General features: G+C 41.7%; 3 protein-coding genes and 1 pseudogene across 5 annotated transcripts; 2 read left to right on the top strand and 2 right to left on the bottom strand.

Moving 5' to 3' along the window:
• Window positions 1-425: 425 nt before the first annotated feature.
• LOC124805106 (branched-chain-amino-acid aminotransferase, cytosolic) lies at window positions 426-41,849 on the top strand. Of its 3 annotated transcripts, none has more exons than XM_047265552.1 (8): window positions 426-776; window positions 3,160-3,226; window positions 14,903-15,112; window positions 17,916-18,146; window positions 21,004-21,192; window positions 27,471-27,585; window positions 32,627-32,781; window positions 38,851-41,849. In XM_047265552.1, exons 3-8 carry the CDS (start codon window positions 14,999-15,001, stop codon window positions 39,046-39,048), a joined length of 1,002 nt encoding a protein of 333 aa, XP_047121508.1. In that variant the 5' UTR covers window positions 426-776; window positions 3,160-3,226; window positions 14,903-14,998; the 3' UTR covers window positions 39,049-41,849. The 3 variants fall into 3 exon arrangements, with proteins under 3 accessions (XP_047121508.1, XP_047121507.1, XP_047121509.1); XM_047265551.1 differs by having other exon boundaries at window positions 3,149-3,226; XM_047265553.1 differs by lacking the exons at window positions 426-776; window positions 3,160-3,226 and adding an exon at window positions 3,669-3,779.
• A 122,299-nt stretch (window positions 41,850-164,148) lies between these two features.
• LOC124709271 lies at window positions 164,149-164,266 on the top strand (annotated as a pseudogene).
• Window positions 164,267-169,701: 5,435 nt separating this feature from the next.
• On the bottom strand, window positions 169,702-400,806 carry LOC124805314. Its single transcript, XM_047265829.1, has 6 exons — window positions 400,655-400,806; window positions 257,299-257,471; window positions 228,609-228,838; window positions 211,469-211,715; window positions 208,906-209,106; window positions 169,702-179,177 (listed from the first exon to the last, which is right to left on the bottom strand). Exons 2-6 carry the CDS (start codon window positions 257,464-257,466, stop codon window positions 178,794-178,796), a joined length of 1,230 nt encoding a protein of 409 aa, XP_047121785.1. The 5' UTR covers window positions 257,467-257,471; window positions 400,655-400,806; the 3' UTR covers window positions 169,702-178,793.
• Window positions 400,807-455,878: 55,072 nt separating this feature from the next.
• On the bottom strand, window positions 455,879-559,584 carry LOC124805313 (15-hydroxyprostaglandin dehydrogenase [NAD(+)]-like). Its single transcript, XM_047265828.1, has 6 exons — window positions 559,421-559,584; window positions 528,972-529,098; window positions 516,868-516,974; window positions 490,984-491,157; window positions 479,359-479,510; window positions 455,879-457,250 (listed from the first exon to the last, which is right to left on the bottom strand). The coding sequence occupies exons 1-6, from the start codon at window positions 559,511-559,513 to the stop codon at window positions 457,121-457,123; spliced, it is 783 nt and encodes a 260-aa protein (XP_047121784.1). The 5' UTR covers window positions 559,514-559,584; the 3' UTR covers window positions 455,879-457,120.
• Between the last annotated feature and the right edge of the window lie 17,132 nt (window positions 559,585-576,716).

The raw sequence follows: 576,716 nt of genomic DNA, 5'->3' as shown, positions 1-576,716 counted from the left end.
TGCTATTGGGTTCTTTTAGGTTTCTCCTTTCAATGGCTTGGGCTTTCAGAAAGATAACGTTCATCATTACATATTACGAAGGGATCCTAAGTTTAATGACTCTTTGTAAAGCTGACATTATTTCACAAGGTGCAAAAATTCAATGCTGCATTCGAAAAGACGAGGAAGAAGCATCGCTCAACGCTGAACAGGTTGGAAATGACACTGAGAATCAACAGGCAGACAATAAGACAAACAGAGTGGGTTTCACTGCCGAAGTCTCACAGATTAACGCACAAATTGAGCAACCCGACATGTTTCGTAAGACTGTTTGTTTCGCATTTGTTGATATGATGTCACGTTAGAGATAAGTCGTTTTTGCTTCTGTTGGCAGCATAACGTAGGCCGGAGATGCACCATTCGCTAGCTTATGTTGGTGGCCCTGTAGTGTTCATCAGACAGTATAGCGTCGCACGAGGGAAAGCGCTCGCAAAGTGAATGCGTGTTAGTAAGCTACGGAGCGCGCGTCTGTTTAGAAGTTAGTGTAAACGCAGTAACTGTGGACCAGCTGACTTAAAATAATATGAATGTGATACAGAGGTGACAGTGCGTTTTAAACACTTATTATGTTCCAAAGACGTAAAGAGTATTACCAAGACAATCTGTTCGTTGTGCCGAGGCAACCAATTAACAACATTCCGTCTTCGTTTTGTTGATCGTGTTAAAGTGATACTTGTGTAAACGGGATTGAAATGGCACGGCTTACACATTTTTCGCAGCTATTGTTACTACGTAAGGTGTGTATGCGAAACATCTTTTGTTTAGAAGAAATGAGTAGGTTATTTTTGTTTTGCTAGCGTAATTGCTGTGTGTACTGGTGGAGTTTGCAGGTGAAATAGTATCATCATGGAACTAAAGGTCGAATTTTGGTGTCTTCCGTAATAAACCAGGAACTGTGTTCAGAGTGGACGACTTTAAGACACTATTTTGTGTGTCCGTGGTATTTTAATTCCAAATATCTCCGGCACTCTTCCTTGATGGGATATACTGGACGCCCGTTTGTATGTTATGTGTGTGTGTGTGTGTGTGTGTGTGTGTGTTTTCTGATAATCTCGTATGTATTCGCCATGGGCATACATCATTTATGTATGTCCAGATGTATTTAGCTCCTTGTTGATATCTGGTGAAGTGAGTGAATGATTCAGCACTATAGGTCCTTCATGGCTCTGTGAGCGCACGCTATAAATACATCATCAAATAAATTTTTGTGGCAACTATCCTCATACAGCCATATTTAACTTAACAGCCCATATCATCCTTGCCAATCTCTAGGCACGCAGGGAACGTGGGAGGGCAACTAATGAAAGTGCTTATGTACAAATAAACTTATGCTTGCTGTAGTGATCCAGCCCTCAGTAGTTCTCCATTAATAAGACTGCTGCCAGATCACAAGTCTCAGTGTATGTCTCTGAATTGTGTTGGTTGGTAATGGTTTTTAAAAATAGAACTAGTTATTTCCACTTCATTGTGACTTCACGCTGTTCTACCAAAGCATTACGTTTAAAGTTTCTAATCTCGTATGGGCTGTTGTCTGTGATACAAATTTCAGTGAGACACAATGGAAGATTATTATTTCAAACTGTACTGCTAGCATTTTTTCAGTGGTTGGAACAGGTCCAATAGACTGATTTTGGATCAAAGATCAGTTGTAGCACTCAAAAAAATTGGCAGTCTAAATGTGAAATCGTTTATTCACAATTTAAATGAATGCATTAGTCTCCATTCCATTCAAAGCTGTATGTAGCAATTGTACTATCCATTGTCAGTGTGAAGTGGAAACAGATACAGAGAGAGATTCCATTATGACGTCATTAATTTCTCATAGAGATTCTGATCTTTGTCTTAAAAGGAGGGCATCATATCTATTCGATGACATTGCACTTTCTGAAATTTTGGTTTTTATATCAGTTTTAAAGATTGCACAGGAAAGGGAAAGTACTTTTTCATTGCTGAGCTGAAAGACCAATGGATGCAACAGAAGCAAGTTGGGAAAGCTGTTAAAAACAGTGTAGCGCAAGGTTTATGCGAAGTGACGGTGAAAGTTAGTCATTGATCATGCACTGCATCTTTTGCATTAGGCCTACATTTTCTTTCACTCACAAAAGAATGAACTGTTGATTTGTAATATCCGTAGCTCTTGCATTTAATTTGAATGATTTTAAATGGCTTTTGAGTAAGGGTAGTTTTCTTGCCCATTTCTATTTCCATTTTTGGTATTTAGAAACATTTATCTTTAATTTTAGTAGTTCTAGTAGGCTGCCTACATTTTTGCTTTGAACATACATTCTGCAGTGGCCTTTTGAATAGGCATCTTTAACAAGACAAAAAAGTCAACTAAATTACACTGTCAAACAGTATAAGTAATTGAATCTGAAAACCTTTATGCTGAGTTCAGACAAGTTATTTTTCTGTGAAGTTTGTGTGCCATAATTAAGTGTGTTGCTAATATATTTAAATCTGTACACTACACACATTTTCAAGTGCATAGCACAGGGAACTTCTCATTGTACCATGTATTAGGGATTCTTCCTCTTTCGTTAGCATAATTATTTTAATTTTCTCACATACAGTTCCTTTGGAAACAATGTATGGGATGTTGTGTATTCTTAGTGCTTATTTAATACAAAAAAGCATTAGGCCTATAACCGATTGAAATGCTGTATACTGTCTTCCATTGTACATACTGTGAAACAGTAATAGTTTGCATAATGTGTTGCGAAACTGTAGTGCGGAAGTGTAAATTGCTTTAGTATCTTTCAAAGTATTTAAAAAATTTTAATGGTGGTATTATGCAAGAGACTGATTGCCACTCAGCATATAAAGAAGAAACTGAGTAACAGACAGGTACAACGAAAAGACTGCTAGCATTAAGCTTTTGGACAAAAGGCCTTCTCCTGAAGTAGAAAACACACTCATTCACAAACCATGAGCATTTGCTGCTAATTTATTAATGGCATTATTTCACGCTTTTGTATATAATATTCACTTATTTTGCATTTTCAGTATTATGAAAATTTATAAGTTTGACTCTGACAGATATGCTTAACTGCACTTGTTATTTAACTCTTTTATGTGCTCTATTCAGATTTATAACTAATTGTGTTTGTAGTTTCTTTCCAGAAATCTCATCCACAGCCAGGTGAAATCAGTTCGGAGGTTGTCTTTAAAAGTGCATCATACTTTCAAGGTAAATATTTTATATGCTGAATTTGTTTCTTTTGTTTGCCACTTTTCAGGATCACTAGAAAGTACGCTGTTATTACTGCTCTGATAAGTTGTAACAGCCATCCATTATGTTTCTGTGGCTGCAAACATGATAAAGTGCAAATTTTGCCACTGATGCACATGGAGTCATACTGTGCTCCTTGCTTGCAGAAATCATATCGGACAAATGTATCTTTGAGATAAATGACAATTTATAAGAAGGTAATGCATTTCATAGAAATACCACATTCAGTCTTGGTGGGGCTTTATACATCACACATAAATTACTGGAATATTGATTGCAACACAGTGCGGCTTATCACTCGTGTGTAATTGCCTGCGCAGTGAGGCCAATGAGATAAAGAGCTAAAAGCAGTCTGTAAGCCCTAGTTATCTACTTATTTCATGTTTTTCTTTGAGTAGCTCCACAGTATCCAAGGATGTTCATCTAAAGAGAAAAATGGTGTGCAAGTAGGCCTAAGTAAATTCAGTAGGGTCAGAGGACTACATTGCATAAACACACACAGAGAACAATAGTAAGTCATTATTTGGCTTTAGAAGTAGTGACTCAGTAGAGTAACATTTACAAAATTTTGTGTGGACTGAATTGGAAGAAAAGTCTCCTTTTGGCATTTAGAAAGCCTTCCATTACACATATATTGCAAACGATGTTAGCAATGCTGGTGGAGATGGTTGTATGTGTGATTAATGCATTCCTGCAGCATGCAAAACCCTGAATGTTAATAACATGCTCATAAAATTTTCATATCGGTGTCATTCTCAAGAAAACCCACTACTGACATTTGTTGAGATGCTCTCTCTGTTTTACCCCTCCCTCTTCTTTTTACCAGTGTTGAAAATCATTCTGAGTATATGCAAAGAACATGAGTGGTGCTGGGAGTTCAGCGGACTTATGCCATTGTATTTTTGCTCTTATTTTGATGTTTTATTATTGATATTATCATATAAGACTAACTCATTCACAGCAGTTAATCTAAAATTTGAAATGTTATGTATGATGGTATAATGATAAAATTTTTAAATTTTCTGTGGCTTGCAGATGAAACTGAAGTTTGATACTAGCTTCAATTCCATAGACTATTTTTTCTTTAGAAACTTGTCTCAGATATAATTTAAAAGAATAACATACCTAATATTGCAATTAAATAAAAATAAGTTTTATCTTTTCATAGGAGGGTGGTTTGATAAGCCTGGTAAATTTTCAAGAGAATGAAACATTTTTGTTGTGCTTTCATGGTTGGAAAGCTTGATTATTTCATGAATCATATAAAGAATTTCAACAATGTAAAGTATATGGTTCATCATTGACAATCTTTTGAATTGGTCAGTGTGTTGGCTGCAATTGAAAACTGAGAAAACAGAGCTTCATGCTGTTATTAAACATTTTCCTGTGAAGGGTTGGACTGATGCACAAATTGAAACAGGGATTAAGTTCATGCAGATGCTACATCATCATTGAAGACCAGTTGCTTTTGGAGTAATGAATTTAAACATGGTTGGACAAGCACTGAAAATGAAATGTTCTCCGGCTATCCAACTGAGATTACAACAACAGAAACCATTGACAAAATCCATGGTATGGTACTGCAAGACTGCTGAATAAAGATTTGTGAGATTACTGAGACTGTAAGTATCTCATCTGAAGGAGTGCATGATATTCTGCATGGAGAATTGGCTATGAAGAAGTTGTTGCAAGGTGGGTGTGACAATTGCTCACAGTTGAGCAGAAGTGCATCTTGCACAACATTTCCACACAATTTCTGGCAATGTGTAGTTGCAGTCCACAAGACTTTCTGATCCAATTTGTGATTGTTGATGAAACCTAGAGCCATCATTACACAGCAGACTCAAAACGGCTGTCAGAACAATGGAAAAATGCTGGTGAAAGTGCTCTGAAGAAAGAAAAGTCCATTTTTGTCACCTGGTTAGATGATGGGCAGTTTTTTGGGATTCCCAAGAAATGGTCCTTATAGATTATTCGGAAAAAGATAGAACCATAACTGGACCCCATATGCTTCATTGTTGGATTATTTGGAATGTGTGCTGGCTGAAAACAGACCAAGGTTGGCATGCGACACAGTGCTCTTTCACTAGGATAATGCATTATCCCACACATCAGCAACAACAAAAGTGCATGAACTGGACTTTAAATTGGCTTCTCATCCACCCTGTTCATGAGACTTAGCCCTAAGTGACTTCTTCTTGTTCCCTAACTTGAAACTTTGGCTCGCTGGGAAGTAACTTTCATCAAATTAGGAAGTGATAGTTGCAGTCAACGAGTATTTCCCAGAGCTTGACAGCACCTAGTTTTCTGATGGGATGAAAAAGCAGGATTACTGGACCAAATGTATACCCCTCAATGGAGACCGTTGAGATGTAAGATGAATTATTTACGAAGCAAGCATATTTTCCTTGCTTTTTCACCAGACTTGTCAAACCGTCTTTGTGCACCTACCTGCAGTGATCAACAAGTGCGGTGCAAGGAGTCCCAGATTTCTAGATCAAAATTATATGGACAGCAGAGGACTTTAAACTGAATATTTTGAGTAAAATAACCAATGGTTGTAAATGAATTTTCCAGTTTCTGCGATGTTTCCATGGTGTTTATTATTGTTTACTGTTCATGACATATCATTGGAGATTTAGCATTCCCCATCACAGGAATTTAGACATACACTGACAGAAAAAAACTGTAACAGCAACAAAGAGTCGTTGCAACCTAAACAAAAGTTGGTAGGTGTTTTTACATCTGAAGGATGATGTCTATTTAAATGTCACGCCGGTCACTTAAGAATGGCGCTAGTAACGCCACTATGAGGATGAAATTCAGGCTTACTTTAAATAAATGCCATAACTATCATGAGAGTTACTTACCTTTGACATTGGGCTTGGTGAGCTGATGTAAGTCAAGGTGCTTTTAAGGCGACATAGACACCATTGTCAACACCTCACTCGACTTTGAACAAAGTTGTGTAATAGGTCTATAAGGAGCTGAATGTTCTTTCTGCAATGTTGCAGAAGGACTTGCCAGGCATGTAGTGACTGTATATGATTGCTGGCAGTGGTGGTTATGAGAATATAGGGTTACAAGAAGACTGGCTCCAGACTGTCGCATGGCGCTGCTAAAAGGAAAGACCATCTTGTTTGGTATATGGCCCTGGTGCATCATACTACACCTGCAGCAGCAATTTGAGCAGCACTTGGCACCATGGTGAAACCTTGAATTGTTGCAAATCGGTTACCTAAGGGCAACTCTGAACCATATGCCCTGGATCACGCATTCCACCGACCCCAAACCACCACCATTTGTGACTTCAATGGTGTCAAGTGAGATATGTTGTATTTTATGATGAAAGCTGGTTCTGCCTCAGTGCCAGAGATGGCAGTGTGTTGTTAGGAGGAGACCAGTTGTGGATCTGCACCCAGCCTGTCTGCGTGCTATACATACTAGAGTTATTGTCTGGGGTGCAATTTAATATGACAACAGGAGCACTCTCATGGTTATCCCATGCACCCTGACTGTAAAATTGTATGTCAGTCTGGTGATTCAACCTGTTATGCTGCCACTTATGAATAGCATTCCAGGTTGTGCTTTCCAACAGGATAACTCTTTGGCAACATAACACTATTGTAATCAGTCATGCTCTACAGTGTGTCAGGATGTTGTCTTTGCCTGCTCGCTCACCAGATCTGTGTCCAATCGAGCACATATGGGACATCATTGAATAGCAGCTCCAGCATCATCCACAAACAGCATTATCCATCCCTGTAATTACTGATCAGGTGCAACAAGTATGGGACCCCATCCCACATACTGACTTCCGGCACCTTTACAACACAATGCATGCACATCTGTGTACTTACATTCAACATTCTGGTGGTTACACTGCTTATTAATGTACCAGCATTTCACATTTGCAATGGCTTAACTAGCACTTACATCAACCCGTGATTTTGCAATGTTAATCAAATAAATATGTTACCTACACAAATAAAGTCGTGAAATGACATTGCTCTACATTAGTTACTTTTTGGTGTTGCAGATTTTTTTTTCCGTCTGTGTATTTTTAATCGATTGTTTAGGAGGATGCAGTGCCTAGGAAGCCAAATAAGCATAAAAACTCTCAGAAAAGGTACCATCCTTGTTGGTAGAAACCTATAACCAAGGATAGAAACTTACAATGAACTGTGTCATTCAAGTCACAGTGAACTGGACAAAGTTCTTGACAATGAATAATTTTCAAAATAAAATTTGAGGAAGTGGTGTTGGATTGTGTGTTAGAAATTTCGTCATGAAGCTCATTTCTGTTGACTTGCCTGGTATACACTTCTAAGGTAACAGTGTGGGTATTTCTGGTGGATCAACAGTTATGCCCTTATAAAACAACCTGTGCCCTCAAGGGGGTTCACCACTCTTTGGTGAGTTCATGCATGGCTACCATGAGGCCCTGGTGTTTGCAGCACCTTCTCACTTTCCATGCTGGTTTTTTTTCTTTCTTTGTTTCTTTCTTTCTCCATCTCCTATCCTTCCTCCGCTTCTGTGTTTGAGGTTCCTTGCTGTTTATTCTTCCTTGCTGTGCACTCCTGAAGGCCAGCACGCATGTCTGACACATCACAGGTGATTGAGTAATGCAGAATTCCCCACCCTGAGTCGACAGGTAGGGTTCATACGTACCACCTGAGCTGTCACTGCCCCAAATTTCCAATCGATTCCTCTGCCAGGAAGTCGGGAAGTGTGACGTGAGGTGTGAACAGCCACCTAAGGTAGGTGAGTTACCCTCTGAGGTGGGAGGAGAGGGGAAGTGGCCCCCAGTTGGAAGGAGCACGTCATCAAAGACACTGGCAATGATGGGAGATTTTCTCACAGTGAGTCGATCGCCATCTTGGACTATGTCTCATAAACATAAACTGAATGAGGCTAAACATTTCAAGAATCTCCTAGCTGCACCTCGGTTTCTCATGGTATCACATACTGAAGATGATCAGTCCTTTTCTACGGTTAATCGTTCTTTTACTCAGAAAGGTGTTGATGCAATTGCAAACACTGGGAAATCCTGCTCTTGTTTACATAATGGCGCTTTGCTTTTGGAGACCAATTGTGATTTTCAAGCACAACAACTGGTTGCAGCTTTGCTCCTTCTTAGCCATCCTATTCATGTTGAGGGCCATCAAATGTTGAATTCTTCATGTGGTATTATTTACACAAGGCCGCTTGATGGTCTTACCGAGAGAGAAATTCAAATGTACTTCTCCAATCAGGATGTCACAGCAGTCCATAGGGTAAAGAAAAAGATGGATGCAACCTTAGTGCTTACACGCACTCTTTTTCTCGTGTTTGACAGAATAGTGCTTCCATCAAAGATCAGAGCAAGCTATGAAGTCATCACAGTCTGACGATATGCTCCAAATTTGATGTGCTGCTACCATTGTCAATGTTGCAATCACACTCAAATGTCCTGTCAAAACACGGCCAAACGTGTTACTTTTGGTAGGGATGTTCATGACAGTGACTGCCTACCTTCTCTTCCTCGCTGTATCAATTGCAGTGGCGACCATGCAGCCTCATCCTGTGAATGTTCCATGTATCTTGATGAGCGGGCCATCCAAGAGATCCCAGTGAAGGAGGAAGTGCCTTACCCTGTTGCTTGCAAGCTATTGGCTAGACGAAAGCCCTGCTTTTTACCATCTGTCACTTACAGTACCATTCTTGCTATGCCTCACTTAACAAAGGACTTGTGACCTCAAATTCAGGACTGCAGTTATAAAATTACCCAGTGTCATGGTAGTATCCCTGTCTCCTCCCCCTCCACCTGTGCAACAAGTGACGATATGTTCACCTCGACAGCAAAATCACCTGCTACACAGCCAGAAAGGACAGAAGGAATACTCCCGCGAAGACTTCTTGCGTCCCTCCAGCCATCAAACATCTGAGTGTTCATCTACCAGTCGCAAAGGCTCTAAGAAGTCAAAGACAAATTGTCTTCTCCATTGCTGACTCGGAGATTCTTTCAACTGGGTTGCTGTGAATACCATCACCGAGCCAATCTCCATTTCACTGGTGCGCACCACCAATTGTTTTTCTGCCCTGGAATCTGCAGGCTAAACCCAGAGAAAGTGCCATCACCTCTGTAGCTCTGATGGAACAGAATCCTCCAGCGTCTGTGCCCTGTAGCAGTGTGTCTTGGGAAGCTGGCACTCAGCAGCTGCTTAGGTGACAACTCTATATTTTTTCCCTCCTCCCCTTTCCCCATCATGACTCTCCTCCAATGGAACATTCACTGCAATAGATCCAACAAGGAGGAAATATGCCTGCTCTTGGCATCAGCGTCCACTTGTGTTCTGCCTCCAGAAAACGAAATTGCATCCTCCCACCCACTTTGACCTCTAGCATTTATTTCCAGTCCAATTTGACCTCCTCCCTCCCACCCCTGGGGACAGCATTTCAATTTGCATCTCACTGAACTCCCAGCTGCAGGCTGTTGCAATCCGCATTTTCCTTCCTCACTTCACCTTTTCTCTTTGCAATGAGTACATCCCTTTGTCATTCAGCATCAACAGGGCAGATTTTCTCCAGCTTATTGGTGAACTCCTTCTCCCCTTTTTGCTGCTTGGTGATTTCAGTGCTCACCATCCCCTTTGGGGCTCTTCCAAAACCTGTTGGAGAGTTGTTCTCTTGCCTGACCTGCTCAATCGACTCAACCTCATCTGCCTTAAAACTGACGTCCCCATGTTCCTTTCAGACTCCACACACACACCTAATCACATTTGGACCTCTCATTCTGCCCTCTCCAGCTTTCCCCTTGTTTGAAATGGTCCATTCTCTCTTCCATGTTCTCAAGTGTCCATTTCCCATGTGCTATCCGTTTGCTGACTCAAACCCCACATACGTGAAACCCAGTTGACAGCTTTGTAAGGCTGACTAGAGGCTTTACTCCTCCCTGGCGACCTTCTGTGAACAATGTTTCCCCAGTTGTGATGACCAAGTAGAATAACATGCAAATATTATTCTTACCACTGTATAATGTTCCATCCCTCTCACTTCATCTTTACCAAGCTGTTACCCATCCCTTGGTGTATTGAGGTGTGCTGTGATGCAATTCACGTTTGGAGACATTCTCTGTGCGATTTTAACTATCATCCTACGATGGTAAACAGTATTCGTTATAAACAGATGTGTGTGCAGCGTTGTCGCATTCTTAGGGATAGCAATAGAGCTAACTGAATTTCATTTACTTGTGCTTTTAACAGTTCCACTCCCCCTTCCATCATGTGCACCAACCTCCAAAGGCTCTCTGGGACTGAGATCTGTTCCCCAATTTCCAGACTGACCATAGCAGGTGATGTCATTGTGGACCCTATTACTATATCCAGCACCTTACCCTGCCATCTTGTGGAGATTTCAAGTTCCAACCACTATCACCCAGCCTTCCTCCATTGGAAATGAGTGGAGGAAGCTCAGATCATACCCTTCTCCTCACAAAATTGTGAATTCTTACTATGAGGGAGCTAGATCATGCTCTCACTTCATCTTGATCTCTTCCATCCCTGGGCTGGAAGAAGTTAACATTCATATGTTGCAACCCCTTTCTCTTGTGGGAGACACTTTTTCCTTCATACATACAATTGCTTGTGGGCAGATGGCATGTTTTCCAGGTGCTGGTGCGAAGCCACTGTCATGCCCTTCCATACCCAAGCCCAGTAAGGACAAAACATCTTCCTTCAAGCTACTGCACCATTTATCTCATCAGCTGTGTATGCAAGATGATTGAACATATGATTTGTGCCTGGCTGGAATGGTGGCTTGAGAGTCTTGCAATTTACTAACCACTGCACAGTTGCAGTTGACCACCTCATCACTTTGTCAATCTGTGACTTGAATGGTTTTCTGTGGAAGTACCAGACTGTGGCCGCATTTTTTGGTTTGGAGAAAGCCTACAACGTCTGCTGGAGGACTGATATCCTTTGAAATCTCTAAATGTGGGGCTTTCAAGGCTGCCTGCCTCATTACCTTCAGGAATTTTTAAAAGACAGAGTTTTCAAAGCATGTGTGGATTCTGCCTTGTTGGACATCTTTATCTAGGAGAATGGGGTGCCTTAGGGCTCTGTCGTGAGCGTTGTCCTCTGTGCTATAGCCATTAACCGTATTATGGCCTGTCTTCTGACGGCCATCTCCAGCTCACTTTTTGTTGACAATTTTGCGATCTATTGAAGTTCTCTACGGACTTGTCTCAATCACCTTTACTCATGGAGCAGTGACAATGGTTTTCACTTTTCCACTGGCAAAACCATTTGTATGAATTTCCAATGGTGCAAAGGGTTTCTTCCACTGTCTTTACAGCTTTACTCCTTTGACCGCCAGTACGGGGCACATTGCTCTTCTCTTATCTCCTGGCGTTCGCATTTGGCTTTTGCTCCAGCAGCTTAACTTCATGCTACCTGCCACTTTTCCAATGGATGTGAACCCTTCACCACCTTGACTTAGTGCAGCGGCCTGTGTTCACCTTGGACTTCATTCACTTCCTAAGGAAACTACTCTAGGTTTGATCTATCACTGTAAGTTTCACATAGCTTAGCGATGGTACCTTTGCATACATTGATGGCTTTCGGACTTACCGTGGTGTCAGGTGTGCCTTCATCATTGGCACCAATGATTTCGGCATTGGTTTCCAGAACACTGCTCAGTATTTACAGCAGAGCTTTTTGCACTGTATCAGGCCGTGCAGTACATTTGGTGACACAGGCTTTTCAATTGTGTCCTCTGCTCTGATTCCCCCAGTGCCCTTCAGAGCCTCTGTGTGCTGTAAACAGATCATCCCTTAGTGCAACAGATCCAAGAAAGCTTCTACTCACCCACTCTTAAGGAAACCACTGTGATGTTTATGTGGGTTCCCAGTCATATTGGTCTGATGGGAAACAGGACTGCTGACACTGCTGCCAAGACTGCAGTTCTCCTACTTCGGCCCGCTAGTCCTTCCATACCTTCTGATGATCTCAGTTTTGCCATCTGTCAGCAGGTGATGTCACTGTGGCATCACCACTGGTCTTCCCTTCATGGGAACAAGTACTGAGCAATTAAATCTCTCCCAGCAGCTTGGCCATCACAAGGACATCATTTTATTTAGGTTGTCTATTGGGCACTGTTGTTTTAGCCATCACCATTTGTTAAGTGGTGATCCCCCAGCACTTTGTGCTCATTGTCATCAATCTTTGACAGTTCGCCATTTCCTGACCGAATGCCATTTTTTAACCACCTTCTTTCTCATGCACATTTGCCGTCTGAGTTACCAGCCATTTTAGCAAACAATGCGCAGGCTGTCGACCGTGTTTTACTTTTTATCCATCGTAGCAATATGGCAAAGGATATTTAATCTTTAGTTCAGGATATCCATTGTCTCTATGGCATATTTTGTGGACCTGTCTCCAAGGGGAAGTCCTTGTTCTTAGCTCTCTTTCCTTTCATTGATTGGGCTTACCATGTAATCGCTTTTAAATCCTTTTTTGTATTATTGTTCTAAGGCTCCAACACGGGCCCATGTGACCTTAGTTGTTTTTGCGCCCTAAAACAAAACAAAACCAAAACAACCTGTGCAAGCTGAGAGACTAAAATATTTGGAACCTAGAGTACCATCAGTGGGTTAAGTTGTAATGCATGTATAGAGATTGACAGTCATGTATTAAAAGTATTCCTGTGAACTTCTGCTTATACAGTAAGGTGTAAGTTGCTTATCGTAAAAATTGTTTAATATTCATTCTTGACCTTTAGTTCCTCTAGTCAAAAATTAAAACTGTCCTGAGGAGAAGCTACCAATAATAAATTGCTTGCATGTTGCTTTCTTGTGAAATATGAGGTGTCACATTGTGACATAGAATAGATGAAGTGTATGAGAACTTAAACAAAAAAAAGGAGTTGGGGGGGGGGGGGGGGGGGGGGGAGTGGTGGGTTCAGGTCAGTGTGGTATTTTGGAGCGGTTAAGAGCAACTGAAGAAAGACAAATTTCCAATAAGGACCGATGATCACTCAGATCAGCACCAAACAGTTGCAGGGCACATATGAGAGGTGCGGATTTTGGGACTCAATAAGATACTTGTAGGAATTGCAGTGATCCAAGTAAAACTTGTTTATTGCATTCAGACTAATGTACTACAGTGAAGGTTATTTGTAAGTGCTAGAAAAAGCAAGGATTTTAATGTTGGGGTGGCAGAAGTTTGTGTCTGACTCTGAGAGGTAATAGCTAACAGAAGTAGCAATCACTAGCTTCATCATAAAGCACAAACTTTTGAGCAGCATTTCATGTGAGAAAACAGACTTGAATCGAATCTTGGGCAAAGCTGGCATTGAGTGACATCAAGTTGGTACCCAAAATGTTCTGACATAACTGCTCTGAATGTAAAAATATACATTCTGTTAAGGATCTGTTCTCCCGTTGGCTCACCATTCCACTGGTACTTTATAGGCATTGGCTAATCTGACATGTGGCTTCATGCCACCATGGCACCTCTGGCCAAACATGTTCAGGTCTGCCTCCTACTCCTATTATGTAAGTTGGCATGTTCCTGGCCTTTGCACTACAAATTCCATGTTTGATACCTACAGCATTCCGCTGAAAACTAAATATCACTGCTTGTCATAGTATGGCTAGCAACAACAGTATTTTATGTCACCCCTTCTGGAGTGGGGATCACTGTTCTGGCAGTTTTACTCATTTGCCATGTCACTCTAACTGTGTGAATCCACTGATGTTGCTGCTCTCTATGCTTGTTGCAATGCTAAGACATACCTGTTTCTAACATGTGCTGTGTGGCACCGTACAATGGTATATAAAAGGTGTTTGGAGTAACCAATTAATTTTCTAAATTGAAACATCTACCCTGAGACAACTGCCCTGAGAATCTGCATTAGCATGCCACTCCTGTTAATGTTTACCTCATGTAACCTACATGCTACGGTGTATGGTTGCCACATGCTTTATGTCTCTGGTTTCCGGTCTTGGAGTGCCCTAACTGGCTTCCAACAGCATCAAGCAGTGTCAAACTGGAAAATCTGTCAACACAGGACAAAAGACCTCTCTAATTTTGTGATGAGCTATTCTCTGCCAATTCTAAGTTGTTAGAGTCTCAGCTGATGTGTATTACTGTTATTAATTCTCATCCTGTCTAATGTGTATCTGTTGATCCAGTACACTGACCAGTTTTCATAGTTGGTAACTGGTTTTTATTCACTTCCAACAAATTAAAGTACCTGAATTACAAGTGAAGAAAAGCTGATATTCACCATTTGGTGAGTTAAATTGTTAATTGGGATAGACAGGCTGATTAGTAAGTAAATTGGGTTAAGAAAGTAGTAAAGAAACTGAAAGTGAAGAGAGAGAGCAGAAATGGGAATGCACAGTGTAGTCCATACATTTCTTGACTGGTTTTTGCTATTTCTCCAACAAGCCCATCTGTTAGCTGACTGTTAAACTATGTAATTTGAACCCTTTCAAACACAAACAGCCATGTTGACAGGTGTCATTCCAGCAATTGTTAAAGTTTGTGGATGTCTCATATAATCTGTGTGTGTGTGTGTGTGTGTGTGTGTGTGTGTGTGTGTGTGTTTTATCTTGCTGATAATTATTTGAAGATACTTTTTTTTCCTAAGTTTTCAGACTTGTCTGTGAGGTTGGCATCACCTGATGAACTGCATTCTAAACCAGATGTTAGTGAACTTCAGTTTGGCAAACATTTTACTGATCATATGCTGAAGGTTGCATACCATGCATCATTGGGTGGATGGCAGAAACCAGAAATTACACCTATGGAGAATCTCGTATTACATCCAGCTGCTAAAGTTTTGCATTATGCCATCGAGGTTAGTACAATACTTAAGTTTGCTTATTTGTTTAAAAATTTGTCACGTTGATCACAAAAAGTCTTCAAATGTTTACTGTGCTTACAAAATATTTGTAATGATATCATTCCATAACAGTTATTGTACATTGGTTTACCAGCATTCAATATAATATTGCCACTCTCAATAGTACCTGCTTTAATGAATGTAAATTTTATTAAAAGTAAATAAAATGTAGGTATTATTTGCAAAATCACTGGCTTATACCCATTTACTTTTTACGATATTTTGAGGTGGGAGATGGGCATTTTTTCTTGTCCTTTTTTTTTTCTATCTGCTCCTTATTGACTGGATTTCCATTGCCCATTGCATCCTGTAGATGCACCATGTCATGTCTGACATTTTGCTGATTTTCCTATATTTCTTCAGTTGCAGCAAAATTTTGAGGCTACTGGTAATATCTCTTTCTTGCTTAGTCCTGTGAGTGAAATATTTATGATGTTGATCTAATGAATTTGGTTTCCACATGTGTTGTTGACTTTATATCTTTAACTACTTATTCTCATCTCACATCTTATGGAGTATTTCATACAACAGTAGTATACAGTAGTACAGTCACCACGGTCTTAATGCACACACGGAATACAAACAGTGTGCTAATAAATTGCAGGAAGGTGAATGCCTTCATTAGTCTTAGATGACTCACTTGAGGATGATTGCAGATGCCCAGTTGAAATATTGTGCAGTGATGTTATTTATGTTGATTGCAAGTGCAAAACTTCATTGACTGTCCACTTCACTGGTAAAATTTTAAAATTCACGTCTCCTATTGTTGGAGCCTCTTAGAGAGAATATTGTGGTTCAGATGTTGAGTTTCATCTGGTATAATTCAGTGTATCTCATCCTTAGCTTTATATTTACAATTTGTTTTAGTCTTGAGGCTTGGCTGTAGATTGATTTTTGCTTATATAATTAGAACAAGAGAGATAGACAAGTGACGGACTACATAATTTGCAAGCTTTCTCATCTTTCATCCTGCCACATTTTGCTGAATGTACATTGCACCATTTGTCCATAAAGTCTGTCCACAGTGGCGTGCCTCGCATGCCATGCCTTGTGGGGAGAGTAAGGTTGGCAGCACATACAAGTCTCACCTGTGTGTGTTCTGTGGACCTACAGTGGTTGGGTATGGGTAGTTGTGTTGTATGTGTGTTGTAGCAGTTAGCTGTGTTATTGTCTAGATCTTATGTAAGCTGAGTTGCAGGAGGGAACTTTGTGGAGCATGTGAGGTGGCAATTTAGATTGCATTTTCCTGCTTTGAGATGTCCACATTGTGACATTGTACATTATTTAATTACAAATTCCAAATAACAGGTTCAGTTCATGATGCACAACAAACTGGAAGGCACACAATTTGAACAGAATGGAAGCTTGGAGACATTTTGGACATTGTGTGCAGAATTCAACAAAATCAGTGAGGAATTATTGCAGGAACCTGAAGTCCATCTTATGACAGTACATAAGGCTGTAACGAAAGAACTGGGGATTTATCTGGATAGAATTACTGCTGTGTGACAATTTATTTGAGTGTCCCATGAGAAATGAATAGCATATTGTGAATGGTTTCAGCGAGTTAACTGAAATGGAATTAATGTTTTAGATCACACCTTTTTCACTGATGAGGCTTAGTTTTACCTGTCTGGCTACATTAATACAAAAAATTCGTGAATTTGGTCATCCAACAATACACATGTCTTCAGAGAAACACCATTGCTCACAGAAAAAATTTTGTGGATTGCCATAACAGGAGCGCGAATTATAGGACTGATCTTTTTCAATACTACTTCCATTTACAATTTCTGTTGTTCCCAGATAATTTATCCATTTAGTGCCCTGATGACTGAAAATCAGATCAATCGTTCATTTTTCCATTGAGACAATGCTGCTGCCAGTTGCTACAGCTTTTAGATGAAATCTATGGAGATGGAAAGGTCTCTGGCCCCCATGCTCACCAGATCTACCTCTGTTCAGCTATTTCCTTTGGGGTGCGGCTAAAACATTTGTGTATCAAAATAACCCAAAGACAACAGATGAACTAAAGACAGCGATAATTGATTACCTACATTCAATTACATATGAAATGTTAGTAAAGGTGTTCTCAAGTAAATGTAAACATGTTGAACTGTGCCTTCAAGAAAGAGGAGTTGGTGAGGACAGTGTATTTAATTGTAATTAATGTAAGTAATTAACTTCTTGTTTTAATAGTAGTAATGTTGAATCCCATCTCCCAATATAACTGCAGCCGCTGTCAATGAATCCCAGCCCCTAGGTTACAAAGTGACGTGAATGTGCTGCTAATCTCACTTGCCCTGCAAGGTGAGACACATGGAGCTCACCACTGCAGAAAGACTTTGCGAATCCACTGTAGTAATTTTAGATGGTTATATAAAAGGGCAGGTGGGATGCAAAGCCTCCAAAACAGGCAATTTCAGCTAACATCCTCAACCACAAGAAGATGTGGGCAAACTTTGACACACAGGCAATCAGGGATATGCACCATAGCTGATACAACTGTTCTGTACTTTCTATCTTTCTTGTATTCCTGCCTTTTGTCTTTTCCTTTCTTGTTGGCTATCAGAGGAAGCTACAATTTACTCCTCCCCTCAATAAGATTTGGTAGAATTGTCTAGATCTAGAAATCTTAAGTCTTCTGCATTAAGGAAATGTGCATGTGAAAGTAGTTTGAGTCATTCAGTTGTAAATTAATTAATATTCTTAATGTAACACCACAGTTCTTACAACTTGAAAGCACTCTTTCTTCCAGGTCTTTGAAGGTATGAAGGCATATCGTGGAGTTGATGATAAAATTAGATTATTTAGACCAGATCTCAATATGCGTCGTATGAATGGTTCAGCAGCTCGTACAAGTTTACCAACATTTGATGGTGATGAATTGATCAGATGTTTGTGTCGTCTGATTCTTATAGACCAGGAGTGGGTTCCACACTCTGAGGCATCAAGTTTATACATCCGTCCAACAATTATAGGCATTGATGTAAGTAGCTATTCATACTTAAATAAAATATAAAATCTTTCGCCATCTTAATTGTTATGCCTTTGCTTATTTTTCTTTGTGTTTAGTGCAATAATAGGTTGAGTTGTTATGGCCTTCTGTCCAAAAACTGGTTTGCTGCAGCTCTCCATGGTAGTCTAACCTATATAAGTCTCTTCATCTGTGCATAATAACTGCAACCTATGTTCATTTTAACGTACTTGCTGTATTCATGTGTAGGTCCTCCTCCACAATTTGTACTCCCCCTCCCCACCTCCCTCCCCCACCCCCTCATTCTGTGATTGCCAAATTAACTAATCTTTGGTGCTTTAGGATGTGTCCTATTAGTTGATCGTTTCTTTTAGTCAAGTTGTGCTGTAAATATCTTTTTTCCCCAACTTTGATTTGGTACCTTTGTTCTAGTTGTTTGATCTACCCATCTAATCTTGTGTTCTTCCATAGCACCACACTTTGAAAGCTTCTATTCTGTTCTTGTCTGAACTGCGTATTGTGTACGTTTCACTTCCATGCAATACTGACAAATACCCTCAGAAAACCTTCCTAACACTTAAATTTATATTAGATGTTAACAACTTCCTCTTTTTGTGAATGCTTTTCTTGCTATTGCTAGTCTGCATTTTATATTCTTTCTACTTCCTCCACTATTATTTATTTTTGTGACCAAATAGTAAAACTCGTGTGCTACTCATAATTTAATTCTTACAACCTTGTTTCATTTAACTCGTCTACACTCCATTACCTTTATTGTACTTTAATTGCTGTTCATTTTATAACATCTTTCCGTCACCATCCATTCCATTCAACTGCTCTTTCTAGTCCTTCGTCATCTCTGATGTCATCAGCAAATGTTGCAGTTTTTATTTCTTATCATGGAACTTTAATTCCATTTTTAAATTTTTGCTTCATATCCCTCACAGTTTGCTCAGTGTGCAAATTGCATAATTTAGGGATAGGCTACAACCCTGTGTCATTCATTTCTCAGCCACTGTTGTCCCTCTATATCCTTTGGCTCTTATAACTGCAATCAGGTTTCTGTGAAAATTCTGGATAAGCTTTTGCTCCTTGTATTTTGTCTCTGCTAGCTTCAGAATTTCAAAAAGTGCATCCATGTAAACCTTTTCAAATGCTATAAATGTAGTCTATCTTCTAAGATAAGTTTTAGGGGTCGGTATCATCTTGCGTGGTCTTAAATTTCACTGGAATCCTAACTGATGTTCCCTGAGGTTAGTTTCTACCAGTATTTTCAATTCTCCATTAATAATTTGTCAGTATTTTGCGATAGTGACTTATTGAACTCGTTCACTAATATTCACTCCTGTCACCACTTGATTTCTTTGTAAATGGAGTTGTTACAGTCTCTTTGAAGTGAAGTGAAGCAACTGTGAGTAAGAGCACATTGTGAATCCACTCTTCTCCAACTGTTATCTGAGGGCTGACGTTAAGAATATTGGATGGACTGCTTTGGAGAATGTCACTGGCCTATCTTCATGGTGTAAATACGAAGTTCACATCTCAGGATTGTGACCATAAATCAGTCTGACCTTACTTATTTGTCAGATTTTCCTTGTCCGAGAAGCAAAACATGATGGCGCTCATTTTAAATGTATCAGTCTTGTAGACTATATTTTCACATTTCACACTTATATTCTTCAGTGCTTTTAGTATCCTAAAACCAATTACATGAATCAGTTAGGTATCTCCATTGTTACTGAGAACTTTACATTAGTGCAGACTTCATTAATCATGCAGCCTAGCTATGCTTGTGTCCTCAGCCGGCTAACTTTTTCCACTGATGACTTTGAAGGTGTTTTTGCCCGCTAACAGTTCTTACAGATGTCTAGCTTTTGTCTTTACTGCCTCACACTCTCAACTGATTAGAATCTGAAACTGCCAAATGTGAGTGCACTCTTCAAATTGACATCCGAAACTGCCCACTGAAAGCTTTTCCCGAACCCTGTATGTGATTGCTAGACATCAGTGCGTGTGTACATTGAAATTTTTGTTGAGTTTATGCAGCATAGTAACCCCTCTCTTTGTCAAAGCTCTGCTAAACAGAAACCTCAAGTATGCACTTGATACTTCAGGTGCTATGTTCCGTATGGTAACAATCCATTTTTACAACATGTAAAACCTGCCCATTACCCATGAATGCCACATTCAGAACATTATCAAAATAATAGAAATAATAGATCACTTGAATTTTTGAATATGTGGTGCTAGCCAGTCCATCCTTTTTGTTTACAAGTAAACTTCATTTGTTTCGTTTGTAAAATATGAACGATACGTAACTCGGGAGGGGGGGGGGGGGGACCAGTGGAATTATTTTGTAAACACCTCCACGATTATGATGATGAAACTTTCAGCTAGTCATCACATATTTTATAAACAAACAATTACTATGTGTGCTTTTTGATATTATTTCTCTCTTTGGTCACTGCGCCTCTGCTCAATGTACCAGAAAAGTAATGCTAGTAAAGTATCGAGTCTGGGCATGGAAATCAATAGTAATCTTTTTTACTTTCACAATATTACATTTATCGATGAAACAATTAATACGAGAGAATGTTGTAAAAATAACAGTGTAAGAAAAATAATATCAGGTGTAGACCAGTTTTGACAAAAAATGTTATATGATTGATAGAAGACTGTTGTATTGTGCCAACTCTTCTGCCCTGCTTCGAAAAGCCAACAGAATGTTTTGTATTACAATGCTTCATTGTAATACTTATTTTCTGTATATTGCCAAATAAGTAACCTCTTGCAGCAAGACACACTACTCATATGTCTATAATGTTTGTAATAAAAATTCTAATTCCATTTTGTAATTTTTTGATGATAGCCTACACTGGGAGTTGCCACTTCAACATCTGCACTTTTGTATGCCATCATGTGCCCAGTGGGTAGCTATTTTGGTCCTGACAGTAAAGCAGTTTCGTTACTGGCTGACCCTAAATACACTCGTGCTTGGCCAGGTGGTGTTGGTGATAAGAAAGTAGGCTCCAATTATGGTCCCACGCTGCAAGTTCAGGTTAGTTTCTTTACTGACATGAAATGATCAGAATTAATATTGTATTTTGTTTAAGTGTTTGACTGTCTTTCCTAATTTAAAGGCTAGTTATAATTAAACTTTTACAACTTGAGTCAGTGGAGACAGAAAACTAATTATTGTATGAGTACCCAATTTTGTAGGAATGATGTTCAGTCTGTGCACTGCAGGATTTGCATTGTTAGTAGTGTTAGTGTCATGATTTGCCATTAGGCGCCAGTAATGGTACAGCGACTTAAGGTTGAAACTCAATTATCAGTGTGCATTACTGTTGCAGAAGTCAACATGCATCTGGACAAGATGAGCAGGGCTTTACTCATAAAGTTGTTTTATCAAAACAACAGCAATAATGCTGTTGCTCTTCAGAAGTGTTGATGCGTTAAAGAAATATGAAGGAGTCCTCTTTTCCACACTGAGGTTGAAGAACATGATTTGGAAGTTCGAACTAATTGGCAGTTTGGGAATTGCTCCTGGGGGGGGGGGGGGGGGGGGCTGATGGCAAATTGTGCCATAAATTATTAAAAAAGTTACTATTGCCATGTGCCATGGCTGAGAATGCTGGATGCAATTTGCGATCTTCAAGCAGTGCATGAGCTGAGTCTTGATAGCTGAAAGCTCCATAGTCCACTGTCCAAAAAGTGCTGTAAACAGTTGTGAAATGGTATCTCTAGTGCTATTCCAGGCTGTCATGGATGCAGATGGTCGTCACATTGTGCAGTGTGTGTAACTTGAAAGGTAAACATGTTACGCAACTAGAAACTGTTACCATCTCTTGTGGAAAATAAATGTGTTTCTTTCAATGATTTATTTTTCATGGGAGGTCCCTCTCAAGTAGTGAAATTTTAATTATAACAACCCTGTACATAAATCGATACACACAAGCTAAACTTTTTAAAAATTTTTCCTTCTGTTGTTTTGCTACTCGGCAAGTGTGAGGATTTAACGTAGTCTAAAGCATTTACCTAACACACTTATCTCACCACATAAGATGCAGATAGTTCATGCTATAGTTAATTTGTTTTGTGCTTGTAAATGTTTAAATGTTCCTGATCACATGCAAAGACTACATCTTTTCTTCCATTAATTAACATTTTTGTTATTGTTGTTCGTGTAATAATGGCAGGCTGTTTGCTGCCTCTACCTTTTGTGAGTCAGTTAAAAGCTATATATCTGCTTGTTAGTCTAGTACAGTAAAATGTACCATTTGCAAGTGTGAATGAGAATGCAAAAGAAAGTTGTGGTGTCACCGCCAGACACCACACTTGCTAGGTGGTAGCCTTTAAATCGGCCGCGGTCCGTTAGTATACGTTGGACCCGCGTGTCGCCACTGTCAGTGATTGCAGACCGAGCGCCACCACACGGCAGGTCTAGAGAGACGTCCTGGCACTCGCCCAGTTGTACAGCCGACTTTGCTAGGAAAGGTTCACTGACAAATACGCTCTCATTTGCCAAGACGATAGTTAGCATAGCCTTCAGCTACGTCATTTGCTACAACCTAGCAAGGCGCCATTACCAGTTAATATTGAAATTATAAAACGTGTACCGTCAAGAGCGATGTTCTCCAATTATGAATTAAAGTGAAGTATTACATTAACTACGTACTTTATTTGCTACTATTAATTCCCTTAACTGTTCCAGACCTCGCGCCAGCCTGCGTGAGCTTAAGCGCGTGCCTTTCGGCTTCCTCTCATAGTGACTTGGCTGTCTTGCCAAGTCACAACAAAAGTAAAATTGAAAATTTACAAAATTTACTTACAGAATTTAAAGTAAAGTGTGTCCATGCTGTTCTCTTTAATTTTGATCATAGCAAAAGAATTACTGGAACTACATAAGACATGCACTTACATAAGTAGCCACTTGACTGTGTAATTTTTAGTAACAGTCAGTTCCCTGAGATACTTCAGCAAATAAGCTGCCATTTTTTTATACATGGACCACCACCACCAAATGCAAGACATAGAACATTTGGAGTTGATATTTATTTCACAAAGAAGTAGCATGTAATAAGAATGGAACTAAGTGATTTATATGCACCTGCTTAATTGTGGCTCACATGTTGGTCAAAAACACTGCCATTATATACATGTGTGTAACTCCTACATAACTGTGTGTGTGTGTGTGTGTGTGTGTGTGTGTGTGTGTTGTCTCATCTCTAACAAAACTCTTTTTGGTATTCTTTAGTGGCAGAACTTACAAATGTACTAAAAAAGATATTTCAACAAAGATGAGGTGACTTACCGAACAAAAACGCTGGCAGGTCGATAGACACACAAACAAACACAAACATACACACAAAATTCAAGCTTTCGCAACAAATTGTTGCCTCATCAGGAAAGAGGGAAGGAGAGGGGAAGACGAAAGGAAGTGGGTTTTAAAGGAGAGGGTAAGGAGTCATTCCAATCCCGGGAGCGGAAAGACTTACCTTAGGGGGAAAAAAGGACAGGTATACACTCGCACACACGCACATATCCATCCACACATACAGACACAAGCAGACATATTTAAAGACAAAGAGTTTGGGCAGAGATGTCAGTCGAGGCAGAAGTGTAGAGGCAAAGAAGTTGTTGAAAGACAGGTGAGGTATGAGTGGCGGCAACTTGAAATTAGCGGAGATTGAGGCCTGGCGGATGACGAGAAGAGAGGATGTACTGAAGGGCAAGTTCCCATCTCCGGAGTTCGGATAGGTTGGTGTTGGTGGGAAGTATCCAGATAACCCGGACGGTGTAACACTGTGCCAAGATGTGCTGGCCGTGCACCAAGGCATGTTTAGCCACAGGGTGATCCTCATTACCAACAAACACTGTCTGCCTGTGTCCATTCATGCGAATGGACAGTTTGTTGCTGGTCATTCCCACATAGAATGCGTCACAGTGTAGGCAGGTCAGTTGGTAAATCACGTGGGTGCTTTCACACGTGGCTCTGCCTTTGATCGTGTACACCTTCCGGGTTACAGGACTGGAGTAGGTGGTGGTGGGAGGGTGCATGGGACAGGTTTTGCATCGGGGGCGGTTACAAGGATAGGAGCCAGAGGGTAGGGAAGGTGGTTTGGGGATTTCATAGGGATGAACTAACAGGTTACGAAGGTTAGGTGGACGGCGGAATGACACTCTTGGCGGAGTGGGGAGGATTTCATGAAGGATGGATCTCATTTCAGGGCAGGATTTGAGGAAGTCGTATCCCTGCTGGAGAGCCACATTCAGAGTCTGGTCCAGTCCCGGAAAGTATCCTGTCACAAGTGGGGCACTTTTGTGGTTCTTCTGTGGGGGATTCTGGGTTTGAGGGGACGAGGAAGTGGCTCTGGTTATTTGCTTCTGTACCAGGTCGGGAGGGTAGTTGCGGGATGCGAAAGCTGTTTTCAGGTTGTTGGTGTAATGATTCAGGGATTCCGGACTGGAGCAGATTCGTTTGCCACGAAGACCTAGGCTGTAGGGAAGGGACCGTTTGATGTGGAATGGGTGGCAGCTGTCATAATGGAGGTACTGTTGCTTGTTGGTGGGTTTGATGTGGACGGACGTGTGAAGTTGGCCATTGGACAGGTGGAGGTCAACGTCAAGGAAAGTGGCATGGGATTTGGAGTAGGACCAGGTGAAACTGATGGAACCAAAGGAGTTGAGGTTGGAGAGGAAATTCTGGAGTTCTTCTTCACTGTGAGTCCAGATCATGAAGATGTCATCAATAAATCTGTACCAAACTTTGGGTTGGCAGACTTGGGTAACCAAGAAGGCTTCCTCTAAGCGACCCATGAATAGGTTGGCGTACGAGGGGGCCATCCTGGTACCCATGGCTGTTCCCTTTAATTGTTGGTATGTCTGGCCTTCAAAAGTGAAGAAGTTGTGGGTCAGGATGAAGCTGGCTAAGGTGATGAGGAAAGAGGTTTTAGGTAGGGTGGCAGGTGATCGGCGTGAAAGGAAATGCTCCATCGCAGCGAGGCCCTGGACATGCGGAATATTTGTGTATAAGGACGTGGCATCAATGGTTACAAGGATGGTTTCCGGGGGTAACAGATTGGGTAAGGATTCCAGGCGTTCAAGGAAGTGGTTGGTGTCCTTGATGAAGGATGGGAGACTGCATGTAATGGGTTGAAGGTGTTGATCTACGTAGGCAGAGATACGTTCTGTAACAGAACGTATCTCTGCCTACGTAGATCAACACCTTCAACCCATTACATGCAGTCTCCCATCCTTCATCAAGGACACCAACCACTTCCTTGAACGCCTGGAATCCTTACCCAATCTGTTACCCCCGGAAACCATCCTTGTAACCATTGATGCCACGTCCTTATACACAAATATTCCGCATGTCCAGGGCCTCGCTGCGATGGAGCATTTCCTTTCACGCCGATCACCTGCCACCCTACCTAAAACCTCTTTCCTCATCACCTTAGCCAGCTTCATCCTGACCCACAACTTCTTCACTTTTGAAGGCCAGACATACCAACAATTAAAGGGAACAGCCATGGGTACCAGGATGGCCCCCTCGTACGCCAACCTATTCATGGGTCGCTTAGAGGAAGCCTTCTTGGTTACCCAAGTCTGCCAACCCAAAGTTTGGTACAGATTTATTGATGACATCTTCATGATCTGGACTCACAGTGAAGAAGAACTCCAGAATTTCCTCTCCAACCTCAACTCCTTTGGTTCCATCAGTTTCACCTGGTCCTACTCCAAATCCCATGCCACTTTCCTTGACGTTGACCTCCACCTGTCCAATGGCCAACTTCACACGTCCGTCCACATCAAACCCACCAACAAGCAACAGTACCTCCATTATGACAGCTGCCACCCATTCCACATCAAACGGTCCCTTCCCTACAGCCTAGGTCTTCGTGGCAAACGAATCTGCTCCAGTCCGGAATCCCTGAATCATTACACCAACAACCTGAAAACAGCTTTCGCATCCCGCAACTACCCTCCCGACCTGGTACAGAAGCAAATAACCAGAGCCACTTCCTCGTCCCCTCAAACCCAGAATCCCCCACAGAAGAACCACAAAAGTGCCCCACTTGTGACAGGATACTTTCCGGGACTGGACCAGACTCTGAATGTGGCTCTCCAGCAGGGATACGACTTCCTCAAATCCTGCCCTGAAATGAGATCCATCCTTCATGAAATCCTCCCCACTCCGCCAAGAGTGTCATTCCGCCGTCCACCTAACCTTCGTAACCTGTTAGTTCATCCCTATGAAATCCCCAAACCACCTTCCCTACCCTCTGGCTCCTATCCTTGTAACCGCCCCCGATGCAAAACCTGTCCCATGCACCCTCCCACCACCACCTACTCCAGTCCTGTAACCCGGAAGGTGTACACGATCAAAGGCAGAGCCACGTGTGAAAGCACCCACGTGATTTACCAACTGACCTGCCTACACTGTGACGCATTCTATGTGGGAATGACCAGCAACAAACTGTCCATTCGCATGAATGGACACAGGCAGACAGTGTTTGTTGGTAATGAGGATCACCCTGTGGCTAAACATGCCTTGGTGCACGGCCAGCACATCTTGGCACAGTGTTACACCGTCCGGGTTATCTGGATACTTCCCACCAACACCAACCTATCCGAACTCCGGAGATGGGAACTTGCCCTTCAGTACATCCTCTCTTCTCGTCATCCGCCAGGCCTCAATCTCCGCTAATTTCAAGTTGCCGCCACTCATACCTCACCTGTCTTTCAACAACTTCTTTGCCTCTACACTTCTGCCTCGACTGACATCTCTGCCCAAACTCTTTGTCTTTAAATATGTCTGCTTGTGTCTGTATGTGTGGATGGATATGTGCGTGTGTGCGAGTGTATACCTGTCCTTTTTTCCCCCTAAGGTAAGTCTTTCCGCTCCCGGGATTGGAATGACTCCTTACCCTCTCCTTTAAAACCCACTTCCTTTCGTCTTCCCCTCTCCTTCCCTCTTTCCTGATGAGGCAACAATTTGTTGCGAAAGCTTGAATTTTGTGTGTATGTTTGTGTTTGTTTGTGTGTCTATCGACCTGCCAGCGTTTTTGTTCGGTAAGTCACCTCATCTTTGTTTTTATATATAATTTTTCCCACGTGGAATGTTTCCTTCCATTATATTGATATCAATAAAAAAGATATTTCAGTATTTTCAGTAATTACAAAGTTAATTTTCACGCATAAGCAGTAGATCCTATAGTGTTAACTCCCAACTACCATTTATTGAAACCATCTTGTTGGTTTATTGAATTTCTGATTTCATCTTTTTTATGCTGTTAGTTTAACTTTTCTGTTAAAGTGTTGTTACATTTCCAGGCAGAGGCAGCATCTCGTGGTATGCAGCAGGTTCTGTGGTTGTATGGGGAAGAAGATTATGTAACAGAAGTGGGAACTATGAATGTGTTTATACTTCGCTTGAATGAAAATGGAGGTAATTAATTTAAAAAAAAAAAGTATTATTGGAAATTTATGTCCAAGTAGTGATTGCGCTGCATTATCACCCACGCAGCAGATTCCAGTAATCAGGATAAAGATACAGTGAGCTGTGGTGTTAGCAAACAGAGAATAAATAAAGGGAGTAATAAAATTGAAATTTGTTACCTGGCTGATGAAAATAAATTTAAATCCCTGGACACCATATTCAGATCAGTTTTCTTGAAAAATAGAGAGTAAAAAGCAGCAGGTACTAGGATAGAGAACCATTCTCAGACTATACTTCTTGATCTTCATGGATTTTTTTAAAAAAGGAAAATTCCCCTATTGAGATTCACTGTTACAATGGCAAGAATTTTGAGAATATTGCAATGTTTTTGACCGGACGATAATGCAAAACACTTCAGTTTATGAGAATAGTACCTTGTTACATTCAAAGAAAATGTGTGAGGAATATACTTGTACTCCTCAGTTATGGAACAAGTTAAAAGTCCTTGAGTCTAATTATTTCTAAAATGAGAAAATTGGCCTAGTTGGGGGATGTTAAACATAGTTTAATTTCGTTACATAAAAAATTCTGTAAGCTGATAACAGGTATTATTTAAAACAGTATGGGTGCTAGCCAATTTCTTAAGCGGAATACAATTGGGAACAGGGACGTTCAGTTTTTAAACACGATTTCAGGAAGGGGGAACAGTCTGTTTTGCTCAGCTGAACCTGTGATTGGTAAGTGGGTATTTTAGAAGTATTGAAAGTGCTAGGAATTGACCTGTTTCATTTATTCAGTTTTAGTTTCTCCATAAAAAAAGAATGAACTTGATGTGCAGGATATATGCAAGATTTCATAAGATTCCAGGGCTTGACAAATCATTGGTGGAATTAACTGATCAGTCAGATATTGACACAGACTATGTTGTTGTAGTGTACAGAACAGTAATTTTGCAACTGTGAACCAACTTTCAAACAACAGTAGATGCCAAGACAAGATTGTCTATGAGCAGCTGTGGCAAGGAACAATCCATACTTCTTGTTTGTTGCACATCAGAATGTGCGACAGAGTGCAGCTGTACTGAAATGAGCCTTGCAGAGAGCAAGAAGAAGGTGGTGGTGGTGGTGGTAATGTGAGACAACAAAGCAAATACATTATGAGAAAAAGATAGTCACTTTAGACTACAAAATCAGGGCAATATGGGATACAGTGAAAGAGTAGATTAGTAGGACCAGACATGAAGAGGAGCATATAGCATTAAGAATAAATGATTCATTGGTAACAGATGTGTTCAGAGTTGCAAAACTTGTTAACAAGTGTGTCATAACTGTTACTGAAAGAATAAAGTTGTTAGGTGTAGTAGATGCTGCCGTGGAATATATTAGGCCAGATATTACAAATAACTCCAGTAATATGAATACAACCCTGACTATACAACAGAAATAATGTCCAACATAAAATATTTAAAAATCTAAAAATTCTAGTGATTATCATAAAATATCAATAAAGTTGATTAAAGAGTGTTCTTTTTAGTTTAGCAGAGTATTAAGTTATTTGTGTAACCAGTCATTTATCACTGGACCGTTTTCTGACTGGCTGAAATATGCTGTTATCAGGCATCTGTATAAGAAAGGAGATGTAGAAATACTGTCGAACTTCTGTCCAATTTCACTTTTGCCTGCAGTCTCAGATTTAAAAAAGATAATATACAAACAGTTGCTTAACTGTCTAACATCAAATAATAGATTGTCATAGACACTGTTTGGCTTTTAAAGGATTCCACTATTGAGAAGGGTATTTACACATAAAAGGAGAACATACTCAATTCATTAGACAATAAATTACAAGCTAGCACAAGGAGTATAGGTTGTGATGCAGGTATGATGACATATGGAAGTTTGGGTCTGGCCGTGAGTCGTGCAAGGATAACCAAAGCGGTTAAAGAGATTGCTGGTGTAAAGTGGGACATCCAGGTTTGAGTCCCAGTCCGGCACAAATTTTCGTTGTAATCATTCTCTTAAGCAGTTGATTGTTGTTCGTATTTGCAACTGTGAATGTATTTCATGTATTTGATCTAAAATGTTATGTTTTGACAGAAAACCGTTTTCGAGTAAGATAAGGACTTCATTAATAATGTTGTATTTTTCATTCAGGCAGTTATTATTGAATACACCACTCCATTTCATGTCTTTGATAAGTTTCCTAAAATAATCAACTTTTGGCTTACTGACTATTCTCTTGAAGTCAGATTTTGTGTCTGGCTCAGAATTAACATTTAGCAAAAGGAACTGCATGTCAGCTTGAAAGGTCATTGACTACTGATTTTGTAAGACAATTTTGTTCATTAATCCTTCCTATAAAGATATTATCAGTGGCTTTTTTTGAACAATTAGCTACCCTAGTTGAGAAATTTACTGTAGGAATTAAGTTGATTGATAATATTACTGACTTATTGAAAGAATTGTTAAGAAAAATCTACATTAACATTTCCAGCAAGCACTGTTTCCTTGTTATCTACTTTAAAAAAAACGAGTAGAGCTTCAAGGTGGTTTATTACCAGATTGAAATTACCTGCAGGTGCACAGTATACACCCACTGTTATAAACAATTGATTATGAAATTCTGCTTCCATTGCACATGCTTCCACATGCTGTAATAAGCAAAATTTATGAATGTCTAAGTTCTTAAATTTGTGACAATCCCTGATGAAAGTGGCAGCTCTTCCTTTCTCCATTTCTGCTCAGCAGAACTGTAACACTTAACACACCTGTACCAGTGGCCATATGGTGTTTAAAGGACAGATTGTGTCAACTGGGTTTGATGACTCTAATTAATCAATACAGATATGCCATTCATTAATTTTACTTGTCTTTGAATATGTTGAAGCAATAAAGACAGTTGGTGTTTCTCACTGACTAGAGTGCAGTTAGGTAGAAAGGTATAACTGGGAAACAATTGCTTGTTTTAGTGAAAGATATTTATAGAATGTGGCAATCCATATAAATTTTAGCATACAGCAGAACTGCTGAAATCTGTCTTGAGGATAAAATTACATGTAAGTATTAAACCAAAGTGCTACAAATAGGCGTAGGCAGTTACAGAAAACTCTGAAAAAGAAAAGATATTATATTGGATATGGTTACTGCCAAAAAGTTTCAGTCTGCATTTGTGATTGTTAAAATTTTTCCTCTTCCTCTTGCTCTATTTAAGAATGGAAGAGGAAAAGCATCATTTAGTTGGTAATAGCTAACTTCTGCCTTTCTGTGATTAGCTTGTAGAAGGTAAGGAACAAATAAGGATTTTGTATGTTAGGATTAGTTCTAATCAGTAGCATGAAATAGGAATAATTTCACTGTAGTCAGATTGTAGATGTACACCAGAATCATTAATGGAAAAAAGAGTTTGTCGTTTAATACAAAGCATTTTGGAAAACTGTTTATTTCAGTTTGCTGGGATAAGAGGAGGGACTGTTAATGTAAGAAGAGTGCCATCAAAAAGTAAGGAACATGCACATACAGTCTGGACACTTGGGCTATGTCAGCCACTTATTGGTTTCTAGTGTTCAGTGGACAGTTGCTGTTATGTACATGAATTGTATTCCCCAAACTTCCATATGTTGTCATTCCATTATACAGCTGATGGTTGTCCATATTCGCAACTGTGAATACATTTCATGTATTTCATAATGGCTGTAGTCACTGCAGTGCCTTTTCCTTCGGACATTCATGCATGTCCAAAGGAACATTGCATCATAATTCAGAATGACACAGGCAGTGCAATATCATTGCTGCATGTGGTTGTAAGCCGAACATAGTCACATGGTAAGTGCATAGATACTTATGACCATAGCCGTGCTGATTACGAATCCTGTCGAGTGAGAAGTGTTGAGTTGTTGTTTGTTTTGCACAGACAAAAAATGTTAGACCCTGTAACATTCACTGCAGACTTGTTACCATATATGGCAACGGTGTAACGACTGCAGGTAGTGTCAAAAACTGGTGCAGGATGTTTAAGAATGGGAGAACTGATGTTCATTATGAAGAGAGATCAGGGCGACCCTCTGTCATCACAGATTTGGTGGGACAGAAGGTGTATCACATCATTAGAGAGAATCAATGATTCACAATTAGCAACATGCATAAACAGTGTCAGGAAGTGCCTCACTCAATTTTATATGAAATTGTCACTTAGAACTTAGGGTACCACAAAATCTGTGCCCACTGGTTGCCACACATGCTCACAGATGATTAGAAAGCTGCGAGAATGGGTGCTGCATTAGCATTCTTGGAGAATTACAAAAGGGATGGCAGTACAATGATTGGCGAAATTGTTACAGGAGGTGAAACTTGGGTTTCTCATAACACCCCCACAATGAAGCAACAGTCTGTGGAGTCACCACTGAAGTCACTAAGTTCTAAGAAACTGCATCAACTCAAAAACTGATGGCTTTTGTATTCTAGGAGAGTGAAGAGGTCCTACTCATTGATATCATGCCCCACAACACATCGATCGATAGTTGTGCATACTGTGCTATCCTTGAGCATCTTCATCAGAGTACTCAGAACTGCTGAAGAGACAAGCTCTCGCCTGAAACTGTTCTGTTGCATGTATGCATTGGTGCATGAGGAATTCCAGTGGGACACCACTGAGCATCCTCCCTACATCTGGACTTTGTACCATCAGGCTTTTTCCTGTTCCTGTTAAGGAGCACCTTGCTGGTAAACACTTAGCAAATGATGCTGTTATGACCTAGTATGACATAGTATGATGTTGATCTACACAAGCTGCTACCAAAGTAGGACAAGTTCCTCAATGTCCAAGGCAGCTATGTTGAAAATAGACTAAATATGTGCCAAAACATATTTCTGTGTTATTATTATGGAATATCTTGGTATGGCAGAATGTTCTTTATTTTCTGGATGGCCCTCGTATATACTGCACTCCATGTTAAAAATATGTGGTAAATTATAGTAGTGTAAACTGCATAAGATGCAAAAAATGTAACTTTAACAGTATTTGATTTTAATGCACTTATTTGATTTCCATACAGAAAAGGAACTTGTAACTCCACCACTAGATGGTCTTATACTGCCCGGTGTCACACGGTACTCCATTATAGACTTGTGTAAGCAGTGGCCGGAGTTTAAAGTACTTGAGGAAAGATTCACTATGGGTGACCTCATTAAGCTTCTCAGTGAAAACAGAGTAAGTACTTTTCTATTTATTTTCCTTGTAATTATCTATGGTCCAAAATATTGGAACACATGAGGCAATACTGACCCTACGACTTATCTTAGAAGATAGATTAAGGAAAGCTAAACCTACATTTCTAGCATTTGTAGACTTAGAGAAAGCTTTTGACAATGTTAAGTGGAATACTCTCTTTCAAGTTCTGAAGATGGCAGGGGTAAAATACAGGGAGCAGAAGGCTATTTAAAATTTGTACAGAAACCAGAAGGCAGTTATAAGGGTCGAGGGACATGAAAGGGAAGCAGTGGTTGAGAAGGGAGTGGGAAAGGGTTGTAGCCTGTCCCCGATGTTATTCAATGTGTATATTGAGCAAGCAATAAAGCAAACAAAAGAAAAATTTGGAGTAGGTATTAAAATACATGGAGAAGAAATAAAAACTTTGAGGTTTGCCGATGACATTGTAATTCTGTCAGAGACATCAAAGGCCCTGGAAGAGCAGTTGAACGGAATGGACAGTGTCTTGAAAGGAGGGTATAAGATGAACATCAACAAAAGGAAAACAAGGATGAGGGAATGTGGTCACTTTAAGTCAGGCGATGCTGATGCAATTAGATTAGGAAATGAGACACGTAAAGTAGTAAAGAAGTTTTGCTATTTGGTGAGCAAAATAACTGATGATGGTCAAGTAGAGAGGATATAAAATGTAGACTGGCAATGGCAAGGAAAAAGTCTCTGAAAAAGAGAAATTTGTTAGTATGGAGTGTAGCCATGTATGGAAGTGAAACATGGACAATAAATAGTTTGGACAAGAAGAGAATAGAAGCTTTTGAAATGTGGTACTACAGAAGAATGCTGAAGATTAGGTGGGTAGATCACATAACTAATGAGGAGGTATTGGTTAGAATTGGGGAGAAGAGAAATTTGTGGCACAACTTGACTAGAAGAAGGGATCGGTTGGTATGACATGTTCTGAGGCATCAAGGGATAACCAATTCAGTATTGGACGGCAGCATGGAGGGTAAAAATCATAGAGGGAGACCAAGAGATGAATACACTAAGAAGATTCAGAAGGATGTAGGTTGCTGTAGGTACTGGGAGATGAAGCAGCTTGCACAGGATAGAGTAGCATGGAGAGCTGCATCAAACCAATGTCTGGACTGAAGACCACAACAACAACAACAACAACAACAACAACAACATCATCTTTGGCCCAGAATTATTTGGTCCAAGGAGGGTTTTATATGGTTAATCTCTCCCAAATTTCACGGTATGATAATACGTGAAAATACTGTTGATAACTGATTTTACAGCAGACTGATCCTGTAAGCAGTTTATCCTACCTCCAAATTTTGTGCCTTTGTAACAGAGGGACTAAAAAGAGAAACAAAAAAGTGGAATCAAGATCGTCTGATAATCTAAAACATATAACTCCCAATGGTCATAAATCAGTTATAAGTTATGACTCACATGTGAAGAATTAGTTTTTCACCACAGTGGAGCACACAGATCCATGTCTCCATGATTTTAAACTGATGTTATTGACAGTAATAAAAGAATAATGGAAGGGTGCCTTATCTTTTAATAGCCAAACCAATTGACAGCTGCTCTTCATCACCAAGTATAAACATCCATTGCACTGTTAAATGTGTCATTAAAGACAGTTATGTGCTATCATATGAACAGTTAAAAGGTAAGAATTCCATAAATTTTATAACCCAGGTGCTTCATCATTTTTCTCTCAATAAAGGATGTTCTATGGGGCTTTGTTGCAAATGACACAAACAATAACTTGTCAAGAATCTCATCCTATCTGTAGCTTTTTTAAAATAATAGATCACGAGTTAAATCCATTTTAGCACTTTTTCAGTGAATGGTGTCCAGAATGGGAGTGTACCTATCAGTTACATTGACAAAGTAAAACTGTATGCTAGACTGGGACTTCAACCCATATATCTGCCTATCGTGAGCATTGCACTACCGGTTATTCTGCCCAAGCATACTTCCTTGACTGATTCAAAGCTTCGACTTGACGTGAGCTCTTCCTTTATTGGTCAGAATGTTACTGAAAAAGAGGAGCAACTTCTCATATGTTAATTTACTAACTGAAGTCAGCATCACATACCTGAAAGATTTCATAAACTATTTTTTGAATCAGTCCTGCATCATATGACAAATTAATAATGTTGACACATAATAAAGTAGAGAGGAAAGTATGTTAATGATGGATCAGTTGCTGTCAGTGAGAGATTAGGAGTAACTTTCAGATATCTGGTGATAAGCTGGTCATTTGATTGTTTCAAGTTTAATTCTTTTAATTCTGTAAGATCAGCAAACACAGTTTGTAAAATTGTTTGGAAACTTGTGAAGCAGTTACATCTGCCTGCAAGGATATGTTCAAGCAATAAACATAAACCATTTTTTATGTTTTGTGATAATTTGATGAAATTAACATGCATTTCGCAGGTCTCTTACTAGTCATTGCTGATGTAGGACATATTTTTCGAAGTGGAAGCTGTTTTCCCAAACTGCTACATAATTCACCACCCTATACTACATTATCAGGTTAATAAGAGTGTCATAGGGAATCCTCTGTTGACCATCCTAAAGTGGAATGTACAAAGATTACCCTTGCATAAGCCTATTGAAATTGTTTTGTGTTAAAAGACTACTTGAAAAATTAAATCTCAGGTGTGGTAAGCACAAAGGTGAATTGAAAACATAAACAGTCCACACTAATGTCGTGTGACTGGTTCACGCAGCTCTGTCGTATCTCAGTGGAGAATATTAATCGAGAGCATTATGAATTGAACAGAACAGTATAGAATACAACTGGTAGGGAAATATTTGTACAGTGAAGATGAAATACACACTTCTATAGACATGTAACATGCAAATAACTGATTTTTAATCACTCACTTAATGAGGAGATGATCTTTGCTACTTCGTCAATTACAATTGTGCTACCAATAGCACAATGAAGCTGGTAGGGCAAATGATCAGTCAAGATTTCACCTGGTTTGTAAAATCTCTGTTTGAGAAAGTGATACAGATGCAAGAATGCAGTTTCCAGGGTCATCTTCCCATCTCATTATGATAATTATTTCTTCTCACAAAATAATCTTTCAACTGCATTGAGAAAGAGTGGTTTTCCTCAGAGACCTGTTTTATGTCTGATTTCTCTTATTCTAAATCACTATCATCAGTTTCATAATAAGTGCTTTCTCTCTTTGACCTCCCGTTGTGGCTTCATCACATGACATGGGTTGCCCCTCTCTATAATTCTGTAGTGATCTTTTTAATACAATATGTGAATCTTACCCATGAACCACAGATCTTGCTGAGTTGGGGTGGCTTGCATGTCTCAATAATACATAGAATTGTACCATACATGCAATGACAATAGATAGGTACTTGGGTAGAGGCTATGATTTCTGAAGATGGACAGCAGCCTTTTCAGTAGTTGCAAGGTAACAGCCTGGATGATTGACTGATCTGGCATTGTAACATCAGCCAACATGGCCTTGCTTTGCTGATACTGTGAACAGATGAAAGAAAGGGGAATCACAGACCTTATTTTTCTTGAGAGCATGCAGTTCTACTGTGTAGTTAAATCAAGGTAGCATCCATTTAGGTAAATTATTCCAGATGTAAAATAATCACCATTCAGATCTCCGTGTGGGATCTACCCAGGAGGATATTGTCATCAGGAAAAACAAAACTGGTACTCTACGAGGTGGCACATGGAATGTTAGATACCTTAAGTACGGTAAGTAGGCTAGAGAGCTTAAAAAGGGAAATGGATAGGTGGAAGTTAGATATACTGGAAATCATGAAGTGTGGTGGTATGGCTAGGTGAGTACAGGGTTATAAATACAAAATCAGTTATCAGTAATGCAGGAATAGGTATCCGAAAAATGGTAATGTGAGTAAGCTACTGTGAACAGCATAGTGAATGCATTATCATAGCCAAGATAAACTCGAAGCAAATACTTATTACACTAGTAGAAGTGTGTAGGCCAACTAGCTCTGAAGGGAGTGAAAGAATGTATCATAAGATAAAAGAAATTATTCAGATAGTTAATAGTGATTAAAATTTGTGATGGAGCATTGGAATTCAATAGTAGGAAATGGAAAAGAGGGGGAAAAAATGGTAGGAGAACATGGACTGGAGGAGAATGAAAGAGGAAGCCACATGGTAGAGTTTTGTGCGGAGCATAATTTAATCATTGCTAATACTTGGTTTAAGAGTAGTGAAAGAAGGGTCTGTATATATGGAAGAGACCTGGAAACACACAGAAGTTACAAATATATTACATAATGGTAAGACAGAGATTCTAAAATCCAATTTTAAACTGAAAACTATTGTCAGGGTCAGATGTGGACTGAAGCTATAATTCATGCATTTTGAACTGTGGCTTAAAACTGAAGGAATTGCAGAAATATGGGATATTAATAGTATGGAACCTGAATAAGTTGAAAGAATCAAAAGTTGTAGAGAATGTTTGCCTGTATTGTAGATTTTTACAGAAGTGAAACCTGGTTGATAAGCAGTTTAGACAAGAAGAATGGTCTTTGAAATGTTGTGCTGGATAAGAATGCTGAAGATTCGATGGGCAGATCGTGGAAGTAGTGGAGAGGTACTGAATCAAACTGGGGAAAATAGAAATTTATGGCACAATTTGACTAAATAAAGGGGTCAGGTGATAGGACACATCCTGAGGCATGAAGGAACCATCAGTTTGGTAATGGAGGGAAGTGTGGGGGATAAAAATGGTAAATAGAAACTAAGAAGGTTTAAATGGATGTAAGTTGCAGTATTTTGAGATACAAAGTATTGCACAGAATAGAGTAATGTGGAAAGCTGCATCAAACCAGTCTCTAGACAGAAGATAACAGCAGCAGCATGTGAATATTATGGTTTGGTTGTGAAGAGGCTAAGTTTCATAACTGTCTGAAATTTTCATGTTACTTTGGTTTCATTGTAAGAGAAGAATTCAATGAGACTTTTTAGATGAAAGTTTCGAGTGCAGTTCAGTGATGAAATAAATTCCCCATATGTGCATTCCAAACCAGGCCGAACCATTTACAATCCACTGATAAATCTTATGATGTGATCAATTGTAAGATCCAACTTTATCTGCAGCTGCCTACGTCTAACACTTAATCATTTGTTATGCTTTTAGTTCTTAAGCTACAGTGGTTTAGCATTTGTGCAAAATAGTCTTGTAAGACTAGCTGTATTACTAAGAAGGTTGCTGGTTAGCTTTAGTGGATAGGGAGAGACTGAAACTTCTTGGCAGATTAAAACTGTGTGCTGGACTGAGACTCAAACTCGTGCTTTACTGACTGAGCTACGTAAGGAGAATGTACGTCCTGTGCTCACAACTTCACTTCTGTCAATATCTTGTCTCTTTCCTTCCAGACTTTACAGAATCTCTCCTGTGAAAATGTTTCACATGAAAGCTTTTGTGAAGTTTGGAAGGTAGGAGATGATGTACTGGAGGAGTTACAGCTGTGAGGACAGGTCGTGAATCATGCTTGGGTTGCTCAGTCAGTAGAGCACCTGCCGTGAAAGGCGATGGTCCTGAGTTCAAGTCTCAGTCCGGACAGAGTTTTAATCTACCAGGAAGTTTCATATCAGTACAGAAGAGAGACTAGTTTATAATAAAGTTTTAAGCCTGTATTTCCTTCTTTTTCAGTTAAAGGAAAATTGTTATCCAGACCTCTCTTATCTTTTTGACATATTTTACTACACGATAACTGGAGTAAAAATATGTCTGCAGTGTCCATTCAGTTTACTGTCTTGTTTTATACGGACGTGCTACATGGAAGTGAAGTCTGTTTAGATATTAAATTGCTACATCTGTAAGAAAATTCTAAACATGTTAGACTAATGGAAGAGGAATGTCTAACCTTACAGTTTTTTCTGTTATTCAGTTATTAAATACACCTGATGTAGTTGCTTTCTCTTAATGCATGCTGTTGCAACAGATACTAAACACAGATTGTTGCAAAAGAATTCATATAATTCGTATTATTAACACACCTTTTTTCTAATTTTGTATCTGTATTCAACTGTTGCAGTTGTTGGAAATGTTCGGTGCCGGAACTGCATGTGTCGTTAGTCCGATAGGCTCAATCCTGTACAAAGATGTGTTGCACAAAATTCCAACTGTTGAATGGGAAGACCCTCTGTATGCTCGTTTACTTAAAACTCTACTGGACATTCAGTATGGAAGAGTAGACCATCCTTGGGGTGTTTGTATTGATCAGTACTGCTGATAGTGGTCATTGCCAGTATGTTTTACTGGTGTGTTTGTTTTCTAAAGACTTACGAAGTAACTTATAAAAATCACTGTACAAATTTCTAATGATGTGTGCAGCTTTTGCAGTGTGAAAAGACTGACTGTGTTTTGTAAGAAAGTGTTGTAAGTTGTGTGTTGAACTCTATCTCAGTGCTTATATTTTCAGTTTAATTGTAATCACGTGAGAAAGTGTGGCTGAATGTAGATGGTTTTCTAGGGCTTATTTTTGTATTGTGTGAGAAATACCTCCTGTTGTGTTTAACAACAAACTATTGTATCTTGGACTGTAAATTTGGTGAGAGACTTCGGTGTTTCCTAAGTAATGAAAGAATGTCTGTTGTGGCAGGGAGTTTTTAAGAGTCTATGTTGTATTTTTTATTTTTGTGTCATTGCTTTGTATGTTCAGATGATCATGTTATTTATTTATTTTGAACACATTTTAATGTTACTGCTGTGAAAACAATGTAGATGTAAAGTTTTACTACCTTGAATATCACATAGTGATTGCATGTTTTGAATAAGACATTGCTATAGATGCATGTAGCATACATAAAGTAAGAACAGAAAATGTGGTGTATGTATTGTGATGCTGTTATTTTGCCCTCTTATGAAGCGTGTGTAGTAGAATACGACTGAATGAAGGTATGTGAATTACTATGAAGCCCTTTGAGGCATATTGCAGTGCATCCAATTAATATGTCTTAATTGCACCAAATGGAAAGGAAAAAGGAAGGGAGAAAAAAATTCTTTCATCCTTTGACATAATCATAATATTCATATTGTTCAGGTTAATATCAGTTTCCTTATGTTTTCATAAGAAGATGTAATGATTGTTCCATTTTCTTGTTTTATTTTAATGAGAGCTTATACAAGCTAATTTTGTCCATTGGACAGAGTGGAAACCATGTGACATTTATTTATTTTATCATAAAATGTAAAAATGTTCACCCTGAGTACAACTTGATCGAATCTATAGAGACTGAATAACTACTTCAAAAAATTGCTTATCTTCTGCCCAAACTAGTTGCTTGGGATATGAATTATTTTCATTTATATCTGTATGCAAGATGACAAGAAAATGATTTTGAATTACTCCATTCGCGGTACAAAATGTATCTCAGTGATTTTTACTGTGTGCTATGATTTGAAGGCACATGATAAAGTTCTAGTTTAGTGTGTTGTGCTAATGCATAGAATGCAGGGTATATTATATGTACAGTATTTTGTGTATATTAGGGTGCTTAAAATTAGATACATCCAGACATTTATTAATTTTCCTTGAAACAAAGCCTCACAGTGTACGATTTTTTCAGCAGATTTGCATTAGAGAATGCAGTCATTTGTCATTAGGAAAGTACAGTAATCCTGCAAATATAGTTCAGTAACAAATTTTGTGTAGTGTACGGTTTTGCAGTTTCTTCTCTCATAAGAAACCCAGTTTGTTCCTATGTGCGATCTAAAGAGAGGAAAGAGAACTTTTTTTATAAATTTACACAATGAGTGCTTTTAACTCAACGTGTGGGCTCAGAATAGATAATTTTAAATTTAGTTACCTATGTACCAGTGCAATCAATAATTTCTCACATGTAAAACTTAAAAGCAACTGTACTTTTGCAAGAAATTCTGTTTTTAGTTTATAAAATGCAAGTAGTTTATTTTAGCCAATGTCCAACTGAACAATTTTACTATAACAGTACTGCAAGAAGGTATTTATGTTGAAATTAGTTTTGCTGTTATTACTTTCCATATCATACAAATTCAGGAATTAAAGGGGTACAGAATAGTTGTGTGTGTTTTAACATTCACCATTTATAAAATGGATTGATAAGGATGTGCCATTTTAGATAGCGTATTTTATTTTTGTATTATGTTGTTTCTTCCTGAATTTCCCACCTGATTTGTAGAACATGTGCAGATGCTCAGAAGCAGGTATAAAATAAAATATGGTGCATTAATGTTTTTTCATGGTGGCTGTAGGTGTATTTTGTTAAAAACCAAACTCGTGCTCATAATGTTATCAGTGCTGTGTCATACATGTGGTTTTTACGAAGCATGTAAGCAATCTAATCTCGCACTCTGTGTGTGTGTGTGTGTGTGTGTGTGTGTGTGTGTGTGTGTGTGTGTGTGTGTGTTTTCAGGTAAAAACATGTGCTTGGTACATAAAACACTAAAACTGTAATCATTGGCATTCTCTATAATGCAAGAAAATGAGATGGTTAGTTGCTCACTTCAGTCTTTTTTTGTGTTTCTTTATTCCCCCTGTTTTCATAAATGCTAGAGTATTTAAGAAAATTCATTTGTGCTGTTCTGTTACACTGTTAAAATAGATTTACTATTTTCCAAAGTGTATTAAACTACCCTCACGTACGTTAGCAGTACGTAAACTTGTTATTATAATAAAAACATTAGAAATGAATGCCAACAAAATTAAATGATTCCTCAAAAGAAGAGACTGTTTAGTTAAAGCAAATTTATTCTGCTGTGTTGTCAGAAAAACTGTGTTCTCAGGGACTGTCGACAATATAACTGTGATACCTTCCTGCTGACATAGTGATTAAATATCATGTCAGCTTCCATTATTTTGAAAAGATATTTATTTTTTGTAATATGCATTCAGAGAGTTGCTGAATTTCTCTCTTTTTATCATGAGAACCATGACTGTAGAGTAAAACAGTTTCAGTACATGAAGAATGACTAAATTATACTACTTATATTTTTGTAATAGTATTGTTATACATTTTTGATTCCACTACTGTTGATAAAATATGCTCAACTGTTTGCATTTGTTTTTATCTCTAATACTCATTTCTGCTGTCCTTTCCTTTATTTTTACCTTACTATAAAATTCTGGAAATAGTGCACAGTGACTTATGTTATACTTCAGCCCGCTAATTGTTAAAAGGCATTATGGTATTTGTGAATTAATGTGTCAGCAGCAGAATAATTGTAACTCTGCAGAGTTCCAACTCTTTCAGTTGTATATCGTAATTGAAGGTATTGTTTGACAATGATAGGGATGTATGAATTTGGGAGAGAGAAATTTTAGGTTGTTTTAGAGTAGTCAGACTTGTAGTATGGGAGATAGTTACAACACTGCACAGAAGGGAAATTGCGAGTGACTGACACACACACACACACAGAACACAGAATAGACCAACAAACGTTGTGCTATTAATTTGTTATGAATCCAGCATTGACATGGATGTGAAACTGAAAATAACATTATTATTATTATTATTATTATGAGAACTGTAGAATGTGATCACCATCAAACACATGAGAACAAGCAACCACTCACCTACAGTTTGGATGTGAGTGGCTCAATGGGACACTCACATATAAGATATTTGTTGCTGTTTTAGATGTCTATAAAAGCAAATGGTGACAAGTGGATTTATAGGACAGATCTTGTATATGCTATGGGTCATCCACAAGGAATAATTTGTGGGGTGTCAGGTTAGAAGCAACAGTAGTGTAATGATGGACAATCGTGGTTATTACCTTCATAAACATTTCCATACACAAATATGTTTAATTAATAGAAATCAAACACTGTGGTGTAGTGCTACTCCCCATACAGAGGAAATGTGCAGCAGACAGGCCCATTCAAAGTAGTATTTGGACAAGCATGTGTAACACACACACACACACACACACACACACAGAGAGAGAGAGAGAGAAAAAAAGCCCCCCACTCACACTCTCACTGATATATGTGCGGTTTGCACAGAGTTTTCACATTGGAAGGGCTCTGCTCAACAGCTTGTAAGATCTAAAGGCAGCTGTCCACTAGCAAGTAGCTTCTGCAAGTCTATGCTGAGGTGTTTACAGTAGAACAGAAATTTGGGCTAGTTTACCTCTACAGGTCACTTGGGAACTTAATTTCAGCAACTTGCTGCAAGTATTTGTAGAAGTGTTTCCACTAGAGATGCTCTCTGAGCAAGTGGATGTTTATAGTGGCATGCTAAAAACCAGAGCAGCTGCCATCATTGCTGTGTTACTATTATTATTATCATCATCATCCAAGAAAACTCAAAATCAAAAAAATTATGGAGAAAAGAAATATTTGGATGAAGAGGTGGATACAGGGGTACTTATTTATAAAGAAACTCTTTCATATGAATTAAAATCAGAGAACTTCACTCATTATGGGAATGTCATATGCGATTTTTGAAAGTCTCTTGTCAATTGAATAATAAAGTATTCAAACCTGGAATATAAAAATGCCACAAGCTGAATCACTAAGAGATCACCTTTTAATTATTCTTCAACTTTGGCAAACATTATTTATTCCAAATGTAATATGTTTATGTTAATGCTAAAATTAAAAAGCAGCTAAAATTTAAAGGTCTCTCAACTGTCATTCTTCTTTCCCTTGTCGTAAACAAAGTAATTTTTTCGCACTTCCTTGGCTGAAGGCAGCACAGTATATATGTTTGTGGGTTCCCATGGTATATTTATTTTGGTAATCTGTTTCACTGCCAGTCTCCTCTTCTAATGAACACACACAACTTCTACGAGTTTGAGAAAAACTTACAGCAACTGGGAAGTTCGGCAAGTACTTGCAGCAACATGCAAGAAACTGTTTCCACTAACTTGTGGAAGCTACGTCTGCAAGTAGATGGAAATTGCAGAAGTTGATTTTCTGAGGATGTTTCCACGTCATATAACACTAGTCAACTGTGAAAATGTAACTGAGAAGAAATACAGTTTTTAACTGTATTACCACACTGATAATAAAAATGACAATGGAAAACCTCAATTTGGCTGCCGTTTCCAAGTTGAAGGGGCTGTGTTTCATTACAATTATATTTTATTAGCATTCATTGTCAGTCTTTTCGTATATAAGCTTCAAAATCCCACTGGTGGTAGACAGAGTGATGAAGTTTCAGGCAACAATAGCTGTGTATATCTTGTTGCTATTTTTAGCTTGTAGCAACAAGTGGAAGCAGATGAGGAAGGAATGAGCAGAGCATGTTTCATTTAAGCATAGTCTGTCTGTTGCAAGATGTGTTCTGTTTGTGCACTGAAAGAACATGTTACTAAAATGTAGTTAGTGTGTGTGATCAGTGTTCTTCCTATCATTCAACGTGCCTCACAAATTCGAAAACAGTGCTGACAGCTTTTGCTATGTTTGAGGACAGGCTACATTGAAATCTCAAAGGAGGCCCATAACAGCATATTTTAGGAAGGCGTACAAACTGCACATAGGCGGTATGTTGCATATCTGTGTTGAGTTGTCATTTGTGGTTGAATCATAAAAGATCTTCCATGGGCTTAGCTATACCCATGGTGAATCATCAAACCGTGTGACCAATTGTTACTTTTGTATGAAAACTCCATTAACACATGGTATTTATAAGAAGAAATCTTTATAAGAAGAAATATCCTAACATACCATTGGCCTTGCGACTAGTGTCTCATGGAGATGGACTGCCTGTTCCTGTTCCACCCGATTGTGATAGTGATGAGGGTGGTAATGAAACCAGTATTGCGCCATCAACTTCAAAACCCAATTCTTCAAAAGATTATAATTTTGTGTGTAATGATTTTTCCTCGGGGCATGCAGCTTTACTGTATGATTAAATGATGGTGGCGTCCTCTTGGGTAAAATATTCCAGAGGTAAAATAGTCCCCCATTCAGATCTCCGGGTGGGGACTACTCAAGAGGACCTCATTATCAAGAGAAAGAAAACTGGCGTTTTACGGATCGGAGAATGGAATGTCAGATCCCTTAATCGGGCAGATAGGTTAGAAAATTTAAATAGGAAAATGGATAGGTTAAAGTTAGATATAGCGGGACTTACTGAAATTTGGTGGCAGGAGGAACAAGACTTTTGGTCAGGTGAATACAGGGTTGTAACACAAAATCTAATAGGGGTAATGGAGGAGTAGGTTTAATAATAAATAAAAAAATACGGCTGCGGGTAAGCTACTACAAACAGCACAGTGAACGCATTATTGTGGCCAAGATAGACACGAAGCCCACACCTACTACAGTAGTACAAGTTTATATGCCAACTAGCTCTGCAGATGATGAAGAAATGTATGATGAGATAAAAGAAATTATTCAGGTAGTGAAGGGAAATGAAAATTTAATAGTCATGGGTGACTGGAATTCGACAGTAGGAAAAGGAAGAGAGGGAAATGTAGTAGGTGAATATGGATTGGGGCTAAGAAATGAAAGAGGAAGCCACCTGGTAGAATTTTGCACAGAGCATAACGTAATCATAACTAACACTTGGTTCAAGAATCATGAAAGAAGGTTGTATACATGAAAGAACCCTGGAGATACTAAAAGGTTTCAGATAGATTATATAATGGTAAGACAGAGATTTAGGAACCAGATTTTAAATTGTAAGAGTCCGCAGCTCGTGGTCGTGCGGTAGCGTTCTTGCTTCCCACGCCCGGGTTCGATTCCCGGCAGGGTCAGGGATTTTCTCTGCCTCCGTGATGACTGGGTGTTGTGTGCTGTCCTTAGGTTAGTTAGGTTTAAGTAGTTCTAAGTTCAAGGGGACTGATGACCATAGATATTAAGTCCCACAGTGCTCAGAGCCATTTGAACCATTTTTAAATTGTGAGACATTTCCAGGGGCAGATGTGGACTCTGACCACAATCTATTGGTTATGAACTGTAGATTAAAACTGAAGAAACTGCCAAAAAAGATGGGAATTTAAGGAGATGGAACCTGGATAAACTGAAAGAACCAGAGGTTGTACAGAGTTTCAGAGAGAGCATAAGGGAACAATTGACAGGAATGGGGGAAATAAATACAGTAGAAGAAGAATGGGTAGCTTTGAGGAATGAAACAGTGAAGGCAGCAGAGGATCAAGTAGGTAAAAAGACGAGGGCTAGTAGAAATCCTTGGGTAATAGAAGAGATACTAAATTTAGTTGATGAAAGGAGAAAATACAAAAATTCAGCAAGTGAAGCAGGCAAAAAGGAATACAAACGTCTCAAAAATGAGATCGACAGGAAGTGCATAATGGCTAAGCAGGAATGGCTAGAGGACAAATGTAAGGATGTAGAGGCTTATCTCATGAGCAGTAAGATAGATACTGCCTACAGGAAAATTAAAGAGACCTTTGGAGAAAAGAGAACCACTTGCATGAATATCAAGAGCTCAGATCGAAACCCAGTTCTAAGCAAAGAAGGGAAAGCAGAAAGGTGGAAGGAGTATATAAAGGGTCTATACAGGGGCGATGTTCTTGAGGACAATATTATGGTAATGAAAGAGGAGGTAGATGAAGATTAAATGGAAGATGTGATACTGCGTGAAGAGCTTGACAGAGCACTGAAAGACCTAAGTCGAACCAAGGCCCCAGGAGTAGACAACATTCAATTAGAACTACTGACGGCCTTGGGAGAGCCAGTCCTGACAAAACTCTACCGTCTGGTGAGCAAGGTGTATGAGACAGGCGAAATTCCCTCAGACTTCAAGAAGAATATAATAATTCCAATCCCAAAGAAAGCAGGTGTTGACAGATGTGAAAATTACCGAACTATCAGTTTAATAAGTCACAGTTCAAAATACTAACACAAATTCTTTACAGATGAATGGAAAAACCGGTAGAAGCCAACCTCGGGCAAGATCATTTTGGATTCTGTAGAAATGTTGCAACACGTGAGGCAATAGTGACCCTACGACTTATCGTAGAAGAAAGATCAAGGAAAGGCAAACCTACGTTACTAGCATTTGTAGACTTAGAGAAAGCTTTTGACAATGTTGACTGGAATACTCTCTTTCAAATTCTGAAGGTGGCAGGGGTAAAATACAGGGAGCGAAAGGCTATTTACAATTTGTACAGAAAGCAGATGGCAGTTGTAAGAGTCGAGGGACGTGAAAGGGAAGCAGTGGTTGGGAAAGGAGTGAGACAAGGTTGTAGCGTCTCCCCAATGCTATTCAATCTGTAAATTGAGCAAGCAATAAAGGAAACAAAAGAAAAGTTCGGAGTAGGTATTAAAATCCATAGAGAAGCAATAAAAACTTTGAGGTTCGCCGATGACATTGTAATTCTATCAGAGACCGCAAAGGACTTGGAAGAGCAGTTGAACGGAATGGACAGTGTCTTGAAAGGAGGATATAAGATGAACATCAACAAAAGCAAAACGAGGATAATGGAATGTAGTCGAATTAACTCAGGTGATGGTGAGGACATTAGATTAGGAAATGAGACACAACAACAACACATGATGAATCTACGTAGTTGTTGTTGTGGTCTTCAGTCCTGAGACTGGTTTGATGCAGCTCTCCATGCTACTCTATCCTATGCAAGCCTCTTCATCTCCCAGTACTCACTGCAGCCTACATCCTTCTGAATCTGCTTAGTGTATTCATCTCTTGGTATCCCTCTACGATTTTTACCCTCCACACTGACATCCAGTACTAAATTGGTGATCCCTTGATGCCTCAGAACATGTCCTACCAACTGATCCCTTCTTCTAGTCAAGTTGTGCCATAAACTCCTCTTCTCCCCAATTCTATTCAATAGCTCCTCATTAATTGTGTGATATACCCATCTAATCTTCAGTGTTCTTCTGTAGCACCACATTTTTAAAGCTTCTATTCTCTTCTTGTTTAAACTATTTATCATCCATGTTTCACTTCCATACATTGCTGCACTCCATACAAATACTTTCAGAAACGACTTCCTGACACTTAAATCTATACTCGAGGTTAACAATTTCTCTTCTTCAGAAACACTTTCCCTGCCATTGCCAGTCTACATTTTATATCCTCTCTACTTCGACCATCATCAGTTGTTTTGCTCCCCAAATAGCAAAACTCCTTTACTACGTTAAGTGTCTCATTTCCTAATCTAATGTCCTCACCATCACCTGAGTTAATTCGACTACATTCCATTATCCTCGTTTTGCTTTTGTTGATGTTCATCTTATATCCTCCTTTCAAGACACTGTCCATTCCGTTCAACTGCTCTTCCAAGTCCTTTGCTGTCTCTGATAGAATTACAATGTCAACGGCGAACCTCAAAGTTTTTATTGCTTCTCTATGGATTTTAATACCTACTCCGAATTTTTCTTTTGTTTCCTTTACTGCTTGCTCATTATACAGATTGAATAACATCGGGGAGAGGCTACAACCCTGTCTCACTCCCTTCCGAAACACTGCTTCCCTTTCATGTCCCTCGACTCTTATAACTGCCATCTGCTTTCTGTACAAATTGTAAATATCCTTTCGCTCCCTATATTTTACCCCTGCCACCTTTAGAATTTGAAAGAGAGTATTCCAGGCAACATTGTCAAAAGCTTTCTCTAAGTCTACAAATGCTAGAAACGTAGGTTTGCCTTTCCTTAATCTTTCTACTAAGATACGTCATAAGGTCAGTATTGCCTCACGTGTTCCAATATTTCTACGGAATCCAAACTGATCTTGCCTGAGGTCGGCGTCTACTAGTTTTTCCGTTTGTCTGTAAAGAATGTGCATTAGTATTTTGCAGCTGTGACTTATTAAACTGATAGTTCGGTAATTTTCACATCTGTCAACACCTGCTTTCTTTGGGATTGGAATTATTATATTCTTCTTGAAGTCTGAGGGTATTTCACCTGTCTCATACATCTTGCTCACCAGATGGTAGAGTTTTGTCAGGACTGGCTCTCCCAAGGCCATCAGTAGTTCTAATGGAATGTTGTCTACTCCTGGGGCCTTGTTTCGACTCAGGTCTTTCAGTGCTTTGTCAAACTCTACACGCAGTGTCGTATCTCCCATTTCATCTTCATCTACATCCTCTTCCATTTCCATAATACTGTCCTCAAGTACATTGCCCTTGTATAGACCCTCTATATACTCCTTCCACCTTTCTGCTTTCCCTTCTTTGCTTAGAACTGGGTTCCGATCTGAGCTCTTGATATTCATGCAAGTGGTTCTCTTTTCTCGAAAGGTATCTTTAATTTTCCTGTAGGCAGTATCTATCTTACTGCTCATGAGATAAGCCTCTACATCCTTACATTTGTCCTCTAGCCATCCCTGCTTAGCCATTTTGCACTTCCTGTCGATCTCATTTTTGAGACGTTTGTATTCCTTTTTGCCTGCTTCACTTGCTACATTTTTGTATTTTCTCCTTTCATCAATTAAATTTAGTATCTCTTCTATTACCCAAGGATTTCTACTAGCCCTCGTCTTTTTACCTACTTGATCCTCTGCTGCCTTCACTGTTTCATTCCTCAAATCTACCCATTCTTCTTCTACTGTATTTATTTCCCCCATTCCTGTCAATTGTTCCCTTATGCTCTCCCTGAAACTCTGTACAACCTCTGGTTCTTTCAGTTTATCCAGGTTCCATCTCCTTAAATTCCCATCTTTTTTGGCAGTTTCTTCAGTTTTAATCTACAGTTCATAACCAATAGATTGTGGTCAGAGTCCACATCTGCCCCTGGAAATGTCTTACAATTTAAAACCTGGTTCCTAAATCTCTGTCTTACCATTATATAATCTATCTGATACCTTCTAGTATCTCCAGGATTCTTCCATGTATACAACCTTCTTTCATGATTCTTGATCCAAGTGTTAGCTATGATTATGTTATGCTCTGTGCAAAACTCCACCAGGAGGCTTCCTCTTTCATTTCTTAGCTCCAATCCATATTCACCTACTACGTTTTCTTCTCTCCCTTTTCCTACTCTCGAATTCCAGTCACCCATGACTATTAAATTTTCATCTCCCTTCACTACCTGTATAATTTCTTTTATCTCATCATACATTTCTTCAATTTCTTCATCATCTGCAGAGCTACTTGGCATATAAACTTGTACTACTGTAGTAGGTGTGGGCTTCGTGTCTATCTTGGCCACAATAATGCGTTCACTATGCTGTTTGTTTTAGCTTACCCACACTCCTAGTTTTTTATTCATTATGAAACCTATTCGTGCATTACCCCTATTTGATTTTGTGTTTATAACAGTGTATTCACCTGACCAAAAGTCTTGTTCCTCCTGCCACCGAACTTGACTATTCCCACTATATCTAACTTTAACCTATCCATTTACCTTTTTAAATTTTCTAATCTACCTGCCCGGTTAAGGGATCTGACATTCCACGTTCCGATCCATGGAACGCCAGTTTTCTTTTTCCTGGTAACAATGTCCTCTTGAGTAGTCCCCGCCCGGAGATCCGAATGGGGGACTATTTTACCTCCGGAATATTTTACCCAGGAGGACGCCATCATCATTTATCCATACAGTAAAGCCGCATGTCCTTGGGAAAAATTACGGCCGTAGTTTCCCCTTGCTTTCAGCCGTTCACAGTACCAGCACAGCAAGGCCGTTTTGGTTAATGTTGCAAGGCCAGATCAGTCAATCATCCAGACTGTTGCCCCTGCAACTACTGAAAAGGATGCCGCCCATCTTCAGGAACCACACGTTTGTCTGGCCTCTCAACAGATACCCCTCCGTTGTGGTTGCACCTACGGTACAGCCATCTGTATCGCTGAGGCACACAAGCCTCCCCACCAACGGCAAGGTCCATGGTTCATGGGGAAGGGATGAGTCTACAGAGATTCACAAATAACACAGTGTGAACTTGATGACCCAGTGAGAGATCTGGAATTGCCAAAAGGTAAAGCTGAACTGTTGGTGTCAAGACTGCAACAGTGGAACTGTCTTCATAAAATGGTAAGCGTGCCTGCATTCTGTAACTGCCATATGCCATTCCTTCTATTTTTTGAAAGTGAAAATAACTTATTATTTTTTAGTTATGTAAAGTCATTACTGACACCTAAGGGCATTGAATCTAAGAGTGATAAGTGGAGGTTGTTCATCAACTCCTCCAAAATAAGCCTCAAGTGTGTGCTACTGAATAATGGCAATGAGTTACCATTAGTTCTGATTGGGTATGCACCTTACAAGAAAGAAACATTTAACAATATGAAAAAGTTGTTTTTGTTATTTAACTATGACAAGTTTAAATGGCAGATTTCCGGGGATCTTAAAGTCATGGGCATACTGCTTGGGCTACACCAAATTCTGGGACACTCGTGCCAAAGCATTGTATTATAGAAAGAAAGACTGGCTTAAGCATCAGTAATTTAAGCCAGGATCGCACAGGAGACACCGCCTTAACAAAACACTGTCCGTGTGGGCGAGGGGGTTTGTGTGATCCAATGAAGTGGAGGGCTATACCGGCGGTAGTAACTACCAGCATGGCCTCCCTAGCTGGACAGGTCTCCATAGAGGATCCAGACAAAGTGTGTCTCACAACGTCCCATCTAGTGTCCTGTCCTGTCCTATTCTATCCCATCCTATACACTCCCTTCCGTTCCTTTTCCTCCTTGTGATTGTGTGGCAGCAGTCACAGTCCTCTAATGTGGACCGTGGAAGATCCTTGGAAACCAGGACAATGTTGATGCACATAGGCCTTACTGCGAAGGGATGGATAGCGTTCTGTAGTCATGGTGAAGACAAGCTATCTAAGGGGTAAGGCCCTGAAATAAAACCTTGGCAGGTGTCCAGGCCATGAGGTGGCAGCCCCACCAGGACACTCGGGGGGGCTGTGGGCTGATAACCCGCACCACCAGAAAACACGTATCACAGAAACTAAAAGGAGAAACAGCTGGATGGATCTTAAGGATATGACCTTTGGCCTGAAAAGGAAAAACCATATTGGTTTTTGGAATGTAAGGATGTTGAGAGAGAGGCAGGGAGGCTAAGACAGGTTGAAAAAGAGATGGACAACTGTTGACTAGATATGTTGGGACTAAGTGATATAAGGTGGCCAGAATGTAAGGAATTCCAAACACAGAATGGTGTAATGCTGCTGTATGTGGGTCAGACAGGTGCGGACGCGATGTGTAGGAATGGTGTAGGGCTCTTACTATCTAAAAGCAGTAAGAAGAGCTTACTGGAGTGGAAACGGATAATAACTGCACGCTTTAAATCAAATGTGTGATATGTCACTGTAATTCAATGCTACGCACATATTGCAATAGCTGAAGGAGAATTAAAAGATGCATTTTATACAGAGCTTAACAAAGTCCTTAGACAAACAAATTGTAGAGACATAGAAATTTTGTGTGACTTGAACACAAAAGTTGGTTCAGGAAATGAAGGGCTTGAACATATCATGGGTGTACATGGCATGGGGATCAGGAATGTAAATGGGGAACTGTTGATAGATACGTGCACTGAACATGACCTAGTCATTGGAGGCACATTGTTTCCACATTGTAACTGCCATAAAGTAACGTGGGTTTCTCCAGACTGCGTTACCGAAAATCAAATAGACCACATAGTCATAAGCCGCAAGTTCCAACACTCCCTGTTAGATGTCAGAAATAGAAGAGTAGCAGACGTTGGAAGTGACCACTGCCTAGTTTTGGCAGAATTCAGACTGAAGTTAGTGGCAAATAGAACCAAGCTCAATCACAGGCGCAAGAAAATAGATGTGGCAAGGTTAAAAGACCAACAGATCAAAGAAACATTTGCCCTTGAACTACAAAACAGATTCCAGGTACTCTCTGAAGAAAACTTTATGGAAGAGGGAATAGAAACATGTTGGCAAAAAATCAAAGACAGTTTATGGGAGAAAAAAAATCTTAGGATTTAAGGCGCATCAAAGACAGGAATGGATCTCTGATGCTACATGGAATGAAATCAGCCACAGGAAAGAAATAAAACTTAAGTTAAATCTTTGTAAGACAAGAGCTCAGAAGTGCGAAGTGCATAAAGAATACATGGAGGTGAACAAAAAAGTGAAAATATGGCTACGTTGAGATAAAAGGAAATGGATAGATGAGAAAGCAAAATTAGCAGAAGAGGCAGCAAGACAAGGAAATATGAAAGAGCTCTACAATATAACCAAACGGCTGTCAATGAAGAACTTCAGATGTGAAGGACCAGTTAAGAACAAAGATAGGGTGATGCTTGCAACTCAACAGGCACAGCTACAGAGATGGGAGGGGCACTTCAAGGAACTGTTAAATTGTGAAGACTACCAAGAGGAACAAATAAGAGATGTTCCAAAAAATGGTTCAAATGGCTCTGAGCACTATTGGACTCAACTGCTGAGGTCACAAGTCCCCTAGAACGTAGAACTACTTAAACCTAACTAACCTAAGGACATCACACACATCCATGCCCGAGGCAGGATTCGAACCTGCGACCGTAGCGGTCGCGCGGTTCCAGACTGTAGCGCCCAGAACCGCTTGGCCGCTTCGGCCGGCGAGATGTTCCAGAGGAAGTCGAAGAACATCAAGTTATAAATTTGCAGTGCCCCACAATGGACGAAATTAGGATGGCTTTGAAAACACTAAAGAATACAAAGGCTCCATGCCTAGACAACATAGCACCGGAGTTCTTAAAAGCCAAAATTGAACGTTCTGTTAAAATGCTCCATCCCTCGCTGAAGCGTATTTGGTGTGAAGAGAAATCTCCAAAGGAGTGGAAAAATAGTTTCGTGGTAAAGCTCCCAAAATAGGGAAATTTGTCAGACCGTAACAACTGACGTGGTATTACATTGTTGTCAGTGCCCAGTAAGGTCCTCACCAGAATAATTTTAAACAGAATTAAAGAGTCTCTTGAAAAGCAACCGCATAAAGAACAGGCCAGTTTTAGGGCACAACGCAGCTGTGTTGATCTTATTAACACTCTTAGGATCATTTTAGAGCAAAGCAAAGAATTCCAAGCAACCATGTACAGGGCATTCATTGATTTTCAAAAGGCCTTCAATTCTGTGAAACATAAAGTACTCTGGCAGGTGTTGCGGAAGTATGGCATACCACAGAAGACCTTAAACATCATAAAAGATCTATATGATTGCTACATCATATGACAGAGCCCTTAAAAGTAACAACTGGAGTCCAGCAGGGTTGCATTTTATCACCAACACTTTTTCTACTTGTTCTAGACTCAGTTATGAGAAGAGTCACAGCAGGCAGGAGACGAGGAATCCAGTGGAGGATCCATGAACGTCTGAAGGATTCGGATTTTGCAGATGACATAGTTTTATTAGCTCAAAGGCTGACTGATATGCAAGGTAAATTAAACTTGCTGAAAGAAGAAGCAGAGACTGCTGGCCTCAAGATAAATACAGACAAAACAAAGGAAATGAGTGTAAATTCAGGGAACATGGAGGTGCCACTGTTAATAGGGGAGCAGCGGGTGGAGACTGTCAACTCATTCCTGTATCTGGGTAGTATAGTGATGGAAGATGGAGCTGAAAATGATGTGAAAAATCGCATCAAAAAGGCAAATGCTGCCTCCAGACAGTTGTATCCAATATGGAAAAATAGAAATATCATGTACAAAACAAAAGGCCATATTTTTCATACAAATGTGAAGGCTGTCCTTCTGTATGCCAGTGAAAGCTGGAAAAATGGATAAAAAGATAAAATCCCAGTTACAAAGCTTCATAAATAGATGTCTTCAATGCATCATGAATATCTGATGGCCAGAAAAAATATATAATGAGGAGCTCTGCCGAATAACAAACCAGATACCTATAGAAGACCAGATACGAGAACAAAAGTGGGGTTGGTTTGGGCACACCTTGAGAAAACCAGATGGAGCCATCGAGAAAAAAGCATTGGAATGGAATCCCCAGGGAACAAGGAAGAGAGGAAGACCTAGGGGCACATGGAAGAGGACAGTGGAAGGGGAAGCAAAAAAGAGTTGGCAAGGCCTGTGCAGAATTGAGGCAAATGGCCAAAGACAGAGACAGATGGCGAGTTCTCCTGGATGCCCTATGCCTCCACAGGGGCCAAAGGAATCAAGTCAAGTAAGTCACAATGTTATGCATGAAGCTCTTGTCAAACCCAAGAACATAATTCTCCCTGCTGTTCATTTAAATTAAAAACATTAAGGCCATGGACAAAACTGGGGAAGCATTTATCTATTTGTGTGAGAAATTGCCACATCTTAGTGAGGCAAAAATAAAAGGATGATTATTGTGGGTCACCAGACATACAAGCTGTACAAAGACGAGCATTTCAATGCCATCCTGGAAGGTGATGACCAGTTACCTCGGGATATCTTTGTTCAAGAGTGAAAGAACTTTTTAGGAAATAAGAGGGCAGAAAAAGTATAAGGATCTTGTGGCAAATCTGCACAGCTGCAATAGACAGAGCTGTAACATCTCCTTAAAGTTACATTTCCTAGATTCCCACTTGGACTGCTTTCCTAACAATGTTGTGCTGCAACTGACGAGCATGGAGAACACTTCCACCAGCAAATTTTGGTCATGAAGATGAGATATGAGGGAAAGTGAAGAACATCAATCTTAGCTGATTACTGCTGCATACTAATTAGGGAATCACCAGCAGTAAACTAGAAATGCCAGGTAAAGCGGTTGTGCCTTCAGCGAGGGATGACACCAAGGTAACTATGTGCGTAAGCCTAGATAGGCGATAATGTAATGTTATCATAACTTGAAAACAAGAGGTAATCTTGCATTTTCATTAACATTTTCATTATTGGCACTCCCAAAAACATAAAGATTAGCTGTTTGCATGACAGTTACAGGAAAAAAGTGAAATTTTGTTGGCTAGTGTAACTTGTAGGAGGAGATGGAGATAAGTGTTTCACATCCTGTTGAAGGTCATTAGAGATGGAGCACAAGCTACAGTTAGGGAAGGATGGAGATGGAAAGCATCAGTGCTCTTTTTGAATGAACCATTCTGGCATTTGTCTTAAGCAATTTACAGAAATCATGGAAAACCCAAATCAGGATGCTGGACATGAGTTTGAACTGTCGTCCTCCCAAATGAAAGTCCAGTGCGCTGACCACTGCAGTAACTTGCAGAAGTAGCTTCTGTGAGTAACTTTCTGAAGTTTACTTGCTAGTAGACACACACCAACAGTTGGAGCTGCTGGTGGTAGCGGTCATGAGCGCATGAGGTGTTTTCTTTGCTGAAGCAGGCTTTGATCAAAAGCTATAATATATGGCAATCTTTTCATTGTGTCTGTCTGTGACTCAATGGGCCATCTTTGCAGCGAGAGCAGCAATCTGTTCTTTTCCTAATATTGTGGACATTTTGACCCAGAGTTTCCATTATTCTATTTCATATTGTTGTTATTCCAGCCCAGATTTTCCATTGTTTGGTTTTGTGATGAAGTTTTGTTTTACATTAAATATATTGTTCTAGCTTTACAAAACCTACATTAGAATGCCACATTCTTTTCCTGTAATAATTGAAAATTTTTCTGATTTAAACCAAACTTTAACTAAAGAGTTTTACGGTCATTGTACAGTTTACTGAGATATGTATTGACATCTCATGTACAGTTTTAAAATACTTTGAACACAGATGCATTTATGGTAAATGTCCACAACCATAGATCATGGCGCCGAATGAAAAGTGTAACGACACGTCTGTCTGTACAAAAAAGGAAAAAATCAGCGGTTCTACATGTAAGCAATGCAGAAAACGTGTGATAAAAGGAATCTTATGCGTAAAGTGCAATTTTTGGCTTCATGAGAAGTGCGCAAAAGTGAACCTGAAATTCATTAGTGACGAAGTTCCGTGGACATGCACCGACTGTTTGCAGTGGGAAACATCGGAACTTGTAAGTACCATAAAGTCAAAAGAAGAAATAATTAAAGTGTTACAAAGTGATATCGGAACTCTCAAAAAAGAGATTCAGTCTCTGAAAGAAGAAAACGCAAAGCTAAAAAGTGAATCGGCAAGCTGCGTATGTGGAAACCCATTACAGAACAAAACAAACAAATGTGAGGACTCTTTTGTGCAAACTCCGTTCGCGAGCAAAAAACAAAATCTTGAAAACTTACATGTGCATATTCCCGCAAAAACAATGGCAGAAAGCGAAACATGTGGAAATTCAAAAAACTCGCGCGTGCAAACTCCGTTATTGGGAAGTAAACAAACCTGTGTAAACTCGCATATGCAAATCCCTGTGAAAACAGTGGCGGAAAACGATTCGTGCGGTAAATCTGTAAGCAAACATAAGTGGAAAACTGTGACGTATAAGAAAAAAGATAAATGTGAAAGAAATCCAGCAAAACAGATCAACAAAAGTGATTTCTTTGTTATCGGCGATTCCATGTTAAAAAATGTAGTGGTTCCGAACTGTAAAGTCGATGTTCGCCCTGGAATCCGACCACAGCAGATTGTGAAACATTTCAACATTAGGAACACGGAAAAATCCAACCAAAACAACAATGATTCCAACACAAATTTTAAAGGCGTGTTAATTCACGTAGGGACAAACTATTAGAAGCAGCAGACAAGAAGAAATCATAAATGATATTCGTAATGTAATTCGGTTCTACAAAGAAGATCGGTGAGTAACGCGTATACAAACAAAATAAACACCGGCATTAGGGAACAGTGCGACGAACTTGGTGTTGTGTTTGTTGACCCAAATAAATTTCTCGACGACAAATGTCTGGGTAGGGATGGCCTGCACCAAAACAGACTAGGTGCAATGACTTTCAGTGAAATGCTCCTGGATTTATGTAAAATTATAAAAAATAAGGGAAACTAATACGGTCTGCAGGGGGTGACTATCCAAGAATAACATATGCAAACAAAAAACGTGAGTGTAATCTTAATAAGGAAGCAGTTGAACCAAAGCAGAACGACATTAAAACGAGAAAAAGTGGGAATGCAAATAGCGGTGGAAAAAATTACTTAACAGTTGTTCACCAAAATATATGTTCCCTAGCAAATAAGACCCAACAGCTAGAAGTGGAGCTGGAGTCTACAGAGTGCTCAGTTGTTTGTCTCACTGAGCATTGGTGCAATGAGGCTGAAATTAATCAGTTAGTCTTGCAGTCTTATAATTTAAAGTGTGCATACTGTAGGACTTCTATGAAGTGTGGAGGGTGTTGTATTTATGTAAAACAAAATTATCAGTATAAGACCAGAAGCGATTTATGTGTAATCAGTGAAGAGCAACATTTTGAACTGGCAGCAGTTGAAATCAGGGACCAATACAGGTGTAGGAATTTGATTATCTTATGTATATACAGATCTCCTAGTGGAGACTTCAATATCTTTTTCTCCAAACTTAATCATGTCCTTGACAACATATCCACTCCAAAGAACCACATTCTCATATGTGGAGACCTAAATGTGGATAAACTGAATCCTGATTCTACATGGGACTCATTACAAAGTCTTGCTCAAAGTTTCAATTTAGTTCCAATGGTTAACAGTGCAACCAGAATAACAAGATACTCAAAGACAGCTGTTGATCAGGTATTAACAGATTTAGGCAAAGAAAACTGTGAGGTGGTGGTAGCAGAGCTAGGATTATCTGATCACTCAGCTCAAATCATTAATATAAAAGTGGATCCAGAAGAAACAAAGAAAATGCGTATTTACAGACGAATTTTTTCTAAAAAAAAATAGACATGAGTTTGCCAAACAGATAGCAGGACAAACATGGGACTCAGTATACTCAGAGGTAGATGCAAATAAAAAATTCAAAAATTTCATGACATTGTTTAAATTAAATTTTGAAGAAACATTTCCTAAAGTATTATGTCCAGTACCAACAGCAGGAAAAAGCAAGTGGGTCACAAAAGGAATCAAAAAATCATCTGAAACACTAAAGTACCTGAGCTCCATTAAACACAGCTAAACTAATCCTGCTTTCTCACTCTTTTATAAAAGATATAGGAAAACATATAGGAAAATATTGTTTGCAGCAAAGAGAGCTCATAACTCCAAAATAGTGCACTCTGCTGAAAACAAAAATAAGGCAGTATGGAAGATTGTGAAGCAGGAAACTGGTACCAGGAAAATGAATCTGTCAAACTTGAAAATCAAAGAGGAAGGGACTTTAATAAAAGACCCAATATATTTGGCAAACTATATAAATGATTATTTTAGTAGCATAGGAATAAAATTACAGGAAAATTTTCTAACAGCCCCTCAGGTCAAAAAGCCAAATAATGGTGTATCACACTCAATGGTGTTATTCCCTACAACACAGGAAGAAGTCTATAAAGCAGTCAGCAAACTGAAAAACAAAAACTCAGCTGGTCTGGATGAAGTCCCCATTTTTATAATTAAGGACTGTATCAAGAGCCTACTTCCACTTTTAGTTGATATTATAAATCAATCTTTCAAGCAGGGCTACTTTCCAGACTATTTAAAATATGCGAAATTACTACCTCTCTTCAAAAAAGGTGATGCAGGAATAATTGAAAATTATAGGCCAATTTCTCTACTATCATGCTTTGCAAAAATATTAGAAACTATTATGAAAGATAGGCTAATCAATTATTTAAATAAATACAACTTACTGTCTGTTGACCAGTTTGGATTTCGATCAGGGAAAAGCACAGAATCAGCAACAGCACACCTCACAAAACACATTCTAGAAGCATTAGATAAAGGGAACTACACAACAGGTATATTTCTTGATCTAACTAAAGCGTTTGATACAGTAGACCACAACATATTGTTAAATAAGTTAGATGAACTTGGAATTAGGGGACTTGTGAAAAAGTGGTTCCAGTCATATCTAAAAAATAGAAGACAGATAACTGAAATTCACATATTTCAAGTTGCTCAAACTATATTGTAAAGTATACTTCAGACCCAAATTATGTAAATATAGGTGTCCCACAGGGTAGTGTCCTTGGCCCAGTACTATTCCTCATTTACATAAACGACTTCCCACTGAGCATCAAGCATGGACAAACAATATTGTTTGCAGATGACTCAAATGTTCTAATCAGTGACAAATCACCAGATGCACTAAAAGAAAAAGCCGAACAAACACTAAACAGTGTACGTGAGTGGGCATCCAATAATAAACTAACACTAAATCTTAAAAAAACAAATGCTGTTAACTTCTATGTCTGCAAAAAACCACACTTTAACAACTTTAAGTTAAACAATGAAACTATAGAATGTATAGACTACACAAAATTTCTTGGTATGCATGTTGACAGTCAGTTAAAGTGGGAAGAACACATTAAAATACTTAGTAACAGAATCGCTACAGCATGCTATGCTCTGAGAATTCTGACTGCAGTTTGTGATACTACATGTGTCAGATCTGTATATTTTTCTTATATCCACTCTGTTATTACCTATGGAATAATATTTTGGGGAGTCAACAGTAAAAGTATTCAAATAGTTTTCAAATTACAAAAAAGAGCAATTCGTATAATAACCAAGAGTGGCAGTAGGGCTCACTGCCTTGAACATTTCCAAAAGCTGGAAATCCTAACTGTCCCCTGTGAATACATTTTTCAAAGTGTTATGTATGTAAAAAAAAATATTGACTGCTATATGAAAAATTCATTAGTACACAGCTATGAAACTAGAAACCAATTCAATCTGCATCTAGAGAGGAAAAATAAAGTTAAAACTCAGCAGAGCTTGTTGTACAATGCTGTTAAATTATATAATAAATTACCCCAAAAAATAAGAGATATTGACACAATCGGACAGTTCAAAACAAAACTAAAATTTTTTTTATTAAATAAAAGTTATTACGCAGTAACGTACTATCTGAATTAAAACATGTACTGTAATTAAAGTAGCCTGCATTGTAATACATGAGGAAATAATTATGATATGTAATCAAAAATTGTACAGTACTATAAGAAAATTACAAATTACACAAGGATGTAAAACTAATTTAAGATACCTCAAAAATGTGTGTAAATACTAATTTTATGTGTATAATTGTAGGTATATTGTATTGTATATGATTTTGCTGACGAAATCCACACAATGTAAATTGTTACATGGATTAATAAAGAAATCAATCAATCAATCAATCAATTTATTTATTTTCGAGTTCTGTGGATCCTTGATGCGACTGTATTACTAGGATGTTGAACATGTCAGGTTATCACAGTAATAGCCACATGTAGATGATCATGAGGCAGCCGATTTAACATATATAAGCAGATATATGAAAAAGGATACACACATGTCAAATAATTACACACAAAAATTTAGATAAGAACACAGATAATAGTACAGTAATGACATAGATGATTGCATAAATAATAGTGCAGTAATGACATAGATGATTACATAAACAAATTTAAAGTAATTCATCTAAAAAATGTTCTGCCAACAAGTGATATGCTAATCTACATAATCAGTTCTATTAGAAATGCATGAAACTAAACACAAATTCAAGATGTATTACACATTATCGAAGAATCCCTGTAAAGAATAGAAAGAATTATCCAAAAGATAAAGTTTTAGCTCTGTTATGAATTTAGTAAGATCCCCAGTGATTGATTTGATATGGACAGGAAGTTTATTGAACACTTTTATACTTGAATAATGAACTCCTTTCTGTACCGTGCTGAGATTTAAAAAATCATTGTGAAGATCATGTTTTCTTCTTGTATTGTGACCATGGTACGCACTATTCATTTTGCAAATTGCTTAATTTTTACTCATGAAGCACATTAGTGACAAGATGAATTGACAAGGCATGGTGAGGATCCCCAGCTGTTTGAATAAATTTCTGCAAGAAGATCTAGGATGCACTCTGCTCAAAATCCTGATAACTCTCTTCAGTGCAACAAAGGCTTTATTTGCTTGTGGTTGATTTCCCCAGAATATGATGCCATATGTCATAAGTGAACGGAAATAACCAATGTGTGCAGTTTTGATTGTTTCCATGTCACAAACAAATGCAATTGAGCGAACGGCAAATGCTGCTGAATTCAGTCTCTTACATAGATCAGTGATTGGACAGACCGGTTTAGTTTGTTGTCAATATGTAAACCCAGAAATTTGGAAGATACAACTTTCACTATTTCTTTGTCTCCACATTTTATTTAACATTTTCCAATATTTTTGTGTACTGTTTGAAACTGAATGAAATGAGTCAGGGTCAGACCATTTGCATTGAACCAATCTAGAACTTCTTGGAATATAGTGGTTGCAGTGTTCTCTAGACTGCAGTTGGGTACCTTGTCAGTCATAATGGTGGTGTCATCTGCAAATTGGGTGAAGTGTGCTTCTTGGGTCACACACCATGGGAGGTCATTTACAAAGGTTAAGAAAAGTAAGGGACCAAGCACCAAGCCATGTGGCACTCCACATTTTAATGTACCCCAGTCAGAGCTGGCAGGGACCTTTGCACGATTGTTTAATACTACCTTCTGATTTCTGTCATCTAGATACGACTCAAGCCACTTCCCTACTTTATCTTTTAAGCCATAATGCTCAGCTTTTCTTAGTAGAATCTTGTTATCTACACAGTCAAATGCTTTTGACAGATCACAAAAGATTCCAACTGGTGACATTTTCTTGTTTATTGATTCAAGGAGTTGGTTGACAAATGAGAAAATGGCTTGTTCCGTTGAAACACCCTTTTGGGATCCAAACTGATTTTTATTAAGAATGTTATATTTATTAAGGTGAGCCATTTTTCTATTGTACATAAGTTTCTCAAGGATTTTTGAAAAACTTGTTAACAATGAAATTGGGCGGTAGTTAGAAACCTCTGCTTTATCACCCTTTTTGAAGAGTGGTTTAACAACTGAAAATTTTAGTCTATTAGGGGCAGTACCTTGATTTAGAGATTCATTAAATATGTAACACAGAACTTTAAGAATATATTTGTGGCAATGTTTCAGTACTTTGGAGATATATTGTCCACACCAGTGGAATTTTTGTTTTTCATTTGCCATATCACCTTCTCAGTCTCATCTGCTGTGATGTAGGGTACATACATCGGGCTAATTTTTCTCTGCACTGCTTTTTGTAGAAGGTTCATGGCTTCATCCATAGACCCTTTACATCCAATTTGATCCACTGCTGTCAGAAAATGATTGTTGAAGATATTGGCAACTATTTCCCCTTCATCTACCATGCTTCCATTGTGACACACTTGGATACTATTGGATACTATCTGTATCCTCTGAAGCTTTTCCTGTCTCCCTTTTTACCACCTTCCAGATTGTTTTTATTTTATTATTTGATCTGTTAATTTCAGATTTGATAAACATACTCTTGGATTTTTTAATAACATTCTTTAGAATGTTACAGTACAATCTGCAGTGTTCCATATCCTGAGGTTTATCAGAATTTCTTAGTGAAACATAAAGCATTCTCTTTTTTCTACATGAAGTTTAAGTTTTTATTTGCTTAGTGAGCCACTGTCTCCTACAATTGTTCCAGTTTGTGCTTTTTGAAATTTTCTTAGGAAATACAGCTTCAAAAAGGGTAACAAATTCATTTAGGAAAAGGTTGAATTTATCATTACATTTTTCACCTGATATACTGCCTCCCAATCTAACTGCTCCAAATGCCTATTGAAGATTTCCAGATTCTCACTGTTGATTAACCTGTATGGTCTACTGACAGAACTGCTCTTGTTAGCAGGGCTTACCTCATGTATTTCCAACAGCTACCCATCATGGTCAGAGAGACCATTTAAGATTTTTGTTACAAATATATTTTCAATTCTATTATTATCTACAAAAATATTGTCAGTCAGACTTATGCAGTTCTTTGTTACCCTAGTGGGAAAGTCAGCAACTGCATGGACTGAAAGAATTCATTACATTCTCAAACTCTCTTCTATCATTGTTACAGGTAAGAAAACGTACATTAAAATCACCAAGCATTATTATTTCTTTGGTTTTTGAATACAAGTAAGTTAAAAGAGATTCTACTTGCTTGAGGAATACACTGACCTTTACTGAGGGAGCTCTGTAGACAGCAATAACATAAATATAAATCAGAAAATACGATGCTAAAATAAACATCTACTGGACATAAGGTTACATGTAACTCATAAAAGCATTGACAGCCAGTCAGCTGCTAGTGTCTGAACAGTTCCTGACATACACTACAGGCCATTAAAATTGCTACACCAAGAAGAAATGCAGATGATAAATGGGTATTCATTGGACAAATATATTACACTGGAACTGTCATGTGATAACATTTTCACACAGTTTGGGTGCATATATCCTGAGAAATCAGTACCCAAAACAACCACCTCTCATACGCCTGGGCATTGAGTCACACAGAGCTTGGATGGCGTGTACAGGTACAACTGCCCATGCAGCTTCAACATGATACCACAGTTCATCAACAGTAGTGACTGGCGTATTGTGACAAGCCAGTTGCTTGGCCACCATTGACCAGACATTTTCAATTCGTGAGAGATCTGGAGAATGTGCTGGCCAGGGCACCAGTTGAACATTTTCTGTATCCAGAAAGGCCTGTACAGGACCTGCAACATGTGGTCGTGCATTATCTTGTTGAAATGTAGGGTTTTGTAGGGATCTAATGAAGGGTAGAGCCATGGGTCGTAACACATCCGAAATGTAACGTCCAGTGTTCAAAGTGCTGTCAATGCAAACAAGAGGTGACCGAGACGTGTAACCAATGGCACCCCATACCATCACACCGGGTGATACGCCAGTATGGCGATTATGAATACACGCTTCCAATGTGTGTTCACCGCGATGTTGCCAAACACGGATGCGACCATCATGATGCTGTAAACAGAACCTGGATTCAACCAAAAAAATGATGTTTTGCCATTTGTGCACCCAGGTTTGTCGTTGAGTACATCATCGCATGCACTCCTGTCTATGATGCAGCATCAAGGGTAACCGCAGCCATGGTCTCCGAGCTGATAGTCCATGCTGCTGCAACGTCGTCGAACTGTTCGTGCAGATGGTTGTTGTCTTGCAAACGTCCCCATCTGTTGACTCAGGGATCAAGATGTGGCTGCATGATCCATTACAGCCATGCGGATAAGATGCCTCTCATCTTGACTGCTAGTGATACGAGGCCATTGGGATCCAGCATGGCGTTCCATTTTACCATCCTGAACCCACTGATTCCATATTCTGCTAACAGTCATTGGATCTCGACCAACACGAGCAGCAATATCACGATACGATAAACCGCAATCGCGATAAGCTACAATCTGACTTTTATCAAAGTCAGAAACATGATGGTACGCATTTCTCCTCCTTACACGAGGCATCCAACAATGTTTCACCAGGCAACATCGGTCAACTGCTGTTTGTGAATGAGAAATCGGTTGGAAACTTTCCTCATGTCAGCACGTTGTAGGTGTTGCCACCGGTGCCAACCTTGTGTGAATGCTCTGAAAAGCTAATCATTTGCATATCACAGCATCTTCTTCCTGTCGGTTAAATTTTGCATCTGTAGCATATCATCTTTGTGGTGTAGCAATTTTAAAGGCCAGTAGTGTAAATCAAGCTATTTAAAGGAAAGTCTTTTTAATACTTAGCTGTGATTAAAATATTTGTTTTTCCCTGACAAGCAATCCAATACACCACACATAGATTCAGAAAGCCAATATCCATCACAATGGTAAGGTACATAGGGTGACAAATATTGGCCTAAATGAAATAAAATCATCATAACTCCTGGACAGTTTGCGTTAGAATGTTCAGACTTCACAGTTGGCTATGAGGTATGATGGGAATTAGCATGCATTCTATGCTTTGGTTTAACAATGAAGCCCACTTTCATTTGGATGGATTCACCAGTAAATAAAATTGGCACATTTGAGAGTCTGAGAATCCACTTCTCTGTCAGTGGGTGACTACACGGTGTGCAGCATCCAGTCATGGAAGAAATGGTGCAATATTCCTTGATGGCACAGTGACTATTGAATGGTACGTGAAGGTTTTGGAAGATGATTTCATCCCCATTATCCAAAGTGATCCTGATTTCAACAAGATGTGGTTCATGCAAGACAGAGCTCAACCTCATCGAAGTATGAGAGTGTTTGATGTCCTGGAGGAGCACTTTTGGGACTGCATTCTGGCTCTGGGGTACCCAGAGGCCCTGGGATTGGCCTCGATTGGCCACCATATTCTACAGATCTGAACACATGCGTCCCCTTTTTGTGGGGCTACATTAAAGTCAAAGTCTACAGCAATAATCCCACAACCATTGCTGAGCTGAAAACAACCATTCAGGAGGTCAACAGCATCAATGTTCCAACACTTCAGCGGGTCATGCAGAATTTTACTGTTCGTCTGTGCTGCATCATTGCCAATTATGGCAGGCTTATCAAACATGTCAAAACCTGAATCTGAATATCTGTAGTCACATTTACATGTTGAATAAAGTGTGTACATGCCATAGTTCATGTTTTTTTCCCTTCATATAGTTCAATAATTGTCACCCTGTATGTAAGATCTCTGATAAAGTAGCAACGTAAGTCATACGGTATGAGATGAGCGTTTCTGTCCCACAACCTCTTGGTCTGTGAGTAGATAATGCTTGATTATGACTAGGGATTTGAATATTTCAAAATATTCCTCATAGGTGGCTGACATTCAGTACCATGTCATTATAATTTTTCCACTGGTTATCCCTACCTAATCCCTGGTTCTCAGTTCATCATAAAATACATATTCTTTGCTAATACTGAGGATGTAGTGCAACAAAATAAGCATGCCTAGTCATTAACCTTGAGACATACCTGCAGTAGTTAATGAGTTCACTCACTTTTGAAGAATTTCTAAGGACCAAGTTTTATGTTTTTGTAAGTCTTTGTGTGCGAATTAAGTTGAGAGAGGAAAGTTCCACAGGAATGTAAGTAATTTAGGAAAAAAAGGTACCAACTCACTGAATAGTAAAGGTATTGAGTCGTTGACAGGCACATACGTAGTCAGCCAGAAAAATATAATAAGAAAAGTTCTGGCAGAGTGTAAATAATTTAGATGTAAAGGAGAGCACTCAAACACTCACTGAACAGCAAAAGAATTGAGCCAGTGACAGGCAAATACAAAAAACAATGAAAACTTTGCTAGTTTTCAGAAGAAAAAAAGTTTTTGTGCGTGCCTGTCAACAATTCAGCACTTCTGCTAATTAATGAGTGGTCTCCTTTGCTCCTAAATTACTTACAGTCTGTGTGTGTGTGTGTGTGTGTGTGTGTGTGTGTGTGTGTGTGGTGTGCACACTAGCATAAATGTGAAGCTAGCAAAGTTGTCAAATTGTTTATGTTTTTGTTAGTTATTTAATACATGTGCTATTTGGTGAGTTTTTACCTATATTCCTTATATCATTTAAATTAAGATGAGAAGATAAAGGTTTTCACTTACATAGTTTGACAGTTATAAATTTTGTTTTGTATGCTCTTCAATGTTAATTGCAGTGACTGTTAGTTCCAAGAGTGAAACTGCTTTTGAAAGCCTTTGAAGATGTTTTTAACTTGATTAGATATACCATTCATTCATTAGATCCATAATGAGAAGATCCTCGAGGATGTGGAACATGCAAGGGAAACAAAAATACATAACACATATTTACAAGACAGTGGATGTATTATGATCTTTTTATAGATTCTTAGTAAAATAATCCACAAAGACATAGTTCCAGTTAGAGATTAACACAAAGCTTCATACAGACATATAAATGTACACACTCATCTTGTACAAACCTCTCCATCTTCTCAGACCACTGTGACATGCATGGCAGAACATACTGTAGTCTCCATTGTACCAGTTATTAAGACTGCTACTTGTTCTGTTCACATATGGAGAGTGGGGAGGATGACTTTAAATGCCTCTGTGTGCACCATAATTAATCTAATCTTGCCTTCATGATCCTGATGGGAACAGTACACAAGGAGCTGTAGTATATTCTTAGAATCATCATTTAAAGCACATTTTGAAACTTGAAGTAGGCTTTTGTGAGATAGCTTGCATCACCTTGTGTCTGTCAGCTCCGTTTCTTCAGCCTCTGCATGGCACTCTTTCATGAGTCAAACAAACCTGTGACCATTTGTGTTGTCCTCCTCTGTATATGTTCAGTATACCCCATTAGTCATAATGGTTATGGGTCGCACACACTTGATCAATACTGTAGAGTGGGATGCATGAGTGATTTGTAAGAAATCAACTTTATGGACTGACTGCATTTCCCCAGTATTCTACTAACAAACAAGTCTTATACCTGCTTAATCTATTACTGTGCTTATGTGGTCATTCCATTTCATATCTCTACTAAATGTTACACCCAGGTATTTAGCATGAGTTGACCAATTCCAAGTCTAAATGTCGTGCGACTAGGACATCCCATCGGGTAGACTGTTCGCAGGGTGCAAGTCTTTCGATTTGACATCACTTCAACAACTTGTGTGTCAATGGGGATGAAATGATGATGATTAAGACAACATAACACCCAGTCCCTGAGCGGAGAAAATCCCTGACCCAGCCAGGAATCGAACCCGGGCCCTTAGTATTGACATTCTGTCACACTGATCATTCAGCTACTGGGGGCGAACAATTTCAACTGTGACTCATTGATACTGTAATCATAGGAAAGTACCTTTTTTTTATTTTGTGACATGCAAAATTTTAATAAGTTGGAATGTGCTTTACCTGTGATTTCTTTATGGCCCCCAGTATCTAGTCCATTGTCTTGCTCTGATTTGGTTTTCAACTGGTTTTTAAATAATGGACACATCACAGTAGTCATTTAACTTGGTTCATTGTTAGTCACAGGGAGATGCTTCTATTAACTTTTCTTATAGTGACAATATTCATGCAGTGCATTTTTGCAAGTAAGTTGTAACTGACATTTATTGTGAAGTTTGCTTTGATTACATACTCACTGACATAACAGCGATCTGATAACTGATATAACATAGATATTCATGTTATTACATGCTACATGTGGGCTTTTACGTTTAGACATCACATATTGGTGAAAATTTGCACTGAGATTTGAACCAGATAGTTGTTAAATACAGAATTTGTACACATTGAGAGGTTAACTTGATACTTGCTTAACAACAACTCAAAAGTTTTTGCATAGATGTTTGCAAGTTGATGGCTAGACACAAACTGCAAATTTCCTGTCTAGTGGTAGTATACAGGATGAACATTAATAAAACTGGCAAACTGTATGGAATGATTTCTGACAGGAAATGGAGGAAAAAAGGTTCTATGAGCAAGTGTCTGGAAATGCATCATTGCCACAGTAGGAGGTGCTGATGAATCACAGTTCCTCTGATTGCATGCCTTGTGTTCCTTGTGTGTTTTGTGGGTTGCAGGCTGTGTGATTGACACAGCATACTGTAAACAACAGAGTGGTATGGTACTCATGTCAGGAACAAGCTGAGGTGGTGTTCATGTATGGCAAAGCAGATGGAAACAGTCAGGAGGCAGTATGGCTATACCAGGAGGAGTACTTCACTGACACCAACCGCATCACACAACATTTCAAGTCCTTTCTGGACGTTTGTGTGATCATGGGTTCTTTCGACAGACAAACATGCAGGGAGATGGCAGACTATGCATACACCAGATGTGGAAGACTGGGTTCTACAGGATATCGAGATGAACCCTAGTACCAGCTCCAGATCTGGTGTATGCACAGTCCATCACCTCACTGCACATTCATCTGTATGAAAGGACTCACAATCACACAAATGCCCAAGAAGCATTTGAAATGTTGTGTGATGTGGTTGCTGTGTGTGAGGGTACTTCTCCTGGTACAGCCTTGTGCCTCTTGAGCGTTTCCATCTGCTTAGCTATACACAAACACCATCTCAGCTTGTTCCTGATATGAATACTGGGCCATTCTGCTTCTTACAATATACTGTGTCAATCACGCAGCCTGCAATACACAATGAACCCACAGTATGTGGAAAGAGGAACTGTCATTCATCAGTGCCATCTACCGGGGCCAAGATGCATTTCTGGACACATATTCATAGTGTTGTGGGTTGGCAGGAGAGCCAACATCGGTTTACTAGAGGAAGCCGAAAGGCACGCGTTTTAGCTCACGCAGGCTGGCGTGAGGTCTGGAACAGGACAAGGAAATTAGACTTTAGAAAAATGGGCGTAGCTGGTGGAATACTTAACTTTAATCCATTAATGATGAGCATCGCTCTTGGCTGTACATGATTCAGTATCAATAGTAACCGGTAATGGCGCCTTGCTAGGTCATAGCAAATGACGTAGCTGAAGGCTATGCTAACTATCGTCTCGGCAAATGAGAGCGTATTTTGTCAGTGAACCATCACTAGCAAAGTCGGTTGTACAACTGGGGCGAGTGCTAGGAAGTCTCTCTAGACCTGCCGTGTGGCGGCGCTCGGTCTGCAATCACTGATAGTGGCAACACGCGGGTCCGACATATACTGACGGACCACAGCCGATTTAAAGGCTACCACCTAGCAAGTGTGGTGTCTGGCGGTGACACCACACATAGGACCTTTTTTCCTCCATTTCCAGACAGGATCCATCCCTGCAGTTTGTCAGTTTGATTAACACTCGCCCTGTATAAGGTGCAGTCAAATGAAAATGAGAAAGATGAGAAAAAAGTAAGTAAACTTTTTATTATTTTAAAAGTAATCACCATAGCTGATACCATGTTTATCCCAATGTGAGGCAAGACGGTCATCACCTTCATAGAAAAATGTTTGTAGTTGACTATGGAACCAAATATCTTCCTTTAAGACTCCAAAAATATGGAAATCACATGAAGAGATATCAGGTCTGTAGGACTGGGGGATGTGTAAGGGCTTCCCAGGAAAATTTCTGCAGCATAATCGAAAAGCAAGCATGCCAGCTCCAAGAAGATCATTACCATTTCCTTTGACTGCAAAGGCCCACTACTCATTGAATTTCTGGAACACAGAGCCACAATTAATGCACTGTGGTATGTGAACACACTCTGGAAAAACTGAAGTGTGCCATCAAGACCAAATGCCCAGGAATGTTGAAGTGTGGCATCATTCTGTTGCAGAATAATGCCCACTCACATGTTGCCAAGATTGTTTCAACTATGATGCAGAAATTTCCCTGGGAAGCCCTTACCCATCCTCCATACAGTCCCAGTCTCTCCCCATGTGATTTACATATTTCTGGGGCCTTGAAGAGAGACATTCGTGGCCATCAGTTTGCTTCAGACAAAGACTGGATACAATTGTGATTCTGTATTTAACCACAAACCTTTTTCCATGAAGGTATTGACCATCTTGTCTCACAGTTGGATAATGTATTCACAGTTATGATGATTGCCTCTAAAATAACAAAAAGTTTACTTACATTTTTCCCATGTGTCTCATTTTCATTTTATGGCCCCTTATGAAAATGTGACATTTATGATGTGTGCATTGTGCAAAGAAAATTACAGTTTCCCCTGTTTTTATGACAAATAGCACCCAGAACATGTAAATCATCAACTGTAAAATAATAACGGTACCTTATTTTATATACAAAGTCCTCGTGTACCCAATACAATCCCTTCATGGAAATTTATTTGCAATCTCAAATTTTCCTTTGGCTTTCCTTTTCACGTATTTTGTGGTACACAATATACTGAGCATTATTTCACTTTATTTGCAATGTAAACAATGAAAAAAACTGAAAATAGTAACAAAAAGTTTCTGCTTAAGGGCTCTACCCCATGAGCCTAGGATTACCATTCAGTAATCTTTCCACAGTGCCAACCACTGTTAGGAAATGACACTAACACAAGTGGCTCTTGCCTCACCCACCTCACCCAGCGTGCACTAAATTTTTTTTTTTTTTTTTTTTTTTGGGGGGGGGGGGGTTTTCACACAATCAGTGCTTCTGGAATCCATGATGGTTGGCATGGAGCAGGTAATTCTGTTCAAAATACCTCATTGTACATGAGCTCACAATCTGTTCTGAGCCCCTACAACAAAGAGATGTCAAGGACACTCAGTGGTAGTTTTATGGATTTCAGCAGAAGGGTGTAACCTGTGCTGTCTTCCTACTACTGGGCACAGATTTTGTTTGAGAGATGTACAGTAGCTTGTAGTTAAAATAGGGGCTAACTCAGCCACAAATGTAATATAAAATGTAACAAACATTCCATCAGGACCTGGAGCTTTGTTCAATTGTAGTGAGTTCAATTGTTTCTCAATACCACAGACACGAATATCTATATCACTCATCTCTCCAGTGGTTCGAGAATTAAACCAGGGCAATACACCTGGATTTTCATTTGTAAAGGAACAGTTGAAAACAGGGTTAAGCGTTTCTGCACTTGCTTTGTTAACTTCAATTTCGGTCCCTGTCATGTCTGTTGTGTCTGGCCTTTAACTTTTATACCTCTAACAGCCTTTACATATGAGCAGAATATAAGTTTTGTGACAGATGCTTCAATAATATTCTGCTAAGGCAGTCACTGAAGACTTTCGAATTGTCCTCATTAAAGCAAATTAATTTCATTCAGACTCGCCCTATCTTTAGCTATATGTTTTGTTTTGCACCTTTTATGTGGTAGCCTCTGTTTGTTTAGAAGTTTCTGTACGGTGGCTGTATATCATGGAGGGTTCAGCCACCATTAATTGTTCTACTAGGTACTTATCTATCAAGTCTGTGGTTAGCTATTCTTCTAAATCTGAGCCATAGTTCTTCCAAAGGCTCCTTTCCAGAACTAAATGTTTTGAGTTCCTTGTTGACATATGACACTATTGTCTCTTTATCTTGTTTGTTGAAAATATAATCCTTCTACTTGTTTAGTTGCCCTTTGTGCTTTGCTAATCATTGTTGCTATAACTTTCTCAAGTTCATTGAGATCATTTTCAATGTGGCCGAGTGGTTCTAGGTGCTTGAGTCTGGAACCGCGTGACTGCTACGGTCGCAGGTTCGAATCCTGCCTTGGGCATGGATGTGTGTGATGTCCTTAGGTTAGTTAGGTTTAAGTAGTTCTAAGTTCTAGGGGACTGATGACCTCAGATGTTAAGTCCCATAGTGCTCAGAGCCATTTTTTGGACCTTGAAGAGAGCAGGTTTATTTGTTGCTATTAGATCCAATAGGTCTCCATCATGAGTGGGATTATGAACAACATGTTATAGGTAGCTCTCAGAGAACACACTTAGTAGTGTTTTGCAAGGGGCTTGTCATGCCAATCACTTGTTGTTGTTGTTGCTGTTGTGGTCTTCAGTCCTGAGACTGGTTTGATGCAGCTCTCCATGCTACTCTGTGCTGTGCAAGCTTCTTCACCTCCCAGTACCTACTGCAGCCTACATCCTTCTGTATCTGTTTAGTGTATTCATCTCTTGGTCTCCCTCTACGATTTTTACCCTCCATGCTGCCCTCGAGTACTAAATTGGTGATCCCTTGATGCCTCAGAACATGTCCTACCAACCGATCCCTTCTTCCATACATGGCTACACTCCATACAAATACTTTCAGAAATGACTTAAATCAATACTCGATGTTAACAAATTTCTCTTCTTTAGAAACGCTTTCCTTGCCATTGCCAGTCTACATTTTATATCCTCTCTACTTCAACCATCATCAGTTATTTTGCTCCCCAAATAGCAAAACTCCTTTACTACTTTAAATGTCTCATTTTCTAATGTAATTCCCTCTGCATCACCTGACATAATTTGACTACATTCCATTATCCTTGTTTTGCTTTTGTTAATGTTCATCTTATACCCTCCTTTCAAGACACTGTCCATTCCGTTCAACTGCTCTTCCAAGTCCTATGCTGTTTCTGACAGAATTACAATGTCATCGGCGAACCTCAAAGTTTTTATTTCTTCTCCATGGATTTTAATACCTACTCCAAACTTTTCTTTTGTTTCCTTTACTGCTTGCTCAATTTACAGATTGAATAGCATCGGGGAGAGGCTACAACCCTGTCTCACTCCCTTCCCAACCACTGTTTCCCTTTCATGTCCCTCGACTCATAACTGCAATCTGCTTTCTGTACAAATTGTAAATAGCTTTTCGCTCCCTGTATTTTACCCATGCCACCTTCAGAATTTGAAAGAGAGTGTTCCAGTCAACATTGTCAAAAGCTTTCTCTAAGTCTACAAATGCTAGAAACATAGGTTTGCCTTTCCTTAATCTTTCTTCTAAGATAAGTCGTAGTGTCAGTATTGCCTCACGTATTCCAACATTTCTATGGAATCCAAACTGATCTTCCCCAAGGTCGGCTTCTACCAGTTTTTCCATTCGTCTGTAAAGAATTCGTTATAGTATTTTGCAGCTGTGGCTTATTAAACTGATAGTTTGGTAATTTTCACATCTGGCAACACCTGCTTTCTTTGAGATTGGAATTATTATATTCTTCCTGAAGTCTGAGGGAGTTTCACCTGTCTCATACACCTTGCTCACCAGATGGTAGAGTTTTGTCAGGACTGGCTCTCCCAAGGCTGTCAGTAGTTCTAATGGAATGTTGTCTACTCCTGGGGCCTTGTTTGGACTTAGGTCTTTCAGTGCTCTGTCAAACTCTTCACGCAGTATCATATCTCCCATTTCATCTTCATCTACATCCTCTTCCATTCCCATAATATTGTCCTCAAGAACATCGCCCCTGTATAGACCCTCTATATACTCCTTCCACCTTTCTGCTTTCCCTACTTTGCTTAGAACAGGGTTTCCATCTGAGCTCTTGATATTCATGCAAGTGGTTCTCTTTTCTCCAAAGGTGTTGTTATTTTTCCTGTATTCAGTATCTATCTTACCCCTCATGAGATAAGCCTCTACATCCTTACATTTGTCCTCTAGCCATCCCTGCTTAGCTATTTTGCACTTCCTGTCGATCTCATTTTTGAGACGATTGTATTCCTTTTTGCCTGCTTCATTTCCTGCATTTTTGTATTTTCTTCTTTCATCAATTAAATTCAATATCTCTTCTGTTACTCAAGGATTTCTATTAACGCTCATCTTTTTACCTACTTGATCCTCTGCTACCTTCACTATTTCATTCCTCAAAGCTACCCATTCTTCTTCTACTGTATTACTTTCCCCCATTCCTGTCAATTGTTCCTTTATGCGCTCCCTGAAACTATGTACAACCTCTGGTTCTTTCATTTTATCCACGTCCCATCTCCTTAAATTCCCACCTTTTTGCAGTTTCTTCAGTTTTAATCTACATTTCATAACCAATAGATTATGGTCAGAGTCCACATCTGCCCCTGGAAATGTATTACAATTTAAAACCTGGTTCCTAAATCTCTGTCTTACCATTATATAATCTATCTGAACCCTTTTAGTATCTCCAGGGTTCTTCCATGTATACAACCTTCTTTCATGATTCTTCAACCAAGTGTTAGCTATGATTAATTTATGCTCTGTGCAAAATTCTACCAGGAGGCTTCCTCTTTCATTTCTTAGGCCCCAATCCATATTCACCTACTATGTTTCCTTCTCTTCTTTTATCTACTGTCAAATTCCAGTCACCCATGGCTATTAAATTTTCGTCTCCCTTCACTACTGAATAATTTCTTTTATCTCATCATACATTTCATCAATTTCTTCATCATCTGCAGAGCTAGTTGGCATATAAACTTGTACTGCTGTAGAAGGCGTGGGCTTTGTGTCTATCTTGGCCACAATAATGCATTCACTATGCTGTTTGTAGTAGCTTACCCGCACTCCTATTCTTTTATTCATTATTAAACCTATTCCTGCATTACCCATATTTGATTTTGTATTTATGACTCTGTATTCACCTGACCAAAAGTCTTGTTCCTCCTGCCACCAAACTTCACTAATTCCCACTATATCCAACTTTAACCTATCTATTTCCCTTTTTAAACTTTCTAACTTACCTGCCTGATTAAGGGATCTGACATTCCACGCTCCAATCCGTAGAATGCCAGTTTTCTTTCTCCTGATAATGACATCTCCCATTTGTTACATTTGGAGATGAGTCTGTGATTGATACTGAGTCTTTCCCAAACAACCTCACATGCAGCTTCAGTTTCAACTTGGTGGGTCTAATTTTCTTTTACACTATGATAAATCATCACCTCTACTTACCATTGACCCATTCTTTGATATATGCTTATATTTTCCTCAAATATCTTTCTGCTGATGTTAAACAGCTTTCTGTGCCTAGTTTAATGTGAGCTCCACAGCTTTTTAGAAGCACATCAAACTCTGGCACTTTGTTGTGAGTGCCGTAGCGGTTAATCATTAGGATTTTAATGCACTCGCCTGTTCGGGGAATTTCTTTAGATCTTAGATCTTATACTGATACTTTGGGTCCCTTGCTGTTGTTATCTAGACTGGATGGAAAGTTGCCTAAAAAGAAATTTGCCTCTGAAATGCAGTGCACACCCACCCCATTTACAGGGACCCTTCAGTTCTCAACCCTGTGGTACAAATTTAGGTAGTCACACTCTAGTTTGTCACAGAACTTCTGAAGTCTCTGGTTCAACCCTTCCAGTTAACTCTTAACCATAACTGAGGGCCATTATTAGTTCTGAGGACAACACAGCAAATTGTGAGCTTCATTGAAACACTATGTGCATGCAAGGCTGGTCTTCTCATCCCTTTCTGCCAGTCACTGGAATGGTCCAAGTATGATCTAAGAATTTAGACAATACATATCCTTTGTTACAACATATGCCACAGTCTGTAGTTGGTTGCACACTGTTCCCTCAAAGGTTGCTGGAGTAGCCTATTCACCATGTCAAACAAAGTCACCAAGAGTACACACTGAGTTCACCTGGTGTTCTTTCTCAGTCCTTTGTGACAAAGGAAACAACGGGAGTGGAAAGTGATTGGGGCTGTGTAGACAAAAAACTTTAACAATAATTAAATATATTTATTAATAATTTCAACAACTCTGAGAGCATACACAATATGACACAAGCAAGATATTTAGTGCTCAATTTGCCTAGATGCAAAAACCTAATATCCAACATAATAGAGCACACAATAAAACAATCTGCACCTTTGATTTCATTAACTTTACAATAAAGGTGGTATGAAACATACAGAATACAAAATAAGGACCGAACAGGTGGTATATGTATGATTGGAACTATCGCTACAGAGCAGAAACATGGGTAATAAACAAGCATCAGAGAAGCAAATAGCTTGTGGAGAAATTGTGGTATCTTTAGGCTGGACTGTGTACCAAACGCCAACATAAAAGAGCTATGTGTGTCGATAAATCAATGATAGACACCACAGAGATGAAATGCCTAAATGGTATGGACATCTGGAATGGATGGACAATAACTGATGGCCAAAGAAAATGTGGCAATGGACCCCACTGGAAAGAAGAATGCGAGAATGACCTAGGAGGAGCACAACAGCAAAAGAGAACAAGAAAACACATGTATCTATTGTTAGCTGCAACAGTCAAAAGATGTGCTTTATTGGTGCTGCACATTTTAGCAATTCTGACCAAGACAAAGTCATGCTGCAGTGTTCTTTGTTGGCATGCAAGTGTATAGAATCACTAAGTGAGAAATCCATGTGATACACACATTTATTTATATATGAAGAATTTTCCTTTGTGTGAGGCCACATGTACAAGACTAATGTGCCAATTTGAAGCTCTAGATCCCCATATTTTATTGCTCATGCTGCTTCTGCACAATCACAATAATCATTTCTATTTTGATATACCGTACTGTGAAATTTCGACCATCTGTGAGTGTCGCGATAAACTCGTACTGTTATCATTAATTATAGGCTTAAACTTAATTGTGCTCTTTTAAAATTTTGAGAACAATAGGCCTATCCTTGTTTAAAACAGTTGTTCTCTAATTTCATTGTACAATTATGTGAGACACAGGTTGTTTTTAAGAATTTTCAGATGCTTACAAAGTTATATTTTCAAAAGTTACTGGTACAAATGTTTTGCACACATAATTTATTTCATAGCAAATCAGTGTTTGTAGTATGCAGTTCTGCCAAAGAATACATCACCCCTGAATTTCATTGTACATCATCACAAATAAATGTGTGTTTTTGAGAATTTTCAGAGTCTACCATTGTCTTTTTCATAATCTATGAGCAGTCTGTAATAAATTGACATTCATGATTTACTGTTGCAGATATTCTAACTAACATATTGTTAAATCTTGTTTTTCCTTAAAGAGGGATATCCCTAAATATTATCTGCATTTATCATAAATTAATTCTGTTTTCAAGTTTGCTAACAAGTATAATGAACCTCAGAACATTTTAGGAAACTAGTAATTTTTACCATAGGTTTTTGTGTTGCCTTAATAGAAATCTTGTTTCATGTATTTGCTTCAATTCTTACAGAGAATTAGCAACTTTTTAGCTCAACAGATTGAAAAATAATCAGAGGGTTTAATTTAAAGTTATTTGTTGATTGCCTTGCACCAGCCACAATGCACCCCCACTGTGAATGCTGCTCTCGAACATGAAACAAGTTGGTTGACATTTGTAAGCAGGTGGAAATTGCCCTGACTACTGTAAAATGATTGGCAGCTGTTGCAAATCAGTGTGTTGAAAGAGCTCCCAAGAGTTGTGTACCTGTGATACCAGTACCAGAGGTACTTCAAGTAATATCCTCTCCTGAGGATCCTCTCCCCTCTATAGGAAGTACAGGATCTGTCATTATTTGGCCACTTGACTGCAACAGGCATGTGAGTGGTAGATCTAGGTATCATGTACAGGATGGACAGGGACCAGGTAGAACTTGGGGTGTTGTGCCATTTGCCCTAACCAACAAGTTTGAGATTCTGTCTTTTGCTGAAACTGAATATGAGCCAGTGGGACTCACTTCACCTATTTGGGGGAAACCTTTTTTGCCCTGTGTCAAGAGGAGGCAAATTCAAAAGTGTAGGGGTCTACTACTCATCAGCAGTTCAAACATACAGTGAATGATGGTACCCTTAGCTAAATGGCTGTAATGGTCAGGAAGGGATATCAGGTGCACTCAGTGTGTATGCCTGGGGGCCTCATTCAGCATGTTGAAGAGGCTATTCGAACAGCCATTGAGGGAACAGGGTGCAACCAACTGCAGATTATGGTGCATGCCCGTTTTGTGAGTTCTGAGGTCATATTATGGTCATTCCAGTGACTGGCAGAGACAGTTGAAAAGACGAGCCTTGTGCATGGAGTTTCAACAAAGCTCACAATTTGCAGCATTGTCCACAGAACTGATTGTGGTCCTCTGGTTCTGAATCAAGTGGAAGGACTGAAATAGAAACTTCAAAGGTTCTGTGACAAGGTAGGCCTTGACTTCTTGGACTTTTGCCATAGGATTGAGAACTGTGGGGACCCTTAATGTGTCAGATGTGCACTACATATCAGAGGCTGCTACTCAGATAGCTTTTTGTGTGTGGTGTTCACGCTAGGGCTTTTTAGATTAGGTGACTCTCCATCCAATCCAGGTAACATTAGCTGTGGGAAACACAGATGTAAAATGTAAAATTGAAAGAATGCCTCCCACAAGTGAGAGTATTAAAATCCTAATGGTAAACTACTGAAGCATTCACAAAAAGTGCCAGATTTTGAAGCACTCATGAAAAGCAGTGAAGCTCACATAATATTAGGTACAGAAAGCTGGTTGAAACCTGAAATTGAATGCAGTGGGAGTTTTGGGTAAAATTTAAGTGTATATTGAATGGATAGGCAAATGGGAAATGGAGGTGGCATATTTCTCATAGTAGACAAGAAACTTAAATCCACCAAGATAGAAATTGAAGCTGCATGAGAGATTGTCTGGGCAAAACCTAGTATTTGGGGTCAGCATAAAATGATAATTGGACCCTTCTATAGCTCACCAGACTCATCTCCTGGTGTAACCAAAAACTGTAGAGAATACTTCAGTTCACTTGTAGATAAGTTCCCCAGTCATATTGTAATCATCGGCGGAGGCTTTGATTATCCAACAGTTATTTGGAAAAATTACAGCTTTGTTAGTGGTTTACAGTATAAGATATCCTGTGAAACATTACTAAATGCCTTCTCTGAAAGCCACCTAGAAGAGATAGTTAGGAACCCCACTCAGAAAGGGACTATATTGGTTCTAATGACAAGAAATAGGCCTCTTTGAGTATGTCCACACTGAAACCGGTATCAGTGACCATGATGTAGTTGTGGCAACAATGATTACCAAAGTACAAAGGACATCTACAACAAGCAGAAAGATGTATATTTTCAGTAATTTAGATAAGAAACCATTAGCATCATGCCTAAGTGGGGAACCTAAAACTTTCAGCACAGGATGGGAACATGTAGAGAAACTATGGCTCAAGTTTAAAAAAATAGTTGACCATGCACTGGACAGATATGTACCCAATAGAAAAGTTCATAATGGGAGAGAACCCCCATGGCATACAGCCACTGTAAAGAAACTTCTAAAGAAACAAAGATGACTGCATAATAGAGAGATGCTGAATAAAACACATTTGGCTGTCAAGAGAGCAATGTGTGATATCTTCAGTGACTACTGCAGCAGAATGATGTCAAATAATCTTTCACAGAACCCAAAGAAATTCTGGTCATATGAAAATGCTGTTACTGGCACCAAAGTTAGTGCCCAGTCCCTAACAAATGAGGCAGGAACTGAAATTGAGGGTAGCAAAGCAAAAGCTGAAATGCTTAACTCTGTTTTAAAATGCCCCTTTACAAAGAAAAACCCAGAAGAATCTTTTTGACTATGGTATATTTTATACATATGGATGAATATTATTATGCAATTGTGGAAATTTATGCTTTGGCTAGTGTAAATTATGATATGCTTCGGCTAGTGTAAATTACGATGGATGTAACCTAAGCTTACAGTATATTCATATATTGGCAATAGTTCAGTAACTGAATGATGTTACTCAAAATTTCTTCAAAATTAATGTATGCCAATTAAATTTTCTGTTCTACTATTATTTTTATACGCATGAAACTAGTTACCTTTAATACTTGAACATTCACACACAGCTATTAGTATGTGGAATAATTAGAGGTACCACTTCTTAACCTTAATTAACAGTAAATGAATTAGATATTTCGCACACATGCCACCTTTTTTTGACTTTATAATAAAAATTATTTTTATCAGAAAACGCACACATTACTACTGAATGCACAATATTATCACTTCACTTCTTAATTTATTTTACTCTTTTTACCTTGTTTGCTTGGAGTGAAGCTCAGTAGGCAAGCAGTGTACTGAAAAATGGTTAATTTGTGTTTTTTGCAATCTCAGGGAAATTTCTAACTGTCTTCTCACCTCATGAGAAATTCAGAATAATTTGATTTAATCTTGTGAGTATCGCGTTGGCACTGTAAGAAAAAAATGTAGTAAAGAAATATCTATGACATTTATAAATTGCAAATTTTGGATTGCTGTTACGAAATGAAAGCAGAAATGTTAAATTAAACAATTATTATTTAACAAAGTAAGTAATTTGCACAGAAATCTAACATTTTGTGAATAATTCTCACAGTTTTGAACATAACAAAGAATTGTGCCATATTTCGGTGAAATACTCAGAAATTACAATAATTTTAGCTCAACTCTGGAGTGAAAGAATAAAGCATTCATAATAAGGTCATGTTAGTACTTGCAACTGGTGATATTAATAGAATGATTAAATAAATTCCCAGCAGAAATACAAGTTTGGTTCATTTGAACAAAATCGAAGAAAATAGGAGTCTGATAGTGTAAGATGCTGTCGGAAAGGCACGCGATTAAAGAAGAGTAAGAAAAGATGAGCAGGCATTTTTATATAGAACAAAATACAGATGATAATGATATGCTGCTCTCATTGTTCTGGGCGTACAATTTCACTGACTTGCAGCACAGTTCATTGACTCAGTTGTTAAATTATATCTTTAAACTTTAATATTCCAATAGAAAAAGAAAATAGTATGTTATTACATCACAGACAGGGCACAACATTATACAAAACAAAAGCTGAAATGCTTAACTCTGTTTTAAAATGTCCCTTTACAAAGAAAAACCCAGAACTGGCCCAATTTAATCCTCATACTACTGAAAATATGAGTGAAATCAGTATTGTCAGTGGTGTTGAGAAACAGCTGAAATCATTAAAACTGAACAAAGCTCCAGGGCCTGATAGAGTCCCTATCAGATCCCATGCTGAATTTTTAGCTGCGTTAGCCCCTCTTCTAACTATAATCTATTTTAGACCCTTTAACAAAAAACTGCCCAGTTCTGAAAAAAAAGCACAGGACTCACCTGTCAACAAGAAGGGCAGTAGAAGTGATCCACAAAACTACCATCCAATGTCCTTGAGATTGATTTGTTGTAGAATCTTAGAACATATTCTGAACTCAAACATAATGAGGCACCTTGAACAGGATTACCTTTTCAGTGCCAGCCAGCGTGGGTTTCAAAGACATCAATCACCTGAAACCCAACCTGTACTTTTCTCACATGACATACTAAAAGCTTTGGATCAAGGCAATCAGATAGATGCAGTATTTACTGATTTACAAAATGCATTTGACTAAGTACCACATCTAAGCTTATTGTCAAAAGTATGATCATATGGAGTAACAAGTGAAATATGTGATTGGACTGAGGACTTTTTGGTCGGAGGTTGCAGTGCATTATCTTGGATGCACAGTCATTGTTAGATTTAGAAGTAACTTCAGGTGTAGAAGTAACTTCAGGTGTGCCCCATGGAAGTGTGTTGACCCTTGCTGTTCATGTTGTGTATTATTGATCTTGCAGACAATATTAATAGTAACATCAGGCTTTTGGTGGATGATGCATTTATCTACAATAAAGTACTAAGTGAAAATCCTGCATAAATATTCAGCCAGATCTTGATAAGATTTGAAAGTTGTGCGAAGGTTGGAAACTTCCTTTAAATATTCAGAAATATAAAATTGTTCACTTCACAAAATGAAAAAAAAGTGGTATCCTATGATTATAATATCAGTGAGTCACTATTGGAATCAGCCAGCTCATACAAATACCTGGATGTAACACTTTGTAGGGATGTGAAGTGGAACAATCACATTGATTCAGTCATGAGTAAAGCAGGTGGTATACTTCAGTAGTTTTCTGGTAGAATACTGGGGAACTGGAACCATTCTGCATATGAGATTGCTTACAAATCACTAGTGTGACCAGTTCTAGAATATTGCTCAATTGTGTGGGACTTGTACCAAATAGCACTAACAGGAGATATTGAATGTATATAGGGAAGGGTAGCACAAACGGTCTGGGTTCATATGATCTGTGGGAGACTGTCACAGAAATACTGGAGCAACTGAACTGGAAGACTCTTAAAGATAGATGTGAACTATCCTGAGAAAGGGTACATGCAAAGTTTCAAGAACCAGCTTTAAATGATGATTCTACGAACATACTACAATCCTCAACATGTTGCTCACATAGGGATTGTGAGGATAAGATTAGAATAATTACTGCAATCACAGAGGCATTCAAAAAATCATACTTCCTGTGCTCCATACCTTAATGGAATGGGAAGAAACCCTAATAACTGGTACAATGGGATGTAAACTCCACCATGTATCTCACAGGGGTTTGCACAGTATAGATGTGGGCATAGATGGACGTAGAATCAATCTTGTCTCAGAACACAAAATCCTAAAATATATCCAACCGAAAGCCAACATCCTATCTAATATTAAAATGCAATTAACAAGCAAATGGAATGCAAGTAACAGAACATAGCAACACAGCTTAACTCTGCTGGCCATAATGAAAGAGGTTCAGATTCTTTATTAGACATTCAGCTTTTGTATGTGCATTAGACTTCATCAATATATTTAGTTATTAAAATTATGAAATACGTATTTACACTTTTTACTGTGATGTATTTGACATTTCTAAAAATTCTTCTAAGGAATAAAATGAATTATCTAACAAGAAGGTGTGCCATTTTTTCGTAAATGATTTGATTGGCATGCCTGTAACATGTTCACACAGTTTGTTACATATTTTGATTGCCATGCAGGGAGGGCTATTGTCATTTTTGGTAGTCTGTTTTGTGGTAAGGGCAGAGTTGTACTTGTCGTTGTATTATAATCATTTCTTTGATTTGTTACACTTAAATTTAGTAGGTCAGCAAGTATGTAATTAAAAATTTCTAGAATACATAAATTAATTACAGTTAAAATCTTATACTTCATGAACAAAAACTTGTAATGAGTTCTGCTATCTGCTCTTGCCACCTTCTAAATTGCAAAAATTTCATTTATTTTTTCACTATTTCCACAAAGTATTAATCAATATTTTAAAACAGATTTTTAAAAAAGGCAAAATATGCTGTCCTTAGGTATTCAAATGTTACACATGACGTCACGTCTCTTCTGTAAGTATACTACTCTTAATAACTTAGCTCTTACTTGTTCTGTATTGGTGTTCCATGTTAGTTTGTTGTCAAGCATAATGCCTAAAAATTTTATTCTCTCTCTCTCTCTCTCTCTCTCTCTCTCTCTCTCTCTCTCTCTCTCTCTCTCTCTCTCTCTCTCTCTCTGAAGCACATATTCTGTATTTTGCCTCCACACACACACACACACACACACACACACACACACACACACACACACACTGAAGCACATATTCTGTATTCTGTCTCTTAGTTATGTTTAACAGTAAACCATTTGCACTGAACCAGGATGCTACACTTTCTTACACCAAACCCATTGTTTTGGTAAGGTCTTCAAATACATTGTTTACAGACCAATAAGTAGTATCATCTGTGTATGTATATATCTTTACATCAGCATTAACCAGTAAGTCATTAATTTGTACTCAGAATAAAAGAGGTAAAAGAGGTCCTAATTTTGATCCCTGTGGCACTACAGAACAACAAGACAGTGAAAGCCAGCAGAAAAAACAGATCATAATTTCACTGAACATAAAAAAAAAAAAAAAGTTGATCTTGACAGTTCACTCCCATATGCCAGACTGCTTCTTGCAATGACAGCATGCTACTCCACACCTCACCACGGTGCTGTGAGCGACAGCTTTGCTATTGCAGGTGTACTCTGCCATGGCAGAAGGTGACACCAGCACTGGCATCAACAGCCAAGCAATGTGGAACTAGAACTGTCTCATGAATTGCTAATTCTTCTTGACACAGGACACAGTAGGGTAAAAGTGAAGTGAATCTCAATGGCCGAGTTTCAGTTTTGGTGAAATACAGTACCTTGAACTTGTTGACTCATGATCTCAGCTTACCTGAACAGGACAACATGAAGACGACTGATGTTATTGCATGTACAAACACTATAAAATTTGCACTGCACTGATACAAATTATTTGTTTTCTTTCTTCATCAGTTTACTGTTATTTAATACTTCAGAAAGTCAGTGTTTTATTGTAGTGCCCAAGTTGAGAAGTAATCAAACTGATAACCTCATAACAAAACTGCTGATGTGTGAGCACAGCCACTGGTAATATCTAGTAACTATATAAAAGCACTTTGTCCTTATTTCTTCTGCTGTTATAATCCTTGCCACGCTTAGTTTGTGCAACCACAGTGCCTCTCTTTCTTTCATGTTCTTCACTGGTCTTGTAGTTCCACCACATGTACTGATGAATCACTCAGTATTATTATGGCAAGGTCACTAGGTGCAACACAGAAGGATACATCTGCCAGCACCAGGTCATGTGGAAATTCACCCATGACAGAGTTAAGGGCCACTGCTGACAACCATGGGCTCGCTCAGCTGAGGCTTGCAGCAGGTTCTCCAATGTATCTACTGACATTTGACCCTGTACTATGCAGTTTTCTCCTAGACTGTGATTTAGACTTCATTCTTACCAGCCAATGGCATTTGACTAATGCATGAATTTTCCCATCTGCCTGATGTTTCCCGTGAATGAACGGACAGCATATGGGTGCACTGCAAGTGTGGTTTGTATCTGAGTGTTGCCCAGTTGAATGGTGTTCTCCAGTGCTGACATGTGAGCTTCTCCACAAAGATGCAGAGTACTGAACTGATCATCAGGCATCCATGTCCAGAAGCATTTTTTTGTTTATTTCCAGAAGAGTCAGGAACTATAGCTTTCTACAAATTAACAGTAAATAAATTGTGCTTAGTGAAATCTGTGTTGCTGAAGAAGCAGACTTACAACGATTACCTCCTCCATTTATATCCATATAAGATACTTCTCAATTTCCATTTTACCCACTGTCTTTTCTATATCATTTTCCTCCCTTCCTTCATCTAGATTCAGAAAATCCTTCTCTGCCTCATTCTCATGTTTATCAGCCATGTTTACATTCTCTGTTTTTCCTCCTCTCCTATTTCCGACCATTGCATTCCTATTTCTGACCATTGCATGTAGTATTTTCTTACTTCCTCTACTATACTGTTCCATCATTAAGGTCCATTTTTCCATCCACATTCTTTTTTCCTCTGCAACAATTTTTTGTGCCTACCTCCTTCTCTCTTTACATTCATCCCTTGTTGCTCGTCCTTTTCTGAAACTATACTCTAAATGTCTTATTCTTCTGCAAATTTGCTTAAAATTCAAAATTCCACCTTGGTGTTCCCTTGTACCTCCTCCCATTATCATTTCTTCCACACGCTTCTGCTGCTTCTGCAAGTGTGTTCTTTGAAACTACTCTTTATCACTTCCATAGTTTGTGGCTCACCCCATGGAATTTTGTTTCTCATTTTCCTCTGATATTGTCCCTTCAGTTCTAATTGTTGAAGTTTCCACACTTTTATTTGCCTGTCTTGGTTTTTGCCCCTTTTCTCTTCTTCATTTCTCTATTGTTCGTTACCTAATTCCTGTGGTCACTGTCTAAGGCCTTTGATGGGATTACCTTGGTATCTGCTGTGAAGATGTAGATTTCATCACCTACTACCACATAATCAGCTACCAATTTTTAGCCATGTTGCCTTATAGCTTTCTCTATTATCAAACAGTGAGTTTTCAACCTTCAAACCATTCCTTTTTGAAAAAAAATAATCATTTTTCACATTCCTTGTTTTTGCTTCCTTGGCTATTTGCTCCTAGTATGTTTTCATAGCCATGTCCCTGTACACCAACACGTGCATTCAGATCTCCCATGACCATTATTTCTGCCAGTAACCTGTATCTGTAATTCTTCATCATAATCTTTTTTCTCTCTCCTGTGAATCACAAGTGTGTGTGTGTGAGGGGCCGGGGGGGGGGGGGGGGGGCGGGAGGGAGTGGGGGAGTGGAAAGGAGGCAGAGGCAGAGGCAGAGGCAGAGGCAGAGGCAGAGAAGTAGAGAAGAGGAAAGATATTAGTGGGTACACTCGTGGAACAGAAGGCTGTGGGAGTTGGAGTGGGAGTGGGGAAGGCGATAGGTGGAGGACAGGAACTAACGAAGGTTGAGGCTAGGGTGTTAAGGGAATGTAGGATATGCAATTGAGAAAATATGGCATTGGTAAGAAGGATTCAGATGGCACAGGCTGTGGCACAGTCACTGAAGTGAAGCACGTCATTTTGGCAGCATGTTCAACAACTGGGAGGTAGTCTCTTGGCCATAGTTCAAGAGTGGCCTTTCATGCAGAGGGGCCCCTTGTTAGCTGTCATGTCCATGAAGAAAGTAGCAAAATGGTTGCAGCTTAATTTGTAGATCACATGGCTGCTTTCACAGTTAGCCCTGCCTTTTGATGGGACAGGAGATGCCTGTGACCAGAGTGGAGTAGGTGGTAGTGGGAGGATGTGTGGGACAAGTCTTGCATCTAGGTCTATTACAGGGATATGAGCCATGAGGCAAGGGATTGGAAGCAGGGGCAGAGTGAGAACAGACGAGGTTGTTGCGTAAGTTTTGTGTGTAATTGAATACCTCTGTAGGAGAGGTGGGAAGAGTGGTGGGAAGAGTGGTGGGTAGGATATACCTCATTTCAGCGAATGATGAGAGGTAGTCAAAACACTGACAGAGGATATAAATGGAAATGTCATGTGGCTAGGGCCTCCCGTAGTTGCTTCAGTTTTGGGTGGTAATAGTCAAGAGAGGAGTGTTCTTTTGTGACCAATGGTCGCTATGTGTGAGTGGGAGGTGACTGGAGAGACAAGGCATGGGAGATCCACTTTTGTATGTGGTTGGGAGGGTAATTTTAGTCTGTGAAAGCCTCAGTGAGACAATTGGCATATTTAGAAGGAGCTCATCCCTACAGATGTAATAATCATGAGTACCTAGGCTGTATGGAAGGAATTTCTTGGTATGGAGTGGGTGTTAGCTGTTGAAGTGGAGATATTGCTGCTGGTTGATAGGTTTGATATGGATGAAGATACTGATACAGCCATCCTTGAGGAGGTCAGAATTGAGTAAGATGACTGATTGGATTGAGAAGGACCAGTTGAGGTGAATGGGGAGAAAGTGTTGAAGTTCTGGAGCAATGTGGATAGGGTTTCCTCACTATCTCTCTAATTCACAAAGGTATTGTCAGTGAATCTGAACCAGGTGAGGGGTTTGAGATTCTGGGTGGTTAGGAAGGATTTCTCTATATGGTTCATGAGTAGGTTGGCATAGGACAATACCATGCAGGTGCTCATTGCTGCACAATGGATTTGTTTATTGGTGATGCCTTCAAAGGAGAAGTAATTGTGGGTTTAGGATATGGCTGTTCGTGGTGAACAGGAAGGAGGTCATAGATTTGGAATGAGTCAGGCACTGGGAAAGATAGTGTTCAGTAGCATTATAGCCATGGGCATTGGGGATGCTAGTGAGTGGGATGTGGCATCAGCAGTGATGAGCAGGACACCATGACACAAAGAAATGGAACTGTGGATAATAATTGGAAGAAATGGTGTGGAATGGTCGATGGGTATATAGTGGGGATGGGTCATGGGTAATAGGACGGTGTTGATCTGTGATATAAGAGATTCTCCTTCTGGGGGCACAGTAACTGGCCACAATGGAGAGTCTTGGGTGGTTGGGTTTATAGACCTTAGAGACCGTGTAGGAGGTAGTAGTGTAGGCAGTGTAGGAACAGAGAGAGAGTGATGGTCTCAGGGGAGAGGTTTTGGGATGGGTCTAACAATTTTGTCAGGAACTGGAGATATTGCTAGATATGTGGAATGGGGTCACCATAGTGGGGTTTGTAGGTGGACAAATCTGACAGCTGGCAGAGTCCCTCTGCCAGGTAATCCTTGTGGATGAAGACCACAGTGGTGGAGCATTAGTTGGCAGGTAGAATTATAAGATCAGGATCAGTTTTTAGATGATGGAGTGCAGTTCCTTCTGCAGATCTGATATTAGTTTCTATGTTGAGGGACTATTTAAAAAACAGATGTTAATTGGAGAATGTTCTTTATTAACTTGAGTTAATAAGGAACCTATGATTGTTTTCCAAATAGTAGCAGTAGAAGGTTGCTTTACCACCATGCCAAGATGGAATGGAATAATTTTCATGTTGAGGGATTCTGAGAATGATGGTGAGGCAAGGTTCAACATTAAGAAATTCTGTAATACTAACAGGGGCGATTTGTGGGCATTGGGTGTGGATTACGGCTGGATGGAGGGGTGAACTCAACCAGTCAGGGTTCAGTACTGGTTTTGGGATGAGCCTGATTTGCAGGGTTGGTAGTGAAAGAATTTTTCCACTGTAGGTACCAGAAGAAGAAGAGAAGGTCTTTAACAAATTCAGCTTGACAGCTCCACTGACTTTCCACAGTTCCTGTACTTTTCCACATGTGCCCAGCTCATCACTGTTATGCCACCTCTCTCTGCACGAATGTCCCTAATGCCTATGGCCTTGTTGCTGTTCTGAATACTACCTTTCCCAATGTCTTACAGATTCCAAACTTACGATCTCACTCCTGGTCACCATGACCAACTACAGGATGATTTTTTCCACAACTCTAGGTATTGATCGGTCAGCGGATATGGAACAAAAAAGGTCTAATGAACTTATGTCTGGAAATGCATGGTTCTATGCTAGAGACCATTTATTCAATCATACTTTGTTACAGAGACTGTGGTCTAATGCACACTGTAACATGCAGCCACAGTTACAGTATGCATGGTTTCCTTCTAAAGAGTGGTCTGTTACTCATACGTCATGCCCTAGTGCCCTCTCCTGCCATAGTAACTGAAAATGTTGTGTCCAATTCACATCTCTTGCTGACTCACCTTGTAGTGGATGTGATACAGTGTTTTACACAGTGGTCCTGTATTAGAATTGAGAGCTTGCCAACATGGTATTTACTTATGGAAAGGCAAATGGCAACAGGCAGCAGGCAGCAAGGTTCCATAAGGAGACCTATTCCCGTCAACAACCACAGCATTCAATGTTTGCACCAGGGTTATGCTGCTTCTCTAAGATGGGGTCATTTCAGGAAGCAGGAAATCATGAAGGACATACCCAACATGTTCAGTCACCAGACTTGGAGGAAAATGTGATTAATACTGTGGAAGGCAATCGCTAGGTCAGTACCAAGCAGTTGGCTCACCTGTACAGCATAAGCCAGATGATCATGTGGAACATTCTCCATGACAACTATTATTACCCTGATCACTTACAGCATGTGCAGGGAACTTACTAGTGACAGACTTTCCACATCTGGAGTAGTTTTGTCACTGGTTTCTTCACCAGGCAACCAAGATTCCAGGACTTGTGTCATCCATCCTCTTCACAGATGAGGCCACCTTTATGCAGAGTGGTATCTTCAACTTTCATAACAGTCACCTGTGGGATAGTATGCAGCACCTCCATGATTGTTGTTGTTGTAGTCTTCAGTCCTGAGACTGGTTTGCTGCAGCTCTCCATGCTACTCTATGCTGTGCAAGCATCTTCATATCCCAGTTCCTACTGCAGCCTACCTCCTTCTGAATCTGCTTAGTGTATTCATCTCTTGGTCTCCCTCTACGATTTTTACCCTCCACACTGTCCTCCAGTACTAAATTGGTGATCCCTTGATGCCTCAGAACATGTCCTACCAACTGATCCCTTCTTCTAGTCAAGTTGTGCCATAAACTCCTCTTCTCCCCAATTCTATTCAATAGCTCCTCATTAGTTATGTGATCTACCCATCTAATCTTCAGCATTCTTCTGTAGCACCACATTTTTAAAGCTTCTATTCTCTTCTTGTCCAAACTATTTATCGTCCATGTTTCACTTCCATACATGGCTACACTCCATACAAATACTTTCAGAAACGACTTCCTGACACTTAAATCAATACTCGATGTTAACAAATTTCTCTTCTTTAGAAACACTTTCTTTGCCATTGCGAGTCTACATTTTATATCCTCTCTACTTCGACCATCATCAGTTATTTTGCTCTCCGAATAGCAAAACTCCTTTACTACTTTAAGTGTCACATTTCCTAATCTAATTCCCTCAGCATCACCTGACTTAATTTGACTACATTGCATTAACCTCATTTTGCTTTTGTTGATGTTCATCTTATACCGTCCTTTCAAGACACAATCTATTCCGTTCAACTGCTCATCCAAGTCCTTTGCTGTCTCTGATAGAATTACAATGTCATCGGTAAACCTCAAAGTTTTTATTTCTTCTCCATGGATTTTAATACCTACTCCAAACTTTTCTTTGGTTTCCTTTACTGCTTGCTCAATATACAGATTGAATAGCATGGGGGAGAGGCTACAACCCTGTCTCACTCCCTTCCCAACCACTGCTTCCCTTTCATGTCCCTCGACTCTTATAACTGCCATCTGCTTTCTGTACAAAATGTAAATAGCCTTTCGCTCCCTGTATTTTACCCCTGCCACCTTCAGAATTTGAAAGAGAGTATTCCAGTCAGCATTGTCAAAAGCTTTCTCTAAGGATACAAATGCTAGAAATGTAGGTTTGCCTTTCCTTAATCTTTCTTCTAAGATAAGTCATAGTGTCAGTATTACCTCACATGTTCCAACATTTCTACGGAATCCAAACTGATCTTCCCGAAGGTTGGCTTCTAACAGTTTTTCCTTTGTCTGTAAAGAATTCGCATTAGTGTTTTGCAGCTGTGACTTATTACACTGATAGTTCGGTAATTTTCACATCTGTCAACACCTGCTTTCTTTGGAATTGGAATTATTATCTTCTTCTTGAAGTCTGAGGTAGTTTCGCCTGTCTCATACACCTTGCTCACCAGATGGTAGAGTTTTGTCAGAACTGGCTCTCCCTAGGCCGTCAGTAGTTCTAATGGAATGTTTTCTACTCCCTGGGCCTTGTTTCGACTTAGGTCTTTCAGTGCTCTGTCAAACTCTTCACGCAGTATCATACCTCCCATTTCATCTTCATCTACCTCCTCTTCCATTTCCATAATATTGTCCTCAAGAACATCGCCCCTGTATAGACCCTCTATATACTCCTTCCACCTTTCTGCTTTCCCTTCTTTGCTTAGAACTGGGTTTCATCTGAGCTCTTGATATTCATACAAGTGGTTCTCATTTCTCCAAAGGCCTCTTTAATTTTCCTGTAGGCAGTATCTATCTTACCCCTCATGAGATAAGCCTCTACATCCTTACATTTGTCCTCTAGTCATCGCTGCTTAGCCATTTTGCACTTCCTATCGATCTCATTTTTGAGATGTTTGTATTCCTTTTTGCCTGCTTCACTTACTGCAATTTTGTATTTTCTCCTTTCAACAATTAAATTCAGTATCTCTTCTGTTACCCAAGGATTTCTACTAGCCCTCATCTTTTTACCTACTTTATCCTCTGCTGCCTTCACTATTTCATCCCTCAAAGCTACCTATTCTTCTTCTACTGTACTTCTTTCCCCCATTCCTGTCAATTGTTGCCTTATGCTCTCTCTGAAACTCTGTACGACCTCTGGTTCTTTCAGTGTATCCAGATCCCATCTCCTTAAATTCCCACCTTTTAACCGAGCGAGGTGGCACAGTGGTTCGACACTGGACTCGCATTCAGGAGGACGACGGTTCAATCCCGCGTCCGGCCATCCTGATTTAGGTTTTCCGTGATTTCCCTAGATCATTCCAGGCGAATGCCAGGATGGTTCCTCTGAAAGGGCACGGCCAACTTCCTTCCCCATCCTTACCTAATCCGATGAGACCGATGACCATGCTGTCTGGTCTCCTTCCCCAAAAACAACGAACCAACCCACCTTTTACAGTTTCTTCAGTTTTAATCTACAGTTCATAACCAATAGATTGTGGTCAGAGTCCACATCTGCCCCTGGAAATGTTTTACAATTTAAAATCTGGTTCCTAAATCTCTGTGTTACCATTATATAATCTATCTGAAACCTTCCAGTATCTCCAGGGTTCTTCCATATATACGACCTTCTTTCATGGTTCTTGAACCAAGTGTTAGCTATGATTAAGTTATGCTCTGTGCAAAACTCTACCAGGCGGCTTCCTTGTTCATTTCTTAGCCCCAATCCATATTCACCTTCTATGTATCCCTCTCTTCCTTTCCCTACTGTCGAATCCCAGTCACCCATGACTATTAAATTTTCGTCTCGCTTCACTACCTGAATAATTTCCTTTATCTCATCATACATTTCATCAATTTCTTCATCATCTGCAGAGCTAGTTGGCATATAAATCTGTACTACTGTAGTAGGCGTGGGCTTTGTGTCTATCTTGGCCACAATAATGCATTCACTATGCTGTTTGTAGTAGCTTACCTGCACTCCTATTTTTTTTATTCATTATTAAACCTACTCCTGAATTACCCCTATTTGGTTTTGTATTTATAACTCTGTATTCACCTGACCAAAAGTCTTGTTCCTCCTGCCACCGAACTTCACTAATTCCCACTATATCTAACTTTAACCTATCTATTTCCCTTTTTAAATTTTCTAACCTACCTGCCTGATTAAGGGATGTGACATTCCATGCTCCGATCTGTAGAACGCCAGTTTTCTTTCTCCTGATAACGACGTCCTCTTGAGTAGTCCCCACCTGGAGATCTGAATGGGGAACTATTTTACCTCCGGAATATTTTACGCAAGAGGATGCCATCATCATTTAATCATACAGTAAAGCTGCATGCCATCGGGAAAAATTACGGCCGTAGTTTCCCCTTGCTTTCAGCCGTTCACAGTACCACAACAGCAAAGGTGTTTTGGTTGGTGTTACAGAGACAGATCAGTCAGTCATCCAGACTGTTGCCCCTGCAACTACTGAAAAGGCTGCTGCCCCTCTTCAGGAACCACAGGTTTGTCTGGCCTCTCAACAAATACCCTTCCATTGTGGTTGCACCTATGGTATGGCTCAGTACGGCTATCTGTATCGTTGAGGCATGCAAGCCTCCCCACCAACGGTAAGGTCCATGGTTCATGGTATGGTGCAGCAAATCATCAGCAGTGGCACAGCTGGAACATGTGGACCGAGATAATTGGTGATCATTTTGGGACTGACTTCCTTCAGCATCACCTAACAGGCTGGAATCATCAGCATTTCTTTTGGGTGACTTTGTCTCCCCTGCTGGAAGAAGTACCACTGATGATTTGAAGTGTTGTGTGGCTGCTGCATGATGGTGCTCCAGTCCACTTCGCCGTTAACATCTGGACGCATTTCAATTGTGTCTTCTCTGGTTGATGGATCAGATTGGGTGGAAAGGGGGGGGGGGGGGTCCAGTTGCATGGCCTGCTCATACACCAGATCACAATCTGCGCAATTTCTGGTTATGGTGTCATATCAAAAGTATCATGTATGCAGAGCCCATACCAGATGTGGAGACACAGGAGCAGCATATTCTTGCTGCCTTTGACACTGTTCAGATGCAGCCTGGCTGATGTGAATGTGTGACAGAACATTCTATGTCTGCATATGCATGTGTTGAGGCACATCAAAACCATTTTTAACACATACTTTAACTGTGTCTGCATGGTACAGTACATTTTAGACTGCAGTCTCTGTAATAATGTATGATTGAATAAACACTCTCTAGTGGAAACCATGCATTTCTGGACACAAGTTCATTAGACATTTCTTATTCCATATCCTCTCATTGATCAATCCCTAGAGATTGTACACGGTGGAAAAAATCCCCCTGTTTACATCCTGTATATCCTAAATCCACAATTATTTTTCATTTGAAGGCATCACCTACAACACAGTCCAATACTTATCTCAGTAACTGAAATAAGCAGTAACATAACTTTTGACTTTATTGCTCCTCCTCATAAGATGCCTGTTGTCTGGTCCTTCGCAATATCAGGCAATTAGTGACATAAAAATTATGAAATGATTTAAGTGAAACAAACAATTTAACTTCAAAACATTTATTACAAAATTTTAGCACCACGGAACAGGGTCTTGACACCACAAAATCTGTTTCTACACTAAGTCATGAACTGAGACTGAACCCAAACTGATCTAAAGTGGCCACTGCCACTGGTTCTAGTGGCAACTACAAAGATCTTCACAGTATGTTTTCCATTCTAATTGATTGAAAATACATGACAGGTTTACTAATTACACCCTAGCCTGTCTGTTTTATCAGAAAAAAACATTGGTACAAACTGTATAAAACTGAATACGTTTCACATATGCAGGAGGTTATGTCACAATGACCGAAGAATTTATCAACTGGCGTCAGTACATTGAGGAAATGGAACATAAAAAGGAGCAGAATGAAACATGTACAACTGAATTCTGTATGTAGCTCCTATGGTGGTTGTGGCAGACAATCATGACCTTACCTCTCTCATACATCAGGTAGTAAGAGAAAATATGCAACAATATATGGCAGGCAGAAATGTTGGTCTGTGGACACAAGAAATAGCAGCCATGAATGTCGAGCCCATACATTAGGAGGTAGTAGAGCATGCTAAGAAAATGTGTATCATGTTTTAGCATATCTCCACCAGCAGTCAAATGTCCCATGAAGAATGGATTTGGCCAACTCACATTTATGCCACAGTCAGCAAATGACAACTCAGCATCTGATGAACACAGTTATACCAATACATCTGCCAAGTACAATGCCCCATAGAAGAACTGACATTTAGAAAATGGAGGACAATAAAGTGATATGTTTCCACTGTGGACAACCTGCAGAGAAAGAATACAAGTGTTCCGCACCTATTACTCTGCAAGACATGAGCCATCACAACAACCCTATTCATGCTATAGTGGATTGCAGCTGCAACAGTGACTAAGCAAAGCATTCTGTGCAGAAACAGAGGGAGAAAGCTTGTGATATCACCAGTTTGCTCTTTCAATCCAGCTGAGTGGGCTGCTTGCTGAGCACTTGCCTGCCTAGCAATATTATTATTCATAAGAGTTTCACCATTCCAGTGGATATATTGTGCAACTAGTAAAAAATATTCTACTTATGCTTTGATTTCACATTTCAGTCATACATTCTGAACACTTCATCTCACTATTTTCATGGATTCCAATCTGTTTCTGATTCACTGATTTTAATCCAGTTGATATGGCTACAGCAGTAATGCTTTTTTGAGCTTATACATGATTACATTCATTGAGGCAAAATAGTATCAGTGATGATATCATGAACATGCAGTTGCTGCACAGATTACTGTACGTAGCAACAATATCATAGCCATTTTAATAAGGATCTACAGTGTTTGTGGAGTGCTGTGAGTCATGATACGAATAGCTCTTTTTTGTATAAAAAATTTCTTTTAATCTTGATTTGATTTTGCCCCAAAAACTTATGCCATATCTTGCAACCAACTGGAAATAACCATAGTATGCAGCTCTCATACATTCTGGGCTACATACTTCGGATATTATTTTTAAGGCAAAACATGCTGAACTGAGGTCCTGAATGAGATACACATGTTCGTTCCAGTTTATGTGTTGGTCAATCTGCATTTCCAGAAACTTTGTAATACTCACCTTTTCTATTTATGTGTTTTCCAGCAGTGTGCCCATATTTTTCTATTGATATTTATTTTTTCATAATGTATTTGTTATAACATCAAGTTGAACACTTATATTTCAAAAGACGACACAATACATATAAGTCACAGAGCGAGTAGACCACGTAAGGCATGTGTACACGGTAATGGTCAAATCTGCACTGAGTCCAAGTCTAGCGGACGCTGGCTGGCTGGCCGCTTAGGTGGCGTGGCTGCTCCAAGGCTGGCAGTCAGTGCCGCACGTAGAGGACGCACGTAATTGTGCGGCGGCACTTTGAATGATCGGTGCGTCGCAACAGTATTAAGTTAGTTTTTTTGCACTTAAAGTCAGCTTATTTGAATAAAACCTTAACTGTATGCATGAGAGCACTTTTTCTGCTGTAGTACACAATGATTCTTTTATTCACTAATTATGACACTTGTGTCATCTGCAACTGACATAATTTTGGCTGAGCTGTCTGTAGCCAGTATATCATTCATCATCATCATCATCATCATTTAAGACTGATTATGCCTTTCAGCGTTCAGTCTGGAGCATAGCCCCCCTTATAAAATTCCTCCATGATCCCCTATTCAGTGCTAACATTGGTGCCTCTTCTGATGTTAAATATATTACTTCAAAATCATTCTTAACCGAATCCAGGTACCTTCTCCTTGGTCTGCCCCGACTCCTCCTAGCCTCTACTGCTGAACCCATGAGTCTCTTGGGTAACCTTGCTTCTCCCATGCGTATAACATGACCCCACCATCTAAGCCTGTTCGGCCTGACTGCTACATCTATAGAGTTCATTCCCAATTTTTCTTTGATTTCCTCATTGTGGACACCCTCCTGCCATTGTTCCCATCTACTAGTACCTGCAATCATCCTAGCTACTTTCATATCCATAACCTCAACCTTGTTGATAAGGTAACCTGAATCCACCCAGCTTTTGCTCCCATACAACAAAGTTGGTTGAAAGATTGAACGGTGTACAGATAACTTAGTCTTGGTACTGACTTACTTCTTGCAGAAGAGAATAGATCATAGCTGAGCACTCCCTTCATTAGCTTTGCTACACCTCGCTTCCAGTTCTTTCACTATGTTGCCATCCTGTGAGAATATGCATCCTAAGTACTTGAAACTGTCCACCTGTTCTAACTTTGTTCCCCATATTTGGCACTCAATCCGTTTATATTTCCTTCCCACTGACATTACTTTCGTTTTGGAGATGCTAATCTTCATACCATAGTCCTTACATTTCTGATCTAGCTCTGAAATATTACTTTGCAAACTTTCAATCAAATCTGCCATCACAACTAAGTCATCGGCATATGCAAGATTGCTTATTTTGTGTTCACATATCTTAATCTCACCCAACCAGTCTATTGTTTTCAACATATGATCCATAAATAATATGAACAACAGTGGAGACAGGTTGCAGCCTTGTCTTACCCCTGAAACTACTCTGAACCATGAACTCAATTTACCGTCAACTCTAACTGCTGCCTGACTATCCATGTAAAGACCTTTAATTGCTTGCAAAAGTTTGCCTCCTATTCCATAATCTCGTAGAACAGACAATAACTTCCTCCTAGGAACTTGGTCATATGCCTTTTCTAGGTCTATAAAGCATAGATACAATTCCCTGTTCCACTCATAACACTTCTCTATTATTTGCCGTTAGCTAAAGATCTGGTCCTGACAACCTCCAAGAGGCCTAAACCCACACTGATTTTCATCCAATTGGTCCTCAACTAATACTTGCACTTTCCTTTCAACAACACCTGAGAAGATTTTACCCACAATGCTGATTAAAGAGATACCTCTGTAGTTGTTACAATCTTTTCTGTTTCCACATTTAAAGATTGGTGTGATTACTGCTTTTGTCCAGTCTGATGGAACCTGTCCCAACTCCCAGGCCATTTCAATTATCCTGTGTAGCCATTTAAGACCTGACATTCCACTGTATTTGATGAGTTCCGACTTAATTTCATCCACCCCAGCTGCTTTATTGCACTGCATTCTATTGACCATTTTCTCCACTTCCTAAATGTGATCCTATTTCCATCATCATTCCTATCCCATTCTACCTCGAAATCTGAAACATTACTGATCGTATTTTCACCTACATTGAGCAACTCTTCAAAATATTCCCTCCATCTGCCCAAGGCATCCACAGGATTCACCAGCAGTTTTCCTGACCTGTCCAAAATACTTGTCATTTCCTTCCTACCTCCCTTTCGAAGACTGCTAATTACACTCCAGAATGGTTTTCCAGCAGCTTGACCCAATGTCTCCAACCTGTTTCCAAAGTCTTCCCAAGATTTCTTCTTGGATGCTGCAATATCTGTTTGGCTTTGTTTCTTTCTTCAACATAACTTTCTCTGTCTACCTGAGTTATAGTATGTAGCCATTTTTGTTACGCCTTCTTTTTCCTTTTACAGGCTGCCCTGACTGTGTCATTCCACCAAGCTGTTTGCTTCATCCTACTTTTACACACTACTGTTCCAAGACATTCTTTACCCACTTCCAGTACTGTGTCCCTGTCCTGTGTCCATTCCTTTTCCAATGACTGTAATTGACTACATTCAACTAACTGGTACCTTTCTGAGATCGCTGTTATGTACTTGTGCCTGATTTCCTTATCCTGAAGTTTCTCCACTCTTATCTTCCTACATGTGGACCTGACCTCCTGCACTTTCGGCCTCACAATCCCAATTTCACTGCAGATTAAATAATGATCAGTGTCATCAAAGAATCCCCTGAATACACGTGTGTCCCTCACAGCCTTCCTGAATTCCTGATCTGTTATTATATAGTCAATGACAGATCTGGTTCCCCTGCTTTCCCAAGTGTACCGGTGAATGTTCTTCTGTTTAAAAAAGTAGTTTGTGATTACTAAGCCCATACTGGCACAGATACCCAAGAGTTGTTTCCCATTCCTGTTGGCCTCCATATCCTCTCCAAATTTACCCATAACCTTTTCATACCCTTCTGTTCGATTTCCAATCCTGGCGTTAAAATCACCCATGAGCAGAACACTGTCCTTGTCCTTTACTCTAACAACTACATCACTGAGTGCCTCATAAAAACTATCCATCTTATCTTGATCTGTCCCTTCACAATGCGAATATACTGACACAATCCTAATTTTCTTGCTAGACACTGTCAAATCTATCCACATCAGTCGTTCGTTTACATACCTTATTACAACTACGCTGGGTTCCATTTCTTTCCTGATGTAAAGCCCTACACCCCATTGTGCTATTCCTGCTTTGACTCCTGACAGGTAGACCTTGTATTCTCCCACTTCCTCTTTTTTCTCACCCCTTACCCAAATGTCACTAACAGCTAAAACGTCCAGCCCCATCTTACTTGCAGCCTCTGCCAGCTCTACCTTCTTCCCAGAGTAGCCCCCATTGATATTAATAGCTCCCCATCTCATTACCATTTGTTTGCCAAGTCGTATCTTAGGAGTCCCTGGTTTGTCAGTTAGAGGTGGGACTCCGTCACCTCCAAAGGTCTGAGGCATTTTGCTCTGATTGTTGCCAGCATCATATTTAAAGTACCAGGGAAGCAGGTTGCTAGCCTTACTTGCCCCAAGTCCCATTGGGTTTTACCCCTAATGGTTGAGGGACTAATCGGTGGATTTGGTAGTCTTTGCTGTATGAGCACAAAGGTGACCACGACTCAGAATATGTCCGAGATGCCCAGCCTTATTCCAAAGTAACTGGTATCCCAACTGTCGGGACCACTTACTTGGCCACTCATACATTGCCTGTGGTTCATGAACTAGGACATGACTGCAGAACCCACACCATGAACCATGTATATCATTGATATAAATTAAAAACAACAATGGATCCAGGATTCTGCCCAGTTGAACACATATTTCAGTTTGTTTTGGTTCTCATATGAGTTTAAAATTATGAAAATTGTGAGATGATCTCAGCTCAAAAATTTGTGACTTGTTTTACAGGTAGGTTTCAAACCAGTTTTTGACAATACCCCTAATGCCTATCATAGTTGGAGAGAGAATTCCTGTCACTGCAGCTACACCATCCCTGGGTGGCCAGGCTGTACGGGAGGGATTTTTTAATGTGGAAGGGATGGTGGTTGTCAAAATGGAGGTACGCAATATTCAATGCAACACTTACAGTCTGCCCAGAGCAGCCAGAGTTAGTGGTCATGTATGTGTGATTTGTGTGAATATCCGTGTGTTTTCCTCTCTTTTCTGAAGAAGGATTTCACCAAAAGTTCAGGGTGTCACAGTCTTTTGTTATGGCTTTCTGTAACTCAACATGTCATCTTTATGATGGGTAGCAACGTATTTTTTTCATGTCTGATATTTCAACAAGGACTTTCCATTGTTTCATTTTACCTATGGTCTTTTCTTCCATCCCATAAGCCTGTGATGTTTCCCTTTGTTAATGTGCTCTAACACAGTACTCTACACATTGTCTGTTCCTTCTCTTCTTCCCTTCATTCTTTCATTGCTTTTTAAACTGCACATACTCTATCTGAGCCACACTGTATCAACAGTCTCATCTATGCACAATACTCAGCTATTGGATCACACTGATTGTTGGTGCAGCTTCTAATGTTCCCAATCATTCCAGCCAATAATTACAATTATTTCTATTGATTCCATTTCTTTGCTCATCCCCGCATATTTTCATGCTTTATTTTCTATACCTACCTGTGCCACACAAACTTGTGAACCTCAACGTAACCAGTCCCATCTCCCCCTCACTCTCTTCCCTAATCCAAACAGGTGCACATTCCCATACCTCATCCATTTTGTCCTTTTCCCACATTTTTGTACTTTTTAGCATATTGTTTGCCTGTATTTTTATGCATTTTCACATTTATTTACGTATTTGTACACATTTGTGTGTATTTTTATGTATTTTTGCATGTCTGTATGTATAAGCATCTTTTTCTGCCATCTCTCCCCTCACAACCACCTAACACCTTCATTTGGCCAGTTCCTATGTAATTTCCCATTTCCTCAATGCCATCGGTGCCACAATGGATGACTGCTCCACCTTTCTGCACCAGTTCAGAGTAGTATACTTTTTTCTGGTTATAATCCAGCCCCACACCCTGTTCCTTAAATATTGCCTAAACCACGTTATTCACCCCCCCCCCTCCCTCCCCCCTTCTCCTCACAAATGGACTAGCCATAAATTCCTTTTGCTGTATCACACACCTCCTTTCCCAATGACCTTCATCTTTTCAGATTCCACCAGTACCTGTCCCTCACAAACCAGGTACTGCAAAAACACAGATCCATGGCACAGATATCCTAGAACCATGTCTGCTCCCTCTGCAAGAAGCTGCTACTGTGCAGTTACAAAATACATCACATATCTGAACTTGAATCCCTTGCTTTCAAGGACATGGAAGAATATTCCAGACACCACCTCCATAAGTTGCCCACCCTGCTGACATCCTACTGCCACCTTGGGGCACTATCCAATCCCTAACCTACCCACAGTGTTCCTCTTCTTCACCCCTTTACAAATTGCCGCATCACAAAAATCCATACCAACACTCTACTAAATCCCAAGCTGAAACAGTGTCAGAACACTGTTGTTAATCTTTCCACTAAAATCCTCAGCCCCTCAGAAATTTCAGTACTATCCACAGGCCTCACCTTCTGCCCTATGTCTAAATTTAACCATGTTGGACTTCTAAAACACCTACTCTCCTTCTCCAAATCCCTGAAATGGAAACACTTCTTTGCTACCAGTCCCTCCAAACAGAATCAACCTAAACCCAACAATAAGCCCTGACTCTCCCAGTTCTTACCCCAGTCCAACTGTGATCCTCCCCCCTTCCACCCAACCATCCTCTGGTTACCTTCCAGAACTTTCTTACCTCAACCTGGCTTCAACATCCATCCTTCCTAAGAACACCAAACTTTCATCAGAAGAAATAACAACCATACACACCCTCAAAACAGATCCTCACCTAATCATCCTAAGTGCAGACAGAGGTTCAATGACTGACATTACGAATTGCAGTGACTATCTAGTGTAAGGGATCTGCCAAATGTCTGGTTCCTCCACTTGTAAGCTCTGCCAGTGTGATCCCATCCCAGAAGTCCACCATAGCTCCCAATCCCTGCTTTAAAGCCTTACACCCTTCCCAGAACCTCTCCTCTGAATCCATTCCCCTCCATGCTCCTATGACACCCCACACACCCACCTTCTACATTTTCCCCAAAATCCACAAATCCAACAATCCTGGGTGCCCAATTGTAGCTGGTCATTGTGGCCCCACTGTAAGAATTTTGGTGTTCTTTGACCAACACCTCCAACAAATTGCCCAAAATCTAGCCTGCAATGTTTAAGATATCCCCACCCCTTTACTTCCTGGATCCCTACTTGTTATTGTTGATGCCACTTCCCTATACAACAACATCCCTCATGCCCATGGTCTTGCCAATATCCAACCCTACCACTCCCAATGTCCCTCAGAGTCCTACTAAACCCACTCCTCGTACATCTTACTAAGTTTATCCTAATGCAAAACTACTCCTCCTTCGAAAGGAAGGTATAAAAACAAATCTGTGGTACAGCCATGGGCACCCGCCTGCTTATGGCCCAAAAGCCAGAACCTCTGGTCTGGTTCAGCTTCATTGATGACATCTTCATGAACTAAACTCAAGACCAAGATACCCTTTCCTCATTTCGTCACAATCTCAACACCTTCTCTCCCATCTGCTTTACCATATCCTTCTCTAGCCAGTGTGCCACCTTCCTGGACGTTAATTTCCTCCTCTCTGATTGCTCCATCCACTCCACTGTCCACATTAAACCCACCAACCACCAACAGCACCTGCATTTTGACAGCTGCCATCCCTTCCACACCAAAAAGTCCACCCCATGTAGCCTGGCCATCCAGGGATGGTGTATCTGCAGTGACAAGAACTTTCTTGGCCAGTACACTGAAGGTCTCACAAAGAACTTCACAGACAGACACTTTCCCCCAGACCTAGTCCGCAAACAGAATTCCAGTGCCATATCCTCACATACCCCCAATTCTCTGCCACCCCCAAGGATCAGCTGCAAAGGATTTTCCCCTTTGTCACACAATTCCATTCCAGAGTGGAAGAAATGAACCACATCCTTTAGCACAGCTTTGATTATCTATGTGTTGCCCTTAAATGAGGGACATACTACCCAAGATCCCTCCCACCCCTCCTAAAGTGGTGTTCTATTGCCCACCCGACCACCACATCATAATCCATTCCTATGCCATTTCCAGACCCAGTTCCTTGCTGCAGGGATTATGTTGCTGTGGGAGCCCCGCTTGCAAGATCTACCCAATCCACTCATCCAGCACTTCGTAATTCAGTCCTGTCAAAGGCTTATTGTACTCCCCCCAGAGGCTGGGCCATCTGCAAACAAGCCATGTTATATACCAGCTCAGCTGCAGTGACTGCACATCTTTTATATTGGGCCAGCTGTCCACCAGCATGAAAGGCCACTGCCAAACTGTGGCCAAGCACAAATTGGACCACCCTGTGGTACAATGAGCAGCTGATTGTAACATTTCATTTCAATGGGTATTTCACATACCAGGCCATCAGGATCCTCTCTTCCACTGTCAGCTTTTTGGAACTGTGCAGATGGAAGTCCCCCTTACAATGCATTCTTTGCTCTTGAAGTTATCCCTCCTCAACCTATGATAGTCTACTGTCCCCGCACTCTCCATCGAACAGCTTCTGCCCCCTATGTCCTATCACCTCCTCCCAGTTCATGTCACCTCACCCCCATTGTGTACCAATCTCTGCCAATGCGTCCATCCATCTTTTACCCTCTCTGCTTCTCTGCCCCCCCCCCCCCCCCCCCAGCCACTCAATGCTGCACCTGGTAGCTTCTTCCTGCAGCCTTCTAGTCCCTGCACACTATGCCAGGCAGTGCTGCTCTCTCCCTCCACCGATACCCTGCTATCCCCCTTCCCTGCACCACTCCAGATTGTTGCTTTTACTCAAGGCAACAGTTGCAGTCTGGCTGTTGATAGCATTCATGTGTGTGTGAGGTGTGCCTGATTTTGTGAATGTGTCTGTGTTCTCTCTTTTTTTCTGAAGAAGGCTTTGGCTGAATGTTCAGTTTGTAACAATCTTTTTGCTGTGCCTGTCTGTAAATCAACATGTCATCTCTACAATGAGTAGCAATCTGTTCTTTTCAAAAATTTTAATACACAGAAAAGCAATAGTAATTATGAAAGAGGCCTCTAAAGACATGACATTCATGTTATGACCAAGAGGTATACTGTAATTGTAAAATAATCAACAGAGATAATTAAAGTATTGTTATTGATGTAGGTTTCAGGAAAATTTCATATAAAACTTGTGAAATTTCAATAACCATCCATAAAGTGATCATGTAATTGTTGTCTCTTATACCAGCACAAATCGTAGTAGCTGTACAGAGTTAGTACTGCATCAGTATTGTAACATTTCAGTTCATGTCAGTCTTACATCAGTTTTGGGGCACAGAATCCACATTAGTTTTATCTGTGTTGTGATGCAATGAACACATTTTAAAAACATTTCATTTGCTTTGACTAAATTATTTTTTGGTGAGCTCATCACAAACTGCTTGAAAATACATAAAACTGAACCCATGTGATATTTTAGTTGAACAAACTATATTAAATCAGATATACACACATCAACATCTCTTTGACAATCAGCTAGTCAAGTAATTTAAACATAGCCCCTAAAGCGGGTTACATTTTAGGCTCCAGCAGTGCCATTTCACTGGATTCAAACTGACTTCTTGGGGAGGTTCCCCAAGTCAACAAATGGGAGTCAATGGATAATAGTCTGCACTGACTACCTCACTCACTACGCTATCACCAAAGCTGTGCCAACTGCCAAAGCTCTTGAAACCGTGTCCTTGTACAAGACACCATTCTGAAGCACAGAGCCTGCTTTGTGATGATTACTGATCATGGAAAAGTCTTCCAGTCAAGACTAGCAACAAAGTTAATTTCATACTGCAACATAACCCGTAAGATGAATACTGTCTACCAAACACAGATGAATGGTCTCACAGAATGCTTTAATAAGATGTTGGCAGATATGCTCTTGATGTATTGGTTTTGAACAGGAAGGCTGGGTTACAGTACTGCTCACCATGTCATTGACATATGGCACCGTGAAACAAGACACCGCTGGTTTCACACCATTCTTTCTGCACGGTGTGTGGGGCGGCGGATGAGTTTGTATAAATAAATTTGCTGTAACAAACGCTTGCAAGTTGAATCAGTTTCTGGCTTTTAGAATGTTGTTAATGCTGTCTTTCGCCGTTCTCAACACTGGCTCTCTATTTACTTCTTGGCACCCAGAAAGTGATTTAATAAAACATGGAGCCAGTATTTAGAGATCCTAGTGCCCACTTCAATTGAGATACCATTATAGCTGCAGCTTATAGCTCTGAGGAATTAGGAGATTGTCCGGGATTTCTAATCAAAAACGGTTTTCCAAAATAGTTGAGTATATTCTGAAATTCACTGATAAAAAACACAAGTATTCCTACAACCTAACTAACAGAGCAGTTCAGAGTCTAATGCGCCAATGCAACTATAAATGTCCGAATTAAATGTTAAAAAGAATGCTCGCCATAATTTGATGAGAGTATTTCATCAAACGCCACGCTAAATATTTGGTAGAATGTCTGTCCCGCGACGGCACGTGAAAATACGACAATACACAACTGAAGCTAGATAATGAAAATCATTCCAGAATTAACACTTCACATGAAATGTTTTCATGGTTCCGCGTATCTCTAGTAACTTAATACGGCACCCGAGGCTGTTTGTAGCAGATACACAGATGCGACGCGACTACCGACACAGATGGCGTGTCATTCAGCGTCTGGAGAGAACTGGGGCCTTGCTTCCTCGCGCAGCGTTCTCATATATATAGCCGCGGTGCGGACGGCTAAGGGAACGCCTGATCAAATTGGCTCTCTCGACTAGCCGCTGGGCTAGTAACGCACCACTTCAAGTTACATAATAATTTATAGCTTCTTTTGCTGATGGCCGAAGAAGCTCTTAATTTGAACGTGCATTCAGCACGTAGGTAAGTATTGACAATAAAATTTTGACGTGGCTAAGTTAAATATTCTGGGCGAGAGAATTAATTAAATTACACTGTACGCAGTAGATGAGCTCTGAACTGGCCCTTTTGAGATCCGCTATCGCTATAATTTTATAGGTATTCAAAAGAAACTTTTCACATCTTCATAGTCATAGCGGACCTCCAACCTATTTAAATCTAAACATCCTAGCCTTATTTATTAACCTACTTAATCTATCTTGCTTCCTTCAGTTTTGATACGAAAACCACAAAATCATGAATTTCCACTAAAATCTTAATTTGTGAAATCCAAAGTACTGTTTTTATTAAATCATTATGAAAGATGAATCTAAATATAAATTTTGAAGTCTCTAGCTCTTTTCTGTTGCGCCAATGATTTTTTCAGAAAAACGTCCAAATTTCGAAAATGGCTGAAGTTATCGAACTGATATTTAACACACATTAATGTAGTATTATTCCTGACATGCTAGAAAAGTTTTAGGTCATTTGCTTGATTTTTAAGGTATTGCGCAACATTTATGACGTCAGAGCTAGTTACAGCAGACTGGCTGGCACACAATGGAAACTGATGTGAATTTACTACAGTGTGAGTAGGCTGCTTCCCTACAGGTGGACAACAGACAAAAATGACAATGAATACATTGTTCCCATTTCATCCAGACAACACTCAGGATGAATATGTGAAACATCTCATCACTAGGGCCAAAGAAGCAAGACAGCTAGCTCACTAATGGTAAGTGGATGCCCAGGACAAGGACAAAGAGCGTATAATGCCTAGCACTGACCAGTGAGATACAGCCCAGGAGATTTGGGGTGGAATGTTACACCTATGCAGGAACTGGAACTATTGTAAAAATTAGTAAAATATTACTTTCTACATTGACATCTACATCTATAGTCTGCAAACCAACGTGAGGAGCATGGCAAAGGGTAATTCCCATTGAACCAGTTATTTGGGTTTCTTCCCATTCCATTCATGTATGGAGTGCACAAAGAATGATTCTTTGAATGCCTCTGTGTGTGTAATAATTATTATAATGTATTTATTTATTTAGATTTTTTTTTCTGCATGGAGTCATCAATGCGATGGCTTTTGCAAACATCAAGTACAGTTACAAATGTAAAATACATTTAGGTCTTAGCCTTACAGGCAGTAATTAAACATTAAATTGATCCTCGTCAAAATACATTACATCTTACACATATTAATACAGGCAATTATTTTTTTGTTGCATCAAACCAGTCTCAGGACTGAAGACCACAACAACAACAACAAATAATTTTACAGCTCTTAAACTTAACCATTTAAAATTCATTGAGTGACAGAGAAATTTTCCAATTAAGAATTCTTTAGGTTTTGATTTGAACTGATTTTTATAACTGTTTTTCATGGACTCTGGCAGTTTATTATACCATATCCATCCATTAGTATGTAGGCTGTGGTCCATCATTTTTAATCTTGTTCTTTGTCGGTAGTAATTCTCTTTGGACTTGGTGTTATGGTCATGTATATCACTACACTTAGTTACTTCAGTTTTCTGTGAGATCTAAAAAGTAATTTATAAAGAAACAAAGAGTATATGGTGAAGTACTCCTGTTGTCTGAAAACATCATGGCAAGAGTCTTTATAGCCTAGTCCATGTATAATCCTTAACCCTCTTTTTTGTAGCAATAGTACTCTGTTAAGGTGAATGTCTGTAGCACAACCCCATATTTCAATACAGTGGCTGAGGATAGACTGTCCCATAATACAAAGTTTTAAGCATGTGGGTGTGCAATATTTTGGACAGTTGGCTAAGAAGATATGGCCCATTACTGACTTTTCTTTACATACAACATTAATGTGGCTAATCCACCAGAGGTTTGAGTCCAGATGGACCACTAGAAATTTACACTTGTTTGCTTCCTCTGCCACTATGCCACATACCTCACTTACACATGAGTGGTGTGAGCTGCCAGTTGTAAATATTAGCATCTGGGGTTTATTTACATCGACCTTTAATCCTTGTGCATGAAAATATGAACTCAATTCTAGTATCCCATTACCTGCTAAAAATTTCTGTTCCTCACAATCTTTACCATGAAATAAAACTTTGGTGTCATCAGCGTAATTTACAATGTGCGAGTTAATGGGGTGTACAGTGTCATTAATATATACTAAAAAGACAGAAGATCCAAGAATTAAGACTCGAGGGACTCCCTGTGTCACTGTTCCTCTTGTGGATTTAGAAGTTAAGAAGATCTTATTGTCAATTTGATGTGTAAGTTCGGTACACTGTTTCCGATTCACCAGATAGGTGGATAGAAGTTTCACTGATGCATCACTGATCACTGATATAAAGCTTTTCTCAGGCCAAGGAATATTCTGGCTGTGTGCATGCCCCATTCTATATTTTCTATATTGCTATATACTTCATGGAAGCAACTGGTAACACCAGTGGCCACGCTTAGGTCTTTTCTAAACCCATGCTGCAATTCAGTAAGCATTGTGTGTCTTGAGAAAAATAGTGTGAGTTGTGATAGGATAATAGTTTCAAATATATTACTGAAGGTAGGGATTAGTGATATCAGTCTATAATTTTAAACTACTTCTTTACTTCCCTTCTTATGGCTTGGCTGAATTACATTTATTTTTAAGGTATTTGGGTATATGTTTTCATTAATACTACAGTCAATAAGACAGGTAAGGGGTTTAGTTATATCACTGCCACATTTCTTTAACACCACACTTGAAATACCATCCCATCCAGATGAATGCTTGTGCTTTAGCTTTTGTATTGTGTTAAATATTTCCTGTTGATTCACCTCGATAAATTAAGAGCTCTATACCATCTGTGGCATCATTTGGTGTGCCAGCCTGTAGATCTATAAATGGGCTGATTGGTCAAAAGGAGAGATGAAATGCTTATTGAATAAATTACATACTTCATATGGATCTTCCAATAGATGGCCCTCGTGTCTAATGCTTACTGGTTCACTCTGTCCCTTGCTAGTAGCTTTACAATGTTTATTGATTAGTCTCCAGGATGCCTTACCTATGTTGGTTGAATGCTCTATTGCATCATCGTTTATCTGTTTACTCAGTTGTAAAAGTCTGTCTTAATATTTTTTGGCTTGATTGTACTTTTCCTTAAATATATGTAGCTTTATTTCCTTATATAAACAGTCAAGATGATATATATTCTGCCTTAACTTAATCAGCCTAGTATTACTTTCAAGACAAGATTTGGTTCGTACCCTGGTTATTTCTTTGAGAGGGCAGCAGCAGTTGAAATGCTTCAGCACTACCCTATAAAATTTTTCCCATTTGTTTTCTGATCCTTTAGCTTGGTAAATAGTGTCTCATTTCTCCTCTGCTAACTTAGTTTTGAAGATGGTGGTGTTGGTGCTATTCAGGATCTGCTTCTTCTCAGTTATCTTAGTTGCTGTTGGTACAGCAAACCTGAAATATTCTAACACCAGACAATAGTGGTCTAAGTAATGAAAATCAACACTTTGAAAGTTAACACTGTCTTTTATATTTTTGTTAACTATTACATAATCTGTCTTACTAGAGCTTGACTCTGTTGCTCTAGTGTCAGAGTTCACTATATTTGTGAGATTATATGAGTTTAATAATCTGTTATTTTCAAATAGATTATACTACAGGAGTTTGCATCAATATTTAAGTCTCCAACTATACTAAGGTCAGTGGGGCCTGTTTGTCTAATTGCCCTGTTAAGCCTATCAAGATAGTACAACACATCTGTATTTGGTGGGCGGTACATACCAATAACTTTATGTTTAGCTAACCTGCTTGAATGAGTGTTTATGTGGAACATAACACCAGCCATCCCAGTTGTTCCTTCTTTGCAGTATTGTTCAACAACTGAGATTTTCTTACATGGATGATGTTGATTTACAAATATTGCCACCCCACCCTCTTTGTACTGTTGCCTGCAATAAGTATCTGTTAACACATAACCATCTAATTTTTAATTCTCAATTTCATTGTCTTTTAGTCTATGTTCTGAAATTACTAACAGGTATGGTGAATTCTCATCCACAAAAACTTGCAGCAGATTGAGTTTATTCCTAAGATACTGCACATTTAGATGCATTATCCTAAAGGGCACTGATATTTTACAACACTTTGTGACATAGTATTCTGAATCAGTTGAATTATTACACAAGTCTTTAACACTGCACTGTAATGACAATTTACTCACTTCCAAGTCAGTTTCTTCTGCATGTGAACAGGGTTCTTTCCAATCCAAGGGGTTTAGTGTTGTACAGTTTTGGCAATAAAATTGTGAGTGCTGACTTGCTCTCATGTTTGTAAACATCGTTGGCGCCACCAATGATTACAACATGGTCATCTTTTTTTCAGATTGTTTGTTTCTGATAAATTCTTGACTTTAGCACTTAATGTAGCTCCAGGTTTAACTTTTGCAAATACAGAATATTCATTGTGTAAAGTTACCTGACAGGGAAGTGCAAGGCTTTTTCTGTGGGTGTCTGCATACAGTAGTAACTTTTTTGTGCTTCCAGGCATTACAATTTTTCTGTTTCAGCTTTTATCAGAGGATTCGTTATATTTACTTTCGCTTACCGTGATCGACAGTTTAACATCTGCATGTGTTTGTAGGCCGAATAAGAGAAGTAGGCTTGTCTCAGCTCGATGTAATAATTTATTAACGTAACCCTGTGGTTGGAACACACAATAATACACTGCAGCCGATAACTCATGTGAAGGCATAAGAAAAGTTCAGTATGGTAAATTATTCTGTAACTAACACACTTGGATTCATGCTTTCGCCATGGAGTAGAACATGGAACAGAAATCAACAATCAAAGAGTAAATCACAGAACAAATGTCGCTTGTGTATAGCGTCTCTGGCATCCAGCGGGAAAGTTTCAAGGCACTGTAATTTCAAACACCCATGCATGTAAAGGCACTGGACAATGACAGAAGCGCCACATCAGCCCCCATGGTGGAAGTGGAGTGTCATTCCAAATAGCGTGCTGGAAAATTGACATGTTGCCCAAATCTTGAGGTGCGTGGTGGTGGGTCAACTGCGGCCCCTGGCTGCAGCTGTGTCGGTGACAATGTTGACAGAGTGATTGCTGAGGGAGGCAGAAGTCATGGTAGGTCGGACATCGTTGATTCCGGAAAGACGTATGCTGGTTTCACGCCATCAATGGAGACTGTAGTTGGTTTCCCATTGATCAAGATGTCCACGGTCTTGCTTCCTATGGTTACGACATGGTGTGGACCGGAATATGGTGGTTGGAGTGAGGGTTTAATACCTTCCATTCATAACATGATGTGTGTGCAGGAGGACAGGTCACGATGGACAAATGTGGCAGGAGTCCCGTGTCGGTGAGGTTGCTGTGGACGGAGGTGAGCCACATGTTGTCGCAGTTGGAGGAGAAATTCCGGCAGGTTACCCGTATGGTTCAGCAGAGCGTTGGTAGCCATGAATTCTCCCAGCAGGCATAATGCTTTCCATAAACCAATTCGGCTGAAGAAGCATCCGGGTCTGGCTTGAATGTGCTTTGGAGTCCAAGTAATACCACAGGAAGTGCTTTGGTCCATCTGGTGTCATGACACATAAGGGCAGCTTTTAGGGTAAGGCGCCATTGCTCTATTAAACCATTGCTGGCAGGGTGATAGTTCGTCGCCCAGTGGTGAAGTGTGCCACAAAATTTTGTCAACTCTCGAAACAAATTGGACTCAAACTGATGTACCCTGTCTATCGTAATGTGCAGCGGGCAACCAAACCTTGGCACCCAGTGTGTAATGAAGGTGAAAGCAATAGTTTCTGCCGTAACATTATCCAGTGATGCAGCTTCCAGCCATCGAGTGTACCGATCAATCATCGTAAGTACATAACAACAGTGACCATCAGATGATGACAGCAGGCCAACAATGTCAAGGTGGACATGCGTGAATCGTGCTGTTGTGATTGGAAAGCTTCCTGTCGGTGAGTGGATGTGGCAATTTATCTTGCTATGCTGGCATTTCAAGCAGCATCTCGCCTATTCGTGGCAGTCCGCTTGCATTCCGGGCCATACGTAACGTGTCGTTACTAAGCGTGCCTGGGTGACATAAGTTGTGCAGCGAATGGAAAGCGTCCTTCCAAAATTCCAGAGGTAGGAAGGGTCTCACCTTCAATGTGGACATGTCACAACATAGCTTTATGTCGCCTCCAGGAATGTCTACCAGCTGCAGGTCCAGCACTGATTCACCATTTGACAGAATCGCTTGTAATTTTGCATCAGCTTGCAGCGAGGCTGGTGTAATCGATCGCGTTGGTGATGCTGCTGACTCTGTACAAACAGTCAGCCACTACATTGTTGATCCCAGACACATGACGTATATCAGTGGTAAACTGAGAAATAAACACAAGTTGGTTGTGTTGTTTAGGGGAACAGTTCATGTTGTTCTAACAGAATGTGTATGTTAGTGGCTTGTGATCCATAAAGATAACAAAGTCACGTGCTTCTAGTTGCAGTCTGAAGTACTTGACAGATTTGTAAATGGCCAGAAGTTCTCTGTCGTATGTGCTCCAACGTCTTTTTGTGGTTGTCAATACTGTGAGTGGCTGCCACGTGTCACTACATTGTTATTGCAACACAGCACCAACTGCAGTCTGGCTAGCATCGACTACCAGTGCTAACATGGTGGTAGGATCTGGATGTGCCAGCAGGGATGTGTTGGCGATGCTTTTCTTGGCCACTTCAAATGCGACAGTCATTTCATGAGTCCAAGTTATGGGCACATTACCCTTGGCTTTTGGACCAGTTAGTGCTGTGACTAAAGGTTCCTGTAACTCAGCAGAGTGTGGCAAATGGCGGTGGAAAAAATTTAACATCCAGAGGAAACACTGTAGTTCCTTGACTGTAGCGGGCCTCGGAGTGTGCAAAATGGCTTCAACCTTCTCAGGTAGTGGTAGCGATCCCGCCGCAGAGATTCTGTGTCCAAGAAAGTCTACTTCAGGTTGACCAAAGACACATTTTGAGGTATGGAGCACGATTCCCTAGTGTTCCAATCAATTGAATACTTCAGTTAGATGGTGGCGATGTTCCTCAGGTGACGACAAAAAAACCAAAATGTTGTCCAGATATGCAAACACAAAAAGTAAACCCTGTAGCACAGAATCTATGAAGCACTGCCATGTCTGTGCGGCATTCCTGAGTCCAAAAGTCATGAACAAGCTACTGAGCCACTCAATGCGTAATTGTAATTGCGCAACAGGTGTATGGGATAATGACCGGGTATTGTCCAGGCGTTCAGGGCTCTGTAATCACCGCATGACCTCCATGCACCCTCCTTCATTGGCACAAGATGTAATGGTGAGGGCCAAGGGCTGTTGGAAGGCCAGATTACACCTTCATGCAACATACAGTCAAATTCTGCCTTTGCTATTTTGAGGCAATCTGGGGCTAAACATCATGACCTACAAGAGGTAGGGGGTCCATCAGTAGTCTCAATATAATGGACCACCTTAGGTGCTCCGAGTGGTCGCATCAAGGCTGGATGAGAAGATCTTCATATTCGTCACACACACAATCACCACAGGTCCAACAAATATCGTCATTTATGAACTTCAGGTTTATGTTCGCACACCTCTCATGCAACCAGAAGTTGCACTTCAGATACAGAATGCCCTTCATCACACTTTTTTTTATTTTATTTTATTTTTTATTTTTTATTTTTTACATGGCGAGCTGTTATAAAATTGATTTTCTACTGAGACTGATGCAGCATTGCACTGACCTACTGGTGCCATCTTTGTGAAACTAGAGAGTAGTGATACTCATGAAACTTATGTGAGCACTGAGCAATACATAAGGGATTGTAGTAGGGTACATGTAGCAAAGAGTGCACAGTCCCAAGGGGAGCACAGTTTGTGTTCCTGACAGTTGATTAAACTGATCAGCTCACCACTGATGCAGTTGTGTTACTATCATATTCTTCCTTCCCATCTGCTTCTGCATTTCCTCTTCAAATGCTTGCTTCTTTTGAGTTAAATGCTTTTCAGAAATCAAGAAATACTGCATCAACCTGATTGCCTTGATCCAAAGCTTTCAGTATGTCATATGAGAAAATTGTGTGATTGATGTTTTCGGAATCAATGCTGGTTGGCATTAAGGTGGTAATTCTGTTCAAGATACCTCATTATGTTTGAGATCAGAATATGTTCTAAGATTCTGCAACAAATAAATGTTAAAGATATTGGATGTTAGTTTTTTGGATCACTTCTACTACCCTTCTTGTAGATGGGTGTGACCTGTGCTTTTCTCCAAGAACTGGTCTTAGCTTTTTGTTCAAGGGATCTAGGATAGATTACAGTTAACACATCAGCTAACTCAGCTGCAAATTATACTCAGTATAAAGTCTGACAGATATTCCATTGAGCTCTGGAGCTTTGTTCAATTTTAACAATTTCAGCTGTTTATCAAAACCACTTACACTAATAATTATTTCATTCATCTTTTTCTGTGGTACAAGAATTGAATTTCGGCTATTATCCTGGGGTTTTCTTTGTAAAGGAACAGTTGAAAATGGAGTTAAGTATTTGAGTTTTTGCTTTGCTATCCTCAGTTTCAATTCCTGTCACATTCACTAGGGACTGGACACTAACTTTGGTGCCACTAAAGCTTTTACAATGTCTGGAATTTCTTTGGGTTCTGTGAAAGATCATTTGACAATATTCTATTACAGTAGTCATTGAAGGGACCACACATTGCTCACTTGACAGCCAAACATGTTTCATTCAAACTCTCTCCATCTATAGACCTATGCTTTGTTTTAGACCTATTAAGCAGTAGTCTCCATTTCTTTAAAAGTATCTTTACAGTGGCTGTAAAGGGTCCCTCTCATTCTGGGCTGTTCTACTGGATATATTTCTATGCAGTGCATGGTCAACTATTCTTTTAAACTTGAGCCACAGTTCCTCTTTATGCTCCTGCCCTGTGCTGAAAGTTTCATGTTCTTCATTGAGACATGACACTACTGATCAAGACTGTTGAACATATATATCTTACTGATTGTTTTAGTTGTACTTTATGCTTTGGTAATCATTGTTGCCACAACCACATCATAGTCACTGATGCTAGTTTTGATGTGAACATCCTCAAAGAGTTCAGGTCTGCTTGTTGCCATTAGGTCCAATATATTACCATCATGAGTGGTGTTCATAACTATCTGTTCTAGGCAGTTTTCAGAGAAGGCTTTTAGTAATGTTTCACATGACGTGTTCTCTTGCCCAACACTAACATAACTGTAACCATCTCAATTGATTGTTTGATGATTAACACCTGCTCTGATCATTACAGCACGATTGGGGAAATTATGTACAAATGAACTGAGGTTTTCTCTCTAAAGTTTTTGGTTACGTCAGGAGATGAATCTGGTGGGATTTAGAAGGATCCAATTATCATTTTATGCCTATTCCTGATACTGGGTCTTGCCCCTGTGGGGCTGCCCACATTGTCACCAGAATTGTTCATATCTTTCATCAGTCGACTCGACTGAATCAAGTTACCAAGTAGTTGTAGCATGCACGTCTGCATCATCATATTTTATACATTTCTGTCTGGCACATATCTACAAGAAAAGTCATGGCCATTCTAGTGACCTCAATACGTTATTCTGTCTGGCATTTGCTCAAGAAAAGTTGCGAATATTCTACTGTCTCCTTGTACAGAGAATCTTTGATACAAAGCATTATAAATATGGACCATTCTCTGAATAGGAAGCTAGTTTACATTCAGAAGCAGAAATATGAAGACTGAAGAATGAATAAGTAAAAGGTCCTAGTCATAGCAAGTGCAGGTGTGAAGATTAGTTATGAGTGTGAGTGATCAGTTGATTGTGAACAATATTTTTACTAATAACAGAACAAGTTTCCCATACCTAACTCATAATATGAGTTAGGAATGTGAAACTATTGATGTGTAATAGTGACTTTTGAGAAGATTCCAAAAAATGCATTGTTACTATATAGGCCCTGTGTCGAATGCACAGGAAAGGAACAGAACTGTATATGTATATAATCAGTTTAAATAAAACTTTCTTAAACTTTGCATGTGACTTAATTATTTTTTATTACGGTAAAAGTAAAGGTAGCTCAAGATATCTTTAGTGCTCTCTCCTTGAGGTTTTTCTGTATCTGCCACTGGTCTTGCACCAACAATTTCACATGCATCTTTAATTTCTATCACAGTGGATTTAAGTTTATTGTGTACTACAGCAAATACACCACCTCCATTTCCCATTTGCCAATCCCTTCAATATACATGTAAATTTTCTCCAAAAGTCTCACTTCTTTCAATTTCAGGTTTTGACCAGCTTTCTGCACCTAGTATTACGTGAGCTTCATTGCTTTCCATGAGTGCTTCAAACTCTGACATTTTGTTGTCAATGCTTCAGCAGTTTACCATTAGGATTTTAATATTCTCACCTGCAGAAGGAATTTATTTTGATTTTACATTTTACTTAATTTTATCTGGACTGGATGGAGAGTCACCTAATCTAAAAAACACTTGTGTGCACTTCACACACAGTCAGCTATCTGAGTAGCAGCCTCAGATGTGAGGTGCATATCTGAGCCATTAAGGGGGCTCCACAGTTCTCAATCCTGTGACTAAAGTCCAGAAAGTCAAGGCCTACCTTGTCATGGAACCTTTGAATTCTCTGGTTCAGTCCTTCCACTTGATTCAGAAGTAAAGGACCACAATCAGTTCTGCAGACAATGTTGCAAATTGTGAACTTCATTGAGACTCCATGCACAAGGCTGGTCTTTTCAACCTTCTCTGCCAGTCACCGGAATGACCCTAAAATGACCTCGTAACTCACACAACAGGCATTATTTGTTCCAACATGCACCATAATCTGCAGTTGGTTGCATCATGTTTCCTCAATGGCTGCTGGAATAACCATTTCAACATGTTGAATGAGGTCCCCAGGCATACACACTGAGTGCACCTGGTGTCCTTACCTGCCCCTTGCTGCCATTTCCCCAAGGTGTAGCATCATTCACTGTACATTTGAACTGCCAATGATTAATTGACCCCCTACCCTTCTGCCTCCTCTTGACACTGTACGAAACAAGTTTCCCCAAAACAGGTGAAGTGAATTCTACTGGCTCATATTCAGTTACAGTGTAAGGTAGCACCTCAAACTTGTTGATTAGGGGGATTGGTACAACACCCCGAGGCCTCCCTGGTCCCCACCCACCCTGTACAGGATGCCTAAATCTACCATTGACACACTACTCACAGCCAAGTAGATGAGTAATGACAGATTATGAACTTTTTGCAGAGGTGACAGGATACACAGAAGAGGACAGTACTTGAGGTACCTTTGGTATGGTATCACAGGTACACCAATCTTGGAAGCTCTTCCAACACAACGATTCATAGCAGCTGCCAACTGTTTGACAGTAGTCAGGGCAATTTCTGGCTGCTTATGAATGTCCACCAATTCATCTCACGTTTGAGAACAGCATTTACAGTTGGGCTGCATTTTGGCTAGTGCAATGTGTTACAAGGCAGTGAACAAAAAACTTTAAATTAAGCCTGCTGATTATCTTTTAATTTGTTAACCGAAGTTGTTGCTGATTTCCTATAACAGTTGAAGCAAATTCACTAAACAAGATTTCTATTATGGCAACACAAAAACCTGTGGTAAAAATTACTAGTTTCTTGAAACGTTTTGACATTAATTATAGTTGTTACCAAATTAATTTACGACAAATGCAATTAATTGATGATAAATGCAGATAATATATAGGGTTACTACTCTTTCAGGAAAACCCAGATGTAACATAATGTTAGGTAGAATATCTGCTACTGTAACTAAATAACAAATGCTGATTTACTACAGTTTGCTTGCAGATTATGCAAAGGACAATAGCAGCTTCCCAAAACTCTCAAAAATGCACATTTATTTATGTTGATATACAATGAAATTCAGGGATGATGTTGTGGCATAGAGCGCCATAAATATTGATATATGTTCTGTGCACAAGTGTGCTATCTTTGAGGAGAGGGCTTTGGGGGCAGGATGTTGGACGCTAACGGCAGTTAGCCTCCGGACTTGTATCTGCGTAGACGCTAAGTGTGAATAAGTCTGTATATGAGAGAATTCTAGTTGTTTACCTACAACTATACCATATTCCCTCACTGGTGACCCCGTTTTGTGTAATACGCGTCCGAGTTACCGCCCGAAGGTTATTTACGCGCCTACCGCGTCGGGTTTCTCCGCGATCGCGAGGGCCTTTGTTCAGCTCCAGGCAATGGCCTTTCAGCATTCACTGCCACCCGGATTCCAGCAACATCTCTCCAGCACTCCTGCCGTCATAGTGGACATGCCGCAAGAATCTTCGGAATCCTTCAGCCGGAACATGCAGTGGAATTCATCGAGTGCCGCCAGTATCTTCCAACCGCCAACGGTCGTGGACTTCGGCTTTGTTAGCATGGACCTTCTCACGTGTTCTCCACAGCATGTTGGTCAGAACATTCCTACTCCTGTGTTGAACACACAATTCAATACAGTTTGTGGCGTCGAGCGAGTCTTCAGATTTCTCTGACTTATGAAAAATGTGTGGTATTGTCAAAATTCATACTTCTGCATACCACCCCCAAAGCAATGGGCTTGTCGAGCGATGGCATCACACCCTGAAGTCTGCCCTGCATTGCCATGACTCACTATGGACAGAGGCACTGCCCTTCGTGCTTCTTGGCCTTCGTGCGACTTTCAAGGAAGACCTCAAGGGTTCCGTAGCCGAGTTTGTGTATGGCCAACCTCTGGTTTTGCCTGGAGAATTAGTCACTCCGACCCCACTTCCACGGCCCTCTGAACTCCCTTCACTTCTCGAGCGGGTGCGCTTGCACTGCAGCAAAATTCAGCCGCCACCTCCGGCTGCTCATACACCTCCGCGCGTGTACGTACCGCGCACACTAGACTCTTGTGAGTACGTGTTTCTCAGAGACAACTCACTTGAAGCCCCACTTCAGTCGCCCTACACAGGTCCTTACAAGGTCATCAAACGCTCTGAGAATAACATGGATCTCCTCATAAAAGACTCTGTAACCACGGTTTCACTCAACCGAGTGAAACCAGCTTTCATTGAGCCTCAGGTGAACCTCCCTGATTCTGTCCCTATTTCTCCCACTCCTGCTTCGAGCGGCCATCCACCTTCCCACACCATGCATTTGGGTATTGATTCTCCACAGCGTGTTTCTCTGCCGAGCACTGCTCCTTCTCCACGTTCATCTAATTCGAGTGGCCAATCTTTTCGGGGCTTCACTCCTCACAGCCCTCGCAGTCGAACTGCCAACCACTCGGATTCTACCATTGTGTTACCATCTTCGTGTGACAGGTCTTTGTCATGCCGTTCAATCCACGCTGGCTCCTCGTTGCCTTCGGTCATGCTCCCTCGTCTGTCAGCTGATCGCCCGAGGTTGTCTCCTGCACAGTCTAGTGTACCTGCCACCCCCCTCTTAGCAGATGCTTCCCCCTGCCATGGCTTTCCCACACCTCCCTGCCTCCCTACCATTGCTCGTACAGGTGCCATCCGAGAATTCACAACACATGTGCACCCTGATGACATACATAAATTATCTGTTGTCGTAGATGGCGATACAGTGTGTGTGGTACTCGCGTGTGACAATATTGAGGGAGGACGTGCAGAATCTCGTGTGGTGCGCCGCTTTAAATTGAGCAGAAGTGCTGCGTGTGGCAATTTGCATGCCTTTGTTAGGCCTTCTCGCAAGGTGATTCTCCGCCTGCCGGTTGACGAAGTGCTACACCTTCACTCCAGGACGGGACGTCGTCTTCAGCCGCCGGCTTCGCTTGCTGACTTCACCGTCGACGTACCGGGCTATGTGGCATAGAGCGCCATAAATATTGATATATGCTCTGTGCACAAGTGTGCTATCTTTGAGGGGAGGGCTTTGGAGAGGATGTTGGACGCTAATGGCAGTTAGCCTCCGGACTTGTATTTGTGTAGAAGCTAAGTGTGAATAAGTCTGTATATGAGAGAATTCTAGTTGTTTACCTACAACTATACCATATTCCCTCAATGTATTCTTTGGCAGAACTGTGAACCGCAAAACCTGATTTGCTATGAAATAAGTTATATATACGAAACATTCGTGCCAGTAACTTATGAAAATATTGTTTTGTAAGCATCCGAAAATTCTCAAAAATAACCTCTTTCTCAAGTAATTGTGCAATGAAATTAGGGAACAATTGTTCTGAACTAGGATTGGCCTACTGTTCTCAGAAAATTTAAAAGAGAACAATAAATTTAAGTGCATAATTGACAATAACAGTACCAGTTTATTGTGGCACTTTCAAATGTTGGAAATTCCACAATATATCACCGTATCAACAGGTACTGGTATGATGAATGAAAGATTATGCAGAAATGACATGAAAAATAAAATACATGAATCTAGAACTTCAAATTGGCACATGATTCATTTACCTGTGGCCTCACACAAAGGAAATTCTGAAGTCAGCTTTTATACATAAATAAACATGTGTATTGCATGGATTTTTCACTTAGCTGATTCTGTGTGCACTTCTACACTGGCATGCCAAAGAAGATGACTGCAGCATGAGATTATCTTCATCCAAATTGCTAAAATGTACAGCTAACAATGCTTTGGGTTGTATTGTATCTTTCCATACTTGTCAGACAGGACAAAAGAAGTCAGTATTACAACCCTTAATCAAGAATACAAAGGCACAGAAAAGTCATCCATGTCCTCTGCATGAAGTCTTATACAGCCCTGAGGTGCAAATCAGTGATGTGGCTCCACTCAAGGAAACTGGAGGCCTACTCAATGACTGTAAGGCTTTGACATGAGGGGCTACCTTCGATGCTCATCAGAGTGATGAGGATGTGACAACAAGACCTGAATGTGAAAATCCTCCAGTGCTGCCATACAGAGGACCACTGACAAGATCTAGTTCTAGGATGCTGCAGTAGGTTCCAATGGGATCTTTTGCTGTTTCTTCAGGAGAGGGAACAACACTATGAGCTGTGCTGAATGTAGTGTGGAGTGACAGCAACATTGGCTGATGTGCTTGGGTCACCAGTTCAAAAGCCATCACCAGCAAATATTTGTTATTTAGTATGTACTATCTCCAGAAGGTTCGAAAAATTTCTTATCTTATCTGGGATATCCCATTTTTGTATAAATAGCACCCTTTGCCTCAGAGGCAGTTCTGTACTGGCTGTACATTGGTGTCCATCATAAACATGCTTTCCCTGATTTCATCAGTGACACATGAGATGCACCTGCTATAGCCTACATTATTAGTTTAATTATTGGACCTTGTAAAGGATCACCCTCCTCTAACATTACCTTTATTCAAGAGAAGTTATCAATACCAAAAATACTTTCTACCTTTTAAACAGGTTAATATTATCTCAGCTGTTTTTCTAAAAGAATTTCATATGATTTTGTATACAATGTATTATATTTCAGGCTAAAATGTAGCAAAAGAAATTACTTTTTTGTTACAGTCGATATGTACTAGTATGTGACTGTAGGCTTTCCTGGCATAAACTATTGATGAAGGTTTCTCAAGTCTCCAGCTGTATGGTAGCATTGTTATCTCTTGAAGTTTCAGGAAGTCTCATACTACCCATCTTCGCCAGAAGATGGGTAGTATGACACTTCCCAAAACGTTACGAGATATCAATGCTACCACCCGGCTAAAGACCCAAGAAACCTTCATCGATATGTACTAGTTCTGTATGTACAGTTAAAATTAATCTTCTTTTAGAGAAATCTGAAATTACGATATATTCAGCACACTTAAAATTCCTATTATTAATTTCACAATCTGATGCTAATTATTAAATTTATTTCTGGATTCATTTATAAAATAATAATAGAAATTAATAGAAAGTCACTTGTCAACAAAATTTGTAAACTCTTTTGGAATATTGTTGGTGCTGTGGAGTGGGGTTAATAGTGTGCATGCCTCTGATGTGCTTGGACATGTTTGTATGTTTGGCAATAACAATGCAATTTTTTATAATGAAGTGGAAATTGTAAAGACAGTGTGAGATATAAAAATGCGAAAAAATAAAAATCAAGATACAAACGCAATTCTTCAGTAGTTATTATGCCAATTGGAACCACGAAAGTCTATAAAGTCAAAAATTTCAGCCTCAGGAATCAACCCCTAGACATGAGGAACTGGAGCCCACTATGAGAAAACAAGATAAGTAAAAAGTTTATTGTAAATCTTACTCCTTTTGAAGCTTATTAAAAGAGTTTATTTTAAAGAGTGACAATCAACAGGTGATGTGAGGGAGGGTAAGATTACAATCTGACATAAAATACTATTTTGTATAGAAAAATATGAAGTCCAAGATAATCATTATTATTTGTTAGTTCGGCAATTTATTCCATGTAGAAACAATAGTAATAGAGATTAGGTGCTTATGAAGTGTACTGTAAATAGATATCATATTTTGGTATTTCACCAAAGTCTATTCACATAATAAAAAAAAAAACCAGTTTAATGACAATATTAATCAATATGTTTGGAATTCTTGTAAACTTTACCCACAAAATCCAATCTGTAATTAAGAAGGAAATCAATATTTTATATTTTTGCATTATTGGATCAGCTCCAAAGGACTGTTTTGCACAGTAAATTATGAAATTCACAATTGCAACTACTATATTTCAATCTGGAAATTTATTTCATGTAAAACTAACACAACAAGAACTCTTGTAATTATATACACTATCTACAGCAGCAGGAGGTGGTGGAGAGGATGAAATTCACAATATTGGGATGTAAACTTGTGTTAACTTTTAGAAAACCCAGATCCCAGAATTAATGGTTTTTGAAGCTACTAAGACAGATTTACACTTTGGATTCAACTTGAAAGACTACCAAACTCGAGTATTCCAGTGTATTAAAATTACTTGTAGAGACAAATACTTATTTGAAAGTTTGTAACTGGTCATATTTAAAGTATATATGTTCATGCTTGATTAGTAGATGATATGTCATACACCGTAGAACTGGGGTTTTTATACATTTATGTGGCTCTCAGTTTTCTAACAGATGATTGTTTCAGATATTGCTCACCAAGTAAAAAGTCGCTGAGTGCACCCACTTTCCAAGTGGAAGGTAACCTTATAAATTTTATGTAACAATTTTGGAAAATACAAAATCAAACTATGGAAACTCCAAGTTGGAATATCAACACTGTCAGGAAAAGATAGATTACTACTAACTGTAAAGAGGACACACCAACTTGCAGACAGGCACAATTGAAAGACACTTACACATTAGCTTTTGGCCACAGTCTTCATCAGAAAAAGAAAGAGAATCACACACACATTCATTCACACAAATAGGCACACCATACACATACATGACCATCATCTCTGGCAGCTCGGACCAAAACGGAAAAGAAAAAAATTGATTTTGGCAACAACAACAACAACACACAAGCAGATGCAAATAGTAAAACATAAAATGATATGAATTGAATAAATTGTGGTCTAAAATTCAGAAAAATAACTCTGTGGCCAGGAATCTGCAGACAACAGCATCATTAAACAGATGAGTACTATTTTCTTTAATGAAAGTTTGTGACTGTATTAAAGTGTTTGATAGGAACTGTGTGTGTGAAGTTTATCATTGTGTTGTACCAATGTAATCACCAAGAATAAGCAGGAATCAGGTGAAAACATGTTGGCAGAGGACAATTCAGGTTTTTGTCAACAAAGAATGTTGTTATTTATGCAGCTTAAGAAAATGTTTGGTGAAATAATAATAATAATGTTTGGTGAAGTAAGAAATAACAATAATAATACCCGTGGAGGCCCGGGAAAAGAATAGGCCTCCGGTATGTTCTGCCAGTCGTAAAAGGCGATGAAAAGAACAAACCACTAATAGGGCTAACCCCCCTTTTAGTGTGATTAGTTGGTTCAGGACAGAACTAATGATGCCTCGGACAAGTGCTGTCATGGTCGGGGATGACGCTTGAACCCTATGCCTGCTCACAATGGTAACGACACTGCTAGCCAACTGGAAAATGATTTAAATCCAAATAGAGGTGTTTTGCAGGATATGCTTCCTGCAACCACCCTAGAAGGAAAACAAAGACAGAGGATGAGATGGTCAGATGAAGTTAATCGATGCCTCATGTTCTGTTATTACCAAGCAACAAACCTAGGAACCAACACAACTGGATACAAATCACAAGAGAACATGCATGTCTTGACAATATTTTTGTAAATTTTAAAACAACAGAAGAATCATGTTTTGTAACAGTATTTCCATATTCTGATCATGATTCAGTATCTTTAAATTATACAAGTAGGTTCCCTCTTGATAAGAGTAATGTAAATAAGCTTATCCCAGAAGTTGGGGTCACTAGACCAGTCACAGATGAGAAAATTGACAGGTTTCGTACGTCCCTTTCTAACAGAGATTGGTTTGGCCTGTGTTATGATGAGACACATTATACTCTAAGCAATTATCTGCCAGCAAAGGTACTATTTGATAGGTTTCTCAAAGCATTTCTGGGACACTTTAATGACTGCATTCCAATAAAGAAATGCAAAGTAACTGACAGAGTCCTAAAAGCAAAAGTTCCAAATAGACAAAATACATGGTATACAAAACAGCTGTCTACTATGAAAAATCAAGTTATGTTGTCGTACAATATTTATAAAAATCTGAAAACCAACCATGCTAAATTAGCCTATGTTAGATTTAGGGATGAGTACAAAAAAGCTATTGTGGAAGCCAAACAAGCACACAATCTCAGAAGAATTGAGAAATCCACCAATAAGTGCAAAGCAGCATGGACACTAATAAATAGTGTCACCAAAGATAAAAGAATTGACAAAATTAGTATCTCTCTCCAGGAATTTAATGACTTTTTTATTAAATCAGTTGAGGAAGTAGGAAGTGCTATAATTAAACCTGAAATCAGCTCATCACAGTTACTGTCAAAAAATATTGCTAGGTCATCAACAAACACAAATACCTTCAATTTTTCTGAGGTCTCACCTGGTGTTGTGTTAAGAATAGTGAAGCAGTTAAAATCATCAGACATATATGACCTGTCTTGTAACATGCTGAAGAAAGTAATAGACTGTATAGTGTACCCCTAACATATTGTATAAACAAGTGTATACTGGAGGGTTTTTTCCCTGATGAGCTTAAACTGTCTAGGGTAGTTCCAGTACATAAAAAAGGAGATAAAAATTCTGTCTCAAGTTACAGGCTAATATCCATAGTCCCAGTTTTCTCAAAAGTTCTAGAATGCATAATTTACCAACAATTATCTGTTTACTTTGATAACATAGGATTAATAAGTGGATCACAGTATGGCTTTAGGAAAAACCTGTCAACCATTGATGCCATAGACAATGTTGGTAAATACATCCATCAAGTATTTGAAGAGAAATGCTTTGCTCAAGTGACTTTTTGTGACCTAAGCAAAGCCTTTGACTGTGTAGAATATACACTACTACTCGAAAAAATGGACTTTTATGGTGTTAAAGGTAACAGCCTTAAGCTATTAAGATCATATTTACAAAACCGTAAGCAAGCCGTCTGTGTTGGGAAAGAAATGTCCAGTATAGAACAAGTTAAGGTAGGTGTTCTGAAGGGATCCGTGCTGGGCCCTTTCCTTTTCCTAATAATGATAAATGACCTGCCATCATTTATTAAATCCAGAACAGTACTCTATGCTGATGATACAACGTTTCTGAACAGCAGTAATGATCTTAATAGCCTTAAAACATGTGTTACAGAGACAATTGAGCAAGCTGCACTCTGGTTTAAAGCAAATGGGTTCTTGCTTAATGAAAGCAAAACACAGCAGATGGTATTTAGTTTAAAAGACAAGTTTCCATCAGATGATCCTAGTTGTGTTAAATTTTTGGGGGTATATTTGGATGATAAACTTTCTTGGAATCCACATATTAAGTATATTAGTGGTAAATTGTCTAGGGTAATCTATTTGTTAAGGCAATTAATGCACAGTGTACCTAAAAATTATGTTAGAGTATCTTACTACTCATTTTTCCAAAGCATCATATCCTATGGTATTATTTTATGGAGAAACTCCACTTGTGTGCATGATATACTATTGCTGCAAAAGAAAGCTATTAGGATAATTACAGGCTCACCATACAAGGCTCATTGTAAACCTTTGTTTACTCAACAAAAAAATCATGACAGTAATAAACCTATATATTTATTATGTTTTAATCTACACAAAAAAGAACTTACCTAAAGTAAAATGCAGGGCAAATATACATTGTTACAGCACTAGGACAAACAGCTCTATCTATACGCCCTACCACAGACTGTCAAAATCAGTTAACAGTTATGAACTTATGGACCACAAATTATTTAACAAACTTCCACAAGCTATACAAAATTTACCAGAGCAACAATACAAACAAACACTTTATGACCGGTTAGTTGTAAACCCATTTTACAATGTAAAGGATTTCATGACCTGTGATATTAAACTGTAACGTTCTTAACAATTCTGTTCTTTTATAGCATGTACTGTACTGTATTGTATTATGTGTATGACTTTGTCTATTGCTGCAATGGCTTAAAGACAATAAAATTATTATTATTATTATTATTACACAACATTTATTACCAGATACCCAGAATTAAGATTTTTAACAGAACAACGACTAGCTGATCAGATCCGTGTAATAATAAAAAATAACAGGATACCCCAGTCAGAATTAGAAAACATCAAACAACAAGTACAACAAATACTGGAACAAAATAATGTGCAATCAGAAGAAGAAGAAAATACAGTAATGGACTCAAACATCCAAGAGCAAACAAACAAAGAACAACACGCGTTAATTAAACAATCAGAGGAAAATGAAATCATAAGACAGCCACCAGAACATGCACAAATAGAACACGAAGTGGCACACATGTTAGATATAGAAGAAAAATTTCAGCTGACATATATAGAATACAAAGACACAAATACAGACATTAGGCCATTCTTGCATAGACCGCCAAATAACCCACAAGTCGAAACAACAATAAAAACTATCAACACAATCATACACAACAAAATAAATGAAAACACAACTATGGAATAGTTACAACTACTGGTTTATATAGCAGCACTCACTACACTAAATATACACACTAGGCAGAGATCAGAACGAACCAACACACAGAAGAAACCCACAAAACCAGCATGGCAACACAGGCTACAGATCAGAATAGAAAAACTGAGAAAAGACATCGGACAGCTAACACAATTTATAAGAAATAAAATATTAGACAAAAAACGAAAAAGGTTAGGTAAAATCTCACAACAAGAAGTGATAGAGCAATTAGATGAAAAGAAGCAGAAATTACAAGCATTGGCCAAACGACTTAGAAGATACAAAAAAAGTGAAAATAGAAGGAAACAAAACCAAACATTCAACACAAACCAAAAGAAATTTTACCAGACAATAGATAACACACACATTAAAATAGACAATCCACCAAACATAACAGACATGGAACACTTCTGGAGCAACATATGGTCAAACCCGGTACAACATAACAGACATGCACAGTGGATACAAGCAGAAACAGACACATACAAGATGATACCACAAATGCCTGAAGTGATAATCTTGCAACATGAAGTCACCCGAGCAATTAATTCTACACACAATTGGAAAGCCCCTGGAAATGATAAAATAGCAAATTTCTGGCTAAAGAAGTTCACCTCAACACATTCACATCCAACTAAATTATTTAACAGTTACATTGCAGACCCATACACATTCCCTGATACACTTACACTTGGAATAACTTATCTGAAACCTAAAGATCAAGCAGACACAGCAAACCCAGCTAAATATCGCCCCATAACATGCCTACCAGCAATATACAAAATATTCACTTCAGTCATTACACAGAAATTAATGACACATACAACACAGAAAAAAATTATGAATGAAGAACAAAAAGGCTGTTGCAAAGGAGCACGAGGATGTAAAGAGCAACTGATAATAGATGCAGAGGTGACATATCAAGCTAAAACTAAACAAAGGTCGCTACACTACACATACATTGATTACCAAAAAGCTTTTGATAGTGTACCCCACTCATGGTTACTACAAATATTGGAAATATACAAAGTAGATCTTAAATTGATACGGTCCCTAAACATAGTAATGAAAAATTGGAAAACCACACTTAATATCCAAACAAATTCAAATAATATCACATCACAGCCAATACAGATTAAGCGTGGAATATACCAAGGAGACTCATTAAGTCCTTTCTGGTTCAGCCTTGCTCTGAACCCCATATCTAACATGCTAAATAATACAAATTATGGATACAATATTACTGGAACATACCAACACAAAATCACACATTTGCTATACATGGATGATCTAAAACTACTGGCAGCAACAAATCAACAATTCAACCAATTACTAAAGATAACAGAAGTATTTAGCAATGATATAAAAACGGCTTTTGGAACAGACAAATGTAAGAAAAATAGCATAGTGAAGGAAAAACACACTAAACAAGAAGATTACATATTGGATAACCACGGCGACTGCATAGAAGCAATGGAAAAAACAGATGCCTATAAATATCTAGGATACAGACAAAAAATAAGAATAGATAATAGAAATATTAAAGAAGAACTAAAAGAAAAATATAGACAAAGACTAACAAAAATACTGAAAACAGACTTGACAGCAAGAAATAAGACAAAAGCTATAAATACTTATGCTATACCAATATTGACCTACTCATTTGGAGTAGTGAAATGGAGGAACACAGACGTAGAAGCACTCAATACACTTACATGATCACAATGCCACAAATATAGAATACATCATATACATTCAGCAACAGAAAGATTCACATTAAGCAGAAAGGAGGGAGGAAGGGGATTTATCGACATTAAAAACCTACACTATGGACAGGTAGACAATTTAAAAAAATTCTTTATAGAACGAGCAGAAACTAGCAAAATACACAAAGCAATCACTCATATAAATACATCAGCTACACCACTGCAATTTCATAACCACTTCTACAACCCTTTAGATCACATAACATCAACAAATACGAAGAAAGTAAATTGGAAAAAGAAAACACTACATGGCAAGCACCCATATCATCTAACACAGCCACACACAGATCAAGACGCATCCAACACATGGCTAAGAAAAGGCAATATATACAGTGAGACGGAAAGATTCATGATTGCAATACAGGATCAAACCATAAACACCAGATATTACAGCAAGCATATTATTAAAGATCCCAATACCAAAACAGATAAATGCAGACTTTGCAAACAACAAATAGAGACAGTAGATCACATCACAAGCGGATGTACAATACTAGCAAATACAGAATTTCCCAGAAGACATGACAATGTAGCAAAAATAATACATCAACGACTTGCCATACAACATAAACTAACAAAACAACACGTTCCCACATACAAGTATGCACCACAAAATGCACTGGAGAATGATGAATACAAATTATACTGGAACAGAACCATTATAACAGATAAAACAACACCACATAACAAACCTGACATCATACTCACCAATAAAAAGAAGAAATTAACACAACTAATCGAAATATCCATACCAAATACAACAAATATACAGTAGAAAACAGGAGAAAAAAATAGAAAAATACATCCAACTGGCTGAGGAAGTCAAGGACATGTGGCATCAGGATAAAGTTGACATTATACCAATTATACTATCAACTACAGGAGTCATACCACACAATATCCACCAGTACATCAACACAATACAGTTACATCCAAACTTATATATACAACTACAGAAATCTGTAATTATTGATACATGTTCAATTACCCAATTACCCAAAAGTTCCTAAATGCAATGTAACATATACCGTACAGTTAAAAGGAAGTCACACTTGATCAAGGTCTGCATCACTTTCCATTTTTAACCAGACATAATGTCTGACAAAGGAAAGAATAATAATAATAATAATAATAATATATATTCAACATCGAATAATCAAATACATTCCCTAGAAATAATACAGTTTCAGGACATCATACAGATTATTCTTCTGACTATGTCAGTTTATAAATTACAAACTAAAGATTTGTTTGTATTAATAAATTTTACATTTTGATGGATTTTACATTTGGTAGTATTCAATCACAATATTACAAATATTGTTTTTATCTACATTATATTAGTTGTAGGTTACTTAAAACTATGAGGTTGACATACTTATGAAGCACTTTTCATACAGATATAATACTCATCTATGGAATAACAAGGGTTTTCAATTAGAATTCTTTTTAGCTGATCTTTTAGTTGGTAGTAGGAAGGGTTGTGAGACTTTTTGGTAGGGCATTGGCTAGCTTCAGCCCAGAATGAAGTGCATTTGTTTAATATAAAGCTGTTCTGTGGCTATTTACATGGTATCTGAATTTTTACCTTGTATCGTACTGTTGCAGGTCACAGTTGAAATTTGGATTTATTGTTTTCACAAGCAATATAACTTTCAATACGTATACACCTATATTGGTAAGCACACCTTATTTTGGGAACAGACTCTAACATGATTCTTGAGGTTTGGCACCACAAATAATTCTGATAGCTTTTTCATGAGTGTGAGCTACAATTGCTAATCTGAGTGAAGCAGAAATTGGCAGTGTGAAATCATTGTCATATTTCAGAATGCATAATTCCACATCATTGAGAAGTGAATCCTAGGATAAAAGGCAGAGTGAAAAAAAGTGACCTAGCTGGGATTTGATCTCACAACCTTTTGGTTTTCAGCCACATACTATAACGTACTGCTTTCTTGAGTTATGATGGTTGTTTGCTAGATGGCAATTGTTATATCGTTATAACTCTGAAGATAATAAGAAGTGCAGTTGTGGAAAACTGACAACCTTTATTTAAGTCATTGTTTGACATGCATACATAATAAGAACATTACATTCTGGTAGCATTTACAAGAGAGACAGGCCAGAGTGGATGTCACTGCCAGACCAAAAATCTTTAAAGGATTGAACCACATATTGAGGAGCACTGTCCAAAACCACCACACAAGGCAATCCTTTGATAGAAAAATTTGCTGACAGTGTTTTGACCATCAGTTCTGGACAATAAACAATACAAAGAAATTTGGAATAGGCATCAACAACCAATAGGCAAAAAGCATCCAAAAAAGGTACAACAAAATCTATATGATGGATGGATGGATGGAGAGGGTTGTATGAGCACACGATGGCAAGGTCTTCAGCACCCACTCAGTAACAGATTGAGACGGGTGTCAAGAAAAGACTCAGAACAGTAAGATAAAACAGAACGTAAAAAACAGATAACAAGCCTGGAAAAATATCTGCCTACCCACACCAAAGCGTGGGCCGAAGCATGCTGCCAGCAGTAACACATGGACAACACAGGAAGAAAGCGGTATAGCGAGCTAAAACAATATAGCAGATGGAAGTGGCTGGCTGAGCGCAAGGAAAAAAAGGTAGGAGCCAGCCACTTTGCAATACACTAAAACCTCCAGCCTAAAAGTTTAGGCCAGAGTCCAGACACATCACAAAACTTTAAAACCTTAGACACACACATATCATCATTAGCTAAAACACAGGGTAGATCCCCATGAACTTGTGCTTCTGCCCTTGCATCGCAGTATAAAATGCAGTCTGTTAAAATGTGGTGGACAGAGATGTGCACACCAGAAGCATCACAAAACGGAGGATCCTCCTGCCATAATAGAAAGCTATGTGTGAGAGGACAGTGCCCAATCCAAAGACACGTGAGGGTCACTTCCTCCCGCCTGAGCAGCTGGCAGGAGGAACACCATGGCCGAGTTGTTGACTTCATCAACCACAATTTATTGACCATCACCACAAGCCATTCTTCCTCCCACAACTCCATGCACTTCTTGTGGAGTGCAGAAATGACAGACTGCAAGGGAATAGGATTTGTTCCCAAGGTAGTGTGGGCATTGGCCGAGAGGGAAAAACAGTGTGGTGTACCACCTGTGGATTGGAGCACTGGCAGTATTCCACGACCAGGTGCTCCACCTCACAGTCAATACCAGGCCAGAACACATGCCTACATTCCAATTATTTAGTGTGAGAGGCTCCCCAGTGACCTTGATGTAACCAGACGAGAATCTCCCTACATTTACATCTACATCTATGATCCCCAAACCACCGTGAGGTGTATGGCAGAAGGTGAATCATATTGTACGAGTTATTGGGGTTTCTTCCCGTTTCATTCACATATGGAGTGCAGGAAGAATGGTGATTTGAATGCCTCTATGCATGCAGTAATAATTCCAGCCTTATCTTCATGATCCCTGTGTGAGTGATTTGCGGGTATGTGCCAATAACAGGTTGTGCATTTATGGTGACTATGAAGTCACTACAAAGTTGGACCTGATCCAATGACCCTTTCATGATCACTTACATTGTAGTCCACTCACTCATTGAAATCAGTCTAATGATGCCAAGTGACATTAAGTGATCCAAATCAGAGTTAACTTGGCCATGTAAAGACAGAGGTATGGGCTTTGCTTCGAAAGAATGTCGCTGAGCACAAGATTTAAGCAAGATATGTGCTGTGAAATTGATCACACACCCAAACACCCAGAAAAATTCTGAGCATTGTGGATCTAGAGTTTGATAAGGAACCTGATTTACAGTATCAGTAATAGAAAATCCAAAAGGAATGAAAGTGTCTAACCAAAACAAATTCTCAGTATAGGGATCATTAACAATTAAATACGTGATATGATGGACTACAGATTTGTAGCCATGGTGGTCATAAATTTAGTGAAAATAGAAATGTGATGTTTATTGTAGCTTACAAGATGGCAGTTGATGGTGGCCAATGGTGGGGAGCACAGCCATACAGATATTTGAGAGCTGAGGAGCAAAACAGCCACTCTGGTGTCCAGTTGCAGCAACAGTGTTTTATGCAGTATAGACACTTCAGTAAAAAGCTTATTATTTTTAGCAATAAAGCAATACTTACATCTAAGACCCTGGAACTCCACTAGCCAAGCCCAATACAGCCAATGTGATTGCTTGCGGCAGTGGTAAAGCTATTAGTGAACAGTATTAACATAGGTATACTTCCAATGATAAGACAACAAACTACATAGTTCACCAAAGGAAATGCAGCCAGTTCCTGCAAGGGGGCCATCAGACACAACTGAAATGCACAAGGAGGAATCCATGACAAAAGTAAAGCCTTAAAAATGTCCTGGTTCTGAATCCAAAATGCAAAAAAATGCTGGCAGAGCCATTTTTCATGAACTTCTCAATCTTCAGCAGAGTCAGTTGTGGTAGAAATAGTGCAGATGCACTGAAGATGATGGAGTCTGTACAGACAATGTAGCCATGAGTTTTTAGGAAGCAGCTGTAGTAAGTTGCTGCTGGTGGAGAAGAGATTGGAGGGACTGTTTCACGGAGAAGTTAAAAAAAAAAAAGTCTCTTGAGTAGAGCACACAAAAGTTCTTATTGCCACTTATGTTGTAAGTCTGAATACAATAAGAAATGTGGTTATGAAAAACCAACAACCTTTATTTGAATCACAGTGTGACATGTGTACAAAACCAGCATGTACAGCAGAGACCATCTGGAGGTGATGCAAGACAGAATAAAGTGTATTGACCCACCAGGGGCTGCTGATTTCCTACCACAGGTGACTGAGGTGCCATCCAAGGTTGGCAGCCGCAGGTGATAATGCCTGAAGCTGCTGAATGGTGCATTACTTGAACAAGACATGCACTGCGGCCATAGTGGCAGAGGTGTAGTGACATGTGGGTTACTACAGCAATGACATTGTTTTCACAGATTAACTTTAATTCATCATAATGTAGTGAATGTGTATGAAATATTTATAAAATATACACAAAAACCTTTCTCACGAATTAGTGTGTCTATTAGTCAAAACCAGATCAAAATCCTTCCAGCAGTTCCTGAGACTAGCCTGTATATACAGATGGATGTCAGCAAGTATCTTCAATTTATATACAAAGAGAAGAGGAGAGATTGTACAACCTGCTATGGAATACTTTAACTTCAACTCTGTTTTTCTTTCCTTTTCCTTTGCATCTCTTTCACAGTGTTGTTCTCTTTTTTTGTCAGGCTTGGTTGCCCTAGTCTTCTCTTAGGCTTTTCTTGGAGATGTGCACAATTTTATAACTTTTTGTTCAGTCATGCATGTCATTGGATATCTTCTTGAGTAATTTTGAGTTCTTTCATGTCTCTTCTGGTTTCCATGTGTCAACCACATTTAACTCTGCACACAATTATATCATTCTTTGAAAATGACCATAAAATATTCAATCTTATGACGTCTTCTGTATGCTTTTCCATTTTCAATTAGTTCCAATATTTTGCTTAATACCTTTTTTCGTGATTTTCAATTCCTTCATCTCATTCAGTAACAGACATTCTACAACACGATATTCTTCTGAGTAAATTACTGTTGTCTACTGTCTAAACCTAATATTGAATCATATTGATTTTTTTGTTATTGATATCTTTGTTTAAGTGATATGTTACTTTGAGTCTAGAAGCTCTTGAGTAAACTGCAACTTTTTCTGCCAGATTTTGTCCAATTATTTCTTGTATATAACAGTGCTTGAATTTAACAGCTTGATTGTGTTGTGGTCTTCAGTCCTGAGACTGGTTTGATGCAGCTCTCCATGCTACTCTATCCTGTGCAAGCTTCTTCATCTCTCAATGTGTACCGCAGCCTACATCCTTCTGAATCTGTTTAGCGTATTCATCTCTTGGTCTCCCTCTATGATTTTTACCCTCCACGCTGCCGTCCAATACTAAATTGGTGATCCCTTGATGCCTCAGAACATGTCCTACCAACCGATCCCTTCTTCTTGTCAAGTTGTGCCACAAACTCCTCTTCTCCCCAATCCTATTCAATACTTCCTCATTAGTTACGCAATCTACCCATCTAATCTTCAGCATTCTTCTGTAGCACCACATTTCAAAAGCTTCTATTCTCTTCTTGTCCAAGCTATTTATCTTCCATGTTTCACTTCCATACATGGCTACACTCCATACAAACACTTTCAGAAACGACTTCCTGACATTTAAATCTATACTCGATGTTAACAAATTTCTCTTCTTCAGAAACGCTCTCCTTGCCATTGCTAGTCTATATTTTATATCCTCTCTACTTCGACCATCATCAGTTACTTTGCTCCCCAAATAGCAAAACTCATTTACTACTTTAAGTGTCTCATTTCCTATTCTAATTCCCTCAGCATCGCCCGACTTAATTCGACTACATTCCATTATTATCGTTTTGCTTTTGTTGATGTTCATCTTATATCTTCCCTTCAAGACACTGTCCATTCTGTTCAACTGCTCTTCCAAGTCCTTTGCTGTCTCTGACAGAATTACAATGTCATCGGCGAACCTCAAAGTTTTTATTTCTTCTCCATGGATTTTAATACCTACTCCGAACTTTTCTTGTGTTTCCTTTACTGCTTGCTCAATGTACAGATTGAATAGCATCGGAGAGAGGCTATAACCCTGTCTCACTCCCTTCCCAACCACTGTTTCCCTTTCATGCCATCTGCTTTCTGTACAAATTGTAAATAGCCTTTCGCTCCCTGTATTTTACCCCTGCCACCTTCAGAATTTGAAAGAGATTATTCCAGTCAACATTGTCAAAAGCTTTCTCCAAGTCTACAAATGCTAGAAACATAGGTTTGCCTTTTCTTAATCTAGCTTCTAAGATAAGTCATAGGGTCAGTATTGCCTCACGTGTTCCCATATTTCTACGGAATCCAAACTGATCTTCCACGAGGTTGGCTTCTACCAGTTTTTCCATTCATCTGTACAGAATTCGTGTTAGTATTTTGCAGCCGTGACTTATTAAACTGACAGTTCAATAATTTTCACATCTGTCAACGCCTGCTTTCTTTGGGGTTGGAATTATTATATTCTTCTTGAAGTCTGAGGGAATTTCGCCTGTCTCATACATTTTGCTCACCAGATGGTAGAGTTTTGTCAGGATTGGCTCTCCCAAGGCTTGATTAATGTGGTCATATTTAGTTATGTTTTAGAGGCTACCTTAATGTATATCAAAGTTATTTTTCTCAAATGAGATTTGTCACCCTGCTTTGTCAGACAGTTCTTTCAGTAGTTTGACTTTTTTTGTTATTATTTCTAATTAATTTGCTGGGGTGCTGGATCATCTGTAAAGGCTCTGCAGTTCTTTGATAGACTGTCTCTTTTCCATACTAGTTTAATTCTTATGTTGATTTCATTTTTCTCTCGTGTTTTCCTCCATACTCTCATGACTGATTCAATCATCATTTTATTTTGGCCTTTGTCCCACTTCAAAGCAGGGTTGGCCTTGTTACTATGGATTTCACAATGTTAGTGTCAGAGGGTTACCGGATGCCCCTCCTGTCACCACCCCTTACCCCCTGGGCAGAATTAGTGTACCTAGCTGTCTGCGCCGAGTGTAAGCTGTGAAATAGTATGAACATTTTCAAAAGTCTGCGAGTCGTTGGATCTGAGGTGGGACATGGGGGCCAGCCCAGTGCTCATCTAGTGGGATGTGGAAAACCACCTAAAAACCACATCCAGGCTGGCCAGCACACCGGCCCTCATTGTTAATCCACTGGACAGATTTGATCTGGGACCGGTGCACCTACCCGAGTCCAGGAAGCAGCGCATTAGTGCCCTCGGCTTACTGGGCAGGTCTCATGCCTGGTGGGAGATCATCCTCTTGTCTGGCTCTTGTTATAATACCAAATTTTCTGTCTATTTCACCCTAGAATTTAACTTAAGAGTTGAAGTGTGTTAATTTTTTCTTAATTACTATGGCTGTTTTATTATCTAGAATGAGTTACTTGTAGACTTTAAACAATTATCAATTGATTCATTCCAAATTAGCAAAAGTAATTATGAATCTTTCAGATCTGTTTTTCAAGTGATTTAGAATCTGCTCTGGAAGTGACCTTGATATTTCAGAAACCACATCAGTACCCAATGATATGTGGGTCTAATTTTTTTCTGCTGTGATTAGTTATGCTTTTGAGACAATTTTGTAGGTGACTGGAGTGAATGTGATGCATCCATAATTACAATGCCTGACAAAAAACCAAGAAGGGCATGGGGAAACAAAATAATACCTCTGATGTTGAGAGGGTATGTGATGTTATTTTGTTGATGACAAAATCTTATCAAATTTACAAAGAACTTGGCAGTATGAGCCCACTTATCAGTATGACATTTTACCCTCTCTGGCCTCAATCAGTGCACTGATTCAGCTGAGAAGTGTGTCATAAAGTCATGGTATCCTCACATGAGGACTGGGCTGAGTTGACATCTGAGCTGGTCCCAAATGTGTCCTATCATGGATAGATCTGGAAATTTTGCTGGCCTTTGGAGTACCTCAACATCTTGCAAACAGTTATTAGGATGTGCACCATTTGTGGATGAGCATTTTACTGCTTAAAACTGGCACATTGATAGTATCACATGAGAGATAACACATTAGGATGCAGGATGTCTGTGACACATGGTTGTGCCATCAGATTTTCCTCAGTCACTACCAACACTGACCAGAAGTGATACCCAATGGCTCCCCACATCATGATGCCAGGTGTAACACCACTGTGCCTCTCCAAAACGTTGGAAGAATGGGGCCTTTCCCCATATCATTGCCATACTCACCAAAGATGGTCATCCTGGGTAGTAGGGAACCACAATTCATCTCTGAACACAATGCGACCCAATTCATCGGCAGTCCATGCGACGTGTTCAAGACACCTTTCCAAACATGGTTGTTTGTGTTGTGGTGTCAATGGCAGCTTATGCCTGGGATGGTAATTCCCTAGTCCTGCTGATCTAAACAATGGTGCAGAATGAGACAGAATGTTGCAGGGATTTGTTACTTGTTCACAGATGGCAGACACATACATGAAGGAATTACAATTGGCTTCATGCAGAATTCAACCAGCTAGCCAAATGAAGACTCACAATGAGGCCCCTTTCAGTTTCTGTCAGATTACGATAACGTTGTCTCACATGCATATGCAGTATCTCCAAGTCCTTGACATCAGGCCACTGTCACTTCCAAATCCTCCAAAAATCTGAATATTGCATGATTAGACCAGGTGGCAAAATGGGATTCCACAATGAGGCACCTTTTACACTCTGTCATGTGCTGATAACACTGTCTCACATGAGTATGTGGCATCTCTGTGTTCTTTACAGTGATCACTCAACATCTGATGCTGTTCACACTGCTTATACACCCTACTGGACCTGGTAACAGCACTAAATGCCAACAACATTAATGCACTCCAATGACTGATCTGCCTGTCATAGAGAATTGAAACTCAAAATCATTTACATAAATGTCAATAGCAATACCTGTACAAAGTTACATGATATCTGACCCTTCCATTTTTTTTGGCAATCAGTGTATTTAAATTAATGTTATCACCTTCTTATGTAGTGGATCGATCAGTACGATTGTCCAATCTTGAGGAAATTCCTTTGTTGTTCAAATGTCATGAATAATTTCTGTTATGTTTACAGAATTGTCATTTGCATGTTGCTGAAGTCAAGTAACTATTGAATCTTCTCAAGGAGCATTACTGGAATGAAGAGATGTAATTACTTCAACAATTTCCTCTCTAGTTGGTGGAGGAGTGTCAGGATGTTGAGTATGTTGTTGTTCAAAGCTAAGTCCTGAAGAGGACATACCCCATTTAAAAGATTTACAAAGTAGTCAACCAATATTTCTCACTTTTCTCTAGTTTTGAAGATATCCTTCCATTTCAGATCTGAAATAAAAGGTTTTGAGGGAAATATTTGTTCAGATTTTGTTTAAAAGCTTTATCAAAGTCTCTTGTATTACTCTTTTTAAGACTTTGCTCCAGCAGTTTTAGTGGGAAACCTGCCAACTTGGCACAACATTGGGAAACCAGGCTCTGCCTGTCACAAGCCATGATAAAGGCTGAGTGATAGAGGTGCAACACCTCTTAAAATACTGCAGTCCAGCTGCCCTGGCCAGCAGTAACTTGTAAGGGTTCCTTGCAGGTGTTACAGCTGAAGTCAGTCAATGATTTCGCAGGTGGAAGAGGAACATGCATCCCAGCAGCAGATAAAGTGAAAGAACAATCTCAGATCCACCATATAGCATCTGTTCCTCAGGTTAGAAGTGAATAACAACAGCATCAGTTCCCCATGTTAAGGGTTGCTGAAATAATCTCCAAAGCTGGTCCAGAAGCTATTAGGTGACAGCCCCATCATTGAACTTCTTCCTATCATCCAGCAACCAACTGGAAGGATTTGCCCAGAAGTGAGGGACACGCTACCCACTATCCTTCTCAACCCTCCCACAGTGGTATTCCACTGCCCACTAAACCTGTACGATATCCTTGTCCATCCCTGCACAACTCCTGCTCCCAGCCCCTTGACTCGTGGCTCACATCCCTGTAATAGACCTAGAAGCAAGACCTGTCCCATACATCCTTCTGCCACTAACTACTCCAGTCCAGTCACAAGCATCACTTATCCTATCAAAGGCAGGGCTATTTGTCAAACATTCATGTAATCTACAAGCTAAGCTGCAACCACTGTGCTGCATTCTACATGAGCATGACAACTAATAAGCTGTCTGCCTGCATGAATGTCCGCCAAGAAACAGCTGGACCACCCAATTGCTGAGCATGCCGCCCAACACAACGTTCTTCATCTCAATGACTGCTTCACAGCCTGTGCCATCTGGACCCTTCCCATCAACAGCAACTTTTCTGAATTGCGCAGGTGGGAACTCTCCCTGCAATATATCCAACATTCCTGTAAGCTCCTCACCGCCACCTTCGTTAGTCTTTGTCCTTACCCTCTAGCCTCTTCCCTGTTCCCATTCCAGCACACACAGATCTCTATTCCACCAATGGACCCACAGTCTTTTTACCTCTCTCCTTTTCTAGCAGACAGGAAACATGTCCGGGTGCTACAGTACAGGATGTACACAGTGTACAACACCACAAGAAGACCGATATCTCACTGTCAGTGCCCGCAGGTGGCCACAGAGTACTGCAGGTAGCCTTGTTTGAGACCTTACTGCAGCCACTGGAACAGTTGTCTCCAGACACACAGTCTGCAGATGGCTGAACAGATATGGTTTAATCACTCGGAGACCTGCAAGGTGCATTCCACTGACCCCTGCTCACAGGAGAGCCTGTAAAGCCTGTTGTCGAGAACACAGCACATGGCCATTGCAATAGTTGTCCCAGGTTATGTTCATGGACGGGTCCAGGTATAGTGTGAACAGTGATTCTCACCGGGTTTTCATCAGGCGTGAACCAGGAACCAGATGCCAACCCCTAAATGTCCTTGAAAGGGACCTGTATGGAGGTCATGGTTTGATAGTGTGGGGTGGGATCATGATTGGTGCAAGTGCATGTACACCCCTGAATGTCTTTGACAGAGGAACTGTAACAGGTCAGGTGTATTGGAATGTCATTTTGCACCAGTGGTGCCTTGGGTCCCACCTTCCTCCTGATGGATGATAACACACGGCCTCACTGAGCTGCCATCGTGGAGGAGTACCTTGAAACAGAAGATATCAGGCAAATGGAGTCGCCTGCCTGTTCTCCAGACCTAAACCCCATTGAGCATGTCTGGGATGCTCTCGGTTGATGTATTGCTGTGTGTCTTCAAACCCCTAGGACACTACAGGAGCTCCAACAGGCACGGGTGCAAGAATAGGAGGCTATACCCCAGCAGCAGCTCGACCACCTTATCCAGAGTATGCCAACCTGTTGTACAGCCTGTGTATGTGTGCATGGTGATCATAACCCCTATTGACGTTGGGGTACATATGCAGGAAACAGTGGCGTTTTGTAGCACATGTGTTTCAGGACAGTTTTCTCAACTTATCACCAATACCATGGACTTACAGAACTGTGTCATGTGTGTTCCCTATGTGTGTATGCTATTAGCACCAGTTTTGTGTAGTGCCGCATTGTGTGGCATCACATTCTGCAATTATCCTTAATTTATGAGCATGAGTGTAGTTAGTATCTTTCATTATAGGGCGAAATCAGTAATTGTTTTGTAACTTAAATTCTATTGTTGACTTGTAAACAATGTAAATTCTGTAATAATTGTAAACAGTTGGAAGATGAAATACTAGTAATCTTAAAGCATTTATTTGGCTCTATTTGAAAACATGTTAGCAAAGCCAGCCCTTAATTAATTCCAAAGTAATTAACAGTTTTGTCAAAAGTATTGTTTGAATAACTATATTTTTAATTTCATGATTTAAACAAATAATTCAGCTTAACCTTTGTAGTAGATGTAACTGTTACAAAGAACCAATTTTTAGATGTATTCAGTTAATTTAATGAGTTAAGTTTTAATTGTTTTTTCTGTAAATTCAGCACCTATTACTGTGATGATTTGCAAGAGCCTGAAGTTTGGTCATGAGACAGTCAGTCCATGGTCAAGTTTCAGATGAGAAACCTGCGTTGGTTAGAACAACAACAATGCTTCAACTTAACTGTGAAATAAGTGTTAAACAATTAGGCTGTGTGTAAAAACAATGACAGTGTCTGCTACATACATACCTGATTATCCTTTAAGAACTGTGAACTTCGTGGTTAGGTTTTACTGCTCATAGGTGTTCAACAGGAAACTATTGTAGCAATATGTGGAGGTTTACCTGCTAACTATTAATGAGGCTTATGGAAAGTTTAAACAATTGTGCATTGGCCATATTAAATGTGTATATGGGGGGTTGTGAAAAGTGAAAGTAAAAGACAGTGAAACACAACTGAGTATCTGTTGGCTACATTATTTATCGTAGTTAGTGTCCAAATTACAAACCCCATTTTTCAGCCAGTGTAGCAATGCAGTACGTCAACACCAAGGACAACATAATGAAGATAAATAAAGCAAGTGGAACCGCTACACATCCATACCCTTTTTTGGGACAATCTCCACTTGTGCTCACCAAGAACCACTATATTTGTCAATAATACCATCCCATAAGTGTTGATGAATGAATTCTCGCATCATTGATCACAAATGATGTGGTATTCTATAGAATTTATAATATATAGGCAACTCATTCCCAGTTATGATTCTATTCTGAGTCAGCAGGGTGACTGGCAAAAAGGATTAAGCAAATCTTCAAACTGTACTAACAACTTCTCCATTGCTAACTTTTCTGTTTCTTCCAAATGTTTTGTCTTTTCTGATAATGCAGCTAAACTGTAGGTGATATTATCTCTGGGTCCAAGTTTACTTTATCCAAATCATCCCCCTCTAAAATCTCCAAATTGGTGACCACCAACCCTTAGACATTTCCATGTCCTCAGTCTCAAAGTTATCTCTTCTGACAGAAAAGTCCTCAGTCTCAAGGTTATCTCTACTGGTAGACACTACTTGCATGTCATCTATTTCTTGTACAAGTACAACACACCTGCATATGAACACTGTGACTTGCATACCTCCTCATACTCTTTAGTGGGTCAACCACACCCAACATGTTTAATTTCAAATCAGCTCATGGACTCATGCGTAGTAGTTTTTCCATGTGGTACTTTATAATGTAAATTAATCCTTAGGGCCTTGCACACAGTCTAATTTGTTCCTCTTTCACGGAGAGAAGTCTTACAGCAGTGTGGCACTGACAGTAATTTCCCCCAGATGAAATAATGCCCAACTGAGTTTCACTAAACACAGTCCTACATCATGGTACTCATACAGGAAATCTAATCCTAGGATTGCACAGTACCCATTACGTAAACTAGGTAAAACTTTCATACATCTCTAGGAATGTTTTGTCCCCACATGAAAAATCCATATTGGTGATTCCAGTGAACATGTCACGCCCCGCCACGTACTCCGCATAATACACTCCTGGAAATTGAAATAAGAACACCGTGAATTCATTGTCCCAGGAAGGGGAAACTTTATTGACACATTCCTGGGGTCAGATACATCACATGATCACACTGACAGAACCACAGGCACATAGACACAGGCAACAGAGCATGCACAATGTCGGCACTAGTACAGTGTATATCCACCTTTCGCAGCAATGCAGGCCGCTATTCTCCCATGGAGACGATCGTAGAGATGCTGGATGTAGTCCTGTGGAATGGCTTGCCATGCCATTTCCACCTGGTGCCTCAGTTGGACCAGCGTTCGTGCTGGACGTGCAGACCGCGTGAGACGATGCTTCATCCAGTCCCAAACATGCTCAATGGGGGACAGATCCGGAGATCTTGCTGGCCAGGGTAGTTGACTTACACCTTCTAGAGCACGTTGGGTGGCACGGGATACATGCGGACGTGCATTGTCCTGTTGGAACAGCAAGTTCCCTTGCCGGTCTAGGAATGGTAGAACGATGGGTTCGATGACGGTTTGGATGTACCGTGCACTATTCAGTGTCCCCTCGACGATCACCAGTGGTGTACGGCCAGTGTAGGAGATCGCTCCCCACACCATGATGCCAGGTGTTGGCCCTGTGTGCCTCGGTCGTATGCAGTCCTGATTGTGGCGCTCACCTGCACGGTGCCAAACACGCATACGACCATCATTGGCACCAAGGCAGAAGCGACTCTCATCGCTGAAGACGACACATCTCCATTCGTCCCTCCATTCACGCCTGTCGCGACACCACTGGAGGCGGGCTGCACGATGTTGGGGCGTGAGCGGAAGATGGCCTAACGGTGTGCGGGACCATAGCCCAGCTTCATGGAGACGGTTGCGAATGGTCCTCGCCGATACCCCAGGAGCAACAGTGTCCCTAATTTGCTGGGAAGTGGCGGTGCGGTCCCCTACGGCACTGCGTAGGATCCTACGGTCTTGGCGTGCATCCGTGCGTCGCTGCAGTCCGGTCCCAGGTCGACGGGCACGTGCACCTTCCGCCGACCACTGGCGACAACATCGATGTACTGTGGAGACCTCATGCCCCACGTGTTGAGCAATTCGGCGGTACGTCCACCCGGCCTCCCGCATGCCCACTATACGCCCTCGCTCAAAGTCCGTCAACTGCACATACGGTTCACGTCCATGCTGTCGCGGCATGCTACCAGTGTTAAAGACTGCGATGGAGCTCCGTATGCCATGGCAAACTGGCTGACACTGACGGCGGCGGTGCACAAATGCTGCGCAGCTAGCGCCATTCGACGGCCAACACCGCGGTTCCTGGTGTGTCCGCTGTGCCGTGCGTGTGATCATTGCTTGTACAGCCCTCTCGCAGTGTCCGGAGCAAGTATGGTGGGTCTGACACACCGGTGTCAATGTGTTCTTTTTCCCATTTCCAGGAGTGTATATATCGTGGTGGGCTCAACCTCCTCATACCAATGAGGTCGTAATTTGTCATAGGAACTGCACTCATGTTCAATAAAGACTTATGTTAACTTCCATCCACTGGCCAAATTAAGCAAAATTCCACCTCTTCACTGTTTTAGCTGTGCTAATTTTTTTTGGGAGCGCTACTTGCTGTCCTGGAGTCCCCATTGCCATTTAACTGTAAATTACTATTCCTATTCCATAAATTTATATCATGCCTGTTATTTTGTCTACAGACTAGTTCCTGATGCTCTACTCTCAAACATTTCCTACATTGTTGCTGATGGCACTTTCACTGCATGTGTCCTAACTACATCCAATAGAAAATAACAGTGGATACAGTGACATCATCTGAATCAGATGACATACACAAAACGCAATAGGTAGGCCTCACTCAACTCCGCATTGTGCTACACATAATAACTGCATTCTGTATGTTTGATGTCCAGGCTTATCTTCACAGAGCTGAAATGTACATGTACAAGCAATTTTACAATTTTGAACATGGCCGATAATGCAGCAACCGTAGACGAAATTTATATTACTTGAAAATACAGCTCTTTGGTTGCACAGGTAAAAAATATTATAAATGTACAAGCAATGTTCAGTTTAGAGAAGATGTGCAGGGCCGCACTTGCATTTGCAAACACTTCACTGCTCACTGGATCATACTTTGCTGAACACTATGCAAAATTTGTGACAAAGCGAACAGGGAAAATTTTACTTCCCCTCTTGTTTTTCCATCTCCCTCCTTAAATTAGTTTTTTCACTTGTAACTAATTACAATTAACATAAATGAGTAAAATTTGTATTTTCATAAAAGAGAAAGGTTGGCCCTAAGTTCTAAAGATTTTAACACTAGATCTAATTTTGTGCTTAGTTTTAGGTTTGTAATTGAGTTTCTAATTTATTTTGACTATTCCTAGTTAGTGTCTTTGATTATAGGGTGAAACCAATGATTGTTTAATAACTTAAATTCTATAGTTGATGTGTAAACAAATATAAATTCTGTAATAATTGCAAACATTTGGAAGATGAAATACTAGTAATTTTAAAGTATTTATTTGGCTCTATTCGAAAACATGTTAGTAAAGCCATCCTTTAATTAATTCCAAAGTAATTAACAGTTTTGTCCAAAGTATTGTTCGCGTGACTATATTTGTTAATTTCATGATTTAAATAAATAATGTGGCTTAACCCTCGTAATAGAAGAAACTGTTACAAAGAACCAATTTTTCAATGTATTCAGTTAATTTAATGAGTTAAGTTTTAATTGTAATTTCTGTAAATTTAACATCAAACAATGTGTATTTTTGGCACCTATTGTTATGAGGATATATAAGGGCCCAATTTTTGGTCACGAGACAGTCAGTCTACGGCTGAGTTTCAGATGAGAAACCTGTGTTGGTTAGGATGACAACAATGCATCCCCTTAACAGTGAAATAAGTGTTACACCAATAGGCCATGTGTTAAAGCAATGACAGTGTCTTTTCCATATGTACCTGATTATTTTGAAAGAACTGTGAATTATGTGGTTATGTTTTTACTGCTTGTAGATGTTCAACAGTCAACTATTGTAGCAGTATGTGGATGTTTGCCTGAAAACTATTAATGAGCATTATCAAAAGTTAAACAATTTTGCACTGGCCATATTAAATGTGTATTATTGGGGGGTTGTGAAAAGTGAAAGTACAAGACTGTGAAACGCAACTGTGCATCTGTCGACTACATCATTTACAGTAGACAGTAATTGCACATCCAACCCCTATTTTTTCAGCCAGTACATAGACACCAAGGACAACAAACAAAGAAACAAAGAAGGTGAACTGCTACATGTGGTGCCCCAGGTGAGGAATCTTGTACATAGCCACAATAAACAAGGACTCACAAATGTTGAGCAGTGAACTCGGCAGCAGTTTACAGTGTAGTGGTGCAACAGTCAATCAGTGCATGGATTTCATGGCCACTGTATGATAGCAACCAATCAGCAAGCGGGTCCTATGGAAGCAGCCACTGAGCACCGGAGCAGGCAATCAGCACGCAGGTGGACACAGCTGACTGCAGTTAAACAAGATGCCTTGCCGAGAGCCTTACAATTTGCCACACCCGTGCATATGATGAATCCGATACAAATGAATCTAGTAACAAAAATCTGCAAGGGCAACAGTTTATGGCAGACAGAAATTTGGAAGTGATGTTAAGGCTAATTATGGGTAGTTTGAGTTGTTTGATAGTATAAGTACAAAAGAAGAAATTAGTAGTACGAAAGAAGACATGAATAGGATGGAAAGTAGTATGAAAGAAGACGTAGGGTGGAAAATAGTATGAAAGAAGACATGCTTAGCTTTAAACATGAACTGAAGAAAGAAAAGAAATTAAATAGGAAATTAAGGTAGTTCGAACCAATCTTTCATAATTAAATAAGATATTTGATGTGGTAGTTAAAGATTGTAATAATACTAATGAGAAATTAACAAAGAGTAGTAAATGTGTAGAAGAGAGAGAAACTTTGTGATGACAATAGTATGAAGGTGGAGGTTTTTGAGAAACAATGTGCTGAAAATAGAGTTAAACTTGAGAACCAAATCGATCACATTGGAAATGATTCAGAAACTGAGGTAGAAACCAAGTGTGCAGTAGTGGTAGAGGAAAGACTGGTAAAAGTAAATAAAAATGTAGATACAAAATTGGCTGAAATGGAGAAAAACATGGAATAGATACAAAATCTAAAGCATAAAGAAAGTGAAAGTGTGTCTGATTCTGACAACAGCTGAAATGATGATAGCAATGGTGAATCCAGTAGTGAGGGTGAGATGTTTGCATTTATAATTGATAATGGTGGCAATGTGTTTAGTAAAGAAAGAATAAATGAGGATAATGTTAGGCCTAGTGAAGAGTTAGAGTTTGAGAGTGGTACTGAGGAAGAGGACCACGCTATCTGTCAGTTGACTGTGACTGATAATCATTTTGGTAAGCAGGATGATAGTTTTTCCAGGGAAAAGAGTGATGAGGATTTGTTGTATGAACAAGATCACATGGTAAGTAAAGAGGAAGTGGGTCACCCTGTAATAACAGCAGGTGTAAAAGGTATAAATGTTACGTGTTCAGTGGACAGTAGTAGTGATTTGAATAGCATTTCACAGGCTTTTGTTGAATATATTAAGAACACAGAGAGTATAGCACTGATGCGTGTTTCTGGAATAAAAATTTTTGGTGTTACTGGTAAGCTATCAAAGAGTGTGAAACCATTGACTCTGTGGAATTGGCAGGACAGTTGTTGGAGTGAAATTTCTTGCTAATTCAAAATCTCAGCATTGATGTAATATTTGGGACTAATTTCTTGTGCAAATAGCAAGCAGGGGGGTTCAGCATTCTGTGTGGGATTCATTATGTGGTGATAATTCTTACCCAGCTGTCTGTCTCATTTTTCATGTTTCCTGAGGCAGTCATACTCTTCTCATATCCTATCTGTAGTTATAAGAGAATCAGAGACATTTTATCTTCTACTTTCATGTAATTTTGTACAGTAGGATTCTTTAGTATAAGAAATGGTAGAAAAGTTTTTATCTGGTGTTATCCTTGTGTAAGGTGTCAGCATATGTGGAGGATAATTAACATCTGAAGTAATCAGCTCAAGTGTGAATTTAGTGCAGCCGCAGAGGCAATATGCAGTATAAACCATCTTAAATACTAGATCTTAATATTAATTGTGGTATAATAGAAGTTTTCGTGTTCAGTGCGATCAGTAATGGAGATAACTATCTACCTATAGGAGGGCATCATGGTACAGCCATGTCTAACATTAAGGAATTACAACTTTAGACATAGTTGCCTGGAGTAATATGTGTGGAAAGAATAAGTAAGATTTGTATGTATACCACCCTTCAGGCTAGAATATCAAGCAATTTGATGGAATACAGTGAAATAATAGTTTTTCTGAGTGATAATGTTGTCTGATCAGTAAGGAGAGTTAATTTGCCTTAGCATAAGGATCTGTTACTGTGGAGTGCTTTTCAGTAGAGTCAATTTTGCATTAGATAAGCAGAGCAAGTGTTTATTTATCAGATAATGAAACAATAATGAAATAATAAAACAATGAATAATGTTAGGGTCTTAATGGTTAGGGAGCCTGTCTCTGCAGTAGGGATATTTTTTGAGAATGCACTCCACTGGCTAACAAGGTAAGAAATGTAAGTGAAATAATGGTGCTGACAGACATGATTAATGCAAAAGATAACTGTATACAAATAAATGTGAAGTAACTATCTTGATGATGTAATTGTGAACTAGGCAACATTGGGTACTGTTTATATTGTGCAATTCATGACACTGCAGCTGGAATGAGAGATTAATAGAAAGAGCAATATTTACAAGTCATATAATGCATCATCATTGGCTCTATAGGTTATCTGGAAACTTCTATTTGTGTTCTGAGGAATTATGAGCTTGAAGTGGTGACACTGGGACAAAGAACAATAATTTTGCTGATTCACTAATAACTGTGGTGCTAGACTGATGTGAATATTCTAACAGGTAAACTATTTGGTAACATTTCGTGACTTTGTGAGTATTTAATTTTCTGCTTGAACGAGAGTAATACTCATAATAGAGAAATAGAGCAATGATTTGGTACAACTTCCATCCCCTTAATCTTGATTTGAATAGTCATTAAGTTATGTGACTCTGTTCTTTTCTCATAACACAATGATTAGTTAATCTATGCTACTTCACATCTAGAGTTTTTGCTACTTTGAAAAAGGGAAAAGAGACCCAAATCTTTCAAGTTTAACCAGTTTCAGACAGTTATGACTTAAAGTAATGTTCTACGGTGTAATGTGTACTTGATTTAAAATATTTTCTAGTCCACACCTTTCGTACTATAGTCAAATTTAGTACTAATTATTTCAATGTTATGAGAACTATGTATTTATTTATGATGTAATGACTATCATTTGCCATTAGTGTTAAACATGTTTTTTCTTAGACTTAAGTTAGAAATAAAAGTAAGTGAACAAAAGTAAGATATTTTGTCTCATTTTTTCAGGTAGTGTGGAGGAGGAGAACCACCTCAAAGGGAACCGATAGCAGCACATTTCCTTGCTAACTGCCACTTGGACCTGTTGAAGGTGTGGACAGCTTGGTGAGAAAGTGTGTAAAAGCTCATTGGAAAAGTGAAAGTGCTTGTGAAAAAATCTGAACATCGAGCAAGTGAAATTTCTTATTAAAAAAAAAAAAAGTAAATTGCAATGTGCAGTGTAGTTTAGTCTTTTGCAACCCATGAGGATTTATTATTTGAAGCAAGATAGGACTTGTATCAATTGATGTGTACCTTTATATATTATCTTCGCTTACCCAAAAAGGACATCACTTATGATGAAGATGCCTAATTTTTGTTAAAAGTATAACTTGTGGATATTTTGCATAATTTTGCAAGCCTCTGTATGTAAATATTGTATATGGGGATTTTCGTATGGCCAGTTAGTGTAAGTCTAAATTTGAAACACATACGTGGTGTAGTTTTTGGTAGTATATCTTATGTAATATTTTTTTATGTGTAGATTTTAAACCCAATTTCTGGTGTCACTTGTGGCCATTGAATTGTCCAGCTAGCTATTTGCAATATCTATCTGGTCAAGCCAATGAGAGGGTCATGTAATAAAGCAAACTGAGAAAATTTTACTTCCCCTCTTGTTTAGCCATCTGCCTCCTTAAATTCTTTTTTCCACTTATAACTAATTACAATTAACGTACATGAGTATAATATGCATTTTCATAAAAGAGAAAGGTTGGCCCTAAGTTTTAAAGATTATAGCATCAGATCTAATTTTGTGCTTAGTTTTAAGTATGTAATTGATTTTCTAATTTATTTTGACTATTCCTAGTTAGTATATTAGATTATAGGGCAAATCCAGTGATTGTTTTGTAACTTAAATTCTATTGTTTGACTTGTAAACAAATATGAATTCTGTAATAATTGTAAACATTTGGAAGATGAAATACTAGTGATCTTAAAGTATTTATTTGGCTCTATTCAAAAACATGTTAGCAAAGCCATCCTTTAATTAATTCCAAAGTAGTTAACAGTTTTGTCAAAAGTATTGTTTGTGTAACTGTATTAGTTAATTTCATGATTTAAACAAATAATTCGGCTTAACCCTTGTAGCAGAAGAAACTTACAAAGAAACAATTTTTCGATGTATTCAGTTAATTTAATGAGTTAACTTGTTAATTGTAATTTCTGTAAATTAACATTGAACAATTTGTAGTTTTGGCACCTATTATTGTGAGGATATACAAGGGCCCTATTCTGGTCACAAGACATATACCTGTATCCACCACTGCAGTGGCATGCATGCGAGATATTAGCTCGTGTACATCCATGGGTAGAATAATATAAACTTGGTTCTTTAAGTGTCCTCACAAATAAAAATCTAGCAGATTAAGATCTGGGGAACATGGAGGCCAGAACACTGGACCTCCACAAAAACTGCATTCCCCAGCAAATGCTTCACTTAAACAGTTTCGCACATTCATTTCAAAGAGTGGCAGTGCTGAGACCATAGCTATCATCGAACACCAAGTGGAACATTTTATTATGCATCAGCCACAGTATTGCAAAGAAACATGAAATACAGGGGCATATTCAATGTGTCCAGTGATAGGTACGGGCCCAAAAGTACTCCTCCCACAACTCCATCCCACAGATTTATGCCAAAGCATGCATGAAAGCCACATTCAGGGTTAACATGTGGATTTCATTCTGATCATTAATGGCTGTTGTGGAGGTAGTAAATATCTACACAAGTGAAGCTAGATTCATCAGCCCATATCACGTTATTTATAAAATGTTGGTTATTTTACATTTGTGCAAAAGCCTTTCACAAAACTGTACTCATTGAATGCGGTCTTCTGGCTGCTGATGTTGAGTTAGTGTGTAATGATATGTATGCAGTTCTTCATCTTGCAACACTTCAACAACCAGTGATATCTGGAACTGCCTTGCAATACCATAGGCACTTCATGGTGTAGTTCCAGGCAACAAATAACATTCTTATCGGGATGGCACCTTTGAGATTATTGTGCAGCATGTGCATGAGCAGTAGCAGCAGTTTGGTTAGTGGATGCACCCAGCACCAAAAGCATATGAAAGTAATCCATATTATGTACTCCATCGGGAAACCGTCCTATGTGAACTTGCCAGGATTAATTATGGCTGTGCACTGTGCAGGTAGTAAACAGATGAATGCAGTTTTATGGATCCCACTGTTATGTGATAGGCTACTGCTTCTAAACAGTGAGAACTAAGGAATGGATGTCTAAAAAATAAAAAAGGAACCTGATGACTATTTGCTCCATGATACATATAGGTCTGATGTCCCAGCAATCTAATCAATGAGCTACAATGGCTGGTTAGTGGTGCAGGTTGATACAGGCTGCTTTGTAAACTCTGACATGCTACATAACGTGAAAGAGTTGCCAGCTCCTTGTTTTCATACTTGTGTATTCAAACTCCACCCAATGTGAGTTTGCTACACAAACTTTTGTCTTGTGCCTGGATGAAGAATCACATGCTGACCTCCAAGTGCAGCATTTTTTTCTACACATTGTAAATCTTCCAATGCTGTTGCTGCTCCTATGGCTCACACTAAGTCTTTAGGAAACTCGGTCCATGCTTTTCTCAGTAAGAGAGGTAGCAAACCTTGCAAAATGCATCTCTGTTCTGCCTCTTGCAGTTGGACTTTATTAGTGTCATCACATTCTTTCACCTTATGCATGTTGACATTAAGATTTCTAATCCTGTCCACAGAAGTCTCTATGGACTCACCCTGTTTTAGTGATAGACTGCACTGTTTAATTGCTCTCATCATATCAACAACCATGGGTAGTCATATCAGGATGTGGGGAAGAACTACACACGCCTGTCCCTCCCCTCCCCCTCCCCCTCCAGCTCTCAGGGAAAAGAAAAAATATATTGTAGTCAGGTGGTTTTCTTTCAAGAAAATGATTAAAATCTGGTATTATGCAAGGTTTTAGCAGGATTGGAAATGAAACTTTTTATGCCAGCTTACAAGTTGCCATTTGTCTCCAAAATATTAAAAATACACCATACTCTCAGCTCTAAGCATCTTCCTCACCCCCCCACCCCTCCCTCCCCTACACACTATCATATGGGCACACTTATCTACAACTACTCTTCCTCTTATATCACTGTAACAAGCCTGCCCTCAGAACTTCAAATTTCTGAGCATTTCTTAACTCCTTGTTTTACATCATATATGTTTTTGCAAGTCCCACCAAATGTAACTTGGTCGTACGCAATAACTGCCTGATCGCCTTTGTGCCATCTGATTCAGCAAAGACTGAACCACCTCACTGTGGTAACCTTCTCTACCCCTGGTTCCATCATTTGCAAAGCCTGTGTCTACCAGAAAAAGAAAATGAAAATAGGAAAGGACTTAATACTAATATCACCTTCACACTTATTACTACAGCCACATCTAATACTTATATCTGATTGCCAACCACGTGCTGTCTTTACACTCTCTGGAATGTTGCCAAGGCCTCCTTCATTCAAAACTGAAGACTGGGAGCACAGAGCACTGTGCTTCAACAAGTTACAGTGTCCTCAACTAACTGCGTACAAACCACCATCCATTTCCGTAGTGTGCACTCTAAATTCACTCAAATCTGATTGAATCCACTTTCACCAGTCAAGCTTTCTACCCAAACCTCCAGTCCAGACAATTAGATATTGACAACTAAGTGCTTGGAAAAAACATTTTGCTTTTACTCATCATATTGAATGATGCTGATGATCACTGTCCTGTGATGTTGCTTGCAGTTACTAGATTTCTTTTGACACCTAAAGTAATGGCATCAGGGGTGCAGATCCCATTAAATGCAAAGATGGCTGTTTCTGCTCAGGGTGGCATGTTCAGGACAGTGAGTTGGGTCCTACCAGTACCACAATGAGTGCAGATTAAAAGAGCTCAATTAGCAATAATATGTTTTTCTGCAGAAGTTAATGACAGCAAATCTGTGGCATGTGTTGACACCCAGGCAGTGGTTGCTACCTCAACATAGCACACAACACTGTGCTTGGCGTATGGCAGAATGAGGACGCAAGGCAATGGTGATGCCCCAGCAGAAGGCAGTGGTTGGTTCGACAGCTCTACTGTCATAAGGTAGGCACCCAAGGTACTCAGCTTGCTTACTCTGCAGCGGTCATGAAAAGCAGTCCAGTGTGTAAATTCCCCATGCTGAGGTTCAGACATTTGGAGATGTTTGATGTGCTGGACTCTAAGAGGTCTTCCCTTGGCAGCACCAACTCAAGATCTGAAACTATCGGGTCTAGTGGCAGCTGTTTGCCAGCAGCTAGCTGATGACACTGCTAAGCAAGGTTGAAGCTGCTTGGCACCACATAGGACAATCAGCTGTGCAGAGACAGCTTTGACTCATAGTTGGAAGTACCAGAACAAGTTATACTATGATTACAGGTGCAAGTGCTGCTAGTGGCTGAGCAGTAAGTTTTTGTAGTCACTCTATCAGATATGTTGTGACTGTGACAATGTGACATTCTGTAAAGACATGTGGAAATTCAGTCCATCACTATGTTAGACTAGAATCTTGCAATATTCTGTGCCAGCAACATTCTAGAGCCTGGCAGCAGGATTTCATAGACAGCTCACCTGTCAATGAGTTGCAATGTCTGAAAAGAGCTGTTGGCACAACAGGAGATGTTTCAGTGCAGTAGTCTTCATATTAAGTTAGCTGCTTTGCACGTTTCTATTAGTCTTCCAAATTATTGTTAGTTCTTTTTTTGATGAATACTTACTGACAATGTTTATAATTTTTTTTTACTTGTATAGTTCTGCATTATAATCACCTAGTTTAATACTGTGTGTTTCTTTCGTGTATTAGAAACATTTTTTTCTAGTTCTTCCCAAAATTTGTAATTTTCTTCTCTAAAAGACTTATTAGCCTATTGGCAAGCATGCAAGAAGGCTCCATGGGGGTTAGAAACCACCCCCCCCCCCTTCCTCTCCCCCCCCCCCCCCAAATAAAATACACTTATAAATTTTTATGTTTTCACATACACCAGTTCCAAATTTAACAACTAACTTCAGAATATGAGGTAGCATGGACTTACTTTTACTTTTTCGTGTCCGGAAACTACAATTTGTTTGCCCAGTATTGGGCAATGTCCAACGCTTCTTCTTAAGCCAGCCATAGATCGTCGAGGGTGCATCTGTGGGGGCAAGCAGGGCATTGTAGAAGATGTTCCATGTCCTGTCACGTGCCGCAGTTGCATTTGTCGTCATTTTCGTCCAACAAACCCCCTTTGATCAGATTAGATTTCACAGGAGCCACCCCAGTTCTGATGCAGTTAAGCATTCTCCAGGTTTTCCAATCACCAGAAACACCACTTGGTGGGTCCTCTCTTAGTGGCTAGTAGATGGGTGGCTCATCTACGGGGCAACTTAGGAAATGGCGTCTGGATTTGAGTCTGCTGGGGCCACACTCTAGGCCAAATATTGAGTGACGGGCATCAAAGGTTTGTTTTAGCTTCTCAGTATGTTCATGCGCTTTCCTACATGAGTCAGGGTTTGTGAAACCTGCGGCCTTGTGAAGATTTTATATGGGGGTTGGTTTCATGCAGCCTGTCACTATCCTGCATGTTTCATTCAAGCTAATATCTACCTTTTTTGTGTGGGCAGATCTGTACCATACCGGGCAGGCATATTCGGCAGTTGAGAAGCACAAAGCTTGGGATGAAGTTCTGACCACAGTACGTTTTGCACCCCATTTGCTATTGGACAGCTTTCTTATTAGGGAATTTCGTGCTTCTACTTTTTTGCGTGTTTTTTCGCAATGATATTTGTTTGTCAATGTTCTGTCCAGCACGATGCCAAGGTAGGTGGGAGTATCTGCGTGTTCTAGTAATGCGCCATCCCAGGTAACACTGAGCCTCTACTCTGCCTGCCTCAAGTTCAGATGGAATGCACTCACTTGAGTTTTGGAGGATTGGGTTTTAGAGAATTCTTTTTGTAGTAGGTTGACATTGTAGAAAGGGCGGTTTCTAGTTTCTCCTCGATGGCTTCAAACCTGTTGCCTGGAGCTGTTATTGCCAGGTTGTCTGCATATACAAAAGTTTTGGTTTTGTCTGGAGTTGGTTGGTCATTTGTATATATGTTGAATAGAATTGGCGGCAACACACTCCCTTGGGCGAGCCCATTTTTCTGATTCCGCCATCGACTCTTTTTCCCTCAAAAATTACGAAGAACTGTCTATTTTGGAACAGGGATTCGATTATCTTGAGTAGGTGGTAGTCTTTCAGGGTTTCGTAGGTTTTATGCAGTAGTGTCCGGTGATCTACTGTATCATAGGCGAAACTTAGGTCGACTAGTGCCAGCCCAATGATTAGTTTATTCTCAAATCCATCCTCGATATGTTCCGCCAATGCCAGAATTTGACTGGTACAGGACTTTCCAGGTATAAAACCTGCTTGGTGTGGAATTAGCTTCGAGTCAACGATCTTCTCTATTCTGTTGAGGATCAATCTTTCATAGAGCATAAACAGGTGGCAGAGAAGGGTTATGGGTCGATAGCTCTTCGGAGACTCTGGGTCCTTCCCGGGTTTAAGGAGAGCCACCACTTTTGACTTCCTCCACAGTTTCGGGATTTGAAAGGTTTCGTGGCATGCATTAAAAAGTCCAAGTATCCAGTCCCTGGCACCAAGGCTGAAGTTTTTAATCTGTTCCACGCAAATATCATCAAACCCAATGGCTTTCCCATTCTTCATGGTATTTATGCCATTGTTCAACTCTCTCATGGTAAATGGTTTCTGGAAGATGGTGTTTTCCATTGGCAGTAGGTGTGTGATTTTAGTTTTCTGACGTTTGGGGTTGAACTTGCCATTTAGAAGGAGTTGGTTGGCCAACTGGTTTGGGGTTACGTCGGCCGGGGCCTTGCTTAGCCTTGGGTCACCATCCAGTTTCTTAATTAGGTAGCATGGAAGCAAAGAGTCTCAAAAATTGCAAGAAATTCTATAAATTACAAAGTATTTTTAACACAGGATACTCTTCAGTTGGTTGTGTCAGGCTCTTCCCACATGTATGGGCTTACGACCTTACGACCTGATATCTAACATTCTAGTCAGGTAACAATATTATGAAAAGGATAATTGCTACTCACCAAATAGCAGAATGCTGAGTTGCAGAAAGGCACAACAAAAATACTGTCTCTCTCTCTCTCTCTCTCTCTCTCTCTCTCTCTCTCTCTCTCTCACACACACACACACACACACACACACACACACACACACACACACACACACACACACACACGACTGTCCTTTTGTTGTACCAGTCTGTGATTCAGCATCTCCACTATGTGACGAGTGGCAGCTATCCTTTTCATGATACTGTTACATTATTCCATCCTGGATTTTCCATTGTTGAATTCTAGGCAGGTAAATGCACACATTCCCAGAGTGACCCTACTGCTATCAACAATAAATCCAACATGGCTGCAAGCATTATACTCCTTTCTATGTGAGCATGACAGCCAACAAGCTACCTGCTCACATGGATGACCACCAGCAAACTGTGGCCAAGGAATAGCTTCACAAAGTTGCTGAAAATGCAGCTGAACACAGTGTGCTTCATTTTAATGAGTGCTTCACAGATTGTGCCATCCGAAATCTTCCTAGCAAACACCAGTTTTTCTGAATTGTGCAGGTGGGAACTCACCCTACAACATACCCTTCATTCCTGTAACCCCCCAGCCTCAACTTTTGTTTGTTCGTATCCTCCATCCACACAGTTTCTTCCCTGCTCCCATTCCAGCAGTACACACATCTTCTATCCCATAAATGCTACTAGCAATCTTTCCACTTCTCTACTTCTCTCCTCCTGTGGACTGCTACCACCGGAAATAGTTTTCTGTTTGCAACTTTCCATCATTCTTACAACTGAAAAAAGTTTTATTTTCAGTTTAGCATTATCCAGATATGTAGATTTATGCCTTCGACATTATTCTGGCTAACCCAAGTTTCAGACCAATACTGTTGATCTCGGAGGCTCCATTGCTGTTGGCCTTTTACTCTTGTATCTTTTGGGAAGATATTGGTCTGAAGGGCAAAAGTTACCCTCCCTTAAATGTTCTTGTTATTCCTAAAATAATTCAAGTACTCCTAACACTATTTATTGCTATATTGAAGGACTGCTTCTCCACCAAATATACAAGGTATTTATAAATTACTTACACAAAAGTAATCTTTAATTGCGAAAAGGATAAATAACTTACAGAAATGAGACCTGAGTTTCTCCTGGCATACATAACTTTCAAATAACTTCCGGGAATTCAGCCAGGTAGCACTTTCAGCGACCACCGATATTTTGGCGGGAGAACACCCCGCCATTTTAAAGGCAAACTTCAATGGACAGGCAGCGTACATGCGAATTTAATACCTCGGTTCTCGGACTGAAGCAGGAAAGATAACACACACATTGAACACTAGTGCCACCAAAGATGACCAAAGGCAGAGCTATTGATAATGAGACTATGAATCCGCAGGTGAGATAGCATTGACTCTGTCCCTCTGTTTTTTGACAATGGAGAGAGCCGGATTCCAAACAGAGTTTAAACAGAAACCTCCATCCCTGTTAATGAGGTTGCTCGCTAATTTAATCTCAACTGCCTCCCTAATAATACTGTCTCAATAGCTGGACGTGCATGCCAATATCTCAGTGTTATTATATAACTTGGGGTGACCAGTATCCAAGCAATGTTCAGCAATAGTAGATCTATTTGGCTGCTGTAATCGTGTGTGCCATTTCTGCTCAGTACATCGGTCCTCCACGGTCCTGATAGTTTGACCAATATATGCCATGCCACAGCTACAAGGAATACAATATACACTGACCTTATGCAGAGCAAGATCGCCCTTAATGGAACTCAAAAGTGCTCTAATTTTAGATGGAGGTCGGAAAACACATTTCACATCGTATTTCCATAAAATACGACCGATCTTGTTGAATGTGTTTCCTACGTAAGGCAAAAAGGCGGTAGACTTAGGTGTTGACTAGAATTATCATCAATCACCCAATGTACAGTTGGTCAATAGCGCAATGCACGTTCAATCTGTCTTATCACTATAACCATTTTGACGAAATGTAACTTCGAGATGGGACAGCTCAGCTGGCAAAGTCTCAGCGTCAGAAACGACATTTTCCCTGTGTACCAAGGTACAAAGTACCCTTTCACGCTGAGCAGGATGGTGACAACTATTAGCCTGTAAGTACAAGTCGGTGTGTTTTCCGACCTCCATCTAAAATTAGAGCACTTTTGAGTTCCGTTACTTGGACTGCGTAAGGCGGGTGTATATGATATTCCTTGTAGCTGCGGCATGGCATATATTGGTCAAACTATCAGGACCGTGGAGGACCGATGTACTGAACATAAACGGCACACACGATTCCAGCAGCCAAATAGATCTGCTATTGCCAAACATTGCTTGGATACTGGTCACCCCATGGTATATAATAACACTGAGATAGTGGCATGCACGTCCAGCTATTGGGACAGTGTTATTAGGGAGGCAGTTGAGATTAAATTAGCGAGCAACCTCGTTAACAGGGATGGAGGTTTCTGTTTGAACTCTGTTTGGAATCCGGCTCTCTCCATTGTCAAAAAACAGAGGGACAGAGTCAATGCTACCTTACCTGCAAATTCATAGTCTCACTATCGATAGCTCTGCCTTTGGTCATCTTTGGTGGCACTAGTGTTCAGTGTGTGTGTTATCTTTCCTGCTTCAGTCCGAGAACTGAGGTATTAAATTTGCATGTACACCGCCTGTCCGTTACAGTTTGCTTAAAAATGGTGGGGTGTTCTCCCGCCGAAATATCGGCAGTCGCTGAAAGTGTTACCTGCCTGAATTCCCGTAAGTTATTTGAAACTTACAGAAATGTTTGACACAACACTGAATGCAGTATATCTTCAAGTTTTATTCCCGCCGAACACTTTTAGTTCCTGACATTCCCACTAGGTGGCATGTGTGAATGAGTTATTCCAACAGTCATCAGAGAGTCGTATAATGGTGCAGAGTGTGTGCAGTGCTGTTTATGGTTTTATGAATCCAGCTCTGCTACTACAGCTCAAAGACACCTAAGGACTAAATGTCACAAGCCACCACATCAAAGACAAACTGTTATTAATTGGTAGAATCATTTCATTGAAATTGGCTGTGTATCACATAGGATGCCAGGTCAGTGGCAGCCAGCAGCCGCTGACAAAGCAAATGATGAAGTTCAGCACTCTTGCATTCATAGACTGGGTAAATCAATGGGCAAGACAACTTAGAATTAAATATATCTAGTGTTACAGTGTGGAATGCATTATGGGAATGCCTGTCATTAAACCCTATAAACTGGAACTGTTGCAAGATTTAAGAGAAAATGACAAAGAAAAATGAGCAAAGTTTTGTGTAGAAATGTTCAACAAAATGCGTGATGAAGCCACATTCCAACACCTTCCACCTTGGGACATGTACGGAGCTTGCTTACGGTAAATGTTTTTTCACTGTATATTGAAACAAGATTTACAGTCCTTTCCTTTTTGTCAAACCAGCTGTAACTGGCATATCACACCTGGACTTACCTGAAAATTATCTACAGGGCTATTACAAATGATTGAAGCGATTTCATAAATTCACTGTAGCTCCATTCATTGACATATGGTCAAGACACACTACAGATACTTATAAAAACTCATAAAGTTTTGTTCGGCTGAAGCCGCACTTCAGGTTTCTGCCACCAGAGCGCTCGAGAGTGCAGTGAGACAAATTGGCAAAAGGAGCCGAGAAAGCATATGTCGTGCTTGAAATGCACTCACATCAGTCAGTCATAACAGTGCAATGACACTTCAGGACGAAGTTCAACAAAGCTCCACCAACTGCTAACTCCATTCGGCGATGGTATGCGCAGTTTAAAGCTTCTGGATGCCTCTGTAAGGGGAAATCAACTGGTCAGCCTGCAATGAGTGAAGAAACGGTTGAACACGTGCGGGCAAGTTTCACGCATAGCCCACTGAAGTCGACGAATAAAGCAAGCAGGGAGCTAAACGTACCACAGCCGACGGTTTGGAAAATCTTACGGAAAAGGCTAAAGCAGAAGCCTTACCGTTTACAATTAATACAAGCCCTGACACCCAAAGACAAAGTCAAACGCTTTGAATTTTTGGTGCGGTTGCAACAGCTCATAGAAGAGGATGCGTTCAGTGCGAAACTTGTTTTCAGTGATGAAGCAACATTTTTTCTTAATGGTGAAGTGAACAGACACAATGTGCAAATCTGGACGGTAGAGAATCCTCACGCATTCGTGCAGCAAATTCGCAATTCACCAAAAGTTAACATGTTTTGTGCAATCTCACGGTTTAAAGTTTACGGCCCCTTTTTCTTCTGCAAAAAAAAACGTTACAGGACACGTGTATCTGGACATACTGGAAAATTGGCTCATGCCACAACTGGAGACCGACAGCACCGACTTCATCTTTCAACAGGATGGTACTCCATCGCACTTCCATCATGATGTTCAGCTTTTTTTAAACAGGAGATTGGAAAACTGATGGATCGGTCGTGGTGGAGATCATGATCAGCAATTCATGTCATGGCCTCCACGCTCTCCCGACTTAACCCCATGCGATTTCTTTTGTGGGGTTATGTGAAAGATTCAGTGTTTAAATCTCCTCTACCAAGAAATGTGCCAGAACTGCGAGCTCGCATCAACGATGCTTTCGAACTCATTGATGGGGACAGCTGTGCCGAGTGTGGGGGGAACTTGACTATCGGTTTGATGTCTGCCAAATCACTAAAGGGGCACATATCGAACATTTGTGAATGCCTAAAAAAACTTTTTGAGTTTTTGTATGTGTGTGCAAAGCATTGTGAAAATATCTCAAATAATAAAGTTATTGTAAAGCTGTGAAATCGCTTCAATCATTTGTAATAACCCTGTAGTGCTTGAATTACAAGAGGATATGGGCATAGTATTTGTTTTCCAGCAATGTGTTACAATACCACATTATCATCATGAAGTAGTTGTGTATCTCCATAGGAATGTGACGACTTTGACTGGACGTGCTGGAGCAACTTCCTGGACACCAGGGTCACCTGATTTAACCACAATGGATTTCTGTCTATCAGGTTAAATTAAAGACAGAGTGTTTCTTGCTCCATTTCTGGGAAAAGTCAGTGAGCTGCAACAACAGATAACACAAGCAATTGCCACCATACATCAAGACCTGCTTCAAAGTATTTGACATGAAATTAATTACAGGTAGGACATTTGTCATGTTACTAAAGGTAACCATATAGAACATTTGCAAATAAAACTTGAAAATATACTGCTTTGAGGGCAGTGTCAACCATTTATCTAAGTTATGTATCTTTTTCATAATTAAAGGTTAGTTTTGTGTACCTAATTTGTAAACATCTTGTATTGTTGAGGATTAACCTTAGCTATGTTCACTTACAAGGTGCTGAAGGCTTTTTTAAAACATATGTTACTTCTCTCTCAATGTTTTTGCAATCTATGCTGGTTGATACCGAGGAGGTCATTCTCTTTGAGATACTTCATCATATTTGAGCTCAGAATATATTATACAATTCTCCAATAGATGGAAATTGATCAAACTGGGTAAATCATGTAGGGTATCAAACAAAATTTGTGAGTACTGAGGTTTACTTAGTTGGAAGAATACAACATGTTATCATGGATGGAATGTCATCGACAGATGCAGAAATAACTTCATCATGCCTTGGGGTACTATGTTGGAACCCTCGCTCTTCATGTTGAATATTAATCACTGCAGCTTAATCCAAGTCACAGTTTCGGTTCCTTAAAGGTCCTGATGTAGAGAAGGCTATTTGCATTTACAGTGAGAATGTACTTAAATTATTAGATAACAATTTAGAGGCTACTGGTATTTTCTGCGACCTGCCAAATGTCTTTGACTGTATGAATCACACCATTCTCTTATATATTTAAAAACAAAGATGATGCGACTTACCATACGAAAGCGCTGGCAGGTCGATAGAAACACAAACAGACACATACATACACACAAAATTCAAGCTTTCGCAACAAACTGTTGCCTCATCAGGAAAGAGGGAAGGAGACTTTCCCTCTCCTTCCCTCTTTCCTGATGAGGCAACAGTTTGTTGCGAAAGCTTGAATTTTGTGTGTATGTATGTGTCTGTTTGTGTTTCTATCGACCTGCCAGCGCTTTCGTATGGTAAGTCACATCATCTTTGTTTTTAAATATATTTTTCCTGCGTGGAATGTTTCCCTCTATTATATTGACACCATTCTTTTAAGTACATTAGAATATTATGGTGTCACTGACAGTGCTGCAAAATGGTTCAAGTCTTACCTGTATAATAGGAAACAAGGGGTGTCATTGCGATATACCTGTGGAGAGAGCAATCAGTCTTCATCTGATTGAGTATTAATTATATGTGGTGTTCCTCAAGGTTCCATCTTGGGCCCATTGCTTTTTCTTGTGTACGTTAATGACCTCTTGTCTGTTATATTGCCAGATGATAAGTTTGATTTGTCTGCTTTGCAATAAATAGAAAGTCAAGTACAGATTTAGAAATGGGTGCTAATCAAATTTTCACTGATGTTAATAAATGGTTAAATTTTGAAAAGACTCATCATACGCGGTGCAGAACTTGTAAGAGGTTCCTTCCAGTATGTGTATAACATACGTTGACAGCGTTAAATTTCTGGGATTACAGCTCAATAATAAATTCAGTTGGGAAGCACATACCTCAGAATTGCTGAAGTGCCTAAACACTAAACAAGTCTATATTTACAATGCAGATGTAGGAGATATAAATATAAAAAAAACTTGGATACTCTGCTTACTTTCATTCTGTTATGTCATGTGGGGTCATATTCTGGATTAACTCATCAAACTGAGCAAAAGCTTTTAGAGTGCAAAGGCATGTAGTAAGACTTATCTGTGGTGTAAATTCAAGAACATCATGTAGAAATCTGTTCAAGGAAGTGGGTATTCTAATCACTGCTTCTCAATATATTTATTCCTCAATGAAATTTGTTGCAAATATTATGTCTCTGTTTCCAATCAATGGCTCAGTATATAATATCAATATTAGGAATAAGGACAATTTACATAATGATCTGCCAATGGCCTTGCTGCAGTGGTAACACCGGTTCCCGTCAGATCACCGAAGTTAAGCACTGTCGGGCTAGGCTAGCACTTGGATGGGTGACCATCCAGTCTGCTGAGTGCTGTTAGCAAGCGGGGTGCACTCAGCCCTTGTGAGGCAAGCTCCAGTCTCAGAGAGCGGTGTTCTGACCACATGCCCCTCCATATCCACATCCAGTGATGCCTATGAGCTGTGATGACACAGCAGCCAGTCAGTACCTTTGGGCCTTCATGGCCTGTTCAGGAGGAGTACACAAAGATCTAAAACCACTTACCTTGTTCTAAAAAGGGTCCAATATTCAGGAACACACATTATCAATAAATTACCTGCAACCATTAAAAACTTGGTTTCAGGTAAAGCACAGGTTAAACCGAGTTGGAAAGACTTTTTGGTAGGCAACTTCTTCCAGTGTATAGATGAATATCTTAATGGGAGCTGTTAGACTAGCTTAAGTAAAAATGTCTGTAGATTTCAGTTTTGACAGCACTTGGTCACAACAGTCAGGATTAGGTATTTTGTGTGTGACAAATTTATTAAATGTGTATAACTATATTTCATTCTGACAATATATTAATTCAGTAAATATTAGCCGTTAAAGTTTACTATAATGTATTCATGCATCTTGACAATCTCCTGACAAATGATCAGGGGAGTGAGTATTATATTGAAATGTTCTATGTTTTTTATGTTATACTTCGTGATATGCTCCACACTCTTGACAATCATATCATTTTTGGGTCTATGGAATAAAAACTGAATCTAATCTAACCTAATCTTAGGGAACTCGAAACATAGTATACTATGACTACAATATCAGTGGGTCAGGAAAGGAATCAGTCAACTTATAGAAATACCTGGGTGTAACTGTTTGTAGTAATATGAAATGGAATGACTACATAGACTCACTTGAATATATGGCAAGTAACAGGTTATGGTTCATTGATAGGACACTGGGAAAAGCAATAAGTCTACAAAGGAGAATGCTTATAAAAACCCTTACATGAAGCCTGAATGTTCTTCAGTTGTGCAGGATCCCTGCCAAATAGGACTAACAGAGGATATTGCTCATGTACAAATAAGAGCAGCACAAATGATCACAGGTTTGTTTGATCTACAGGAGAATGTCATAAATGTGCTGCAAAAACCTGAACTGGCTGACATTTGAAGATAGATGTCAACTACCCCATGGAAGTGAAAGCATGCTTACAAAGTTTCAAGAACCAGTATTAAGTAAGGAATGTGGAGTACACTACAGTCTCCTGTAATTTGCCTGCCAATATTTGTGTCAGAGTTGCAAGTTTGGCTCTATTGAAACATAGCTGCATGCCTTTACCAAAGATGCACATCAAAACTTTGAATACTTATGACTAATGTTAACCCGCTGTTGCTATAAGATTTCTGAAGATGCCTCAAAAAAACAAAATATGTCAGTAATGCATACACTATTTTTGCAACCTGGACTGTTTTGGTTTGCAGAGAATGGATGTAGATGCAGTTTTACCTCAAGTGCCACCTATCACTAGCAGGATGTGGACTATGATCCTGAATGTGTAACTTCACAGAATGTTGTGACATCATGAAGGAAGGAACATCATGAATGCTAAGCATTCAGTGCTGTTTTTAAACATTTTACTGTAGTTAATTATATCTTTTATGTATTTGTATTAAAGCATACTTCTGTGGAAGTATGAAAACTGAAGTAATATAACAACTTAAGAGCCTAGGTTTGGCTGTTTCACAGGAAACAATAACAGTACAACTATTAAAATATATATGTGAAAAGTAGTGCTTAGGATTCAGTATTATTGTAGTTCTTCAGAGATGGAAATTTTAATAAACTTCTGGTCATTAAATCTGAAGGTGGCATGTAATAAATTTCATGATGTGTATCATATTCTTAAATGCACTAGTGATTAGCATTTCGGTGGACACACAAAACATGTAGAAGTAATGCCATCTACATTTTGAATACATGGAAACATTATATATTGGATTTCTCACTCAGGAATGGCATTTGAATGATGTTTCTTTGAGAGAAGATCGTGTTATGCCTTGTGTAAGAACGAGTGCCTACAAGGACATGCATTTTGACAATGGCAGCCTCACAGCTATCAAAAGTGTGTTTAATCAATCATAGCTAGTGCATAAGAAGGCAGACATATCATTTGCTCAGCCATGCAGGATTGTATGTCCATATCACACACATTTAATCAGGAAATAGGCTTGTTGGTAGCAAGATAAGTGTTCACACTGGCAGCACAACATTATCTGGAGTGCTATGTTTCTGCACAGACCATCACAGTGGATGTATGGTGGCCACAACAATGGTTGCCATGCTAACCACCTGTGGTGCTCTAGATCACACTGTCCACATGGATACTTGCTACTGTCGAATTCTGGTACATTCTGATAGATCTACCTCCTTTTTACAAGAGGCACAACAAAATCTTCTCCCAAAATTTGAATGAAAATTGGATATTCAACCTAATCTCATTCTCCCTCTCTCTATCCCTCTCCTCCTCTCCCTCCCTTTTTCCATCTCCTCCTCCTCCCCCTGTCTCTGTCTGTAACCTTGCCCCTGTCCCTGTACATCTCTTATCCCACACTCTCTTTATCCATCTTCTCCTCCCTCATCTCTCTGTCCATATCCTCCTTTCCCTTCTTTGTATCTGTTTCCTCTCCCCTTCTCTGTTCATCTCTTCTTTCCCCCTCCCTCTGACCTTATTTATTATTATTGCAAATGGAACCATGATTGGGAATGGATGTCAAAGGGAATGAGTAAATCAGTTGGAATCCTTAGAACATGGGGTGTGAGTGAGACCTTTCCCACTATTGGATCTGTGAAGACAGTAGCTTTAATGACAGTATTTTGCATGGTTTTAATCTCCATAAAAATAGCATTCTTGTTTTCTGTTAAAAATGACTGTGAAAAGAAAAACAAAACTACACATTTTTAAAATACAACTTGCATGTTCTTTCTCACAGCTGACTTAACAGAAAGTGTTTACTGTATGATTCTTATTCAGTTTGCCTCTAAACACTGTGTATGCTCTTCCTCAGTCTCATTGACTCAATGATCGTATTGTTGCTTTGCATTGTAAGGATGCTGGCCAATATTTTGATGTATCACTGGTGGCATTTCTTACAAAAAATAAATAAATAAATAAATAAATAAATAAATAAATAAATAAATAAATAAAATGATGGAGTGAAATCAGTTGAATGATTGAAAGACACCAAATTAATCAGTATTCGATGTTGACCTTATTGTTGTTATGAAAATGTGTAACAGCCAAACTGTCAAACTGAGCATCATAATTTTTTTTATGAAAACATTTGAGAGAAGAGCTGTTAAACATTTCGTTCATTGAGATTTTCATATGAGGTCTGTTCAAAAACTTACAGAACCTTGTCCTATGAATTTTTCTGTGCTTACCTTTTACTTACTGTGCATAGTTTCCTTCAAAATACTGTCCTCCACAATTGATACACCACTCCCAATGCTGTTTCTGTTTCCGGGAGCACTGTTGGTACACATCTTGCTGGATTGCGTTAAGTACCGTCCATGAATTTTCTTTTATCTTATCTATTGTTACAAGTCTTCATCCTTTTAATGAGGTTTTCAACTTTGGAAATAAAAAAAGTCTGCAGCTGACAGAACTGGAGGGTAAGGAAGATGAGACAGCACAATGATTATGTTTTTTTGTGCAATAGTCACGCACCAACAAGGATGAATATGTGGGTGCATTCTCATGCTGCAAGAGCCATGAACTGTCTCACCACATTTCAGGCCATTTCCTTCTCACATTTTCTTGCAGGCATATCAACATGTCCTGATAGTAGCATCAATTAACAGTTTGTCCCTGTGGCATGAATTCATGATGAACTAACCCTTCAAAGTCAAAGAAAACTATCAGCATGGCTTTGACATTTGACCTGAACTGACGAGCTTGTTTTGGTTTTGGAGAAGCTTCCCTGACCCATGCTGAATGCTGAACCTTGTCTCAACATCATAACCACAGGCCTGCATCTCATCACCAGTTATGATTCTCTTAAGGAACATCTCGTTCTCATTTGAATGATCCAAATGCTCCTCACATATTTTGAGGCAAAGATTTTTCTGCTCTTGGCTCACAAGCCGTGGGACAAACTTGGTGGCAACATTATGCATTCCAAGATGCTGTGTCATGATTTCATGACATGATCCAACTGAAATGTTACACTCTTCTGCAACCTGTTGGACAGTCAGTCTTTCATTGGCATACACAATTTCAGTGATGTTCCTGATGTGAGTATCGTAGATAGATGTCAAAAGACATGAAAGAGGGCCATGTTTAATTTCAGTCCAGCCATTTTTAAACCATGTGAACCATTTGTAACATCTACATCTACATATATACTCCGCTAGCCACCAAGCGGTGTGTGGTCGAGGGCAAAATTCGCACCAAAGTCATGTTCCCCCCCCCCCCCCCCCCCCGTTCCACTCACGCATCACGCAAGAGAAAAATGATTGTCTGAACGCCTCAGTACGAGCTCTAATTTCCCTTATCTTTGAATGGTGATTATTGCATGATTTGAAAGATGGTGGTAATAATATATGCTCTACATCCTCAGCGAAGATCGGATTTTGGAATTAACATTGAGTCCAGCTTAATCATTCATCACCATGGGATTCCTGCTTCATTTGGTGTGTCTCTGTAAAAATTTTCTTGAGTTTCATGCAAAATTTAATGCAGACACATCTCTGTCTTTCTGAAATTCAAAAACTGTGTGAGATAATGTTCTACTCAATACAGCACTGAACAAGAACTAACATACATACAACAATAAAACTTCTATCAGTTTCACATTAAATACAGGTGTGTGCAGGGTTTCCAACTGCACTTTGCTCCAACACACTACTGGCACAAAATTATGAATCTTCTGGAAGTTTTTGAACAGGCCTTGTACAAAAATACTGTCATCCAAATTTCCAATTTCCCTGGTAGATTTTCCAAAAATTTTCTTTTAAACAAACCTTTTCCTGATAGTTTTACACACACACACTGCTGATGTCAGGCTATCACTGGTACACAGTAAACTCATGACAAAAAGATGGAAATACAGAAAAGATAATTAGGGTAGAGTAATTTCAGGTGCACAAATGAAGGAGAACCAAAAAAGAGAATTAAAAGAAATAACAGTGGCTCAAGAAAAAAATGAAACAAACAATCTAAGCCTATAGCACAACAATGTTTTCTTTCAAAAAATATATTGAGGCTATGGACCGATGCAAAAACAAGATTGTAAACAGGTATAGCTTTAGTACCAGTAAGAGTCCAAAATCCTTAGCTTGCAGCTATCTCTACTTTTCATAACCCATCTAGCACTCAGCAATTTTCATTAAAGATGAATAATTGTCTTTCATCTCATCAATGCATAGTCCATCACTGTAATAACAATAGTATAAGGCTAGACTACTACAATAGAATCAAGGTTAAGCAGGAGGAGTGAAATGTGGGACTTTTTAAATAAGCAAAAACTTCGGATGATACAAAGAGCACAAATTTTTATTTTATCTGTTGATTAAATTAAACTTCATTACAATTAATTATATACATCTTTGTATATTTGTCAATACTGTCATGAATCTACATAAGCAAACTTTTTAAAAACATGGCTTCATTTTCCACATCACAGTCAGTTACAAATGACTGAATGGGAAGCCATACCTTTTCTCTGTAAACAGGTACCCCCTCCTCTCCCAAAACACACACACTGGACACTTCATTACCAAAACACACACACTGGACACTTCATTACCAAAACACACACACTGGACACCTCAGTACAACAGCTCTAATGAGGCAAATAAGCTGATTCAACAGTGCAACACCCCTGATGCACCTGTTTGTCTTCATTCTCACTATTCTGCACCTGTTGCCTTAATGGATTTGTATTCATTTAGTTTGACTTTTGTATATACATGCAAGTGTTACACAGTGTTTACAACAGGCTCTGTATTTCAAGGCTTAGAGTGCAGATTAATCCTGATTTATGCTACTTGTTACCTTAAGTAAGTGGAACTAGTCCACACATTTTTCATTTACTTGTTTGTTCTGAGTTCTATTATCTCCATTTTCTGGTCCTCTGTACATGCACACACTTCAGAGAACCATATTATATAGAAATGACAAAACTGTGTTAATATACTGCCATATATCGGAAAAAGGTTGTTACACAAAGTGTTTGACTGGTATGGCTGCACACAGAACAACTCCCACTGTGGACACAGATGCTAACAAAAGGTCTCAGGCATGTGAGCAGCTAATAATATTATTTATCCACTGAGATTATTTTTTAAGTGCTTCAACAAAACTCAGTAAATGTGTTGACGGCAGCAAAAAACTGGAGCTAGAAGAGAAAATGTAACACAACACTGGCCTTCCTACAATCTTGATGTATTCCAGCCATGCCATACACTGCTAGAATTTACTGTCATAACAGAAAAAAATGATATAAAAAACCTATAGTTTTGTGTTACAGGCTGAAGTAGTCAAAATATGTTCATGACACAAAAAATTAGTCATTTTCATCCTAATGGCATGTAACACATCCATAAGATTTAGTAGTAGCTTTGGTATGAACTTCATAAAGTTCTAGCAGTAGCTGACATACAAGAATGGACATCTTGGGAAACAAGTGTTTTTTAAGTTAATAAAGTGGACAAGTTTCACAAATTGGTTGTTGGTGTTCTATATCAGAGAACCAGCTATCTCGGCTAAAGAATCCATTTTTAGATAATTAAATAGTTAAGAAATTCACAGAAAATTTCACAAACTCCTCCACTCTCATTACAGGACTTCTGAGACTGATGAGAAATATGATACTGGAAGTCATTCACATACAAATAGCAATCCGATTTGTGTAAATGAACAACATGATTTCAATCCTACACAATCCAGTGTTGGTGTTCTTCCACATAACTTTTGGACTGGTGTTAGTAACCACCTCTTGAATGTAGTTCTGCTCCAACTGTCCATGAAATGCAATTCCTTCCAAAGTATTCAGTTTAAAAGTGTTGTGATGAATTGGCATTTATGTTTTGCAGAATTTTCTGTCCTGTATCAAAGCCATTTATATCACAAACTGGGACATATATCAGTGCTCCCCATCCATGATGACAGTCATTTGGCCATGATTCTGGCATGAGCTCCTTATAGGTTGAAAACTCTGCCACTGACAGTAAACGAATAGCACAACGAATAAGGGTAAACCTATGAAATTTGTGACTTTCTGCACAAATAGTTCTTCAGCAGACTCAAACACATAACATAGCTAGGCTCTTTTATTCCACATCATCAAAATGAATCCTTACTCTGCTAGCAGTTTATGCGATTTTGAAACTTTTTGGTAGATTGAAACTGTGTGTCAGACCGGTACTCAAACCCTGCTGACTGAGCTATCCAGTAGTGTTGAGCTACACTATTAATTAACATTTATCATGGGTTGCAATGTTCCAGCTGCAACCCAGTGATAGATATCAGAAAATTATTAATTATTTAATAGCTACACAGGCTGTGAAGTAGTACCCTGAAACCAGTGAAACTGTTTGCACTACTGCAGCACTTTGTCTGTGAATTGATACACTTACTTTTGGATGCCTTTGCTCCAGGTGTTTTCTCAGGTGACCACAAATACTGTACTGCACAATTTCTTAACTTGCATCTCTTACAGAAAAATATATCCCATATAATTAGACTGATCTATTATTCTGTTGACTACTACCTGCAATTACACAAAAAACAGAATGCAAAATTTCTGTAATTCAGTTTCCTGTAATACATAACATTACAGGACAGCAGTCAATAATGCTTAACATACTTGGAACTGTCAGTGTATTAAAGCTACCACATTGGAATAGTGGCACTACCTGCACAGTGGAATGACACAGCGTTTGGCAGTTCACTCCTGGTGTGCATGTAAGAAGGTGGATGGTGGGGCTATTTGCAATAGCAATGAATACTGTACCACTTGATGCTCTGGCTAATAGCATAATTCTGTGTTGTCTGTCTGTCCTGTGTGTTTCAGGGTGTTGATTTTCATTGCAGTTCAGGTATGGAAAGGCTACTTAGCCACTGTATTATTAATTATAGGTGGCATAAAGCAAACATGTCAATTATTACTTTAACAAGTGACAGAGATAGTTTTCCAAGAATGTAAATATTTCTAGAGAAAGTCAGGCAGAAACAGTGGCTTTGTTACCAGAGTACCCAGCCCCCTCTGTGCAGCATGCATAACACAACTGCCTTCTTACTTGCATGCCACTGTAACTGTTACTAAAGGAATAAATAAGCTTAGCCTATGAATAGCACTCCAAGCACACAGAGCTATCTGTGCATAATAAATTGTGAGAGGGAACTCTGAGGCTGCTAATTCCAGTAATGAGGCATAAACAGTATGGATTTGTTTAAAATTCCTTGAATTTTATCCAAGAATGAGAGCTATCCCATTTATATTATAAACTGATTAAATTTCTGATTGATATCCAAAACCAAGATGAATCTTCCTTTGGCAAATACTACCCTATTAAAAATATAATAGGGTGCAAAATGGAATTAATTATTTGTGTAGTGAGCAAGAACATTTGTGATTCATAGTCACAGGCTCTGAGGCAGAGCCACCTCAAAAGATATATTAAAACATGTTTTTCAGTAATGTATTACATACAGAATTTAAATTGTGTGGAAGCATTTAGAGTATTTTCCACATACATTTAAATAATAGCAGTCAACTCATTTAGAACTGTTGATGTTGAGTCCTGGTTTTCAAACAACAGGTAGCATCTAGTTCTAAGGCATGCCAGGAAATGCTGGTTAGCTCCATGTATCAGATGTCTGGGGCTCAGAAAGCTGGGCCTAAGGGAGTCATGCCAACCTTTATGCTGCTTACAGCACAAGGAAATCAACAAAGTGGCAGAAACTTCACTCTTGAATCCCTCTCTCTGCATTTCTCTGTGATACTTTGATGATTCATTAACCAACTTTTAATATTAAAGTTTTGATAGTGCTGAAGATACTCATTTGTTTCTGGCATTGAAAATTCCATCCACTGTGGTTTGTAAATGTCTTGCTAGAGTACAATAACATCAGTTTCACCATCTAGTGTGTGTTTCACAACCGATTATGTGAAATGAGGGTGTGAAGCATGTCGTTACATTCAGCTGGCAACAATGTACTTGCTTGCTAACGATGTGTTTCCGATAAAGTGCATTAATTGTATTTGCTGGTTTGCTTCTTGAGGTGCATTTTGACAGTTTTGTGTTACATAGAGCTGCCAAGAAAACATATTTTGAGATTAAATTGGAAAGAATGCAAAAAAGTTTAGGAGTCTGGAATTTAAGCACATTGGTAATGGATTCACAGCCTTTCCCAGTCAGGAAACCACAAACTGAGACTGCATAGCACTCAGTAAGGTTGTTTTAACAGTTGCTTTAAATATTGGACATTTTTTTCTATTTGTGCATGACTCAGGACTAGTGTTGCCATATGTCCCAAATTCTGTGGGAAGTTCAGATTTTTAAGTTTCATGATGTGCCCCGTGAAAGCCATAAGCGAGATGCTCATCTTCCAGCTTTTGGGTGCTGTTCCCAATTCAAAATATAATACGTGTATTTGCTTCAACAATGACTGATTACTCGAAAACTTCAAGCTGAATTTCTGAACATATTGATGGCAGTAATCGAGAAAGTTATAATACGGTGCAGCAGGAAGATTTTGAACTTAGTAGGCCTATTTCTTAACTTGAGTTTTTACATATTGGTTTTGGCAACAACATTCACTTCTGGTGCTTAAAAATTACGTTACACACAAGGAGAGACACAAATATGAGCACAAACATCCATGTCTGAGGCAGGATTCGAGCGTGCAACCTCTGGTATAGTGTCACAGTGCATTAGCCCACTGGGTCACTGGACGTTGAAGATTCCACCATTTCCGTATATGTTCTGACTATATTTTCAATGAACCCAGCTCTATAGGAAAAAGTCACTGACCAATGTATATGCAGTGGCACTCAATTCAGAAGCATGCTAGTTCAAATCCTGGTGGTAGAAAATTGTCACTATTCCAAATCTCACTTCTCTTTTCAGTTTATCATGAAGTGAGGGCACGTGACAATGCTGATGGACATCCATGAGTTGGATGGGCCGTTAAGCTTGGTGTGCCCCTTAGTGCTATTCAAAAGGAGTAGGGTTCTTGCAGGAGCGGGTTACACTCTCTCTCTTCCCTTCATCCATGGCAATACAAATCCAACACTACACTGTACATGGACTCATCACAGAGGACACAGGTACACACCTGACACTTTTGAACAGGTCGGAGGAAGACAATGGCAAACCACTTGCACCAGGAGCTTGCCTAGACCTGTGATGTAGGATTCCTGCATCTGCTCCTCTACCCTCCTTCCCTGAGTATGGGACTACTTTGACTGTTAATGTACAGTACTGGGCTTCTGAATACAGTTGTAACGTTTATAGCGAACAGGCACATGGTGAGTCACAATGTTGTGCAATGTATCAGAAGCCCAACGGCTGGGGAGCATACTGTATGCACAAACTAAGTTGGCACTGAGAATGGTGGCTGGTGGGAACAACCGTAAAAGCATTTCTCATTTACAGTCATCCAAAATGGTTCAAATGGCTCTGAGCACTATGCAACTTAACTTCTGAGGTCATCAGTCGCCTAGAACTTAGAACTAATTAAACCTAACTAACCTAAGGACATCACACACATCCATGCCCGAGGCAGGATTCGAACCTGCGACCGTAGAGGTCACGCGATGCCAGACTGAAATGCCTAGAACCGCACGGCCACACCGGCCGGCTACAGTCGTTCCAACCAGTAACTGTGCAGAGTGTAAAATTAGTTTGCATGTTGAAAACTGTGATATTGCAGTATCTTGGTTGTGAGCTAAGGTGTAACAAATCGTTTGGAGACAACATCTTCACTTCTCGATGGCCGAGGAAAGCAAGATCCTATAAAGTAGTGTGGATTTTCCTGGACGCTGATTGATTAAACTTTTCGAGACAGAAACTCCACTGTCACTTACAGAGAGCTGGGTAGTGGTGGACAATGTGTGCATTCCTGTGTGTGAGGTCACAGTTTGTGATCATTATTAACTCCAGAAGAAGTTGTTACTCGTCGTTAAATTCAGTGATCTGGAACAGTGATTCACATGTGACTGACGAGCTGTGTTATTGACTTAAAAAGCAGTCACTCACGTGGAACGGTGTTGTGGCAAGAATTGATTCACCCAATAAATTAATGGCAGCCCTTAAAACAAATTTGTGTGCTCTTAACTGGAGGGGAGGTCGGCATTTTTCCCAGAATATTTTCAACCAGTACCTCATAAATGGAACCATGATCGTGCATGCTGTGTGAAAGGGCGAAATGTTGTACTTAATTGGATGCAGGCGAGCTCTTAGAAACCTGTCACGTGTACCTGACACTGTACACATCCAACTACAGCCCTTACATGTACGCCCAGGCTGTAGCCAACAGCCATCTGGCCACGGCTTTTTTTTGAGAGGGGGGGGGGGTTACAATTGTGCCAGAGTACCAACATTGGTCATGATATAAGAAAATACTGATATAATGGCTGAAAATTAGCTCATTTAAGTGCTGTGGACGAGTTAACTCGTCATATTCCACTGCTCCCCAGATGCTGAGTACCTGTTGAAACGGGAACCCTGGGTTTTCCTGAAGCGCTATTGTCATGTTTGTGCGTCCTGTTCCACCATCTTCCTGCTACGAACGAGCTACTTCCATATCTTTTTGAATAAAAAGGTATAGCGTATTTATCAAAAAACATAGGCATAGGTGTCTCTTTGCATGCTACTGTTTCCTCGTTTTGATATCTTGAACCGCTTACGAAATATGCCAGTTGTTATGACCACACGATTCCCGATGCACAGAGATAGAAATGAGCACATCGAGCGGTAATGTCTAATGGATACAAAAACCATTAACTTGAGAACGAAATACCGTATCGTTCTGCTGAAAAATTTAAATAAAATTTCGATGTCTTATCTACATATCATACATAACAATGTATGAGCTACAATAAGCCATGCGCAAAATTTAAGCAATGCATTTAGACCTCTGCAATGTTATACTTAATTTGACGCAGCGCAGTAACTATGACATATAACGAAAAGAAATTCCGTTCTTTATCGAGCGAAGATATCGGACTACAAGATGAGCAACATTTGGTGAGCAGTACAGCCACAACAAAGCCGCACTCTGCACTGAATACAGAGAGAACGTCTGTAACTGCGAAAGTTTTTTCGCTGGTCTCTCTCCTTTCTTTGTCTTGCGGCTTAGGTCCGTGCCCAGACAATTTCTGAACACGGTTTGGTCTCTAAGATCGGGTGAAAATTTTTCAAGGTTAGTCATAGCGGAATGCTGCTATACTCCATCTATTCTCCTTAAACTGTCAACCTTGCAATGTTTTGCTGTCGGTTCCGTTATCACCTTCGTTCTTTGATGTCGACACGTGTTACTGAGAGGTGTTAGGATCTCCTAGACCATACTTCGTGGCCGTGCGATTCTAGGCGCTTCAGTCTGGAATCGCGTGACCACTACGGTCGCTGGTTCGAATCCTGCCTCGGGCATGGATGTGTGTGATGCCCTTAGGTTAGTTAGGTTTAAGTAGTTCTAAGTTCTAGGGGACTGATGACCATAGATGTTAAGTTCCATAGTGCTCAGAGCCATTTGAACCAACCATGCTTCGTGAAGGACGTAACTGTTTTCTCCAGTATGGTACCATAGTACAAAATGTGTTCTCAGGAACATGTCAGTTTTTAACTTTCCCGAGTTTGATGAAATTTTTTTATCGGTGATATAGATCAAGAAATAGACGGAAAAGACGACGATTTTCCAATAGCCAATGATCACAGTTATGTACCGAACAAAAGCATCATTCTGGGTGAGAACTTCAGGACAGTTGTGATGAGGCTCCGTCTGTTTCTACTACAAAACACTTGGAAATGTTAGTTAAAATTAATCAGTTTTGCAGACCTTTTTGGGGGCAAATTTAAACCCTGGAATTTAGTTTCATGTGGAAATTTTCTTGCTAAAGAGATAGTATAATTTTTCAGGATTTAAAATTCAGTTCTCTAACAGTTCATTTATGTTAATCAATTAAAACAACCACAGAAAAATATGTGATTTTGTGTGATAAATAGTTGAATGATGCAGGCTTTATTTAGTGCAATAAAATAAACAAGAAATATTTAAACAATAATTAAACAATTGCGATAAAAATACGCCAGTTACATTGCTCTGTACATTTTTTAATTGCGTAAATCACAATGAGCTCATTTCGGCATATTGCCATCGTCTTGCGTTCTATATATACTTTAATAGTCGATAGCTTTGATATTATGAACTATAGCTATGTTTTGAGAGGTATTACACATGACTGGTGTTTTTACCTTACATGTAATCTCGATGCTGCCACATGCTGTCTTTGTTGGACTTTGTATTTACACGTTACTTTTATGTTCTTTGTGGGCGTAATTCTACGTCTGACTTTTTTTGTGCGTTTTTTTCCTCCTGACAACTTGGATCAGAGATATTTACATAGTTACCACCAGAAGTTGGTGATGTGTGGAAATTCGGTTATGTTTTGATTACTTTCTTAGGTTTATTCCAATTACGTTTTTTACATGAAATGTCTTTTGGTTTTTTTGAGATTTTTACGTTTTATTTTTATTTTACAAGTAGTAATTTTGTTATGGCCTATGATTTGTGATGTTTTCTTGCTGTTATATTTTTGTTTTGTACTGTTTATGCTGTTACTGTGGAGGAGGGTTACTTAGTATCTCTGGTTTGTTTATTTTATCTCTCTTCCTGCTTTGTATCAATAAAGTTTTTAGCATATTTTTTGTGTTTGATGTCGGTTTGTTCATTCAGTAAATTTTGAGCTCATTTTGTGCGCGTGATTATATCTCTATTTCTTGAAGGATGTTCACGAATGCCATTTAGAGAGCAGTGTAACTGGTATTCTTTATCGCAATCATGTCACTACAAGACATATTTTACCCTGTAGGCCGAAATAAGAAAAATTGTGGCCTTAAATAATTGTAAAAATGAATGTTGTATGACATGAGCTAAACATTTCAAATGATTTGTGCCTTCACTCTCGGTTCAAACGTAGGGGTCCCGGACAGCCCACCCACCCATGCTGCAGAAAAGTCACCTCCTGTACCCTGATTATCCGCAAACTGGATACACTACTCACGACCCACCATCACAGCCTGAAATCTGTCCTGAAAGTACCCGTCTGCTGCTTGCTAGTGAAACACGAACTTCCAGATTCGAGTCCCAATCCAAATGGCCGTTTGAATCTACAAAGTTTCAAAACTGAGCACACTTCACTGCAGAGTGAAAGATTCATTCAGAAAATAAAATCTTTTTAATTAGGCAGCTGAGCTGCCCCTTGGGGTGTCTCAGCCGACAACGCCGTGCGACTACTTCCGTGCCCCTACATCCCCGCGGGTACGCGGTCAGTCGTGTTCGTTTCCCGGCGAGGCGTCGTGCGACGGAGCCGGCGCCAGCCAGTGATGGAGCGGCGAACTACAGCTGCGTGATGGCCGGCTGCTGGTACGGATAGCGGCGCGCCTCGGCTGCGCTGAGCCAGAGCTGCGGCGCGTGGCGCGCGCGCTTCATGGCGAGCCTCAGCAGCCAGTTGTACAGCCTGCGCAGCGGCGCGAAGCGCAGCAACCAGCGCAGCAGGCCACCCACGAAGAGCAGTGTGAGGCGGTCGCCCAGACACAGCGCGGCGCGCAGGCGGGCCGCCGGCTCGCGCAGAGCCAGCAGCTCCCCCAGTAGGTAGCACAGAGACACCGAGAACGGGGGCCCAGGCACGTACAGCGCCACGCCTGCCACCATGCAGCGCGACATGTGCTCCCACTCGGCCGTCACGCGCTCCATGCTCGGCGCCACCAGGCGCTCCACCACCTGTTTGTCGCAGACACTACATAAGACTCGGTGAAACATTAGTACATTAATGTGATCTGCACCCGTTCAATGTTTATTGACAGTACCACAAGGTTATTATAAATGATTGAAGCGATTTCACAGAGGCTCGAGACCTCCCTCGGGCACGGGTGTGTGTGTTTCTCCTTAGTATAATTTAGGTTAAGTAGTGTGTAAGCTTAGGGACTGATGACCTTAGCAGTTAAGTCCCATAAGGTTTCACACACATTTTTTTGATTTCAAGATTTGCTTTAGCTATGAAGTACATTCAAAAAGTAATGCACAATTTTTTTCTCAGCCAATTTCGATTGAAAAAACGCGTAATTTGTTGTCGGACATTGTGGAGTGTTCCCGCTTCAGTCCATATGGCTTCATTAAGTTCCCACCAGTCGCGGCATAATACATGGCCTTCAAAATGGCGTCTGTAACTGAGGTGCGTGCCGAGCATAGAACTCTGGTGGGAAACTAGAGCATCTCGGATATTCAGAGGTTACAGAAATTTGACAGCGAACAAAAGCATGGTGAGTCATTGGGCGAGGCGTCTGACATCATCGCACGGTCGTGCCGCCCTGCCGCACACAGGTATGACTCCTGGAATGTTGGAATGTGCGACCACTCTCATTTGATGTGATCGATGGATCATCAAAACTGCTCAGCTGTACGTCTGTATTGGTAGTGCTGACACACTCGTCCACGATGTGTGGTAGTTAAAGATAATATGCCCACTGGCTTCCTCGCCATCTAACAGAAGACCGTAAGAGCAACGAATGACCATCTGTGCGGAATTGCTTGTGCTTTACAAGGCTCATCGTGTCAATTTTTTATCGAGCATTGTCACCGTCAATGAAACATGGGTTCATCACTTTGAACTGAAAACGAAACTGCAGTCCATGGAGTGGTGCCACATCAGTTCTCCGAAGAAACAGTTCGAAACTGCACACTTAGCTGGTAAAGTCATGGCAATGATCTTCTGGGATTTTGAAGGGTTTATTCTGTTTGATTGTTTTTGTTTTGTTTTGTTTTATGGCGCAAAAACAACTAGGGTCATACGCGCCCATGTCATAACTGTAAGACACAAAGACAAAGAGAGGAGTTGAAAACGACTACGCGGTAATTCCAATCGACGGAAGAGAAGGCAGCTAAAAACAGGGACTTGGAGAAAGGTCCATAAAATACACCACAGAGAAACGGAGGTCCTGAACTGAAGATTAAATTCCTTCGCCACATTGCTACGTCAGATAAAAAGGAAAACGCGGTTGACAGCCTGTGCGTCCTTCGCTAAAACAGCCGATAACTCAGATAGCAAACACAAATGAGAAAGTAATTTGTTAAAAAAAAACCGGCATTTCTTCAGGAAATGGCGGACCGCCAAAAATTGAGGGCAATGACACAAAATGGTGGGGGTGCACCATTTCACAAATGGCGATGGCTAAAAAGACAGTGCCCGATATGCAGCCTAGCTAAAATGATCTCCTCACGGCGAAAGGACCAAGAGAAGGTCGTCCAAGCCGCTTGGAAAGGCTTAATAACCTGGAGTTTGTTCCCATGAAGGGAGGACGTCCTCCCTCATGGTTCAACGATCAACTCTGAAGTGTATTGTGCTACCCTCAGGAAATTGAAGAAACGACTTTAGCGTGTCTGTCGCCACAAAAATGCAAACGAACTTATCTTCCTCCATGAAAACGCAAGGCCTCACACCAGACTGCACAGCCCAGGGAAGCTCACAGAAATTCATTGGACTGTTTTTCCTCGTCCACCCCATAGCCCTGATCTCGCACCTTCCGGCTTCCATCTGTTTGGCATAACGAAGGATGCACTCTGTGAGAAGCAGTACATGGATGATGGGGACATTATTGATGTGATGAGATGTTAACATGGACATCAACCAGTAGAGCAAGATCATGTGGACGTACAGGTCCTCCATGTAAGGTGGCACAAGGCCACTGCATTAATTGGAGATTAGATGAAAAACAGAGCTTTGTAGCCAAAAGTTTGGAGAATATGAGGGTGAGTCAAATGAAAACCTTAAATTTGTGATAACAATTCGAAATTTCGCGCCATTATCCTGTAAGTTGGTAAACATGCTACAAACAGCGTGCAGAATGGCCTGCAGATGGCAGCATAGTGCAGATGCACATATACAATCGTAGTATCAGTATGAAGATGGCTGCCCCACTTGCGACTTGCACCAGGGAAGAACAGCGTTCTGTTATTCGGTTTTTGCGTAGTGAAGGTGTGAAACCTATTGCAATTCATCGACGAATGAAGGTTCAGTACGGTGATGCATGTTTGTCACAGCAGCAAGTCTACGAATGAATTAGGAAGTTCGCAAATGGTGTGACTTCAGTGGAAGATGCTCCTTGTCCAGGTCAGGCACAACAAGTTGTGACTCCACAGAACACTGCAGCAGTTGAAGCCATAGTGAAGGAAAACCGCCGAGTGACACTGAATGACATTGCAGCATGTTTACAGATTAGTAATGGTTCAGCACACCACATTGTGCATGACGTGCTCCAGTTTCACTAAGTGTCTGCAATATGGTTGCCACGGCAGCTGACTCCTGAAATGAGAGAACGACATGTTGATGCTTGTGAAGAACTTCTTCGGCACTTTGAACGGGAAGGCGATGGTTTCCTTGCAAGAATTGTTACTGGGGACGAAACCTGTGTTCACTTCCACCAACCGGAAACGAAGAGAGCGAGCAAGGAATGGCGCCATCCATCATCACCAAAACCAAAGAAGTTCGAACAGAACCATCAGCAGGGAAGGTTATGTTGACTCTGTTTTGGGACGAAAAAGGCGTCATTTTGGAGCATTACATGTCTAGAGGGACCACTGTCACCAGTGCATCATACAGAGATCTCCTAAAAAATCACCTGCAGCCTGAAATCAAATCAAAGCGACGAGGACTGCTGTCAGCAGGTGTCCTTTTGCAACATGACAATGCAAGGCCCCACACTGCCTGTACAGCAGTTGCAACAATGACAGACCTGCATTTTGAGTGTCTTCCTCATCCACCATGCTCACCAGACCTTTCCCCAAGTGATTTCCATATGTTTGGACCACTCAAAGACGCAATGGGAGGAAAGAAATTCTGTTCTGATGAAGAGGTAAGCCACGCGGTACACGAGTGGTTGTGCGGACTACCAAAAGAATTTTTTTCTAAAGGAATTTATGCACTGCGTAAGCGCTGGAGAACTTGCATTGGGCGCGGGGGAGATTATGTTGAAAAGTGATACAGCTTTGTACCACTAATGCACAATAAATTATATTTTAAAAAATATTTAAGGTTTTCATTTGACTCACCCTGAAAGGTATGCGCTGAGATTCGATCAGGATAGAGCCAGTGAAAAATGTCGATAGTTCCCAACCGCAAGGTTGGACGAGTAGTACATCTTCGAGTAGTAAGATCTTTGACAGCTAACAGAGCTAGGTGCACGCGGTAAAAGTTTGAGTAGTGGTGAGGAGATGCACAGAGACAGCATACGTGTTTCGAGTCGGAGCTAGATGCCTGCAGGAGGCAGCCGGGTCGTGACAGCATCAAAGTGCACGCGGTAAAAATTTGAGAGTGGTGAGGAGATGCGCAGAGACAACAGACGTGTTTCGAGTCGGAGCTAGATGCTTGCAGGAGGCAGCCGGGTCGTGACAGCATCAAAGTAAGAATTGGCGCTACACACATAATAAGCTATATATTGAGCGAAACTCGGCACATATCTGGGGAAACTAGAAAGAATAATTAATAAAATAGGTTTTCTTTGGTTAAATAATGTCTAAAAGCTAGATAGAAATCCCATTGTTGATGCAATAAGCGTTTTGTGAAATTTTCTCGTAAATCCATGCTATAGAAGTTTTTTTTAGTTTTTCACATGTACCTTAAATATTTTTTAGATAAAATTAGAGTTTCATCTCACACCTTATGTCGTTCTCCGCATCCTGCGCTTGCATTGAACCAAAAGATACATTAAAGTAAAGTTCCCATGAGTAAAGCTAATAATTTCATTTATCAGAGTAAAATAATCTATATGCCATTGCACAGTTGGCAAATTATTCAGATCAGGACAGAATTTTTATTAAGTAACAAACAGGGCCAAAATGAGTAAACTTATCTAGAATGACAATTTTATGCCATTGCACTACGGCTGAGTTGAATGTATGTTTTATTATCGGCTAAATGGGAAGGAGTGCACGAGCTAAGTCCACAGACGCAGTCAGATGCAGGTTGGTGACTTTCATTTATTTTTACCACTAAATTTTCATGCAGTCAGATGTGTATTTTGAGTATTAATTTTCTAACAATATTTTCATGCAGTCAGATAAAGTTCAGTTCCGTTAAATACGCAGTCAGATGCAAGTTTTATTAAAGACTAAAGCAGTCACATGCAGTTCAGTCTAGTTTAAATAGAGAATTTTTGTTAACAACACTTTCAACCCTCATAATAAGGTGTATTGGAACACTGAATAAAATTAACCTGCTTTCAGAAAAAAGAAATGTGTTGCATTATTTATTGAATGTCCCTCTTATATTATCTGACATATTGTCACAGGCATAAGATTTCTTCAATATTTTACAAATTCTCCATATTTACGCCCCTGCTGTTTCTGCAGATATCAAGTTGGTAATCAAGTTGTTCCCTCCCTCGGTGCAGCATGTCCCAATCAATGTGTTCAAAAGCACTGTTGATGTGATCTCACATTTCTGGTAGGTTTATTGGTAGAGGAGGTGTAGACACTGAACTTTTCACATAACCTCGCTCAGAATTGTCGCTTGGGGTTAGGTTGCGAGAGTATAGACGCCATGACATGAATTTCTGATTCTCAGCCCCACCACAACCGAGCCATCAGTTTCCCAATTTCCTGTTTAAGAATTCATGAACATAGTTATGGAAGTGGGTTGGAGCGCCTTTCTGTTTGTAGGTGAAGTCCGCACTGTCAGTCTCCATTTGTGGCATGACCGAATTTTCCGTATGTCCAGATAAAGGTATCCTGTAACAGCCTTTTCGCAGAAGAACAAAGGACCGCAAACTTTCAGTGGCGAGACTGCACAGAACACAATAACTTTTGGGGAATCTCGAATGTGCTGCATGATAGTGCGGGGATTCCCTGTGCCCCAGATTCGCACATTATGCCTGTTCACAGCGTCAGTCACAAAAAAAATATTGCTCATCACTGAAGATGAGTTTCTCGCAAAACCCATCACCATTCATAAGCTGCTACAATATGCCAAAGACTCAAAATGTCTGTGCGTCATTGGGAGTCAGGGCTTCTAGCAGTTGCAGGCGGTAAGGTTTCAACTTCAGGAGTTTCCTTAAGATCTTCCAAACGGTCGATCGTAGTTCAGCTCTCTGTTCGTCGACTTCTGTGGGCTAAGTGTGAAAGTCGCCCGCATTTGGTCAACCGTTTCTCCACCCACTGCCGACCGACCAGTTGATCTCCCTTTGAAGAGGCATCCTGAAGCTTTAAACTGCGCATACCATCGCCCAATGGAGTCGGCAGTTGTTAGATCTTTGCAGAACTTCGTTCTGAAGTAACCGTGCAGTGTTATGGCAGACTGATGCGATTGCAGCTCAAGCACAACATACGCTTTCTCGGCGCCTGTCACCATCTTGCCTAATCCCTCACTGCTGTGCTCTCGTGACAGAAATCTGAAATGCGGCTGCACCAATACAAAGTTTTTGAGTTTTTCTATGAGTGTTGAGTTTTGTGAAAATATGTCATTTACTACAGCTATAGTGAATTTATGAAATCGATTCAATGATTTGCAAGAATTTTGTACTTTGTCAGATCCTCAATAAACACTGCGTGGTCAAAAGTATCTGGACCCCTGTCAAAGGACATTAATATGGTGTCTGAAACAATACAAAATTTTTGAGGTTTTCTATGAGTGTTGAGTTTTGTGAAAGTATGTCATTTACTATAGCTACAGTGAATTTATGAAATCGCTTCAATGATTTGCAATAACTTTGTACTTTGTCAGATCCTCAGTATACAATGCGTGATCAAAAGTATCTGGACCCCTGTCAGAGGACATTAGTATGGTGTGTTCTGTTACCACTCGCCTTTATGACGGCTTGAATTCTGCTGGGGACATTCTCAGTGAGGTGTCTGAATGTCTCTGGAGGAATGACAGTCCTTTCTTTCACAAGACTGAAACCAGAGAAGGTAGTGACTTTGGACGTTGCGGTCTGGAGAGAAGTCTAAGTTCTAACTCATTCCAAAGGTATTTCGTTGGATTCAGGCCAGGACTCGGGGCAGGCCAATCCATTTCAGAAACGTTGTTGTCCACAAACCAGCTGCCTAACAGATGCTATTTTAAGACAGGGCGCATTGTCATGCTGATACAATCAATCATGGTCCCCGAACTGTTCTTCTACAATACGAAATACAAAATGCTGTAAAATGAGATAATATCCTTCGACGTTTAGCGTTTTCTTAAGTGCAAAAAGAGGACCATACCATAACTGGGAAAAACAACCCTCTACCGCAACATCACCTCCTCTGTACTTCATTGTTGGCACTACATATAATGGCAGGTTTGCCACATCCAAACCCTTCTATCAGATTGCCACAGGGTGTAGCGTGATTCATCACTCCAAATCGTTTACAGTCACCCACGGTCCAGTGGCGTCGCTCTTGACTCCATCTCAAGCCTCGCTTAGCACTGACAAAAGAAGTGTGTGGCATATGAGGAACTGCTCGATCATAGTGCCCCATTCTTTCTAGCTCGCTACGCTCAGTCACTGCGCTAGATGGACTGCTGGTAGCACTTTGGAACTCACGAGTGATCTCTTCCGCCGATTTCACGCAAAATTTTACAGCAAGCCTCCGCAATGCCAGACGGTTCCTGTCCGTTAGTACTTGGGGTCTGCCTGGTCATGATTTGCCTGTGGTTGTCCCTTCCCATTTCCTCTTCACAGTCTCATTACCAACAGTTGACTTGGACAGCTTTAGAGTGGTTGAAAGGTGCCTGGTGGATGTGTTAATCAGGTGACATCCCATGACCAGCCCACCTTCGATGTCACTGAGCTCTCTCGACTGACCCATTCCACTGTTACCGCTTCTCTGCTGTCGACACAATACTCACCAATACACGCAATTTTATAACAATTCCATCCCAACGAAAGCAGGTGTTGACAGATGTGAAAATTACCGAACTATCAGTTTAATAAGTCACGGCTGCAAAATACTAACACGAATTCTTTACGGACGAATGGGAAAACTGGTAGAAGCCGACCTCGGGGAAGATCCATTTGGATTCCGTAGAAATGATGGAACAAATGAGGCAATACTGACCCTTCGACTTATCTTAGAAGATAGATTACGGAAAGGGAAACCTACATTTCTAGCATTTGTAGACTTAGAGAAAGCTTTTGATAATGTTGACTGGAATACTCTCTTTCAAATTCTGTAGATGGTAGGGGTAAAATACGGGGAGCGAAAGGCTATTTACAATTTGTACAGAAACCAGATGACATTTGTAAGAGGCGAGGGGCATGAAAGGGAAGCAGTGGTTGGGAAGGGAGTGAGACAGGGTTGTAGCCTCTCCCCGATGTTATTCAATCTGTATATTGAGCAAGCAGTAAAGGAAACAAAAGAAAAAATCGGAGTAGGAATTAAAATCCATGGAGAAGACATAAGAATTTTGAGGTTCGCCGATGACATTGTAATTCTGTCAGAGACAGCAAAGGACCTGAAAGAGCAGTTGAATGAAATGGACAGCGTCTTGAAAGGAGGATACAAGATGAAAATCAACAAAAGCAAAACGAGGATAATGGAATGTAGTAGAATTAAGTCGGGTGACGCTGAGGGAATTAGATTAGGAAATGAGACACTTAAAGCAGTAAATGAGTTGTGCTATTTGGGGAGCGAAATAACTGATGATGTTGCCGGCCGTTGTGGCCGAGCGGTTCTAGACGCTTCAGTCTGTAACCGCGCGACCGCTACGGTCGCAGGTTCGAATCCTGCCTCGGGCATGGATGTGTGTGATGTCCGTAGGTTGGTTAGGTTTAAGTAGTTCTAAGTTCTCGGGGACTGATGACCTCAGATGATATGTCCCATAGTGCTCAGAGCCATTTGAACCATAACTGATGATGGTCGAAGCAGAGAAGATATTTGTAGACCGGCAAGGGCAAGGAAAGCGTTTCTGAAGAAAAGAAATTTGTTAACATCGAGTATAGATTTAAATGTCAGGATGTCGTTTCTGAAAGTATTTGTGTGGAGTGTAGCCATGTATGGAAGTTAAACATGGACGATAAATAGTTTAGACAACAAGAGAATAGAAGCTTTCGAAATGTGGTGCCACAGAAGAATGCTGAAGATTAGATGACTAGACCACATAACTAATGAGGAGGTACTGAACAGAATTGGGGAGAAGAGAAATTTGTGGCACAACTTGACTAGAAGAAGGGATCGGTTGGTAGGACATGTTCTGAGGCATCAAGGGATCACCAATTTAGAATTGGAGGGCAGCGTGGAGGGTAAAAATTGTAGAGGGAGACCAAGAGTTGAATATACTAAGCAGATCAGAAGGATGTAGGTTGCACAGGATAGAGTACCATGGAGAGCTGCATCAAACCAGTCTCTGGACTGAAGACCACAACAACAACAAAATGCAATTTTTTACTGGTGGGTCCACTTCTTGCGACATCCAGTGGTCAATTTCGCATGACATAAGGGTGTCTGGATACTTTCAATCAGATAATGTTTTGAGACCACCATCACATCATTATTAATATTCTGTAAGACCAGAAAACTGCAACCAGTCACACATAGAGTTTCGACCATATTTAGGCTCATCTTCAGATTGTGAACGCTGGAGTTGTCGTCCGATGATGTCCCATATGTGCTCGATTTGAGACAGATCTGATGATCTAGCGGGCCATGGCAACATGTCAACACTCTGTTGAGCATATTGGGTTACGACAGCAGTATGTGGCTGGAACTTATCCTGCTGGAAAACACCAACTGGAATACTGTTCATGAATGGCAGCACAACACATCAATTCACCAGACTGACGTACGAATTTGCAGTCAGGGTTCGTTGGATAACCACGACAGTGCTCCTGCTGCCATACAAATTTGCACCCCAGACCATAACGCAGGTGTAGGTCCAGTGTATCCAGCACGCTGACACGTTGGTTGCAGCCCCGCCAATTGGCCTACTCCTTACCAAAACATGGCTATTACTGAGGTAGAACCAGTTTCCACCAGAAAACACAATCGACCTCCACCCTGCCCTCCAATGAGCTGTCCCTTGACGCCTCTGAAGTCACAAATAGCGGTGGTTTTGGGCTAGTGGAATGCACGCTACACGGTATCTGGCTCGGAGATATCCTTAAAGCAACCGATTTGTAACGGTGCGTAGTTTCACTGTGGTGCCAGCTGCTGCTCAGATTGCTGTTGCAGATGCAGTACGATGTGCCAGAGCTACACGCCGAACACGATGGTCTTCCCTCTCGCTAGTGCCACTTGGCCGTCCAGAGCCTGATCATCTTGCTACCGTACATTGTTGGGAAAATACCAGAGCTCCAGGCGCTAATAGAAAGCACTGATGCTCAAATCGTTATAGGCGCTGAAAGCTGGCTAAAGCCAGATATAAGCTCAGCCGAAATTTTTGCGAAGAACCTAACGGTGTTCCGAAAAGATAGGCTAAACGCGGTTGGCGGTGGCGTGTTTGTTGCTGTTAGAAGTAGTTTAACTTGTCGCGAAATTGAAGTAGATACTTCCTGTGAGTTAGTATTGGCAGAGGTCATTGTTGGCAACCGACCTCCCAGTTCAGATGACACAGTTGCTGAAAGGTTCAAAGAAAACTTGAGTTTGATTTCAAACACGTATCAGACTCATACGATAATAGTTGGTGGTGACTTTAATTTACCCTCGATATGTTGGCGAAAATGCATGTTTAATTCCGGAGGTACGCATAAAATATCATCCGAAATTGTGCTAAACGCGTTCTCTGAAAATTATTAAAAAATCAGATAAAAATTCGCTTGACGCCTTCCTGAGAGACAATCTCCATTCATTGCAAATTAATAATATAAGTGTAGACCAGATGTGGCTTAACTTCAAAGAAATAGTATCAGCAGCAATTGAAAGGTTTATACCAAATAAATTAACAAACGACGGAGCTGATCCTCCTTGGTACACAAAACGGGTTAGAACACTGTTGCAGAAACAACGAAACAAACATGCCAAATTTAAAAAGTCGCGAAATCCCCAAGATTGGCGATCCTTTACAGAAGCTCGAAACTTAGCGCGGCCTTCAATGCGAGACGCCTGTAACAGTTTCCACAACGAAACTTTGCCTCGAAACCTGGCACAAAATCCAAAGAGATTCTGGTCGTATGTGAAGTATGTTAGCGGCAAGAAACAACAATGCCTTCTCTACGTGATAACAATGGAGATACTATCGAAGACAGTGCTGCCAAAGCAGATTTACTAATCATAGCCTTCACAAAAGAAGACGAAGTAAATATTCCGGAATTGGAATCGAGCACAGCTGCCAACATGAGTAACGTAGAAGTAAATAACCTCGAAGTAGTGAAGCAACTCAGATCACTTAATAAAAGCGTCTTCTTCCTTTCGGAGTATGCTGATGCATTAGCTCCATACTTAATCATATACAACCTTTCGCACGACGAAAGATCCGTACCCAAAAGATTGGAAAGTTGCACAGGTCACACCAACATTCAAGAAAGGTAGTAGGAGTAACCCACTAAATTACAGGCCCATATCGTTAACGTTGATATGCAGCAGGATTTTAGAACATATATTGTGTTCTAACATTATGAATTACCTCGAAGAAACGGTCTATTTGCACACAGTCAACATGGGTTTAGAAAACATCGCTCCAGTGAAACACAACTAGCTCTTTATTCACATGAAGTGTTGCGTGCTATTGACAAGGGATTTCAGTAAGATTCCGTATTCCTGGATTTCCGAATGGCTTTTGACACTGTACCACACAAGCGGCTCGTAGTAAAATTGCGTGCTTATGGAATATCGTCTCAGTTATGTGACTGGATCTGTGATTTCCTGTCAGAGAGGTCACAGTTCGTAGTAATTGACGGAAAGTCGTCGAGTAAAACAGAAGTGATTTCAGGCGTTCCCCAAGGTAGTGTTATAGGCCCTCTTCTGTTCCTTATCTATATAAACGATTTGGGAGACAATGTGAGCAGCCGTCTTCGGTTGTTTGCAAATGACGCTGTCGTTTATCGAGTGATAAAGTCATCAGAAGATCAAAACAAACTGCAAAACGATTAAGAAAAAAACATCTGAACGGTACGTAAAGTGGCAGTTGACCCTAAATAACGAAAAGTGTGAGGTCATCCACATGAGTGCTAAAAGGAACTCGTTAAACTTCGGTTCCACGATAAATAAGTCTAATCTAAAAGCCGTAAGTTCAACTAAATACCTACTTATTACAATTACGAACAACTTAAATTGGAAAAAAACACACAGAAAATGTTGTGGGGAAGGCTAACCAAAGGCTGCGTTTTAATTTCAGGACACTTAGAAAATGTAACAGACCTACTAAGGAGACTGCCTACACTACGCTTGTCCGTCCTCTTTTAGAATACTGCTGCGCGGTGTGGGATCCTTACCAGATAGGACTGACGGAGTACATCGAAAAAGTTCAAAGAAAGGCAGCACGTTTTGTATTATCGCGAGATAGGACTGACGGAGTACATCGAAAAAGTTCAAAGAAAGGCAGCACGTTTTGTATTATCGCGAAATATGGGAGAGAGTGTCATAGGATTTGGGCTGGAAGTAGAGGTGTACAAATTCCCCTTGCAGCCTGCTTGCCCCTAGCTCCTCTGCAACCATTCATGCAGGTGAGCCTGCCGCGACGTAAACACAAGAGTGCGCGTGTACTGATGCATAGTGGGTAATGCGGCCGGCTTGGGTTCCCGCAAGCCCGGTTTATCTGGGTTCCCGCAGGCCTGCCAAGCTTCACGGGACCCGCTCAGCTTGCTGCGCCTGACAACAGGTTGCGCTGTCCAGCTACTGTGACAAGAGTAGCCAGGCAGTTAGCCCGCAGTTCTTTTATCGCAACGGTGGGGGCAGCACAATGAATAGGTTGAACTTTAGTGAGATTGAAAAAAAATTGACAACTGGTGAATACATGCTGGTAACGAAACAGAGCACGAGTGCCGCATGGGAAACGTTTTCGTTTGTTTATGAGGCCGCTTCAAATAAATCGGTAGGTGTGTCTCAATGCAAACTATGTAAAAAGCTCTAAAGTACTTATTCGGGAACCTCGAGTATGTTACGAAATGTGTGCAAATTTGACAAGCAGTTCCCTCACTCCATAAATATCTTGAAAGAGGACAAAGATTTAGTGGCCGAAAAGTGCGTCGAAATGTGTGCTAAGGACCTGAGACCATTTAGCAGTATAGAGGGAGAAGGATTTCTTAATTTAGGGCAGACACTAATCGGCATAGGTAAAAAATATGGCTCAGTTGATATTAAAAATATTATGCATTGCTGAGTGACAGTAGCTAGGAAAGTTCAAACCTTAGCTGATAAAGTGCGCAGCAAAATGCTCCCAGATATAGTGCATGCGATTCGTTCTGGTATATGTGCCAGTACAATTAATCTATTGACAGACAATTACAAAGGGGTGCATTACATGTCCGTGACAATGCATAACATAAATTCAGACTGGCGTTTGAATAAATATGTACTGATGTGCTCTGCGTTTCCTGACTGGCCAAAAACTGGCTCGAATATTCGAAACGGGTTGGAAGATCGCTTAGAAACTATTGGTGTTTCTCGTGAAGACATTGCCAAAATTACGTTTGTCACAGACCAGGGCAGTAACATTGTCAAAGCTTTCGAAATATATCAGCGTCTTCCATGCATGGCTCATAGTATAAACACAGTCTTGAAACATGTTCTGAGCGAACAGTTTTTGAAAGAAAATGTTCCAAATATATTAGCCATTCTTAATACAGTGCGGGCTACGGTTTCCAACTTCAAGAGAAGAGGTCTCTGTGTGAGACTGAACTCACCTTTAAAGCAGTGTTATTTTGACATGCTTGATTCAGTGAAGGCTGTCTTACATAACGAAGGTGCCTCTGATAAGATGCCGGGTTATGACCACCATATAACTGGCCAGCTTATAGCATTTCTTAAGCCGTTTAAAGAAGCCACAGTTGATCTAGAGGGTGACAAGGAGCCAACCCTACATTTAGTTCTACCGTGGTTTTATGCCTTAAAAGCTCACTGTACTGTACGGTATAATGATATTATTCCATCTGAATGTTATAGAACCACTTGTGAAATATGTATGTTGATAAAATGTATTTTCAGGACATGAAACCTTTGAAACAAGCCGCCGATGCCTTTCTAGAACAGAAAATGTGCGTTAGTACGTTGCATAAAATTGCTACGTTTATGGTGCCTAACTACCGCACATTAAGAAAGTTAATCGAGGATGAAAAAATTGATGTTTACCAAACAGCACGACAGATGTGTGCTGAAAGTGGCTCTGAGCACTATGGGACTTAACTTCTGAGGTTATCAGTCCCCTAGAACTTAGAACTACTTAAACCTAACTAACCTAAGGACATCACACACATCCATACCCGAGGCAGGATTCAAACCTGCGGCCGTAGCGGTCGCGCGGTTCCAGACTGTAGCGCCTAGAACCGCTCGGCCACTCCAGCCGGCATGTGTGCTGAAGGTAAGCTCCTAATATGTATAATGCAAGTCACACGCAAGTGCTTGGTTGAGGGTTCATCGAACCACTTTCAACTTATTTGTCTCCTATTCTCGAATTTCGCGCGGGATAAAACACCTACATCTCTCCGTGTGAGCGCTCCTTTTTTGTATTTTATTCTGATGATCATTTTTTCCAATGTAGATGGGACTCAACAATATATCTTCGAATTCGGAGGTGTAAGTTGGTGATCGAAATTTCATATATAGATCGCGCCACGTCAAAAAACGCCATTGTATTAATGAGTCCCACCCCAACTCCTGTATAATTTCCGCGACACTCTTGCCCCTGTTTCACGATAATACCAAACGAGCTGCCCTTCATTAGACTCTTTCAACCTCCTCCATCAATCGTACCAGAAAAGGCTCTCCAACTGCGTAGCAATGCTCCAAAAGAGTGTTTTATCATTAAAACGCCTACAACATTTTCTGTGTGTCCATTCCTATTTAAGTAGGTCGTAATTGTAATCAGAGGTATTAAGTAGAATCTACAGCCTTTAGATTTGACTGGTTGATCTTGTAAACGAAGTTTAAAGGAATTAGTTTAGTACACACACGGATAACCTCGCTCTTTTCATTATTTATTGCCAACTGCTAATTTTTACACCAAAAATATATATCGTATTTAAATCGTCCGGCAGTTAGTTTTGATCTTCTGCTGACTTTACTGGACGATAAATGATAGAATCATCTAAAAACTATTATAATTTCAACTATGTGTAATACGATCTTCACATTATTCTGCAAATATTAATTGGAACCTGTATAGTTTCAGTACAAGTGCCCAATCACAGCACCCAAGAAACAAATCCAGGACCGTACAAAATGGCGAAATTTGAGAACTGGGCAGAAGAGTCTCCTCTCCTACATGATGAAGTCAGCAGACACTTGCAAGAACACTGTGTCAACGAGGGAGATAGTCTACAGTGGTGGAAAAATAACTCCCAACGACTTTCTCGACTTGCGTGTGTGGCGAGAAAAATATTAAATATACCAGCCACTAGCGCCCCTAGTGAGAGAATTTTTAGTTGCGCTGGAAACGTAATTAGCGAAAAACGTTCACGTCTTAATGCAGACAGACTTAACGATCTCGTCATAATTAATTCAAACACTAATCAGCAGCCACATTAAGAATACAGTAGAACATCAAACAGGAAACTATGAGTTTGAGTGCAAATTTACTAATTAAGAATGCAGTTTTCTTTCTTGTGCTTTCTGGGCGTCAATTTCTGAGATAGAAATTTTGTAATGTATACAGTTCATTTTTATTTTAGACTAAACCTTTTGATTTCAATCATGCCAAGTGACATTTATTATTGTTTGTAAACCATTTTCCGTTACTTGTGTTTGCAAAAGTAGCCAAATATTTTTAGGAGTATCTGGTTTGGCCTAAATAATACTTTCAGGGGAACTGAAGGAAAATTTGTAAATATTTTATATTGAAAAGTGTTCTGCAAAATAAAATATTCATTTGTGGATTAGGGCAATACACATTGTTGTTGTTGTTGTTGTTGTGGTCTTCAGTCCTGAGACTGGTTTGATGCAGCTCTCCATGATACTCTATCCTGTGCAAGCTTTTTCATCTCCCAGTACCTACCGCAACGTACATCCTTCTGAATCTGCTTAGTGTATTCATCTCTTGGTCTCCCTCTACGATTTTTACCCTCCACGCTGCCCTCCAATACTAAATTGGTGATCCCTTGATGCCTCAGAACATGTCCTACCAACCGATCCCTTCTTCTGGTCAAGTTGTGCCACAAACTTCTCTTCTCCCCAATCCTATTCAATACTTCCTCATTAGTTATGTGATCTACCCATCTAATCTTCAGCATTCTTCTATAGCACCACATTTCGAAAGCTTCTATTCTCTTCTTGTCCAAACTATTTATCGTCCATGTTTCACTTCCATACATGGCTACACTCCATACGAATACTTTCAGAAATGACTTCCTGACACTTAAATCAATACTGGATGTTAACAAATTTCTCTTCTTCAGGAACGCTTTCCTTGCCATTGGCAGCCTACATTTTATATCCTCTCTACTTCGACCATCATCAGTTATTTTGCTCCCCAAATAGCAAAACTCCTTAACTGCTTTAAGTGCCTCATTTCCTAATCTAATTCCCTCAGCATCACCCGACTTAATTAGACTACATTCCATTATCCTTGTTTTGCTTTTGTTGACGTTCATCTTATATCCTCCTTTCAAGACACTGTCCATTCCATTCAGCTGCTCTTCCAAGTCCTTTGCTGTCTCTGACAGAATTACAATGTCATCGGCGAACCTCAAAGTTTTTATTTCTTCTCCATGAATTTTAATACCTACTCCGAATTTTTCTTTTGTTTCCTTTACTGCTTGCTCAATATACAGATTGAACAACATCGGGGAGAGGCTACAACCCTGTCTCACTCCCTTCCCAACCACTGCTTCCCTTTCATGTCCCTCGACTCTTATAACTGCCATCTGGTTTCTGTACAAATTGTAAATAGCCTTTCGCTCCCTGTATTTTACCCCTGCCACCTTTAGAATTTGAAAGAGAGTATTCCAGTCAACATTGTCAAAAGCTTTCTCTAAGTCTACAAATGCTAGAAACGTAGGTTTGCCTTTCCTTAATCTTTCTTCTAAGATAAGTCGTAAGGTCAGTATTGCCTCACGTGTTCCAGTGTTTCTACGGAATCCAAACTGATCTTCCCCGAGGTTGGCTTCTACTAGTTTTTCCATTCGTCTGTAAAGAATTCGTGTTAGTATTTTGCAGCTGTGACTTATTAAGCTGATAGTTCGGTAATTTTCACATCTGTCAACACCTGCTTTCTTTGGGATTGGAATTATTATATTCTTCTTGAAGTCTGAGGGTATTTCGCCTGTTTCATACATCTTGCTCACCAGCTGGTAGAGTTTTGTCAGGACTGGCTCTCCCACGGCCGTCAGTAGTTCCAATGGAATATTGTCTACTCCAGGGGCCTTGTTTCGACTCAGGTCTTTCAGTGCTTTGTCAAACTCTTCACGCAGTATCGTATCTCCCATTTCATCTTCATCTACATCCTCTTCCATTTCCATAATATTGTCCTCAAGTACATCGCCCTTGTATAGACCCTCTATATACTCCTTCCACCTTTCTGCTTTCCCTTCTTTGCTTAGAACTGGGTTTCCATCCGAGCTCTTGATATTCATACAAGTGGTTCTCTTATCTCCAAAGGTCTCTTTAATTTTCCTGTAGGCAGTATCTATCTTACCCCTAGTGAGATAGGCCTCTACATCCTTACATTTGTCCTCTAGCCATCCCTGCTTAGCCATTTTGCACTTCCTGTCGATCTCATTTTTGAGACGTTTGTATTCCTTTTTGCCTGTTTCACTTACTGCATTTTTATATTTTCTCCTTTCATCAATTAAATTCAATATTTCTTCTGTTACCCAAGGATTTCTACTAGCCCTCGTCTTTTTACCTACTTGATCCTCTGCTGCCTTCACTACTTCATCCCTCAAAGCTACCCATTCTTCTTCTACTGTATTTATTTCCCCCATTCCTGTCAATTGCTCCCTTATGCTCTCCCTGAATCTCTGTACAACCTCTGGTTCTTTTAGTTTATCCAGGTCCCATCTCCTTAAATTCCCACCTTTTTGCAGTTTCTTCAGTTTTAATCTACAGGTCATAACCAATATATTGTGGTCAGAGTCCACATCTGCCCCTGGAAATGTCTTACAATTTAAAACCTGGTTCCTAAATCTCTGTCTTACCATTATATAATCTATCTGATACCTTCTAGTATCTCCAGGGTTCTTCCATGTATACAACCTTCTTTCATGATTCTTAAACCAAGTGTTAGTTATGATTATGTTGTGCTCTGTGCAAAATTCTACCAGGCGGCTTCCTCTTTCATTTCTGTCCCCCAATCCATATTCACCCACTATGTTTCCTTCTCTCCCTTTTCCTACACTCGAATTCCAGTCACCCATGACTATTAAATTTTCGTCTCCCTTCACAATCTGAATAATTTCTTTTATTTCATCATACATTTCTTCAATTTCTTCGTCATCTGCAGAGCTAGTTGGCATATAAACTTGTACTACTGTAGTAGGTGTGGGCTTCGTATCTATCTTGGCCACAATAATGCGTTCACTATGCTGTTTGTAGTAGCTTACCCGCATTCCTATTTTCCTATTCATTATTAAACCTACTCCTGCATTACCCCTATTTGATTTTGTGTTTATAACCCTGTAGTCACCTGACCAGAAGTCTTGTTCCTCCTGCCACCGAACTTCTCTAATTCCCACTATATCTAACTTCAACCTATCCATTTCCCTTTTTAAATTTTCTAACCTACCTGCCCGATTAAGGGATCTGACATTCCACGCTCCGATCCGTAGAACGCCAGTTTTCTTTCTCCTGATAACGACATCCTCTTGAGTAGTCCCCGCCCGGAGATCCGAATGGGGGACTATTTTACCTCCGGAATATTTTACCCAAGAGGACGCCATCATCATGTAATCATACAGTAAAGCTGCATGCCCTCGGGAAAAATTACGGCTGTAGTTTCCCCTTGCTTTCAGCCGTTCGCAGTACCAGCACAGCAAGGCCGTTTTGGTTATTGTTACAAGGCCAGATCAGTCAATCATCCAGACTGTTGCCCTTGCAACTACTGAAAATGCTGCTGCCCCTCTTCAGGAACCACACGTTTGTCTGGCCTCTCAACAGATACCCCTCCGTTGTGGTTGCACCTACGGTACGGCTATCTGTATCGCTGAGGCACGCAAGCCTCCCCACCAACGGCAAGGTCCATAGTTCATGGGGGGGGGCAATACACATTATGAGTTTAAATTACAATTTATTTTGTTGAGTTCCATACACATTGCGAAATGTAATTTTATTCCTGTATTTCTATATTAAGGGGAATCCCACAAGCAGGGTCAAGATGCTGAAGACTTAGACACTACAAATGCTTTTAGAAGGAAGAGCGTCTTTTTCCACGAATGTATTGTAGTAGGAATATAATGGAAACTCTGAGCCACTCTCCACAGCGTCTATGTCTGCGTCATGAGGGTTCTGACTCGTCGTTTAAGTTTGTGTTATGAGGGTCTGCAGTCGTCGTTTAGGTTTGCATTATGCAAGTAAACACTCGTCGTCTAAGCCTGCATTATGAGGGTCCGAGCTACATGTGTGGACTCTCATGACGCAAACGTAGACGCCGCGAAAAACGGCTCAGAGCCGCCATTGTATTCCCAGTACTATAGTTTTTAGACGAACTGGACACGAAACAAGTGATTCGATTTTGTTAAAACGTGTTTTGGCAATTTAGAATGATTTTGCCAACTTCGAATGAATTCACAGAACCAGTAAAATACATCCTGGAAAAGTAGTTAAATATTTGTATAACTGGTGTCATACTTGGCTGAAACATGCTAAAGTTAAAGAATCTAGACTTCCAAAATCTTAATTTGGTTCTCATTGCAGTACAGTGGTTATCAGGGGCGTAGATAATTTATTCTTCTGGGGAGGGGACCAATGACCAATCTTCTTTTTGGAGGGGGGGGGGGGGGTGGAGGTTCACTTCTTTAGTACAAATGTTCATGGGCTCCCCGTTATCTACGCCCCTGGTGGTTATCTGTAGCTTTTAGTGTACAAAGGAGCTCCATTGTCAGTGACTGTTCTGCTTGCTACACAAACCTGTTTGAGATGTGATCTGATGGTGGTTCGAATTGAGAACATCTAGTATTGATAGATTGAGAAGTCTCGAAGAAATCCTTTTATATTTGACAACTAGCTGAAAACCCGGCGTTGTCTGGGCATTTATTTATTCCATACTCTCGTTGTCCATCTTCCCTCCCCTATTTTCTCTCTAACTATTTATTCCTCTCTCACTATCTCTCTGTTCACCTATCCCCTCATCCCCATCCCTTGACCCATCTGCCCCCACCCTCTATCCTTCTCCTCGTCCTCTCTCTGTTGGACTTCTCCACCTCAGTTCATCTCCTCTTCACCTATCTATGAAAACTCATATATATCTGTCAACTTTTGCGGTGATCAGTGAAGCAGTGTCAAAGTTTATTGCTAGATAGCATTTATTGTAAAACTTTTTGATTCGCAGCATTGATAGTTTTGTTTTCTGGTGCGCAAACAAATGATGTTGAAGGTGTCCCGACAGGGGACTATGCGACATACAATTGGCCATGTGAGAAACATGATTTTTAAGATTGATGCCACAAACATATAACGACTGCCCTTGCGATTTATCTATCGACATGACAAATGCAAGCTGCACTGGAAATTATAACCGTTTAAAGTCGAATGGCATGTCGGTCGGAATCATAGTGATACGTGGAATCAAACTGTCTTCACCTTTGTACTTTCCTTTTAAAATTGTGGCTTCGATTACGTTGTTCTTTAATTTCTTCACCGCAAGCCGGGTGCCATTACAAAGACGAGGCTGGTTTACCTTTCGCAACATAATGATTGCCGATCCGACTTAATTGCAGATTGGGAGGCGGTAATCCGGGCAAATCCAGCGAATTTAAAAATTCCGTAGGATAGTTGACTACATCATCTTGGTTAGTAACGGAATAAACCGACTTGTATGTCATCAATTCGCCAGGTATCGTATTTTGAATCTGAAAATTCATTTCGTTAACATCAAGGTTTTTTTACAGCAAATATAACACATTCGCTCAACCAAAAATGGTTTGCAACTGTTAAATGACATTTGCTGTGCGTGAATTGTGAAACACGATGACTGTGAATGTGTCAGGCATCTCTCAAATTTCAAAAAGATCATAGACATTTCGTTTAAAAAATTGTATGTATACACACACACATACACACACACGCATACGAGGTGCGGCTAGAAAAAAACCGGACTGATGCTGGAAAAAACATTTATTTACAATTATTTACAATTTCATGTTATCTCCTTCAATGTACTCTCCTCTTCGGGGTCTACACCGCTCCATACGAATTTTCCACTATTCATAACAATGCTGCAGATCATTTTCGGTAAGTCCATACATTACTTCCGTCGCTTTTTCTTTTACTGCTTCAACAGTCTCAAATCTACTTCCTTTCAAATCTGACTTGACTTTAGGGAAAAGAAAAAAGTCACAGGGGGCCAAATCAGGTGAGTAGGGTGGATGATCTAAGATGGGAATGTTGTGTTTTGCCAAAAACGTCTTCACTGACAACGCACTGTGAGCTGGGGCATTGTCTTGGTGAAGGATCCATGACTTTTTTCTCCACAAATCGTTCCGTTTTCTCCGTACTCGCTCACGTAGGGTAGCCAGGACGCTAATGTAGTAATGCTGATTCACTGTTTGTCCCTCTGGTACCCAATCAATGTGCACAATCCCTTTGATGTCAAAAAAAAACAATCATCATTGCCGTGAATTTCGATTTTGACATTCGTGCTTTTTTTTGTCGTGGAGAACCAGGAGTTTTCCAATGCATCGATTGGCGTTTAGTTTCGGGATCGTAAGTAAAAAACCACGATTCATCGCAAGTAATAACATTTTGTAAGAAGGTGGGATCACTTTCAATGTTTTCCAGGATGCCAGAACAAATCATTCTTCGGCGTTCCTTCTGTTCAATTGTGAGACACTTTGGAACCATTTTTGAACACATTTTGTTCATGTTGAAACTTTCATGAAGAATCTGCCTAACACTTTCCTTGCCAACTCCTGTTAACTCAGACACTGCTCTGATTGTTAAACGGTGATCTTGTCGAACAAGTTTACCGATTTTTTCAATGTTTGCATCAGTTTTTGCTGACAATGGTCTGCCAGTGCGAGTGTCATCACTGGTGTCTTCGCGGCCATCTTTAAATCGTTTAAACCACTCAGACACTTGTGTTCGCGATAAACAATCATCGCCGTACACTTGTTGTAACATTAGAAACGTTTCACTTGTAGATTTTCCTAGTTTGAAACAAAATTTGATGTTAACACGCTGTTCTTTCTGTACACTCAACATTTTCCGACGCACAGACAAAACGTCAACTACTTAAAACAGACGCCACGGGCAGACTGAGTGCAGGAGGCAGATGAAACTCGAGCAGTAGGCGGAGCGAGAGTCACGGGACAGGCCACGCGACTTTCAGCCTTATTGCATTCGTTTTATTGTTTCACCAGTACTAGTCCGGTTTTTTTCTAGCCACACCTCGTATATGTACACATGGAAATATTCACAATAAAACTGTAAGTTGGTGTAGAAGTCTGTAAGTAAAGTACCCTCCGCCATGCACCATTCAGAATTTTAAGCAGACGGCGCCCTTCATCCTGCTTTGAATATCAAGTGAGGCAAATTTCATCAAGTTCGGAATAAAAACGTACAATTTGTCGAATTCCGTTAGGTAAAGTAACCTCCGCCATGCACCCTACGAAATTTTATGTAGACTGTGACCTTCCTCTTGGTTTCAAAGCGTAGTGTGCAAAATTTCATCAAGACTGTATGCAATACTACACACGGACATACGGAGCTTTCAGTTTCTCTCAAATTTTCCAATTTTTCGGTCGATTTTCAAAAAATTTTATTTCATAAAAACCTTGTCCTGAGAATTGCGAACACAGCAAAAAAAAAAAAAAAATTGCCGAATTGGTCCAGCCGTTCTCGAGTTTCACGCTTATCAACACATTTGGCAATTCATTTTTATTTATACAGGGTGTTACAAAAAGGTACGGCCAAACTTTCAGGAAACATTCCTCACACACAAATAAAGAAAAGATGTTATGTGGACATGTGTCCGGAAACGCTTAGTTTCCATGTTAGAGCTCATTTTAGTTTCGTCAGTATGTACCGTACTTCCTCGATTCACCACCAGTTGGCCCAATTGAAGGAAGGTAATGTTGACTTCGATGCTTGTGTTGACATGCGACTCATTGCTCTACAAGCACATCAGTACGTAGCATCAACAGGATAGTGTTCATCACGAACGTGGTTTTGCAGTCAGTGCAATGTTTACAAATGCGGGGTTGGGAGATGCCCGTTTGATGTAGGAATTATCACGGGGCAATAGCCGTGGCGCGGTACGTTTGTATAGAGACAGATTTCCAGAACGAAAGTGCCCCGACAGGAAGACGTTCGAAGGAATTGATCGGCGTCTCAGGGAGCACGGAACATTCCAGCCTATGACTCGCGACTGGGGAAGACCTAGAACGACGAGGACACCTGCATTGGACGAGGCAATTCTTCGTGCAGTTGACGATAACCCTAATGTCAGCGTCAGAGAAGTTGCTGCTGTACAAGGTAACGTTGACCACGTCACTGTATGGAGAGTGCTACAGGAGAACCAGTTGTTTCCGTACCATGTACAGCGTGTGCAGGCACTATCAAATGGCCCTGAGCACTATGGGACTTAACAGCTATGGTCATCAGTCCCCTAGAACTTAGAACTACTTAAACCTAACTAACCTAAGGACATCACACAACACCCAGTCATCACGAGGCAGAGAAAATCCCTGACCCCGCCGGGAATCGAACCCGGGAACGCGGGCGTGGGAAGCGAGATCGCTACCGCACGACGACGAGCTGCGGACGCAGGCATTATCAGCAGCTGATTGGCCTCCACGGGTACACTTTTGCGAATCGTTCATCCAACAATGTGTCAATCCTCATTTCAGTGCAAATGTTCTCTTTACGGATGAGGCTTCATTCCAACGTGATCAAATTGTAAATTTTCACAATCAACATGAGTGGGCTGACGAGAATCCGCACGCAATTGTGCAATCACGTCATCAACACATATTTTCTGTGAACGTTTGGGCAGGCATTGTTGGCGATGTCTTGATTGGGCCCCATGTTCTTCCACCTTCGCTCAATGGAGCACGTTATCATGATTTCATACGGGACACACTACCTGTGCTGCTAGCTGCTAGAACATGTGCCTTTACAAATACCACACAACATGTGGTTCATGCACGATGGAGCTCCTGCACATTTCAGTCAAAGTGTTCGTACGCTTCTCAACAACAGATTCGGTGACCGATGGATTGGTAGAGGCGGACCAATTCCATGGCCTCCACGCTCTCCTGACCTCAACCCTCTTGACTTTCATTTATGGGGGCATTTGAAAGCTCTTGTCTACGCAACCCCGGTACCAAATGTAGAGACTCTTCGTGCTCGTTTTGTGGACGGCTGTGATACAATACGCCATTCTCCAGGGCTGCATCAGCGCATCAGGGATTCCATGCGACGGAGGGTGGATGCATGTATCCTCGCTAACGGAGGACATTTTGAACATTTCCTGTAACAAAGTGTTTGAAGTCACGCTGGTACGTTCTGTTGCTGTGTGTTTCCATTCCATGATTAATTTGATTTGAAGAGAAGTGCCGGACTCGGTGGCCGTGCGGTTCTAGGCGCTGCAGTCTGGAACCGCGGGACTGCAACATTCGCAGGTTCGAGTCCTGCCTCGGGCATGGATGTGTGTGATGTCCTTAGGTTAGTTAGGTTTAAGTTGTTCTAAGTTCTAGGGGACTGATGACCTAAGATGTTAAGTCCCATATTGCTCAGAGCCATTTGAACCATTTGAAGAGAAGTAATAAAATGAGCTCTAACATGGAAAGTAAGCGTTTCCGGACACACGTCCGCATAATATATTTTCTTTCCTTGTGTGTGAGGAATGTTTCCTGAAAGTTTGGCCGTACCTTTTTGTAACACCCTGTATAGATAATAAGCCCGAAATATACACGTAAAGGAAGAATGTACAAATAAAACCCAATATTTTTTGACCTGAAATATATAATGTTGGGGTTTGTCTTTTGGTGCTCAGGTAAAATAAAAACTTTTAATTAATGTTCATGACGCACGCAGTTTAAACGGCTGCGTAGCGCAGCTCAGCAGTAATATGGGCAGGCAAGCAAATTTCCGCAGCCTGCCCCGGTTGGGTTCTGCTTGGCTTGGCTGGGAGTGAAGCAGCCTGCCCGTTCTGTTGACAACGGGCGGCGGCCTGCCCGCCTGGTTGGTTCAAATGGCTCTGAGCACTATGGGACTTAACATCTAAGGTCATCAGTCCCCTAGAACTTAGAACTACTTAAACCTAACTAACCTAAGGACATCACACAACACCCAGCCATCACGAGGCAGAGAAAATCCCGGACCCCGCCGGGAATCGAACCCGGGAACCCGGGCGTGGGAAGCGAGAACGCTACCGCACGACCACGAGATGTGGGCGCCCGCCTGGTCACCGGGCAAGCATGGGCGGGTTAAAAGCAGAACATGTACACCACTAGCTGGAAGCCATTAAAAGAAAGGCGTTTTTCGTTGCGACGGAATCTTCTCGTAAAATTCCAATCACCAACTTTCTCCTCCGAATGCGAAAAATATTTTGTTGACACCGAGCTACATGTGGCGGAACGATCACCACGATAAAAGAATTGAAATCAGAGCTCGTACGGAAAGATATAGGTGTACATTCTTTCCGAGCGCTATACGAGATTGGAATAATAGAGAATTGTGAAGGTGGTTCGATGAACCCTCTGCTAGGCACTTAAATATGATTTGCAGAATATCCATGTAGTAGTAGATTCCTGTAACCACTGCTGCCAACAATCATGTATCGCAGAAAGAACATCCAGCTTCTGGTAGCCATGTTACACGGCCTCGTTCAAACTCAGTGAGGTGTTGATAATTGCATCCTGTCGCCTTAAAGGCATTCTTGACTAACATCAAATCACCACGTCCACTCTCAAAGGTAACTAGCGCTCACGACCGTTACAGCGTGTATTCAAAGCAAACCTATTTGCATCCAAATAGTGGCGCTACTAACGCCACTCTTATGCGACTGGTGCGAAATTTGAATAGACATCGTATTTCAGATGTAGAAACACGCCTACCAATTTTCGTTTATGTAGCACATTTCACTCATGGTGCTGCCATTTTTTTCCGTCAGTGTAAAATCGAATTAGAGAACATAATACGATGATTATCACGTCACAGGCTTTAGCATGTATGACGAGCTCCTGAAAAAACTCCCTAAATTGAAAGTCAAAAGCAATATTAAAAACTTACTGGACTATGTGCCAAAAAAAGAGAAAGCAATATAATTTTCAAAGGAAATCATATGCTGCAGTTCAGTTTAATCAAGCAGCGTGTAATGGCGAAGTTGGGTGAAACGCGAGAATGCGGTTCTTCCGCGTTTTACAAACATTTCCGACACTGGGTATTGGACGTAGACAGATATATCGGGTGCAGAGACTTCACGGCGCCACTGGGTTTATTACTAATCTGAAAAGAAAATTAGGATAACGTGACGTCGTATAACTACGCTCCAAGCACGAGATGTTACGGACGACGACGAAGAGATGACTCAAAGAGGTCAAATATTCGTTGCTGAAGTCAATGCGCATATCACGACAGAAAACATCCAAATGGGTTTTATATGTACCTGTGATCAGAATCCGTTAATTTATGGTATCTCTTCCTAAAGAATGCTATGCATGAAAGGGGAGAGTAACACTGTCTCGACGTTGCAATCAGTTAACAGTGCAAGAGGCAGCTACACGATCGCTGTTGCGATATTAATGGAGGACGATTGGCAAAGAAACTCTAGACAAAAAACTTTAGGAAAACCATAAAAAAGTCCAGTAAGCAAGGGCTCTAAAGCGCATACCTTAAGAGGTATGAGCCCCTGTCCATCTTTGATACTACGAAACTGATCTCTTCTACTGAAAGCTGCCAAATAACAAACTAACGAACAGACGCATACACTGATGAGCCAAAACATTATGACCACCTGCTTAATAGCTTTTGTGTCCATCTTCGGAACGAAATACACTGCTGATTCTGCATATCGGGGATTCGATAGATTGCTGCTGGTCTTGTAGAGATATGTGCCATCAAATGTCTTTCCATAAGTAATAGGCCCCTGATTTGCGTACGCACTGAAGGCGCCCAATGGAGATCCAGATGGGTTCAGTAGGATTTACATAAGGCGAATTTGGTAGCCGAGACGCCAACGTGAAATCACTATAATGCTCCTCAAACCACTGTAGCACGGTTGTGGCTCCGAGACACGGACAATTATACTGCTGAAAGGTAACATCGCCGACGGGGAAGACATCAAGCATGAAGGGATGCAGCTGGTTTACAGCTGTCGGCGTGTCTTCGTTTATTACCACAGGTCCCATGCAAGCGCAGGTGAACGTCTCCCATAGCATAATACTGCTTCCAACAGCCTGCGTCCGTGGCGCGCTGCACTATTCGAGCCACCGTTCACCTCGATGACGGCGTTTGTGAAGACGACCTGTAAGCGTATTGTCATATCGCTGGCTTCGTTGTGGAGTATCTTTGCGGGCAACCGCGTCTGCGGAGTCGAGCGCGGGACGAAGAAATGTTATGTTGCGTTGTGGGTAGCTCTGCATGTGAGAGACATTGTTAGTACGGAAGTTGAAGTGTTGCTACAAGTGCTATTACAGTAAAATAATGAAATATGGAAGTGATTCAGAGGAAAGTGTGTCAAGATGTAATTAAAAATGAACAGTGCCGCCGATAAGGCATTTGTGCATCCTCTCGTCGCGTGTCGCACAGCATCAATCATCCGCGCCCTGTTCGGTCTCGCAGAATAAAATGATGTGAGTAAGCAGAAATTAGTTACCATAAAAGAGTGCAGTCAAGTGCCAGTGTCTTGTAGCGAGCTTGAGAACGTGCGTTCGGTCATCGCGTTCCGCATCAAGAGTCAACCGCGCCGCGACGGTTACGCGCACGCTCGTACAAGTGAGAACTGAGATCTGAAAAATTAACTTTACGAGCAGTGCCATGTCATTACTAGTGTCAAGGAGGACTGGTACAAAATATCTGTGTATGCGTGACGAGCGTAAGAACTTAACGTGCGCTCATTCGGCTTTCGCATCATCAACAATAATCCGCGCCATGTTCGGTTAGGCGTACGCTCGTCCTAGTGATTTTTGTGGACAGATAATAATCCATTAATTGGGATAAACACTTATGAATTAGTATGTAAACAGTGCAACATGCGAGTTTCTTTCAGCATGGGAACACGTAGGGATGATCTGCTGCGGAGCTCCATATTCAACCATTTACTACGAACGGTGTGCTCCGAAACACTTGTGCGTGCACCAGCATTGTGCTCTTTCGGCAGAGATGCCACAGATACCATCTATCCTACTCTACAGAGCAGACAAGCCTCCGAGCCCCACGTTCTGTGAAGAGTCGTGGACGTCCAACCATTTAGCGCCTAGTGGTAGCTTCACTGTACTTCTACCTCCTTCCGTAGATGCTCAGGACTGTAGCACGTAAACCCCGACCAGCTTCGCCGTTTTTGAAATACACGCTCACGTTGTTGGTTCAAATGGCTCTGAGCACTATGGGACTTAACTTCTGAGGTCATCAGTCCCCTAGAACTTAGAACTACTTAAACCTAACTAACCTAAGGACATCACACGCACCCATGCCCGAGGCAGGATTCGAACCTGCGACCGTAGCGGTCGCGCGGTTCCAGACTGTAGCGCCTGGAACCGCTCGGCCACCCCGGCCGGCACGTTGTTGGTGTGGTCTTCAGTCCTGAGACTGGTTTGATACAGCTCTCCATGCTACTCTATTCTGTGCAAGCTTCTTCATCTCCCAGTACTTACTGCAACCTACATCCTTCTGAATCTGCTTAGTGTATTCATCTCTTGGTCTCCTCCACGATTTTTACCCTCCACGCTGCCCTCCAATGCTGAATTTGTGATCCCTTGATTCCTCAGAACATGTCCTACCAACCGGTCCCTTCTTCTTGTCAAGTTGTGCCACAAACTCCTCTTTTCCCCAATTCTATTCAATACCTCCTCATTATTTATGTGATCTACCCATCTAATCTTCAGCATTCTTCTGTAGCACCACATTTCGAAAGCTTCTATTCTCTTCTTGTCCAAACTATTTATCGTCCATGTTTCACTTCCATACATGGCTACACTCCATACAAATACTTTCAGAAACGGCTTCCTGACACTTAAACCTATACACGATGTTAACAAATTTCTCTTCTTCAGAAGCGCTTTTCTTGCCATTTTCAGTCTACATTTATATCCTCTCTACTTCGACCATCATCAGTTATTTTACTCCCCAAATAGCAAAACTCCTTTACTACTTTAAGTGTCTCATTTCCTAATCTGATTCTTTCACCATCACCCTACTTAATTCAACTACATTCCATTATCCTCGTTTTGCTTTTGTTGATGTTCATCTTATATCCTCCTTTCAAGACACTGTCCATTCCGTTCAACTGCTCTTCCAAGTCCTTTGCTGTCTCTGACAGAATTACAATGTCATCGGCGAACCACAAAGTTTTTATTTCTTCTCCATGGATTTTAATACCCACTCCGAACTTTTCTTTTGTTTCCTTTACTGCTTGCTCAATATACAGATCGAATAACATCGGGGAGAGACTACAACCCTGTCTCACTCCCTTCCCAACCACTGCGTCCCTTTCGTGTCCCTCGACTCTTATAACTGCCATCTGGTTTCTGTACAAATTGTAAATAGCCTTTCGCTCCCTGTATTTTACCCCTGCCACCTTTAGAATTTGAAAAAGAGTATTCCAGTAAACATTGTCAAAAGCTTTCTCTAAGTCTAAAAAGCTAGAAACGTAGATTTGCCTTTCCTTAATCTTTCTTTTAAGATAAGTACACGCTCACAGGGTCTCCGTAATAATAATCTTCCCTTTGTCAAAGTCGCTTATCTCAATGGATTTCCTCATTTGCAAACCATATCTTCGCTAGGATGGTCCCCCTGTACGTGTCTGCTCCGCTTTCATACTTTTGTTACCGCGTCACGTTCCTGCGTCGTCACCAGGCGGCATCCTACGTCGCAATGGGCAGTGGTCATAATGTTTTGGCTCATCAGAGTACGTCACACGTATTTCCGTGGAGAGGGAGAGATAACGTACGGATCATAACCTATTAGCTGACAACACTGTACACAGAAGTTCGTAGTCAATAAAGTTGCAAAAGGAAGAATAACAGAGGAAGAAGGACGGCGGCCAGAAGGCAAAGAGTATGAGGAACAGACTCACCAGCTGGCAGCGGCGGCGGACACTGTTGAGATCGCCGGAGCACAGGTTGAAGCGATCCTCGATGCCCAGAAGGTAGCCTAGGCCGCGCCACATGTGCGCGAAGCCCTCCAGGTCTTGTTCGCTCGCATCTGGTGCACCTAGCCGGTCCGGATGCAGCAGCATCAGGCCCACGAAGCCAAACTGAGTCAGCGCCATCTCCGTCTGGAACAAACGCCGGGGCGACTCGGGTCATTCCGAGTGCTATACTGCACATATGCACTTTTCTGTAATAGCTTCTTCCTTAGAAAGAGCGGTTAGTAAATCTTTCATGAGCATTAATAAACGCTCAATTGCTAATTCTTTGTCACTGAATCTTGAAAAGTCACACTCTATACAGTTCGGAAGTTTTGAGAGGTTTGGAAAATTTGGAAATTTTTGGTAAGGTCTTATGGGACCAAACTGCTGAGGTCATAGGTCCCTAAGCTTACGCATTACTTAATCTAACTTAAACTAACTTACGCTATGGACAACACACACACACACACACACACACACACACACACACACACACACACACACACACACACACACACCCATGCCCGAGGGAGGACTCTATTCTACGACGGGGGGAGCCGCGCGGACCGTGACAAGGCGCCCGAGACCGCTCGGTTACCCCGTGCGGCTTTACGAGGTTTCCACCCAGCAAGCAGAGTGAGCCGCGTAAGACATAACACCCGTTTTATTTCTTGAACGGCTCCAGATATCGAAACGAAGTTTTTGTAAATGATAGCACGCAAAGGGGCTTGTACGTTTGCTATGCGATAAAAAGTTTTAACTCTTGTAATGATCGAGACATCGAAGCTAGTATGATTTTTTTTATATAAAATGATGTACTTTTCTTTACGGCATCAGAAAGCGCTTGAAAAGACGAGTGCGGGGATATAACGCTTGTTAATTCTGAAGTGGAAAAACTTCGCGAGAAATATTCTAAAATGGAAAGTAAGTCGGCCGGAAGCGGCTATTGAGTTGTAAACACGCTCATGCCAGGCTACGTCATAGTATCAAGCCTTTCGGCTGTTTACTGGTCTTTCCCTTATTGTTGCTTTAAAATTTCTTATCTGCAGATATGTGTGCCGTTTACTTCCAATTGCAAGGTGAAAGTGTTTTTGTACCAATTTCAGTATCAGTTACTGGGAACTCAATCCCATTTCCATGTAATGCTCCAAAATTATTCATTTTGCATCCCAAAAGAAAGTGTGCGTAATTTTTCTAGTCGATGATGGGTGAAAAAATTTTTCGGATTTGGCGAAGATCTATTGCCATTATTCCTTGCTCAATGTTTATGTTTCAAGTTAGTGACAGTGCACCCCTGCTTCTGACCTGTAACAATTCCATCCAGAAATCCATTGCCTTCGGTCTGGAACCGATGCAAAAGTTACTGATGATCATAGACCCTACAATCGTTCAATTCAGCAGTCATCTCACGTGGCACCCATTTTGCGCCACTTTACTGAATCGCGGCACGTCATGGATAATATTGCGCGTTGAACCAAAACTAGTATTCATAACTGTGGCTGTTTCGTTTAGTGTATTGCGTCTGTTTTCCTTCATAAACTGTTCCACTACAGCAATAATTTTGCTCGCCACTAACAAGGAGACTGCGCCTACTCGTCATCGCCGATTTCGTCCAAATTTATGCGGTATTAGTCAATACCAGTTTCGATTATTAATCATCATCCAGGATGTAGGGAACAATAGATTAGTTAAAAGCATCCCATATTCCTTTGAAGCTAAACAGTATCGAAATTGTACAAACACCTGACATAATTTGGCTTGGAATACTGACAGTCATATCTCGGTCAAATAGAGAAGACATGCGACTGTGAGTATTCTAAAACAAATTATGTCAGGTGTTTGTACAATTTCACTGGATGATTTAGATATTGGTTCAAACAGCTCTGAGCACTATGGGACTTAACATCTGAGGTCATCAGTCCCCTAGAACTTAGAACTACTTAAACCTAACTAACCAATGGACATCACACACATCCATGCCCCAGGCAGGATTCGAACCTGCGACCGTAGCGGTCGCGCGGTTCCAGACTGAAGCGCCTAGAACCGCTCGGCCACAGCGGCCGGCGATTTCGATATTGTTTAGCTGCAAGGGAATATGGGGTGCTTTTAACTAATCTATTGTACCCTGCATCCTGGATGATGATTAATAATCGAAACTGATATTGACTAATGAGACAAATGAACAGCTGATGGGTAAAATGCATTTTCTAAAATACTTCTTTTTCTTTACAGTGTTGAAACTACCTGGTGCATTAAAACTGTATGCTGGACTGGGACACGAATTTGGGACCTTTGCCTTTCGCGGGCAAGTGCGCTATCGACTGTGCTGTTCAAGCACGATTCACGACCTGCCCTCATAGCTTAACTTACGGCAGTACATCTTGTCCTAACTTCCAAATTTCACCACCACCACCACCACCACCACCACCACCACCGTGTTGTGAGGGCCTCTCTCTTGCCTTTCTACTAGGCGTGTGATGTGCTAGAGATTGCGGACGCACTAGCTCACCTGGTTGACGTCGACGCCGGCCCTCAGACAGGGGCAGCCGCCCCCACCGCCCCCGGCGCCGCCCCCCAGCATGCCGGCAGTGGTGAGCGGCGCCCACAGCGGGCCGGCCACGTGGCTGCGACGCTCGCGCTCCGGCGCCGGCGTCGCCCCCAGGCGTCGCTGCACCGCCTCGTGCATGGCGCGCACAGTCCCCACTTGCCGCCGAGCCTCGCCGCCGCCCCCGCCGCCCCATACATCGCCCTCGAACCTGCAAAGCGCGTAGTCCTTTTACATCTACTACATCTACATCCATACTCCGCAAGCCACCTGACGGTGTGTGGCGGAGGGTACTTTGAGTACCTCTATCGGTTCTCCCTTCTATTCCAGTCTCGTATTGTTCGTGGAAAGACGGATTGTCGGTATGCTTCTGTGTGGGCTCTAATCTCTCTGATTTTATCCTCATGATCTCTTCGTGAGATATACGTAGAAGGGAGCAATATACTGCTTGACTCTTCGGTGAAGGTATGTTCTCGAAACTTTAACAAAAGCCCGTACCGAGCTACTGAGCGTCTCTTCTTCAGAGTCTTCCACTGGAGTTTATCTATCATCTCCGTAACGCTTTCGCGATTACTAAATGATCCTGTAACGAAGTGCGCTGCTCTCCGTTGGATCTTCTCTATCTCTTCTGTCAACCCTATCTGGTACGGATCCCACACTGCTGAGTAGTATTCAAGCAGTGGGCGAACAAGCGTACTGTAACCTACTTCCTTTGTTTTCGGATTGCATTTCCTTAGGATTCTTCCAATGAATCTCAGTCTGGCATCTGCTTTACAAACGATCAACTTTATATGATCATTCCATTTTAAATCACTCCTAATGCGTACTCCCAGATAATTTATGGAATTAACTGCTTCCAGGTGCAGACCTGCTATTTTCTAGCTAAATGTAAGGGATCTATCTTTCTGTGTATTCGCAGCACATTACACTTGTCTACATTGAGATTCAATTGTCATTCCCTGCACCATGCGTCAATTCGCTACAGATCCTCCTGCATTTCAGTACAATTTTCCATTGTTACAACCTCTCGATACACCACAACATCATCTGCAAAAAGCCTCAGTGAACTTCCGACCTTATCCACAAGGTCACTTATGTATATTGTGAATAGTAACGGTCCTACGACACTCCCCTGCGGCACACCTGAAATCACTCTTACTTTGGAAGACTTCTCTCCATTGAGAATGACAAACTGCGTTCTGTTATCTAGGAACTCTTCAATCCAATCACACAATTGGTCTGGTAGTCCATATTCTCTTACTTTGTTCATTAAACGACGGTGGGGAACTGTATCCAACGCCTTGCGGAACTCAAGAAACATGGCATCTACCTGTGAACCCGTGTCTATGGCCCTCTGAGTCTCGTGGACGAATAGCGCGAGCTGGGTTTTACACGACCGTCTTTTTCGAAACCCATGCAGATTCCTACAGAGTAGATTTCTAGTCTCCAGAAAAGTCATTATACTCGAACATATTACGTGTTCCAAAATTCTACAACTGATCGACGTTAGAGATATAGGTCTATTGTTCTGCACATCTGTTCGACGTCCCTTCTTGAAAACGGGGATGACCTGTGCCCTTTTCCAATCCTTTGGAACGCTACGATCTTCTAGAGACCTACGGTACACCGCTGCAAGAAGGGGGGCAAGTTCCTTGCCTAATGCGACTAAATACACTGACGGAAAAAAAATCACAGCACCAAGGAGGAGTTTTGCGACATAAACGAAAGTTGGTAGGTGTGTTTCTACAGCTGAAGGAAGATCACTGTTCAAGTTTCGCGTCAATCGCATAAGAGTGGTGCTATTAGCGCCACTAGTGGATGCAAATCAGGTTTGCTTTTAATACGCGCTGTTACGGTCGTGAGCGTTAGTTGCCTTTTGCGATTGGACTTTATGAGTTGTGTTAGTCAAGATGTCTTTGTGGCGATAAAGACGCCATTATCAACACCTCACTGAGTATGTACGAGGTCGTGTAATAGGGCTGCGATACTGCAGAAAGACTCGGCAGGGACGTAGCCACCGTACATAATTGCTGTCAGTGGTGGTCACGAGATTGTACTGTCGCAAGAAGACCGGGCTCCAGATGGCCACATGACACTACCGAGGGGGAAGGCCATCGTGTTCAGCGCATGGCCCTGGAGCATTGTGCTGCATCTACAGCAGGGAATTGAGCAGCAGTTGACACCACAGTGACACAACGAACTGTTACAAATCGGCTACCTCAGGGATAGTTTCGAGCTAGAGGCTCTGTAGCGTGTATTGCACCGACCCCAAACCGCAGCCATTTTCGACTTCTGTGGTGTCAAGGCAGAGCACACTGGAGTGCCCAGTGGAGATCTGTTGTGTTTTCTGATGAATGCTGATTCTGCCTCGGTGCCAGTGATGGCCGTGTGTTGGTTAGGAGGAGGCCAGTTGAGGGCCTGCAACCAGCCTGTCTATGTACTAGACACACAGGACCTATATCTGGAGATATGGTCTAGGATGCGATTTCGTATGACAGCAGGAGCACTCTCGTGGTTATGTGACGCACCTTGACTGCAAGTTTGTATGTCAATCTGGTGATTCGACCTGTTGAGCTGCCATTCATGAACAGCATTCCAGTTGGTATTTTCCAACAGGATAATTCTAGCCCACTGCCGCTGTTGTAACCCAACATGCTCTACAGAGTGTCGACATGTTGCCTCAGCCTGCTCAATCACCAGATCTGTATTCAAATGGAGCACATATGGGACTTCATCGGACGACAACACCACAGCCATCCACAAACAGCATTAATCGTCCCTATATTGAGCGAGCCAGTGCAACAGGCATGGAACTTCATCCTACAATCTGACATCCAGCAACTTTCAAACACAATGCTTGCACGTCTGCATGCTTGTATTCAACATTCTGGCACCTACGCCTGTTATTAATGTATCTGCATATGATATTTACTATGGCTAATCTCACTCTTACAGTAACCTGTGATCTCGCAATGTCAATCACTTAAATATGTAACCTAGACAAATGTATTCTCGAAACTGCCTTACTCTACATTAATTACTCCTTAATGCTGCGATTTTTTGCGTCACTTTAGTTGTAATGTCAAAAATGTAATGCGAGTAGTAGTTAGCAATACTACTGTTTGTGAAAATTGGAACACCAAGAGGGAGGCATGTGATTAAAATGAAATTTATTTCACAAACAGGTCTAAGATATAGACAAATGATAGAATTACAGTAGTTATAATTAAAGTGCAACTATTCGCAAAGGGTCCAGTTTGGGCTGTAGTTATCGTATTGCAGCGAAACTAGATATATTCTAATGCGTTAATGCGAAACCGATATGCGGTAGGAAAAATTAGTTCCAATTTTTGCCACCAGGCGTCAATTTGGCGCTTTGAATGTGCAGAATACGCATAGAAATGTGTCCATATGTAATGGATTAGGAACGGGACGTGAGCAGAAAAGGCCAAACAAGTGAGAAAGTCATAATGTTGATTTTGTTGTTAACCGCCTCTTACACAGTTTGTTCAATTTTAGCACCGGAGACATCGACGAGATGCTGCATCCGTAAAACAAGGTGATTAACAGTTGCTCGCAGCAGTTCTGGTGGGACATCAGCAACGAGTTACTGGCCTTCAGATCAAGCAGAGACCAAACGTGTCCCTGGTAAATGCATTGCTTTAGATAGACTCCACAGCCAAAACTCACATGGATTCCGATCAAGTGATCTTGCAGACCATGAATTTGGAAAACAAATGGAGGTAACACATTCGTGGCAGGTTGTATTAAGCAGATATTTCACAGGGTGACCGACGTGAGGCGTTGCGTCATTATGCTTGAAAGCTGAGGTTGCCTCACAGTTCCGCTCTTCCATATCAGGAATCACGTGCTGTACAAGGATGGCTCGATAACTGGCAGACTATACGGTACATGTGATAAGCCATCTGGGTGTATTTACTTCAAAGAAGAACGGACTGAGAATAAACACCGGCCGCTGTGGCCGAGTGGTTCTAGGCGCTTCAGTCATAGTTTAATAGTACCACAAATTCGCAGTTCTGTGTTTCACTGCACCCTGTAGTGTAAACTGTGCCTCGTCCCTCCGTAGAATATTGCCCAGCCTCATGTCATCAACTTCGATCCGTGCCAGAAACCGAAGGACAATTTAAAATGTTGTTTCGGTTCGTGAGGTTTCAGTTGCTGCACCATCTCGATTTTGTCGGGGTACCAGTGTAAAACAGACCGCAAAACCTTCCATACTGTTGACCATGAAACGGACGTTTCTCGTGGCACTGCTCGAGCACTAGCACTACAAAGGGCACATGCTACATGGTCACTTACAGCAACAGCAGCCCCGCCAATAACTTCCACCGTAATACAATGCCTTCCTCTTCCAGATGCTACACCAAACTCATCTGTGTTTCGAATTTCATTGTCATCTTCTTTAAATAATTTAATGACATCGGGCCTCTCCTCCGACCTCCAGTCGGCAATACTCTGTCATTGCAGAACTGTAATTGCTGCCGTTCATACACTCCTGGAAATGGAAAAAAGAACACATTGACACCGGTGTGTCAGACCCACCATACTTGCTCCGGACACTGCGAGAGGGCTGTACAAGCAATGATCACACGCACGGCACAGCGGACACACCAGGAACCGCGGTGTTGGCCGTCGAATGGCGCTAGCTGCGCAGCATTTGTGCACCGCCGCCGTCAGTGTCAGCCAGTTTGCCGTGGCATACGGAGCTCCATCGCAGTCTTTAACACTGGTAGCATGCCGCGACAGCGTGGACGTGAACCGTATGTGCAGTTGACGGACTTTGAGCGAGGGCGTATAGTGGGCATGCGGGAGGCCGGGTGGACGTACCGCCGAATTGCTCAACACGTGGGGCGTGAGGTCTCCACAGTACATCGATGTTGTCGCCAGTGGTCGGCGGAAGGTGCACGTGCCCGTCGACCTGGGACCGGACTGCAGCGACGCACGGATGCACGCCAAGACCGTAGGATCCTACGCAGTGCCGTAGGGGTCCGCACCGCCACTTCCCAGCAAATTAGGGACACTGTTGCTCCTGGGGTATCGGCGAGGACCATTCGCAACCGTCTCCATGAAGCTGGGCTATGGTCCCGCACACCGTTAGGCCGTCTTCCGCTCACGCCCCAACATCGTGCAGCCCGCCTCCAGTGGTGTCGCGACAGGCGTGAATGGAGGGACGAATGGAGACGTGTCGTCTTCAGCGATGAGAGTCACTTCTGCCTTGGTGCCAATGATGGTCGTATGCGTGTTTGGCGCCGTGCAGGTGAGCGCCACAATCAGGACTGCATACGACCGAGGCACACAGGGCCAACACCCGGCATCATGGTGTGCGGAGCGATCTCCTACACTGGCCGTACACCACTGGTGATCGTCGAGGGGACACTGAATAGTGCACGGTACATCCAAACCGTCATCGAACCCATCGTTCTACCATTCCTAGACCGGCAAGGGAACTTGCTGTTCCAACAGGACAATGCACGTCCGCATGTATCCCGTGCCACCCAACGTGCTCTAGAAGGTGTAAGTCAACTACCCTGGCCAGCAAGATCTCCGGATCTGTCCCCCATTGAGCATGTTTGGGACTGGATGAAGCGTCGTCTCACGCGGTCTGCACGTCCAGCACGAACGCTGGTCCAACTGAGGCGCCAGGTGGAAATGGCATGGCAAGCCGTTCCACAGGACTACATCCAGCATCTCTACGATCGTCTCCATGGGAGAATAGCAGCCTGCATTGCTGCGAAAGGTGGATATACACTGTACTAGTGCCGACATTGTGCATGCTCTGTTGCCTGTGTCTATGTGCCTGTGGTTCTGTCAGTGTGATCATGTGATGTATCTGACCCCAGGAATGTGTCAATAAAGTTTCCCCTTCCTGGGACAATGAATTCACGGTGTTCTTATTTCAATTTCCAGGAGTGTATAAAAAAGTTTCTCTAGCAGCGCACGGTCTTTCTTCTCGATAGCCATACTACTAATTCTGCAAGGTTCGCAGGAGAGCTTCTCTAAAGTTTGGAAGGTAGGAGACGAGGTACAGGCAGAAGTCTAGCTGTGAGGACGGGGCGTGAGTCGTGCTTGGGTAGCTCAGATGGTAGAGCACTTGCCCGCGAAAGGCAAAGGTCCCTAGTTCAGTCTCGGTCCGGCACACAGTTTTAATCTGCCAGGAAGTTTCATATCAGCGCACACTCCGCTGCAGAGTGAAAATCTCATTCTGTAAACATCCCTTAGGCTGTGGCTAAGACATGTCTCCGCAATATCCTTTCTCTCAGGAGTCCCAGTTCTGCAAGGTTCGCAGAAGAGCTTCCGTAAGTTTGAAAGGTGGGAGACGAGGTACTGGCAGAAGTAAAACTGTGAGGACGTGGCGTGAGTCGTGCTTGGGTAGCTCAGTTGGTAGAGCACTTGCCCGTAAAACGCAAAGGTCCCGAGTTCGAGTCTCGGTCCGGCACACAGTTTTAATCTGCCAGTAAGTTTCATATCAGCGCACACTCCGCTGCAGAGTGAAAATCTCATTCTGGAGCCATACTACTCAATCGTGTTACGGCTCCGCAACAAAATGCAGACAAAAACCACAGATCCACTTCACAGCAGTCACTTCAAGCCAAATCAGTGTGCCACTGAAGCCAAACCTAAATATGCTACTCTCCCATACATAGGCCCACTTTCATACCAAATAGCAAACTTATTTAAAAAGAAGAAAAATATCACAATCAGCTTTTCCACAAATAAATTACAACAACAAGTAATCCATGATGTAAATACCTCCAAGAGTCCCTACCGTAAATCAGGAATATACAAACTCAAATGTGATACATGCCCAAAATTCTACATTGGACAGACAGGCAGCAGTTTCGAAATTAGATACAAACAACAAATTGATGCTCTAAGACTCGCTAACTTGAACAAATCAGCGTTTGCAGCCCATTTTGCTGAAGAAAACCATTCAGTGGGAAACATTGAGGGTAACTTAAAAATTTTGCATCTAGCAGAAAAAGGAGCCACTATGAATATATTAGAAGAATTAGAAATACACACACACAAAAACAGCACCCCAGACTATATCCTTAACGAACAAACAGAGCTAGCTAATACCCCTTTCCTGAAAAATTTCCATAAATTACTTTCCAGCCTCCAAAGCAAATAATATTAGTACACCTATCTGCAGATGAAGTAGCAAATTTATATGCTATATAATTCTCATGATGATAAATGTAATTAAATTACATACTATTTTACCTATACAGTTCCAAATATATATAAAAACTTTATAATTAATTTAGCAATATCAACTCAAGAATTCAATGTCACTGTACTAATGTAAAAGGCATTACGGTTGTGTAAATGAATATAAGATCCTTTCCAAACATAGAATATCATCATCAAATGTTACGATATATCATAGCATCTGTGATACTCATATGTTTGTAAGCTCTTTGTATGTATCAAAACATGTGGTGCGTGGTAGAAATCATCTCAGTGACAAATCTAAAGTGTTCAGTGAGAACTATTTACGCGTGCAACAACAAGGATGCAGTGGGAATTCATTTACATCTGTTGGACGAATGTTATGAAAACAAACACTCGAAACCGACGTTTCACGTAAGTCACATGCAACGAAAATCTGTAACGCAACCATCTGTGTGTGGCGTGTTTATAACTATGTAGTATTTATATTTTAGGACAGTTAATCTGTAAAAAACACACCACATGTCATAAAGAAAGCGTGTAAACCGTCTGAGGATGAATCACAACGATTCGAAACCGGTAACGGTATCCTTTGAATAAAGGAACTGAAAGTAAATTTGTGGCTGGTTGCTGTCCTAACACCATCAACATTTGGTAATTTATTTTTCAAATCGAGATATTTCTAACGAAATGTAACAAGTTTGCAGGTTTCTTTGCATGCTATTGTAATTCAATGGTTAAGTAAAAAAATGATAATCAAACCTACTTGAATTTGTTTATTTTTGTCCCATTTGTAAGGGTTTAAAGTTAGCTTCCCCATCTTGCCCCACCTTCCCCTATATATGTGAAATGGCCCTGTATCTGAAATGTTAATTAGTCATTCTCCAGAATAATGAATTAGGAACCCAGTGACTACCAAATTACACAAGAATGACAATTACATCGATTATTCAGATAAAGTTATTCATAACACATCTGACAAACAATGAGAATATTATTGTAATAAAACGCTGGTGCATCTGACCCTGGGCTTTGGCTTTTCCGAGCACCTGCCGGTAAAAATGCTTTCTTTAGAGCACGTTAGTTCCCTTCCCTGTGTGTTCTACCATTTAACACACAAAAAAGGCATCGCTCTCTGTCTCCGTTTCTCCGTGTGAGCAATAAGGTGGGTCATCGTCAGCACAATTCAGGTTCTCCGTCAACCTCTAGTTTATTTATGTAAGCCAGTCCCTGTGATTTTTATGGTCTATAAACATTTGGTTTTCGTAAAGTCAAACGTCCCACGGTACCTCACCCTTACGAATGCCAAAAACTATGGGTCCCATTCTATTTTCGAGATGTTTATCTGTGGTGTCCAGTGTTTTCTGAAGAAAAAATCAACTTTCATTGGTGGCCTGCGAGCCTCTCTCCCAGCATGTCCTCCTGTGAAACGACTCCAAGGATGGGCAGCCTACTTTACTCCTCTGGCAGCCTGGGTGCTGCTGCACTGTCCCAAATCTACTTTCAATGTCCTCTAATTTTACAAGGCATGCAAATACGAATAAAAGAGCTAATGGAGAGTAATGTTACATTAGTCAGTTACCGAGTATCACTACTACTGTTATGTATCATATGCCTTGATGTCAAATAAATATACCGATCTAATGGGTCCTTCATTATAATATTACATACGTTACGGGACTGTTTCCAAAAAGTGGGTGCATAACGTTTTATCCATTTCACTATTAATTGAAATGTAGTTTGTGTACAGGCATTTACATATTTGCAGGTCTAGTTTGATATGGAGCGGATAGGCTCTGGCCTTATTGTAGGAACTAATCCAGCATTTGCTCGAAATAATTTAAGGAAACCATGGAAAACCTAAACCAGAGTGGCTAGATGCAGTTTAAAGTCTTCATCCTGCCCAAAACAAAGCCTGTTTCATCTACACCTACATCTGTACTCTGGAACCGCATTAAGATGTATTGCGGAGGGTTTGCTGTTTAAAATAGCGCAAACAATTTCGGTTCATTCTTAGTGTGCGATACTGTCTTTCTCATACATTCTTGCAAAGAGGTTATTTCATATGAAAAAACTTAGTGCTACTTGTCCATTCACTTCTCAACACCAGTTACTGTTCACACTATATACATCTCATTCCATAATGAAAAAATCGGAGCCTCCCTGTTCATTGTTTCCTGAACATCAATCATTGCATATGTTACACACGCGCTCTCGGCTGGTAAAGGGACCGTGACGAGGCTCATATGCTGTTCTGATTTTGTACACGAGATCTTTCGGTTTGGTTGCTAAAAAATGATGTCAGCATCCCTCCATGAGTGAGGTGTTAAGCTGAGAGGGAGGACAAGCTGTTAATGTTTCCATTTCAGAGTGTTACTGTAAGGCCTTCGAAAAAATAAAAACAACAGCAAAGTGCGGAAGTGTGTCGTGAAATGAGAGAGGTGTTTTATTATTAATTATTCGTGTTAGATTTTTTTTTACCAAACCTGTTGTCCGTGTTACCTAAGAACTTGTTCACTGTATAGACAGAATTCTTTTACAGGTATTATTTAACATCCTTTTTAAATATCTTTGTTTGGGAACATCATTACTATTTTAGGCAATTTATTATACAATCTTATTCCTTGGTAGAAGATACTTTTTTGAATTTCGAATGAAACAACAAGTTTACTATTACAAGTCATTGTTTATTTATTTACACGACGCTTTTAAAGCTTTAAACCTCCATCAATTTTTGTGTACTAATATAACATGTGTATTGTGTTACGATTTGGGGTTAAGCCGTGGTCCTGTCTAGTAGAGAAAGAAAACGCTCTTTCTGTACATGGCACTATGGGGGTCTTTGACTGAAAATTGAACATGACTGCATACGTGAAAATGAAGCAAGAAAAATAGAATACCTAAAGTGGTCACAGGTTCCTTTCTCTGTCGTAATACGTCACTTACAAAATGTCACAATTTTTTACCAGAGATGGTATCTAGAGACTGCTAGGTGCAAAGAACATGTAGCAAAACATAACCAGTACTTCAAATTACAAAGAAGATATACCAAAACAAAACCATTATTTCGGAATAAGTTCAAAAATAATGTAGAGATCTTTTGATGAATAGATGAACAGATTTGATCGAGTAAATACATCACGTGGTAGACATAATTATTACACATAATGTTTTCAACATATTACCTAATTACACAAATGAGTACAAAGTTTCAACTATATATATTTAACAGGTAAAGGACTTGCGTACAACTTGAAATATTTACTCTAACGTATCAGTTGTATGTCCTTTGCACCTAGCAATTTCTAGATACAATCTTTGTCTTCAAAATGTGACATATTATAAGCGATGATTACGACAGAGAAAGGAAACTGTGACCACTGGAAGTATTATATATTAATTGTTTCATTTTCAACTTTTACATTTAAGTTCTGGTTGTAGCCATAGATCTTCATAGAGCCAAATTCTGAAATAGTGTTTTCTTTCTCTGCTGTACAGTCCCGCAGGTCACCCCAAAGCCTTAACACAACACATCTGTTTTATCAATACACACAAATTCTATGTGATGATGGAGGTTCTAACCTTTGAAACGCGTCGCTGGAATAAATAAACAGTGACTGGTAACAGTAAATTTGTTGTTCCATTCAATATCAAAAACAGTCACGGTAAAGCCAACCTAAAATTTTCTCATTTAATTGTTTTCAATTTTATATTTTTTCTTTCTTGGTAAATATTAATTCAATGTAGATCTTGTTCCATGGGCACGACGGAGCTGTTTGTACAGCTTCGTTAAGTGTCAAGGTTATTTTTACGTGCGCAACTGATGGTAAATGTACTTACATGGTGCAGTTGAAACCTGCATGATTTCATCTGATCTTCACAGTGGGCCCCAATTATTATTTTTGGTTGTTATACTCATATGTACTTTTCTGCTGTTTGAAAATTGTATTCATACTTTATGAGTTTGTTCCCCAGTAAAAGATTCCACAACTAAGAATCGAGCGTACATGTGAATGGTATGTAATTAAAGGAACTGGCTTTTACACACCGACGACAGAGCTATTTAGGGCGTAACATGCTGATGCCATTCTGTTTGCAAGTATCTTTGTGTTTTCACACCACTTCAATTGTGAATCGGCGTTTAATTTCTAGAAAATTTGTGTCTGTCAGGCAGTCTACAGAGGCATCTAATTTTCTCTGACCAAAAGAACGGAACGTGACTTATACCCCACTAATTTACTAAAATTACGCCTACACGCCACAAGCATCTGAATGTGAACAAATGGCACCCTGGAACACACCGACTTGTTTGTGCCAAGAGGCAAGATGGTACAGACAAGGCTAGGAATGGATTTCCTAATAACACGGTGAACAGCGTAACAAGGAATGAGAATCTGTAGCACAGGCTGAAATTACTGACAGGCGAAAATCAAACAACGAACTGCGAACGTGTCTAAAGGAGACAGAGTGGAAAATGTCACGCGTCATGAACACGAGGCGCACCAAGATGGAACGATCAGCCGCAGCGTCCTTAGGAAGCAGCGAGGAGATGGGCCTCGGAGAGAACCGGAAGGACATCCTGAGACCCTGATAGGCATCCCACTATCAGTCTTAGCGGTCATGTAAGTGCAAAGACTAACGAAGCTGCCATGGCAGCACAGTCCCTGAGCTACGGCTCAGCACGTCAGGGGTTAACAATCCGGAACAAATGAAGGAAAAAACAGTTCTGCATGTAGCTTCCAGCGCAGTGTAGTGTAATGTAGTGTAGTGGTCTGTAACCTAGTGTATTATTATACATTACAAAATCTGTGGTGCAGCAGTGGGGATTTAGTACAGTAGTAGAACACCACGTTCCAGGTTCTGGGCGTGTATACATTGCCTAAGAAAAAAAAGCCAAGCACCCAAAAGAAACAGTCGGATGTGAGTCTAACATCAAACACCTATATACCAATGACAAGTCTATAAGTGATTATAGATAAAATTCTCTGTGGCTGGCGGAACGGTCACCAAAGTGTTTAATGTAGTTACCAGGCCAGGTAGGGTATTAAGGAGCATGAACAGCGTCAGATGTTGAGTGACCACTCTGAAGGAGTCGAAGATGCCACGTACTGGTGTGAGACAGCATTGTCAGCACCTGACAGTGTTTGAAAGGGCCCTCATTGTGGGTCTCCATTTGGCTGGTTGGTCGAATCGTGCAATATTCAGATTTTTGGCACATCGGGATGAAACAGTGGCGATGTTGCACTGTTTGGGAACGTGAGGGCAGGCGTACTCATCATCAAGGTTCCTGTCGACAGTGTCTGCTCACCACAGGGAAGGATAGCCGTATTGTGCACCAAGCACATCGTCACCTCTTCACATCTGCGTCTGCTATCCGAAAATAAGCAATAGAATCCCTGCAACATCTTGTCATCCCACACCATTGGTCAGAGAGAAGCTAGCGAATTAACATCCCACGCGTAGTGTGCCATTAACATCATAAGAGAAATGGCTGCGTTTGAAGTGGTGCTGTGACGGGTACCATGGAATGCTGTCGTCGCATTCTGTTCAGCGACGAATCTCGGTTCTGCACTACCCCCTGGGTGACCATCGTCAGCGAATATGTCGCCGACGAGGTGAGAGGTCCCATTCTTCCAATGTTTTGGAGAGGCGCAACGGTGTTACTTCCGGCGTCATGGTGTGAAAAGCCATCGGTATGACTTCAAGTCACGGCTCGTTGTGACCGAGGGAACCCTGAGACCACAATGATGTGTCACGGAAATCATGCATCCTCCTATGTTATCCCTCATTGGCAAGTATCGTGGTGCCATTTTTTCAACAGATCAATGATCGTCTACACATGGAACGTTTGTCTACGGCTGTCTGCTTGATGTCGAGGTCCTCCAGCGGCCAGTAAGATGCTTGCGTAACTCCCCAGTAGAACATATATGGGACCAGCTCAGCTCGAATGTCAACTCTGTTCCAGCGGCAGTATTCAGGACATCAAATACCAGTTAGAACAGATGTGAACCAGCTTGCCTGAGGAGATGAAACAGTGGCTTTATGACACCTTTTCCAACCGAATCAGTGAATGAATCCGGTCCATAGTGGGTGGAACATCTTACTGGTTAGCGGGCTCAATTGCCAAAAATTTTTCTAAATCTGACTCGATTTTTAATCACTGAAACAACATCACACACCCTCTCAAACGTGAAGTTTCATTTAGTTTCCTCCTCCCGTTCAGGCTGTTTCGCTTTTGTTGTCAGTCAGTGTACATCGGAGAGTCAGAGGGCCAAACGGTAGTAAGTAGGTAATTTCTAATCTTAGCGTGTAGTTATTCTTCTTTCTCTCTGCCGAGTGGGATGAAAAAGCGGTAAGACATTGGACTCGAAATGGGGTGGAATGGTTCAAATGGCTCTAAGGACTATGGGACTTAACGTCTGAGGTCATCAGTCCCCTAGGCTTAGAACTAATTAAACCTAACTAACCTAAGGACATCACACACCCCATGCCCGAGGCAGGATTCGAACCTGCGACCGTAGCAGCAGCGAGGTTCCGGACTGAAGCGCCCAGAACCGCTCGGCCACAGCGGCCGGCGTATTGGAGTGGATTATGACTCAAATTTCCGTCCGCTCATCGAGCTTTAGATTTACTGTGTTTAGCTTAAACCAATTAAGGCAAATGCCAATACGCTTGTTTCGAAAACCGCATGATCAATTTACTCGCTTTCTTTTCCCAAACCGAGCATACACTACGCCTCTAATGATCTAATCGTCAACGGGACATAATACTAATCATCCTTTGACCTGTTTAAGTATAGTGCAGAAAGTAACAGACAGAAATACCTAATGAGACGAATAGGAATGACACTCTTATTCAAAGACAAAAATTACACTGAAGTCACAGCGATTTGTGATGGTCCCCTGGACATTACAAAAGATAGGACATGGTTCTTAATACGGTGTGTGATCACCACGGACAGCAGTTAATGCTCTGCAAGGTGCTTCTATGCTGGCCACAAGGTTCGTAACAAGTTAGCGTGATAGTGCGTTCCATTTCTCCAACCGAGCGGTTGACAACTTCTGGATGGTAACTGGTGAATATGGATGTGAATGTGCTCGATGGGACTGAACTCGGGTGAACGCACAACCATTCGTCGAATATACTCTCGTTCCAAGAGCTCCCTACCTGAGCATTTCAATGCAGTCACCCATTATCTTCCATAAAGATGAAGTGAAGGCCGAAAGAACCTCTGAAAAGACGCGTATGGGGAAGGAATACAGTGTCGCAATAACGCTGACCGGTGACTGTATCATGTTCAAAGAGCTGGAGGCCAGTACGCCCATGCAACATTATGCCTACCCACATCATGTAGTCTGAACCACCAAGACGATCATGTTCGACAGTGTTCCTGGGTTCATTAGGAGTTCCCACCTCTACGTATATACCCATGAACCGTGTCGAAGACGATCGTTTTGGTGGCCCATGTGTTATTGTTTGGGGAGGCATAATGTTGCATGGGCGTAAAGACTTTTGAATCTTGAAACACGGTCCATTCACGGGTACAAGTTATTGTGACACTACGCTTTCCCCATGAACGTCTTTTAGGGGTTCATTTGGCTCTGACTTCATTGTTGTGGATGACAGCTGGAGGAGCTCGTGGAAGGAGAGGATATTCGGGGAATGGACTGGCCTGCCCGATGCCCCGGATTAAGTTTTCATCGAGCACATGTGGGATGCATTGGAGAGACGTATTGCACGACGACCATTTGCATCAATGATTATCCAGCAGTTGTCAACCGCGCTGTACCTCCAGACATGCTCACAAAAGTTCAAAAATGGTTCAAATGGCTCTGAGCACTATAGGACTTAACATCTGTGGTCATCAGTCCCCTAGAACTTAGAACTACTTAAACCTAACTAACCTAAGGATATCAAAAACATCCATGCCCGAGGCAGGATTCGAACCTGCGACCGTAGCAGTCGCGCTCACAAAAGTATCATCTGGATGTTTGCCGTGCGTCCAGTGAGAAGCATATTGGACATTTTTGAAAGGTACATGAAAACTCTGCTGCTTAACGTAGTTGTAAAATTCCACCCAATCTTTTATAAGCATGTCTAGAACAGATATACCCTTGTAAAATAGGATGGATCCTTCAAAAAAAAAAAAAAAAAAAAAAAAAAAAAAAAAAAAAAAAAAAAAAAAAAAAAAAAAAAAAAACGAGTTGCTGTTTCCTTTTCCTTCGCAACATTTCGAGAACCGACCAAGCCGTCTTCTTCAGGTGCTGCCATATTTGGTGTTATGTGTACTCGCTGCCTGGTCTCCAACCATTTTTTTCCTCTGTGCGTTAGCTAAAATTCATGAACAGGTATTCAGAAAATCGCTGTGTAGTTACAGTGTATTTCGGAAATGACGCCCATGGGCGGCTATACAAGTCCAAACCCGCTTGATTGTACTGGAAAACAAATTCTGCGCATGTGATTGTGATACGCTTCTCATGCACTCAGTTATTTCAGCTTTTAAGCCGCAAAGCATGCGTGGGCGATTACGATACACAACAGATTTCACTACTTCCCAAAGAAAATGGTCTGGTGGAGTAAGGTCCGGCGAGTGAGGGGGCAATAGCTTTTTGAGATAATACAGTACCCAAAAAACTCCTCCAGAAGGCGCATAGTGCTGTTAAGCTGTGTGCCCAGTAGCGTCATTTTGTTGAAACCGTGAGTATTTGATTCGTCTTCCTTTAGCAGACCACTGAAATCGTGGATCAGTAAACAATAACGTTCACTGTCCACGATTTCTTCAAAAAATAAAGGTCCAATAATGCACCGCACCATATGGATACAGCCACCCATACTCAAGTTTTCTGATCATGTAATGGCGTTTCAAGCACAGCTCGAGGATTCTCCGTTGACCACAATCGATTGTCTTGTGCAATGGTGTTTCAAGCACAGCTCGAGGATCCTACGTTCACGATTATCAGTTATCTTGTGTGTTAACATGACCAGACAGGTCGCCTCGCTTGTACAGAAGATGAGATTAAGAATATTAGAGGCACTCCTTTCAATTAAAAAAATGTAAACCATTAGCAGGAAAGTCTTCGCTTTTCGTGGTCCGCATCTTTCAATTGTTGCACTGCTATCAGCGTATACTGGAACAATTTCTGTTTTTCCCTAATCGCTTTATGCGCGGTTGCAAGACTGATATTTTTCTTGTGCCAACTAGCACAAAGATTACGCTGGACACTGCTGCATGGAATCATAAATATCCAACAATTTCTGTTCGTTTAGTTTAGCTGGTCTTACAGTTCGTTCAGTATCTAACACTGAGCCTGTCTCTCGAATTTCCTCAGTAAATCGACGAACCACATTACTGAGGTACAGCTGTTTCTGGGAATTTTTCAGCAAATGCCTCCCCCACGAAACAGATGTTAAATATGAAAAATACGCTCATCAGCTGAAAGCACCCTACTTTTAAAACAAACTGAACATGTGAACACGATGCCTCACATTCCATAGCTTTCATCAACTGAACCAAACAGTTAAATGCCACGCAACAGTAGAACGAATTACAAAACAGTCGCTTATCTAAAAAAAAAACAATTCTACCAACTTTGTTTCGAAATTCCGTTACAATCTGTATCCGTAGTCGTAGTTCAGTACATAGCGAATTTTTGAATGCACTGTAGAAGATATATTGTGAAATCAGATCTTTTTGAAGCATCCTGTTTTTCATTAACTGTTCTACATTTTCATATGAGGTTTTCTTGAATTATATTAAGCAGAAGTTACAGTTTTTTCTTTCATGTTAATGCTGGTAACTCTCGAAAGTGTTAACAGTGGAAAACAAATGACACAATGAAAGATTTATCCGTACAGTATTCTAACTTACTCGAAAATTCAGCATTGACAGAGTAAGTTGAGGGATACTGACCACGCCAGGACCCTGATGCCTGTTGAGAGGTAGCGCTTGAACGCCTTAAAGGGCGTGTCGGAGTTCCCAGTGAAGATGAGCGGCTCCAGCGACGACGGGAAGGAGAAGAGGATGATGAGAGACAACATCTCGGAGTAGGCCAGGCCGAACAGGTGCTCCGTGGCGAAGCGCTGCCCAAGCCGGAACTTCTCTTCGTCCAGCCACGGGGGCGGCTCCGTTGGAGGCGGACCCTGAGAATGCAAAGCAAACAGTCGGTCCCTGTGTGGGCATGTACCTGCCATAGGGGTTGCAAGAAGTTGGGAAGTCAAACCCAACCCAAGTTCCACCTATCTCTAGACACCAAGAGATAGTATCGAGGAACAACACGACTACAATGACGGTAAAAAAAATGGCTCTCAGCACTATGGGACTTAACAGCTGCGGTCATCAGTCCCCTAGGCCTTAGAACTACTTAAACCTAACTAACCTAAGGACATCACACACATCCATGCTCGAGGCAGGATTCGAACCTGCGACCGTATCAGTCGCGCGGTTCCGGACTAAGCGCCTAGAACCGCGAGACCACCGCGGCCGGCACAATGACGGTAAAGAAATCGCAGCACCAAAAAGGAGTTGTGAAACATAAAAGAAAGTATGAAAAGTGCATCTGAAAGGGGACAGGTATTCGAATTTCACACTAGAGTGGCGCTAGTAGGCCACTATGAGGATGCGGATCAGGTTTGCTTTAGATACACTCTGTAACGGTCGTATCAGTTACCTTTGATTGGACTTGGTGAGCTGATGTTAGTCAAGATGCCTTTAACGTGACAAAGATACCATTATTAACGTGTAACTGAGCTTGAATGAGGTCGTTTAATAGGGCTAGGAGAAGGTGGATGTTCCTTCTGCGATAGTACAAAAAGACTTCGCAGGAATGTAGCCACTGTACATGATTCCTAGCACTGGTGGTCACGACAATGTACGGTCGCACGAAGACCAGACTCCGGGTGGCTACGGGCACTGCCGAGAAGGAAGTCCATTGTTTGTTGTGGTATTCAGTCCTGAGACTGGTTTGATGCAGCTCTCCATGCTACTCTATCTTGTGCAAGCTTCTTCATCTCCCAGTACTTACTGCAACCTACATCCTTCTGAATCTGCTTAGTGTATTCATCTCTTGGTCTCCCTCTACGATTTTTATCCTCCACGCTGCCCTCCAATGCTAAATTTGTGATCCCTTGATGCCTCAGAACATGTCCTACCAACCGGTCCCTTCTTTTTGTCAAATTATGCCACAAACTCCTCTTCTCCCCAATTCTATTCAACACCTCCTCATTAGTTATGTGGTCTACCCATCTAATATTCAGCATTCTTCTGTAGCACCACATTTCGAAAGCTTCTATTCTCTTCTTGTCCAAACTATTTATCGTCCATGTTTCACTTCCATACATGGCTATGCTCCATACAAATACTTTCAGAAGCGACTTCCTGACACTTATATCTATACTCGATGTTAACAAATTTCTCTTCTTCAGAAACGCTTTCCTTGTCATTGCCAGTCTGCATTTTATGTCCTCCCTACTTCGACCATAATTAGTTATTTTACTCCACAAATAGAAAAATTCGTCTATTACTTTAAGTGTCTCATTTCCTAATCTAATTCCCTGACCATCACCCAACTTAATTGGACTACATTATCCTCGTTTTGCTTTTGTTGATGTTCATCTTATATCCTCCTTTCAAGTCACTGTCCATTCCGTTCAACTGCTCTTCCAAGTCCTTTGCTGTCTCTGACAGAATTACAATGTCATCGGTGAACCTCAAAGTTTTTATTTCTTCTCCATGGATTTTAGTACCTACTCCAAATTTTTCTTTTGTTTCCTTTACTGCTTACTCAATATACAGATTGAATAATATACGGGAGAAGCTACAACCCTGTCTCACTCCCTTCCCAACAGCTGCTTCCCTTTCATGTCCCTCGACTCTTATAACTGCCATCTGGTTTCTGTACAAATAGCCTTTCGCTCCCCGTATTTTACCCTGCCACCTTTAGAATTTGAAAGAGAGCATTCCAGTCAACATTGTCAAAAGCTTTCTCTATTCTACAAATTCTAGAAACGTAGGTTTGCCTTTACTTAATCTATCTTCTGAGATAAGTCGTAAGGTCAGTATTGCCTCATGTGTTCCAACATTTCTACGGAATCCAAACTGATCTTCCCCAAGGTCGGCTTCTACCAGTTTTTCCATTCGTCTGTAAAGAATTCGCGTTAGTATTTTGCAGCTGTGACTTATTAAACTGATGGTTCGGTAATTTTCACATCTGTCAACACCTGCTTTCTTTGGGATTGGAATTATTATATTCTTCTAGAAGTCTGAGGGTACTTCGCCTGTCTCATACATCTTGCTCACCAGATGGTAGAGTTTTGTCAGGACTGGCTCTCCCAAGGCCGTCAGTAGTTCTAATGGAATGTTGTCTACTGCCGGGGCCTTGTTTCGACTCAGGTCTTTCAGTGCTCCGTCAGACTCTTCACGCAGTATCGTATCTCCCATTTCATCTTCATCTACTTCCTCATCCATTTCCATAACATTGTCCTCTAGTGCATCGCGCTTGTATAGACCCTCTATATACTACTTCCACCTTTCTGTTTTCCCTTCTTTGCTTAGAACTGTTTTTCCATCTGAGCTCTTGATATTCAGACAAGTGGTTCTCTTTTCTCCAAAGGTCTTTTTAATTTTCCTGTGGGTAGTATCTATCTTACTCCTAGTGAGATAAGCCTCTACATTCTTACATTTGTCCTCTAGCCATCCCTGCTTAGCCGTCCATTATGTTTTGCGTATGTCTCTACGCATCATACTGCATTTGCAGTAGCAATGTGAATAGCAGTTGGCACCACAGTGAATCATACAACTGCCAAAGCCATTTGAGATTTCCGTGGTGTAAAGCGAGAGCTCATTGGAGGGAAGGGTGGTGACACGTTGTGATTTCTAATGAAAGTTGGTTCTGCGTCGGTGCCAGTGATGACCGTGTGTTGGTAGGAGGAGGACGTAGAGGGCCTGCAGCCAGCCAGTCTTCATGCTAAACACACTGGACTTACACCTGAAGTTATGGTTTGGGGTGCGATTACGGATAACAGCAGGAGCACTCTCGTGATTATCCGGCGCGCCCGACTGCAGATTCAACGTCAGTCTGGTGATTTGACCTGTTGAGCTGCCATTGACGAACAGCATTCCAGGGAGTGTTTTCCAACAGGATAACGCTAGCCCACATAACACTGTTCTAATCCAACATGTTCTGCAGAGTATCGATATGTTGTGTTGCCCTGTTCGATCACCAGATCTCCAGTCGGGCACATGTGGGAGATCATCGGAGATAACTCCAGCGTCATCCACAAACGACATTAGCTGTCCCTGTATTGACTGACCAGGTGCAACAGACATTAAACTTTACCCGCAATCTGACATCCTGCACCTGTAAAACACCATGTACGCACGTTTGCGTCTTTGCATTCAACATTCTGCAACAGTGCACTGATAATGAAGGACAGCAATTGAGTGACACATTGTTTATATATGAAAATTCCCACCGTATTCATACCATTCATGTCAATGCAGTTTCTTAATTCTGAGCCATCTGTTTTTTTCTTTTTTGAACTTTACATTAGGGAAGATATTTTGTGGCACGCTGTAGTACTCGTATTTCCTCGTCAGCTAGCGAGCAGTCATATAGTGTCAGTAACAGTCTTCATATTTTGTGGTCGTTTGCATTTGTGTTTTTAAAAAGTTTGATAGAGTAAATTCGTGTCTCCAAAACAACTAGGATCATTGTTATTTATGTTTTTATTATTTTTTTTATCGTGGATATGGATCAATCAGTGCTGTGTAGGGACGCAGGAGGAGATGGCCGCAGTTACGAGCAGTTGAAGATGCTGTTTCCCACGGTGAGCCATCTGCAGGATGCTATCTCGAGATGTAGTGGCGACTAAGAAACAGGCGCGCGCATGGGCACCTCAGGTCTCTCCTTTTCGCCACCTTCCAGAGTACCAAACACGAGGGAACTGCGCTGACGTCAGGGTGAAAGGTAAATTATAATCCGACGCGGAGATCATGTGGAGTAGGATTGTTGATATTTTTATAAATATCGGGACTCCGATATATCGATATTTAAAAAAAATATCATTATCTTCCTCTAATATATCGAAAAATACTATCGATGTAGAGATATATCTACGGCAAGAATATCGACGTACCAGGTTATATATATATATATATATATATATATATATATATATATATATATATATATATATATATATATATATATACAGGGTGATTCAAAAATGCATGTAAATATTTCAAGGGTGTATTTGTGAGGTAAATATAAGACAAAAATGTTCTATACAATTTTTTCCATACTTGGCTTATTACAGAGTTATGAACAAAACAGGATAATACATTCAATACAACGTAAGGTATTTAATTCCCAGAGTTCACAGTTTAATTACAGTGCATTTGGACTAACAACGCAAACTGATAAATAAACGTGACATAACAAACTGAAACAATTCCTCGCGAACACTGTATTAATTTAGGTCCTGTTGATTGAACTACAGCAATGCACAATAACTAAGGAAAATTGAAGCATTTTACAGACTGTACTGTACTGTACTGTATTTGCACAAATCTTAATGCAATGCATGTTCAAAATGCTGTCCCTGAACTTGCAGACAGACCCGTGCTCGTCGCATCAATGATCTCTGCACATTACACAGTCCGTTCAACTCTCCACGAATAATTTCACAACCACCTTCAATTCTTTGTTGTAGCACTTCTCTGTTCGGTACTGCAGAAGAATACACCAATGTCTTTAGTCGGCCCCATAAATAAAAGTCTAAAGGGTTCAGGTCAGGTGATCTGGCTGGCCAAGCAATTGGTCCTCCGCGACCTATCCATCGATGTGGATACGCAGAATTGAGGTACGCCCTTACGTTGCGGCTGTAATGGGCGGGAGCACCATCGTGCATAAACCACATGGTGGCTCGTGTTGCAAGAGGGACATCCTGTAACAATCCAGGCAATTCTCCCTCCAAAAATTCGCAGTACACGTGCCCATTCAGCCTTGGAGGCAGAACATGAGGTCCGAGTAAGTAATTCCCCACAATACCACACCAAATGTTTATGGAGAATTGATGTTGATATCCACGCACAATTCTCGCGCCAGGATTCTCGACAGCCCACTGGTGCATATTATGCGAATTGATTACACCCGCACGAGTAAACATGGCCTCATCTGTGAATAATATCCGCCGAATGAACATTGGATCATTCAAATGACGCTCTTGTAACCACTGGCAGAATTGCTGACGGCGAGGATAGTCTTCAGGTGTCAATTCGTGCACTTTTTGCAGGTGAAATGGATGCAACTGTTGTCTCCGAAGCAGCCGCCATACAGTAGATTGTGGAAGTCGTACAGCTGCACTAATTTGTCTCGTACTGATAGATGGATCTTGGTCTACCAGGTCCAAAACATGTTCCTCGACGTTCACTGCATGCTCAAGTGGTCGACCTGAATGTGGCCCAGGACGAATGCCATACTCCCGCATACGTCTGTCCACAGATACAAACGTCTGATGACTTGGTAACCGTCTTCCTGGAAACAGCTCACTGTACCTTCGTCTTGCTGCAAGTGCATTTCCATCTGCTGCACCATACACAAGGTGCATATCAGCATACTCACTGTTTGAGTACATCATGTGCACGAAACCTTTAGCCTTCCGACGATGAATGAACGACAGGACGTACTTTTCCGTTACCAACAACATCAGCGCCATCTTCCGTACAGTAGGAGTAAACATCACGTGCAAACAAAAACAAACACTATTCATGCAGTTTCGAATCAACTGTTGGGAGATACGTATGTGAATTACGTACCAGAATATGGCATCCTGCTGCTTGCACTGCCGTCGTTTTGATAGGGACATGACTTTCGTATTTAACGATAACTCTGGAATTAAACGTTTATGGAAAAACATTTATAGAACATTTTTGTCTTATATTTACCTCACAAATACACCCTTAAAATATTTACATGCATTTTTGAATCACCCTGTATATATATATATATATATATATATATATATATATATATATATATATATATATATATATATATACTACTGGCCATTAAAGTTGTTACGCCACGAAGATGACGTGCTACAGACGTGAAATTTAACCGACAGGAAGAAGATGCCGGCCGGGGTGGCCGATCGGTTCTAGGCGCTACAGTCTGGAACCGCGCGACCGCCACGGTCGCAGGTTGGATCCTGCCTCAGGAGTTAAGTCCCATAGTGCTCAGAGCCATTTTTTGAAGAAGATATGCAAATATTTGCCTTTTCAGAGCATTCTCACAAGGTTGGCGCCGGTGGCGACACCTACAACGTGCTGACGTGAGGAAAGTTTCCAAACGATTTCTCATAAACAAACAGCAGTTGACCGGCGCTGCCTGGTGAAACGTTGTTGTGATGCCTCGTGTAAGGAGGAGAAATGCGTTCCGTCACGTTTCTGACTTTGATAAAAGTCGGATTGTAGCCTATCGCGATTGCGGTTTATCGTATCGCGACATTGCTGCTCGCGTTGGTCGAAATCCAATGACTGTTAGCAGAATGTGGAATTGGTGGGTTAAGGAGGGTAATACGGAACGCCGTGCTGGATCCCAACGGCCTCGTACCACTAGCAGTCGAGATGACAGGCATCTAATCCGCATGGCTGTAACGGATTATGCAGCCACGTCTCGATCCCTGAGTCAACAGATGGGGACGTTTGCAAGACAACAACCATCTGTACGAACAGTTCGACGACGTTTGCAGCAGTATGGGCTATCAGCTCGGAGGCCATGTGTGCGGTTACCCTTGACGCTGCATCACAGAGAGGAGCGCATGCGATAGTGTACTCAACGACGAACCTGGGTGTACGAATGGCAAAACGTCATTTTTTCGGAAGAATCCAGGTTCTGTTTGGCGACATCGTGGTGCATCGCCATACTGGCGTATCACCCGGCGTGATGGTATGGGTGCCATTGGTTACACGTCTCGGTCACCTCTTGTTCGCATTGACGGCGCTTTGAACAGTGGACGTTAGATTTCAGATGTGTTACGACCCGTGAGGCCTCGTGTAAGGAGGAGAAATGCGTTCCGTCACGTTTCTGACTTTGATAAAAGTCGGGTTGTAGCCTATAGCGATTGCGGTTTATCGTATCACGACATTGCTGCTCGCGTTGGTCGAGATCCAATGACTGCTAGCAGAATGTGGAATTTTTTTCATTCGATCCCTGAAAAACCATACATTTCAGCAGGCTAGAGCACGCCCTCATGTTGCAGGTCCCGTACGGGCGTTTCTGAGTAGAGAAAATGTTCGACTGCTACCATGGCCAGCACATTCTCCAGATCTCTCACCGGTTGAAAACGTCTGGTCAATGGTGGCCGAGCAACTGGCTCGTAACAATACGCCACTCACTACTCTTGATGAACTGTGGTATCGTGCTGACGCTGCATGGGCAGCTGTACCTGTAAACGCCATCCAAGCTCTGTTTGACTCAATGCCCAGGCGTATCAAGGCCGTTATTACGGTCAGAGGTGGTTGTTCTGGGTACTGATTTCTCAGGATCAATGCACGCAAATTGCGTGAAAATGTAATCACATGTCAGTTCTGGTATAATATATTTGTCCAATGAATGTCAGTTTATCATCTGCATTTGTTCTTTTACAGCAATTTTAATGACCAGTAGTGTATATATATGCGCTTCACATTTAAATATACTGCCAGCTTTAGAGCTGTATATTTAAGTACTGATTTATTATTAGGTATTCTGTACTTCAACAAGCCAACAGCCTGCTTATCTCCCTCAGAGCAAGAATTGAAAGGAAAACGATGCACGTTCACGCTTGGCTATAACCACTTTCCTAACAATGGTAACTGCAGGTGAGTGACACAATAAAATGCGGACCGGTGGGACAGTCTTTCGGTTTCGTCACATATCGCTTTTCTCTGGAACACGTCATGTTGACTTTTCCGTTTTTTCGTTTCTGCAGATGCCATCGACCTAACGGCTGTAGTGTAAAAATTGCGTGGTGAAGTTAAACGTTTCTATTTATGTTGGCAGTTCCGGCAAAGACCAGTCTTCTCATTTAGATTTTGTTCATCAGTTTCAGCAACTGTTTTTGAAGAATGCCGTTGTGAAGAATTGAAGAATCATCACGCAAGTTGCAGTGATTTTTTTTTTCCTTGCGTAACTGGTGTGCTATTTCTTCACATCGGATATCTTGTTATTCCATTCACACCACCACCCCCAATGCAGTCGGAATTATCCTTTGTGTCATGTATACGTGCTTCACACAGTCAAAGAGGAAGACTGGACGTAATGAAACTCGAAAAGTAGTAAGACCTCTTCGCATAGCGAAAGTAAAATTATGTTCCACTACAATTTCAAAAGAACAACTTCAACTATTTATCGAAAATTGCGAAAAAATATAATATAAAATAAAAATATCGGAAATCGACAAATATATCGCCGGTATAAATATACTTTTTTGTATAAGATATCGATAGTTTTTCAACAGCCCTAATGTGGAGACTGGCAGTCTGGCCTCACTCATTAACCCTACAAGTGGCCAACTACCTGATCCTTCAATAGGGTCCAAGCAGGCTCTTGGGGAGGGGGAAGTAGGAGCTTGCTAATTAACGGAAGTTCCAATGTTAGGCGCTTTATGGCGTCCCTTTGGAAATATGCATAGGGCTGGAAAAAAGTCCAATGTGTGGTTGGTATGTCTACCAGGGGGCCTCGTCGAGGACCTGAATGAGCACTGCCTGCGGCTATCGAAGGTGCAGGATGAAGTCGTCTGAAAGTTGTGGCTGGTGTCGCCATCACTGGTGTCTGTCGGTTAGATTCTGAGGCCTCTCTCAGGTCCTATGAGCACCAGCAAAAGTAGTAAAGACCGCTGGTCTCGTTCACGGGGTGTAAGCAGAGCTTGCTATTTACAGTAGGGCAGGAGAATTGATCGGCGTCCTATGGTGTGGAGCCGAGTGCAGGGCCTCATCCAGAGGCTCCACCGATTCTTTGACGGTCTTACCTGCAGATTTGTGGAACTGCCTTATGGTCTTGATAATTGGAGGACTCCTCTTGACAGCGCACGTGTGTACTACAGAGAGGAAGCGGTTCCTCGGGTATCAGAGTATATGTGAGCGCACATTTTTCTTTTTTTTTTTTAGGCTAGGCGATTGTATGAGATCCTCTGATGAACACTCGCCAGTCAATACGCAGAAAGGGAAATCAAATCATGTACAGAATAAAGAAACTACGATTATCATGATTTTAACAGTAAATTTCTGAAGTTCTCGGAACAAAATTATTGAATTTGCTGTCCTGCAAGAAAGCTGTCGAGCTCAGATTATAATCTAAGCCGAGGCTCGATGAAACCCGAAGTAGAAAGCTCCTAAATATTTACCGAAGCACGTGCCGTAAATGGGAAGACAGTATAGAAATTATATTACATTGTAATCAACTAAAATTTTGTGTCTATTGAGGTCTAAGTTCAATCTGACTGCGAAGTTATCTGTACATGAGTAACCGCATAGGTGAACTCAAATCAGTCATCGGAGGTTTTTACCGACCACCCCATTCTGCTTTAACAGTTGTAGCATCACTCAAAAACAGTGTACGCTCAATAGAGGGAAATTACCTCGATCATGCAGTGCTCCTTAAAGGCGACTTTAACCGATCCAGTATAGACTGGGACGTCTATGGATTCATTAGGGTGATACACACAATCTTGCGAAGTAGTTCTGGGCACTTTCTCCAAAATTGTCGTGAGCACATAATTTGCCAGCCCACACGCAGTGAAAATATTTTAGACATTGTAGCTGCAAAGAGGCCTGGCCCTATGATTGTGTCAGTAAAGAGACAGAGATAAGCGACCTTGATGTCATAGCCACGATAGTAATTAACATGAATAAATCCATCACGAAGGCTAGGAGAGTTTTTAAACTGGAAAGAGCAGATAAGTCGTTATTAGCATCCTACTTAGATAATGAAAAGACAACATTTAGTTGCAACATGATGGTCGTAGAGGAATTATGGGCAAAGTTTAAACATATTTTAAAACGTGTATTGGCGGAGTATGTGCCGAATAAGTGAATCAAGGACGGAAAACAGTCACAGTGAATGAATAACAAACTCGCTTTAAAGAATGCAGAAATGTCGAAAGCCAAAACTAGAAATTCGCACCTCTGTGAAAAGATTGATGCCCGAAGTATACAATAACTTCCATCGTCTTACGTTAGTGAAAGATCTTTCCGAGAACCGTAGAAATTTTGGTTCCACGTAAAATGATTAAGTGGGTCGTTGGCTTCTATTCATTCACTCGTCGATCACTCCGTTGTGGCAGTAACAGGCAGCAAAAGTAAAGCTGAAGTTTTAAATTTAGTGTTTAAAAAATCTTACACGCTGAATGTGATTCTTATTAATTTGTAATTCAATTATCAATCTCAGCGATCAGTTGTTATACAGGATGGTATGATGGTCGTTGTTGTTGTTGTTGTGGTCTTAAGTCCAGAGACTGATTTGATGCAGCTCTCCATGTTACTCTATCCTGTGCAAACTTCTTCATTTCCAAGTAACTACTTATCCTACATCCTTCTGAATCTGCTTAGTGTATCCATATTTTGGTCTTCGTCTACGATTTTTACCCTCCACGCTACCCTCCAATACTAAATGCCTCAGAACGTGTCACAACTATCGATTCCTTCTCCTAGATAAGTTGTGCCAAAAATCCCCCTTCTCCCCCATTCTGTTCAGTACCTCCTCATTAGTAACGTGATGCACCCATGTAATCTTCAGCATTCTGTTGTAGCACCACATTTAGAAAACTTCTAGTGTCTTCTTGTCTTAACTACTTATCGTCCTCATTTCACATCCACACATGGCTACACTCCATATACTTTCAGAAACGATTTCCTGACATTTAAATCTATTCTCGATGTTAACAAATTACTTTTCATCAGAAACGCTTTCCTTGCCTTTGACAGTCTACATATATCCTCTCTACTTCGACTATCATCAGTTGCTTTGCTCCCCAAATAGCAAAACTCCCTTACTACTTTAAGTGTCTCATTTACTAATCTAATTCCCTCAGCGTCACCCAACTTAATTCGACTACATTCCATTATCCTCGTTTTGCTTTTGTTGATGTTCAACTTATATCCTCCTTTGAAGATGCTGTCCATTACATTCAACTGCTCTTCCAGGTCCTTTGCTGTTTCTGACAGAATTACAATGTCATCGGCGAACCTCAAAGTTTTTATTTCTTCTCCATGGATTTTAATTCCTACTCTGAATTTTTCTTTTGTTTCCTCTACTGCTTGTTCAATGTACAGATTGAATAACCTCGGGGATATATTACAACCCTGTCTCACCCCTTCCCAACCACTGCTTCCCTTTCATGCCCCTGGACTCTTATAACTGCCATCTGGTTTCTGTGCAAATTGTAAATAGCCTTTCGCTTCCTGTATTTTACCCCTGCCATCTTCAGAATTTGAAAGAGAGTATTCCAGTCAACATTGGCAAAAGATTTATGTAAGTCTACAAATGCTAGAAATGTAGGTTTACCTTTCCTTAAGCTATCTTCTGAGATAAGTCGTTGGGTCAGTATTGCCTCACGTGTTCCAACATTTCGACGAAATCCAAACTGATCTTCACCAAGGTTAGCTTCTACCAGTTTTTCCGTTCGTCTGTAAAGAATTCGCGTTAGTATTTTGCAGCCGTGACTTATTAAACTGATAGTTCGGTAATTTTCATACCTGTCAACACCTGCTTTCTTTTGGATTGGAATTATTATATTCTTCTTGAAGTTTGAGGGTATTTTGCCTGTCTCATACATCTTGCTCACGAGAGTCATCTAATTGTTTGGGTCAGTGGAACGAAAACTGAATTTAACCTAATCTAATTTAATCTCTCGTACTCACTCAGCACTGGACCTTTCAGTCCTTGCGGATCGCTTCCGGTTCGAGCTTTCCTCTGAAATGTGTTTTTTGTATTTCCGTGCATATCTTCGATTCGTATAACATGATATCTTTCAATATTTTGCAATTTTCAATTAAATACCGATTTTCACTTATGTTCCGGCTTCGCAAGTTCTTCGAAATGACACCCAAATCAACATCCGAGCTAAGAGATTTTCCACGTTACCCTAATTCGTAAATTTACACAAGGCTAATTCATAACAATCACGAGAATGCCCCTACACATGTACGATGGCGTCAAAGGCAAATAATATACCGCGCGATAAACACGTACAAACGTGGTACATCCATTGTGGGAGGAACCACTGTTTGTGCATTATTAGTGTCGCAGCTATTAGCAATTGAAATCTGACAGTATTTTGTCACACAAGGAAGTTCGACTGATGAGCGAATAGATGTTTTCACGTCAAAAATCATACCGACATACCATCATTTGACCATCGCACAAACTACTGTGTGAAGGACAAGAAACAGGCATCTCTGGAGTGCAAAATAAACGTAAAGAGTTGAAAACAAGTAAGTCGCCAGGTAGTAGTAGTAGTAGTAGGGTAGTAGTAGTAGTAGTAGTAGCTTTATTCATCCTTAGATCTCTCTTCACAAGGATATTGGAGATGTCAAAGTATTTACAAGTTTATATCATATTAAAATAAGGTAATTCGTATACACATATATTTACAGACTTAGAGACAATCATTAGATTTACTCCTGGTATACATTACTTCTTTTACAAATAACTTATTACATAATGTAGTTCCACACTGTTCACCCACATCTCACTATCAGTCGCTGCGCACACTATACACGCATTGTTTCATAACACTTCACTCACTACATACACACACCCACCCACACACACACACACACACACACACACACACACACACACACAGACACGCACGCACACACACACAAGCGCACACACACACACACACACACACACACACACACACTGGTGGTCTCTGGGCCATTTTCTGTACCGCAACTTCCCATTTGCCATTTGCTATCCTGATAAACTGAGTCAGCATCCCTCCATAATGAGTGAGATGGTGTTAGTCTTGTGCTATGCATAGCGTGTGGGTAAGTATTTGTAGAAAGGAAGAAAAGAAGGAAAAGAAACATAAAGTGAAGGTGTTATGTGGAATGTTGGATTTTTTATAACCATTATTGTTATTTAGTTGTATAACATTTTTTATCAAACCCCTTCTCTGTTTTATCTAAGTAATCCTTCAATGTATAAAATGTATTGCATAAGAGGTACTTTTTAGCTGCCATTTTAAATAAGTGTATTTTTGCAATTTCTTTAATCTATTTTGGTAATTTATTGCACAGCTTTATTCCTTGGTAGAAAATGCTGTTTTGAGTTTTATGTTTATTTTTTCTTGGTAAATCTAAGTTGAGTCTACCTCTTGTTGCATGGTCGTGGACAGAGCTGTTTGTGCAGTAATTAATAATGATATTTTTGATGTGTACGACTGAATGGTAAGTGTATTCACATGGAGCATTTCAAATCCCCAGTGTTTTGAATAGATCCTTACAAAGAGCTCAACTAGTGTTTTTGGTTATTATTCTTATGGCTCTTTTCTGGAGTTTGAATACTGTGTTCATATTTTGTGCATTTGTTCCCCAAAAAAGAATGCCATAGCTAAGAATTGAGTGTACATGTGAATAATATGTAACTAAACGATACTGCATGTTACACACTGAAGATTAATTTTTTTCTCAGCACGGAGTTAGCTTGTTTTCTCAGTGACTATAATATTGCTGTCATCAGCAAAGAGAATTTTTTCACCATGAGTAACACTACTGGGAAATTCATTGATATATATCAGGAACTGCATTGGTCCTAATATGCTACCTTGTGGAACCCCAATATTAATGTATTTTGATTCTGATAAGTGTTTTACTAAATGTTTGAATCTATTTGAAGTATGTGTTATCTCTACTCTTTGCACCATATCTGTTAGGTAGTCATTAACTACCCCTCTTATTCCTAATGCTTTTAATTTATTTAATAGAATCTTGTGGTCGACAGTCATATGCCATAGAAATATCCAAAAATATGTCTGTGACACACTCATCTTTATCGAGAGCATAAAGTACAACTTTTGTGAATTCTACTATGGCTGACTCTGTATTTTTTGCCACTTCCGAAACCAAACTGTGATTCGCTTAAAAGATTATATTTATTCAGATAATTCATTAATCTGTCTTTCAAAAATGCTTCTATTATTTTTGAGAATGTTGATAGCGGGGAAATGGGCCAGTAATTTTCTATGTCTTCTGCATTACCTTTCTTAAGCAAAAGCACAACTCTTGCCTGTTTTAAGTGCTCTGGAAACGTCCCTGATGTGAAGGATTCATGTATTATATTTGTCAAGAGGCCTTGTATAATCCCTATTCATTGTTTTAGTACACACATTGGTACTTCATCTAAGCCTTCTGAGTTTTTATGTTTTAGTTTTTAAACAGTTTTACTGACTTCATTCTCTGTGGTTGGAAGTAACATCATTGTATTTAGTGTAACATTATTTACAGGTTTTATATTCGATTTGGGGAATTTTTGCTGTAACGTCTCTGCAATACTTTAAAAGTGCTCTTTTGCACAGTTTGCTAAGTGTTGTGGATCATTTATTACCTTATCCCCCTCCCTTAGCAGTATATTATTCTGCATTTGTTCGCCTCTCCCCGTTTCCTTTTTTATAACATCTCAGACTGTTTTGTTTTTATTCTCTGCATTATATATTATTTTGTCATTAAATGACTTCCTATAGATCTTTTTGTATCCATGATAGAAATTTAAGAATTCTGGATCATTGCGAATCTTTTTCATGGATCTGAGGAGTTTAAATCTTTGGAAGGACTTCTTAATACCTGCTGCTATCCATCTGTTTTTGTGAGATGTTGATACAGACATGCATACTTTTGAAAATGCCTTTTCAAAGTTCAATTTTAACAATGTGGAGAATTTAGAGAATTTCATATTCACATTGTTTTCCTTATACACTTCATCCCAGCCTTGTTTTTCTAGTTCTTCTGAACAATCTTTTATTTTGATTTCTGATAGATGTCGTTTGTAGGCTTGTAGTTTAGGGAATGATTGGATGCCTGATTTTGCTGTTGTTATTTGACAGAGATCGTCTGATAGTCCGAGATCTTTTACAGCTACAACACATTTTTCCCTGTCCATATTTGTGGCCACATGGTCAATTACTGATGCAGTCGTTGTAGTAACCCTTGTCGCATTATTGACGAATAGGGAAATTCCAAAACTCTTAAAGATGTTTATGAAGTTGCAGGTGGATTAATTTATGATATTAGTGTTGATGTTAATGTCCCCACACAGAATTATGTTGACCTTTGTACTTGATACTTTATCTAGAGCTTCCGTTAATCTATTGAAAAAGTGTCCACATTACCACTGGGAGATCTATACACACACAAAATGATTAATTTCTTGGTGATATCAAGCCCTGTTAATTCAATAGCTGATATTTCAAAGTGTTTGTCTTCACTTACTGTACTGTGGTCATGTCGTGATTTGAACTGTGTTCCTTTTGTGATATAAATGGATGATCCTCCTCCACCCTTTGAAGTAGTTCTGCAGTAAGAGTTTGCCTTTTCATACAATGATAATATTACATGTTGTATTTCTGTGTCTCTACACTCGTGCTCAGTAATACAAACTACTGTGCAATTCAAAGATGGGAGCTCAACTTCTAATAGTTGTATTTTATTTTTTATTGATTGCATGTTTTGATGGAGGATTGTTAAGTCCGTGAAATGCCCCAGTTTCTCTTTCCAATGGTTTGTTTTTCTTTGTGACATCTGGTATATGTGATATTTGAACTGTTAAAATCTGTTTTGTGAGTGATTGTTTCAGTATTTTTTGAACTGCTGAAGATACTCTTTAGACAGGGGAACCTGTTGTCTGGATTTATCCTAAAAAGACCTACTTTTCCTACCTATGACATCAGGTATTTGACCATGTGTGGCCCGATATCCACCCCCTACACTTTCATGAATCAGTTGTATCAATATTCCCTTCCCAGTCCTGTTTAGGTGTAGGTCATGCCTAGTGGAACCCCATCTGTTGATAGTCCCGACAGGCACCACAGAAACATGAGCAGAGTTGGATGTCCTCAGAGCCATCCCTAACCCCACATTGATTCGACTCACAGTTTCATCAAGGTGTGGTCGATCATGAGGGCGGAACAGCTCAACAAAGTGTACGTTGGTGCCATGAGTCAAGGACTGTCCAGGTCACCACCCATGTCATATGCCCCATCCCTGTCCAAGCTGTTTCCCGCCCCATTCCATGTAGGTTTTTAACAGAGAGTACTATTCAGCACTGACTCCTTACTTGCCTTGCATTTATTGCAAAACTTTCGCCCAGTACAAAGTCCCAAGTGGCTGGGGAAAAGCTCAGGGGTTTCGTATATAAGAAGGGGAAAAGAACTGCCGCAGAAAACTACTGACCAGTCTCCTTGACGTCGGTTTGCTGCAGAATTCTTGCACATATTCTAAGTTCAAATGTACGTTCAATAGTAGATTAAAGCTTTATTTGTTACCATCGGCGTAGCTTTCTCTCACATTATCCCAGCTTTTTTCTTTCTGTCCAACAACGACTTTATGTCGGTCACATTATAACCTGTAATCTGTTCTTTTCTTTTACCTTCCTATTACTGTTTTTTCTTTCCATCCTACCTAGTGATCTTACCCTGTTGTTTCTCGCTCTTCCTCTGAACAGTCAACTACTTCTTCCAATTAATTCCTCCTGCACTGTAGCCACACATTTCTGTTTGGTGTCACTACTTGTATTCTACAAGGACATAATGAGAAAATTGCTGAACGTTAATAAGATAGACATTTCTTAAATTCCACATATTAATTAGTATGTAAACAAGGTGGTCCATTGATCGTGACCAGGCCAAATATCTCACGAAATAAGAGTCAAACGAAAAAACTACAAAGAACGATACTTGTCTAGCTTGAAGGGGGAAACCAGATGGCGCTATGATTGGCCCGCCAGTCGGCGCTGCCATAGGTCAAACAGATATCAACTGCGTTTTTTAAAATAGGAACCCTGATTTTTATTACATATTCGTGTAGTACGTAAAGAAATATGAATGTTTTAGTTGGACCACTTTTTCGCTTTGTGATAGATGGCGCTGTAATAGTCACAAACATATGGCTCACAATTTTAGACGAACAGTTGGTAACAGGTAGGTTTTTTAAATTAAAATACAGAACGTAGATACGTTTGAACATTTTATTTCGGTTGTTCCAATGTGATACATGTACCTTTGTACATGAACGCATACTGTTACAGCGTCATTACCTGTAAATACCACATTAATGCAATAAATGCTCAAAATGTTGTCTGTCAACCTCAATGCATTTGGCAATAAGCGTAACGACATTCCTCTCAACAGCGAGTAGTTCGCCTTCCATAATGTCCGCACATGCATTGACAATGCACTGACGCATGTTATCAGTCGTTGTCGGTGGATCACGATAGCAAATATCCTTCAAATTTCCCCACAGGAAGAAATCCGGGGACGTCAGACCCGGTGAACGTGCGGGCCATGGTCTGGTGCTTCGACGACCAATCCACCTGTCATGAAATATGCTATTCAATACCGCTTCAGCCGCTCGCGAGCTATGTGCCAGACATCCATCATGTTGGAAGTACATCGCCATTGTGTCTTGCAGTGAAACATCTTGTAGTAACATCGGTAGAACATTACGTAGGACATCAGCATACATTGCATCATTTAGATTGCCATCGATAAAAAGTGGGGGCAATTATCCTTCTTCCCATAATGCCGCACCACACATTAACCCGCGAAGGTCGCTGATGTTTCACTTGTCGCAGCCATTGTGGATTTTCCGTTGCCCAATAGTGCATTATTATGCCGGTTTACGTTACCGCTGTTGGTGAATGACGCTTCGTCGCTAAATAGAACGCGTGCAAAAAATCTGTCATCGTCCCGTAATGTCTCTTGTGTCCAGTGGCAGAACTGTACATGACGTTCAAAGTCGTCGCCATACAATTCCTGGTGCACAGAAATATGGTACGGGTGCATTCGATGTTGATGTAGCATTCTCAACGCCGACGATTTTGAGATTCCCGATTCTCGCGCAATTCGTCTGCTACTGATGTGTGGATTAGCCGTGACAGCAGCTAAAACACTTACTTGGGCATCATCATTTGTTGCAGGTCGTGGTTGACGTTTCACATGTGGCTGAACACTTCCTATTTCCTTAAATAACGTAACTATCCGGCGAACGGATGATGTAGTCCAGGATACCGAGCAGCATACATAGCACACGCCCGTTGGGCATTTTGATCACAATAGCCATACATCAACACGATATCGACTTTTTCCGCAATTGGTAAAAGGTCCATTTTAACACGGGTAATGTATCACGAAGCAAATACCGTCCGCACTGGCGGAATGTTTCGTGATACCACGTACTTACCCGTTTGTGACTATTACAGCGCCATCTATCACAAAGCGAAAAAAGTGGTCCAACTAAAACATTCATATTTCTTTACGTACTACACAAATATGTAATAAAAATGGGGGTTCCTATTTTTAAAAAAACGTAGTGGATGTCCTTTTGACCTATGGCAGCGCCATTTAGCGGGCCAACCATAGCGCCATCTGTTTTCCCCCTTCAGACGAGTTTCGTTCTTTGTAGTTTTTTCGTTTGATGCTTATTTCCTGAGATATTTGGCCCTGTTACTATCAATTATTATTATTATTATTATTATTATTATTATTATTATTATGATAATATAATGACCATTTACTTATGAGACTACAGTTGAGCTTTAAGAATACCCCTTCGATGCTATCAAGATCTGAACCCTATGTCTTATACTGTGAATGGATTTTTCCGCATAACATCATGTGCAGTGTTAAGACATGTCACACAACGGATACTATTGAATATCTGAATTTAAACAGGGATGGTCCAATTAAACATAGCTTACAGAAATACAATGAGAAAGTGTTACATCTAACTATGGAATGAAACCAAATGTCACAGTAACGTTCAGTTTTTGCTAAACGATGACTTGACTACAAACACTGTGTACATACGACAAATAATTACTAAGTGCAGAATGATTCAAATGGATTATTAAACATATAAGACAATACCTTGACACATATGTGTGGATTAGCGAAGGAAGTGATAGAAGTGAGGTACAATTAAATAGGTCCACGTGTACGACCTATTGGCTAACAGTTAAAGGAAATTGGCTAACAGTGAAAGGAAAGAACCAGAGAAGAATGTATGAGAGTCTGTTCCCTTGCCTAAGTCAGGATTAAGTTCAACTAGCTGTGTATGCGAATTAATTCAGAAAAGCAGACTAACTCGAAAGAAATGACTTTGAATCCACTTCACAACATCGTGCAAAAATGCTACTCATGCTTACTATCGTTCTTAAACTCAGATGCCATAATGGTAGCTGAAAGTTACACGTCCGGCCCCAGTATCTGTGATCGGCTCTGAGTCAGTCTCAAAACGACCATCAGCTAAAGTGTTGTCTCCTGCCTCCTCTTAAGGAATGTGCCGTGATAACCAATCACACACATTCCCTTAAAGTGGGGCAAAAAGCAGAAATTCTCTCCCAGTATGTGGCTGGTTTCACGTTTCAGCGAATGATATCAGCTGTACAGACACTCGTAAACTCTCATCTCCGTTTCAGAAATAATTTTGGTGAGCCAGTTCTGAACACCCTTACAAAGCGTATATGTCAGTTACTGATAACCTCCTTTGAATCCAGCAAATTCCTCTCTTTGTGAGTCTCTCATGTTTTCCCATCCCTTTGCAGATCCCTATCTTTTTAGAAAGTGCTCTTTTCACTGCTTCTTGGAGTATAACTTCATAGCTTGCCAAGTTAGGCCCCCTGCCCCCTGGTGCGGCCGTCACTGGGGTGCCGAGCACTAGCACTATACCAAACAGTGTCCGTTGCTCAGTTCATAAACTGCACGGACTCTGCCTTTTAGCAAGAAACGGTTTTACGACCCATTTTATATACTACTCGTGTGGCCCTTGCTTTCTCACAGTCAGCCACTGAATTCAGCTCACAGAAAAATTACACATAGCTTTCAGCACTGTCGCCAACGGCCTTGCCGCAGTGGTAACACCGGTTCCCGTCAGATCACAGAAGTTAAGCGCTGTCGGGCTGGGCTTGAATGGGTGACCATCCGGTCTGCCGAGCGCTGTTGGCAAGCGGGGTGCGCTCACCCTTGTGAGGCAAACTGAGGAGCTACTTGATTGAGAAGTAGCGGCTCCGGTCTCGGAAACTGACATATGGCCGGGAGAGCGGTGTGGGGACTACATGCCCCTCCATATCCGCATCCAGTGACGCCTGTAGGCTGAGGATAGCACGGTGGCCGGTCGGTACCGTTGGGTCTTCATGGCCAGTTGGGGAGTAGTTTAGTTTTTCAGCACTGTATAGAACTGAAATGAAGAAGTACTTATTAAGTTGACAATCATTGGTTTTGTTATATGCATATTTTCATGTGTCACTTGTAATTTAAATTGATTTGGCAGTCTATTTTAGAAGTTGTAAGAGGTCCATGACTAAGGAATTTATTGCTGGTGCACTCAAGCAGATGTAACTTCGATGGATTGCAGTCGCGCTGCCTGCGATATTTATTGCTATTATAGAATCGCAGACCAGAGAGCACTGTCAGCAGCAGCAGTAGTAGTAGTAGCTCGCAGTCGGTCGGATGGGTCGGGTGGCTCGTAGAGAGCAGTTGTCTAGTTGTATAGCTCACAGAGAGCACTTGTGTCCTGTATGGAATTACAAAGACCGGTCGTGGAGAACGATGGCGTTGCCTGAGCAATATAGTATAAGGTAAAACCAAAAATTGTTATTTATTGCCGCGCGGATATGTAATTTGCAACAACTCATTTTGTACTATTGTTACATCAAAGTCACATGTAAATAATTTTCAATAATTTTTCAATAATAATCTTTCTTATAAAGGTAACTTCTGACAGTCATTTATCTGAATTTAAAGTTTTTACTAATTTCTCCTATCCATAGTCATGCCAATTATCGTCACTAATATCAGTTGTTTTTCATACATAACAAAATCTAGTGGCCAGCATTGCACTGGGCTGTGCCAAAAAAATTTCTTGTAGGAGCTGATATATACGCGTTATCCGGCGACATCATTGAGGTAAGAATCTTCAGTTTATTCAGAATGAATTTTCAGGGCCGTGACGCAGCATTGCTGACATCTAGATTTACCAGTTTAGATTCACAGTCAGTTAATTACTGAAAGGTTTTAATTATATGAGTCACATTTTTATTGCAAGGTTATGGAAAGAATTTAACTGTTGGGAGGTTACAAAGTGCGTTATTAATTGCGTTATTTAGCGGTTTTCTTTTTTTTTCTTTTTATTAATTGGTGTGAGCAGTCGCAGAGCCCAGTGGGCAGCGACTGTTGTCATCTTCAGATTTTCTCCTATAGGATCGACTGTGATTCCCAGAGACGTCATTTATCACTTTATTCTTTGATGTTCAAGACGTGTTTGACCTCTGAGGAAGCATCTGCATCACCTCGACAATATCTCCTACACGGTCCACTGACGTTAATGTAAGTACCTATCAAAAGCATGAATAACTATCTCATCAGTGTTGATTAGCACGAAGTCTGTCAGTGAGATTGTGGAAGATACCAAAGGGATGTGGAACCATTTGGCTCCAGTGCCATGGCCAGCTATGCGAGGTTCCTTGGTTTAGGATCCACAGTGCGGGCAGCCCGATAGAGGTGGCCCACGGATTCTCGATTGAACTTAAATCTGGGGAGTTAGGTGGCCAGGGGAGTGCAGTCAACTCATCCCGGTGCTCTTCGAACCAAACACATACACTGTGATCTGCGCTACATGTTGCATTGTCCTGCTGGTAGATGCCATCATCTCGAGGGAAAAAAAAGAACTGCATGTGGGGACGGACATGAACACCAAGCATAGATGCATACTTGCGTTGATACATTGTGCCTTCCTCAATGACGAAATCGCTCAGGGAATGCCACGAAAACATTCCCCAGACCATAATGCTCCCGCCTCCTGCCCGGACTCTTCTGACGATTGTTGCAAGGCTTTACTCACCAATGGCCATCTGTCCGATGGAGCATAAAAAGTGATTCAACTCAAATCGTTACCTGTCGCCACTCAGTGGATGTCCAGTCGCAGTATTGGCTTGGAAAATTCTAATCATCGACATGAATGGTTCAAATGGCTCTGAGCACTATGGGACTTAACATCTGAGGTCATCAGTCCCCTAGAACCTAGAACTACTTAAACCTAACTAACCTGAGGACATCACACACATCCATGCCCAAGGCAGGATTCGAACCTGCGACCGTAGCGGTCGCGCGGTTCCAGACTGAAGCGCCTAGAACCGCTCGGCCATAGCGGCCGGCCGTCGTCATGAATGAACAGCAGTCAGCAGGGGTGCAAAACCACCCACCTGCTGTGGAGGCTGATGCACAGCAATATTTGCTGATTGCTGTATGAGGAGACACTATTGATAGCCCTTTGGTTCATCTGGGCGGTCAGTTACCCAACGCCTGCGCTTCTATTCACCCACAAACATCTCCACAGCCTTCGTTCACCCCTTTCCTCTATGGTCCGTGGTGTACCACAGTGTACCGCAGTTGCCTCAGCGCCGGTTTTGGATAGCGCCATTTTGCTGTTCACGACATACAGTAAGCGCGACACCGCGCGAACTGCTTCGAAACTTAGCCATTTGGGAAATGCTTCCACCCTTGGAACGAAAGCCAATGATTACGCCCTTTTGGGCGTGAGATAGATCGCTGCTTTTCCGCAAAACGACAATGGCATTGTTTTCCGCCTCCCCTCACAGACACACCTTATGCACCCTCCACTGCTAGTGGTGCTACCTGTCGCCTGTGAGTGATTATTGCACGTTGGCGTCGAACATATGCGGTGGTCGAATTTATGTGACTGGACCGTGTATGATGATATAATGTTTCTGCATACTTTCACCAATACTACACGGATTATTGCGCTGTTGTTCCTCTTCAAATTAAAAAAACGAATTAGTGCCACATGTTGCTCCTCTTTACCAATGGCTGAACCATTTTGTTTCGTCACCTTGAACTGCGCAAGGATTTCATTATGTACCAGGACTGGAGACATATAGGGGAGAGTGTTGTGCCTGGGGAATAGTTTATCTAGTACCACACGATACTTCCTGGTCGGTGTTTTAATCTAGTGACCGATTTTATAGTCACATGTAGGAATGCGCACTGGAGACCGCTATAAGAAATTTCCGCTATTTTCTACAGTGTTTGTTGTTCTGAGACACGAGGTCATATTTTCTGCAACATTTCTAAATATGTTGAGTTCTACAAGCTTTAAATGTTGTGTGATAAACAAATTACTCAAAAATGGACCCTATTAACTTGATTTGTATTTCATGAAGTATAAATTGTATATAAACAGTCTGCATACCAATGAAAGGATTAAGTATCAAATCTTTTTAACACAAGTTACAAATGTTCAATTGGTCCTCCCTTCGACGCAGAGCAAACATCTAAGCGGTAGCCAAACTCGTTCGACACGCTAAGAAGCTGGTCTTGTGTTGCAGAGCTCACCTCAGCAGTGACACAGTTTCGCAGGTCGGGTAGAGGTGTTGGTAGAGGCACGATGTAAATAACCAGACAAGAAAAAGTCACAGGATGTGAGACCAGGAGATCTCGTGACCAGTAGTGTAGAGTCAGGTCTTTATTCCCCTTGCGACCATGCAGCTACAAGGAAGGCATTGATTTAAAAGACCTCGAACATGACGATGCCAATGGGACCGAGTTCCATCCTGTTGGAAAATGAACTCTTACGAATCTTCGGTAAATTCAGGAAAAAGCAATTAGTCCAACACATCCAGGAGCTTTATTCCACTTACAGTGCTTTCCAGAGAAAAAAAAATTGATCCATAAACTTTTGTCTATGATACGGTGCAGAACAAGTTTAGCTTCATCAAGTCTCTCTCAGGCTGCAATGTTGTACGGGGATTTTGCGAACTCAAGAATGCAGGAAACCTTCTGCTACATCGTAGCTATCTTACCCACAATTGCCGATTGGTGAGAGGGCCCTAGTGGCTATTTATGCAGCTATCACCGCAACTAGTAGTTTACAAAACGAAAGTATGTAGACTGTTCATGTCCCACTTACACGCCGTGAAATGAAAGTTAAGTTGGCTCCATCGTTCTAAATAACCTCGCATATTAAAGCTATTTCGAAGATACAGTTAATTATTAAGTAACAAAACTTTATGGCGAGTAAAATAGTACATATTTATAAAACTAATAAGGCCTGTATAATTTGGGGACGGTCTAACCATACTTCATACATTCAGGAAACATGTGAGAATTGCAAATAAATTGAGTTTCTTTAAAGACTCAACAATTTAAACTATCTTGTTATTGGAAATTTGTCTTAGTTTCCAGTATCTTCTATTTCAAAATGTACATAACTTGTAACTGATTTCTGACAATACTTGCACTTAACTTGATTTCATTAAGTAATTAATACGTAGACTATTAAATACAGTACTGGCGAGATTTTCTCGATTGCAATTCTTTAAAAAGACACACATCACAATAAGTTTTGCATCACCTCGGTTCCGAGAGTTCCGGAACCTGTGTAGAGAACTGGAAGAGATATCAACATAAACATCATTTCCGCCCTTTTTATTACTCATGAAAACCACATATTGCATGTTGTACCACCAAACAGCGAGACCTTCAGAGGTGGTGGTCCAGACTACTGTACACACCAGTACCTCTAATACCTAGTAGCACGTCCTCTTGCATTGATGCATGCCTGTATTCGTCTGGCATACTATCCACAAGTTCTTCAAGGCACTATTGGTCCATTGTCTCACTCCTCAACGGCGATTCGGCGTAGATCCACCAGAGTGGTTGGTGGTCACGTCATCCATAAACAGCCCTTCGCAATCTATCCCAGGCATGTTCGATAGGATTCATGTCTGGAGACATGTCGGCCACTCTATTCGAGCGACGTCGTTATCCTGAAGGAAGTCATCCACAAGATGTGCACGATGGGGGCGCGAATTTTCGCCTACGAAGACGAATGCCTCTCCAGTATACTGCCGATATGGTTGCACTATCGGTCAGAGGATGGCATTCACGTATCCTATAGCTGTTACGTCGCCTTTCATGACCACCAGTGGCGTAAGTTGGCCCCACATAATGCCACCCCAAAACAGCGGGGAACTTCCACCTGCGTTCAGCCTGAGCGGGTTGCCTCCAAACACGTCTCCGACGATTGTCTGGTTGAAGGCATATGGGACACTCATCGGTGAAGAGAAAGTGATGCCAATCCAGAGCGGTCCATGTGGCATGTTGTTGGCCCCATCTGTACCGCGCTGCATAGTGTCGCGGTTGAAAAGCTGGACCTCGCCATGGACGTCGGGAGTGAAGCTGCGCATCATACAGCCTATTGACCACGGCTTGAGTAGTAACACGACGTCCTGTGGCTGCACGAAAAGCATTATTCAACGTGGTGGCGTTGCTGCCAGTGTTCCTTCGAGCCATAATTCGAAGGTAACGGTTATCCACCGCAGTAGTAGCCCTTGAGCGGCCTGAGCGAGGCATGTCATCGACAGTTGCTGTCTTTCTGTATATCGTCCATGTCCGATCAACATCGCTTTGATTCATTCCGAGACGTCTGGACACTTCCCTTGTTGCGAGCCCTTTCTGGCACAAAGTGACAATGCGGACGCGATCGAACCGTGGTATTGACTGTCTAGGCGTGGTTGAACTACGGACAACACGAGCCGTGTACCTCCATCCTGGTGGAATGAGTGGAACTGATCGGCTGTCAGACTCCCTCCGTATAATAGGCGCTACTCATACATAGTTGTTTACACATTTGGGCGGGTTTAGTGACATCTATCAACAGACAAAGGGACTGTGTCTGTGATATAATATCCGGAGTCAACGCCTATCTTCAGGAGTTGTGGGAATCGGGTTGATGCAAAAGGTTTTTTTTTATGTGTATAGAATATAATATTTGTTCCTGGGTATACGAAGACTATCTTGTACTTTGGAATACTTTTTCGGCTTTGGAAAACATTTATTTTCTGGAGTAATTTTTGAAATTTCAGAGCCGGCCGGTGTGGCCGAATGGTTCTAGGCGCTTCAGTCTGGAACCGCGCGACTGCTACGGTCGCAGGTTCGAATCTTGCCACGGGCATTGATGTAGGTGATGTCCTTAGGTTAGTTAGGTTTACGTAGTTCTAAGTTCTAAGGGACTGGTGACCTCAGATGTTAAGTCCCATAGTGCTCTGCGGCATTTGATCCATTTGTCAAACGTGTTCCAAGGTACAACACTTTCCCTTACCAACAAACAAACAAAAATTTAATTGTGTACTTTACTATTTCGAGATGATAACTGGAACTTTGCGATTATCCTTCGTAGGCAAGTTAATGTCAGCAACTAATCCTCAAACTTAGGTCTTTCAGATGATGGCAACATCGCCTTTCTGTATTCAGTGATTATGAGAACTTAATTTTTTTTAAATCAGCCGATAGTTCGTAATCATTATGTGTCTATAAATTATCCATTTTTTCAGGAAGTACTACTTCTCTATGACTTTTACGTGAAGGGGAAGTTGTTTGAATTTTCGGTGTGCGGACATTTGCCACGCCGGACATTTGCCACGCCGGACATTTGCCACGATTTTACCTGCTCCGAAGGGTTGGGTCCCTTGTCTCCCCCTCCTCCTCCTCCTCCTCCTCATCACTTACTGAGCCTTTCCGCTGGTTTACTTAACATACAACCAGAATCCCTTTCGATTTTCCGACACATTTCTAGAGACAGTTTTGTTTTGGAAACTATTAAATGCATCTCGCATTGAAATCTGCACCAAATTTCAAGCCTAAGTAAAACTTCGCCAATCTTGGAGATTTTACGTTCGTCTAAATTATACTTGCCTTTTTCAGTGCTCCTGCAGCAGCTTTCTGTCGTGTTTTGTGTACCATGGGGGATCAGTTCTGTCTCCTATTAATTTATTTGGTATGAATCTCTCGAGTGCTGTTGATACTATTTCTTTGAACTTAAGCCACATATGGTCTTCACTTACATAGTTTGGAAGGATTGGAGACTGTCTCTTAGAAAGACGTCAACCGATTTTTTAGTTGCTTTTTAAATAGATATATTTCGCTTTTAGTTTTGGTGAGTTTCTTTGTTACAGAATTGAGTCTCCCTACGACTGTGTGTTCACTAATCCCTGTATCCATCGTGATGCTCAGGATTATTTGTAGCTAAGAGGTCAAGTGTGTTTTCGTAACCATTTACAGTTTGAATGGCCTCGTGAACTAATTGTTCAAAATAATTTTTAAAAAAGCATTTAGAATAATTACGGAAGTTGTTTTCTATCTACAATAGGGTCTGAAAGGTAGATTGAAGCCACTGCCAACAGTAATTGTATGAGTAGGGTACCTACTTGTGGTGAGACTCAAGTTTTGTTTGAACTTTTCAGCAACTGTTTCATCTGAGACCGGGGGTCGGTAAGAGGAGCCAGTTATTAACTTATTCCAATTGTCAAATATATACTCTGCCCATACTAAGTCACAGGAACTATCTGCTTCAATGTCGCTTGTGAGCTGAAACACACATTACATTATTTTTCCTTACGATGTGCTTCTTGTTTCTGTTGTAGTGCAGATCATTACAATTACGGTTTTTCCCTCCCAAACCTAGGATGCTTTCTCTGTGACCCCGTAAATACCAGAGCTAAACAATGTAGAACAACAACTACGTTAGAAGCATAGCATTCTGTATTATTTCATTTCCTTATTTCTAACATTTTAAAATTGTACGTCGACTTTAGATGACATATCAATCATAGATGTTATTATCCCTATTTAGAGAACGTATTTTCAGTCATGTTTTGAACATTGTCCCGCTACACTATATTAACTAATGTTTCGCCGCAAGGGGTATCACAATTTAGAGAGTAAATTAATATGGAGTATGTCGTTCTTCTTTTCACACATTCACATACCCATTTCTCCTTTCCTTATTGTCTTTTGTGCATGTAGTTGTAGTAATTAAAGTAGGCACAAATGCAATGATCAAAAAGAAATGATTAGCGTACATTCGCATTCTCTTTACATCGTTCCGTTCTTGTTGCTCCCATGGCGATGGACCGTTTCTATCGCAATCAGTAAGCGTGAAAGGAAGCTACCGTACAGACAGAGGGATCTATATTTATACTTGGCAGAACTAATTACATACTGACATTATCGTTATAAATATAAATATTTCGATTTCGGAAAAGAAGCTCTGTATTTGGCCAAGTTGTCGAACAAGAAAGTCCCTTACCTACTGGTTGTATCGAATAAGATGTGGAGACGGCGGTTTGAAAGCGGACAGAAGTAGTACGAGGAAGGGCGTCCCTTACCTGAGGGATCGCTACTCAAGCTACCTGACGAAGGGGGCAAGTGTGGCAAATGTCCGGCGTGGCAAATGTCCGGCATTCGAATTTTCGGTGTAAGAAGGTCCTTCCTAGAAATGGCCTAGGAGGGGACTGGAGCAGTGGAGGTTGGGGACGAAGTGGCTGTACCTGCGTGTGCGCCGGTACGTCGACGCCCTCCCGCAGGAGCAGGCGCAGGTAGGCGTCAGCATCAGCTTCTGCGTCCGCGCCGGCACACGCCGCCTCCGCTCTGCCGTTGGCGCTGGCGTTCACTTCGCCGACGTCCGCGGGCACCGCCTGGTCCGGCTCGGGCGACATATTCTCTGTAACACACAAAGCCAGACATGTTTATACTTCATAACACAAACATCTGCACATTGCCCAGGAAGGAAAAGAAATGAGAGAGAAAGAAAGTGGGAGAAGGAGAGAGCCAATAAATGACTCCATCTCTTTACTGAAACACGAAATACGAAGGCTGGCAGAGAAGTAACCTTCTTTAGGCTGCAAAATAAAATACACCAAACACTCAATTACTAGGAGCGGATAAACCGCTTAAGGGGCTGCCAGAGTATAGAAGAGTGATGTTTGAAAAAAGGAAAACGAAGCCTGAAGTATATATTTTCAGTATCTTCCATCTAGTCTATAAATCTTGTAAACTAGCTCAAGCCTGCAGTGTTACTCATGATTAAACAGTTATTTATAAAAAAAATGCCGAGGTAAGCCGAAACAAGGCCCCGGGAGTAGACAACAGTCCATTAGAACTACTGATAATCTTGGGAGAGCGAGCCCTGACAAATCTCTACCATCAAGTGAGCAAGGTGTATGAAACAGGCGAAATACCCTCAAACTGCAAGAAGAATATAATAATTACAATCCCAAAGAAAGCAGATGTTGACAGATGTGGAAATTACCGAACTATCAGTTTAATAAGTCACGGCTGCAAAATACTAACGAGAATTCTTTACAGACGAATGGAAAAACTGGTAGAAGCCGACCTCGGTGCAAATCAGTTTGGACCGTAGAAATGTTGGAACACGTGAGGCAATACTGACCTTACGACTTACCTTAGAAGAAAGATTAAGGAAAGACAAACCTACGTTTCTAGCATTTGTAGACTTAGAGAAACCGTTTGACAATGTTGACTGGAATACTCTCTTTCAAATTCTGGAGATGTCAAAGGTAAAATACAGGGATCGAAATGCTATTTACAATTTGTACAGAAACCAGATGGCAGTTATAAGAGCCGAGGGGCATGAAATGGAAGCAGTGGTTGGGAAGGGAGTGAGACAGGGTTGTAGCCTATCCTCGATATTATTCAAACTGTATATTGAGCAAGCAGTAAAAGAAACAATAGAAAAATTCGGAGTAGGAATTAAAATCCATGGAGAAGAAATAAAAACTTTGAGGTTCGCCGATGACATTGTAATGACCTAGAGGAGCAGTTGAACAAAATGGACTATGTCTTGAAAGGAGGATATAAGATGAACATGAACAAAAGCAAAACGAGGATAATGGGATGTAGTCGAATTAAATCGGGTGATGCTGAGGGTATCAGATTAGGAAATAAGGCGCTTAAAGTAGTAAATGAATTTTGCTATTTAGGGAGCAAAATAACTGATGATGGTCGAAGTAGAGAGGATATAAAATGTAGACTGGCAAGGCAAGAAAGCGTTTCTGAAGAAGAGAAGTTCGTTAACATCGAGTACAGATTTAAGTGTCAGGAAGTCGTTTCTGAACGTGTTTGTATGGAGTGTGGCCATGTATGGAAGTGAAACGTGGACGACAAACAGTTTACACAAGAAGAGAATAGAAGCTTTCGAAATGTGGTGCTACAGAAGAATGCTGAAGAACAGATTGGTAGATCACGTAAGTAAGGAGGAGGTACTGAATAGAATTGGGGAAAAGAGAAATTTGTGGCACAACTTCACTTGGTAGGACATGTTCTGAGGCATCAAGGGATCACCAATTTAGTATTGGAGGGCAGCGCGGAGGGTAAAAATCGTAGAGGAAGACTAAGTGATGAATACATTAAACAGATTTAGAAGGATGTAGGTTGCTGTAGGTACTGGAAGATAGAGTAGCACGGGTAGCTGCATCAAACCAGTCTCTGGACTGAAGACCACTACATCAACAACAGCCGAAGTATGTATATATTCCAGTCTTCTATTAGTCCAGCTATTCCTTCCTCTTCCCCCTTTCTTTGCCCATGTCCTCCACCCTCCTCCTCTCTCTCCATTTCCTCCAACCCTCCCCGCAACCTCACTATCTCTTCATCTCCTCCTCCACCTCTCTCTGTCTATCTGCTCCTCTCTCCTCTCCACCTCTCCCCTTTCTCTATCCACTTCCTCCTCCCATTCTCTCTGTTTATCTCCTTATCCCCCTCTCTCTGTACATCTTCTTCTCCCCCTTATCACTGTCCATCTTCTCCTGTCCCCTCTCTGTCTGCCCATCTCCACCCTCCCCCCATTCAACTCCCACGGTATCACCCACCCCGACAGGAGCTGGTGGTTCTTATCTCTACATTATTTCTTTCCAGTTCGTGTGTACCAAATTTGGTTGATATCGTTCCAGGAATTTCAGATGAGCTTTTTACCCATGGCTTTGCGCGCGTTTCACATTTCAAATATGTTTCATGTATATTTAACATGTTTCACACGTATTTGTACACATATTTCACTTATACCTCTAGTGAATTTCACGATGCATTTTCATTTTCACGCAGCCCAGTGTTTATGATGTCGTATCTCCTAAACTGTCTGCTGGACAAAGAATGTATTTTTGTAGGTACATTCAGCGACATATGTGGATACTGCCTGCGAAATGTGTTGCGAACAGAGTTTGTAGTAAAACTTCATGCACGACGCGGCAGATGTTCACTCATCTCAGTATTTGATGTCATATCTCCTCAACTCCGTGTCGTACAAGACGGTGACGTTCCCATCGCGAGGGACTACTGAGGAAATTAGGGAACCGGCATTAGGCTGACTGCGGAACGATTCTGCTGCTGCCAACGTACGTATCGTGTAATGACCACGAAGATAATACGAGAGAAATTAGGACTCGAACAGGGTATATACGAGTATGCTATCCTAAAAGCATAATTCTCATACAGTCTTCTTCGAATAAACATTCTCTGAAGCCATAAAAGATGATTTCGGGAGAATTACGTGGTCTTTCTAACGAGAATTCACACTTAAGTTTCCCGAACATTTCTGTCAACACTTCCGTGTGGGCTGCACGGCCCTGTTACGATCCTAAAAGCGCGTCTCTGAATTCGTTCCATGTCTGTTATCACGTCTGGTACAACGTTAATATTGATAAAGGTAAGATCTGTCGTGCTACAACTGGAAACTTCCTAACAACCCCTCGTGCGTTGGCAGGGTCAATTTTGTATTTTCAAATGAAGCATCTCATTTTAATTGCATATTCGGATTCTACGCCGAAAATACGTACGGTTCACTGAAGACATTGATCCTCTTTCGTCGCAGACGGCGCTGTAATAGAGAAATATCAAGTGTGCCTGTTTTTGCAACTAAGATTGCACATTTCATTTATGACGTAACTGTAAATCTTCTGTTCTAACGGTTAATACTACTGTTCAAACGTTATTTGAGTGTTGCAAATGTGATTGTACAATACAATATGTTCAGTCATTTCAATGTCTGGTTAGAAACTACGTTTAGTGTGATCCAGGAACAGCGACGTGGATGTAATAGTTTTCTATTCCCATCGGGATCCGGATTTCGGTGAGTTCCCTCGCCTCTCAGCTTTAGGGTGAGTACCCACGGCAGGTATGCCTGTCACTATCACTTCAGGACGTTTTACCTTTTTACAATGGTTGTGGTTTGTATTCCACCGAAATCAAGCATTACGATTGTTTGGGGACTCACCTCAGTCAACCCCGTAGGGAACAGGAAACTATGTTACTGTACTAGTAGCTTCTTTGCGAGAAAATGTCAATGTCTAGTCATATTATTTGTGCTGTAGAATCACATTTTCAACTCTCAAGTAACGTTTGAACATCAGTATCAATCGTTAGAACACGAAGGTTTACATTTACGTCGTAAGTTAAACTTAGAATCAAATATGTCGGTTCTTAATTGCAAAAGCAGGCACATTTAATAGTTGTCGATTACAGCGTTCTAAACTATGTTTTTGAGTAAGCCGTACTCATTTTTTAACACAGAATCCGCATATGCAATAAAAAATGCGGGACCCCATTTGAAAATGGGAAGTTGACCCTGACTACACAGGAGGGGTGGTTGGGTGGTCGCCAGTTGTAGCACAGACATATGTCCCCTTCACTAATATTAACTTTACCCCTGAAATTGTTTTTGCGAGATGTGTCGTTTTCGAGATATTTAGGTGTTTCAAATTAAAACAATGAAACTGCATGTTACCAAGCGGTTCATAGCATCCGATACCAGTTGCAGAGGGTTAAAAGACATTTTCAGTATTTAATACAATTTATCAACGAATTCGAAAAGTTCAGTTGCTGTCGTAAGCCATTCATTAAAAAATCTAATCTTATGTTACATGCTGAACACAGTAACACAAGTATTACAGTTAGAAGCTTTGTGTTTGTCTTGAGGAAGTTTAGCTCTCCGAGTACAAACACCCAGACTTCATTCGTTCAGTATCTGAGAATGAGAGTTGCAACAAACGTTGCACATAATTTCAAACCTTTAGGAATCTTCGTCGCCGAACCCCTCCCCCCTCCCTCCCCTACCCCACACACACACTGATGAAAGGAAAAAGTTTAGCTCTTGCTGCACTTAAGCTGTTCGTGCGATAGAACTTCTGCATCAGGCATGGCGTTTTAATTAATTATTTCTTTACTGCATACTCTTGGTCCTCAAAAATTAGTTTAAAGACTATAATGCGACTGTAAAAATACATCGTGGAACCAATGAGAGGTTACGTGACTGAGTGTTGGGTATTCACAGAAAGAAGTAAAAGAGAACTTTAGAAGTGGACTACCTGAGAACAACATTTAGAATTTCCCAACCTTATGGCGTAAGAAATAAGGAAATTAGAAGAAGGACGCGGACACTTTATAGTATTACGGACAGAGCAGAAGAAAGACAGCCTGAACTTTTAGGGCATTTCGAAAGAATGGAAGAAGACAGATGGCACTTTCATGGCAACCTCCTCGAGCAGAAAGAAAAGGAAGACAACGGAAAGAAAATGTGGCTAAGTGGCATCCAAGGAGCGATGAAGAGGATGAGGAAGATTGGCGAGATCGAGGCATTTGGCGACAGCGGTACGAGATGCGGCGATGGCAGTAAAACGCACGTTACGAAAGCAACAACTACTTGACTCTGTAGATAGTATCTACGTATACCACTGAATGTACCTACAAAATTGCATCGTTCAGGAGATACGATGTCACGGTCATTGAAGTGCGTACAAAACTAGCTTTTGCTTAAAACGGAGCGCAAATGATCCACAGTATACTCATCCAGCGTTTGATGATGAGAGCACTTCGCTTTTTCCAACAGACTTTTAAACATATTTTCAAGACTTTTCTAAACTTTTGCTTACTTGCCTGTTCACCATCAAACATTTAACTCATTTGAAGCCGTTATATTGTTGGAAGTTCGATTCTTTAAAGAATCGGAGGTTTATTGGTATTATAGGATTGATCAGTCTGGCGTCTTGCGTGTCATTTACTTCGCCGGTGCGCTGCACTTTCTCAGGACCCTCGCAGCAAATCTAAGTCTTTCATGCGCATTACCTGATACTGATTTTACGTCAACACCCATTTCATATCGTTTCTTATTTTTACTCGTAAGTACCTATGTAATACGACGTGCTCAAGATGTCCACGAATAAAGAGGATGTTCGATGCGAATAGTCGACTTTGATCAGTGACAGGAAACAAGCGACAAACGTCGTAAATAATACGTCAACTGTGACGTCATATCAGAATCGATTTGGAGAAAGTAATAAAGAGAAACATTTTTGAGAAGCAAAATTTACCGCATCGCGAAACAGATACTTCGAATTACGAATGCTGCAATAAATGAAATACGAAAATAATTATTAGTACGAAAGAGGAATCGAGTATTGTAGAAAAAATACACACTGGCGCAGTACATGGACGTCAGAAAATACAGCACGAACTGGATTTTTCTCGTAAAAATTGAAACTATTCAAAAATACATTTGCGTTACCGGTATATCAAAGGAAAATTTCAATACGCATTTACAAATACCGTAGATGAACCGTTGAACACTAAATCAAATCATAACTGACAACTATCACTATTCTTTGGGAACGACGTAAACTTCCAGATTAAGAAATACTGTTCAGAAAATACTCTCCACAAAGCTAAAAAAATAAAAAATATATCCGAAACCTGCTGTTATATGGCATTCGACAATGACTGGCAGTGCAGTAAAAGCGGGGGGCACAGGCCCGGCCTCTACCGGTAATTGCAGCAACCATAGATCAAAACGCCACTCCGGGTACCACGATATAGTATCAGGGCAATAATTATAGCTCCCACGATGAGTCACATATAGATAGCCAATCAGATTCACGGGAACATTATTTGCTTCGCGAATAAATGTAGCTTACATTAAGCCTATATTCGGAAATAACGAAATCTGTCTGGCATAAAAAAAATGAGACATATTTCGAATTAATAACCAAATAAGCGTCACTACCAAGAATCTGAATATCACCCATCGTCAGCACGCCACTGACAGTACTCATTCGTAAATAACGTCAGCTGGCATTTTCTTCTATTAAATCGTAACTGAACCACACCGTCCAGATTTTCGGCAATATCAGAAATAAGAAATAAAATTAAGTTATTCCAAAGACCAACATATACCTCAACATACACTACAGTTCAACCAGAGCACTGTATTACGGCAATAGTACTTTCGCGTTGGCATTCGTTTCCTTCGACAACTCACGAAGAAATTTTCACATTCCACCTAACGTAGAGCTCGGGCTACGTGTCAGGCGACTCTCTCAGCACATGTAGTTTACTTGGCTTTTTAAAAGCAAACTGTTGCGTCTAACATAACCTGGGCTACGGTACACATCAGTCTGTCGCTACAGACAGCTTTTTCGTTGTCACATTTGTTGGCTTCGCTTACATGTTCAATAATCAGCAATGACGTTGTTCTTTCTGGATAGATTAATAACATTCACTGGATCCCTCAGTTCGTCCGCCAGTTTCACAACGGTGAAACGAACGCGAGGAACTAAAGGATTTCCACTCCCAGTACTCTCCAAATGATCGTCGGAATCAGGGCGAGTAACTGCCTTTATATTTCGTGATGCTACTAATAAATAAATTTCACGCGTACAGCAAAAAACAGACTTCTGTTTCTAATAAAAATCAAAGATTAAAAATTGGTGTCTCTATAAACGATGAGATTACAATCGATAGAATATAGCCGGCCACGGTAGCCGAGCGGTTCTAGGCGCTTCAGTTCGAAACCGCGCGACTGCTACGGTCGCAGGTTCGAATCCTGTCTCGGGCATGGATGTCTGCGATGTCCTTAGGTTAGTTAGGTTTAAGAAGTTCTAAGTCTAGGGGACTGATGACCTCAGATGTTAAGTCCCATAGTGCTCAGAGCCATTTCTGATACAATATAACCTTAATGTAACGGTGCACAGAAAGGGCTAGTGAGTATGAGTGATTTATGTCACCATGACTGTTTCGTCACTGTTGTCGAGTCTGTGGATATAAACGTACGAGTAGATGCGCGTTTGTTACAGGGGTGACAGCCATGTGACACTTCTGTCTGCCGACCCGTGAACAAGCCCGAAATAAAACTCTCTCTTCACCGCTACGTTTTGATAGCCACCTTGCAGTGAGATTATATCGCGTTTATACAGGATTTAGGTAATTTCCAGGAATGATTGCCTATCGAAGTCGCGGCGACCAAACGATACATATCGAACGTGCGATTGTACATCGATCATGAAACTATGGTGGCGGGCGTTATAAGTATGTTTACGGTGGTCACTACAGCAAATACAAAAGAAAAGCGTTACAAAAATACTTGTAATTGCAAAGGAGACGACTTACCTTATTCGTCGTCGGTGTTGTCATCATGTTAATGTCCATTACGGTGGTCTGGATGGATAATTTGGAAGAGTGGAACCATGTATTCTTCCTGAAACTCGTTCGTTTTCCGCACTTTCCGCAACGAAATTGTAACGGTATTTCAGCATCGAAACTGTTCTTACGAAGTTTTACACACTTCGCACCACCACAGTCTACACAGTACCTTCTTTCCTCGTCCGGTAGTACTCCATATTTACGACAAAAAGTCAAACAGTTTTCTACGCTGGATAAACATGGAATTAGATTTTTCCATGTAGGAGAATCCTCCGAAGAAACATCAAGAACACTAGACATTCCACTCACTAACGATCTAAATCGTCTGGGTTTTGCTAGCAACTCACAAATAATTCGCGGAGGTATGTAATTTAGATTAACTACGGGGACAACGGGAAACAGATAAAAATGATGATCACAAATGATTGATCACAATGCCCACCAGCGGAGTCGCATGATCAATTTACGATCGCACGTTCGATATGTATCGTTTGGACCCAGTGACTTCGATAGACAATCATTCTTGGAAATTATCCAGGATTTCCCTTTCCTTTATCCAAACTCATAGAGAGCTGCCATACTTACACCAAGTGGAAGTTTTGTCCAACTCTTTCTGCATTTCATTATGATCGTCCATTGACGAGATTCTGTTGTACGTCACAGCATCGAAAGCGAAAACCCTTATAGCGTAGCTGACCGTATCTGATAAATCATTTATATATGTTAAGGGGGGCCACACCGTGGTTCAGATTGAAAAAAATCGATTTTCGGTTTTCATCATATTTCGGTAGATTAAGGTTTTATTTAAGTACTCTCAAAAGGATTTTGCTGAAAAAAATTTTTTTCGAGCATTTACAGAGCATTTTCCTACCACTTGTGTTTATGTGCCACGCCCACTTTTCTGTCACCCACCTTTCTGCATATATTTTAGATCTTTATATCCCCTACATTGCACGTTAAGAATTTTTTTAACTCCTGAGTTGTTGGCTATCCTTGGAATGCAACGGTCGGTATTCTTTTGTTTCTGCTGTTTGTCAACAACACGCTTTCAAACACGCGGTTAGTTTTGTTTCAAGTGTGATCGCGAGTAGTTGTTATAGAAAACTTGCAGGTATACTACGGCCAGGCAATTAGGAGAAATAAAGCAAATCTGGAGGCAATGGAGAGAGATGTTTGGGCCATATTCTTCCATAAGTCCTCTACTGATGATAAGCCATGACATGGACTGTGTCCATCAGGAGAAAATTCGTGGATCAAATACAATAGGGCTCAGGCAACTGGAGAATCTTATTCTCACCAGATTTCTCTTCCTGCTGCTGTATTACAGCAATTAAGCCTATTTTCAGAGACTTGTCTCATCCTGGCCTTCTAAGGTAATGTCTGCATGGGCAGACACAGAACCCAAATGAATGTTTCAACAGCATAAATGGGAATCGCCTTCCTATAACTGTATTTGTAGGAATGCATACAATGAAACTAGGAGTTCGTGATGCTGTTGTTATATTCATTTGTGGTAATATTGGAGGGTGTGGGGTACTGAAAAAGCTGGGAATTAATCCTGGTGAAAATATGATCACTGGGCTGCAACATTGCGATAAAATGGGATAGCCGATGCAGACAGGTCTGCATCTAATATGGCCAAGAAAGCAACACAAACATCCAGGAAGGTAAAAAAGAAGTTGGAACACCTGTTAGAGGCCAAAGAAGGGCCATCATATGCAGCAGAACAGTTCTAATTAACTATAAGCAACAAATTTCAAAAGTTTTTTCTTTAAACTCAATTTCCTGCAAACTAAAATTTTCAGTGCATATGCCCCATTATATCAGAAACTATCATAGATAAATGAATGAAATTTTCAGAGACTCTGCATAACACAAAAAGCCACCTCTGGTACTGCATTCATTAATATTTCCCCATTAGGAAGTTCACAAAAAAATATTTTTTGAGGAAAAAACTTAATATTTTTTGTTAATACATTTAAAAAAGTATTTCTTAAAAACTATGAAATGTATAAAGTAGATTTTAGTACAGTTGACTCTATTAGCATCATGTAACATACAGTAAAAATATTAAGGTCCTGGATCAAATAGTTTTTTCAAAAGCGGGTCAAATACTTGCCTAAATTAACATGGGTTAGATAGGCAGGGTGTGGTCCCCTTAAGAGCGTTAGAGGTCCTGTTACGCACACTTGCTTTCGATGCAGTCCTCCAATTGTGGGGGACGTCTCTTACGTCAAAACGAGACTGGTGCCAGACGTGTTGTAGCTACTCTACCTGCCTCGCTGCTCATCTGAGGCTCGTCTAGCCAAAAGGCGCGAACAGATGGCGCCGTAGCGCGCCGCGGCTGCTGACGTCAGAAGGGGGTGGGAGGCGCCGGGGCGCCCAGCGACCCTACAAAGATGGTAAAGTCTTGTGCGAATGCGTCGGTTGCTGGGCAACAGTTCTCAGCGGACGGAGGACTACATGCGCAAACTGAGTTGATACCGGTGCAGTGACTGATAAGGGCGACTGACACTGCACTTCCTACTTACAGTCACTCCCATCAGCCACCACGCCGAGTGTCAACCTAGTCTGCGCGTATAGCACTCAGCCTTCCAATTCCTACGATGAGGCGAACAAAATGAGTACGTAGCGAGGCGAGAAGACCATCGCGTCTCTTACCAACTTTGCAAAGAACCTTTAGTAATTTTCATATGTCCTTCACGTGGTGGAAAGTGATACACGGCTGTTAATCGCAGTTCGTATTATAAGGATCACGCCTTCTAAATCTTATAAGTAAATATATTTAGTGGGATATGAGTGGCTCGAAGACTTCTGAAGTAATAGAACCCAGTACGTTGTCCTGGACGGCGGGTGTTCAGCAGAGACAAGGGTATCATCAGGAGCGCCCCAGGAAAGTTTGATAGGACGGCTCTCGTACCGACAGGATGTATCATATTTAATGACGTAAACCCATTGAGACGGAAGTACACGATACTAGAAGCAAAAATGTCTTAGTGACCATGGGCTCTAAAACGCAGACCTTAAAAGCTATCACCACTTCTTCATCTTCGATACCGCGAAACAAATCTCGTTTACAGCAAGCTATTTGATTTCTATGTTTGGCGTATGGGCACTTGTCAAAAAGAGCGGAATGAGAGTGATAAGGGCTGTGCAGTCTATTCATTTTTCCCGAATATCCGGGAGCTGGTAGGGAAGCGGCATATCAACCTCGATCGAAGAATGGTTCATTTTGTGTCTGGACACAGCCCTTATCCCACACACTTTCAGCGCTTGATGATTTCAGCAAGTAATTGGTGGAAATGCGGAGAAATCGGTTCCCCGGAAGACTTCCTTTTCAAATGCGTTAGATGCAGGCACTGACGCAACAACACAGAACACATAATGTAACGGAAAATACACTACACGAAACACTGAAGAAACAGATTTTTTTCCCAGCAGTGTATAGTTATTCTCTCCTGTTTCCTTTTTATTTCTACTTAAGTTATACCATAAATTTATAATATACTGCTTCGAGATTCATGTATTTTTATTACAAAGTAAGTGAAAGCAAATAAAATATAACGTCGAAGAGCAAACAATAGAAATCCACACAGCCTTTCCTCCACGTGGTGCTGCGCAGGCAACAGTGCCCGTGGCCTCAACTGCATAACATAATTTTACTTTGTCGTGGTGGCCATGGGTGTTGGCTATGAGGTCTGTGAGTAGCACTACAGACTCTATAAAGTAATAAGGTTGCAGGCCTTAGTAACCGTTATGCAGCTTGAAAGAAAAAGGATGCAGCTTTCCATATTTTGGGAGGAGGTATTATGAACTAAAACAAGGAAAAAAGTTCAGTAAACATGGGCTCTAAAGAGTTATGAGCTATGAGCACTTGTTCATCTTCGAGTCTGTGAAACACATATTCTCAAGTGGGAATGTGTCCATAGCTGTTTAGGTATGAATTCTAGAGCCCATGTTTACTGGACTCTTTTTCTTGTTTTGGACCATACTACCTCCTCCAAAAATATTTAAACGAAAGGGATTGCAGTAGAAGAGATGTGTTCCACAGTATGGAATATGAGTGAGTGCTCATAGTTAAGCAATTTAGAGACCAGGTTTACTAAACATTTCTTTCTTGTTTTGGTCCGTACTACCACCTCTAGAAGTTACCTAGCCTGGGCACAAAGTTCAAAATCTTGACACAAGCAGTTTTTGTATAGATCAGAATCTAGAAGTACGTGCTTATGATATGCTATGGCAGAATATTTCTCTGATGATTGTAACAGTTTACGTATTCCCTTTTGGAAGCTTTTAGCTATTTATGAGAAATCTAGATGCATTATTTAGCTACCCGTCAGACAAGAAGAAACAGTTTGTGCCTTGTGTAAATTTCAGTGTAGATTTTTTTAAAAGATACGGACAGGAAAATGAGCTAGAACAATTATTCGGGTGTTTAAATCTAATTTCAGTAGACAGTTTTCCAAGTTGTGTGCAGCAAGATAGTAAGACACTGACTGACAAAATTTTTGCAGACACAGCTCAGGCTGAAGCAATTAATGCGTATCCAGTTGTTAATGGGCTACCTGATGCACACAGTCAAACGAATTACATGTCACCTTATAGATCTGAGGCAGGTTTATACAGAACAGTGAGGTTTACTAATGAGATCAGGATACAATAGTTTAAGATGTGTTAAAAAAAAAAAACAAAGGAAGCCATTGCTAACGATAGGAGTTAAAATCTCATGTAAGACAAAGAAGAAAATTTATATAAAGGCAGAGTAAGCCAAGATCCGGCATTATTTGCAAACTACAAAAAATACTGCAGTATTTTAAGAAAAATCATTAACATGTTTAGAAGTATGTACATCCTGACAGAAATAAGTGATGCAGCTATTAAGAGAAACGGGAGACAGGACAGACACACGGTGTATAAGATACCACAATAATTAAACTAAATGATAATGTTGTGGCTTATAATTCACATGGTGCGAGTATTCTTAACAATCACTTCCTAAATGTAGCAGCAAAAAAGGATTAAATGGTTTAGTTGGAGAAGCAAGGGAATATATTAAAAATGACATTCCACAAAACTTTAATTTACTAGAAGTAGCACTAACATCCTTCAATGAAATTAATAGATTATAAAAATTCTAAAAACCAGTAGCGCATGTCGTGTTGATGGGATTTTAAACAGAATTCTGAAAAGTTGTGTAACTTGACAATAATGTCCTTAGTTGTAAGTAAAGCATCATCGACACAGGAAATTATTCTTGATTGGTTAAAATACGCAATTGTTAAGCGTCTCTATAAGAAAGGCGACAAGACAGACTAACACAATTATCGTCGAATGTTTTAATGGAAATCTTCGAAAAACTAATGCACTCTAGAGTAATCTCACACTTAAGTAAAAACAGTTTACTCGGCACGTCACAGTTTGAATTCCAGAATGTTTGCTCGACTGCGAATGCTATTTATTTATTCACTCATCAAATAGTGCAAGCTCAAATATTAAAATATCGCCAGTTGATTTTTTCGTAATCTTTCCATGGCGTTTGATTGTGTAGATCACGTTACTTTCTTACAAAAACTCAAGTTTTACAGAGCTGATGGTTTTACGAACCACTGGTTTGAATCACACTTTAAAAACAGAATGCAAAACGCTGTGCTGAATAATTCAAACTATGTTAGAAGGGTAGAAAATTTTAGTGAACAGTGAGAAGTCCCGAAGAGGGTGCCACGGTGTTCAATTTTGGGTGCACTTATTTTCCCTAAGTACATGAATGAATTTCCACTTAACATTCAATGGGTTCATTGTGCAGACGATATTAGTGTTATAATAAATACCATTAGAGACAAAACAACAGATGAGATTGTAAATGATATTTTCCAGAGACTTATTAAGTGGTTCTCAGAAAATGGACACTCCCCAGATTTTGAAAAAACGCGCTAAATTGAGTTTCGTGCAACTAATAAGTCACACCAACAACTGATGTAGCACAAGAGCAGGTGACAGTAAATAGGGTAGAATGCTACAGATCTCTGGGTGTATATATTGATGAAAAAGTGAACTGAAAGAAACGTATTAGTGAGCTTCTCTAACAATGACAAAGTCCGCAGCTCGTGGTCTTGCGGTAGCGTTCTCGCTTCCCACGCCCGGGTTCCCGGGTTCGATTCCCGGCGGGGTCAGGGATTTTCTCTGCCTCGTGATGACTGGGTGTTGTGTGATGTCCTTAGGTTAGTTAGGTTTAAGTAGTTCTAAGTTCTAGGGGACTGATGACCATAGATGTTAAGTCCCATAGTGCTCAGAGCAATTTGAACAATGACAAACAGCCACCTTTGCTCTTCACATAATTTCCCAATCTTGGAAACAAACGAGTTAACTTCCTGACAAATGTTGCGTATTTCCTCTCAATAACATCTTATGAAATATTTGTCTGGGGTAACTCACCACTTGGTTAGAAACAAAGTATTGATTGCACAAAAGCGAGCATTAAGAATAATAATATGTAGTGAAACTTCCTGGCAGAGTAAAACTGTGTGCCGGACCGAGACTCGAACTCGGGACCTTTGCCTTTCGCGGGCCGTTGGTAGAGCACATGCCCGTGAAAGGCAAAGGTCCCGAGTTCGAGTCTCGGTCCGGCACACAGTTTTAATCTGCCAGGAAGTTTCATATCAGTGCTTACTCCGCTGCAGAGTGAAAATCTCATTCTGGAATAATATGTAGTGTTCACGAACGGTGTTTCGTAGGTTCCTCTGCAAGGATCCAGCATTTTAACAGCGCCTTACAATACATAAATTATATTCGCTAGTTAAATTCGCCATAAATAATCCACCCCAGTTTGAGAGAAACGACGTTAATACCTACAACACTAGAGGGGGAAATGACTTTTATTACCCTTCATTAAATATGTCAATGGTTCAGAAACGAGTTCAAAGTGCAGCAACAAAAATCTTTGGTAATTTGCGCAATATCATAAAATGTTTGACAGATAGTGAAGCAAGTTTTGAATCTAACCTAATCGTTTTTCCTGGACAACGCCTTCTATCCCACTGACGAATTTCAGTTTAGAAACTGGTAGCCGGTGAAAGAAATTGTTTTTAAGTGTAGTTGCATGAGTAGCACTAAAAAGGTACCGGTAGATGCTCATTAATGTTAACACTAATCATCTATACACATGCTGTAAAGTGACCCGTTTCATATCATTTCGATAAAAGAATCGTTCAAGTAATCTATGGAACATGTAACTAACAAACGAATTATGTGAAATTTACTGTGTGCAAGGGCGAAGTTTCCGTTTCCTCCGACAGATAGTGTAGTTGCAGCAATGTTTCAAAATAGCGTCTGTAAATGATGGACGTTACAAGCAGCGTGTCGTCACTGAATGTTTCACTGTGGAGAAAGGAACTGTGACGAATATTTGCACACGTTTGTGTGATTTCTACGGAGCATCTGTAGTCGACAGGAGTACAGTCCGTTGGTGGGTACAGACAGCGAGGCTGTGACAAGGCTGTTTGGTAGAGCTCTATGATTTGCAGCGAGAGGGGAGACCATCCACGTCTGTCACACCTGACGTTGTGGCGCGAGGATTGGCGCATTACGACTGGGCAGTTGGCACTGCTGCTACCAGCCAGTAAGCCAAGTGTGGGTACAACAATCTGCGCTCTTGAATACTCCAAAGTGTTTGCAGATTGGGCTCTGCGCTGCCTTACGATAGAACACAAATCTCACAGAAAAAAAAAGATTGTTCAGAGTCCACTTGTTCGGGTCATTAAAGGAGAGCACTTGTGGAACACATTTTGAGGGCGACGACAAGGTGCTTCACAGAATGAAGGAACTGCTTCGCGACCAGAGCAAGGACTGGAACCGACGGGGAATACGCACCGCTGGAAGAAGACCCTAGAACTTGAAGGAGATTATGTGCAAAAACTGGGTATGTAGATAAAAAAAATCATTCTTTCATGTGTCTAAATTTCATTGATGGAATAAATAATTGTTGAAGAAAAAAATGTGGGGTATTTTTTTCTGAACGACCCTCGTAGTTACAAAATACAATGCGACTTAATGGCAGCCTTCTGATGATTTAATCGTCTCAGACGCTCTGGTCACAAGTATGAAAAACAAATTTTACGGTGTCTTAGCTCCAACAGAAATATTTTTCTCCAATGGAAACCTGAGGGACACATTTGTGAATGTTCAACTTTTCATCATGCGCAATTGCTGCCAACTGTTGGGCATAAAAATGTGATTCTTTCACGGAAAACTGAAACTAATAAAATTCTTTAAAATTATCTCTTTTTTTATTTCGTTGAGCTCAACCTTCCTTCAGCGTTTTCATTACTCATCCCAAAGAATAAATCCTCATTCGCTTTAAAATCTAACCGAAATGACGAAGGTAGAATCTTATTCACTAAATAAGAAACTGTGTAAGTACCGGATTTGTTGTTTGTTACTCTGTACTTGCTGTACTACCACGTTTCGAAGCAGCAATCAGTTTAAAGTTTCAGGTTATCAACTTGTATAGATTTTTGTATTTCGTTCCGCAAATTAAAATCAAGGCCGATGTTTATAGCAAAACAAACTCATATTTGTGGAATTCCAACATTGCGTTGGTAAAAGCACCCGCAACCGTATTCAGTTTTATTATTTCATTACTTTTCAGTCTCAGTTAATGGTGACTAGTTTCGAACTTTTCCGATCATTATCGAAATATTACGTGAGTGGTTCTGAAATGATTAATAAAACTTTAATACATTTTCAGGAATAAATAACTGTTCAGCTTTGAAAATTGTACGTCTTAATGTAAGTGACTACTTCACAATAAGTCTTCTACTAGCGCAATGAGGTCGAATTTGTGAAGTAGGCACTTATATAACCAGCCCGAAATTGTAAGTGTAACTGCCGCGCGAGGTAGCCTCGTGGTGTGAGGCATTTTGCCACGCCACGTCCCCCCCCCCCCCCCCCCTCTCCCGCGGTGTGTGTGGTTTGTGTTTTCCTTAGCGTAAGTTAGTTTAAGTCAGATTACGTTGTTTGTACGCCTAGGGACCGATGACCTCAGCAGTTTAGCCCCTTAGGAACTTACCGCAAATTTCCAATTTGTAAGTGTAATTCAGAAAGAAAACAAAGAAATAATGAATTTGTATTTTCTCATGTTCCGACTGGCTAATTTACTGTCATATGCGACAAGTAATTGATTATTGGCACTTAAAATACAGTACGACCCTCGAAAAATGATGGGCACCCTATATTCATATCACAAGGATTTAAAGCTAAGGAACTTCTGTAGCCTTCACACTGACAACATAAACAGGAACAACGGCGACATGAAACTGCAGAGCATGACACCATGATACCTGTTCACCACGGTATACACACTCAGTGTGTTTGCATTTAGGTAATATTTAATTTGCCGTCCGCAACGACATCATAAGAGGCGGAAAACCAACTAGGAAATTGGGTTTGTACGTTAGGGAAAACACAATTTAATTCCAGATGGTCAGACGGGTGTATGAAGCTCGCTCCTCGGAGTGGTACGTGTGATACCAAATCACAAGCTTCCCATTTGTAGTTCGATGTGATTATTTGCCCGTGTAAAGATATTAGCTCGGATTATAGTTTTGTGGGACGTATTAAAATAGTGATATTAAAATTTTGTGTATATTATTTTTCTTTATATTCTACGAAAGCATGTACATTTATCTGAAAATTACAGCGCTGGAAACATGCTAAGGACATTACATATAGTAACACTTATGGGAAGCATAGCTTCTATCCAACTGTTTTGGAGTAAAGTCTGTTTTAGGCAGTCTTCCGTATAGAGTATTCATCTAAGGGCGCATGTCGAATTCATTCGAAGGAAGGTCTGCTTCCTCCGATGCATGCGAGACGCGCATATGAGATGCGTGACCTGCTAGTAATCACGCATCTGGCTGGCACTGTGTGATAGAAGCGGGGATGGTCGTCAGTGGAAAGGGATCCTATAGACTTTAGTTAGAGTCGTTGTGGCCTAGCAAAGAAGAATCTAGTGGAACACCATTGTCTGTCTTCAGACGACATCATTACTAAATCGTCATTGTCATCGTCGCCGGCGTCAGCGGCGTAAGAGCAGATTTAGATGGGCTTTAGACTCACATTCGGGAGGAAGACGGTTCAAACTCGCGCCCAGTCATCCAGATTTAGTTTTTTGTGTTTTCCCTAAATAGCTCCAGGCAAATGCCGAGATGGTTCCTTTGAAAGATCCGGTTTCCTTCCCCATCCTTGACACAATCTGTGCTTGTGCTCCGTCCCTAATGACCTCGATATCGACGGGACGTTAAACCCAATCTTCCTTTTTTTAGACTATATAGTTGTCTTAATGACTTTTTTCTGATTTAATTTAAGAATATAGCATTGTCTAACTGTAATTTAGTTGTAAAACATTATTTTTCTTATCGTTGTTACCTGGGATAGAATACTATATCCTATTATCCTACTTGTGAATCAGAGAATCAGTCTAAGCCAAAGAAAAAAAAAACAAAGTTGCGAATATCACAGAAGATGTCAAATTATGTCTGCCTGAGTAACTGATTATTTTAGCAGCGATTACTTTAAAATAACTAACCTCAAAAAGAGACAAGAGTCCAAATATTTTTAATTTTGATTGACATAAATTTTATGTTGTGAATACTTTCCGCGGTTTTTCAGGCATGCGTAGTATTTTAGCGTTCTATTGTGTTCTTTCTAAAAAGTAATTCGTTGGGAGAGTCAGACTAGTTTTGACTACTTTAGGTGAGTTTGTTGTGTAACGACAAGCTCCAATATGCAATGACGCAACAGGCATTGTTACTTGTTGGTTTTCTTATCCAATAATACACAAACAGCCACGGCCTTCATGATACAGGACTTACAGCAGAATTTGCATGAATATAGTTAACTGTTTCAGTGAGTCGGTGGGTTGTGCAGGAGAACGTGTTTCTGTGAAGTTTCATGTCCTTTTCCATCGGTGTAATGCCAATAAACTGTTGTGTCCCTGGTCGCAAATCTAATTTTTATAAAGAGGAATATGTTGGTGTTTCCGCTTCCTCCCGACGAAGGAAAGAGGGAGACAAGGACTGAAAAAATTCCAAAGTAAAATCTTTTATAGGGTACAGCAAACATACGTACTGGCGTTGAAGATATGTTTATTCTGTTTTAGATTCCGTACTAATAATCCCTCGTGAAAAGTTGGATTTGGAAAATAATACAGTTACACGACTGATGATTTTCACGGGTTTGCAACCGGGTTCCATCGTCCTGACGACAGCACGATATTTCGGCGGACCATCTGGCCGCCATCTTCAGGTGAAATTGAGTGCACAATCACGCCGGAACTGAAGAGACCTCAGATTCGGCGGCTCATTTATACCGCGGCTACTGATGTTTCCTTGAAATCTACGTCTAGGTTTTTGATTTACAAAAATATAAGACAATATACTATATTTTTTGAAAGAAATTTCCGCCGTTTGACTGTTTGTTGTTCTTTTATTTTACACAGTCATGATTGCGGACTTTGGAGCCATTCTAAAACGCATGTTTGAAATGTTACAATATGTTTGACCTATCTGTGACATGTCGTCGCCGAGAAAACATGTTCCTTGTCTTACAGACCAGTTGTCGCATTACAGGATACGAGTACATATGGAAGAGACAAAATATGGCTGATATTGTGTAGAATGAGAAATCACTAACATACAGTATGGCGTATTTAACAGCTAACACATTCCTGTGATCTGCAATCATCACTTCTGTTTATCACTACTTTTCTCACCTGATATCCTGAAGCCATAGATCAAAAATTCAGGTGGTTGCGTTTGTCTTGACTTCCGATAAACATTTGACTCGGCAGCATACGAACAATTATTAATAAAAAGTTCCATTATGTGGTGTATCCAACTGAATTTGTGACTGGCATGAGGATTTCCAACAAGGGAACCTTCCAATCGCACCACCCTCAGATTTAGTGGTAAGATGGCCCAGTGGATAACCCGTCTAAAACTGGACGCAGATCAAGCATGAAAACAGGGAAAAGAGGTTCTGAACTATGAAAGAAAAGCAAGATTGAAACAGTGAACGGTCCAGGATTAACAAGTGGAACACTGAATACAACTTACGAGCGACTGCGTCGTGGTTACGTGGTCATGGTGTTGAACTTGTAATAAAAAAAACTGAGTCAAGGAATCAACCATCAACTTGAACGGATGTCTTGTGACGTCCACCCAGAACAATTACAACGAACTATGTCGAACAAAATGAATAAAAAAAACTGCAAAGGGAGAGAGTTAGGTTCAAAACTTCCTCATGCCATTAATTTTTATTTTTTGCCACAACATTACGAACTGTCCGTTCGGTTACTGAAATGTTTGTTATTTTTCTGTAGTCTTGGAAGTTGTCATACTATACATTGGTAATAGACTATGAGTCATGTGGTAAGAATAAATTACCGTCGGAAGTAGATGTGATGAATATTGAGTGCAGGCGAGATACCACATAGACGTCTCATAGAAATGAAAACAGCAAATAAACGGACGTGAACTGTTACAACAAAGTAATTCAAGAGTCAAAACTACCAAAACGGAACAAAACTTCAGAAAGGTTAAAAACATACGTTTTGACAGAGCACAAAGGAACTGTGCGATTGTGAAACTGTTGCGTTCATTTGTTGCAACGTATATAACAAACTATTACGTTCCATCATTTCCTTGGGAGTAATCACATTCACATTCATCCGAATACCAAACTCGGACAAGGAGGCATATCTCACTCACTCACCAGGCGTACAAATTAGGTGAGGTAAGAGATTCCTATCGTAAGACACACGTGCTGTCACTAATGCCTTCTATGGGACACCAGACTGGAGGATTCGCTTGATTTGTTATCAAAGGTTTGCGGTTCCCATTCGAAAGCCACTTCCTTTCGGCTGCTAGCAGAGTTCCTGTGGAGAATGGACTGTCATTTTAGATCCCTACCTTATACCTCGCTGTTGCAAACGGCAGTTACATCACGACACAGCCACAAATTTGAATATAGCGAATAAAAAAAAATGGTATGAGAGAGTTTCGAACACGACTCGCCCGCTTCGCGTTCAGACATCGTGACCACTCCATCACGACGCCACGCGTGTTATTACTAACTCAATGTTGCACTGATAAGCGTAAACCAGCTTAACCGTTCATTGTTTCTATTTCGTTTTTTTCCACTGTTCAGTACACCTTCTTCCTGTTTTCACGCTTGATCTTTGTTCAGTTTCTGATGGGCTGTCCAATCGGCCCTCTTACCAATAAATCTAAGAGAGGCGCAATGGGTAGTTTACTTTGTTAGTAGGGAGGATGCAGCATGTTATTTTGGATTGGATTGAATTGTTTTGGGGGAGGAGACCAGACAGCGAGTCATCGGCCTAATCGGATTACGGAAGGATGGGGAAGGAAGTCGACCGTGCCCTTTCAAAGGAACGATCCCGGTATTTGCCTAGAGCGATTGTGGGAAATCACGGAAAACCTAAATCAGGTTGGCCGGACGCAGGATTGAACCGTCGTCCTCCCGAACGCGAGTCCAGGGTGCTAACCACTGCACCACTTTGCTCGGTAATTATCTCGGACAGAGTCGTCGACAGAACTAGAAGTTACTTCAAGCGTACCTGAGGCAAGTCTGTTGGTACTATAGTTGTGAAATTACAGTAGAATACCATAAGAAAAGTAGACTATGCTAGTTTTTCCAGTGGACTTGTTCAGTTAAGATCCTACCTGCGTTACTTGTATGTTTGGCGTGTTGCATAACTATTGGACCTTGCCTCGTTTCCATCGCTTTGTTTATGTGTGCGATCAGAGTTTTACTAGATTCCCCTCGAAATCGAAAGTGTTGAACCATACAGAAATTATAGAAAATTTTATTATTTATTATTTACTATTATAGAAAGTATAGAATATTGTATCACAGACACAATCCCTTTGGCTGTTCAGAGATGTCACTAACACCACCCAAAGATGTAAACCATCATGCATGAGCAGTGGCTATTAGACGAAGGGTAGCACGGTACAGATGGGCCCAACAACACGCCGAATGGACCACTCAGGATTGGCATCACGTTCTGTTCACCGATGAGTGTCGCATATGTCTTCAACCAGACAATCATCGGAGATGTGTCAGGAGGCAACCCGATCAGGTTGAACACCTTGGACATACTGTCCAGTGAGTGCAGCAAGGTGGAGGTTCCCTGCTGATTTGGTGTGACATTATATGGGGCCGACGTACGCCGCTGGTGGTCATGGAAGGCGCTGTAATGGCTGTATGATACGTGAATGCCATCCTACGACCGATAGTGCAACCATATCGGCAGCATAGTGGCGAGGCATTCGTCTTCATGGACGACAATTCGCTCCCCCATCGAGCACATGTTGTGAATGACTTCCTTCAGGTTCGATTCCCAGCGGGGTCAGGGATTTTATCTGCCTCGTGATGACTGGGTGTTGTGTGATGTCCTTAGGTTAGTTAGGTTTAAGTCGTTCTAAGTTCTAGGGGACTGATGACCATAGATATTAAGTCCCATAGTGCTCAGAGCCATTTGAGCCAACTTCCATCAGGATAACGACATCGCTCGACTAGAGTGGCCAGCATGTTCTCCAGACATGAACCTTGTCGAACATGCCTGGGATAGAGGCTGTTTATGGACGACGTGATCCACCATCCCCTCTGAGGGATCTACCCCGAATCGCCGTTAAGGAGTGGGACGATCTGGACCAAGAGTGCCTTGATGAACTTGTGGATAGTATGCCACGACGAATACAGGCATGCATCAATGCAAGAGGACGTGCTGCTGGGTGTTAGAGATGCCGGTGTGTACAGCAATCTGGGCCACCTCTGAAGGTCTTGCTGTATGGTGGTACAACATGCAATGTGCAATGCATGAGAAATATAAAGGGTGGAAATGATTTTTATGTTGATCTCTATTCCAATTTTCTCTACAGGATCCGGAACTTTCGGAACCGAGGTGATGCAAAACATTTTTTTGATGTGAGTAGAAAGAACATTAGTAAGTGACCAAAGTTTACCACATGCAACATCGTTTGAAAATGTTGGAACCGCGAAACGTTAGGACCACAGAAAACGAGACAGAAGCCACGTGTGAGTACTGTGGAACTATACATACACCGGGGGTGAGGAAAGTCATGGGATACTTCCTAATATCGTGTCATCGTGTCGGACCTTCTTTTGTCTAGCGTAGAGCAGCAACTCGACGTGCCGTGGACTCCACAAGTCGTTGGAAGTCCCCTGCAGAAATCTTGAGGCATACTGCCTCTGTAGCCATCCATAATTGTGTGTTGGTGCAGGATTTTGTGCACGAACCGACCTCTCGATTGTACCGTAATTGTTCGATGGGATTCATATCGAGCGTTCTGGGTGACCAAATCATTCACTCGAACTGTCCAGAATGATCCTCAAACCAATCATGAACAATTTTGGCCCGATGACATAGCGCATTGTTATCCATAAAAATCCCATCGTTGTTTGGGAACATGAAGTCCATGAAAGGCTGCAAACCGTCTCCAAGTAGCCGGTATTTCGAGTCAATGATCGGTTCAGTTGGACCACAGGACGTATTCTATTCCATACAAACCCAGCCTATACCATTATGGAGCCACCAACAGCTTGCGCAGTACCTTGTTGACAACTTGGGTGCATGTCTTCATGTAGTCTGCATCCACTCGCACCCCACCATCAGCTCTTATGACTAAAATCGGGGCTCATCTGACCAGACCACGGTTTTCCAGTCGTCTTGGGGCCAACAGATATCGTCGCGAATCCAGAAGAGGCGCTGCAGGCGATCTTGTGCTGTTAGCAAAGGCACTCGCGTCGGTCGTCTGTTGCTGCAGTCCATTAACGCCCAACTTCGCTGCACGGTTATTTCAATCAGTGTTGCTTGTCTGTTAGCACTGACGACTCTACGCAAACGCCTCTGCTTTCGATCGTTAAGTGAAGCCGTTGGCCACTGCTTTGTCCGTGATGGTAGACTATACCCGAAAGTTGGTATTCTCAGCACGCTCTTGAGACTGTAGATCTCGGAATATTGTAGTCCCTGACGATTTCCGAAACTGAATGTCCCATGCGTCTATCTCCAACTGCCATTCCTCGTTCAGAGTCTGTTAATTACCATCGTGAGGCCATAAGCACGTCGGAAACCTTTTCACATGAATCACCTTAGTACAAATTATATCTCTACTTGTGAACTTCCCTCTTATACCTTGTGTGCGCGACACTACCGCTATCTGTACATGTGCACATTGTGTAACGTTCTCTGGCAGCACGCATCCATAGTGAAAGTTAAAGGAACATTTCGATGTATAATGCTCACTGTAACAAATAATTTATATGTATTTCGGTTAGTTGAATTTCAAAAGGACACTTAAATTTCTGAGGAAAAATATAATTATAAATTTTGCTATTATAAATGATTATTCAAAGAGTGTGAAATACTATCTGTGGCGGAGGATGTGAAAAACTACCACAGAAGAAACGGTACGTAATCAAAATGACAAAGACTGTACAAGAATTAGTTAAGATATAAATAGGCAATATATTGTAATAGAATCGCTTGTCTTCTGCACGGACTAAATGGGAGAGGAACCGGTGACATTGCATTAGGCTCTTACGTAGTTTTCATTTGTCATAAGTCGATGATCGGGGCCATTACTAGCTGGGATTGTAAAAGGTGTGTAAAGATTTTAATTGTTTCTGTTAAAATATATTTACCTAGTAAAATCTGTTTGTCACAAATACTGCAAAGTTCGCACCGGACATTACCCATTTTATTTAAGAAATTTCAGCATTTTATTGGATATCGTTAGCGGTGCAGAGCTGCGCCGCGAACGATCAGGCTGCTGCAGCAGCAGATTTAAATATACGATCGCAATATCGATCACATCCTAAAAAGGGTACAGGTAGAGGTGAACGAAAATAATAACGTTTATTTTCACAGCATTCCAGACGCCGCAGAATAAAAAGAGAAAGTAGATTTTATCTTGTGCATTCACAAGTGGATACAAGCTGCAGCTTTTGTAAATTTTCATTCAAAAAAGTGATAAATTCTGAACATATCGTAAAATGTATAATTTTCATGAGAGCTTAGAAATATAAAAAAGAAAACATTTTCATATAATAAGGATAGTCTTATGCTTAAAAGCTAGTCGGGGTATTCCCAGTTAAACAAAAATCCACTGCAACGTGAACATGCTTGCTAAGTTCGATGAACAATAATATTTTCATTCTTGTACAAACAGCTTTAGTACTTGAATAAAAGTAAAACTTGAATCATTATTTTGGAATATTCAAAGAAATTAATTTTTATTAATCTGCAACAGAATATTTTATACGTAAAGCAATAATCACAGATGAAAAATTTATTGCAACCTTTCATTTCTCATGTCCATCCATGTATATGTTAAGTTCAATGTCAATGGTTTCCCAATCAAATTAAACGCAAAAAGCAAAAAATGGCTCTGAGCACTATGGGACTTAACTTCTGAGGTCATCAGTCCCCTAGAACTTAAAACTAATTAAACCTAACTAACCTAAGGACATCACACACATCCATGCCCGAGGCAGGATTCGAACCTGCGACCGTAGCGGTCCCGCGGTTCTGTGTGCGTTTCGATGTAAGAGAATTTACTTCCGAAAGTTTCATCATAGTACAATATATTTTGAAAGAAAAGTGCCACCATAGTAGAACATATTTTGAAAGTAAATCGCGCCCATTTCGTACCCGTTTGTAGACAGGTATATATGCCGTGAGGGATCGCATCACAAATTGTTCGTTATCGATAACGATATTGAATCACCACTAGTTGTCATAAGAAATCTTAATTATTGCTATCAGTTTATATTGTCAAAATTTTTTATCATTCACAGCTAATTTTTGATTCGCAGTATGTATGTTGATGCTTGAATCCAATTGTATTATTGGCACATTGGATATTATGAACAATGTTTAAACTACATTTTAAGTTTAGATATTCAGTCTGCGTGTTTGACTTTATTTCGGATGGGTCCGAATGTCACGTGCCACGTATGCATCCACACAAATATTATGAAAAATTTACTGTTGTTATGATGCGATAATCGTAGTGGTGATAATAGTAAACGTTTCTCAAAGCAACTGTTGCTGCCTCTGGATCACGAGGTCCCGGGTTCGATTCCCGGCCGGGTTGGGGATTTTCTCTGCCAGGAGACTGGGTGTTTGTGTTGTCCTCATCATTTCATATTCATCATCGTCATCATCATCATCATCATCATCATCATCATTCGTGTCAGTGGCTAGATTGGGCCTGTGTAAAAAGTGGACTGTGTAAGAATTGGGACTGTACGGGAGCTGAGCGCCCCACAAACCACACATCATCACCATAGCAACTATTGGTGGTGCAACTTGATTTTCGATAAGTATCTGCAATCTTTGCGGTACCAACTATGGAAAATATTGTAAACTTTTAGGGTTCTCGGAAGATTGTTCTGGAGATCTGATTTGAACCCATAAAATTTAGGTTTGGGCGTTTTGTCGAATCCATCTGCTCTGAAACGGGCCTTGCATGATGACCATTCAACTCTACATTACTGAAAACGGAAGCGTTTCACACAAGTGTCCACTGATGAGTTCACTTCCTTGCCTAGTATCGTTAGTCCTCGCCTAAATCCTTGGGACACGGTTGGAATCTAAGTGTGATGTTTTCATTTGCAGGGAGCACGGCAGCGGAATCAAATGCTGCAACAGCGTGACTCTGGGGAACGCCCGACATTGACCTAGGACCGCGGAGGAACCGGTTTCCCTTGCCAGGTGTTTTCGCCCTTGATCTCAGTCTTGCGAAACTTGTTACTGCGATGGCCCACGTTACCGGAAGGCGGAATGCGTGGCATCTGTTTTCACTACCCAGCTGCTACAGCTGGCTTGTATTTATGTGCTGTTAGGGATCAGTCTCGTTATAAGTTGCTTTCTATAACACTGTGTTGGTGCTACTCTCACGCATTGAGTATTCTATGGCACGTATTCAGACTTGTTTCTTCTCTGTAATTTTTAGCTGTTATTGCTTTCTACACTGATGTATAATATAATTCTGGATGCTATAACATATTTTTCCTCAATCTTTGCTCTCTGAAAAGCACTTCATAAATGAAAGTTGTCCCCTGCTATATGACACTTGTTCACTTTATACTTTCACTGTTAACTCAAAAATGGAAATTTTAATGCTACACTACATATCAAATAGTGTGGTTTACATTTCCTGTCTTCCCGTCGTACACTGTAACGAATTAGACTGTATAAGAGACACTACAAGACTGTTTTAGGTAGCGTATCCGAACTACAATATTGTTTTGTCGTGTCTACACTGATGTATAATATAATTCTGGATGCTATAACATATTTTTCCTCAATCTTTGCTCTCTGAAAAGCACTTCATAAATGAAAGTTGTCCCGTGCTATATGACACTTGTTCACTTTATACTTTCACTGTTAACTCAAAAATGGAAATTTTAATGCTACACTACATATCAAATAGTGTGGTTTACATTTCCTGTCTTCCCGTCGTACACTGTAACGAATTAGACTGTATAAGAGACACTACAAGACTGTTTTAGGTAGCGTATCCGAACTACAATATTGTTTTGTCGTGTATAGGACACTACAATACTGATTTGTGCTCTCAATAGATTTGTTTTCATTTGCCGATTTCATTCTGTCTCACAATACTGTCCTATGTATCCATTCTTGAGTCACTCGTATCCGGTGTCTATGAAGTTCAGTGTTCTGTAACGGTGAACATAATAAAAACGTGGTCAGAAAAATCACAAATAGACAGTTGATACAAATGACTTGTCATAGGACAGAATGACTACGAAAACAATAGCAATTTCGAGATGCTAAAGATGATTGCAGAGTTAAATAACTCGACATCTACTAGTCATTTACATAACATGCAGTACTCCCGTTCAGATGTAACACATTAGCAGCCATTGGCAATAATAATTTCCATATTAAAGACCGCATGACGTTTACAGAAGAATACGTCGTCCTTAGAGCAAATGCTCAAAGCGACCGCTATGCACGTCCAGACATTGCGCTACCCGCTGGATAATACAGCTATGGGCCGGCCGCTGTGGCCGAGCGGTTCTAGTCGCTTCAGTCCGGAACCGCGCTGCTGGTACGGACGCAGGTTCGAATCCAGCCTCAGGCATGGATGTGTGTGATGTCCTTCGGTTCGTTAGGTTTAAGTAGTTATAAGCCTAGGGGACTGATGACCTTAGATGTTAAGTCCCATAGTGCTTAGAGCCATTTGAACCATACAGCTGTGGACTCTTCGCAACATTGCTGCATTCACAGATAAAAGATGCTACCAGTTCCCCCACATGAGTCAACAGAGAAGAATACACGTACTCCTTCAAGTGCTCCCACAGGAGAAATCCATGTGACTTAGGTCGGGTGAACGAGGAGGCCACTCAACTAGGCCTCCCCGTCCGAACCATTTCCCTAGAAATATTCCATCTAAATACCGTCGGACATTAATTTCAAATTGTGGAGGTGTACCATCATACTTGAACCATAACCTCAGCCGAACTTGAAGTGGTACATCTTCCAGTGCGTTAGGCAAACAGTTTGAGAGGAATTCACGATACATTTGTGCAATAAACCGGTCAGGCAGCAAGTAGAAACTCAAACTCCTTTTTCTCAATATTCTGGCCCAGACGTTGGTGCCAAAGCGAACTTGTCATCCACGGTCGCGGGTGACGTGCGGATTCACGTCACACCAATGATGGGCGTTGTGCATGCTGAAGACACCCTGATAAGTGGACTCTATTTCACCCGAAAATAAAGAAGTCGTTGGATTCCTGTCATTGTCGGAACCATTCAGGATGCAGGTGTTGCGTTAAACAATAATGGTAAGGGTGCAGTCCTTGCTAGTGCAGCACAACGACCGTGCAGTGCGAGATACCCAGCTGCTTTGCAACGCTACGTGTACTTCGCTGGGGTCCTCGGTGTATGACCTCTAAAACAGCTTCCTAAGTAGCTGGAGTACGGCGAGTCCATGGACGACCTCTGTCACGCGATGGTGGAAGGAGAGAACCTCTCTCGTGAAGGCGACGCTCCAGTCAACGAAACACGTTTTCGTCTGGATGACGTCGGCCAGGATATTAGCAGCATATTCACCAGCGGCAACATGAGCCTGGTTATCAGATGCACGAAGGAACAGAAGCGTATGCATATATTCATCATTTGTGTAAGCCGTACGTCTGCCACACTGTTTTACAATAACACGAGAAGAAAATACTATACCTGTACGAATGTACGTGGAAACAGTCACGGACGCGTTACTCCGGTAACAGCTACTTCCTGTCTCGTGAACAGAGCATACAGTGTAAACACGTCCTTTGTTGTAGCAGGCTCTTCCACCAAACGCGCATTATCTTTCTTACAGCTTTTGTCTGCATGATTCACCCCGAGCTGTTACTGTGAAATGTTCGTCTTCGACTTACGCTGTTTCCCTAACGGTGATGGATGTGCTGTTTTCACATTTCCATCGATTATAATGATAAACAGCATGCTCTTATCATACTCAGTGTTGAAAGGCATAATTAGTGGTTGCATGATGATAATACACTGAAACTGTAACAGAGTTTGGAAATTGTTTGGGAAGGTCGTTCTAGTCCTACTGGTGACTGAAGGCCCTAACGAAATGTAATGTACCTGAAAGTGGCACGAATAATAGTTGGTACCAATCGATGGGACCACTGGGGGAGGGTACACAGAAAACAGATCTGGATTCTAACAGATGTAGTGGTGGGAAAGAATTCGGGTCCATCACGTGCAAAAGATTTGTTTAAAAGCTGACCAATGCCAATGAAAACTTACACTTCTGTGTTCGTCGTAAGTATGCGCAAATGTTTTTTAGAAGACACACTGATATCGCTGTATGAAGATTAAGACGCCAGATACCGTACCACGCAGACTACATTTCGCAAATAAAAACAAATACTCCTCGATTCAGAATCGAACCATCGACCTCCTGCATGCTAAATCAAAACGCTATCCACTGCACCAACTGCGCAGCACTAATCGCAGTTCGTGACAGATGTAGTTACGGTACATATAAATACAGCGTTGCCAGACTGCCAGATTTTAACATCCATTTACTGCCGGAAATATGCGCAGGACGAAATTTTGTGACAGACATTTTTGTATTGCTAGTATGTGAGGAATGACATTGCGAAGTCGAAGGGTGTGAATTTTTCTTCACCCAGTATATTTTCGCGTATTGATAAAGAAATGTAAAAGGTTCTGACGAGTAGAAGTTGCAGTCATATTTGCGACTTTCTGCATATCAGAAAATAATACGTTGAGAAACAATTTCTTTGTGGCTAACACTGGTTTCTTTTCGACAATAGCTACATCTTGCATAAAAAACCCAAAATTCGGCATAACTATACTTCTTCGTCTGCTTCTCCATTAATAGATGTTGGCAACCATATGATGTATCTTCATTTCATGAAGTGTAGTGTATAATAGTTGATCTGCAGTTGGTAACCTTTCCACTGCTTAATGTTAACCTAACTATTGTATTAATGAATACAAACTGAGGTATGACCTGACGAAACACTTAGCTTCAAAATATAAGCATTTTTAAAATGTTATTGCCTGTCGGTAATTTACATTTTAGAAAAAGGTTAGAGGACAGAGTAAACACAATGCCTTTTAGATTATGTCAAAACTGTTCCGTATCTAAATCCAAAAATTTTCGTCAGAGTTTCTTGCATTAATTTTGGCATGTTGGGTATTCCTTGCTATGGCTGTAGCCGCGAGAATATGGCAAACAGCCTTGTCATTGTATTTGTTATAACTGTCTTTGTACTTTCTAACGAAACGTTTTGCTAGTTGACGGTATCTGTTATCTTTCAGTTTTAGGCGTATCTGAACTACAGGGTACTTAAAAAAAGGTGTCACTATTCCCACACGAAAATGTATTGGTCTAAACTAGAAGAAAACTTCGTATAGTGATGTCCGAAAACAAATGGCTATTCAGATTATTTGTGCTACTCTTCTTCATATATGTTCAATATCTTGCTGTAGTAGTATTTACTGTGCATCCTATAGATTTGAGGAATAGTCTAGGATGAGCCACATGAGTTTCTTGTATGCAGTCTCTTTTCTGCACTGATTTAATTTCTCTGTTATTCTACCAATGAACTGCATTATGCCACATGCTTTACCTCTGACAGGTTCTGTTTAATATCCCTGCACATTGTTACACCCAGGTGTCTGGAAGAGTTGACAGATCCCAACTGAGTCATTGATATTACAGAATACGATGTTTTTCCTATTTGTTTACTGCACGATTTTACATTAATGAACATTCAAAGTATGTTCCAAAGGTTTCATGATTTTGAAAAGATTTCAGGATATGACTGAATACTTGTACAGCTTCTTTCAGACTACTTAACTATAGATAAATGCACAATCTGAGGTTAATACTAATAACACTTGACAGTTCATTAGAATACAACATTAACAGCAAAGTTATTAACATTATTTCCTGGGACACACCTGAAGTTAGTTTTACAGCTTTCAATGACTCTCACCTGAGCTAACTTCCTGTGCCCTACCTACCACAAAATCCCCAATCCAGTCATAAATTTTGCTCAGTTCCTCACATGTTCATGCATTGATATTAAGCTTAGATGTAGTATTGAGTCGATCACTTCTCAGAAATACTGCATCTACCTGACTTTCTTGGTCCTTGGCTTGCAGTATGTCGGTTGAGTAAATTGTGAGTTGGGTTTCGACTATGTAGAACATCTGGAGCATTAAAACCACCATCGTAACTTTTCTTTCTTTTTGGATTGACAGGGTATGTAGAAAGAAACAGAGCATTATAACAGAAGCAAAGCGTAGCTCCAGCTGTAATGGAATTAGCAATGACAGAAATTCGCGCTTACGTCACAGTGGCAACAATTTTCTGCAATAACGAATCAGTCGGCTAGAATATTCCAAACTCGGAGCGACAGCTATAGAGGGGCACTTCGTTCTTCTAGAGACGTTTCACTTTTGGCTGTGCTATATGGAAACTAAACTGACAGTACCTCTACGAATGAAAAGTCCGAAAGTTTGTGTACACGCTGTTTAGATAAACTTTCCACTACTCTTGCTTTTAGCCGGCCGGAGTGGCCGTGCGGTCCTAGGCGCTACAGTCTGGAACCGTGTGACCGCTACGGTCGCAGGTTCGAATCCTGCCTCGGGCATGGATGTGTGTGATGTCCTTAGGTTAGTTAGGTTTAAGTAGTTCTAAGTTCTAGGGGACTGATGACCTCAGAAGTTAAGTCCCATAGTGCTCAGAGCTATTTGAACCATTTTGAACTCTTGCTTTTGCTCTTCTTGTTTGCCTAAGCTTCCACTGTTGTATCTCATACTTGTAACCGGTTTACAGTCTTATCTTGATAATAATCCTTTTGTAAGCCTTTTTTGTTTGTAGTTTACCCATTTCCATTCTTTAATCGGTCTTCATTATTTTCGTCCTCCAGGAACTCGGTTCTAATAATTTCTTTGTGATAATTTTGCTGGAGATAATCATCACATGTGTATCTCCTCTTTTCTATGAATGAGTGTCATCTTGATAATATAATTCTAATTCCCACTCATCTTAATTGTATCTGCTTTGGTAACACAACACTGCTGCCAGACTTTGTGTCCCATCCTGTTTGCCATAAAATTTAATTTTTGAATTAATATCGATACTTCTGATCCATAAATAACGGTGTTTTCCACAAATGGTTTCAAGCGGTAACTTTTTGTTGTTCCTGATGTTACTTTTCCACAGCACGGAATTTAGATGAATTCTTATAGTTCCTTCCCTGCATACTTTGCGTCTTTCCCATATGTGACAATAGTATTTCTCAAATAATTGTATTCTTCGGTGTTTCAAGCAGCTTGTGCCAAAAATTAACCTAACTCTCGCATATAACGTTTCTGCTCAATCAGTATTTATTTCGAGAACTCGTGTGTGTGTCTTCGTCATACATTACGTAGCTTCAATATCTAGGGAGAAAGAATTGTTTCCAATCCATTGTCCAGTGGTATAAATTGCTAATTATTACAAATATCCTCAGAAATTGATGTTGATGTTCACTGTCATAACTCACTTAGGGCTCTTCACAATTCTTGTCTACGGACAGGGCGAAATCAGCTGGCAGCTCTCTCCGTTTTTCGTGGCTGTCTAACGTGATTAGTGGGCGACAGAGAAACTTTGGCACCTCTAACCAACCCGCTTAGCACTCACTTATGTGAGCTTGTTGCAGAGTGCGTCTACCTGTGAAACATAGTTCGCTTTTGACACTGGGTGACTGGTTACTGAATCCACATTTAGTTACGAATGTATCGGCACCACTGGTGCCTGAATTCACAAATTTTGCTAGATGGATTCGTGTGCTCCAACTCTCGTTTGGTATTGGAAAAGGACTGCAGGTTTCCAATTGAGTTCGTGGTGCGTTACTACTTACGTACTTTTAATTTGTGTCTCAGTTCCCGTATCCACGACTGAAGGCAACAGACAAACTGATAACTGCTGTTTCTCTTACAACCCACTGGGATTAAACAGTAGTGCAACGAGGTAGCACTAGCGGCATATTAGTTCATTGTAATAGGTTGCGGCAAGTTCTGAATATTTTGTAAAGAAGCACTTCCTTCTTATCATGAATGCCATATCAGCTCCTTCTTGGAGAGCTAATGCCAACTTTTATTGCATGAAACAGTGTTCAGGGCATGGTGGATGAATGGGAGTTAACCAAAAACAAAGTTCTTGGATTCGATACCCATTCAATCCTTTTGTTTCTATTGCCACTTCTGCTTCTGGTAATATTTTGCGTAACTGTAAAATTGGTAAATTTCATCATGGTGTTGGTCTCACGTTAAAATATCTGTCCACTTCTGTAACTCAATGGACGAATAAGCTTATAGGTTGCAGCAATGCATGTTCATAGCAGCTCTAGCAGGTCAAATAAATTTGATTCCATGACATTAAATGACTGGTTTGAAGGGGATGATACAACTGAAGATCCAGTGACGTGATAATTATGACAGTGAAATGCGGTCAGATATGCTGAAACTGCAGTGTTGTGTAATCCCTTCCCTGCTACATCAGTTGTGCCAGACTGGGACTCTAATCAATGTTTCCAACTTTTAGTTATCGGTGTTGTTAGTTGTTACGCTGTCTGAACACTGCTTGTGAAGAAGCAGGAAATCCAGGTCGAGGTTCGATCTGGGACGAATTTCATTATTCCCCTCTAATAGGATTGGCCATTCCTTTAAAAAAACTGACCTTCATACGAACATCCTCCAGCGGCATTTCGGTTCTGTCTACACCATGGAACAGTAGATATCTACATGAACCACAGTTACAACCAAGAATGCTTAATATGCAGCTCCTTCTTCGAAAGTTGGGTAGCCCCACTGGAAGCGGGTGTTCACTGAAAATAACCTATCCCAATCTGCTGAAGTTTTTTTAGAAACTCATTGATGGTGCTGCCAGTACTATAACGGACTACACGTCTGAAACTGGAACGGCGCAAGATTGTAGATAAGGAAACCATTCCCACTGGATCTGCCGTTCTAACTTCTCCAGCACTTCCAGTTCTAATTAGGAACGTAACTCTGGTGCATTACCTGTGCGTGGAGTGTAGTCATTCCTTTTAGACGAAGGTTAGTCTGAGAGGCGAGAAGCAACTGAAGCCTGTCCCGTAAGGCAATAAAAACTACTTAGCACTGAAAGGATGAAACCAGACTGGTACGAAGACATGATAGCTTACCCTTTGTTCACTACCGGTCTTTCCTTGTCAGCAACAGAATCGCCTGTATGAACCAGGAATATTTTGACCTATTTCCAAGGAGGACCTTCTGTTACGCAAGAGCCAAAATCAAAAGGAAGATCATTAGTGATTTCTATATTTTACATGCTGCTCAATGAAGAGCAGCATCTACGCCTGGGATTGGCCCAGCCAGGACTAGATCAGTGTGATGCCGATTTGCCCCTCCAGTATCTCATGTACAGTAACATCCATCGTATGACACCGATATGGAAACACACCAGACAAAAAATTAGTCATACCGGGATACGTTACACTAACACCACGTAATACCACCTCTGTCTCTGATAATGACCTCGTTTCGGTGAAGGAGATAATCCAAAAGGCTCTTCTGGCAAGCCAGATCCAGATGATCAAATCCATTCATGATTAGACTTTTGTAGCAGCCAGATTACTGGGATTTTGAGTAGTACGTTTCAATAGTCCAAATCTCTTTCTATGGGGTTAAGATCATGTGATTTAACGATAGCGTGCCAGAGTGTTCGTCACAGCAGGACCTTATGCATGCAGCCCTGTTGATGTTTGGTTTCTGGGGTGCTCAACGGTCTTCAGCGGCTGTACAAAGTCCCAATTTTTACAAAGTCTATTTTTTTACACAGTCCAATCAAGCCACTGTCACGAATGATGATGATTGGTTGGTTGGTTTTGGGGAAGGAGACCAAACAGCGAGGTAATCGGTTTCATCGGATTAGGGAAGGATGGGGAAGGAAGTCGGCAGTGCCCTTTGAAAGGAACCATCCCGGCATTTGCCTGGAGCGATTTAGGGAAATCACGGAAAACCTAAATCAGGATGGCCGGACGCGGGATGGAACCGTCGTCCTCCCGAATGCGAGTCCAGTGTCCAACCACTGCGCCACCTCGCTCGGTAATGATGATGATGATTATGATGATGATGAAATGATCAGCACAACACAAACACCCAGTCCCCGGGCAGAGAAAACCCCCAACCCGACCGGAAATCTAACCCGGGACCCCGCGATCCAGAGGCAGCAACGCTAGCCACTAGACCACGAGCTACGGACATGAAGCCCTGTGAACACGACTGTTGTCATTTTGGAAGACGGGAGTGTCTACAGGACTCTCATCATTAAGATGTACAAGAAAGGACTACATTTAGTCACTGAGAATGTAGAAATGAACAATGTGGTTCCTGTTGACGGTGAGATGAATGAGCAGAACCCAGTGATGGTACAAAAAGTGCCTCAAAATCAACACAGAACCACATCCAGACTGAGCTACATCCTCCATACACTGTGTGTTACTCGTCTCACTGGGCAGTCGGTGGACTAGAAAAGAGCCGGACCACAGTACACACTTCCAGTCAGCTACCGTCCAGTTTCTGTGATGTTTGGTCCATTGAAGATGTGCAGCTTCATGTACTGCAGTGGGCAATGCCATTTAGGAGGCACCCGAAACCAAAGGTCCGTTTCATGTAAGCTGCCTTCGGAAGGTGTGATCGGGAATTACTTGAAATGGATCTGCGTACACAGACTGCAGCAATACCTGTCGGGTTAGAAACATGCTGTTTTTGATAAGGTGTGACGCCAGTATCCGGCGGCCTTCGGTTAGAATCTTTTTACGATCACTGTTCTTACGCCATTACGTGGTTGCAACTCGTACGCCACTCCCTGAAGACCCGTTAGACAATCCCTGCTCGCACATAAACAAATACGGCAACTTTACTCACGGTATGGGGATAAGGGCAATTAAACACTGTAGCTTCTTTCTGTCTTCTTCCACGTCACCAGGTCGGCAATCTTACATCTCTGATTCCATACTACCGACTGGGACGTACACATCTCTTTATTGCCTGACTTCCGTTAAAGGTGGAGGGCGTCGAAACTATTTCAGTTCTATACCACACATAGCGCTCCAAAGCAACCACTGCGGTGCTGAAAGGGGATCGATTAACGTTTTGCGAGGTGAGCTTATACCAGTAAGTGGATTTAGCGCGGTCAGTGTCTAGATTACCAGCTGCCCTAGTTAAATTGCTATGGTGTGGTCTAAGATGTAGATAATTTCCAGGAAGCATTGTCTATCGAACTCACAGGCCCCGAACGATATAAATCGGACGCAGGACTCTTGTGGCTGCGAATACAGGTCGTCTATTGTGGTGACTGGAGCAACGGCAAAAGATAAACGTTTACTGAGTTAACATTATTTACAAGGAAAACTAGTAATTTCATTCACTTTACTCGTCAGCCTCGTCTTCCTCACTGGCTATTCCGCGGGTTGTACACGTCGCCGGAAGTAATCCTATTTTCCCATGACCCGGGTACTCTCTGGATATAGCTCTGAGGAATATTGGAAGAGTCTCAGAAGATTGAATTTTCCCACGCAACTGCAAATTGTGAAAGTACAGGTATTATAAGAGGCACAGTTTCTTCAATGTCTCCCTGTCGGCCCTGTCTATTACTCGATAATTCGACAGATTTGCATAAGCGTTCTGTATTCTGTCTGTGGACAGAGGGATCGTTCAAAGAGAGAAATTCCACAGAATGATTTACAGATTTGTGTTGGAATCCTCCTTTCTTCATGGTGTTGTAACACTTGAAACAGTCTATTATAATACTGGTTCCTGGCAAGATGAAGTGCTTCATGAGAAATACTATAGATTTCTTGCCCCCCGAATATATTGAAACTATGAAGCAGTTCACTGTTTTCCTTTCAGTGTCTCCCAAGATCCATATGTGTTTCAATTCATTTTTTAGCGGGCGTTCTTCCTTGTATTTCCGGATGGCTAGATACGATTCGTCTATTGCAACTATCCACTTTTTCAACAGTTCACGTGCTGCTAAGTCCCTGAAAATATGCTTTATCACCTCCATTACCGCATCAGGCAGACTATGTTATGAGTTCAGACTTCACCAGTTAGCAATCCCTAGTTGTACTTTCTCAAACTGTTTTCTCTTTTGGGACACAAGTAATGATGGGGACTTTCAGAGGCTGAAAAAGTGAATAAAAAGAGTCCAAATAGACTTTTTCATTTCATCGACACAGTATGTGTTTTGCCTAATAGCCATTTCATAATAGTTCTGTATTTTGTCAACCTTCTCAACCCATCCAACCCTTTACCATCACTGAGTTTTTGTTTTTTGTACGAAGCTTTCAGTCGTCGAAGTCTTGATCCCATTCGATTCTGTACGTGTTCAGCACACTCACATTTCTGTACTACGACATCACCACCATAGAGCTTCAGTTCTTGAATATGTTTGAAACTTTTAGAAGCACCGCCACCAAGGTAATTCACATATCGCACTTTATTACACGCAACAGTACGTTAAAATAAACTAGCAACACCAGCCACTGTCAATCCTCCACTACTGCCACAATAGTTAGCTGTGAAATTATTTTCATCTGTACTTTTACTTTTTGTGGCTATCTACAATATTTAGATATTATTGCTACGTCTAAAACTATCCCTGTATACATATTGGTGGTAGATACTGCACCATGAAGACATGTGTGTCCCCGTTTATGCCAGGCACCATCTAATGCTGCATTCTAATCTCTATTTCCAATGTTTTCTATTACTGCGTCTTCCACAGATTTCTTCATAGATTCCATAGCGACATCTTCTACTTTAGGCCGTATAAATGTATTACAGTTAGTAAACTTGGTTGGGGGATTTTGAAGATTCATCATGCCACAGTAAACTGCACCTGAAGTAGCGCCCTTACCAACTGTATGCAAGCCATAAGCAAATCTAATGTTGTGTTCATAGACTTTGCAACCATTTTCTTCATTTGGAGTTACTGCAACATTGTTCAAAAAGGTGATCAAGTATGAACTGTTGCCACAATACAGTTCCACTTCACTGACACGTCCTACGTGATTTGTTATAGAGTTCGAGACCGACTTCATTACACTGAATATATCTTACACAGTTTGTAAAAATTCCGTTTAGAATGACATATCAAATCTTTGAATCACATCCGGTTCGCCCATAAAACATTCACACTTTTCACTAACTCATCTAAGCTTACTCTTTGAGGTACTGTCTTTATCACTTTCATTGCAATGGGCAGATGTACCAGTAAGGTTAAGTTCACACATTTGATTATGGTCTTTATTGTTTACGGTAATAACAACTACCTTTCGCTTTCCAACATTTCTCCTTTTGTTAAAAGTCTTCAGAGGATTGCTAGCCACTTTACCTTTACCAATGATTATCCTTCAATAAAACAGAGACTTCAGTGAACAGAATTCACTACGGATATTTTCAGGATTACAAAAGAGTAAATAAACATGAAACAGAGGATACTCGAGCGAGCGTTATACACTATGTGATCAAAAGCATCCAGACACCTGCCTGAAAATGACTTACAAGTTCGCGGCGCCCTCCATCGGTAATGCTGGGATTCAGTATGGCGTTGGCCCACCCTTAGCCTTGATGACAGCTTCAACTCTCGCAGGCATACGTTCAATCAGGTGCTGGGTTTCTTGCGGAATGACAGCCCATTCTTCACGGAGTGCTGCACTGAGGAGAGGTATCGATGTCGGTCGGTGAGGCCTGGCACGAAGTCGACGCTCCAAAACATCCAAAGTGTGCCATAGGATTCAGGTCAGGACTCTGTGCAGGCCAGTCCATTACAGGGATGTTATTGTCGTGTAACCACTCTACCACAGGGAGTGCATTATGAACAGGTGCTCGATCGTGTTGAAAGATGCAATCGCCATCCCCGAATTTCTCTTCAACTGTTCCACTGTGGGAATCAAGAAGGTGCTTAAAACATCAATGAAGGCCTGTACTGTGATAATACCATGCAAAACAACAAGGGGTGCAAGCCCAACCCCCCCATTAAAAACACGACCACACCATAACACCACCGCCTCCGAATGTTGCTGCTGGCGCTACTCACGCTGGCAGATGACGTTCACCGGGCATTCGCCATACCCACACGCTGCCATCGGATCGCCACGTTGTGTACCATGATTCGTCACTCCACGCAACGTTTTTCCACTGTTCAGTCGTCCAATGTTTACGCTCCTTACACCAACGAGGAATAGTTTGACATTTACCTGCGTGATGTGTGGCTTATCAGCAACCGCTCGGCTATGAAATCCAAGTTTTATCATCTCCCGCCTAAGTGACATAGTACTTGCAGTGGTTTCTGATGCAGGTTGTAATTCCTGTGTGATGGACTGGATAGATGTCTGCCTATTAAAAATTACGACCCTCTTCAACTGTCGGCGGTTCCGCCAGTCAACAGACTAGGTCGGCCAGTACGCTTTTGTGCTGTACGTGTCCCTTCACGTTTCCACTTCACTACCACATCGGAAACAGTGGACTTAGGGATGTTTAGGAGTGTGGAAATCTCGCGTACAGACGTATGACAAGTGACATCTGATCGCCTGACCACGTTCGAAGGCCGTGAGTTCCCCGGAGCGCCTCATTCTTTTCTCTCACGACGTCTAATGACTATTGAGGTCGCTGATATGGAGTACCTGGCAGCACAATGCACATGATATGAAAAACGTATGTTTTTGGGGGTATCCGGAAACATTTTATAACATAGTGTACATCGAACTATCACGGGTTAGCCACAACACTTATTTTGTAACACTTATTTTCTCTCACATCGCTAAAATGTCCGTGGACCATGTAGATTCATGAGTGCAACAGTTTTTATACAAGTGCGGCATGCACAACTGTGGCGACCTTGGTTCGTATGTAACTTCAGAGCGATCGATGTCAGTCCGTAATCTAGAAACTCAAACGTTTCCAGTACTACCGCTGTTCCAGTCGGTAAAAGTATTTGAAGGAAGGTCGCATTCTCGCTGTCCTTGTTCTTAATTGCTTATATGTACTTACCGCATTCGCCAGTCCCGGGCAGGTCGACATCACGCCCATAGATCCGGCCTGCAGATCTCCTCCCGGGAAAGATAAACAGCTTGGCTCCCTACACGTTTGGTTGGCCACTGCCATGGTAATTGTGGTGGTGGTGGGGGGGTGGGGGGGGGGGTGGGGGGGTGGGGGACAGCAAGATACAGTGTCGCTTTCAGCGCGCTTTCTGCTACAAGAACGATTAAGGGGTGATACCACTGTAAAATCTTCAAAAAATATTTTTTTTATTGGCTGAGAAGATGCTTTGAACCTTCTAAAATGTGAATCAAAGAGTGTAATCCCTGAAAGAAAAACCTGTTCTATGAAATTCCGAGCTCCACCTCTAGCGCCTCGAATTATCCGAAACGACCTGCCTGTGTCAATTCGATACATCCTGAAGTGTGTGGATGTGGTTAGAAGCTATTTCAAAATAATAATCCTTTTGCTTGGCGTCAGCTAGCGTTAGTACGAGTACAAAAAACACAATTCTTTCCTTTAGAATCTTGATTTTTGTGTGCAGTATTGACATTTGATACTTTATTTGTGAACTTCCAGCATGCGATTTCATACACTGAAGCGCCAAAGAAGCTGGTATAGGCATGCGTACCTAAATACAGAGATATGGCCGGCCGCGGTGGTCTCGCGGTTCTAGGCGCGCAGTCCGGAACCGCGCGACTCCTACGGTCGCAGGTTCGAATCCTGTCTCGGGCATAGATGTGTGTGATGTCCTTAGATTAGTTAGGTTTAAGTAGTTCTAAGTTCTAGGGGACTGATGACCACAACTGTTAAGTCCCATAGTGCTCAGAGCCATTTGAACAGATATATGTAAAAAGGCAGAATATGGCGCTGCAGTCGGCAACGCCTAATAGGACAACAAGGGTCTGGCGCAGTTGTCAGATCGGTTACTGCTGCTACAATGGCAGGTTATCAAGATTTAAGTGAGTTTGAACGTGGTGTTATAGTCGGCGCACTAGCAATAGGACACTGCATCTCGGAAGTAGCAATGAAGTGAGGATTTTCCCATACGATCATTTCACGAGTCTACCGTGAATATCAGGAACCCGATAAAAAATCAAATCTCCGACATCGCTGCGGCCGGAAAAAGATTCTGCAGAACGGCACCAATGACTACTGAAGAGAACTGTTCAGCGTGACAGAAGTGCAACCCTTCCGCCAATTACTGCAGATTTCAATGCTGGGCTGTCAACTAGGATCAGCGTGTGAAACATTCAACGAAACATCATTGATATACGCTTTCGCAGCCGAATTCCCACAAATGTGCCCTTGATGACTGCACGACACAAAGCTTTAAGTCTCGCCTGGGCCAGTCATCACCGAAATTGGACTGTTGATGACTGGAAACATGTTCCTTGGTCGGACGACTCTCGTTTCAATTTGTATCGAGCGGATGGACGTGTACGGGCAAGGAGACAATCTCATGAATCCATGGACCCTGCGGGTCAGCAGGGGACTTGAAATGGTTCAAATGGCTCTGAGAACCATGAGACTTAACATCTGAGGTCATCAGTCCCCTAGACTTAGAACTACTGAAACCTAACTAACCTAAGGACATCACACACTATCGTGCCCGAGCCAGGATTCGAGCCTGCAACCATAGCGGTCGTGCGGTTCCGGACTGAAGCGCCTTGAACCGCTCGGCCACAGCGGCCGGGCACCAGGGGACTATTCAAGCTGATGGAGTAATATGGGACCCCTGATACGTCTAGATACGATTCTAACAGGTGACACGTACGTAAGCATCCTGCCTGATCACCTGCATCCATTCATGTCCATTGCGCATTCCGACGGACTTGGGAAATTCCAGCAGGACAATGCGTCATTAGACAAGTCTAGAATTGCTACAGAGTGGCTCCAGGAACACTCTTCTGAGTTTAAACACTTCCGCTGGCCACTAATAACCCAAGATATGAACATTATTGAGCATGTTTGGGATGTCTTGCAACGTGCTGTTCAGAAGATATCTCCACTTCCTCGTACTCTTACTGATTTATGGACAGTCCTGCAGGATTCATGGTGTCAGTTCCTTCCAGCACTACTTCAGACGTTAGTTGAGTCCATGCCACGTCTTCTTGCGGCACTTCTGCGTGCTCGCGGGGGCCTTACACTATATTAGGCTGGTTTACCAGTTTCTTTGGCTCTTCATTGCAGTGTACAGTTTTATCTTTCTAATAAAAATCTATGATATGGAATTGTACTCGGGCATAAAAGGTATGAAAATCGTATCCAACGCGGCGCCGAAGCAGCATGTCATCAAAACGTCCAAAGAATAGATACGAGATAGAGCATTTCCGTAGGAGACAGTGCTTCTGCTAAGAAATTGAAAGACAGTGACCAGGATTTTGAAGTGAACTGCAGATGAGGTATAAATTTATAAATTTTCTTGCCGTTTTATGTTATTTCTGAACATTCGAAATGTGAAATATGCAATGCAGACATCACGTTGCAAGAACGATATCCTCAAGGCTTAGACTTCCCAATAATTATTGATACCCAGAAATTGTTATATGAAGTGGTAAGTTTATACGGGACGCATATTAAATCAACCGTCGAATAGTACTAGCAAAGAAATTGTAAAGTTTTGTGCGTTCAAGGAACTTCCACGACCGTTATTTCAAACGCTCTATGATAGACTAGTGGATGTGATTTCGATCGCAGTGGTAACTGGACTACAGGCCAGTCCTGGGATAGTAGATTAATTATAAGAATTTTCCAAAAGGCCGCGCGGGATTAGCCGAGCGGTCTTGGGCGCTGCAGTGATGGACTGTGCGGCTGGTTCCGGCAGAGGTTCGAGTCCTCCCTCGGGCATGGGTGTGTGTGTTTGTCCTTAGGATAATTTAGGTTAAGTAGTGTGTAAGCTTAGGGACTCATGACCCTAGCAGTTAAGTCCCATAAGATATCACACACATTTGAACATTTTTTTTCCAAAAGTAGAATTTTTTCATCTGTTCATGTCTGCAACACACTTCAAAACTTCAAACGCGTTTCTCTCGGAATAGGATTTTTCAAAACGTCACTCAACGTAACTCCGACAATATTGAAAATTTTTATTTGAAAATTTAACCACAACCTTGAAATAACATTTCAAAGTGAAGCAAGTAGAGGATTTCCGATTATGTTAACAGAATATTGCGTCGGTTCTTGGTAGAACAACATTATGATAAATGAAAAGCACCAGTTTGATTTTGTTCTACAATATTACTCTTATTGTGTTAACCGGTTTTCAGCCTTGTAAGCCGAAAATCGGTTAACAAAATAAAAGTGATATTGTAGAACAAAATCAAAATGATGCTTTTAATTTATTATGATTTCCGATTAGTTAATTTAAACAATATTTATTAACACATGACTGCCATTTTTTGATGGCAGTTGAACGACTTTATTCAAACACCCACCAACTGCACAAAAATCAATATTTCTAAAATCCCCTAGTTGGTTCACTAGCTACACTCATTTACACTACACAGTTTTTTTTTTATTTTTTCCAGATTCAAATTGGCACCAGTTATAGTGCGTATCGCGGATCGTCCCAAATTCAATATGCCTCGATAGAATTGCTGCATTGTCGCCATTTTGTAACATTTTGCGACAAAACTTTTTTGTGTTATATTGAAATATATGCCCAATTACCCCTTGTATTATTTCTCTGACACATATCCTTCTGCCCCCCCCCCCCCCAAAAAAAAAAGATTGTGGGAAAAACGCTCTTTCATAGGCCGTTACCGCGGCGTTACCCCATAAGTTCAACTGGCAATTAGTACGTTCTCCATAAAACTGACTGTTTCTCTTTTCCTGACTTAGCGTACTGGAAGATGTTAGTAATGTAGACGGGTAGGTATCTTCAGGTCGTAAGTATCTCGAAGCCCAAAACCTCGTTGATGGTACATGGACGTGAATGCTCTGTCGACGTATAGATCATTAGAAGAGTGACACTAGCACGGTTAATCTGGGATAGCGGACGGAATCAGCAGTGATCTCTTTAAGGGAAGCATTCAAGATCTAGCTGAAGTGAAATATAAGGCTCTCTAAAAGTACGAATTCGTTAGTTATAAGGAGAGTAACTATAGCAATATTATAGTCTGTCCAAATAGTTCTGAGACTGACTTTATTCAGGTGGATGAGCGACGTCAGCACAGTAACTAAAATGGTTCAAATGGCTCTGAGCACTATGGGACTCAACTTCTGAGGTCATTAGTCCCCTAGAACTTAGAACTACTTAAACCTAACCAACCTAAGGACATCACACACATCCATGCCCGAGGCAGGATTCGAACCTACGACCGGAGCTGTCGCGCGGTTCCAGACTGTAGCGCCTATAACCGCTCGGCCACTCCGGCCGGCGCAGTAACTACCGTGGCAGCTTGAACTAAGAGTTATAAACAACAAATACACATTCGACCGTCTGTTAAGTATTGGACCAGTGTCCGTAGTGTGTCACCATTGTTGTATCAAAAATAGCTATAGAATAACATCTCTAAATCAAGTGTCACGGAATTTTCCCAGAATTTTTTGAAGAAGACAAGTAGAGTGTGCAAAGTTTGCTCCACACAGTATGACTCCGGAACAAAAGCAACGAGGTGTGGGCGCCTTCCGCCGACTTGACTGCAATGCAAAATGCAAGCAGTTCTTTTCTGGAAGGAATCACCAGGATGACGAAACGTGATGATTTCAATACGAACCTGTCACAAAACGGCAAAGTGCAGGAAGTCACATGAAAGATCAACATTTTGGAGACATAACTGCCATTCAAGCCATTGTGAGGCGCGATTTGAAAAACATTTCAAAGAAGGACTTTTATCATAGTTTCACAGGGTTGTGTGAAAGTGCTGCGCATAGTACTCAAGTAGGGAGAGACGTTGTAGAACGCCTGAAGCATCACGACCACCATTTTAACTTTTCTCTATTTTTTGTTAGATCAATCTCTGAACTTTTCGGACTGACGGCCTAAAATACATTATGCTTCGGAGAAATTGCTTGTGTTTCGTAACTATTTTCAGATGTAGTCTCAAATGTTTTTGAGTTTCGTGTTAAGCGCTCTCCATAAAACAAGGAAAAATGACAGCGTCAATAAGGAGCGTGATCATCCAGGGTGTAACTTAACACAGTGTTTTGTGAGCCATTAATCTTTATCTGAGCTTTACGATAATGATTGTGCCATGCTTCTGTCAATTCTTAAACGTGCATTACGCGCTTCATATCGCGAAATGAAGGCAATCACTCAGTGCGTCGAACTGCTTTCTCAAAAAACAAAAAACAAAAAAAAAAAAAAAAAAAAAGGGAGAGAGAGAGATGGAGAAGGAATGGAAATCCAAAACAACAGCCAATGAGTTAAGACTGATAAACGAAACAACTGCTACTTCTTGGAAGGAATCCATCCCGATATTCAGATAATGCATTAGCCACACCATAGGCATATAGATACCTACGATTCTACTTAAAACAGGGGGATTCCTCCTATGTGAAAGTGGTGCACACCTGAGTGACCAAATGTTTCAGAGATGCGCTACTTTGACTAATATGACGAAGGAACTAAACTTGCATACTTCCCTACTTTTCACTTTCGGAAATAATGAAACAGCCGTTAAATAAATTCCGCATTTTGTGAGAACAAGTGGTTACTCAATGTTCCTATCGGAGCACAAAACATGCGAACATGTTCCTGTTTATTTACAAGACCCTGACCGAAAAATGGTGTAACAACTGCCTCAGCGCCTTTAGTACTTTTCCCAAATTTTTTTTCATGAGAACATATTTGTGCTTTTTTTTTTTTTAACATGCAGCACATCTCAGAGTCCCACATGCTTCTCTAACCGTAACTCACACCCACTGGCCCATCGCGGTAAGTCGCTCATAACCATCCTCTCCCAGCTGCCCTTTCTCCCTCCCTCTCATTCAGCCTAACCCAATGTCATTATCCTCGTGTGCCTCTCTGTCACTGACTCCTGTGTGACGGCCAGTCTCCTTCGCTCTATGCTACTGTTGCAGCCTCCTCTCACTGTCGCTATTTCCCTTTTGCTCTCTTTTACTTTTGATATCTCATTCCTTCGTTCCTAGTGCTGCTCTCTCTTCTCACCGTCACTATCTCTCTCTTTCTCGTTCTTACTCTCATATACTCCGTCCCTCATTATCATTGGCTCTCACCCACTACCACTTTCTCTTTATTCGTCCGCCGTGGCACTGTCTCCTTCACGCTTTTCCTAGAACTGTTCTGTTCTGCCACTGTCAACTATGTTCCACTACCAAGGTGTCCTCCACTTTCTCTCACAATTCCTCTGTCTCCTTACCTCTTTCCATAACGCAACCACTGTCTTATATCTTTGTATTTGCCATTGCCACTGTTCTTTTCTCTCAGCGTAAAAAGAACGCGAATATGTTCTCAAGCCAAAATTTTTGGAAATATTTCTTAAAGATGCTGAGGAAGGTAGAATGAGGCAGCTGATACCCCACCTTTCAGTGAAAACCTTCTAAATAAACAAGAACATATTCGCATTTTTTTGCTCCGATAGAAGCATTTCTCATTGGTTCCCTTCTTTCCCCAGCTGCAGCCTTGGAATCCATAGATAGGTTTTGGTACCCAAAAACACGTTTTTGAGGTGTTTATTGATAACGGATTAAGATTTTTTTCAATGTGGTGAGATGGTTTCTCTAGAAAACTGCCTAAAGGACATACAGTTTTAGCAAGCGGCTTGCCTGTTCCTTTCTTTGCTTCCCGAGTTAGCAAGCAGCTCGCCTGTAGCAAATGACTTGCCTGTTCCTTGTGTTGGCTGTGGATATTGTATCACAGACACAGTCTCTTTGTCTGTTCAGAGATGTCACTAAACCCGCCCAAAGATGTTAACAACCATGCATGTGCAGCGCCCATTAGACGGAGGGGGCCCGACAGCCGATCAGTTCCAGTCATTCCACCAGGAATGAGGTACACGGCTCGCGTTGTCTCAGGAACGTATTTGCATTTTTTTGTGCTCCGATAGAAGCACTTTCCCACTGGTTCCTTTCTTTCCCCAGCTGCAGTCTCTGAATCCACAGATGGATTTTGGTACCCAAAAACAAGTTTTTGAGGTGTTTATTGATAATGGATAAAGATTTTTCAATGTGGTGAGATGGCTCTCCAGAAAAATGCCTAGAGAACATACCGTTAAAATCTGAGTAATTTTTGAGGTTACTTACTGTTAGATTCCACCTCATATTACGTGTCGAAGTAGGGAAACTGTGAACCTTTGATCTTGGAAACGAATGAAGGTATCAAGAATGTTTTCAAGGTTGTTTGAGTTCGTAATCTTACAAATATATTGTAAAAATGTCAGCCATTCACTGTGCATAGCCGTGTTGGAATCCTTGGCTGGGGTTTGGTCCGCTGGTAACGGCAAAAATGTAGTAAAAATACCCTTTTTTTGGGTGTTCTCCAAAGTACCGCCCATGAACAACTGGTGCAACCGTAAATCCTGTCAAGCCCATCGTTGGCCACATTAAGTGCAAAAAGAAACAACCGATTTGCTCCATTTATCCTAAGCAGGTGGAAGGGTGTTGTGTTCATAATTTCACCCTGTACTGTAGGACAGTGACGCTAAGGCGACCCTTCTTTAGGGTATACAAAAAAATGGTTCAAATGGCTCTGAGCACTATGGGACTCAACTGCTGTGGTCATCAGTCCCCTAGAACTTAGAACTACTTAAACCTAGCTAACCTAAGGACATCACACACATCCATGCCCGAGGCAGGATTCGAACCTGCGACCGCAGCAGGTATACAAATGGTCCCCAGCCCATGGGCTATCAAAGCATTTGACCCTACCTTTTCAGCAGAAATAGAACCCGATATTGGAGCTCGAAAAAATCCCGTTTTTATGCGCGGTGTTTTGGAACATATGGGGTACGCATGCTGTCGCACACATTCGGATTATAGCAAACTGCTATAGTCACTATTATTTCTATGTTGATGTAATCCTACCCACAGTTTCAGCAGAGGCAGCCGCTTGCTGGTTATCACCCCATCCAGACATTCATAAACACTACTTTCACAGCACATCAGAAAGCGAGTCATTCTACTTATAACTCTGCTCAGCGCACGTGCTCCAACATTAGGCCAACACATCTAGCTTCCTGGAATGGAAAACGACCATTGCTCTTTCTTTGCATCATTGACGACTGTTGAGCACTCCACTTTTGAAGAGACTGACGACCCCACAGTTTGGTTCATAAAACAACAATCAGCATCATCACTGTTGCTCTCAACTGACTTCCCGTCGTTTTGACACATGCATGTGTACTAGCGTGAACAAAGTTAAATCGATGTATTTCAGCAGTTACCACATGGAAATTCTTTGAATTCAATGCGTCAGAATTAAGATACAATATGAAACGCCCAGGTACAAATTGATTTGAATGTATCCTTTTCATGGTTGTGTTGATGAGTGATTATGAGTGTTGATTTCTCGACGTATCAAAATGTATCTACTCTCCCTCTGCAAATTAAAACGGGATTTTCAACTGATCTCTAGTCTGGCGCTCATGACGGTGTGGCTGTTGCAAAAACAGTCTTTCCTTTGAGAAGGGTGTTAAGGTACGACGGATAATTACACTGAAGAGCCAAAGAAACTGGTACATCTACCTAATATCGCGTAGGGCCCCCGAGAGCACGCAGAAGTGCCGCAACACGAAATGTCATGGATTCGACTAGTGTCTGAAGTAATAACGGAGGGAACTGACACCATGAACCTGCAGGGCTGTCCATAAACCCGTCAGAGTACGAGGGGGTGGAGATCTCTTCTGAACAGCACGCTGCAAGGCATCCCAAACATGCTCAATAATGTTCATTTCTGTGGAGTTTGGTGGCCAGCGGAAGTGTTTAAACTCAGAAGAGTGTTCCTGGAGCCACTCTGTAGAAATTCTGGACGTGTGGGGTGTCGCAGTGTACTGTTGGAATTCCCCAAGTCCGTCGGAATGCACAATGGACATGAATGGATGCAAGTGATCAGACAGGATGCTTACGTACGTGTCACCTGTCAGTGTCATATTTAGACGTATCAGTGGTCCCATATCACTCCAACTGCACACGTCCCACACCATTACAGAGCCTCCACCCGCGTGAAGAATCCCCTGCTGACATGCAGGGCCCATGGATTCATGAGGTTGTCTCTATACCCGTACACATCCAGCCTCTCTATACAATTTTAAATGAGACTCGTCCGACCAGGCAACGTGTTTCCAGTCATCAACAGTCCAATATTGGTGTTGACGGGCCCAGGCGAGGCGTAAAGCTTTGTGTAGTGCAGTCCCAAGGGTACACGAATGGGCCTTCACGTTAGCCAACATGTTAGCCAGAGGAAACTGTGTGAACCCCGCTGTGTTTTGGCAGAAGAAGCAAATTGTAACATGGCAACAACATAAACGTGTAGGTTTTGATCAAAGTTCGCCGCTCATGGCGCTTCTCTGAAAGTAACTAATGATTAACAAGCCAGGCGAAAATAAATCGCTGCAATTTCGGCGGAATTCTTTATGGATACTAACCAAAGCGAGGTGACAGATGTTTCTGAATGGTCACCATGCAAGTATGGGTGTGGAGAGGCCTCACTTAATATTACAGAAAATGTTAGTATTAGTTTCAGTTTAGGACGACATTTCCCCTCCAGCACACAGCGTTTCCCCTACAGTGCCTTCTGCAATCCCCACCACCACCATTCATCCCAGGCATGCCCTGCCGTTGCCTGTCTACCGAACACAGTATTTTGTGCGGACTCTGCTGTAAAGTGAGCAGATGGGCTTGTTTGTAGCCACTTGGACTCTAGCACAGAGTTGAAGCAGCATAGTGTGACATATTTGTACTTATCATCTAAGCTCAGTGTTCCTCAATACCTGAATACTTAGAGAAGTACCTCCATTGTTGTAGCCAGAGGCAGCATTTCTGTGTAGTAAATTTCGCAGCCTGTACAGCCCCGTGTGACCTACAGATTAAATCGTATTTCCTATCTACTGTAATAAACAAGACTGGTTTGGTAAGTCTGGTAAAAAAGCAAGAAAAATGTTTGTTTCATAAACAACTCACTTTGCTTCTTGAGATACTCTCCTTTGAGGGCTATACACTTGATCCACTAATCTTCCAGATTTTACATTTCATCTGAAAAACAGGTTCTGTCAAACTCTGCAGAACACTCATTAACTGCAACCATCACTCCCTCATTTGATGAAAATTTCTTCCCAGCAAACCAGTGTTTCAAGGTAAGAATTAGTAAGGAGATACTTAGGCTACATTCGGTGGATAGGGTGGATGAAGAACCAATTCAAAGCCTAATTTATGCACTTTCGCCACTTTCATCGCGGATTTATGGGATGATGCATTATCCTGCTGAAAGGGCACTTTTTTGTGTGTCAACGGTAGGCTTTTTTCAGCCAACACTTTTCAACCGATCCAACAATCAAGCATAATACAGTCTAGTTATGGTTATGCTTGTTTCCAATTAATCTATGAGGATTATTCCTTGAGAATCCCCAAAAAAATCATCACCTTACCAGCTGACAAAAAAGATCTTTGCCCTCCTTGGTGCATTTTCACCTTCTTTTGTCCGCTACGTTGCCTGCCGTTTTGATTGTTGTCTAATGACGTGTCATCAACTGTCACAAACAGGTGCAAAAAGTCTTCTGGATTGCGATTTAACATCGCCAGACTTTGTGTTGAAATGTTGTGCTGTATGCACTTTTGGTCGACTGTGAGCAATTGCGGAGTCACCTCGCACACAGATTCTTCATAACAAATTCTCCATGCAGGATATTACGCACTCGCTGAGGTCAGATGCCTACAGTACCACCAGCCTCAAGAATTTTATTCCGCGGTCTTGCATTATCATATCAGTGTCAATCGTTTTCTTTTGTGGTGATCTCAAATGGACGACCGCATTGCGCTTCGTCTTTGGTGCTTGTCCGACCACGTTTAAATTCATTATCCAAAAGTAAATGGTGTTCAAGAATGGTACAGTGTCCACATGAACTTCATCCAGTTCTGTATTGATCTGTGCGGCAGTCCAAACCTTCAAAACAAAATTTTTAATAAAAGAACGAAACTCTGTTTCCTCCATTTTCGCCGACCGCGGTTCTAGACGACACAGTCTGGAACCGCGCGACCGCTACGGTCGCAGGTTTGAATCCTGCCTGGGGCATGGATGTGTGTGATGTCCATAGGTTAGTTAGGTTTAAGTAGTTCTAAGTTCTAGGGGACTGATGACCTCATATGTTAAGTCCCATAGTGCTCAGAGCCATTTGAACCTCCATTTTCAATCGCAGTTGACACACTGACCAATTCAGACTGTTGTCAACAATGAACTGTACATTGTACAGTGTTGAAGCTGTTTATGCGACGTTTGGAATAATCAAGCTTACCAACTATGAAGGCACAATAAAATCGTTCCAGTCTTTCAAGAAAATTTACCAGACTTGTTAACCCACCCTCGTATTGATAGAATAAGTAAAATTTCGTTATCAGCCCTCGTTGTTGGTGTTGTAATTTTACTGCCTATCAGCTTACAAACGTTTCTTTTACCTCGCTATTTAAGTTCAAGTGGTTTTAAATTGATCTCTGGAGACAAGTGTATTTTATTTCTCACAACTATAAATAATCACAGTTTCTGCAGAAAGAATGAAATAAAAGATTAATGGGCAAAAAGAAACAATCCATATATTCCCTGGTGAAGATGGCAAATGTTTAGTGGTGTCACACGCGAGAGCGCTCCTGTGTCTCTTGTAAGGACGCTAGCCTTGGCTGCCTTGAAATCGCCTAACGGGGACGCCGCCACGCAACGGTTGCTTTACAAATTCGCACGCCACGGCTGTTAATTTGGCAACAGCACCTGCCCGACCCGACGACACGGCTGGGGTACAGGTCCGCCACGTGTGGCCAAGGCCAAGACTTCTCGGCCTCGTAATCAAGAACGGGATTTTGAACGCAAAAGTGGACTTAACACTGATGTGACATCGTGGCGTAGCGATATGCACATATACTGAAGACGGTAGGGTCGCATGCGCACAGTATAAAAGGGTAATGCATTGGCGGAGCTGTCATTTGTACTCAGGTGATCATGGCAGCACGACGGTAAATAACATCCTTTGAAAGCGGAATGGTAGCTGGAGCCAGACGCATGAGAGTTACCACTTCGGAAATCGTTAGGGAATTCAATATTCCGAGATCCACAGTCTCAAGAGTGTGCCGAGAATATGAAATTTCAGGCATTACAGACAATGCAGTGGCCAACGGCCTTCACTTAACGACCGAGAGCAGCAGCGTATGCATAGAGTCGTCAGTGATAACTGTAAAACAACTTTAAGTGAAATAACCGCAGAAGTCAGTGTGGGACGTATGAAAAACGTACTTGTTAGGACAGTGCGGCGAAATTTTGCGTTAACGGGCTATGGCTGCACACGGGGGTACCAATCTCAGCTGGTAAGGAATGATTGTAGGTTTCGAGTGTGGCGCAGACCGCACAAAGCCATGGGTCCAAGTTCTCAGCAAGGCACTGTTCAAGCTCGTGATGGCGCCATAATAGTGTGGGCTGTATTAACATGCAGTGGACTGGTTCCTATGGTCCAACGGAACAGACCAGTTACTGGAAATGGTTATGTTCGGCTGCCTGGAGACCATTTCCAGCCATTCATGGACGTCATGTTCCCAGACATCATCAGAACTTTTACGGATGACACAACTGTTCGCAATTGGTTTGAAGAACATTCTGGGCAATTCGAGCAAATGATTCGATCATCCAGATCGCCCAACATGAATCCTATCGATCATTAATGTGACATAATTGGAAGGTCAGTTCTGCACAAATCACTGCACCGGTAACACTTCCGCAATTACGCTCGGCTACAGAGGCAGCATGGCTCAACATTTCTGCTGGAAGCTTCCACCAACTTCCTGAGTCCATGCCACGTCGAGTTGCTGGACTATGCTGAGCAGTAGGATGTCTGACACGATATGAGGAGATATTGGATGACTTTTGCCACTGCTGCGAATCTTTCAGTGGATTTTTCTTTGGGGCAACGAGTTTTGTCCAACTTTTTTCGGCGAAAAGATTCTTCATCGTCGGCGTGCTTTTTCAGAAAATCTAGACCTGTCAGACACTCTTTCGAGATGGGAATAGCGTAAACCAGAACCTGCCAAATCTGGTGTATAGAGAGGACTTTCATTCGTCCTTGGAATCCCCGAGATTTTCCCATAACTTTAGAACATTTTAGTTTCCCAAGGAAACATGTTGTTCCGCTCTTCACGTATTTTTTTAAACAGGCCGTCATAGACAGAGCACCTCGTGTTGCTGCTGCTAATAAGGCGAGTACACCGTTAGTTTGTTAAACATTTTTACGAGCTTTCAACAGGAGCGACTTATTTATAGATACCTATGTAGTTACTACATTATGTTTGTAATTTCTTGCGTGTTTGAGTGTTTACTAGGCAAAACCTTTTACTTTTATTTCAATAACTGCAAAGCGCACAGTACGGTCGTTGTTATCGACCCTCGTATCGTACATGCTTTTGTTTGTTTTGGTTAGTGTAGCTCAGTATCGGTTAGACCGTCAGTGAGAGAGCACTACGAATCCCTGCTGCTAATAAGCCAAGTACACTGTTCGTCTGTTACATATTTTTACGAGCTACAAACAGGAGCGACTGCAGTAATGGATATGAACTGTGATTGCTGAGTACAGATGCAAGCTGAGTTGGCGACCCTTCGCTCTCAGCTCCAGCCTGCATTGGCTTCCATCGCACAGCTTGAGGCTGCTGCCAAGGGGCATCACTGTGGGGGATCAGACACGGGGTTGCGAGGGACGTCGAGCACGTCTCACGTGTCCGCCGATCGGTCCACTGCTGTGGTCGCCCCAGGTACTGTCTGCACTGTAGTTGATCCCTCATGCGTGGTCGAGTGGGAGATCATTGCAAAGTCCGGCAGGCAGCGAAATACTTTCCGAGGGGCGGATCGTAGGGCCTCCCTGGTTCGTTTGACAAACAAGTTTCAGGCGTTATCTGACGATGTCTCTAAGCTGGATGCAGTCATCCACCGTGTTCCAGAGGAAGGATCCCGGCCCGCAAGGTCTGGGCATTCACAGAGGGTGGGTTTACTGGTAGTTGAGAGCTCCAACGTTAGGCACCTAATGGGGCCGCTTAGGAACATGGCAGCCAAGGAGGGGAAGGAAGCCAGTATACTCTCCTTGTGCATACCGGGAGGAGTCATTCCGGATGTGGAAATGGTGTTCCAGATGCCATGAAGAGTACAGAGCCAACAGCAGATGGTGACTCATATTGGTACCAGTGTGTGTCGCTTTGGATTGGAGGAGATTCTCTGGTAGCGGAAATGGTAAAGACTGCCAGTCTTGCTTCCGAGATTAAGGCGGAGTTCATCATCTGCAGCATCGTCGATAGTACCCACTGTGGTCCTTTGGTGCAGCGCCGAGTGAAGGGTCTGAATCAGAGCCTTGGGCGGTTCTGTGGCCGTGTAGGCTGCAGATTCCTTGACTTACGCGATCGGGTGTGGGTTTCCGGGTTCCGCTTAATAGGTCTGGAGTACACTACACACAAGAGGCTGCTACAAGGGTAGCGGGCGCTGTGTGGAAGGGACTGGACGGTTTTTTTTAGGTTAGAGGGTCTCAAGGAACCACAAAAAGGGCGTCCGTCTAAAAGGGGGCAGGTAAAACACAGTAAGGTAATTGTAGAAACGATCGGTATTGTAGTTGTAAATTGTAGTAGCTGTGTTGGGAAAGAGCCAGAGCTCCAAGCCCTAATAGAGAGCACTGAAGCTCAAATAGCTGTAGGAAAAGAGAGCTGGCTAAAGCCGGAAATAAGTTCAGCCGAAATTTTTTCAAACGATCTAACAGTGTTCAGAAACGATAGATTAAATACAATTGGTGTTGGGGTATATATTGCTGTCAGAATTAGTTTGCCTTGTAGTGAAATTGAAGTAGATAGTTCCTGCGGAATAGTATGGGTAGAGGTTATACCTGACAATGGACCTGTACTATTAATTGGATCGTTTTACCAACCCCCTGCCTCAGGAAATATAATTGCTGAACAGTTCGAAAACAAAACGTGAGTCTCATTTCAAATAGATACCCTACTCGTATAATTATAGTCGATGATGACTTCAATCTACCCTCGATATGATGGACAAATTATACGTTTAAAGCCGGTGGCAGACATAAAACGTCATCCGAAATTGTACTGAATGCTTTCTCAGAAAATTATTTTGAACAATTAGTTCATGAGATTACTCGAAGCGTAAATGGTTGTGAAAGCATACTTGACCTCTTAGCAACAAATAATCCTGGACAAATAGTGAGTTTCGTCATGAATACAGGGATTAGCGACCACAAGGCAGTTGCTGCTAGGCTGAACACCGTAACACCTACCACCATCAAAAAGAAACGTGAAGTACATCTATTTAAAAAACCTGATAAAATGCTGTTAACGCCTTTTTAAGAGACAGTCTTTACTCCTTCCGATCTGACGATGTAAAAGTTGTGGAATGATTTCAAAGAGATAGTATCGGTAGAAACTGAGAGATATATACCAAATAAATTAATAAGTGATGGTGCCGATCCCCGTGGTACACAGAACGGTTCAGATCGCTGTTGCAGAAACAGCGAAAAAATAATGCCAAATTTAAAAGAACGCAAAATCCCCAAGACTGGCAAAGTTTTGTAGAAGTTCAAAATATAGCGCTTACTTCAATGTGAGATGCTTTTAATAATTTCCACAACGAAATTCTGTCTCGAAATCTGGCAGAAAACCCAAAGAGATTCTGGTCATACATAAAGTACACCAGTGGCAAGACACAATAAATATCTGCACTACGCGATAACAACGACGAAGTCACTGATGAAAGTGCCACTAAAGCAGAGTTATTAAACACGGTTTTCCAAAACTCCTTCACCAAAGAAGACTAAGTAAACATTCCTGAATTCCAATCAAGAACAACTGCCAAGATGAGAAACATAGAAATCATATCCTCGGGGTAACAAAGCAGCTTAAATAAAGCCAAGGCCTCCGGTCCAGATTGTATACCAGCCAGGTTCCTCTCAGAGTATGCTGATACAATAGCTCCATATTTAGCAATTATACACAACCGCTCGTTCAAAGAAAGATCCGTACCTAAAGACTGGAAAATTGCTCAAGTCACACCAATACCCAAAAAGGAAAGTAGGAGTAATCCGCTGAATTATAGGCCTATATCACTAACGCTGATTGACAGGAGGGTTTTGGAACATATACTGTATTCGAACATTATGAAGTACCTCGAAGAAAACGATGTATTGACACATAGTCAGTACGAATTCAGAAAATATCGTTCTTGCGAAACAGAACTAGCTCTTTATACCCATGAAGTAATGACTGCTATCGACAGGGGATGTCAAATTGATTCCATATTTTTAGATTTCTAGAAGACTTTCGACACCGTTCCTCACAAGCGTCTTCTAACCAAATTCGCGCCTATGGAATATAGCCTCAGCTGTGGGACTGGATTCGTGATTTGCTGTCAGAAAGGTCAAAATTCGCAGTAATACACGGAAAGTCATCGAGTAAAACAGAAGTAATATCCGGCGTTCCTCAAGGAAGTGTTATAGGCCCTCTATTGTTCCTGATCTATATTAACGACGTAGCAGACAATCTGAGTAGCCATCTGAGATTGTTTGCAGATGATGCTGTCACCTACCGTCTTGTAAAAATGATTTGCATAAGATACCTGTATGGTGCGAAAAGTGACAACTGACCCTGAATAAAGAAAAATGTGAGGTTATTCACATGAGTACTAAAAGAAATCAGCTAAATTTCGATTACGCGATAAGTCCCACAAATCTTAAGGCTGTAAATTCAACTAAATGCTTAGGGATTACAATTATAGATAACCTAAATTGGAACGATCACATAGATAATGTTGTGGGTAGAGCAAACCAAAGACTGTGACTCACTGGCAGAACACTTAGAAGGTGCAACAGGTCGGCTAAAGAGACTGCGTACACCACGCTTGTTTGCCCTATTCCTCAGTATTGGTGTGCGGTGTGGGATCCGAATCAGGTGAGACTGTCGGATCACATCGAAAAAGTACAAAGAAGGGCAGCTCGCTTTGTACTATCGCGAAATAGGGTAGATAGTGCCACAGACATGATACGTGAAACAAATGCGTTTTTCGTTGCGACGGGAGCTTCTCATGATGTTTCCATCACCAGTATTCTCCTCCGATTGCGAAAACATTCTGTTGGCACCCACCTACATAGGGAGAAATGATCAACACGATAAAATAAGAGAAATCAGGATTCGCACAGAAAAATTTAAGTGCTCATTTTTCCCGTGCGCCGTTCAAGAGTGGAGTGGTAGAGAGACAGCCTGAAGGTGGTTCATTGAACCCTCTACCAGGTACTTTATTGTGAATAGCAGAATAATCACCTAGATATGAATGTAGATTGCGGGCCTCAATGAACTTAACGGGATATAGAAGACGTACATGATTGTTTCATAAGTTAAGACGACACGTATTCCAGGCATGCTGTGAAGCAATGGACCAGTGAGAGATCTGTGTGTTTCCTTTTTAATCATTCATTTTTTATTTTCAGTTCTTCTGATCTCAGAATGAGAGACACTGTTCCAGATTTACTGTCGCAGGTTCGAATCCTGCCTCGGGCATCGATGTGTGTGATGTCCTTAGGTTAATTAGGTTTACGTAGTTCTAAGTATAGGGGACTGATGACCTCAGATGTTAAGTCCCATAGTGCTTTGAGCCATTTGAATTTTTTCACATTTGATGGGGAACTGAATGTACAGTCCGTAAAGGTACCAATACGTTAGTCACAGCGTGCGTGGAACAGATGGACCCTGCCTGTCTGTTCCTGTTTTACAGTGCCTTCAGCCTGACTATTAGTGAGTGGAAAATGGAGTTGTCAAAATTTTATGTTTGGAAAATTATGAACATGGTGATCCATGGGGGAACTACAGTGACTGCAGGGGACTTCTGGACCAGCCGTATACCAAGAATATGTGCTGAGATTGGAGAGCCGCCACCTAACATCAGGCGGGGCCGCCTTATGGTACGGGAAGCCTATAAAACAATATCCACGCCAAAGAAACCTGTATTCTATTTCTTTGACGTTTAATTTTCCATTCCTAACGTTCTAGCACGTTGTTCGACTAATGAGCCACGTAGAATCAGGGAACTGTCAGCCAAATCTCAGGCTAGCTGGTAGTGTGGCGCAGAGTAAGTCCCAGCTGGGAATATTTCTAAGGGGACTTCCAGTTTGCATTTGCCTTAAAATCAGGGGAAACTTCCCAGAAATCTTCATCGTGTATGAGGGATGGGAACTATGTTTAGCTTAATACTACGACAACATGTTCCAGACAAAAAAATGAAAGCTTAAAGAATGTCAAGGCCATTTCTTTATGAGTATGCAGAGCAAAGTCACTGACTGGGACGTTATGCGCAGAGTACCTGTTATATTCCTTACCTCCAAAGGCAGAGCAGGATATTGCAGTTATGACCCAACTACACTTCTGGCCATTAAAATTGCTACACCACGAAGATGACGTGCTACAGACGTGAAATTTAACCGACAGGAAGAAGATGCTGTGATATGCAAATGATTAGCTTTTCAGAGCACTCACACAAGGTTGGCGCCGGTGGCGACACCTACAGCGTGCTGACATGAGGAAAGTGTCCAACCGATTTCTCATACACAAAAAGCACTCACCGTCGTTGCTTGGTGAAACGTTGTTGTGATGCCTCGCGTAAGGAGGAGAAATGCGTACCATCACGATCCCGACTTTGATAAAGGTCGGATTGTAGCCTATCGCGTTTGCTGCTCGGTTGGTCGAGATCCAATGACTGTTAGCAGAATATGGAATCGGTGGGTTCAGGAAGGTAATACGGAACGCCGTGCTGGACTCCAACAGCCTCGTATCACTAGGAGTCGAGATGACAGGCATCTTATCCCCATGGCAGTAACGGATCGTGCAGCCAAGTCTCGATCCCTGAGTCAACATATGGGGACGTTTGCAAGACAACAACCATCTGCACGAACAGTTCGACGACGTTTGCAGCAACATGGACTATCAGCACGGAGACCATGGCTGCGGTTACCCTTGAAGCTGCATCACAGACAGAAGCGCCTGCGATGGTGTACTCAACGACGAACCTGGGTGCACGAATGGCAAAACGTCATTTTTTCGGATGAATGCAGGTTCTGTTTACAGCATCATGATGGTTGCATTCGTGTTTGGCGACATCGCTGTGAATGCACATTTGAAGCGTGTATTCGTCATCGCCATACTGGCGTATCAACCGGGTTGATGGTATGGGGTGCCATTGGTTACACGTATCGGTCACCTCTTGTTCGCATTGACGGCACTTTGAACAGTGGACGTTACATTTCAGATGTGTTACGATCCGTGGCTCTACCCTTCATTTGATCCCTGCGAAACCCTACATCTCAGGAGGATAATGCACGACGGCATGTTGCAGGTCCTGTACGGGCCTTTCTGGATACAGAAAATGTTCGACTGCTGCCTTGGCCTGCACATTCTCCAGATCTCTCACCAATTGAAAACGTCTGGTCAATGGTGGCCTAGCAACTGGCTCGTCACAATACACCAGTCTCTACTCTTGATGATGAACTGTGGTATCGTGTTGAAGCTGCATGGGCAGCTGTACCTGTAAACGCCATCCAAGCTCTGTTTGACCCAATGCCCAGGCGTATCAATGCAGTTATTACGGCCAGAGGTGGTTGTTCTGGGTACTGATTTCTCAGGATCTATGCACCCAAATTGCGTGAAAATGTAATCACATGTCAGTTTTAGTATAACATATTTGTCCAATGAATACCAGTTCTTCATCTGCATTTCTTCTTGGTGTAGCAGTTTGAATGGCCAGTAGTGTAATTCCCTTTACTCCAAGAAGCAGACCAGGCTGTTTGAGATCCGCCCTTTAAGAGTGGAGATTGTCCTCAACCGAACGTCCCAGCAGGCTGGAAGTGATGCAGAGGGAATCCCAATTGGGAATGTTTGGGAGTGAACTTCCAGTTCCGGCATTTACCTGATAACCAAGATAGCCTCCCGAAAACTTTGGTTGATATAGGGAGATTGGAACAACGTAAATTTATTTTTGTGACTGTGCTATCCATTGTCCCAGAAAAATTTGTGTGTTTGTGTATATGTTTGTAGTGTATGCATGTACGTGTGTGGAGTATATATTTTGTTGCCATTGTTCGACGATTAATATAACAACTTCCAGAAACTGACTGCAAGCAATGAGACTTGTGCAAAGCTAGCCCATAGCCGGGCTGGAACCCGTACTGTTTCACCACGCTGCAGTCTAAGGACCTGTGGCGTCGTTAGAATCAGTGAGACAATATTCAATGTTATTCCATTTATTGCTCAGAATACAAATCGTTGCTGTGTCTTCTGCAGTGGCCGGTGGTTGCATAATTTGGAGGGAAATGTGTAGAAGTCGATGACGCCCTGGTGCGGAGGTTTGTCCAGCTGGCGAGGTAGACACGCGCTGTCGGTAGCCCTGCTTGGAGATGGCGGTGACCGCAACATGTGTGTCCGAGCTCCACTGCCCGCCTTGTCCCACCAGGTAGACCGTGATGTCGGATGCTGTGATGTGTTGAATACTGAACTTCACCCACTGATGTGGTAAGCCGTCAGACCTGTGCGACGCTGTAGTTTTAGGGCAGCTTTTTCTCTGGGCTGGAGCCATGTTGGTAGGCTCATGGGCTACCCATCAGTGCTGGCTGCCTTGCTGACTTCAGTACTAGACGCAGGACTTTATTACCCATGGCTGTAGATGGCTCATCTCGCAAGGCAGCAAGTGTAAGACCAACTCTAGAACCATCTCACACACAAGATTTTAACTTACCATAACCAGAGAATCGAGTGCGAACGACATGAACGCCATCGATCCTATTGGTCGAGTGCTTTAAGGCTAGTGAGGGTGGAGTATTTATGTCATCTAGGATAGGCTCCGCTCCACGTCGTCATACGTAATGTTAGAATCATTCCTGCTATTCTCGAGTCGTCAGCGGTCTTTAGTGTCGCTGCATTTACTTAACGAATTTGTTACAGTGTCCTTACTGCTCAGTCAAACCTCTGATAGGCGACGTTGCGTTCTACCGAGTGTCCCCCACATAATGTTGGTTGATTGATTGGTTGATTTGGAGGAGTGCACCAAACGGTGAGGTCATCGGTCCCATCGGATTATGGAAGGATGGCGAAGAAAGTCGTCTGTACCATTTCAAAAGAACCATACCGGCATTAGCCTGAAGCAATTTAGGGAAATCACGGAAAATGTAAATCAGGATGGCCGAACGTGGGTTTGAACCATCGTCCTCCCGAAAGCGAGTCCATTGGGCTAACCACTTCACGCTCCGTCTCACTCAAGAGTGTCGAGGTTGTTGTCTTACTGACCGAGTAGCGTTGTTTAAATGTTTACAATTCCCGACTGGTGGCTGTTGATACACACACCAAAAACGTTTTGCATCACCTCGGTTCCGAGAGTTCAAAAACTGTACAGAAAGTTGGAATAGAGATCAACATAAACATTATTTCCGTTCTTTTTATTGCTCATGTAAACACACATTGCATGTTGTAACACCATTCAGCGAGATCTTTAGAGGTGGTGGTCCAGATTGCTGGACACACCGGTACCTCTAATACCCAGTAGCACGTCCTCTTGCATTGATGCATGCCTGTATTCGTCGTGACATACTATGCACAAGTTCATCGTTCATCAAGGCACTGTTGGTCCAGATTGTCCCACTCCTCGACGGCTATTCGGCTTAGGTCCCTCAGAGTGGCTGGTGGGTCACGTCGTCCATAAACAGCCCTTTTCAATCTATCCCAGGTATGTTTGATAGGGTTCATGTCTGAAGAACAAGATGGCCACTCTAGTCGAGCGATGTCGTTATCCTGAAGGAAGTCATTCACAAGATATGCATAATGGGGGCGCGAAATGTCGTCCATGAAGACGAATGCCTCGCCAGTATGCTGCCGATATGGTTGGACTATCGGTCGGAGAATGACATTCACGTATCGTATAGCCGTTACGGCGCCTTCCATGACCACCACCGGCCTACGTTGGCCCTACATAACACCACCCCAAAACATCAGGGAACCTCCACCTTTTGCACTCGCCGGACAGTGTTCGTAAAGCGTTCAGCCTGACCAGTTTGCCTGCAAACACGTCTCCGACGATTGTCTGGCTGACGGCATATGCGACACTCATCAGTGAAGGGAACGTGATGCCAGTCCTGAGCGGTCCATTCAGCATGTTGTTGGGCCCATTTGTACCGCGCTGGATGGTGTCGTGGATGCAAAGATGGACCTCGCCATGGACGTAGGGAGTGAAGTTGCGCATCATGCAGTCTATTGTGCACAATTTGAGTCGTGACACGACGTCCTGAGGCTGCACGAAAAGCATTATTCAACATGGCGGCGTTGCTGTCAGTGTTCCTCCGAGCCATAATCCGTAGGTATCGGACATCCACTGCAGTAGTAGCCCTTGGACGGCCTGGGAGAGGAATGTCATTGACAGTTTCTATCTCTCTGTAGCTCCTCCATGTCCGAATAACATCGCTTTGGTTCATTCCTAGAGGCCTGGGCACTTCCCTTGTTGAGAGCCCTTCCTAGCACAAAGTAACAATGCGGACGCGGTCGACCCGCGATATTGACGGTCTAGCCATGTTTGAAATACATACAGCACGAGCCGTGTACTTCCGTCCTGGTGGAATGACTGGAACTGATCGGCTGTCGGACCCCCTCCGTCTAATAGGCGCTGCTCATGCACGGTTGTTTACATCTTTGGGCGGGTTTAGTGACATCTCTGAACAGTCAAAGGGGCTGTGTCTGTGATACAATAGCCACAGTCAACGTATATCTTCAGGAGTTATGGGAACCGGGGTAATGCAAAACTTTTTGATATGTGTATTTACGAGTGGTTGAATAACGTCAGCGTTCGAACTAACAGCATTTCACTCCCCCGTTTCCGCCGGTCGGTGTGGCCGAGCGGTTCTAGGCGCTTCAGTCTGGAACCACGCGACCGCTACGGTCGCAGGTTCGAATCCTGCTTCGGGCATGGATGTGTGTGGTGTCCTTAGGTTAGTTAGGTTTAAGTAGTTATAAGTTCTAGGGGACTGATGACCTCAGATGTTAAGTCCCATAGTGCTCAGAGCCATTTGAACCATTTGAACCCTACCAGTACTCTGCGCGCTGCCCTGCCCTCATCCATTCGACCTACGTGACCCGCCCATCGCAGCCTACGTGATTTAATAATACTGATTATGTCAGGGCTTGAATAGAGTTCGTGAACCTCTTCGTTATGCAGTTTTCGCCACTCTCTGCTAATGTCATCCCTTTTTGCACCGAAAATTTTCCTCGAAATTTGTTTTCAAATGCTCGAAATGGCTTTTCATTTTGCACAATGAGAGACCAAGTCTCATACCCATACAGCATAACTGGTAGAATAATAATTTTGTATATTCTAAATTTTAAATTCCTAGACAATATCCGTGATGCAAGTAAACTATTCAGTGAGAAGTAGCACGCGTTTCTCGCCCGTAATCTCTTCTTCAGTTCGGATTCAATCTCATTTCTCGAAGTGATGTCCATGCCAAGATATTTAAATGTGTTCACTTTTTCAAACTGCATGCCTCCAACTGTTAACATTTCCTGATCTACTGCTGTTGGCATTCTAGTAGTAACCAGGTATTTAGTTTTGTATTCACTTATCCTTAGACCTACATCTTCACTAGCCTTGATTAACACATTCGCATTTGCTGTTACAGATTCTTTCCTATCGCTAATGATGTTTAGATCATCTGCATACCCTAATACCTTAATATTTCCATTTAACTCGACACCCTCTGAATTATCTGCTGCCATTCGTACAATATATTCTAGGACTAAATTAAAGAGTAGCGGAGACACGGCATCTCCCTGTTTAAGTCCGTTCTTTATTACAAATTCTTCTGACTGCAATTTCCCCACGCGTGCTCTACCTTTTGTGTTTTTCAAACTCGCTTCTATACGTCTAACATACTTCTTTGGTATTTCAAGTTCCAAAAGAATTCTGTACAATTTTGATTGCAATACTGAATCATATGCTTTTGTAAAATCTATGAAAAGATTATGAACTGGTTTATTGTATTCCCATTTCTTTTTCAAAATTTGACGCAGGATGAATATTTGGTCTATAGTTGATCTATTCCTCCGAAAGCCAGCTTGGTAATCCCCCACAATTTCATCTGCATATGGCGTAATCCCGCTTAGCAGAATATTCGAGAAAATTTTGGAACATACTGGTAATTGTGATATCCCTCTATAATTCTACAATCCATTTTGTCGCCCTTCTTAAAAATTGGGATCAGAATCAACTCCTGTCACTCTTCAGCTACCATCTCTGAGTTCCATACTTTAGTTATCATTTTGTGAACTACTTCCACCAATTTCTGTCCCCCCATTTTTAACTAATTCTGCAATTATGCAATGTGATTCTGGTGCTTTATGGTTTTTCAATTTGTTGATTGCATCTCTTACTTTCTTTAACGTTGGCTCAGGTATCTGGGGTTCTGCTGTATGTATTTCGTACGCTTGCTCATTTCCTGCTCCCTGGTGTATATTTAATAGATGCTCAAAATACGCCCTCCATTTACTTAATATAGCGCTGGGGTCTGTCAGTATTCCCCCGGTATCCCCTCGAAGTGCATTTGTCCTAGCCTTGAACCCCTTCCTATACCCATTTATGTCTAGGTAAAGTTCCCTAATGTTTTTTGTTGTACTGTTTGTTTCCATTTTTTTAATTTGATTGTTCAAATAATCCCTCTTCTTTGCCCGTAGCCTATGACCAACTTCCCTTCTCATGTTCAAGATCACCTCTCGTTTTCTGTCTCCCATTCTATCCCAATCTAATCGCGCTTTTCTCCTTTCCTCTACCAATTTCTTGCATTCCTCATCAAACCACGGTTTCCTCCTGCTCTTCTTAATTGTACCTATTGTGACCTTCGCTGCCTCTTTGATATTATTCCTCACAGTGATCCACTGTTTATTTACATCCTCGTCTTGATCTTCGTGTGTCAAATGGTTCTGAGCACTATGGGACTTAACATCTGTGGTCATCAGTCCCCTAGAACTTAGAACTAATTAAACCTAACTAACCTAAGGACATCACACACATCCATGCTCGAGGCAGGATTCGAACCTGCGACCGTAGCGGCCACGAGGTTCCAGACTGAAGCGCCTTTAACCGCACGGCCACACCGGCCGGCCCTTCGTGTGTCCTGAGAGCATCAAACCTATTTGAAATTTCTATCATGTACCTTCTTCTAAGGTTTTCATCATTCTGCTTGTCAGTGTCGAACCTAACAAGTTCTGCATTGTGACATCTTGCTGTTGGTGAACTTTGGCAACTACAAGAAAATGATCAGAATCGCAGTCTGCTCCACTGAAAGTCCTAAAATTTCCTATACTAGTGTGCCATCTCCGATCTACAAGAACATGATCAATTTGGTTTCAGGTGTGTCCATCCGGAGAGACCCAAGTTGCTTTACGGATGTCCTTCCTTTTGAAATATGTGCTCTGAACAATCATGTCTTTTGAAACAGCAAAATTAACCACCCTTGTGCCATTATCATTCGAAATGTTATGCAAACTTCCTTTCCCAATTGTAGGCCGGAATGCTTCCTCCTTCCCTATCTTCGCATTAAAATCACCTATGATTAATTTTGTATCGTACGAGGAGAACTCACCCCACAGCTGATCTAGTTCTTCATAAAAGCCGTCTTTAACAACTTCTTCAATGTCCTCAGTTGGTGCGTGTACATTAATTACTACTAGTCTATTCCAACTGCCGGACAACACTATAACTGAGAGTCGGTCACTAATGAATCTTATAGCAGCCGCTAGTGTTTTGGTGTTAACGGCTGCCTCAGCATGGGATGTTAATTCCCTAGTCCGGCTCCTGCTGGCTGGGGGGGGGGGGGGGTTGGGTTGTTTTGGGGGAAGAGACCAAACTGCGAGGTCATCGGTCTCATCGGATAAGGGAAGGATGGGGAAGGAAGTCGGCCGTGCCCTTTCAAAGGAACCATCCCAGCATTTGCCTGGACCGATTTTAGGGAAATCACGGAAAACCTAAATCAGGATGGCCGGACGCGGGTTTGAACCGTCGTCCTCCCGAATGCGAGTCCAGTGTGCTACCACTGCGCCACCTCGCTCGGTCCTGCTGGTCACCGACCATTGGTGCAGGGTGACACGGCTGTTACTGGGAGTCCATTACTTACTTGTTCTTTGATGGCAGGCACGGACATGAAGGGGCTACGACTTGCTTGGTGCACATTACAGCGATCTTCCCCTGTGGTGGTCAGACGTTGTCGACTGAAACGTTTACGATCAGTATGCTTGTTCTCTCGTTCCCATGTTGTCCAAAACTGGATCACTGTCACATCTGAATGCCCAAAAAATACGGATATTGCACTGTTCGACCAGCTGGCCAGAAGGAGACAGCAGTGAGACCCCTTATAAGCTCTGCCATGTGGTGATAACGCTGTTTGATACGAATACGCGGCATATCCATGTCCTTTAGTGACCACTCGGCATCTGACGCTGTTCAGACTTCTTATATACCCTAACAGGCCTGCTAACAACACTAAACACGAACGACACAAATTCTTTCCGCTGACCGTTCCGCCTGTCACAGAGAATTCCGACTCTAATCATTTACATACCCGCCGTTGGTGTTAACATGTACGAGGTTACCTTAACAGTCTCTTTTTTTTTGTCAGGCAGTGCAGCATACTCCGACGCTCGGTGACAAGGGGTTTCTTTTGGCTGTTCAGTCGTTTCCCCTAACCACATATTCGGGATTACTCTTCCCTATGGCCTCCCGAGATGAAGGCACGCTAACAGACGAGGTGTCATCAAAGTTAAATGTCTCTCGTCTGCAATGATTCACAAGCATTTCGCAAATTTATCGAGCACTGGAGAAATGATCATCACGATAAAATAAGAGAAATCAGGGCTCGCACGGAAAAATTTAATTGCTCGTTTTTCGCGCGTGCCGTTCGAGAGTGGAACGGTAGAGAGACAGCATGAAGGTGGTTCATTGAACCCTCTGCTAGGCACTTTATTGTGAATAGCAGAGTAATCACGTAGATGTAGATGTAGGTGTAGAGCAGAGAAAGTGACACAAAATGTCCAAGACCCTCTCTTTCTGCTTAAGACGGAGGAGGACATGTATCATTCTGCTGGATATCAGAGGAAAAGACTAATCAGCGAAGGAAGCCTGCTCGAGACACATCAACACAAAACGCGACGTTCCCTTGTGGGCTAGTATCTTGCTGTTGAGTCATGGAGGTGTGATACTGGAGTAGCGGTGGCTGACAGTGACTGAGTGACGATAATCTGACGTTGGCTGAGTCAACTATCCAGCCGAGGCTACCTCGTGTTGTTGCTCCAAAGAGATGAAGTTGCAATAATATTCTTCTGAACAGAACACAGCCCTTTAATGGAACATCACTTCATTTACCGGCAGGGGACCCCTCCAGTCTGAGGTGCCCGTGCTGTACAAATCACCGTGCACCCCATTTTATATACGCACACTTCATATTTTGACAAAAGGAGATTGCAGTGGGGACCTGCACCCTATTTTAGAAGAGACAGTAAAAATTGTATCTTGTCTGGATTATAGCGCAGACATTCCGGCTGGAGATTGTAGTGTGTTTGAGAGTGACTCGCTCCTCCTTTTATGGTCCAAAAATTGCTCAGCTACTTTATTTGCTGTATTGTTTCATGTCTTTTCTTTTTTTGTAGAATGTTTCAAACAGTCCGCAAATACCACTTTAGAGTTGTTCTCTCTCTCTCTCTCTCTCTCTCTCTCTGTGTGTGTGTGTGTGTGTGTGTGTGTGTGTGTGTGTGTGTGTGAGCGCGCGCGTACGTCTGCCTACCTGGCTGGTACGGGCATTTTTATATTTTAAACCTTGTCGAACTTTTATTATTTTAATGTTTTTAGACATACTTGTCCCATAAGAAATTTTAGTATGGGCGTTAAATATCTGGCTATTCTGCGCCCAAATAAAAGTATCATAATCATCGTTACACCTGAGAGTGTAGTTCCTTCTCGCTTTACGAGACTTAACGCCACACAGGTAAGACTCTAGAGCATTCTGCTGATAGGAGTGTCATTTATACCTAAAGTGTAAAACGCAGAGCGTAACGGTATAAGTGCACATTATTTTTATATGTGCTGCTTTAATTGTGGTACCTTAATATGTATACGCAACAACGTTTTGGTTGTCTTCTCTGTGTCGAGCAGTCTTTCTACAAACACAGCACGAACTTTACGACCTGATATTTTCTGCACGGTCGTAATGCATCACTAAATGCACTAAACCTATCAATATAGACTAACCATTTTTCATCCGCGCCTTCACACTTCAACACCTGACCTGCTGCTTAGGAGAAAATACGAGTTATTAATTAGTAGTTATTAATGATACATGTACTTTGCGGTACTAACCAACCGAAAAACATATGACTTGTAATGGCTATAATTATTAGCTTGCAGATGACGTAAACAGTGATATAATATTGTTCAGTACACCGTCCTCAGTCAGCAACAGAAATTTCAGTACTTATACTGTTACATCCGGTATATTCGAGGATACCGTTGGTAAAGATCAAAATGGTTCAAATGGCTCTGAGCACTATGGCACTTAACTTCTGAGGTCATCAGTCCCCTAGAACTTAGAACTACTTAAACCTAACTAACCTAACTAAGCGCGGTTTCAGACTGTAGCACCTAGAACCGCTCAGCCACTCAGCGAGTAGCAGTGAATTACATGGTTTTTTACTAAAGGGGTATTTAATTTCAGGCGACATCATTGTTTATTTTGGGGTGATTAATGACCAAGCAGATTGAAGCTTTATCTCTCCTACAAAAAACTGATGACTTCGTCCGTTTTTAAGATGGGCTGATGCATCACCTTGTCCCTCATTTTACGTTGCCGCTTCTCTGTTGGACGCAGCACAGTCGTAATGAACTAGGTGCTACCAGGCAACGTGGCAAAGTGTGTTGTCATACGTACTGCGTATATCGTCCTGCCAGCATACATCCTCGCCGAGGCCACAGACACGCGAAGAACCAGAGTAAATACTACCACAGCGTCCTCGTAAAAAGCACTTTGTTTGTCTCAAGTCTCCGCGACGTAAGATCACTCCTAGCCCGCGCGTCTTTAGGAAGCTGCAGCAATTTTTGTCATATGTAGTTAATTCTTTGGCTAGACCTGCATTAGTAAAACAGTAGAGCAGGATTGTTTCAAAAACTTGTGTTATCATGTCGGAACACAGCACACTCTTCTCCTCACAAGACCGCATTGCAAAGGAATAAGACGCTGGCGTAGTCACGAGGAAATGTAACTTGCGGTTTATCATGCTGCAGGAGTAGCTACGTTGTTGTTGTGGTCTTCAGTCCTGAGACTGGTTTGATGCAGCTCTCCATGCCACTCTATCCAGTGCAAGGTTCTTCATCTCCCAGTACCTACTGCAACCTACATCCTCCTGAATCTGCTTAGTGTATTCATCTCTTGGTCTCCCTCTACGACTTTTACCCTCCACGCTGCCCTCCGATACTAAATTGGTGATGCCTTGATGCCTCAGAACATGTCCTACCAACCGATCCCTTCTTCTAGTCAAGTTGTGTCACAAGCTCCTCTTCTCCCCAATTCTATTCAATACCTCCTCACTAGTTATGTGATCTACCCATCTAAGCTTCAGCATTCTTCTGTAGCACCACATTTCGAAAGCTTCTGTTCTCTTTTTGTCTAAACTATTTATCGTCCACGTTTCACTTCCATACATGGCTACAATCCAATCCAAATACTTTCAGTAAATCTATACTCGATGTTAACAAATTTTTCTTCTTCAGTAACGCTTTCCTTGCCATTGCCAGTCTACATCCTCTCTACTTCGACCATCATCAGTTATTTTGCTCCCCAAATAGCAAATCTCCTTTATTACTTTAAGTGTCTCATTTCCTAATCTAATTCCCTCAGCATCACCCGACTTAATTCGACTGCATTCCATTATCCTCGCTTTGCTTTTGTTGATGTTCATCTTATATCCTCCTTTCAAGACACTGTCCATTCCGTTCAACTGCTCTCCCAAGTCCTTTGCTGTCTCTGACAGAATTACAATGTCATCGGCGAACCTCAAACTTTTTATTTCTTACAGTTGGTGAGAATTACCGTGTATTCCATTATCACAAACCCTCAAGAGACTAAAGGGCCTTCTACCGAAGAAAATGGAATAATCAGACTGGTGAAGTTAAATGAGGATCATTGCGTAATCACATATTGAGAAATCTAATAAACTTCAATCTCGTATTACCTGGCTGAAAACAAATCTTCAAGAACTCACTCAAGAAGAGCAGGAAGTACGGAAGCATATTGGATGTATAACAACTGCGGTGCAATACCCTTAATTCCAAGGCTATATCAGTAGAAACAGAGCGTCACTGTTAAAGCCATAAAGTTGGTTCTCGGTATCAATGTTCCGAACTCTGGAATATTAGGTTTTATTTTCTTAGGAATTGGTATTCATCATAAAGGAAATACGCAGCCACTTTGATGCACCACATTACTGCTCGCGACATAATGACAAGTATCTCACGATCGTAACATTATGCCTTGCTCCACACAGGACCTAGGCGTGAAGTACCATACCGAACTCCCTTTAAAAGGCCGCAGTATTAGGAAAGGAACCGTTGTCTCCGTTTATGCTGTGGTCTCATGTGTTCGTTCCTAGACCGTCTATTACCTACATAAGAGATGTGTGACTAACAAGTCCAGATCGCCTATATGACAGACAATTAAAGGTGAATTATCACACTTTACTTTCATAGTATGATCATTTCGAATAAATAGTCCAGTCCTTATGCTCCATTGTCTGACGCCTGTTTTATGTAGCACTGACGAACGCACCTGCCAAATATCGTACAAGTCTCTTCACAATCAGCATAAGATGTTTGTCCCGAACCATTGCATGTGCAGGGAGTGGCCAAAAATATGGGAACACTAAAAACACAACACATTACTTTGCCTATTGCGGGGTGGGTAATGCACTGGCATTCAAAATAGCTTCCAGTCATCTCGGAATGGATAAATATAGGTTCGGTATGGTTTTCAAGGGAATATTATGCCATTCTTCCTGCAGAATAGTGACAAGTTCAGGTAACGACGATGGAGGTGGACAGCAATCGCTCATCCATCTCTCCAAAGTGGACCACAAAGGCTCAATAATATTGAGTTCTGGTAACTGTGGCGGCCAGAGGAGATCCTGGACGATGAAAGCTATGCGGACAGGGGCTCTGTCGTCTTGCAACACAGGATCACCTTAGGGAACAAACATGGTACCATGGGATGAATCTGATCATCCAAAATAGTCAGTGATCCTTAGCAGTGATGATGTCTTGCACAGTAACCTTAGTGCTCATGGAATACCCTGATATGGCTGCCAAGATCAGCACCGAACCCCCGTCATGTTTTAGTCGTGGCACGTTAGCTCGGCCAGAAGTTGGAAACCTTGTGTAACAAGACTCATCAGACCAAATGACTTTCTTCCGTTGCTGCGTAGTCCAGCTTTTGTGGTTTCCGCACCACGTTTCCCTGTTACGGGCTTTTGCAACACTGGTGAGTGGTTTTGGAATTTCAGCTCCCCCTGCAGTTCCCTGATTATGGAGCTCACTTCGTGTTGTTTCGGTGCTGTCAGGGTTCGCGAGTGCAACATTCAGTTCTGCAGTGACTTTCGCAGCTGTCTCCCTCCTAATTTTCGTTACAATCCTCTTCAATAATCGTTCGTAACGATTACTCGACACACACTTTCGTACGAGTAGAAACTCAGCGGCTGATGTTTTCCCGCTTACGCTGTATGCGGTATAAATCTTCGACATGGTGCCTCTTGAAGCACCAAACACTTCGACTGACTTAGTTATGGAGGCACCCACATACGAGCACCAACAATCTGCTCACGTTCGAATTCACTTAGCTCCGACATAATGCACTCACAACTACACAGAATACTGTCCTGAACAGGGCTGGCACTTGCAACATATTGAGACCACTGCACAGGTGCCGTTCGTGGTCTAATGCAACAGCGCATCCCGCACGCTTGAGTAACACCTGTATTCATATTCAAGAATGGTTTCTCGCGGTGTTTCCGTATTTTTTTGTCCATCCCCTGTATTAATGGTTTTTAGCTTCGCTCCTAATGACGAAATAATTTTAAAGTTTCGCGACAAATGGCTCTGGGCACACATGATACTTGTCAGCATTCATGTCATGTTCTGGACTCCATTCGTCAAACTGATACTGGTTTTATATGTGTGTCTGTTTGAATGGGCAGGAGGTGAGTTTCGTTTCCACAGTTTTTTCCTGGGGGGTTGGGGGGTGGGGAGGGAGTGAATGTGGGGGAGGGAGGGGAGCAGCAGCTCTCTCTCCCTCTCTCCTGCCCCTCGCTTGCTTTGTCCTTGCTTGTTCTAATACACTGAAGAACCAAAGAAACAGTTACACATGCCTAATATCGTGAAGGGGCCCTGCGAGCACGCAGAAGTGCAGCGGCACGACATGGCATGGTCTCGATAAACGTCTGAAGTAGTGCTGGAGGGAACTGACACCATGAAACCTGCAGGGCTGTCCATAAATCCGTAAGAGTGCGAAGGGGTGCAGATCTCTTCCGAACAGTACAGCGCGAGGCATACCAGATATGCTCAATAATGTTTATGTCTGGGGAGTTTGGTGGCCAGGGGAAGTGTTTAAACTCAGAAGAGTGTTCCTGGAACGACTCTGTAGCAGTTTTGGGTGTGTGGGATGACGCATTGTGCTACTGGAATTGCCCAAGTCCGTCGGAATGCACTATGGACATGAATGGATGCAGGTGATCAAGGCGGGATGCTTACGTACGTGTCACCTGTGAGAGCCGTATCTAGACGTATCAGGGGTCCCATATCACTCCATCAGCTTCAATAGTGCCCTGCTGCCCGGCCGTTGTGGCCGACCGGTTCTAGGCGCTTCAGTCCGGAACCGCACGATCGTTACGGTCGCAGGTTCGAATCCTGCCTCGGACATGGATGTGTGCGATGTCCTTAGGTTATATAGTTAGGTTTAAGTAGTTCTAAGTATTGGGGACTTATGACCTCAGATGTTAAGTTCCATAGTTTACAGAGCCATTTGAACCATTTGAAGTCTCCTGCTGACTCGCAAGGTCCATGGATTCATAACATTGTCTCCATACTCGTACACGCCCATCCGCTCGATACAATTTGAAACGAGAGTCGTCTGACCAGGCAACATGTTTCCAGTTATCAACAGTCCAACGTTAGTGTTGACAGGCGTAGGCGAGGCGTAAAGCTTTGTGTCGTGCAGTCATCAAGAACACACGAGTGTGCTCTCGGTTCCAAAAGCCGATATCGATGATGTTTCGGTGAAAGGTCCGCACGCTGACACTTGCTGGCTCAGCACTGAAATCTGCAGGAATTTGTTGAAGGGTTGCACTTCTGTGATGTTGAACGATTATCTTCCTGTGATGTTGAACGATTATCTTCAGCGGCTGGTTCCGTTTATCTTCAGCGGCTGGTTCCGTTCTTGCAGGATCATCTTCCGGTCGCAGCGATGTCAGAGATTTCATGTTTTACCGTATTCCTGAATTCACGGTACACTCGTGAAATGGTCGTACGGGAAAATCCCCACTTCGTCACTACCTCGGAAATGTTGTGTCCCATGGATCGTACGCCGACTATAACGCCACGTTCAAACTTACTTAAATATTGATAACCTGCCATTGTAGCAGCAGTAACCGATCTAACAACTGCGTCAGGCACTTATTGTCTGATATAGGCTTTGCCGACCGCAGTGCCGTAGTTTGCCTGTTTACATATCTCTGTATCTGAATACGCATGCCTATATCAGTTTCTGTGGTGATTCACTGTAGAATACCGTAATTTTCCTCGCATGTCAGGCTCCAGTTTTCAAATAGCTCTATATGCTACGAATTCAGTTGATTAGGTCCCTAACAAGCTTAACAATGTAATCTTCTTACGGTTCCGGCATTGTAGACTGTTGGGAAGGAAGGACCAAGAGGTTGTGAGAGACAGAGCACAAACTCAGATTGGACAAATGTGGGGCAGGAAATGGGATGAGTGTTTATCAGAGTAACTTTCACGCTGTTTACCTCGACAGGGAAATGATGCAAAACTAAATTCGGGTGGCCCTTCAGGCTTTTTTATACCCTGCTCCTCACGGACACGACTCCAGCGTCTTCTTCACCATTGTGTCATCTCTTAGCCGCATTTGCGACTATAGCCGTTCTTCGTAATCCGAACAACAGTGAGGGAGTTATTACGAAGTAATGCGGTTCAAGTCAGCCTTGGCCTGCGACTGTGATGCATTGCGTTTAGTCACGGCAAACGCGGCTGCTTCCATAGAGAAACGTGAAAGGTCGCACGCCGGCACGGTAAGATTATAATGCTGTGCGTTTATCACTGTCAATTTTTTAAGCATGGTGGCTGTACATTCATAGGTGCCGACACGAGAGACACAGGAAAATGTAAGTGCTCCAAGAAACATCCAAGTAGGTGTATTATGTCTACAACTTTGCTTCCGCCATGTTGCAACAGATAACAGTAGCGGCAAGTGGTGGCGCAGGTGATAGGTCGTAAGTATCGTACAATAAGCCTACTCGTGTTTGAACATAGTGCCATCAAAATATTAGTCGATTTGTGACTGCATCATACAGTTATTCTCGATTGAATATGCCAACTTACGTGTTCAATTCTCGTCATCTGCGGTAAGTTTTAATTTTCTGCCTTAATATGAAGAAATTTGCGGCCGAGGCTCACAAAATGCTGCATAAGAACCATGGTGAGGCACCTGTTAGTGAAAGAACGTGCAGAGAATGTTCCCAACGCTTCGAGAACTGTGATTTTGACGTCGAAGACCGGCATGGTGGTGGAAGAGAGAATATTTTCGAAACTACTCAGGAGATCGTTATCGAAAGCAATTGAAGCGTTTGAGCCGATCACTCAAAAGACAAACGGCCACAATACAGCGATAGAACTGAAATAGTGGTTTTGCAGCGTGGCTATGTTGAACCCCATGTCGCAAAACCCGTCAAAATATACTTGCAAACGTTGAAATGGGAGCTCCTACCCCACCCGCCGTATTCTCCAGACATTTCTGCCTCTGACTGGCACCTTTTATGATCAATGTCACACGGCTTGGCTGACCAGCATTGCTGATTAAATGAGAAAGTATAAAACTGGGTCGATTCATGGAGCTCCTCGAAAGACGCCCTGTTCTTCTGCCGTTGGATTCATATGCTGCCGGAAAGATGGGAGAAAGTAGAATACTTTGAATTGTAATTTTTTGTAAGGTTCTTCGCAATAAAGCCTCGAATTTCAATAAAAAACGACAGAAGCAAGACGAAGACGTAATACTTTCCGAGAAACTGATCTGAAGATACTGTACAGTCGGAGTCTCACCCCTGATGTATAAGAAACTCCAGCTCCTTCTCTGGAAGGCCACTGCGGATGTTACGGGAATGATACGGCTGACAAAATAACGAGAAAAGCGTCTACCATGCGTATTCAGGTGTACGAAAAGAGCAGGTGCTCACATTCCGTAATCCAATTCAAGGGAGCGTAGGGATAAAATTTGGACTATGAGTGGGAAGCGTCTGTCTCTAGCACACGAATTATTGTAGAGACGTACACCCGTACATACCTGCACTCCACTTGTTTGCTGAACGAACGGTACTACACTGGCTTCACATACCAGTGGCATGCCTAAAATTCAGTTGGGATTACGGACTTGCCACGTGATTAGTCCGGAGTGCAAGACGACATTATCTACACTGTCTGACGAAAAGAGTCAAGCACCCTGAAGGGGACAAGGAAAAGCGATGAAACTTCACGGACTGAGAGGATGTATAATGTTACCTCGGTCACTACAATGGCGAGTGACATTTACAAAACACTTGGCAGTATGAGCCTACTTATCTCTATGGCGCTGCACCCTATCTGGCCAGGATGCATACAGTGATTCGGTTGGGAAGGGTACCCTGAAGCTGTATCCCATCCCCAAGCAAGCTTGTCAACAACAGTTGTAACTGGTCCTTAGTATCCTGGATACCGCCACTCGCGCACAGTTGATTTCCGACGTGGTCCCCATATGTTCCATCGGGAGCAGATCTGGGGATCTTCCTGGCCAAGTGAGTAGCTCAACATGAAGTAGACAGTACATAAAGACACGTGCCATGTGTGAATGAGGATTGACCTGTTGTAAAATCACACCATGATACTGTCGTATTAGCGGTAACATAAGACCGCAGGATATCGTTGTTCAGTTAAAATTCCCTCAGTAGCTAGAAGCCGTGATCTGAAGACATACCCGATGGTTCTCCACACCAGATATCAGGAGTAATACCGCTGCGCCTCCCCAAAACATTGAGGTGTCTTGTCACGGTCCGTGCGGCTACCCCCGTCGGAGGTTCGAGTCCTCCCTCCGGCAATGGTGAGTGTGTTGTCCATAGTGTAACTTAGTTTAAGTTAGATTAAGTAGTGTGTAGGCTTAGGGACCGATGAACTCTGCAGTTCCACAAATTTCCAATTTCCCTTATAAGAATGGGATCTCGTCGTAAGTCACCGCCATACTCGCCCATGATGGTTACGTGGGGTGGCGCAGAATCGCAATTTATCGCTGAACTCAATACGACGCCATTCATCAGCAGTCGACGGCATAGGCAGCCGTTTGCTTACTGGTGGTTGCGGTGGCCTATGGATGGGACTGTAATTCTTTAGTGAGACAGCTGCTTGTCTCCGACCATTGGTGCAAGATGATACCGACTGTTGCAGGGAGTCTACTGTTTCTTCTCGGATGCTAAGAGCAGGTGTGAAAGAGTTACCATATGCTTGGTGCACAAGACAGTGATCTTCCATTGTGGTGGTCAGACGTGGGCCACCGGAATCTTCACGATGAGTGTGCCTACCCTCAGGTTCAAAAATGGTTCAAATGGTTCTGAGCACTATGGGACTTAACATCTGAGGTCATCAGTCCCCTAGAACTTAGAACTACTTAAACCTAACTAACCTAAGGACATCACACGCATCCATGCCCGAGGCAGGTTTCGAACCTGCGACCTTAGCAGCAGCGCGGTTCCAGACTGAAGCACCTGGAACCACTCGACCACAACGGCCAGTCTAACCTCAGGTTCCCATACACTTCACTGTTACATGTGAATACCGCACAAAACTGGATATTGCACGATTCGACCAGTCAGCCAAATTGGAGACGCGCTGACGAATGCTACCTCGCACGAGTACCCGACATCTCTGTCTCCTTCACAATGAACACTCAACATCTGACGCTCTTCACGTTCTTACACCCAACAAGTCCTGGTTACAAGATAAAATATGAACAAGCCGAAAACACTCTGGCGTTCGTTCTACCTGCATTTCCGAATAAAGAAAAAAAATTGGCCAACTACGAGTACGACTTGCGAACCGAGTGTTCCGTAAGACTCTGAGCACTATGGGACTTAACATCTATGGTCATCAGTCCCCTAGAACTTAGAACTACTTAAACCTAACTAACCTAAGGACATCACACAACACCCAGTCATCACGAGGCAGAGAAAATCCCTGACCCCGCCGGGAATCGGGCGCGGGAAGCGAGAACGCTACCGCACGACCACGAGCTGTGTTCCGTACGAATTTAATCGTGTGTAGATATAGTCCATCCACACTGTGAATCGAGAATCTCAACTATTTTTGCCTGTTATCGATATCGATAAAGGTAAAATATTGGTCCTAGGAATTCCAAGACCATATCAAAATCTGTACAATAGTTCCTCAGACTCCCCTGGACATACAAGAAAGAGCGAGAAGCGGACTTCAGTTTATGTATGTAGAAAGAGAGCAGATTTAATAAAACACTTTTATTTACTTATCAGAATATGAGTACAACTTATATTTTATGCTGCATCCAGTACTATCCGTCTGTTATGCTTCTGACGAATGATGAATGCAATGTACACTGGTCAGCAAGAACATTATGACTATCTGCCTAACAGCCTTTGGCACGGATAATAATAGGCGACGCATCGTGGCATGGAAGCAATGAGGCCTTTCTAGGTCGCTGGAGGGAGTTAGCACCACATCTGGACACACAAGTCATCTAATTCCCGTAAATTCTGGGGAGGCGGGGTGGGGGTGGGGGGGGGGGGGGCGATGAGCTCTGACACATCCTTCAATCGCATCCCAGATGTGTTCGATCTGGTTCAGATCTCACGAGCTGGGGGCCAGCACATCAACTGGAACTCGCCGCTGTGTTCCTTGAACTACTTCATCACACTCCTGGCCCTGTGAAATGGCGCATTATCTTGCTGAAAAATGCCACTGTCATCAGGAAACATGATTGTCATTAAGGGGTGTACGTGGTCTACAACCAGTGTACTGTACTCCTTGTCTGTAATGGTGCCTTGGGCGAGCTTCACTCGATCAATAGATGCCCATGTGAATGTCCCCCAGAGCATAATGGAGGCGCTGCCAGCTTGTTTCTGTCCCGCAGGTTGTAAGTAGGCTGTTTAGGTTTTCTTATTGGTAACGCCACGTAGCGCTCTGTATAAAAAATGACTGGCTGTGCTGTGTGCAGTCTGTGGCTAGTTTGCATTGTTGTCTGCCATTGTAGCCTTGGGCAGTTGGCTGTTAACAGCGCGTAGCGTTGCGCAGTTGGAGGTGAGCCGCCAGCAGTGGTGGATGTGGGGAGGGAAATGGTGGAGTTTTGAAATTTGTAAAAATGGATGTCATGAACTGCTATATACATTATGACTTTTGAACACTATTGAGGTAAATACATTGTTTGTTCTCTATCAAAATCTTTCATTTGCTAACTATGCCTATTAGTAGTTAGTGCCTTCCGTAGTTTGAATCTTTTATTTAGCTGGCAGTAGTGGCGCTCGCTGTATTGCAGTAGTTCGAGTAACGAAGATTTTTGGTGAGGTAAGTGATTTGTGAAAGGTATAGGTTAATGTTAGTCAGGGCCATTCTTTTGTAGGGATTTTTGAAAGTCAGATTGCGTTGCGCTAAAAATATTGTGTGTCAGTTTAAGCACAGTCTCGTGTATAATTGTTCAAAGGGGACGTTTCATATGTCGACCCTTAGCCGAGGATACCTCACTGGAATCTTCTGATTTTTTCCTTGTAGTTTGTGTATTTAGTGTAGCTATTGTTTATTGCTAGCGCTTAATTGTAGAGAGAATCTCCTTTATAGTTGCAGCCTTTCATTGTTGTACAGTAAAACAGTTGTGGCATGCATGTAGATTTGCACCAAGTATTTCGCTGCTGCGCTTGCAATTAACGAGATATTATTTTCAGTGCTATGTTAATGTGTTCTCTTATTGTTACTATTCAAATTGTGCTTTTCTGTGTTATCGTGTGAAATATTGTGACAATTATGGCGTGTCAAAAACGTAATACTAGGCTCCAAAGTAAACTGAGAAATGACAGTGAAGACGAAAGCAGTGTGTTAGCGCCACCGAGTAATGAATTAACTAATGTTCAAAGTAGTAATTTGGTAATTGTGCATAGGGAAATGGAGCGGGCGGCAAATAGAGGTGTAGACAGTGAAACAGGTAGTGAACAGGGAAGCATTATCGATCGATCGGTCGGCAACAGCTCGCCTCAGGAATCCGAAATGACAGAACTCAATACTGCAAATACTGTAGAATTAGGTTTTGGGTCCTCACCGTTTTCTCAAATGAGTCAAGACACATTTTCTGCTTGTCAAAATGTGAATGTTGCCGGTGAAAATGCACTGCAAAAAAGCATAGAGAAACAGATTCCAGACACTAATACATTATTATTGCAATTAATGCAACAAATGGAACAAAATCAGAGACAAATGGAACAAAATCTTCGGAAGTTAGACACCACTCTCGAACATACACGTGAAGATTTAACTACTGAGTTACATAACATTGAATCGAAATGTCAAAAAGTCTGTAATGACGTAAAAACACAAATTTGTGAGCATTTTCAACCTATTTTTTCGCGGCATGAAAATGCATGACAGAATCACGAAGCAGCCATAAAAGAACTGCAAACCATTGTTCATGAAAATCATGAGACCTTGTGGGCTAAAATTGACTCAGTTGCATCTACCGATTCGGTTACGCAACTTGCAAAAACTCAAGAAAACTTGAAGGATACAGTAGATTCGATTTCAACACAAATGGACACTCTGAAACTTGGTTCAGAAAAACACACTGAGGAAATGTGTTCACTATCGGAGAAAGTAGCCGAACTTTCGGATCAGTTCACTAACTTATCTACAAAGGTAGATGATGATCTGAATGACACAAGACCTGTAGCCTTCACTGACACAGAAGAGTATGAACAAATTAGAAAATTCAAACAAAATCAAAATCAAATCAATACACAGTACAAAAGAGAAATCCGGGAAGTACAAGATCAGTTGACGCAGGTAATACAAGAATTACATATTTCAGAGGACACTCGCGCTCCAGTACGGGAAGAGGGACATACACTCCTGGAAATGGAAAAAAGAACACATTGACACCGGTGTGTCAGACCCACCATACTTGCTCCGGACACTGCGAGAGGGCTGTACAAGCAATGATCACACGCACGGCACAGCGGACACACCAGGAACCGCGGTGTTGGCCGTCGAATGGCGCTAGCTGCGCAGCATTTGTGCACCGCCGCCGTCAGTGTCAGCCAGTTTGCCGTGGCATACGGAGCTCCATCGCAGTCTTTAACACTGGTAGCATGCCGCGACAGCGTGGACGTGAACCGTATGTGCAGTTGACGGACTTTGAGCGAGGGCGTATAGTGGGCATGCGGGAGGCCGGGTGGACGTACCGCCGAATTGCTCAACACGTGGGGCGTGAGGTCTCCACAGTACATCGATGTTGTCGCCAGTGGTCGGCGGAAGGTGCACGTGCCCGTCGACCTGGGACCGGACCGCAGCGACGCACGGATGCACGCCAAGACCGTAGGATCCTACGCAGTGCCGTAGGGGACCGCACCGCCACTTCCCAGCAAATTAGGGACACTGTTGCTCCTGGGGTATCGGCGAGGACCATTCGCAACCGTCTCCATGAAGCTGGGCTACGGTCCCGCACACCGTTAGGCCGTCTTCCGCTCACGCCCCAACATCGTGCAGCCCACCTCCAGTGGTGTCGCGACAGGCGTGAATGGAGGGACGAATGGAGACGTGTCGTCTTCAGCGATGAGAGTCGCTTCTGCCTTGGTGCCAATGATGGTCGTATGCGTGTTTGGCGCCGTGCAGGTGAGCGCCACAATCAGGACTGCATACGACCGAGGCACACAGGGCCAACACCCGGCATCATGGTGTGGGGAGCGATCTCCTACACTGGCTGTACACCACTGGTGATCGTCGAGGGGACACTGAATAGTGCACGGTACATCCAAACCGTCATCGAACCCATCGTTCTACCATTCCTAGACCGGCAAGGGAACTTGCTGTTCCAACAGGACAATGCACGTCCGCATGTATCCCGTGCCACCCAACGTGCTCTAGAAGGTGTAAGTCAACTACCCTGGCCAGCAAGATCTCCGGATCTGTCCCCCATTGAGCATGTTTGGGACTGGATGAAGCGTCGTCTCACGTGGTCTGCACGTCCAGCACGAACGCTGGTCCAACTGAGGCGCCAGGTGGAAATGGCATGGCAAGCCGTTCCACAGGACTACATCCAGCATCTCTACGATCGTCTCCATGGGAGAATAGCAGCCTGCATTGCTGCGAAAGGTGGATATACACTGTACTAGTGCCGACATTGTGCATGTTCTGTTGCCTGTGTCTATGTGCCTGTGGTTCTGTCAGTGTGATCATGTGATGTATCTGACCCCAGGAATGTGTCAATAAAGTTTCCCCTTCCTGGGACAATGAATTCACGGTGTTCTTATTTCAATTTCCAGGAGTGTATAAATACGGAACAACCACAAAATAATAACACAGGACACTTCGGAAATTATGAAAGAAATTGGCAAGGCGCATTGGATTTTGAGATGGAACCGCCGACAGGACGTAACAATGACCGGTATGCTACTCGCCGACACGATGATTTTGACTATAAGCTGTTCATTACTACACGTAAATTCAAAACGTTTAAGAATTATGCCAATGACATTCATCCACAAGCGTGGCTCCATCAATTCTCTCATTGTTTTCCTCCCAACTGGTCATTGGAGTACAGGTTAGAATTTATGTGTGGCTACTTGGAGAATGAACCAGCTGAAAGAATGCGATCGGTCATTCACGATTGCCACAGTGAAGGAGAATTTTACCATGCCTTCCTCTCAGCATATTGGTCTCAAGCTACACAAGACCGAGTAAAACGTAGCATCATAATGATGAAACATTTCGAACACTCTGAATTTTCCAGTCTTGTGAAATATTTTGAAGACATGTTGCACAAGAATCAGTATCTTTCAAACCCATACAGCCCCTCAGAACTCGTCCGCATTTGCTTAATCAAATTGCCTGAACATTTACGACATATTATTTTAGCAGGACGTTGCAAAGACGACATTGAAGCTTTTCAGGGACTCTTACAAGAATTGGAAATCGACACTGACAATCTCGGGACGCGAAAACAGGAGCACAACAATTACAGGTCACATCCGTCACAATTCCGCGACGAAAGAAATAATAACTGGACACGACAAGGCTATTCTTACAACGCAAATCGTGAACAAAACAGACACCACCCATATGACAACCACTGGCAGAGTAATAGTTACAGAGAAGGATCGCACTTCTGTAGTTATGAATTTGACAGAGGTGACCATAGAAACAGACAATATGGGAACCAAAATAATTATTATCAAGGGAGACAGAATAACTTCAGACGCAATGGTCCACCACGCAGTTACGATTCCTGGAGAAATTATCCACCACATGACCGACAAACAAGAAACTATGTAAACTACCGACAAAACGACAGACCTGAATTCCATCAGAACTGGCGAGCTTCAAACAGGGCAGGGCCTTCTCGTCAAGGTGAATTTGTAGAAGTTAGGTCTCCTAATCCCAATAACGACGCGCGCCAACAAAGAGACAGACAATGACTCGCACTGCAGGCAGCGGCGTGCGCCGGCTGGCTCAGAGAAAAATAACATAGACGCTAACCTTGAGAAAAATTCCAGTATTCTTTACCGACGTAGACCACATGATAATTGCGTTGGAGTTGAAACTCTGCGTACTAGGAAGAGTAAAGGTTTACACCACATTTCACATGTAAAACCGTTTATTGAAAGATAATCTGCTTTTTAACTTTGTCTTTGCCATATAACTTTTCACTTTACATTACTAGTATGCTTGTCAGACTTAGAATCTGTTAACATGCAACAATGTTTGAAGTTAAATATCCAGTCAAGAACCAAGAGAACTTATTGAAACAGAAATTACGAATGCATTGTTATAGTGAACAGACGTCACAGCGTTTTTGTGTGTGTACATTCTTGCTTGTTAGTTGCACGATTACATAACGACTGTAAGGCTCACATACTTAGAACATTTACCAGTACTGCTAATGAGATTTTAATGCAACATTTTGGTTTACTTGAAAATGCATTCTGGATTTAAAGTACTTTCTGTGAGATACCAGATGACACAGTGGTTAGTTTATGTGACAGCTACACGATTTTATCACGACGCTACTAATGAGTGAAAATATACAATGTTGTTTTTGCAGTGTTTCTGTTTTATTTCTGCACAGTTTTTTCTGAATTATTCTGGAAAGTAAAACATGTTTTAGTAGTAACTTTTGTGGTATAGCTACAATGAGACAGCCTTTTCCGTAGCACAACAATACGTTACAGCACAGTACTTTCTTCATCACGGCAATAAGCGTAATAACTAAGATATCTATATGCAAGCATTTCACTTTTGTTTATTATGAGGTAAGTATATTGACTTCTGCAGATCTTAGCTTTCGGAGGACGATAACTACGACACTTCCACAGAGATTATGTTGCAACAAGACGCACGTTTAGCACTACAGTACACGTATTTGAGTGATTAATTTTATACTTAAAACATTTATTTTTAAAGATATTTGAAGTACAATGATACAAAGGTTTTCCGTAATACATTTCATTCCATTGTTGTAATCTGTAATACCTGAGGGTATAATTACATTAATCCTCAGGGGGGTACACGCCTACTTTGTGTACCATGTGTGTGGCAAGCACAAGGAGCCCTAGCTAATATGGTGTTTGCTTATACAACTTTACACATCGGTACCATATTTCTCTAACACAGAATTACACAGCTATCTGATCATTTAACTGAGAGAGACTAATATTTATTTTACTACATCAGTGACAGATGTTTACATAATTACACCGTTGGATAACTTCACACTTACGAAATTGTATTTTGTCTGTACTTTGTGAAATGTTCATATTTTTTTGGAACCACTGTGATACTATGAGAGCTTTGAATGATATATTTGGTATGGGATTACGATTTTTAAAGTATGTTTAAGGCAGATGACACTTTTGAAATGAGCAGAGAATTTTTTTTAATTATTGGAGGAAGCTACGACGATTTTGAGAGTTGACTGAGGTGTTATGATGTTATTATTAAGGTATGGAATAATGAGTAGTGTTTAGGGACTCTGGTTTGTGAAAAAGGATGTTGGAAACCAAGAATCGTACTTTAAGAGTTATGAAAAGGGTGTAAATGCTTGAATGCATCACAATGCCGGCGAAAATTTTTTGGACACTGTTATATTCATAAGATTTTGTTTCTACACATTTGCAACGCAAATTCTCGACCCGTGAAATTTTGTGTATGAGACTGCCACTGTAGTGCAAACTGGTGTTGTAAATATTTCAGTAAGAAAGTTAAGTGAGCTTCACATAATGCGTCGTGGGCACGACGCATTATGTGGGCAGCTGCGCGACAGTCGCCTGGAAAAAAGCCATTAGTGTGTGCCTTTCAGAGGCACAGGTGGAGAAAAAAGGAGGCCATTATCCTTGCTATTGACATTTCTTTGTAGAAAGCATCACAAATACGACACGCTCAAACTTGAAAATATATGATTACACTGTGGAGCTCTTAATTTATGATATTTACTAAAATGTCTAATGAAATGATGAGAGACATTTTACATCTATTGTCTTTTTAGTTGAGAGATTGCTCAATTTGTTTAATATCTAGTTTCTAGCTGCACTGCAGCATTGGTTAAAATAAAATTTTATAGATGTACTAATATAAATATGTTATGCCTACAGATCCAGTAAATAATAATTTTGATGTACTTCAAAAAAAATGAAGGAACACAAAAAGACATTTCCCTTCACAGGAATTGCATATGGAATTTTCTTTTCAACTACTTGGTAATTTGTTTGGTAGAATAACTTCTTATGGTGCACCACTTTAATTACATAGACATTAAGATGTGAATATACATTTCCCTTGTCTGCATTGTTGTCTTTAGCGTAATATTTTTTCTGCTTGAGCTATGTCATGTTCAGATATAAGTTATTGCATTTGCTGCTGCTGTTTGCCAGGCACAGTGCTACTAAATTTCACTTTGTATTACTCTGTTAAGCTAGTTTTACTACTGATTTATTTTTCTTGTTGCTGCACATTGGCTCATATTAGTTGTAATGTTGCATTGCTTGGTAATTTAGATTTCCTGTAGGTTGCTTTGCAATTTTCCATTTTTTTTGTCATTGCTTTTTGTGTTAGTTGTTTTGTGGTGCTGCATTGCTTCGTCCCTTAGTTTTGCATCTGAGCTCAGTAGATTTCAGTTAGCTTAAGAGGGGGTAGACTATATAAGAGAATGAGTTGCAATGAATTGGAAGAAATGCATTGAGAAGTTATACGAAAAAAGTACAGAAAGCAGGTATAGATAGGGCTTTTTGGAAATAATGATGAACGAAGGGAGATCTCCAAGAAAAAAAAAGGTGTTGTTTGCAAAGTACTGCAGTACCAAATGTTACACTGAAAACAAACCCTGTCCTTTCCCCCTGTGTTATTCTGCTATGTGTACGTGTACTCTTGTATATTTGTGTTTTTCCTGTCTTAATGTGTTTATCTGATGAGAGTTAAATTGTAGAATTTTTCTGATAATATGTTATTTACTTTGTAAAGATATTTAGACATTATGTATTCTGTTCTGTTTTAATGCTCATGTGTGAAGTTGATGTTTCGAAAGTTATTCTGATCTTTTATGTATGTACTCATGTCATAATTCCTGTAACACTAATGTATATGTTATTTCGATTATTTTGTAAAGCCTATACTACAAATGTTATCTGTATTGTTATGTTCTTTGATGATGTATTTTGTACCTTTGTTATTGTATTCTTACGTTATAAAATTGTAATTGACACCAGTTCATCAAATTAAGTAACTTGTAAGTTACATTTCACTGCACACGTTTCTGTTGGTCATAGTATATGGATAATATGAGAGAAGTAGGGACTGATAGTGTTTGCACGAGTGTTAATAATTCAGCAAGGGACTGGATAACAGCATTGCTGGTTCTAAGGACATTTCAAAAAAAAATTTGTGAGTGCACAAGTGGTGGTTCATGGACTTGCTGTATTGTCCACAAGACTCTTCGATGGTGATTGTGCACCTGCACAGTCGCAACAGATGGCTGCTGGCAGTCTGTACAAGGACTACAGTGGGTCTACACCTTTGATGACTCACCAACACCATTATTTCTACAAGGACTACAGTGGGTCTACACCTTTGCTGACTCACCAATACCGTAATCTCTACCAGGACTACAGTGGGTCTGCTCTGTGATGACCTACCTACCAATATTCTTCAAAACTTCGAATGACTCTGCTGTGGGTTTGCTCTGTTGTGGCCCATTACCTGTCAGCATGTCAAGAGTCAGCACTGTCTTTCCGTTGGAAGGACAACACTACTTCTTCAAGACTGCATGGAAATCCACTACTTCCGTGTGCATTTTCTTTTACTGCTCAGACTTTGAGAAAAACACTGCAATTTTACTGTGATGAATGATCAGGACTGTCTTTATGGACTGTGAGAAAATTTTAGCTTTTGACCAACATTGTATCAATAAGTGTGTGCATTTGATATCTTTGTTATTGTAATTATGAAAATTTTTATCAACTCATTATTGGCCACTGCCCTAAACAATTTGTAAAATTTTTTGTGGGGAGCATGGGGGCTATGTAAGTAGGCTGTTTAGGTTTTCTTATTGGTAACGCCACGTAGCGCTCTGTATAAAAAATGACTGGCTGTGCTGTGTGCAGTCTGTGGCTAGTTTGCATTGTTGTCTGCCATTGTAGCGTTGGGCAGTTGGCTGTTAACAGCGCGTAGCGTTGCGCAGTTGGAGGTGAGCCGCCAGCAGTGGTGGATGTGGGGAGAGAAATGGTGGAGTTTTGAAATTTGTAAAAATGGATGTCATGAACTGCTATATACATTATGACTTTTGAACACTATTGAGGTAAATACATTGTTTGTTCTCTATCAAAATCTTTCATTTGCTAACTATGCCTATTAGTAGTTAGTGCCTTCCGTAGTTTGAATCTTTTATTTAGCTGGCAGTAGTGGCGCTCGCTGTATTGCAGTAGTTCGAGTAACGAAGATTTTTGGTGAGGTAAGTGATTTGTGAAAGGTATAGGTTAATGTTAGTCAGGGCCATTCTTTTGTAGGGATTTTTGAAAGTCAGATTGCGTTGCGCTAAAAATATTGTGTGTCAGTTTAAGCACAGTCATGTAAAATTTTTCTAAGGGGACGTTTCAAGGTGTCGAGGTGTTGTTCCCCTGGAAGACGACGGATTCGCGTCCTCTCATCGGCATGATGAAGAAGGTATCAGGATTCATCAGACCATGCAACGCTCTGCCTCTGCACCACTTTCCAGTGCCAATGGTCACGTGCCCATTTGAGTCATAGTTATGGATGTCGTGATGTTAAAATTGGCACATGCGTGAGTTGTCAGCTGCGGAGGTCCATCATTAGTGTTCGGTGCGCTGCTTTTTCACACACACTTGTACTCTGATCAGGATTAAAATCTGACCTTATTTCTGCCACAGTTCGCCGCCTGTTCTGTTTTACCATTCTGCCCAGCTTACGACGTCCGACATGAGGGGTGGCCGTCCAACCGCACGATCTCTGGACGTGGTTTCACCTTGGTTTCGCCACGTTTTGAATACATACACTCATCACAGCACCACAGTATCCCTCGAACACCCAATAAGTCGTGCAGCTTCTAAATTCCTCGTGCTGAGCTGCTGGACCATCACAATGCGCCCTCGATCAAACTCAGGTAGATCGCGCGCCTTCCCCCTTTTACACACGGACAGCACGCTCACTGATACTAAATGCACCGTGCGTGTGTCTGACTAACAGTCATTCCTCTTCAGGTAATGCTGTTATCGCATGGACGAGATTATATCGATAGTAGGTTGGTGGTTATAATGTTCTGGCCGATCTCCCACGCCCGGGTTTCCAGGTTCGATTCCCGGCGGGGTCAGGGATTTTCTCTGCCTCGTGATGGCTGGGTGTTGTGTGCTGTCCTTAGGTTAGTTAGGTTTAAGTAGTCCTAAGTTCTAGGGGACTGATGACCATAGATGTTAAGTCCCGTAGTGCTCAGAGCCATTTGTTCTGGCTGATCAGTGTACGATCAAATGGCAAAAGATATGTTTTATGTGATATAATTACAATTTAACAAGTTTTAAATTTTTTCTTTATTTGTACTACGACACCTTGCTTCTTGCCAAATTTCATGATTCTGAATCAAGGGGAAGTACTCTGTAGGTTATGAGTATCAAAATATGTGACGTACATGGCCGTATGCTTTGGTTGAAGTGACTTGGAAGCTTATCATTTTTACACCTCCAAGGGACCATACACTTTAATATATGACACAAATTTGAACGTCATACGTCTACACGCTCACGAGCAAAGGGTTCTTAACAGTCAGACAGACAGACACAAATTGACGGGCGATAAAGTTATGCTACGAGGGTGAGTCAAATGAAAACCTTAAATTTATAATAACAAATCGAAATTTCGCGCCGTTATCATTTAAGTTGGTAAGTGTTCTACAAACAGCGTGCAGAATAGCCTGTAGGTGACAGCATAGTGCAGATGCACACATAACGTCGCAGTATCGGTATAAAGATGGCCGCCCCACTTGTGACTTGCACCAGGGAAGAACAGCGTTCTGTTATTCGGTTCCTGCGTAGTGAAGGTGTGAAACCTATTGAAATTCATCGACGAATGAAGGTTCAGTACGGTGATGCATGTTTGTCACAGCAGCAACTCTACGAATGGAGTAGGAAGTTCGCAAATGGTGTGACTTCAGTGGAAGATGCTCCTCGTCCAGGTCAGGCACAACGAGTTGTGACTCCACAGGACATTGCAGCAGTTGAAGCCATAGTGAAGGAAAACCGCCGAGTGACACTGACTGACATTGCAGCATGTTTACAGATTAGACATGTGTCAGCACACCACATTGTGCATGACGTGCTCCAGTTTCACAGTGCCTGCAAGATGGGTGCCACGACAGCTGACTCCTGAAATGACAGAACGACGTGTTGATGCTTGTGAAGAACTTCTTCGGCGCTTTGAACGACAAGGTGATGGCTTCCTTGCAAGAATCGTTACTGGGGACGAAACCTGGGTTCACTTCCACCAACCGGAAACGAAGAGAGCTTGCAAGGAATGGCGCCATTTCTCATCACAAAAACCAAAGAAGTTTCGAACAGAACCATCAGCAGGGTGGGTTATGCTGACTCTCTTTTGGGAGGAAAAAGGCGTCATTTTGGAGCATTACATGCCTAGAGGGATCACTGTCACCAGTGCATCATACAAAGATCTCCTAAGAAATCAATCAAATCAGAGCGACGTGGATTGCTGTCAGCAGGTGTCCTTTTGTAACATGACAATCCAAGGCCGCACACTGCCCATACAACAGTTGCAACAATCACAGACCTGCATTTTGAGTGTCTTCCTCATCCACCATACTCACCAGACCTTGCCCCAAGCGACTTCCATATGTTTGGACCACTCAAAGACGCAGTGGGAGCAAAAAAGTTCCGTTCTGATGAAGAGGTAAGTCACGCGGTGCATGAGTGGTTGCGCGGAGTACCAAAAGAATTTTTTTGTAAAGGAATTTATGCACTTTGTAAGCGCTGGAGGACTTGCATTTAGCGTGGGGGAGATTGTGTTGAAAAATGATATAGCTTTGTACGACTTCTGCACAATAAATAATATTTAGAAAAATATTTAATGCTTCCATTTGACTCACTCTCGTAAAATGGATACAGTTTTTCAGATTGAGGCGCGGAGTCCTAAGACATATCACGTCCTATTTATAAATGGACGTACTTCTGTTCATATCTTCGTAACAAATGCAGTTGCTAGAAAGGATACCAATCTGGTTAATTTCCTACTGGTAACCAAACAACATTTGCTAGATATATTCTTTTGTTTTGCTTCTGGACAAGAAGTTATTTGGGAGTTGTCAAGACAAATGAGACATCGTGTGTAGTCCACCAAAGTTTTGCAAATGGCAATTATGAACGCACTACAGCTCCCAAAGATAAGCGTTCCTGGTGTGTTAGCATCGCAACGAAGGTGCTTACATAAGTGGTGAAGCTCTGATGAAGATGCTGTGACTTCGAAATTGCAGTAAAAATGTCTCTGAAACGACAGAGCATGAATTTTACTGTCAAGCTTTCCGCGGCGTTGTTAGACTCCCGTGCAGTTTTTGTTTTGATGCTGGACTTTGCTACGACAGCACTGCGACAAGCCGAGTGGGCGGATGTGGCCGCCGGTGTCGGTTTTTTTTGCCATTCCGCTCACTGCGGCCCCACTCCGCGCGCCAGCGGGCTGCTCGCGGCGAGGCTCGCTGCCGGTGACGTCACGCGGTCGCTCGGCTGCTGGCTGTCACGGTCGGCGAGGTCAGTTCCCGGCCCGGCCGCTAATAGCAGCCGCGGCTGGCGCCCGCCCAGTCTCCCTGCCGAGCCGCGAGCCGCACGCAGGCGGCAGCTTCCTTCTTTGCCTTCCTCGAACACGCCAACGCCAACTGTGCGTCAGTCGTGTTCAAATACGTGGCGAGGACACACGTCACTAGCATAACCTCAGGGCTAAACCTCATTCGTAAAACACAGGGCGGATCACCTAAAACTTACACCGAAAATATTGACTGACGTGTCCTTTTCACAGAATGGATTGTTACTGTTAGCCAATCAACAGATTGTAATAATACTTAGAAAGCAACTTTTTTGCCCAAACATACACTTTTAAGTGGAACGGTGCCTATGGACACTAACAAAAGGAAAGTAGGGTACATTAGAATGTCAGTGGTGTTTGTTGCGGGATTCTAGTGCGAGTCGTTTACGAGATATCCTTTTCTGAAAAGCTTCCACAGCGACTTTCGTTTGTACCACTGAACCTGCGCAGTTGCTAGGTACGATGTAGTTTTAATTGATTACAGTGTGCCAGTGTGTTCCTTAAGCGCACTGAGGCTTGCTAGACATTACTGTGTGATAGTCCAAGCAGTAGGTCGTGACTGGACGGTGGTATTTGCCAATGCAGAAAAAGCCGACATTCTCATGGTGTGTGGAGAGTGTACAAAGAATCCCAGTTCTTTCTTCTACGGTGCATGCTACAAGATATCCCAACAGACGTCAACCATCTCGGCAATTATTTATCAACCTCTTCAACCAGTTACGTGCAGTGGTAGTGTAACACTTAGACAACGCAGGAGAAGGAAACAAGTGGTGACAGAAGAGGAGGAAATTAACGTTCTTACTGCTGTTCAGTTGATGCACACGTTAGTCCCCGCGCAATTGCACGAGGAAGTGGTGTCAGTCAGGCAAGTCTACTACGCATTCTACATCGGCAAACGTTCAAGCCCTATTACATCTCTCTCTCTCCCCATCCAGAGACCCATGGCAACGGTTACGAGGACCGTGATAACTTCTGTACATGGGCATTAAGACGGGATTCTCCAGATGTAGCTTGTCTCTTGATAGTGATGAAGCCGAATTTAGCAGTTATGGCCAGGTAAAAGGCCGAAACATGCAATATTGGTCTGTTGACAACCCCTGTTGGCTTCGTCAGGTGGAACGTCAGCGTCCGTGGGTTGTAAACGTTTGTTGTGGGGTAGTGAACCATCCGTAATAAGCCCGTTTTTCAAAAATGGAACACTGAAAGCGCCCAGGGATCGTAGCTTTCGAATACATCATCTTTCACCAATGCAAGAAGCAGACTAGGAGGAACATGTGGCACCAACATCATGGCTGTCCAGCTTATAGTGCTTTAAGTACTCCAGCATGTCTTCACTAATTGTTTCCATCCAAATCGTTGGACTGGTCATAGAGGACCTGTACCCTAGCCGGCCCGTTCTGCGGATTCGACGGCTGCGCTCTTGTTTCTTTAGGGAAAGCTGAAAGACGCTGTCTACAAGAACGTACCAACTACACCCGATGATAAGCAACGACGTAGTACTGCAGCCTCCCTGGGCATCTCCGCTGAATTCAACCATTTGTGCAGTAGTTGTTCCATATTAGAGTGGTAGCGTGCCGGCCGCGGTGGTCTAGCGGTTCTGGCGCTGCAGTCTGGAACCGTGGGACTGCTTCGGTCGCAGGTTCGAATCCTGCCTCGGGCATGGGTGTGTGTGATGTCCTTAGGTTAGTTAGGTTTAAGTAGTTGTAAGTTCTAGGGGACTTATGACCTAAGATGTTGAGTCCCATAGTGCTCAGAGCCATTTGCACCATTTGAACTGGTAGCGTGTACTGCCGCTGCTGGTGGTCGTTTTCAACACAACCTGTGATGGTCAAGTGTCTCGTTACTGGTCAGAATACACATAACTATTGTACGTACTTGTGCTGTTCTTTAGTGTGTTCTATACAGGTATTGCTCAAGTGTCAGTGTGGGAACTTCTCAAAATACGACATCTCTTAAACGGCTTGCACTACAATCCTGCAACAAATACCACTGACATTCTAATTTACCCTACTTTAAGCCTGTTAATTTAATAGGCATTTATGTAAGCTCAGTGGCAATGTAATTGTTAAAATTCATGTTGAACCTTCAACTGTCCTTTATTCTGCACAATTCGCCACTAGTTTCGGTCAAATGACCATTATCAAGCTAAGCGGGCGTAAACGGCAGGAAAGTTAGACCATAATTTGAACAAAAGTAATTTGCTCTTTTGACCCCACCATAGTACGTAAAATTATTTTCGCAATAATAACCATGTACAACAGTTTCCGCGAAGATCGAAAATCCACATCGACAGCTAGTAGCAGCTGATTGATGTCACTAGTTGTTGATGTGGACTTTGCTTCTTCACAGAAACTATTCTACACAGTTATTATTGTGAAAAAATTTTTGTGCTCTATGGTGGGGTCAAAAGAGCAAAGTACTTTTGTTCAAATTATGGTATAACTTTCCTGCCGTTTATGCCAGCTTAGTTAAAAATGGTCATTTGAGCGAAACTAGTGGCGAACGGTGTAGAATAAAGGACAGCTGAAGGTTCACCATGAATTTTAACAGCTACCAATACGCATTGTTCGATTTAAAAAAGGTGTAATTACAATCTCTTGATTGTCTAACAATTACGAGCGACTGACTACCTATCCATTCTGTCAAAACCGCAGATCAATAGCATTTTCCGGCGCGCGGTATTAACCGAGTGGTCTTAGGCGCTGCAGTCATGGACTGTGCGGCTGGTCCCGGCGGAGGTTCGAGTCCTCCCCGGGCATGGGTGTGTGTGTTTATCCTTAGGATAATTTACGTTAAGTAGTGTGTAAGCTTAAGGACTGATGACCTTAGCAGTTAAGTCTCATAAGATTTCACACACACAATAGCATTTTCCATTTCCGCAATATTTGCGGTGCAAGTTTAGTGCTTCCAAGGGTATAGTCAGCTAATCAGTGTTAAGTGCGTGACAGATAATTCTGTTTCCTTGTTCCGCGTATTGCAGGTTCTTCAAGTTCCGTTGTGGATGAAGAGTGGGAAAGTTGACTGGTATATGCTTTTGTCCGAAGCGTCGTAAGTAAATTGTCCCTTTTCTCACCAGTATAACTATATTTAGAGGAAAGTGCCCAAAATCGTACCCTCATTTTGTTTTTGATTTTAAAAAATAGAAAATAGCAAGAAATATGTTTTGAAAACATTTAATATTTACTAAATCGGTCCGTGCATGACAGTACACAGTACCAATACGAGTATATTCCAAAAAGCCGAGCGCGAAATTACGGTTTTTCAGTGGGTCATATCTCGGGTTCTATTTATCACAGAAATAAGGAGTCAAGTGTTTTGGATAGCCGTTGACCTAGAAACTATTTGTATACCTATCGGAAGAACGGGCATACTGAAACTATCACTCAGTACAGGGTCAAAATTTAAAACATTCATTAGGTATGGCCTAGGTGGACCTTGGGCGGTTTATAAAAGCATCAATTGTTCATGGGAGGTTCCTGAGAAAATACCGAACAACCATGATTTTTGGGTACGAAAAGTATCAAGTGTGGGTATGGGCACTTCTATAATTTCTATTCATGGCAGATCGTTGAAAATTTTACCATATTCGCGTGTACAAAACACCAGTCAATGACTTTACCACACTTCGTGCACGAATCAATGAAGCCATCAGAGCTGTTGAGGCTGCAATGATGATTTGTACATTTGCAGAACTCGAGTATCGCCTTGATTATCTACAAGGGAAGACTGGGGTGAACATTGAAAGTCTGGCATAAAAGAAAAAAAGAACTTTGAGAGCTGCTAAACGATTTACAATAAACCACGATGCTCTGGAATTGCATTCCGACCCGAGATGCCGGAGTTGGCTGCCATGTGTGCATGAGGTGTGTTTGTTAGTGTGTATGAGTGGTATATGTTTCTCTTTTGCTGTTGAAGGCTATGGCTGTAAACTTTAGTGTCTTTTAATTGTACCTGTCTGCAAACGTAACGTGTCTTCTTTGTGGTAAGTAGCTGTCTATGTTTTTCTACACTGTTAAGTTTCGAAGACATGATTTTTTGAAATGATTGTGGAACTTTATGGACATCGTTATTCCACTTCATTTGCTTGATCGTTTCATAAGAGATAATTCCTGAGTTCCGTTGCGGAAGTGGTCTGTTCTTTTCCATATCTAGAAAGACAACTATTTTAATTTTCTGAGTAACTACTGAACAGTCTACTCTCACTGGCGATTGTTTCTGTCGTTTACAAAAAGACTAAATTACTACCGCGGACGATTTAATTTCTGCGCAGTGCACTTACGCGATTGTTATCACATAACTTAACTACTCACGTTTTGTGTCCCTAGCAAATTTCTAACTTCTATACTTTCTAGCGTAACAGAAAGATTGTTATCGGCCGATGTAATTGAACAGCAGTTTACTTTCTCCCGCAGTCTCTACCAACAGGAAAAGATTCCTCTCATACCTTTCTACAGTGAGTATTTATTAGGCAACATTGCTTACGAAGAAAAGCATTGAATATTCAGAGTATTTTGACATATGATATCAATCACAACAGTTCTAATCTGCTGACTTCAGGGCTACGTCCTAGCGGAAGTGGAGAGCTGTTAACCGCTTCCCACTTGAGGATCATGTGCCATATAGATTTCTGTACTATGTGGATGCATCTAAAGGGGGATTGTGGGGTGTAATTTTCGTTTCTTAGTCGTTGTCAGTGAGAGTGGAGGTAACGGGGAGGGAGAGGGATCAGAACGACGACGACACTTAAAACCCGGAAGTCTCTAGTATCAGCCAGAATATTTTCCAGATTTTACGAGGTATGTGAACAGAAGTAATGACACAGATTTTTTATCTACCAAAGTTTTTATTTTTCTCAAACAACAAAATCATTCCCTTCAAAGTAGTTCCCTTCGGCAGCTATACACCGACGGAGTTGTTGTTCCCAGTCTTGGTAGTTGCGCTGACAGACTTTGATTGGTAGGTCACATTCTTTTGAATGCTTTCCAGAGTCTCAAAACGACGTCCTTTTAAGACATTTTTCAACTTCGGGAAAAGAAAAAGAACTCACAAGATTTCAGATCAGGTGAATAGGGAGTTAACGGGACAATAGGAACGCCGTTTGAGGTTAAATATTCCGCGACTGAAGTGGCCGCGTGACACGGGGCGCAGTCACAATTCAGCATCCACTTGTCTGCAATGCCCGGTCTCTCTCGATTCACCCTTTTCCCGAGCCTTTCAAGGATATCCATGTAAAACACTTGGTTTATGGTTTGTCCTGGAGGAACAAATTCTGTATGCACGATACCCCTACTGCCGAAAAATCTGATCAGCATTGCTTAGTTGAGATTTTTTCGGTCGAGGAAGTGTGCCACTCCTCGCTTTGCCGCTCTGTCTCAGGATCGTACTCAAAAATCCAGGACTCATCACCTGTGATCACGCGACTGCGCCATTCGTGGTAACTAGCAATCCTCTCAAGAAGGTCAACTTGCAAGTTTCTTCGATTGTCCTTCTGCTCACTTTTGAGGTTTCTCGGCACCATTTTGGCACAAACCTTTCGCATGTGCAAATCTTCAGTCTAAATTTGACGTACGGTAAAAATGTTTTAACAGATCATCCATTATCCTTATTGTTAAAAGTCGGTCTAATCTCACAAGAGTACGCAAGGATTCGTCGGTTTTTTAAGTTGAAGTTCTCCATGAGGGAGGTTTATCATCAACATGTTCTCAGCCTTCCAAAAATGATTTTTGCGTGTAAAACTTTTGCTCTTGATAATGAATGTTCACCATGGTCTGTTTCAACTTTTCAAAGGTCACACTCAAGGATTCCTCAAGTTTAATGCAAAACGCTGCTCTAAATACCTCTGTTCCATTTTCGTACCACACAACAAAAACGCACAATAATGACGCTCTCAAAAATCACGTGATGGCTGAACGGAGCTGAAACTCGGACTGAGCATAAGGAAGGGATGAACACACCGGTCCACACAAGTAGAACAACACAGCGTTGCCAGATCGCTCACAGCGTTGTCACTGTCATTTTTCTCACATACATTGTATGATTTCCAGTTGAGTTAATGTTAACTCGGCTAAAAAGTTTAAAATATAGACATTATGAGTTTCGTCGAGAAAGTTTAAAATATCCCAGCAGCAAGGCGTTAGGTATCCTCTGACTCGCTAACCGACGAGTGTGTCCAAGTCTACCGCGTCACGTTCTCTTAGTGGATTAAATACTATCTAGGCGTTTCGGCTTTAAAGCAAATCAGTGGCCAACAGTCTGTTGACCGGAAGCTAAAATGTTACTTGCAAATGAAAATAACAGTATTGTGTATTTCCAAAAGACGAATTTCTTTTTGTTAATCGTTTATCGGCTTACAAGGTCATCATCAAACTATCATCGTGAATGAGGGTATAACGCTCGTGAACATTGAACAATATTTTTATGACGAGAGTGAGGTACGACTACCGACTAAAGTCATCTCTCACAGAGGACAGTTAATGTAACTGAAAATGTTAAATAGATAAATATAAATGGAACAAACCAGATAAAATAATATTATCTGGAAGCTCTTCCATCGGTCCTTGTTTATACAGGGTGTTACAAAAAGGTACGGCCAAACTTTCAGGAAACATTCCTCACACACAAAGAAATAAAATATGGTATGTGGACATGTGTCCGGAAACGCTTACTTTCCATGTTAGAGCTCATTTTATTACTTCTCTTCAAATCACATTAATCATGGAATGGAAACACACAGCAACAGAACGTACCAGCGTGACTTCATACACTTTGTTACAGGAAATGTTCAAAATGTCCTCCGTTAGCGAGGATACATGCATCCACCCTCCGTCGCATGGAATCCCTGATGTGCTGATGCAGCCCTGGAGAATGGCGTATTGTATCACAGCCGTCCACAATACGAGCACGAAGAGTCTCTACATTTGGTACCGGGCCTGCGTAGACAAGAGCATTCAAATGCCCCCATAAATGAAAGTCAAGAGGGTTGAGTTCAGGAGACCGTGGAGGCCATGGAATTGGTCCGCCTCTACCAATCCATCGGTCACCGAATCTGTTGTTGAGAAGCGTACGAACACTTCTACTGAAACGTGCAGGAGCTTCATCGTGCTGAACCACATGTTGTGTCGTACTTGTAAAGGCACATGTTCTAGCAGCACAGGTAGAGTATCCCGTATGAAATCATGATAACGTGTTCCATTGAGCGTAGGTGGAAGAACATGGAACCCAATCAACACATCACCAACAATGCCTGCAGAAACGTTCACAGAAAATCTGTGTTGATGACGTGTTGCACAATTGCGTGCGGATTCTCGTCAGCCCACACATGTTGATTGTGAAAATTTACAATTTGATCACGTTGGAATGAAACCTCATCCGTAAAGAGAACATTTGCACTGAAATGAGGATTGACACTTTGTTGGATGAACCATTCGCAGAAGTGCATCCTCGGAGGCCAATCAGCTGCTGATAGTGCCTGCACACGCTGTACATGGTACGGAAACAACTGGTTCTCCCGTAGCACTCTCCATACAGTGACGTGGTCAACGTTACCTTGTACAGCAGCAACTTCTATGACGCTGACATTAGGGTTATCGTCAACTGCACGAAGAATTGCCTCGTCCATTGCAGGTGTCCTCGTCGTTCTAGGTCTTCCCCAGTCGCTAGTCATAGGCTGGAATGTTCCGTGCTCCCTAAGACGCTGATCAATTGCTTCGAACGTCTTCCTGTCGGGACACCTTCGTTCTGGAAATCTGTCTCGATATAAACGTACCGCGCCACGGCTATTGCCCCGTGCTAGTCTATACATCAAATGGGCATCTGCCAACTCCGCATTTGTAAACATTGCACTGACTGCAAAACCACGTTCGTGATGAACACTACCCTGTTGATGCTACGTTCTGATGTGCTTGATGCTAGTACTGTAGAGCAATGAGTCGCATGTCAACACAAGCCCCGAAGTCAACATTACCTTCCTTCACCTTCAATTGGGCCAACTGGCGGTGAATCGAGGAAGTACAGTACATACTGACGAAACTAAAATGAGCTCTAACATGGAAATTAAGCGTTTCCGGAGGCCGGCCGGTGTGGCCGTGCGGTTCTAGGCGCTTCAGTCTGGAACCGCGGGACCGCTACGGTCGCAGGTTCGAATCCTGCCTCGGGCATGGATGTGTGTGATGTCCTTAGGTTAGTTAGGTTTAAGTAGTTCTAAGTTCTAGGGGACTGATGACCACAGATGTAAAGTCCCATAGTGCTCAGAGCCATTTGAACCATTTGAAGCGTTTCCGGACACATGTCCACATAACATCTTTTCTTTATTTGTGTGTGAGGAATGTTTCCTGAAAGTTTGGCCGTACCTTTTTGTAACACCCTGTATAAAAACAATGTGGGGTTGTCGATCCGTGTTGATGCAGAGCACTTATGTTTTATTTCTTTTCTTTCCCAAGGAAGTTTTAGCGACAATATCGCTATCATCAGTGGATTTTCATTATTCTAAGACATGGTAAATTAGTATCGTTATAAACATTAACAAAAGATTATTACAAGTATAATGTTTGGTTCAAAATATTGCATTCTCTGAACACTTATTATACCACAGCATGGTTTCTACGTTTGTTGCCATTATTTCAGGCATATTTCCTGTGTTTGGGCTTGAAAGGAGTTAGATGTGAGTCGGTATATTCCTACATTGCTGATAAAGCAATGAATCTCAGTAACATTCACAAAAAAATATAGTTAAATAAAATTTACGATCAGACAAAACAACCTCAGACAAATTCAGCAATGCAAGAATATATCGACTTACATGCAACTGCCACCAAACCCAATACATGGAACAAAAAAGCAGAAACTTCCGGACAAGTTACACAGAGTTCATGAGAGTTCTGAAGTGTGATAGCACATTTCCCCATTCTCAGAACACCTAATAAGTAAAAACCACCACCTCATTAATATAGAAACTGATATACATATCCTGAAACAACGCAACGGTAAACTATAAACTAACAATAGAAGAAAATTGTTACACACATCAGGCTGCAGTAGAAGCGAAGCCTAACAAAACACAATACTTAGCAACAACGCACTTTCTACCGCTTTAAAAGAGGTGACACAGAACTGGGAACACACACACACACACACACAGACACAGAAAGAGAGAGAGAGAGAGAGAGACATAAATAAGCGACAGAAATCGTCAGAACTCCAGCTACAGTTTTCAAAGCGTTCTCGCAACATGCGATACATTCTCGCGACACACGCGAACAGCAAGATGATGTGATTCTTTTAATTATGATCGAGGTGTAAACGTTATGCTTTTCTGTGCATAAAAGGAAATGCGCGCTGATCAATGAACGTGTGTACATGACAGACTACGTAACAAGCTAATGCACGTCAAAATTGTGTCCACAGTGTGTTTCTGTAGGAGCGTGCAATAATGTTACAGGACATAGAGAATGCTCCACTGAACAACTTGAGATAGGGAACCTGGAGTCGGAGAAACCAACCTAAGGAGATATGGAAGGAAACTTGTTTATCTCTTTGTCTGGCATTACTGTTTTCCATCTTATTTACAACTAACATGCGTACAAGTTTACACGTACTGTGCTGTTTATTTACATGTACATTCTTCCTGCAAGGAAACAAGGAGGACGAGATCGATTACGAGCAAGTCATGATGCAGGTTTTGTTTACTTTACTTGTTTATATGGGCTCTGCTGTATCGTACTTACACCGTCCCTTGACAGATCAATAACAGACCCACTCATTACTCACTGCTGTTCACAGACCTACAGTACAATACGATAGAGCAGTACCGGTACAGTATTTCCCGATCGCTGGATTGGGAGGAGAGGTTCTACTCCATGGCCTGATCTAAATCCACTTGATTATTTCCTATGGGGATATCTAAAGTCACTTGTGTATCAGACCCCAGTGGATACAGAGCTGGAATTAAAAGCCACAATTGTAGCTGGTTGTGATGTGATTCGAAACACACCAGGGATATTTGTCAGGGTGCGTCAGAATCTTGTTCGCTGATGTTATGCTTGCATTGAGGTTGATGGCCATCAGTTTCAGTACATTTTGTAAGAAATAGTATAAATGCTACGTTCATTGTGTAAATGAGGTTACTGCAGTTAGCACATTAACATTATTTTATTCCTATTACCTCCTTAAGCTGGCTCCTCTGACCCCGGGTTCCATACCTCAAATGGTTCAGTGGAGCATCCTCTATCTCCTGTTAAATTTTTGCACGCACTTACGGAAATAACCTGTATAACATTACCGCAGATCGCAATAGTATAATGCTGCCGTATTTAGGGTGAATCACCTAAAATTTGCACAGAAAATATTGCGGAAATGGAAAGAGCTATTGAAAAAAATGGTTCAAATGGCTCTGAGCACTATGGGACTTAATATCTATGGTCATCAGTCCCCTAGAACTTAGAACTACTTAAACCTAACTAACCTAAGGACATCACACACATCCATGCCCGAGACAGGATTCGAACCTGCGACCGTAGCAGTCGCGCGGCTCCGGACTGAGCGCCTAGAACCGCTAGACCACCGCGGCCGGCGAAAGTGCTATTGATGTGCAATTTTCACAGGATGGACAAGTAGTCAGGGGCTCGTACTCTTAGCCAATCAACAGATTGTAATAATACTTAGAAAGTGTATTTTTTGTCCAAATATATACTTTTGTAAATGGAACAATGCCTATCGAAACAGACAAACTAAAAGTAGGGTAAATTAGAATGTCAGTGATGTATGTTGCAGCATTCTAGTACGTGTCGTTTACTAGAGATCATATTTTGAAAAGTTTCCACATGGAATCTTCTACAATACCCGTGGTAGCACACACTAAAGAACAACACAAGCGTATACAATAGTTATGTGGATTCTGATCAATAACGAGACAACTGACCACCACAGGTTGTGTTAACTATGGCCATTGGTATCGGCAACAAACACTTTCAGTCTGGTATGGAACGACAGCTGCACACATGCTAGCATTTCAGCGGGGGTCTCCAGGAAGGTTGCAGTAAGACGTCGTTGCATAACATCGAATGTAGTTGGTATGTCCTTGCAGATAGCGTTTTTCAGCTTTCCCCATAGGAAAAACGTCTAGAGGCGTCAAATCCGGGGAATGGGCTGGCCAAGGTACAGGTCTTCTGGATCCAGTCCAATGATTTGGAAACAATTCGTCAAAACGTATTGTAGTACTTCGTGGACTAAGAGTTGGACAGCCATCATGTTCGTACCACAGGTTCCTCTTCGTCTAGCATCCGTGGAAGATGGTCTGATAGGGAGTTGCCACTTTTGCGGAACACCTAATAAATAAAAACCACCACCCCTCTAATATCGAAACTGATATACACATCCTGAAACACCGCAACGGTAAAATATAAACTGACAGCACAGCCGCACGTTCAATCCATGGACGCTGACGAGCCGCCTGACTAAGCCATCTAGGATTGTCAACAGATCAATAGTGTATGTTTCGGCTATTTACTTCGCTATGATTGGTAAATGTGTCTTGATCACTAAACAAGATACACTATGTGATCAAAAGTATCCGGACACCTGGCTGAAAATGACTTACAAGTTCGTGGCGCCCTCCATCGGTAATGCTGCAATTCTATATGGTGTCGGCCCACCCTTAGCCTTGATGACAGCTTCCACTCTCGCAGGCATACGTTCAATCAGGTGCTGGAACGTTTCTTGAGGACTGGCAGCCCATTCTTCACCGAGGAGAGGTATCGATGTCGGTCGGTGGCCTGGCCCGAAGTCGGCATTGCAAAACATCACAAAAGGTATTCTACAGGATTCAGGTCAGAACTCTCTGCAGGCCAGTCCATTACACGGATGTTATTGTCGCTTAACCACTCCGCCACAGGCCATGCATTACGAACAGGTGCTCTATCGTGTTGAAAGATGTAATCGCTATCCCAGAATTACTCTTCAACTGTGGGAAGGAAGTAGGTGCTTAAAACATCAGTGTAGGCCTGTGCTGTGATAGTGCCATGCACGACAACGAGGGCTGCAAGCCCACTTCATGAAAAACACGACCATACCATAACACCACCGCCTCCGAATTTTACTGTTGGCACTATACATGTGGCAGATGTTGTACACCGTGCATTCGCCATACCCACGCCCTACCATCGGATCGCCACATTTTGTACCGTGGTTCGTCACTCCACACAAAGTTTTCCACTGTTCAATCGTCCAATATTTACGCTCCTTACACCAAGCGAGGTGTTTGACATTTACCGGTGTGATGTGTGGCTTATGTGCAGCCGCTCGACCATGAAATCCAAGTTTTCTCACCTCCCGCCTAACTGTCATAGTACTTGCAGTTGTTCCTGATGCAGTTTGGAATTCCTGTGTGATGGTCTTGATAGATGTCTGCCTATTAAACATTACGACCCTCTTCAACTGTCGGCGGTCTCTGTCAATAAACAGACGAGGTCGGCCTGTACGCTTTTGTGCTGTACGTGTCCCTTCACGTTTCAACTTCACTATCACATTCGAAACAGCGGACCTAGGGATGTTTAGGAGTGTGGAAATCTCGCGTACAGACGTATGGCACAAGTGACACCCAATCACTTGGCCACGTTCAAAGTCCGTGAGTCGCGCTGACGGCCCCATTCTGGTCTCTCACGAAGTATAATGACTATTGAGGTCGCTGATATGAAGTACCTGGCAGTAGGTGGCACCACAATGCACCTAATATGAAAAACGTATGATTTTGGTGATGTACGCATACTTTTGATCACATAGTGTACATGATACATATGGAGTATCCTGTCTTAGTGCCCACGTACAGAAGTTAACAAGAGTCTCTCAATTGTTTCTTTGCAGCTCATGATGGAGAGAGATGTGATAAGGACTGAGCCTCTGTCGCTGTAGAATGATGAGGACACTTGCCTGACTTATGCCTTCGTGCGATTTTGGGGGGGGGGGGGGGGGGAGCTAACGTGAGGATCAAGTGCAACAGCAGCAAGAACATCAATTTCTCCCTCTTCTGTCGTCACTTGTTTCCTTCCGTTATGTTGTGTAGGTGCTACACTACGACTTTCACGTAACTGGCTCAAGAAGTTGATAAATAATTACCGAGATGGTTGACATCTATTGGGATATGTTGCTGAATACACTGTACAAGAAATCACTGCATTCTTCCTACACTCCCCATACTCCATGAGCATGTCGGCTTTGTCTGGCATTGGTAAACCCCGTCGTCCAGTCACGACTTACTGCTTGGACAGTCACGCACTAACTGACCAGCAAGTCGCAATGCATTCGAGGAACACGCAAGCATACTGTAAGCAAATATAACATCGTACCTAACAACACGCTGGTTGAACGGCACAAACAAGTGTCGGTGTGTAAATTTTTCGAAATACGATATATCTTAAACGGCTGGCAATAGAATCCTGCAACAAATACCGTGTCAACTAATTTATCCCACTTATAGACTTTTAATATGAACAGGCAATGCTCCATTTAAAAAAGTGTATGTTTGCAGAAAAAAGACAGTTTCAAAGTATTTTTATAAACTGTAGATTGGCTAACAATATGAGCACCTGACTGTCAGTCCACTCTGTGAAAACTGCACATGAATAGCACTTTCCGTTTAGCAATATTTGGGGTGCAGGTTTTCCGTGATTTATCCCGTGTAAGTTCAGTTAACATATTTATTAATAAACAACCGCTCATACGATTCCAAATGACATGTTCTATATCGAATAAACGGCAACAAAACACAGAAATGATACCGAAAAGCCGCGCGGGATTAGCCGAGCGGTCTAGGGCACTGCAGTCATGGACTGTGTGGCTGGTCACGGCGGAGGTTCGAGTCCTACCTCGGGCATGTGTGTGTGTGTTTGTCCTTAGGATAATTTAGGTTAAGTAGTGTGTAAGCTTAGGGACTGATGACCTTAGCAGTTAAGTCCCATACGATTTCACACACATTTGAACATATACCGGAAAGAACGGCAACAAACGTAGAAACTATGCTGTGGCTTAAAGTAAATAAGATATTATAAAACTATTTACGAAATACAATGCGTGCTTGGGTAGCTCAGATGGTAGAGCACTTGCAAAAGGCAAAGGTTCCGAGCTCGAGTCTCGTTCCTGCACACAGTATTAGTCTGCCATGAAGTTTCATATCAGCGCACACTCCGTTGTAGAATGAAAATCTCATTATGGAAACATTACCCAGGCTGTTGCTAAGCCATGTCTCCGCAATATCATTTCTTTCAGGAGTGTTAGTTCTGCAAGGTTCGCAGGAGAGCTACTGCAAAGTTTGGAAGGTAGGAGACGAGGTATTGGCAGAAGTAAAGCTGTGAGGACGGGGAGTCAGTCGTGCTTGGGTAGCTCAATTGACAGAGCATTTGCCCGCGAAAGGCAAAGGTCCCGAGTTCGAGTCTCAGTCCGGCACACAGTTTAAATATGCCAGGAAGTTTTTTACGAAATACAATATTTGGAACCAAACGGTACTGCTAATAATGTCTTATTAGCCTAATGTTTATAACGATGCTAATTTTGCATGTTTTAGAATGATGTCGATATTGTCGCTGAAACTAGTTTGGGAAAGAAAATAAATAAAAAAGAGTGTTTGCATTAAGGCGGACCCACAATCCCATAAACTAGAAAAACATTAACGCTAAACTAGAAAAACTAGTGCCTATTTAACAATTTAAATTAAATTAATAATCCCAATAAAATAAATTAGTAAGTGACAAGAGTACTGAAAAATAGCTTGAAGCGGTTTTACGAAGGGAAACTGATAAAGAAACGGAGTGAATGATAGAATTGACAATGTTATCAAGAGAATACATATGAAATACGTAGACAAAAACGAAGAAAATAAATAAATACAAGAAAAATGAAGGAATAGTAAGAAACTCGGCGTAGGACGCAATAGAAAACTGAATATTAAGTGACTAAATTTCACTTAAGTCTCAGTTTTTCAATGCTTTCTATATTGAGTTCCATTCAGTTCTTCGCTTTTTGTAGATGTACTACAGCCATTCTGAGAACGAAGAATTCTATCACAAAATCAATTCTTCCTTGATTGTTCGACCGACAAGTAACAAATATTATTCGTTGAATATCTAAATTATTATTCTCATTTTAACAGTGTTTCCGTTGTGTACATTGACCAAACACAACCAACTGCTATTTGAAGTTAAGCAGAGACCTCATTGAGTTTCAAAGTATAGTTTGTGTGTGTGGCCTCTTTAGTTTGAAATTCGTTGTATCAAATTTTCTATACAATTAAGACTTCTAATAGACTAGTCGAATTGGCATAACGAAAAATCACTCTCCTTAGTTACGGAAGGAAAATTCTTGTTCCTTAAATTGAGGACAGAAATGGAATCTAATTACTGTATTGCAATAATAAAATTTTGTGACTGAAGCTATAGCAGTCATTCGGCGGTAAACAATTGACATGACAGGTACACAATAAGAACTGCACGGGACATCTTAAAGGTGTTGAAGCCACTGTTTAACAGAAAAACTTGGACTAGTTTCAGTTATTATGTTTTCCAGATGAGAGAATAAAAAGAAGTTGGAAGTAATGTCGCAAAATCAGTGAAATCAGTGGACGACCAAGTTGAGAGAAGAATAAAGAAGATATTGGTGCATTTACGTGAGCCATTATTGTTCAGGCAAAATAAATGTTGAAATGTTGTAGGCGTTTTCAGAGAAGAAGACCTTCATTTAAGAATAGCAACGTCGTTTGCCTTGCATGAGCCAACATCCTAGCGCAGTTTCCGTGGTTTCTCATAGAACTCGTCATGGCTTTCAACAGCCGCGTTGTATTGCTTCTCTTAGCACTGTTTTGTGAACAAGAGGAAGCGAGAGTCGCCTTAACAGTAGTAAATAGAATATGATGATTCGAATACACAACGCGGAGGAAATGGCAACCAAATAGCGTACTTGTGCCGTGCACGAGAATCGACTGTGCAGACCTTGGCGGCTAGGGAAAGTGGTTATGCAAGGCAGATCGTACGACCTTAACACCATTCCACAAGACACCGACTCATGGAGAAGTAACGCATCAGCGAAGCTGATTCTCGGTCGTTTATCCTTCTCGGAGATGACTCGAGTGGCATCAGCGGTATAACGAGGCTGCTAATACGGGATGGCAATTATAAAATTGGCATGAAAAGTGTGCTTTGCATTTCGTAACAACATAATTTAAACAGTTAATAGATAAGGAACTGAAAGATCATCAGGAATCAAGACACACACAATTAGATAAAAATTCTGATATTCGTCAATTATACTATTTCTTCTCAGAATTATAAATATCACCCCAGTCATATTAACAAGGGGTATTCGGAAAGTAAGGTCCGATTAGGCGCGAAATGGAAACCACTGTGAAAATCCGATGGAACTTTGCACAGATGTGTTGGGCAGTGTCTAGTTCACCTGTAGATAGCTTCACTTCGCTCTTTTCAGTTAAGAGCGCAAAGTGATCATTTAGAAATGCCTAAAACAACTGTGTCTCCTGCCAAATGTGTGGATCTGGTGAGAGATTTCGCCAGAAGTTATGCAGCCCAGGTAACATAAATGTCATTTCTTTCTTCAAAACAAGTTTCAGCTGCATTGTCCAGGGCCAACGAAGACGCTCCTGCAACATTTTCTACATCTACATCTACATCTACTACATCTACATCTACGTGATTACTCTGCTATTCACAATGAAGTGCCTGGCAGAGGGTTCAATGAACCACCTTCAAGCTGTCTCTCTACCGTTCCACTCTCGAACGGCACGCGGGAAAAACGAGCATTTAAATTTTTCTGTGCGAGCCCTGATTTCTCATATTTTATCTTGAAGATCATTTCTCCTTCTGAAGGTGGGTGCCAACACTATGTTTTCGCAATCGTAGGACAAAACTGGTGATTGAAATTTCATGAAAAGATCACGTCGCAACGAAAAAAGCCTTTGTTTTAATGATTGCCACTCCAATTCACGTATCATGTCTGTGGCACTATCTCCCCTATTTCGCGATAATACAAAACGAGCTGCCCTTCTTTGTACTTTTTCGATGTCACCCGTCAGTCCCACCTGATGCGGATCCCACACCGCACAGCAGTACTACAGAATAGGGCGGACAAATATGGTGTAAGCAGTCTCTTTAGTAGACCTGTTGCACCTTCTAAGTGTTCTGCCAATGAACTGCAGTCTTTGGTTTGCTCTACCCACAATATTATCTATGTGATCGTTCCAATTTAGGATATTTGTAATTGTAATCCCTAAGTATTTAGCTGAATTCACAGCCTTCAGATTTGTGACTTATCGCGTAATCGAAATTTAGATGATTTCTTTTAGTACTCATGTCAATAACTTCACATTTTTCCTTATTCAGGGTAAATTACTACTTTTCGCACCATACATATGCCATATCTAAATCATTTTGTAAATCGTTTTCATCATCTAATGACTTTACAAGACGGTGAAGGACAGCATCATCTGCAAGCAATCTAAGAAGGCTACTCAGATTGTCTCCTATGTCGTTAATATAGATCAGGAACAATAGAGGGCCTATAACGCTTCCTTGAGGAACACCGGATATTACTCCTGTTTTATTCATGACTTTCCGTCTATTACTACGAATTGTGACCTTTCGGACACTAATTCATGAATCCAGTCCCACAACTGAGGCGATATCCATAGGCACGCAGTTTGGTTAGAATACACTTGTGAGGAACGGTGTCGAAAGCCTTCTGGAAATCTAAAAATATGGAATCAATTTGACATCCCCTGCCGATAGCACTTATTACTTCATGAGTATAAAGAGCTAGTTGTGTGTCGCAAGAACGATATTTTCTGAAACCGTGCTGACTATGTGACAATAAATCGTTTTCTTTGAGATACTTCATAATATTCGAATACAGTGTATGTTCCAAAACCCTACTGCAAATCAACGTTAGTAATATAGGCCGTAATTCAGTGGATTACTCCTACTTCCCTTTTTGGGTATTGGTGTGACTTGAGCAATTTTCCAGTGTTAAAAAAAATAGGCACGGATCTTTCTGTGGGCGTGTGGTTGTATATAATCGTTAAATATGGAGCTTCGATGGGAAGTGTTTGATCACCCACAATACAGTCCTTAACTGGCTCCCTGCGTTGTTCATCTCTGCTCACACGAACCGCTGGCTACGAAGACAACATTTTGGAACGAACAACGGAAGGCAGACCAGCGTAGAGAATTGGCGGAAAGCACAGGGAGTTGCTTTCTGTGACGAGTGTACTGGAAAGTCTGTACAACGCCACGATAAATGTCTAAGTCGGAGCGGCGACTATTTAGAGTGGCAGCTCGTTCACTGTGGTTTTCATTTCGTGACCGATCGGACCTTACTTTCCGAACACCCCGCGTATTTTTGGCGCCCTGTACATCCACGGTAGTCTAGTGACTTACGTTGATATTTTACGCTGTACGCTGTGTGATGAGAAGTACGCTTCTGGCCATGACGTGCTACAGACGTGAAATTTAACCGACAGGAAGAAGATGCTGTGATACGCAAATGATTAACTCTTCAGAGCATTCACACAAGGTTGGCGCCGATGGCGACACCTACAACGTGCTGACACGAGGAAAGTTTCCAACTGATTTCTCACACACAAAAAGCAGTTGACCGGCGTTGCCGACGTTGTTGTGATGCCTCGTGTAAGGAGCAGAAATGCATACCATCACGTTTCCGACGTTGATAAAGGTCGGATTGTAGCCTATCGCGATTGCGGTTTACGGTATCGCAACATTGCTGCTCGCGTTGGTCGAGATCCAATGGCTGTTAGCAGAATATGGAATCGGTGGGTTCAGGAGGATAATATGGAACGCCGTGCTGGATCCTATCTGCGTCGTATCACTAGCAGTCGAGATGGCAGGCATCTTATCCGCATGGCTGTAACGGATCGTGCAGCCACGTCTCGATGCCTGAGTCAACAGATGGGGACGTTTGCAAGACAACAACCATCTGCACGAACTGTTCGACGACGTTTGCAGCAGCATGGACTATCAGCTTGGAGAACATGGCTGCGGTTACCCTTGACGCTGCATCACAGACAGGAGCGCCTCCGATGTTGTACTCAACGACGAACCTGGGTGCACGAATGGCAAAACGTTATTTTTCGAATGAATCCAGGTTCTGTTTACAACATCATGATGGTCGCATCCGTGTTTGGCGACATCGCGGTGAACGCACATTGGAAGCGTGTATTCGTCATCGCCATACTGGCGTATCACCAGGCGTGACGATATGGGATGTCATTAGTTACACGTCTCGGTCACCTCTTGTTCGCATTGACGGCACTTTGAACAGTGGACGTTACATTTCAGATGTGTTACGACCCGTGGCTCTACCCTTCATTCGATCCCTGCGAAATCCTACATTTCAGCAGGGTAATGCACGACCGCATGTTGCAGGTCCTGTACGGGCCTTTCTGGATACAGAAAATGTTCGACTGCTGCCCTGGCCAGCACATTCTCCAGATCTCTCACCAACTGAAAACGTCTGGTCAATGGTGGCCGAGTAACAGGCCCGTCACAATAAGCCAGTCAGTACTCTTGATGAACTGTGGTATCGTGTTGAAGCTGCATGGGCAGCTGTACCTGTACACGCCATCCAAGCTCTGTTTGACTCAATGCCCAGGCGTATCAAGGCCGTTATTACGGCCAGAGGTGGTGGTTTTGGGTACTGATTTCTCAGGATCTATGCACCCAAATTTGCGTGAAAATCTAATCACATGTCAGTTCTAGTATAATGTACTTGTGCGATGAATACCCGTTTATCATCTGCATTTCTTCTTGGTGTAGCAATTTTAATTGCTAGCAGTGTATCAAAGGACATTAATGTGGCGTATGTCTGCACTTCGCCATCATGACTTGAGTTTTGCTGGGGCCCTTTCAACAAGGCGTTTTAATGTCTGTGGGGGGACGGCAGTCCATTCTTCCCCAACAGCCGAAATCAGAGCAGGTAGTAGTGTTTGATGCCGGGGACTGTACCGAAGTCGACGTTTTAACTCATCCCAAATGTATTTTGTTGTGTTTAGTCACAATTCTGGGCAGATAAAAGAACCACCCCCTAACCACGAAAAACACTCTCATGCCGTATGAATACCTCCTGCGTACTTCATTGTAGGCACTAAACACAATGGCAGGAAACGTTCTTCAGGCATTCACCAAACCTAACCCTTCCAGCAGATTGCCACAGGAAAAAGCGTGAATCATCGCTCCAAATCATTCGTTTCGAGTCATCCACTGTCTCAGTGGTGTCGCTCTTTACACCACCTCAAGCGTCACTTAACATTGACTACAGAAATGTGTAGCGTATGAGGAGCTGCTCGACCTTCGTACCCCATTCTTTTATACTCCCTATGCACAATCATTATATTAGCTGGACTACTGACAGCACTTTGGAATTCACGAGTGATTCCTACCATTGATTTCTTGCAATTTTTACAGCCACCCTCAGTCCCTGTCCGTCCGTATAAGAGGTCTGCCTCATTTTGGCGCAGCTATTGTTTTCCCATTACGCTTCCAGTTCACAGGCACTTCAGCATTTGACTTGGGTACCTCTAGAAGGAATGACATCTGCTTTATGGATGTGTTGCACGGGTGAAATCCAATGATTAGTCCACGTTTGAAACGATTGAGCTCTCTTGAGCGACCTATACTGCCAATACTGCTTCTTTACTGATAACGCAATACTTCCTACCTCATTTTATACTGCGTGGGGCGGGGGGGGGGGGGGGGGGTCGTTCGCCTCTGGAGATATCTAGTGGTTAATTGCTCATTACATAGTGTTTCCCAGATACTTTTGATTCAGTTGTGTACCTTACGACTTCCGATTTTATGTGGTTTGAAAGCGGATTGTCGCTCTGCATATGAAGGAACCTTACACACGAATTAGCTTAAGCAGAGACAGAGAGAGAGAGAGAGAGATAGAGCTTAAATTCATTAGCTTCTTTGAGAAGATAACTAAACTTTGTTTGTAACTGAGATTGTATCGATGTTAAAAGAAAAGAAAGTTTTTTTATGTTTTGAGCAGTAGACGCTGAAGAACGGACAGTCGTTGTGATGAACATTTTGTCCCTCAGGTTACGTATAACTGCTGCTGAATTTGTTTCCAAGGGCAGGTGTTGGTATCTGTAGGTGACAGGTTGAAGATCTGAGAAACTGGTTCACTGTGGAAACAGGTATCGACGGCGTCAGGAGACTGGATTCAAGGAAATAGTTACCTTGGCAGATATGCTTCATCGGTTGTAGAGCGCGTTTCACGATTCGTCCAAGGTACACAGCCGTGTCTGGAGTTTAGTGGCCATTACGATGGAATAACGGCAAAGGAAATTAGAGTCGTATATCCAGCCATTCTTCACTACCGCGCACAAGGACGTTAGATAGGTGATCGGAATGATTCGGTGAAGCAATAGTATTTCTGTAAATGTCGTAATACGTTTATTCTACATCTACATGGTTATTCTGTAATTCACAATTAAGTGCCTGGCAGAGGGCTCATCGAACCATTTTCATACTACTTCTCTACCATTCCACTCTCGAATGGCGCATGGGAAAAAAGAACACCGTTCGAGCTCTGATTTCTCTTATTTTATTATGATGATCATTTCTCCCTACGGAGGTGGGTGTCAACAAAATATTTTCGCATTCGGAAGAGAAAGTTGGTGACTGAAATTTTGTAAATAGATCTCGCCGCAAAGAAAACCGACTTTGTTTCGGTGACTGCCACCCCAACTCGCGTATCATATCAGTGACACTCTCACCCCTATTGCGCGGTAACACGAAACGATCTGCCCTTCTTTGCACTTTTTCGATGTCCTCCGCCAATCCTACCTGGTAAGCATCCCACACCGCGCAGCAAAATTCCAGCAGAGGACGGACAAGTGTAATGTAGGCTATCTCTTTAGAGAGTTTGTCGCATCTTCTAAGTGTCCAGTCGACAAAGCGCAGTCTTTGTTTCCCCTTCTCCACAATATTATCTATGTGGTCTTTCCAATTTAAGTTGCTCGTAATTGTGATTCCTAGGTATTTGGTTTAATTGACAGCCCTTAGATTTGTGCGATTTATCGTATACCCAAAATTTATCGGATTTCTTTTAGTATCCATGTGGATGACCTCGCACTTTTCTTTGTTCACTGCCAATTACCACTTTTCGCACCATATAGAAATTCCCTCTAGATCATTTTGTAATTGGAATTGATCGTCTGATGATTTTACTAAATAGTAAATTAGTGTCATCTGAAAAAAATCTAAGGGGGCTGCTCAGATTATCACCTAGATCATTTATGTAAATCGGGAACAGCAGAGGGCCTATGACACTACCTTGCGGAACGCCCGATATCACTTCTGTTCTATTCGATGATTTACCGCCTGTCACTACGAACTGCGACCTCTCTGAGAGGAAATCACGAATCTCGTCACACAACTGAGACGATACTCCATATGCACGCAATTTGATTAATAGTCGCTTGTGAGGAACGGTATCAAAAGCCTTCTGGAAATCTAGGAATATGGAATCAAAATGGTTCAAATGGCTCTGAGCACTATGGGACTTAACATCTGTGGTCATCGGTCCCCTAGAACTAAGAACTACTTAAACCTAACTAACCTAAGGACATCACACACATCCACGCCCGAGGCAGGATTCGAACCTGCGACTATAGCAAATATGGAATCGATTTGAGATCCCTTGTCGACACCACTCATTACTTCATGGGAATAAAGAGCTAGCTGTGTTGCAAAAGAACGATATTTTCTGAATCTGTGTTGGTTATGTATCAATAAGTTACTTTCTTCGAAGTGATTCATAATATTTGAGTACAGTATATGCTCCAAAATACTACTGCAAATTGAGGTCAGTGATATGGGTCTGTAATTCAATGGGTTACTCCTATTTCTTTGCCGGTCTTTGTGGCCGAGCGGTTCTAGGCGCTTCAGTCTGGAACTACGCGACCGCTACGGTCGCAGGTTCGAATCCTGCTTCGGGCATGGATGTGTGTGATGTCCTTAGGTTAGTTAGGTTTAAGTAGTTCTAAGTTCTAGGGGACTGATGATCTCAGATGTTAAGTCCCATAGTGCTCAGAGCCAACTGAACCTATTTCCTTTGTTGAATATTGGTGTGACCTGTGCTACTTTCCAGTCTTTAGGAACAGACCGTTCGTCAAGTGAGCGGTTGTATATGATTGCTCAGAAAGGCGCTATTGTGTCTGCATACTCTGAGAGGAACCTGATTGGTATACCATCTGGACCGGAAGACTTGCCTTTCTTGAGTGATTTGAGTTGTTTCGCAACATCTAAGATATCTACTTTTATGTCACTCATGCTAACAGCTGTTATGGTTTCGAATGAATGGCATAATGAAGGACATAGAGCTCTTCAGACGATAAAATAATTATTCCGCGCTATAATACGCAGTCCTATGTAACCCGTTCTACAGAACAAAAAAAATCGCGTATAGTATAGTTAGGAATTTTTTAAATACCCTTCCTGCAGATATTTTTCCTTTCCATCAGTTATCTGCTGCTCCATTGGAGATCTTTACAAATATCCACAAGGCGTTTCAAAATCAATATACGTGTTTCAAGGCTCTCAGTATTATTACATTCAACTTGCAATTATAAATAATACATCGAATGAAAAAATAACTCAAACAGTTTCTCTTACATGTGTTCAATATGAGCATCGTTCGTCACACATCGAGTCGATTGGCAAGTTCTTCCTAAGCCTTGATCAGCGTGTCTGGAGTAATTGTTGCAACAACACTGTGTCTTGACTGAACGTGGTCGTCATGCAAAACAAGCTCTGTCATTCGACCACTTTTCGGCCTACCCAGCTCTATGTACAACGTCGTTTAACCTGAGAAAAGAAGTGAAGCGGCGCACCATCTTGCTGCCAAATAAAGTTCTGCAGTTCCGCTCCTTCCAACTGAAGAAAGAACCACAGTTCCAGCGAACCAAAATAAGAAACCGGAAAGGAAATGCACCGCCGGAATATGGCCCAAAAAGAAGAACATTCAATTTAGGGGAATCTCGGGGCAGCTGTACCATCTCGTGGGTATCTGCTGGCCCCAGGATGCACACATTATGTCTGTTCGCATTTCCGCTTAGGTGACATGTGGACTCATCACTGAAGACGACACGATCGAGTAAATCTTCATCGCCATACAGCAGCATTTCGTTTGCAAAATTAGCACGTAAACCGTAGTCTGTAGGCTTTAGAGCTTTTAACAACTGCAACCGATACGGATGCATATGTAAGCCCCTGTCTCCTTAAAAATCTCCATAGATGTTACTGGAACTACTTATTCAGGACTGGCCTTCCGAACTGAGTTTTTGGGGTTAAGCGCGAAAGTCTCTCATTCGTTCAACTCGTTCTTCAGTCACTCTCGATCATTCCACTGTGTGTGTGTGTCGTGCTCTGAACCGGGGACCTAGAAACGACAGAGAGGCTTCGTCCCTGCCGTAGCCCTCAGTGGTTCACAACCCCACAACATGCTAAGTGGTTCACAACCCCACAACATGCTACAGCAGTCCACTCACTCCACCACCACCCCACACCGAACCCAGGGTTATTCTGCGGTTCGGCCCCCAGTGGGACGACCCCCCACCACAGGGAACGTCTCATTCCAGACGAGTGTAACCCCAAATGTTTGAGTGGTAGAGTAATTACGGTGTACGTGGAGACAGTGTTTGCACAGCAATCGCCGACATAGTGTAACTGAGGCGGAATAAGGGGAACCAGCCCATATTCGCCGAGGCAGATGTAAAACCGCCTTAAAAACCATCCATAGACTGGGCGCCACACCGGATCTCGACACTAATCCGCCGGGAGGATTCGTGCAGGGGACCGGCACGCCTTCCCGCTCGGGAAGCAGCGCGTTAGACCGCGCGGCTACCCGGGCGAGTGGTCATTCCATACTCTTCCCTCTGCGCACAAGTAAACAAACAGAACTGTTTGTTTGTCTTTCATTTGATGTTTTATTTATTGTTATTGTAAACTGAAAGTAACAAATTCAACAAAGCCTTAAAAAAGCCATATAGCCTATTAATTTTGAAACCTCCTGCACATACAGCCTCTAGTACTTACATACTAATCAGATTATGTTTTTAGCACGGCGAAACAGCATCCCATTGCTTGATGTAAGGTAACGGCAGCTTCTGAAATCGTTAAATTGTATATTTTTTGCGAAGGCAGCCTTTCTTTAGAGAAGGAGCTCAAGCTCGGGCGAGGCAACGATAGGGAAGGAAATCGGCTGTGCCCTTTTCGAAGAAACCATTTCACAATCGCTTCAAACGATTCAAGGAAAGCGCGGAAAATCTAAAGGAGGAATGCTATCTTGCTCCATCCGAATGCCACGTCATACACCGATAGGCTAAAATTACATGACTACATTTCCGAAATAATGCCTCCGTTGTTTAAAGTAGTCAAATGTCTGTTCCTTTAAAACAGTAAGAGTATTTTTCCGACTGAAAACTGAAAAGGAAGCTCAGAAATTAATTTCCAGCCAACGAAGAGTTTATTAGGGGAAAGGATGGGACACAGGAAGCGTAAAGATGGAAGCCACCCGTATCCTTTCCGAAGCAACCATGCCGGCGTCTACCATTATCGATTTAAATCAACTGAAATATGAGGGGCGGGGGAGGGGGGGGGCGGGGGGGAGGAGGAGGGGCATATGCCAATTTGAACGTCACTCCTCCCGAAGAACCCAGTGTGCTAACCGATAAGCCGCCTCTCTCGGACTGCAAATTGAATTAAAATAAATTGAAGCACTTAGTAAGGATGTAGTCTCTTATACAATAAGTTCCAGTATTATTCGAATTACGAACCTGATTCAGGTTTACCAAGTCTGATGCACCGGAACCAGTGTCTTGAAGATATCATCGGCTGTATGTCAACAAACTGTTCGCTTACGTGTTGCTGAGTTATCTACCATTCCGGCTCCCTCCCCAACACACCTGTTATCGAAATTTTTTGAGCATGTTGGGACCAATGTGCTTAGAAAATACAGCATCTCCATGAGATCTTTATAATGTGATCATTTTACGTATTAGTTAATTTTATGTTGATAAGATACATCGTTTGTGAGCAATGAAATGCAGCGACTGCTCCGTAACTACTGACATTGTGAGGCAATTATACTGTATATACACTGTGTGGTTCGGCTGCCCCTACCGCTGTTTTATGCAACCCACAGTGTTATATCTGGACTTCAAAAACCACGTAAGAGATTTCCACGTTCTCTCGCTCGCTACGGGCAAACTATTAGTCCTAAAGCAAAAATTAACTGGACCTCTTTTTATAAGAAATTTAATGTAGTAATATTTTGTATCGGGATACATTTTCACTAGAGGGCGCAGTTTTAGAGTTATTCAAGAAAAAGGTACGAAAGTGACCTAGAAAGACACGCCCACCCCTACACTGAGCCTCCACTGGTCAGGATTTCTAGTATGTTGTTCATAGCACTCGTACCACTGTACATAAATTTGCGACTGTAAGATTTTTTTTCCCACATTTGACGTTTTTTGGTCTTCATTGACTGGCCTTAAAACGCCACCGGCTTACTCGAGCACTTAAAAATTGAACAATTGGCGTTTGTGTAAATTTTACCCAAACATATTGTGAATTTTAACAGCATAAAATAGACAATTACACAGTTATATACGTTAGGTCTTCCGACTACGAAACTAATATGCTTATAAGGGTTACGCTTGGTTCGAATTGTGAACGTAATTAGCTTCAGCGTAATATTTAAAACAGTATTTCTTCTTTCATTACTCTCATGGGCACATTTAAATTAATAAAGTTAACGAAGTAGCCGAGTATGCTGATAGCGTAACAGCTCAATCAATAGAGACCTAAACAGGTCGAATATCGGGATAGTTACTGCAGTTGGAAATATTTACACAATGATAGGAGAAAGTGCAACGATCAACATAATAGAAATCCTGACTGCTGAGGGATAAGTGTGGGTGTGATGGTCTGCTTGAAGGTGACTTTTGTACGTTTTTCTTGAATAACTCGAAAACCGAAGCCTCCAGCGAAAACGTAAATCAATCCAAAATTTAGCTACATTAAATTTCCTACGAAAATGTTCTGTTAACTTTTTCTGTAGGACCAATAGTTTGCGCGTAGAGAAGGAGAAAATACAAAAATCTCGCGCGTTGTTTTTTAATGCATTATATAATATTGCATGTTGCATAAAACGACAGAACTAGGGGCTGCAGAATACTTCTGTATGTGGTGACTTTTCATCGTTTATGAAAAGCCAAACACTGTGTGAAATGAACTTAGAGATTCCTTTCAGCATACTCTCTATGTCGTTTGATTTTCCATAAAGATCAAAGAGTAGTATGTGTATATTGCGTGACACCATGTGTGTAATTAGCGGGCGGAATTTGTCTTCGAGTTGCACTATGTCCATTGGCTACCGTGAAATTAGAGGCCAGTGGGTCCGTGTCGTCAAGAAGGCTACTGCATTCTTCACGTGAGTAAAAAGTAAGACAGCATACGAGAATTTTTGGCCATGAGATACACAGAAACTTGTTGATATTGGGAACAAGGTGACTGGAGGCTTGATTTCAATTTTCGGTGGTTCTTTTTGCATGACCATGACGCCATTAACGTCGCAGTAACTCACTTTTGCTGGGCATACGTTTTCATATCCATACGCAACAGCGAATACTCGGCGTACGAAGCCGTCGTCTGGCGATCACAGCGGAAACAGGTTGTTCCAGATGCTGATGATGTCCTGACTACCATTTGCATCTCATTGACTCCACGCCTCTTTCTGGCTCTCTTCAGCGCCCTGCGATACCCGTCACTCAGGATTTGTAAAATCTCTGCCACATTCTTGATACAGTTTTCTGCACCTACTATAACTTAGAGTCATTTTCTCATCCACAAATCGCTCTAAATCTGTGAGCTCCTCTCTCGCAGTACGTATCTCGCAACCTAACTGCTGCAACTTTAGAGAAAGATCGGCGGTATCTTTGGTGGGATAAGCTCATCGTGATAAAAATAACATGCTCTGAGATGACAAAAGTCATGGGATAGCGACATGCACATAGGCAGATGGCGGCAGTAACGCGTACACAAGGGGTATAAGCGCAGTGCATTGGGAGAGCTGTCATTTGTACTCAGGTGACTCATGTGAAAAGGTTTCCGACGTGATTATGGACGCACGACGAGAATCAACAGACAATGCACGCGGATTGGTAGTTGGAGCTAGACCCATGGGACATTCCGTTTCGGAAATCGTTCTGGAATTCAATATGCCTAAATCCAGTGTCAAGAATGTGGCGAGAATACCAAATTTCAGGCATTACCTCTCACCATGGACAACGCAGTGGGCGACGGCCTTCACTTAACAACCGAGAGCAGCGGCGTTGGCGTGGAGTCGTCAGTGCTAACAGAGAAACAACACTGCTTGAAACAACCGCAGAAGTCAATGTAAGAAGTAAGACGAACGTATCCGCTGGGACAGTGCGGCAAAATCCGGCGTTAATGCGCTATGGCAGCAGACGATCGACGCGAGTACCTTTGCTAACAGCAGGACATCGACTGCAGGCCTCTCCTGCTCTCGACACCATACCCGTTGGACTCTAGACGACTGGAAAACCGTGGTCTGGTCAGATGAGTCACGATTTCAGTTGGCAAGACCTGATGGTAAAGCTCGAGAGTGGGGCATACCCCACAAAGTCAGGGACCTAAGTTGTCAACAAGGAACTGTGCAAGAAAGTGGTGGCTCCATAATTGTGTGGTCTGTGTTTACATGGGATGGACTGGATCTTCTGGGTCATGTGAACCTATCATTGACTTAAAATGGTTATGTTCGGCTACTTAAGATTCCATTTGCAGTCAGTCATGGACTTTATGTTCCAAACAACGATGCGCCATGTCATAGGACCACAACTGTTCGCGACTGATTTGAAAAACTTTCTGGACAATTAGATTAGATTAGTAATTTTCCATAGATCATAAATACGACACTTCGTAATGATGTGGAACGTGTCAGGTTAATAAAAAGTGTCTATACAAGATATTACATTACACAAAATATTACATGACACTTCATATTTTAAATTTTTTTTTTTTGGTGGGGTTGGGGAAATTACCCACTTTCTATATCCAAAAATTCATCTAATGAGTAGAAGGAGTTGCCATTAAGAAATTCTTTTAATTTCCTTTTAAATGCTATATGGCTATCTGTCAGACTTTTGATGCTATTAGGTTACTGACCAAATACTTTTGTGGCAGCATAATTTACCCCCTTCTGAGCCAAAGATAGATTTGTAAGTAGGCTGTTTATGTTTTCTTATTGGCAACATTACGTTGCGCTCTGTATGAAAACCACAGACTGCACACAGCACAGTCAGTGATTTTCATACAGAGCGCTACGTAACGTTGCCAATAAGAAAACATAAACAGCTGTTTATGTTTTCTTATTGGCAACGTTACGTAGCGCTCTGTATGAAAATCACTGACTCTGCTGTGTGCAGTCTGTGGCTAGTTTGCATTGTTGTCTGCCATTGTAGTGTGGGGCAGCGGCAGCTGGATGTTAACAGCGCGTAGCGTTGCGCAGTTGGATGTGAGCCGCCAGCAGTGGTGGACGTGGGGAGAAAGATGGCGGAGTTCTGAAATTTGTAAGACTGGATGTCAATTATGATTATTAAGGTAAATACATTGTTTGTTCTCTATCAAAATCTTTCATTTGCTAACTATGCCTATCAGTAGTTAGTGCCTTCCGTAGTTTGAATCTTTTATTTAGCTGGCAGTAGTGGCGCTCGCTGTATTGCAGTAGTTCGAGTAAGGAAGATTTTTGTGAGGTAAGTGATTTGTGAAAGGTATAGGTTAATGTTGGTCAGGGCCATTCTTTTGTAGAGATTTTTGAAAGTCAGATTGCGTTGCGCTAAAAATTATTGTGTGTCAGTTTAAGCACAGTCTTGTATAATTTCTCATAAGGGGACGTTTCAGATTTAACCTTGAGTGGTGAAGATCATCCTTTCTCCTAGTGTTGTAGCCATGTACACTGCTATTACTTTTGAATTCGTTCGGATTGTTAATAACAAATTTCATAAGTGAATATATATATTGTGAGGCTGCAGTGAAGATCTCTAGCTCTTTAAATAAGTGTCTGCAGGATGATCTTGGATGAGCTCCAGCAATTATTCTGATTACACGCTTTTGTGCAATGAACACTCTTTTACTCAATGATGAGTTACCCCAGAATATGATGCCATACGAAAGCAGAGAATGAAAATAGGCGTGGTAAGCTAATCTACTGAGATTTATATCGCCAAAATTTGCAATGACCTTAATAGCATAAGTAGCTGAACTCAAACGTTTCAGCAGATCCTCAGTGTGTTTTTTCCAGTTAAACCCCTCATCAATGCATAAACCTAGAAATTTTGAATATTCTACCTTAGCTACCGATTTCTGATCGAAGTCTATATTTATTAATGGTGTCATTCCATTTACTGTGTGGAACTGTATATACTGTGTTTTGTCAAAACTTAATGAGAGCCCATTTGCAGAGAACCACTTAATAATTTTCTGAAAAACATCGTTTACAATTTCACTAGTTAATTCTTGTCTGTTGGGTGAGATAGCTATACTTGTATCATCGGCAAAAAGTACCAGCTTTGCATCTTCGTGAATATAGAATGGCAAGTCATTAATGTATATTAAGAACAGCAGAGGACCCAAAACCGAACCTTGCGGCACCCCATTCTTTATTGTTCTCCAGTTTGAGAAATCACCAGTTGTTTGTATATTATGTGAACTGCTTATTTCAACTTTCTGCGCTCTTCCAGTTAGGTATGATTTAAACCATTTGAGCACTGTCCCAGTCATACCACAGTACTTTAGCTTATCTAGAAGTATTCCATGATTTACACAATCAAGAGGCTTTGGTAAATCACAAAAAATCTCAATGGGTGACTTCCGGTTACTCAGAGCATTTAATATTTCATTAGTGAAAGTATATATAGTATTTTCCGTCGAAAAACCCTTCTGGAAACCAAACTGACATTTTGTTAAAACTTTATTTTTACAAAGGTGTGAAGCTACTCTACAATTAGAGCTAATGATCTGGCCACCCACATCTCCTGACATGAATCTCATCGAAAATTTATGGGACATAATCGAGGGTTCAGCTCGTGGACAAAGGCCTACGCCGGCAACACTTTCGCTGAGGGGCGTTTGAATAGTCCATGCAGAGTCCGAGATATGGCACCACCGGCGCGTATCGAGGTCATGTTTAGTTAGTAGCATCTTTGGAAAGAACGTAAACCAAGTTTCAGCCATATTGGTCTATTTCTTTGTGTTTGACATTCGTGTGAATGAAGGAAGTAGAGTGATTGTCAAAAAAATGAGGAAGAAGAATTTCGTGTGGTGATTAAACATTACTTTATGAAAGGCAAAACACCTCAGGAGACTAAAGAGAAGCTTGATAAACCTTGCGGTGGATCTACACCTTTGATTAGAACAGTTTGTAAGTGATTTCAAAATTTTCGGTGTGGCTGTGTGGGCACAAGTGATGCTGAACGTTCTGGACGCCCTGTGGAGGTTACGACTCCAGAAATGATTGATAAAATCCATGATATGGTGATGGGTGACAAAAGAGTTAAGGTGCGTGAGACTGATAGTGCTGTGGGCATCTCGAATGAATGCGTACATAATATTTTACATAAACATTTGGACATGAGAAAGCTATCCGCAAGATGGGTTCCGCAGTTGCTCACGCTTCACCAAAAACGGAGTCGGGTGAAGTGTTGCAAGGATGGTTTGCAGCTGTTCAGGAAGAATCCGCAGGACTTTAAACGTCGTTTCGTCACTGTGGATAAAACATGGATACATTACTATACTCCTGAGAGGAAACAACAATCTAAACAATGGGTTACCAAGGGAGAATCTGCACCAGAAAAGGCGAAGACCAGTCCTTCGGCCGGAAAGGTTATGGCGACTGTCTTTTGGGATTCGCAAGGAATAATCCTAATCGACCATCTGGAAAAGGGTAAAACTATTACATGTGCATATTATTCATCGTTATTGGACCGCTTGAAAACCGAGCTGCAAGAAAAACGCCAGCGATTGGACCGCAAAAAATCCTTTTCCATCACGACAATGCACCAGCACACACCTCAGCAGTTGTAGTCGCAGAATTAATGGGAACAGGATTCCAACTTTTTCACATCCCCCCCCCCCATTATTCACCAGACTTGGCTCCCTCGAACTACTATTTGTTCCCCAATTTCAAGAAATGGCTGGCGGAACAGAGGTTTTATTCAAACGAGGAGGTGATTGCAGCAACTAATAGCTATTTTGCAGACTTGGACAATTGCTGTTATTCGGAAGGGATCAAGAAATTAGGATAGCGTTGGGCGAAGTGTATAAGTCTAAAATGAGACTATGTCGAAAAATAAAAAAGGTTTACCCCAAACACGTGAGTAGTTTATCTTTTTGCACGGACTTTCAAACGCACCTCCTATAGAGGCAGCATGGCTCAGTATTTCTGAAGTGGACTTCCAGCGACTTGTTGAGTCCATGGCACGTGAGTTGCTGCACTACGCCGAGCAAAAGAAAGTTTGACAAGATATTAGGAAGTATTCCATGATTTTTGTCACCTCAGTATAAGTGTGTTGCGAGTTTAATAAAAACGATTTCGTTAACGTTAGTCTTTAGTCTGAACCATTTCTGACTGATATTAAGATAGCAAGGATTTTATCTCATTTCTTTTCTCAGCACCTTATACATATGACAAGTGTAACAATTCGTACCGATATGAAACAGAATGATCACATGAGTAAGGTTACTCGGAAAATGCAATATCAATAAAGGTGATTGCTTACAAAACACTCTTGCTCAAATGTGTGGGATTTTTATGAAATAGGACTGACAGAGGATATTGAACCTGCGACAAAGGGCATGACGAGTGCCCACGGGTTTCTTTGGCCCATGGAAGAGCGTGAATGGGACGTTAAACTTGAACTAGCTGACGCTTGAAGACAGACGAAAATTATCCCCCGAAGCCGTACCTACAAAGTTACAAGAAGCAGTATTCAGTTGCGAAATCTAAGACAAAAAGTAAAAATTAAAGCAATCATTCTTGCTTGCTCCTTACACATGTAGAGTGGCAAAGAACCATAATATGTGGTAGAATGGGAAGTAATCACAGCCACGCACATTACAGTTGACGCAGATGTAGACAATACACTCGCAGTTCTTGACTGATGTGTTACTACTTCGTTAATTTATTGCACTTCGTGAAGTTAGTGCACTGCGAGAAATAAAGGGTGTTTGTGGTGTAAGTCCATTTATTTTTACAGTGTTCTGAGGACAGTGTTCTGAACAACATTACATCATTATTTACTTCATTTCCAGACTAACAATTATAACTATTAGGAGTAGCATGTTAGGTTGTTTAATGAATCCAAGGTATGTGAAGTGTTGAAGTATGGACGCATGGACCCAAAGCTGTTAGTCTATACTGACTGGTATACTCTATTTAGTGGTGCAGTTGCGATCGCGCAGGAAACATCAGTTAGTAAATTGTGTGATGTGTTTGCGGGAGGACTGTTACACGGATAGAAAAAACAACCAACACATTGAAAAGGGCACGTATTAAAGGACCAGTGATCACAATTATATCTTACATCCCCTAACATCCTGTATATCATTTTTCTCATTTTGGTATCTATTTGCAATTTATGCTGCAGATAAGCATATGAGGACCCATGATACGTCGATCAGGTTCAATTACAAACCAAAGTGGAAAGATAAAATGAATAAAATATCTGAAATTGTGCGATGAACTGTGCAACTGACATTAAACGAGAAGATCTGAAATGCGTTGTGTGAGCTATGTACAATTGACATGATTGTGACTGTGTCCATGAAGTAGAAGCAACGTGCTATTTAATAATTACGGAGGGATGGAAACAAGACGAGTTCGCTATAAAACCTTTGATTTTTATTCACAGTCTGGAAGTTGCGCAAAGAGAATTCTGACGATTTTTTCCTGTAACCTCCGGTCACTAAATATGTGCCGATACTGTTTAATAACGCATGATGTAATCTCCCCAGATTGGTGTGAGATGCAGCGCAACTAAAGATATGGACCAATGGAATTTTTGAAATGTAAATTGCATGTCACGATTTGGTAATCACTCTATGCTGTGTAATTAGTTAAAATTCTCGGTCTTCTTCTTCGGATGACTGCAGGTTGAGGTTGTACAATCAGTGAAAAAGATATACTGAAAATATGTAACAAAAGCACGAAAATCCGGATCGGTGCCACTTCGAAATTTTACGACCCTCCCACAAAGCGCTGAAAAATGAAACTTATAATGCAATGGTAGCTAACATAAATTTGTGTAATGGTGTTGCAATAAAGAACTGGAACGCATTTTGATAGAGAAATAGCGTAATGTATTATAAATTATGTAGAACTACAGAGAACGGTACTTACCTGGAGAGATTAGGATGACACAAGACAAAACCGAACCGCCAGGTATTTCCTCGCTACCTCCGAAAAAAGTGAAGGCCGCGCCATAGTTTATTTGCACATATAATGTGAATGTTAATGTATAGCTCTTTGGCCGGGAATAGTTACACCAAATTTTATACACAAAAATAATTTTTAGAAAGGGGTATTACAGATGCCATGGTTGGATGTCCTTGAAATACCATATGAAGGTTGATTACCTTGTTTGAAATGACTGTATTAGCTTTGGAAGGAAACTCAAACGATGGCTGTGATGATGCTGACGTACTCCATACAATATCAAGGCCACGCGCTACTCGAACTTCTGCAGATCATTATGTTCAAATCCTTAGAAAGCAACTGCAATTACATAGTCCATAGACCGCTTACAAACTTCTCCATGCTAATCTGAACATTATGTTGCCTTCATTTTGCACAATTGTTGAAAGACATAAACATTTTTCCAAATATATAGTACATTAGAGATACCCATTCTCGAGTACTGCTGGAGTGTTAGGGATCTCCACCAGGGGATTAAAGGAAGACATTGAAGCACTTCAGAATCGCTCTGCTAGATTTATTAACGCAAGTTCCATCAAGGTGCGAGTATTACGGAGATGATTCGAGAACTTAAATGGGAATCCCTGGAGGAAAGACGACGTTCTTTTCGCGAAACACGAAAATTTAGTGAACCGACATTTGTGGCTGACTGCAAAACGATTTCACTCGTGTCAAAGTACATGTCGCCCAAGGATCGCGAAGACGAGATAACAGAATTAGGGCTAATGTGGGGACATGTAGATAGTCGTTCTTCCCTCGTTCCATTTGCGAGCGTAACAGGAAAGGAAATGACTACTGTTAGTAGTAGTAGGAGTAGTAGTATTAGTGGTGGTACAAGGTACCCTCTGCCGTGCAACCCATGTATCGCATGCATCGCAGTGCAGTCAGTTCCACAAGAAAATGTTGTCACTATGGATTCTTGGTCGCCTGAATTAACAGCCGGTTCTACAACGCACGTGCGAGGACACATGAAACAAAGCAAAAATTGAAGACGCCGTCCGTGGTATCGCAGTAGAGTTGTTGCTGTGAGCTGCACATCACCGGCTATTTCTTAGGGATTGTTGGATACATCCTTTCTTGACGACTGTTGAAATTTTATTCAATTTCACTGTCAGTAAAACCCCCAAATTGGCCAACAAAACTTTAAATGGCTAGACCATCCATGTACGCTTCCATATCGCTCTGTATAATTTCTAACGTTGTTTTCCATTAGTTTGTAGCTTTGGTCATTTATTGTCTTGCAATAAAAGAAGAGACGTCCTTTGCCCATTTCTCGCCCGGAAGCAAGCTCCGGCCACCGTCATTTTATTCTTAAATTTTTATGTCACTCATAATTGCGCCTCTCTCTCTAGTCAGTTGCCTGATCTATTCGTACGTTTTTCTATCTCTACCATAAATCCGAGGTTTCTTTCTACTCATCACTGTGCAGCGCTCAGACATCTATGGTTCTTTATCACGTATTTGAGAAACATCGGCCGGCCGGTGTGGCCGAGCGGTTCTAGGAGCTTCAGTCTGGAACCGCGCGACTGCTACGGTCGCAGGTTCGAATCCTACCTGGGGCATGGATGTGTGTGCTGTCCTTAGGTAAGTTAGGTTTAAGTAGTTCTAAGTTATAGGGGATGATAAGTTCACAAAGGTACATGTATCACACTGGAACAACCGAAATAAAATGTTCAAATGTACCTACGTTCTGTATTTTAATTTAAAAAACCTACCTGTTACCAGCTGTTCGTTTAAAATTGTGAGCCATATGTTTGTACTATTACAGGGCCATCGATCACAATGCGACAAAAGTGTTCCAACTGAAACATTCATATTTCTTTACGTACTACACGAATATGTAATAAAAATGGCGGTTCTTATTTTAAAAAACGCAGTTAATATCCGTTTGACTTGTGGCAGCCCCTTCTAGCGGGCCAACCATAGCGCCATCTGGTTTCCTCCTTCAAGCTAGACAAGTTTCGTGCTATTTAGTTTTTTCGTTTGACGCTTATTTCGTAAGATATTTGGCCCGGTCACGATCAGTGGACCACCCTGTATAGGTTGTCCCACGTGCAGGCCGTCCAATCACAGGTGTGAATCCTGAAATTTTGGAACGTGCGAACAGTCTCGTTCTGTATCATCCACGGATGACAATTGAACCCCGTGCTGTTCAAGGGGACGTCTCTGCTGGCAGTGCTGACACACTCGTCCACCAGTTGGGCTACTGAAAGGTGTGTGCCCGCTGGGTTCTTTGCCACCTAATAGAAGACAGTAAAGAGTCACGAAGAACCACATGTGCAGAATTGCTTGAAAGTTGCGAGGCTGATCGTAATTTTTTGTCGAGCAGCATCGCGGGCTACGAGACATAGATTCATACCTTCGAACCGGATGAAACAGCTATCCATGGAGTGGTGCCACACTACATCTTCTCTAAAGAAAAGGTTCAAAGCCGCACCTTCAGCTGGTAAAGTCTTGGAAACGATGTTCTGGGACTCTGAAGGGGTTATTCTGTTTGCTGTTCTGCCTCATGGTGTAACAATGAAACTTGAGGTGTACTGAAGAATACTGTAGTGTATTGAAGATAACTGAAGAAACGACTTCAGCTTGTCCGACGCCACAAGAATGCAAACGTACTCCCCCGTCTCCATGACAGCGCAAGGCCTAAGACGTGGCTGCGCACTCGAGAGGAACTCACAAAACTTCGTTGGATTGTTCTTCGTCACCCATCCTACAGCCCAGATGTCGCGCCTTCCGACAACCATCTATTTGGCCCAATGAAGGATCTCCTCCGCGGGAAGAAGTGCCTGGATGATGGGGAGGTTATTGACGCAACAAGACTTTGGCTCCCACGTCGGGCAGTTGAGTAGTGAGAACATAGGAGGCGTGTTTTTTTTTAAGTAAGTAACGTTTTGAAATTAAAAAAAGACGTGCTAAAGATATCTCAATTTTATTTTTACATGAAAGTCTGTACCTTAATCTACTTTTCTACATAATTTCCGTCAATATTGAGGCACTTGTCATAACGTTGTGCCAGTTTTTGAATACCCTCCTCATAGAAGTCTGCCGCCTGACTTGTTAACCACTGCATCACCACTGTTATGACTTCCTCTTCGTCTTGAAGACGCTGACCGCCCAGGTGTTTCTTCAAGTGCAGGAACAGATGGTAGTCACTGGGCGCAAGATCGGCACTAAGAAATCTTGTAACAGCCCGTACTTCACAGTCGGCGGGACTCACGATTATCGGAGGCATCTTCAACATTCAGTACACAACGTAAAAAAGGAAGAATCAGATTGTAATGGCGTTAGTGCGTAAATTAAGATACAGGCTTTCATGTAAAAATAAAATTATTGAGATATCTTAGCACATCTCTTTTTAATTTCAGAACGGTACTTACTTAAAAAACACGCCTCGTACAGGCCCTGCCAGCAAGGTGGCGTAAAGCCGTTGCATTGAACGGACATTATTTTGAAAAATAAGGTTTTGCAGCCAAAAGAGAGGCGAATAATATTGTGTATTGGAATTCTGAAGATAACCAACCTGCTTTCAGGGAAAAGAATGTTTGCTTTACTTATTGAACGCCCCTCGCTCAACGTACAGTTAAGTCGCAGTTGTAGACAACTAGCGACCCGCCCCAGCTTTGCGCGAGTGGCACTAGTACCTGGGGCCGGACAACTTCTGTGGAGTGGTTGTAAGAAATTATGTACACAAATCTTCCTCGTGAATCAGCCTATGTGTTAATTAAAACTATATCAATGTCCCGACAGCAGTTCCTGAGAATGGCCTTCACACACAGACAGAAAAACGAGGCGGCGGACTTGTATTCAGCAATACGCATAGACATCCAAGGAGATTTGGGGGGGGGGGGGGGGGTATTGGATTCTGCAAACCCCGCTTCACAAAGCAGCGACGCTCCACAGAGACCTCAGAAGGTGACTAAAATCGTGTAGAACACTTAACTTCACACATTGATGATGGATGTTTAAACCTTTGAAACGCATCGTGGAGATAAATAAGCAGTGACTGGTAACGGTAAACTTGTTGTTTCATATAATAACTAAGCTAACACTCATTTCTGAAGACTCCCTGCAAACATGGCGTCATTTTGACGTCATGCAGACGATATGACAATTTTGTCGAATTTGTGATAAGGAAGAATATGAATGTTACTGCTCCTCGTTTCACTCGCTGCTATTTTAGCTGTCCTCTTAGGTTCCTGCCTAGTCACACACTCGGAAATGAAATGACCGTATGGCATTGTTGGCCGGGAGGCCCCAACCGGGGAAGTTCGGCCGCCGGGTGCCAGTCTTATATCAGATGACGCCACATTGGGCGACTTGCGCGTCGGTGATGATGACATGATGATGAGGACAGCACAACGCCCAGACCGCGAGCGGAGAAAATCTCCAACACGGCCGGGAATCGAACCCCGGGCTGGCTGCATCATAGGCAAGCACGTTACCACTCAGCTAAGCAGGCAGAAACACACTCGGAAACAGCCAAACATTTATTTCATCGCCGGCCGAAGTGGCCGTGCGGTTAAAGGCGCTGCAGTCTGGAACCGCAAGATCGCTACGGTCGCAGGTTCGAATCCTGCCTCGGGCATGGATGTTTGTGATGTCCTTAGGTTAGTTAGGTTTAACTAGTTCTAAGTTCTAGGGGACTAATGACCTCAGCAGTTGAGTCCCATAGTGCTCAGAGCCATTTTTTTTATTTCGTCCTTCGCTCTCTAATCAGACGGAAATGTAAATAACATCTAAAACTGCAGAATACACCGTATTATATTTATAAGCAAGTCCCAAAACTTGTTAACAATGGCAAGATGGCAAAGAAAATATTTGCATGTAGCGGGATGCTAATCTACATCCTTCGACTCCATAAATCACAACATTATCCATTACGCTAGCATATCGTCGTGTAATATCGGTCTCCTGTCTTGATTATCATGGTATCTCTAAAAGGCTTATACCAACGATGCGTTATTAACTGCCATTTAATGATAATGGTGACATGTTTGCGACAAATTTTCAATGTGTCGTTATCTTGAAACGGCAGACTGTAGGTTTTACACTGAAGCGCCAAACTGGTATAGGCGTGCGTAATCAAATACAGAGATATGTAAACAGGCAGGATACGGCTCTGCGGTCGGCAACGCCTATATGAGGCAAGTACCTGACGCAGTTGTTGGATTGGCTACTGCTGCTACAATGGCAGGTTATCAAAATATAAGTGAATTTGAACGTGGTATTATAGTCGGCGCACGAGCGATGGGACTGAGCATCTCCGAGATAGCGATAGAGGATTTTCCCTTACGACCATTTACGATTGTATCATGAATATTAGGAACCCGGTAAAACATCAAATCACCGACATTGGTGCGGTTGGAAAAAAATCCTGCAAGAAAGGGACCAACAACGACTGAATTGAATTGTTCATCGTGCCAGAAATGCAACCCTTTCGCAAATTGTCGCAGAGTTCAATATTGGGCCATCAAAAAGTGTTAGCGTGCGAACCATTCAACAAAATATCATCGAATGAACTTTCGGAGCCGAAGGCTTATTCGTGTACCCTTGATGACTGCACGACACAAAGCTCTATGCCTCGCCTGGGCCCATCAACACCGACATTGGACTGTTGATGACTGGAAATATGTTGCCTGGTCGGACGAGTCTCGTTTCTTATAGTATCGAGCGGATGGACGTGTGAGGCTATGGAGACAACCTCGTGAATCCATGGACCCTGCATGTCAGCAGGGACTGCTCAAGCTGGTGGAGGCTTTATAATGATGCGGGGCGTGTGCAGTTGGAGTGATAAGCGACCCCTGATTCGTCTAGATAAGACTGACAGGTGACGCGTACGTAGGCATCCTGTCTGATCACCTGCATCCATTCATGCCCATTGTGCGTTCCGACGGACTTGGGCAATTCCAGCAGGACAATGAGACAGCCCACACGTCCAGAATTGCTACAGAGTGGCTCCAGGAACACTCTTCTGAGTTTAAACACTTCCGCTGGCCACCAAACTCCCCTGACATGAACGGTATTGAGCTTATCTGGGATGTCTTGTAACGTCCTGTTCAGAAGAGATCTCTACCCCCTCGCACTCTTGCGTATTTGTGGACAGCCCATCAGGGTTCATGGTGTCAATTCCCACCAGCACTACTTCTGGCATTAGCCGAGCCCATGCAACGTCATGTTCCGGCACCTCTGTGTGCTCGCCGGGGCCCTACACGATATTAGGCAGGTGCACCAGTTTCTTTGGCTCTTCAGTGTAACAAGCATGTTTCGTGCTCCATTTGTACATTGCTGATGATTACAACTCACTCCTGTGAGAGCACTCTTATATGAAAGCATTAACTGTCGATAAATCTTTATGTGTCATTTAGTTACAACAATAATTACAATAAATGGCACCAAGAACTGCGTGTTTTTATAAATCGCCGATAAGCGTGGATGAAGTCTTCTGAGAGGCCCGTATCGAATGCTAACGGAAGTAGTTAACAAATGGTTCAAATGGTTCTGAGCACTATGGGACTTAACTTCTGAGGTCATCAGTCCCCTAGAACTTAGAACTACTTAAATCTAACTAACCTAAGGACATCACACACATCCATGCCCGAGACAGGATTCGAACCTGCGACCGCAGCGGTCGCGCGGTTCCAGACTGTAGCGCCTAGAACCGCTCGGCCACCAAGGCCGGCGAAGTAGTTAACAGTTCCTGCTGTTGTCGATGCAGTCACATTTGCTGAAAGTCTTGTGAAATGACTGTTATCCTAATAACGAACTGACCGGAGTATCAATATTGAACGAAGCCTTTCAAAGTCGCGGATAACTCAGTATTTGATTAGTTCCATGTTAATAATAGATCCCGGAGACTTATTGTTTTTAAACTCTTTCGAAGTCTGTAAGATTTCGTCCGCTATTATGAAATCTACACGTGGTTCATGCTCTTTAAAATGTTCGTTTCTTAAATACAATTTTTATTATTTGCCGATCGGCCGTCTCAAGCGTCTAATATCTCAAAATCTTATGCGTCCTTTAACAATTCCGTGCTAATAAATTTTTGTAACGTACTTCACTCCCGTGTACTTAAATATGTCCAGGTTTTTTTTTTCCTATTTTGTCAGGTAGAAATAAAATGTTCCCGCACGCTCCTAATTTGTCCTTTTAGTCTGTGTAACTGGACAAATAAGACGGGACGATAAAGTATGCCATCTTCACGACATCGGTTTAACTTCTGTGCACCTCATATAACTGTGCGAAGAGTTTTTGGGGTTACGGCCGTTACGCCGGCTGAAGTAAATTACGCAATGGGCCTTCTTATCGATCTAATCGCGCCGTAAGGTCAGCCCCGTCACAGTGGTTCCATTTATCTGCAGCAGTCGGAGTTCCGTACTCCCACGACATTCCGGTGGGTCGCCGAACTCAGCAGCAGCTCCGACCTGTTGTAAACTACACATCTAAGCCGTTCATTAGCGTTAAGTGCGTCAAATAAGCACCAACTTGTTTATTAGTCTGGGACAGAAACAGGTGTTGAATACGTGCATTGGAACAAATATTTCACGTCGTTTGTTCCAACGCATGTTTTCAACACCTCAAAATAAAGATTTCGAAAATCATTTAAAACATATTCCGTAATAATGTTGTTACGATGTATATTCACTGTACCTTGTGATAATGTTTCTCTTCCGCTATATGATCCTTACACCTAATATTTCCAGACGCCATATTTGTTTACAAAATATGACAGTGTACAAGTGATATGTTACGACAGTGAAAGGAACCTGTAACCACTGGAGGTACTCTATTTTACTTATTTTATTTTTACCGTTATATATACGTTTATTTTTTTGTCGAAAGAAACCCGAAACCATGTTCTGATATCGTGCTTTGTTTCTCCACTAGACAGTGCCATAGGTTCCTCCGAAAAATCGTAACACAACACACACACACACACACACACACACACACACAAACACACACATACACAACCACGTTATATTAACAAATGTAAATCACCTGATGATCGAGGTTAAAACCTTTGAAACGCGTCGTGGAGATGAATAAACAGTGACTGATAACAGTAAACTTGTTGTTTCAATAACAGTCATGGTAAAGCCTAACCGAAAATATTCCCATCTAAAGCTACCCTGGTTTTATACAAGGTGACTGGAGTGAATCCATAGTTACAATAATAATCGTATGGCGCAATGGTCTGTGCAAGTCTTTCTATTGGACGCACTTCGGTTACTTTTGTGTGCCTAATCTACTGCAGTAATACAAACGGGGAAAGGGGACCTACAGCTTAACTTGGAATCCTAATCAAGCGTGATTTCTGCTGACTATTGCGTCGTTGACATGTGAAGCCTGTGTTAAAACGCAGACAGAAAAAGCCGCGGTCCGACCGAGTTCGGTCGCACGACCGCTACGGTCGCAGGTTCGAATCCTGCCTCGGGCATGGATGTGTGTGATGTCCTTAGGTTAGTTAGGTTTAAGAAGTTCTAGGTTCTAGGGGACTGATGACCTCAGATGTTAAGTCCCATAGTGCTCAGAGCCATTTGAACCTGAATACTGTTTTCATTTATTTCTTTATTTATCTTTTTTTCGTTGAATTTGGTCTGAGCGAACATCACTTGACACCCGTTGAAGTTGGTCGTTGAGTCCTCTACTCAGTTTTTTTTAACTATTGTTACAGAAGGCAGCTCCATCAGACCACCATGGCTGACAGCTGGAGTTGTAAAAATGATTAATAAGGGAAACACAACTAATTGTAGAATTGCCGAAATACCGGCCTTCTTAAGGCGAGGTTCAGAATCCAAGCCAAAACATTAACGAAAGTATTGGTATATTAGTTATGCTGTTATTAAACGAACAACTACACTTTTTGAAAGAAGACCATGAACAGATTATATTCTGTGTAACAGAATATATGGAACACGCAAAAAATTCATCAAAATAACATAAAAAAGGGAAATTAAGGGATGGAAAAGAGTCCCAGTCAATCTGCTAAATTGTGTTAAACACCTCTACCATTAAATATGTACATTGAATCGGAGTTAATCGACCAAAAATAGCAAGATAGTACTTTTAAACCATGGTGCCACACAAAAATGTCCATCATGTGCTCATCATTCGTCATTGGAAAATACACTTGGTTATGAAATACAGAAAGGAGTTATCACATATGAATTTATTTTTTACTTACGAGCAAATAATCATAAAAGTCAGATGATGATTCACGGAATTCAGTGCTCGGCTGCATTTAATAACAATAACGTATGTTGTTGGAACAGCTGTGCATAGACCTAAGACACAACCATTTATCGGAAAACGTTTACAAGATCAAAGCTCTTAAGAGAAGACAGATATGGTCAACAGCTTAATATTTTTCAAAACCGTGATTATAGTTTGTGTTTGGGCGATTCCAAAATTTAGTCGTTATGAAGTTTATTTGGCACAACTGCAAGAAACGTAGATGGCAAAGACATTGTTTAGTAGGTGGCAGTTTTATACAACCATAGTTATTTGTACAGTCCTGTATGGAGCAGTGTGTTGGATCACGAGAGAAAAAAACGACAAATTCAGGTTCAAATGGTTCAAATGGTTCTGAGCACTATGGGACTTAACATCTGAGGTCATCAGTCCACTAGAACTTAGAACTATTTAAACCTAACTAACCTAAGGACATCACACACATCCATGCCCGAGACAGGATTCGAACCTGCGACCGTAGCGGTCGCGCGGTTCCAGATTGAAGCGCCTAGAACCGCTCGGCCACACCGGCCGGTGACAAATTCAGGAAGCAGGAATGATTTTCTGTGTTCGATTTTATGGTACAAAAAAGTTGATTGCATCCGAAATGAAGATACAAGACTCTGGTTACGACTGAAGAACATTGTGAGACAAAGGTGAAATACATCCGATGAAATTATTGAATTAAGCAGAAAGAAAGGCCGGTATTACTTATAAAAATAAACTATAATTACCAATGCATGGGGAAAAGTAGCAGAAGAACACAGTAGAAAGGTGGAAAGACCAAATTTGTCTTACTTGAAGACAGCGTAGTCTTGGGTAAGATTAATTCCTGTTGTCGTTGATACCTCCGTTCTCGCGAATGCAAGTCGTTAGTGCTAACCGCTGCTCTGTAAAGTAATACTTAAGTGTAGGTTTCTTTGTGAGAGTTAGCGAGTTTCATTCTTAATCTGTGTGTGTTCTCCCGTTAGAGATGCAGATATCTACTCAGCAGACCAAAAGGAATTATAATTTAAGTTACAGGGTTTTTTTAAACTAGGTAGGAATTAAGAGAGTGGAAGTTAGTTATTGTTTTATTTTCATGCCGCTAAACAACTGCTGTTGTACGCTATTGAAAGAAAGACTTTGCCGTCTGACCGTGAGCGATGGAGATTTAGAGAAGAAATTCGGGGAGTTTAATTTTGGGGTATCGGCGACGTTATAAAAATGTATAGTATTGTTTGATTTAGAGATATAAGAATTATAAGAATGATATAAAATTTATGATTTTTTTGAGGTTGTAAGGAGAGTGGAGTTTTTTGTATTATATTGGAGACTGTCACACACTATACGTTACTGAAGAGCCACATCTGTTTATTTACCAGATTGCAGCCAGCTCTTTTGAAAAATTTCATTTACATACAAATGAATGATGAGAAAGTGATGTACTTACTTCAAATCGGATCACCGCATTGCTTAATTCGACCTTTCTTTCCAGATAGCAGCGTAATTTGTCGTTATTTTCAGGTAGGTAAAGAAAATTCAAACTTTGTCGGTTGTGACTGGAAATTCAACCTATGTAGTGGCAGTATTGGTTCAATATTCATAAACAGGAATAGTAAGGAATGTGTTAGGTGAGTGTTTTCTGTCGAAAAAGGACATCCGTTTGCTTTTTCGTATATTTGTGGTAATTGTTGCCTCTCAGTGTGTGACGCTGGAGGTGCAATCATATTTAATGTGAAAACATTTTATGAAATCGTGGAAAGCATATTGCTTCTCCTTGAGCTTCCACCTATATAATACAAGAAAGATATTTATCATGAAATACTCAACAGAAAACATTTGCGTCACTACTCATTACACGTTGAAATTTATTATTTCTACTAGTAAACTAGTTTTATTTCGGATGCAGGTCTATTGGCCATCGGTATCCCGTCAACTGAATTTCAGTTGAGTTTATTTCCAACAGTACCTCGTTCACTTCACGGACGAAGTTCCATTCGCGCCGTTACCATTCTACGAATACTACTAACGTAGTACCCTTTCAGCTCCACTTCGTTGGGTTTGAAAGACAGAGTAGTAACTATAGGAATTATAGGGGAAGGCATAATTGCAAATGTAGTGGGGAGTAGGACAGGAAAACAGATCATCATCCGCTGCTCAATGAAATGGTGAAACAGGAAAGTTGAAGAGAAAAAAGTGCTACCACAGCTGACTATATTATCTCACTGGTTTATTGGAATTAACGGTATAAAATTACTGTACGTCTGTGTACAAGTCAGCGGTACCATGACTCGATAGTTAGACTCAGGTATTTTCACAATTGACAGGCTTAATGTTATTTGCGAGTGATTTTTTGCTTTCATAGTGTCGGGCTGGTGGTTAAACTGAGCTAGACGTTCCCGGCTACAAGACTAAATAGAGACGCAGTTCAGTGGTTTGACTGTCTCATTAAGACAAACTGTGCGGTAGAGCGTGATGAGTTATTGATGATGCTGCAGCCGTCGGGTGGGGAGCTCGCTGGGTCTTTCTGACAGCACGCCGCTGTTCCCTGGCATTTGGTTTCATACTGTGCCTTCACTTTCATGGCAGTGCCTTTGCTGTTAAGCTCCCAAAGTCAGACCTAACGCACACTCGTCGCAGCCGTCCACACCGGTTGGCAGAACACAGTCATATGCAAGGATCTTACCAAAAGCATCAATAGAAGAGCACACGGCAAACCGGGGCAGCAATTGAATATGGCTGTGATCCAAACTGTTAATGACAAAAAACTAATGACGTCAATTTTTTCTTGCGTACGATATTTTTTGCAACGGGACAAAACTTCTAATTCGACCAAATATGACTCTCGTTAATCCAACCTGTCGTCAGTGGTCAAGCTCTTGTATCGACACATCGCTTAGTTTTGAGTGTTAGACACTAGAATAAGCTTTTGTTGCATATGGCACTACACTGCACTTCAAGTAGACAACGTGTTTACGTTATTTTACTGGGTGAGGCACAATCGTAAAACACGAACAAATACGCATAAATTTAAAAGTGAGGCCAGTGTTTATTAGAGGACACAGCATGGATGTACGAAGACAATTTACCGCCGACAATACTTTAAAATAAAACGAAACAGCTGTGGTCGAATTAAAGACTCACTGCAAATACAGAATATGTCACAACCAAGGTGTCATATTGTTACTGCGAATGTTTTGTGATAGGCCTAAAAGTAATTGTTATTGACGTTCACAGCAACGTGTAACTGCCCACTTTTCTTTCACAGTACCACGATAGCTTTCTGTTGTTACACCCCCATCAACAGGGTGACTGAAATAATTGCAGTCTTTTCGAGGCTACATGCGGCATCATCTACTGGTTGTGGCAGGCTGAAATAATATCTGTATACGATGCACTGCCGCTGCCGAAAATTGAACCATGTTACATCCTGAATGGTCAGAAACAGTTTGAAACACTTATAAAAGTGTAGTAGAGGTGGATTGTCATGATGACGATGTTTGGTTTGTGAGGATCTCAACTGCGCGGTCGTCAGCACCCGTTCAAAGTCCGAGCTTTTACACAGCCCAATTTTTTCACAGTCCAATCTAGCAACTGTCACGAATGATGATGATGGTGATGAAATGATGAGGACAACATAAACACCAGTCCCCAGGCTGAGAATCGAACCCGGGACCTAATGGTGCAGGTTGGGTTATGCTGAAGAATAATTGTTCAGAAAAAAATCGATGCGTTGTGAGTTAATAAACATTGAAGTTAGCCAATCAGGCCGTAGCGCGCGCCAATTCAAGAGACCCGCCACAGACGGTATTGTCCAAACCAACAAGAATGCGGTACAAAAACTGGACATAGGACAGTAGTAGGGATCGCACTCCAGCCAAAAGTGAGCAGTCTCGTGCACTGTCATCTATGCTATGAGAACGACTGACAGTAATTGTATCCGGCGGGCTGCTTGAATTTGCGCGTGAAACGCCTTGATTGGATAACTTCAATGCTAATTGATTGGGAAATGGCGATAGGTATCGAATCTTTGTCTTAACAATAATTTCTCAGCGCAACCTACCCTGAAAGACCCTTACAAGCTTTTCAGACTGGTACTGCCCACCATGGAGAAAAAAAAAATCCACACGTTTGAGGGCGTTGCTCCAGCTTATATGCAACCCCACAGCGACTCCGAAGCGGGTGTGTAAGCACCGACATGCATGCAACGGGCTACTGTGGCCTTATAACGAAAACCTTTGGTCATCCTTTACGAGTGATTTTGAAAAGTAGTGACAAACTGGCCGAAAAAATTGTAAGCAGAAAAAATATGACGTACAGAGCGAAATATTAAACAATGGACACATAACTGGAAAGAGCAGACTTCGAAACACTCCCTAGCCGTTAGTCGTTACGTTATCTGTAGTTTTTCTAAATCTTTTAACATTTATACCTGATTAGTTCCTTCCTTGTCCATCCTTGCAATCCGACTGTACTGTATTAGTCGTCGACGGGCTCTTAAAACTCAATGTTTCTGGCTTCTACTGCTTTCGAGCTAGGCGCTTTACTGCCTGGAATGCTGGACCCGGGTAGCCATCCTAAAGTAAGTTTTCCATGTTTACCGGGATTCATTTCAGGCCATTTCTGTAGATAATTCAGTAAGCAAATTACGAATACTTCCCTCTTATATTCTCCAGCTGCGCAGCGTCCAGTCTCTATCTGAGCATTGACGGGACGTCAGAGTTGTTTTCTGGCATTGCGCTACCTTTAACCTAACCCACATGATGATGAAAATATAGCGCTTCGAAGACAATAGAACTTCAGAACGGAAGTCAGTCATCACAGATATTTGAATATTTCAAGAAATTATTCGTTAAATCTGCGATAGCAGAATTTAGGATAACAGACTAATCTGTAGCTTAGAGGTCCAAGTTTGCTCCATATTTATTTAACACACCTTTCGTTAGAACTAAGTATAGCTGCAAGACAAATTCAGAAAAGCTGTTTTACCTAACAGACAAAGCTCTGATGAAAATTGTGGTGTATGTAGGTGTTCTAAGAGGAATAGTCAAAATTCAGGCATTGAAGGTGTAGTAAACATGGGCTCTAAAATACATAACTTAATGGCTGTGAGCACTGCATCTTCGATATTGTGAATCAAATCTGTTCTACAGCAAGCACCTTGGTTTCCATATTTTTTGAGGGTGTAGTATGGACCAAAAAAAAGAAAAAAAGTATCCAGTAAATACTGGGCTCCAAAGAGATGCCTTAAGAGCTATGAGGGCTTGTTCGTCTTCGCTACTCAGAAAACACAAGTCGTCTTCTGAACAAGTGACAGTCCATGTCTATTAGACGACTATTATCTCTTCCAGAAATATGGACAGCAAACAGCATGGAGTAGGAGAGATTTGTTTCACAGCATCGAAGATGAAGTAGTGGTCATAGTTCTTTAAGAACGCGTTCTAAAGCCCATTTTTATTAAACTTCTCTGCTTCGAATAGTCGTCTCTGTGTTATACCTGAGTAATTACCTTTCCTCCTGGGACATAATGTATACCGTACAACTACTGACAACAGTTTCCAGAGGGTTGGGGAGACAGCATTAATAGTTTTTACCCTATGCACCTTCCACCACACAACGTTCGGTGGCTTATTTTTTGTTTACTTTAGATCTGCAGTCCATATTACTAAATCGTTAATCCGCTTCATCGTACCTAACGCCAGTTGCAGGTTGCCTATCTAAGGTTCAAAAAATGGTTCAAATGGCTCTGAGCACTATGGGACTTAACATCTGTGGTCATCAGTCCCCTAGAACTTAGAACTACTTAAATCTAACTAACCTAAGGACATCACACACATCCATGCCCGAGGCAGGATTCGAACCTGCGACCGTAGCAGTCACGCGGTTCCAGACTGAAGCGCCTAGAACCGCTCGGTCACCACGGCCGGCCTATCTAAGGTTTTCAGAGGCAACAGAAAATTCATTTTTCAATATTTCATATAATTACGCACCGAATTTTAAAAATTTTAATTGCGCATTGAGACTTGTAATCCCATGTTAAAGGTTTAACACAGTAAAACAAGTTTTACGGTTATCGACTGTGATATGTCTTAAGGTAACGTAACTCAAGGCGCGCTAATTACCCAATATATATTCATCCAGTATTTGAGAATGAGAGCACTTAAGGACTTTCAACAAACTGTACACGTAATTTCCAACCTCTCAGAAACTTTTTATCGCTGACTCCCTCCACAAAATAATGAAAGGAGTAAAGTATGTGCCTCATGTCATTTTCGCTACTTATGCAGTAAACCTTCAGTATCAGGCAGAGGTTATAATTTATTAGAACTATCTCTTCTCACGACACATTTTCAGACAGTATCCACATGTATCACTAAATGATCCTGCAAAATTATATCATTGAACGACATATGATTCAGGAGGTACGGCGTCATAAACATTGAAAAGTGTGGAAAACTAACTTTTGCTTAGAATGGAGTGCAAATTACTCAGACGGTACCCATCCGTTGTTCGATAATGAGAGCACATACCGGCTTCCAACAAACTTTAAACATAATTTCAAACCTTTTCTAAGCCTCTTCTCGCTTACGTGTTTAACTTCAAATACTTAACGCATTATTTCATTTGTAAAGTAATGGTACGTTTGAAGCTGTTTTGTACATGGGAGTTCAATTCTTTACAGAATCAGGGGGTGGGGATTAGTGGTATTTCAGAAACGACACCACAGCCGGTCTGGACAGTCACTTCAGTCATTTGTTTCACAATCACGATTTTCGTGTGTGTACTATTTCCAAGCTGCATGCCCTCGGGAAAAATTACGGCCATAGTTTCCCCTTGCTTTCAGCCGTTCTTAGTACCAGCACAGCAAGGCCGTTTTGGTTAGTGTTAAAAGGTCAGATCAGCCAATCATCCAGACTGTTGCCCCTGCAACTACTGAAAAGGCTGCTGCCCATCTTCAGGAACCACGCGTTTGTCTGGCCTCTTCAACAGATACCCCTCCGTTGTGGTTGCACCTACGGTACGGCTATCTGTATCGCTGAGGTACGCATGGAGAGCTGCATCAAACCAGTCTCAGGACTGAAGACTACAACAACTATTTCGGCGACTGTCTGTCTCTTGTTCTTACATTCGTACCGTCATTACTGACACCAAAGTCGCCTCAAACACACTGTCGTAACGTCTTTCTTTCCACTGCGGAGATGGCTGCATTCGCACGAACCAAAGTTACTAAAAAATAAATAAATAAATAAATAAATAAATAAAGTGACAAATAACAGTTAAAGGGGCGCAATATTTACGCTGATTCGATAGGATTTATTGTATCAAGTGTTATTTTTAAACAGATGACGAGAACTACTTGTTCTTAAGCAGATGAAGTGAAACGTGCGAATATGGCTGGTACGAAGAAAATGTACTTGCCGAAGCACTTCTTCCAGAGTTATCACTTGAGAATGGTACACACGTCGAAATTACGCTTGTGAGGTAAATAAAGGCAATGATAGTCAAGGCGGAATATGTAATATGGTACTTACAGTGTAAGATGTAGATGAAAAACATAAGACAGGTGTTAGACTAATTCATAATGCACACAACTATACATAGAGGTGCAGTTGTCAGCACTGTGCTGTGAAACAATATCAACGTGGTCGATACAGAATGGTGTGCAACAGTATCTCTGGAGACGTATATACGACGCCGGTGGATTAGGCACAACAAAGCCCTTGGGGACGTCGCTCTGAGATATGCTCGCCGCTATCACAGTGCGACGCGGCGCAGTTATAGCAGCTGAGCGCGTGCTTGGAGCGCTGCCGGCTGTATTTGCGGAGCTTTTCGTGGGCGCCTGCCAGCCCGACCGGCTGCTCACCTGAGGCGAGTCGCAGTTTCCGCGTCGTTCGGTGCGGCGTCCCTGCCGGCTGCTGCTGCGTGTTGCTCTCGCGCGCCGCCGTCGGTCGCCGTCGTGCTCAGCTGGCGAACTTTTCGCGCGGACGTCCGCACTGGCTCTGAGCCGCACAACTCCCCTCCACGCCGCGCTGCGCAGCTGCTGACGTATCGACCGCGACGCGCGCCGGCGCGCAGTCGCCGCACAGTGCTGCACAGCTGCCGCCTTACGACATCCGACCCGCGAGGCGCTCGAGGAAAAGCGGAAACAAGGTCGCGGCTTACCTTTCCGGCGACTTCATTAGAGGCAAAGCACAAACTACTGGAGCCATCCGGACAGTAACCTCCGTTAAAGTAAACCCGAAGGTTGGTTTGAACACACAATGCTTTGAAACTTCCTGGCAGATTAAATCCGTGTGCCGATTCTAACAACCCTACCACAACAAAGGTCAAAATTAATTACGATTGTAGTGTTGCTCACGTTGCTAAATATTGCATTTTCGGGCAACAACAAAGTTATATTATGTGGCAGGGAGCACAGTTCATAGAGTCATTTCTTGAAATAATGGATAAACTAGGCACTCATCTTTTCGTGTTTCCCACGCTGGTCTCGTTGTGAGCTCATGGCTCAATCGTCGAAAATGTAGGTAGTGATGATTCCAAGCTCGGATGCAAAGAGGCTTAGGTGTTATTCTGCGATATTCAAAAGTTTTATAGATGTGTTTCATAAACCATTCTTGAAGATTAAACTTTTGCAAGTTAGGACACTGGTGATGTAAAAAAGTAATCGGCACTCCGAATTTAAGTTACACTACTTTTTTCTTACTTTTGTTGCAATGTCACGAAACTCGTTCCGAAACATCACTTCACAATATAAAACATGCTTGAAAATATCTTCCTCACTGTTAAAGTTCACATTTCATAAACTAACTACAAATTGTGTCTTTTTAACATGGCGACCAAAGCTTGACTCTCTAATAACCGCTTATGCGCCCAAAAATCAGAGTTACAAGTACGCCAATGATCACAGTGACAAAAGATATAATACACATAACAATAATATCATTGCAATGTATACATATCGATGCATCGAAGTACCTCTACATTAATGAAATCAAATCCGAATGTTGTCACAGAAATATGTTAACTATTTTACAGAAACGCAGTAGAATATTGCTGTTATCGAGAGGTTGAGGTGAGGTGCCGTAATGGTTACGTAATTCAAGTACCATTACACAGTCCGAGACTCGAACTCGGGACCTTGAAAGGCAAAGGTCCTGAGTTCGAGTCTCGGACTGGCACACAGTTTTAATCTGCCAGGAAGTTTCATATCAGCGCACACTCCGCTGCAGAGTGAAAATCTCATTCTGGACACAGTGCTTTGCTAGACGTGGTTGTTTGCGAGATGGGATGTCCTTCCTTTCTCTGACTTTCGAACTGACGTACCCAGCAAGTTACAGGATGACCCTTAAACGTAGACTCCGAAGCACAGGCATTTACAGAGGTTAAACATGTGATAAATGACAGAGAAAAATAAACTCTAAGACAAAAAAAGCGACACACCAGCAATGAATCACCCGAATGGGAAGGAACTCGGTAGGTCTGATGTAGATCTACAGACAAACATATGATTTCAGTTTCAGAAAAATTGGATGATTTGGTCAAGAGAAAGATCTCCACTATTTGAGCAAGACAATAACACGTTTATTATATGGATATGGTGTCTGTTCTTTCGGACATGTTAGAAAGAACAGATACCAGATGGCGCTATGGTTGGTGCGCTAGATGGTGCTGCTATAGGTCAAACGGATATGAACTAGTTTTTTTTTTTTTTAAGTAGGGCCCCCACTTTTTATTACATATTGGTGTAGTACGTAAAGAAATATGAATGTTTTAGTTGGACCACTATTTTCGCTTTGTGACAGATGGCGCTGTAATAGTCACAAACGTATAAGTACTGGGTATCGGCGTAACATTCCGCCAGTGCGGACGGTATTTGCTTCGTGATACATTACCCTTGTTAAAATGGACCGTTTACCAACAGCGGAAAAGGTCGATATCGTGTTGATGTATGGCTATTGTGATCAAAATGCCCTCGGATGCTGACAGGCGTTGATATATATCAACAGGTGTCAGCAGCCGAAGGTATTAATACATAATTCTAATTACACGTTTCTCCACCTCTAGCCCTTATGCGAGCAGTACTTCAGCCAGGCATTGATTGATAGTTAGATGTCCTCTCCAATTGGCGCGTTAGATCGTCAAAATCCCGATCTGGCTGGAGCGCCCTGCCAATGATGCTCCAAGCGTTCTCAGTTGGAGAGAAATCAGGCGACCTTGCTGGCCAAGGTAGGATTTGGCCAGCGTGAACACAGGCAGTAGAAACTCTTGTCGTGCGCGGTCGGGCATCGTCAAAAATGGTTCAAATGGCTCTAAGCACTGTCGGACTTAACATCTGAGGTCATCAGTCCCCTAGACTTAGAACTACTTAAACCTAACTAACCTAAGGGAATCACACACATCCATGCCCGAGGCAGGATTCGAACCTGCGACCGTAGCAGCAGCGCGGTTCCGGACTGAAGCTCCTAGAAGCACTCGGCCACAGCATTGGCTTGCTGAAATGTAAGTCCAGTACGGCTTGCCATGCTGAGCAAGAAAAGAGGCGTAGAATATTGTCGACGTACCGCTGTGCTGTAAGACTGCCGCAGATGACAACGAAAGGGGTCCCGCTATGAAAATAAATGGCCCCACGGATCATTTCTCCAGGGTATCGGGCCGTACGGCGTGCGCCAATCAGGTTGGTATCGGACCGCTGTGAGGGGCTTCTCCAGACACGTCTCCGACCTCGAATCCCATTGATTGGAGTAGAATTGTCATCAGTGATGAGTGTCGGTGACCAGCGAAGACGTGTCTGGAAATGCCCAGGATAATTCTTTCCTTTTTTTTTATCTTATAGTGTACTAGGTCCTGGAGCGGGGATCATAACGCCGATAAGAATTTTTACTAGAAGCGTTCATATCTTTACACCAGGGAACGGCGTCTATAACGGAACACTTAGGCTAAAATTGGTATAAATCTCTTACGGTTGTTTTGAAATAAGTTCTAGCAGCATATAATTTTTATTTGAACATTTGTTTTGTTTTAAATGGCTAAAAGAAGATCCCCAACCAAAACGACACCTCTACATTTATTATATCTGCTTGACTGCTCTGTATTTCACAATTACGTGCCTGGCAGAAGGTTCATCGAACCGCCTTCAAGCTATTTCTCTACTATTCCACTCTCGAACAGCCTGTGGGAAAAACTAACACTCAAATCTTTCAGTACGAGCTCTGATTTCTCTCATTTTATTGAGATAATCGTTTCTCCCTATGTGGGTGGGGGTCAGCGTAATCTTTTTGCATTTGGAGGAGAAAGCAGGTGATTCAAATTTCGAGGAAAGATCTCTCAGCTACGAAAGACGCGTTTGTTTTAATGATTGCCACTCCAATTCGCTCATCTTCTCCGTGGTAATCTCTCCCCTATTTCGCGATAATACAAAAGCTGCCCTTCTTTGAACTTTTTTGATATACTCCGTCTATCCTATCTGGTAAAGATCCTATTTCTCAAAGAAATACTGTAGCAGAGGACGGACAAGCTGTGTGCAGGCAGCTCTTTAGTAGACCTGTCGCATTTTCTAAGTGTTCTGCCAATAAAGAGCAGTCTTTGGTTAGCTCAAAAATTGGCTCTGAGCGCTATGGGACTCAACTGCTGAGGTCATTAGTCCCCTAGAACTTAGAACTAGTTAAACCTAACTAACCTAAGGACATCACAAACATCCATACCCGAGGCAGGATTCGAACCTGCGACCGTAGCGGTCTTGCGGTTCCAGACTGCAGCGCCTTTAACCGCACGGCCACTTCGGCCGGCCTTTGGTTAGCCTTCCCTCAAAATTATCTTTGTGATAGTTCCAGTTTAAATTTGTTCGCAACTGTAATTCCTTGGTATTTAGTTGAATTGAGAACCTATAAATTTATGTGTTTCACAATGTAACCGAAAATTAACGGATTTCTTTTCATACTCATGTAGATGACCTTACATTTTCTTTATTCAGAGACAATTGCCACTTTTCGCACCATACAGATATCCTGTCTAAATCATTTTGCAATAGGTTTGGACTTTCTGATGACTTTACTAGACGTTAAATGACAGCGTCATCTTCATATAATCTAAGAGGCTGCTCAAATTGTCTCCTCAACGGTTTACATAGATTAGGAACAGTAGAGGGCCCGTAACACTTTCTTGGCGAACGCTAGATATCACAGGAAATTACGAAACCAGTCACACAACTGAGAAGGTACTCCATGGGCGTGAAATTTGTTTACAAATCGCTTGTCAGGAACGGTATTGAAAGCCTTTAGGAAATCTAGAAATATGGTATTGGAGATCCCCTGTCGAAAGCACTCATTACTTCCTGTGAATAAAGAGTTAAATGTGTTTCACAAGAATGATATTTTCTGTATCCTCGCTGACTATTCGTCAATTCATCGATTTGTTCGAGGTAATTCATAATGTTCGAACACAGTATTTGTCCCAAAACCCCACAGCGGATCGACGTCAGTGATATAGATCTGCAACTCCGCGTGTTAATCGTGTGTAGTGTCTTAAGTATTAGTATCTCTAGGTACGAATCTTTCGTCGAGTGAGGGGTTGTATATGATTGTTGAATATGGAGCTATTGTATCGGCATACTCTGGAAGGAACCTATGGGATGCAATCTAGACCGGAGGTCTTGAGTTCACTAACTCGACTGACATTGCACATTAAAACTGGAACCGAATTGAATGCGCAGAATTTCATTACTGCCACGCATTCTACATTAGGCAACTTGTATAATAATATTAGTATGATAAAATTACATCTTACCTCTAACATAATCTGATGCTGAAAAATTACGTCGTTCACCAGCTTCGACGCGAAAAAATAAATAAAATTCACTAGTGACACAAACTCAACAGCTTCATCCCTCAAATTCTAGCGAATGGTGGTGTAATATTTGCGCTTCAGTGCAAGCACAGCGTGCGTCCGCTATTTTGCGGCAAAACCAAGAGACACGAGAAAAATGCCCCATACTGTCCACCGGTCCAAACTAGTCGCTGTTCGCCTGTATCAGTTTCCAAATTTCGTAGCTAACTTAAAACTAACGAGCAGAATACGGCGAGTGTCATAACCAGATTTCCCCGAATCTTCGCTTAGTCAAAGCTTTTTAGGTACTTTATGTGTCTTTTAGCGAGTAAATAGTTCAACAGAAGGTGTGGCATAGTGAATAGCGTCGCGGCTTCTCACTTCTGCCCCCTATGGGAACGAAGTTTTTCGCGACGGCACTTATATATAAAACATTCTCGGTATTCTTGCCACGTCAGTTCTGAATAAAATCTCTAGCTTTCGACGATTACCTCCATCGTCATCGTCAGGAGTTGACTGTCTTCACTGCTACGCTACGCAAATGCACGTAGCATCGTACTCCGGTGTGTTGTAGGGTGAGCGGGTCACGTCTTTCCTACTTCTGCCTGGGTGAGTTTGAAGTAGTCCTCTCGTCGGAATCTTCCTCACGGTTGCGTTTCTTCTTTTTACTGCATCTGGCTCGTGTTGCGGCGTGTCTTCACTCCAGCACCAGGTCTGGCCACCTTGTGGTCGGGCGCCAGTGCACTTGGTTTCCCAAGTTGCGTATTAGCTCGTTCTCCGACATCCGGGCGGCCGCGTAAAACCGATGCGCCGCCTGCCGGAATCGATGTTTGAGCAGCGGGACTCCCGCTACTCTGGAGTTCTCCGGTGCTGAAGTCTCGTGGCAGGTGAAGCGCTAACCTAAGCGCCTTGTTCTGGACCGTCTGCAGCCTGGAGATGGACGAGTCGGCCGCGTTGCCCCACACCACAGAAGGGTACTCTAACACAGGCCTGATGAGTGTCAGGTACAGAGTTATGCCACAGAGTGGGGGCAGGGTCGTCGCTGGGTTCAGCAAGGGGTACAACAAGCGCAATCTGCCAAGCGCTTTACCCCTTACTTCCCTGACGTGCGCCTTCCACGTCAGGCGCCGGTCCAGAGTGACGCCTAGGTAGCGTCCGGTGTTCGACCATGGGATGGGGCCTCCCATGATGCTGAGTGGCTGGAGGTCGGCAGGAATCTTCTTTCTGGTGAAGATCACCGCCTGAATTTTGGCTGCGCTAAACTTGAGCCGCCATTTGGTGGCCCAAGCCCCGAGGACGTCGCAAGCCGATTGCAGACGGTGACGCATCAGCCTGGCATTGATGCTTCTGCCGTAGAGCGCCGTAGGGCGCACTGTTTTCACTGTTTTTTTTCTTTTTCTTTATTGATTTTCAATTCCCCCCGAAGGGGGCTGGCTGGCAGCAGCTTAGTACGCTGCTCTACAGCCTACAGACTTTTTTTAAAAACGGAAGAAGAAAAGAAACAAGAAAAACAGGCCTAAAACGGTGACTTAAAGTGTAAAATGGCGTAAAAATGCGGAAAGTTAAAACAGAAAGCAACGGGGTTGGCAATGTTAATAAAACACACAGGAATCAGACAAGTAACATAGTAGACACACAATTAAAAAAACATGGAGACAGTCTGGTTTCTGTTTGCAAGACATAAAAAAATCACACCCAGCGACAGTATAATGGCCATTCGCAACGCTTCCCAAAAGACACACAACACGGAACACTCACTGTAAAACACTCACTGTAAAACACTGCACGAAAATGGCGGCACAAAGAGGACACTCCCGAGCCAAGGGTAGTTGTGGGGGGGGGGGGGGACTGCAGGAGGGGGAAAAACAAGGAGGGAGGAGAGGAAAAAACGAAAAAGGGGGGGGGGCAAGGAGGGAGAGGACTCATAAGGGGGAAGAGGGGCAGGGCAGACGCAAGAGGGAATGAGAAAAGGCAGAGGAGGGAAATGCAAAATGACTTGGGGGAGAGAAGGGGGCAGAGAGAGGGGAGCTGGGGAAAAAAGAGGATGGAAGAGGGGGGAGAGGGAGCCCGGGAAAAGGACAAAGGAAAGGAGGCTGAGTGAGGATCAGAGTTGATAGGAGGGATAAATGGAGGGAGAGAGGGCATCATTCGGGAGGGGGAGTTGATGGAAGCCACCTTGGGAGAGGAGATGAACGGTGTAGAGATGGAGGGTAGGGAGTACATAACAGTGAAGACGTGGCTGGGGGCGGGGATGGGAGAGGAGAGGAGCAACCAGGGGATGAGGGGGATCAAGGCAGTGGGAGGTGTAGAGGATGCGATATGTTCGAGGAATAGGAGCAGATGGGGGAAAGGAATGAGGTCATAGAGGATCCGCGCGGGGGACGGGAGGCGTATACGGAAGGCAAGGCGCTCAAGGATCTGGAGGGACTTATAGAATTTGGGGGGGGGGGGACAGATATCCAGGTGGGACTGGCATAACAGAGGATGGGATGGATTAAGGATTTGTAGGTGTGGAGGATGGTAGAGGGGTGCAACCCCAATGTCCGGCCAGAGAGGAGTCTGTGTCTTCACTGCTGCTGTAGTGGCCTCTATATAGCCCGAAGACGGCTTCTGATTGGTCGGCGATTACGTACTGCTGTCGCAAATGGTATCACTGTGTGCGCCGGTGGCGCCACCGCTTCCGTTTGAACGTAAGCATTGGAAGGAACGTCTCTGCTGCTTCTCTGCATCAAGCGCTCGTTTCCATGCACAAAAGTTCCTGTGGAGGACACTTTGAAAATGCTGGCGGATCTTTTTCCTCCTGAAACTATAAAGTTGTTCCGGCACATGATGACGACCACCTACTTCTTGTATGGTAACAAATTTTATGAAATAACAGACGGTACAGCGATGGGCTCTCCGTTGTCTCCATTACTGGTTAACTTTTTTATGAAGAATTTTAAAGAACGTGCATTAAATTCGGCTCCCCTCCGTCCATCCTTATTTTATCGTTACGTTGACGATACATTTCTGATCTGGCCACACGGCGCAGAAGCTCTCGAACAATTCATGGAACACATGAACAGCATACATTCGAACATCCAGTTCACTGTCGAGATGGAGAAAGAAGGTAGACCGCCTTTCTTAGACGTTTTAGTACAACGACAGGCGGACGGGCGTCTTAGGCACTCTGTATACCGTAAGCCGACGCATACCGATTTATACCCGAATGCACAGAGTTTCATCATCCTGCTAAGAAGAGAGCCGTTTTGAACACGTTGGTATACAGAGCCAAAACTGTTTCTGACGAGGACCACTTAAGGTCCGGGATTAACCATCTGAAGAATGTGTTCCGAAAGAATGGCTATGGTGCACATGATATAAAGGCAGCGTTCTCCAAAAGAAGGAAACGTGAAAATGCTGCAACCTCACAGGATGAAACACCGATTGCGGTTTTTCCTTTTTGTGGCGCGATTTCCAGCAAAATAGGAAGAGTCCTGCGTAGACGAGGTATAAGACCGATTTTTCGTCCTCCTAAGAAAATTAAGGAGATGATGCGCCCTGTTGAGGACAATCTCGGCCTCAGGGTCCCCGGTGTTTATAATATACCCTGTGAGTGTGGAAGCAATTATATAGATCAGACGATTCGTACCGTTTCCGACCGCTGTGCAGAACACCAACGCCATATTAAAAATAGAGAACTGGAGAAATCGGCAATTGCGGAGCACAGCCTCACGAACAAACAGAAAATATTGTTCGATGAAACTAAAATTCTGTCCCATGCCTCCGCGTACTGGCATTCTGTTATTAAGAAGGCTGTTGAAATAAGAATGAGACAAAAGAACTTTAACCGCGATAGCGGATACCATCTGAGCTGTGCGTGGAAACGAGCGCTTGATGCAGAGAAGCAGCAGAGACGTTCCTTCCCAGGTTTGCATTCAAACGGAAGCGGTGGCGCCACCGGCGCACACAGTGACACCATCTGAGACAGCAGCACGTAATCGCCGACCAATCATAAGCCGACCAATCAGAAGCCGTCTTCGGGCTATATAGAGGCTACCATAGCAGCAGTGAAGACAGTCAGCTCCTGACGATGACGATGGAGGTAATCGCCGAAAGATCGAGATTTTATCCAGAACTGACGCGGCAAGAATACCGAGAATGTTTTATATATTCTGCCCCGTATGTTGGAAATCTGATAATTATTTTAATTTTTTGTTTTTCAATTCTCTACCCATGTCCAGAGATGACAACTACACGAATGTTTTCCAACATATATTGAAATAACGTTGTCCTTATTCGTCTACTAATAGTATGTCTGGTAAATAAATTTAAGAGAAACAGCAATAAATGGATGAGAAAATTATTTGAAATTGTTTGCGGTGAAAATCCTGAGGTGTACCTCGATTCACAATCAACTGCAAGCTCTAGTTTTCGGTAAGGTGATCCATTATGCGTGGTTTGCCGCGAAATTATTACCAACATGCGAAATCCTCATAAATGTTAGCGACGTTTCTTTCCCGAATGAGTTTCGTACAAAGAAATGTCACTGTGCGATGTTCGTGGCGTTCGGAATCTCTATATTTAGAATTTTTCTACGATCGGTACCATTCAAGAGACTGCACCAAATCTTCCTGAAGAATAAACATAAGAACGAAATGTAAGAATAATGTAAGAATTGATATGAGAATGAAATGTAAGAATACGATTGTTTAAAAAGTTCGTAATCCCTGTAAACACCGTACACACGTGTATGATACCTATTGTGAAACCCAGTTGTAATTTGACGATTAATATAATGCCCTTGTACCCCCTAACTTGACAAGAAACATTCGAGTAGTAACCTTCTACGGACACGGATTGGTAAAAAGAAAATCGGGTTTAAACTCGGGGTGCAAAATTAAGAAGCTGTGACGCTAGCCACTGTGCCACTATTTCGGCTGAGATTATCGTAATCTATAAGTCATCTGAATATCGTTGAAAACTTTGACCGTCGTGTTCTCAGAAATTGCGGAGTATCTACGAATAAGCCCACTCAGTTGTTCGATTATTTGGATCCCTCTTCCACTCAGAGAAGTTTCTGGGAAATCGGGTATGGTATTTGCCGTGTTCTCCTCTTAAGAGGATCGAAAATAACAAAGAATTCTAGAACTAACAAGCTACACTCAGAACAGAATACTTCGCAGCTGCTTGTGGGAGGGCTTTTTCACGTGGAAGGTCTTGTGGTTCGACTGGCAACATTCGAGCCAGGTTGATGTGCATCGGTACAGGCTGACCTACCAACTGTTAACAACCAATCTGGAGTGGTTTGTGAATCCACATATACAAAAACAAACCACAAGAAGTTGAGTAAAGGTAGATAAAATAGCTAAAGAACACCCCGCCCCGTCCCCAGTAAGGAACAAAAGCGGAAAAAACTGACTTCCTTAACATACGAGGAAACGACTTGAAAAAAACAGTATTCCTCTCATTTGAATGCTGTTAACCCATAGTTTGCAGGCCAGCGCTATAATCGTAGTGCTTAGTGAGAAGCTGAGTGCAACCTCCGATTTTTATATTTTGTAGGTGTTGATGCTATGAAAGTTGTGAGAGACTGTTGCTACGTTAACTGAGAAACATATGTGCTTCTCAAATTTTCGGACGTGTTCTTTTGAAAGAGTACCCGTCCGGACAGCTGAGAGCACAAACGTGCTTGCTTCCGGGACACGGAGAGCGAGGCAGCCGAGGCGAATTAACGAAGCGGGCTGGTTGAGCTGGCCAACCGGAAAATGGTTTTTAGGCGGTATCCCACACCCAGATAGGTAAATATCGGCGTGGTAATATAACTACCCCCTACACTTCCGGTTAATTAGGACTTCAATGAACCGTTGCCTGAAGTTCCCTGTTGTGCGCAAAAGGCGTCTAATTCGAAGGATAAATGAAATCTATGAACTGTAGGTGCACTTATGACCGAATCGCCAATGCTCAGTACTTGCAGCAATGTCGACGATAAAGGAAAATTCAAAATTCAGTAATCACTTTCCTGTGAGTTACAGTTATGTTATTTGCAAAGTCAAAATTTCGATTGTAAAAGAATGGCAAAATTGGTGCTATAATTTTACTGACTTGTTCGTTTCATGCACTTCAACTTTTATTACTATTCGTTAACAATTACTGCTACTTACCTTGTGCAGTGACTGCTATTATTTGCTCAAGACGTTAGCAAACATTTCTGGCTAATTGCAGTTGCGTAAAACTGAAAACTTTCTTATTCATGAAAAAAACATCTTTTACTGAATCTTGCTGGGTTAAGTACTGTCTTTCAAATTACTAGTCATTAGAATTGAGCATTTCTGTTAATTGTAGTCTTGCTAATTATTGAAATTTTAATTACTACTATTTCTTTGATAAAACACTTCAATAATTTCTCAATCAGTAATTTCTCAACCAGTAAAAGATAGGATGGATCCTGTTTAGGTATTCTGTTGTTGTTGTTGAGGTCTTCAGTCCTGAGACTGGTTTGATGCAGCTCTCCATGCTACTCTATCCTGTGCAAGCTTAGGTATTCTATGTTGGGTAAAATGGACGGTCAACACTTTAGTATAGCTCGGTGTTATTCAGAGACGAAAATGAACTATGACGATGATTAGCCGTATACAAGTCAGACCAAGTAATTAGTTGGATGTTACTTCACGTTGAGATGACATCGGTGCAATGTGAGACATTGTTCGTTGATAATGTGTGACACTGGCTCTTCTTCTTGTAGATCCGTAACAAAACTAATCGGGCCCATAGCACTTTTCATGCTGATTTACATCCTCTTGCGTTGATTATACTGTTCCAGTTTAGTGCCGTTTACTTCTCCAGTCCACACCCGATCATTCACCGAGTCATTACTTACTTCAGCATCCCTGTGTTATGACCATTTATCAGCCATTTCTCAACTCTCTTCTACGTTCTCCTCTGCACTGTACTGAACGGCTAGCGCGCCCAGCGATAATGAAACTGTCACTTCAGCCTAATCTCTGAGAATATCGTAGCGCTCTGACTAAGTCAGCGTGTCTACTTGCACTTGCTTACAACTAAAGTTTATTTAACTTAACAATGGCGAAATATTTCATCATATGAACACTAGCGCACTTATGTACAAAATTCTATTCATAGAAAAATACACTCCTGGAAATGGAAAAAAGAACACATTGACACCGGTGTGTCAGACCCACCATATTTGCTCCGGACACTGCGAGAGGGCTGTACAAGCAATGATCACACGCACGGCACAGCGGACACACCAGGAACCGCGGTGTTGGCCGTCGAATGGCGCTAGCTGCGCAGCATTTGTGCACCGCCGCCGTCAGTGTCAGCCAGTTTGCCGTGGCATACGGAGCTCCATCGCAGTCTTTAACACTGGTAGCATGCCGCGACAGCGTGGACGTGAACCGTATGTGCAGTTGACGGACTTTGAGCGAGGGCGTATAGTGGGCATGCGGGAGGCCGGGTGGACGTACCGCCGAATTGCTCAACACGTGGGGCGTGAGGTCTCCACAGTACATCGATGTTGTCGCCAGTGGTCGGCGGAAGGTGCACGTGCCCGTCGACCTGGGACCGGAACGCAGCGACGCACGGATGCACGCCAAGACCGTAGGATCCTACACAGTGCCGTAGGGGACCGCACCGCCACTTCCCAGCAAATTAGGGACACTGTTGTTCCTGGGGTATCGGCGAGGACCATTCGCAACCGTCTCCATGAAGCTGGGCTACGGTCCCGCACACCGTTAGGCCGTCTTCCGCTCACGCCCCAACATCGTGCAGCCCGCCTCCAGTGGTGTCGCGACAGGCGTGAATGGAGGGACGAATGGAGACGTGTCGTCTTCAGCGATGAGAGTTGCTTCTGCCTTGGTGCCAATGATGGTCGTATGCGTGTTTGGCGCCGTGCAGGTGAGCGCCACAATCAGGACTGCATACGACCGAGACACACAGGGCCAACACCCGACATCATGGTGTGGGGAGCGATCTCCTACACTGGCCGTACACCACTGGTGATCGTCGAGGGGACACTGAATAGTGCACGGTACATCCAAACCGTCATCGAACCCATCGTTCTACCATTCCTAGACCGGCAAGGGAACTTGCTGTTCCAACAGGACAATGCACGTCCGCATGTATCCCGTGCCACCCAACGTGCTCTAGAAGGTGTAAGTCAACTACCCTGGCCAGCAAGATCTCCGGATCTGTCCCCCACTGAGCATGTTTGGGACTGGATGAAGCGTCGTCTCACGCGGTCTGCACGTCCAGCACGAACGCTGGTCCAACTGAGGCGCCAGGTGGAAATGGCATGGCAAGCCGTTCCACAGGACTACATCCAGCATCTCTACGATCGTCTCCATGGGAGAACAGCAGCCTGCATTGCTGCAAAAGGTGGATATACACTGTACTAGTGCCGACATTGTGCATGCTCTGTTGCCTGTGTCTATGTGCCTGTGGTTCTGTCAGTGTGATCATGTGATGTATCTGACCCCAGGAATGTGTCAATAAAGTTTCCCCTTCCTGGGACAATGAATTCACGGTGTTCTTATTTCAATTTCCAGGAGTGTACATCGAAAATAAAATTGCAGCGAAAAGTATTGGTAGCCCGTAGAGTCGTGTTGCAGTAGTCACGCCCCGTCTCAGATATTCTCAGATATATGCTATGCAAACATTTAGTAACTGTTATCACGCATCAATATGAGATTTACTTCGAACTCAGACTGATAGGGCACAGACAGAGCTGTGCTCTACCAAAATTACGGTTCGGTAGTTTTGGTACAGTACATCAATGACGTAGTAAACGGTACGGTTGCCAACAGCTTTGATAGGAAAATATACTGTACGTGCTAAGCTGTGGGAGAGACAATGGGAGCCGGTAACTTCTCTTTTTTGTTTGTTTGCTTGTTTCCTCTGCGCACAAAATATAAATTGCATTCTGTAAGTATTAAGAATTATTTGATCGCATAATTTCAGCGTTCTTATGTAACCAAAGCAACTGTTTTTGGTGGAAGTAGAGATTACATACAAAAACATACAAAAGCCTATATAAATATTGATATGATTTTGGACTCAGTAAAAAGTTATTCATCACGATCAAATGCTAGAGTTTTTTGTTATTATTTAATAAGTGCGAAAGTTATTTATGAACAACAGAAACGTGTTTTACATAAGCTCGAAGATTTATTGAAGCGATGTTGTGCGTTATTTATTTATTTAAGTAATTAATTTATTTATTTTGAGGAAATTGTGTTTTCTTGCGTTGTATGATAAAGCTGTTTCTATTTTTTATTTTTACTACAACATTCCTGTGTTTCACGTTAGGAATCCTCAATTTTCGAATAAAATCTGAATTGAACATTGACATTCTCAATTTGTTATACATACTGTTTACTTTTAGGTACCACACAGAAGGATAACTACTTAGTACAAAATTGTTCCATAGATTACCTGGGCCGTTATATATCCTCATTCATTTTCTAGATGGCTCAGCGCTTCTGGTTTCTAGGGAAACCTGGTAAGACACTGATCACATATGTAAGCAAAACTCTCGAAATGAGGAAACGCCCGATAGGTATGCAGCACACCTAACGTACAGGTAACATAGTTACTATCTTAATTGACCAAGACTACTGGGAAAACTATCATTGTCTACACTTTCTTATGACAGTATGTGGTAGTCCGGTGCAGTTTTACAGCTCTAGGCCCACAAGTTCTTTTTCGTGGAAACTGTGGCGTCAGGAACAGCATCTGGCCACCAAAGGCCACTAACACCGTCAAGACCGATGTACAAAAATGCCGAAGCCATAGGAAAACGGAAAAAGCCAAAAGGAAAAGAAAGAAGACGATGCTTAAGGATATAATTTTCTGAAGTTCAATTACATGTAATATTGATCCATGTAGCCAGCCGGAGTGGCTGTGCGGTTATAGGCGCTGCAGTCTGAAACCGAGCGACCACTACGGTCGCAGGTTCGAATCCTGCCTCGGGCATGGATGGGTGTGATGTCCTTAGGTTAGTGGGGTTTAATTAGTTCTGAGTTCTAGGCGATTGATGACCTCAGAAGTTCAGTCGCATAGTGCTCAGAGCCAGCCATCCATCCATGTAAACAGAGTACTATTGTTACATTAACATTTTTAAAATGTTTTATGGTAAATAAACTGTTTATAATTATTATATTGAGACATTTTATGCAATTTATTATTATGATTATTATTATTGTCATTATTATGCCTCTACACATCTCAGTGTTTAAAAGTTTTTTTGGGACACACACACACATACAGAGAGAGAGAGAGAGAGAGAGAGAGAGAGAGAGAGAGAGAGTCAGTAACAAATTGTGCCCTCACCCCTAGAAGCGAACCCTGAATCTGCATCTCCTCAGTATGGTGTCTTGCATACTGTGGTAAGTGAAATACGCCAGAAACGTTCGAGGAAAGATACACTAACCCCCACTCTCACTCCTTTCCGTTTAAACTCCGCAACTCAGCTGGCAGGTAGAAGAGTGAGGGTTTTTGTGTGGCGTTTTACTTTATGGTAACTACTGACTGAGTGGACTGGAGGAGTTAGAACGAGAAACGTAATGTCAATTTTTTTCAATTGTAATTGATCATACTTTACTTCTTTTTACGTCGACACAATCACAATGATCAGACCTCTGGAAACTATGATGAACCAATGGCACCTATTTATATGCGGCTGTGCGCCTCTGTTTTGCTAATGCGCCACTCCAAGTCATGTACTCACAACACCTAGGTAGGCCAGTGGGCCCCTTCTGCCTGTAACTTGCGCCATGCAAACTGCTGCGTTTACTCTTTTTAATGGTTCTGCATCCCTGTGGCCTCCATTCTAATTCGCAACCTCTGGTAAGCATAACTTACTGTCAACAGGCCCATGCCTGGCTGTAGCTTGTGCACTCAGAAATAATGCACCGAATCTAACTTTTCCTATCTTAAACGGTAATGCCGCTACATTATTCCCCCCTTTGGAAAGACCTGGTCCCCGTGTCGACCTCTAACTACCCTTAAACTTGTTTGGGTTGACACGTACTTGTAACATATTTGCTACTGCTATTAGAAAACTTAGATATGGCCTAGTCCTCTCAAACACATGATATGAGACAAATCGTAAGAGTTCCTTCCTGGATGACCACTCCACATAATGCTCGGTAAAACCCTTACCTACCCGTCTTAGCCGGGCGGAGTGGCCGAGTGTTTTTAGGCGCTACAGTCTGGAACTGCGCGACTGCTATGGTCGCAGGTTCGACTCCTGCTCGGACATGGATGTGTGTGATGTCTTTAAGTTAGTTAGGTTTAAGTATTTCTAAGTTCTAGGGGACAGATGACCTCAGCAGTTAAGTCTCATAGTGCTCAGAGCCATTTGAACCATTTATCTGTCTTACACCCTTGGTATCCAATCCACTGGGATTTGGACTACCGTCGGTTCCCTATTGGAATTGGCTCTCTGCCTGATCAGAATGAAAACAACACACAACAAAGTTAAGGCTGCGATGGAACTTATCACAAAGGTGCTCAAAACGATCGTTTCTTGTCGTTGCCTTTCCCTATATTGAGCGACATGTTGCACAAGCTGTCCGGCTGATATGCGCCCCTCTTGCTCTGAAATGAACTGGTTTATGGATCTCAACAGACCTGACTCCAGAATTTGATTCAGGTTCTCCCTTGGCAATAGCTCTAATGTTGCTTCTCGCCCGTACAACTGTGGCTGTGTAACATTCAATTGCGTGACTCCTGAAATTGATGCTGGCAGATGGAAGGTTGGTCCTATTATGTTACACGCAGTTTCATTGATTAAAATTCCGCTCCCCTCAAGCTCTATACGTTTCGCTTCTGCAAATACTCCCTGCTCAAAGCAACTTGCTACTACTATCAAATTTTCGTAGGTGGAGATGATCCAATGCATCCCAACCCATTGCAAGCTCAATTTTGGCTCCACGATGTCCCTTGGACAGTCTTTCCTCCTGGCTTAAAATAACTGCACTGTGCACGTGTCCATATTGGTGCTTATCACCCTGTCTGGACATACCGTTACCTTCCCATGGCAGGTCCGTAATTCCTCCTTTGTCATCTCGGCATACCGGCTGTTAACTGCCGAGATCAGCAATACGTCCTCAGTTTTTTCTTCTACCAACCTGCTCAACGCTCCCCTTTTCATTGACCTCAGGACAGTGATCACCATCACCCTTCCTCCCTCTTCAAAAAGACTGCTGTCCCCAGCAGGCTCACAGTGCTCGAAAACACATACAACATATGAAAATACAGTGCCTAATTAATCTACGCAAACCCAATGATACATAACAAGAAAACAAAACACTACAAATACTCAATTACTTTCTGGATCGCAAGGCATACGCTACATCATGCTGTACCCTATCTTGCTGGTTTTTCCTGCGCTTAATATGTTTCTCCACTCTCTCTTTCTTCCTCTTCCCTTCCTGTGACATGCCTGGAATCACAACCGGACAACCCTTAAATGGCTGCAACCGGCCAGTGTGTACTATCGTTGTTCTAGTTGGCAGCTGAAGCTTAACATTAACGAGGATGTGGTTTCAACTACTTGGTATGGCCCTTGATACCTTCCGACAAACTTCTTCATTTTCCCTTTTCGCATATAGGGGCTGGATAGCATTACCCATTGCCCTACTCTATACTGCAGTAAACTTCCTTTCTACTTCACTGCGTCTTCCTGCCTTTCCAAAGACTTTGTATTCGCCTTTTGTACCTGTTTCCAAACATCGCGAATTGTCCTTGCGAATTGACGTACAGATTCACCGCTCCTTCCTTTCTATAGCTTCACTAAATCAAACGGTGACGGCATTTTTCGCCTGTACACTACCTCAAACCGGTATTGGTATGCATTTTTGCATTGTATGCACATACAATATGCTTCAAATACTCGTCCCACTGACGGGATGAGAATCCACATAAAAACTCAGTATCTTCCCGATTGTTCTGTGTACCCGTTCTGTCCTTCTGTTCGCCTCTGAGTGAAATTCACTGTCCTCAATTTCTTTACGTTCAACAATTTACCCAGTTCCTTCATTAAATCCGACATGAAGTTGGTCCCTTGGTCAGTAATTATTGTCTCCAGTACACCAAACTTCAAAATCCAGTTGTTTATTAACGCTTGCGCGACCATTGCTACCTGTTGATCTGGCATAGCCACCATCTCCACATACCTCGAAAAATGGTCTATCATGTCAGAACGAAAGTGTTCGCCGATGGTATTCGACTGAAAGGTCCTAAGACATCAATTCACAACATAGAAAATTGACATGTCGCTTCCAGAAATCTTTGTAGCTGTGTCCGTTTCCGGCTCAAATCTGCTCTCTGTGCACATGGTATACAATTCTTGACATACTGATCCACATCTACTTTCCTACTTCTTCAGCAATACCTCTCTGCCACTCTCCTATTCATCGCTCTACTCCACCCATGACCAGATAACAAATGATCATGTGCTTCTTTTAAAACCTCGTCTCTCAGCTTCGCTGGCGCTACTACCCTTGGCCCTAACTTCGTTTCCCTGCACAGAAGACCGTCGTACATATTAAATTGTGGCTGTGTCCAATACAGTTTACAATCGTTGTCAGCGTCCTTTAATTCTTGCCATACTGCTAGGTCATAACCTACGACTGCTACTTTTGCCACCTTTCTACTCAGTGCATCTGCATCACCGTGCTTCTTCTCAGGCTTGTGCACCACATCGTAGTCGAATTTCTAAGCTTCACAGCCCACCTAGCGAGTCTAGTGGACGGATCCTTAAACCCCAACAACCACATCAACGTAACATGATCTGTCACTACGTAAAATCTACTCCCATATAGATAACATTTAAAATATGTGATTCCATAGATTACGCTAAGCATCTCCCTCTCTGTTGTTGAGTAATTCCTCTCTGCTGCATTCAACTGCCTAGACGCATAGGCTACAGGATCTTCTTTCCCATCAATTTCTTGACTAAGAAAACACCCTAATGCTTGATTCGATGCATCGCATGCTAGAATAAATTCCTTTTAGAAATATGGAAACACAAGAACTGGACTTGATGTTAACACTTCTTTCAGTTTGTCAAATGCTTTCTGACACTCTTCTGTCCACTCAAATTTCACACCCTTCTGTAACAATCACGTCAATGGCTGTGCTAAACCTGCAAAACCCTTCACGAACTTTCAATAGAAATTGCAAATTCCGACGAATGACTGCACCTCCTCAACTGTTTTCGGCTCCCTAAAGTCCCTTACAGGCTGTACCAACCTCGGATCTGTTTGCACTCCGTCCTTACTGATGATATGACCTAAATATTTCACTTCTTCCAATGCAAAATGACACTTCTCCAGGCTCAACGTCAAACGAGCAGCTCGTAACTCATAAAGACTTCCCTTAACCGCTGTCTATGCTGCTTCATACTACTTGAAAACACTATAATGTCATCCAAATAGACAAGACATTGCCGTAGTTTCAAACCCCTTAAAACACTGTCTAGCAACCTCTGAAACGTTACCGGAGCGTTTTTCACACCGAATGGCATTCTGATGAATTGTTAATGGCCTCCAGGAGTAGAGAAAGCACTTTTTGGACGATCCTCTGGAGCCACCTCTAACTGATGATAAGCACTTGTCAAATCCATCGTAGAACAGTACTGGCACTGTCCTAAGTGATCCAAAGTCTCCGATATGTTTGGAATGGGGTATGCGTCTGTTACTGTCTTATTATTGAGATATCGGTAAACGCAACAGAACCTGTATTTCTTATTTCCATCCATAGATCTTTTAGGCACAACGACAATGCCCGCTCCCCAGCAACTATTACTATGCTCTGTAATACCATCCGCAAGCTGCTGATCAATGAAATACTCCACAATTGGCTGCAAATACCTCGGTATTCTGTATGGTTCATGCTAATCAGGTGCTTCGTTTCCTGTTGGTATCCTATGTTGAACTAATGGAGTTGCTGGTAACGGCCCTCGTGGAAAAAACAAATCCTTAAATTCCCACAGCAATTCTTCCATATGGTCTCTTTCTCCTCCTTTCAAATGCTTAACTTTGTTACGCAGTGCATTTCTATCAGCAGTTAATGGTTGATCGCTATGCCTACCTCTCGAACACCAGTCCTCATCATCTGGTACATCCAAATTCGCTACTAAAACTCCTTTTCCCAGTTTCCCGTCTACAGCGCTAAAATTATGCACGTTCTCTGGGGCTGCTCGCCCGCCGTTTCCCTCTTGTAAGCATACAATACTACGTTTCACAAAACAACCTAATGGATCTAAAACTTCTTTATCCTACAACGGTTCAATAACACATACTGTACCCACAGGTGGACTTGACTCTACACTTACACATAGCGACTTCCCGGTGCCACTAGACACACACTCACGTGCATTAAGCCTTAATGCTGATGTACACGGCTCAATTGGTTTGTTCCTTACGTTGAACATCCCGCGCGACAGCTCTGCATTGACATCAGTTTCCCCTAGCTGAAATAACATTCCACCAAGTTCCACAGTTCGTTGTCCATGGTCAATTTAGAAATGATGTTGATGCAAGAAAACTACTCCTAAGATCATGTCGTAGCCCTCACTTACCCATGGTACTACCTCCATGCATGCATCAAATCGAACTTTTCCTATGCGAAAGTCAACTGCCACTGACCCCAAAGGTGTGACCTCCTTACCCCCCACTCCACGCAACCTATAAACTCTTAGTAGCCACTGACACTTGCGCTCCTGTGTCCAACAAAATCTTAAACTTTTTAGTTCCTATGGATGCTACCACTGAAAATTCAACCTCTGCATACGTATTTGTAGCATTAAAATTATATGGGAGCTCCCTTAGGTGGGTCTTGGGCCCCCTCTGCCTTTAACGATTTGCCTTTAACGATTGTCCACCTCTACTAACTCCACTTCTCCTTCCTCCACACTGCTGATTTGCATCCCTTCTTCTATTCCTCGGTGACTCGGTACATTACCTCTGCATGTGTCTCGTACGACCAAACTCATAACATTTTATACCCGCTGTAAACACTGTTTGTCTATCACGTACCCCTGTTGCCATGTCTAATTCCTCACCTTGGATTGCCAGCTGGATGGCCGAATAAAAATCTTTCAGAGTTCCTTCATGCACTTTCCACGCCATATGCGCCAGTAACAACCTCAAAAACACACAAGTGGCCTCTGCTCGGCCTCCCAACAGAACACCATTCGCTTCATCGCTCTGACCCAGCTCGTCGTTAATTTCTCTTATTCTGTCAGCAAATTTTTCTACCGTCTCCCCTTTCTCTTCGTCATTGTACTCAACCTCTCCGACCGAGCGAGGTGGCGCAGTGGTTAGCACACTGGCCTCGCATTCGGGAGGACGACGGTTCAATCCCGTCTCCAGCCATCCTGATTTAGGTTTTCCGTGATTTCCCTAAATCGTTTCAGGCAAATGCCGGGATGGTTCCTTTGAAAGGGCACGGCCGATTTCCTTCCCAATCCTTCCCTAACCCGAGCTTGCGCTCCGTCTCTAATGACCTCGTTGTCTACGGGACGTTAAACACTAACCACCATCAACCTCTCCCTAAAGTACCGAACACTATTCGGTTTCTTGTACCTCTGTAAAAGACCCTCCTTCAAATGCTTAAACTGTCCTGCCTTCCTTAAGGCCTGAGAAAACCTTACATATATCTTCGCTTCACCTGTTAATCTAATCTTGGCTACATGTAACAACTGTGCATCACACCAACCATTCATCACAGCTGAAGTTACCAAGTCCTTCACAAATGAATACACATCCTCAGATGCCTTACCAGAAAACGAAATAATCAAACTCGAAGCAGCTATATCAAACTCCTGCTGCGGCACCCTAGGCAACAACTACTGATCAGATGTGGTTTCCCGCTCTCTCCTAGATGTTAATTCACTTCTCAACTGCATATTGTCCACTGTTAATTGTGTTACCTTTTCCAACAAAATCCGTACTGCTTCTGGTTCTGACACACCTTGCATCCTTGACTCTGCCTGTGTTGCTTTCATTCTCAGTTAGTCCCATTTCAACCTATAAAATCCCACAGAAACAAAATATTTAACTACAAAAATAAACTGACTTCCTACAGCTCAGTATCACCTCTTACGTTTGAGGAGGGGATAAATAGGGCCGGCCGGTGTGGCCGTGCGGTTAAAGGCGCTTCAGTCTGGAACCGCGTGACCGCTACGGTCGCAGGTTCGAATCCTGCCTCGGGCATGGATGTGTGTGATGTCCTTAGGTTAGTTAGGTTTAATTAGTTCTAAGTTCTAGGCGACTGATGACCTCAGAAGTTAAGTCGCATAGTGCTCAGAGCCATTTGAACCCATTTGATAAATAAAACATCATACTCAACCCAATACAAAAGTAATTAAATGCTGCGAAAGAAAAAAAAGACCTTACTGTTTCACTTACTCTGACAACGCAAAGAAAGAAAGCGTCCAACACTCAAAACGAAAAATTGGTCAACATTCACCACATTTCGTGACTGTAATGCAGGCAGTTGGGCTCGAATGTCATACTGTGCAGACGATGCCCACTATTCTGACACCATATGTAGCTGTCACTGCCAAATGTAGCTGTTGGCGTTCAGTGGTGGAATGTTGGACGTGGATGGAAACTGTCAGGATGCGTCATATTAAAACACGGCTGTGATATTCATGTGTTTTATTATTCCCAGCTACAGTGCCACGTTCCTCTCTGTCTGCATCATAGGGTCCCAGGAAGCTGAGGACGCCACTTCGCTGTCTGCAAAACAGCTTGGTGTTGAAGGGCTACCTCAGCAACCCGTGCAAACAACTGCGGCGTGCCGGCCAATAACTGCCACAGAGTTTTGACGATGTCAGGATGTGCCGGCAGCTGAATCAGCGGCCTCCGTCCCTGTTGCCTCAGCACCACTCGCCGGAAGCCGCAGGGCAGCCCGCCACTTGCTTCTTCGCTGTCATGGTTAAGATCATGGGCGACAACAATCGTCTGTGATCTGACAGCCAAATCTGTGGCCCTTCCCTTGGGATGTCTCTGGCGTGTGTTGGGAGCCAACAGGATTGCCCGCAGTAGCGAGTCATCTAGTGGCCTGCTGCCGGCTGGCTATGGATCCAGCGCTGACCTCAGACGGTTGAACCAGCGACCCACCATGGACTGGAACGCTGGCACCCAATCTGCTGCTGCGTGTTGCCAGTTGTGTGACATGCCTTACCATCCAGGAGAGCTGCCACACTTGAATCCCCTCGTTAGAAAACTGGCACCTATTTATAAGCGGCTGTGCGCCTCTGTTTTGCTAACGCGCCACTCCGAGTCATGTACTCATAATATCTAGGTAGGCCAGTGGGCCCCTTTTGCCTGTAACTTGCGCCATGCAAACCGCTGTGTTTACTCTTTTCAATGGATCTACAGCCCTGTGGCCTCCATTCTAATTCGCAACCACTGGTAAGCGTAACTTACTGTCAACAGGCTCATGTCTGGCTGTAACTTGTGTGCTCAGAAACACTGCACCGAATCTAACTTTTCCGCTATAACTTTATGCAAACGCCACTGCATCTGTCCTTAAGTGAAGGTCTTCGGCCACTGTGTTGTCCATGGTGAGAGGTAATACCTAAAATTTGGTATTGTTGGCACGCTCTTGACACTGTGGATCTCGGATTATTGGATTCCCTAACGAATTACCAAATGGAATCACACATACGTCTAGCTGCAACTGACTTTCCCATTCAAAGTCTGTTAATTCCCGTTGTACTGCCATAATCATGTCGGAAACCTTTGCACATGAATTATCTGTGTTCAAGTGATAGCTCCGCTAGTGTACTGCTCTTTTATACCTTCTGCACGCCATACTACCACCATTTTTATATGTGCATATCGCTATTCCACTATTGCATGACTTTTGTCGCCTTATTGTGTTATCGACGTTTCATCGAGCTATGTATCTTGGCAGTGACACACCACATGAAAGTTACTTTCGTCCTTAAGTTTTACACACAAGTGCATTTGTTCATGACATCCTAAACCAGGGCTCCATAGTTCTGTCTCGGCAGAAGTCGACAGAAGTCGCTCGGCTTCGGCCCACTATTGCTTTATGACCTGCTGCTGCCTCTGCAGTCCAGCCATTAAGAAGTGACTGTCGTGCCATGCCGCATCAGTGAGCACCTGTGAAGTGCGAGCTTTGAGTGACGAATTTTCCATTTGTTTCCACGCCCCCTCCTTTCCCTCACACTTCCTCTGCCACCACGACTGCCGCCTGTATATGTGGTGGGAGTCGGTTGGCAGAGCTCACCTCCTCCAAGCTCCGCGCTGAGCTGAGAATTCGTCATGCACGTTATGAACAAACTATAAGCGCCTTTACCTACTGCCTGAGTCATTCCTCAACTACTTCTCATGCTACACTGAACATGGTTTACTTTCTGCATCGCTCTTGTAAGACCACTCAATGCCAGGGAAAGAAATTGAATGTGCTGTCGTTGAAAGCAACTTTCCTATAGTTTTTATCAAGAAGGAGAACTTAAATCTGGACGATTCGACGGGGATCTGACGCTCGTTCTTCTCGAATACGAATGCTGTTACATCTGGCTCCACAAGGCCGAATTTTGATTAGACAGAATCTTGATATCAATGCACAGAAATACACCCCCTCAAATTTAGGTGATGTAGCGAGAGTGACAAGAAATAGGCAGAAAGGACACACTTACCAAAACACTTTACTGTATTCTTTTAGGAAAAAAATGCTGGTCAAAAGTGATGTGTCATGTGACCCTGCATTCCTGAGAGTTCGAGGTCATGCACTTCCCTTGTTAGATAAGATATGCCGCGCTTCTGAAGCATTTCCAAGAAATCTAGGTTCAAAATTTTACGTGACTGTTCAGTATCATACGAGAGCGCCAGCCACTGAAAAGCGGCTAAGGCGACAGGAGTCTGTCCATCTCGCGGTCGGGTGTCTTCATCTATCTACTACACTCTCACTAAACATTCGTGTAATGATTCTTCAATGGCCGTTGAAGGTTCTGGTAACTTGTCCATATCAAAAAACATGGTAACAAACGAGCATGCTGGCCGGTTATAGCCCTGCCGCGCGGGATTAGCCGAGCGGTCTTGGGCGCTGCAGTCATGGACTGTGCGGCTGGTCCCGGCGGAGGTTCGAGTCCTCCCTCGGGCATGGGTGTGTGTGTTTGTCCTTAGGATAATTTAGTTTAAGTAGTGTGTAAGCCTAGGGACTGATGACCTTAGCAGTTAAGTCCCATAAGATTTCACACACATTTGAACATTTTTTTTTGGCCGGTTATAAACAGTGGACTAACGACTCGATCAGTTCAGATATTGAAATGAAGCCACATGCAACGCAACAGGTAAGGAAACAGGCAACACCAGCACATTTTACGGATAGGATGTGCAGCTACTTTCTACTGCCGCGCGGGATTAGCCGAGCGATCTAAGGCGCTGCAGTCATGGACTGTGCGGCTGGTCCCGGCGGAGGTTCGAGTCCTCCCTCGGGCATGGGTGTGTGTGTTTGTCCTTAGGATAATTTAGGTTAAGTAGTGTGTAAGCTTAGGGACTGATGACCTTAGCAGTTAAGTCCAATAAGATTTCACACACATTTTTACTTTCTACTGATGCTCCGAAAGCAATACAAATACAGCTTACCTGTGAACTTTATTCGATGCATGTATAGTCTGATAAGTGGATGTTCAGCGTTATGGCCCTAGACGGGCCAATAGGGTCCGCCCGACAGCCGTGTCATCCTTTGGCAATAGTGTCATTCGAGACGGTACGGAGGGGCACACCGCTCTTTGTTGATTTATTGATGTTGAAACTGCTGCTAATCGGTTGAGTAACTCCTCAGTTGGCCTCACGAGGATGAGTGACTTCCAGATCAGTTCTCGCACCAAGGTGAAGACACTGGCAGTATCGGGAATTGACCCCAGGTCCTCCGCATGGTACTCACCCGTGCTGGGGCCAACTAAAGACCACGTGTCAATTTCAGTTCCTTTTTCGTCGATCTTTTCCTTTCTTCCAATACTCTTTCATCTGTCCACTATGGTTTTTCTTCCTACCTTCTGACCACTTCAGGCCAGTTTTGTTCACTATCCTGCATTAGAACGCTTCCATATTCAATACTTTTTTCCTAAACATTCCTGTCAGTCGTTTCTTAAGGTTTTATACTTTTTTTCCAAATCCTTTACTTCTCGAATCCAACTAGTTGATTTTTAATCCAGAAAATATTTGAAGGTCTTTTTGAGCGATCTGCTGTCTCACATTCGATATTAATTTCCAAAAAAATACCAGACTTTTTCATTACTTCTGATATAAATCCATAAATTTCGTCGTTGTTCCGTAAATATCCAACCTTCCATAGTTCTCACGAGCCAATAATTTTTCCAATGATCCGCTTTTCTAGTATTCCTAATTTATCTAAATTATAATCGATGCTGGACGTTCTGCTGCATATAGACAGTCTAGCTTCACTATTGTACTATAATACCTTATTTTTGCACTTTCAGATACGCATTTTTTATTGTAAATGTCTTTAGTTATTCACATCTACATCTACATGATTACTCTGCAATTCACAATTACATCTTTCCAAGCAAGCTCAAATTTCTCTTGTTTTATTATGATGATCGTTTCTCCCTATGTTGTTGGACACCAACACAATATTTTCGAATTCGAAGAAGAAAGTTGAAATTCCACGAGAAGATCCTGCCGCAACGAGAAACGCCTTATTTTTAACGATTGCCTCTCCAGTTCGTCTGTCATAATCGTAGCAGTCTCTCTGTTTCGATGTCCGTGAATACTGCCTGATGCGGATCCCACACTGCGCAGCAGTACTCCAGAAGAGGACGGGCAGTCTTTTTAGTAGACCTGTTGCATTTTCTATGTGCTCTGCCAACAAAGTGCAGTCTTTGGTTTGCTTTCCCCGCAACATTATCTATACAATCGTTCCCTTTCAAGTTATTCGTAGTTGTAATCCCTAAGCACTTACTTACATTCACAGCCTTTAGATTCGTGAGATTTATCATGTAACCGAAATTTATTGGATTGCTTTTAGAATTCATGCGGATTATATATATATATATATATATATATATATATATATATATATATATATATATATATATATATGTGTGTGTGTGTGTGTGTGATGATTGGCAGTTGACTCTAAATAGTGAAGTGTGACTCCATCTACATGAATATATATATATTATTCTGCATTTCGTTTTGATCAGAAAATAATAAAATAAATATTATTTGATTAATGATTCTAATTTAAGTGTAACGTCCCCACAAAATTCATTCCTTTCACATTTGTAACCTCTCTACAGAAATTCATTCACATTTAACCTGCACACAAAATTTGTTTCCCATTTAATGTAAAGTTCGAAACAGAAAAGTTCCTAAACCTCATAATAAAAAATAAATTCAGTAACCAGGTAGAATTTGGACGACAGCAACGCTGTGTCATGGCTCTGTAAGATAATTCTGAATAAAAAAAGAAAAAATTCTTACCTCAATAAAAACTGCGAATATATCTGCTCTTATATAAAAAAATTTCCGATACAGCTCTGTGCAATGCTGGCCTATACACTTGTTATTTATGAAAGGAAGCAAATGATTTTTCTTTTGCAACAGTCGGAATGATCATGCATTAAAAAAAAATTAAATTCTTTAAATTGAAATGAATGCTTGTTAGAAATTAGACAAAGATTATTATCAGGACATTTTTAAAAGAGTTACATGTGAGTTTACATAATATTACTAGATATGCGCGAGGCTGCTTTTTTACCTTATACAATAATACTCAGGCTCCGGCAACGCTGCACCGCGACTGGCCCAGCCAACATGATACACCAGACAGGACTGACAAGCGCAGACAGGCGACTGCTCGCTAGCAACAGCTTACTGCTACTGCTACACAGTTCGTACTGCAGTCAACACTGCTCTTTGGTCTCAGATTCTCTTATAGCTTACATATCGCAGGCAGCACATACCTCTTACATAACCCTGCACTGGGGAGGCAAAAATTTGGCAGCGATGGTGAGTCAATTGTACTTGCCATGAGCAACACATTTTTCTAAAATCTACTTAATTAACTAAGTTGACAGTCACAGAGTATATACATATATATAAGTACAGAACATAAAATGAAATATAGTGCACATGCACTGAGTACAGAACATATCAAGCAATGACAAAATGTATACGCAATGACTACAAAACATATTATCAAATGACATAAAGTGCATACGCACTGTAGTATTTCTTTGTTACCATTTTACTAGAACTAGGATAGGAAAGGGAAGGATTGCATCATGGTTGTAGCACATTAGGTTGCACGTAGCTGCACTGAAAGTCCATATCTTTCTACAGAAGCACAACACCAAGTGAGACAATCTGAAGTTCTCCTCCCTGAAGTATTAATCAGTGTAGCCAAGACACTGAAATGTCGTATTAATATTCCATGTTATCATTTTGGTATTACATTAGGTACACCAAACAGTGGAACCATAGTAACATCTCCATTGTTCAAGGTGGTGGACACCATGCTAGTCATCATTGAGAATTACACTAGTCTATCAACTGATTTGACTAATTGTTGGCACTCATCGCCTAGTTACTGAACACTTCTGTACTATGTATGAAGTATTACAGAATAATGTTCATAAATCATCTGATTACAGTGAACACTGGCACTCATTGGCCAGTTACAAACCATTTTTATGCATTATTTAAAAGTGATCATTTAAAGCAAGAGTTAATTAATGGCATACTATTTACATAATTCATTTAGTTATAGTAATCATTGGCACTCATTGGTCAGTTACAAACCATCAGAAGTCATCATTCAAAACAGGAGCTAGTGAATGGCATAGTATTAACATAATTCACCTAGTTATAGTAATCATTGGCACTCATTGGCCTGTTACAAACCATCGGAAGTCATCATTCAAAACAGGAGCTAATGAATGTAGCATCAAGCTACTGGTATTCGTATATAATAGCATGTAGGTGACATAATACAAAATTAAAATAAGAAACAGGGCATTCATTGGCCAGTTACTAAACATATAACAAGTATTGAATAGTACAAAACATTTTTCATCATTCAAGTGACATACGACATATTTAAAATAATTATTGGCACTCATTGGCCAGTTACAAGGTATTCTTATATTTTTATAAAACCTTATTCAGTATTATTCAGAAGTTATCATTCAAAATGAGAGTTAATTATTAGCATAGCATTTATAGGGTATAACAAATATATTATTTACAGAAATTATTGGCATAGTATTTACGCATTATTACAAAGCACCATTCAGTATTACTTAGAACTCATCATTCAAGTGACGTAGGACATATTGAAAATGTAACACACTGTCTATTACTCAAGGTCTGTGACTAGAAAACATCATTCAGTATTACTCAGAATTCATCATTCAAGTGACATAGGACATATTGAAAATGTAACACACTGTAACTATTACTCAAGATCTGTGATTAGAAAACATAATTCAGTATTACTCAGAACTCTCTTAAACTGATAGCATTATTTGGGACTGGTAATACATCTTTTTTTTTTTTTTTTTTTTTGCTAGCAATGCATTGCGTTGGGATCGATAATTAATTGCTGGGGCATGAAAATATTTGCTTTTGACTTATTGCTGCAAATGAGGATAGGTAACGTCATTCGTCATGAGTCAGCTGTAGCAAGGTTATGAAACAAGTAGAGTATATGTGATCACATTCATGAATGACACACACAAATAGGAAAAAAATGCAAGTACAGGTTTAATGATTAACTGCTTATAGCATATTAATTTCGTGAATAGCTTCTCCTAGAAAAAATACAAAATGGATTATTAAGCTGAAAGAAGAAACGCATAATATGCTGAAAAGTAGTGAACTTCGAATTAATAGGTAATGAAATGTACTCAATATATATTTACTCTAGCTGTCCTTTCCAAAACCTTCAGTCATTATACCATGCAACATAAGATGTACTGTCAAAACGAACTGCAACAAATACTTAAATAACCACATAGCATTTCCTAACTAACAGTAAATATATAAACTTCAGCATTATTCTCATCTGCAAAGAAAAACTTAAAAGTGGTCCGTTTAATGGCCATATAAAATTTATCACTATCATCACCTGTAAACAAAAACTTCATTATTCATATCACCATAACTTCATTATTATCATCACCTGCAAAGAAAAACTTCATTATTCATATTACCATATTCTTCATCATTCTTCATCATCAGTCATTATCATCTGCAAAAAGACACTTCATTATTCATTATTCATATTACCATTTACTTCATATAACTATTCATGGTATAGAGTTTCTTATTTCTAGCACATTTCATCACTAAAACTAAGATGTGTAGTTCTGTCTGCCAGCCTGCATCAATCGCCTCGTATTCTGAAAGAAAAAATTAGTTAAGACTGCTATCATACGATGTGTATAGTATATTCATGTTAATCTTTGTTAATTCTGATCCATTTACTCTTCGTGACGAGGTATTGCATCTTCTTTCGTTCATTCCGAAGGTGAAATTCACATTTCATAATAATCCACTGTGGTTTGTTTCATTTATTTCTTTTACACGTTATTGCATTCTGAAAATGATGAACAATGATTAATGTCTTGCATTTAAATCATATACCCATTAAATAAAAACTGGTTTCTAGTGATATAATTAAGCATACAGCATAGCATGACGGAAAATGTAATATATCAAAACCACAGACAGTGTGCAGGTGCAAAAATGTACGTAGAGTATCATAATGTAGTAGCAAAAAAATGTAAAATAGTCACGATGTTAAGATATCATAAGGCAAAAATGTCGAAGTCAACTGGTGTTTGTTATATCTTAAAGATTTCATAGTGCATACAAAGAAACAGAAAAACAATCATACATACATAAAAAATGGAAAATGTGCATGGTCTGATATAACGACAAGAAATGACTTTCTTTGTATTCAGCTTGTATGTTGTGTAGTTGATAGAGACGAGAGTTGAAGACTTTAATGGAGAGATAATTTGATAAAATTAATATGTCACTAGATAGACTTGCATAATTGTTCATACAATATGTAAGTTTATCTGGAAAAATGTGCACGGTCTGATGTGTGCTTGTGACACTAAAAATGACGATCAGGTAAAAGCACTGACTCAAAGATGTGATGAATTGGCCAGTCGTATTGACGTTATCGAAAATAACAATGACACCAAATCAGACGATACGTCACCAGTTTAGTTCAATCAAACCCCCGAATTCCAACACATACAGCAGACAGTGAGATAGGAACGTCCAATAATACATTACGTAGAAAACTGTCATCTTTACAGCAAGAAGTGACAGAAATGAAAAATGTTTCAGTCTGTAACACGTCACAGCATACGCCACATCCTGAACACTTGTCACACTCACACAGCCAATATGACTTAGGTAATTTATAGAGAGTGCGTGACTTAGATTCCGAACAGACACAGACTAACAGATTCTCATAAAATCCTGGACCTGCTCAGACATTCAGAGACGATAATTTTGATTACAAGCACTTTCTATCCGTTACGAAAGTTAAGGTATTTAAAAATGATAGAACACAGATTCAGCGCTTGGATACAACAATTTAGTTTTGCTTTTCCACCAACTTGGCCTGTAGCACACAAACTTGAATTTATTTGCAGTTTTTTGGAAGGCGAACTGGCAACTCGTATGAGACCGATCGCGAGACAGTGTTATTCGGTAGAAGAATTTCAGAATGCTTTTCTGTCAGCGTGTTGGTCGAAGACGACACAGCGCAGAATCAAGGATCAGTTAATTAGCTTACCGAATTATGAGAACTCAAATTTTTCCACTGTCACGCAATTTTTTGAACACATGGTACAGCAAAACCAATATTTATGTGAGCCATACAGTGAGTTAGCACTAATCCAATTATGTATTTAAAAATTACCACTGTCTTTAAGAGTGTCACTTTTTACAGGGCAGCAGAAAGAAAATATTTCGGCGTTTGAGATCTGCTACAGCTTTTGGAAGTTCAACATTCAGATTATTCCTTCATATACAAAACTTTTTCACAATATAACCAAGGCCAACAAGCATACAGTAATTACGATCAGCCACGATATTTTAATAGAAAATGTGATAGACGCTCCAGAATGAAAACCACCAGAACTTTAATAACAGACAAAATGTTAATTATCAGTATCGTCAAAATTACCAGCAACAGCAAACACATTTTGGCAACAATAGAGGGTTTTCCTCACAACAACAACAAAACCAGCTGGTTAGCATACCTAACCGACAATGTAATGTGCAAGGTCAACCAAGCTTTAATGTTTCGCTGCCTACACTCATAGCGTCGGCTCCGCCAAATAGTAACGCACAGCAACAAGGAAATCACTACGTACAGAAGACACATCATTTCAACTCCTATCGCAATGCGCTTTATAGTAATGACTATCATGACAGACGTAAAAGTAGTGAACACAGTTTTTAGCACACGTTTAGTAACAGTAGGTCTTATCAGCAGCAAAATCATCCACAACAACAGATTATCATGAATGACCCAGACAGTCGATATCATCCCGAACCTAATACGTCAGATAGTTGAAATGTCACAGCATCCTCCCCCAAATAACGGCAAGTGAGAAAGAATTTGACTAGATACAGTACAGGTTGCATCTTCCAGCAACGTAAGTAATACTTTTGATACACAGAATCTTGTTCACAAAAATGTTATTACTTTTGACGACATCCGAGACACACTTCTATATGAAAAACCAGTTGTACAAAAAACCATTTCCCACCCTGTTATTGAAGTGAAGATTGGATCATCCACATATTCAGCAGTAATCGATTCTGGATCACCTATGTGAGTTATAAATGAAGAAAGTTTCAATGAATGTAACAAAGAGAACACATATCCTACGTTACCACTAGGCAAAACTAAAGTAAAAGGGGCAGTATCTGGTAAAGGAGTAGATGTAAAATTACAGACACACTTATCATTTTGTATTGTAGGTCATACGTTCCACTCAAATTTTTGGATTGTTCTCTTATTGACAACAGACGTTATTATAGGTACGAATTTTTTGGTAAAGACGACGCAAGTTCGTATGTAACGTTAAAGGATGAAAAATTACAACTGTCACTGGAATTTCAGAACGCTTTATCAGCAGAAGAACAGGCAATTAATCGGACAGAGGTCATTTCTAGATCGCGTAACATAGACTGTCATTCCACATTGTTCACAGATATGTATGTACACAGCTAGAATACACTAGAAGAAGCCGACTATGACGTTATACAAATGGTTTGTGATAAAGTAAAACAGAACAACGCAAATACATATGTCCAACGTACTCAGCTGCGCAATATTCTTTTTCAGCAAGCTCCAGTTTTTGACAACATTCCTGGTACTATGTCCGGTTTTATGTATGAATTTCAAGTTAAGCAGCACGACACGTTTAAAGCCAAACATTATCCTATTCCATATATCTACAGAGAACAAGTCAAGAAAGAATTGCAAGCTATGCTTGGCTAAGGTATATAAACCTGCTCCATATTAAACTTCCTGGCAGATTAAAACTGTGTGCCCGACCGAGACTCGAACTCGGGACCTTTGCCTTTCGCGGGCAAGTGCTCTACCATCTGAGCTACCGAAGCACGACTGGCGCCCGGTCTCACAGCTTTACTTCTGCCAGTATCTCGTCTCCTACCTTCCAAACTTTACAGAAGCTCTCCTGCGAACCTTGCAGAACTAGCACTCCTGAAAGAAAGGGTATTGTGGAGACATGGCTTAGCCACAGCCTGGGGGATGTTTCCAGAATGAGATTTTCACTCTTCAGCGGAGTGCTAGTGCTAGTTCTGCAAGGTTCGCAGGAGAGCATCTGTAAAGTTTGGAAGGTAGGAGACGAGATACTGGCAGAAGCAAAGCTGTGAGACCGGGCGTCAGTCGTGCTTCGGTAGCTCAGATGGTAGAGCACTTGCCCGCGAAAGGCAAATGTCCCGAGTTCGAGTCTCGGTCGGGCACACAGTTTTAATCTTCCAGGAAGTTTCATATCAGCGCACACTCCGCTGCAGAGTGAAAATCTCATTCTGCTCCATATAGTTACGAAAAAGGACGGCTCACTTTAACTCGTACTTGATTCACGTCATGTCAACTACATTATTATTAATGAAACAGATCACCCACAGACACTAGAAGATCTTCTACGGAAATTTCATGGTTGTTGCTGTTGTGGTCTTCAGTCCTGAGACTGGTTTGATCCAGCTCTCCATGCTACTCTATCCTGTGCAAGCTCCTTCATCTCCCAGTACCTACTGCAACCTACATCCTTCTGAATCTGTTTAGTATATTCATCTCTTGGTCTCCCTTTACGATTTTTACCCTCCACGCTGCCCTCCAATGCTAAATTTGTGATCCCTTGATGCCTCAGGACATGTGCTAGCAACCGATCCCTTCTTCTAGTCAAGTTGTGCCACAAACTTCTCTTCTCCCTAATCCTATTCAACACCTCCTCATTAGTTACGTGATCTACCCACCTAATCTTCAACATTCTTCTGTAGCACCACATTGCAAAAGCTTCTATTCTCTTCTTGTCCAAACTATTTATTGTCCATGTTTCACTTCCATACATGGCTACACTCCATACAAATACTTTCAGAAACGACTTCCTGACACTTAAATCTATACTCGATGTTAACAAATTTCTCTTCTTCAGAAACGCTTTCCTTGCCATTGCCAGTCTACATTTTATATCCTCTCTTCTTCGACCATCATCAGTTGTTTTGCTCCCCAAATAGCAAAACTCCTTTACTACTTTAAGCGTCTCATTTCCTAATCTAATTCCCGCAGCATCAACCGACTTAATTCGACTACATTCCATTATCCTCGTTTTACTTTTGTTGATGTTCATCTTATATCCTCCTTTCAAGACACTGTCCATTCCGTTCAACTGCTCTTCCAAGTCCTTTGCTGTCTCTGACAGAATTACAATGTCATCGGCGAACCTCAAAGTTTTTATTTCTTCTCCCTGGATTTTAATACCTACTCCAAATTTTTCTTTTGTTTCCTTTACTGATTGCTCAATATACAGATTGAATAACATTGGAGAGAGGCTACAACCCTGTCTCACTCCCTTCCAGACCACTGCTTCCCTTTCATGCCCCTCGACTCTTATAACTGCCATCTGGTTTCCGTACAAATTGTAAATTGCCTTTCGCTCCCTGTATTTTACCCCTGCCACCTTTAGAATTTGAAAGAGAGTATTCCAGTCAACATTGTCAAAAGCTTTCTCTAAGTCTACAAATGCTAGAAACGTAGGTTTGCCTTTCCTTAATCTTTCTTCTAAGATAAGTCGTAAGGTCAGTATTGCCTCATGTGTTCCAACATTTCTACGGAATCCAAACTGATCTTCCCCGAGGTCGGCTTCTACCAGTTTTTCCATTCGTCTGTAAATAATTCGCGTTAGTATTTTGCAGCTGTGGCTTATTAAACTGATACTTCGGTAATTTTCACATCTGTCAACACCTGCTTTCTTTGGGATTGGAATTATTGTATTCTTCTTGAAGTCTGAGGGTATTTCGCCTGTCTCATACATCTTGCTCACCAGATGGTAGAGTTTTGTCAGAACTGGCTCTCCCAAGGCCGTCAGTAGTTCCAATGGAATGTTGTTTACTCCCGGGGCCTTGTTTCGACTCAGGTCTGTCAGTGCTCTGTCAAACTCTTCACGCAGTATCGTATCTCCCAATTCATCTTCATCTACATCCTCTTCCATTTCCATAATATTGTCCTCAAGTACATCGCCCTTGTATAAACCCTCTATATACTCCTTCCACCTTTCCGCTTTCCCCTCTTTGCTTAGAACTGGTTTTCCATCTGAGCTCTTGATATTCATACAAGTGGTTTGAAAGGTGGCTACACTGATCCACAGCGCCAGAGATTGCGCCAAAGAGTATTATTCAGCCACCTCCACTGGCAGTTCTTGTCGAGAGGTCGTGGTGGAGAGTGCTTATTGAGAAGTAGCAGTAGGCAGTGCTTGTTGAGATGTGGTAGTGGAGAGTTCTTGTCGAGAAGTCGTAGTAGAGAGTGCTTATTGAGAAGTGGCAGTAGGCAGTGCTTGTTGAGATGTAGCAGTGGTGAGTCGTTGTTGAGAAGTTCCCATGGAGAGTGCTTGTTCAGATGTTGTCATATTGTTTTGATGGGCTAGACACCAGATGTTGGTGGACTGGGGATGCTGTAATGATCAGAGTGTGCTTTTCGTCAATATATATGAAGGTAAAAAATTTCTTTTTTTTCATTATTTCAGTGTCTTAAACAATAATGCCTCTTGGTCACAGGTTCAGTCAACAAAGCATCTGGCTCGTGTTCTTGTATTAGACTGTATTTCTGGTTTCTATGTGCAATTATAGTATTTCTGTTTATTTTTTAATTACTTCAGTACAAATGGTATTTAAAATATCTTGTCGTATTGAGGAAGAACCGTGCCAGATGTGTACGTTGAATCACACTTCCACACACAGAACAGCGACGCTTGTGCCTTGTTGTTTCGTAGCTTTCATAGTTGCTGGGGACTTAATTAATTAATTGTGTTAACGGAAGTTTTCTTTCGTTCTTTGTTGTTGTTCTATGCAGTCAGATTGCGTACTATACCAGAAAGGGCCAACCAGTTACGAGACTGCGTAACTGGACAGTCAGCTACTAAAATTAAAAAGTATTTGCATTATAAATAATTAAGTCCCCATGCACGTGGCGACCGCTGCTTCGGATCGTCCCTTGGAATTCTTCTGATTGTAAAAATAGCAGACAGTAGTATTGTTGTAGTAATTTGTAGTTTAGTAATTGTAGTCTATATTGCATGTGTAGATTTGGTAATTGTCATTCTTCTAATGGTATTTTTTTTTGCAGAATTCAATTTTTGTTGTCTTGTATACGGGTTTGACAATTTTGTGCAATTGTGAAGGTTCTAATTGTTCATTAGGCGTGTTTGTCGAGAAACATTTCGTGTGAATGGTATTGTTGGAGATAAAGTCTCATTGTGTGTAATTTTCGTATAGTGACGAGTTTTGTATGTTTTGTAAATGATTACGCGATCGATGAAAAAGGCAAAAATGATGAATAGTGAGAATGAAGAAATTGTTAACATGGCGAACTCAGCAACACAGGAGAACAGGATGATGAATAATGGAGTTGAAAACAATTTAATAAGCAGGGAAAATAGTCCAGAACCAGTTCAAAATTTTTCACAATCAAAACATTTTCAGAATACGAGATTAACGACAGAAGACTCTGGAATAGTACCGAACACAGATAGCTTTACAGCTTTGATGGAAGAAGTTGGTTTTGCGGGAAATGTTAGGGGTGAAAAGAATTTCGAACCAGTTAATATGGAGCAGTTGATGGGTGCAATATTAAATCTGAGATCACAGTTAAGATCTGAATTAAAAACAGTGGAATCACAAATAGGAAGAATTAACACGAAGATGGAAACTTTGACAATACGGTTAGGCTCACAAATAGGAACAATTAAAACCGAGATGGGAACAATGGAAACACAGTTAGGCTCACGAATAGGGACATGTTTCAAAAACATGAAAGATGAATCAAAGAAAGAAATTAGAGAAGATGTACAACTGATTTTGAATGCTCACAATAATAGTTTAATTTCAACAGAAATTAGACGAGAGGAACAGGACAGAGAACAGGAAGAAAAAGATCGCGTGATAGTACAAAAATTTTCAGAGTTAAATTTACAACGTGCACACGATAAGGAAGAAATACTTGAAAGAATCGAGGAATCCGTACCAAATGACAGAATAAATAACTTCACGCAACAGTATGAACAGTTAGCTACTAAATGTGACAATACCGAAACCCGAGTCGTGACACTTACGGAAAACGTAAATAAACAGAAAGAAAAAATAGGTGACTCATCGGAAAGAGTTGAGGAGATCTCAGATAAACTGACAAGTCTTAGTTTAAATGGGGACAGAGATTCAGATGATACAGCTCCATTGCCATTTGCAGAAACCGAAGAGTACCAGAGCATTAATAAACATGTTGAAATCAGGGAAAATTTAATGAACGCGTTAAAAGGGAATTTGAGGCGTTACGGAAGCAAGTCAAACAAATTGAAGGCGAAATCGTAGGAAAAGACAGCAGAAAAAATTTAGAATCACAGATAGCAGAGGGGTTTGAAGAAAATAATTTGTTTCATTTACAAGATGCAACAAGAGAGCGCCAGGCGCGCGAACTTGACAATAATCGACATTCGGACTGGGTCAGACGCGGTAGGTCTTTGTCGCCATAAGGAGAAAACTATGGCTATAAACACTTCTTAACTGTTCGGAAATTTAAGATCTTTCGCAATTCTAAGAACGACATACATCCATGTTCATGGTTAGATCAATTGATGTACGCACCTCCACCAAATTGGCTACTAAGTCACAAACTGGAATTTATGTGCGGCTATTAAAGTCCTCAGGGGATTCACTACACTAAGTGAATATGTGCCGTAGCGTGCACAGGGCCCCAATCTGTAGTGGTGCTATTTCCCTTTTAGTTTTCTGCACTGCTGCCTACTCTTTTACTATTCTTTGTATCTATCAAAAACAACTCTTCAACTATCAATCTATCCAGAGAGTCGTTAAAGAATAACCGGATATGACTATTTTACCCAAAAGAGATTTCGGAAATTACCGATTGGACTTACTGTATCTTCTGCAGTATTCATTCGTAGTTTAAACGAAATTTTACCTGTTTATCTTCGAGACAATATTACTTCATATGTTGACGATATTCTTATTGCTAAACGTTCTTGGAGTGAGCACAACAAAAGTTTGGATTCATTATTACGTATTTTTGCAAGAGTTGGCATTACAGTGAACTTGAAAAAATCTGAATTTGGTCTTTCTCAGGTGAAATTCCTTGGTCATATTATTTCTACAGAAGGTATTCTTCCTGATCCAGAGAAACTAGACGCTATTCGTAATTATGCTGTTCCTACTACAAAACGTGATGTTCGTAGTTTCCTTGGTGTCTGTAATTTTCTTAGACGCTTTGTTAGATTGGACAATTTGGCCACACCTCGTTTTTCTGAACTGTCTGGAAAGAATTTTAATTGGTGTTGGGAGGAGGAAGCTCAGTCAAAATTTGAAAAAATTCGTGATGCTTTAGTTGCTGCTCCACTTCTTTCACATCCAGATTTATCTAAAGATTTTTGTTTTGCTACAGACTGATCATACAAAGGCCTAGGTGCACACTTATTTCAAGGGATAGAAGATAACGGCGTTGTAGTGCAGAAAACTATTGCCGATCTGTTCTTGCCAAATGCAAATTATGTCAAAAGGCTAAGCCACCAACTATTTCTTACAGAGCACCGTTGTTTCCTATCATTCCAGCGAAATTAAAGGAGATGGCTGCAGTCGATTTGTTCAGTCCAGTGGTTCGTTCTACTAATGGTTTTGCGTACATTTTGGTAGCAGTGGAATTGACATCAAAATATGTGTGTTTTACACCTTTACGCAAAGCAACAGCTCGTTCAGTATCTAACGCTTTCATCAAACATTTTCTTAAAGAAGTGGGTCATGTTCATTAAGTGATATCAGATAATGGATCACAGTTTCGCTCTAAAATTTGGCTTCGTACTCTACGGCGTCGTAAGATTAAACCAATTTTCATTTCAATTTTTCACCCTCAATCTAATGCTTCAGAGAGATGGATGAAGGAATTCAATAACTTCTGTCGTCTTTATTGTCATCAGAATCACAGAACGTGGGATCAGTATCTTCATAATTTTCAAAACATTCTGAATGAACTCCCTAATGATTCAGCTTCTTTACCGCCTATATTGATATTAAAAAACAAAGCACCGACAAATCGCATTTCTGAAATCGTTCCTTTTCCGCCTACACGGAAACTGCGGCATTCTGAAGTTGTGAACCTGGCTCTGCAAAATATTGCATCTGCGGCTGCTAGAAGAGAGAAATCAACTAAAGGTCCTGGTCGTTTAAAAACCTTGTCAGTTGGTCAAAAGGTGTTAATTAAGTCTCACCGTTTGTCTCACAAAGGAAAAGGCTTGTGTCGCAAATTTTTTCTGCTTTATAACGTTCCATATAGAGTTCGCAAAGTTATTCATGATAACACTGTTGAAGTAGAAACTCTTAAATCTCGGCGCTCTAAGGGAATACATCATATATCGAACGTTAAAATTTTTGTGAAATGACATACTTTCGAGAAACCAACAGTTATACGTAAACATGCAGAGAATACAAGGATACCGCGCTGTGTTTTGGCGGCGGCACATACTCAAAGCAACAGTCAAGTCTGCGCGCCGCACAAGGCAGTCGTTGACCGCAAACAATTACTTCCTACGTCATGCGTACCTACAGCTGATCGAGCGCTCAGTGCGAATGCACTGACAGCCGTAAACAAATACACAGTCTAATTTCTCCGATTAAATTCAGTATAAAGCTATAGTGACTTGATGAATTATGTTATTAACGTTCAGTATTTTTCAGGATACGGTTGTATAAAATATTTAAGAACTTCAGGTAAATTCTGTGTGTGTCCGTCGTTAAGAGGACTTGCTATCGAGAAAATTTCAGGAAGAATGTAATTTCGAAGAAGAAATTAATAAACTAAAAAGGTAATTATTAATTGAGATTATTTTTCAGGTAACATATTTCCCCTTAGGTACGTACTTTAGACGTAATTTGCTGCTCGCGATTACGTGATTTATACTTTGTGCTAAATTTTATGTTCTATGAATTTACTTGTGAAGCGACGTGCTTGCGTACATTAACTGATTTTGACAATCATTGATTAATGAACAGGGTTGTTACTTGTGTATATTATGCATCGCTTGGCTGCACTGCTTTTTCACTGATGTCATATTTTTTTATTATGTGCCTGCTGTGCATATTTATTTAAATTATAATTGTCACCTGATTAGTTGTGCTGATATGGTTATGTATGTAGGTTATACTTTGAGATGTATCTGCTTGCGCCTTCATGTTTACTTATCAAGATTACATTTGAACATTTATTTGCTTATGCTGATATGATGCTAATGACCTGTTTATTATGTAGGATATATATTTGCTGCTTTGTGTATGGATTGCATATTTACATATTTATGTTTTGTTGTCATAACTACTCTTTAATTTGGTATATAGAAATGCTCACATACTGTGTACGAACATAGAGTTTAGGTTACACTATGGTATTAATTATAGATTGTTTGCTTGGCAGAGCCTCGTTGTAGGAATTGTGCTGCATCCACTTGTTGACATTCTGTTCTCTACTGGTATATTTACTCGCTATTGCATGTTTTGCTTACGCTCAGTGCCTTATATTTTTAAGATAAGAAAATGAACTGCTATAATTCGACGAACGTCATTAGTACAAGAAACTTCATAGAAGTCACATGAGCTGGAGGTTTTATGGAAGCTGTATAAATTTATGCTAATAGGAAGGAAGCTAACGACATGACATACCAACACTAGGTTTAGACCATTGACAGTTATTACACTGCATTCTTCGTGAGCAATTGAAATAGCAAGTGACACGTGACACAAGAAATACTCCACATGTTTGCTTCTGTTTTGCCATGATTCTTAAAGTGCTGTACACACTGTGAAATATTACGATCATTCACACTCCGTAATCGTACTTACTTACTTACTGAGAGTTATTCAAACTGAAGGCTGTTAGAGGTCATGTATACGTTTCCTTTATTTAATGATGGACAAGGTAACCAAAATGTATTTTATAATTCATAATGAGTAGCAGATTTGGCTCAGGTGGACTACACAGAGGTTGTGTGTGGACATTGTGTCTTCGGATTGTATGGGATGATGAATTGAAGTTTGCACTAGGATTTTATCTGTACTTGTTCGAGGAGACTGACTAGAGGAAAGAGCTGTTATGGAAGTGAAATGATATTGGTGATAAGGTTTATATGTATCGACGTATTGAAGAGGTATTATTGAGGTATTGTGTGAAGTTGATGATTATTGGAGTTTTGGTGGACAAGAGGTAAGGTAAATGATATTGATGATAAGGTTTATATGTTTAGACGTAAGAGGTATTATTGAAGTATTAAGATTATGTGATGCTGATGATTATTGGAGTTTTGGTGGATAAGAGGTAAAGTAAGTGAGGAGCATATTTTTTTTTTTTTTTTGTTGGTTTATATGGAACAAGGAGGATGAAGATGGCAGACTAGAACACTGAAGTAGAAGAAAGATTGTCTACACACACACTTTGTTAAATCAATAAGCAGTATATACTTTTTTTTGGAGAGAGGAAGCATTTGCATATTTTGGCACACTGACAGTTGTTCAGCAACCGTACATTTTGATTTGGCTTGGCAAACATTGGTCTTCACATGATGACTACGACGTTGACTAACTATTATTGACCGTTATACATTGCTGCCACTACTACTTGATACACAAGTTGAACATTAAATTTTGGACAGAATTGCATTTACACAGTTAACACTATTCAATTAAACAGTAGTACTTAATGTGGATGAAAGATAAGTGAGTGTGTTTTGTGTGTTTTCCTTTCCTAATCCCAAATAATTGGTACCGACCTATCTTCTAAATATTATTTTACTTGTTTGTTGTGGCTTGAACTGACACCCATAAATATTATAGGTTTACTGTTTTTTGTGTATTGTAATATTTAATATGACAATTATCTGATATAATTTGTGTGTTTGTTATAAATTGTATGTTTAGTGTAAGAGCATTGATAATAATTTTGTAAAAGCAATTGTGTGTGAATTCAAACTGTTGTTTGTGTATACACGTATTAACATCGCTGGGTGCCACTTGGAAATGTTTAATTTCTGCTGATAAACTCTAATGAACAGTGTGATTAGTGATAGTGAATATTATGGACTGCTGTCTGCACCTGTTCAACATTGCTGGGTGCCACTGATGGAACTGCTTCTACTGAAATAATGTCACTTGATGGTGTCTGCACCTGTTCAACATTGCTGGGTGCCACTAATGGAACTGCTTCTACTGAAATGTCACTTGTTGGTGTCTGCACCTGCTCAACATTACTGGGTGCCACTGATGGAACTGTTTCTACTGACATAATATCACTTGTTGGTGTCTGCATCTGTTTAACATTGCTGGGTACCACTGATGGAATTGCTTCTACTGAAATAATGCCACTTGTTGGTGTCTGCATCTGCTCAACATTACTGGATGCCACTGATGGACTGTTTCTACTGAAATGATGTCACTTGTTGGTGTCTGCACCTTTTCGACATTGTTGGGTGCCACTGATGGACTGCTTCTACTGAAATGATGTCACTTGTTGGTGTCTGCACCTGTTCAACATTACTAGGTGCCACTGATGGACTGCTTTTACTGAAATGATGTCACCTGTTGGTGTCTGCACCTGTTCAACATTACTAGGTGCCACTGATGGACTGCTTCTACTGAAATGATGTCACTTGTTGGTGTCTGCACCTGTTCAAGATTACTGGGTGCCACTGATGGACTACTTTCACTGAAATGATGTCACTTGTTGGTGTCTGCACCTGTTTAACATTGCTGGGTGCCACTGACGGAACTGTTTCTACTGAAATAATGTCACTCGTTGGTGTCTGCACCTGTTGACCATTGCTGGGTGCTACTGCTGGAACTGTCAACTACTTGTTTATTGAACTATGGAATGCATTTTATGTGAATATTTGTATAAACTGATTTTTTTGTGTATTTACTGTTTGTAAAACGTTATGAGACTCTTATCTACACCTATTTGACATTGCTGGTGCCATTGATTGCATGGTACTTGTGTAAACTATTATGTAAAATCACATGTATGAAAGCATTTGTACTCCTTACTGTATTTTATATATTAGGTTATGGAATGGTCAGTGCAAAGCCAAAATTTATTTAGTGAAGTGATATTTACTTATTAATATTATCTTTTATTTTTGTCTATTTTTTTTGGACGAATTTGGTGGCATTTTCACCACCAAGGCTGGCAAAAATACCATCAAATTTTAGCCCGTGGAGGAGGGGCGTATGAAAGGTGGCTACACTGAGCCACAGCGCCAGAGATTGCGCCAAAGAGTATTATTCAGCCGCCTCCACTGGCAGTTCTTGTCGAGAAGTCGTGGTGGAGAGTGCTTATTGAGAAGTAGCAGTAGGCAGTGCTTGTTGAGATGTAGTGGAGAGTTCTTGTCGAGAAGTCGTAGTGGAGAGTGCTTATTGAGAAGTAGCAGTAGGCAGTGCTTGTTGAGATGTAGCAGTGGTGAGTCGTTGTTGAGAAGTTCCCATGGAGAGTGCTTGTTCAGATGTTGTCATATTGTTTTGATGGGCTAGACACCAGATGTTGGTGGACTGGGGATACTGTAATGATCAGAGTGTGCTTTTCGTCAATATATATGAAGGTAAAAAATTTCTTTTTTTTCATTATTTCAGTGTCTTAAACAATAATGCCTCTTGCTCACATGTTCAGTCAACAAAGCATCTGGTTCGTGTTCTTGTATTAGACTGTATTTTTGGTTTCTATGTGCAATTATAGTATTTCTGTTTATTTTTTAATTACTTCAGTATAAATAGTATTTAAAATATCTTGTCGTATTGAGGAAGAACCGTGCCAGATGTGTACGTTGAATCACGCTTCCACACACAGAACAGCGACGCTTGTGCCTTGTTGTTTCGTAGCTTTCATAGTTGCTGGGGACTTAATTAATTAATTGTGTTAACGGAAGTTTTCTTTCGTTCTTTGTTGTTATTCTATGCAGTCAGATTGCGTACTATACCAGACAGGGCCAACCAGTTACGAGACTGCGTAATCGGACAGTCAACAAAAAAAAAAAAAAAAAATTAAAAGTATTTCCATTCAAATTTTTAATTAAGCCACCATGCAGGTTCTCGTTTCTCCAAAGGTCTCTTTAATTTTCCTGTAGGCTGTATCTATCTTACCCCTAGTGAGATAAGCCTCTACATCCTTACATTTGTCCTCTAGCCATGCCTGCTTAGCCATTTTGCACTTCCTGTCGATCTCATTTTTGAGACGTTTGTATTCCTTTTTGCCTGCTTCATTTACTGCATTTTTATATTTTCTCCTTTCATCAATTAAATTCAATATTTCTTCTGTTACCCAAGGATTTCTACTAGCCCTCGTCTTTTTACCTGCTTGATCCTCTGCTGCCTTCACTACTTCATCCCTCAGAGCTACCCATTCTTCTTCTACCGTATTTCTTTCCCCCATTCCTGTCAATTGTTCCCATATGCTGTCCCGGAAACTCTGTACAACCTCTGGTTTAGTCAGTTTATCCAGGTCCCATCTCCTTAAATTCCCACCTTTTTGCAATTTCTTCAGTTTTAATCTACAGTTCATAACCAATAGTTTGTGGTCAGAGTCCACATCTGCCCCTGGAAATGTCCTACAGTTTAAAACCTGGTTCCTAAATCTCTGTCTTACCATTATATAATCTATCTGATACCTTTTAGTATCTCCAGGATTCTTCCATGTATACAACCTTCTTTTATGACTCTTGAACCAACTGTTAGCTATGATTAATTTATGCTCTGTGCAAAATCCTACCAGACGGCTTCCTCTTTCATTTCTTAGCCCCAATCCATATTCACCTACTATGTTTCCTTCTCTCCCTTTTCCTACTGTCGAATTCCAGTCACCCATGACCATTAAATTTTCGTCTCCCTTCACTACCTGGATAATTTTTTTTATCTCATCATACATTTCTTCAATTTCTTCGTCATCTGCAGAGCTAGTTGGCATATAAACTTGTACTACTGTAGTAGGCATGGGCTTCGTGTCTATCTTGGCCACTACAATGCGTTCACTATGCTGTTTGTAGTAGCTTACCCGCACTCCTATTTTTTTATTCATTATTAAACGTACTCCTGCATTACCCCTATTTGATTTTGTATTTATAACCCTGTATTCACCTGACCAGAAGTCTTGTTCCTCCTGCCACGAAACTTCACTAATTCCCACTATATCTAACTTTAACCTATCCATTTCCCTTTTTAAATTTTCTAACCTACCTGCCCGATTAAGGGACCTGACATTCCACGCTCCGATCCGTAGAATGCCAGTTTTCTTTCTCCTGATAACGACGTCCTCTTGAGTAGTCCCCTCTCGGAGATCCGAATGGGGGACTATTTTACCTGCGGAATATTTTACCCAAGAGGACGCCATCATCGTTTAACCATACAGTAAAGCTGCATGCCCTCGGGAAAACTAGACACTAGAAGAACTTCTATGGAAATTTCATGGTAGTGCTGTTTATTCCACATTAGATTCAAAATCGAGATTTTGGCAAATTCAGCTCCATCCGAACTGCAGAAAGTACACAGCATTTCTCTGTTTTAGTGATTGTTCTCAATTTAGCAAATTATCGTTCGGTCGAACAATTTCTTCAGCAGCATTTATTCGCGGTTTGAATACTATACTTCCGACACAACTTAAAGACAGAATCATAACGTACGCAGAAGACGTCTTTATCGCAGAAGCTAACTGGTCTGAACACAATTTGATTCTTGAACAACTTTTTCAAACTTTTCGTGCACAAGGACTCACAGTTAATCTTAGCAAATCGCACTTTTCTTGGACATGTAATTTCAGCAGAAGGCATTGCGCCTGACCCGGAAAAACGTCGAGCTTTACGTGACATTACTGTTCCAACGACCAAGAAAGAACTACGCAGCTTTATGGGATTTTTTTCTTTTTCCGTAAATTTATTCATTACTCTGCTTTAGACACCCCTAGATTATCCCAGCTGACGGGTAAAAATGATATTTGGTCCTGGGATAGCCAAGCACAGTATGAGTTTGTTAATCTGAAACATGCCTTATTGAACGCACAACTTTTACCACACCCAGATCCTACTAGAAATTTTTCCATTGCCACCGAAGGTTCTAACACCGCTCTAGGCATACACATTTTTCAGGAAACTGAAGAAGATGGTGCTACAGTAATTAAAAACTTCGCCTTTCCAAGTCGCGTTCCGTCACCTGCAGAACGCTGTTATTCTGTTACAGGGCTTGAAACATTATGTGTTGTATGGGCATTTAGCAGATTTAGGCATTTTCTTTATGGAAGTCATGCTACCGCTTTTACAGATCATAGAGCTATACGGTTTTTACTTTCCGCTAAATTTACACATGACAGGTTAAGCAGATGTAAGCTTTATTTACAGAAATTTAATTTTACAATTGTTCACATTCCCTGTACACAAAATATTGTAGCAGACGCACCATCCCGTTCTCTCAGCAACAGTCAGCAAGACATCACAACCGACTTCTGCCAAGCAAATTTTAGCCTCATGTATACTCAATAAGTTGCATCTGAAAACTTCATTTTGTCGTCATTACGAGACATAGAACAAGAGCAGAGCAAGGACAACGTATGGAAAGAAATTAAACATCTTTGGCAAGATAGGAATACCGTTACTATTAGAAACAATTACACTGTACGCAACAACATTCTATTTCGCCGCTCTCACCCTGACAGCAACAACTGGTTATTATGTGTTCCTGACGAGCTTGTTAACAAATTAATTTGGTATACTCATTTAAGATATGCACATTATGAAGGCAGAAAACGTTTTCTTATACGGAGACAGAAATGTTATTTTGCCAACATGGGAAAACGTATTCGACGAGTTTTAGCGTCATGTAAAATCTGCCAGAAAGCTAAATCAGATACGACTTCACATATTCCTCCGTACATTCCATTGTAGCCATTAAATTGAGACATATGACCACTGCAGACATTTTGGACCGATTCCCAGATCTAATAAAGGTTTTTGTTACATCTTTCTCGCTGTTGAACTCACTTCGAAATTTGTTACCTTCACTCCGTTACGCAAAGCTACTGCAAAATGTATTTCAATGCATTTGTAAAACATTTTCTGTTTCATGTAGGGCATGTATTGAAAGTAATTTCCGACAATGGACCACAATTTCGATCTGCGATATAGACACATATGTTACGAGCTAGAAACATTTCTCTGATCTATATATCCAGGTATCACGCTTCTTCGAACCCTTCTGAACGATTGATGAAAGAAATTGGTAAACTATGTAGAATATACTGCCATAAAAGACATATTGATTGGGACACACACATACTCTCATTCCAGGATGTAATTAACTCCATACTAAATGAATATACTATGCTATCTCCGACTTTTATATTGAAAAATGTTGAACCACCCAACAAAATTAAAGAATTAGTATCTTATCCTATATCTCGTCGACTACGCCACCATGAAATAATTGATATTGCGCTCAGCAACATCAAACGTGCCGCAGAGCGCCGCAGAAGACAGCAAAATCAGGTTTGTACACACCATGAATTTCACATAGGACAGAAGATACCATTACGCATACACTACTTATCCAACAGAGGAAAGAGTAGATGCAGTAAATTTGAGCATCTATAAGCTGGTCCATACAGAATTCGCAGCACTCCTCACCCCAATGCAGTACATGTAGAAACTTTGAGAACCAGAAAAACCAAGGGAAATCACCATATTTTCAATATTAAATCCTTTATTAAGTGAACATACTTTATGACTTATCATGCTGTAATGCCATTTCCAGATATTTATATGACTACTTACTGATGATGATCATATTTTTTTCTTGGCAAGTGCCCGGCAAGGTAAGGTTAGCAGGTCGCTTTTCTTGTCGTTATATGTCAGACCGTGCACATTGGAAACATCTTTTTGTATATATGATGGTTTTCCTATCGAAAGTAGAATTTTCTCTGTATGTACTATGAAATCTTTAAGATATGACAAACACCAGTTGACTTTGACATTTTGCCTTTTGATATCCCAATATCTTGACTATTCTACAGTTTTTGCTACTACATTATGATATTGAGTGTACATTTTTGCACTTGAAAATTGTCTATTATTTTGACCTAATACGTTTTCTGTCACGCTACGCTGTATGCTTAGTCATATCACTAGAAACAAGTTTTCATTTAATGAGTATATGAATTAAATGCTAGATATTAATCCATATTCATCATTTTCAGAAAGCAAAACCGTGTAAAAGAAATAAATTAAACAACCACAGTGGTTTACTATGAAATGGAAATTTCACCATCGGAATGAACGAAAGAAAATACAATATCTTGTCATGAAGAGTAAATGGTTTAGAATTAACAAAGATTACCAAAATATAGTTATGCACCATATGATAGCAACCTTGACTAATTACTTTTCTTTCACACGCAATTCTGGCGGACTTCGAGTGGAGCTGTGTATGTTAATTTTAGTGATGAAGTATGCTAGAAGTAAGGAACTTAGTAATATATGAAATGATGATGCTGATGAATGATGCTGATAAATAAGATAATGAATAATGAACTATTTTTTGCAGAGGATAATCAATGATGGTGTTTAGTTATATGAAGAAATGCTAATGAATGATGAGATTTTCCTTTGTTTTTGCAGATGAGGATAATGATGAAGTTTATGTAGTTATTGAAGTATTTGTTGTAGTTCTATTTGACGGTATGCCGTATATCGCGTGGTATAATGACTGAATGTGTTGGAAAGGAACAGCTAGAGTACATGCATGTTAAGCAGATGTGTCATTACCTGTTAATTAGACGTTTTCCACTTTTCAGCATAATATTTCTTCTTTCAGCTCAGTAATTCACTTTGAATATTGTTCCAGGAGAGGCTTTTCGTGATATTAAAATGATTTCTGAAGTATGTCGTTATGTTATATGCTACAAGCACTTAGTTATTAAACCTGTTCTAATACTTGCATTTTTTAAACCCAGTTGTCTCTATCATTCATGAATGTGATCACATATACTCTACTTGTTTGATAACCTTGCTACAGCTGACTCATGACAAATGATGTTAATAATCCTTATTTCCAGCAATAAGTCAAAAGCAATTATTTTCATGTCCCAGCAATTGATTATTGATCCCAACGCAATGCATTGCTAGCACAAAAAAAAAGAAATTATTACTAGTCCCAACTACTACCAGTATACAACTACATGATGCTACCAGTTCAAGATATATTTCTAGTCCTAAATATAATGCATATTTTTCTGCTGTATTAATTCCATTATGTCTATGTATTATTGGACTAAACACCTTGAGTATTAGTTCCAATGTCTTACGTTTTAAATACGTCTTACGTCACTTGCATGATATCAAATATAGTTACTAGCAACTTGTTGCTACATGTAATAATTACTCCAATGAGATGACTTCTTAATAATGCTCTATAATACTCCATAAATGCCTTGTAACTGGCCAATGAGTGCCAGTAATTATTGTAATGAGATGACTTGTGAATAATGTTTTGGAATACTCCATAAATGCTATGCCAATAATTACTGAAATGAGATGACTTATGAATAATGTTTTTTAATACTCCATACATGCCTTGTAACTGGCCAATGAGTGCCAATAATTGTTCAAATCGGATGACTCACTAGTGTAGTTCTGAATGATGACTAGCATAAGATTTAATGTATTCTTCACCTTCTGATCTAATTACCACCAATTACTGCGATTTCCGTATGACCTGTCCATCCTCATGATCATTGAGTACTCTATTTGGTTTTTGCACTAATTCTACGTTGATGTAAGAGTATGGATTCTACACGAATGTAGTGTTGACATCAAGATGTTCACCACCTTGAACGACGGAGATGTTATTATGAACCTACTGTTTGGTGTACGTAATATACTAACAAAATGATAATATACAATATCAATACAACATTTCAGTCTTGGCTACACTGATAAGCACTTCAGGGAAGAGAACTTCAGATTGTCTCACTTGGAGTTGTGCTTCTGTAGAAAGATATGGACTTTTAGTACAGCTATGTGCAACCCAATGTGCTACAACCATGATGCTATCCTTCCCATTCCTTTCCTAGTTCTTGTAAAAATGCTAAAGACTTATACAGTGCGTGTGCACTTCATTTCATTTGTTAACATCTCCTAAACACGCTAAAGACTTTTACAGTGAGTGTGCACTATTTTTCATTTCTTACCACGACCAGTTCTCTTAAAACGCTAAAGACTTACACAGTGCGAGTGCACTTTATTTCATTTCATAATGTGTTCAGTTCTTGTAAAAATGCTAATGACGTATACAGTGCGTGTGCACTCTATTTCATTTCTTAATATGTTCTGTACTTATATTATTTACCAATAATGTTATATATATATATATATATATATATGTATATATATATATATATATATATATATATATACACACAGGGTCACAGGGTGGTCCATTGACCGTGACCGTGACAAATATCTCACGAAATAAGCATAAAATGAAAAAACTGCAAAGAACGAAACTTGTCTAGGTTGACCGGGGAAACCAGGTGGCACTGTGGTTAGCTCGCTAGATGGCGTTGCCATAGGTCAAACGGATATCAACCGCGTTTTTTAAAATAGAAACCCCATTTTTATTACATATTCGTGTAGTACGTAAAGAAATATGAATGTTTTAGTTGGACCACTTTTTTCACTTTGTTATCGATGGCGCTGTAATAGTCACAAACATATGGCTCACAATTTTAGACGAACAATTGGTAACAGGTAGGTTTTTTAAAGTAAAATACAGAACGTAGGTACGTTTGAACATTTTATTTCGGTTATTCCAATGTAATATACGTACCTTTGTGAACTTATCATTTCTCAGAACGCATGCTGTTACAGCGTGATTACCCGTAAATACCACATTAGTGCAATAAATGCTCAAAATGATGTCCGTCAACCTCAATGCAATTGGCAATATGTGTAACGACATTCCCCTCAACAGCGAGTAGTTTGCCTTACGTAATGTTCGCACATACATTGACAATGCGCTGGCGCATGTTGTCAGGCGTTGTCGGTTGATCACGATGGCAAACATCCTTCAACTTTCCCCACAAAAAGAAATCGGGGACGTGCGGGCCATGGTATGGTGCTTCGATGACCAATCCACCTGTCATGAAATATGCTATTTAATACCGCTTCAACGGCAAGCGAGCTATGTGTCGGACATCCATCATGTTGGAAGTACATCGCCATTCTGTCATGCAGTGAAACATCTTGTAGTAACATTGGTAGAACATTACGTAGGGAATCAGAATACATTGCACCATTTAGATTGCCATCGACAAAATGGGGACCAATTATCCTTCCTCCCATAATGCCGCACCATACATTAACTCGCCTAGGTCACTGATGTTCCACTTGTCGCAGCCATCGTGGATTTTCCGTTGCCCAATAGTGCATATTATGGCGGTTTACGTTACCGCTGTTGGTGAATGACGCTTCGTCGCTAAATAGAACGCGTGCAAGAAGTCTGTCATCGTCCCGTAATTTCTCTTGTGTCCAGTGGCAGAACTGTACACGATGTTCAAAGTCGTTGCCATGCAATTATGCAATTCCTGGTGCATAGAAATATGACACGGGTGCGATCGATGTTGATGTAGCATTCTCAACACCGACGTTTCTGAGATTCCCGATTCACGCGCAATTTGTCTGCTACTGATGTGCGACAGGAGCTAAAACACCTACTTGGGCATCCTCATTTGTTGCAGGTCGTGGTTGACGTTTCACATATGGCTGAACACTTCCTGTTTCCTTAAATAACGTAACTATTCGGCGAACGGTCCGGACACTTGGATGATGTCGTCCAGGATACCGAGCAGCATACATAGCACACGCCCGTTGGGCATTTTGATCACAATAGCCATACACCGACACGACATCGACCGTTTCCGCAATTGGTAACTGGTCCATTTGAACACGGGTAATGTATCACGAAGCAAATACCGTACGCACTGGCGGAATGTTACGTGATACCACGTACTATTGCAGCGCCATCTATCACAAAGCGAAAAATGTGGTCCAACTAAAATATTCATATTTCTTTACATTCTACACAAATATGTAATAAAAAATGGGGATTCCTATTTTAAAAAACGCAGTTGATATTCGTTTGACCTATGGCAGCGTCATCTAGCAGGCCAACCACAGCGCCATCTGGTTTCCCCATTCAAGCTACACGAGTTTCGTTCTTTGTAGTTTTTTAGTTTGATGCTTATTTCGTGAGATATTTGGCCCGGTCACTATCAATGGACCACCCTGCTTGTACTCTGTGACTGTAGAATTAGTAAACTAAATAGGTTATAAAAAAATATTTGTTGCTCATGGCAAGTCCAACTGACTCACCATCGTTGCCAATTCCCTCCCCCCCTCCCCCACCCCCCGCCACCAATGTAGGCTTATGTAAGAGGCCCATGCGTAAGGAATTTATTGCTAGGGCACTCGAGCAGATGTAACTTCGATGGATTGCTCATGTGCTGCCTGCGATATGTAAGCTACAATTGAATCACAGACCAGAGAGCAGTGTCAGCAGCAGTAGTAGCAGTAGCTCACAGTCGGGAGGTAGGGTCAGGTCGCTCGTAGAGAGCAGTTGTCTAGTTGTATAGCTCACAGAGAGCACTTATATCATATATGGAACTACCAAGGCTGGTCGTGGATAACGATGATGGTTCAAAAATGGTTCAAATGACTCTGAGCACTATGGGACTTAACTTCTGAGGTCATCAGTCCCCTAGAACTTAGAACTACTTAAACCTAACTATCCTAAGGACACCACACACATCCATGGCCGAGGCAGGATTCGAACCTGCGATCGTAGCGGTCGCGCGGTTCCAGATTGTAGCGCCTAGAACCGCTCGGCCACCCCGACCGGCTACCGATGGTGGTGCCTGAGCGATGTAGTATCAGGTATAAGCAAAATTATTATTATTTATTGCCACGCGCTTATGTAATTTGCAATAACTCATTTTGTACTATTGTTATATCAAAGTCACATGTAAATATTTTTCAATAAGTTTTCAATAATAATGTTTCTTATAAAGGTAACTTTTGACAGTCATTCATCTCAATTTAAAGGTTTTTACTAATTTCTCTTATCCATAGTCATGCCAATTATCGTAAATAAAATCAGTTGTTTTTCATACGTAACAAAATCTAGTGGCCAGCATTGAACTAGGCTGTACCAGAAAAATTTCTTATAGGAGCAGATATATACGCGTTATCCGCCGACTTGATTGAGGTAAGAATATTCAGTTTATTCAGAATGACTTTTCAGGACCATGACGCAACATTGATGACGTCTGTATTTACCACTTTAGATTCACAATCAGTTAATTATTGAAAGGTTAAATATGAGTCACCTTTTCATTGGGAGGTTAGTCAGATTTTTATTGCGAGATTACGGAATTAAACTGTTGGTAGGTTACAATGCATACTGATGTTTGAAGTGTGTGTGTGTGTGTGTGTGTGTGTTTGTGTGTGTGCAACGAATTAAGTCTAATTAAAAAAAACTTATTTAAGTATAATGCAAAAACCCTACCACGTACACGATTCACATGTTGCCCTAAGTTTCATGGATAAATGGTATTACATTTGCAAGCAAACTGATAGTTTAATATTATAGCAAGATATTACAATTACGTGTTATAGAACCTGTGAATAACTAACCAACAAACTTCATTATTAATCCCATGAAAACAGGAACAACATTTCTTCGAGTGCTTCGGTCTGTTAAGTGTTGATACTAACAGTGTGCTAAATGAAATTTGCTGTCCTCATGAGATATCCATGAAGTGTTGCGGCTGGCTGGACGTACTTGAGACGTAAATGATTCAGAGGTGAATTTGTTCTCCCTAGTAACAGTGTGCTGTGGTCTGGAAAGTAACATTATACATAGATTAACGATCACTTCTTCATTGAACTTATACGTTCTCCAATTGTTGAAAATCATCATAAATGTGGAGTTGAGTGTATATCTTTGTATACATTACTGTTTCGCCGCCGGCCGGAGTGGCCGTGTGGTTCTAGGCGCTACAGTCTGGAGCCGAGCGACCGCTACGGTCACAGGTTCGAATCCTGCCTCGGGCATGGATGTGTGTGATGTCCTTAGGTTAGTTAGGTTTAATTAGTTCTAAGTTCTAGGTGACTGATGACCTCAGAAGTTAAGTCGCATAGTGCTCAGAGCCATTTGAACCATTTTTGAACTGTTTCGCTTTTTAGTAGTTGGTGCACCCAGGTAAAATCAGAAAATGAGAGCATCGAACTTCGCGTCTCGCTTTAGCTGTCTTACTGTCGACCTGTCATCTATTATACCTACACTGAATTTCATTTTTACTTAAAAAATATACACAAGAGATTGGTTCTAAGGAAAACAGTGAGTATTATTAGCCAAACTTTCCCAGAAACTTTATTTAGCATCTGAAACACATAGGAAATCTTATATATATTCGCATTACACTACAGCATTACTTGGAGTAACTTGATAGATGTGTTTGCTTGTTATCTACGTCTAAATACATTTGGATATAAAACAGTACAGACGAAGATAAAAGTTTTGTGATGAGTTAAGTTACTTTTTGTATTGAATGATGTACTTACGTGTTCGTTATTTATACAGTGGACTTAAAAATGAATGCACTATGATGAGAGACTTTAATATCAATATGATCGTTGTAGTGGGACTTACTATTAAGAACTAGGATGTCCAGTAAGTTCTACGATCATTTCAAAAAATCATAACTTGGCTACTATTAGAGACAGAAAAGCTTGGTTTGTTGCAAAACTTTTGGTAGACTTCAGTGTTCTTTTTTCCTTCATCGTGTGTTGCAGATTTGATTTGGAGCGCACGGAAATGGTGATAGGATAAGAGAAGACGCAATGTGCCATCTGATATGCAGAATCCAAATCTGTTTCAACGGTACCGTGGAGTTATCGACGCCAGTATGCGAAGGCTTTACCGGAACAAAACAAAAAAATGCATAATGAGGTGGTTCAATAACTTCAAAGAGACAGGCAGTGTCAAAGGCCATACCGCGCTCTCCTGATGCTACGCCGTTAGACTACTTTCTGTGCGGTTTTGTCAAGGATCACGTTTACACAACGTTGGTCAGTGACATGCCTATCGTTCGAGCACGAAGCAGTGAAGTAATCATTTAGAACTGTTGAGCCTGCAATGCTGACGTGTACATGAACAGAACTCGAATATTGCCTTGTTGTTCTACGAGCGACTAGTGAGACACACACTGAAATTCTGGCGGAACGGAGAGCAAACCACAATGTTCTATATCTAACACTTTACAAGTTATGCTTGTTTTGAAATTACAGCGGTACCTTATGGACACTCTGTGTATGACAAATGCTTAACAATCTCTGAGCAAATTTCCTGCCTATATTCGTTTCTTCCACGAGATGCAAGGTAGTCCCCGATGATTTAGTAACACGGCTAGGAACGTAACGAAGAGAACAGGTATGGAAGAAAACTCACACGAAGCGTTGTATAACTGAGGAATCAATTAAGCTGACAGACTTTGAGATAGCGGGAAGGATAGTTTAAGACAAGCGGATCGTCGGTCGGCGCGCTGTGGGCACATGAGCACGAGAGCCGCTGGACGGCGGCTGCGGTCAGACCCGCATCTGCTCGCGGGCAGGGATGACCACCTGGTAGGCCGGCTGCCCGCCCTCAGACACCCACAGTGAGCCGTTCTCTCCTCGCCGCAGCACCTCCACTGCCGCTCGTGCCACTGCGTCTGACCTGACAACAAACAACACTGCTTAGTTCTGAGCGTTATACACTGACGGAAATAAATCGCAACACCGAGAAGGAGTTCTGCGACATAAACGAAAGTTGGTAGGAGTGCTTCTACATCTGTAGCGCCACTATCAGAATACAAATCAGATATGCTTTAAATACACGTTGTAAAGCTCGCGAGCGTTAGTTGCCTTTGAGACTGGGCGTGATGAATTGATGTTAGTCAAGAAAGCCTTTGAGGCGTCAAAGACGCCATTGTCAACACCTCACTCAGTTTGAACGAGGTCTTGTAGTAGGGCAGCGATACTGCATAAAGGCTTGGTAGGAAGGTACCCACTGTACATGATTGCTTGCAGCGACCGTCACGAGAATGTTCGATCGCAAGAAGGCCTGGCTCAAGACGGCCACATGACACCACGGAGAGCGAAGACCATCGTGTTCTGCGCATTTTACTGCATCAGCAGCAAGAATATGAGGAGCAGTTGGCACCACAATGATGCAAAAAACTGTTACAAATCGATTACTTCAAGGACAGCTCCGAGCCAGACGCCCCATAGCGTGCAATTCACTCGCCCTAAACCAACGCCATTTCCAGTTTCGGTGGTATCAAGCGAGAGCTCATTGGAGCTCATTGTTGTAACTTCTGATGAAAGCTCTGCTTCGGTGCCAGTGATGGCCGTGTGTAGATTAGCAAGAGGACAGTTGAGGGCGTGCAACCAATCTGTCTGCATGCTGGACACACTGAATCTACACCTAGTTTTATGGTCTGGGGTGCTATTTCATACGTCAGCCGGAGCACTCTCGTGGTTATCCCAGGCACCCTGAACACTAATTTGTAAGTCAATATGGTATTCCACCTGTTGTGCTGCCATTTACGAACAGCATTCTATGGGATGATTTCCAACAGGATAACGCTCGCCTGCGTACCACAGTTGTAGCCTAACATACGCTACAGTGTGTTAGCATGTTGCGTTGGCATGCTAAATCCCCGGATGTGTCTCCGGTCGAGCATATGTGTGACATCATCGGACGACAACTGCAACGTCATCCAAAACCAGCATAACTTGACCGGCCAAGTGCAACAGGCATGGAACTCCATCACGCAAACTGACATCCGGTACCGACACAACACTATGCGTGCACATTTTAATGCTTGCATTAAATATTCTGGAAGTTTCAACGGTTATTAACATACCAGTAATTCACATTTACAATGTCTTTTCTCGCACTTACATTAACGTGTGATCTTGTAATGTTAATCACTTAAATATGCAACCTAGACAAATGTTATTCAGATAATTTAATTACTTTACGTTCATTATTATTTGTATTCCAGTTTAACCATTAGTGTATTTGAGGTTAGATCAGATATACTTTTCGTTTCATAGATCTATAGTGAGGAGATCATCAATGGTGTAGATCATCTCATAAGGCAGCAATACATATAATGTGATAACAAAAGAAGAGATTGCTAATTACATAATCCTGACATATTGTCAGTTGGAGCAGTGACCAGCACATTAAAAAATATATATATATATTTGCCTTAGTCTATACGAGACATGGAAGTGCTATGTTACTTCACTGACCACCCTCAATTCAGAAAGAACAAGTATGTAACACAGTGACTAGAGTAGGCTAATAATTTATGGAGATACATATATTATACATGGTTTATGTTGAAGCTGCAGTTGATTGTTGAAAACCACATCAAAATCCGTCCAGTGGATCCTGAGTTATTTCAATTTTAATTGAGTAGCTTGTCAAGATTCACAGAGGTACGTATCAGTCGGGTTCGGTCACTGTAACGCGAGATGCTCAAAGCAAAACGCAGCGTTTGTGCGGGGACATCCTGCAGCGAAAATGGTCAGACCTCGTCCCTGGCACCGAAAAGTAGGAGAGACAAAAGCTGTTTGTCAACAAAAATAAGTTTCGCAGCAGACAGATTGACCACAAAGTTATTCAAAGGAAGTCTCGGAGTGAGTTTACACGGGAGGAACACATGTGGCGCCATAATATCATACTGGTGTATTGTCAGGTAAAAAGTTATGCTTAGGGGTCGGAGTCCCTTGTTCGAGAAAAACCGCGAGAAGTGTTGACTAACGACAGACCTACATCTGATGTCCATTTACACCTCAGTGATGCAATGTTTTTTGGTACTTCTTCTGACGTACGCAAAGTCGATATGAGGACAGCTGCGTGCGAAGTGACTGTAATTGACCTTTCAAAGCTATATTTTTGACTATAATAAATAAAAATTAGGACGTGGTTAACTCAGATGAACAAAGGTTATGTTGCGCTATTACCTCATCTCGCACATTGATATTGGTAGGTAGGACAATGTCTCTTATCTTATCTTGGTGTACTTTCTCAGTACATAATCGCAGATGACTTTGCGGTCGCGCTTGTGTGTGTCTGCTTTTATCGTCGTGGAAAATACTACGTGTTTTAGTGCTAGGCAGATTCAGAAATGTCGTCGCGTTTCGCGTGGCAGGAGTATCAAAGATTGATCTCAGATTCCAGTCACTAAATAAGCAAATTTATGGGACATTACTATTACCAGGAATTAGTGGTCACAGTGCAGACTTCGAGAAACGTGCGTGGTACTTATATGTTTGTGGTCATATTTTTGTTAATGTACACGAACCTAATAGGAGGAAGTAGGAATTCGACCCTATATTGTGTTTTTAATAGATTCGTCTGTTACTTATTTGATGGTGTACATATTTCTCCACGAGTTGTTTTTGGTATCGCAAAGAGTAGGTATGCCACACTAGTCGGAGGGCACCGTTAGAACGAATGCAGACCAGGTATGGGCACGTAGGTTTTAACAGGTGGAAGCAGTGAGGATTGCCTGGTAATGTGTCACCTGAATTAGGCAGGTAGCTCTCTGGTATCACTAAATCGCACATGCCTGTTATTCTTCCACTGACAACTGCTGTTCTAAAGACGCTAGAGGGTTGTTTTTGTCGCCTTTTTCCTATCTATGATTTAATTTTTAATGGACATGGAGGACTGCCGTTACATACAGACTCACCTTCACATTGTGTAATGAGTGTCAGTTTGAGTACCGAGAACCGTCATAAACCCAACCTATGATTAGAAATCATCACAGTGTACATGGCGTTTGGTTTTTAAAACTGAAGATCCCAAACCCCCCCCCCCCCCCTTCAAACCCACGTGCGAAGCAACTTTTTATTTGCAAATAGGAAGCCTCCTTTTTTTGTTATAGACTCGGATTTAATTCCAAGAAATACCTAGGATTTATCTGAAACAGTTTTTTTCCAAATGTGGAAGATGGCACTGTAATTGGCACGAGGATTACGGCGGTTGGACGGAAGAACACACAGAAATCAGTCACCCTGATGGTGAGATTCGACGGGACTCACCGAAATCGAGCATCCTGATGGTGTGGGGACTTACCGGAACCAACCCGAAGGTGACTTGCAAATTTAATAACACTTTCACGTTTAGATATTGAAATGTTGGCAAATAAGCTACATTTAACGCAATGTAATTTTCTGTTTCCTTGAAGGTTGATTTCAACGAGTCCCCACACAACCAGGGTGCTTGATTTCGGTGAGTCTCCTCGCCAGCAGTGATGGATGTGGGGAGAGAGATGGCGGAGTTTTGAGAGAGGATGATCTGGACATGTGTCCATCAGAGAGAGTATATTTGTAAGACTGGATGCCATGAACTCATATATATATATATATATATATATATATATATATATATATATATATATATATATGTCTTTTGAACACTATTAAGGTAAATACATTGTTCGTTCTCTATCAAAATCTTTCATTTGCTAACTATGCCTATCAGTAGTTAGTGCATTCAGTAGTTAGATTCTTTTATTTAGCTGGCAGTAGTGGCACTCGCTGTATTGCAGTAGTTCGAGTAATGAAGATTTTTGTGAGGTAAGTGATTCATGAAAGGTATAGGTTATTGTTAGTCAGGGCCATTCTTTTGTGGGGATTTTTGAAAGTCAGATTGCGTTGCGCTAAATATATTGTGTGTCAGTTTAAGACAGTCATTTAAAATATTTCTAAGGGGACATTTCATATGGCGACCCTGCCAGGATACCTCACTGGAATCTCCTGATTTTTTCTTGTAGTTTGTGTAATTAGTGTAGCTATTGTTTATTGCTAGTGCATAATTATAGAGAGTATTTACTTTGTAGTTGTAGTTTTTCATTGTTGTACAGTAAAACAGTTGTGGCATGCATGTAGATTTGCACCAAGTATTTTGCAGCTGTGCTTGCAATTAACTAGATATTATTTTCAGTGCTATGTTAATGTGTTTTCTTATTTTGCTCTTCAAACTGTGCTTTTCTGTATTATCGTGTGAAATATTGTGACAATAATGGCGTGTGGAAAACGTAACACTAGGCTCCAAAGTAAACTGAGAAATAATAGTGACGACGAGCGTAGCTTATCAGCACCACTGTGTAACGAATTAACAGACAATCAAAGTAGTAATTTGGTAATTGTGCATAGGGAAATGGAGCGGGCGGCAAATAATGGCATAGACAGTGAAACAAATAGTGAACAGGGAAGCATTATCGATCGATCGGTCGGCAACAGCTCGCCTAGGATTCCGAAATGACAGGACACAATCTTGCAAATACTGTAGATTCAGGTTTTGCGTACTCGCCATTTTCTCAAATAAGTCAAGACACATTTTCTGCGTTTCAAAATGCGAACATTGCCGGTTCAAAGGCACTGCCGAATAGCACTGAGGAACATGTTTCAGACACCAGTGCATCATTATTACAATTAATGCAACAAATGGGACAAAAGCTTCAAAAGTGAGAAACAATGGAACAAAATCTTCAAAAGTTAGACACAATGAAACAAAATCTTCAAAAGTTGGACGCAATGGAACACAGTCACAGCAACAGCTTCAAAAGTTAGACACCACGCTTGAACAAATACGTGAAGGTTTAACTGCTGAGTTACTTAAAATCGAATCTAAATGTCAAAAAGTCTGTAATGACGTAAAAACACAGCAAACTATTGTTCATGAAAATCACGACACCTTGCAAGCTAAAATTGACTCAGTTGCATCTACCGATTCAGTTACACAACTTGCAAAACCTCAGGAAAACTTAAAGGACACAGTAGATACGATTTCAACACAAATGGACACTCTGAAACTTGGTTCAGAAAAACACACTGAGGAAATAAGTTCACTATCGGAGAAAGTAGCCGAACTTTCGGATCAGTTCACTAACTTATCTGCAAAGGTAGATGATGATCTGAATGACACAAGACCCGTAGCCTTCAATGACACAGAAGAATACGAACAAATTAGGAAATTCAAACAAAATCAGAATCAAATTATTTCGCAACACAAAAGAGAAATCCGGGAAGTACAAGATCAGTTGGCACAAATAATACGAGAATTATATATTTCAGAGGAGACTCGCGCTCCAACACGGGAAGAGGGACATAGAAATACAGAACAGCGACAAAATAATAACACAGGGAACTTCGGAAATTATGAAAGAAATTGGCAAGGTACACCGAATTTTGAGATGGAACCGCCGAAACGGCGTAACAATGACCGACATGTGACTCGCCGACATGATGACTTTGACTATAAGCTGTTTATTACTACACGTAAATTCAAAACATTTAAGAATTCCAGCAACGACATTCATCCACAAGCGTGGCTTCATCAATTCTCTCATTGTTTTCCTCCCAACTGGTCATTAGAGCACAGATTAGAATTTATGTGTGGCTACTTAGAGAATGAACCAGCTGTAGGAATGCGATCGGTGATTCACGATTGTCACAGTGAAGGAGAATTTTTTCATGCCTTCCTCTCAGTATATTGGTCTCAAGCTACACAAGACCGAGTAAAACATAGCATCATAATGATGAAACATTTCGAACACTCTGAATTTTCCAGTCTTGTGAAATATTTTGAAGACATGTTGCACAAGAATCAGTACCTGTCAAACCCATACAGCCCTTCAGAACTCATCCGCATTTGCTTAATCAAATTGACTGAACATTTACGACATATTATTTTGGCAGGACGTTGCAAAGACGACATTGAAGCTTTTCAGGGACTCTTACAAGAATTAGAAATTGACACAGACAGTCGCGGGATGCGAAAACAGGAAAACAATCATTACAGGTCACATCCGTCACAATTCCGCGATGACAGAAATAATAACTGGACATGACAAGGCTATTCTTACAATGTAAATCGTGACCAAAACAGACACCGCCTCTATGACAACCGTTGGCAGAGTAGTAATAATTACAGGGAAAGATCACCTCTCCGTGGTAATGACTATCACAGAGACAATCAGAGAAACAGACAATATGGGAACCAAAACAATTATTATCAAGGGAGACAGAATAACTTCAGATGCAACAGTTCACCATGCAGTTACGATTCCGGGAGAAATTCTCCACCACATGACCGACAAAAAAGAAACTATGTAAACTATCGACAAAACGACAGACCTGAATTTCATCAGAACTGGCTGGATTCAAACAGGGCAGGGCCCTCTTGACAAGGTGAATTTGTAGAAGTTAGATCTCCAAATCCCAATAACAATGCGCGCCAACAAAGAGACAATAGACAATGACTCACACCGCTGGCAGCCACAAAACGTACTTATGAAACTGACGACGTAGCTGCCATGGCTAGTAATTATGTAAAAATGGAAGACATTAGGGACTTCTTACTCCAGGAACACGACGTAAAACATAACAACTTGCATATCCTGTAATTCACATTACAGTAAATGACGTAAAATTTACGGCAGTACTTGACTCTGGCAGTCCCATTTCAGTAATTAGTGAAACAGCCTTTAGCAAATACAACAAATCGAACGATTGCCCCACACTTGCGTTACGTAAGATTAAATTACAAGGTGCAATAGTTGGAAAAAGTAGATGTACGCCAACAAACCAACTTAGAATTCTTTTGCCTAAGCCACAGTTTCTCTATGAACTTCCTTATCGTTCCATTGTTGTCAACAGAAATTATATTGGGAGTAGATTTTTTGAATGAATACAAAGCAATCTTAAACTTTCACGATGCTGAAATAAGTTTAGAGAAAGAAGGTAAGTCAATAGCTTTGAAATTTGAAGATTGGCTCTCAAACCATGACAAGGAAATTAATCGACTTTGCCTCCTGTTAGACAACAGTTAGGAATTTTCGACGGAACTTGACACTAACAATCAGTCTGAAAGTACTGACAGGGATGATATCGACGGCGTATTTGATACTAACGAGTTAATTCAGAATAAAATTCAAACAAATGAGAATTGTAATGACACTGATAGGCAGGACTTTTTTGAGATTTTACAAGCACATTCCACAGTTTTTACTCACAAAACAGGAACAATCAAGGGGTTTCAATACCAATTTCGTGTTCGTGAGCATACTAAATTTTTTTGTTAGACCATACGTAATTCCAGCACATTATAGGGACCGTGTTAGAACAGAAATATAATCTATGCTTGACGAGGGAATTATTGAGCCTGCAGTAAGCTCATACAACAATCCATTACATGTTGTTGAGAAGAAAAATGGATCGATCAGGCTTGTCTTAGATTCGAGACAAATCAATACTATCATCATTCCTGAAACAGACAGGCCGCAAACGATGGAAGAAATTCTTCAGAATTTTAATGGTGTAAAAGTGTTGTCTTCTGTTGATCTCAGATCCAGCTTTTATCAGATCTAACTTCATCCAGAATGTAGAAAATGCACAGCTTTTCTTTGTTTCGGCGTTTGTTATCAATTTCGGAAACTTCCTTTTGGTTTGAACATTTTTTCGGCAGCATTCATTCGTGGGCTAACTTCCGTATTACCTGAGTTCTTAAAACGTCACATCACCTTATATGTGGACGATATTCTGATAGCAGAAGCCTCATGGGAACAACATAATCGCATCCTCAAGAGTGTGTTACGTATTTTTGCAGAATCTGGAAATACAGTTAACTTGGAGAAGTCTGAATTCGGTAGGACAAAGGTGAAGTTTTTGGGACATATTATTTCTTCTGAAGGCATTCAGCCGGATCCTGAAAAGTTAGAAGCAATCAGAGCCATTCCAGTTCCATACGCAAAAAAACAAGTCCGCAGTTTTCTAGGTCTCGTAAATTTTTACCGTCGTTTTCTGAATATGCAAATTCTAGTTACACCAAAACTTTGTTCTCTAACTAGAAAAAATACTATTTGGAACTGGGACGAACAAGCACAGCTGGAATTCAATTCTTTGAAAGAGGCTCTACTTAACGAATTACTAGCTCATCCAGATCTGTCAAGAATTCTGCCTTAGCACGGACTCTTCTAAAGTTGGTCTTGGTGCCCATTTATTTCAAGAAACCATAGAAAATGACACTACTGTTCAGAAAACCATTGCTTTTGCTAGCCGAGTGCTAACACAATCTGAAAAAAATTGTTCCGTTTCTTTAGCTATCTTTTGGGCATTTAACAAATTCCGTTTCTTTCTTTCTGGTAAGCACGTAAAAGTATACAGTGATCATCGTGCATTACAATTTCTTATGTCTTCAAAATTAAATCATGACAGGTTAAAACGTTGGGCATTGTTTCTGCAAGAATTCCTCTTCACAATAGTCTACATTCCCGGCAAGGAGAACATTGTTGCGGACGCACTGTCACGCGCACCGGCTGGGCTTGAGAAAAGTAACACAGAAGGCAACATCGAGAAAAATTTCAGTATTCTTTACATTCAGAAAGTCGCCTTCGAAAACTTCATCACCACATCTTTAAAGGACATTGCTCATGAACAAGATAAAGATCCGATTTGGAAAGACATAAAAAGTAAATGGAATGAAAAGACACACACACAGATTCGGCATTATTAACTGGTTAGAAACAACATACTCTTCAAACGCTGCACTGTTGATGACAAGGTATGGGTACTTTGCATTCCTGACGATTTTGTTAATAAGCTCATTTGGTACATTCATTTCAGCTACGCGCATTTTTGCCCATGAAAATTTTGTCATATTCTTCGAACGACTTGTTATTTTAACAATATGGAAAAGAGAATTCGAAGAGTCTTGTCTATTTGTAAACTTTGTCAAAAAGCTAAACCATCTACTGGAGAAAAAGCCATTAGGCGGAGAAAAAGGAGGCCATTAACCTCGCTATTGACATTCCTTTCCAGAAAACATCGCAAATATGACACGGTATTTCTTGGAAACGTATGATTATAATGTGAAGCACGTACTTTGTGCTACTTAGTGAAATGCTTATGAATTTATGGGAAATATTCTTACATCTGCACACCTGATTATGACAAGTGTCTTTCTACGAGTGTTGAGAGAATTTCTACTGACTTATAAAATGCCATATGGCTAGTGAATGACGTTTATTTGCTCATTTTGTTTAACATCTAGTTTCTAGCTGCACTGCAGCATTGGTTAAAATAAAATTTAATAGATGTACTAATGTAAATATTTTCTATCTACAGATCCAGTAAATAATAATTTTATGATCTACTTCCAAAAAAATGAGGGAGCACAAAAAGACATTTCCCTTCACAGGAACTGCATACATAATTTTGTAATAACTGGGTAATTTATTTCGTAGAGTAAGTCAAGGTGATGCATCACTCTAGTGTTAAGATGTGACATAGGTATTAGACATTTCCTATCTTTATTGTAATATTTTTTCTGCTTGAGCTATGTCATATTTAGGTATAAGTTATTGCATTTGCTGCTGCTGTTTGCCAGGCATAGTGCTACTGAATGTCACTTTGTATTACTCTGTTAAGCCAGTTTTTCTACTGATTTATTTTTCTTGTTGCTGCACATTGGCTCATATTAGTTATAATGTTGCATTTGCTTTGCTAATTTAGATATACTGCTGCTTACTTTGCCAATTTCCAATTTTTTGTCATTGCTGTTTGTGTTAATTGTTTTGTGCTGCTACATTGCCTCAGTAGATTTAAGTTAGCTTAAGATGGGGTAGGCTATATACGAGAACGAGTTGTGATGAATTGGAAGAAATGCATTGAGAAGCTATAAGTAAATGGTTTGGCCAAAAAAGTATTTTGAAAGAGGATATGAACAAAAAAGTAGGGTTTGGGGACGACAGGATTAGGTAGGATTTTCATGGAAATAAATGATGAGGTAAGATAATGGAAAATAAATAATGAGGTAAGAAATAAGTGAACATATAAATACAGAAAGCATGCTTGGATAGGATTTTTTTGGTGGAAACAAAGGTTGAAATAAGAGGAAAGATCTATGGGATGAAGTTTTGGGTTGGACTGCAGTTCCAAATGTTACACTGAAAACAAACCTGTCCTTTCGTTTTGTGTTATTCCGCTATGTGTTTGTGTACCCTTGTGTCTTTATGTGTTTATCTGATAAGAGTTATATTATAGAATTTTTCTAATAATGTGTTATTTACTTTGTAAAGATGTTTAGACATTATTTATTCTGTTCTGTTTCAGTGCTCGTGTGTGAAATTAATGTTTCGAAAACTATTCTCATTATTTTATTTATTTATGTCATAATCCCTGTAACACTGATGTACATGTTTATTTCTATTCTTTTGTAAAGCCTGTATTACTACAAATGTTATCTGTATTACTATGTTTTTAATGATGTTTTCTGTACCTTTGTAATTGTATTCTCATGTTATAAAATCGTAATTGACACTAGTTCATCAAATTAAGTTACATTTCACTGCACACGTTTCTGTTGGTCATAGTATATGCACAATATATGAAAAAAAGGGACTGTTAGTGCTTGCACATGTGTTGATAATTCAGCAAGGGACTGGTTAACAAAATTGCTGATTCTAAGGACACATCAAAAAGTTTGTGAGTGCTGAAGTGGTGGTTTATGGACTTGCTATATTGCCTGCAAGACTTCTATGGACATACTAAAACCTTTGTGAGTGCACAAGAGGTGGTTTATGGACATGCTATATAGTACAAGGCTCTTCGATTGATAGTGATTGTGCACCTGCACATTCGCAACAGATGGCTGCTGGCCGTCTCTACAAGGACTGAAGTGGGTCTGCACCTTTGATGATCCACCAATACCATTATTTCTACAAGGACTGCAGTGGGTCTGCATCTCTGGTGACCCACCAATATCATAATCTCTACTAGGACTACAGTGGGTCTACTCTGTGATGACCTACCTACCAATATTCTTCAAAACTTCGACTGACTCTGCTGTGGGTTTGCTCTGTTGTGGCCCATTACCTGTCTGCATGTCAAGAGTCAGCACTGTCTTTCCGTTGGAAGGACAACACTACTTCTTCAAGACTGCATGGAAATCCACTACTTCAGTGTGCATTTTCTATTACTGCTCAGAGTTTGAGAAAAACACTGCACTGTGATGAATGATCAGGACTGTCTTTATGGACTGTGAGAAAATCTTTGCTTTTCACCAACAGTGTATCAATAAGTGTGTGCATTTGATATCTTTGTTATTGTAATTATGAAAAAATTTTTCAAATTTGCATTATCCACTGCCCAAAACAATTTGTAAAGTTTTTTTATGGGGAGCGTGGGGGCTATGTAAGTAGGCTGTTTAGGTTTTTTTATTGGTAACGCCACGTAGCGCTCTGTATGAAAATCACTGGCTGTGCTGCGTGCAGTCTGTGGCTGGTTTGCATTGTTGTTTGCTATTGTAGTGTTGGGCAGCTGGATGTGAAGAGCGTGTAGCGTTGAGCAGTGAGAGGTGAGCCGCCAGCAGTGGTGGATGTGGGGAGAGAGATGGAGGAGTTTTGAGAGCGGATGATCTGGACGTGTGTCCATCAGAGGGAGTAAATTTGTAAGACTGGATGTCATGAACTGATATATATATATATATATATATATATATATATATATATATATATATATATATATATATAATGACTTTTGAACACTATTAAGGTAAATACATGGTTTGTTCTCTATCAAAATCTTTCATTTGCTAACTATGCCTATCAGTAGTTAGTGCATTCAGTAGTTAGAGTCTTTTATTTAGCTGGCAGTAGTGGCGCTCGCTGTATTGCAGTAGTATGAGTAACGGAGATTTTTGTGAGGTAAGTGATTCATGAAAGGTGTAGGTTATTGTTAGTCAGGGCCATTCTTTTGTAGGGATTTTTGAAAGTCAGATTGCGTTGCGCTAAAAATATTGTGTCAGTTTAAGCACAGTCATTTATAATTTTTCTAAGGGGGCGTTTCATGGGTATTTCTTGGAGTAGATTCCGAATGTTCGGTTAGAAAGGGGGGTTCCCGTTTGAAAATAAAAGTTGTCCCCCCCCCCCCTCCCAAGATGGAAGTGGGGGGTTGGGGTGGCAAGTTTTAGCACAGATCGATGTCCCCTTTGAAAATATTAAGTTTTCATCTGGAACATTTTTGGTCCATACGATGCGTATTTTTCAAGATATTTATTTGTTCCAGGTTAAAATAAACATCCAGTAAAAATCAAATGTTCTTTATGAAACATCTACAAAATATTTTACTCAACTATAAACTGTAAGCAGGCCCTTATCCCTGACGTGCAGTCGTCAAGCTCGCTTACCCACTAAGTCCGTCTGACACTAAAAATACAGGTCAATGTTACACTTTAACGCATATAAACTGTAGCCATAGATGGTAAGACCTCCGTACACACGCAGTTTTTGTTTTTTTTCAGTTGAGAATGTTGTACAGGGTGTTACATACTCTTTCCGATAAACATCTTGGGTGATACATCACTTCAGGGGGACAACTTTTATTACAGACTAAACGTTCGCTAACTTCCCAGCGACGAGATTTCAGTGAATTAGCGGCGTCTACTTACCATGTGTGCTGCTATTACCTAATCCAATAAATTGACTGATTTTCAGACAGGCAACGATAAGAATAAGTGTCTCTAAGCCGAGAAAGATATTTTGGAAGCCAAACAGGAACTTCAATTTTGCACAGCCTACCGCCTTTCGCGTGGTGCAGATGACTGTCTGATAGGCAACACACACTGCACACGAACGCCACATAGTGCCTATGCCCCGCCGCCGTCCAGCGGCATAACCGGTACAAAAGGACGCCTAACCTCGCCAGGAAGCGGCAGCGAATAATTTTAGTCTACGCTTGCCAAAAAACATCCCATCATCTACAAATAATTAACGTAGAGCAATGAAATTTCGGTAATACATTTGTATAGGTGACATATTTAAGTGATTAACATTGCGTGTAGGCACGAAATAAGCGATTATAAACGTGAAATACTGGTACATTAATAACCGGTGAATGGAAGCATGCAAACGTGCATGTGTTGGGTTGTACAGGTTAGAGATAACTGTTTGTAGGATGGAGTTCCATGCGTGTTGCACTTGGTCGGGCAGTACAGGGACGGTTAATGCCGTTTGTGGATGGTGGTGAAGTTGTCCGGTGATGTTCCATGTGTGCTCGACTAGAGACAGATGTGGTGATCGACGAGACCAAGCCAACATGTCGACACTCTGTAGAGCATGTTAGGTTATAACTGCGATATGCGGGCGAGCGTTATCCTGTTGGAAATCACCCCCTACAATGATGTTCATGAATAGTAGCACGACAGGTCGAATCACCAGATTGACGAATAGATTTGCAATCAGGGTGTGAGGGATAACCACGAGACTGCTCCTGTTGTCATACGAAATCGCACCCTACACCATAACTCTAAGTGTAGGTCCAGTGTGTCTAGCAAGCAGATAGGTTGATTACAGATCCTCAACTGGCCTGCTTCTAACCATCTCATGGACATCACTGGCACCGACGCGGAACCAGATTTCGTCAGAAAACACAACAGACCTCCACCCTGCTCTCCAATGAGCTCCCACTTGACACCACTGAAGTCCAAAATGGCGGTGGTTCGGGTCGGTGGAATGTACGCTACAGAGCTCTGGCTTGGAGTTATCCTTGTAGTAATCAATTTGTAACAGTTTGTTGTGTCACTAGTCAACTGCTGATCAAATTGTTGCTGTCGATGCAGTACGATGCGACAGAGTCATACGCCTCAGTCGTACCTAGCCAGCAGCAAGGTTGAACCACCTGATGATGTCGGACAGTTGCTCCGAGGAAATATTGTGGAATTTGCACAACGTGATCCGGCGGCAAACCCGTGAAGACTATTTACAACATATGAAATTTATTATGTCCACCTATATTTCAGTCATGAAACAGTGAGATCCTGAGAGGTAAGTACTGCTTTTCGAAATTATCAGCTTCAGTTTAGGTAAGGATCAGCTCAGATTTCATTTTATGGACAGAAATTACATTTCACAGAGTATTGTTACATTTGTGTGTGTGTTATTCTGTGTTTAGAGCTTGTTTAGTAGGATTGTGCGTGTAAATTCACAGATTATTGTTCAAATGGTTCAAATGGGTCTAAGCACTATGGGACTTAACATATGAGGCCATCAGTCCCCTAGACTTAGAAAATGGTTCAAATGGCTCTGAGCACTATGGGACTTAACATCTGAGGTCATCAGTCCCCTAGACTTAGAACTACTTAAATCTAACTAACCTAAGAACATCACACACATCCATGCCGGAGGCAGGATTCGGACCTGCGAACGTAGCAGCAGCGCGGTGCTGGACTGAAGCGCCTAGAACCGCTCGGCCACAACGACCGGCTCAGATTATTGTTAAAGGAACATTTTGGCGACTTATTTATTTATTTTTTAAAAATTTGATTAGCAATTTTATGAAACATTTTTTGTATTGTGTTAGCTATTGTGTTGCATTTGCAAGTCATGTATGGTGACGTCATGCGTTGTAGCACTTCACTGTACGGCGCAATTGAATTTCACAGAACAGCTTATTTAAGGTATAGTTACGTTTGCTAATAATTTTGGCGAAGTTAGTTAACATTCAGTTATAGTGTTTAAAATTAAGCGACTCATTTTATCAGATAGCGTTTTCGTAGTTACACCACTTGCATTGTTCAGGACAACAACACAGATACACGAGCTATAAGGAATAGGAGTTCTCTTTACTCCTGTTTCACTTCACAAGATTAGACATAGTGGAGTCTTCATCAAGTAGACACGGCAACAGACATGGAACGAAAAGGACCGTGCACTACTGGGATCGTAACAAGACAGTATAGTCCACAAGAAAATATAACGAAGATGCTGGGGGAACTTTAATGGGAATCTTTGGTAGAAAGGCAACGTCACGGTCTGTACACGTTAGGCACCCCGGCCAGTCCCTGGGACACTGTGGCAAGTTGTCTATCAGTCTTAGCAGGAAAACTAGACGAGGACGGAGCGGCCTTGGAAATTATTCCAAGAAATTCGTTGCGCAGTTCCGCTCTCCAGACTCGTTTGTAGGCATCTGCTCACACAGCTGTGCGCCAGTTAAAACATTACAGAGTAATGCTGCTCTTCGACTGTCCAATTTTGATATTATTGCTCGACTTAAGTAGGGGAGAGTGTTAGTACTTTTGTACACATTCCAGACTTTAGCTCCCTAGCTAGTTTAATACATTTTATTATTCCACTTGTTAAATGATGGCATTCGCTTTTTATGTGCTGCAGTCTTTTTCTGAAATTACTTCGGAAAATTAAGGTTTCTCCGAAAGTCAAAACATGTTCCCAGGTTGAACTTGGTCTTGTACCCAGGAACAAATATTCCATTGATATAAAAGTGTTGTAACTGAAAAAAATGTTGTCAGTGCTGTGTTTAATGGTGAATCTGTTACGTTATTACTCTACTACACACCAATGATGAAGCAGAGTAATCTAATTAAACAGAAGTATCATCAAAAAGTAGTTACAGGCTTAAAACATTTTGAAATGAAGTTACTGAAGAGTAACACAAATTTCCATTTACAAGACTGGTAAAATTGTTAAGACGTGAAAGAAATCCAGTTCATCTGCAAGTATCACATGTTCCATGGTAAAGACCTTCTTCTGTATCAAGGTAAACGATGGTGCACGACCGATGAAGTATGGCTTAACTGTCCACAAGTTATATAAATAGTTCTAAATTTTACTCAAACTGAACGATTAACAATAAATTCCAAATAGCTTTGATATATTATACAGCACTTCTATTTTCTAAAAGCGAAATACGTATTTGTAAATTCTGTGCTAAACAGAACTTCGTGTTTAACAACAACAAAGACAATAGAAAATGGCGGAAACTGCTAATACGGTCTCAAGTGACCACTAATTCTTCTCATTCTAAAATCAGTCACCAGACTCAAGTACCAACCAAAAAATTTCACGTGCTCCAGGTAAACCATCGTGTAGGTGCCACACTCTCCCTCAGTTTAATCTGGCTTTTATAATCTGGTAAGAGGTTAATTCTGAAATGCTCATTCATACTGTGGAGAAGTATTAACGGGATATGCGATCGTGCAGTACAGCTGACGTTGATTTCTAAAAATATGCATCACTTCCATTAGGAGTCTGTGTATGATGTAAAACTAGGAGTTTGGCATGTATTTAGTGCAACTCGAGTACTACAGATACCTTTTCCCCTAAACAATAACTTCTTCAAGCGGGAAAACGCTACTATTGGAGCACAAAAGAGGCAAATGTACTCCTTTTAAAAACATTGACTGAAAAGTGGGATACCAACTGCCTCATTCTACCATCCTCTGCAACTTCAAAAGTTTTCGCAGTACTATTGACATGTAAACATATTCGCGCTCTGTTTAACATGCAGCTCATCTCTCATTCCCACAGGCTCCCCTACAAGAAAGTCGCTCACACCCACTTCGTCCTGTTCCGCTCACTGTCAATGCCTCCCTCTTGCTCTCTCTCTCACTTCTAATATCTCATTCCTCCTATCCTACTGCTGCTGTCTCTTCTCACGGTCACTATCTCTCTCTTCCTCGTTGTCATTGTCATACAATCACTCTTTCATTATCACTGGCTCTCATCCAGTTCCACCTTCTCCTTCTCTCTATTCCTGTCCCACAGCCTCTGTCTCCTTCCCTCTCAACCTAAAGAAGCACGAATACGTTCGCATGCCAAACTTTTTATGGAAATTTTTAAAGGCGCTGAGGAAAGTAGAATTAGGTAGCTGGTACCCCACTTTTGAGTCAGAGTCTTTTAAACAGCAGGATCTTCGCTTTTCTTGTGCTCCGTTAGGAACATTATTCCACTCGTGCCTTATTTTCGCTGCCACAGCAGGGTATCACTCATGTGAAAAAATCCTTACAGGCTAGTACAATTTTGGTAGTTTAATTATGTGAAATTGAAATGAGGCAAAATTAATTTTACACCTCAGAAAGGAATTAACGTGCACTAAAATTTTGCATGTGTTTCCCAGAACCCTTTTCATGACAACGGAGACGCTTTACAGCATATTTATGCGTATTATTCAGCTTACAAACTACGTTTTCCCCTCACATCGGCTTTTACGTGTACAAGTTGGGTAACTTTGAAGCTCTGTATCTCAGAAACGGATGAAGATATCATGCAAAGTTTCCAGGTCCTTCGACATCGTGATCCTAGAAATGTATCGTAAAAATTTCAACCATTTTCTGAGGATAGCCATCGTGCAATCCGTGGCTCGATTTTAATACGGAAAATGGCAAAAGAAAACCTTTTTTTGGGGTTTCTAAGGAACCGGCCAAAAGCTAAAGGTGCCTTGATAAGCCCATTAAGGCCCGTCGTAGACTTCATCAAATGTAAAAAGAACCAAACGATTTGCTCCATTTGCCCAAGCTGGAGGAAGTGTGTAACACTCATGCTTTTAACGTGTACTGCAGGATAGAGACACTAAGACGATCCTTCTGTTGTGTATACAGATAGCCCAATGGCTATCCAAAATTCTTAACCCTATCTCTGTATCACGAATGGAAGCCGAGATACGAGCCCTGGGATAATCCCGTTTCTCTGCGCGACGTTTTGGAACCTAGTAGCGTATGCTGCTGCGTGCATACTGATGACGTTCGTGAACAATGTACTGCAATGTTTTTTATCATTTTTCTAAGCAATATCGCTAGGGTTATTCCAATTAGGACAATGCCAAACCAATCACTGCCAATTCGTCTATGACAGCAGGACGAGGTATTTTTGACAGTAAGAATCATCATTTTGTTGAAACGATGTCATAAAGAAAAAAAATCTTATGATAGACACAGATGAACTGCCTGTGAGCGTCTCTTGCAATGTCCTGATCGGAGTAACCGTAGGTCGTTTCTTTGGTTATTATTTCTCTGAAAAACCATTGAAGGAGAACGACGGGCATAATGGCTGAATTTGAGTCCATACAGTGCTACAATAGTACAGTATCAATACCGGAGTCTCTCAAAATCCGTGTTATACATAACATGAACAAGGGGGGATACCGAGTTGTCTTGCAGTCACGGTTTGTGTGGTTTTGAGACCTTTCGATGTACAGTACCTAACTTCTCACTTCACGTAATTATTACCAGTTTACATTACAAGTTAGGTGTTGAAAGATTAGTTACTGAACGACAAATTTCCGAGCCAACAATTACTTCATCGGAGACCGTTGCCAACTACCAACTACTTTTTTGGAATGGTGTCTAGATATGCCAGTGACCAGACCAAAATACCTGTCGCTGTGGCCGATAATCTGCCGTCAACTAAAATTTGTTTCTTACGTTTCTGCTGTGAGGTATGTGAAGAATTAACAACTGTAACAATCAAACGATGAATCGTAATAAATAAAATAATAAATAAAAAGATTGACAATAGTAATAATAATAATCAGTAATAAATATCATAATTACTCAATAATAAATGTTAAATAACAAAATAGTTAATTGTTTCTGTACAGTAGTAATGCACAAACATTTGCACACAGGTGAAAGTCAATCATGAGACCCATGTGACATGGAGAGAGCAATACAGGCAGTGAAAGACGGCACGGTTTTGAAAATTTCTGCAAGCACCTTTCGAGTCTAATGAAATACACTGAAGAGAAGAGTTCTGAAGAAAGATCTAAGTGCTACCGACAACAAAAAGGTTTCTAGAGGGTTGTATTACGTTTTTATCTCAAAACAAGAAATCACCTCTGCAGTTGCACAGAAGATTTTTCGAGATGACGGCTAAGGACCTGCGATGCCGAGCATGTCAACTGGACGACAGGAATGATCTTCCTCATGGTTTGAATTAGCAACAGGAGGAGGAGGAGCAGATCAGTGTTTAACGTCTCGTCGACACCGAGGTCATTACAGACGGAGCACGCTCTCGGATTAGGGAAGGACGGGGAAGGAAATCGGCCATGCCCTTTCACAGGAACCATCACGGCATTTGCCTGAAACGATTTAGGGAAGTCACAGAAAACCTAAATCAGGATGACCGGACGCGGGTTTGAATCGTCGTCCTCGCGAATGCGAGTCCAGTGTGCTAACCAATGTTGAATTAGGAGACCAGAATGGCTGGAAAGGGGTAAACTGCTCGTTTCCGGAAAAGGTTTCCAACATTGAGGTTGAGGTCAAGTGCTCAGGATACGCAGTGTGTGGCCCCAAACAGACCGCAGCCATTAGTGGGACGAAAGAAACTATTCATGCGAAAACTGAGCGTGAAATTTATTGAATTACCTTACTTTTTGTTTGTAGTAATTATGAATTTTCTCTTGAAAAAAAAAAAAAGAAAAAGAAAAAGAAAGTGTAAATTCACCTAGGTGAGAAAGTCATCGGACAGCGATATGCACATATGCAGATGGCGGTAGTGTCGCGTACATTAGGACAGTGAACTGCCGGAGCTGTACTCAGCTGATTCATATGATAAGATTTACGACGTGATTATGGCCGCATGAGGGGGAATTAAGATACTTTGAACGCGGAATGGTTGTCGGAGCTAGAAGCATGGAGCTTACCATTTCGAAAATCGTTAGGGAATTCAAGATTTCGAAACCCACAGTGTCAACAGTGTGATGAGGATACCAAAATTCGAGCATTACCTCTCACCAAAGACACTGCAATGACAGACTGCCTTCAATTAACGACCAAGAGCAGCGGTATTTGCGTACAGTTGTCAGTGCTAACAGACAACAGCAGAAATCAATGTGGGCTGTGGCAGCAGACGACAGATGCGAGTGGCTTTCCTAACAGGAGGACATCGCGTGCAGCGCCTCTCTTGTGCTCGTAACCATATGGTTGGACCCTAGACGACTGGAAAACCTTGGCCTGGTCGGATGAGTCCCGATTTCAGATGGTAAGACCTGATGGTAGGGTTGGAATGTGGCAGAGATCTCTCGAAGCCATGGACCCAAGTCGTCAACAAGGCAGTGTGCAAGCTGTTGGTAGGGGCTGTGTTTACATGGAGTGGACTGGGTCCCCAGGTCCAACTGAACCGATTGTTGACTGGAAATGGTTATGTTCGGCTACTAGGAGATCATTTGCAGGCATTCATTGATTTCACGTTCCCAAACAACGACGGCATTTTTCAGGATGACAATGATTCACGTCACTGGATCACAATTGTTCGTGACTGGTTAGATAAACATTCTGGGCAATTCGAGAGAATGATTTTGTCATCAGATCACCCGACATGCGTCCCATCGAACTTTTATGGGACTTAATCAAGTAATAGAGAGGTCATCTCGTGCCCAAAATCCTGCACCAACAATATTTTCCGTGGATAAGTATTTCTGCTGGGGGCTTCCAACAACTTGTTGAATTCATGCCATCTCGAGTTGCTGCACTACTCCGGGTAAAGAAGGTACGACACGATATTAACAGGTATCCCGTGACTTTCGTCACCTCAGTGTATACACAGAAGAGCCAAAGAAACTGATAAACCTGCCTAATATTCTGTAGGGCCCCCGCGAGCACGCAGAAGTGCCGCAACACGATGTGGCATGGATTCGACTAATGTCTAAAGTAGTACTTGAGAGAACTGACATAATGAATCCTGCAGGGCTATCCACAATTCATAAGAGTACGAGGGGGTGGATATCTCTTCTGAATAGCACGTTGAACGGTACCCCAGGTACGCTCAATAATGTTCATCTCTGGCGAGTTTGGTGGACAGCTGAATTGTTTACTGAGAAGAGTGTTCCTGGAGCCACTCTGTAGCAATTCTGGATGTGTGGGGTGTCACATTGTCATGATGGAATTGCGCAAGTTCGGACATGAATGGAACCAGGTCATCAGACAGGATGCTTACGAACGTGTCACCTGTAAGAGTCGTATCTAGACATATCAGGGGTCCCATATCAAACCAACTGCACGCGCCCCACACCATTACAGAGCCTCCACCAGCTTGAAAAGTTCCCTGCTGACATGCGGGGTCTATGTGTTCGTGAGGTTGTCTCGATACTCATTCAATCGCTCGATACAATTTGAAACGAGACTCGCCCGACCAGGCAACATGATTCCAGTCATAAACAGTCCAATTTAGGGGTTGACGGGCCTAGGCAAGCGTGAAACTATGTGTCGTGCAGTCATCAAGGGTACACGAATGGACCTTCGGTTCCGAAAGCCCATTCGCACGCTGACATTTGTTGATGGTACAGCATTGAAATTTGCAGCAATATGACGTAGGGTTGCACTTCTGTCACGCTGAACGAGTGTCTTCAGTCATGGTTGGTCCCGTTCTTGCAGGATCTTCTTTCAGACCACACCGATGTCGGAGATTTGATGTTTTACATAATTCTTGATATTCACGGTACACACGCGAAATGGTCATACGGGAAAATCCCCACTTCATCACTACCTCGGAGATGCTGTGTCCCATTGCTCGTGCGCCGACTATAACACCACGTTCAAACTCACTTACATCTTGATAACCTGCCATTGTAGCGACAGTAACCGATCTAACAACTGTTGTCTTATACAGGCACCGGAGCACGACATATAGTTTCACGCTTGTTTGAGCCCGTCAACACCGACAGTAGACTGTTGATGACTGGAAACATGTTGCCTGGTCGGACGAGTCTCGTTTCAAATTGTATCGAGCGGATCAACGTGTATGGCTAAGGAGACAACCTCATGAATCCATAGACCCTGCATGTCAGCTGGGGACTGTTCAAGCTGGTGGAGTCCTTGTAATGGTGTGATACGACTCTGACAGGTGACACGTACGTAAGCTTCCTGGCTGTATACATATCTCTCTATTTGAATACGCTTGCCTATATCAGTTTCTTTGGTGCTTCAGTGTAGTTGTGAGCGAGTTTATGTAGGAGCAGACAGCGGCACTCACTTCTGCTGTGGCAGCTCTGCGAGCTCCTGCGCGGCCAGTTGCCCCATGGAGGACATCTGAGGGCCTCCTGCACCAGCCACCAACGGCGTCTCCGTAACGCCAGGGCATAGGGCCATGACACGCACTCCCGTACGTTCCCAGTGGTATGGCATCTGCAACAGAGAGCAAACCGGTCAATTGACAGAGGCGAAAATGTACTATCTTATCGAAAGAATCTGGAAGACCCCTCACGTAACGCTGAATTGACCAACAGATGTCACGAGAGGTGGACTTGCCAGTATAAACGGAAGCAGTAACAGCAGAATGGGTCAGTCAGGAGAGGTCAGTGACTTCGAACGTGGGAAAAAATTGTGGTAAGATCCTACGCGACCAAACTGATGAGGTCATCGGTCCCTAGGCTTACACACTATTAAATCTAACTTAAACCAACTTACGCTAAGGGCAACACACAGACCCATGCACAAGGGAGGACTCGAACTTCCGATGGGGCGAGCTACGTGAACCGTGGCAAGGTGCCTCGGACCACGCGGCTACCCCGCGCGGCCCGAGCGTGAGCTAGCCATTGTATGTCACTTGAGTAAGAACTCCCTCAGTGACATTTGAACCATTCATAAGCTCTCCACGTAACTGCTGACGATGTGACTGTGAAGTAGGCACCTGAAGGAGCATCCCTCGCTAAATCAAGACCAGGCAACCTCATGTGATGACTGACAGGGAGCACTGAGCAATGCGTAAAATAATTTTTTACAACGTGCGCGGTATCAGCTGAAGAAATCACTCGTGAGTTCCGGAGTGCTACCAGCAGTCCAGCTAGCTTACTGACTGAGCACTGGGAGTTTAAAGTGAATTCAGCGCCATAGTCGAGCGGCTCCTTACAAGCCACGCACTTCTGTTGTCAGTGCTAAGCGACGCTTGAGAGGTTGTGTAAAGAGCGACGCCACTGGACAGTGGGCAGTGGGCGAATGTAAACCAGTGGATTGGAGTGATGAATCAGGCTACACATTGTCGCATACCGATGAATTGGTCTGGGTTACCCAAATGCCTAGAGAATGTTATATGCTGTAATGAGTAGTACCAACATTGAAGTACAGAGGATGAGCTGTTACAGTGTGGGGGTATTTTTCGACGTTAGTGTACGGTCCCTGCACTCAAGCCAACGCCTAAGTCCGCAATTATATGAACACGTTTTACGTCGTTGTGTATTGCGTACAGCAGAGTAACAGTTCGGAGAAGATGACTGTATTAGCGTTACAGTGCGCACTATCATAATGCGTATTTGAGGCATTGGTTTGTGGACAATAACATTCCTGAAACGGACTGACCTGCCCAGATTTCCGATCTGAACCCAATGGAGCACTTTTGGGATGGGTTAGAACGCCGACTTCGCTCCAGATCTAAGCGTCCAACATCGGTACCTTCTCTGGACTCGGTTCTTGAAGAAGCATGGTTTACCATTCCTCCACAGACATACAGATACCTACCTACTGAACGTGTCTCCATCAGAGCACAAGCCGTCATAAAGGCGAAGGGTGGAGACACCCCATATTATTGTTCATTAATAGGTGTCCGGATACTATGACCAGATACTATACAAGTTCATTTAGAGGCATTCCTTAACTATTGTGTTTGTGTTCTGAAGGAAAGGACTTTGAAATAAGAATTATTTCAAGTGACTTTTTTCATTTAAATATTATTTATTCCAGAAACTGCATGCATATTATTCTACACATTGACTTGGATCTGTCATCTGAACAGTGTAACGAAGTAATCTGGTGTTATAAATAGAGGGCGAGTCAGGAGGAAAGTAACAGGATTTGAGTTCTTCTGAACAAATGATGTCATATGAACATATGTTCCGCAATGAAATTTTCGCTCTGCAGCGGAGTGTGGACTGATATGAAAATTCCTGGCAGATTAAAACTGTGTGCCGGACCGAGATTCGAACTCGCGACCTTTGCCTTTCACGGGCAAGTGCCCTACCAACACAGTTTTAATCTACTAGGAAGTTTCATATCAGCGCACACTACGCTGCAGAGTAAAAATTTCATTTTGGAAATATCCCCCGGACTGAGGCAACTCGATGTCTCGGCAATATCCTTTCTTTCAGGAGTGCTAGTTCTCCAAGAAGCCGGCCGCTGTGGCCGAGCGGTTCTAGGTGCTTCAGTCCGGAACCGCGCTGCTGCTGCGGTCGCAGGTTCGAATCCTGCCACGGGCATGGATGTGTGTGATGTCCTTAGGTTAGTTAGGTTTAAGTAGTTCTAAGTCTAGGGGACTGATGGCCTCAGATGTTAAGTCCCATAGTGCTTAGAGCCATTTGAACCATTTTTTAGTTCTACAAGTTTCGCGGGAGAGCTTCTGTGAAGTTCCGAAGGAAGAGACGAGATACTGGTGAAAGTAAAGCTGTGAGGACGGGTCGTCAGTCGTGCTTGGGTAGCTTAGTTGGTAGAGCACTTGCCCACGTAAGGCAAAGGTCCCGGCTTCGTGTCTCGGTCCGGCACACAGTTTTAATCTGCCATGAAGTTTCATATGTTCCGTTCTTAAGAGTTTCCGAAGAAAATAATGAAAACAGTGGGAAACAGGACAACTGTAGGCGACAGTAAAAGAAACAGTGTGATCTAATTTTTGTTTAACTGTGTATGTATCCTCATGCAAGAAGTTCAGGAAATTCACCTTCAATTATAATGTATTTTACAGATCCTGTAAACAGTTTCTGTCTTGCTGATTTGAGTTCATTCGTACGGTCCTTTACTTAAGCACACATATGTAAAATACGAACGAGAAGTTCCTCCTTTGTGTCTACTTTGCGTTTGTAGACTTCGCTCTTAAACCAACCCAACAAACTGTGGTCTTAAGGTGTGAGACCGGGTAACCTCAGTGGCCAAAAAATGACTCTATGGGGACCGATTCACCGCCCAAGATACATTTCAGTGAGAGACTGTTTCACTGGAAGTACGGAATGTGCAGGAGCTCTGTCGTGCTGAAACTCCATACGACGTCGTTTGTCAAAGGAATAGCCTCTAAGTATTCTGGTAACACCTTTTAAAGGGATTCAAAATACCAAACTCCGTTGCGATCGTTATCTAAAACAACTGGACCTGTTACTCTGCGCTCCACCAGGCGCAAGTGATATGTGCACTGAAATGGTCAGTAAAGCCAACACTTTGTACCCTGATGTTGCTTTAATTGTATTCGTATGCAAGTGCTGGTGAAGAAGGTCATGCGACAATCGTATATCGGATACTGTGAAGAAAATAGCATATGTTCATTTGAAGTTTTTTGTTCAGAATCATCAATACTATCAACTTTCAAAGCATGTACCTTTCCTCCTGACTCACCTTGTATTTATTGCGAATTTATATTCCTTAGACGCTTTATACAAGCCGCTTGTGATGACGGACCGCCACAAACGCTAAGTGACGAGGTTGATCAGTGTGTCCGTATATACGTCCATCAATCCAAATAAAGAACACGGGGAAAGAAAATAGTACAGACTATCACAATGAAATTGTCATACTATTTTCTGCAGTTCGAAAGATGACAACAGAACGGAAATTTATAGGGAAGTCCATCGTATTTCGAAAACTGCTTGGTCTCACATTAGGGTTATGTTGTACAGCAACAACTGCAGTATCCAATATGACCATCGCAGTGACAAAAATATTTCACCTTTTTTGGAATACTTAGTTTTTGGCGAGCTGGCAACTAGAACGGAGATTTTCAACGTTGTTCCCATCAGCTTATGTGAATGACAGACGTTAGTGAAGACCAAGGATAGTAGTGACCTAGGACAGACTGTGTGTCTTGGGTGTGCTTTGATGCGAACAAGAAATCTGTATTGTTGCACGGCCTCTTAAGTGAGAGTGTAAAGGCAAGCTGGCATTTGCAAGGTTAGTGTATTCCCATATACTTAGATTTTAAACAGATATCTAATTTAATTACTTAAGTTGTGTTAAAAACCAAATACTCGGTTAAGTTAAGAAACGGAAAGAGGTTAGAATAGTCTAGAAAATAGTTTCTGGAAAACGCAGGCCAGAAGAAGGAATAGACAGGTATGGCACATGATAGGGGATTTTGAACTATCTAAGTGCCATAGGAGATAGGAAGCATACAGGGGAAATGTATGTTTCAAAAGTAAAAGAGAATTACTGAAATGTTTGGATCCATCAGTGCCACACAGGTGCCAAAATCAGCACAGAATAGATAAAAATATAGACGCCTTAAAAGCAATCGATAAAATCTATAAATAAAAGATAGACTAAGCTGAATTTGTTACCCAAAGGAAAGTTGATTCATGAAAAACTCTCATCTCGTCAGTATAGGAAAGTAGCTACTGATTAACGTCATCCAGAGAAAATATCCACTTCAAGAAAGGGACCACTGCACTACGACGGTGTAATTTCCATGTCAACAGCTTGATGTGCTTTAAAATTTTCTGCCAGACTGTAATCCCTGTGTAACGCGCTAAATGTCCTTCGAATGAAGGCATCTTAGCAATAGTTATAGGTATGTCAAAGGACTTGGAATATCAGTTGGGTCGAATGCGTAGTGTCTTGAACAGAGATTATAACGTAAGTATTTATAAAAGTAAAGCGTGACTAAAGGAGTGTAATCGAATTAAGTCAGGTGACGTTGAGGGAGGTAGATTAGAAAATGAGACGCGGGGTATTTTACGAGAATTTTGCTATTTGAGGCTGAAAAATGAGTAAAAATAATAAAAGTAAAGAGAATATAAACCACAGACTGGGAGTAGCAATCCAAGCTTTCCTGATAGAAAAGTACATTGACATCGAATACAAACGTAAGTAAGAGTACGTCTACTTATACACTGATGAACAATGATTGGTGTCATCCGTTTTAAGAGAACGTTTTTCGAGTTTATGTTACATCGTTCAATGAACTTGCCGCTAGAAGCTTAAATTCACAAAAATTACCTACCTTACAACAACTGGGGTTTAGGGTTGTTTCTCATGCCGATATGGTTGACAAAATGTATAACAGAAAAAGGAAAACCAGAGCAAACACGACCGAAAATGAGATCACATTAACAAATGGTAAAACAAAAGAACTAAAGTAATGAGGTACCCCACCACTCCACACCTTGGTACAATTTCGGTTGAACTTATGAGAGTAATAACATGCTACAGGAACCAATGCAACGTAGCAATAATAAATCATTCATCTATAAAATTTTTTGTGGCAAATGCTCAAGTACTATAGTGGGCAAGGAGAACGTTCTTTTTATTTATCTTGAGGGAACATATTAGACATATTAGATAGTATTATTTGGACAGTCAGTATTAATCTTAAAGGGATCAAATATTAAGCAATGCAACCCTCCAAATCTATCACACTGTACAAAGTGCAGGACAACGAATATTTTTGCGAAATGGAAATTCACGATCGTTTCGTCCAGAAGATGATTTCGGGATCACTTCAGTTTAGTCTCCCAACTTGTGGAAAGAATACTCAATGTGACCGCTGTCAGAATCGTGCACCTAATTTTCTTAGTAATATACTACATGTCAATTTATGTACCACTGAAGTAACTACGCAGACTGTAATGGATATATATGCAGATATTTTTATGTGTGGTACCTTGTTAAGCACGCACATCAGTAGATTGATTTTTTCCTCTCCGTTGAACAGTCTTCCCACAACAACGTCAAAAGCGTTACAACCTGATGTTTTCGGCACGGTCGTAAGGAAAGAAGATTGAGTTTAACACCCTGTCGACATCGAACTCATTAGAGAGGAAACACAAGCACTGATTGCGTCAAGGATGTGGAAGGAAATCGGCCGTGCCCTTTCAAAATAACGATCCCGAAATTTTCCTGGAGCGGTTTAGGGAAATCACGGAAACCTAAATCTGGATGGCCGGACGTGGGTTTGAACCGTCGTTCTCCCAAAAGAGAGTCCAGTGTGATAACCACTGCGTCACCTCGCTCGTGCACAGTCATACTGCATCACCAAGTAGATTACACCCGTCAGTATAGACTTAGCATTTTGTACCCATGTGTCCACATTTCAACACATGACCTGCTGTCCAGATTAAAATAATGCTGAAATTAGATATGGTGTTGACGCATCCTTAGCCTTGATGACATCTTCCACTCTCGCAGGCATAGTTCAATCTGGTGCTGGAATGTTTCTTGGGGAATGGCAGCCCATTCTTCACGCAGTGCTGCACTGTGGAGAGGTATCGATGTCGGTCGGTGAGACTTTGCACGAAGTCTGCGTTCCAAAACATCCCAAAAGTGTTTTATAGCATTCAGGTCAGCGCTCTGTGCAGGACAGTCCATAACAGCTATGTTATTGTCGTGTAACCATTCCGCCACAGGCTGTGCATTATTAACAGGTACTCAATCGTGTTGAAAGATGCAGTCGCCATCCCCGAATTGCTCTTCAACAATGGGAAGCAAGAAACATCACTGTAGGCGTGTGCTGTTGTAGTGCCACGCAAAACAACAAGGTGTGCAAGCCCCCTCCATGAAAAACACGACCACATCATAACACCACCACCTCCTAATTTTTCTGCTGGCACTGTACATGCTGGCAGATGAAGTACACCGGGCATTCGCCATACCCACACCCTGCAATCGGACCGCCACATTGTCTACTGTGGTTCGTCACTCCACACAACGTTTTCCACTGTTCAATCGTCCAATATTTACGCTCCCTACACCAAGAGAGGCGTCGTTTGGCATTTATTGGCGTGATGTGTGGCTTATGTGCAGCCACCCTACCATGAAATCCAAGTTTTCTCACCTCCCACCTAACTGTCATAGTACTTGCAGTGTACCCTGATGCAGTTTGGAGTTCCTGTGTGATGATGGATAGATGTGTGTCTATTACACATTAGGACCCTCTTCAACTGTCGGCCGCCTCTGTCAGTCAACAGACGAGGTCGGCCTGTACGCTTTTGTGCTGTACGTGTCCCTTCACGTTTCCACTTCACTATCACATCGGAAACAGTGGACCTAGGGATGTTTAGGAGTGTGGAAATCTCGCGTACAGACGCACAAGTGTCACCCAGTCACCTGACCACGTTCGATGTCCGTGCGTTGCGTGGAGGGCCCAGTTCTTCTCTCTCACGATGTCTAATGACTACTGAGGTTGCTGATATGGAATACCTGGCAGTAGGTGGCAGCACAATGCACCTAATATGAAAAATGTATGTTTTTGGGAGTGTCCGGATACTTTTGATCACATAGTGTATTATATGCCTCTGTACAACATCTTTTTCGAATTTGTTGAGTGTTTTGTACCTTAATTTCCCATATCCCTCTAGTTTCTCAAACAGGAGTGTATTTGAATTGGGCTGCGCAGGAAATCACAATGAATGTATGCAGTCGATGGTGAAGATGTGGACGTTCTAAATAAATATATATATATAGGTCTCAGGAAGCTTTTACTGAAATTATTTCTTTTCAGAGTAGTCTTACATGATATCCCGCGAATTATAGATGAAGGACAACAGGCAGATTCCATTGTCCTCGATAATAGCTTCCCAGATATGCGAATAGCGTGAATACTTCTTAAGTAGTAGGATCCGGTACGTTGTTTTCGACGGCGAGTGTTCATCAGGGACTAGGGTATCGTCTGGAAGTGCCCCAAGAAGACGGCTTTTAGACTCTATATGCATAAATGAACTGGCCGACAGGGTGAGCTGCAACTGCACGTGTTTGCCGGTGACGGTGAGGTATACGGAAAGGTCTCGTCGTTTCTTCAGGAGTACGCAAGATGACTTAGACGAAATTTCTGGTTGATGTGATAAATGAGAGCTATCTCTAAATGTAGAAAAATGTAAGATAATGTACATGAGGAGAAAAATCAATCCCGTAATGTTCGAATACTGCATTCGTAGCGTGCAGCTTGACACAGGCAAGTCGGATAAATATCTAGACGTAACTTTGCAAAGTGACATGAAATGGAAAGAGCATGTAAGGAATTTAGTGGAAAGGCGAATGGCGATTTCAGTTTATTCGGAGAGTTTTAGGAATGTGTGGTTCATCTGTAAAGGAGAGCTCGTGTAGAAGGCTATAGATGCGTCGGCGTTAAATTGATCTCTGACAGTTGCAGTGAGCAGGGCTCAGCAGCTTTGGGCGAGCCGATCTCAACCAATAACGTATGGCGATGTTGTAAACTTCTGTATGGCAACGCCTCTGGGGCTGATAACCTTTCAGACGGTTACTGTTTTTGCCCGCAGCCATTAAAGCTTCGCAGTTGAAAGCTCGCAACAGCGTTGCGAGCTGTCAGGGATCACCTTACACCGTCTCGACTATAGTGCGACCCGTTCTTGAGTACTGCTCGAGTGTTTGGGATACCAGTAGATCAGATTAAAGGAAGACATCGAAGCAATTCAGAGACGGGTTGCTAGATTTATTGCCAGTAGGTTCGAACAGCACGCAAGTGTTACGGAGATGCTTCGAGAACTGAAATGGGAATCCCTGTAGGGACGGTGTCGTTGTTATCGAGTGACGATATTGAGAATATTTACAGAACCAGCATTTGAAGCTGACTTCAGAACGACCTACATTTCGCGGAAGGACTATGAAGATAAGGTAACAGAAATTTAGGCTTGTACAGAGGCATATGTACAGACGTTTTCCCCTCGCTCTGTTTGCGAGTAGAACAGAAGGGAAACGATTTTAACCGGCAAGATTAGGACTATCAGACCATCTCTTACATCCAACCAGGCATTTAACATATTTTCGATCACATTCATTACGATAAATATTTTATAAGTTGTATCTAATTTTGAACTTTGTAAAACACTTAGTAATTTCTATAGCGCAAAAGGGAAAAAATATACACGATTTTCAATCGTTCATTAGAAGTGCAACAATGCAAACAAGTTTCATGAAGGTAGATCTAAAGAGTGACGGCTAGAAGCAATGGGCATGAGTGGAAGGATGGAAGATGGACAGAGAGAAGAAGTGATAAAGAAACAAGTTATGGAGAGAGGGGGAAAGGAAGTGCCACGAATGACTGAGATATGAAAAGAGTACGATTCGTAAATGGTAGAAAATAGGAGCATTTCCTTCGCTGCTTTAGAGAGGGAAAACTGGCCATATCCGTCAGTCTTAGAGAAAACGTCATGAGGGTGACAAAAGATAGTGTTTCAACTTTTCCATAAGAGCAACAGGCCATTTATCAGTGCGCAGATTTCAGGGTAGTTTGTTACAGATGCTGGTGGTGGCAATGGAGGGGCTTGCGAATGTTTTCATCCTATAGATGGACACAGGCAGGGTAAAGGGTACTACATAAGTAGAGAATAAAAGCTTCTGAAATGTGGTAGAGGATGCTGTAAGTCGGCTGAGTTACTCATGGAAATTAAAGTGTCGCCGCGCGTATCTGCCGCTTTCCTTGCGGATATGTGAGAGGTGTGTCGTATGTACATTCGTGGAGAGTAGTTGAGTACAATGGAATGCATGTACGCAATTGTGTTATATTTGTGTCGTGTGATGAGGGAAGGGAGGGACTGAAGTCCAGCGCCGACACGTAGCGTATTCCTCTCGAACAGCACCAAGCCGACCGACAAGCTTAGGACGTCCTCACCCGACGGGTGCATCGTCATTAATACTGTCACATCCCCCAGTTCGTGAGACAAAGCGGCGAGGCTTGAATTAAATCCTGCACACTGGCGCAAATAGTGATCATCAGGAAGCTTGCGTCAGCATGTCTCCTGCACTTCTAGGCCAAATACCGGCAGTGAAAAATGTTATTCACCACCAGGGTTCGGAGCGGTGCAGAGTGTGCCAACTCGCTTCAAAGTCTGGACAGAATTTATAAAGAAAATGATATGCCCGTTCCGATATGACATGAGTCCCGCGAAATTCTGTGCAGATTGCAATGGCGCATATTTCTCCATTGCTGCGGCGTCGTTCCGGTCTCACATCGATATGATGCATGGCGTGACATCTGACGGTGAACAGTGAATCAGCCAACACCAATTTTTCATTTTATTGTTTGTAAGGTCTGTTTAATATGTGACAGCGATCGTGCCTAGTTATCAGGATAAAATAAGATGGGTGCCACTCCAGAAGGTATGTGTATGACATTTTAACCGATGTAATGCGATTTAAAACTAAACGCCTGCCGATATTTTCCGAAATCGTTGGCTACAGAACTTCCTCTGCGTGCCACCACTTTTGTAAATGGCTGTCCTAGTGGCTTAACAGTATAGTTAACGAGTACAAATGTATTTGTGTGCAAGTATTTGCACTTTTTATTCGACGGTCATGTTTCTATCCTGTGGGAATGCCACAAGTTAAACTGCGTCTCTCATTATTGCAATTATCTCATACACTATCATCTGCACAGAAAACGTTAGGCGTTTCTGTATAATTTTTGAGGAGCTATTTAGAATTGTGGTCATAATTTTTTTGGTAAATTGGGTAATGATGTTTTTACGTGATTAAAATGTACCGTACTAACATTGTTTTACGTTTCGCGAAATGCTGCAAAACAGTTTATATTTTGTACATACAATTCCAGAATTATAATACAGCGATCTTTCTCGAAAGTCTGGTGGCAGCCTCACCGGACTCACAATATTCTGCAATAATGTCCGATGCCGACATCTGGGCACAGTTTTGATCCGCGGATATGACACAATCGAAGCCACTCCGTTGTCGATTGGTCGTGTCTGAAGACGCGCAGGTAGCTCGAACTAAGGATACCCGGCGTTACTGAGAAGATATTACACGGAAGTATTCCCGTGAGAAACCGATACACGTCGTATTTCATCGGCTTTTGGCATCTTTGGATCCATTCATTTCGAGAGTCCAGAAAATGACAGTTGAAGTTAAACAGATGTTGCCTGAGGTAAAAGATCTACTTTTTAAACAATCTCCCAGCAGACAATCCGAAAGTGATCGTCCTGAAAGCAGTAGTGACACAAGCGACAAATGTGTCTATAATTTCGCTTGAAAAATGTAAAATACCGAGTAAAACATTTCAATACAGCAAATTCGACTTATAAAGCGTTATCAGCGACCTCACAATACTTTCTACAAGAAATTTTCCTCCAATGCGCCAGATTTATGATTATTGACCTGTCAAATTGTATGAGCCATTTTGAATTTTGTAATTCCGACATAAGATTCCTAAAACGCGACCCAAAGCACCTACAAGAAACTCAGTTTTGTGGGATTTTATGTTCACTTTTGTTCTATGTCCTGGTTTTGAAGCCACTTGGCCCAGTGTGTGCCGTATCTCTCAGTCGAGCCCCATCGCACGAGCGTACGCTAGCGATCTCGGCTACGGGGGCGAGTTTTCAGATAATTAAGAAAGAGGTAGTGAATAGAATTGGGAAAAAAGAAGCTGACGGCAGTGGCTGACTAGGCGAAGGGGTAAGTTGATAGGACACTTCCCTTTGTACCAAGGCACAGTGAGCTTACTAATAGAGAGAAGTGTGGGGGATAAAAATTGTAGAGGGGTACCAAGGCTCGAATACAGTAAGCACGTTCAAATGACTGCTGGATGCAGAGGTCCTGCAACAATGAAGCAGGGTAATGTGGAGATTTGCTGTCAGCAATAGTTCTGACTGTTGTTCCCCCCCCCCCCCCCCCCCGAGAACAGCGTCATCAGCTAGTGCTGGTGTGGAGTGTGGGCGGGACTCACCCCAAACGAGCGCACGAGGCCGACGACGGCGTGCTTGCTGGTGACGTAGGCGGGCGCGCCGGCGATGGCGGACAGCCCCAGGATGGAGGCGACGTTGAGCACGGCGCCGCCGCGGCCGCCGCGGTCCCGGCCCATCGCCTCCAGCGCCAGCAGCGTGCCGCGCATCACCGCCGCCTGCACACACCCACACACACACACAAGCGTCACATCCTGGCAGCCGACCACGTGACCGCACAGCTCTTACTGAAGGAGACGGGGAATTTTCCCAGTCTGAGGGTTTGTGACAACAACGCAATCACACTAAATTGAAATAGAGACTGAAGACTGAGCGTTACTGTCACTGCTGTGAATGTGTAGCTCACGGCCTCTGGCCGTCAGCAGTGTCATATAATTGTAGTGAATCTCACGACGTTCAATATGTGACCAGTTGCTTCTGTCTAAAAGCTCTTTAATTTTCTAACCTGCATTTTCAAATGTTCCTAGCTGTACGAGACCACGCTTTGTTTGTTTTTAAATGGAAGAGACGAAAAGAAAAAGCTCATGTTCCTAATATCTATGGAAACTGGGTATAAGTTCTAATCTCCTTCTCTCCCCTGTCTCTGTCCGTCTCCCCCTCCTCCTCTCTTTGTCCATCTCCTTCTCCTTCCCCCATCTCTCTGTCCACTGCCACTTCCCCCTCTCTACACCTATCTTCTCCTGCCCCCTCTGTCTACCTGTCTGTCCACCATCACCTCCTCCCCCATTTCTCCATCCCTCTTCTCCTACTCCCTCTCTCCATCTGCTCCTGCTTTCTATCTCTGTCCCCATCATGGTTCCCGTTTTCTATGTCCGTTTCCTTCCACTCTCTGTCCATCTCCTCTTCCCCTCTCTCTCTGCTCTTTAGCCATGTTTATTATTATTGCCCATTCACATCCTGCAGTAGTCTCCTAATCATAAACCAACTTCCCTGTCTGCTAAGGATTCACTATTGTATATTTTATATACTTTTATATATTAAAAAGTATATAGTTTATATGTGTCTAAACGATTATTACCGTAATGTGTAAAAATCTGAAGCAAAACGGAAAGGCACATTTTGAGATTTTGTATCTTAAGTATTTCATATATTACATATCTGTAGTTGTATATTATATGCATTAAAATATACATATGTTAAAGGCTTAGGTACCTAAAAACAACCCCAAGTCAGATTTTAACGTTGTGACAAAATTTAAAAGCAATCGCTCAAGAACTTTCGGAGATTAACTATTTTGAACCAAGCATTATTTACATTTTTATAGCGTTTTGCCATTTACTACATACATAACAAATGGCGTTCTAGTAGCTATGTAAAAACATTTGAGATTTCGGATGCTACGTTGTGTCAGAATTTCAAAGAAATCCATGAAGAACATTGGGAGATTTTGAAGAAATTAACATCGAAGTCTGTACTACTTATATAGAAAATGCAGATGTTCCTAATCGTAAATATCTGAAAGTTTTTGATCGAATTTTTTGAAATTTAGACACAAGGTTGCTTTGGAATACACTTATGTTTCATATACTTATTTTTAAATCTACGTAATATATAATTTTTTATAAATTGAATAAAAGGGGAACGTTGATACAAAAAGTAAAATGACCACGCAAGGCATACGAACAATAATCGCTATAAATCAAAATGTAAATGTTCATTTGTTCAAAATCGTGTATCTCCGATATCCGGAAGTTCTTGACCCAGTTGTTCTGAAATTTTGACGCAACGTTGCATTCTAAAACAGGCGTGTTTTTACGTATGTATGTATAAGAACTCATGGAGATCGCAGATACACATTTTGAACAAAATCATTCACAATTTTATTTATACCGATTACTGATCGTAGGACTTGCATGGTCATTTTACGTTCTTATACAATGGATTTACATATTAATGGTTATGTATACATAAAGCAATACACAATATAAACAAACCAAAATTTTATAGCTGAACATCTACATCTCTTAACAAGTCCACAGATCTCGATGTCACCCAATGCACTTCATTGAGTCCATCAGGAAATTTACGTAGTAAAGACTCTTCAATCAGGTGCTGCGCAGTTTGTACACCAACCCCACACTCACACGTCGGCTTATCTTTGAATCCCCGTCTGTACAAACAAGCATCAAACCTTTCATGTATTTAACGTAATTGATTCAGAGTTGTCCACAGTTTCCTGGGAAGACTAAATCCATTTACGCGCTTAAGAGTATCAGAATTTGCCGGAATAACTTCTCCCAAACCGATTTCCTTTCTTGGCACACGCCATATAAAAGACGCGCATTTCTCCTAGGCCAGGGTGGTTTCTTGGCTTTGAGTCTGCTGAAAAGTGTTTTCTATAGCTGATTATACAGAACCGATTTCTGATGAAGAAGTACACCTTTGGTACTCTCTTACAGCTGGTGCTTCCCATTAAATTGATGGTGGTGCATTATTAAATAATACTTGAAGCTATGGAAGTGGTGTTGATTTAGTAGTACCACTAATTATTCTCATTGCTTGATTTAGTTTAGCCGGCCGCGGTGGCCATTCGGTTCTAGGCGCTGCAGTCCGGAACCGCGGGACTGCTACGGTCGCAGGTTCGAATCCTGCCTCGGGCATGGGTGTGTGTGATGTCCTTAGGTTAGTTAGGTTTAGGTAGTTCTAAGTTCTAGGGGACTGATGACCTAAGATGTTAAGTCCCATAGTGCTCAGAGCCATTTGAACCATTTAGCCAATTTAGTTTAACACCAACATTGCATGCCTATTCACTGTTTTTCTGTATCAGAGCACAGTATTCTGCCGTAAAGTAAACTATAGCCAATGCAGCAGTACAAAGAGGATTTCCATTTGCACACCATCCTGACCTAGCTAGTTTTCTAATAATATTAGCTCTGTTGTTAACTTTTTTACTATATTTTGTAAGTGGTTCTTAAAAGTAAGGGACCAGTTCAAAATGACCCTCAAGTATTCTGGGTATGGATTATTTCCACAAGAACATTTTCAAAGAAGACATTTAATCTCGCCCCACGATTGTTAAGATTGTAAGCATTTACATTTGTTTTAGATGGAATCTTCTTGTATCTCCAATTGTTCCATTGATAACCGATTACTTGTTAATCAGTGTTCAAAGCTCCTTCACATTTTTCCTTTGCCTGATAAGCTACTGATAGGCCGTCAGCAAGTTAGGTCTTTCTAACTTTTGCGTTGGGCATATCACTGGTATAAAGATTAAAAAGGGTTGGTGATAGCATGGAGCCCTGCCGTAGCCCATCATTCAGCCTTCGCCATCTACAATCCTCTTCCCCGAGAAATACTTGGAATCACCTGTTGCTAATCATGCTGTCCATTAGATCAACTAGGATTTCGAATGATATGATTTCTGTAAATTTAAGTTGCAGACCGTGTTGGCATTCGGTATCAAATGCGTTCGTAAGATCAACGAATGCTGCTACAGTGTTTAGTTTATGTTGGTAACCTGCGTCGATAAAGGATGTTAATCTTAATATCTGACTCATAAGAAGCAACTGCTATTCTTTCGAAAACTGACTTGTTGGAACGGAGTTACTTCGTCAATTAACGGTTGGATTCAAGTTGTAGTAGTGATATAGGTCTGTAATGTGATGCTTCATTGCATCTTTGCCAGGTTTTTGGGTGCTATTGCTTTTGCAGCTCTAAATTTTGCTGGCAGTGTTTCACTAACCAAAATCATGTTATGCAGCTGTAACAACCACTGATTAGTTTTCGAGCTTGTGCTTGTCAGGAATTCTGGATAAATTAGATCGAAACCAGCCGATGTATTCATACGCACAGTTGCCGAACCTCCTCTAATTCACCAGCAGTGAATTCGCCCGATAATATATTTTCATACATTAAAAGTTTGTGCTGATGTAACACGACACACTTTGTCGACTCAACACAAAATTACTTAAAACTACCTGTTTCTTGTCATTCCTCTGCTTAGTTCGTTGTCATCATGAGCCTGCCTTACTTTCTGCCCTAGACCAATCATTCAATACTCCAGCGAAATTAATCAAAGATTACAACCGTGTCCAAATCAGAATCCACCCTCTTAAACTTCACCATTGCTTACTTGTTACAGCAAACCTCGACTGAACCTACTAGTACACACAACTCCACTCATCCCTCCCCATGAACTCATTAAGTACTTAGAGAGTCCCGTCGGCTCTCCCGCTCTTTCTTTAGCAAGTGTTAAAAAGCTTTACTCCGATTCATAGACCACAATGCTGCTCCACACTACCCATTGCCCTACAACAATCCACTTCTCGCGGACAACCTAAGCAAAGCCTACCCTTTCACTATCTCGAAGACACGCTCAGATTCCCCGCGAAGCTCAAATTTGATCCCACCAAGAGCGCATATATTCAAGAGCGCGTCGACGTATATGTTGTTCTTGTTTTCCTAGTTTCCAATATTTATACTTCGTATCAAGATCAGTTAAAGTACACAACAAACAAGCCACTACTACAAAAAAACTCATATTGCTAACAATTATGACTGGGCCATATACCATCACATTAAAAATGCCATACCTCCTTAGAAGTCCTTGTTTACAAGTCTATACAACACGATCCTCCATATCAGTTTCTGTACTGACAATGAGCCATGCAACTCCTCAAAAATTCGCCTCTATTTAAAATCCAATAACCCTCCTAGTAAAACCTCTTCCAGTTGACAAGTCAGCCTTACTTCGGTCTTTCATAAAGGTCTTTGAATCCATCCTCTCGATACACACCCGAAAACGTTTTGAACAACACCTCCCTCTCCCCATCTCTAAGTGTGGCTTCCGTCTGCTGATAATCAACTCCTACACGTGGTGCTGACCCTCCCTTGGCCTGTCTCTAGACATCGAAAAAGGCTATGAACGTGTCTTTTTCAGAATACACGGTATGCAGTTCCTATGAGTCAATTAAGTCTACCTAATTGCCTCCTTCCTAATTTAATCGTTCATCCTATGTGCAGTACAGAGTACTCTCTCCCACATGTTTATCCAACTGGAAGTGAGCTTCTAACATCTGTCCTGTCACCTCTGTTGATCTCCTTTACATCACCAACGTCCCTAAAACAGTTCTTTCCATTACGTCAACAAGCTGACGCCACCTTCCTTGCTATCCATCCTTCCTCCTATTTGTCCTTGTGAACAGTCCAGCTTCGCCTCTATACTTTCACCTACTGGTGTAATCACTAATATTTCTGCAGCAATCCTAGAAATAGCTTGGCAACAATTGCGAGAAAATCTTTTTGTTCTCTAGACTTTTACCTCACGCTTCACGACGTTCCTAATTCAAGTACCTCAGACACTAAAATTTCTGGGACTACCACCTGACCAAAGGCTAACATGGAACACTCAGTTAATAACGACCAAAAGAAACTAAAATTACCAACTGACCACACATGGGTATTAAATCCATTGACTATCATACACAGATGCAAGATTCTTATCAAATATACAAATGGGTCGATCTCCTTCTTTCCCAGGTTTTGCCATTCTCTCCAAATCCTCGAACATAATTCATTTCATCTCGATTTCCATATCCCTTTACCCTCCCTTACCATTATCATGAAGGAGCTGATGAAGTTCCAACATATCCTCAAACGCAAACCTACATCAGTCCTACTCTCCCGCAAATCAAATCCCAACACTCCATTGTATCCTCCATCCATGAGTGTCCTGGCTGCTGCCATTCCTTTGTCAAGTCGTTCCCCCTTCCATCCATCTCCAAGTAGTTCATATACTTGATCGTGCTAATTTCAACCACGTCCCTTTCCAGACTGTTATCATGGCACAGAATAGTAAGGAGTAGGAAATCAGAACTTTTTATTAAAACTCATTCGCCTTGCCACAGACAGTATCAAGTTAAGTAAGAGAGTGAGAGACAGGTTGAAGCAGAAAGCGTACCAGTGTGCTGCAAATGGTTCATTCATTCGACACATTACGACACTGTCCACCGAATAAGAATACAGATTCAACAGAAAGAGAACTGCGACAGAAAACCAAGGGAAGTGAGACAAGTACACTACTGGCCATTAAAATTGCTACACCACGAAGATGACGTGATACAGGCGCGAAATTTAACCGACAGGAAGAAGATGCTGTGATATGCAAATGATTAGCTTTTCAGAGCATTCACACAAGGTTGGTGCCGGTGGCGACACTTACAACGTGCTGACATGAGGAAAGTTTCCAACCGATTTCTCATACACAAACAGCAGTTGACCGGCGTTGCCTGGTGAAACGTTGTTGTAATGTCTCGCGTAAGGAGAAATGCGTACCATCACGTTTCCGACTTTGATAAAGGTCGGATTCTAGCCTATCGCGATTGCGGTTTATCGTATCGCGACATTGCTGCTCGCGTTGGTCGAGATCCAATGACTGTTAGCAGAATATGGAATCGGTAGGTTCAGGAGGGTAATACGGAACGCCGTGCTGGATCCCAACGGCCTCGCATGACAAGTAGTCGAGATGACAGGCATCTTATCAGCATGGCTGTAACGGATCGTGCAGCCACGTCTCGATCCCTGAGTCAACAGATGGGGACGTTTGCAAGACAACAACCATCTGCACGAACTGTTCGACGACGTTTGCAGCAGCATGGACTATCAGTTCGGAGACCATGGCTGCGGTTACCCTTGACGCTACATCACAGACAGGAGCGCCTGCCATGGTGTACTCAACGACGAACCTGGGTGCACGAATGGCAAAACTTCATTTTTTCCGGTAAATTCAGATTCTGTTTACAGCATTATGATGGTCGTATTCGTGTTTGGCGACATCGCGGTGAACGCACATTAGAAGCGTCTATTCGTCATCGCCATACTGGCGTATCACCCGGCGTGATGGAATGTGGTGCCATTGGTTACACGTCTCGGTCACCTCTTGTTCGCATTGACGGCACTTTGAACAGTAGACGTTACATTTCAGATGTGTTACGACCCGTGGCTCTACCCTTCATTAGGTCCCTGCGAAAGCCTACATTTCAGCAGGATAAGAACGACCGCATGTCGCAGGTCCTGTACGGGCTTTTCTGGATACAGAAAATGCTCGACTGCTGCCCAGGCCAGTACATTCTCCAGATCTCTCACCAATTGAAAACGTCTGGTCAATGGTGACCGAGCAACTGGCTCGTCACAAAACGCCAGTCACTACCCTTGTTGAACTGTGGTATCGTGTTGAAGCTGCATGGGCAGCTGTACCTGTGCACGCCATCCAAGCTCTGTTTGACTCAATGCCCAAGCGTATCAAGGACGTTATTACGGCCAGAGGTGGTTGTTCTGGGTACTGATTTCTCAGGACCTATGCACCCAAATTGCGTGAAAATGTAATCACAAGTCAGTTCTAGTATAATATATTTGTCCTATGAATACCCGTTTATCATCTGCATTTCTTCTTGGTGTAGCAATTTTAATGGCCAGTAGTGTATATTTGTTAGCTCTTACCCCTCGAGCGGGCTCGCCTGTGTATAAAGTGCGCTAACACGAACAAAATTGTTCTGCACCGTTCCATTATTGTTTCATAATGGCGAACCATACCTATTCCTTTGTTATTGCTTTAGATAACTCTTTGTGGTATCCGAGTGAGCAGCAGTAATACAAAAAAGAGCGGGGTAGGTCAGAAAAAATTTACGATCCCTGTAAGAAAATGACCCACAAGTAAGAGCTAGCGGCACAATCCCTCAATGAGTCAGTTGTCTGTGAGTTAATGGGTAATCGAATAAGTGGTTACTTGGGATTTGATGCAGTTGCGCTGTTTAAGCTTCGAGTGGGTCATTACTGTGGAGTAACACCTGTCCGTGGCCAAAGAGTGATATACTGAAATTTTATTACATTATTGTTTAATTAAAATGTGCTAATGTGTTTAAGTTTATTTTATGACTGTTTCATAAATTAAGAATAGACTATGATTTTGCTCTTACAGTTTTACCTTGATAACATTCTTTACATGAAACTTCCTGGCAGATTAAAACTGTGTGCCAGACCGACACTCGAACTCGGGAGCTTTGCCTTTCACGGGAAAGTGCTCTACCAACTGAGCTACCCAAGCACGACTCACGCCATCTCCTGCAGGAGAGCTTCTGTAGAGTTTGGCAGGTGGGAGACGAGGTAATGGCAGAAGTAAAGCTGTGAGGACGGGGCGTGAGCCGTGCTTGGGTAGCTCAGTTGGTAGAGCACTTGCCGCTATAACCAAAGGTCCCGAGTTCGAGTCTCGGTCCGGCACACAGTTTTAATCTTCCAGGAAGTTTCATATCAGCGCATACTCCGCTGCAGAGTGAAAATCTCATTTTGGTATTCTTTACATGTTTACAAAGTACGCCACGGATCTGCTCGTGTTATGAAAATTGGCATGCTCGTTCGAGGGGTAAGACGTGGTGCAACAAACTCTATTTCTTACACAAAAATGTGTATTGAGGACCTGATGGAGCAGTTAACAGCCTGTTAACTGAATGTGCAGAATAAGGGGGAGATATATGATCATTACGAAATGAGCCTCATGTCATAGTCTCGTCCTAGCTCCCTTTAAATACTCCCATTTACCAGCTCCTTTCAGTTGATCAACGGGATTTATGGCATTCACAGTAATGGTACTTGAGTTTTTGATCAAGGTGCTGTAATGTATCTACGTCCCAGATGCTCCAGCACAGTTTATAAATCAACCGAAGGTTCACTCGAGATGATGAGCTTCACGCTACTCGCCACCTACCATCTACTATAGGAGAAACTGACTGTCTTGCAACAACACCACATCAAAGAATGTTGCCAGCACTGAGATTCAGCGTTGAACCCAGCAATGGGGCATCTTGAGGTCCATTTCCTCCTCAAACCTCAGGCACTTCCGGGTGCTGAAACCTATCAGGCCAGAAGGGAGGATATCAACCATCCACACAACTACAGTCACCAGGTACATCGCTGATGTGTCATCAAAGCTCGTCGTTGAATTCGGAGTGGGACTGAGGGCACTCCGGCAGCCACTGGAAGATCACTTCATGCTGGGCATTGACTGTGCCTGCTCGCTGGAAACCCCTGTGGTCCTAAGGTAGGTAAAACATTCTCTTGGGCGTGCAAATGCCGAGCTGGCTGGTCAGACGCCAGCTAAATATAACCAACAGTTTAATGGAGCAACAACCAAGGTTGGTGTGGGAGAGCAACGAACTGCAAACACAGCACAGTGAATAAGCCCACAGCATCATCGTCCTTACAGATTTCGAAGACAACATACATCAACTGCTCAAGCTCAATCATAATTTATTCCTACCAGTAAATATCTTTTGATTTATTTTAATTGGATTAATTAAAGGCTGAAGAACGACGACATAGCCGCTATCAGCCATCCCCGCACTGCTGCTTTCCAGCAGATGAATGCAGGCAACAGGTACATAAAGAAAGTCATGATGTGGTTGATCCAATTTTCACTTTCGATTTTCGTTTTAGAAATAATGACTCATGTTTCTGATACTTGCTGACAGTCGCTATGAGATCATGCTGTATATTTTGTTAGCGCCATGTTTGTGGGCCAGGTCTCTCAAACCCATGATATGTAAGCAGTGCACCTCTTTGTTTTGGATTATTTGTAATTGTTGCACAATTACACCATCAGATGCGATGAACTGTTGATGCAAACCTCGGAAAAACGACGTCACATAAAGGGAAGCGAACGTCAGTCTCAAGCTCCGACTCCGTTTCACAAGAAGATATATTCAGAACGCAAGAGCGCTTGTTCAGGAATTTGACGAAGCAGAAGAAGCTAGCCACGACCTCTGAAGGGCGGAGCTGGACAGTACTATAGTTCCAGCAAGGCTCCTTCCAGAACTGACTAAACAAGCTAAAGAAGTATGAATGAAATCATCGCCACGCCACCCAATGGGGACACCCTGCTGCGAGGGTCTGTTGTATCTTGCAGCTGACTTCATAGATACGACACCCCAAGTTAGACCCTCACTTTCAGATGTTCTTAGATGCTCACTGATGTTCTCTGTACAGTACATAATTGACCCTATCAGTTTATATATATGATGCCAACCACCTTTGTCTCCATCAGCTTCTGACCTCAGGGTGGAGAATAATGCAGAACTAGGTGGAGCGGTTACGTATCCAGTCATCTATTATGGAGTTTCCCTCCAATAGCAGCAGGCAACTTCCTGGGCTGGGAACCGTATGCAGACAACTTGGGGTCTTCACACCACTTGGTCTCCCTCTGGGTAACTGCCATCTTTTGGCTGCCACTTCCGTAGTAAGTCGCCTGTTTGAGCCTGGGCTGCGGGGGGCACAATATTTCCATTGATGTATACCAGTACCTGAAGGCTTCTATTGTCACTGATCACTGCCTAGTCAGGGCATACACCTTCGACTTTGTCCAGCTGGATGTTACGTTTTGAACACCATCTATCCTAGTGCGATACTCAGTGACCACGACTTAGACAGACAGCTACAGTCAATGTCTGACACACTTCGGGGGCAGCTTTGATGACACCAATGCCCGTCGCTGCTGGTATGTTCGCTGTCACAATGGCTGTTGCAATCCCAGAGTTTGCCACGGCGGACAACACCAACTTCATAGACGGACAACATCCTCCTGCCTGCTGCAATCCTGTGTCAGTACTAAAATGAATAAATGGCTATTGTAGACAGGAATATTTCATTAATGGCTCACCAAAGAATTCCAGCCATTATGAGCTCTACAACTTATATTCTGGAAAGGAAGTGGCTCCTTCTCCTGAACAACAGGCGGCCGAGTCCCCCACCACTCTGGGATCAGCACCAAGCCCCAACGTAACTATTTCTATCAAGATGTAGATCAAAATACATCTAATTAGAGACCTAGTTTCCCAAACGATTTTAAATTAATGTGGCTCCATTAATTATCAGCAGAAAAGCATGAGCAGCTTTTCACACTTTTCGCCTTGACCAAATCTGATTATATTTTCGTATTTCGTGCATGAAATGCTATCGTTTGATGTCGTATTCCATTTGTATTGATTTGACAGCGTTGTAGTAATTATCGCTTTGTTATGTTTTCAGCTGTCTTATCCTCGCATCAAGACTGTTTAATTGTAATAAATATTTTTCTTTGGTTTCAAACTTATCTGGCACTCTCCGAGGGACTCCCTGTCGTGAGATACCGTACTAAGTTTCGCAGTAATCTTACTATCAACCTGAATTTTCGATATACAGTACATTAAGTCATAGTGTTGTTATGGTGTACAGATCACTTTATGCACTCTGACAATGATTCACGAGCAATTGGTTTAAAAGAAGTTGAAGTTGGGCATCATATAGCAAGGCATGATGTGTGGCAAATCTATTTCAGAGAGTGAAGTGGCGTGGTGATAACATAATGGACTCGCATTTGTGAGGATTGTAGTTCATACACCCATCTTTTTCTGTGGTTTCTTAAATTGCTCATTGCAAATGACGGGTATGTTTTGTGAAAAGGACGAGGGGTGTTTCCTTCCTTATTTTTTCCCCGTCCAAGATTGTGCTTCGTCTCTAGTGACCTCGTTGTCGACAGGACATTAAAACTTTATCTTCTGACCTTTCTTCTTTCTGCCCCATCGATCGCAAAGTGTATTGGAATGATTTGAAAAGAGCGCTCACGGATGTGGCATTAACTGCTTGAGCCCACAGGCTTACCCTAGCGAGCACATCTGGGATTCTACCGAACGAGGGTGCACAGCTGACCCAGCTCCAAGCAGTGTTGTGGGAGGTGGTTGAAAGGTCGCGTACGACGAAGGCTCCCCGACGTTTTCTGGACCTCTTGGAGTCCACGCTACGATGCGTCGCTGTCGAAATCAATGCGAAAGTATGTGCTGCACGCTCCAGTGCTCCACGCAGAGAGAGGAGACACATAATAGATGACAGCTTTCAGCTGTGTAGTACAACTGTCCGCCAAAACTAAAACTGAAGGAAACTTTGACTCGCTCTGAGGCAGCACTGAGGCGTTACTATAGAAGCGTAAAAAGTAACATGTTACATGATTGGACCTGGCAGAGACGCAAAGCACCTGTGACAAGCCAACTTCAATTGTCATCGTATCTCCTCTGGTCATATGTGCTATAGGTAAGTGCCGTTAATTCAATAGATCGTCTGTGTATAGCACCAATGAGACATATGAACGAAGAGTGAGTGTACAAGGTAAAAAGCGGAATATTATGCTGTTAGCAACACTATATGCTTTAGTCTCAAGTCGCATTTATTTTTTATTCTGCCTGCTCGATACTAGTTTCGGCACACAGTATCATTCTCAAACCATCCTATGACGAAAACATTCAGTACATAGTCAGTACAACAATGGAAAAGAAATTAACAAAATATTTTATTCTGTGTCCAGGCTTCAAGATTTTGTAACTGGAAGTCCACGAAGCCAACCTTGTCTATGGTGCTTGACGGGTCACAGGTGGCGTTTAGAGAACGTCCCATCAGATATGTTGGACAGCTGCAAATACAGTATAAGCAGTCCTGGATCAAGGCTAAACAAAACCAAATCCACTTTGTGTCTGTCATGTAGCAAGCTGCAAAGTGGTCAGCGTCGGTTCACCGATGGTGCGCCTGAAATTTATATTCTGGAACTAACCCTTCCAGTCTTAACACTCTGAGTTCACTCAGTGAGTCTGTTCAACCCCACCTGATTCCAGGTACAGTCATCATGGAGCATTTTAATAAGCACAATATTACCCCAGGTGATCAACCCACCGCCACTATTACTGGCGCAACTGATCTTTCGGATTCGGCGGCGGCCAGGTTAACACGTAATGTGATTCAACAGAGGAAGTCGGAGTCCTCTGGCCAACTTAAAACCAAAACAAATACATTTTCCGCAACAATTAGCATACAAACACTTTTGCAACCAAGTAAACTGCATAAATTGGGAGATATGTTAAAAGAACAGAAGAATCAAATTTTGGCACTTCAAGACACACTAATGACAGACAATAACACCATGGATTTCGGCAATCATTGTCTTTTTAAGCAGCGCCCGATTAGCCGAGCGGTCAAAGGCGCTGCAGTCATGGACTGTGCGGCTGGTCCCGGCGGAGGTTCGAGTCCTCCCTCGGGCATGGGCGTGTGTGTTTGTCCTTGGGATAATTTAAGTTACGTAGTGTGTAAGCTTAGGGACTGATGACCCTAGCAGTTAAGTCCCATAAGATTTCACACATATTTGAACATTTTTTTGTTTTTTTTAAAAGCAAAACTGATAAAACTACTTAATAATAAATCACATCCGGGAGTTGCTTTTGCAGTCTCCAAAAATATTTTAAACTCAATAACGGAGGTAAAATCTATTAATAATAGATTAATGACCATTTCTCTTAAATGTGAAAATAAGACATACACTTTAATTAATGCCCTTATGCCAGTCAATGAGGATAACTGCAAAAACCTGAAGAAGTTAATGAAACTTTGGAAAAGTTAGAAAGCATCATGTCGAAAATTCCCTCAAATCATATTAAAATATTAATGGGTAATTTTAATTCTCATTTAAGTAAAGAGAAAAAATATTAGTAGATGGTGGGTGGATAATCTGCGCATAAAGGTACAAACCAACTGGCCATAGACTCGTTGAAACGAGTAAAAATTCCAGCCTAAAAATCGTGTCTACACATTTTAAAAAGAACCTTTCTGAACAAAAAACTTGGCGGGCACCCGGTACATTTCAAGTCGATCATGCAGAAATTTCACACCCTAACTACAAAGACGTTTTAAATTTCCACGTTAGGAAAGGAGCTAATATTGATTCTGACCATTATTTAACGTCAATAAAAGTAAAACTTGAACCTCAAAAACACTTCAATCCAGAAAACGTTATCCCAAAATTTGACACTGCTAAAATAACCCCAACAAGCGAATTTGACAAAAATAATCCAGGGATTGGCATAGCTTAAAACAAAAGCTCGTCAAAATAGCACAAAATTTAATTCCGCTTCGAAAGAAACAAGTACATTCTTGGTGGAACGCACATTGTGAAACAGTAGCCAACTCTAGGCATGAGGCATTCAACAATTGGAATAGTAACAAAATTGAAAACAACGCACAACACCTTTCTAGCAATAAGAAAAGAAACATCTAAATTAATTCGTCAGACTAAAAGAAACTAGGAAAATGCCCAACTTTTAGAAATCTAAAAAGACTTCTAAAAGAACAATACAAGAAACTAATATAAAACATTCGAAACAAAAGTATCCTCAAAATCTTTGTTTCTAAAATGAAAATGACAGTTTGGCTCTTAACAACCAGGAAAATTGTAAGGTACTGGCTAATTATTTTGAAAAACTATTAAATTGTCCAGAACCAGCGAATAAATTCCAACAACAGCAAACTAATAACACCAACCCTAATTCTAAATAACCTGACGAAATCGAAATAACTAAACAGATTAAGAGAGATGAAAACAATAAAGCAACCAGAGAAGACTGTATAATTGCAGAACAACTAAAATCAGCTGGCCCTAACACTATAAAAAAGATCACTCAACTAATAGTACATATCTGGTAAACTGAGAAAATACCTTAGGACTAGAAAACTGCCGTAATTCATCCATTAAATAAAAAGGGGGATAAAACCGATGTTAATAATTACCGAGGATTCTCTCTCGCAAAGTTCACTTGATGTAGCCCGAGAACAGTTAGAACCTAAAGTTACTGAATTAGAACAAACAGATCCTGTCTGGAACAAATTCTTAGTTTAAAATTAGTCCATAGGCACTAAAGGATTCCTAATAACAACATTGTAAGTACATTCGTTGATTTTAAAAAGGCCTACGACTCAGTTCATCACGAATCTCTTTTCCAAATTTTAAAGGAACAAAGGGCTAGATAATAAAATTCTAACACTGATTAAGGGTACGTTAACCGACACTAGCTCTGAAGTTAAATTCATGGGAGAAATTTCTGAACCATTTGATTTAAAAACTTGTATTAGACAGGGAGATGGACTCGCCCTATTACTGTTTAATTGTGTTTTCGAAAAATGGCGAGAGCAAAAGTCATGTCAAAATAAAGATCAATCAATCAAGTTAGATAGAAGTAATATTAGAGCACATTGCTTCGCCTTTGCAGATGATCAGACAGTTTTAAATAGGAATATTACCACAGCTCAAAAACAAATTGAAATTCTTAAAGAAGTTGCGGAGAAAGTAGGAGTACAAACATCATTCGAGAAAACGGAATATATGACATGTAATAAACAAGCACCAAAATTTTTGAACATGAAATACGGAAAAATGAAAAGGGTTCTTCAATTTAAATACTTGGGGGACACCGTACAAGGAAACGGTCTGGGAAAAGCTGCAAACGAAATTCGCTGTCAAAAAATGTTAACTGCATTCAGATTAACACAAAATATTTATAATAAAAAGCCACTGTCGAAATTCAGTAAACTTAGGCATCACAGCACTGTAATCAAACCTCAAAGTCTTTGTGGAGCAGAAGCTTTAATTTTAAATAGAATGAGTGATACTGAAGAAATTCAAAAGAACGAAAGAAAGATTGTTAGGAAAATATTGGCCCCAAAATTACCGATGGAGAAACTTATAGGCGGAGAAGTAATAAGGAAATAGAAGAATACACAGACCCACATGTTGACATAAGAAAACGAAGACTTAAATTTTATTGGCACATTAAAAGAATGGCACCAATTAGGTTGATATATCAAATAGTAAAATTCTACGAAAACAGAAGTAAGGCCAATACCGAGCCAATTAAGTGGACTGCTGCAATTAAGAAAGATCTTAATGTAGCCGGTAAAACTCAGGCAGACGTTAAAGTTAGAAAAACATTCCAACAAAAGATATTTGACTGGAATGTTGGTCAGGGGGAAATTACAAAACGGATTGGATCACCATGGTCTGATGAAAGAATGAGATTTCGTTCTGAAAGGATGAAACAAATTTGGACACAAAGTGAGGCCAACCATCAAAAGCGACATTGATTGAGTTTACCTCGTGTGGTCCTATTGGAACCATACGTGAATAACAACAACAACAATAATAATAATAATTACAATAATTCATTCTATGGCAGCTAACATAAAATGTGTAGGTAGCCCCTTAACCTTGGCACGCAGTTGTCATGCTTCCCGAATAGATGTGTCAAATGTTAAAAGTAAAGGACAATTTTGAGCTTTAAATAAATATAAATTACTGGCAGCAGAGATAAGAGTGCCCCCTATGAACGAAGTTTGATTTTTTATCACCTAAAAGGGGCGATATTGTAAAATATATCTAAAAATAAAAATAGCATAAAATATGAAACTAAGAAATTGAGTGACACAATAGTCCCGGCTGTAATAAAATATTAAAAGCAAAATAGCAAGTCTATTTAGGCAAGTTTAGATGTACCTTTCGCATACGGTTCATGTCACTACAAAACATCAATCTCAATATGAAGCTTTAATTCAGGCAAGTATCGTTATAATAATAGCTTCATCTGAAAGGCACAAAATTATTTTCTTTTATTGAAAAGAAATCGAGCATTCAGAGGGAACAGTGGCGCATTGTGGTTACGTATTACTCTGCAACCAGGAGTAGAGTAACGTGCAATTCCACCAGCCTGCTCTGACCAATGGCTTTATATTACTCGTAAAGACGATCATTTGCCTTAGTTACCAGGCTATGTTAGTTGCTAAGACAAACAGAGATAACATTTAATAACAGGCCGATTACATTCTTCAAGACGGCGACGACAAGATAGACCATTATGGTCATAAACAACAGTTTAAAAAAATCAAAATATTTCAGTTAGCAAAAACAGTGAAATTAACTGGACAACAGCGGGAATGAGGAGTTTTGGGCAAGGAAAAATTTAAAAGGATAGGTTAATGGAAATATGATATTTCCACATCAACCAAGACACCGAAAAATAGGATGAGAAAATTCATCTGGAGTAAACGGAACGAAAATACACAGAAAATACAAAATTGAAATCGTAAAATTTATCGATCTATGTAGCTCAAACGAAGACATTGATACCAGACACTCCCCTCACGAACTAATTTGGGCAGATGTGAGGAGTAGTCGCACACTGAGGGTTCTTTACAAACTTAATCATCTCTGAAGATAGCTCATCCGCTCCGGGAATCGAGGGCGTCGACGATTTTTGTCTGTTATCGACACTGACATTGGTAAGACATCGGTCCCAGGGATTCCAAGACTTTCAGGAATGTTTAATTTCAAGTCATAAGTCGGATAATAAACAACCAAAGAAAATTTTTTCGTCTGACATAGTTACAAATTAACAATTTTCTTATTTATTTCTCTTACTTGAATCGTAAAACCTTTCCTCTAGCCAAATTTCATGATTCTACGTTAAGGGGAAGTACGCTACAGGTTTTAACGAGAGAGGCTGTGAGTATCAAAATATGACACAAATGACAGTATCTTTTCACTGCTCTGATTTAGAAGCTTCGCTTTTTTGCATCACCAAGTGATCGTAGACCTTAAAACGTGACAAAACGTCTACTCGTTCCTCAGGAAAAGAGTTTCGAACAGTCGGAGAGACTAACAGACGGACAAAAATGTGTTCATATACGGATTTTATTTTTACCGACTGAGATACGGAACGATAAAATACAAAAATCGCTAAATTGTAATCGTATTTTCCCCTTGACCCATATAGCTCAAACGATGACAGTGGTACCGAAAACGCCAAACCGAACCGTGAGCGGCAATATCGCAAGTTTATTGAGATCTATATACTGAAACACATGCATCGATGCCAAAAACATAGCTCTGCAAGTGAAAATAACGAAGCACAAAACTGAAAACCAACAACGAGAATAAATTCCCCATCTAGAAGCAAAATACAGGAAGAAATTAAATAAAAATATATCATAGAGATGTACTAACGAGTGTAGTCGACTCCAACTCGACAAGTAGTAGAACAATACACTTACGTTCCTCGCTTATTTTACCCATACACTTAGAAATCGTTTTCAATTTAGACATGAACAGCCAAGTATATGTGTAAAAAGTGTAAATATAAACCATACTTAAAATTTATTCCACTCCGTTGTGGTGCGGTTGTACAGCAGCCTTGTGTAGTAATTAATATTAAAAAGAAAAACACTTCTAGGTTGCACAATGCTCTTTCAACCGATAAAGAGCATTGTGGAACGTAATATTAAATAAACTCTACTTGATTCTCTATCAACGATTTCAGTTATGCATGATGTTTACAAACATTATAGATTATACGGAGAAACTAAGACAAACACAGATAACATTTAATAACAGGTCATTTACATCCTTCGTAGCGTAAACTAATTGCGTCATGGAGGACGCCGTGGGTCAAAGCGAGTGGAATCGTACATTGCCCTTAACCCGTGCAACCGCCAGCTGATGATCTTTGGCCTCATCTCCAGTTTGCACGTGGACGCAAGCAGTGGCAACTTATATGCCGGGATTACCGCGGTGCTGCATCGCGCCGTCTTCAGGCCATGTCGTAGCTTATAGCCAACCACGGCACCGATAACCACTCTTCATAGGTAACATGCTGTTGTAAAAGGCTGCATCAGTGGGATTTGATATTAGACGACCACGAAGGTCCACAAACGCACCGTGCTGTGGATATTGTCTTTTTGTGGTACTTCAACCCAATTATTATGTTCTGAACAGTCGGTGCTGTATGTATAACTTCGCTGTCCGCAGTTTATATCACTTTAAAGCCCGAAATTCCTCTTTACTTTCAGTATTTGATACAACCACTTGTAAAGCATGACGACTGCGTTCCAAAGGTAAAGGGTTACATACTTATTTTTAAGGTTACACCATGTACCATACATTTGCTGTCATACAATAAAATATGCTGTCCAGTCACATTAATGTGACTGCTGTTTATGTTCCACGTCAACATGCAATAACCACTCACAGACGGCTTGTAGCAGCACTAGCAGAGGAGGGTATATAAAGCATGTCGGTTAGATATGGAAAAGAGTGCTCTCGTTGTCGTAAGGCGGAAATGGAACAATTAATCTGTCGTCAAAAAGGGCCTGATCATTGACTCATTGACTTTCGGGCAAAGAGGGGAAGCATTTCAGAAATGGTTAAGTTTGTAAACTGTTCGTGTTAAAATATGCCGTGCATGGCAAAATGACGTTGTCCAAAATCAGCATCGAGGCAACTGTGGTGCAAAACGCGTCATACTTAACAGAGGTGGACGACGGCTGCAGAGATGTGTACGGGCGAATGGATGTGCAACTGATGAGGAATATACCGCCTAGATGAAGCAAGCAACTACCAACACTGAGTCCTCAACGATCGTTCAGTGAACGTTGTTGCGTATGGGCCTCTGCAGCAGGCGCCTGATTGACGAACCGAATTGCACATACTGTACCATGAAATGATCTACATGTTCCTTTTAACAGAGTGATCTTAATTGAAAATAAATGAATAAAAAAAACATGCTGACTGCTGTTGATCGGCGATGAGTGCTGGAATTTGTACGCCAATACCGGAGCTGGACGTCCAGTGAGTGGCGGCACGTGGCCTTTTTAGATGAATCACGTCTTATGCTCCGTTGTACAGATTGTCGGTGATTTGTGCGGTGCGAAATACCCTGAAGCAATCGTCGGAAGGATCCAAGAGCTTTGTGGTTTGGAGAATGTTTTCGTGGCACTAGCATAATGGATCAACACAAGTAAGTATCTATCCTTGGGGACAATGTCCACCCCTACATGAAGTTAGTTTCTCCTTGGCACGACGGAATCTACAAGCAGAACAGTGCAACGTGTCACACACCTCGCATTGTAAACGCATGGTTCGAAGAGCATGAAGATGGCTCACCGTACTCCCCTGCCTGCCAAACTCCTCGGATCAAAACCCAATCGAGAATCTGTGGAACCACCTCCACCGAACCGCTGGCGTGATGTATCCTCAATCGAGGAACCCAGTGCAGCTCGTCAAGTCACTGGAGTCGGCTTGGCTCGACATCCCTGTCGGCACCTTCCAGAACCTCGCTGACTCTCTTCGTGCACTTCTCGCAGAAGCCCGCGCTGCAAAAGGCGGGTATTTATGTTTTTGGGAGGTGGCCACGTTAGTGTGACTGTTCAGCGTATTTTATAAATTTCTCTTCCATTTTTGTCCTGTGAACTGAAATTTTTGATGATGGAACGGCTTCAGGATGGTACGGTGTACCGAAAGTGGTAGTCAGTAAGCAAAATAAAAGAGCTACGACTAAAAACTAAAACTATATTACTTGTAAAGTTTGTTGGTCGCTGTTCCAAGCGACATTATGTCGAAAATATGTAACATAAGGATGTATTGTAGCGTCTTCCAACCTATTGAATAGTTTTCTGTTTACCTGTATCTATCTGCAGTACACAGTAGTGTCTGTATGCAGCTCTATAATGCTCAACTGTACTGTCAAAAATTGTAGGACTGCCTAGTTTCAGCAGTTTTCAGTTCGTTTATTTGCATTTGATGACCGTGCAATGGTCACCTGGTGAAAAATAAATAGTATATTTCTATTTGTACAGCAAAATCGTAAAGAACTAGATTATCCGAGGCAAGCTTTCACTGCTAATATTCATGTTCTTGGTGATTTTAGTCTGGGAAGATTTCTGTGACTAACATTTCGTCTCCTAAGACTGCGGAGATCATCAGGAGTTGTAAAGGGGTAGTTAGAGTTTTCAAACATCAATAAGCTCAGTAAGCCGAAATGCTTCGCGTACGTGACAGCAGGTCTCACGTGTACCACGAGCCGTCTCTGGCGGGGAGAAAGTAACTATTTCAGACGGGTTTTACTGATTATTCACTGCTGGTATAAATGCACGCAAGCTCTCGACAGCAAATAACCAAGTTAAGACCTTTAGTGGATAGCTTTTCATTTGTATATTGGCTCCGCAAGGGCCCTCCACGGAGTCGAGTGATCGCGAAGTGTGGCAGACATGGGGACTAGTGTGACGTCAAAAGTTCGTTGCACGGCTCGTATTTTTCATGGGCTCCACTATGCTTTAAGATCACGGATTCGCATCGCTGTGTGTTACAGAGAACATACTGCAGAGGAGCTGCTGCTGCTTGCTTTATTTAGCCCTTAAGGCTCACAACTTTTCTAATTTCACTCCTTCTTCTTTTCTGTTAAAACTGTTTTTCTGTTTTTAAATTTGCGTGGTGTCTGTGTATATCCAGCATAGTAACGATTGGATCTTTATGAAACTTAGCATGTGAGAAGCGACCCACCAGGGTAGCCGAGAGCGCTAACACGCTGCTTCCTGGACTTGGGTAGGCGCGCCGGCCCCGGATCGAATCCGCCCGGCGGATTAACGACTAGGGCCGGTGTGATGGCCAGCCTGGATGTGGTTTTTAGGCGGTTTTCCACATACCACTAGGTGAATACCGGGCTTTTCCCCACGATCCGCCCCAGTTACACAGCTCGCAGACATCTGAACACATTCGCACTATTCCATGGATTACACTAGACACAGACAGTTGGGGTACACTAATTCCTTCCTGGCGGGAAGGGCATCCCTGGCCACCCCTTAAAATTAAGATGCCACATCCGATTACCCAGCAGACCCCGCAATTCGGGATAAATGCTTGGAAAGAGAGAGAGCATGTAAGAAACAGTTTTGGCGGTTTACTGTTCCCTGATGATATCGTCAGCATTAATAGGCGATATGTTATGCACAGAAACATGGCTTAACGGTGATTGAAAAAATTCTCCAAGAATATAGACAACTAGGTTTAGTTCAAGGCGCTAATACATTCTGTGACGAAAGAAAACAATGCACCACTAAGGAATTATCCGAATGGGACGGAAATCGATAGATATGACGTACATGTACACACGAATAAATGATTACAATTTCAGAAAATTTTATGATATATTGTAGAGAAAGACCTTCACAAATTGAGCAAGTCAATAACGCGTTGGTCCAACTCTGGCCATCATGCAAGCAGTTATTTGGCTTAGTACTGGTTGACAGTGTTATTGGATGTCCTCCTGAGGGACATCGTGCCAAATTCTGTCCAACTGGCGCATTAGATCATCAAAATCCCGAGATGGTCAGAGGGCACTGCCCCTAATGCTTCAAGTGTCCTCAATTGGGGAGAGATCCGGCGATCTTGCTGGGCAACGTAGGGTTTGTCATGAACGAAGACAAACAGAAGACACTATCTCCGTGTGCGGGTTGGCATATCTTGCTAAAATGTAACCCCAGGATGGCTTCCTATGAATGCAACAAAAGTAAGCGTAGAACATGGTCGGGCAGTATGGCGGGTAACAATCATGATTGTATACCACTGCCGTTTGAAGCGTCTCTAGACACTTCTTCGGCCTGGAATCGGATTGAATGGAGTAGAATTGTCTTCAGTGATGCGTTCTTTTGGTGCATTGTGAGGAGGGCTCTCTAATCATCTCGGGATTTTGACTATCTAACGTGCCAATTGGACAAGAATTTGGCACACTGTCTCTCAGGAGGACATCCAACAACTCTCTCAGTCAAAAAAATGGTTCACATGGCTCTGAGCACTACGGGACTTAACTTCCGAGATCATCAGTCCCCTAGAACTTAGAACTACTTAAACCTAACTAACCTAAGTATGATTATCTCCAGTTCTCGAGTTTTCGCGCATCCTGTGATCTAGTGATATCTGATGGTACTATCTCCTAGACGAGTCTCGCCTCTGTAATTCATTCCCGCGCCAATAATTATAGTCGTTAGTTCGGCATTTCACTCTATATTTAATTATCTTCATTGTTTTATCTGAATGTTGCTATCTTGTTTTGAAACTGATTAAAATACGGTAACTTTTTTATCTTTTATTCTAATATGAACAGGGACTGAATTGTTCATTGGCAGCCTACTTGGTAAATCATTATCGCCTCTCTTAAATAAATAAGATGATATATTGGGTTTAGTAAAGTATTATATTTTCGAGGACAAACTTTTCGTCTTTGTGTGTTACCGTTCTACAACTCTAATTACTGCGAAAAATTGGACGCCCACTCAAGGAATGAACTGGAGTATTTCTCGCTTCATTAAGAAACACACAGATTAATCTTCAAATTTTAAGGCATATTTAATTAATCCGAAATTTGCATTGCTTATTTTGGTGGCGAAAGCATGAGTAAATTACACTCCTGGAAATTGAAATAAGAACACCGTGAATTCATTGTCCCAGGAAGGTGAAACTTTATTGACACATTCCTGGGGTCAGATACATCACATGATCACACTGACAGAACCACAGGCACATAGACACAGGCAACAGAGCATGCACAATGTCGGCACTAGTACAGTGTATATCCACCTTTCGCAGCAATGCAGGCTGCTATTCTCCCATGGAGACGATCGTAGAGATGCTGGATGTACTCCTGTGGAACGGCTTGCCATGCCATTTCCACCTGGCGCCTCAGTTGGACCAGCGTTCGTGCTGGACGTGCAGACCGCGTGAGACGACGCTTCATCCAGTCCCAAACATGCTCAATGGGGGACAGACCCGGAGATCTTGCTGGCCAGGGTAGTTGACTTACACCTTCTAGAGCACGTTGGGTGGCGCGGGATACATGCGGACGTGCATTGTCCTGTTGGAACAGCAAGTTCCCTTGCCGGTCTAGGAATGGTAGAACGATGGGTTCGATGACGGTTTGGATGTACCGTGCACTATTCAGTGTCTCCTCGACGATCACCAGTGGTGTACGGCCAGTGTAGGAGATCGCTCCCCACACCATGATGCCGGGTGTTGGCCCTGTGTGCCTCGGTCGTATGCAGTCCTGATTGTGGCGCTCACGTGCACGGCGCCAAACACGCATACGACCATCATTGGCACCAAGGCAGAAGCGACTCTCATCGCTGAAGACGACACGTCTCCATTCGTCCCTCCATTCACGCCTGTCGCGACACCACTGGAGGCGGGCTGCACGATGTTGGGGCGTGAGCGGAAGACGGCTTAACGGTGTGCGGGACCATAGCCCAGCTTCATGGAGACGGTTGCGAATGGTCCTCGCCGATACCCCAGGAGCAACAGTGTCACTAATTTGCTGGGAAGTGGCGGTTCGGTCCCCTACGGCACTGCGTAGGATCCTACGGTCTTGGCGTGCATCCGTGCGTAGCTGCGGTCCGGTCCCAGGTCGACGGGCACGTGCACCTTCCGCCGACCACTGGCGACAACATCGATGTACTGTGGAGACCTCACGCCCCACGTGTTGAGCAATTCGGCGGTACGTCCACCCGGCCTCCCGCATGCCCACTATACGCCCTCGCTCAAAGTCCGTCAACTGCACATACGGTTCACGTCCACGCTGTCGCGGCATGCTACCAGTGTTAAAGACTGCGATGGAGCTCCGTATGCCACGGCAAACTGGCTGACAACTGACGGCGGCGGTGCACAAATGCTGCGCAGCTAGCGCCATTCGACGGCCAACACCGCGGTTCCTGGTGTGTCCGCTGTGCCGTGCGTGTGATCATTGCTTGTACAGCCCTCTCGCAGTGTCCGGAGCAAGTATGGTGGGTTTGACACACCGGTGTCAATGTGTTCTTTTTTCCATTTCCAGGAGTGTAGCTTACTTTGGACACTTTCATTTATTAATGGCATGTATAATAATTGTCTGGGGAAATTACACGTAGAAAATATTCATTTCACAGTAACGTGTAGGGCAATATGTAGTGCACATCTTCGAACTTCACGTAGACAACTTCTTAAAAAATTAGAAACACTAACATCAATTCCCCAATAAAATATTTTCTTATACAGTTTGTTATGTAGAATGAAGTTCAATTTGAAAATAATAGTGGCTGTAATAAAAATGACACTAGGAACTAGAATACTCTCTGCTATCGACAACTTAAACTTACTCTTACATAGGAACCAGCAAAGTTTGCTTCCACGAAAATATTTAACCATCTCCGTTGTGAATTAAAGATGCTGAAGGGTAAAGAAATTTTCAGAAAAAAGGATTTGACAAATCCTTCTGCTTCATAGATGAATTTGTGAGTAGATAGTATGTATGTGGTTGGATTAAGATTAAAAAGTCCTGTATGTGTCCACACAGAAAACGTATCTTATTTGTAAACCTGCTGACGTGTTCCATGTCTCGAATGTGAACCACGCAACAGGCAAAAACCAAACTAGGACTCGTTTTTGTCGCGATAGTGAGTCTGCAAACTTACTAATTTTCCACTTCATAACAATTTTTATACAGTGTACTGCCACAAAATGAGTTTTATTACTGTCCAGTATTCGATCTTTTTCTCTCAGTTTAACGAACTCTCACGAAATTCTTTAACTGAATTAATACTTCCTTGTACCTCTGTCAAAAGATTGTGGACAACACACTTTCAACACTTTCCAAAGATTTAGGCTGCGGCCATTTCAAGCAGTACTCCCATTTTAATCCACACGCTCGACTGTTGATAGTCACTGCACCTGAGACTCTGCCATTTCAAGTCTCTGGCTCTTCCACCCACTGCCTCGCTCCGTGAAGATCTCATGCAGTAGTTGGACAAATAGCTTCGTTTGGTAATCAGATGGGTGTGTAACTCTCGATATCGTAAATATAACCGAATAATACTCTTACCATAGGATGGCCTACACAACAGTGTTCCGTACTCTCCTTTCACTGGTGTGTTGCATGTACACCATACATACTACTACAGCACCACATGACAATAAGTGAAACTGGAAATAGGCATGATGAAAGTAAGATAAAATGTTTTGTCACCAATAAGCAATTATTAAAAGTTTGTATTTATCTCTGTTCCTATCCACCCCTGTTGGAAGAGTTTCTGCACACTGTAATACACCGCATTCTATCACCTCTGGTTGTAGTAAGGAGCAACTAAGTCACACATATATGAATTACAGCGGTAGCCAACAGTAACGAAACAACCGTTGCGCCTTGTGGACGAGTGTGGTCTGTGGAAAGCACTCTGAGAAAACTCACCACATTGACGGCAATTGTCAGTTCCCAGTTGTCCTCATTAAGGACTCCAGCGTTGTTTATGACGATGTCGAGGCCACCAAACGTTGTCGACGCTTTCTTGAATGCTTCTGTAAGAAAACAAAGAGAATTTAATAAAGTGCCAGGTATAATGAATCTTGCAGTTGTATCCTATTCATCCATTCCTCTGAGTGCTTTCATTCCGAATTTTTCTTTATTAAAGGAGAAATACTTGCAGCATATCAAACATCAAATCGATATCGCAGACCTCGTGTCCGCGATATGAAAGACAACGTAAGCTCCACCAGGATTTTATCAGAGCAGAAATTCCCCAACCTTCATGTGTAAGAGAACTGTCTTTGTAGATGTCCACAGTGGATTGTATCAGCAATGCCCAGTTTCAGAAAAAACGGAAATCCAGACAATGCGCAGACGCAGAGGTAGAGGAAAATTCATTCCAGAGATATCCCCGTACTCAACAAGCCGACTGATAAATTCTTGCCCCGGAAATTATAGCCTAGCGTGAGAAGTTACGACACATGAACAGGGCTGAACAATCGGGTAAGCAAGAGGGTTATCGTCGAGTTGAATTCTTGATGTCGTCGGATGAGCATATGTCTGCCAGGACTTCTGTACTAATTTAATTTGATGTGCTAAAACAAAGACGCGGCTGTGTCAAGTATCACTGTCTATTTAAAATCCTTGATGTATTTTCGTTATTCAGTTTAAAAAATAATTGAGGCATTTATGCTACTCTCGAATACTAACAGTATTCCGACGCATTTGTTTATTTTGTAGTAGCCCAATAGAGATCCTGTTGCTGACGATATGAACAGAATTTATCTCTGTTTCAGTTCAGTTGGTGATTGGTTTGGTAACGTGTCAATTTTCGATCCATAGCGCGCCATTACACGCCGATTTGCGTTCTTTACAAATCGAACGTTGTCATGAAGTAAGATTAATGTTTTTGTATAATGGAAAACATTTTGTCCGCATTATGTTATATATTATCACGGTCTGTCGTCACAAATCTTATCTGCTCCTCAACAACGACTCTGAACTGACCACTATGAAATCAGAGATAATTTTGGCCAACAATAGGTGTGAATTTAGTCAGAATCGAAATTTTATGGCATATCATTGTTTGTCATGCTCCTGCTGTGGTCACTTGGACGTATCCCGACTCCGAACAATTCATTTTCGGAGGAATTACGTACAAGGACGTTTCGAAAATAAATTGCGCCGTGGGTTTGCAAGAGAAGATGGTACACCAGGTGACAAAAACAAACGCCATTCGAATATACGTCAGTTGCTGGTTCAACGACGAAAGGCGCCTCGGCGAAGAAGGAATGAAGCACGCACAGAGTGCAGAAGAAGAGAGTATCAACAGACTGGCGTGTCCAATGTTATCACGACGGTGTAGACCTCCTCAACAAACACAGATCCGCCATACAACGAGAGAGAGAAAGGCTCTTTGAGTGAAGGTGTTGTGCTGTTGGACGACCACGCGAAACCACACACAGCAGGGCTCACACAGGATCAGCTTCGTCGCTTTGGATGGGAAAGACTGGATCAGGCGGCTTACAGCCCCGATATTGCCCTATCAGACTTTCACCTGTTCCCTGCACTGAAAGCCCCACTACCAGACCAGTGCTGATGTGGAGAAGGCTATAGGACAATTCTTTGCCTCACAGGGCACCGCGTTTTACCAGAGTGGTTCTTCAAATTGACTGCACGCTGCGACAAATGCGTCGAAGTCGGTGGCGACTACGTCAAAAATGGTTCAAATGGCTCTGAGCACTATGGGACTCAACTGCTGTGGTCATCAGTCCCCTAGAACTTAGAACTACTTAAACCTAACTAACCTAAGGACATCACACACACCCATGCCCGAGGCAGGATTCGAACCTGCGACCGTAGCAGCAGCGCGGCTCCGGACTGGAGCGCCTAGAACCGCACGGCCACCGCGGCCGGCCGGCGACTATGTCGATAAATAATGCTTGTTGTATAGTTCGTAATGCCATGATGTATTTGCTTCTGGCAGTAAAATTCCCATTTTTAAAACAATGACGAAACTTACTTTCGGAACGTCCCACGTACATTAATTTCTATTCAGTTACATTTCTTCCTCGATTTTAAATGGGACACATTACATTTTGTATGAACATGCTATTCAGACACGACATACACGGAGGAATGTATACAGTGTGTGCGACCAGTTATTCCGCATTGTTATTATTATATTGTCAACAGTGAAATGTAATTACGTCTTTATTTTTCCCAGTGGTTCCAATGGCTCTGGGCACTATGGGACTTAACTGCTGAGGTCATCAGTCCCCTAGAACTACTTAAACCTAACTAACCTAAGGACATCACATACATCCATGCCCGAGGCAGGATTCGAACCTGCGACCGTAGCGGTCGCGCGGTTCCAGACTGTAGCACCTAGAACCACTCGACCACTCCGGCCGGCTGATTTTTCCCATTCTTATCGTGAAGTGTATCATGAAAGTAATAGTATTAGTTTAATTTGAAACGCTTAAGTTCATTATTTGTTATAGGAAAGCAATACGTGAATACTTTCTTTTCCTAACTAAATCGCTAACGGCAGAGGCTAGATATTAGGTAAATTGAAGGTGGAGGGGGGGGAGGAAGGGAAGGGAAGAAGCTATTGATGCCAGCTGCACCGGGACTTTATACGGAATCAGCGGCGACAAGTGAAAATTTGTACCGACCGGGATTGGAGCTTGAGACTATATCGGCACCCCACTAGGCCGACCCACATTTACATCTAGCGCCGACTGTCTGCACTCCAGTGTGTGGTACTTGTTGCGTTCAGATCACTGCGCGCCGTGTTTTATTAGACTGTGTGTTAGTTATTTTCCGACCAGATGGCAGTGGCAGATATGCCGACAGATCTGCTTTCTATTTCAAGCAACGTTCAAACGAATGTCCAATTTGTTTCCTAAAATTTTTAGGCGACGTTCTTAATGTGTTAAACCGGTGACTGGATCACCTTATTTTTTTTTAAGTGGTCATCGAGTCACATTTCCCTGTGCCTTTCTTTTAGCTCTTCTGTAGTTTTACTACTGTTTTAATCCCGTTTATGGCACCTTTCACCCTTTTACCGTTGTCTTAAGGCGTGCGAGGCAGGGCGATTGTCTGGGTCAACGCGAGTGAGGTAGGAGTGGTGACTGAGTGTTATTTTATAGGTTTCCGCTTGACTGCATCACAACAATTTTAGTCATTTTCTCCACATTTGCTTCTTTTAGGATGTGTAAGGGCGCTGATAACCTCGGTGTTGAGCGCCAGTAAGCTTCAAACAAACAGTCGAATGTCGTTGTGCATCCACACTGAAGGTGGTGGATTCACTGCCCATCGACGCGAATCAGTTATATGAACGCGTGATGTTTGTTCTTTTAGACATGTCCGAAAGAAGAGACACCACGCACTTATATGAAGGCTAATTAAATAAATTTAAAAAATAAATCTGCATCCCTCTAAGCTGCATTTATTTTTCTAATTTTTTGTAAAAAAGGTTTAAAACACAATTCATCCAGCTTGCGTCTATCAAGGAACAACCTCAGATTTTTCGGAACAGCTGGACTATACCACGTAGAAAATCCTACTTAAATATATTCATCAGTTAAAGAGAGGGTAGTGAACTTCCATGAATACAGAAGGACAGGTGTTGCTCACTTGCCGGCCGGCGTGGCCGAGCGGTTCTAGGCGCTACAGTCTGGAACCGCGCGACCGCTACAGTCGCAGGCTCGAATCCTGCCTCGGGCATGGATGTGTGTGATGTCCTTAGGTTAGTTAGGTTTAAGTAGTTCTAAGTTCTAGGTGACTGATGACCTCCCATAGTGCTCAGAGCCATTTGAACCATTTTGTTATTCACTGCATTGTAACAATTACATTACATAAGAAAAAAATGCGGCACTCACAATAAATATAGCATTGTACACCTGCACGCCATCGGCGAATATGTAAATGATTAGAGCTAAATTCTCTGTGACAAATAGAACGACCACCAGAGGGGTTATTGTCGTTCGTGTTTAGTGGTATTAGACTGGAAAGTCGCACAGGTCACACAAACATTCAAGAATCGTAGTAGGAGTGATCCACTAAATTATAGGCCCATATCATTAACGTCGATATGCGGCAGGATTTTGAAACGTATATTGTATTGGAACATTATCAATTACCTCGAAGAAAACGGTCTATTGGTATACAGTCAACATGGATTTTGAAAACATCGTTCTTGTGAAACACAACTAGCTCTTTACTCGTATGAAGTGCTGAGTGCTATTTACATGGGATCTCAGATTGATTCCGTATTTATGGATTTTCGGAAGGCTTTTGACACTGTATCATAAAAGTGGCTTGTAGTGAAATTGTGTGCTTATGGAATATCGTCTCGGTTATGTGGCTGGATTCGTGATTTCCTGTCAGAGAGGTCACAGTTCGTAGTAACTGATGGAAAGTCATCAAGTGAAACCGAAGTGATTTCTGGCGTTCTCCAAGGTAGTGTTACAGGCCCTTTGCTGTTCTTTATCTATATTACGATTTGGCAGACAATCTGAGCAGCCGTCGTAGGTTGTTTGCAGATAACGCTGTCGTTTATTGACTAATAATGCCATAAGAAGGTCAAAACCAATTTGCAAAACGATTTAGAAAAAATATCTGAATGGTGCGAAAATTGACAATTCGCCCTAAATAACGAAAAATGTGAGGTCATCCACATGACTGCTAAAAGGAATCCGTAAAACTTCGGTAACACGAGAAATCATTCAAATTAAACAAAATACCTAGGAATTACAATTACGAACAACTTAAATTGGAAGGGATACATAGAAAATGCTGTGGGGAAGACTAACCAAAGACTGCGTTTTATTGGTAGGACACTTAGAAAACGTAATAGATCTACTAAGGAGACTGTCTACACTACGCTTGTCCGTTGTCTTTTAGAATACTGCTGTACAGTGTGGGATCGTTACCCGATAGGATTGACGGAGTACATTGGAAAAGTTCAAAGAAGGGCAGCACGTTTTGTATTACCGGGAAATAGGCGAGAGAGTGTCACTGAAGTGATATAGGATTTGGGGTGGACATCATTAAAACAATGGCGTATTTCCTTGCGGCGGAATCTTCTCACGAAATTCCAATCACCAACGTTCTCCTCCAAATGCGAAAATATTTTGTTGACACCGATCTACATAGGGAGAAACGCTCAGCATGATAAGATAAGGGAAATCAGAGCTCGTACAGTAAGACGTAGGTGCTCGTCCTTTCCTTGCGGTGTACGAGATTGGAATAATAGAGAATTGTGACGGTGGTTCGAAGAACCCTCTGACAGGCACTGAAATATGATTTGCAGAGTTTCCATGTATATGTAGATGTAGAGCAGGCCTGGTAGAGTGTATAAGGGGGGTGAAAAATATCAGATGTTGAGTAATGACTGTGAATGACACGGAGTTGCCGCTTACTCTTGTGGGACTGCGTTATCAGCATCTGAAAGAGTGTGAAAGGGGAGTCATTGTGACTCCCTATTTGACTGCTGGTCGAATCGTGTAGTATCCAGATATGTGGTGCATTCGGATGCGACAGTGGCCCGATATTAGACTGCATGGGGATGCTCACTTGCCGTCAAGGTTCCCGTCGACCAGGTCTGACCACCACAGGGGGAGATAGACGTATCTTGCGCCATGTACATCTTAACCCCTTTAACATCAACACCTGCCATCCCAAAGTAAGTGATGGACTCCCTGAAATATTCTGTGTCACCTTGCACCAATTTTCGGAGACTAACAACAACCAGTCTAGGGAAGTGCCGCCCCTGGCGTAGGCTGCCATTGACACCACATCACAAACGGCTGTTTTTCGGGCGGAGCCGTGACCGGGATGCATGGATGGCTAATCAAGTGTGTCATATGGTGTTCAGCAGCGAATGACGGTTCCGTACAAAACTGGTTGACGCCAACGTAGATAGCACATTAATTCTCCCTTCTTTCTCATGCCACCTTTTATGGTGAGTTGACAACAGATCTTTCGCCTTAATTTGGAAAGTTTGTGCTGATTCATTAGGACCTAATCATCTAGATTGTGTTCAGCAATGAATCACGGTTCTGCCCAACCCCAGTTGACATCAATGGTGATAGCACATTAATTCTCTCTTCCTCCTTTTCATGCCGCCTTTTATGGATTGTTGACAACATATCTTTCCCCTTCGTTTGGAAAGTTTGCACTGATTCATTAGGACTTAATCATCTAGAGGTAGAGTGCGTGTATGGAAAGCCAAAGGGCGCTGGATTGAGTACCAGTCGAACCACGAAAAGTTTACACTCCCCTGTCTTTCACCTAGCCATGGTCCACCCCGGTAGCTCAGTGGTCAGTTCGGCGCTAGCGGCCGTGCGAAGCGGAGGTCCGATACTTCCGCCTGTGCGGCGTGTGCGAGTGTTTGTTTACTTGTGGACTTAGTCTGCACGCGGGCTAGTAACACCGATCATGGCGAACAAGTACAGGAAAACTACATTACGATTCAATTTCTGCAAAGACTACGAACGACCAAAGGCTTTAGCAGTGGAACGATTCATTCGAGAGGACGTCAAGATACCGCCAAACGATATTATCGGAATTCACCTATCCATCGTTAGTCCCACGGTGTATGTTAAGATGATAAATGACGCGGCGTGTGAGAGAATTCTACAGGCGACAAAAGCAGGTCTCCGATTTTGCCATAGTGACAGGAATGTCGGCACGGTAACTGTAGAACATGCTGGTCTGGGTATACGGACAATACGTGTTTTTGAGCTGCCATTTGAGCTCCCGGCTGACGAAGTTATCGAGGCTTTTAAGCCATACGGCACAGTACATGGTCACACAGCAGAACGCTGGACACAATTCGCCACATACCCCGTTCTTAACGGAGTGCGGAAGATCACTATTGATCTTCAGAAGCATGTACCGTCCTATCTGACAATTGGTGGTTGTCGGGCGGTGGTGATTTATGATGGTCAACCACGCACATGTTCTGGATGTGGCCAGGAGGGACACCTCAGGTCGAACTGTATGCAACGGCGGATTACGCAACTGCCTTCAGATGTGCGGGAGCCGTTGTCGGCGATGACAGTACTACCGATCACCTATGCCAAAGCCCTCACTGCGTCCGCTGATGACCGAAAGGACACAGCCTCGGTGGAAGATCAAGATGGCACTCTCCGAAACCTTGTCGCAGACGTCGGGATGACAGAGCATGCTGCTCCGTCGAGCATACAATCTACGGCGACAACATCAGATGAGACCGAACTCCCACCCAGCACACCGATAGCACAAGAAGCAGTTCCAGCCACTACGGATGCTGTTCCGTCTGAAACGCACTCTGAGACGACATCATTAGTTTCGACCGAACTCCCGCCAAGTTCAACAATGGGACTCGAAACACTTCCAGTTCCTACGGATGCTTTTCTGTCGGGCAGCCGTGATTCGCTGCAATCTGAGGACACGGACGGAAGATCACGCAAACAGCGTTCCCCGAAAAGGAGGAAACGGCGGCGTCGCACGACATCTCCTCGGGATGACTCCCCTTGCCCCGACGACGATTTGCCTGTGGACCAAGACGACACAACAGCCTCTACGAAACAGCATGAGGCACTGGGAACTGTTCGATCCGACCCACAGCGGTCTGTCACATTGACGGTACCGGGACGTGGTGATGCTGAAGAGAAATCACAGCCAGTTGGCTCTCCAGACGCAGATGCTGTGGCTATGGACACGAATATATCACAGCCTGAAAAGATGTGGTATGAGGATATTGAGGAGGCGCCGGACGTCATACAGAGGCAGCCGGCACTCACGAAGACGGACTAATAATTGCTGACGGTGAAGGGAGAGGGGCGAGAGAACGTCTTCTAACTCAGCCCCCGGCGCCGATGCAGGGAGATGTTGTTGCGCCTCGACAGAGTGGGATTCAACGCCATGCGAACCGTATTGCGACATTAAATATCAATGACGTGCGTTCACCGGCCAAAATACACCTATTGAAGGAAACGGTTTGGGCATCTGATGTGGATATTGCTTTGCTGCAGGAAGTCCACATAGCTGCACTCCCATACATCGCAGGCTACCAATCCTATTCGTCACATGGAGATCACAATGGGAGTGGGGTGGCAGTTTACGTGCGAGATGGCTTCCCAGTGGAAAACGTGTGTTATCTTCCGTCGGCCAGGGGAATGGCTTTCACGACGTTTGGGACACGCATCATCAATCTTTATGCACCGTCGGGAAACAATCGGCGGCGGGAAAGGGCGCGATTTTATGCAGAAGACATTGCTCCACTATTCCATGGACGTTCTGAATGTGTAATAATTGGTGGAGATTTCAACTGTGTTCTCAGCCAGAAAGACCAATGGCCGCAAGCAAACATCAGCCAGGAGTTGCGAATCGTTGTCAACGACCTTGTGCTTAGTGACACGTGGGAATTACGACATGGAGCTGCGCCGGGATACACCTATGTGACAAGTCATTCGGCGAGCAGATTAGATCGCATTTATATCTCACGGGCTCATGCAAATGATGTCCAGGACGCGGAATGCTGGCCATTGGCATTTTCCGATCACAGCGCTTACATCTGTACGGTGCTTCTTCCCCGTAGAGAGGTGTGGAACAGTAAGGCCCCGTGTAAACTAAACATTCAACATCTACATGATCCTGAATGCCGTCAACGGATCCTTGAGACATGGACGATGTGCGAGCGAAGGGTTGGAAGGTATGCGACGAAGCTTGATTGGTGGCTGACTTGTGCTAAACCGGCGCTTCGCCGTACGTTCATCTCATATAGCAGGGAAATGGCAGAATGGCGCCGCCGTACCACCGACTTTTATTTTGCAGCACTGCGCGACCTGGATGATGGCCCGCCGGGACAGGACATCTGGATCGAACGCAAAAGGATAAAAGCTAAACTAGTGGCTTTAGCTCGGAAACATCTTCAGGGAACCATGGTGCGCGCCAGATGTCACGATACGATAAGGCACGAGATTCCTTCCATGCACCACGTCGTGAATGAACGAAAGCACCGACGACGCGTTTTGGTACGGGAGTTAATCACCCGCGAAGACCGAAGAGTGACGCGTCAAGCGGACATTGTCTCTGCATTCGTCGATCATTACCAACACAGCTATCGGGAAGAAGCAGCCTCTTTCGATGACCTCGACCGTATAGCCACGTCCGTCTCCCGTACACTGACGGTGGAAGCCACGGGAACCTTACTGTAAGCCATTAGCTGTGAGGAAGTACATGATGCGATCGCACAAGGTGCGTTGAATCGGTCCCCAGGCATTGATGGGCTTCCTGCTGAATTCTATCGAGAATTTCGCAACGAAATGGCACCGCGATGGACGGAAATGTACAACGAGATGTTAAATTCCGATGCACCTATTCCACCGGCTTTTATGGAAGGCCTCCTGGTGCCAGTACATAAACCGAAGCCAGGAATTACGGTCACACATTATCGCCCCATCACCCTGCTTAATGCCGACTATAAGATCTTTGCACGGTTGCTAGCGTCCCGATGTCGTATGTTAATTCGTAGCGTTCTCTCTCCGGAACAGACGACACCGGGTGGATCGGTGAATGTGCAAACAGCTACTGGCGAATGCCGTGATGTGATAGCGCTGGCGGAGGAGTGCCGGCTTAAAGCGGCGATGGTGGCGGTTGATTTTGACAGTGCTTTTCATAAGGTGCGCCACAACTATCTGTATGCTGTACTGGAACAAATGGGTTTTCCAGACCGTTTTACTGGTCTCATTAGAAGGATTTACGGGGGCGCACAATCCTTGGTACAGGTTAATGGGCGTATAGCAGGGCCCATTCAAATTCGACGATCCATTCGCCAGGGCTGCCCTCTTTCGATGCTGCTGTTCGCGATAGCGTTGGAACCATTAATTGGGAGGCTCACCAATTCTCTTTCTGGGATGGAACTACGGGGCTACACCTTCAAATGTCGTGCCTATGCGGACGACCTCCTGCTGCTCGTTCGTTCTGAGGAAGAGGTGAAGACGGTCCTTGAACTGTTGTTGGACCACAGTGTGATCGCGGGTAGTGCAGTGAACATGAACAAATCGGCGGCAATGCCGGTTGGAAGGGGCCTTACGCCGGAAAAAATCAGTCCGTTTCCTTATGTGCAACGATTCCGCTATCTCGGCATAGACTTTACCTCATCTGTAAAACATACTGTAGCAGTTAACTACCGACGTATTTTACAGACAACACGTACCATGGTCCGACAACATCTCCTACGGCGCCTTGATCCTTTGCAGCGAGTCAAGTACCTGAACACTTATGTGGTTTCTCGAATGGTGCATATTTCGCAGATCCTGCCTCTACCCCTCACGCTCGGACGTCAACTTCAATCAGCACTAGGCTATTTCGTGATGATTGGATCGCCCCTCAAGGTGCGATACGAAACGCTCACTCTCCCTACGGACAAGGGGGGACTCGGACTTACGAATGTTCACTGCCGTGCGACGGCGCTCCATCTAGCCACAATGTATAAGCAATGGCGTAGCGGGCGTGATTTCCTTACATCCCGCCTACTGGATCTCCTGGTTCCAGCGTCCCTCACACCTCCGGTGGCGGTGGGCAACATTACGCCACATTTTGCGCATGTCTCAACATTTATCGTGGAACTTAGTTATATCAGAGACGAGCTTCCGCGCACGAGACCGCCATGCGCGAAGGATTTTTATGTTTGGTTGCTACGACGGATAAGTTGTAATGTAATTGAACTGAAACACCCCAGGTTGCATTGGCCGAAGATTTGGAGACATGTGGACCAAAAATTCTTTCCTACCTTCGTTCGGGCACTGTGGTTCTCTGTCGCCTGTGGCAAGTTCAACACCCACCAACGGCTCCATGCAATTGGACTAGTGGACACTCCACTATGCCCGAAATGTCACCAAGTGGATGACGACCATCACCGCTTAACTTGTATCGCGGTGGCGGACGTCTGGCTCCTAGGAAGACAGATGGTGGCTTGCTACCTCCGTATGACCCCGCAACATATTACACCTGCTTCCTTCTTACATCCGGAGAGTGACTACTTTCCGGCGACTAAATCACAGTCGATCATCTGGATCAAAGGTTGGACGATCGCGTACCTCTATGGGGATACTGCCACGTCGCGACTTGACTTTTGGTATTTCTTGCAGCAAGCCCACAGTGAGGTTCAAAGATGGTCACACTATCGGAAAACCTTCGCCAATTATCTTCAGGCAGTCTTCCTTGACCCCCCACGCAGTTGGAATGTGCCGGGTGCAGTCGGTGTGCACATTTGACAGCTGATGATGAACCTCACGCTTCTCTCACCACTCACTATGTAATGCTCATACTATACGATGAAATGGTCTATATGTTCCTTTTAACAGAGTGATCCTTATTGAAAATAAATAAATAAATAAATAAAAACAACATCCCTGTTCCTTTCAATTTGTGATTTGTTTTAAAATCTTTTGTTTTCTTTCTTTTTGGCAGAGGATGCATTTCATTTAGTGTTTGTAAAAAAAAAAAAAAGTGGTTAGCGTTCAAGTCCCGTAATCACCGGGTCGCTGGATCGACTCATACTAGTAAAAAAAAAAAAAAAAAATAAAAAAAAAATAAAAAAAAAGTGGTCAGTGTGACATACTGTCAATCCTAAGGGCCCGGGTTCTATTCCCGGCTGGTTCGGAGGTTTTTTCCGCTCATGGACTGGTTGTTGTGTAGTCCTAATCATCCTCATCTCATCCCTATCGACGTGCAAGTCGCCGAAGTAACGTCAAATCGAAATACTTGCACCTGGCGAACGGTCTACCCGACGGGAGGCCCTAGTCACATGACATTTATTATTACCTAGCCGTGGAGGGAAGACGGGCCAGGGATGACACGCTGTTAGACTGTAGATCCCATTTCGGCGGTTGGATTACTTGGGTTATATTAGGGACACTCAAGTCATTAGGGACACTCAAGTCGCTGAAGTGGCTTCCAATTTAAAGACTCCCACTGTGTCATTCAGCCACACGAAATTATTATCATCATTACTATTATAGTTCATTAGTGGTCCAGTCGCTGCTACTCACCCTTGAACTGGTCAGCTTTGGTGACGTCAGCGCGGATGAAGATGGCGCGCTTCGCACCAAACTCTGACTCCACCTGCGCTGTGGCCGCCTTGCCTGCTGCCTCCGCCATGTCCAAGATGGCGACGCCCTGTTTCACAAAAGACGTTTAAATATCCAGCGAGTAAAGAAACTCAGTGTACTACAAAATTAATCACATTCGTCGTATTTCAACCCTCGAAAAACTGAAACTCCCAAAGGGGTGGATCTTCTAATGCTCTTGATATAGGTGACATTAATTTCCAAAGTCGCCTTCCACAACAGTTTAAACATGAAAATGCGTAGCTTTACTGGTTTTAAACAACAGTGTACAGAGTTCAATATACTAAAAATATACGTTTTGTAACTTACTAGCTGACAAACTCATGAATGCCTGAATGTTCATTTTTCCTAATTTCTATTAAGAACAAAAACAAAAATGAACTGTATTTCTAGTGTGATTTCGAAGAACTTCCATTTCCATGTAGTCTTCAAAACATATTCGAAATTATGAAACGGTCATACAAAGAAATACCATGATTTACAAATGTATAAGTAGATCTGCTTAGTGTGTCTACAACGCGATTTTGTAAACGTCTCTACAGCAGTACTTCATAATTCTATTCATGGCTACTGTTTTCACCTACGGGGCTTACCATTTCACAACCTGTCAAAAGCATTACCAGGTGTCACGGATTTCTTTATGTTGACTCGACTGTAGGGATGTCTTAGTAGTAAAATCAAAATTTCATTCATGATGGACATTTTCTCACGCATCTGAGTGTTTATGAACTCATACTCTTGAACTGTGTATCGTACAATGATGTATTTCTGTAGGTACATTCAGTTGTGTATGTGGATAGTGAAATTTCCTGGCAGATTATAACTGTGTGCCTGACCGCGACTCGAACTCTAGACCTTTGCCTTTCGCGGGCAAGTGCTCTACCATCTGAGCTACCCAAGCACGACTCACGGCCCGTCCTCACAGGTTCACTTCTGCCAGTACCTCGTCACCCACCTTCCAAACTCTGCAGAAGCTCTCCTGCAGGAGAGGGCTTGAGTCGTGCTTGGGTAGCTCAGTGGCAGAGCACTTGCCCGCGAAAGGCAAAGGTCTCGAGTTCGAAACTCGGTCCGGCACACAGTTTTAATCTGCCAGGAAGTTTCATATCAGCGAACACTTCGCTGCAGACTGAAAATTTCATTCTGCTGTGTGGATAGTGTCTGCGACGTATGTTGTGAACAAGGTTAGTAACAAACAAGTAATAAATTTAAACGCCATGGAAAATGCAACAGTTTTTCACAAATCTCATTGTTTATGATGTCATATCTTATAAACTATGATAAGTAGGTGGTTTTTATCCCAACAAAGATTGTTGCTTAGCAGTAAGTGATACGTGCACCAAACTTGGTAGAACTCGGTCCAGTGGTTTCGGAAGAGATGTGGACCACACATACGTACATATAGACACGACACATATACACACACATACATATATTTTCATAATATGTATGAATCTTGAATACAGTGTGCTTGAACATACCAGGCTGTCATGAGATAGCACTTCATTGTGTTCAGTAGGTTTGAAATTCAAGTCCATACTCGCTTGCCAAATTCGTCAACAGCACTCTTACAATGGGTCCAGTCACTAATCTCATACTCATTAATTGTAGGCAGCAACCTGAGGTTAAAAGTTGCGTTCCAAGGAAGTAGTGATCAATCCCGTGCTGGTTGCGTTATGCTGTCCCATTTCCCGACACTCATTAGATTTCTCATTTGCTAACCACGAATTTTGGCTACGTGGTATCTGACAAGCGCAAACTTGTTGCTCCGGTGTATTTAGGCCTGTTCCAGAGTTGCTGTTAACTAAGGAGGAAATAAGATGCCAACTGTAGGAAATGTAGTAAAAAACAGTCAAATGTTTTGTGAAAAGATTGATCTATAAGCATAAAATAAAATAGTTTAGAGCAACATTTGACGTGCTTTTCAATGATGCTACAAATTATGGACAACAATTCTAACACAGATGCCAATATATGGATGACTTTGATTTGCAAAATCGGGTATTTAAATATTTAAATCATACACAAGGAACTGTAGCAACTGGAACGCTCATACGTTTGTTACGTAGAAAGAGCACTATATAGACGGATTGGAGTTGCTCTCTGATTTACGATTCCAGTTTTAATCTATTCATTATATTCATTTTTTGCACGGGAAAAGTTAGTGAGCAAGAATAATTATGCCGGCAGCAATGATAAGGGAGACATTACTTCTTGTACCACGCACATTCTATTTCCAGGTATTCTAAGGGTTCTGTATTGAAAAGTTTTGAGACTGAATAATTCTTGAACCTCATTTCAACCTTCTAGCATAGGTGATAGAAATATATCAAAGACACACAACAGCTGACTTCACGACCCACATAATCCACTATACCAATGTCCTCTAGTATGTTTTAAAATTCTTCGATTCTGAGGTAAGTCTAAGCTTTTTAACTTGTCAATCGGCACCTCATCTGCTGTACACGATTTCTCGCATCATTCAAAGGTGCATCAAACGTTCCTCCAATCTATTTTATTTCTTTGTTTTGGAGGACTAAATTTCGCAAAACTTTGACCTTGCTTTTTTTATTTCTTTAATTTTTTTTTTTCGTGGCTTACGTTTCAACAAGGCTATGCCCGCCCGCACAAGCAACAGTTTCTACCTCGTGTCCTCGTGCTTGCCATACCCTACCTCGGTCAGCAAGATTGGCGGATCTCCCCCCCCCCCCCCCCTCCTCCCAACTGAGAAGGTTTGTAGTATAATGGGGCAGGGCTCTTCCACCAGCTCCTGATTTTGACGATCTAATGCACCAGTTGGACAGAATTCGGCACGATATTCTTCAGGACAACATCCAAAAAGTCTGTCAACCAATTCCAAGCCGGATAACTACTTGCAGAAGTCCAGAGATGAACCAATGCATTATTGACTTGCTCAATTTGTGAAGCTCTTTCCCTTGAACGAATCGTCCAATTTTACTGAAGATGTAATCACTTTTTTGTCTGTACACTCACATCACTTCTAACAATTTCCGTCCCATTCGGATAATTTCTTCATAGTGCGTTTTTCTTTTTTTGGAGTGTATTTAAATATCGATCGGTATTTTATTATTATTAGCCAACGGCCTTGCCGCAGTGGTAACATCGGTTCCCGTCAGATCTCCGAAGTGCTGTCGGGCTGGGCTAGCACTTGGATGGGTGACCATTCGGTCGGCCGAGCGCTGTTGGCAAGCGGAGTGCCCTCTGCCCTTGTGAGACAAACTGAAGAGCTAGTTGATTGAGAAGTAGCGGCTCCGGCCTCGGCAACTGACATACGGCTGGGAGAGCGGCCATATCCGCATCCAGTGACGTCTGTGGTCTGAGGGTGACACGGCGGTGGGTCGGTAACTTTGGGCCTTCATGGCCTGTTCGGGAGGAGTTTATTAAAACTATATAGATCAAGGAAAAGCAAATTTGGTGGCATTTAAGAATTCAATGATTAACTTAGAATTTTAAAGATATCAGAAGATATTTGTCTGGTAGATTTCACTACCCGAATTACAGTCAAGTCATTAAATCTTTTCTAGAGTGAATTTTCATCCTGCAGCAGTGTGTGCATTGACTTGAAACTTCCTGACAGATGACAACTGTGTACCAGACATGAATTCTAACAGAAGTTTCCCAAGTACAGCTTACGACTCACCTTCACAGCTTTATTTCCGCTAATACTCCGTCTTCTGTCTACCAAATTTATATCCTTTCTTCCAGGGTGGTAGTCCCCGCGAGGTATGCAGGAGAACGTCTGTGAAGTTTCGAAGATGGGAGATGTACTGGCAGAAGAGAAGCTGTCAGGACGGGTCTTAAGTCGTGTTAGGACAGATCAGTCGGTGGAGTAATTGCCAACGAAAGACAAAGATAACCAGTTTGAGTCCCGGTCTTGCACTGTAAGTCGACCCAGGTTAGGTATTCTAAATGTGTGTTAACTGTACCTGTTATCTGATATAAATGATTTAACCACCTTCCAAACTAATGAATTAAGAATTCAATGACTACTAAATGAAACAAAAATCACCACTAATTAAATTTTTTACACTGAAGTGACTCATAAAACATCTGAGAAGCAGAAGCAATTCTAAAGTAAAGCCTTGGTACATTTGAATAAAGAATTGTGTGTCAAAATGAAACAATCACATTTGCAAAGTTGTATCTTGATAATCGTGATGTTAGTACAAAGGACAGATAGCACTAGCCATGCGAGATTAGCCGAGCGGTCTGGGCGCTGCAGTCATGAACTGATCCCGGCGGAGGTTCGAGTCCTCCGTCGCGCATGGGTGTGTTTGTTTGTCCTTAGGATAATTTCGGTTAAGTAGTGCGTAAGCTTAGGGACTGATGACCTTAGCAGTTAAGTCCCATAATATTTCACACACATTTGAACATTTTTGAATAGATAGCACTAGAGAAGGGAATGCGTTGCATATGCGGCTGGAGTTGAGAGCATATTGGTCATACGAATCTGAAAGCAGGTCTTTAGAGCGAAGCAAGAAGTTATTGAAATTCTATAAAAACGACTTGGCTGGCCTTGTGGATCATCTCACTGCCGCATCTCGATCTCACCATAGCAACCTGTAGGTGGAGGCTGAAGTGGATGTAGATTCAGTCATTGGCGGCTAAGTTCATCTCAGCCCAAAATCTTCCAAAATCCATAAGCTCACCTGCCTGGAGATAAAGGCAAGAGGAGGAAATGCCTGACGGTCAAGGCTGCCGGAGATGAAATGATTTTGTAACGACTATTTACTAAACGGAAGACTTGTATGCCCGTCTTTTGCGTTCTTTATTTTTTTCAGATTGGCTTGTCCACCGATATTTTGAGCGCCAAACGTTGAAAAGAATGCTTAAAACATGCTGGTCCCCTTCCTTGATTTTTGATTAGGACAGTTAACCAGTAATGTGCTTCCTATCATTTAATACTGGAAAAAGCCATCTCGCTCTCTGTCTATCTCTGTATGTAGCCAGTGAAGTGGGACCTTAACAGCACAGTCGAGTTTCTCTCTGCAATTTCCACTTTATTTACATTAGCCAATTCTTACATTGCGTAATCATTTAGTTTTCGTGGACCCAACCTTCAGCGGCATTCCACTTACAAAGAGGTCCCAAATGTGGGCGCTCCCTCCATTTTCTATACGCTCTCTGTGACATCTGAAGATTTGCAAAGAAATACAGCTTTCTATGTTTTCTTCGAAATAGTGCCTTTCCCAGTCCTTGCTAAAAACAGCATTTCTCCTCTTTCCAGCTTTGAGTCTCAAGAGCGGTTGCTGCCTGAGGCCTTACGCTGTGGAAGATCGTATCTGCTCGCCTGGGGGGCACTGACCACCAGATGCGGCATCTCAAAGGGAAGTCTTGTCAGCTGAGTGGCACTGACCTTCACCTCTGTCAGTGCATCCTTCTGAGAATTCCCCAGCTCGTGGTCCCCCTGTCTGGCTACGTGACCTTGGTGCTCATCCGAGCGCTGGCAGCTCATCCCAGTGTTCTTCCAGAGTGGCTTCGAACTTACATAACCCATGCAGTTCTGAACAAAAATGGATATTACGTTAATTAACTGCTACCAATCACTGGCATTGATATGCATTACACTCCTCAATGTCGATTAATTATTCCCATCTGGTGGGTCTTTATGTTCTTATTTTATAAGTTATATCAAAGAATTTCCGTTTGAGAGTGTTGCTGCAGCGTATAGGCAAACCGAGAGAGGTAGCGCACTTCTTAGCACACTGGACTCGCATTCTGGAGGACGACGGTTCAATCCCACGTCCAGCCATCCTGATTTAGGCTTTCCGTGATTTCCCTAAATCGCTCCAAGAAAATGTCGGGATGGTTCCTTTGAAAGGGCACGGCCGACTCCCTTCCCATCCTTCCCTATCCGATGAGACCGATGACCTCGCTGTTTGGTCTTTTCCCCCAGAGCAACGTATAGGCAACGTAGCGCAACTCTAACGCAGGTATACACACTGGCTGCAAACGGTCTCCCAGTAGCCGAACATCTACACCTACATATATACTCCGCTAGCCACTAATCGGTGTGTGGCGGAGGGCACAATTCGCGCCAAAGTCGTATTTCCCCCCCTCTGTCCCACTCGCGGATCGCGCGAGGGAAAAACGACTGTCTGAACGCCTCAGTACGAGCTCTAATTTCCCTTAGCTTTGAATGGTGATTATTGCGCGATTTGAAAGTTGGTGATAATAATATATGCTCTACATCCTCCGTGAAGATCGGACTTCGGAATTTAGTGAGCAGCCCCTTCCGTTTAGCGCGCCGTCTATCTGCAAGTGTGTGCCACTTAAAAACTTTCTATGAGTTTTGTAACGCTCTCGTGATGGCTAAATGTACCAGTCACGAATCTTGCCGCTCTTCTTTGGAGTTTCTTAATCTCTTGAATCAGACCCAACTGGTAATGGTCCCACACAGGCGAACATTACTCTAAGACTGGCCGCCTTAACGTATTGTAAGCTATTTCCTTTGTTGAAGGACTGCATCGCTTTAGGATTCTACCAATAAACCTTAATGTAGAGTTCACCTTGCCCGTTACTTGTATAATCTGATCATTCCACTTGAGACCGTTTCGAATAGTCACACCCAGATAGTTGACGGATGTTACCGCTTCCAAAGACTGGGCATTTATTTTGTACTCGTACATTAATGGGGATTTTCGCCTTGTTATACGCAGTGGGTTACACTTACTAATATTGAGAGATAACTGCCAGTCTTTACACCACGCATTTATTTTCTGCAAATCCTCATTCATTTGTTCACAACTTTCATGTTATACTACTTTCCTGTGGACTACAGCATCATCGGCAAATAGTCTAATGCCGCTGTCAATACCATCAACCAGATCGTTTATGTAAATCGTAAAAAGCAGCGGACCTATTACGCTGCCCTGGGGCATACCTGAATTTACCATGGGGCATACCTGAAGTTACGCTTGTTTCTGTTGAAGTCACCCCGTTCAAGACGACATACTGCTCCCTGTCTGTTAGAAACCTTTCTATCCAACCGCATATGTCATCGAATAGACCGTAAGCGCGCACTTTTGGAGCAAGCAACAGTGCGGAACTGAGTCCAACGCCTTTCGAAAGTCGAGAAATATGTCACCAACCTGGGAGTCGGTACCTAGAGCCTGTTGTATATCTTGCACAAAGAGGGCCAGCTGTGTCTCGCATGACCGCTGATTCCTAAAGTCGTACTAGTTTCTGCAGATGAGTTTCTCAGAGTCTAGGAAGGTCATTATGTATGAACACAAAATATGTTCCATGAGTCTACAACAAATCGATGTCAGTGAAATTGGCCAGTAATTATGTGCATCCGATGTTCTACCCTTTTTATAGATTACTATGACCTAGGCCTTCTTCCAGTCCCGTGGAACTTTCCTCTGTTCCATTGATCTCTGGTAGATGATGGATGAGAATAGTGCTATATTTGTAGCATAGTCAACATATAATCTTACGGGGATACCGTCTGGGCCAGATGCTTCCCTGGCTTCTAAGGATCTTAACTGTTTTACAATCCCAGACACTAAACACTATGTCAGCCATCCTTGCGTTTGTTCGATAATTGAAAGGGGAGGATGCTGCTGCAGTCCTCTAGCGTAAACGAGTTTTTGAAAGTTAGGTTTAGAGTTTCGGCCTTCTGTTTGTCATCATCAGTTACATTACCAGAGCTGTCAGCAAGAGAAGGTATTGAATTATTGGTAGCATTCATAGATTTTATGCACGACCAAAATTTTTTGGGGTTATTTTTAGAATCAGCAGATTAAATATTGCTTTCAAATTTGTTAAAATTGTCCTTCTGACAGCTGCTTTCATTTCGCATAATTTCTGTTTGTCAGCGGGGCAGTGACTACGTTTAAAACGACTGTGCAAAATTCTCTGCCTTCTCAGCAACTTGCTAATATGTTTGTTTTACCAAGGTGGATCCTTTCCCTCCCCCATATTTTTGCTATGCCCATACTTCTCTAGCACATGATGGACAATACCTTCAAATTCCGACCAAAGATGCTCAATATCTTTGGGTCCGGCGGTGAATACTTGGAGCTGACTATAAAGATATTCATTAATTACACTTTTATTTGCTTTCCCAAACAAGAAAACTCTACGCTGTTTCCACTGACATAGAAGCCACACCGACATTATGGTCGCTAATACCTTCTTATAGATTAACTTCCTCAAAGACAGCAGGTCTGTTTGTCGCCAAGATATCTAATATGTTCCTATCTCGAGTTGGTTTTCTAACCAATTTCCAGTCAATGATAGGTTCAGTTGGACCAGAGGACCCAATCTATTTCATGTAAACAAAGCCGACACCATCATGGAACAACAACCAACTTACACAGTCCTTGTTGATAGCTGTGATCTATGGCTTCGTGGAGTCTGCACCACACTCGAACTCTATCGTCATCTCTTACCAACTGAGATCGGGACTCATTCGACCAGACCACAGTTTTCCAGTCGACTAGGGTCCAATCGACATATCATGAGTTCAGGATAGGCGCCGCAGGCAGCAAGGCACAGCGTCGGTCTCCTGCTGCCATAACCCAAATTTCGCCGCTCTGTACTCATGGATACATTCGTCGTTCGTCCCGCATCGATTTCTGTGGTTATTTCACGAAGGGTTGCTTCTCTGTCAGAACTGACAACTCTACGCAAAAGCCGTTGCCCTTGGTCGTTAAGTGAAGACCGTCGGCCACTGCGTTGTCCGTGGTGAGAGGTAATGCCTGAAATTCGGTATTCTCGGCAGGCTCTTGAGACTGTGGTCCTCGGAATATTGGATTCCCTAACGACTTCCGAAATGTAATGTTCCATGCGTCTAGATCCAACTACTATTCTGCGTTCAAAGTCCGTTAATTCTCGTCCTGCTGCCAGAATGAGTCCAACACCTTTCCTGTGAATGTTCTGAGTACAAATGAGTGCCGAGCCAACGCACTGCCCTATTATGCTTCGTTTTCGCATAATAAAACCAGCTGTATACGTACATATCGCTACCCCGTTACTTTTCTCACCTCGTCACAGGATTAGTGTGGCTTTCGTGTATTTCCAACATCCACGCAGTAAATGCTTCGTGAAGTACGGCGACGTTATTACGAAATGCGTCCAAACAAGACCAACGTGCTATTGGTTTTCTTGACAGCCGAAGGACAAACGCCGATAGACGTCCATCAGAAAACGAAGAATGTCTGTCGAAAACCACTGATGTGGAGTGGTGCACCAAGTTCCACGTGAAACTCAACCTTCTCTGTCCCTCCATGAGATCTACAGCGCTGCATACAACGACGCGCAGCTTGATGACCTGTCATTGACTTCAGGAAGGCATTTAAAACCGACCCGCATTCCAGTTTGTGAAAAAATATACGAGCCGATCAAGGATCGAAGCAGACTTGTGACTGGACTCAAGACATACTCGCAGAAAGAACTTAACGGAATAAAGGCGACTAATGGTTCAAAATGGCTCTGAGCACTATGGGACTTAACTACTGTGGTCATCAGTCCCCTAGAACTTAGAACTACTTAAACCTAACTAACCTAAGGACATCAGACACATCCATGCCCGAGGCAGGATTCGAACCTGCGACCGTAGCCGTCACGCGGTTCCAGACTGTAGCGCCTATAACCGCACGGCCACTCCGGCCGGCCGGCGACTAATGCAAGGGTGATATCCGGAGTACCCCGAGGGAGTGTGAGAGGACCATTTGTGTTCAAAGAGTGCATAAACAATCAATTAAAAAGCGTCGGAGGCTCTTTAAGATTCTTCACAAATGATTAGGTTGTTGCAGAAGGACATACAGAGAACTGATGAATGGTGCAGGCTCTGGAAATTGATCCTGATCGTAAATGTATTAAATGTAATACACTGAAGAGCCAAAGAAACTGGTACACCTGCCTAAAATCGTGTAGGGCGCCCGCGAGCATGCAGAAGTGCCGCAACACGACGCTGCATGGACTCAGCTAATGTCCGAGGTAGTGCAGGAGGGAACTAACATCCTGAATCCTGCAGGGCTATCCATAAATCCGTAAGAGCGCGAAGGGTGGAGATTTCTTCTGAACAGTACATTGCAAGACATCCCAGATATGCTCAATAACGTTCGTGTCTGAGGGGTTTCATGGCCAGCGGAAGTGTTTAAACTCAGAAGAGTGTTCCTGTATAGATTCTGGGCGAGTTGGGTGTTGCGTTTCCTGCTGGAATTGTTTTTCGGAATGCACAAAGCATAGGAATGGATGCAGGCGATCAGACAGAATGCTTACGTACGTGTCACCTGTCAGAGTCGTATATACACGTATCAGGGGTAATATGTCACTCCTACTGCACATGCCCCACACCATTACAGAGCTTCCACCAGTTTGAACAGTCCGCTACTGGCATGAAGGGTCCATGGATTCATGAGGCTGTGTCCACAACTGTACACTTCCATCCCCTCAATACAATTTGAAACGAGACTCGTCCGACCAGCAACATGTTTCCAGTCATCAACAGTCCATCGTCGGAGCTGACAGGCCCAGGCGAGGCGTAAAGCCTTATGTCGTGCAGTCATCAAGGGTACACGAGTGGGCCTTCTGCTCCGAAAGCCCAGATCGATGCTGTTTCGTTGAATCGTCCGCACGCTGACACTAGCTGATGGGCCAGCACTTAAATCTGCAGCAATTAGCGTAAGGGTTGCTCTTCTGTCACGTTGAACGCTTCTCTTTCAGTCGTCGTTGGTCCCGTTCTTGCAATATCTTTTTCCAGCCGCATCGATGTCAGAGATTTGACCTTTGACCGCATTTCTGATATTCACTGTACACTCGTGAAATGGGCGTACGGGAAAATCTCCAATTATTTGCTACTTCGGAGTTGCTGTACCCCATCGTTCTTGCGCCACCTATAACACCACGTTCAAACTCACTTAAATACTGATAACCTGCCATTGTAGCAGCAGTAACCGATCTAACAACTCCGCCAGACACTTGTCTTATGTAGGCGTTGCCGAACGCAGCGCCGTATTCTGCCTGTTTACATATCTCTTTTTTGAATACGCATGCCTATACCAGTTCCTTTGGTGCTTCAGTGTATATTGTTCATACATGGAAAAGAAATCCAGTTCTGCACTGCTACCCTATTGTTGACGCCAGTATAATATATAGGAGTAACCATCCAGAACGACCTTAATTGGAACGACCACATAAAACAAACAGTAAAAAAAGCATAGGAAGAATCTGAAGGAAATATAACTCATCCCCGAAGGCAGTGGCTTAAAAGGCACTTGTGCGACTGATTGTTGAGTGCTGTTCATCAATCTGCAGCCCTTTCACGCAGAACTGACAGAACAGATAGAGAATTTCAAATAGTCGTTGTGCACCATGGGTGATTTGCTGTTGAAAATTAGAGAGAATACGTTCTGGGAACAGTCGGACAACATATTGCTCCCTCCCACATACATCTCGCGAAATTTCCATGACGAGAAAAGTCGAGATATCAGAGCTAATATAGAGGCTTACCAACAATTATTCTTCCAGCACACCATTCCCGAGTGGAACAGGGAAGGGAGGATCGGTTCGTGGTACCAGAAGTACCCTCCGCCAAACACTGTTAGGTGACTTGCGAAGTATGATGTGTAATGTATGCGTAGATGCAGGTGTTTCTGACTCATGATAACGCAGTCCCCGTATCGCAAATATAACCCAGAAGTTTCACCAACTCAAGTGGGAGACACTAGAACACCTGTTCTATAGTCCTGATCTGACGCCAAGTGATTATCAAACCTTCGGTCCTTTACAAATGGCCTTTTGAAGATTCCTTCAAAATGGCTCTGAGCACTATGGGACTCAACTGCTGAGGTCATTAGTCCTCTAGAACTTAGAACTAGTTAAACCTAACTAACCTAAGGACATCACAAACATCCATGCCCAAGGCAGGATTCGAACCTGCGACCGTAGCGGTCTCGCGGTTCCAGACTGCAGCGCCTTTAACCGCACGGCCACTTCGGCCGGCTGAAGATTCCTGTCGGACGAGGATGGGTAGCAGGCCGTTACGGACTTACTAACGCAGCAGCACACGGTGGTTTACCAAATGGCTATCTTCAACGTGTTCGTCGGTGGTACGATTGCCTCAATACTTACAGCAATCTTGCCTGATTGGCATACCCATTCTGTATTGTATAGCCTTCGAAATGGAATTTTTTGATCGCTCGTTATATATTAGTTACGTGACAGTTTTTTTTTAAAAAAAAAAGAAAATGGTCGCGGAACGCCACAAAATTTTAATCTGCCAGGAAGATTCAATTAAATATTTGTTTGCAAAACTAGATCTCACGCTTGTCAGTTTGATAGTCCGTATGTCCCTTTCCCACTCTTCTTTTAGCTATGAAAATTCGAGAAATACATTTCCTCAAATCGCTAATTAAGCTGTTCCCAGTTACCCTGATTATTTTCAAGCAATTATACCTTTTTGTAGAAAATTAGACGTCACACTGGTCTATTTGATACTCCATTTGTTCATCTCTTACTAATGGTTCATTAAAAAAAATTGAGCAATGTCCATTATGTAATTTACAGGAAGTATCTCTTTCCGTTCAAATATTTCACCAGAAATAGATTACACCCTAGAAGTAATTACCACCCAAATCATCTCATTCTACACGAGCGGCGGATACCTGGTAACTATTAACTTTGGACCACCAAGTGACTCCTTTTTTCCCTAATGTCGTGCAATTAACATTTTGGGATTTGTCGCCACTTTGAATGTCAGCTTCGATGCTCATTTATTTCAGCCGATCATCACTTTGCTTAGCAGCAATTCCAAAAGTTTCCAGCACGGAAACATCCACAGTGATAGTCAAGAATCATATCACTAGCTAGCGATTCTAACCACTAGGGCGGCAAAGCCAGGCACACAATGAACAGCGAATCGGTTGTCGGCAATGATAAATCCTTGGATGTTGGTACTCATGGCTCGAAAATAATGACATGTCAGAAGTAATTCAAGATGAGATATACAGATATTTCCTGATTCGTTTCAAATACCATAATTCTGTTTTCATTCACATGCATTGTGAAAAAGTCCCCACTGAATAATATATATACTCTTTTCATAACAATGTTCATTTCAGAGACATAGATGTCAACTTTGCTACGCTAATATTAGTCCTAGTCGAAGAAAACGGAAATTTTGTCAAAATTCAATGAAGGCACGGCTGGGCGATGAAATCTGGGACCGCCGGCAGAGTGTGGTAACAGTCAACATCCAGCGGGCCAAGCAACATAAACATGTCACTCGCGGGAGTGGAGTTGGGACGACAGTACTGCATGCACAATTTGGTTTCAGTGGAGCAACAACGAGGCAGAAAACTGCAGCGTTGCTTTAAAGTATTGCGATGTATGAGGCGGGGCAATAGGCCAGAGCCAAGAGTGGCAATTTGTAAGTAACTGACGAATGGGAATTTATCCCTGCCATAGTGTCCCTCCCTCTCTCTGACTCTACCTCAGAAGTGAGGGAAATAGACAGACAATTTTAGCTTGGGCAGAGTGCGCCAGTTTACATTTACATTTACATTTATACTCCGCAAGCCATCCAACGGTGTGTGGCGGAGGGCACTTTACGTGCCACTGTCATTACCTCCCTTTTCTGTTCCAGTCGCGTATGGTTCGCGGGAAGAACGACTGTCTGAAAGCCCCCGCTCGAATCTCTCTACTTTTACATTCGTGATCTCCTCGGGAGGTATTAGTAGGGGGAAGCAATATATTCGATACCTCATCCAGAAACGCACCCTCTCGAAACCTGGCGAGCAAGCTACACCGCGATGCAGAACGCGTCTCTTGCAGAGTCTGCCACTTGAGTTTGCTAAACATCTCCGTAACGCTATCACGGTTACCAAATAACCCTGTGACGAAACGCGCCGCTCTTCTTTGGATCTTCTCAGTCTCCTCCATCAACCCGATCTTGTACGGATCCCACACTGATGAGCAATACTCAAGTATAGGTCGAACGAGTGTTTTGTAAGCCACCTCCTTTGTTGATGGACTACATTTTCTAAGGACTCTCCCAATGAATCTCAACCTGGTACCTGCCTTACCAACAATTAATTTTATATGATCATTCCACTTCAAATCGTTCCGCACGCATACTCCCAGATATTTTACAGAAGTAACTGCTACCAGTGTTTGTTCCGCTATCATATAATCATACAATAAAGGATCCTTCTTTCTATGTATTCGCAATACATTACATTTGTCTATGTTAAGGGTCAGTTGCCACTCCCTGCACCAAGTGCCTATCCGCTGCAGATCTTCCTGCATTTCGCTAAAATTTTCTAATGCTGCAACTTCTCTGTATACTACAGCATCATCCGCGAAAAGCCGCATGGAACTTCCGACACTATCTACTAGGTCATTTATATAAATTGTGAAAAGCAATGGTCCCATAACACTCCCCTGTGGCACGCCAGAGGTTACTTTAACGTCTGTAGACGTATCTCTATTGATAACAACAAGCTGTGTTCTGTTTGCTAAAAACTCTTCAATCCAGCCACACAGATGGTCTGACATTCCGTAGGCTCTTACTTTGTTTATCAGGTGATAGTGTGGAACTGTATCGAACGCCTTCCGGAAGTCAAGGAAAATGGCATCTACCTGGGAGCCTGTATCTAATATTTTCTGAGTCTCATGAACAAATAAAGCGAGTTGGGTCTCACACGATCGCTGTTTTCGGAATCCATGTTGACTCTTAGAGAGTAGATTCTGGGTTTTCAAAAACGACATGATACTCGAGCAAAAAACATGATCTAAAATTCTACAACAGATCGACGTCAGAGGTATAGGTCTATAGTTTTGCGCATCTGCTCGACGAAGCGAACGTGGCCCGTAAACTCGAGTGGAACCGAGCCCCTCCTGGACCTGCTGCAGACCGCTGTCACTGCCCTCCTTCAGGCAGACCGTGCGATCTCCAAGTTCCAGGCTGCTGTTCCTTCCTGCCCTGGTGTTGTGTCCCCGGAGGCGGATTATAGCCCGAACAAATACATAGAAAACAGAATAAAAGTTTATATAGTATACTTATAACATTGCTGACAGACTGGCCCCTATAAGCAAAGACCAGCACAGATCCATCCCACGTTCAGTTGATCATTGGGATGGATCTGTGCTGGTCTTTGCAGAACGATCCTACTGCAGCTAACTTGCATTTCGCCTAAATGGTTCACATGGCTCTGAGCACTATGGGACTCAACTGCTGTGGTCATAAGTCCCCTAGAACTTAGAACTACTTAAACCTAACTAACCTAAGGACATCACACACATCCATGCCCGAGGCAGGATTCGAACCTGCGACCGTAGTGGTCGTGCGGTTCCAGACTGCAGCGCCTTTAACCGCTCGGCCACTCCGGCCGGCATTTCGCCTAAGGAGCATGAAAATAAGATTAGAGAGATTAACGCTTGTATGGAGGCAGGCAGGCAGTTGCTTTTCCCTCGCTCTATTTAAGAGCGGAACAGGAAATGAAATGACTAGCAGTGGTACAGGGTACCCTCCACCACGCTACGGTGGCTTGCGTAGTATGTATCCAGATTTAAATGTAGGTGAGTGGTGAGGACTTAGTTGCTACAAATGTAGATGGGTGATCATACTGGATCTTGGTATCAAGCTCCCTTCTGGTGACATTCAGATTTCTGTGTTCATATCTTGGTTCGACATGCGGGAATTCCTCAAACTGTGGAACATCGGCTTTCTCACGCTTCATACACATCAGTCAAGCTGCGTTTTCCTTAGTACCCGGATTTTCGAGAAGATCGCACTGCGGCAAGTGGTGGTCTAGAAATTATCCGCTGGCCGCGCTGGTCAATGGAAGACAGACCCAAACGCATTCAAGCGAACTTTGCATACAATAACAGCTGAGCTCGTAGTCTTGCGGTAGCGTTCTCGCGCACGGGGTCCCGGTTTCGATTCCCGGCGGTGTCACGGATTTCCCCTGCCTCGAATGATTGGGTGTTATTGTGTCGTCTTCATCATCATCATTCATCCCCATTACGATCAGAGGAAAGCAATGGCAAACCACTTCTGCTAGGACCTTGCCCAGTCGGCGGTGTGGGTCTCCCGCATCGTCCCCTAGGCTCCCCGGTGTATGGGACCTCGGCATCATCATCACCTCAACGATGGTCTCATGAAAGCCATCGACGGGCAGTTTTGGCCGTCCACAGTGAGACTTACTGCTATCTTTGCTCTCATGACTATGTCTTGCTAAGCCATAATTATTTCCACACGTGCAATTCGAAAGTCTTCCCAGTGCAATTTGCGTGGAGAACGGGCCATGGGAATCTTCGCCCGGTCCTTGCCGGCTAGTGAAACTGTAATTTTCATTGACTGACGCATGTTAACTAATATTGTGGGAAACAGGGAACGAATTTACATGTCTGTGATTGGCAGTTAGCTTGGCCCTTTTGCTGATTGGTATTGGAGGTCTTTTTGCAAAAGCTGTTCCAAGGTGCGGTCCTTGGAAAGACACTGGGTTGCTTGGGAGTCTGTAAACATGACTAGTGATGAGATGTTTTGGACTTCGGCCTTCTGCCAAGTCTTACCGGAGTTATACTTTTAACTTTCTCGCGACTTATAGATTATTCAACCACAATGGTGCCGACAAGATGAGTTCGGCCTTACGCAGTCAACCCACTAACATACAGCAGCATTCTCTATTAGCAGCCCTCACGCTTCAGCGGTCGGTGCCATCACCTTCGACTATGATTACTGCGGCCACGGTTAGACTGACAATTGCGATGCACGCTTCCAATTTCAAGTCATGCTGCAGAGGGGAAAAATGAGGCTTAACCTCCGTTTACAGCTTGGTTGGTGTTTCTGAGGTACTGAGTGAGTTACGTCAAGTAATGCATGGTTGTGCTAGAAATCAATTTTTCTTTTCTGGGGATTTTCCGTCATTAATCAATCATTATTAGATTAATTGGTGATGTTAACTTATTCCGGTTGTGAACTATTTTTGATGTCCTGCTTATCTGACTCTTCTTCTACCATGGTTGAAATGATTATCCGTTTGTAGGTTTTGATTCCATCTGTTCATGAAGATTTCTGATGTTCTTAGTTCATTCACGAACAAAAATTAAAATGTTATGAGATCTAACCCTCTCTTTTATTAATTATTAGATTATCCAACGTACTGATTGCCTGAATTTTCTAATCATAAGCCTGTGGACGAGTTTCAATCAATTTTAGCGTTTCTTATGCGCCACAATCCTGATATCCATGTAGTCTATGTGCTTCGTGGGGATATTTTATCATTTCTCAGAATCTGGTGTGGTAAATTAGCAAGAAACAGTCATTTATATACCCACAGGGAAACCGTGTCTGTGCTCACAGAACACAGATTTCTGGCAATCTAAGGAAGATTCACCAGTTAACTACGGTAACAGCTCTGCTGTTTTTCTCTGCCAGAGCCTTGAAGGAAAGGCATACGTCAAAATGAGTGTTCCTGGAGCCACTCTGTAGCAGTTATGGACGTGTAGGGTGTCGCATTGCCCTAGTGGAAGCATTGCCCTAGTGGAATTGCCCAAGTCCATCGGAATGCACAATGGACTTGAATGGACGCAGGTGATCAGACAGAATGCTTACGTGCGTGTGACCTGTGAGAGTCGTAAACAGGGTGGTCCATTGATAGTGACCAGGCCAAATATCTCCCGAAATAAGCGTCAAACGAAAAAACTGCAAAGTACGAAACTTGTCTAGCTTGAAGGGGGAAACCAGATGGCGCTATGGTTGGCCCGCTAGATAGCGCTGCGATAGGTCAAACGGATATCAACTGCGTTTTTCAAATAGGAACCTCCATTTTTTATTACATACTCGTGTAGTACGTAAAGAAATATGAATGTTTTAGTTGGACCCCTTATCTCGCTTTGTGATAGATGGCGCTGTGGCGCTGTAATAGTCACAAACATATGACTCACAATTTTAGGCGAACAGTTGGTAACAGGTACGTTTATTTAAATTAAAATACAGAACGTAGGTACGTTTGAACATTTTATTTCGGTTGTTCCAATGTACCTTTGTGAACTTATCATTTCTGAGAACGCATGCTGTTACAGCGTGATTACCCATAAATACCACATTAATGCAATAAATGCTCAAAATGAAGTCCGTCAACCTCAATGCATTTGGCAATACGTGTAACGACATTCCTCTCAACAGCGAGTAGTTCGCCTTCCGTAATGTTCGCACATGCATTGACAATGCGCTGATGCATGTTGTCAGGCGTTGTCGGTGGATCACGATAGCAAATATCCTTCAACTTTCCCCACAGAAAGAAATCCGGGGACGTCAGACCCGGTGAACGTGCAGGGCATAGTATGGTGCTCCGATGACCAATCCACCTGTCATGAAATATGCTATTCAATACCGCTTCAACCGCACGCGAGCTATGTGCCGTACATCCATCATGTTGGAAGTACATCGCCATTCTGTCATGTAGTGAAACATCTTGTAGTAACATTGGTAGAACATTACGTAGGAAATCAGAATACATTGCACCATTTAGTCTAACCATCGATAAAATGGGGGCCAGTTATCCTTCCTCCCATAATGCCGCACCATACATTAACCCGCCAAGGTCGCTGATGTTGCGCTTGTCGCAGCCATCGTGGATTTTCCATTGCCCAATAGTGCATATTATGCCGGTTTACGTTACCGCTGTTGGTGAATGACGCTTCATCGCTAAATAGAACAGGTGCAAAAAGTCTGTCATCGTCCCGTAATTTCTCTTGTGTCGAGTGGCAGAACTGTACACGACGTTCAAAGCCGTCGCCATGCAATTCCTGGTGCATAGAAATATGGTAGGGGTGCAATCGATGTTGATGTAGCATTCTCAACACCGACGTTTTTGAGATTCCCGATACTCGCGCAATTTGTCTCCTTCTGAGGTGCGGATTAGGCGCGACAGCAGCTAAATCACCTACTTGGGCATCATCATTTGTTACAGGTCATGGTTGACGTTTCACATGTGGCTGAACACGTCCTGTTTCCTCAAATAACGTAACTATCCAGCGAACGGTCCGGACACTCGGATGATGTCGTCCAGGATACCGAGCAGTATACATAGCACACGCCCGTTAGGAATTTTGATCACAATAGCCATACATCAACACGATATCGACCTTTTCCGCAATTGGTCAACGGTCCATTTAAACACGGGTAATGTTATCACGAAGCAAGTACCGTCCGCACTGGCGGAATGTTACGTGATACGACGTACTTATACCTTTGTGACTATTAAGGCGCCATCTGTCACAAAGCGAAAAAAGTGGTCCAACTAAAACATTCATATTTCTTTACCTACTACACTAACATGTAATAAAAAATGGGGGTTCCTATTTAAAAAAAGCGCAGTTGATATCCGTTTGACCTATGGCAGCGCCATCTAGCGGGCCAACTATAGCGACATCTGGTTTCCACCTTCAAGCTAGACGAGTTTCGTTCTTTGTAGTTTTTTCGTTTGATGCTTATTTCGTGAGATATTTGGCCTGGTCACTATCAATGGACCACCCTGTATACAAGTATTAGGGGTCCTACATCACTCCAACTGCACACGCCCCACACCATTACAGAGGCTCAACCAGCTTCAATAGTGCCCTGCTGACAAGTAGTGTCCATGTATTCATGAGGTTGTCTCCATAACCGTACACGTCCAGCCACTCGTAACAATTTGAAACGAGACTCGTTCGACCAGGCAACATGTTTCCAGTCATCAGCAAATCCAATGTCGGTGTTAACGGGTCCAGGCGACACGTAAACCTTTATGTCGTACAGTCATCAAGGTACACGAGTGGGCCTTCGTTTTCGAAAGCCTATGTCGGTGTTGTTTCTTTGAATGGGTCGTACGCTGACAGTTGTTGATGGCACACAATTGAAATCTGCAGCAATATGCGGAAGGGTTTCACTTCTGTCACGTCGAACGATTTTCTTCAGTCCTCGTTGGTCCCGTTCTTACAGGATCCTTTTCCAGCCGCAGCGATGTCAGAGATATGATGTTTTACGGGATTCCTGATATTCATGGTACACTCCTGAAATGGTTCTACGGCAAAAAGCCCACTTCATCGCTACCTCGGAGATGCTGTGCCTTTTCGTTCGTGCACCGACTATAATACCACGTGCAAACTCAGTTAAATCTTGAGAGACTGCCAATATAGCAGCAGTAACCGATCTAACAATTGCGTCAGACGCATATCGACTTATATAGACGTTGCCGACCGCAGCACTGTATTCTGCCTGTTTACGTATCTCTGTATTTGAATACGCATGCCTATACCAGTTTCTTTTGCACTTCAGTGTGTGTGTTACATTCAGGTTTCGCTAATTTGTAAAGGTACCTTCATCGCTTAAAGGGAATTCTATGAAGAAAGAACCTACTGTCGTAGTGTCGTATCAGAACAGAGCAACTGTATTCCACTTGTTTTCTGATTTCTCGCTCGTTAATCTACTGGTGAAGCTGAAGGGTGTCAGCCATTCCTCCTCTCGTACAATTTTGGTGGTTTTTCCTCATCGAACCCAGTAGAGTATCTTTTCTCTGCCTACATCTGCCAGTATTTTTCATGCTCATATTTTCCGTTCTAGGGAGGACGATCACGGTGGGAAATGAATGTCTGTGTCTTTATTCTCACCATAATCAGAACTGACAGTCAGTACTAAACGTACCCGTTACCACTTATCCGAAACATGGATTCTTGTTCGCTTTGAATGAATGTGGGCATAATAACAGTTGCATGCAACTAGGCAAATTCAGGTGAAGGCTCTTGGTTTAGATTTAAGGTAGCAGCATGAGAAGCCAGTTTAAGGTTATTTTCGAAGCCAGATTTGGTGGCGTCAAGTCGGTGCGGCTCTGTGTCGCCAGAGGCGGCTGTGCTTTTTCTACACTGACAGAAAAAAGTTATAACACCAAAAAATAATTTCGGGAATACATTTGTCTAGGTTAACATTGCAAGATCACATGTTAATGTAAGTGCGAGATAAGTCATTGCAAATGTGAAATGCTGGTACATTAATAATCGGTGTAACCATCATGAATACAAGTATGCAAACATGCATGCGTTGTGTTTGTGCAGGTGCCGGATGTCAGTTTGTGGAATGAAGTGCCTCTTGCACTTGATCAGGCAGTACAGGGACGGATAATGCTGTTTGTGGATGGCACTGGAGTTGTCGTCGGATGATGTCCCGTATGTGCTCGCCCAGAGACTGATCTGGGGATTTAGCAGGCCAAGGCAACATATCGACACGATGTAGAGTACATTGGGTTACATCAGCGGTATGGGGCGAGCGTTATCCTGTTGGAAAACACCCCCTTAAATGCTGTTCATGAATAGCAGCACAATAGGTCGAATCACCAGTCGGACGCACAGATTTGCAGTCATGGTGAGTGGGCTAGCGATGAGAGTGCTCCTACCGTCATACGAAATCGCACCCAGATCATAACACCAGGGGTGGGTTCAGTTTGTCTAGTACGCACACAGATCGGTTGCAGGCTCTCAACTGGCCTCGTTCTAACCAACACACAGCCATCACTGCGACCGAGGCAAAACCAACATTCATCAGAAACCACAACAGAATTCCAGCCTGCCCTCCAATGAACTCTCGCTTGATACCGCTGAAGTCGCAAATGGCGGTGGTTTGGGGTCCGTGGAATGCACGCTACAGGGCTTCTGGCTCGCAGTTGCCTTTAAAGTAATCAATTTGTTACAGTTCGCTATAGTGCCAGCTGAAGCTCACATTGCTGCTGCAGATGCAGTACTACTCGCCAGAGCCACACGCCGAACACGATGCTCTTCCCTCTCGATAGCGCCACGTGGCAGTCCGGAACCCGGTCTTCTTGCGACCGTACATCGTCGTGACCACCGCTGCCAGCAGTCACGTACAGTAGCTGCATTCCTGCCAAGTCTTCCTGCAGTATCGCAGAAGCGACGTTCAGCTTCTCCTAGCCGTATTACACGACCTCGTTCAAACTCACTGGGGTGTTGATAATGGCGTCTGTGTCGCTTGAAATGCATTCTAGACTGACACCAACTCACCGCGTCCAGTCTCAAAGGTACACCAGTACAGCGTGTATTTAAAGCAAATCTGAATGGCATCCTCAAAGCAGCACTGCTGTTCCCACTCTTACGTGACTGGCACGAAATCTGAATAGACGTCAGACTTTCAGATGTAGAAACACGTCTACCAACTTTCGTTTATATCGTTCAACTCCATCTGGTGTTGCGTTTTTTTCCATCACTGTATTATTGCAAAGTACGTTCGTAAAGTCAAGAGACATACCTGGAACGATTTTTAGATTTAAAACTCGCCATTGTTGAATTTATGAAGGAAAAAAGAGCACGGGAACGAACATTAGACATCGGAAATGGATTGCAGACCTCGAATTTTACTTCAAAATTTTTTGATTTGATGGGGACGCATTTAAAAGGAAAATGGCGTTGTAGAAGGGTCACACTCTGACAGAAACCGTCACGTTCCCTAAACTCACTAGCATTAAAGAAAATTCGAGGTTTGAAGGATTCACTGTGACCTTGAAAGAATTGCAAGGATAGTTTCCTAAACATTTTGAGAGCACTGCTAATCTTACATCTGTTTTCGAGCTATTTTATAAATCTTTTGTCGCTCTTTGTAAACAGAGGTGAGGAATTTGAATTTTTAGAGAAAAGTTTACGGGAAGTTGACAAGTAGCAATTTTCAGATGGATATTAGATCGATTTTGAGTTAGGTTTCTCCGTAGCGATGCAACACCATTGTTGGGAGCAGTGTGAACTCTCGCGAGTGACGGTTGTAGATTCGTTTTTACGAAAATTCAGTTGGAACCGAATTCGGGGTTTGACGGATTACGTAATACTTCACGCAACGTATACCCAGCTGATTACCTTTGTTCTTTTCGTTGTTAGTCGCGAGCTGGTTTTGATGGTTCAATAAGTAATGGAAGTGATGATTTTTGCTTTCGAATCTTTGTATGTGAGTTAATTCGAGTCCATACTACACTCCCTTAATCTACTCGTCCTTTCGCTGAGAAATACTCTGTACATTAGTATTGTTTACTGGCATGGAACCAAAGGTTTAGTATTTTTTAAGGGTGTTCCATGTAAATTTAGTCTGAGGAGTACGTTCCATTTATGACATAAATGGTAACAACGCAGCTAATTAATTCGTTATACTGCTGCTCAAAGTCCACGGAAGCAGATTTCGCCATGACTTGTAGTGCTTAGCGTCCTGTGCCCTGTGACACAAAATTACTTAATATCTTAGCAGAGTGTGATCCCTAATCGGTCATTCTGGAGTTCAATAATTAGAATTCCGATTTCCTGGTTAGGATGGAGGGTAAGCCTCAAAAAAAATTAAAATTTAATCGAAATTCAGGTGGCTTGGCCCTCAGGCCCGAATGAATAATGTTAACTGCAGTGTTTGCGCACAGTTGGCGCTCAGCTACCCAAACTCCTTGTTATAAGGCGAAGTGAACCACTGTTATCCGAAATGCGGCCACTTTTAACGCGACACATGATACAGGTGGAAACTTTTTGCGAGCAATATGCGAATATCGCACGTTATTCCAGAGTCACTCCCACTTTCTCTGGAGCTAACATCGGGATATGAAAGAGAACATCCACGCCACTCGCTCCGCTCATTGCAGGCGTCTTCCGATAACAATCTTTGGCAAGTTACCCGAGTTGACGTTCTTGTTGGACATCGCCTGACGGAGTATTTGTGCGTACAACTTAACTGCTATCTTCAAGTCCCTTCAATTCTCCACAAAGAAGCAGTTTTTCTTATTTTGTGAACCACATTTACTTTTTTTCCAGACCAACTAGCACTCGGTACAGGTGAATGACACGGACAGAATGAAACCATAATTTCCTCTGTGCCCCTTTCAAACCGGTATCTCAGATGTGCTAAACTCTTTTCCTCCTTGTCCAATGTGACGTATTCCTTGTCTGGATATGAAATCACGAATTTCCACATAAGGAAGCGATCGCTTTCATATTCAGAAGAGGTAAATAAGTTACAAATGTCGTAATTTCTGCGAAGCTGGCAATCGCATGTCGAAGAATGAACCGCCGTTGAATTCGCCCCTTTCAGAACTGTGATACTTGCAGTGGAAAATACTATTGGTGCATTTCATAACACCGAGTTGATACCAATATCTCAGTGATTTATATAGCTGTCAAAAGAGACCATTCGTCATTTACTGAACACTTTTTCACAAATCATCGGAGTAAAAACAGAATTAAAAAATCTTAAACGGTTCCGAAAATCGTTATAGAGCGCAAGCGCTGCAACAAACGTGTCTGAAAAGGAGGCAGCGCGCAGAATCACATTTGATGGGCAGGGCGGGGTGATGAGGTAAAAAGCTTTTGGATTAATTCGGACCAGCGGCCATTTGTACAGCTACTCGAACATGTCTTATTGAAAAATGGTTCAAATGGCTCTGAGCACTATGGGACTCAACTGCTGAGGTCATGAGTCCCCTAGAACTTAGAACTAGTTAAACCTAACTAACCTAAGGACATCACAAACATCCATGCCCGAGGCAGGATTCGAACCTGCGACCGTAGCGGTCCTGCGGTTCCAGACTGCAGCGCCTTTAACCGCACGGCCACTTCGGCCGGCTGTCTTATTGAAGTTGTGGCTCATCATATAGAGCAAAGTTTGAACGAAGAACCGGCAAAATTGTCCGATTCGATTAATTTATTTTGAAAAAGATTTCAATTAGGCTAAAATTAATGTTCAAGTAATGGCACCATCTTTATGTGCACCGCCGGCCGGTGTGGCCGAGCGGTTCTAGACGCTTCAGTCTGGAACCGCGATACTGCTATGGTCGCAGGTTCGAATCCTGCCTCGGGCATGTATGTGTGTGATGTCCTTAGGATTGTTAGGTTTAAGTAGTTCTAAGTTCTAGGGGACTGATGACGTCAGGTGTTAAGTCCCATAGTGCTCAGAGCCATTTGAACCATTTTTCTTTTATGTGCACCGTTCAGATTTTACGTGCAGAAACAGCCACCCTTAAATAACTCCGGACTGGAGCGAGACTGATGGTTTCAATTTGGTCCATCGGTGAATCGGACCTTAGTTTGAGAGAAATTTTAACCGTCTGAAAAAAAAAATCTTGTTTCGGTTGGATTTTGCGTGCAAAAAACACGTTTTCCTGGGAGGTCTTTGAAGCGCGCCACTTCTGTACTTGTACGAATCAGTTCAAACTTTCCACGAAGGTAGATAAATGGATACAGACAAAACTAATTATTTTATAGAATAGTCTTTATTCATTATCGGAAAACGATGATTTAAAGTTGAGGGAAACTTTTCACAGAAAATCCGTTCTGAAACGAACTGAATAAGCGGAAACGTTTTAAAAGAAATAAGGTAAGTAAAACAAAATGCATTCTTACGATTAAACTGAAAACTCGCTTTCAAAAAATCTTATTTCATTCGCATTTTACATGCAAAAAACACGATTTTGTGAGTTTTTTTACGTACGCCGCTTCTGATTTTCAAACTTGTACGAATTGGTTCAAATTTCGTAAGAATGTAGACAAACAGATGTAATTAATGGTCGTCCTGTTTTTTGAGAGAGCTTCATCCGTTGCCACGATATAAGAAACATGGTTAGCAGGTGATAACTTGAGACATTCTACAGTCGTGTCGGCGTAAGAAGTTCCCTGACAGCGAGCAGAGACTGTTGCCAGCCCTCCACAGATTTTTTTTTTTTTTTAAAAAGCGCTAACAGCTGCGGGAGAACCGGGAGTCATCTTAGATCAGCGACAAAGCTGAGGTGTTACCACAGACACATTTATAAAATGGCTTTTATAGCGTGTTTTATTCTCAAAATGTCCTGCCTTTAGTGCTTCGTTCGAAGGAAGCCACTTTGACAGTTAAAGCAACTTTTTGTGTGTAAAATGGCTAGGCCTTAAAGAGAGGAACTTTTTGACCATTTGCCTTCCTAGCTTCTTTTGTTCCAGAAATATCCTAAATTTAGAAACTGATTCCAAAAAGGAGTTTTGAAAGTTAAACATCACACAAATGCGACTTTTTATTTGCAATAAATCCAACATTTCACGTCCGACAATCTGATAATATGTGTATTTAAAAAGATCAACTGGCAACGAGGACCTAACGGTTTTATTAAGGGACGTTCCGCAGTTCGAACGAATGAAACAGAATACAAATGATTCTAAAATACGGAGATGTGTGAGATGTGTCCACACTAACACTCATCAGGTTCTTTATCTGTTACACTCAGCACTTGTGTACGTTCGATATTTGAAGTTTAGCAAATATGAAGACGACAGAAGCACGCGTTGCTGAAGAAATAATACCACGTAAGACAATTGTGACCGATAAATTCACGAGAGTCATAAAAGAGGTGTTATTTGCCAAGATGCTAAACATTTGCTGCAAACAATATGTGATAACTCAGGCAGTACTAAGTAAATCATATTTACGAAACTACAAGCTGCTGTGTTGAACGTTCTTCCCTTGTTCGTCATAGAAGTGCAAATGTGGAGTTACAAAGAAGTAATTAAAACGCAGTGGAATGGAACAATATACACACTAAAAAAGGGTAACATTTTTCGGTGTAGCCGCAACCTGGTAGTTCACTATCGAATCCGATAGCTGTCACATGATCTAGACCATAGCATGAGCTGTTCAGTTACGACCTATTTCAATTACTTAACTTAAAGCTGTGCATTTGCACTTCGATGACGAATAGAAGAATATACAAGAACACGGCAACTTCTATTTTGGAAAATATAGTTCTGTAAATAGAACTTACAGTTGAGAGAAAAGAAAACCTACGTTCATAGCATTTTTAGATTTAGAAAAAGTTTTTGACAATGTTGGCTGGACTACAACCTTTGAAGTAATGAAGGAAGCGATGATAAAAAACAAGGAGCGAAAGATTATTTACAAATGATACAGCCAGGTTACAAATATAAAGTCGTTGGACATAATAGGGAAGCAGTGATTGAGAAGAGATTGAGAGTGGATTTTAGCCTATCTCACGCGTTATTCAATCTGCGCACAGAGTAGATAGTAAAGGAAAACAAAAGAAAAATTTGGAATAGGAATTAAAGTCCATCTAGAACAAAGAAAAAATATCAAAAAAAACTTCGTGGTTTGCCAACGACAATGCAGTTCTGTCAGAGACGGCAAGGGACACGAAATATCAATTGAACGGTGTGCATACACACTTGAAAATAGGTTATAAGACTTACATCAACGAACGTGAAACAAGGGTAATAGAATGTTGTTGAATTAAAGCAGATGATGCTAGATGACTTAATTTAGGAAATGAGGCAATAAAAGTAGTTAATGAGTTTTACTACTTAGGCAGCAAAGTTACTGGTGATGGCAGAAGTAGAAGGGATATTATGTTTGGACTAGCTATACCATAAAAGCAGTTGTAAAACAGAAGGAGTTTTTAACATCTAACATAAATGTAAGTCACCAGTGATAAGATCGGCTACAGTTGTAAAGAAAAATCAAGACCTGGTTACCTGTAAAAAGCTTTCGACAATATAAAATGGTGCAAGATGTTCGAACTTCTGAGGAAAATAGGGGTAAATTATAGTGAGAGACGGGTAATATACAATATGTACAAGAGCCAAGAGGGTATGATAAGTGTGGAGGACAAAGAAAGAAGCGCTCGGATTAAAAAGGGTGAAAGACATGGATGTAGTCTTTCCCCTCTAGTGTTCAATCTACACATCGAAGGAGCAACGATGGAAATAAAAGAAAGGTTGAGGAGTGGAATTAAAATTCAAGGTGAAATGATATCAATGATACGATATGCGGATGACACTGCCAACCTGAATGAAGGTGAAAAGAATTACATCATATGCTGAATGGAATGAACACTCTAAAGAGTACAGAATATGGATTGAGAGTAAATTTAAGAAAGACGAAAGTAATGTGAAGTAGCAGAAATGAGAACAGCGAGAGACTTTATAGGATTGATCGTCAAAAAGTTGATGCAGTTAAGGAATTCTGTTCCCTAGCAGCAAAATAACCAATGACCGACGAAGCAAGGAGGACATCAAAAGCAGACTAGCACTGGCAAAAATGGCATTCCTGGCCAAGAGAAGTCTGCTAGGAAAAATTTCTGAGAATGAACGTCTGGAACACAGCATTGTATGATAGTGGAACATGGGCTGTGGGAATATCGGAACAGGAGAGAGTCGAAGCATTTGAGATGTGGTGCTACAGGCGACTGTTGAATATTAGGTGGACTGATAAGTTAAGGAATGAGGAGATTCTGCGCAGACTGGGAGAGGAAAGGAATATGTGGAAAACACTGACAAGGAGAAGGGATAGGATGATAGTACATTTATTAAGACATGATGAATGACTTCCATGGCACTAGAGGGAGCTGTAGAGGGCAAAAACTGTAGAGAAAGGCAGAGATTGCAATACATCCAGCAAGTAATTGAGGACGTAGGTTGCAAGTGCTATTCTGAGATGAAGAAGTTGGCACAGGGGAGAAATTCTTGCCGCCCCCTCCCTCCCCTTCAAAAATGGTTCAAATGGCTCTGAGCACTATGGGACTCAACTGCTGAGGTCATTAGTCCCCTAGAACTTAGAACTAGTTAAACCTAACTAACCTAAGGACATCACAAACATCCATGCCCGAGGCAGGATTCGAACCTGAGACCGTAGCGGTCTTGCGGTTCCAGACTGCAGCGCCTTTAACCGCACGGCCACTTCGGCCGGCACCCTCCCCTTCCACCCAAAAAAAGACCAGTTGTAAGTTTCTTTGTTTCCTAAAAGGAAACTACAACCCGGCTTCGAGACTGGCTCAGTAGCTGCGCTGGCAGTGCGGTGGTTGCCAAGCAAATGGGCCTAGGTTCGATTCCCGACCTGGTCGGAGACTTTCACCGTTCGGGCAATGGATGTTGTATTTTCCTTCCGTTCATATCGTCGTAATTGACATCCCACTATTGCGATGGCTGAATGGGACGTCCCGAAAGCCAGTTAAAAAAAGAGAGAAAATAAGAAACGTTTTCGGGACCTGTCTCTCATCTTCATGTGCACCTGCAAAGTTATGAAGAGGTCATGCCACCTATCCAGATTGTGAGCATTAAAAAAACAAAACAGAACTTATACTAAAATTCTTACAAGAAAACCTCATGTTCGTAAACAAAATGGGTTTCCATAAAAGTCGAATAACAGAAGGTTAAACTACTTTAAAATAGCGTATCTCTGGTACATGACATACAACTTAACAGCCGTAGCGGATCTTATTGTTGATGATAAATATCGACAGTTGTGGACGTCCCGTCAAGAGAAACATGGATAAATGTAAGAGTGAGGAATTCTTCTCTGAAGATACTTGTGTAGAGTGTAGCCTTGTATGAAAGTGGAAGATGGACGATTAGCAGTTCAAGCAAAAAGATAATAGACACTTTTGAAATGTGTTGCTATAGAAAAATGGTGAAGATTAGATGAACAGAGGAGGCACTGAATCGAACTGCAGAAAAAAGAAAATTATGGCACAACTTGACCAAAGACGAAATAGATCGATAGGACACAGCTTCAGACATGAAAGAATCGCCAATTGAATAATGGTGAGGAGGAGGGTGAGGGAGGTGGGGTATAATTGTGGAGTGAAACCGAGGTTGGTTGGTTGGTTGGTTTTTTGGGGGAGGAGACCAGACGGCGAGGTCATCGGTCTCATCAGATTAGGGGCGGATGGGGAAGGAAGTCGGCCGTTCCCTTTGAAAGGAACCATCCCGGCATTTGCCTGGAGCGATTTAGGGAAATCACGGAAAACCTAAATCAGGATGGCCGGACGCGGGATTGAACCGTCGTCCTGCCGAATGCGAGTCCAGTGTGCTAACCACTGCGCCACCTCGCTCGGTTGAAACCGAGGGATCAATACAGTAAGGAGGTTAAAATAAACTTTGATTGCAGTAGTTATTCGTGGATGAAGATCCTTCCACAGGGTAGCATAGCATAGAGAGCTGCATTAAACCAGTTCTCGGGCTGAAGACAGCAATAACAGCAACAACAAGTACTGCTTACAATATACTATTCAAACCCGATGTTTATTTTTTTAGTAGACAATGCCTCAGCTTTTGATTGTTGTGAATCGGCTAGTCATAAGCGACGGTACACGCTGTTGTTTCTCTAAAAACATGTGCTTCTGAAGTCTCCAGACTCATTAATCGCCTAACATCATATACACCCAAATGCAGAACATTACAGCTAAATGATCTTGATGGATGGCAGAACAAACACATTTCCGTATTTTAAAATCGTTTTTCTTCCGTTTTAGTCGTTCGAGGTGGTGTGGTTCGTAAAGAATAACAGCGTGCTATCCCCTGACTGATTCCGATGGTTCATCTCGAGCAGTCAGTGCCAGATGTGGACCCTCACTCACCTTGAGTCCCGCCTGGAGGAGGTGCTTGACCATCTCGAGGCCGATGCCTGAAGCTCCCCCCGTAACGATTGCCACCTTGCCCTGCAGCTCCATGTCGGTGTTCTGCTGCTGTGCCTCTGCTGACGACCGCCTGCTGTCGCTACCGCTAATATTTGTCGATACCAGCCACAGGCGCTGTTATGTAACACGTAATCTTACAGCTATCGTCACGCATGTGTTGTTTATTTGTGTAGCGGATATGGGCTGTTAGATGCTGCGTAGTCGCAAGTGTCATTACACCGACCAAAAACGGTGACTTTGTTTTCGTTTCCCAATCCGTGGCTTTATGCAGTCGTCTATTTTCGTCTGTCCCTGTACTAATCTTATCATTTCTCCACTCTCTCCCCATCCAAAGCCATCTGTACACACTAGTAAACATCGAACTTTCGCCTTTTGTTCGTTTTATTCCTTATCTCGGTCTCGACTCACAACGTGGCTGGCTTTTCACGTTGTCATATAGATCTCAGCAATGAACTAAACAAATTCCACCTACATACAGGATTACCATAAATGATTCATTCGTTTTCAAAGCTCTAATTTTTCCGAGGTATTTCATATACGAATATGATTGAGGCGTGAAGAGAACTATAAACTCAGCAATTTTACATACTGCACACTACAAATGTTCTATGACTGCCACTCTGGCCACACGACACATGTCCAGCTGTAATAAATTTCGTTCCGTACCTTACGTAGTAACATTCTGTCAATGGCCATCACTGAAGAATTTTTCGTTCTCTGAGTTGTTTCAGTCCTTCATGTACTCCCAAAGGAAAAATTCACAAGGCATTAAGTCAGACGACCTGTATGGCCAAGGGAACCGTTACCGTCACCGGTACGATCAACCCAGTTCCTCTTTTAGATGGCGACAAACATCCATGTTCCAACGAGAGGGTGCCCGTCTTACTGCAAAAGCTCCCACACATTTGTCTGCGGTATACCAAGCCTGTGGCTTGCACGGACAGCTGATTTTTTTGGAATACGTAGAAAGTTTCCCGTTCCACTCTCGACAGTTACATCTGGTACACTTGGTAGACCTGTATTTTTCTGGTAACAGAGACAATCAGTGCTCCTAAATTGTCGATGCCAACGCATAACTCTCTGGCAACTGTTATTTTCTATAATTCCTTATAATACACGCTGCAGTGTTGTAACAGACAAGTATCTCGCATACTCCGACGAATAAGAACTCTTTTTTTTATATATAGTTTATCGCCATTTCGTCGAACTGCAGCAGACTTTTAAATTACTACAAGAACTGGTGGTACTAGTTGCATGATTGACGAAGTGTAGGACAACACTTCTGGATATTGGTGGGAAACTGGCAGTTTGGTTGGAAATCAAACTGGGAAACTGTTAAACTGGCTGTATAATTGGTAAAATGGCGTCGTGACAGCGTACAGTGGCACATATACCACATACGCCACAGTTACCGCATATACGTCCGGCCTTTGCGGACGAGCGGTTCTAGGCGCTTCAGTCTGGAACCGCGCGACCACTGTGGTCGCAGGTTCGAATCCTGCCTCGGGCATGGATGTGTGTGATGTCCTTAGGTTAGTTAGGTGTAAGTAGTTATAAGTTCTAGGGGACTGATGACCTCAGATGTTAAATCCCATAGTGCTCAGAGCCATTTGAACCAACCCCACATACACCACAACTGTGCCATAGTTACGCCACACCATAAATACGCCACATTTGCACCCTGCTTACGCCACACATACACCATACATACGTTGTACAGACACCATGATAAGACATTTTGATAGTATAAAATAATGATGTCACAGCATCCTCTAAAAAAAAGACGAGTAGTTCTAAATCTGGAAATTGGTAAACTGAAAATTTGATAGGACCCCAAATCTGAAAACTGGTAAAATTAGCTGTAAAATTGGTAAACTGATAGGACACTAAATCTGGAAGCTGGTAAAATTGGTAGAGTGCGCCAAAACATTGAACAGTTCATGTGGGTGTGTAGTGTATCTCAAATAGTTCAAATGGCTCTAAGCACTATGGGACTTAATATTTGAGGTCATCAGACCCCTGAACGTAGAACTACGTAAACCCAGCTATCCTAAGAACATCACACACATCCATGCCGAGGGAGGAATCGAACCTGCGACCGTAGCAGCCGCGTGGTTCCGGACTGAAGCTCATAGAACCGCTCGGTCACAGCGGCCGGCGGGTGTGTATCCGCCTATTGTATAAATACATCGTTTCGTGCAGAAAAAGAGGCGTGTAATGTAAATAATTAGGTGCCTCGCCCAGCAGCACTTCAGCAAGAGCTAATCACGACGTCACAATGTAAGCCAATACTCAAAAGTATTCGACCTATCTGATTTATTTATCAATTATGTGCTTTTGCTCTCAACCAGTAGCTTTAGCGTTCCACTGTTCTCTGGCAGTTTGCTCTCCATTCTAGGTCTGTGCTCCGTAGTGAGAGGATTATGGTGGGGGTATTTGATGTGAGCAATTACTTTTCTATTATTACTCAAATTACATGAGTTTTCATCAATCGCTGTAGTGAGGGATAGAGTTAAAGAAAATGCTAAGGTGAGATAGGCGGCGTATTCCACAAAAATTGAGCTACATTTTAACATGAGATGACAGATACTCAGACCTCACAACCATCAACTCCTCCTTCATCTCATCGTCCTGTTTCCAAGAAAGTTCATAAGAAAAACATTTTCTCTCCTTTTCGCCACGGCGTGCCTCTTCTACAGCGCCACCCAGCAGTAGCCACCCTCGGCCGTCTTCCTTGTCGCCAAGATGCACTGCTGGTGGCCGATCAACCATCCGATCGCTGGCTGCAGGAGGGGCCCCCGAACAACATACGGATCAGGATCTTCTGTCTCTGGCTGAATGCATTCTACACCGTTGACCACTGTCTCTCAGCTGTCGCAGAGTTGACAGCAACCGTCGTGAGATTTTTCCTTTTTTCGTCCATCATATATCAATTATCCACAGGAATATCCACGGAATTCCCTCCAATCGGGATGGACTGTCGATACCCTTACAATCCTACTGCCCAGTCGTCTTCTGTCTTCAGGAAACAAAGGTTCGTCCCCATGATCGCTTTGTCTTCACTCATCTCCAATCAGTCCAGTGTGACCTCGCCTCTGTTTCTGGCGTTCTGGCACACAGGTGACTTACGATTCTTCTCCATGATACATTCCATTATCACTAAATCCACTTACACAGTTCCTTCCAAGCGGTTGCTGTACATCTTTCCCTTTCTGGATTCACCCCTCTTTGTACCACATACATTTCATCGTCCACACCAATGGCAAGAGCCGATCTCCTTCATCTCCTTGGTCAGCTTCCACCTGCCTGTTTGCTGACTGGGGACTTCATCGCCCACCACCTGCTTTGGGGATTTCCGCGTCCTTGTCTGAGAGGCTCCCTATTGCTTGACCTCTTCCACCAAGCGGATCTTGTTTGTCTCAACACTGTGGAACCTATATTTTTGTCTGCCTCCACGTCAACCTACTCTCATCTGGTCCTTTTGTTCGATACTGTTCGGCTATCTCATCGCTTTGAATGGTTTTCTCTTGCTGATACACACTCGAGTGACCATTTTCGCCGGCCGCGGTGGCCGTGCGGTTCTAGGCGCTCCAGTCCGGAGCCGCGCTGCTGCTACGGTCGCAGGTTCGAATCCTGCCTCGGGCATGGATGTGTGTGATGTCCTTATGTTTGTTAGGTTTAAGTAGTTCTAAGTTCTAGGGGACTGATGACCACAGCAGTTGAGTCCCATAGTGCTCAGAGCCATTTTTTGACCATTTTCCATGTGTGCTTCGATTGCAGCCACAACTGCCATCTATGCACCCAAGACGCTGGAAGATTTTTCAAGCCGACTGGACACTTTTCTCCCCTCTAGCAACATTTGATGACCGTCAATTTCCTTGCATCGGTGATCACGTCACTCAAGTTACGGACGTTATTCTTACAGCCGCGGAACGTTCAGTACCTCGTACCTCCACTTTGCCCTGGCGCCCCCAGTTCCTTGGTGGAACGAGGCGTGTCATACCGCAATACAAGAGTGGAGACGTGCTCTTTACGTTTTCCGCCATCATCCTACGTTGGCCAACTGTATCCGCCATAAGCAATTACGTGCGCGATGCCGTCGGATCATATGCGATAGCAAGAGGGCAAGCTGGGATTTCTTTACCAGCTCCTTTAAGGCCCCTTTCACTCTGGCACACTGGTGACGGTTGCCAGTGATGGTCACTGGTGACTGTGGTGAACACTCTGGGGTCACTAGTGTCCGCCACCGCAGGTATTGCCAACTAATTAGTTAGTGAAATGGACTCGTACAGGGGTAGCAACTAAATTTCTCTATCCTTTTATAGTTCGAAAAATAAGGTATTAAATTTGAAAAAAGAACATACAACTTACTAATTTTGTTTTTCTTATCCATGCTCTTCTCATTGAAATCAGGCACAAACTTCGTTATAATTTCTTGCCACGCACTCGTTTTCATCAGTTTGTTGCTATAGTCATCGCTTTTCACATCCCAAATAGCAGGACGGCTTTCTACTTTTCTTACAAATTCCTCCGTGTTAATCAAATCTAAAATCATGAGTACAGTGTGTACAATATAATTTTCAATGAATATTTCACATCACTTTCTCAGAAATGACTGCCTGTACAGTTGACAAATCTGCAGCGCTGTGTCTGTGATCAGTGTTCCAATATGAACATTCCAATTCAAACCAATGCATGTACAGCGGTGACTGCTGTCAACACAGTGACCTTATCCATCACATGTGGTGAGGGTGAGTCACTGTTGCGTCACAGTGTGAAGCAGTGTAGCGTTCCGGTGTGAATGCTCTAGTTCAAACGAACGTATCTCTGTCGGTGATCGTCGCTGGTGACCGTCACCAGTATCCCAATGTGAATCGGGCCTAATACCTTCACTCCCTCGTCAGTTGTTTGGAGTCGAATCCGACAGATATATGGCACATCCAGTTTTTCCTCGACTTCTAGGCTAAATGTCGCGCACGATACCTTAGTGGACCCAGTCGCAATCTCTAACTCATTGGGTCAACAATGCTGAGATTTCGAGCTCTTCTAATTACCCACCAACACTTCTCCCGAAGAGACGGGTAGCGAAAGAGCGACCTCTTGCCTTTTCCTCTCAAAATCGCGGAAGTTATAATGCCGTTTTTTCTATGTGGGAACTCAGACATGCACTCTCCGCCTCTAGCTCTGCTGCTCCGGGACCAAATGGTATCCACGTCCAAATGTTGCTGCATCTATCATAGGCTAGCCTGTGCTACCTCGTCCGCCTTTATAATCGACTCTGGGTCGACAGTATCGTTCCCAGAAGATGGCGGGAAGCTATCGTCATTCCTGTTCCGAAACATGGAAAGGACAAACATCTCCACTCCAACCATCGCCCAACCTCTCTCACGTGTAGTGTTTGTAAGGTTTTGAAGTGTACGGTAAATGGCTATTTGGGCTGGTGGCTGAAGTCCCGAAACCTTTTAACGAATGTCCAGTGCGGTTTCCGAAAGCATCTTTCCGCAGTTGACCATCTTGTTGCTGTCTCCACTGATATCATGAACAATTTTCTCAGAAAACGCCAATTGGTAGCTACATTTTTGAAAAGGAGAGGGCATACGGTACCTGTTGGAGGACTGGCAACCTCCATACACTGTTCTCTTGCGGTTTTAGAGCTCGGCTACCCCTTTTCGTCTATGAATTTATGACAGAGACCACATTTAAGGTGCAAGTGAACACTATCCCGTACTTTCCCCGAGAAAACTGGGTGCTCTAGCGCTCCGTGTACTGTTTTTGCATCACTATAAATACAATTATGGATTGTCTCCTTTCCGATGTCTCGGGCTCCTTCTTTGTCGCCGATTTCGCCATCTACTACAGTTCTCAGTGGACCAGCCTTCTTCAAAGACGTCTTCCAGGATGCCTCGATCGCCTTCACTCATGGAGCATCGAAACCGGCTTCCGATTTTCTCCCAGTAAGACCGTCTGTGTAAATTTTTGGCGTTGTATGCAGTTTTATCCTCCTGCCCACATCTAGGCCCTGTTGACCTTCCGTTAGCAGATGTCGCCAAATTCTTGGGACTTATGTTTGACAGAAACTGTGCTGGTGTTCCCACATTTCATATTTTTCGGCTCGCTGTCTGCGATCCCTCAACACCCTCTGTGTTCTGAGTCGTACCTCCTGGAGGGCAAAGCGAGAGGTATTGCTCCGCCTACATCATGCCTTTGTGCGCTCGAATTTGGACTATGGAAGCATAGTTTACTCCTCTGAACGGCCGTCTATTCTTCGATGCCTAGGTTCTCTACACCACCGTGGGCTGCTGAACCTCCGCTGTCCACTCAGCGAGGTGTCCTGAGTCGTTACATTAGTCAACTGTCTCCATGCCTGCTCATCCATCCCATGCCATGTTCTGCGACACCTCCTTGGATTTAGGGTATGCAGGCAGCTCTTCCTCTCTACTACCACTGGGAGTGCGCTTCCGTCAACTGTTACATTCACTTTCCTTCCAATTTCCTAAAATTTTCTTGACAAACTGGGGCACGACGCCACATTGGCCTCGCCCTCAGACCGGCCTTCTCCGTGACCTTTGTCAGCTTCCCAAGGATGGTACCCCCCCCCCCCCCCCGCCATACTTTTATCGTCGGGCATTTGCTGCTCTACGAGCACAAATGGAGTATGCCACATTTATTTACACTGATGGTTCCAAGACCACCTTTGGTGTCGAGAGTGCCTATATTATTGACGACACCCCTATTAGATTTCGGCCTCCCGACCAGTGTTCGGTTTTTACTGCGGAGCATTACGCTGTTCTCCAGGGTGTCCAACATATCCGTCGCCATCGGCGGATACAGTTTATTATATGCTCGTATTCTCTCAGCTCTCTTCTCATCCTCCAAGCTCTTTATTCCATCTACCCTCCGGTCCACCGGATTCAGGCCTCCACATGCTCCATTTGAGGAGGGGCATATCTGTGGCATTCCTCTGGATTTCAGGACATGATGATATACGCGGAAACGAGGCGGCCGATACAGCGGCAAAGTCTGCTGTCTCTCTTCCTCGGCCGGCTGTTCGCATGGTTCCCTTTGCCGATCTACAGGGCGTTTTATGTTGTCGTGTTGCTCTTTTACGGCAGACACATTGATCTGCGCTTCAGGATAATGAATTACGCGACATAAAACCTCTTCCCTGTGCTTGAACCTCTTCCTCCCCTCCACGTTGTCGGGAGGAGGTAATTTTAATTGGACTCCGGATTGGGCACTGTCTTTTTAGTCATCGACATCATTTAAGTTGCGCTCCTCCGCCGCTTTGTCCCAACTGCTCTCAATCGTGGACGGTGAGACACCTTTTACTTCAGTGCCCCTATTTTAATCCGCTACGCGCCCGGTTACAATTGTCGCCTGATACATCTTCACTTTTAGCAGATGTAAAAACTGAGTCTTACTGTGATTTAGCATCAAATTATTTTACACAAGCCACGAACTTATTTCATGAACTACATTACTTGATACTGTTTCAATATTACACACAAGATCCTTCACTACCAAGCTGGTGTCATCAGCAAACAGAAATATTTTTGAATCACCTGTAATACTAGAAGGCATATCATTTATATAAATAAGAAACAGCAGTGGCCCCAGCACCGACCCTTGGGGTAAGCCTCACTTAACAGTGCCCCATTGGGACTGAACATCGTTACCACTCTCAATATTGCGGAGAATTAGCTTCTGCTTTCTGTTCTTAAAGTAAGAGGCGAACCAATTGTAAGCTATTCCCCTTACTCCATAATGGTCCAACTTCTGCAGTAATATTTTGTGGTCAACACAGTCAAAAGCCTTCGTTAAATCAAAGAAAACACCTAGCGTTCGCAACCTTTTATTTAATCCGTCCAAAACCTCACAGAGAAAAGAGAATATAGCATTTTCAGTTGCTAAACCATTTCTAAAACCAAACTGTACATTCGACAGCAAATAATGTGAATTTAAATGCTCCTGTAACCTTGTATATACAACCTTCTCGATAACTTTAGCAAACACCGATGGCATAGAAATAGGTCTAAAATTGTCAACATTATCCCTGTTTCCCTTTTTATAAAGTGGCTTCACTACCGAGTACTTTAATCGATCAGGAAACCGACCACTCCTAAAGGAAATGTTACAGATATGGCTAAGTACTGAGCTAACATATATAGAACAATACTTCAGTATTCTGCTAGATACGCCGTCATATCCATGAGAGTTCTTGGTCTTTAGTGATATAATTATTAACTCAATCTCCCTCTTGTCAGTATCATGGATGAGCATTTCAGGTAACAGTCTCGGAACACTTTTTTCTAAGAGCGCCATATGATTCCTTGTTGGGACTAGGTTTCTATTTAGCTCACCTGCTATATTCAAAAAGTGATTATTAAATACTGTACATATATGCGACTTATCAGTAACACGGACATTCCCACTACCCACTGATTCTATATCCTCGACCTGTCTCTGCAGACCAGCCACCATATGGTTTTAATTTTATCTTGAGACTTAGCTATTCTATCTGCAAACCACATACTTTTTGCCTTTCTAATAACATTTTTAAGCAACTTACAATACTGTTAGTAATGGACTGCTGCATTTAGATTTTGACTGTTTCTAACGTTTTGATATAATTGCCACTTTGTTCTACAAGATATTCTTATCCCTTTAGTCAGCCACCCAGGCTGCCTGTTTGTGCTAGTACCCTGTTTTGAACGTTCTAACGGAAACCAACTTTCAAAGAGCACTAGAAAATTCTTGAGAAAAGCATTATATTTATCATCTACTGTATCAGCACTGTAAACATCTTGCCACTCTTGTTCCTTGATAAGGTTTACAAAGGTCTCTACAGCAACTGGATCAGCTTTCCTAAACAGTTGAAACTATATTTAACATGTGTCGCAGCACAAAAATCTTTTAGAGTTAAAATTTGTGCATCATTATCTGAAAGGCCATTCACCTTTTTGCTAACAGAATGCCCTTCTAGTAATTAGGAATGAACAAAAATGTTGTCTATGGTTGGTCTACTGTTCCCTTGCACTTTCGTTGGAAAGAATATAGTTTGCATAAGATTATGTGAATTAAGGAGGTCTACCAGCATCCTTTTTCCTTTCACAATAACTTATTCAATTAATATTGAAGTCACCACATATAACAAACTTTTTATATTTCCTATAAAGTGAACCAGAAACCTCCTCTAGCTTTACCAAACATGTTGTGAAATTGGAGTCCGGGGATCTATAAATAACAACAGTTAGAAGTTTAGCTCCACTAAATTTAACCACACCTGCACAACATTCAAACACCTTTTCAGTGCAGTACTTTGAAACATCAATTGACTCAAATGGGATGCCGTTTTTCACATACATGGCTACTCCCCCACACCGCAAAGACCTCCTAGAAAAGTTGCCAGCCAACCTGTATCATGGTAAAGGAAGCCTCGGAATTATCTACTTATTTAAGAAGTGTTCAGATATACTTATAATTTCAGAGTCAACGTCTATAAGCAGTTCACTAACTTTATCCCTAATACCTTGTATATTTTGATGAAATATACTAATTCCCTAATTACTCGGATACCTAAGCTTTGTCAAAAGCGGTTCCTTTGTTAGAGAGACTTCCCTTAAGCAGGAATACCTATCAGCTGACTTCAACCTAAAAAAGGTGCAGCTCTAACACCCACTACTGCAGGAATTTTCCCGTGAGTGATCCCACCACCCCCACCTATGCTGTCACCTATAAGCTTTGCCAACCTCGCCTTCCCATACCTGTTGAGGTGCAGGCCATGTCTAGTGAAACCCGTCCTGCTGATAGACTCTACCGACACCACTGAAATGTGACCCTTTCTTTTGTCTGGTCTGTCTGTGTCTTTCTTGTCCTGTGTTTTCTCTTGTCATCTCCATTGTTTGTTTTTATTTCTTGTGGGGATTTCAAGTTCATGGGAAAAGGGACCGATGGTCCCAGTAGTCTGGTCCCTTCAATCCCACAAACCAACTTACTGTGAGAGTCGGTCAGCGTTGATGAACTTGTGGCTCATTTAGGCAGGAAAGTGGGGGAAGGAGAAAGGGGGGGGGGTATGACTGGGTTTAGGAAAGGCGGTGATGGGGAGTTTGCAAAGCACGAGGATGTAGGAAACGAGGTTAGTAGATTTGATAATGACAGGGCAATGAAACAACTGAAGAGACAAATTACTATCGCATTTTAGATTTGTGTATCCTTTCCTACAAGATTATTTTACTTTGGCAGTTGAAACACAGTTTATACAGTCACCTTCTGCAGTAGTTGTTATTATCGTTACTATTATTATAATATAGCAACTTTTTCAGCTGTTGGGAAAACCACAGTAAAAATTCTATGAAGAGTAGCCGTGTGAAGTTTTACTAACGTGATGTGAACTGCAAAGAATAAACACGCCGTAAAAGAAACGGTAAGTTGCTAAAAGCAGAAAAATCGCGAAGGGTGAAATTGCAACCAAGTTTTTTGACTACATGTTTTTCTAACAACGGGGCAAACTATCTATTTCAATCCATGTAAAAAGCAGAAATATACGCCACCATTACATACGCTGCTTCGAAAATAAAAGCGAAACGCGACAGGCACTCTTCGGTATGCTTAAAACAGTAAAACAACAAATAACAACTGTAAATAATTTTTTATTCTGGTCACTATTATTATCCATTGGGTGTAGTGTACTACCTTCAACGCACAGTGCTCTGCAGAGGGTAAGTGGGTTTCTGACATCTGCAAAGGCTAATGATGGTGATACGCCCTTCTCTCTGGTTTTCTGGATGCGTTTACTGTTTCTCTCTTATCATCAGCTGCCGGAAGACTGAGTCGTTCCTGTTTCTTTGCAGTGACAGACGTGACTTATTCGATTACTCGATTACTGAAAGTTACCACAAAGTTCTCTGATGGTTCTTCTAGCAATTAATGACTACGTGTCTGTGCGGCTGATAATGACATGAAACTCGAAACCGATCACGAGTTTCAGTAAACTAACATCTGAGCAAGAAATCGATTTCGATAATTTAATGTTGCAGGCCGTTCCTCGCATTGGAAATAATGTTCGGTGCAGAATCAATGAAACCGTCAGCGTTCCTCTTTGGTAAATTTACAAGTAGACAGCGCAATGCTTAATGCACTGAGAAGAATTGCAAGTTATCGTGACTTTATCGTGAATTAAGAAAAATTTCAGAATCGACAGTATAACTAGCTTCAAGACAGTATGCAATATATGACGCCTCATTGTAACATGGCTTTATTTGACTTTCTATTGTTGAGGAAATGTTCCACAAAAATTTCATAAATCCGTTTAATTAAATGCAACTGATAATTCTAACTTACGGAACATGTTAAGAATTTGACAGCTGTATTTAGATGACATCTGGTCATTATCGACTTATTTGTTCTTCGTGAATGGAATGTAATTTACAAGACCTAACATCAGCAGACAAAAATTTAGATCGGACACGATTCTGCCGTCTCTGGCGAACCGATTTTAAATGGTTCATAAAATTTTAATATCCGAGATTGATGTGCAAAAAATATTCCTTCCGCCTTTGGAAAGGGAATTAGGTTTGTAGGTTTCGTCGTTACATTATTCACATAAATAGTTCATAATGTTCAATATACAGATGTAAAACAGTTCTGTGTGTCATGACAGTGATGTTAAAAGCTTTTTTAATCTTGAAAATATTGTGTGTTATATAGATTTCAGTTCAGTATTTCGTCGGTCTTGTGTTTACAACAGTTTCTCAGCATTAAATTATGAAATTGATATGTGATTTTCAAAACTGTTCTGTTAGCATTTCGTTACACTAATCCAGAGTTTCAAATTTTGCTCTCAGTGGTTGGATATTACAGTGACGGAAAAAATCGCAACAGCAAAATATAGTTCATATATAGCAATGAAATTTCTAATACATTCCTGTCTTGGAAACGCATTTCAGTGATCTACATTGCAAGTTCACAGGTTAAAATAAGCACGACGTCAACCACAGCAGGGGCTAGGCGCTCCAGTCATGGACTGTGCGGTTGGTCCTGGCGGAGGTTCGAGTCCTCCCTCGGGCATGGGTGTGTGTGTTTGTCCTTAGGATAATTTAGGTTAAGTAGTGTGTAAGCTTAGGGACTGATGACATTAGCAGTTAGGTCCCATAAGATTTCACACACATTTGAACATTTTCCAAGCAATGGAAATTCGAAATGTTGGTACTTTAATAAGCCGTGTAACCGTCAGAATGTTGAATGCTAGCATGCAAACATGCATACGTACATGTATTGCTTCTACAGGTTCCTGGTGTCAGTTTGTGGGATAAAGTTCCATGCCTGTTGCACTTGGTCGGTCAATGCAGGGACGGTTAATGATATTTGTGGCATAACATAGGAGATAGCATCCAATGATGTCCCATATGTGCTCGACTGGAGACAGATCTAGTGATCGAACAGGCCAAGGCCACATGTCGACACTCTCTAGAGCATGTTGAGTGACAACAGTGATATGGTAATAGCGTTACCATGTTGGAAAACATCCTCTGGAATGCTGTTCATGAATGGCAGAACAAGAGGTCGAACCACCAGATTGACGTCAAATTTGCAGTCAGGATGCATGGGATAACCACGCTAGTGCTCCTGCCGTCATACGAAATCATGAGGTGTTGGTCGAGTGTGTCTAGCACACCGACAGGTAGGTGGCAGGCCCTCAACTGACCTCCTCCTAATTAATACATGGCCATCAGTGGCACCGAGGCAGAACCAGCTTTCATCAGAAAACATAACAGACCTCCACTCTGCCCTCCAACGAGCTCTCGCTTGTCACCACAGAAGTCGCAAATATCGGTGGTTTTGGGTCTGGGGAATGCACGCTACAGGGCGTGTGGCTCGAAGCTGTCCTCGAAGTAACCGATTTGTAATAATTCGTTGTATCTCTGTAGTGCCAATTCCTGCTCAGATTTTTGCTGCACATGCAGTACGATCCACCAGATCCATACGCCGAATACGATAGTCTTCCCTCTTAGGTAGCCTGGAGCCCGGCCGTCTTGCGACCACACCTTCTAGTGACCACCGCTGACAGCAATCGTGTTCAGAGGCTACCTACCTGCCAGGGCTTTCTGCAGTGTCGCAGGAGTAACATCCAGCCTGTCATAGACCTATTACACGACCTCGTTCAAACTCAGTGGGATGTCGATAATGGCATCTTTTTCGTCTTAAAAGCATTCCAATGAAACATCAACTCACCACGTCCAGTCTCTAAGGTAACTAACGCTCAGACCGTTACAGCCTGTCTTTAAAGCAAACCTGATTTTCAGTCTCATAGTGCCACTACTAGCGCTACTCTTATGCGGCCGACGAGAAATTTGAATAGACGCCATCTTTCGAATGTAGAAACACGCCTACCAACTTTCGCTCATGTCGCACTAATCCATCTTGGTGCTGATTTTTTTTTTTTTTAGTTAGGTTAAGCTAATCCCTGGGTTAATTTCATTTTGACACACTATTCGGTCTAGTTCTGAGACAAAACATAGTAAAACCCCAGGAGAGCCGTTCAACCACTGATCAATTGCTTCTACACAATGACAGGATAAACTACATTTCGACAATTGTTATAAAAATTTTTTCAGCAATGTTTCCAGTTTAAATATCTTTTTTGTGTTAACATTTACAACAACTAAAGTTTCTTTTCATTCGGTACAATTAATAGAGGAATTGATTTTAAAGAGCGTAATCTCATTAAAAGATTCAAAATGATATTATAATTAAATCAAGGCCCTACGCTGCCCACAGGCGTTGATAAATATCAACGAGGACAGTTGAAAATATGTGCCCCGACCGGGACTCGAGCCCGGGATCTCCTGCTTGCATGGCAGACGCTTTATCCATCTTTTTTAACCACTTTTTTATTATTATTCCACAAAAACAGTAACAAAAAAGTTAGCTTACAATGAAATGACATAAATAAGGTGAAAGATAATTGCAGTCATAAATTACAGCATTCAAAGAATGAGGAATGATATGCAGTCTTTAGCAGTAGCACTCATTTAGCATCTCCACTGTCACCTTCAACTTACTGGTGGCAGTTCAGCATGCACATTTCTTATCTGAGCCACCGAGGGCACAGAGGATAGTGCGACTGCAGGGACTTATCCCTTGCACGCTCCCCGTGAGACCGATGCTCCCAACTTAACGTCAACACGCTACATTCGTAGTGCCCCTGCCCATTACACTCATTACTCGCGGAAGACAATCTTACCCGGTCCCGCAAGATTTCGGGAAATATGTGTGCATCCGCACAGAAGCAGAAGGTCAATGGCCGGGTAGCCTTAACTATATACGAAGATGGTATTAGTTCTTTCGGACATGTCCGAAAGAACAGATACCATCTTCATATATGAAGGATTCAGTTTTATATGATTAGTGAGAGTACTTTTATTATTTTACAAGATTTCCTTTTGTGTTGATATGAACACTTACTATTATTAGTGGCAGGAAGAAGAGTCTTTCAACTTCTCTTAAAACAACTACTACTGAAATCGGGTAGGAATCGGCAGAAATAGCCAGTAGCAGACAAAGCTATATTTGTTACAACATAATCTTTGATACTTTTAACGCCGCGCGGGATTAGCCGAGCGGTCTGAGGCACTGCAGTCATGGACTGTGCGGCTGGTCCCGGCTGTGGCTCGAGTCCTCCCTCGGGCATGGGTGTGTGTGTTTGTCCTTAGGATAATTTAGGTTAAGTAGTGTGTAAGCTTAGGGACTGATGACCTTAGCAGTTAAGTCCCATAAGATTTCACACACATTTGAACATTTTTGATTTGATACTTTTAACATTATTTCGCGGACGACAATTTGACGAATTCAAATCTGGTTTCATGTCTTTTAAATGCCATACACACATCTACCAGTGCAATTACTGAATGTCTTAATAGTGCTATTGACAGCATTTCACAACTTATGTACAGCTGCCACACACTGCAGTTCCAGCAATACCGGCTGACAAGCGGTGACTGTGAATGGTGCGGTGCAGTCTCCATCACGGAGAAAGGCGTGCTCAGAAAATTGTATCGTACATGTTCCTCATGACACGTGTTTAAACCGTGTTCGTGATCAGTGTCTCACATCTTACTCAAAATCCATGAGTTCTCATCATGCAGTAACTGCACCAGGGAAGCAAAATTCATGTTATTTGAAGACTAAATTGATTTCTTTTTAATTGTGTTCGTGCCATGAACAGTATTCACGAGTGATTCATTCTATACTGTACGACTGTGCATAACGTCATTTTCTCACCGATTAGTCTGTGCAATTACATCGCCTTTCGTTTCATTTGTGTGAAGATTGAAACCGAGTCAAACGCGAATTCAACTGAACGTTTTATTCTGAACAGCAACTAAAACATGGTATTACTTTCCTAAACAGTACAAGAACATTTCTGCTTCTAGTTGCAGGGCCATCACACGCCTATGAGCATTTACCTGTTCCGTACACGTGCTTTAGCAAGTCGATACTTTCACTGGAAGAGTCTACCTTATCAGACTTACCCCCATGTATAGAAGTCAGTACTTGCACCAAGTTCTGTCCCTGGCAGTTACAAAATCGCTAGCCGGAAACAAGGAAAGAAGTTGTCAAAACAGGCCTATGAGCAAATATGCAATGTATCAAGTTCAACAAAATCTGAGCACTTTCAATCGTCCAAAATTCTGTGAGATTCGATTTCATTTTTATCATTCAGTGTGAGAATTTCTGTATCATTTTATACGACTAAAATTTTCATACATTGTTTACTGTGAATGTTGTCTACCTGCTTGTAACTAGTTACGCAACTATCTGCTTAGGGTGATCCATTGGCCACAAATTTTTATATGCATCATGACGGTCATCCCTTGAGTCAGTGTATTTAGTGGATATGGAGGCTGAGCAGGTGAGATGGTAACACTGCTGGTGCAGTTGGCTGAGCTCCGGAGCTGGTATGCGTCCCAGTCATACACACTAAGACGTCAGTCAGTGAAACAGCATTGTCTGGAAACATACTTACTGACTATGATTTTACAGTATGGATTGCCTTCTGCAGCCTGGTAGAAGGTATGCTGATTTGCATATCTGAGTACGGCAAGAAATGCGGACACGGACACAGCGCTTCGTCGACTGCGGCCGTTGTGCAGGTCGGGACCCGGCGGCGATGTTGTGCAGCTAGCTGGATGAGAATTCTGTAGGCGCAGGCCTACCGTGGCTCACCACCAGGCAGCGCAGCCCACTCCAGTTCTCTGAAAGGCTGAAGTGCGCTGAAGAGAATGCCAGCAATATGTCTGGGAAGGTGAGTGCCATGAAGGTAGAAGCCGGGACCCGAATCAGCAACGCAGGTTACAGCCAGGAAGGTGGTACAACGTACAGCCAAAGACGCGGTGCTCAGGTGTCTCGCCCAACAGCTTTTCGGCTGTTCGCCAGGGGAAGGCCCAGGCGTGGACTTATCTTCTTCAGTCACAGCAGTGACCAAGCAGCAATGGCAGCTTGCAGTGGCTGAGGTCTTCTACAGCTGGCTGGCTGTAGTCTCGGGGGCGAAAGCTTCGCACGGTACCAGGGAGGATATCAAAGTTCGCCAACCAAATTATGCTGTGGTGCCGGCCGCTGTGGCCGAGCGGTTCTAGGCGCTTCAATCTGGAATCGCGCGACCGCTACGGTCGCAGGTTCGAATCATGCCTCGGGCATGGATGTGTGTGATGTCCTTAGGTTAGTTAGGTTTAAGCAGTTCTAGGGGACTGATGACCTCTGATGTTAAGTCGCATAGTGCTCAGAGCCATCTGAACCATTTTTTATGCTGTGGTACTTCAGGTATTGGCCAACGACCTTGCCGTAGTGGTAACACCATTTCCCGTCAGATCACGGAAGTGAAGCACTGTCTGGCTGAGCTAGCACTTGGATGGGCGACCATCTGGTCTGCAGAGCACTGTTGCCAAACGGTGTGCACTCAGCCCTTGTGAAGCAAACTGAGGAGCTACTTGATTGAGATGTAGCGACTCCGGTCTCGTTAACTGACATACGGCAGGGAGAGCGGTGTGCTGATCACATGCCCTTCCATGTCCACATCCAGTGACGTTTGTGGGTGAGGATGACACGGCGGTCGGTCGGTAGCCGTGGGGTCTTCCAAGGCCTGTTCGGACGGAGTTTAGTGTAGTAGTTTTACCTCAGGTGTCGTCAGTTCCCCATGGTGTTGCGCTTTCGGTCAGCCCTGGGGTGGTTGAGATCAGGG

Source organism: Schistocerca piceifrons, chromosome 7 (genome assembly GCF_021461385.2).
Source record: "Schistocerca piceifrons isolate TAMUIC-IGC-003096 chromosome 7, iqSchPice1.1, whole genome shotgun sequence".
Lineage (NCBI taxonomy): Eukaryota > Metazoa > Arthropoda > Insecta > Orthoptera > Acrididae > Schistocerca > Schistocerca piceifrons.
Note: the sequence above shows the minus strand (reverse complement) of the source record. Positions and strands in the feature narration are given on the sequence as shown.

Coding starts and splice junctions, on each gene's coding strand:
- LOC124805106 (XM_047265551.1), top strand. CDS start 732: ATGGCACGGCTTACACATTTTTCGCAGCTATTGTTACTACGTAAG. Junction 777..3,148: donor AGCTATTGTTACTACGTAAG/GTGTGTATGCGA, acceptor TTGTGTTTGTAG/TTTCTTTCCAGAAATCTCAT. Junction 21,193..27,470: donor GTCCCACGCTGCAAGTTCAG/GTTAGTTTCTTT, acceptor TTACATTTCCAG/GCAGAGGCAGCATCTCGTGG.
- LOC124805314 (XM_047265829.1), bottom strand. CDS start 257,466: ATGTCGCCCGAGCCGGACCAGGCGGTGCCCGCGGACGTCGGCGAAGTG. Junction 211,716..228,608: donor GGCATCAGGGTCCTGGCGTG/GTCAGTATCCCT, acceptor CGCGCTTTGCAG/GTTCGAGGGCGATGTATGGG. Junction 209,107..211,468: donor CCGGCGTCGACGTCAACCAG/GTGAGCTAGTGC, acceptor CGTTTGTTCCAG/ACGGAGATGGCGCTGACTCA.
- LOC124805313 (XM_047265828.1), bottom strand. CDS start 559,513: ATGGAGCTGCAGGGCAAGGTGGCAATCGTTACGGGGGGAGCTTCAGGC. Junction 529,099..559,420: donor TCCTCCAGGCGGGACTCAAG/GTGAGTGAGGGT, acceptor TTTGTGAAACAG/GGCGTCGCCATCTTGGACAT. Junction 516,975..528,971: donor CAAAGCTGACCAGTTCAAGG/GTGAGTAGCAGC, acceptor GTTTTCTTACAG/AAGCATTCAAGAAAGCGTCG.